General features: G+C 32.8%; 28 protein-coding genes, 2 long non-coding RNA genes and 17 other non-coding genes across 60 annotated transcripts; 21 read left to right on the top strand and 26 right to left on the bottom strand.

Annotated features, from left to right (window-relative positions):
• Positions 1-29508: 29508 nt before the first annotated feature.
• LOC144843165 (teneurin-3-like) lies at positions 29509-151525 on the top strand. Of its 8 annotated transcripts, none has more exons than XM_078699891.1 (28): positions 29509-29565; positions 65615-65715; positions 95422-95491; positions 106933-107195; positions 118931-119076; positions 126132-126240; positions 128036-128284; positions 129162-129297; positions 131883-132118; positions 133644-133748; positions 134030-134512; positions 134760-134864; positions 135494-135688; positions 138138-138482; positions 139096-139297; positions 140671-140790; positions 141324-141603; positions 141756-142020; positions 142179-142319; positions 142492-142741; positions 142996-143234; positions 143676-144726; positions 144992-145167; positions 145623-145870; positions 146053-146361; positions 146489-148097; positions 148281-148405; positions 148494-151525. In XM_078699891.1, exons 4-28 carry the CDS (start codon positions 106976-106978, stop codon positions 149238-149240), a joined length of 8091 nt encoding a protein of 2696 aa, XP_078556017.1. In that variant the 5' UTR covers positions 29509-29565; positions 65615-65715; positions 95422-95491; positions 106933-106975; the 3' UTR covers positions 149241-151525. The 8 variants fall into 8 exon arrangements, with proteins under 8 accessions (XP_078556017.1, XP_078556018.1, XP_078556016.1 ...); XM_078699890.1 differs by lacking the exons at positions 29509-29565; positions 65615-65715 and adding exons at positions 70865-71162; positions 105453-105467; XM_078699892.1 differs by lacking the exon at positions 29509-29565 and having other exon boundaries at positions 65596-65715.
• Positions 32361-32811, top strand: LOC144843253 (uncharacterized). The gene is made up of 2 exons (XR_013612253.1): positions 32361-32556; positions 32622-32811. It is a non-coding gene; the product is annotated as an uncharacterized LOC144843253 (long non-coding RNA).
• A 5167-nt stretch (positions 151526-156692) lies between the features above and the next one.
• Positions 156693-204656, bottom strand: LOC144843246 (cytoplasmic dynein 2 heavy chain 1-like). Of its 2 annotated transcripts, XM_078700038.1 has the most exons (74): positions 204607-204656; positions 203715-203941; positions 203452-203598; positions 202910-203069; positions 202092-202355; positions 201650-201882; positions 201074-201245; positions 200564-200714; positions 199630-199777; positions 199087-199262; positions 198335-198530; positions 197694-197951; positions 197261-197359; positions 196817-196956; positions 196289-196523; positions 196069-196196; positions 195318-195561; positions 194366-194515; positions 193803-194008; positions 180968-181123; positions 180731-180854; positions 180159-180329; positions 179908-180066; positions 179496-179719; positions 179094-179226; positions 178673-178903; positions 178220-178342; positions 177930-178097; positions 177593-177770; positions 177033-177214; positions 176399-176581; positions 175930-176153; positions 175699-175814; positions 175200-175411; positions 174519-174695; positions 174318-174405; positions 173997-174204; positions 173386-173671; positions 173016-173114; positions 172669-172829; positions 172044-172442; positions 171780-171924; positions 171298-171571; positions 170918-171058; positions 170483-170715; positions 169866-170088; positions 169594-169736; positions 169088-169339; positions 168803-168940; positions 168242-168516; positions 167793-167910; positions 167525-167646; positions 167201-167414; positions 166739-166990; positions 165454-165474; positions 164286-164384; positions 163948-164071; positions 163461-163744; positions 163155-163289; positions 162901-163044; positions 162577-162732; positions 162323-162442; positions 161888-162019; positions 161553-161625; positions 161197-161357; positions 160919-161044; positions 160693-160803; positions 160165-160402; positions 159507-159703; positions 159072-159293; positions 158478-158693; positions 158153-158352; positions 157911-157992; positions 156693-157809 (listed from the first exon to the last, which is right to left on the bottom strand). In XM_078700038.1, exons 2-74 carry the CDS (start codon positions 203913-203915, stop codon positions 157534-157536), a joined length of 12957 nt encoding a protein of 4318 aa, XP_078556164.1. In that variant the 5' UTR covers positions 203916-203941; positions 204607-204656; the 3' UTR covers positions 156693-157533. The 2 variants fall into 2 exon arrangements, with proteins under 2 accessions (XP_078556164.1, XP_078556165.1); XM_078700039.1 differs by lacking the exon at positions 165454-165474.
• A 176-nt stretch (positions 204657-204832) lies between these two features.
• LOC144842173 (DCN1-like protein 4) lies at positions 204833-214118 on the top strand. Its single transcript, XM_078698573.1, has 8 exons — positions 204833-204926; positions 207544-207634; positions 208059-208219; positions 209796-210053; positions 210413-210521; positions 210755-210859; positions 211098-211200; positions 211788-214118. The coding sequence occupies exons 3-8, from the start codon at positions 208146-208148 to the stop codon at positions 211838-211840; spliced, it is 702 nt and encodes a 233-aa protein (XP_078554699.1). The 5' UTR covers positions 204833-204926; positions 207544-207634; positions 208059-208145; the 3' UTR covers positions 211841-214118.
• A 1532-nt stretch (positions 214119-215650) lies between these two features.
• LOC144843252 (uncharacterized) lies at positions 215651-217404 on the bottom strand. The gene is made up of 6 exons (XM_078700047.1): positions 216979-217404; positions 216805-216882; positions 216488-216687; positions 216322-216373; positions 216022-216172; positions 215651-215812 (listed from the first exon to the last, which is right to left on the bottom strand). The coding sequence occupies exons 1-6, from the start codon at positions 217344-217346 to the stop codon at positions 215651-215653; spliced, it is 1011 nt and encodes a 336-aa protein (XP_078556173.1). The 5' UTR covers positions 217347-217404.
• A 6817-nt stretch (positions 217405-224221) lies between these two features.
• Positions 224222-226850, top strand: LOC144843251 (uncharacterized). The gene is made up of 3 exons (XM_078700046.1): positions 224222-226384; positions 226435-226506; positions 226662-226850. Exons 1-3 carry the CDS (start codon positions 224222-224224, stop codon positions 226848-226850), a joined length of 2424 nt encoding a protein of 807 aa, XP_078556172.1.
• Positions 226851-228613: 1763 nt separating this feature from the next.
• LOC144843250 (uncharacterized) lies at positions 228614-230851 on the bottom strand. Its single transcript, XM_078700044.1, has 5 exons — positions 230426-230851; positions 230252-230329; positions 229935-230134; positions 229769-229820; positions 228614-229214 (listed from the first exon to the last, which is right to left on the bottom strand). The coding sequence occupies exons 1-5, from the start codon at positions 230791-230793 to the stop codon at positions 228614-228616; spliced, it is 1299 nt and encodes a 432-aa protein (XP_078556170.1). The 5' UTR covers positions 230794-230851.
• A 4783-nt stretch (positions 230852-235634) lies between these two features.
• LOC144842135 (uncharacterized) lies at positions 235635-237846 on the top strand. The gene is made up of 2 exons (XM_078698517.1): positions 235635-237465; positions 237610-237846. Exons 1-2 carry the CDS (start codon positions 235753-235755, stop codon positions 237832-237834), a joined length of 1938 nt encoding a protein of 645 aa, XP_078554643.1. The 5' UTR covers positions 235635-235752; the 3' UTR covers positions 237835-237846.
• Positions 237847-238840: 994 nt separating this feature from the next.
• Positions 238841-317873, top strand: LOC144843180 (uncharacterized). 3 transcript variants are annotated; one of them, XR_013612236.1, is made up of 4 exons: positions 238841-239098; positions 239184-239394; positions 244527-248340; positions 317791-317873. XR_013612236.1 is itself a non-coding variant. In XM_078699948.1 (3 exons), the coding sequence occupies exons 2-3, from the start codon at positions 239270-239272 to the stop codon at positions 246778-246780; spliced, it is 2379 nt and encodes a 792-aa protein (XP_078556074.1). In that variant the 5' UTR covers positions 238841-239098; positions 239184-239269; the 3' UTR covers positions 246781-248768. The 3 variants fall into 3 exon arrangements, 1 of the variants encoding a protein (XP_078556074.1); XR_013612237.1 differs by lacking the exon at positions 317791-317873 and adding an exon at positions 303858-303872; XM_078699948.1 differs by lacking the exon at positions 317791-317873 and having other exon boundaries at positions 244527-248768.
• LOC144843536 (uncharacterized) lies at positions 249661-250736 on the bottom strand. Its single transcript, XM_078700339.1, has 2 exons — positions 250700-250736; positions 249661-250569 (listed from the first exon to the last, which is right to left on the bottom strand). Exon 2 carries the CDS (start codon positions 250566-250568, stop codon positions 249873-249875), a length of 696 nt encoding a protein of 231 aa, XP_078556465.1. The 5' UTR covers position 250569; positions 250700-250736; the 3' UTR covers positions 249661-249872.
• On the top strand, positions 251076-255338 carry LOC144843199 (uncharacterized). Its single transcript, XM_078699974.1, has 6 exons — positions 251076-251153; positions 251525-251872; positions 252461-252659; positions 253237-253346; positions 253810-253965; positions 254355-255338. The coding sequence occupies exons 2-6, from the start codon at positions 251561-251563 to the stop codon at positions 254445-254447; spliced, it is 870 nt and encodes a 289-aa protein (XP_078556100.1). The 5' UTR covers positions 251076-251153; positions 251525-251560; the 3' UTR covers positions 254448-255338.
• Positions 255375-260041, bottom strand: LOC144843193 (multifunctional protein ADE2-like). Its single transcript, XM_078699967.1, has 8 exons — positions 259899-260041; positions 259395-259586; positions 258288-258466; positions 257887-258094; positions 257365-257534; positions 256583-256760; positions 256157-256315; positions 255375-256007 (listed from the first exon to the last, which is right to left on the bottom strand). The coding sequence occupies exons 1-8, from the start codon at positions 259906-259908 to the stop codon at positions 255829-255831; spliced, it is 1275 nt and encodes a 424-aa protein (XP_078556093.1). The 5' UTR covers positions 259909-260041; the 3' UTR covers positions 255375-255828.
• On the bottom strand, positions 261382-266897 carry LOC144843249 (secretory phospholipase A2 receptor-like). Its single transcript, XM_078700043.1, has 7 exons — positions 266681-266897; positions 265564-265851; positions 264629-265006; positions 264047-264187; positions 263634-263897; positions 262524-262658; positions 261382-261611 (listed from the first exon to the last, which is right to left on the bottom strand). The coding sequence occupies exons 1-7, from the start codon at positions 266895-266897 to the stop codon at positions 261382-261384; spliced, it is 1653 nt and encodes a 550-aa protein (XP_078556169.1).
• LOC144843173 (uncharacterized) lies at positions 275383-298373 on the top strand. Of its 2 annotated transcripts, none has more exons than XM_078699914.1 (6): positions 275383-275455; positions 287060-287207; positions 289290-290282; positions 291476-291652; positions 293636-294007; positions 296316-298373. In XM_078699914.1, exons 2-6 carry the CDS (start codon positions 287156-287158, stop codon positions 298001-298003), a joined length of 3282 nt encoding a protein of 1093 aa, XP_078556040.1. In that variant the 5' UTR covers positions 275383-275455; positions 287060-287155; the 3' UTR covers positions 298004-298373. The 2 variants fall into 2 exon arrangements, with proteins under 2 accessions (XP_078556040.1, XP_078556039.1); XM_078699913.1 differs by lacking the exon at positions 275383-275455 and adding an exon at positions 275620-275703.
• LOC144842568 (sodium-dependent phosphate transport protein 3-like) lies at positions 299634-304775 on the bottom strand. The gene is made up of 6 exons (XM_078699021.1): positions 304536-304775; positions 303545-303772; positions 301763-301918; positions 300606-300738; positions 300198-300436; positions 299634-300068 (listed from the first exon to the last, which is right to left on the bottom strand). The coding sequence occupies exons 1-6, from the start codon at positions 304773-304775 to the stop codon at positions 299865-299867; spliced, it is 1200 nt and encodes a 399-aa protein (XP_078555147.1). The 3' UTR covers positions 299634-299864.
• LOC144842566 (sialin-like) lies at positions 312755-321249 on the bottom strand. The gene is made up of 8 exons (XM_078699019.1): positions 321010-321249; positions 317478-317705; positions 316594-316681; positions 316261-316356; positions 315852-315985; positions 315507-315662; positions 313621-313859; positions 312755-313491 (listed from the first exon to the last, which is right to left on the bottom strand). Exons 1-7 carry the CDS (start codon positions 321247-321249, stop codon positions 313785-313787), a joined length of 1017 nt encoding a protein of 338 aa, XP_078555145.1. The 3' UTR covers positions 312755-313491; positions 313621-313784.
• A 9866-nt stretch (positions 321250-331115) lies between these two features.
• LOC144843203 (sodium-dependent phosphate transport protein 4-like) lies at positions 331116-332246 on the bottom strand. The gene is made up of 2 exons (XM_078699978.1): positions 332032-332246; positions 331116-331902 (listed from the first exon to the last, which is right to left on the bottom strand). Exons 1-2 carry the CDS (start codon positions 332095-332097, stop codon positions 331699-331701), a joined length of 270 nt encoding a protein of 89 aa, XP_078556104.1. The 5' UTR covers positions 332098-332246; the 3' UTR covers positions 331116-331698.
• Positions 332247-332602: 356 nt separating this feature from the next.
• Positions 332603-341802, bottom strand: LOC144842564 (sialin-like). Its single transcript, XM_078699017.1, has 16 exons — positions 341718-341802; positions 340702-340877; positions 340025-340252; positions 339121-339208; positions 338862-338957; positions 338339-338472; positions 338018-338173; positions 337800-337932; positions 337211-337449; positions 336849-337044; positions 334959-335206; positions 333980-334207; positions 333724-333811; positions 333392-333487; positions 332999-333132; positions 332603-332809 (listed from the first exon to the last, which is right to left on the bottom strand). The coding sequence occupies exons 1-16, from the start codon at positions 341776-341778 to the stop codon at positions 332603-332605; spliced, it is 2508 nt and encodes an 835-aa protein (XP_078555143.1). The 5' UTR covers positions 341779-341802.
• Positions 341803-343985: 2183 nt separating this feature from the next.
• Positions 343986-364403, bottom strand: LOC144843191 (sialin-like). Its single transcript, XM_078699963.1, has 11 exons — positions 364304-364403; positions 349002-349062; positions 348624-348802; positions 347523-347750; positions 347157-347244; positions 346865-346960; positions 345855-345982; positions 345335-345490; positions 344858-344990; positions 344466-344707; positions 343986-344365 (listed from the first exon to the last, which is right to left on the bottom strand). Exons 2-11 carry the CDS (start codon positions 349048-349050, stop codon positions 344198-344200), a joined length of 1467 nt encoding a protein of 488 aa, XP_078556089.1. The 5' UTR covers positions 349051-349062; positions 364304-364403; the 3' UTR covers positions 343986-344197.
• Trnat-ugu (transfer RNA threonine (anticodon UGU)) lies at positions 354703-354774 on the top strand. Its single transcript has one exon. It is a non-coding gene; the product is annotated as a tRNA-Thr (tRNA).
• On the top strand, positions 355072-355143 carry Trnat-ugu (transfer RNA threonine (anticodon UGU)). Its single transcript has one exon. It is a non-coding gene; the product is annotated as a tRNA-Thr (tRNA).
• On the top strand, positions 355441-355512 carry Trnat-ugu (transfer RNA threonine (anticodon UGU)). Its single transcript has one exon. It is a non-coding gene; the product is annotated as a tRNA-Thr (tRNA).
• Trnat-ugu (transfer RNA threonine (anticodon UGU)) lies at positions 355810-355881 on the top strand. Its single transcript has one exon. It is a non-coding gene; the product is annotated as a tRNA-Thr (tRNA).
• Positions 356179-356250, top strand: Trnat-ugu (transfer RNA threonine (anticodon UGU)). The gene has a single exon. It is a non-coding gene; the product is annotated as a tRNA-Thr (tRNA).
• Positions 356548-356619, top strand: Trnat-ugu (transfer RNA threonine (anticodon UGU)). The gene has a single exon. It is a non-coding gene; the product is annotated as a tRNA-Thr (tRNA).
• On the top strand, positions 356917-356988 carry Trnat-ugu (transfer RNA threonine (anticodon UGU)). The gene has a single exon. It is a non-coding gene; the product is annotated as a tRNA-Thr (tRNA).
• On the top strand, positions 357286-357357 carry Trnat-ugu (transfer RNA threonine (anticodon UGU)). The gene has a single exon. It is a non-coding gene; the product is annotated as a tRNA-Thr (tRNA).
• On the top strand, positions 358298-363580 carry LOC144843188 (spartin-like). Of its 2 annotated transcripts, none has more exons than XM_078699960.1 (7): positions 358298-358392; positions 359282-360040; positions 360454-360707; positions 361211-361389; positions 361639-361816; positions 362312-362402; positions 362769-363580. In XM_078699960.1, exons 2-7 carry the CDS (start codon positions 359289-359291, stop codon positions 362995-362997), a joined length of 1683 nt encoding a protein of 560 aa, XP_078556086.1. In that variant the 5' UTR covers positions 358298-358392; positions 359282-359288; the 3' UTR covers positions 362998-363580. The 2 variants fall into 2 exon arrangements, with proteins under 2 accessions (XP_078556086.1, XP_078556085.1); XM_078699959.1 differs by having other exon boundaries at positions 358345-358420.
• Positions 364404-369584: 5181 nt separating the features above from the next.
• LOC144843168 (transmembrane protein 131-like) lies at positions 369585-401991 on the bottom strand. Its single transcript, XM_078699900.1, has 31 exons — positions 401885-401991; positions 401350-401473; positions 400773-400886; positions 394617-394739; positions 392711-392791; positions 390309-390462; positions 389178-389296; positions 388563-388774; positions 385317-385467; positions 384572-384742; positions 384327-384431; positions 383097-383225; positions 382396-382587; positions 381439-381594; positions 380347-380422; positions 378731-378848; positions 378141-378276; positions 377532-377641; positions 377127-377193; positions 376426-376598; positions 375980-376119; positions 375531-375723; positions 374852-375196; positions 373997-374612; positions 373286-373458; positions 372742-373016; positions 371994-372272; positions 371502-371699; positions 370911-371137; positions 370430-370615; positions 369585-369944 (listed from the first exon to the last, which is right to left on the bottom strand). The coding sequence occupies exons 1-31, from the start codon at positions 401902-401904 to the stop codon at positions 369840-369842; spliced, it is 5268 nt and encodes a 1755-aa protein (XP_078556026.1). The 5' UTR covers positions 401905-401991; the 3' UTR covers positions 369585-369839.
• Positions 401992-414211: 12220 nt separating this feature from the next.
• LOC144842563 (uncharacterized) lies at positions 414212-416401 on the bottom strand. Its single transcript, XR_013612130.1, has 3 exons — positions 416278-416401; positions 415326-415390; positions 414212-414265 (listed from the first exon to the last, which is right to left on the bottom strand). It is a non-coding gene; the product is annotated as an uncharacterized LOC144842563 (long non-coding RNA).
• A 1228-nt stretch (positions 416402-417629) lies between these two features.
• On the top strand, positions 417630-422536 carry LOC144843198 (ELMO domain-containing protein 1-like). The gene is made up of 9 exons (XM_078699973.1): positions 417630-417735; positions 417967-418144; positions 418294-418423; positions 418956-419085; positions 419393-419501; positions 419965-419989; positions 420237-420305; positions 420939-421072; positions 421561-422536. Exons 2-9 carry the CDS (start codon positions 418003-418005, stop codon positions 421719-421721), a joined length of 900 nt encoding a protein of 299 aa, XP_078556099.1. The 5' UTR covers positions 417630-417735; positions 417967-418002; the 3' UTR covers positions 421722-422536.
• LOC144843200 (glucosamine-6-phosphate deaminase 2-like) lies at positions 422442-442117 on the bottom strand. Its single transcript, XM_078699975.1, has 7 exons — positions 442078-442117; positions 427291-427341; positions 426767-426905; positions 426289-426390; positions 425791-425973; positions 424907-425091; positions 422442-424599 (listed from the first exon to the last, which is right to left on the bottom strand). Exons 3-7 carry the CDS (start codon positions 426888-426890, stop codon positions 424348-424350), a joined length of 846 nt encoding a protein of 281 aa, XP_078556101.1. The 5' UTR covers positions 426891-426905; positions 427291-427341; positions 442078-442117; the 3' UTR covers positions 422442-424347.
• A 307-nt stretch (positions 442118-442424) lies between these two features.
• On the top strand, positions 442425-448285 carry LOC144843186 (mitochondrial disaggregase-like). Its single transcript, XM_078699955.1, has 13 exons — positions 442425-442714; positions 442951-443005; positions 443286-443372; positions 443618-443721; positions 443858-443986; positions 444230-444327; positions 444543-444657; positions 444771-444848; positions 445197-445459; positions 445708-445864; positions 446229-446422; positions 446804-446908; positions 447190-448285. The coding sequence occupies exons 1-13, from the start codon at positions 442438-442440 to the stop codon at positions 447424-447426; spliced, it is 1899 nt and encodes a 632-aa protein (XP_078556081.1). The 5' UTR covers positions 442425-442437; the 3' UTR covers positions 447427-448285.
• Positions 448286-448704: 419 nt separating this feature from the next.
• LOC144843197 (uncharacterized) lies at positions 448705-460015 on the bottom strand. The gene is made up of 4 exons (XM_078699971.1): positions 459264-460015; positions 451237-451442; positions 449471-449723; positions 448705-449044 (listed from the first exon to the last, which is right to left on the bottom strand). The coding sequence occupies exons 1-4, from the start codon at positions 459520-459522 to the stop codon at positions 448827-448829; spliced, it is 936 nt and encodes a 311-aa protein (XP_078556097.1). The 5' UTR covers positions 459523-460015; the 3' UTR covers positions 448705-448826.
• On the bottom strand, positions 456830-456903 carry Trnan-guu (transfer RNA asparagine (anticodon GUU)). The gene has a single exon. It is a non-coding gene; the product is annotated as a tRNA-Asn (tRNA).
• On the bottom strand, positions 456983-457056 carry Trnan-guu (transfer RNA asparagine (anticodon GUU)). The gene has a single exon. It is a non-coding gene; the product is annotated as a tRNA-Asn (tRNA).
• Trnan-guu (transfer RNA asparagine (anticodon GUU)) lies at positions 457136-457209 on the bottom strand. The gene has a single exon. It is a non-coding gene; the product is annotated as a tRNA-Asn (tRNA).
• Positions 457289-457362, bottom strand: Trnan-guu (transfer RNA asparagine (anticodon GUU)). Its single transcript has one exon. It is a non-coding gene; the product is annotated as a tRNA-Asn (tRNA).
• On the bottom strand, positions 457442-457515 carry Trnan-guu (transfer RNA asparagine (anticodon GUU)). Its single transcript has one exon. It is a non-coding gene; the product is annotated as a tRNA-Asn (tRNA).
• Positions 460016-460700: 685 nt separating the features above from the next.
• Trnan-guu (transfer RNA asparagine (anticodon GUU)) lies at positions 460701-460774 on the bottom strand. The gene has a single exon. It is a non-coding gene; the product is annotated as a tRNA-Asn (tRNA).
• Positions 460775-460851: 77 nt separating this feature from the next.
• Positions 460852-460925, bottom strand: Trnan-guu (transfer RNA asparagine (anticodon GUU)). The gene has a single exon. It is a non-coding gene; the product is annotated as a tRNA-Asn (tRNA).
• Positions 460926-461002: 77 nt separating this feature from the next.
• Positions 461003-461076, bottom strand: Trnan-guu (transfer RNA asparagine (anticodon GUU)). The gene has a single exon. It is a non-coding gene; the product is annotated as a tRNA-Asn (tRNA).
• Positions 461077-465363: 4287 nt separating this feature from the next.
• Trnaq-uug (transfer RNA glutamine (anticodon UUG)) lies at positions 465364-465435 on the bottom strand. Its single transcript has one exon. It is a non-coding gene; the product is annotated as a tRNA-Gln (tRNA).
• Positions 465436-467447: 2012 nt separating this feature from the next.
• On the top strand, positions 467448-523847 carry LOC144843164 (protein dachsous-like). The gene is made up of 19 exons (XM_078699888.1): positions 467448-469673; positions 504152-504428; positions 504945-505088; positions 505595-505834; positions 507511-508512; positions 508881-509165; positions 511608-512582; positions 513278-513517; positions 513849-513983; positions 514342-514551; positions 515002-515380; positions 515844-516092; positions 517085-517230; positions 517347-517559; positions 517674-517900; positions 518416-518698; positions 519123-519406; positions 519734-519875; positions 520073-523847. The coding sequence occupies exons 1-19, from the start codon at positions 467874-467876 to the stop codon at positions 522799-522801; spliced, it is 9960 nt and encodes a 3319-aa protein (XP_078556014.1). The 5' UTR covers positions 467448-467873; the 3' UTR covers positions 522802-523847.
• Positions 523848-526597: 2750 nt separating this feature from the next.
• On the bottom strand, positions 526598-534842 carry LOC144843190 (monocarboxylate transporter 13-like). The gene is made up of 7 exons (XM_078699962.1): positions 534465-534842; positions 531294-531715; positions 530570-530863; positions 529187-529482; positions 528611-528836; positions 528163-528306; positions 526598-527762 (listed from the first exon to the last, which is right to left on the bottom strand). The coding sequence occupies exons 2-7, from the start codon at positions 531583-531585 to the stop codon at positions 527545-527547; spliced, it is 1470 nt and encodes a 489-aa protein (XP_078556088.1). The 5' UTR covers positions 531586-531715; positions 534465-534842; the 3' UTR covers positions 526598-527544.
• A 3705-nt stretch (positions 534843-538547) lies between these two features.
• LOC144843202 (large ribosomal subunit protein uL30m-like) lies at positions 538548-543058 on the bottom strand. The gene is made up of 3 exons (XM_078699977.1): positions 543007-543058; positions 542165-542371; positions 538548-539861 (listed from the first exon to the last, which is right to left on the bottom strand). The coding sequence occupies exons 1-3, from the start codon at positions 543031-543033 to the stop codon at positions 539619-539621; spliced, it is 477 nt and encodes a 158-aa protein (XP_078556103.1). The 5' UTR covers positions 543034-543058; the 3' UTR covers positions 538548-539618.
• On the top strand, positions 542539-561065 carry LOC144843187 (triokinase/FMN cyclase-like). Of its 2 annotated transcripts, none has more exons than XM_078699957.1 (16): positions 542539-542692; positions 543440-543568; positions 543727-543828; positions 543961-544065; positions 544545-544729; positions 545125-545203; positions 545323-545447; positions 545882-546056; positions 546788-546904; positions 547389-547535; positions 547898-548032; positions 552921-553024; positions 553506-553609; positions 553927-553960; positions 559324-559413; positions 559540-561065. In XM_078699957.1, exons 2-16 carry the CDS (start codon positions 543463-543465, stop codon positions 559696-559698), a joined length of 1767 nt encoding a protein of 588 aa, XP_078556083.1. In that variant the 5' UTR covers positions 542539-542692; positions 543440-543462; the 3' UTR covers positions 559699-561065. The 2 variants fall into 2 exon arrangements, with proteins under 2 accessions (XP_078556083.1, XP_078556084.1); XM_078699958.1 differs by having other exon boundaries at positions 542543-542692; positions 543461-543568.
• Positions 561066-576716: the final 15651 nt, after the last annotated feature.

Below are 576716 nucleotides of genomic sequence, written 5' to 3'. Positions count from 1 at the left end.
AGACATATAGTAATTAAGGCACTATATTCTATTTTGCTTTCCATTTTATCTTTTTAACTAAATTTCTAAAAATAATTGACACATAAAGCTTTAAATATTGGAACTGAACTAAACACCAAACTAGAAAGAAACATACTGTAATCTAACCCAAACAGTATTGATATCGATATCCTAATATTAATTTGTTTGCAAATTACGGCAAAAGCAAAGTCGCATCTTAACACATTATCATCTATTTGTCGTCTGCAATACAAATTTACAGATGCTAATTGACATAAAGAAACCGACATTTCTAGAATGATGTTAGTGTTATATTATCTTTACGTTATACCTTCAATTCTTAACCATACTTAGCCTTTCCATAAACAAACGCAAATAGGGTATTACTTCGGCCTAGTTTTTGAGGATGACGATGTACTGTTTTAAATTTCTAAGAAGTCTAAGGTTTTTCGAAAAAAAAAAATCAGTGGATAAAACAACAGTTAATTAGATGCTTAATTAGTCTTTTTTTATAAGCAACATCATTTTTTTTAACTTTACATAGGCCTATATAATGTATGTTATTTTTAATGCTTCCATTTTTTTAAATTTCTGTTTGTATTTTTGAAACGATTTTTTGTGTAATTATGTCATGACTGCCATTTTCTATGATTTTAACTAGAATAGGAGGGAAAACGCTCAAGTCCTGAAAAGGTTGAGACTGAATTGATAGTGATATGTCTAAATATGGTAGTGGTATGACATCATCATGTCCCTATATGGCCACATCACATTTCGTCACATAATGTTTGGTAGTGTAGACAGAGCTTAATGAACTTCAGCTTTTTCTTATATAGCACTCAGTACTGCACACAGTACATTCACACAGTGTTTCAAGTATTTTTTTCTAAGTTTGAAATTAAGTTGAACTTGAACTTGTACTGTTGCAACTATCACTCACTTAATCAATCATTTGATCTTTTCTTCCTGTTAGTATTGGGCTGATTTACAGGAATCATGCCTATTAACACTAGATAAGTTGAAACCCTGGCTAAATGGATTATGTCCAGTGTAGCTATATATAGCACTTTGAAGATTATATGATTGATAAAATACTTTTTTTAGAATTTATTTTCTTTCATTCAGAGCATCTGAACTTTACATGTATATTAAACGAATCCAAATGTAAGCCCATCCTGTATAATGAGCTCCAAGGTGGTCAATTACAAAATGTGTTTATTGTTTGACCCACTACATTTGCTCCTTCTACCTTTAAAAAATCCATTGAAAACAACATTGAAAATTATAAAAACCTAAAAAAGTTGGCAAGTCATATTCATATTGCTTGTTTAACAAACAACATTGAAATAAAAAAATACGGAAGTTGGCCTGTCATATTTTGTATGGCATTAGATTATCAAATCCAGCTATCCTTTTCATATTATTATTTGAATGTTTACAAGTCTTAAAGTTCTTTTTACAAGTTGTTTTTTAAACGTGATAACTTAAGTTGTCAAAAAAGATAATTTTCTAGCATTGAATTGATAATTTAATTATAAAAATGTTATTTTTAGGAAGTGCAATGTTCAGAATTAATAATATTAGTTCATTCAATGTGTTAAATTAATTATTTACTGAAGGAGATGAACTTAGGACCCAGTTTGCCTAAAGTTCTTTCTTTTTAGGTTTGTGTATTGTACTTTTAAGTTATACATCAAGAGAGTTTCCTCATTTTAGAAGTGAGGTAGAAATCCCTACTAAATGTTTCCAAAATAGATAATAATAATAATGACTAGTTGTAGTTGAACTAGTACTGTAGTAGTAGCAAGGAACAGGCTGGACCAATGTGCAAAACTCCAACCCATGCCTAAAGTATCAGTCTCTGTAAAATCAATTTCCCAAACATCTCCCTATCGTCATAAAATTGAGATTTTTTTTATTTTCAAAATATGTCTACGTTGTGGTTACATATCTTTTTTTTCTAAAATTATACTATTTAATCTTAAAATATAGGAAATGCTCAAAATTATTCATATGTCTAAAAAGAATTCACAAATCAGGTTTTTTCTTATTTAAGGTGAAAAAAAAATGTGTTTCCTTTAGCATAAACCATCACATGTAACTGAATATTGGCTGATAAACTTCCCTGCGTCTCGGCAAAATAATCCCAGTTGGGGGATGTCTTGAGTGTTATGTCTGTACTGTAATTAGTGGTGTATGCTACCCGTGATATTTTAATAACTCAAATACTTATTTGTACATAATTTCACATTTGGATGTCATACCTGCCAACAACAAAATGGTATTAGAGAATGTGTAAAATGTACAAATATTTACATAATCCAACAAATAATTTGTGTTTGTTCTAAAATCACAGCATTAGTATTTAGTAAGTATTTATGTATTATAGTCTCACCCTATGACATCACTAAGTACATACAATAAGCCAACATAAAGTTAACCAAAATACATTTATTTTTTATTATCTCAGAGAAAAGAAATGTGCATCAATGTAAACCAATATGGCTGGCATTTCAATGATTTAATGAACCAACATTTTTTGTTTAATTTGCATATTCAACCATTACAGGTCATATGCAAATATCTTATTTGCATTTGACCTCAGCCTGATTCTTCAACAAGTTACCATGATAAACCACAATTAATTAACCGATTTACGCTGCAATGAAAAGCCGATTTCCAGTAAAAGTAATATGCAACGATTTACAGAGTACAGGCCTATTAATCTAGGTCCATCAACGCGCCCTCAAGCCATCGTATAGCTAACACGTTTCCTGGCGCATTTAGCTTTGCGATAAACATTTTACCGCCTTTTTAGAGCCCATTGACTGATTACTAAATGAGTCTTGTATATATATCGTACTTCATTGACAGTCTCATATAGGTTATAGGTTAGCTAACCTATTGATTGTTAAGCCGGGTTTCTCAGTGCCGCAAGCAAAATGTGTTACATTTATAAAGTGCAAAAAGGTATTAATCTATATCCATTCATAACATTTTCTTTCGACATTTTACTATTCTATTTATATATTTTATTACATTTTTTGTATAAGTTAAACCATGCGGTATAATGCACTATATAGTATTGCGTTTTCTTGCTTCCATGTCGTGCAAATGCATTTTATTTTCAACATTGTTTTGTTCACCTTTTATATCTGCTTCCTCAATCTGAAAGGAAACTTGTGTCTAGTCCATGTGCACATTAATGTTCTATCTATGCGTTAATGTTTCATGTTCAGGAATTAATGTTCCACAAGTGCATTAATGTTACTTTAGTTCATTGATGTTCCATGTGTGAGTTAATGTTCCATGTGTCACAATGATTTTCTGTTATTTGCATTAATGATTCGCTGTTCGCAATAATGTTCCGTTGTTTGTTAAATTAATGTTCCATTCTCATATTAGTATTGTATTTTGTGATGGTATTCCACGTGCACAGTGTACCATGTACATTAATGTATAAATCTAATATGACATATACATGTAACATGAAAGAATCCGAGGCAATGGCCTCTTCTGTCTATTAAAAAGTACAGTACAGATTTTATTCAATGCCATTCTTTACAAAACATGAACATTTTGACTCTAAATCAGAATTAATTTTTCAAAATACCCAATATAATATTTATAAACCATAATATGGTCATAATCAATCGTAATTAATTTCCTTTAAATGAGTAATTTATCATATAGTCCAATATAGATTTTTACAATATGTGTTTCAACTACATAACATTTATATTATATTGACGTCTTTTTGTCTAAATATTTCTTCGCATGGATGCATATGATAATCTGGCCTTTATCTGTTAAAACGAATTTAAACAGTCTATTAATTAGTGCCAACTGAGGTTTAGGTTAATTTGCTCAATGCCAGAATTCTTAAAGTTTTTGGGTAACTATTTTCTATAAATAGATTTAGATATCCTCTGACTTTTCTAATTACAGATGATTTATAATAATTTAAACCATATTTTGTATTTTTACATATCATTTTGGATTTTGGCTAATAATTGTACATATGTGTTTGTAGTTTATGCATTGGCAGAATTGATTAACTAGTATAGTAGGCCTACTGTTATTACCAATGAACAAATAAGTGCCAAGAGCAGTTTCAGATTTGGCCAATGTTCCACAGCTTTACTGTTTTAAAAATACATTGCAAAAACAGAACATCAGGAAAAGTTAAGCATCTTAGGCCCACATCCTCCTTCTTCCTCCTGAGTATTTATAAATCCTGGATACGCGACTGATAGCTACTGTGCATATCCTTCTTTGGCTCTTGATTGTTTCACAGCAGTGTTTTCGATTTTTGGCACATACTCTCTATGATCATACCATCTGTGTATATACTTTCCTCTATGTACACATTTTTTGTTCCGTTCACAAAAGTTCTAAAAACTACTTCATTTTAAACTTTTACGAGCCATAAATGTCTACAAAAGTGTGTGAAATTCTGAAAGTTTTTTAAGAAACATTGAATCTGTCGTCAACCAGGGACTGTGAATCTGCAGTAGTCCGCCGTAGGTCTGTAATAGGCTACATCCTTACTATAGATAGTCTGCCTCTTGTCAACAAGTTCTGCATCCAATTTTATTGTAGCAGACATTAAAAGTTCAGTCTCGGTAAAATACTTAGAAATTAACTTTTTATTTATTTTTACATTTTTGCAGTATGTTATGAACAAATAAGATAAGAATTTGAATGTTCCAAGTCAGTTATTTGCCAATTTGTATTTACCATATCAAGTCTTAATTTGACTGGAAGCCAATTTAATGATTTTCATATTAGTAATATCTGTAATTATTACATTTAAATGAAAATTGACAGGGCAGAATGTACATGGTATGTGGGAGAAAATTAGTTTAGTAGCCTGTGTAAATTTTAAAAAAAGGCGAAAAACAGAGGGAGAATGAACAGACAAAGAAACAGGATGAAAACATAAACTGAAATAAAAAATTGTCAATGTTTATTTCCATTGTTATTTAGAATTAATCCAGCCTTATTGAGACATTTCAGGCATTCTTGGAAGAGATTTAGGAAGTTTAACAAAATGTTGCACTTTAATGTATCTGCTGCCCTCAGTGTTGTGGAAGTATTCAAACTTTTGTAAAGTTTAACTTGTCATTGAAAAAATACTGAACAATAGTGTACAGTATATAAATTGACCTTATTTTAAAACACATGGAAATGAGGAAGTCTGCAAATTTAGTGTTGGCAGTATTTCATTTATAATTTAAGATATTTTATGTTACCTAATTAAATGGTAAATGTATCAAAAAATAACCATATAAGTCTAGAAGGTATATTTTTCTAGCCTTGACTATTGTTTTAAGCATCAAATACAAATAGTTCCTAGGTCATAATTGTTGCAAATTAAAAACTCCCAATTATAGAAGCCTTCAGATTTGATCACTGACATCTTATTTCAGTTTAATATGCCTATATAGATATTTTAATGTAACAAACAATAACCATCTCAGCCTAGAAGGTATATTTTTCTAGCCTTGGCTAGCATGAAATAAAAATAGGCTGAATATACTTCTTCTCGGATTGAGCCTTCAGGGGAGAACAAAGTGTGCTCTCTGTGCTTTCAAGTCCCTGATGTTTTTATCTATGTTTTGACAGCCTTTGGTAAACCTTTCTTACTTACATTAAAGGTTCATACCTTGTTAAGTCCAACAGTCGAGGACATTGTTTTGGTGAAGAAGGTTAAAAAGGTCTACATGATTGCCTTAATTAAATCAATATGCTTTTGTACTTTAATTGGAAAAGCTATTCCAATATTAATTATACACAGGAGGATTTCTGGAAATTTATTTGAATATTGGTTCTATTATATTTATACATTATATTAATTCAATTATATAACATCCATTAAAGAATTAATTTATTCTGTGGAAGGAAATTGGTTTGTTTTTCAATACAATAAAAACAAGTCTTTAGGAAAGTTCCTGAAATGACCAATTCAATATGTTATTGATCCGGACCTGCTATAGGGGGTTGAAATGGCTAACTTCAAATGAAAAATCACTATATCCTATCTGCTTGAATTATAATATTAAATATATTCTTAAGATTAAAAACAATATCTAAAGTAGCAGATAGATAGATATTGTTGATAAAATACGTAATTTTAGTTATTTTATACATTTACGCAACCATTCAATTTATATCCATCCAACTATAATTGTTTTAAGTTTTGTGATTTGCATCATTTTGTTTTCAATTTACGCATTTACTTTTTTTTGCTTGTAATTGTAAAAAGATTTTTGATTTGATAAATTCCAACAACATTTTCATTTAATATATGTTATTCCAGTAGAATTTTTTTTTGCAATATGTCTTCACATTTCTAGTCGCATACATAAAATGGATTCACACAGATGTGGTTTCTACATTACATGTCAGAAATTTATGAAGATAAATTTTCTGTTCTATTTCACATAGGCTAATTGAATGAAAGTGCTTGTTCGTTTTAAGTTTGCTCACATAGAGTATTTTACCTCTTAAGTGCAACAGCCCATCGATTCTGAGTTTCCTTAGTGAATTAATAAGAAATTTATACCACATACAAATTATGACTAATGCATCCCAAGATGTAATTGTTTAAAACCAATCTTAAAATAGTATCAGGAGACGTAGTAAAATTGAACAACCTAGTTTTGCGACATCCCATGCGTAATATTAGGGATGCTTGTACTACGCGGCATCAACACTAATAAACCAACTAATATCTGTGCATATCAGTAGTGTGAAAGCTACCTTTATTAAGCTAATCTGGAAATTGGGGTGCTTGCAAATGCTATCACAACATATATTTATAAATTTCTTTGATGCTGAGGCTGGTGACCGAAAGTGTGTAAAATTGGTTTTTGTTTTCAAATAAATTGCCTTCCACCACAAGTAGCTACAAGGTGATGATGTCAAGGTAGTACCATTTACTACTGCATCTGAAAATTATTTTAATAATTCTGAAGGATCAGTTCAAAATTATTCTAGCTAAATTGTTTTACTGTAGTAGCATATGTCTGCTTCAATATGGAAGTTTATGAGGCAGTCACTGCAATAGATTACTCAACAAAAAAGAGTTTGCTAAATGATAAAATAAATGGTTAAAACAGGTTAAGAGTAAACAAAATTTAGTTTACTGCAGTAACTACAGTACAGCCTGTTTCTGCTGCATATTTCCAAGTATTTTTTTAATAGATTTTTGTTGAAAATGGAATAATTTTTTTTGCAGCAGAAACTGACTCATTTTGACTGAATTATTTTGATATACTCCCTAAAATACTAATACCACAAATACTAACAGCCCTGTCCTAGATTTTACAATAAACAGCAGACTACATAATTTTAAACATTTACAGATCAAATATTCTAGCATGGTAAATATAATCTCAAGTGGTCACCATAATACATGCAAAAATGTCTTGTACATTAAACATTTTTTTAAAGACATAACTGCAATTTTAACCTCTTGTCCTAGATTAGTAAACACACTTTGTATTCAAAGTATAAAATCTCTCATTTTCTCACATATGACGCGTTTTTACTCAAAGTAATGATCACACAGTTAAAATAGAAGTCCTACTTTGATATTTATACGTTGTTTTATCGGCATGCGTTTGTGCAAATATTATAGTCAGTGGCAAAAGCTCTTAAATTTTTACTAATCATCGGTACAATTCTACACGTACAATTATTTGACTGTCTTCTATTGAGCATAATAGTTTTTCACTCCATAAGGATGATCCAATGAAGCGTTTCATTGTTTCCCCAGCGCTTTCTACTTTATAGAAATTCTTTTCAAACAAGACTTTTATTTTTGCACATCTGTATTCTAAAGCTCTGTCTACACTATCAAACTTTAAAAAAATGTGATGTGCCCATATATGGACATAATGATGTCATATCACTACCATATTTGAGCATATCACTACCATATTTGGGCACATCACAGTTTTTTTGTCAAACTCGTTTGATAGTGTAGACAGAGCTTTAGGGTTTGTAGGTTTGCAAAAGACTTTGTTTTATAGAAAACCTATCTTGTGAATGAATTGCAACCTAAACAGTCAACTTATCTTTATTGGTGGTAGCTATTGTCAGTTTATTTGGAATAAAATATATTTTAGAATAAAAAATAATAATAAGAAATTGTAAAAATATTGTTAAAATTAATTTATTATTTATTAATTGGGGAAAACTTTTTATTTTATTATTCTTTTTTCACAGACCTATGAAAAGGTAGTATGCTTTTTTTGTCATATAGAGGCCTTCTTTCCATACCATTGTTTTAAAATGAATTTCTACTTAGGAAACATTCAGTGTCTCATCATGGCCTTTCCTTTTAAGTTGCATACTAATTTTGTCTTCATAATTTGTTTTATCTGTGTGCATTCCAAGTTAATTCAATTTCTGTGAGGGTTAAAATTTAGTCCTAGTTTATCAAATTTATAAAGAGTGTGCGATAGAACGCTAACAGATTGTAAATTATGTGCTATATACTGCCTTTAATTTGCATTATGAATTTTTTTTTTTAATGTTTAATTCAGTGGACGAGAAATTACTGCTTTATGTAAGTAAATTTCACCTTTACAACATTATATAGTCACTATCATAATTATATCATGTTGGCATTCTATTTTGAAATTAATTTAGTTTGAAAGGTTATTCATAATCTGTCAAAACATGGCAAGATCTCAAATATAGCTAGTGTGTGTAAAGCTCTGTCTACACTATCAAACTTGTTTGACAAAAAAAGTGTGATGTGCCCAAATATGGTAGCGATATGCTTAAATATGGTAGTGGTATGACATCATCATGTCCATATATTTTTTGTCACATAAAGTTTAATAGTGTAGACAGAGCTTTAGAATGAAAAAAATGTTATATATAGTCCACGAAAAATTGAATCATATATAAAATTGGTTCATTTGATGACTTTTCTTTTTTTTTCTTTATTTACTATTTAAATATAGTAATATTCTATAGCTTATTAGAATAGGAGGTGCACGTATCCTGAGAAAGTCGAGACTCAACTGATGCTAACTTATCCAGATACTTCCACTTTCTTCCTTTGCCTTAATCTTCTTTTCCACTTGTTTTCAACCATTAAAGAAACAAATAAGCAAAAATTCCAGTGACTATCAACAATTTCATAAACATATTTAAAGTGTACTCGTTTTAAAATCATATTTCACTGATTCAACCTAAATAATCGTAGTTGTAAATGACACGCTTAAATTAACGGACAATGTAACAAGGCCGAATCTTCTGTCCTTCATATCCTTTAATTAACGTCTTCAATGACGAGAGAGTCGAGTCAAAAACTTACAAATTATCAGCCATTGGCTAACAACAGCTTAAATTACAACATTAGTATCATTGGCTAAAGTGAATAATTCTGTTACTAAGTATCATTAAAAAAAAAGGCAAAACAAAAGAGTATTTGGATGTGTTTTTCTCCAACTTCAATCTGGGCATCATTAAAGACAATGAGGTTATATTGTTGTCCTACATTATAATGTTCAAAATTTCAGTCATGGCTGTAGTCGTAATTGTGGGGAATTCCCAAGCCTCCCACTACATCTGTCAGCATCTCCCCAGCTTAGAATAAACAGGACATTGATTAGTTTACCTACAGTACAGGAAGTATCCTGCACTTGTCGTTGCAAAGTAATAATCTCTTTTTTCATCGTTTTCGGCTTTGAGTAATTTCCCTTTATTGATGTTGTTTAGTGTTTAGCGTACATTTACTCTTCCCATCGGGCCCTGAAACTGATCGTTTCTCGAGTGGCGTCATCCTGAACGCTACTGAACAATTTAGAATGACAAGTGTTGTGTTGGTTTGTTGAATGTTTTAATATACCACGTATATATTGACCATCATTGGCTATTTGTAGTAGTTTTAATTCAGCCTCTGGGATTTCTGTTATATAATTGGACATCAATGTTTATGGATTGTTCAATGTAACATGATATTTTTTATTGCAATCTCTCTCTCATTGCCCGCTGTTTGATATATACCGAAAATATTTTTCTCCTCTTATTTCTAACCATGTTGTAGGCTGTGCTTGATGAGGATGGCTCGCATATTGATGTCGATTTCGATGTACGATGTAATTTTTCAAATTATCAATAGTTTATAAGTTATTTGCAAAATGATACTACCCTGTCAAAAAGTTTGTTTATTCTCATGTTGATAAAAAAAAATGAGCTGGCAAGCAGGAAATACCTCACTGAAATGTACTGGCAGTACAGAACAATGGGCTAATAAACAGTCAATGGGTTAAAGACTGTTTTCCAGTATTGTTGGACTTTCCATAATTCATGGCAAACTTCCATATTAAGAGTTTGTGCCTTTGCCTTACTTGGCGTTAGTTGGTTTCATTTTTTGTCTACCAGTATTGCTTATTGAACTAAATGCTAAACACAACAATCTTAGCCCCCCATTGTTATACTTCATTGGCAGTTAACACCAAAAAGGAAAATCCCACAGGGCTTAGACGTGTTCTTAACAGTAGATGAGCAAGCACTTTTTGTATGACACGATATGACATTTAAATCCATAGTGACATTGTTTCTACACATTCAAGTCATTTTATTTTACGAAATCTCAGGAGGAAAGCAGCAAATACCAAAGGGGGGTTGAAATTCTCACATGAATTGGCAATATAATCAATCCTTTCTATCGCTCATACATCAGAAAAAGGTCATCAATGATGCATATGAGAAAGATATTTTACGAACATTGTTAAATCAACTTGTGTTGCTGTCCAGTTGACACTTGAATTTACCGCATTTTACACTGCAATATGTATAGTGCCTCCATATGGCAAAGCAGTGGCGGACAAAAATATGTGCAACCAGGATTACTTAAAATGTAGTGGGGTTGGTGTATGTGTATATATATATATACTTACATATTTATGCAAACTCATAATAACATTTTTTTTTAATATTTTCTTTTGGTGCCAATGGCCCCCAATTCAAGTCAAACTTTGCAGAAACAGACAGACAGTTTCAATCCAGTCCAATGCTTTCTAGTTTTGTGAAAGTGTGATGTAATTATTATTTTACAATGTCCTTTCATATGCGTGATTGGCCAGTACCAACTAGGTCATATTCTTTTATGATATATTGTAATCAGACAATTATTTTACCAACATAAAAAAAAGGACAAACATTAATCGTGATTCATAATCATATTTTACCTATTAAAACTTGACATACATTTTTAATTCACGTACGTATGATAGTTGATTAACCTTATCTCTCACTAATTTCAGTTTTGGTTTTTGTGGTATTTTGTTCAAGATGTTTATAGTTTTTCATATTTTTATCATAAATTTCAGGTTACCCAAATGCCAAATCCAATTATTTATACTTGTGTGGTAATTGCATTTAATGGAATAAAGAATTATTTTTGAAATTAATAGTGACAGTTTTACTATTATTATCATAATTGTTTTTTTAGTTAATTAGGCAAAGATGTTTTACTAGTTAACGCATACAAAACACTGAAAAGATTGGAATTTTTTGGGTTTTTTGGCCCAAAATGTAGATCATGCCTGTGAAAGTGTATTAGAGAATAAAGAAAAACAACATACATAATGATTTGTACAAAATAATCAAGAAGTTACATATCAATGGTCATAAAATAATTTTAATCCAAATTATCCAACTTTACTACTTCAAATGCTCCACTTGTTTGTACTACTAAAACAAAGTTGTCTATTTCGTGCCTAGCTTACCTGGATAAACCAACAAAGCCCCTTCTCCTCGAAGAGTGAGATATAACTCGAAAAGTAGAAGTTTTCATTGAATTCCCCTCTCCACAAATGGTATAGTCCATGAACTATGCTCTCAAGTGGGAGCCTCTAGTGAACTATAATAGCATAAGTAAAATTGTATTGGAAGTATTATTCAATCTAAAAAGAAACTAAATCTATTAAGAGTGAAAAATCACTCCAAAATAGATTAATCAATTGCTAGATTGAGTTTCAGAGCACACTTCGGTAGGGTACGGTCAAATCCAAGTTCATGTTATTGTACATGCATATTTATGTTAGTATAGTGTTGATATCGACACCCACCCACAGTTGATAGGTTGGTTAGTCCAGCAGAGTGTGTCCTTCTTTCCACGTATTATTTTCCTAGCGAGTCATGCTTGCTTTTCGTCTGCCTGAAAACATTATGAAATATGTCTATAAATTCAATGTTTTTACAGCTTTTTGTCCTTAAACAATAAAAACGATGTAGTAATTGTCCGGAGATGACCAATGGCATTCATGGATCTCCTACCGTGTTTATCATGTCCAGCCGTGTCCAGTGTTATTTCTGATAATGGTCAAAATGACCGTGTTTCTTCAAGTTCTTGTGAAGGTCACGCTAAACTAATAGTTTATACTACTACTAGGATGTTTTCATTGATTTTTTTGCACTGTCTATACCCTCCAGCAGTTTGTGACTGCTGCACTTTTCTAGGTGTTTTGCGTTTTTTTTTTTCTGGAGTTGATCTTATTCCACAGACTTTTTACCACAATAAGTATTTGATTCCTTACTTTTGTCTACAAGAATTTTACTAAATTAATAAATAATATTAATATAACTTACATACATAAATTACAGATAATTTTATTATATATTTCCTTTTATTATTCTTTTATAATTTTTGAAACTCAAAATTCCCATGAACTGGATGAATCTGTTTTGTATCTGTGCTGTAACTATATAGCTACGTTAATACTTGTATGAACTTTAAATACAGGTCAAATGAGTCAACACAATAGTAGATAAAATTTATTAAAATATAATATCTATAATTATATCCTCAGTTCAAAGAATAACATGAAAAAGAAGTTAATAGCCTCATAAAAACATTTATCCTTGAAAAATGTGAATTAAATAAATTAAGACAAACTGTCATAAATGATTCTTCGGTGACTGTACAGATAATGTTTATTCTATTGTAGAAAAATGCAATAATTTCTTTTGTAAAAAGCAGTACATTTTTCCTCCAGCTAAATTTTTGTTGACAAATGGACAATGATAGTGATTGTTGTTGAGTTATAGCCTTCTGAAAATTCACCCAATCTTTTATAAATGTACACACACTGGCCTGGAGGTTTTTTTTTTATGATTTGTTTTCATTATATAACTTATAGTCAAAATTCTCCCAGGCTTGAATTGTCCAATTCAATCCAATTACAAAAGCTATTATAACAAAATATGTCGGGAAAGGAAGGCAAAATGTAGGAGGAGGCCATTGGTCAAATCTGACTCACATGTCTGTTAATGTTATAGGCAATTTGCATAGATTAATCAGTGGCAGAGATACATTAAAAAGATAGGTGTGATATTTAAAATTTTAGTATCAATTCAAAACCTCGTGGGAATCACAAACTCATTTACATGGGAAAATTATCATTTTTATTAAATTAAATTAGCACAAGATGTAACTGACATATTGTTCTAGAAAAGTTAATTGTAGTTTTTTTTAAAATCATTTTTGTGAGAGCTTTGATTTGTAGTTTTTAATTAGAATGTTCAGAAAGTTAGAGTAGAAAAATTAACATAAAAAAGAAAAATGTTCTGTAGTATTCTAACACAATTGAAACAAAATTTATTCGGTTTTAAAGTCATTTCAAGAGTGTCTGTATCTGTGACATACAAACAACATTGCTAATTTTCCTGTACTTTTTAAATTAGTCTAGATAAATATATATTTGGATAAAATGTGTGATGTCTGCTGTAAAAATTGACTGGTAAAAAAACCCCAAAAACTTGATAATCACTATCTAAAAGAAAATTTTCATCCACATTTGGAAGTTAGAAATCCATCACCAGAAAAGTCCTAGTCTCAGTTCCACTATTTTACAATTTGCAACTTTAAACATTGTCTTAAAACATGACCAATATATAATATATTGTATTTTAGTAGAAAACATGTAGATAAAATGTAAAAATCACGTAACTAGCCTTAGAAAAGCCAATCTGTTTTAGAAGCCCTGAGCTGAATCATGCATCCACACGCTCCACCATGATGAAAATCATCTTCAAGGGGTAACCTGTCATCATTCCAACCACACTTAGATAATGATCAGCCACGCAAAATATGAATACCGGCCAAGTAAAACTATTAAACTACATCGTAGTGCTTATGGCCAACAGTCGCGTACACCTATTCAGTCGTAAAGTTACACGTCTTGTCTTTCAATGCATGTTAATTTTGACCATTATTGTTTTTTATTTTCATACTCTTCAGAGTGACATTACTGCGTAACAGCCTTTATAGACTTGTCCTGGTTTTTGGGTGATTCATCTTGTTGGGAAAAATATAAGTCGAGGACATTAATGAATGCAGTTTTTTTCTAGATGAAGGTTACATTAAGTTTAAATAAATTGATTTCAAATAATAATGTATTTTTACAAATTAAAAACTTTTTTGAAAATGTGATAAAATTCAAGTTATTCCTCTCCTATATTAAGTTTTACAAAATAAGGCTAAATATGGTAGTGAAATGACATCAGCATGTCCATATATGGGCACATCACATTGTTTTGTTGCATAAAAACAGAGCTTTATAACATATTTGTTTGATTAGGTTTTGCTTAATGTACAAGCCTGTAGCCAGAATTGTTTAGGGTGCATGGTTCTACAAAAGAGGCAAAAATCTTGATAAGTCAGACCTTTTTCTTATAACTTCTGAAGCAACAGTAGTTTCTCATTTGAAAAGTGCACGCCAGGAAAAGCTGGGTTTGTTTGCACCCTCGATATCACCCTGGTTTGATGTAACAACTAGTTTTCAGTGGGGGGCTCTTTAATGCTGCTCTAGCCCCTGAGTTTAACCAATAAGCGCTCATAGACATACAGTGCAACTAAGAAAAGCCTGATCACTGCCACTTTTGCCGCTATATATTTATTGGCCATATCAAACATCTGGGATTGAAACATAGCATAAATTATCTACTTCAACAACGATTAGTAATTAACATTTCAACGAGCATGGCTGACTGCTTATGTCTGGGATCGCGACATAATTTTCTGCATCAGGTACTTTTTTTTATTGAACCAGTGACTTAGCCTACAAAACTTACTAGTTCAGTAGCCGATGTCCTGTCATAATTATTTTGCATATTTCGATTTTTTCAAATAAGTTGTTTTGAAACATACCATGAAATTAATTGGTAAATATAATAGATGTTGAGTTTTCCAAAGCAAAGGTTCATGTCTTCTGGTTTTGATGTCTGGCCACTTAGATATGCTGTTTCACTTGTACTCAAATTACCCAGGGAGAGTGCTAGATCCAGGGCACTTCCAACTGAACTGGGTTGTATTCCTTGGGATTGACCTCTGGAGAAGCTGATATCCCAATATCGTAATTCCATGGATCGTACAATGACTGTATTATAACCAATGTTGACAGTCTGTAGTTGTATAGCGTTACAAAATAATGTAAACTGAATGTTGTTCTGACAGTCATTCTCAAACGTTGAATTAACCAAATTGAACGTCTGATAACAATTGTATTAATGCACCACTCAATGACTTTAACGGTTTTCTGTGTAGCACTGTGTTTCTGAAATAGATTACACTGTTCCATGAAATTAATAGTTAATGACATAGGTTGATGGATATGTGAAATTAAAGACATATTAGTGTTGGGGTTTTTCTCATATTCTTTTCCTTTATAGTTTTTACATTTTGACATTTACCATATTAGTCATGCATACAGACCCGTTACCAATATATGAATGACACAGACGAAACTGTTTTCAAAATACTGTCAAATACTATTATTTTCTTTATTCAACTTGTTTTGCCACAATGTTGAATTGATAGTTTTTGAAATAAATATGTGCTTGATTTCCGCTTTATAAATGTGATTTTGCAACGATGATATCCTTAAGTTCCTCACTGCCAGATATCAACATTTTCTTTGAATCTTTCGTACTTTGTATTCCAATGAATTATATTTGTGTCTACAAACGTGGCAAATATAGCGCCCTCAAAGTACTTAACCGATATTTGGAACATAGAACATATTGAACATGTTAACATATCATATAAGTGATGGTTCATTTCCCGTAGATAAGTAGTTCATTACGAAAAGTAATGTTTATATCGGTATTTTATCGTTTTCATGGAAATGTTGGTTATTATAAGCATGTTAGTGAATCCAAATTAGGCCGTAAAGCCTTCATCTATTTATTTTGTGCTTAATCATTTATTATTTCATTGGTTCATTTATTTATTCATTCATCGTTCATTTTATACTTAAATTTTCATTAATTTATATCTCTTAAATTGATTAACTGTACATGTTGATTAAAATTTTAAAAATGTCTCAAATTAATTGCACCATGGGAACTCAATTCAATTTTTTAAAGTAACATTTATTCTGTCAATTGCACAAAGATTTTGAACAGGATGTTACTTTCTTATTTGTCTCTCTCTTTTTATTGGCTTTTTTCGTTCAGTTCATATATCAATTTTTCCATCAATCTATTTATCGATCCACGTGTCTCAAATTTGGTATCACTTCTCGTCATTTCTTTTATTACAAATAATTTTTCGTGTTCATTCTTAAAAAATTGGTCTATTTTTACAGAAGTATAATTATTAATGTAATAAAAGCTGTAAAATAATTATGAGTATGTTTGCGATAGAAGTATAAATGTCAGTGAGCATGATATTTGAAGCCTTTTAATGTAGGTTACTAGCTTTTAAGTGCCATATTGGAAAGTCTAGATGTACTCTTGTATTTTGCCTTAATAATTGCAGTACATGTCATTGAACTTTTACCTAGTTTCCCAGGTCTTACTTGGGTAGATTCTTGCAAAAGAGGTTGCATTGGGGGAGCTAGTTGAATATGCACTTTCAGCCTTTCATAGAACTTGTATTACGCATTTAAAGAGATCTGAAATGATCGTTGTAAACATTGATACATACTTGTGTTGGTTGAGGAGGGAGACGATCTGTCAGGTCTTGTCCAATTCTTGACCTGGTGGCGATAGTTTTGAGGATTGAAGACAATCTCCTTTTCGGCAATTTCTTTTCATATTTGTTACTGCTGGTTCTGAAAGTGATCTCATTCTCAGAGGTTTGCTAATGGTACTGCTAACCTGAGTGGCTCTATAAGGAACTCTATAAGGAATAAAGATTGGAGGTGATCTTCTATCATGGAACTTATTTATGCCACTGTTATTATAATCGCTCTGTAGGGCGAATCAGGGGAATACTAATAGTCTGTCAAAAAATATCAAAAAGTAGTTTAATTTCCTTTTAGATATCAAAAGGGAGAGTGTGCACCCCTAGCTATACCCCCCTTGGTCCGTACCTTCTATTGCCAGTGCTGATTATTAAGCCATTATAGGTCTTTACATACAATTAACTCTCTTTACAATTTACTAAACATTCTAATTTTATTATGATAAAAATATTTGTCTTAATTAATTTATGATGAGTCATAATTAATTTGTGTCTATTTTTGCATTGTTCTTTATCCCTGATAATAATTTCCCAAGCAAAACTCATTACCGAGCAAAGCAAATTTATCTAGCAAAACTTTTGTTTGTCTGTATGTCACGTATCTTCTTAGATTTTAATATCACAATCTCACAGTCTCAATTTACAGATAATGGTAACCACAGTTACTACATGTTTCAAACCAATTAGGGTATTTGTAGCAAACGAAATGAGTGAATATTTGGTGTAATTTAAGCATATTTTGAATCAAATTGCAGCGTTCATTTAAAGATGTCCATCAAGTATTTTGCTTGATTTAATCAGTTATTTTTCGTGCGGACATGTTGTCTAATATAATAAATTCCATAACATTCTTTGAAATGTAATATTGTAGAAATGCATATACATTTTGTTTCATTCTGAAATACATAAAAAGTATGCCTCCGGTTGCATCTTATATATTTATTTATGTATATTTATTAGTATTGCAGCTTTTAAGTTATTTAAAAGATGGTTTTTATCCTCAAACAAAGGACCTCATTTTTCGACATACCAGGTTATAGTCACTGGCAGTACAGGTGCATATTCAAATTAAGCTATAGGATATGCATATGTGAGGTTGGCCTCATTACCATACAGCACAGTTGAAAACAATATTGTACGTACTGTCAAAACCTGGACTAAATTTTATAGGGATAGCATGTGTAACAATGGTTAAATTCACCATTTTTCAAGTTCAGTGTGAACAAGACCAGGTTAAAGTCACTGACAGTACAGGTGCATATTCAAATTAAGCTAGGATATGCATATGTGAGGTTGGGCTCATTACCATATAGCACAGTTGAAAACAATAGTGTACGTACTGTCAAAACCTGGACTAATTTTTATAGAGATAGCAATTGTAACAATGGTTAAATTTACCATTTTTCAAGTTCAGTGTGAACAAGACCAGGTTATAGTCACTGACAGTACAGGTGCATATTCAAATTAAGCTAGGATATGCATATGTGAGGTTGGGATCATTACCATACAGTACAGTTGAAAACAATATTGTAATTTTATAGAGATAGCAAGTGTAACAATGGTTAAATTTACCATTTTTCAAGTCCAGTGTGAACAAGAATCAATACAACTTGCTAGTGTCTATATATCTATGTCAGTGAGCTTAGTGGAAATTGGGAGCTGATGATTATGAGATGAGAGCAGATGGTTAGGAGAAGTGAGGCAGATGGCAACCAATACACCAGTAGCCATTAAAATCGATAACAACCGAAGAAGAAGCCAAAGAAGAAGCTATTAATATACTATTTATTTTTATCTCAGTGCAGAACCAACAGAAAGATAATTGGCCAATTAACAAACATGATCTAACAATAGAAAACTTGACAGCGTCACAGTTTTGGTAACTGGTGTAAGAATTGAACCCGAGATTCTACATTTAAGGTAAGCATATGTTTCAATACATTTGCATTTTGCATACTTTTTTCATTTAGAATGACAAACCAAATAAAAAATTATGTAGACAAACAATTAGTGGTATAATTTTTAGATGCATCTCTTAGGAATAGAACATTTAAAAATCTTAGAATGGCAGTAAGCTGTCCAGTTTCCATCACATAATCTGATTCATCAAAGTTATTTTTATCATACGGTTTTAATATTTCTTATTATCAATCACAGACATCTTTAAATGATGTATGTAAATATTGATATAAAAAATGAATTCATGTTACCAAATTCTTTCCCTTAAGATTAAATAAATCTGGAATATTTTTTTTTAATACTTTATCGCACAGTAGCTTTCAGTTTTAAATTAACATGCCAATATTGATCATGTCAGTTCTTCTGATTTTGAAGCACAGTGACATAACACAAAATGAAAAGGACCATTTGCCAAACTGGGGTCTGTAGAAGGTTTTCTTAATTTTTCCTTCAAATTTGAGTTGACATACACATAATTATAGTAGACTTTGCTCTGAAAATGTAAAAATTTACAAATAAAAACCCTATTTGGAGCTTTGTTCAGACACACTCTAAAGTTAACCGTCACGCTTAAGCTGATCCGAATTATATCAGAGTTACAACAGCTGCCACTCCAACGTACCTTTGAAATACCACCGATAGGTATATTTGATGTAACTTTCCTCCAATAAGCATCAGGGATATATCGGTTTTTAACCGGTGTCAATTTTACGTTTGAATGCAGAATAAGCTATACTGGAGATTGACTGTAATTTATTTCTAATTGAGAAAAGAGCGATTTAACTAGCTAGATTTAATTGAATATCAGATATTTTTTGGCAGGATAAGAATCTAAAGTTGAAAGCGGTAATGGAGCATGCATGATGTGTCTCTCTTTGTTATACATGTATATATTTATTGATTGTGGGGGAAGATTTGTCTTTGGTGCCTTTCTGCTTGTGGCAGTGCTGATGGGAAGGCATTCCTGTAACATTTAAAGGCTATTTGAAAAATGAAAATGAAAGATTAATTTGATCTTTATATTGCTCATCACATATGGAGTGCCTCGAGAGCCTTGATTATATCAAGTTATATGAAGTCATTACAGAAAGAATCTCCCTGCAAATGTCAAATCTTAAAATGATAAAAATTACTTATCAGAAAGATGAATAGTTTCAGCCCAGACCAGGCCTTGTTAACCGTACTTGTTTTCATGCATTGGGCTAGAAGATTAATAGCTAAATGCCGTTTTTCCAGGGTGTCATTTGGCTTTATTTGATTAGGGAATTCACTGTTTTTATCTTGTTGAGTATTTAGTTTGAGTATTTAGTTAGTGTTTTGACTGTTAAGTAAGAAGTTTGATTAAATTAACATTAGAGACATTTCTGATGAGCACAAAAGTTACCCATTCGAATACGCCAAATATGATAATTTTAGATAATTTATTGAGAATATTATTACAAATTTAAATATAAGAATCTTAATATAAAATGAAAGTAGGACTTGCAGTATATTACAAACACACATAAAAAATCTTTATTAAATATTTTATTATTCACATTATTGTTCCGTTAGATTGGAAAAAAAATATATGCGTTCAGATGTTAAGTGTTGATGTTTTTCTTCTTTAATTTATAACTTTTATTTTTTATTGAGCATTATAAGAAGTTTTTGACAATAAAATGCGTATGTAGTATATAATATATCACATGGTATAAAAATACAACACATAAAAACTTGTGTGCTTTTGAATGTCCTCATAAAATATTATAGTTTATGTATGTACAATATGTGTTACACAGAAATAAAAATGATTGTGAGTTTGTTGTATTTTATGAGCATTTATTTGCGGCAAGTAATAAAAACAGTTTGAAAAAATAGTTTGATGTTTTAATGCATTTATCTTTACGTAATATAAAAATTCGTAGTTCAGTTCAAATATGGTTCCAATTGATTGTCAGGTTTATGTGTATAATTTAAATTCTAAATATCCTAATATTGAGTTTGTTGTATTTTATTAGGATGTGACATTGTTATAGCCAAAAACCAATTACTGCATTTTCCAGCTCATCTGAAGGCACTATTTATCTAATAGTATAGCAAAGCTATATTCCATTTTGATGAATTTTAACCTAAAATTGTTGATGTTTTATTGTTTTCAGAGAGAATTTAAACAGATCAGAGGACAATAAATATCTCTTAGTGCCTCCGGGAAAGCTCTACTAATTGTTTAATAGTACCACTGCAAAAGCTAACTTGAGGTAATGTATAAAAAAAAACTGTTACGAGAATGCTCAAGCAAATGAATGATATTTGTAAAGGAAAGCGTTTGATTTATTCTAACTAAATGGCGCAATTTAACTATCTGTCACATTTCTTTGAATCTTAAGATTTACCGTAAAACGGCACGTCCAATTTGTCACCATCATGAAAATGTCATTCATACTTATCAACGTGGCCAATAATTCTGTCAAGAACTTTACCTTCTTTTCAAAGCTACATAATTTACCGTAACATTTCATGATGGAAGACAAATCGTGATCAGGATTAGTTTCGTTCCGTATCTATTAAGAAGTAAATAAAATACAGAGTCTAAACGGTAATTTCTGTCTCCTAGACCGCAGAGAAAACTAAGAATTGATTGACGGAGAGATGATCCATTTATTGGATAAAAGTTAATGGATCGATGATTACCTGAATGATGAATGAGAAAACAAAACCAGATAAATACGAATGATTTAATACATTATAGTTTATTTCTTAGTTACAATTTATCTCTTGATTTATTTATAGAATAAGTGAGATACAGAGAAGCTTTTTTTAAATGGAGTGCAAAACTAGTGATAAACCTTTACTAAAGTAGGTAACTTTGTCCCTTACTTTTATAATTGGAGTATTAATGGGGATGGGTTAGACTAAACATGTTCAGATTATGACCGTTTTATCAGGTATGTCATGGCCATCAGCAAACCTGTTACCTCTTCTCTTTTAAATTTTAGAAAATGTTGCTCTTGTTTACCTTAAACCTAACTCTAATTTGTTCAATGTTTAAATAAATTTTTATAAAAAATAAACATCTGAATTTACCATACAAAAGGGTAGTGTTGTGGGTGCACACTAAAATGAAATTATGTACTACTTTTTAAAATGTATTTTTGACCGTAGACTATTAATATTATATGTTAGTTAGCACTTCCCTGGTTTATAAAATCCTGGACCCACCCCTCACATCAGATTTCATTAGAAGACAAAACTAAAAGAAAATTTTAAATCAATGAAGGCCAATGACTTTTAGGTACATTTCTTGACACTTCATATTATCTTAATTTTGTGTTCAAATGATATTGATTAATACGTTTGTAAGTTTTGAATACGTATTCCCTCGAGCATCGCCCTCTTTCCTGTCCATCTCCTGAGAGACCATGTCCCTTGTGCCTCTTCTCGTGGGATGTCAATACCAATCCTTGTCATTTGTAAAGAGAGCCGTCTTTAGACGAGAAGAACAATTTTAGGAAGCAGTATGTGTATTTCTATCATTATGTTTAATTTGCCCTAGATGTGATTAGTAAGTTAAGATGGTAGTAACATTATATGTCGGTGTTGAAAGTTGTTAAAATAATCAGCATCAAATTGTTACCGAATAAGAATAAGAAACTTTCAGTTGACACCAGTATCCGGGCAGCCCCTTAACACTCATAGCCTCATGAACCACATTGGAGTTCTACTATATACTATAAACATTGTTATCTTGTTTTTAGTAACAGTATAGAAACTCAATGTTTATATAACTGACATCAAACTGATCTTTAAAACTGTTATACATTTTTTAGTAAAGTATGTATCTATTTGAAGCAGTAATCTATTGTAATATTAGAAAACTGAGTAAGTTTTATTATATATATATATTTTTGGTAAAGTATGGTACGGTTTTGGTAATCTATTTTAAGTAATTTATTGTAATATTAGTTAAGTTATGGCAATAATTATTTCACCTCCTCTCTTGTCTATGGTAAATCCTGAAGCGCGCCATCTAAAGCTTCTTGCATGCACTATGCTAATATTATGGATAACTGTTAGATTGTATACAAATGTCATAGCCAGCAGGAGTTACAGAATAATGAGGGTTATCTTAGTCCAGTAATCCTTAATCATACGTAGGTGTGTTATAATGTCGGTAAATTGAAAGTAAATTAAATCGTTTCTCTGTAGCAACTGGACAATATCCAACAAAATACTAAAATCTGTGTCAATTTCAGTACATACGAGTTCACATTATGGCAGTTAGAGGCTATCTTGCGCTTCGGGAAATTTTACTATACTTTCTTTAGAAAAGAGAAAGGTAAAGTGTAGAGTTAATCTGACTCATAATAATCAAGTAGGTTAATTTCTCTAAGTTTTATTTTATATTTAATCTGAAACAGCATTAATTTTTGTTGTGTGGCATTCAGAATTTGTTGATTTTATGGAATGAAAGATGAAGCTTTTCAACTCTTTATATTGTTTTGTGAAATGGAACAGATGTGAAAATAGCTTAACAAAAGTCTTTAATTGGAAACATATTTGTAGTCAGTTGACAAGATATTGCTCCACCCCACCGTTGTTGACTCACAGAAGCTCCATGTAAAATCAGTTTAATTTTATTTGATTGATTGCCTAAAGTTGACAAGATTTTTAAAGCTTGAAAATTGGTAATTATAGATATAATCAAAATTAATAATAAATGATGTATATTAATGGAGAATGATTATGAATTTATCAACCTCATTTAAGTGATTTGTAGAGTAACTTTCACTTTCTTATTCGGCCCATCCCAGCCCATCTTCTTATCAACAAGTTTTTAGGCTACATATGAAGGAACTTAAAACAAACTTAAACATCTTTTAAAATTAAATTCTTGGTCAAAACAAGTTTACTGGAATGCGCCAAGGGTGATACTAATGTACTGTAGTTCCAGGATTGTATGTTGGTTACATTTCTCCTATTTCTACTTGACAGGATAAAAGTTGATCTAATCTGGTCAAAGATTCCACACCTGACCCTCTCCCTCCCCCTCCCCTTCCTTCCATGCAGGGCAAGATTTTCAAAGTTAAATCCATTTCATTTTCTATTAGCCTTGTCACTGGGTTACTTGCACTTTTTATTTTCTAAATCTTCCAAATTGGCGTTACAGCCAAGGAGAAAGTACTGGTCCGTCTATCTATTTCTCCATATTTGAGGTGGCTAGACATCCGCACATAATTGTAATAGCAAGTTCTCGTTAATAACTTTCAGTTTGCCAACTTGATGATCGATATTGTCCCATGCCTTTACACAGTGGCCTCCAATAGACTAAACCTACCAAGTAATTGGTTGCATAATATGACATTTTGAAATGTACCTTCTATCTTAAAATTTTCATTAAATTTTAATACAGATTCATGAACTCCTGTAGGAAAATATTGGTTGCATTAATTTGTACAAACAAGTTTGATGTTTTATTTTGACCTTAAACATTTTTATCATGGGGTTATGGTTATATACCTTATGTCTGAATTCAGAAAGAAAAGCCTATCCCGCAGCATATTTTATATTCATTTTTCAACTTCTGTCTTTCTCCTAGGCCCCTTGTTGCAAACTATTAGATGACTAACTTGCAACCTGTTCCTACCTGTAAGTTGTACACTTACAGATAATTTTACCTGTCCTCGCGGGATATTATGCGTAATTGTTGTTTATGTAACGATAATTTCTTTGGAGAATGGTTTGATAATTAATACTTCAGTTTTATTACTACCATATTTTTTCATAAAAAAGGTCTGCAGTTGAACAAACATTTTTTGTTGTTTTTAATTCATTTTTTTATTATTTTTTTTATATTCTCGAACATAAATTTTGACATAAAAATGGCAAAGTATGAATAAAAAGTAACATTATTATCACGGGCCCTAGTTAGAAGTAGAAATCACTCGGACGCAGAACAAATAAAAAATCCAAATACATTGAGCTTAAACTAACTAGTTGTATGTATATTAAAAAGAAACTTGCACTAATGAAGGGCTAGTGTTGCCCAAAAGCTCTGCTAACTTTTCTGGCTGTTTACTTTATCGTTTTGATTTAGCTTTTCGCTTTTTTTTTGTATCTCCATTGAGATCCAACCACTGATACCCACAGCATTGTCATTTTTTTCAGTAATTTGCCTTTGGATTTATATTAAAAAGAAACATATATATTGTTTGATTAATATTTAACTTTGAAGCCTTGGAAAGAGCATTATCAAAATTAAATTTATGGTTGGAAAAATATGTAGTATGTATAATATCCATCTTCTCTGCTATAATACACTAATGTTTATTCAGCATTACAGTTTTGAATATATCAGTTTTTAAAATTATATAATGATGTTATTACTTATTACTTTATTGATTTAGCCTAAAGAAATGGGTTATGTAGGACCTCCCCTGCACAATCAGGTGGTCTGGGTTTCAATAACTGCAGTATAAGTAGGGGAATCCCCTACAGCCTATTTGACAGGAATAGTATTTCAATTTCAGTTTATTTATAAAATACATAAGTAGAAAATAACAAGAAACAAACAAAAAATAAAATAAAAAGCAAAATAATAATTCAAATATGCAAAAATTAAATAGTAATGGAAAAAAAGTCAAAATAAAATTGCAAATAATACAAAAATGCAAATAATAATATGCAAATCATTATGCAAATCATTATGCAAATAATAATGCAAATAATAATGCAAATAATAAGCAAAATCATTATGCAAATTATGATGCAAATCACAAGTGGATCATAAAAAAACTAAAAATTCTATATAAAAAATGTTAATAAAAAATATAATATTTTTTATAAATTGTATAACATAATTATGTAGCAAGACAACATATAATATTGTAAACCCCAGAAGGGAAAAAACTTGACTCAAATTCTTAATTATGATTATTATTGTGTCAAATTCATATTGCGATACATAATAATTATGCAACGATATACCACAGAGCAGCTACATCAAATTACATTTTTCTTGTAGGAATATTGAGAAGTGATTGTGTTGCGATTGAAGAACAGTATCAAGACGTTCAGATATTGTGTGAGTAATTTTATATTTTGGATTTCAAATGATGCACATCGTTATATTAGGTGTACATAGCAAGTGATCTAATATTTCAATTGAATACTGTAAAACCTCGAAAAGAAGGGTGGCTTCTTTTTTTAGTACTCTTGGATGGGCTTCTTTTCTAGATGGGCTTCTTTTTGAGATTGCAGACCAAAACGAGAGGCTACATGTTGAGATGAGGTTTTACAGAATGTATAAATAGAGCTGAAATGAACTAAAACAGTGGTAAATGTAGAGTCTTCTAGGTTTATTTCTCGTTCTGGTCACATCATTGATATTTATTTTTTTCTATTTCATACATAAAGTAAGAGCTGAGAAGAAATGGAACAGGGCAACCATAAGACAAACAACTTTTAGTTTTTAGTGTTAACAAAAAGAGAATTGCATACGTCTTTGTAGGGTATTATTTTTTAAGTAGTGCATAAAGCTCTGTCTGCACTGTCAAACTTAGTGTGATGTGCTCAAATATGGTAGTGATATGCTCACATATGGTAGTGATATGAAATCATCATCACATTTTTTGTTACATAAAGTTTGATAGTGTAGACAAGGTTTTAGAGAAGTTATAATAATTGCTTACTAAAAACAATTCTATTTAAAGAAATATTTTTTTATTACATAGATAATGCTATATTTTCTGCTAACAATTTCTCTGCAAGAAACTCCAAAATGTGATGTACACAAGTGAATCGGACATCTTGTTCATGATTTTAATTAAGAAGGTATAGTAAGCACATTTTTAAATCTAAAATTATATTTGCTTATATTTATTTAGACTAAGAGAGGTGTTGTTTTGTCATTAGAAAAAATTCAGAGATCGATAGCCAGGAATCTTAATCACCAAGCTTCAACAAAATGTAAACAATATTTTTAAAACTCCATTTTTAATTTTAGTATTAGTGTTTAATCTTCCAGTCTTGGATTAGATTGGTAGAAATTTGACATGTTTAAAATGCTAAAAAGATCTGATAGGCTTATCTGTTCAGCCACCATTCAGCAGTAAGTGTAATTTCCAAATACATAAATTCAAACCTGCAAAAAATGAAAATTTACAGAAAGTTAACTTCTTTCATATAATCGTGATAAAAGTTGAATAATTCAATTACTAAGTATATCTAGCAAAATATAAACCTCCAAAAAACATGCCTCAACCCATGTACAACTACAGGAAGAGTGTATGTGATAGAGTGTAACAGTTATAGTCTGAGACTGTGTCACCTAGACACTGTGTAGTTTCTCTTTAAGGCGTCTCTTGAATGATTGTACATGGGAAAAAGCGCAAATAGCAGATGTAATTTCACGATAGTTATTCACATTGGTGATATTTTGTCATAACTTTCTGTTTATACTCTCTTCTGGTTTCACATTTAAAAGTTTTTTAAATATATTTTTATATTTGGCTTAAATGAAATCACATAGGTATATTAGTAGACATAATTTGACTCAACACTCTTAATAATGATACGGGCTTGTACCAAGCACTTAATGCTTTCTACAGCTCATTACATTTTCCACGACTCGGTTTATACCTGTCAGAATCTATCCTATGAGATTGCTAAATGCTGCACCCATGAAATTCTCAAAACTAACTTCCGTTGTTAATTTGAAATGCAACAATTATGCGTTATTCATTGCGATTTAAAGCGATTGCTGCGTTAACTTCGTTGGCCTGTTAGCCATGCGATAATGTAATTTGTATTAGCATGCGAATACTTGTTTTCTTTTGTGATTTATATTTAGAAACTGTCACGATTTGAATAATAGTCATCAATTAGAGGTCTGTACAACATAGATCATACTTACAGGTCGTAACATTATGACCCAAACCAATTATATTTATGCCCGAGTCACCTAATTTGAAAGCTCTTATGGCATATACATTTCTGGCAATGCATTTATCCTTTTTAATATTGATTAAATATTGAAATATAAATTTGACAGGAATCAGAAACTCAGAACCACCCAGTGATATGCTGGAAATTAATTCATTAAAAAATTGGAAAAAAAGATTCAAAATCATTAAGAATGATAATATGTTTCTTATTTTCTATAAATCTCTTGCCCATTTGTTGATTGGCTTTTTCTTGTTCCTTTTCAATATTTTTTTTTGTGCGTGTAACTCAACTTTTCATTAGTATTATTAATGTCACATTCGGCTTCAACACTGTCTGAAAAATAATTGGGGTTGTTATCAATGTTGTTGCTAAGGTTTATATGTTATAATAAGCAGAAATGTTAAAGCCGGAGCCACCCTTTAAGTTTGAATTATGAAGATACAGTGATCTTAGCCATGTATAAAATTGTATAGGAAATGACAGTACAATTAGATCTCCTGTATGTGCCTCATAGATACATTTGTTGGCAATAAAGTATTATCATTTAGAGTACCTAATAAAAAAGAGAGAAAGAAGAAGTAGAACAAATAAACAAGATAACAATGAATGTTATTAATCCGAGAGAACCAGACTTAATATAATTTGTACTAAATTCTGGCGCCAAACTAAGTAACACGATAATGTGATGACAATGGATTCAACAGTAAATTTAAAAACATAATTCATAATATCTATTCCATATGATTGTATCATTTACAACTTTGATATTCAATAATAGGATAACATTACATTAAAAAATCACACAATTAATAAAATTCTTTATTTTACAATTAGAGCACATTCAAAAAATATCTATTACCACATTTAGAGGTATTACAGAGCATTTCATGTATCTCTTCTTTGGTTCTAACAATTTGATGTTTGAGATGTAAGGATTGAATTGGTATCATTTTATAGTTTTTAAAAGCCATATATATCCACCTTTCCTTTAGAATCATAAGTAAACTGAACCTAAGTAAACTGAACCCAACTCCTACAGAAGCTGAACTTAACCCACTAAATAATCTCTTCTACTGAACAAAAATCATTCAGCCGATTTTGATTTTGTCGTAAATGATGGATGCCATCAAGATAGTTTTGTCTAAGAATGATTTTGTCACAGACTGTAAGAACAACTGTAATTTCAACATTCACTAAAGCATAATACACAGGAAGCATCTAAATGTTTTCTACATCTAAGACGTCTCTACTACAAATCACCATATATTGATTCATAATTCTTTGCATTACCGATAAATGTTCTATATCCATTTTGATAAGTATAAATAGAATTAGCCTAAAGTCTAGCCTACCTTATCCATAACGTAAACCTTTTATATAAACTGTATAGGCGCCATTGAAGTATACCTATTACATTTGCATGTAATTTGATTTTGTAATGCGTAAATATACATTTAAATTGATTGAATTCCTGATGATTTAAGATTTCTACTATTCTCACTGTAGCTGTTTGAATAAATAAATAATAATCAGGTAGAGTTCACAAACAGCTACTGCTTCTTTGAAATACTGTAATTTGTGTATATATATCTCTTTTTAGAAAATTGTTTGTTCCTTTTTCTATATAGCTTTTTAAAATGCTGAGAATTCGTAATGAATGAATGACTGATTGAGATGTGCCATTGGTATGTAAAAGTTTAATTATATATATATCCAAGTCATTGGTAAGCAAATGTACTGTATAATTATACATATCCAATCTGCAGAATGCACTGGTTAGATCCCATATATACATTTATAAGTTTGGGGCTGCTTTTTCTCGTTCTCACAGATTTGCTCAACTTCGCCTCATTTTATTTTCAATATGTAGAAAATTTCCAGTATATATGTAATTTTACTCTATGCCTGTAAATTTATATATCATATTATAAGGTGTAAAGGTTTCTAGTTGGTGTCCAGTCAAATTAGCTTATTACCTAACTCTAATTAGTCAGCTACTTTAGCAATTAGTGCAACACCTCTCTGGACAAAGTTTAGCAATAATGCACATTGAAACACCTGAAAAGTTCTTTGCATGGCTACTTTAGATTCCTCCTCAGCAACACTCAGCACTTAAGGTTCACCCATAGAAAACCAACGAGTTGTAACTCCCTGTGTAAACCAACATGGGTTATGTACTGATATTGTATCATGATAGAGGAAGTGTATGTAAAACATAAAACCTAGTTCATCTGGATATTGTATTTGTCTATATACTTAAACATAACATATGCACTGTTTCAATGCTTTTGAACACCTGAAGAGTTCATTGAATGTATCAAACAGTGGCATATTCAATTATAGAATTCAGAAATTGATTTGAGAACAAGTCAAATTAGGTAGGTTACGGTTTGCTCCAGTATTGTACCTTAGGGTTTCTTTTGTGCACTCTAATGCCCGCTGTGTATCAAAACATGGATTTAATTTTTAAACAAATACTTTAAGATGGCTACTATTAAATGTGGTTTTTATCTGAAAACTTTTCATTTTTCTAAGCAGACTCGCTTGTCTTGTCTAATTTCCATTAAATGTCCAGATTTTTAATTTAAAAAATAACTTGAAGACGATTTACTTGAACTAAACAATGAATTGAGGTCAGTGTGAATCTCGAGAGAGGGTTAATCATAATCAGGACCAGTGCTTATTTAAAATGGTATTCTCATGTTGGGGCATGGTTTGTCGCTCTGAGGTTACTGGTTCAATTCCTGTGTGGAGTGTTGGGAGGGTGCTTAATTGACTCATTGGGAGGTTAATCTCTTCATTGACTGTTCTTCACAAAAACTTTTGTGTATATTTAGTTTTGCTACTGCTTTTGATATATTTCTGTTTTATTAATGCAAGCTACTATAACTGCTAACACTGTACTACAATGTAACAGGCAGAACAAGGTACTGTAATTAGACAATTAGTTTACTTAAAGAAATTTAAACGACAGCTGAGTTAGATTAGGGATGTAAAAGTTAAGAAAAAGTAAATAAAAAAGAATTACAGAATTTACAATACAAAAATGTTTGCAAGAAACCTTTATCGATATCACAGAGGAGGAGAAGATGTTTGTAGAGAAGAGGTGTGGATTCAACTTAGTGTCACAGGCATGCACTAGCCTACATTATATACCTATTTGTAGTATTTCGGGCATGAACTATTAAAGTTAAGAATGAACTAAGTAGACATTTATTTAATTATACGGCATGTATAATTTAAAATCACATTTCCATCATTTCATTCAGTTGTGTTCAGCATATTTCATTCATTTTGTACGAAATTGCTTCCCATATTGTATATGTGAGTGGAATACATTAGATATGAGATCCATGAGGAATAATATCGAACATGACTGTTTTAGTAATAATGTTGTGTGTGATGAGTGCATCACATATACCCAGTTAAATTGTATTGTTTGCTGTTTTGCTCATCATATTAGTTTCGTTTCCAATTTCTGTGGGACCTGTACCATTGTGTAGGCAGCACATTAGAACTAATTAAAGTGGTCCCTTAAAAAGTATTGGCTCTAGTATTAAAACCTATATTTTCCCTTGTTTATTTCACTGGGAAAGTCTTTTAATTGTGGTGGTATCCCAACATGATGGTTTCTACAGTAGCTCCAATGTTGTTCCAATTTTTCATTTTCAAATTAATATTTCCTCCTAAAAATAGTACAGTAGTTGCGTTAAGCCCACCAATACATACTCAACTCCCTGCGGTGTTGTCTCATAATGTTACAGGTGCTATCAATGTATTAGCTTTCACGTTTCTCCTTTACCTACTTATATACCTGGGTAGAGAAAGGCTTTGCAATAAACTGCATTGGCAAATATTTTGAGAAATCATCCAGGGTGGGTCTTAACCTTGCAACCCTAATTTTCTGTCAAGTGTGAGCTTTAACCGGAACCGCTGAGCCTACAGTGCATCCATATGAGGATCTATTGACAACATTGGACAGTTTTTCAGGTAGTAAACCTATATCATGACCGTAACTGATTGTTGAAATGGGGCTGGAGCGAACACAGACAGAACATCTGGTAGGTGTTCTGTAGATGTTCACCCAAACTTATAGTGAAAAATTACTGTAATACTTCTTAGATAGGTCGTGAAACATCTCTGTTCTAAAAATAACAATTCAGTACAGATGACCATGCAATATTTTACATTTATAATGGGCACAAATAATAGGCTAGGTCACAAAAACATCTAAACTAAACTTGAAATATCTTTAACTAATTATAATCATCCATTAATCATGAAAAATGTTGGTAATTAACATTTTTAAATGTAATTTTAAAACTTAATTTGTAGTCAATTTACATGATAAATGTAAAGAATGCACACTTTCTTAACTTAATTTTTATTCATTTATTTATCGTTTCAAATCTAAATGTTGTAGTTGACAGAGGAGGTGTTTCTTTGTGCCATCTATCAAAATGTTGAAGTGCGAAGAGGTCAAGTAGAGTTACCGGTTTTAATCATTCAGAATATGTTACAGATTGAGGGAAAAAAGGAGGATGAATGAGATTGAGAAATAGTTAAGAAAGATGACCAAAATGAGATAAATATGTGTTAGATTTGAGGAGGATGGATGAGAAAGAGGTTGAGAAAGATAGCCAAAATGAGGAAGAGGATGTGTTAGATTTGAGGAGGTTGGATGACAAAGAGGTTAAGAAAGATTACCAAATGAGGATGAGGATGTGTTAGATTTGAGGAGGATGGATGAGAAAGAGGTTGAGAAAGATAGCCAAAATGAGGAAGAGTATGTGTTAGATTTTAGGAGAATGGATAAGAAAGAGGTTGAGAAAGATTACCAAAATGAGGATGCAAATCGAAAAGGTTATTTTGTAATGTTAAATTGTCGTGGGGAGAGAGTTCTAATGGTACTGATTCATAACAACCTTTAGTGTTATTTCTGAAATGCATTTATTACATTTACGAAAAACATGACAATATGAAATGAATATGGATAGGATTATAAAATATTCTATACAATTTTAAATATAAAAAAAATGAATGGTTATATTTTGTAGTATAAAAGAAGGATTATATTTTCATTGATAAATTGTACAGTATAATATTCAGTGTGTACTCAATGTACAAACCATTGATGGATTTATTGAGCATCTACTAAGTATTTCTTGCGTAATGGCAGACAATACTGTCATCATCACACTTTAAACTATGTCAGAAAATACAGCACATCAGCATTTGTGACTCAAGAGTCCTTTTAAATTATTATTGAATTGAGCCGCATTGGCAGTGCAAGTCCCTCCTTTATACAGATTCTTATTAAAAGTCGGCCTGCGGTGATGGAGTATGTAGAATGGGAAAATCAACGATCATAACCGACCATACGTATGACAGAAACTAAATTACAAATACTTGAGCATTATGCGTTTTATTTCTAAGCGGGGCAGCCTACCTAATTGTTCAATTAAGAATAACATATTTAAGCAAGTTCTACACGTTTATCACAACTGTTTTTTTTTATATAATCATGTCCTTTTTACTCTAGCTTCAGATGTAGTGTTCGAAAATAAAATAAATATTTTGAATATTTTCTTTTAAGATAAAAATCATTTGGATTGAGGATCGAAAATGTTTTAATATATAACATATACAAGAGTTTGATGTAAAAAATGATTTACATATCATATTACTGTAAATATGAAAAAAACAGTGAAAAATGTGAGCCAAACCATTATAATTCAAATACAGTATACTCAGTAAATTAAAAGAAAATATATAATTTGTTTTTTCATTTATTGATGAGCATCCTTTTGTATAAAATACTTGAAGTATAAGAAGAATTCAATTCAATTTGAGTATATACCCAATAAAGTTTAGTTTTCATCATAGACTACTTAGATACAAATTGCACTGACAATTTCTATTGTGTTTTGGAGCCATTTTCAACAGAGAATTCCAGATAAATAGGTTACCATATTATGTCGTAGGCGGAATTGAAATTGGCATTGTTTGAAATAATATTTTGAACATACACTGTAGTGATGTCATGTTTTATTTTCTTTCTTGCCAATAAATCGGTTGGTGATAAATTTGACCTAAAAAAAAAATGACCGAAGTCTCAGTTTGCCTTAAATTGTTGGTTTTGAAAATATAAATGTGGATCATAAGCATTCTTTAACCACTCCCCATTCTCCCCTCTTCCCCAACAACACCTCTTTTCTCACCTTAAATCCATCCCCCATGGAATATAGTATATATTATATTTTAACTGTTTATGTTAAAATCTACCTTGCTATAAGTAGTTGAATTGTCTATTTTTCATGTTTTTGCAATTTTCTCTCAAAAAATGAGCTCAAACTATTTCACTTAAACAACCTGTCCATTTTCCTAATTGTTCACACATATGCACATTGACGTATGAAAAAAATTATTCTTTCTAAATGAGATTTTCATAATGTACGAGTCTACAGGTAAAGGGATATGTGCTGATAATGACACCGGTTTCCGCGTTTAGATATACGTGTTATAACGATCGATACATTATACATTTTGTAAGAGTAGAACTTAGAAATTATGGAATGTTATTGTATATACCTTCTGAGGTTTCTTTCAGACTTAAACTAATTTATATATTTCATTTGTAAGTTGTGCATTTGTGATTTTATTTTTAAAAAAAATCAAGAATTAGTAGTTATTGTGACATTTCTTTTTTTATCTGTTGCTTGAAATTGGAAAAATTAATTAGGATTAAACATGATAACAACATGAATGTGTAATACAAATGTTTATAACCCATTTTAATTAAATTACTTTCAAATGGGATGTGTTAATTAAAAGGTGTCAAAATGCTTATTAAAAGCAATTAATTACAGTTAATTATATTTAGTAAATGAAATTTACTAATTAAGATAGTTAGGACTTTAATTATGAGAAGGTTATGTTGATCAACTAATAATAGGGGTTTTTGCGTTCAATTAAGTACCACAGCCGCAGCATACTTTATGCAAATGTTCCGGACATCCATGTTTAGGGTCAGAAAACGGTTTTTTTTGCGTTTAAGAAAATATATTATATTATTACAACATAGTTGATATCTGTCATTAATAGTTTTACACATTATTGTAGAAATCAATCAAATATTTATTTTATTTGCATACTGCCCTCAATGGGTATAGCTAAAATCAATCAGAAACTACTGTATATGTTTTTTGTAAAATTAAAACCTGTAAATATTCTGCAAAATATTTTGAATGGCAGTATCATCACCATTGTAATCATTATTGTCATTTTTATCAACATTATCATTATCATATTTGTCTTCATCAATCCTCATCATCCTTATCACCATTATTATCATCATATATCTTCATCAATATCATAATCATTTTTATCGCCATTATTATTATCATACTCATCTTCATCAATATCATAATCATTTTTATCGCCATTATTATCATATTCATCTTTATCAATATGATCATCATCTTTATCACCAATATTATCATCATATTCATCTTCATCAATATCATCATCTTTATCACCATTATTATCATCATATTTATCTTCATCAATATCATCATCTTTATCACCATCACTATTATCATACTCATCTTCATCAATATCATAATCATCTTTATCACCATTATTATCATATTCATCTTCATCAATATCATCATCATCTTTATCACCATTATTATCATCATATTCATCATCATCATCTTTATCACCATTATCATCATTTCCATCTTCGTCAATATCCTCATCATCGTCATCATCATCATTATCAACATCATCATCATTATCATCATCATACTTGTCAACATCATATTCAACTCATTCAATTATCTTTATAATCCTCATCACCACATTCATTATTGTAATTAATATTACAGTATTATCAAATTTAAATATAGAATACAAAATATATACAATATTGATTATAATACTAGTCATTAATCTTTATTGAATAAGAGCATTTTAAGAAATTAATTGATAAATAATAACAATCTAATGTTTTGGACATAAAATTGATTTAAATTTACTGAGTGAATATAAGCCATATAATACTTTATAATTACTGTAAATTAACTATAATGCACTAAATGCCATATTTTGATTAACATAATAACTGAAGCGATTAATTTTAATATTTTGTCAGGTCACTAACCACGTAGATAGTGCTTTAAAACACATTTAAAAAACGTCTATGACATTCCGGGAGCAGCTAACAGATTTTCACGTTTTGTCTCTAATCGTCAGTTGAACAGATTACTTATAGAAAAGTCCTTTCGCATTCTTTGATCTCGTGACAATGGGCCAATATATCAAGTCTATAGATATTCAATGGCGAAACATAGATAAATGCTTGAGCTTTAACGACCCGTTTCATTAGGGCAGCGCGGACGAAGAATCATAAATATATTCTGCATGTTGGAATATCATTAGTTGAATGCATGGTAATAGTGTTTGCATGTAATGAGTGTCAGATGAGAAATTTAATGCATGTGTCTATGAGCAAGTGTTTTCCAACAAATGATATTCTGTAGATTTCTCTAAATAGTATTTTGTATGATGAATCATAAAGTATTATTAATATGAAAAAATGACAATTGTAATACAACAAACAATTGTTTTTGTTATACTTTTTTTATTACAGTTTTTTAAAGGGTTTAAAAATGTTGCCATCTAAACACAACTCTTCTACAAAAGGGCAAAAAATCGTCATGTTTTAGGTCTAAGTTTATAGCAATAGTAGTGCATATTCACCATCAATGCTGCTATTAGTGTTCTCTATTTTGAAAAGGACGCTTCAGGAAATGGGGAATTCATTAAACCCTACTTAAAGCCCTACTCCCCCTCAACATGGGTTTAGTTTACGTTCTCACTGCATTCTTGTTATCTCTCATTCTAATGATATTATTTTGCGCATATCAAGTACCGTATATGCTGAGTATAATCTCATGCTTGAGTGTTAACCCATCCTCTAATTTAGGCTAAATTCTGACACTAAACTTAAGTAAATTTCATTGTAATTGCAATCTGAATATAATCCCAACCTCTAAATTTTTCCAATTTTCATACCCATGGGATTATAATAACAATAATAATATCCTGGATCTATATAGCGCCTAATGTTGTGAAACCTCTAAGCGCTGAACATTATTACCCCAGTCATTTTTTCCTGATCAAACATGTATGGAAACATACTCCCATAATGCAGCTAGTAATCAGCGCAAAGTTATGTCTTGATCAAACCTGGTTCCCATTTATACACATGGGTGGAGAGAGGCAAACATAAGTAAAGTATCTTGCCTAAGGATACAAGCAATGCGGCGAGAGTTGAATTCGAACCTCAATCTTACAATCAGTTGTCAAACGTCCAACACACTGCGCCACACACCCTTACTATATTCAGTAAACAATATGCTATATTTACGGTCCTTTAGCATCTATATTCTAACATATTATTCAATATCAACCCACAATAATTGATACAGAAAATAGGTCAGCTGAACAGAAGGTTAATGCAGTATTATATAATCAAGCCATGGCAACTATATTAATTTTATTTTGATAGTATATTATTTTCATTATGTTCTTGTTTTTCCAAGAATCTATTTTTATCTATGCCATTTAGCCTGTTTTAAGTATTGAATAAGCTGTATATTTATTCATGGAATATTATAAATTTATCAATGATTGAACGCAGCGAGGCAATCTATCAGTCATATTGTAGATGCATATTATGAGGCGGTTTTCCTTTCATCCTGTTATTACTGAATATCATTTCAAAAATTTATGAATTAAAATCAATTTTGCTGCTTGCTGACATTTATTTCCAGAGAAGTAGACATTATACTTCATGCTACATGTAAAGTGTATCAGACATTTGTATGTGGTCTCTAGGCTATTATAAAAAGGTATATGTAAATATGTATATTTTTGGAAACGAAGAAAAATTGGACCCATAGCCAGACACACCCAGACACACTGTTGCCATGAATTAGCACACGGTGATATCCTCATCTCTTAGAAATTTGTTATGTATGTGGACCTGAAATCAATGAGAGTAAAGCATCTTGGGCACTAAGGTAAGGCAGTTGTAACACTAAGACTAACATGCCAGACTGCTTCCTTGTGCCATGACTTGCTCATTTGTGGTACTGTAGGTTGGTTGTAAATGTTTTGCTTACTTTTAATTTTTAACCCAGGGTCTGGCTGGATTTCTAATTAATTATATTAAGGTGGTACTTTCTTATGTGATGAAGAAGGAGCAATAGACTTTTCAATAATATGGCCAACCCCTATTCAGAGGATACCCCGAGGACACCTTGTTAGGTCCTGAAGATGTTCCTTGAACAGTTCTACTGTACTATGATTTTTCTCATAGTCAGAAACCCACCCCTCCTACTCATAAGGATAAGGTTTGAATCTTGTCAATTTCTTTTAAATGTAAATAAATGTCATGCCTGTTCTGCTCCTTTGTATTTTCCAGTTTTGTCATTGATCTGTGTTCTCTCCAGCACACAAACCAAACTAAGCATTCTAACCAATGTTTTCACAATATAATTTATTGGATTTCTTTATACAGTAGATACTAATTATATATTGAAATTTAAGTTGAAAACATTTATATTGTCAATCCATATGTATTTGTTACATGCAATTTTAAATTACTAACATTTAGCTAAATAAACTACACAGTTTTAAAAAAGAAAATTTAATGGAATTCTGTAAATAGATACATCTGTACTAATATGATAAATGAATCTGTTGAGTTTAGTTTATTTTAAAATTACCTTGTAAAACATTGTGCAAAAATGATTGCCAACCTTGATACTAGTATAACTTTTGCACAATCTTTAAACATCTGAAATACAAAGAAATTATAAGAATGTAAGTCTACTTATTATGGGTTCCAAGATAGCCCTAAGTTCCCATCCACACCCCACACAGGTTATATATATTTGGCAGAGATAGCCCCAGGTCACACCCCCACAATTGATCTCACCCACTCAAGTGAATGGGTCCTCATAATCCTATCAATCAAGATATTTATACAAAACCTACTATTACTATGATGTATGAGTTGTGAAAACTAGTGCAATATATTTATATTGTTATATTTTGAAATTAAGGTTGATTTTTTTTTTGTGTGTATAGAATCAATATTTTATCAATTATTTATTATTTTCATTTTTTGGCAACTTACTATAGAAACAGGAAAATGCATTTTATGTTTAAGCTATGATGCGCAAAATGCGCCTTTAAGCTTTGTTTCCACTTGTACACAATGTAACGATGTAGACGCAAGTGAGTTTACCAATCTTAAGCGCCAGTTCGCATGATCCATGTAACTCACTGTAACTCACTGTAGCACCACCCCAATTTAATGAAGTGGCGTAAGAGGCTGGCGGGTCGTATCAGACCCTTTAGTAGCCTCACTCTTTCGTTTTCATGTGTCTTGAATTATCAAATTACTTGTGGTGCGCTTTCTTTCTTGAGTTGCGTCCAAGCAAGCCAATAACAACGGGACACTGAGCTGGCCTTGCCAAAATAGGAACTCGTAACAGTCCTTTGATCTTATAATATATCAATCAGGTACTATGTACATATTTTCCTGTGATGCGCAGTGTCTGTTAAGGGGCGTGGAACTGATTGTGTCGTAGCCACAGACAAACCCTTTGATCTCCAGAGCTCAGCATCCTGTTGTTAGATTGCATTGGTCCAAGTGAGACCAAGTTATAAATATGGTACAGTATGTTATCCCCATATCAGTAAGCATAACCCCCACCCCCAACTATATTTCAAATCTTTTATTTTATTGCTTTCCCTTATTATGCAATTTATTTAGACTGGCTTACTAAAGAAAACAAAATCAGACTAAATCAACAGTGATTGATAGGATTTGCTTGATTAATTGCAATTACTTACATCACCTACAAGTACCTTGAGAATATCATAGGTGTGAACAATAACACCATTATCATAATCATTATAAATAATTAATAGCTATTATTACAGTTTACAGACTCAATAAATACAATTGTTCATATTACCTGTTATGTAAACCTGAATATGCAATCAATAAACTATAGTTAACCGTAATCGCAAATATTGCGTTGTTAACGAAGAATATATTCGGTGTATATACAGTGCGTTATACTAGATTTACATTTCCGTAAGTTGGTCAAATTTGATTGAATTTATCAAGGTAAATTAAATCAGCATTGAGAATTAAAATCAAATTATTATTCTGTCATAACAGATAGATAAATTCAGGATATTAGGATTTAGTAGTATGGTCGGAATTTCTTTACTGAAGATTATTGATGATGTAATGAAAGGTTGATCAAATCTTTAAAAGCCTCGATGTATGACCTACCCCGCAGGTTGTTTAAACTTTATTTCATAGTTTGTTATTCTTGATTTAAATGGTTTTGTACAACCACTCGTTTCATTTTGTTTTTCACTTGAATCAAAATGGAATGTCAGTTTTAATGTTATAGAAGAATTTGTTTTGTTTATTTTGGATTTTATTTTATATTTCATAGATTTAAATGGTATCATAAACAATTCTCCCCTTTTTAGGGGGACCCCAGAATGATTCCATAGTGTTAAAACATACAGGTTTTCTTCATTTGTTTCATGAGAAAGTGTCCCCTTAATAAGAATGTCCCCTTAATAGAGGTGTCCCAAAAGACTGTGCATTGAGTAAGATCATTTTCCAGAGTATCATTTCAATGTATGTTACAGTACTAAATTGTATGAGGCAAGGTGCATTAATGTTAAAACTATATTACCTAAACAGTCTTTTGATCAAAAAATTCTGTAGGTTTTTTGGGAGATAAATCCATCACTTTGTATCAAACAATGCTGATATATTTGATTAATTTACGGAAATAATAGGTGTATCAAGATGGTTTGTAAATAATATATTAAATATTTGCGATTATAGTTGACTATACCGTACCTTTTAATTTTAATCAAAAGAGTGACATTTATAAAAAGATATGTTTTTATTAATTACACCTACTCAAGAATATGTTGATGAATCACCTCATAAAAACCTCGCACCTGGTTCCAATTCAATATAAGATTCAAGATTTAAAAACGATTCTTTTTCTAGCCCCAATAATCATTTTCTAGCCCCAAGGAAAGAATGTATTGATTTGAGTTATGCTGCTTTCTGGCTCAAAATCGTTCTGTATACATCTAACGAGATGAACCCTTTGAACTTGTTTCCTGTAATCTGTGTTTGATTGGTACCTCCCTTCTATTTATTGATGTTCAGGTGTAGATTTGGAGCTTAGCTAGAATTAAAGTTAGATGAGGTGTTTGATGCAACACTCCTTTGATGGTAAAGATGTAAACAATTACCTACTTTCTTCTACTTGATATACAGATGCTATATCCAGGGAGATGTAAAATAATATTTTACATCTCCCTACTATATATATATTTATCTACTTTATTTTCATGGAGGATTGAAGGTTTCAACAAACCTCCTATTTCCCGAAGTGCCTTTTCAAACTAAGACCAACTAGACATGAAACTCGTCACTTTGACGAGTTAGTTATCCGCACCACGACAAACGCCACGTGCACGTCATACGTTGGAATATTGCACACAGATAAAGATTATGGCATTATGACAAGAACTGAAGAATATGATATGCTGTTAGTGCTGAATTCTGTCAATTTGTGTCATATAGTATATACATGCAAAGAGTATAATCTGTATACATATTACATACAGTGTAGAATAGGTGAAATTACGGGACCCGCCATTTATTCCAATTTTTAACATGGCGACGGTATCAAAATGAAACACTTAAATAGCAATTTCTGGAGGAAATTATCTCAGGAACAACATATTAACGTGTAGAAGAAATTTGAATACGTAAAATATAGATGCGCACCCTTTTAAATGTGATGAACTATTACGCAAAATATGAAAATACGACTTTTTTTATTCAACTGGCCATATGATGACGTCACAACATCCGATTGGCAAAATGTTTACATGAATTCGTATCTACAATCCAATAGCTTCCAGAAAACGTTTTAATCGTGATCGTCATAAAAATTAAAATATTTTTATCTCATGCTAAAGAAAGTTGATTGACCTACACAATATATAAATTTAGGCGAAAAAGGAATACAGATAAGCGTGATGCGCTCCATTGAATGTGATGAGCAATAACGAAAGAGACAAAAATCCTATATTTTACATTCGTGTGGCCATACGATGACGTCACAATGTTTTTTTAGCCTTATCGATGCATGATCCGATATCTACAACTCATCAACTTCTAGATTTTGTAATAAAAATAAACGGTTCACGGTTTACTTTAGAAACTATGACTGTTTAAAAAAAGACATAATTTTGACGATTTTTAAAGCTTTTTCATAAAAAACGCGCACGAATTGTCTAATTCAACGTGTTCGTATGGCGTTATTTAAACTGGAAAAGGTCTAAATTGTTTTCAAAATTACTAGGAAAGACTTGAAAAATATAATTAAAGAGAAAAAAATATGTTTTTAACGCTACGTGCGCACCGCGTGCGTAAAAAATTGCGCGCCCGTGGGAATTTTTGACATGCTCAAAATGACAAGAAACGCATAAAAAGTTGATTAGAAATTAATTTTGCGCATTTTGAAATTTTAAATGCGCGTGCGCGCGTAACTTCTTGTGAAACATGCCATTTTTAATCCGTAGAAAGTTTGCCCCTGATATGACTTAAATTTTGTCAAAGTGTCAATACTAAATGACTTTTGGTTTTTAATCTAAAATCAATCATTGAAATTCATAAAATTGCGCGTAAGTCACGTTGCGCAACTATGACGTCATTCAAAAATAGGAGGTGCACAACTTCACGTAAATGCCCATATGTTGTCAAAGTTATGAAATGTTATGTTTACACATTTTAGAGAAACGCGACTCACAAAAAGGAAGGAAGGATCCAAGAATAATACAGAAAACTAGATTTGAACTCGTCACTTTGACGAGTTCGGGTTATCCGCGCAAACGCAACATGCACATTCTTAACCATATGAATCTCGACAATTATTATGCCATCCTATGACATGAAATAAATATGTTTACAGTGCTGAATTGTACCATCATATTACAGTATTTTACAGAATAAACTGTATATGTTATATACAGTGTAGCATAGACAAAATTACGAGACCCATCTTTTAAATCTAATTATTAACACGATGATGTCATCAAATTGACATATAAAGATAACAATTTTAGAAGATAATTATCTAAATAATTACATTAAAACAAATTTGAAGAATTTTGGGCACGTAAAAGTGAGATGCGCTCTCGTTTAAACGCAATGAACTTTTACGCAAGAGATGAAAATATGACTTTTTGAATTCAACTGGCCATATGATGACGTCACAACATCTGATTGGCAAAATATTCACATCAGTTCGTATCTACAATCCAATAGCTTCCAGAAAACGTTTTAATCATGATTATCACTTTTTATTCTGACGAGCTATAACAGATTGAAATTTACTGTAAAGATAAAAATAGGTGACCCACGTTATTTACATTTTTAGACATGATAATGTCATAAAAAAATAAAATATTTTTAAGTCATGCGAAAGATAGTTGATTGACCTAGACAGTATTAAAATATCTGAGGAAATGGAATACGTATAAGCGAGATGCGCTCTATTTAATGTGATGAGCAATAACGAAAAAGTAAAAAATCCTATATTTTACATTCGTGTGGCCATACGATGACGTCATAACATCCGAGGGGTAAAGATTCTGCATGAATTCATATCTACAACATATCTGCTTACATATTAAATTAAAAAAATTGGGGGTCGTGGATGATCCTGAGGAGCTATAATAGATTAAAAATAGGCATAATTTTGACAATATTTTGTCACTTTTGCAACTAAAACGCGCGCAAATGGTCTAAATCAACGTGTTCGTATGACGTCATTTTAATTTGAAATGATGTCAATCTTTTTAAAAATGACTAAGAAAGGCTGTAAAATCATAATTCAAGAGAAAAACACATGATTCTTATGCTCCGTGCGCACCTTACGCATAATTTTTTTCGCGCGCGTGGGAATTTTTGACATGCTCAAAATGTCATGATCAGCGTAGAAAGTTGATTAGAAATTAATTTTGCGCATTTTGAAATTTTAAATGCGCGTGCGCGCGTAACTTCTTGTGAAACATGCCATTTTTAATCCATAGAAAGTTTGCCCTTAATGTGACTTAAATTTTCACCAAGTGTCAATACAAAATGACTTTTGGTTTATAATCTATGATCAATCATTAAAATTCATAAAATCGCACGTAACTTACGCTGCGCGACTCTAACGTCATATAACGAAATTTCTTGCACATCTACAGCTACAGGTCAATCTTATGACAAAGTTATGCAATCTTATGTTGACCATAATTAGAGATACGCTGCGAACAAAATTCCGGGAAAGAAAGAAGAATAACAAAGAAGATGAAAAAAAAGATATTTACAATCACATGGGTTATCCTGCAACTAAGTTGCGGATAACCAAAAAATATTGATCCCATACAGTAACAAGGAGTTATCCGCTCTACCAAGCGGATAACTAATAATGAAAATGATGGTAAATAGGGTTAAACTAGCCTAGATAAGGTACTGATTTTTTCCTTGTAAAAATCTGGCTAAAGGGCATATGTACCCGCTATTCTCTTCTCTGATGAGATAGACACTATCCCTCTCTCAATGTGGCATGGCGAAACAACATTTGTTTTCGATGTGTAAGTGCACGCCGACGCTTATCACATTTCAAAGGGTAATACTCTAAAAGGAATGACATCAATTTGTTTCAAGAAAAAAAGAACATTAAACTTTTGCTACCTTAATCGGCTTTGGCTTACAGCTGAATCCATCATTGGTTCGTCATAATTGTCAAGAACACTTAGCGACAATTAGTTGTTAAACAGTCCCTTAATTAGTTTCCTCCATGATCCAGATCTCACTAATTCCATCACAAATTATAAGACACTTTTTGGAAAACTAGACTAATATGTTAACAAGCTCAAAAAATAAAAAAAACATTGTTATATATCTTTAGTTTTGTATCGATTCAAATGCCTTGTTTATCCAATAGAAGTCATCCCTTGTTAATGTGTAGTACTTATAGAAGTCATGATCATAACAATTATAGAATCTCTTACAGAAACGTTCTGTGTTTTGCACAAATAGAATAAGATTACTAAAACAACACGTCTATTCTCTTTACCTTTCATTCTTATGTTATTCTTTGTTATATAATAATCTCCATCTTCTTTACTGTATTATCTTTTGTAATTTATAACATCCAGTGATACTCTTCTACAGAACTCTGATTGCTTCTGGTCAGTGGTGGCATTAAAGTCATGCTTTTTCTCTGTCAGTTATCATCTGTCAGTTATTTTCTCTGTAGGCCTATCATGTTTAAAAAGTGTGTACAATCATTACCTGCATTGTACAAATAATAACATCTTAAAATAGGAAATAGAACCTGGCCAAAAGAAAAAATGAACATCCAAGTTTGAGGAATATTTATTGGTTCCTTTCTAAAAATATTTCTAATATTCGCTTCACATCTTTTGGCATTTATTTCAACAATGAGTTTCGTCAACACTTAAGGATGAGAACAATTGTGAATGTAATTATCTTCAGTCTAATGTCTTTGGACAACTGTAAAACATCAAGTATAAATGTGTTCTGATATTTATGATGACAATCAACACAAATTGTGTAAAGTTGGCAGAAAGGTCATTTGATAAATGTTGAATGTCCATTAGGTGGCTAGGCCTTGGATGGTGATAAAGATTGCCTTCATGCTTGAAGGTACAATTTCCTTAAATGGACATTTATTTTCAGCTTGCCTTGGGACAGTAGTTTTTATGTATATCAGTACAGAACTTACATTTACAGTATATAGGTTCCATGGGATTTGATGTACCCATTCATAAAGTTTGTATATTTCTACTGTATGTGCAGTATGTTCCTAGCTGTGAGGAAACCCACTGCAGCCCTTACCTAGGATCTATAATTGTTGGGATGGTGAATTTAAAGCTATGTCTACACTATAAAACTTTATGTGACTAAAAAATGTGATGTGCCCATATATAGACATGATAATGTCATACGACTACCATAATTTAAGCATATCTGGATTTTAAGAATCTCATGTTTTATGTACAGCTTCTAGTACATATTAAACCATACATAGAACATCACTTTTTCTGTGAAAGATTTTTGTGTGTAAAATTTCATGTTACTATTATTATAATCTTTTGTTACCTTCTTACTTTATTAGCATAGTCCCAAAACTGTGAATAGTTGATGAAGCTTTGAGTTGGTCTCACTACCAAAAACAATTTGCCATTTTAAGCATACAGTATTCATATTCAGATTATCCAGACAATTAAAAAAAGACAAATACTCATGTGGATTGAAAACAAAATTAAGTTTCTTAGAAATGAGAACGTGTGGGATTGTAATGAACTCACTTCAATTCTACTTAAGTATTTTCCCACATATTTGAATTTTATTTTCCATTATAAACTACTATATAGGAAATATTAACAACTGTTTTTTTCAATATTGATACTTTTATGTCTTCCTTATTTCTCTTGTGTGCCACATTGAAATTGCAATTTTAAAAATACATTTTTTTTAAATTGCAAAAACAAAATCATAAGTCCTGTTTTCTGAGGTCTTCATGATGATTGTTTATTCATTCAAAGCAAGGGTTTGAATCCAGTGGCATGACTGTGTAATTGATTGATTGATTGATTGATTGATTGATTTTATTCGATATTCATACACAAAAGAATACCAGGATAACCCATTAAGTCGACAAATAAAAAGTAAACTTATTTCCAATGGGGTCCAATCCGTATTAACTGAAAAAGTGAGTGGTTGGGCCTAGTACAATATATCATTAAGTTGGACGCAGTAAAAATGGAAAAACAAGAAAATACATATAAGACAAGATAACATCAAAAAACAATATTAAAAAATAATGACTTTTCAGATACAGCCAACCCTCTCAATACCGGACACTTTCTGACCTAATATGTCTGGTTTTCCAGAAAGTATTCAGAATGTGTTTTTAATAGTAAAAATGAATTTGGGACGTTTTTGGACCTCAAGTTTTTGGAAAGTTTCCAGGTTTCAGAGATCTTGTATTGGAAGAGTTGATACAAACAAATAGATTTATGAGAATTTTATGTAAATCATACTACTTTTGCGCAAAACATTAAATTGTTATCATGGCGAAATTTGTTTTTTGTAAATTATTTGAGGATGTTTCAATTCAGCAGCATATTCCAGGTTATATGTCTGTATGTCTAATAGTGGTGAGAACCTAAAAAGAAGACCATAAAACAGAAGTAAATCGACCCTACAATGAACATACAATGAACATACAACAAAACAAAGTGAAATGATAAAACAAAGAAAATAGTAAAGTACCTAGAGAACATAAAGAGATGACTCACAAAATAGATTGATAAAAACTGTTGAGGGAGATCCACAGACTATTAAAGGTACAGACTGATCTTCTAAAGAGTTTGCGACAATTACCAGTCCGGGATTAACTGAAAGTAATGATAGAAGGCTTTGTGACAAATGAGATACATGACAAGCTCAAAGGCATCCTAATGATCTTTAATTTAGACACGTTTTTAGGATCACCTGAAATCTCGCCGGTAATCTTTGCTTTTAATCCCGACTTTTAATTATGTGCGCATTAGTCGCGACCCGTATCTCTTTGTTATGTTGCTGAAAGTCTCCAACGAGCACATAGAAAAGAAATATGAGACGATGGATGCGTTACATACTCAACATGCGAAACATCTGTGATGCTCAGTGATTTATGACGAGCGTTGAATTGCAGTTCGGATGCGGTCGTATTTGCCATGCCACTGATTTTATAGAGGTTTTCATTCATGGGAATTTTATATCAGGAAAATAATGACCATGATAAAAAAGATACAGAGAACCGATATTATTGTGTAATGTGAGCGTCAACGACTCACTCTTAAATCCACAAATTTAAGCAAAAATGGTTTCTCTAAAATTAGTAATGGAGATGAGTTGAATGTGTTGTTAATCCACAGACTTTCCTTAAAATATTTTACCTTTCTGATGTTATTGTGTGTTTTATCACCCTTTTGGGGATACTTATGAGATCTGAAATTAAATTTGATCAAACTAGATGAGAGTGAGTTTACTTCTAAAGGAATTAATTTAGCAATTATTTTTTGTAGCAAAATATTTCCTGAAATGTTTGGCTGTTGACAATCTGAAATAAGTTGATTACGAATGGTTAGACAAGGCATACTTGTTGTGTAGTAAGTGATGATAGCCAATTTTTGAACTTTGATGAATTATTATTTAGACTCTTTGCCACTGACTGTCAAAACAAAAATAGTCTCTCTCATTTATAATAGTTTTTTCCAACCAACTTGTGTATAATGTACTACTGCATTGGATTTGTACATTTTGTGTTGCTTTGATATGATGTTAATATAATAATTAAAAGAAAAATCAGATTGATAATTAACAATTCCCAGTCTATTCAGCTGTAAACTGAAACCTGGTTGAGAATACTAGGGAGGATAAGGCGGCGTGGAAAGGAACTGGCCAACCTACCACATTATGCCGATTCTTAGTAAAATGAGCTCCTAACAGCTCATTACCCTACATTTAGAAATGAATATGGGACTTACCTTTTATACTGTATTACCGGTATCTGGTTGAATTAAATTGCTTGAATCATCAATTGAACTTCAGAATGACCACATGATAGAGTTGAAACATTGTTCCTTCTTTTTGAGCATTATTTTTCTTTTAATTATTTCTAACAAATGTAATTAATTTTTAACAATGAAAATAAAACATTTATACTGTACTTAGCCTTCCATATTTATTTATTTCTAAACTTTTCTAGGGTTTAGCCATAAATGGCAGCTTTAATTTAAGGTATAATATGTTCAATTGAATGTTTTGCATAATTAATAAGCCTATTTATTAGTAATAGTCAATATTTAATGTGAACTCTTAAATCATAATTAATTTAAACAGAATTTAAAGTGATGACATTTGAAATATGCCAATCAACATTCACTGCCTGTCATGTGACGAAGGTCGAGATCACTCATCCTTATCAACTTGATGTTGTATGTATGTTTTGTATCAGTTCTATGCAGCTGGGTGGCCCTCTAGAATATTATAAAGCTGGGTGGTCCTAATCTTTTGATATCAAAGCCTACAGTAACAAGTTTTTTGTTTTTAATGTAAATCTCTCATGTTTTGTTATAAAGTTAAATCATTACATCATGGAGGAAAAACTAATGCCTCCATGATTACATCACACTGCAAAAATATGACAAATAGCTTTGGAAGAAACAATTCTTGGGTAAAAATATTGAACTGGGAATTTACTAAATGAGATCATCAAGGGACATATCTTTATACCCCATGAGATCAACAAGGGAAATCCCCTTCCTGGAAGCTAAAATAACTCTAGACATTTGGACAGATTTTCAAACTGTAACAAATTAAGCATGATACTGTAGTTTACCACAATTAATTTAATTAGATATTATTGACAGTTTAATTTTTTTGGGAAGGTGATATAGATAGCAAGACTTCACCAAAGGTTGTAGGTTGGGAATAGGCCTACTGTTTGCAGAAAAGCCCTGATTGTGTATACAATACTTGTTTTTAGTTTTGTAAACAAGAATTTTGCTGTATACCTCTCATCTTGTGACATGATGCTTTCCACTATTTTCCTGTCATGTGTTTTGTCTGTTATTACATTTCAATTTTCTTTTACTTTCTATTTTTGATCCATGTAGATTTTGGTCTTTCTATTAGCTGTTTTATTTTGCGTTAATTCATTCCTCTTCATTATTGATTACTATTGAAAATAATGTAAGAGAAGAACATAATTCATTCATCTCACTATGCTGTTCTACAACATAATCATTTTAAACGAATATGTAAGCGCAAATTATTCTCAGTTAAGGCTTGCAGTTTCCCCAAGTTTTTCTCAGTTTCCAGCAGTAACAATAATTTACAAGGTGATTTAAAGGAGATGAAATTTGAAAATCTCTATTAAATTTTGTGATAAAAATGGAAATATTCTGCATGGTTTCAATTAAAGTTAATTAAAATAAATCCTAAGATTATAGAATATGGTATGTGGGATATCCCCAGAGAAGGTCAAGATTAAATGAGGGTTGTAAATTTGCATAAACTTGGCAAAATTTGCATATAAACCTGTTTATTCATATGCCTGTCAGCACATTTTAACATTTTTTGCTCAAAACTATATTTAAATTTGCACTAAAATTTAACCTGATTTTGAAAATGTGAATGTAGTTGATAATATTACATTTACTCAAGGGATCTGTTCTACCACATAACAATGTTATAATGTAGAGGTAAGAAATCTTTAGGGTACTTTAAGGAAGATGGGATTAGTGTAGAGGAAAGACTGAGAACAAGCCTAGTCAGAATTATGTCTGCTGTTCTAATTGGAGGATAAGTTTAAGATCACATAGGAACCTTGGATAATCCACACTTAATCTGTGGATTAAATCTATGCTGTACCCACACCAATACATGTTAAAGTTGATCTAATCCTTGTGAATCCTTGTGGATGTGACCGGTAATCTTTTTCTATATGTGTTGAAAAGATATGACTGGCTGAGGTAACTTTATTAGTCTGTACTTAAGATCTAAATATACTGCATTGATTAATTTGTTGTTATTGAGTTAATCCAAACGTTTTATGTTTTTCTTTATTCAAACTGTAATGACAAAAAAAACCCATTGCAATTTATAAAGTACAGTATTGTACAGCATTAACATTGTTATGATATTGTGGTTATCGTTATTTTGTATACAAATTCTGAGACCTCCCAGACTGCCAACACTTGTTCCTGTAACAGCGAACCTGTTATCCAATCAAAATTCCTCGTTGTTTCACAGTTGGACAATCCTGGCAGCCAGGTACAAGTAGCAACTTAAGAACTTTATGTTGAAGATGTTTTGTTTCCATGATTTTAGATAAGAGTAATTGATCATTATTCTAATTTGGATACTTAGTTTACTTTGGTGATTGGATCAATCTTCTACTACTGTAGGTAATGTAGACGTTTTCCATATTTAGTAGCTATTTTAAGAGACTGCTAATTTTGTTGTCGCGTCTAACTCTATGTTTGACCGTTTTGCTATTGGACGTCTTGGACTATTGCATTAATCTGATATAAATTTCAGTATGTAATAATTTAAGAAATCTATTTGTGATATTTGAATTTGCCCTCTCAGGAATTTTTCATCAAACCAAGTTTTGATAATAATTAAGCTAGATTAAATTGTCGATGGTTACTTTAATTGCTTTTCTGAAATTTTAATGTAGTTATTGCAAGATAGTGTGGAATATATGATATGAAAGGGAGAATACATTATGGAAGGAATTAGTCCTAAAAAATCGCGATGCTCAATGCTGGTGGTGAAATGCATTGTTTTTTGGTGTGAAAAAATTGTTTACATATAGTTTAGTATGCAAGGTAAGCTACAGTTCTGATAATCGTTCGCTTTTTCTTGGATGAATTACTTGCGTTGTGTATATGCACATCCTATTTAAAACCATGCTTTCAGACAAGGAATGTATAAACTGCCTTTGAACAAACTATTCTCCTAAAAGAAATATGTAGTATACAGATTTTGTTCTGTATGATACTTTTTCACAGTGTCACGATTATTTTCATTATTCTTCTGTATGTACATTACTTTAGCATGAAATTTAAGTACAACTCTAAATGATTCTATTAATGTTTAAGGACAGCTCATTTCTGTTCTCGAACATCAAGGTCAAAGCCTGCCAAATAAAAATATTTTCTTAAATTATTATTTTTTTCATCTCAGAAAAGTTTCCAATTAATTCTGCAATCTAAACATTTTCCAAATGTAAGTTATTAGCGAAAATTCATGAATTTTTTTTAAAACAGTGTCATTTCGTTTCAAAATATTGTATTGATTTTCCTATCGGCAATTTATATGAAATGCCATAGTGTCTAAAATATTTATGAATGTACACAATTTGTTTGTTGCTTCGTTGTATGTTTTTACATTCTGCTGTAATTATCTAATTCTGGTTGCACCGCCTTCTTGTCTATAAGGAAGGGGATTAAAACAGGGAATGCTAATATTTAAATGTATGATTATAAATATTCTTCAAGCCAAACTCCCTGATTAGACTACATTAAAATATTTATAATGGCAGGTCCAACATTAAGAGGAATTATATCGTTATATTAACGAACACCAGTCAAAGTATATAACAAGCCAAAGCTTATATATACTTTCATAATTACTATACCCCTTCCTAACAACCATAACCTTTGCATCTATCAGCCCAATACCTTTTTGGTCTCTTTTCATCCACTGATAAAGTTCCAAAAACAAACTTGGCAAATTCTACTTCTCACAGGCCATTCTTGGCTGCTGTACCTTTCCTTTGGAACGCACTACCTTACGGTGTGCGTCATTCTTCAACGTTGAGACAGTTTAAATCTATTCTCAAATCTCACCTTTGATTCTAATCGTGCTGTGAGACTAGACAAAGAGTAAATATTCAGATTATTATTAGGGAACTTTCGATTTGCATCGACAGAAGACCAACGACCAACCTACGTCTCGACAATTGATGTGTCGGCGGTTAGTCTTAGAAACCATCAAACCTGTGTTGAGGAGAGTAGCAAGAACACACATTTCAATATTCCTGCATGCGCACATGAACTAACGTAATTTTGTCATAGGTTGTCGCATAACGACCAAACCTTTAGGAAAATGATCATATCAAATATATATCTGATACACAATTTTTTTTTATGAAAGAAGATCGAACCTGTGACCTAGCTTACAGGACGAGTCGCATACCATTAGACCACAACCCATGATATAGATGTTTGCCTTCTTACATACAACATTCTCACAATCAATGAAATCTGTAGACATAGATTTTAAGGTAGACATTTCGTAGTAATAGAACTATGTTTTCTACTATACATAGATTAAATTGTTAGATATATTTCTAGTAATAAAACATTAACAATCATTGATGGATTGCCATCTAATAATGTGCGGCAATGTGACTCACATAAAAACTTTCTCATGTGTCTATCTATAGGATACATAATAAAGTATTGGCGTCAACGATGATAATATCATTGACAAATTTAATTTAATACTATTCATACAAATAGAGAATTTACATCGGATCGTATTAAATCTACGAAGTACTGATCGTCCGCAGCTGTCTCTTCGTATAAAAGATAGTAAACATAGCGCTTAACTACAAGACATCAAATGCGACATGATGTAAGAAATCCGAAACCGTCATGCAACCGTAATACACTTGGGTACTGTTATCTGGAATTTCACGATTGGTAATTTCAAAGTTGTGCTTATTGAGCCTGAACGCATGTTAATGCAGAATGACTATGTTCTACTACTTTACATGTTTTCGAAAATCTATTCAACAGAACTTGTTATCATCAATATCATTATACCGCACATGCAAACAGGTAAATTAGAGTTTTTGGTGTTTGTAATGAAATCCAATGCGCAAACGGTTGATTGAGCTGTCTCTACTCCTATTGACTTTAGCTATTGCGTCAAGATTTGAATATTTCAATAAATTTATTAATTAAAATGCGATGAAGTTACAGAGTTGCGACTCGATGATTGAGATGTTGACCTTACTGTCTTGTGGTCATGATAAAGATTGACACAGATTTTCAGAAGAAGAAGGAATTTCTGTAGTTTTGGAAATAGATATTATAATACACTTAAGCGCTGTCTACACTATCAAACTTCATGTGACAAAAAAATGTGCCCATATATGGACATGATGATGTCATGTCATCACTATCATATTATTTGGACATATCACTACCCTATTTGGGCACATCCCACTTTTTTTGTCAAACTAGTTTGATGGTGTAGACAGAGCTTTAGTGATTATCTTGATCAAAAGTGTTTCACTTTAACATTACATTTTAAAATGGACATTCAGAAGAAATTATCTTACCTGTATTGAAAATAATTTACTGTACACTAATGAATAGTGGATTTGTGGCTTGGTGGTTATAATGCTTGGCTACCACTCCAAGACTTTATGTAGAGCATCTTGTGTATATGTTTGTCTTATGAACCTCTGAGGGTCCCTAATGATCAGCAATTGCTGGATGGATCCACCCTCATTAAATATGGTCAAAAAAAAATAGCTTTGTAGGTTTGAGCTGTGGGGAGTAGGGGGGGGGGCAAGTTAATAGCCAGGGGGATTTTTATCATCCACTTGAATCACTGCTGGTCTGTAGTTTGGAAAGTGCATTTCAGAAAAAGGGGAGGTTACAAGGCTTGGAGTAAGAACCTAACATTTCCTGTTACATTTGCAGTCACGAAGGAGTGAAGGCTGTGTGAATGTGCTTTTCATGTTCTACGGATGTGAGGGGTGTATACTGTGTCCTCTATACCAATTACTCATGTAGCTGAGTTAATCTTTTCCCCAATAATTATATATTGCTTGATATTTATTGATTATATTCATAATAATTTCCTGTATTCTTGGGGCTAAAATGTAGAATCTTATTTCAGAGAATTGACAAAATGAACAGTTGCACGCTTATAGGCCTACCATAGTCGTAAAAATACCAAGTTTGTCAATTTTTGTTAATACATAACCATGACATTTATTGCGCTTTAATCATGTTGGATTAAGTTTGACCGAAATAACTACTCCAATTAATCTATGGTATGATTGACTATGGTTATGTGCAGCTTAACTAATTTACCAAATGAAGTAACCCTGCAGACACTGGTCCTAGTACACCCCCTTTTAGGTTGAGTGGGTTACCCTTATGACAATTTAGGTAAGCTGTTTAATTGATTCACAGATAAATATAAGCCAATTGGTAAAATTTGTCAACGAAAGTTTCATTTTAATTATTATCCCACCATGAGAATAATACAACCTCACTCAAGCTATGAAAAAAAAATATTGGTTTTAATTTATGACGGGATGTAGCAAAAGAAATTAACTTTTGAATTTGAACTTTTGAAACAAATGCTGCAATGTTTTAAAGATAATACCGTTGTTTGACCTAGGAAATTAATTAATGGAAACAGTAATTAATAAGTACTGTTGTTGTTTATTTCATTACTTTAATTAAAGGAGACATAATGTTTATGGTTTAAAGGGGGAATACTTTATGGTAGGAAATTCAATGTTGTTGTTTTAATCAAATTTATTTAATCTCGGTTTCAGAAGTAGAGGTAGAACGCTGACTGACAACAACTGTTCTTGTAATTGGAGAATTTAATTGGGATTGACCACACTGGAAATAAGTATAGACATACCTAAAATGTATCCAGAGCCCCGATTTGAAGGTCCTCATAGACCCTCAGTTGGACAACTTTGTAATGTAAGAAAAGACAGGTGTGGCCTACATTATTAATGTTAATATGCCACATAGTACCCAGGTCTAACACTGATAGCAAGTAGTTATTCTTTGAATATTTGCTGACATACAAAACCTTCTACGCTTTCGCATTAAATGAAACACAATGATAAAACGGGTACCACTTCCATGTCCTCCTATTTATGATTACTATTCATACTAATATAAAAATATTATTATGAAAGATATTAGCTAATTAGCTTCACAGCTGTGGATAGTATGTTTCAGTAGATTATGATTTTTGACCTTTAACCTAGTTTTAATATATCGAATTATATGAGCGAACATAATATATGATTCTAACACAAGGTCATTGGGGTGAGATGTGGATTTTAGTTATGATTGTTACTAATTAATATGTAATCTGTTGAAAGGCAAATAGTTAGACAACTCTATTGGGCTGTTCGCCAACTACCGTTATTAGTTTACTAGCCTATGTCATAAATACATTAAATGTGCTAAGAGGTTATTTATTAACTGGGTATAATACGTTTGCTAGCCTGTAGTAGTTTTACTAGATAGTACACTGGGCTAGTAATAATTTGACCCATGAATGTAGGCTTGGTGTATTTTTTTTTTTTCTGGAATCTGCTGGCTCACTTATTACCCAAAATGTAAAATTTGATATACTGTTGTAAACACTAACAATATTTTCGAAAACTTACAAAATCAAATAAATTAAACATAACTACATCTGTTCAAATTCAATCAATACGTATTCCTATCTTACATAGCAACAATATTCCCTCGACTATCTTAACATTTCTTAAAAGCCATGTGAACGATAGGATTCCCTTCTTTGCTTACCGAGCAAAAGAAGTTCAAGTGGCCGACCAGCATTATTTAAATTGCATCCCAAGTGGTCGCCCAGCGCTTATCTAGCTTGTATCCCAAGTGGTCGCCCAGCGTTATCTAACTTTGTGAGAAAGGAAGCAATGCATTTGTGATGGATTAACATTTTTTTTAGTAATATACTGTATACTGATTTGTATTTCTGTTTTTTGTTTCAATGTTTAAAAATATCACTAGGTGACCTTTTTAAGTCATATAAGTAAACATTTTTGAATGGTAAATATTGTCTGCTTATTGGGTTGGTTGGCTATTAGTATTGTATATATTTCCTCTCACTTCACAGGAGAGTCTTTCCCTTAATAATGGTGTCCTGAATAAGTTTGTCCCAAAAGGAGTGTTCTACTATAGTTAAGTTTATTTAAGAATTTCATTAAGAAATTTAATTGACACAAGTGGTGGTTTTATGACCAATCTTGCATTCATCCCTTGAGAAATGGTGGAAATATGAACATCCTGACTTCACCATTCTATGATGTATTACACATGACCTCCAGATCAGCTGCCAACCAGTATATCCTGACACAAACATAAAGTATCGCACCAACCAACCAATAAATGCATCAACTGGATGGAGACTGGCAAATGAGATAAGATTTTGGTTGTCACTTTACTAACCCGTGAGAATTTGAACATCCAGTAGCATGGTACCTGGCAATTCCTGTATCTGACAAACAATGTAGCCTACCAAACAACCAATGCTTTTATAATAATAATAATAATAAATAACATTTATAAAGCGCAAGAGACAAAGGTTTCAAAGCGCTGTGTTTTCCAAGATCTGTGCAAGTAGTAGCGTGTGATTATGCTTCTCTGAAGAGATGAGTTTTGAGTTTAGTTTTAAATGTGATTACAGATTTTGATGAGCGTATTTCGAGGGGTAGAGTGTTCCAGAGTTTTATCACTCATTTTACCAACAAAAGTTGCACCCAGCAACAAATGCACCCAACAAACAGTGTAACTTAGAAACCCATGAAACTGACTAACTAGTTTACTCCATCCAACTGCACCTCGACAGATGTACTGTAACCAGCTCATGTGCCTACCAACCGATTTATCAAAACAAATTCAACTAATAATCTACCTAGAAAACTGTATCTACATAGTATTCTATATCCACTATCAGTTTACTAGCTCATCATCTACAAATATAAACATGTTTAAATAACCTTCCTCCCCCACAATGTCTCTCCCTCTACAATTACAAATTCCCTAGCCGATTACAAACTAACATAACAGATTTGTCTCAAAGATCGAAAGATTATTTTGGCGACAAATTCCAAAGCCTTTTAAACACATAGTCGTGTAAATGAAGATGATTACAACCGTTTTCCTCTTTAAAAATAATTCCATTGGCCAACATTTAAAGTTTCCTAAATTTCTATATTAACTGTGATATGTGTCGACTTTCGTGGGCACACCCTTTCCTGATATTCCGCCACTTGGGATTTTAATCATTCCAGCACAATTTCATGTAGCCTGGTCATATGTCGTTTCTAAGGAAAACTTAAGTCTGACAGGTGTTTGAGTTGCCTTTTTTTCTGTGCACAGGTTTGCAAGAGTTTGATAGGCTATCAGTGTTTTTTTATGTCACATGGTATTGATATGTCATGTTTTAAAATGAAAACTTGTATAATTATCACCTTTTCAAGGCTTTTGAAAGTTATTTTTACAAATTTTGTACGATATCAATTACAATCAAGTCAATGAGTCTGCATGTATTTCCTATTACAATTTTCTGTTATCAAATTAACTTGATATAACTTATAGGTAAGATTTTATTAAAGTTAGAAAGGATATGTCAACAAATAATGTCGATCATAATATCTTTGGTACTTTGTACCAGCACATTGTGGTACAACTCGTTAAAGAAAAATTTACTTAATGTTAAGAAAAAAAGTAGTATGTTAGAGTTGAACGAAGTGGCACACAATATCTTGATTTTAATAGACTTACAGTTGTAAGGTGTGAGTTTTGTCTTGGCCCTATTCCAATTTTGATATGAATATAATGTTATTTTATAAGGCTCTAACTTAGTTTCTAGTACTGCCAAATACATAATCACCAATTGTTCTATAAAAAACTTGCCAAAATTGAAGGAGAATAAATATATACACACAAAATGATGATATCTAGAAAATGTTCTATTTAAAGTTGAGAACGATAATTGCATTATATGGATATATTCTTTGGCTTGAAGCATTTAAAAAAAATGTGAATATTATGATTTCTGTAAATCAGCTAAACCTTTTTTATATCTGTTGAAAGTTGATAACAAGTTGTATATAATCCAATTATTTGTAACAATTTATTAGGTGATTTTCAGTATGGTATAATTTGGCTAGTATCATAAGCTGTATCATTCTGTAATACAGTGTCACATATTTATCACATGTGACACCTGTATCATAAGATATATATAAACTTAACAGAATTTGCTATTGCAGTGTATCTTAAGATTCAAATGACATTGAGCAATCTCACCTTTTTCTTACAATCAACTTTTTTTATCCGGTAATTTCTGCAGCTGTTTTTCTTCCTCTTTTCGTTAACATTTCTACTAATTAAATTTCTAAAGTAAAGTTTCACACTAATAATTTAATATACATTTGGTGATACTGTAATAATATAATACAGAACTAAACATTCAGAAAGAGAAGCAAGTTGTTGGCTGTTGGTAAGTTTTGAAAATAAATCGGACTTGTATTTAAGATAATGTATCTATTGTAGATACATTAAGATAATGTATCTATTGTGGTTTCAAATTCTGTGACTGTAAACAATAACCAGATATATTGTACTTAAATACTACATATTCTACTTAAGTTATTAAATATTTAAGAATTTCACTTAAGTGGTATTTACTCAGAATAGGAGAATCTTTCAAATTAAAGTGCAAGTGTTTTCTTTAACCTAAGTTGTGATTGGTAAATATGGCCACTGGAATTGACATTGAATTTTTCTCATTTCTAAAAGAGTATTTAAAGTTGGTTATAGAAACTTATAGGTTTATTTCCCATTCTTCTGTGTTGAAATACATAGTAAATAAATTTAAAAGTCCTATATCTTTGAAAAATTATAATATAGTCATCATTTGCTATCTTTCTCGTTTGTAAGGAAAATAGAATAGTGAAACGTCATTGTTGTTTAAGACAATGTGCCTTTAATTTCCTTGTATTCGTTTTACCCATGTTACGTGAAGTGTTGTCGAACTAGGTCTATTGTTGCTTGCATTAAAGTTTATTAGTTATTGGCGGTTTCTAAGACCGTTGACCAATTAGATTATAAGGTCATTGAAGGTATAGGGGAAGTCATTCAGGTAGTTGTTATCATAAAAATCTTGTTTTTAATGTGGTAAGCTTGTAATCGGCAACTTCTGGTTGTGTAGCAGACTACTGGAAATTAATAGGGAACAAGTATTAATACATAAGAAATATTTATAGAAGGTAAAATCTGGAGCTGAGAGACAAGCTCATAAAATCATAAGAATTGTTGAGTCAAAATAATATGTTAAATATAATGAAGATTCTGGAAAGTACAGGAATTTAAAATTGTAATGGACACTGTAGCTTGGTGGTTGAAATGCTTTCTTACCAATTGGTTCAAATCATTTCTTAGGGTACCACTACCCAAGTTTGATATAGACTTACTTTAAATGGGTGATTGGTGAGTAATGTGTTTTTGTTGGTGGTGTAAAAAAAAACTATTCATACTGGCTTATTAGTTCTGATGTAAATTCTATTTTTTTCACAATATGAAGAAAAATATTGTTTAAGCTATAATTAAACTTTTCAAAAAAATATTTATGATTACCTTAAGAACCTATCCCATCTATCAAATCTTACATTTTGATTTAAGAAAGAACATAAATTCTTATGTTCCATAAATACAAAAGTGTGAAATGTTTATTTGTCTTGTATGTGTAGGTATGATGTTGATTTTTATGTCCTCAAAGCGTTATCGGATATCTCCAGCCAATATAAAATTATTGCAGCTAGACAGGACTTGGGCACATTTTTACATGTCTATGATAAAGTAGAGTGTTACTTCAATGCAAGTTGCGAGTTGCGAGTCGGAAAGTGCGAGTTGCGAGTCGGAAAGTGCGAGTTGTGAGTCGAAAAGTGCAAGTTGCGAGTCGGAAAATGCGAGTTGCGAGTCGGAACATGCAAGTTGCGAGTCGGAACATGCGAGTTGCGAGTCGGAAAATGCGAGTTGCGGGTCGGAAAGTGCGAGTTACGAGTCGAAAAATGCGAGTTGCGAGTCGAAAAATGCGAGTTGCGAGTCAGAAAATGCGAGTTACGAGTCGAAAAATGCGAGTTGCGGGTCGGAAAATGCGAGTTGCGAGTCGAAAAATGCGAGTTGCGAGTCGAAAAATGCGAGTTGCGAGTCGGAAAATGCGAGTTGCGGGTCGGAAAATGCGAGTTGTGGGTGGGAAAATGAGGCCAGTCCTACCTAAACAAAATAAAGTGAGTTGTATTATGGATGTTACAGTAGAACCAAATTGTTTTTGCAAATTCCTCGAGCATGTGATATGATGACATAATTAATAATTAAATTTGATCTGCATTTTTGCTCGCATATGTGCGACCAGTCTGACATGATGCAACCCACCCAGGTAATGTAGACTCTGTACATAGGATGATCACCAAAATTAACCTTTTGTAGCATATATGACATTAAATTATTTTCTTAACTTACACCTAGTAGAAGTGTGCGAGGACATAACAAAAAAAACAAAAAACTGACAAAATATCAGGTTGGAAAGGTCATGTCAGCCCCCTTTATCCAGGAACTAAATGTTGTCAAAACATAGTGGTACGGTATGTGAGTAAATAAGAAAAAAAAAACTGACAAAATATTAGGTCGGGAAATGTCATGTCAGACTACCTAAAAGTGACCCATTCATGTTAATTCCAACCCACGTCATCCATACCAAATTAGTAAACACATAGTACTGTAGTATACTGTAGTATGTATCACTACCAAAAAGAAAGTTACAGTCATAAAAATGTATTTTGTATTTTTCCTAAACCTATCAAAAATACTTTATTTAGCCTCAGTCACTCATGTCTTCAAAGGGTTAAGTAAAACCTAACTTTTAACATAACGATCATGACTAAATAGTTGACCACATTCAAATATTTGAACATTGTCACTGCACTGCATAGTAAAACACAAGAAAATAAAAGCTAGCATGAACTAAACAAACTTTCTTATTCCTTATCCCTGTATGGGGCATAGACTGTAGGCATTACAGTAGTTACAGTAATTTTTACCACCTCGGCCCTAACTACAAGATAATGCTGATAGTACAGTGCTGTACACAGTTAATGCACTAATTTAAAGATAATTTCATAAAATACTAGATATTAAAGCATGCTGAAAGAAAAAAAAAATGTATTCCCTGATACAAGGACCATCTTCCACCCTCCGCATTCCGGTTAGTGATAGATTTACCCTCTTAAGTAATATTTTAAGATCATGAAAGTTTAAATTTGTATCCCTGACATAATTGTACAGTAAATCCCTTAAAAAAGAATTGTTTTCTAGACAATATTAAATTCTAAAACCTTTCATAAAAATAGAATGTACAGAATTAAAAACAATATATACAGAGTGAGAAAAATAGAATTTGTAGAATCAAAACTTTTTTCAAATATATATTTTTTCATTTATTACTTCAGAAAAAAACAAAACAAAAGTAAGAGTTCAAAATTTAAAAGATTAAAAAGCAAAATGAATCACTCAAGTGGCTCACCAAAATGGTAAATGAGAAGGGTTATCCAATTATAATTGATAAATAGTATTTGTTTTGTAACTGCCAGATTTATTTTTTGTAACTCGCAGATTTTTTTGTAACTCGCAGATTTTTTTTTAACTCGCAGATTTTTTTTTAACTCGCAGATTTTTTTTTTAACTCGCAGATTTTTTTTTAACTCGCAGATTTTTTTCTAACTCGCAGATTTTTTTCTAACTCGCAGATTTTTTTCTAACTCGCAGATTTTTTTTTAACTCGCAGATTTTTTTCTAACTCGCAGATTTTTTTTTTAACTCGCAGACTTTTTTTACCTCGCAGATTTTTTTTTTAACTCTCATATTTTGTTAGTTTGAATGTTCATGTATAAGGAAATACTGGCATTTAGAGGTAATGTTGTATCAAATAATCTGATTTAAAGTTTACTACATTTAAACCATCTCAGGGATGTATGGGTGGATCTTGGTTGGGAGGAGGAGCTGAGATGGGGAATTGGTGGTATAGTTTTAAGAGATAATGGATATCAAAATTAATTTTTCTGTGAAGGATTAAGCCTGTGATTTCAATCACTGCAACCATGGTCTCCATGAAGCAATTAACTCCCACGCTGGGACAGGTATCTTTTACTAAAACAATTAATGACTTTTGATAAAGGTCCACATTGTAGATTTGTGTCTGATACCTACTAATAAATATAAGAAGTTTAGCCCACCACATGATTTTTAATTTTATACTTTACTTTTAACTTTATTGTTTGTACAATAATTTTCACCTGTCATGGACACTTGTTGTGTGCTATACCAAATAAGGGACTCTGACTTAAAGTTGGTATGATGTCATCTATAATTTCTTCTTAAAGATGATGATGTCATTAAAGTTTCATCTAAAAACTTACTAACTATGCTCATCTCAAAGTTATGCGATGAGGTCATAATTGGCACCCCCATATACCTGTAAGATAATATAAATAAGGGTGCATTCTCCTCATTTAATCAGTCAGTTTAATCAATTCATAAGCAAGCAACACTGTGTTGATTCCAGTAGTTTCTAATGTATTCTGTGTATTCATTTATTTGAGGATCAAGTGTTTTTTTTTATATGCGACTCTACTGCATCTTTTCACTTGCAATACAAATTGTACAGTTTAATTTTACATTCTCAGTTTGTTGTATATTTTATCATCGAGTTGAACAACAGCTAAAATACAACTTCACCTACTGTATCACACATTTCATCAAACAATACTGTATAAGTAATAATAATTCCTTCTATGTAATTGTGGGCCCAGATTAATGATTATTTTTACCTAAATTCAACAATTTATTTGTAAATTTGAATTATTTTAGTTATAAGTTATATTTAACCAGTGATTTGAATGTACTGTATTTAAATCTGTACCCTGCTAAAGTTACTTTAAATACACATAATACATCTGACAGATGCCTACTGCACTGTGTGTGTACTTGAACATACCAAAGCATGTATTTGTGTTGATTCCGCATGTTGTTGTCAACTCCGATATCTAAGTGAAAGAAAATTATTTGTGGAAAACAATATTCCATCTTCTTATGAATTTTTGAGGTTGACAATTTACAGTTTTCTTTCCAAAACTATGAAAACTTGAAAAGCAAACAAAATGTTACATTGTATGTATTCCAGAATGCATTTTAATTGGAGAGAGGCACTATATTTCAACAGATAAATTAATTAGTCTTCTCTCTATGATTTGCTGATGGGTGTTACACATAATACTGTGTATATCTTCTCTTTTGTATTTATATGTATCTATGGACAATTTGTCTGAAATAAAAGTTTTAAAAAAAATGATTATAAACATAAAGAATTGACTATTATTGTAACAAAATTATATAGCTTTGAAAATTTGACCATTATCTGTAGGTATGGCATGTGTTTCCTTGCCCTATTTATGGGATCTGCTTTTTAAATCATGCCTGTTTATAATCATCATTAACCATCTTGCCTTCTTGACTAAATACTGTAAACAATACTAACTGTACAATTAATGTGAGTTTTTCTTACCAATCTATTATTATTTTCTCATTTAACAAGGCAAAAAGTTTAAATAATAACTTTAATCTACTATATTTACAATTATATTATTTCAAAATATAAAGTAACATTATTTTTTTGTGTTGAAATACAAAATAAGTTAATTTCAACAATTCTTAAACATCCATGTTAAATAAAACAATCACTAGTCTGTAATTTTTAAACAGGTGCTTAAACCGGTCATATATGAAAAAAACACTCTAATAATACTATTAATAAATCATTAAAAACTAAATTTAAATTGTAATTTATTTACTGATTGTTTGGTTCCTGTATCTATTTTTTGGGTGTACCTGTACAGTATATAATTGTTTTTTAATGATACAACCTCCTTGAAAAATGATTTTTAGTGAACAAGTTTTTGCATTTTCCGACCCGCAACTCGCATTTTCCGACCCGTAACTCGCATTTTAAGACTCGCAACTCGCACTTTCCGACTCGCAACTCGCATTTTCCGACTCGCAACTCGCACTTTCCGACCCGCAACATGCATTTTCCGCCCCGCAACTCGCATTTTCCGACTCGCAACTCGCATTTTCCGACTCGCAACTCGCATTTTCCGACTCGCAACTCGAATTTTCAGACTCGCAACTTACATTTTCCGACCCGCAACTCGCATTTTCCGACTCGCAACTCGCACTTTCCGACTCGCAACTCGCATTTTCCGACTCGCAACTCGCATTTTCCGACTCGCAACTCGCATTTTCAGACTCGCAACTCGCATTTTCAGACTCGCAACTCGCATTTTTCTACTTGCAACTCGCAACTTGCACAAAAGAAACCCTCGATAAAGTACTGGTATATTTTTAGACATTATCAATATACTGTTTGTCTTCACGTAAAATGCTTCTTTTCTTGTGCAGTGTTAAGGCCAATTTAAACAGACAAGCAGTAAAATTAAGCGGAAAACAATGTAGCTTATCCCACGTTGAATCTGTATCTACCCTGAGCGGAAGCTGCCCGTCTGCTCCGTGTTGTGTGTAAATGTTCATGAGGAATAACAGATTATATATCTTTATTACAATTACCGCTGGTTTGTGTGTTAGTGTTTTTAAACAACATAAACTTATTGGTGGAATTTCCATGGTATAGAGTGAGATAGTTGATTTAAAATACGTTTTTAAGAATGAGAATCAGTTTTATCAGTGGTGCAATTTGGTTTAGTTGTTCTTACATTTTTTAAAAGATTCCATAGCCTTCCATATTAGGCCTACTGTTATGGTACACTCTTTATGAAACTATAAAGGTTTGTTTCGTCATTAGCTGAAACACCTAATACAAAACTTATCTATTATTTATACATAACTGGTTTTTATTTTCCATACATATCCCTTTTGTTTATAGAGAATGCTTAAATAAAGTTAGATTTATATAGACCACCCTATTTTAGGACTCATGCAAACACCTGATTCCTTTTAACACCTCAAACAAAATACATTTTAATAGTCTTTACCTAAATACTTTCAGAAAAACAACCTCCAAAGTCAGTTATGTTTGTTTTTTTCCAGACATCTTATGCCACAACCACCAGCAAGAATTACCCTTCTGAGACTGAGTCATCCTAAAGTTGGCCACCACTCAATCGTCACCCAATTTCCGACAAGTTGGGGTAAGTCAACTGGCAATAAAATTGCACCGTTTTGTAAACCTTTGGTGTATAAAGTGATCTTTGATATCGCTTCTAGGCATACATTTCTTTCATCTGCAGTAAAATGACCATGATTTTGTTTAGTTTATACATAGTTTTGGAGTTAACAAACAAACCCGCATAAATAACTACCATTAATTCACCCAAAAACCTGACTGAGGTGATGATAATCTGTTGCGAATACTTCTCTGTGCAGTGTTTCTTTTATTTATTTTAGTGTGTTTTTTCCTTCAATATTGAATGATAAGCTCCCAAAAGATTTGCGATGACTTAGGACCTTACGACCTATGCATATTGTATCATTTGTCGTTGTCCCAATATCCCCTGCATGCACACAATGACCACTGCATTCACACAATGAATTCCACATTTCTTATTAACTAGATGATTCAAAATTGAAAGGTCCCTATTTGGTACTATAATATTTATACTGTGAATATTAATATAAAGTTTACTTTTTGTGGAATTGTAAAGCTCTGTCTACACTATCAAACTTTATGTGACGAAAAAAATGTGATGTGCCCATATATGAACACGATGTCATATCACTACCATTATTTGGGCACAAATTAGTTTGATAGTGTAGACAGAGCTTAAGATGATGGTTAACATTCCCACTTGCCTTGGTTCTAATCCTGATGAACCATGCTACCAGGATTTTTCTCACGGCTAAAAACATAGTGAAAATCTTGTATTGTCTTCTGTAGTAATGTAGTAATCTTTTTCTTATTGGATAATGTAGTTTTCATTTTAGGTTTAAAATTCTTTCAGGATATTTAGCTTTTTCATGGATGATTGTAATACTCCTTTAATACAGGATGTTCTTATCTCAATCATACGTTTCTTTGTATGTGTAGCTAATTACTATCACTCCAAGGTGATTTCAGATTATGATACCATCAACGAAAAGTAAAATATATTGTTTACATTGTTTGTTGGTTCTTTGACACATTGTGTGATTTCAAAAGAAGTTGACATCATTTCTTTACTTTTAGCTTATATTATTTTATCTAGGTCATGTTCCTGCTGCAAAAAAATAACCAATTAATAACTGTGTGAATAAATCCTACCCCAATTTCTTGCTGCAGAGTGAATTTAACGATTAAAACAGCTATTTAACCGCAGAATATCGCTGTGAAACTTTTAGCTGGAAACGCAAAATAACGGTTATTTAACTAAGTTTCTTGAACATTTTATCACAATTTATTTTGGGTAATGTTAACCACCATTTTAAAAAGTTATTTGTTAGCACAAATTTAGCAAATTATGTTTTTGAAATAAACAATTTGTTCGGCACTATGCAGCAGAAACAGGCACCTAGTCAATATCATGTTCTCACTTTTGATAACTTCTGGAATTTTTTGATACAAAAGTATAGTGTTAAAGTACCTGTAGTCATTTATTTATTTTTATGGAATTAAACAAATTCTTTATATATGTTATAGTATCGTTATAACCTACTAAATAAATTAACAATCACCACTCTGTCTTCTTTGTGAATCTCTCCAATAACTCCCATTAAAGGATTATGTAGGATAAAATAATATTAAATACAATTGTTAAAGTTTGAAAGCTCACTGACAAGCTCTTATTCAAGAAAGATAATTTTAGTAAGTGACGGTATATTTAATAACTGGTTTCTTTGATAATGATAACAATAATTTAAGTCGTTTCCTCAATTTGTATTGTAAATAATACAATATATATAAGCTGCTCTTTTTATATTGTTTTGCCATCAACAATTCATGTTGTTTGTGGAATACAGAACTGTAAATGTTACAAATCTATACCCTAGCCTAAATAAAATGAGTCATAATCATCATGTTCTCGGTTAATAACCTTGGCGCTGAATCTACGTCACACTATGTACACTCTTTTTTCTTTTGCATTCTGTTTTGCAATACCAGCAGTCCATTTTTATTGCAAAACAACATTTTACTTATCTATTTACAACAATGTAAAGATGAGCAAGAATGATTTATTGAATACTATTACAAATTTTGGATGGTATTTTTATACCAAATGATTAATTTGGTAAAAGCACATTAAATGTAGGCCAAATTATTTCCACATTTTATACCATTATTGAATTATCTTCACCAGCAGCCAATGTTCTCATAGCTACAGGGTCACTTAGGGAAAAAATTATTCCATTAGTCTTACGGTAGCCATAAGAATTACAGAAATTGCCTTTACAACTTTCCCACACCAAAGTGACACAACACAGGGATATCCATCCTAGTGACTGGAAAGTTACAAAAGTCCAATTCTCCCTCCCTTTTTTAACGAAGATATCTACTTATTGAGAGCTTTGTTGTCATCACTGATGCTCGCAACGCAACACTTGCATACTTGTCTTTTAACCGTACACTTAATAATCGGGAGACGACAGGTGTACAGACAGCTCGTATCAGAAATGAGGATATGCAGATTCCCCTTAATTCTGGTGTTGTTATTGGTTGAAACGATGCTATATCAGTTAGGTTATGATTGGTATGTAGAATATCTCTTGCAAAATGATAATTTTATGTGATGTATAGATGCCAGAGAAGGTGAAATTATTAGATCATAATAGGTTATCAATCTACGATGTATGATTTACTGGCAAGGTTAAGGTCAGAAAATAGTTTAGTGATGTGTTATGCACTATTTTAGATAATCTTTTCCATTTCAAATTATTATATTATTGCGAATTGATAATTAATGATTTTCCTTTATCTTCCTAATACCAAGCTTATTACCAAATAAGTACAACTTAATATTTTTCTATTAGATACTTTTTATATAAAGTACTTTATGATTTAATGTGAAAAATATCATAAAAACTACTGATTTTTTCAAGTGAAATACTATTTTTGAAAATAAAACACACTTTTGGGGAGAGGTTAGACAAAGGGTTACTGTAGGTTCAGGAACAATGGAACAGTGAGCTTTAGGGAAATGTTTTTTGTTATGTTGTTGTTTATAGAGATGTTTTATAAATTTATTCCCGAATCCTCATCTAAAGATCAGTAATATATCTATACTAGTATATGATTTTCAGTATGTTTATAAAGTACATCTATTAAAGAAAATATAACATCTTTTTCTAGTAAAGTAGGATTCCAATATGTAATCTTTACAAATTTGGTTAATTCTGTTTCCTAATTTCTTACATATTTTCACGATCTATTTAATCTCTAGATTTTTAGAATAATTTGATTACCAATTCCATGACGTCCCATGGTTCATAAACAGGATGTGAAGAATAGGGAACAATGGTACAATTATCATTTCATAGAAATTATAAGACTAAATTGATTATACAAGTATTATAAGGATACTGCTATTAATTAACTGTAAAATTATCAAAGATATTTTGCTTTTTAAGTACTCTACTACTGTAGAGCTAGTAGTAGCAACTGTCTTCTGAAGATAATACCGTATTCTGAATGGTCAAATCATTGACACAACCTCCTCCACCCCCAAAACTTATTTCCCAGGATCCCATACCCTGTGCTTTGTATATTGATTAAACATCCATTACATTTTTTGTCTAACCATTTGGTAATAAAGCCATTTCAATCTTTTGCACCACACCTTAATGATTTATTAACCACCACTTTCTCAATCCATGTTGAAAAGATGCTCCACATAGATTTTACGAACTTAAGATTATATTTTTTAACATTTGCATTGCATTTGCAAGGATCACCCAACTCGTCCTGGTGATGAGTTAATGTCTAGTATCAGGTAATCATTGTGAACTGTTATATTATGTACTTGCTTCGTAACGAAAAAATCCTAAAGGTTCAATTTAAGTATATCAAGTCACCTTCAGACAAATTGAACAGTTGTAGGTCCATTCTCATGGGCTGTACACTCAAACAGATATCTCCAATGACGGAATAACTCAAAAGAATCACAAAATGTGTAATGAAGACATTGGAGACCAAACTATGCTGGGTTATAAGCCGTGAGGGATAGCGAGCGCTGGTTGCTGTGGTGTTGACTGCTAACCCATCCAATTTGCACCGTGTGTGGCTCCACTCTGGCAGATCTTCAAGAATTGGACGTGATTTTTGCAGCGTAAGGGCTCTTTTTTTTACATCAGATATCTTCTGAATCTTTAGGCAAAAGATGCTTGGTAAATGTGCGTGAGGAAATTGACAACGAACGACCCGATTGTGTCAAACAACAGATTTGAGATTCTGATAAAACATTTAATATAATGTGATTGTAATTTTTTGATAAAGTTGTTTTTAGAAAGCAATATAAAAGTCTTCTATATTTATCATATCATAAACACCACATGATAATTAAATGAAAAGAATTTTCCCAGGACTTTTTTTTTTAGTAGACAATAAGTTCATGAAAGTAGGGCTAGGCTTATATGTAGTTCTATGATTTCCTGGCCATAGATTTTTTTGTGGTGTACTATTTAATTAAAACCCAAAAATATTTTCATTAGTAACATTTTGTCCATTATTCTACCTTTTCCCAGCATTTCTCTTCTTCTCCCAAACCACTCCCCCCGAACCCCTCCCCCTGAACCCCTCCCCCCGAACCCCTCCCCGTAACATACAAATAATAGGCTTAGAATTCAAATACCCTCAAAGATACTGATAGTGAACGTGAGTTTTGTTTCATAACCGCTAATACCATGATTTAACATTGTATTATATAATAAACCCTATCTTTTCTATAAATCTTTTGGCATGTAAGGTTAAAAAAATTAATTACTGTTTTCTTCTTTCACTGAGAATGAATAAAAGAGTATTTAAAATGAACCAAAATGGCATTAAACCAGGATATTGGGTAATTTGAGTTTTTGAGTGCCAAAATCTTGATAGATCCTTTGGAATGTTGGGTGTTTTTTAATTTGTAGAGTGACAAAGTAGCTCAAAATTGCTTCAGTAGCTGTTTTACTGAAAATAAATGATCTGAAGCAAAAGTAATTCACCAGCCTTTTGCAAAGAAGCTGATTGCATAGTTAAACAGTGACTCGTGGCTTATCATTGGCTGGCTCAGCCTGTGACAACATCCTATGAGCATTGAAATGGGAGGGCCTAGTTAGTTTGCTTTCACAACCTTGAGGCTAAGCTAAATTTCTCCACTACCAACTTGTTTAGTTTTATACTAGGAGACGGAGACAGTTATAAGCTTGCAATTTTAACAGTTATTTCCAATTCTCTTTATTCTACTCCTGACAGTTGGTTGTAGGAGATAGTAATATACTTTTTAATGTGTTATTGATAAAGGGAATAGTTTAATCAACCAATAAGGATTGTTGTTCATTGTGTTTGTGGAAAACTTTTTCTGGATTATTTCTGTTGTTGCTGCTGTTGTTGTTTATCGGATTTAATTCATACGTCAATAAAAGGACACTACTTCAACAAGGAATGTTAACAAATCTTTGGATACAGACAGTAAGTTTTCATAAGTTTCTGTACCTGCTTTGTAAATCATTTTATATAGGATTGAATACCATTTGTTAGCAAGATTTTGTTATGTCTTTATCCAAGAAGAAGTTCATCATTTAAAGGAAAGAGTTAATTTTAGATTCCTTTTTTCTAAGAAGATAGGTTAGACTATATTTGACAAAACAATATTTTAAAGTTGTATGGTATTATTTAGTTTCAATCCTGCAATCATCAACTTAATTATAAGGTAAACTTGTATTGTATTTTGCAATTGTTGAATTTCACTTTTTTTAAATGAAAGAATATTAGTTCTAATATGTTTTAACATGTTTTCCTAACTTTTTATATCATAGTTTAGCCTCAATAAATTGAATTTAGTTTGTACATTATACAGACTAGACCAATATCTAATAGGTAGATTAATATTTAATTCATGCATATGCAGTGAATTGATGGAGAATTCTCCATGCATATACCATGGTATTTCTCCATGCATATACCAACCAAATTTTTCCAAATGATTGACCAGACTAATTAATAAAACAATCACTGACTGAAGAATTTGGTCAGGATTCAACTTAAGCACATTGCATCGTTTGATTGATGTGGATTAGGTTGGCTCTGGTATTATGTAACAATTAAGGAAGTGGTATTAGTTGATAGGAAGTCATTTAGAATGGGATGGTACATGAAGATAAATGGTAAAAATGATAAAGTAGTACAGTGTATATCCTGTACAAGATAGCTAGGTTATGTGAAGTTAATGTACAATGTAGACTGAATTTTGTGAACTCAATGGGGCACCAAAAGGTTACCAAAATTACAGTAAAGGCCTTGAGATTGAAGTTTGGTGCTGTTTGTTTTAGTTAATATTTATTTATGAACCACTGCCACTGGTAGGTAAAAGTTTGTAACATCAACAAAGCCTTCTTTCCCTCTGCTGGAAACAATAAGCATTTGTCAGTATTAAAGCATAGCAGTTTTGCCTTTTGCTATAAATATAATATTCATGGTTAATAGATTGATATCAATTAGTTTTTAACAAAAATTTGTTTGGTGTTTTTAAAGAACAATCTTTCTCCTATATCCAAAAATATATAATACAAACCTAAAGTTTATGGATTTAAAACTACAGTATTTTGTTAAAAATACAAAAATTATAGGATTATTATGTTTTCTAATTTCAACACAACACACCTTTGGGCCTATACTTTGATAAGTTAGCAAGCTGCAGTTAATAGATTAAACATTTGACTTTCCATTTATATAAATGGTAGCTGTTAGCTATTGATGAATTCTGTCACGACAACATACCAGTAGTTTATTCTAAAAAATACGAACAGTATATATTTTTTATTTTTTTCGTACAATTAGCAAACATTTTTGTTCGTCTCACTGAATTGATTATAATTACCTATAAACCTTTTTCTTCATCCCGGCTGGGATATAAGACTGCTACAAAGTTCCTCAATTTTGTCTTTCACCGTTTCCCCAGTTATGGGTTTTTTTCTTTAGGTCTAGTGTTAATAAAAGCTTTATAATACTTCATACTAAAACCAAAATATTCAAAATCATCTGAAATATGATACTATCTTGGAAAATAACTGTCATAATAATATTTTAAAAAAAACAAAAAAAAACCCCATATTAACAGAGTAATAACATTTTTCGTAGAATTCATTGACTCCACTATGATAAGAGATAAAAAAGTAGACAAACTCCATCTTCTCTCATCTCCTTTAATCTCTACCGATTCTAGGTGAATGTTCATCTATCTTCTTTGTTTAGAACAAAACACATGATTTAAGATCACATTAAAATTTAAAGTAAACCAACAGTGTTTGTTTATACAACTTGAAAGCAGATCATCAGCATCAAGTATTAGGCCAATTTATTTTCAAAGATGAATAATACAGAACACACTGATATCTCATGAATTTTTAATTCAGGATTTTGAATGTATGTTTGCACTTGTGTAGCAGATGCATGCTTATGCATAAATGAAGCGGACAGTATAATTTAGAGGTACTTAAATCAAGGCTGAGTCCACTTTAAAACCTTTATACATCTTTCTTTCAATTTCACATCCCTTTGCTATTAATCACCAAACACCCTCAACACTTCAGGAAAACTGCCTACTTATTATGTGATTTAAATATGGTCATTTGTACCACAGTATTATTATGGAGAGGACAGATTTGATAAATAACATTGAACGGCTTAAGGAAACGATATTGAAAGTTTATAAGGAGTTCTAGGAATAGATAAGACCTGAGCCAAATGGGTTATGTGTTCTAAACATTTCCCTTGTAATTTTCCATTAGGAATAAGTATCGAATGCCACAAACATGGAAATAAAAATCACAATACTTTTTTTATTTTACAATGGAAAATGCTACAAACAATTTTGTAAATATCACAGGTATTTTCAATATGCATTTCTTGAATTGTGCAGGAAGACAACTTTTAATTAAAACTCTATGAATAATGTTATTTTGTGATATTGTACCTTTAATTCTAGTTAATGCAGACTTTTTTTTTAGTTGACGGTAAAATGCAAATTATTTTAACTCTGTGATGGACATAATGTCGTCGAAATGATTTACAAAAAGTGCATAAATACTCATGTGTACAATTAAATGTGTTTATAATCTGTTTTTTTGCATTTGTTGAACTAAAAATGCAAAATAAATAAACTGTGACCTTTAACCTGAGGGATACATGCTTATATTTATGGTAGATGGTGATCTATTTCAATAGCATAGGTGGTATAAACGTTTCACAGAAAAATTGTCTCATTTTATTATATTGGCACACGGCGTATCATAGCTAGTTTTGACAAAAAATTCAATACATCCATCCACTGGTGGCAATAATTAACTGCTAGTTAGAAACTTGTGGCAAGCTACCCTTTTCAAATGGTTAAACAACCATAACATTATTAGCAACCACGACATACATATTACCACTGTAAAGTACTAAAATGTTGTAGCGCAATGTGTAATAAAAATTATGTCACAGGACCTTCCCGAACTTATTACCCGACCTATTTTATATTTTATACCGGTAGTGTTGTTAAACTCATCAGTATGGGTAGCTTCCAAATTTTAGTGGCCATTTGATTCTCATGTGAGACTATGTGACGGCAGTGTATTCATAAAGTGCAAGTATGGAACAGCTATCAGGGCATGTACAGTAAATGTCATGATAACTAATTTTTGTAAAGTTGGTAGAAATTTTGCTGTTCCACGCCTATATTTTGGCATGTAGAATTTGCATACAATTTCCATATTGAACAATTTCTGTTAAAATGTAAAATAAAGTTATGCTACAAAATCATTGTTTTATAACATTTTGAATTCAGATGACAAAAATGTTTCTAATTTGATTATGAACCCTTGTTTACCCCTTGTTTCTGCTTAAATTTTGTCTGTGATTAATGTGTTTTTGATTTTGCATTTAATATATTTGTCATATATGCTAATTCTGTAAAACAAATACAAATTAAAACAATACATTTTCAATGTTTTATTTCAACACTGATTGAATATAACTAAATAGTACTTAGCATAATTAAGTTAATGTACTTTATACTAGGAACGTTATCAAGTAGGATAATTAATTCTGTATTCAGCTTTTTCTTTCAATTACCCAATAAAGTACTTCACGTCTGTTATCACGGCACTTTAGTGCCTAAAGTACGTTTTAACTGTCATCATTCATAGGCGGCTTCACATTCATTCATTTGGCTTGTCTCTAGCATTGGCGTCATGTTTAACATCTCCATATGTTCGGTTCCCTTTAATTTACGCTTTTTCTGTGTAATTTCTCGTTTTTTTATAATCTATCATGATGACACATGTGTTGATTTGATTTTAGCAGTTTAGCGCTTGTTAAATATGTAAATAAAATCAATATTGTTATAACTTATTGATGATTATTTTATTAAATGTATAAAAATGTAAGCTATTTGCTGCCCTCTATATATCCGCCTTCATACAATTACAGTGTAGTCGATATGTGTACGCAGAAAAATATAAAGATATATCTAACAATTTAGGTTTAAATGACATTTATGTAAGTTCAACAATTATTTTGATATTGAGAATGTCCTATTGCGTACCAAACAAGATTTGTCATTTGTGACAATCAAAGATGTAGTTTGCATTGTCATAGGTTTGTTTTCTTTACTGGCAACCTCGTTTTTCCCATAATTAACGCTTGTAGAACATCACAAGCTTTATAAAATCGAGTTTTAATATAACTTACCATTACAGATAGAATATCAATCAAATATGAATATAATATTAATTTTGTTATGTTTTTAAAGTTTAATTATGTATTTATTAATGATACACAGGTGTGTTTATTGTAAATATTTGTTCAGTAAAGCTTTTGTGATTTTCTATAACTTAACTGAAAGGAAAAAAAGACTGGAAAGAAACTGTTTCACTATACCAACAAATAATTAGACTGGGCAATATTTAATTAATTGTCCACTAACCATTATATTGTTTGTTAATTGTTGTATTGTGTGTTTTCACAAGCATGGTTGCATCGAAGTGTATAGTACAGTCATGTTTGTAATATAATAATTATGCTAAAGCTATGAAATTATTCATCCATTTAATATAAGTAATTCTTTATAACAATATTTGTTCATGTAATTAACTTAATCCACTGACTGACTTGTATCCTTGTTTTGTTTATAATATAAACAAACTAATGGGAGTGTCCATAGACAGAATATTTTATACTTATAAAGAATAGAATATCTTATCCAAGTGTCTATAGACTCCTTGATTCTTGTCTATAGAACATTATGTCCAAATGTCTATAGAAAAGCGAGTTTGAGGTCATAGTGAACTGAGAAGTGTTTGTGATATATGTATTGAAAATGATTATCGACAAAACGTGAGTATCAATAGAAAAAAGAGTTTTTATAGATTAGGTTTCTATAGACACTTTCTGGCAATTCAAAATTGAATGAATAATGTGCAGAACTTTTTATGTTCTTTCAGTTTTTAGAATTCATAAATTATCATTTAAATATTTAGTTCTAGACAGAGAATTTAAAGCTTTTATATCATCAAACAGTTTACATGAGAAATAGAAGGGAAAACTGCTCTTCTAATGAACTAATTTTTCATCCCATTTTGAGCTTATGTTATTTTTATGAGTCCAATAATTCAAGAATAATGATGTGTCTTGCTCTCAAGAGATTTTGTGATTTCATCTCGCAAAATTTCTAACCTGATGATGAAGCAACGATACATATATTATATAATAATCAATGGTAAACATCATACAGCCTGTTAGCAGCTACTTTGTCAATTTTGTATGAATTTAATTTGAGAACTGTATTGAATTGGAATATTGTTATAATAGTTAATTAAAATTTTTTTTTTTTTAATTTTTTAATTTTTATTATATTACCTTGAAGCTTTAAAATTCAATAAAATAATTGATATAATTTGTGTAGATATATATATATTTTTAATTAATGCACATTTTATGATCTGTTTTAAACATTTGAGCGTGAAAATATTTTACAGAAACAAACTTTCATACAGTTCATCTAATGTCCAGCAACACAATATTGTCTAAAAATGATACATTAATTCCTAAAAGATGCTATAAAAAATGACAGTTAGATATCTAATGAGAAAATAGGTATTAACCGATGTCATAAAATTCTTGAAATACTAGAAATATGACAACTAGCTTTTATTTTGACTATTTTCCGCTATAACAAAAAGTTGGGGTTTTTTTTCTCTTCAAATTATAATTACGCCACTGTATTATACTAGTCATTGCGAATGTAATAGTTCTGTTGGAAGTGGCTACATATAGGTTAGCTCTGCAAGGTCACCCATTCAAATCGACTACAATTTGTTCGATAAGCTAGAAACGTTGAAAATAATGTCATAGTAAAGGCATGTTCCATTAAATTTCGCTTTGTTATTTTAAAAATATTTATGAGCTGTACAATTACTATTTATAGAGACTCTTGTAATTAATTATTTGGAATACTTTATTTAAATTTGTAAATCTAGTTCGCTTGAGTCGAGAATATTTCATAAATTTATGCAACTTATAAAATTTGTATTAGTACGTTTATTACATTTTGTAATTTAAATAGGAATTATGTTTTTAAATAATGCATTTTTCAATTATTTGAAACTAATTGTAAGGTCTGTTATCGCTTTCTTGCCTTTATGGACCAGGGGTCAAATCGTGTTTAACTGCAATATTTTTAAATGGACAAAACTATTTAGGAATTTGGGAACGTGTAGGGATTATCATCTTTTCTAATGACAAAGAGTAGCTAATGTTTTTTTAATGTTTTTGGCCAGAAAATAACAAACAACATTCTCAAATTGTTTTAGCTTACCATAAAAATGGATTTTCTTTTGAGTTTTATGTGAATTTTAAATCTAAATATAACATTTTAATGTTCAGAACTAATATATGTGATGTACCGCAAACTTTATATCAATATTTGATTTCGCCATGCAAACCTTCAAACATAATATACCATTTTAATTTCCACTACCATCCTAGTTTGTTACAATTGAATATAGGTTGCAAAAAGAATCATTGTGTAGATAAACCAAGTTTGACTAATTTATAAACCGCTAAATCCACACAATTCTATCCAGCACGACAAGCTCTTATCAAACAGATTGACGGCATGTCTATAGACTGACAGCTTCGGTTTTAACTAATCAAATCGCGTCTCGGTTTGAAAATACGCTAGGCTTATCCTTAGATTGCCCTTTGCCAACACGATAAAAACTTGGTGTTTTATAGATAGCAGTGGATAATACTTAAAATACAGTAGAAATTACTGACTCACTATAAATAATTTAAAACTGTAATTCGTTTTAGAATGTTAGATATAAATAGTAGTTAAGTTTCCATTTAAAAATTCCGCCTTGATATGCTTACGCATTGCTTTCTGGACTTTTCATTCAGTATGATAGTGGACTAGATTTAATGTGTTTTTTAGACTTATAATACTTATATATAAAGCCTAAAAGAGTATTATATAAATACAAAAATCCTATGGATCTAGGGTTTTATATGGGATTTTATAAATCCATGTTAGTGACTTTAAATAGACAAGAAAAAAGCATCTTTTATGTTTTCATCTGTACAATATGGAGGTATTATTTTATTCCATCCACGATTTAATATCATCCATTTTGTTCAAAGAAGAAGAACATATGTTAATGATAATGCTTTAATTAGTCTACATTCATGGTCTCCTGAATTTATCTTTAATTAACTCCTAGGTGAAAGACCTTAAATTCTTTTAATATGCAAGATATAATCCTAAATGGGGCCAGGGTAAAATGTCAGGATTCTCAGCAGAGTATTAATTGACCTTTCTTGTTCATTACCCTTTCACCCTTGACCCAATGAAACAATGTAACAATTATAGTAAAGGAATTGTACTGAATGTGAACTCCTTTTAAAATTCTAATAAAATAGATCCCTTGAAATTCCTATTCAAGGGACACACTCCTATTAAGGGGCACTTTTTAGCAAAACAAATGAAGGGATAACCCCTATTAAGGGACACTTAGTTGTGCCCCAAAGGTGTCCCCTTAATCGGAGTTCAACTGTAAAAGGTGAAATTCTTTATTGAAGCATATGGCCTACTATTCTTTAAAAGACACTATGCCTTAAGATGAAATGTCTCTATTTCTCCTAATGCCATTATAATGCATCGATCTTCCCATGCATTTGATTCCAATTTTCATACAGCTAATATGTAACCTAAGATATAATTCTTAAGATTTCCTAATGATCACTTTGTAACTGGATATTGTAGCTAAATTATATTATAGCTCTGTGGTAAGTTAGGGATAATTATATGGCCTAATATTTTGAATATTGCGGTTAAACAAAAGCTTTTATAGGCCTTTGTAATTGACCTATTTATTGCATAATGGAGAAATATGAGTATAAGTTAAGTAGAGATAATTTTGTTGTTCTAACAAATGATTTATTAACATACATGAATACAGTTTTTACAATTACAAACTATTTGTTTGTATTAATAATATGTGGTGCATAATATGTAATGATATGTATTCAAGTTATATAGTGTTACCCTAAGCTCTGCAACTTCTTTTTTATTTATTTTACTTCATAGTTTTGATTTAGCTTTTTGCTTATTTTATTTCGCAATTGAGATCCAGCCACTGATACCCAGAGCATTTTAATTTTTTTCCTCACAAAGTTTTGATGGCTTTATTGTCGACGACTATATAGGCCTTATATAGAGTGTGTTATAGATTGGCTATTGATTTTTTTCTAATTTCCGATTAGAAACTTGATCTTTACTAAAAGTGCTAAATATACTTTTCTGCACTTCAGCCTAAATTCAAAGGTTGCTCTTTGTGCTTGATAAAATATACAAGTCGAGCTCAGACTAATAAACCTATGTTCTAAAATAATAATCAAATGAATTATGTATAAAGTTATGAATAGCATTATAAATTAAGGGAGAGAATCTTTTTGGGTCGCCGCACCATCTGTCTAGAAAAAAATTTTTTAAGATGGCAAAATATGAACTTTATAATTTTGCATAATATCCCAGAGTGCATCAGTACTTTGAAAGTTATATTTTGGGACAGGGGGGCTGTATTTGTGTTATGTCAGTGCATTCAAAGTAAGATTGTAATGTGATATAATGTGTATTGTTCAATTTGATGGTATCTAACAACCCTACAGGAGTTTCCCATCATATTTCAGGGGTGTTAGTGGGAATACGTGCTGTTGCTCGTGGACTGCCCCGCTGATTTTGTTCTATTATCGTAAAAAAATAACTAAAGCGGTGTGTTGTGATTCCATCACTATCATGTTTAGCCAGCTGGCATCCTAATTAGATCACATCTGTCCTGAGGACATAGTAACATGGATTCTCATACATAGAGGGCAGTAGATCAGCTTAATAATTAATTGATAACATCAATATAGTATTTAATGAGCGGCTTAATTAGGTGTAAATTCTTTGAAAGTTAAGTTATTCTGGTGACAATGGTTGGCCATGATACAACACATTGTCAAAGTTAAGCCTTGTCTGTCAATTGCAATTCAAAAGATTGTATAGTATCATTATATTATAAGTCCCATAGTTTAACAAAACATACTTGTCCGTATGTTCATTCAATATGATCACTTCCTGTCCTTAAAATAAAATGACAGAACTTCATCCCTAAAATAATTGATTTAGTCCCAATGACCATGTTATTTTTGCTTTTAAATAACTTTATGCATCATATTGCACACTAATGTACTTTATTTTTAGTTCTACTTTTTGATGAGCAATTCCAAAAAAGTACAGTACACCAGTACACATTGTGTATTTATAGTAAAGTAATAATTATGATATAATTAAAATTAATTTAAAGCAAATTGAATCAAATATTAGATTAAATTGCACACTTGATTGCAGTTGTATAATGGTAAAAATGATATAATATCTACAGGATAGCCTACATGGTTCAATAGGCTAACATTGTAAATCATTATTTCTAAATTGGGTTTTTATTTATATCTTGCTATTTTTATGTTTGACTTATTTCATACTTAGTAATTAACAAGAGGAATTACACCCTAGAAAATCTTCAACCTTAAAGGGCAACTCCAGGTTTAAAATTGAATGTGTAACTTTTTCATTAGTAAACAGGTTTTCTGATAGAGCATATTATTAGCAAGAGCATATTATTAGCAAGAACATTAAAATAAAACGGGGACTTTACATAGTGTTAAAAAAGGAGTTGAGTTATAAAAATGTGTGCAAAAGTTGATCATTTATAGAAATCTGAAACCTAGAATTTTGCTTTAAGTGTTCTTCTGTTCTCATTTACAGCCATTATTTACATTACATTTTGGTTCCTGTCTTTGGTGATTTAGCAGGAGGAATTACACCCCAGAAATCTTTCACCTTTCAACTTATTTTAGTAGGCATTGTCTGTCTGCAAATCAAGCAGCTAAGCAAATTCATCCAATCGGCAACCCTATGTAATCAATGTTTTATACCAACAAGTTAGGTATTCATTTCATAATCAATGTTTTCTAGCAAGTTAGGTATTCATTTGTAATCAATGTTTTCTAGCAAGTTAGGTATTCCTGTGTAGTCAATGTGTTCTATCGAGTTGGGTATTCTTGTTCTCATTGATTATTAAAGAAGTCAATTTGGAACACCGATATTCTACTTTGCGATATTGATTTTAATTGCATACACACTTATGTATAAACTCTTTCTAAAAACAGAGAAAGTTTATGACTTGAAAAGGTATGTACCAGTAGATCCAACTTATGAAAAGGTAGGTCTGTTAAGCTTGGTTCCCACTTAACGCAACTGAGTTGACCAGTTCAGATGATCCATCGCGTCGTGATTGGTCGAATTACTTGTGGCGTGCTTACATCCTTGAGTTGCATCCAAGTGAGATCCAAAATTTAAGAATGTTTAAAATCTGATTTGATGCCATTAAAAATATTGTATAAATTCAATTCAAAAAGATTTGTGACTTGGCATAAAAGACAGAAATATTTTAATCAGATATCATTGTGTATGTTTCCTGTGTTTGTACTTTGTAGAATATTTTTGCCTAATAGTATGAAAAATATTCCTTCCAACTGTAAATAACTAACAACAGGAGTTCTGCTTTGGGACAGTACACTTGTTATTGTAGACAGTTTTTTATATTGTTTATGAAATTCAATTAGAGAAAATTTTCAAAAGTGTAGGAAAAACATCATTATATTTTCTTAACAAAGTTATTTAAGCATTAAATTGTACCTAAGGCAATTTATGGCCTAGAAAGTCGGTAGAAATCAATCCTCGGAATCCTTTTAAGTCTTATTGAAATTATACGCTGTATAATTCTCAAATGAATTTTAATCTAAATATTGGTTTTCTGCTTTTGTGGTAAATTATTGGTTAATAAAGTGCTACGATTGAAAGGTGTAAAGCGTTCTTTGTGGTTTAAGGATTAAGGTAACCAACTGCAATTGTCAAAAGGGATTAATTATGGATTATGAACAGATTATCAATAACAAGGAAATATTTCATGCTTGACCCATTCAAACCATGTCATGATTATGGATGTTCCACCATGTAGATTGTCACAGAGAAGGTACTTCCATGTTGGCAGTGCTTTGGGTAAATGGTTGAAATGCTTGATTACCAAATCCTGCAGGATCCTAGGTTCAAATCCTGTGATGTGCCCATATATGGAGGTGATGACGTCATATCACTACCATATTTGAGTATATCACTACCATATATGATTACACTTTTTTTGTCATGGGCTTCCAATATTCTAAAAAGTGAAACAAGAAAATATAGTAGTAGTATGCAATTTAGGGTTTTTTTTTATTTAAAAAAAAGTGTATTATAACTATAGATTGAGGGTATATCACTACCATATTTGGGCATATCACACTTTGTTTGTGACAGTGCTTTGGTAACATGCGTTTCCAATCCTCTAAAAAGTGAAACTTTAAAAAAGAAAAATTAGTAGTATGCAATTTAAGGGTTTTAAAAAAAATGTGTATAACTATCGATTGATGATATTGAATGTGTTTCATTTTATTCACCTTTGATGTCTGATTTAATTTCTGATGTAATATAAGATAAGATAATAGCATCATCGACTTATACAATTAAGAACTTAATATGGAGTCGTTAACCTAATAATCGTTAATTTAATCTCAACGAGGTCAGTTTTATAAAGATGGCTTATTGTATGTGTGGAACTAAACTATATACGTTTTTAAAGATATTCCTAAAATAATTACAGATTTGCTGTTATTCCTGTTGTTTTGTAAGTACGATTCGTGCAAACGTGAAAAATGTCATTATAAGAGAAGGTGTTAACTAAACATAGTATAAAAACTGTTTTGAAATAATATAAGTAAAAGTACTACATCATTCATTATTCACACCGTTGTGAAAGTTGAAAGAAAATGTTAGTAAGTTCCGCGCTTTGAAAGGTCCCAGTTGCATCATCAGTAGGCCATTAGTATGGCTGTCTCATCACATGAAAATGCGTACCATAATGCTGTGATCAAGTGACTCAACTGCAGCATTTAATGTGTGTTCACTGCCCGAAACCAATCTAGATTGCAGGTTTCACTTAAGGTCTGTCTACACTATCAAACTGGTTTGACAAAAGAAGTGTGATGTGCCCAAATATGGTAGTGATATACCAAAATATGGTAATGATATGACATCATGTCAATATATGGGCACGTCACATTTTAGACAGAGCTTTATTTAGCTATTTATGTGAATAAACCATTGTGTGTACATCAGACTTAAAAGAGTAACCAACTCAGAACAAACCCACAATGATGTCATATTACTACCATGTTTGGGCATATCACTACCATATTTGGACATATCACTACCATATTTGGGCACATCACACTTTTTTTTGTCAAACTAGTTTGATAGTGTAGACAGAACTTCCATTAGGCTTTGTTTTTTTTACATTTAATATTCCAAGGTGGTTCCAAGATTTTCTAATCGTTACCATTTAGTTTTAAAGTTTCTCTCTTTTAAATTTAAATAAATATTTGTTTGATAGCAGCAGTTTTTAATCATTTTTTAATTGTATAATTGATGTCGATTAATGGTACTAATACTTTTGCGACATTTTGAGTGGAGTTGTCATTAATACCGTCCTTCTTCGCCGATACATGGCGACAGATTTGATATATTATTCATTCGTTAATGACAGAATGATTTAATGAAGTCTTTTAACTTTCCATTTCCAAGTTTTTCTCTCTTATAAATCACAGGTTGTACTATATGAAGGGTATATATAAAAGTAGTTAGTTGGTTTTTAGTCGGAGTTATGTTTGGATATCGATGTTGCAGCCACCAGTTCTATATATATACTTGTATATATGACCTTATACTTGCTGAATTGGTTTTTTCTTCTGAATATAGCTAGACGTTTGTCATAAAAAGTTTTAAATTGTGAGTGAGTACTTTTTTGTACAAATATATTTTGATTTTTAATTGTTAATTTTTTTCTAGTCTAGTTCTGTAGAGAAGCGTGTAGAGTTCTATAGTGAAGAACGTAGAGTTGGGATAGTTTTGCAACCCTCATGCAAATATATTGTTTTTCCTCCTCACTGTTCAAATACGCAATAGTTGTTGTATAGTATTGGAATTACTTATATGGCAAGATGCCTGTTTTCTTGACCATCTAGTTTCTAAATCTTTACTAATTTAGTTAAAAATATAAATTTTCCACCATATCTGCTCTAGTAGTAAAACCAACACCACTTCATATTGAAGTTGACAACAAAAAGCGTATTATATGACAACTATTAGAATACTTAATACATAGATCATTACTTTTTCATGGTTGATTTAGTAAAACAGCTTTTCTCATGGTTTTAATGTACTAAATATATACATAATAACATGTTAACCCTTGGGATTTGCTAGGCTTCACTTTTAAGTCTTAACTTGCTCTAAAAACTTGTTTACGAACTTGAAACAGACCAACTGGCATATTTATAATAACCTAAGGGGGCGCCATTGTAATAGTTGAAATCATGCGTAAAATTAGGCTGCGGTGAAAATTGCTCTGAAGTTGTAAGATAGTATACTAGATAAGGAAACTATTTTTGCATCCTCTTGTTAAAAACAACCTTCTTTTTGTTTATCATTGTGGCATTTATATTATTAGGTGGTCTGTTATTTCTCCATGGTTAGGCCTACCAGATGGTGGTGTCTTAGAACAAATCTCTTCTTCTTCTTCTTCTTCTTTAGTCTCTCTTATGACAACATTATGCTTTCCACTATTTAATTCGTAATCATTTGTGACTTACTGTAGTCTTTGGAAGATTGAATATTTTAAAAATCTATAGCTCTTCCATCAAAGGCTTAACTTCAGAAAGCATTAAATAATACATGTAACAATATATAAAAAGTAATTTAATTGTTTTATAAATTATAGATGTCTTTTAAATTGAACAAAAAAGTTGGTTTAATTTTTAAAATCAATAGTTTTTATATAGAGACTAGCACAACATGTTTTTTTGTTTGATCTTGCTGCCAGGAGTGTGGCATTTCAAATCAAGGAAGTCAACGAAATCTATTTTATTGGAATTAAACTGTTATCGACGTCTGTGACCATACGATAAATTACAAGTAACATATTAAACTGCCTGTTATTATTTGAGTGACTTTGAAATTGTGGAGACACACAGCCGACTGGATGATATAAATTACTCATGTATACTTGTTTGCAAAGATTGAAATATATATTTTTGATACTGTTTATCAGTATTAATTCTCAAAATTTAAGAAAACTAAAAACTTCAAAAAGGAAATAATTATTATTTATGATGAATTTAATTAAATCATATTTGTTTATACTTAGCCATGCTAAACTTTGATGGGCTAGTAGTCCTTGCCAATTGTACCACTGGACTAGATTGTTGATGACTGGAAACTGCTACCAGTTTTCACTTGCCCAAAGAAATATTATTAGCTAGTTACTAGACATTTTGTGCACTGGGTGTGTTTACTTTAATAAATGGTTGTTGTATTTAAATTCTATAGAATTTTATTTCAATGCATGTTCTAATTTTCAAAAAAAACATTCCTAATAGAAGAATAGAACATCAATCATTATTGATTTGACTCCTTTAATGTATGAATAATCTTGAGCGCTTATCCGAAAATAGAAATAAATAATTATTGAATTGCCTGCAGTCCTACTCAACTGAACCTGACTCTACAATGTCCACTTACACATTTGAGCTCAAATCATTTTAAACTTTAATACAATTGTACAAGATGCCATATAAAGACAAACACATTGAACACAATATTTGCTTCTTCAGTTGGTTCATACATTCTATTCTCACTTCAGTGATTTTGTTTCCTTTTTGAATTAAGTAAAATTCTTTAACGTTTTACACTCCAGATTTTAACATGGTAATATGTTTCCTAGAGGTGTAATTTGTCACAGGAGATGGGCCAGAGGGGGTACAGGAAATAATGATGACATGGTGCCCCCACTAGCTTGTCCCCTTTAGCTGTGTTCTTCTAAAATGCATCAATTTCTAATGAACTAGGAAATTAATGTTTTAATATCGATATGGTCGGCCTACTGTGCAAGGTTAATGTGTAAATTTAGTCACTTCTGGTGTTGTTATACCTGTGTATGGTTATTTCTACAATGATTTCATAATTAAATCTGATAGTTAATAAAAAGCAAAATGCAATGATAAAACCAGATGAACCAAAACTGCATGACTTTGCTATTACATACAAATGAAATTCCTACCAATCATGATCATCATCCATTGGTGAATGTAACCTTCTTCAAGATTTTTCCATTTACTCTTCTCAATCTCTGAAGCTAATATTATTTATATATCTTCTCTCTACCTTCTTTTTTGTCTTCTCATCTTCTTCCTGTTCTGTGTTGCCATTCAATTATTTTTCTCCACCTGTTATTCTTGTGATGTACATGAACTTGTTTATAGCACTTGTGATGTGATTGTGCTGGTGAAGATGGGCAGGGTCATCGTCTTCCACTCACCTTAACCCTTTGATGTTCATTCCTAGACTTAACTTGCTACTTTCCTGTCCCTCCAGCTCATCTCTAAATATTTTGTAAGTTTGAGCAAAAGAGAAAAGAACCAATTTATTTTCCTTTAAATTGTCTCTTATTTGAAGGATCTGGACCGGGCTGGAAAGGGCAGTATTTAAACTATACATTGCTTCCTTAAAATTGGTAAAGGAACATGAAATGAACTTTGGTTTATATTATGACGAAAAAGAGACTTATTGTCTTATTGTGTTTCCATTAAAATAAAACCCTTTGAATCATACAAACATTTTAATGCAATACCCTTTTACAAGTGCACTCAACTTGATTGTTAGAACTAACTAAAAAATGTCACGATTTAGTAACCTTGAATTATTCTTTTGTATTGTATAGTTAATAGTTAAATAGTTTTTATTATATATTATACAATATATAGCAATTAAGTTGAATTCAGTTAGAAACATAATTTTTTTGGTTTTACGAAATCTTTTTATCACAGGGATCATTCGGTCTATTTATCTTTTATACCTTAAAGAATTGCAATTCCATTTATTAGAATAACTAAATGCTTTGAAGATTATTTTCTTCTATTTTCTAACAATAATTTATTGTAAAAATACTATAATAGAGAATAAAAAGTGCACCTTTGACAAAGACTAAAGTGAATTTTCCAAATGACTGGCTCTATTCTCCTAAAGGTTGGTATGGCTCCATGCCTGTGTAAAGAGATACCCCGGGGCAAATCTAGCTAGCCTAACTTTACAGAAGGCTGAAGAAATTTGCAATAAAGTCATTCTGTGTTATGGTTAGAGTAGAGACAGTTGTGGAAAAGGTACCTGAAGGCCTAGGCTACTAATCCCTTAAAGTACACAAACTTTCAGATGCTTTCAATCGCTAAGCTGTGTGTACACAACACATTTCTTTTGTTGAGAGGAAGTTTGATCAACAGCTTCTTGTGAAACAGTTGCATAGCAGTGCTGCAGTTTAATATTTTCTTCAGTCATTGTGTTTGTTGAGCTCTCCTGATAAACATTCTGTCTTGCAGTGATTCTACTTTATGGATATATATTTAAAACTGAAGTTTTCTTTGAGTAACAGGTACACTATTTGGGCTGTCGTAGAATAAGGTATGCTATTCACTTCTCATAAAACAAACGGTTTTGTTTTGTACATATTTGCAGAACCTTCGAAGACTTGAGGTTTGATGAGAAAAAAAACTACAGCTTGCTCATATGTCATATGTCCTCTATAACATTTCTGTTTAAAAAAAATTGATCAACTTTTTTATATATTAATGTGTTGTTAATTTCATGGAAACATTTAGTCTTTGTGTCTGATCAACACTAGAAAAATTACCTTTAATTAAAACTTCCATTCTGCTAGCTGACAAGCAGACCTTTTCAGCTTTTTTGTATATTGCAAGCTCAGTTTATTTGTCTTTGCTTATGTGTGTTGTAGTAGTTTTTTCTCATCAAACCATGGGCCATGATTTTTTTAAAGGGATAAACTCTGATTCAATAAAAGTATTCAAAGGATGTCAATTGATTGCTTTATCTGGTTTGTGTATATAGATTAAGATTACAAAGATTTAGTGGTCATCAAATTGTCATTATAGTTCTGTTCTTTGTATTTCTAATCGACAGAAGACCAGTGTATTGTCTGTGTAATTCTTTAAACTTAATAAAATCACTGTGGTATTAGTAAAAATGCTAACCAGATTAACTGAAGTTACCTGTACTATTTCAAAATCGAAGGTTTTCCAGATATTCTGTTTTACTGCTATTGGTGGGTAGACATTAAATACCACAAATTGACAATATTACAAATCATAAAACATTCCAAAGTTGTATATTAACCAGTTTCCTCAGGGATGTTATGGCATAAATTAGAAAAATAAAGAAGGCTTTTGTTTTGTATAAATTTGAAACTCTATTTTTATTATTTTTAAATTCAATGACCAGGATGTTTCATTTGACCATGAAATGAGGGATGCAGGTTTTTTTAATGTAAGTCCAGGGGGCAACAGCTTTGTATTTGACAGAATATATCCCAAGGGAAGATACCAACTATTTGAATTTTATCTTTTTTTTTAATGGTAGTTTAAAATAGGGAGTATTTTCTTTAGAAAATGATACATTCCTTGTTATTAACCCATTTTATTTGGTAGCTTCATGCTCACTCAAGCATGAAATTGCTAGATACACGTTTGTGATTTAGTGATGTCAATGATATAATATACACATCTTCAGGACTTTTTTTTAATGTCTTGCAGTTTTTACCAAATAAGATTTTAAATTGTTTCCTAATTTTCGACACATACAGTATGCAAATTACCCTGTTATTAACTTATTCTCTTTTTTGGCTACTCACTAAATATCAATATTGTTAAAAAAAAGATAAATATCATGCAATTTAATATAATCTTCTAGAGCTAAAAACTATACTTATGTTTGATGGGATAAGTTCAAGCTTCCATATCCTGTCTTAAATAGTTAAATGTCGATGAAGTAGGTCTCCATTGTGACTTGAACTTTACCAATTCCCACCACATTTGAGTGTTATTTGTCCCATTGAAGATTTTACTGTGAAGAATTTTAATTAAATGTCCTTGGATAATGTCCATGGAGGACACATTGGCTTTACTAACCATGTTTGGTTGTCTACAAAACTGTGCCAAAATGTGCCAATGTCAAAGGTTAACAAACAAGTCTTTATACTTGGAAAGTCATTCAGGATATTGTTCTTGTTCTGGAATATAAAGAATTTCATTAAAACACTTAAAACTTGCAAACTTTTTAAGTATAGTAATAAAACAATAGTAAAGATTGAATTTATTACTCTGAAATAATTTTAAAAACAAATCTAATGGGAAAGATATTCTTTACATTATGCTTGTTCATAGTTGTACTAAACATGCATAACATTTTGTAGTGTTGTACAACTTTACAATCACATGATATTTGATTAATTATGGGAGGCATTGAATTACCGTTCCTCATGGGTCCCACCATGTTACGATAATACCCTCTCTGAGTTGTAATAGCTGTAGTTGTAAGTGTTGAAAATTGTAGCTCCGAGGCAGGTTACAAAAGGCCTTAAAGGTGGGCGCCATGAGAATACAAATAAAATGAGAATAGCGTTGTTAAGATGCTCAGAATGGGAATTCCAAAGTAAACATTTGGTTTTAAATATGTATATTGACTGTCCTGTGTTTTTTTTATGCAGACTTTAGCAGTTCAAATATGAATTCATGCATTTGAATCCCTTGGTTAAATTTACCGGTTTTTGTTTGCTTGTTCAACACAACACATTGGAAGTGTAAATGTGGCCTAGAATCGAGTTAAAGTTCCTCCAATCAGTCACAATTGGAATTAGTTGTAAACCAGATGGTACTATTGTAATAACTGTACATATAATTACATAGCAAATGACACATCTGAACCCTAAATTGTTCTACAATGTTGCCCCAGTTACTTATACTTATACATTTAGCATTCTTGCATTTGCCTGGTACAGTATTTTTAAATAAAGAATGAATATAATATTGAAAAAAAGTATAAAATTAACATTTTTGCTGCTTAAACTTAAAATTAAGAACATATTGTATAGGGACTTAAAGAAAATAAGCCTTCTCTTTAAATCTATAATAAAATCTAAAATGAACATTGCTATATAATTTAAATTTACACAAATCTGATTTTTTTTGATTTTTTAATCTCGTAGGCTCTTATTTTCTTTTTGAATCATTATATTATTATTTTTTTCTTCTTTTAGATTGATTTTCTGAAATTTAGAAAAATTTAGAATTGAGATAGAAAAATCAAATCGCATTTAAATATCATCATATTATTTTTCCCCAGGGTAATTTATAATAAATCGAAGTCTGATGTATAAAATGAAAATCATCGACATTAATAACCGATATAGGAACATTATTAAAAAGCAAATATACTAGTTTATTCATCATTTCATACTTTCTCTTTTTCTATCAATCATACAAAATTAAATTTCCTTGAATTTACCATAAAGCTGATGTATATTGATGTAATTGTAAATTTATATTTTTTACATTTTTTTTCCCGAAAATGTCTTAATCTATTATATGTATTATATATGCTTTCCAATCATTTTCAATTTTCAGATGTTTTACATTTCTTTTGTTAGATTTTAAATAAACTACATAAATGCGTTTATTACATCCAGTGGCAAGAGCCTAAATATCGTTAAATGAAGTTGTAAAACTTAACTATTGTTTTGCAACTGTTAGTTTCAATGGATCCTTGATGTTTGTTAGTCACTTATGAATTGTGTTATTCAGTCGGAAAATGTTGAGATTGGTGGAGGGTTGAACTAAAAGCGTAACTGTACAGTGCTACTCTACAGTACTGTAATGCTAAATTAACTAAATATACAACTCTATATGGTTTTTAGAATAATTAAGTTACACCATTCAATCAATTCATTCTGTGATTGAACACTATAGTTTATTAATTTGAGTCGTTGCTTGCCAATAAATATTAATTAACATATTCTACATGAGTGTCTACCATGTATTATGTTTTCTTAAACAGATGTTTTAATATATTTCCAAATTAAAAATTTACAATAAAGAAACATCGGTCTGACTAAGTGGCTTGCGAACGAAATCAAAAGTGAATTTTTCCTTTGGGGTTTAGTGTTGGTTATCGATTTTGTATCGTTAATGTATTCTTCGTAATGTATTCTTCTGATTTTTTTTGTGAGTGAAATTTACGTAATCATAATTCATAGCGATAAGCAATTTCTACTACAACTACTACTAAATTGATTTCTGCTTGTTTTCAATTTAGTTTTAACCGCTCCCTAAAGGTATCGCTTGAACCTCGGCATGTACTTTATATTCGTATATGATTCATGAATACACAATTTTCCTGATCTCAAGATTTATGTCTTCATGTGTTTATTAAGAAAGAAAAAATATGACAAAATAATGATGATTAATTTCTGGTTATTATCAGTAAAATGGTTGTTTTTGTTTCTTAATCTCAAGGTCATTATGTACTCTAGACTGTACTTAATTATATAATCAGGAAAATATTGTCTTTATTAGTAATTTAACTATCTATCTATCATATCATCAATTCTTAGTTAAAAACCAATTGTTGTTTCATTATTTCAAAGATTCAGATTAAATGTATTGTCATAAATACACATACATATTACAATGCAGTTTGAACAATTTTATGAATAATAACAAATTATAGTACATTAATATTGTGCAGTGTTTTTAGATATGAGTAATTCAAAATGTGCCAAGAACCCATCATTTCAGAATGAAAGCCAAGCACCTTAATCACTATACCACTATTTGTTATTATTCAATGCATTGTTTTCCATATTTACTAAGAGTAAACATCAATTATTTACAGCACTAAAAATTTATTTAAAATTGATTTGTTTGTCATGATTCTAGCGTCGGCAATCAATAATTAAAAGGATTAGGTAATGAAGCAGTAAAATTCAACCTGCTCTCTTGTTTCTCAAATACAAAAAAGTGATATAATAACTCTGTGGAGTTGGTGCCGATACAAATCACACATTTTATTTCTCGTCAATGCGGTACCTTTATGTTCTAGTGTTAAATTAATCAAATATTTATTCTACATATGGATTATATTAGTTTAATGTGTGTAGTACCGGTATAATGTGTAAAAACCTCACGATTGTGAAATCACAGAAAAGTACTGTATTTGAATTTGAAAAGAAAAAGATGATAGTTTAACCAGAGAAGAGTTAAATTACATACTGTATTATTATTAATTTAACTCTTCCCTGGTTTAACCACTATTTAGGTACACCTTCAGGATCCAACAAAATGGGTTAGGGTTGTCCTCTGAATATGGGTTATCCATTACAAATGACATTGCACCTCATTCATTTTACCAAAAAGTTTCCTCTTAAGCTTTGTCTACACTATCAAACTAGTTTGTGTGATATGCCCAAATATGGTGGTGATTTGCTTAAATATGGTAGTGATATGACATCATCATGTATATATATGGGCACATCACATTTTTTTGTCACATAGAGTGTAGACAGAGCTTTAGTCCTAATAGAGTGTCCCAACAAAGGAGAAAAAAAGCAACCTATTGTTAAGGAACAAAGGCGGTAACTTGAACACTTCAAATTGTTACTGAACTTTAATTTCAGACTGATATCTTGCATATTTTGATAAAATTTAACTTGCGCCATAGAATAATAGATCAAAAAGAAATGGATTATTTGATTTCAATCTAAAATCTTCAAACGTCAAGTACTAGAATTAAATCTTATAGGTATAAGCTTACTAGAGTACAAATGAAATACAATCATGAACTTGAATAACAGGGGGAGTATGTCCTCTTAATACAATGATCCAATTTACTAGTTGAACATTCAATAAGTGATATGCTTCCTAATTAAGCAGATTGAATTTTATCTAGGTAAACGTAATTAATTTTCAATAATTGAACAAAGAATATTGACCCTGAGCTTATACTATCTTGATGATTGGAAAGGAAATCACTTAAATAGTATTACCTATTTAAACTATTACTGAATAAGTACGTTGTTTTCCACTTTAATCAAACAATTAAATGGTTATTCTGCTCCGATCAGTCAAAGTAGGTTTGTTTTGTCTGGCAATGGTTGACAATTCAGGAAAAAAGGAGGTAATAATTTGAGTAAAACTTGTATTTGCTAAGTCAAGTTTTGTTTTTATTAATATTATTGCTTTTTCTTTTATATCTATGTTCATTTTTGTAAAAGTTGTTGCTTAACCATACCTTGATGTTAAGGTGAATGTTAATAAATTTTGAATATCTCCATTGATATCCAGTCACAGCATTGTCATTTTTCAGAATTTGCCACTGGAGAAATTATATAGTCTCAATTTTATCAATTAGCTTTTTGCTTATTTTATTTTGTATCTTCATTGAGATCCAGCCACTGATACCGACATCATTGTCATTTTTTGCAGTATTTTGCCTTTTGATTTATATATTGTCATGAGATTAACAAAAAACAGGGTCATATTTAATAGTTAAATATGGTTTACCGGTTAAAACATGATTATTAAAGCTTACAAGAACATGTGTTTAATCCAGTGACCCTTTGAAAAGTCCAATTTACAAAATACAAAAATAAAACCCATTATATAGCAGAATAAAAGTTCATTTGCTTTTTTCTGAGTGAAAACATTTTAAATTTCTCTGACACTGATGATTCATATGTACCAAGTTTCTCACAAAACGTACTTTTGGGAACAAATATATCTTTTCGCAACGTTTCAAGTGGAAGTCACACACTTAGCTCCTCCTTTGTCTCATCAATTTATCCCGAGCCGACGATATCGTTAAGTGGATTTACTAAATACAAGATGACTGGACCCTAGATTTAGTCTTTAAAGTATTCTGAGTCACTTGAGAAGAACCAGCAGATGGAAATACATGAAACAGAGTTCAGAAAGGTGTCATGCCAACAAATATTCTTTGAAAAATTATTTATTTATTTCTGCATTTAAAAGCACTTTTATTATAGAAGATTGTTAGTTAGGGTGATGTTTTTCACTCTTACAAATTTCCCATTTTGATTTATTTTAGAAAAAGCTTTATTACAGAAACAAAAAATGCAAGTTAGTTTTTTTTTCTTACTACTGGTTTTTTCCAGTATGTCAAATCATTACCTGAGAATGTTCAGTGTGGCATTTCTTATGAGAATGGTAATATAGTCACAGAAGCCTTCATTATGTCAATTTAAGTGATTACCATACTGTACTTAATATTCTGACAAATTTCTGAGAAATTCGTGTTATTCTGTCCAAATCATTCAAGATTTCTTGCATAAATGCAAATTTCTTCACATGTTCATGTTTCTGTCGTTATTTTGGTTAATTCTTGAACGATTCAACTGTCATTACGTTTTAAGTTGTAAATGTTATATGTCTGAATCTGTAAGGCTTAGCATAGGTCTTTTATTTTAAACATCAACAACAATGTTATAAGAAATAGAAATTAACTTAAAGGAATACATTTATGAAAAGAACAAAAAAATGTTTTTAAAAAGAAATAAAATGTTAGTTGGTCGTCGCCATGTTAAAATGTTAATGTTGAAATATCACTGCCCTGAATGACTATTCTAGGAAAATTTAGAAACTGTTTACTTTTGAGATGTTAGACCTATCATGGACCTATGAACTGAAAACCACTGAAGCATTGTATTTAAATTAGGGTGCTAATTGTTATATAACAAAACAATAGGAACAATAGCAGAATAAACAGTTTTATTGATATAGTGTTTGTGGGATGTTCAGAAGCTTGTTTTTAATTAATTCAGCTTTTAGTTCAGTACTGTTTGGAAGTTGAGTCAGGTTGGGACAAAAACAGTACTACAAACAAAACAGTACTGTAATTATATTTATTAATTTATTCTTCATTCAATTTTTATGTTTTAAAAAAAATATTTCTAAAAGTTTCATATACATTACAATAACCTTTTTTCATGAAACTTTTTTGATTTTTTAGGTGGTTAATTGAAAGATTTATATTAAATCTTGTGGTCAGTTTGAGGAAGCGATTATAATCTGTATTGTTTCCTAATAATGGTATGGGATGTTCGGACTTAACTGATGTAATTTATTCTTTCAGGTTTGACGAGAGTGAAAGGTTGAATGAGGAAGACATTTTGATGTCAATTTTTACACGATATATTTCAAAGGTAAGATGAAATTGTGTATCTTGTTGATAATAAAGTTATGTTTTTTTTTATTTGTCTTCCTGTCAAATTTTCGAAATTGCAATTGGAATTTTCTTAATTATTTAGGAGTATATACTGTCTATTTGGCTTTTAAAATCATTAGCAGTCGGTTTGAGTCTAATCTATAAAGAAATATATGGTATATATTAGTATACACCAGAAATGTTTCAAAATTCTTATTAAATTTCAAATGTTTATTATAGTTATTGAGTCTATAAATCATTCTCCTCAATGATTAATTATAATTTTCTTTAAAAGAGTTTAATGTTCAGTGGCCTGACCACACTGATAAACCAAGGTAAAATACATCAATTTTCATTGCCAGAGGTTTATAATTTCTATGGTAACCAAATGAGTTCAAGATTTTTTAGCCAGCTGTATCTGAATGCTTTAGGTGGTTTGATATTTTTAAAGCATTAAGCAGTAAACTTTCTAATGAAGAGAAATGTATGTATCCATGTGTTTCTTCTTTATTTATTTTTTTGGTTGTGATTGCTTAACATTTCCAGAGGGCAGCCCTTTGTACTCATATATTCAGAAATTCCAGCTTCACCTGGACCAACAATCTTTATTTATTGTACCCAAAGCTCTGTCTACACTATCAAACTTCCAAATATTGTAGTAAATTGATATGACATCATAATGTCCATATATGGGCACATCACATTTTTTTGTCCTATAAGGTTTGATACTAATAGTGTAGACAGAGGTAAAAAGAAGTGGTTTTTCTTGTCTATCCCATTTCCTGCCCCTTGTTTAGTTCACATAACTTCACATAACATACCAAGAACATTGTAAAGTTTCATCCCATGGTTTTGTTGGGCTGTGGGCGTAGGGCACATAGCTTGAACTGAGGCTACCTGTCAACACACTACACAGTCTGGTATTCATTATGAGCCCTGACTAGTCACCATGATTGATTGCTCAAGCAGATTGCTTACTCTTGGCTGTAAACAGAGGCAAAGTTTTTATCACCAGCCATTTGAGAGAAGGATACACTACGTGACACATATTGAAAATATTTCACAGTAACCTACTAGGAAATTATACTGGGAAAGTGATAACTTTTAGGATATATAAAACTAGTTTTTAATTAAGGTGAGTAATTAAAACTATTGTTGAGATGTATTATAAACAATTCCCACTTACTATCCATTTTATAAGCATGTTACATTAATTATACACATGCATAATGTTAATACAGTACACACTGTGCTTTACATTTGTAGATCAAACAATTAACAAAAAGAAAATTTATCAAAGGAAGTCTACAGTACAGTATATTGTGATAGAATTAGTACTACAGTAGGCCACTGTGTATAGTATAGTATGGAAAAGTTACTGTACTGTATTTGTATATACAGTAGTCAGTACTGTTCCATTCCAGCAATTAAAATAGGAAAATTTGAACTTGAGCAAACATATAGATAGAAGTACCATTATATGAAAACAAAATTAGTCTTTAAGTTTTCATTGTAATTTTTTCTTCAAATTCAAAATATGTAACCTACGAAAAGGGTATAAATTAGAGATCATCGGTGTCAGTTGTTGCATTTGTAATAAAATTGGTCTTAACTTGATAAAGGAGTTGACTTAACAGTGCAGTGGTGATTTAATGGTTATGTCATGATGCTTTTGTCTTGCACTACACTTTATTCCCTTGTAATTGCTACAGATTACAGTGTAAAGATAGGAGACAATCTAGCATTTGCCATTAAACGTTGCTTGAAAACTCTCTATTGTTGCTGATAATTTGCTGGAACAATATGCAATGATTATAGTAGAGCTATCTTGAATCCAGTATCTGTGCTCTGGTGTGGACCAGGACTACTTTGGCATATTATGTGTGTTATCACATGCAGTATGTTGTTGTGTACTATTATACTATCCTCTGTTGTAAACCAGGGTAATTATTGTTGCATACACTCTGTACAGTACAACTTAAGATACTTACTTTTTAGAAATCTTCTTCTTGTGTATTCTTTAAATAAATATTTTCTAGTTTAACTAATTTCTTCCCAAGTAAAAAAAAGCTAACTTTAATATTCAGTAGCAACCAATGCTACAGTACCTTATTTGATAAGCAGTAGAATCTTTTGTATGTTGAAATGGTTGCATAGCAGAGAAAAAAAAAAGATTTTTTTTTTTTTAATTCCCAGACAATTGGTGATGAAATCCAGACACTCATGCTTAGAAATTTGGTTAACCATTTCTTAAAATCAAAATATTTAATTTCATAGATTGTGGCCCATATTACAAAAAACCTATACCTTTGAAATTTCAGTTTCTTATTAAGTCTGACAGACGTCCAATCTTGGATCTAACCAGGTAACTTCCCCTGGGATCTGTTTATAAAAACAAAACTTCTGGAACGACAAAGTTGTAACCAAGTTTTGCAAAGTCCAAAATTAAGAATTAAGTTTCCTCAAAGGGGACATGATCAGAGACCATCATCCAAATGTTTCAAAGATAAAATAATTTAAAACCTAGCCCCCTTAGGGTGTTCTGCCCCAGCTGCTTAGATTGTGTTATCCAGAGAAGGATATGCTTGGTGACACATTGTTCCGTTCTTACAACAACCAGCATTTAAGCAAGTCTTTTCATTTCTTTATCTTTCGTTCCATTTAATCGTTTTACTATGTTTGGTAAAGTAAGCTCTTTATCCCGAGGGAACCGTACTTTAACTGTGTTTTGATAAGTTAATGCTAGGATACTATGCAGACATGTTTTTTAAGTGTAAGTTCTTTATGAAATTTTACAAGAAAACATAATTCTGTATTGTTACATCATATACTGTACTGTATATACCTACGACATGGACAGTATTCACAATGGCCATCTCAACCTCACACTGTTGCTAGGCCTACATGGAACTAGGCCTACAGTATTTTTAACAAGATTTAGATATCCCGCCCGAAATAGCCTTTCATCAGCGTCCCGTTAGCAATTACCCATTTTGGAGTCTACAGTTTCATGATCTAATTTCAGGGGTACAAGGGAGGCTTCTGAACATCTGTCTCAACATACATCAAAACAAACCTAAACATCCTAAAGTTGAGCAATCGGCGACATTGGCGTCACAATCGATGTTGTCCTGTTACCTAAAAAGGATATGACATGGAACACATGTTTAACGAACTGATCTGGTATTTATCTGACAATTATTAGCACTTCTTGAGCAATTATTCTGTTTTTTCTGACAATTAAATCCACTTAGTTTTAGACTTTTCTCATGGGAAGACTTTAACTGTTGATGACAAGATAATTGGCACTGATGAAAAGTACAGTTAAGATATCAGAGAGTTCATATGTAGCTCTTAATTTTTGGGGGAATTTAAATAAAGAATAAAATATTATCCTGTCTGGTTCTAATTTTATTACACACATTAAAATAAGTTAAATTGTGCCTGTTTTACAGGACTACTGTACCCTCTAATTTAAAACCTCTCCACTAAAACTTTTCTTCAATCGCCAACTAATTCTATTTGATTTTCAATGAATCAGTTGTTTCTTACAAACAGTGGACCTTTCTTACAATTAACTTTTTTCTTGCCTAAAAAATGTAACTGATATTTAAAGTTGCATTATCCTTTTGATAAAATAACTAAAACAAAACAATTTGTTGAATAGGCCATTTAATATCACATAAAGTTATCCACTTTGATAAAAAATTGGGAATAAAATAAAAAATGTAATTTAAAGTAAAAGTTAATCCAAAATTAAATTAATACTACACCAATTTGTTTTGTTTGACTATTTTGATATACAGTACCATTTATGCACAGATTACCATATGATATATTCTATTTATTTAAGTTAATTGTAATTGCTCGAAGTGCTCTACTCAATATACTTAAGTATCCTAATGATATTAAACAGTACTTGAGAAACTACTACTTTATCACTCATATAACACTTGCAAATTATTTATTTCAAATGACAACCAAAAGGTCATAGAAGTAAAGCTATAAGTTCCAATTCTTCTGTTCTTTGTAAAAACTGTTTGATTTTTTTGTAACCTGATACAATGCACCTGTTGTTATGTGTGATATTAATTAAAACATGACGAAAATCCACCAGAATATCCAGTCCATCTCGTACAAACTCGGTACCAATAGTGAATTGATTTCTGTTTAAGGTCAATCAACTACCTCAGCCCCTTCCTGATAGTTGTGTATAGCCCCCTCGAGACCCTCGATATTCTCCAATATTTTACGTACAAAGTTGCTTGACAACCTCCTAGCTATAGTTCATGACTGATAGTATTTTACTTAATGGTTCAGTGAATATTCAGTCATATGATATGGGAAAGGCTTAACTAAATCAAGATTTTGTTCATGAAATATAGTTTTAATGGAAGAACACTTCATTCCCTAGAGAAACTTTTATGAGGGCAGTCTACAGAGATAATAACTTTCACGTTGGCGTACGAGACATTACTATACCTGGCTTTTTACTGTACAATGTTAATGCATCGTCAATTTTGTGAAATGGAAAATTCGGTATGTACAGTAATATATGTAAACATTAACTGTTTACTATTCAGACATGATGTACAAGATAAGATAGGAATGTACAGTACTATAAATAGTTTACATGAAATTCATAATATTTGGATACTTTTGTACATTACTGCTGTACACGTTGGCATTGCGTACAATGTTAATGCATCATCAATTTTGTGAAACAGAAAATTTGGTATGTACAGTAATATACTGTAAACATTAAATGTTTACTATTCAGACATGATGTACAAGATAAGATAGGAATGTACAGTATAAATAGTTTACATGAAAAATCATAATATTTAGATACTTCTGTACATTACTGACTGTACTGACATCGTACTGTATTGTACAATTAATCTTATGGATTAAGTTCTTTAAGTAGATTTAATATTTGATATCTTAAATATGTCATTTTTATTATATTTTGCATTATGGTTTTAATGTGTTTTTCTGATATACAATGTATTATTTGTACTGACATCTATCTACATCTGTTTTGTTTTGTTCTTTTTTATCCATAATTAAATTAGACAATACATTCTATTCCTTTACTGTCAGTTTCCAACTTCCTGCCACTAAATTCATAATAAAAATGTAAATTATCAGGTGCCCCGATCATAAATTTCAATCAATATTAATTGAAAAATATGCGTTTATGTGTTAAGAAAGGGGATTGTAAAATTGAATTGACTATTCAACATGCATTAGAAGGATATTTATCTTCATTTGCTTTGCTATTTTTAAGTCACGAGACAAAGGACTAAGAATTGGTAACGACTACTCCTGGGGTCCCAAAGGTGTCCTATGTTATCTCAGCACTTAGCGTAGGAAGTATGTTCGTGCGTATGCGCACATTGTCTGTTCGTTTTGTACCGTATAAAGCACGAAAAATCACCAAAATAATGTGTCCGGAGAGAGGATGTTCATTATGAAGATGAAGATTGATGGGAATTTTACATGCTGCCTAACAATTTGACCGGCACGTGCTATTAAGACTCGTAATTCTTAGTGGTACTCAAGCGAGTAATGACTTGCGTTGTTTTGCAGCATTTAAGCACAGGTTTTAAAATGTTCTTCTGTAGAAAAAAATTTACATCGATAATGACCATGTTTTCATTTGCCAGTAGCTGTGTAGTCAACTTATTTCACTATTAAACTGATTTAATGAATATAAAGTACCTAATACAGTTACAAAAAATGTTTACCAGTTAACAGGCTGAAAAATGAATGTTTTTCGACAAATTTCATCAAATACATGAACCTTCTCTTTCTGTCTTTAAAACTCTGTCAATCAAACTAGTCTAGTGTGATATGCTATAATATGGTAGTGATATAAGATCATCATGTCCATATACAGTATGGGCATATGACATTTTTTTGTCACATGTAAAGTTTGATAGTATAGACAGAGCTTAAATGTTTACAGTATTAAAGGAACTTCTGTGAGACAGGCAATGTCATATGTATTCTTAACCTAACCCTTAAACTAACCACATATGATATATATGTGAGACTGTATTGCAGCAGTTGCCTACTCTATGATAGAGGACATCCAATCTCAATTTATCAGCTTTTATTCTCTATGTTTTATACTGATTATAATCTACTTGCAAGTAATTTATATTTCACAAAAGCGTGTGCTCATACGTGAAATTTATGATGACGCATTGATTTTAATTTCTCTCATGCTTTTTCGAATTGTTTCATGCAAGTCTAAATGAAACTTGAAACCTGATATTTGAAACGCCATAAAATTAGTTGATCAGAATTGACAATGAGATCCAATCAGAACGAACAATGGTAGAACTTGTATACAACGAATTCTGAATTGCCATTGCAACCTAAGCTAACCTAACAAACACATTATTCAAGAATGAATTGATCAGGTCGAACTGTTGCAATTAAATTTATACTTTATTATATAAAGGATTATACATGCCTTAAAGGTGAACCTGCTTTATGACAGTTCCAACCTGACCAGACGTTCAATACCGTAGTTTATTACAAAAAAAATTATCAACACTTAGCTGTTCTGTATCAAATCCATAATAGTGAATCTAATATACATTAGTGTGAAGAATAATTGACACAATTTTATGAAAAATGTTACATTCATTTTCCCTTATATAGTACTGTAGATACTACATACAACTTTGGGTATGTGTGTGTGAGATCCATTTTGACAGTTATTTAGTACAGTACTTTTTTTTTTGCTGTTTATTATATTGACCATCTTTAGTAGTGCTTACAGTATTGTACTGTATGTATTATACTGATTCGCATTCAGTACATAACATATCACCTGCCTATGCTAATTTTAATGTTACTCCTAAGGGTTAATTCAATAAATATCAAAACTTTGAATCCTTCCATTTATAAATGTTACTTTTGGTGTATTTTTTTCTTATACTTTTTTCCTGAGTAATACATGTTATTACTGAATGCAGACTACTTGTTTTTCATCCTGTGCTTTCGTTTTTCATTAGTATCTTGCTATTGATTATTACATGTTTTTTTTCCTTCAAGAGAATTGCTTTCTGTTCTTGTAATGCTGCCGCGTTCTTTGAAATCTCATTGCCATAACGACTACAAATTGTTTGCATAATAAATTTGCCGCTAATGTCTTTCTCTCCCCTTATGTATAATCTGACTTTGGTTCACATAAATCTTATCAACCAATAGATACAAAAATATATACGATGACATTTCAATGAGAGAATTTTCTGATCCTTATTTATTTTCTTTGATGTTAACCCTTTCTCTTATACATCTCAAGAATGTTGATGCTTATTTTTTCCCCATCAACTATGAGAGATGATGTTCTTATTACATACCAAGTTTGAAAGAGGAGATTTAGTTTGAGACACCATGTCGCAAAAGATCTCAACATACATTAAATAGTAAATGGAGAATCTTTCCCTGAAGAATCTATGTTTTACTTTTGTCAATCTGAGGAGCATAAAACCTAAAATCATATAAATTTGCATTGGGGCATAGCCGAAAAAATATGTTCTCGTTTCTAAAATTTCTATACTACAATTATAGTCTGGTAACTTTCCTTAAACCAGAATTTTCTCACGATTGTATTTTAAAAAAAAGACATGCATGGATTTAGGCGGGGGCTAAACAGGCTTTAGTACCCCCTAAAATTTAACAGCCATGTCTTAAAATAAAATAATGACTGTTTTTATTTTTTTGCAACCCGACGGATCATTTTTATCATTTATGAAATAATTAGCCCTCCCTAATCTGTAATGCTGGATCCACCCATGCAAGAGGAAAATAACACTGCAGTCAATCCACATTCAGAAAACACCTATTAAATGAACACTTTAAAGTTGTCCCCTTAATAGAGGCTCTACTGTATTTAAGTCAGGTTAATGAATGTACTTAACTAATTTGTTGAGATTGCCTGTACAACGTAAATGTTTCTTCCATAGTTAATCAGATCAAGTATGAGAAACAGTAGCTTCTTATTGTGACATCACCAATTCAAAAAATTTATTGCAAGTAATTGTCTGTAACGTCACTAAACTGCTTTGGCTTTATTTCATTAATGTGTTCATTTGAAAAGCTTTTAAAGAAATTTGTTCACAAGCTCAGATGAAACTAAATCTTAGTATCAAATGGCAAGGTTAACATTACAATCCTGACAGAGTACATTTTAACATCCTTAATGTGTTATACAACAAGCTTATGTGCTTTTAATCCCATGTTCAAGTTTAATCCTAATTTCGAAAGTTAATCCACAGTTTTATGGATATATAATAAGCTTAATCCCAGGTTTAAGTTTAATCCTACATAGTGTATTTAAGGTTTATCCATGCAATGTTAATCCTATATCTTTATCTAATGTATGAAATATGGTCAATCCCATTATAAATCCCATAATCTAGCTTAATCCCACAATCTAGCTTAATCCCACATCGACTAATACCATTATCCATTCTATTTATGTAAACAGTTGGCAATCTAAACTTCAGTATATAATTAAACTGACCAGAATACTACATCCCTTATGAATCCATTCCATTATGATATTTAAATCTGTATCCCATAAAAGGTTCTTTTTGACCTATTATTTGAAAGTAGGTCAATAGGGATGACTATTTTATTTTGAAAACTCTGTTAAAATGCTTTTTGCACTTATTGCTGGTTGGAGTTATATGTTATATTCTTGTGTACAGTAACATTGAGTGACAGTATTTACATAAAGACGATAGTTAATGTTATATTTTCAAGCACTACAAATCTGATGATTTAAAAATGTAATGTGTTTTGATCTAAAATAATTTCTGAGCTACTTTGTTAAGATATTGTTTATTTAACAGAGTTTTAAGTAGTATAATATTTGCTAACAAACCCCACTAACCTCAGTGGATCAATAGTCTAACAGCTTTAGGAGTAGGAGCCATATCAATTTGACAGTACGTTTACAAATCAAAGACCAATACAATCAATTTAATACTCCCATTGGGAATAAGTTCATACTGGGGTAGATTGACTTTAGATCAATTGTTAGGTTTTGAACGAGATTGATAGAAGATTTAATTCTTTGTACGCTGGGCTTGGTTAATTTTTGAGTGGTTTAAAAACCGGGTAATGTTTGTTGAATCTTACACCTTTGGCTGTCAATCAAGATCACACTTTATTTGTTGTTTGACTGGTTAGGTGTGAAGATGTTCATCAAAGTATGGTACGATAATAAGTACATGTTTTCATTTGTTTACCAATGAAATGGCTCTTAAACCACAGGTTAAAATGAATCTTTATGAAAGTATACTGATCCATTCAAGGCATACAAATAGGTTGATGCCTTTTAGCTTATATCCTTAATCATAAAAATATTAAAAACAAAGGCATATGTATTCTATGAAAATATCGTAAAACAAGTTTATCGCAGCATATTGTACACAGTACTACATACCAGCAGGGAAAAGTGAGCTATCCTGATACCAGCACATTATGTCATTCTGTGTTCATTGTTAGTACTGTATGTTGAAATAACAGCCTTGTCTGCCCTTTGATACACAATAGACCCACAGTCACCTTATACAAAGCCTTTTATTTGTTATACACGCCCAAGTAAATTGTAAGAAATTCTTTACATTTGCATAACATTATCAACATTGTTTATTTTTCTATAATTAACTGATTTGTTAATAGAATGTAAATCAAAATCTTTTTTATTTGACAAATGAAATTTAAATCAAATGATTTTTACAAGAGTTTGTAATTGATTTATCCATAAGCAGAAAATAATGTCAATATTATTATTATTGGCTATTCAAATACTGTACAACAATAATTATATTGTTTTAGTAATTCATCTTTTTCTTCATTTATTTATTAAAATACTTTTGATGAATAAATATATACGTCTCTTCTCTTTCTATTTTATTGTATTACACCAGGATAACTTTGGAATGGTAAGTTAAATTGTCTTTTTGTGGTCTAGACGTGTCGTCCCGATCTCTTTATTGTTGTCAATTGTATCTTTTGTTGCTTGCTTGTATGAGTCAGTATCTATAGTATTGTGATTTTGTATTTGGTGGCAGTATTTGCTGAAGGCATTTAGTGACTACCCAAATAGTAAAATTAACTCTTTTCAGTAAATCCTCATCCATCTTGTTGTGTGACATCACCCGTAGGGGGTTTTCTCCTTTTAAACGATCCTGACAGTATATTTTTCAATGCCACTTTTAAGTTTAAATTTATTTTAACATTGGCTTAAATTAAAAAATGTAATACTAGCTAGTCTAAATTAATTCTTCTTGATATTTAATTTCATCTCGTTGTTACAGCTGTAATTTTTTTGGAATTAATATGTTATTTTATTAACTATTAAATTTATTGTAAGCATACCTGATCTGTCTAAATTATTTTAAAAAATATAATGCATTTTGATTAATATAAAGCACTAATTATTTTATTGTACTCTAGTTTATTTTAAATTTTTATTTTGGATAAATAATCAGCATCATATTTGGATTAAATAAAAACATAGTGATTTTTAGACAAAAATTACTATTATTGAAAGATACTGGGTATTTACTATAATGGCCTTATACAGTACTGTGTATTAACCCCTCCTTATTGTGAAATAAACAAAAAGAAATATATGTTTTGACAACACGGCCAACCCAATTTCTATTCAGGGAACACCTACACCTTATTACGGGAACACTTTATTGGGTCTCGAAGTTATGCCTTTACAGTATTATATATTATTGGTAATAAATGATTAATATCCATTTTTAGACTATTGAATAGATTAAAGAATTCTGGCACACGATACTAACAAAAGACAATTGTCAAAATCTCTCAAGCAGTTCAAACTAAATATTTGCTAAATAATAATTTTCTTTTAAACATATGATGATTACGCGTGGAACGTCAATTTTGTTTGAATGGATTTTCCTTTAAAATCCTAACAATACTTGGAATTGAATTTTGTATGTTGTTTGATGTCAGAACTACTGTATATTAGGAAAGTTTACAAAGATTTGTAAGTTTGAAATTGTATTGATATGGCTTGTTAAAAATGTTCATGTACAGTTAACATTTACTAATACTGTACAATTATATTTTGTTGTTTATTTTTGTTATTCCAATGCAATGCTAGTATACTGTATATTGTTTGGTTTGTTTCCAAGATATTATTATGCAGTTTTGTTCTAATTAAAGAATACTATATAACAAATACCTGGGAGATTGAAATTATTAGATAGCCTGCAACATTTACATGTTCCAAAGAAATTTGTTACAATTAACTTGGATAATATAGTATATTGCCTAGAGTCTTCATTTATCAAATGTGTTAATAAAACACAAGAATTGTAGTATTTTACAGTTTAAATCCATAAATTTCGATGATTTTGTTTTGTGTTGTAGTAACTGTGGCAGCGAATTCCAAGTTGCGTTCTGAAGTCGCTTGATGGCAGCTAGAGCCTCAAAGTCTAAACGCACTGTGAGACGACATCGAAGAGAGCGTTTAGCTCGATCGCGATGTAGTAATTCTTCCTTGGAACACGAAATAGGAGAAGATTATCTAGTTCCAGGGTATAGTTCTAATGAAACACTCAAAGCTTATGAAAAAGAAGTTCTGGGTGGTTTGAATACACTTAGCCCTACAGAGGAAACAGACACAAATACAGGTATGCAGCCATTTGTTTAGCCTAAGCTCTGTTTACACTTATCAAACCAGTTTAACATAAAAAGTGTGAGGTGGCCAAATATGGTAGTGATATGCCATCATCATGTCCATATATGGGCATACCACATTATTTTGTCACATAAAGTTAGATAGACAGAGCTTTAGTTTAAGGTCATTTGCCTGGGCGAACTGAACGTCATGCTGATAATTGCATATATACACAAATCTGAATTTCAAAAGGAGAGAGCGGACCAGTTTTACTTCCTCTGTCTAATACAAATTGTGAAATATGTTTTAACACTACATTCTACTGAAGTATTCAAGTACCCTATTAGAGAGACATTCAATGTATATACTGTAGTGTTTAACATTGTGGGAATGTTTTTATTTTACCCTTCAAAATTATGATTCATTCTGATATTCTGTCAATAAAAAAATACAATTCTTCTCTTTTTGTTCTCATGGGTGTGTTGAAAAATTATTTCATAAATAGAAAATTATCTATAACTTGCATATTTTCAATTTGTGAAATTATGAATGACAGCCGCACATGTGACACTTGTTTCTGTTGTGTGAATTACACTAATAGTGCGCCATTTACACGTGTAACATCAGTGCATAACCTCTGCTAGTCAAAATGTTAAAATTGAATTTTAGAATTTTTTGCACAATAATTATGACTTGAGCTTTCTTTTTTGTTTTTATTCAAGACCAGAAGTGACATTGTGTACACATGTATGAGAAGTACCAAATGTCGGGAGTGTGAAAATTACAAATTTAATTATCAAATTGATGGCCAATTTTACCCTTTTGTAAGGTCAGGTTCAAACAAATTATGAAATTGCGACCTACTGTCAAACATTGATAACAAAGTTATCACCCTTATCATTAGATGAAGAATCATTAGTTTAACGACATGTTCTTTTATACTATTATTTTTAAACTGAAAACTGAAATGACATTTATCAAAAATCTAATTAATATTGTTTCAACCTGTTGTAGTTATAGAATCTAAAAGTAAAGTTTTATAAAAAAATGTTTATCATTGATAAAAATATTTAAAATTCATCAAACTTTCATAAACACATGATCCTAATAAAACAACAACAGTAAATTTGACAATCTATTTTAATTATAATTGTCAACATTTCTTGAAATGTAACTTTAATATTCAGTTCAATACTACAGATTCATATACTGTATTACTATACTAATAACTGAAAATTGATTATAACTGACATATTGTCTATATATATTATATATTGGTCTGTGGTTGTGATATTAGCATGTCAAATATTTTTACTCATCAAACTATTTTATTGAGTGACAGATATTTTCTTGTCTTTAGTTGTCAGTAGTCAGAATTATTTATAACTTTTATCAGCCAACAAACTTTTATAATTGAAAACAGACGTATTTTTTACATTTTTTTCATATCTGTAAGTTTATGGTCTTGTTACGAGGCATAAAATCTTGTACGTTAAACAAAAAAATATTGTAAACATTCGTCCTATTTTCACAAGACACAACTGATTATTATTTTGATTTCAAGCTCTGCAGAAATCTGACATATCGATATTTAGTTTTAAATAATTCATTAGAGAACTTTAGAAAATTTCTCTCGTTTAGGAAATTTGCAATAGATGAAATAATAACAGAATAATGGTGCCTTAGTATATTTGTCTTATATATCTGTTATTTTATCCTCGATTCGGAAACACACACTTTAGAAAATCGACACTTCAAACACTACAACCGCTCTTGTGACGTTGTTTTGAGAAACAACATTGAACAACGACTCGATTGAAGACAACCCAGATGTGGTTACTTGTTATTTGCGAATGCTGCAAACATATCCATTACTTCTTCTGTTTCATTAGTTATTCTGAAATGAGGAGGCGATACTTTTCACCGGTGTTTCGCATCGGTTGAAAATGTTTACGATTTCTTGCTTTAACACTTTGCTTAAAAGAATGTTTTTCCAACGAGGAAATGGACCAAGTCAACGATGAGATAATTTATTCATGGTCCTGGACAACTATTTCAAAATAATATCGTTCTAGACAATTAACCTGAGGCTGGATTTTTTATGAATGGCGTTGGTGAGACGGTTTGGTCGCAATGAGAAACTAGAAACTCATGTGTGTTTGAATTTGGTCAGGTATTTATTCACCCTAAATAATCTGTTTGCAAATTCTTTTTAAGAGTGTGTATGCCCCAAAGAAAACATGGTATTTATTCATTAGAGATTCATAATCAATTAGGATACATGAGATTTACATTCCACTTCAATAACCGATAAACAAATTTGACCCATTTTTTATGAAACATGATTCCAACTTCAGCATAGAAAAACTTTAGCTTTGTATTGCTTTTCTTTTCAGTGTCATGCAAAACTCTTAGTATTTTAGTTACAATACATTGTAGAATTGCTTATGTCACTTTATGTGAACATTTCAAATCTTTTATGTCTAGTCAGTACATTACTCATCTACCCCCTTCCCTAATAATTTGTGAATAAAGTTTTATTTTCGGTAATACAAAATATTAATATGTGTATAAGCCCAATATTCACCGTTCATTATAGAAACTATGTTTGTCTATGTCCCAAAACTAAAGTTCACTAATATCTGGATAAGCAAGGTAAGAGGGAAATGTTGGAAATTATTTAGGGAGGGCGCTACATCTCAATTTCTCCAAGACTTCTCTCTAATTTCTATCTATCAATAAATATCAAAGCTATTAAAATGGTCAAAGCAGACATACCAATTAACAACTACCAATAATAATTAGTAACTTGTCAGTCATCTATTTAGATTTGTTTTCACTCTCCATGACAGAAATTTAATTGGGCTCCTTGAATTATGTTGATTAAATTCAATTGATTTAATTTAATCCCCCTTAAGGGATTTGGTTATTTGTTCCTTTTAGTTTTGACGCTAGTTTAGTAAACCGGAAACAAGTGGCCGTAAGATTTACCAAATTGAAGGACAACATTTAGAAAACAATTTATACCAATAAGAATATAATTAGAAAGAAATTACCAATAAACACACTTCAATCGTTCTTAACATGATTGTCTTGAGCATGTACTCAAAAGAAAATATTTAGTCATAATTTCTATCTTAGATAACGTTGAGTGATTTAATAGAATTATAATGTTATATATTATTGCTCACTTCTGCATTGAAAGAAAATTAAAATTTAACCTGTATTAAGGGCCAACTTTAGAACCAAATGATATCACTTATGATTTATTTTTGAAGAATAAAGAAGCCATGATCATCGTAGCATTTGTGTAACTTTCGGTTATCGGTCTATAATTGATCTCCGACCCATTACACGGCTATACTGATTTTTTAATGCAAATACAATATGCGAGATAATTCCGACTGGATTGAATAGATTTTGTTCAATCGACTGGTAATTGATTTCGCTTGCTTTCATGTATTGCCTCGCTAGTTACCCTTCCATTGTTGTAGAAATTGATCGAGTGATGTATACTGTTCTAACTTACACCTTTTCAGTTAGAACTACCTTTCGTTTCTGCCTGCGTAGCTCCAATTGAATGGTCTGTGTAAGCATCATTAGCTTTCTCGACTATGCCAGAACAACAGAATGTCTATATTGAAACTGATCATTTCACTGTTGTTTGTAGTCGGTTAAATGGAGAGGATTGGAAAGTATATAGACACTCCGTGATGTTTGAGAGGTACAGTCATATTAATGCAAACAGCTTTCTGTAGCTATTGAGCTTCTGTCACAAGTCAAACAGTCTACTGGATTTAAAATTGTAATTGAGATGAAAACAGCCATGCACAGCTAATAATGCTTTAATTTTATGTGGATAATATCTTACAGGTAAATACATTTTTATGTATAATTGAGATCTCTAGATAGACTGTTAGAGAGAAAATCCTTTGATGTACATTTCTGTATATTTCTCCTTAGCATTATCAAATTTCTCCATAACATCAAGTTGCATTTTGTTCCTGATGCTTTTCTCTAACAAGTGGTTGAGTTTAAAAAACAGTATTTCTTTTATTCACTTTAAAAAAAAAAACGGTTTCTTTATTGTTAGACATAATTCTAGTCATACAGTAATATATTATGACGTATATTTTTATTGTAGTATAGTTTTGTTTTTCGAATATTGTTATGTTTAGTTGTTTAAAAGAATACATGACTATTTCCTTAAACCATAAATACTTAAAATACTATACTGTAAGCCTATCCTTCTGATATATATACAATTAAACATTAATTTCAACAATAAAATATTATATCTTACGAAATTGATAATTTATGAAGGTACTTAAGGAAATAGCCTTCCAGGGAGGCTTTCAGATTTTTATGTTGCTGCTGATAAGTAATGTCAAACTTAAAGATGACCTAGAGGTTTTTTAAAGCCTAGAAAATTGAGGATGATAAATGTTGTAAATGTCATTATCTTTAAGCCTACCATCAGGCCATTTATGATCTATCACTCTGTCTCGAATGTTCAAACATCTGTAGTGCATTACTATTAGGATAGATGTTGCACGAAGAACCATATACTGTATATGAATAAAACAACTCCTGTGAGACAATCTTAAGAATCCTAACAAATTTTATCGTTTCATCTTCCATAAAAAATGTGTCCTGTACGTACATACTTATATTTGACTGTTTTGTTGAGGAAAGAACAGTCTAAAATTTTAAATGCCAAAACATGCTAAGCTTTCTAAGCTTAGGTTTTAATCTTATTTCTTTTTCAAACAAACATTAAATTTATGCTAGTAATAAAATCCAAACTTCAGTAACTCGGTTAAATAAAAATGTTTATTTGAGCACCTATACATTTACCCTGTACGCATTTCATGCAGTGAATCATTTTTAATCATTAACTTATCTATATTGACTAACATCAGTAGTGTCATCTTTCGCAAATTTACTCAACCAAAACACCGTGACTGATTAGCTGTTCAGTATTGCTAAATCTTCATTTTTCACCTTAATTCGAAAAATTGCCGCAAATGCATACAACATTTTATGTAAAGCAGTAATGATATCAAATACGACTGCTGGCGAGCACATGTGATCATTAGAGCGCGGTAGATAACAGCTGCAATGCTGTAAGTCAAAACCGTTCTCCATTACGCGTGATGCGGTCGCAAGATTTGCAGTCACATGCTCAAAAAAAGCAACATAATTTACTGATTTGTAATTTAAATCCAGAATCGGCTATGGATATTCTTTTAACTTCTAAATATTTAATAATTCCTAAGTGTTGTCATTTAAACTCATGATTATTTCTAAGGATGTCTGTTTTTATACTTATCAACTCGACACTGTTAAGACAGAATGAAATATTATATAAAATATTAATGCTAATTACTGAAAGTAGCAGCAGTACATTAAATTTGCATATTTATTTTGTGAGATAATATATCTTACACATTTAGAAGCACTGCGTATTCCTCTCTGTAGATGTTTTATTAATGGCAAAGGAATCATTTTAAACATTATTGTTGCATTAGGTATATAAATAGAGAGCTTTTAATTTGCAATGACCTATGACCTACTCATATTGGTTCATTAGTTGTTGATTTTCATGACCTATACATATTGTTTTGTTGTTCATGTTTTTAGGAACAAGAGAGAAAGCACATGTTCCTGCATGTGTACAATGAATTAACATAGTGTCTACAGTATGTTCTCTCAAATTGAAAGATTGATGTTGATGAGAATTTAATCCTACTAACATCATGTTGCCAAAAATGTTTTTGATTGAGTTATTTTGCCCATCTCTGTCTTGAATACTCCGTACACTATGTGGCGTAACAGCTATGAGCACTGGCTAATCTCAGGGGCACCAGATCTTTAGACTATAGAGGTCCCAGAGCATAAGAAGCTCAATGCAATTACCCAGCGTTATACCACTGCATACACTGAAGTACTTGTATATACTTTATGTTGAAAAATTTACATTGTGCAGTATAAAGTTTATTCTGTTATGTCATGTGTTTTGCAGCTGCCTCTTAATACATTGGCTTAATTAATCACCTAAGGCTGATTTTATTCCACTGCAGATTAACCTTAACATACAGACAAACCCAACAATGTAATGTCAGGCGTTCACTGCATATGGAAATGCTTTCATTCTTTCTTCTTTCATTAATGTAATGATTTCTTGGAATAAGGTAAAAAAATGATTTGACCCACCTCTGAAAGATCTTTGTGTTGTGACAGATATCATTAAAATACTTTTTACAATACATACTCTACAGTTCCTTTTAGGGAGACACCTCTTTTTGGTGGGTGAGAGAACTAAATTTAATTAATCTTCCTTTGATTCCTGTTTCGTACATTCACTTTTTCTTCATCAGCACAACTACCAGTACCATAACACTATAAATTTAATAGTTTTGTTGTATCGTAAAGTTGAAATTTTGAATTCTATACATGGCCTGGTTTTCTATGAACTATGAAATTTATATCATGTTTGACCATTGTCGTTATGTCACACGTCATCTTCCCATAAACATTGATGAAAATGTCAGTGTACTTCTATCATAATTATCGGTTAGAATTAACCGTCATTAGCTCGTTAGAATCTTACAATATTTCCTTGATTAGTCACTGTTTTAAAAACATAAATAACTACAAATATTACCTGAATTGCACGCAATAAATCGTTTTGTATTTAAAGTTCATTCAAATTCGTTTGTCAGATTCTATCTGACAAATTTTCCTTAATAACCGTCTGCTAATCACAGCATTAGGGTCTAATTTTTCTAACATAGAAAATAAATATGACGGAAGTTTAATACTAATCATTTTCAACTGAATTGGGTCTCAGTTTATGAAAGCAATTTGTGCATCAACTTTGCTGTTAATTCAGAACATTTTAAGTACAAGTATTGATAATTTTCATGTGGGAAAGCTATCCAAATGAGGAGAAATTTAATACTCATTGCCTTGCTCACCGATTACTAGAACAGAAATGAGAACAATTGACTATATTGATGTGGCCAACAATGCTGTTTCTTAAACAACATCTGTGTTCGTATCAGTTAATGCTCTTGATATCCACTCCTTATATCGTATGATTCATAAGTAAAGGTTGCAGTGCTTTCGGCAATTTTTTTCTGAAGTGAATAGAACGTTGAACCCTAGGGAGTTTTCATCCTAAGGTGATTTTTCTTATGTCAAGTAATAATTCCTAGTTGAAGTTATATTAGAAATAATTTTAAATAAAGTAGGAAAACAATATGGTAAAAGTATTAAAAAGGTGTTGATAATGTGTATATTATGAAAAGGAAAAAAACAGTGCTGAAATATAAATATGTGGTATTAGATAAAAAGTACCACCCACCCACAACCATGGTTCAAACTCATCTGTTTATACAGCTTGGTAGTTAAATGTTGTAGATAGGTAGGCACTCTGTACAATTTCGTTATTAGTATTGAATCCAAAGAGATATACTAATACTATATATTACAGCATTAACGATTACACTACATACATTTTATTGACATGTTTTTACACTTACTTTTAACCCAACATACTTCACAACAGCATCTAAAACTGCTTTAATTCAATTATCCTAAAAAAACACCTTGCCTTTTTAAATAAATTACTGACAAAAATAATACCCATAGTGTTTACAGTGATGAATTGTGTTCTTATGCTGAGAGTAATTGTTATTTCTTTTGTAATGGTAAATAACTCTTCACACGTTTTAACTTCAACACAGTGATTTACACAGCTTATGGCATTCTTAGGTTCTAGGCAGCATGTCCTAATTTGTAACATTGTATATTTGGCATTGTAGTAATTGTTATACAATCTTGTATGTTTTTGTATTAATCAAAATTGGCAGTTTGAATTTTAAGTGGATTTTAGATGTATTTATGTGGTTTATACATTTACCGTAATGAGTATAGCTACTAGGGATAAATTAGTATTGCGTACATGTATAACACAGTATATGCTAGATTTTTAGTTTCAGGTAAATATTGTTTATTTAGGAGAAAATTTAAGTAAAAGATATTTAAAAAAGAGCTGAAAAATTTGATTACATCATCATCATACTACTACTAACTACTACTATACGGTACAATAGTTATTAGGAGAACAAATAAGCTCAATTGACTACGAAGTACAGTACAAGTACATTTAACATATGTTGTCTATTTGTACATTATTCTATTATCATTAATATAAATCCAATTGTTATTCAGAAATATTAATAGAAATCATAAAATAGAAGATGTTAGTTGTTTAGACAGTAGTGCATTACTAAAGTGAATGTTTAGATAACAAATTGGCTTTGATGAATTTGTGTTTATAGAAGTTAACTGAATTGTCAAGCACAATGTTGTTGGAAAATGTATTATCTGTAATAAAGTTGTAATGAAATTCTGTAAAGAAATAGAATATTGCTATATGAATTGTACAGAAAAAATTGTCCCAAGTCTTTTAGTTAGTGTGCTTTTTATGTTTTGAGTATTCCTATATAGTATGTGTGTTCACACGCACTAGAGTTAATCATGCATAGAATAAGCTGATTCGAATTATATTCTACATGCTCATGATCAGATACCTATCTTTATACATCCATGTCAATAACACCAATATAACTTAGTTTAGGTTTCATACATCCAAACTCTGATAGATTTCAGAACTTTTAACAATCAATAAAAATAGCTTCTCATTGGATTATACAACTTTGTGCATTTGATCACAGGTATTGCTAATTGCAGGGTTTAGCCGTTTTAACACTGAACAAGCTAAATCACAATGTAACTCCAATAGACCACAATGTAACTCCAATAGAAAAAGAGCGTGTACTGTACCAAAGTTTATTGTTTTGGATTGAAAGATTTTCAATTTTCAAACAATAATAAATATTATAAATCACTTTAATATAGGCAGTAAGACATTGATTAATATAGATTAAATTTTGATAAACACTCGCATAGTTACTAAATCCCAAAAGGGTTTGGCTAATTCTCACCGAATGAGTGTTAATGCTTTGTATATAGCAAGTAATTAAAACAATTCTTAAATGCGTAAAAATAGCAATTCCCTTGAAATTAATACTTCGAGAAAATATGGTGTATATAATATAATAATTTAATAAAATCTGAAATAAATTATCTCCAACTCTCCATGTATATATAGAGATTAGAGATATTATTAGTCAGAAGAAGCTACTTTACAGTATAGATATTTTTATCCAGCCTTCTGTCGCCGTCGCCGTCTGAATTTCTTTAAGTTAAAAATCTATATTTGTAAATTAAATGTGAAAATGTAATTCTAAATCTATGTTCTCAAAATGTCGCTCATAATACGTATCAAACGTCACTTGTGGGTGCATTAATCTCGATCGTTTTTCACTATACAACCATCATGTTACAATGTATCAACTATCGTTCAATCAAACTTACTCTTTCTTAAGAAACATGATAAAAGGAAAATATCTGTATCTTATGGGCTTTACTTTAGGAAACATGATCACAACATAATATAGATCGATTTCTTATGGTAAAAATATGATATTAAAAACTCTAATAGAAAAGTCTAGTTTTTAATTTGGTTTTGCAAAAATAAAATATAGTAAAAATGCTCTAGAGGAAAATCTAATTTTGTCCGAAAGAAAATCACCTATAACAGATACAAAAGCATTTTTTAAAGCATTCTATTTATTCTCCAATTTTCTTTTCTTCTCAAGTTTATAGTTGAGGAGTAGCTTGGTGGTAAACATGCTTGCCTTCCAATCCTAATTTCAAGGATCCAATCCCAATGTCCGGGATTTAAACCAGGCAGGATTGTAGCTCATTGCTATTTTTACTCCATAATTATTAAGCCTTAAGTGAGACTTATTTATAAGCATGATATCCATTCTGTAATTAGTGGGTTTCTTGCTTTTGGATTGGTATAAAAGGAAAAAAAAATGTGTTTTGGCAAACTTCGTAAAGTACATCGCAAAGTAATCTGTTTAACCGCTGATATTTGTAGGTCTTGTCGTCGGTATAGCTCTTTGATTGATGTTGGCTTGATAATCGTTAGACATTGATTCATGGCTAGAACACATTGTTGATATTAATTTTAAATTCCTTCTCGCTTTTCATAGCCACACCTCTCTCCTTTATATCATGCCAAAGATTGTTGGAAAAACATAAACATGTTGATAGAATTATTTGTGGCTGTCCAAAAAATTATTCTTTTGAAAGCAGTTTTAACAGTCTTTCTGATGGTAGGTAAATTAGTATTGTGTAATTAAATGTTACTTTTAACCTCATAACCCCTTTAACTTATGACTAATTTTATTGATATACCAGTAGAATGGTATCATCTTTACTTTGTTTGTGTACATTTTTATTGCTAATAAAGCTTTTTAAGATGTTGAATAAATTAGCAGCATCCAATTGTCTTTGAGACCTCATAACCTTTTCTACTTGTTTCAAGCATGACTCATTTTATTGGTAGAACATAATATGAATCTCTTTTGATGGTGATAATCATGTTCCATGTTTCATGTACCTGAAGCAATTAAAATTAAATTAAAAATATTTTTTTATGTGTAAATCAATTTTTAACACAAGCAAATTATCAAATTTACAATACTCGTAATCATAATTAGCATCATTGGCTGTAATGGGTCTGATGTCATCACTCCTTCAGCCATCCTTTTGACAGGGCTGAGATGTACCATCTCACATGGGTCGCCCCCCCTCCCCCCCCCCCACCCCAGCTACTCTTCCAAAGGATTTACTGATTTCTATAAGCCTAAAGTCTGCAAGAGCCAGATGTACACTGAACCTGTATTGTGAAGTCTTTATCCAAGAAAACTTATTTTACTGCCACAACTATGGTAGAGGAGGAATCCCTTGAACTTGCGCCATTATTGGTTTGCGGTGCCCTCCATTGACTTTTCTTATACTTGTCTGTTTATGAAATAGATGAAGATCTTAAATCCAATTTCAAAGGATTACTCAATCTTTTTAAACAAATTTGTGTTTATGATACATCCAATTATTGTGGAATTAAAACTGGCATCTTTGTTTACAATTGTGTGCGCGTATACTCTTATTCATCTTTGTTTACGATACTTTGCTCTAATATCAACATACAAGAAATTCAGAATGCACCATTCAACCAATTACAATAAGAGATAGAGCGTTCGGCTAAGAGATGACGATTATCATGATTGTAGCGGATTATAACTTGGCCAATCCATCATAGCTATTGCAGGCTTTTCAATCTTCATAACTCTAATACTACCCGTAATCTTATTACGCTCACGATCAAAAACGGGTCATATCTTGGATGAGATTTTCTTTTTACCCATCTACTTAACGAGAAAAATCGATTGGCAATTACACAACTTATTGTGGGTATGAACATTAACGTAAGAATATCCTTTTTATTTTATGCGTGATATAGATTTTATTATTAATTGACTGAATGGTCATTTAGTTTAGTCACTTAATATTGAGTGGAAAGCATTGATGCATGAAGAATTGACCGCTAAGGGAATTGCGCGTTAATATCATTACTTTTTCGTAATTATTTTTGTCATTATTAGTTTATTTTAAAATATATCAATTTACATCTATATTTGATGATGTAAGTTATAGATTCTTGAGCATTAATATTATTCTTACTTAAGTATTAATGTAATACTAACATGAATTTTAAAATATTTAAATTGTTTAATCCATAAAAAACGATTTTCAATTTTACAGGTATTATGTCGACAAGCGAACCAAATATTATTAGTAGTCATCGACCGTCTGGAAAAGACAAGATGTCACTTGAGCGTAATCCAAGACCGCCCCCACCAGACCTTACGCCTGACCAACTTCTGATGGCTGTTGACAACTACTTAAAAGTAATTATAATAATTTTTTTTATAAAATTCAGGGACAAATTGAAGGAGATCTACTGTATGTGAGGAAGCATTTTTGTCAAAAATTGTTTAAATATACTAACAATAACATAATTTGACTTTTTCGATTAAAAAAAGTAAAACTTCAAAGTCATGATAAGTTAATATTTTGATTACTACTTAAAATTAGTTTAGAGAAGATTTGCGCATGGTTTTTGGAGCTTTCATCTTTAGTTTAGCATTTACCCTAAAATACATTTAACATTGGTATAGGGGGAATACAATATATATGTTTCAGATATCTTTGGAATTCATGGAGTAAGTACTTTAGAGAAGAGTTCCACTGTTTGAAAACATTAATGTGTTTTCGCCGGTAAAATGCATTGCAGATTTTTACAAGACAGAATTAGATATGTCTGCAATGTTAATGACATTAAAGTAATTACTTGTATTTAAAACATTGATAATATCTGACAGCTAGTAGTGGTAGAGAATAATAATAGCTACAGTATATAGAACACAACTCTTTAAACAAAATTCTCTTTCATTCAATATAAAGGTCTAAATATAAAATACAAGTTCTCTAAAACCAAATTAAACTAAAATTAAACCATAAAATATTTTTGCATTTAGAAATTTTTACCGCAATCATTGCAACTACCACAGTAAATACTTGACCTACTGATTACTGCAATTACATAATAATTACAATTATGGCATTAAACATTGACAATAATTGCAGTTACTGCAGTAGGAACATTTTGACATGATCCCTTACCTCAACGTGAAATTTATTACATCGGATATTCTTATGAGAACGAATTTGATCTGCGTCTGTGTTGTGTATTCATTATCAGCATTAAAAGTCAGTAGATAGTTTGAATGTCATTATCGTTGCCAATCACCCTATTCAACATCATGCATGCACGCAGTGTTTCAATAGCTTAGAAAGACATCAACATGAATATGGATTTTTCGCTTGTAAAGCCTTCTCGTTGTCGTTAGTTTTGAATTTAAACGAATGGGGTGGTACCGTTTGATGTCGGAGCAAGCACCCATGTGGGACACGAGCTAGGATTTATCAGAAACTTGATTCAATCAGGTTTTACTGATGACCCAGATAGTAAGGTAATTGATCTATTTTACCCATTTTTATGCTGATCTTATATATTAGACTTGAAATATCTAGTTTCTGTTGACATATTGTAACATTACATTAATGAAAAATATTCATACGAAGATGTTTTTAAATAAATGTCATCTCTTAGCTAAACTAGCGCTAACTGTATATGTATTCAGCAATCTGTATTAAATTAAATAACAAGACAATTAATTCAGCAACGTAATTTCAAACTGTGTCATATTAAACTAGAAGGTTTTCATTTATTATTTAAATGTTATTGTATGTTCAGTCATGAAAGGATTATGGTCCAATATTCTTCAGCTTTCTGATTAAGGAGTTTGGAATTCTGGGTGTGGTCGAAAAAGTTTATGTGTCCTTGTGTTTGAAAAATAACTATAGTTAATATCGGATTTTATTTTGGTAATGTTTTTAATACTTAATTTTTAATTAATGAAATAGTTTTTAAGAATAGAGGATTAATATTTTGATTTTTTTAATAGAGTAGAACCCTTCATTTGGGACAACTCCATTCAGGTGGACACTGCTATTAAGGGGAAATTTTCCTTTATATATTTAGCACTACAGCCAACTTATATCCAGGGGACACCCCTATTATGGAACATTTTGTTGGGTTTTTTAAGGTGTTATTGACACAGTGTACAAAGACATGGAACAATTTTTTCAGTAAAGTAAAACAATTGATTATAATTCCCAATGCTTCCAAGGTTGTTTCACTTAAAAATAACACAATTTTATCAGCAATTTAAAATGTTAATACATATTCTACATTACTAAAATGCGCCATGCGCAATGTTATAATTTTCCGTCTCATAAAATCGGTAATATTTCACACAGATTGGTCATCAACCCCTGGCAATTTGATGAATTGGGTACATTTTCGTATACATTAATCAGTATCTAAATATCATATGCATAATGAAGTCAAAACCAATAGAAATTCAGAACATGACCTTGGGATTAGCATATTTCCCCTGTTTGTTTTTTCCCATGTATATGAAAGATTGACAAGGAATAATAACCATTTTTTTTTAAAATAGAAAATTGTAAGATTGTTTCTAGGTTAATGTGACTAATGTAATAGGCTTGGAACTCAAATGGAAAGAACATGAAAAAAGGTATTTTTATTGCTGTTAGAAATATGAATGAAGAAATATGTTATAGTTACATACTGTAGCCATAGGGCTGATAAATACTATTGGGTATAAGCCTTGTTACCCTTCAACAGATAATTAGTAGTAATGGTTAGAGGACAGGTGGGCTTATATGAAAGGATTAAAATTCAGTAGGACTATTTAGTATTTTTAGTAGCGACTTATCTGTAATCAGGGAGTTCTATAAATGGTATTACTTCAGAAATTAAGAATATACTGCAGTACTTTTAATTCAATTATAATTTATTTAAATTTAAGTTTTAGTCTACCCAAATATAGTAGCGATATGACATGATGATGTCGATATATATATTTGGGCACATCACATTTTGTTGTCACATAAAGTTTGATAGTGTAGACAGAGCTTTAAGGTTTGTACAGTTCAGGAATATCCCTCCCTATTCTTTTTTTATTGATCATTCCGAGATCTACTAATTAATTAAAGTCATATATTTTTGCCTTGACCACTTCACTATTTATTACAAATGCTTGTGTGCCAGTGGGGTAGTTGACACGGGGGGACAGAGGAAACCAGTTTATCTTTTGCTGTCCATCTAAATTAAAGATCTAAGACGGTTGTTCTTACTGGCAAATGTTGAAATCATACCAAGATTTAAGGCATACGTTGCTGACCTCGCCTCACTGACCACAAAAGGATCGGTCCTAGATTATCAAATTAATTAAATTATAAGACTTCTACAGTATACCTGTTACTAGCGCCTCCATAAAAGTTAAATAAAACCCCTTAAAGGCATATTGTGTGCTTGGAATTATTAAAAAAAAATTCTTTGGCTTCCAATTAAATTTTATAAATGTCATAACTGTAAGAAAGGTGTTTATAGGAAATCTTAATTGGAATTTTTTTCTGTAATTTGAGATTTTTTGTTTAAAATTACTCATATTTTCAATCTTCCTAATGTGTAATATATTTGCAAATTGCATAATTGCAACAAAAACGTTGATATGTTTCCATGATAAAATTCTTCACATTTTCAATCTTCTAAATGCAATGAAAATTGACAATGAGTTTAGAAAATTGTTTTCTACAAATAAAATAAAGTATTTTCTTGTACATAAATCCCTTCACACAGCATAATTCAATTGCTCTGCCTACACTACTGTATCAAACTAGTTTGACAAAAAGTGCGATGTGCCCAAATATGGTAGTGATATTCGCAAATATGGTACTGATATGACATCATCATCATGTCCATGTATGGGCACATCACATTTTTTGTCACATAAAGTTTGATAGTGTAGACAAAGCTTTAGGCAATATTTTAAACCTCACACGAGTGTGGAGGAATTGAAAAGAGTTGAATAATCACTGCTGCCAGAAGGTCATATGGCGTGCCATACGGCGTGTCATACCAACACTCAAAGCATTCAAACATATGAATGATAACTTATTATATCTATTGCCCAGCCATATTTTTTTCTACAATTATTATTTTTTCTAATAGTAAAATTAAAACCAGATGTGAACTAATAATTAATGTTTCGTTTATCAAAAGTTGATGCATCTGTGAGACTGTTGTTCAGCGACAATTTTTAATAAATCAATGTAACAAATTTGTAGATGTAGAAATATTAAAAACAAAGTAAGTTTCACACTTGCAGTTGTCATCATGGAAATATATTACTAAAGTTGAGGTATGTACAAAATGGCCTTGGGAAACTTGTGTGTGAAATCACATTTAGTGTAAATAATAACAAAACTATAAAGAATCAAATTCTAATTTAGCTGGATGTCATTCATATCATAAAAAAAATGTTAGAATTGCTCGTACTGAAATATAATTACTCAAACATTAAACATCTTGAATTATAATTTCTTTAATGGCCAGCATGTCTTGGTAACATATTATGTTAAATTAATTACGTTTTAAATAAACTTACATCGCAATTGTATTGTAATTTAATACACTTGCTGGCTGAGCTGTATAGTGCTAAAACTGATATCTTTCCTAAAGATTTGTTTTTGATAATATTTATAACGATAATAACCCATAATGTTATTATCATTATGCTTATATTTACATTATCTTCATCATTAATAATAATATCATGAAAACATGAACAGATAAATTAGGAATAATGATAAAAGGCATCAAACTATGAAAATAAAATGGAAGAATGGAGAGATTTTATAGGACAAAAAAAAGATATATGAATATTATAATTTCTGCATCATTACTACATACTGTACAGTATGTTCATAAACATAAGCTTATCACAGACATTTTTAAAAGTAACTACTTTACACAAACATACAATCTATGAACCGATTAACTTCATAATTTATGAATGAATTGGCTTTTTGTTTTATAACATTTTCAAAAGTTATTCATACAAACTACAAAGTTCGTAAACACAGTTCTTTCACTGTACAACCTCACATAGTTGGACATTCCTTTACCATCTGTTTATATGTGAAGAAAGATTGGCAAACTGGTGAGAGCAGGCCTTGACTCCAGCCTAAAAGACTTTTATTGGTATCATTTCAACACTTGCTACTGATGGAATAATAAGATCATTAGAAGAGGTTAGAAAGGTCCTTGGGGTCTAGAATTTGTTTGGGAGAATGATGATGTGGTCATAAAATATGTGCTTTGTTTAATTAATCAATTATTAAGGCCATTAATATTTCCACATTTTGAACAGGATTTCAACATTTTTTAAGAAAAGTAGGAAAAGTTTGGTTTGGCTTTGTTTTTTTCATCACTCATCAGTACTTAGTAATTTTGTAGAAAAGCTGGACAGACAATTAAGAACAGCTTTAAAGCTACAAAATATTTCTTTGTTTTATAGGATCATCAGTACACCAATTATTGACAAGATTTAAAAAAAAAAAGAATTGCAGAATAATTTAGATACCAGTATAAACTACTTTCTTTGTTTAGTAATCTCTCATAGTGATCATCAACATTTTTAGCGTGTTTTTTTGTTTCTTCACACAGAGAAACTATAAATAAATGGACATCTCTCTGATAGCAATTTATTACTCTTCCTAAAAGTTGAAAATACCATACTGTTACTTGTTATACTAACATTAGTAGGCAAAACTTTGAAAAGTTTGTGGATGGAACACAAAATAAGTTAATAATTCATAAAACAAATTTTCTCTCTTCTCTTTGTTATAAATGGTTTCTTTGCAGTGTGTTCATTCTTTATTAGATGTTAGGTCAAAGTTTAACAGAGCAGTACAAAGTTGACTACATTTCAATTATTTCTACAAATCAAAAGTGAACCATGATTCTACCAATGACCCTTCATGCAGTTATGTGCATAAATTGATAATGCAAATATTAATATGACATGGTTCTAAGTTTACATTATTGAATAATATTTCTTAGTTTTGAATATGTTTTGTTGCAATTTTGTTATGATGATATTGTCAACAATTCACAGCAGGAAAGGAGTTCCAAGACGAATACCATAGACCATGGTTAAACAATAGGCCTACAGTACAGTAACATCTTGTAATTTGTATGAAAACATGGTATAATCATGATCTTTTCTTTTAAAAAGTCTTAGAACAAATTTTAATGAAGAAAATACATTAAAGAGATGCAACAAATGCAACTGAATGAATAACTGGGTTGATCCCGCAACAAAGATTGCAATCATTCATCAATACATGTTGTCAAAGTAACGTCACAGTTTCTGCTTCTAATTAATTTGTCTATCAACAAATTTTAATTAATTAATTATCATTCAGGTGTTTTGACAGAACTAAGACAAAGGTTATCATAGAATAAAGAAATGTCCACCAATTGTTTTAATAGTATATCATTGTTGAAAGATAAACGCTATAGAAATTGGTATATCTGCTAATTAACATCTCCACAAATAAAACACTAGGGACAGAAGTGTTCAGGATACTGTCAACAGTGGGTTAAAATCACCAATTATAAGATGACTAGTGCCAATGCATTGGTAGATGTCACTATCAGAACAAGTTTGACACAGAGCTGATATTAGTTAGAACCAGCAAACCAGTACTCTAACCACACAAGAAACATAAATGTGTTGAGTTAAATCATTAATTTGACGATGAAAAATGTTAACATACATACAGTAGTTAATGTTGCTTGAACCCTTAAGGTCATCAGAAGACCAAGACATTGAACCCAAAAATTGGCTGAATGTCAAATGTTTGTTCTCCTTGTCAACTAATCCCTTCTCTAACCAACACCAATTTTGTTTATATTTTCTATAGTTACAGTATTATATATTATAAATAATTTATTAATTTTCAGTATATCACTGGGTAGTTTGGAGTTTCTCAAATTTATAATAATTTACATAAATTATATTTTAATAAATCAAAACATTGTAAATGTCACTAAAATGTCCAGTTTGGTTCAAATTAATGTCCAGTTTGGTTCAAATTAATATAATGTAATATTCCCTTGAAGGTTATCTTATGAAGTATCTAAGGACATATATTAAAGATTAATAATCAAATTATTGTCATGAATACATTGATCTATTTCATGTAATTTTGTAAGCTGCAATCAAATTCTATTGTCGAAAAAACCCCCAAGGGTTGGGGCTAATCTTCCTGCAGTCTACAGTGAGTCATAGTAAATATAAATCCTATCTCAATCTTATTTCACATTCAAAAATTCTACACTAATACACTGTTATGCAAATTTGAATGCGATAATAACTACATATTTATTTACTTTATGCCTGTTTATACAGCTTGGAATATGAATTATGTTTTATTATTTAATAAAATGTTCTTCTTTATTTAGAAACAAGTTAGGCATCATTCAAATAGGGAGGACCAATCAGAGAGCGGAAGGAGTAGCGGATCTAGCCTAACGCTAACAGAAACAGAAATGGAAGATGGGTTTTCAGGAGGTATGTTTTATTCATAATGTGTTAACTTTACATATTTATGTCCATAGAACAATGGGAGTTTACAATAAAAAGCAGGAAATAGCCGATTATTAATTTTTTAAATCAAGGATTAGTTTTGGGAGTACAAAGCGGCAAACTTTAGCAAAGGATTAAAAAATAACCAATTGCCGTTAAAAATACTTTAATAAGTACTGATAATGTTCAGTAGAGTTCATTTCGAAAACGTAAAGACAGAAACACAAAATCAGCCAAGATTAAAGAGAACCTCCTGGTCGGAAATTAAATGTTTTTCATTAAATACAAAGACATCCAATAATTTTAAAGTTTTTTTTTTTCATCTTTGTTTATAACCTTTTTCTGTGCATAAATTTTGTTTTAAATTGAGGTGATTATTCAACATCTGTATAGATAAATCTATGGCTAACAAAAGTAAGGAATTTTCTATAACATAAAATTGTGCATTTTTCTTTCAAAGACAGTTATACCATAAATAATGCGAAATTCTAATCTCAATGAAATGTTGAATTTAATGTTTTTCTTCACTTAAAATATTTACAAATTATTTATACACCAGAAATATTATGCACATGAAAGCTTTTGAGAATTTCCAAATGGTCGTATTTAAATAATTAATCGTAAAGTAACAGAACAAAGAATGTCTTTGTCTACAAGCAATAACATTTTTAATGTTTTTGAACTTTATTTGAAAGTTATATATTTCACTATAAAATTTAATTTTATAAGTGAACATTAAATAAAGTACATAGACTTTAGAAAATAACTAGAGCTCTATTCAGCATTGTTCAATGCTATTATTTATGTGTTATTAAATACAATAGAACATAGGAAGGATATTACTGCAGTAATAATAGTTTTTGCAGTAACTTCTAGAAAGGATTGGTAAAATATAACATACAGTACTGTTGATTTTGATAGATTAGAAAATGTTCTCTGTTAGTTACTGCAGTAATAATAGTTTGTGCAGTAACTTCTAGGAAGACTTGTTAAAATAGCATACTGTTGATAGATCATTCATCATGTTGTCTGTTAATTACTGCAGTAATATATAGTTTATAAATAATAAAAATACAAATTTGCTGCAGTAACTCCTATCTATACTTCTATGACACTTCTTCGGCTAATGTTTGCTCAACGATTCTCGTTGTTTGCAATAATTAACATTCCTTCGTGGACATTCTGATCCGCTTAAAACTTTTAGAATGGCATTTACGCCGAGGCTGTCTACGTGAAAATATTCAATAACCGACCATTAAGACATAAATATAAATATTTCAAATTCTTATCGTAATTCACAATAATTTTGTTTTATTATTAATATTGTAATCATTTTACGGCAGATCAAAAAATAAAATGTAATGTCTTTTGTAGTTGTTGCCGTAAAATAATTAGACTTGGTACTACATTACATCAATGTTTTTGATGTAAAATTGATTATTTGATTTTTTTCAATGTATATTAAAACTTTAATGTCATTTTATTTTGTTATTTATTACTAATAAGAAATATTGCTAGCTATTTATATTTTTTGACAAGCATAAAATGTTTTAATACCTGGTATATTCTAGTATTTCACTATTATACTATTTGAATATAGAATGATTTCAAAACATTAATTTCATATTTCACAATTTGCAGTATCAAATGGGTACACTACAGTACTCCGTAGGCAAAAGTAATTTTCCTAAGTGCAATTTCTGTATTTTTTTTTGGTGGAAAATCTAATACACATGCAAAATGATAAATGTTATGTTTGTTTTACTTCGATATACTACAGGTGTGCCCTCAACTATGAATTCCAGGCATTCGTTAGGACGTCAACACATGATGCGCCCTAACATCATAGCCGACAGGTCCGCGTCAAGTCTTATATCAAGTGGGAGGTCGGCACCAGGAACGCTGTCAAATGTTAGGTCAAGTCACAGTACGATTTCAAGTACGGAGGCAGCACATGCAGAAGAAAATATGTTTCAAATGAAACAAATGTCGAATACGATGCCACAAAATAACTTTATTCAAAATCAAGGTGGGATATTATATATATTTGATTTACAACAACCACTATAGTGACATCTTATTTAAAGGATGCCTTTAAGTCAGTGCTTAATAGTACAGTATTAGTTTTGTTATGACATAGCGACATTGTTTCTACAATGAAACAATTCTGGTACTGTAGCAGAGACTACAGTAATACCAGTGCACTAAAACTCAGGAGTACCTTCGGGGGCAAATCCAAAATTTGTTTTATAACATCGAGAGCTAACACTTAATACTGATAGTCGGTCAACATTAATTATCAAAAAGTAAGTAAGTAGTAGTAATTTCATTTTAGAGGTAAAAAATAAGAGAGAGCATCTCTAGCGATCCCTTGGATCCGCCCCTGACCTTTGCGTTTGAATGGCTTAAACACCATCATTTTGTTCAATGTAAAATAATTCTTCACCATTGACATGTTTGTCTATTAACATTCAATGAAGTCTTGTATCATAATGATATTAATGATAATTATTATGAATATTATTATGTATAGCCAGTATAATAACATAATACTGCTAAGATAATGAATTATTGAAGTAGTAAGCAGAGCTGTCTTCCATGATTACGTTTGACAGAAGATGCTTTTAGTGGTATTATATAAGCTTCAATCATTTCTTTCAAAATCTCTCACGAGGATTTCTCCCTGTATAGAAATTTCAAGGTCGTAATTTCATTTATTTCTTTGAAGATGTTGTTATTAATATGTTAATGTTTAGTGAAATCTCTAGTCACATTATTTTAATATTGATCAATTCAATTCACACGTTTTCAATCCAATAACTTTGCGTGCAAACTGACTTGAATTTTTCTCGCATTATTCTCATCTGTTATTCTTGGTGTTGAAGTGTTCTTTCTTTCGTTTGCAGCACTTCCTAGTATACCCGTCGACGGAAAACAAAATTTTCATCCAAGACAAGATGTAATGAACTTGAATTATCCGCAGCCAGGGCCGAACCCAATGTTCAATAGTAACAACTCCCTTAGCAACTCAAGACAGACAAGGTATGTCTTTTTATATTTAGTAACAGAGCTAACATTTAAGATTAACAGCAACACATAGGCAAAGCTGAAAATTGTGCAATTACTGTACAAATACAGGCCTAATTCATTAACTGTTTCAGTAGTATCAACTTAAAGTAAAATTTAACAGCTAAAGTTAGTAATAGTAAGCCTAGGCCCTCTCCTATTTTGTAGCTGGTATAATTTGAAGCCCAAGCACCAGTATCCAGATCAAACCCAAGTTTAGCTGCATCAACTTCCTCTGTAATTTTAGCCATACACTCATAAGTCTACAATATTAAGCCTAGCTCAAATATCGCAATTATTTCTCGGAAGAGTCTTCTCACAGATAATCCACAAACGCTAATGACTGTAATGATACGTTTGTCTTGCCGCTTGTTGTTTGGTAATGGTCGTAGAATTCTCATTCATAGTTTAAGACTGCCGTATATTCTACTGTTAAGTTCCGTTAAATGTTCGTAGCTAATGGCTCAATTTTTACAAGGCATTTTTAAATATCAAGTCGTCTGAATGCGCCAGGAATAAAATCTGAAAATAAAGTGACGATTTTGTAAGAACCGGTAATCGGAATGACAATTGTGTTTGAAATCGAGTCCTTTGGTTTATGAGATAGTTGTATAGTATTTCAATCTCTGATTTCTAATTTCTAATCGCTGTAAAACAAGAATTTATGAATGATGATGTAACATGAAAAACATAATCACGTCATGTTATATAATTGTTTAATGCAGACCAAGGTTGACTTAAAGTATAAAGTTAATACATTTTTTTAAAATGAAATACAAACTTTAGCAAAGAAAATGTTAATTTCTGAAATTTAAAATTTCTAAAAATGTTCAACCTTTAGATTTGGTATTAGAAAACATAGAAGTGTCCATTCAATAAGGATAGACACTATTTCCCATAAACACTTCCAAAACATATGAATTCTACTTAGAAAAAGATTGTAACTGATTTATTTGAAACGCAGCATAAATGCACAATAATTTAACCTGTATAGAAAAATGTGTTTTTATACAATATGCTTTCCTGCATATCTAGTAAGGCACCTTTAGGCAACTATTGCAGATTGTGGAATGACATTACCGGGTCTTCAAAAGGGTCAGAACGCTCTTTTGTTTAGCCTAGGAAAAAATCAATACATTTTTTACATACTTATTAATTTGCCGTGCGCAAATAAAATGTCAACTAGTGCCGTTAGTGCAATTCCATCTACTGGCCTCATTTTGTATTAGAAAGGCATATTCGACTTCTTTATATTTACTGAATGTGTAGGATTAAGAGAGAGTGTGTAAGGTGAATTGAACAGCCACTCTCTTTGTCAAATGTGTGTGTGAATATAAACTTTTCAATAAAACAGGTGTCACACATTTTATGCAAATTCATTTAGCTTGACAAAATGTTTTGTTAGGTCAGGTTTTGTGTTAAATTAATGATTATTTTAGATAGAGGTGTGTCTCATAGAATAATTCATTTTTGAATTTTGTGTTTTTTGTATGGAGAATGCTTTCAAGATTTACATTTTTCTTTTTTTTTAATAAAGGCAGTTCCATCCATTCAACTCACTAAATATTCTCTCTATTTAACTCATGAAAATATTCTCCTTTTTTAACTCATGAAAATATTCTCCCTATTCAAAATCACACATAAATATAACAATTTCGGAAGAAAATTGTCTGAGCAAAAACATATTATATATTTATATATGCTAACTTTTCTGGCTGTTTTACTTGATTTAGCTATTCGCTTTTTTTTTGTATCTCCATTGAGATCCAGCCACTGATACCCACAGCATTGTCATTTTTTCAGTAATTTGCCTTTGGATTTATATATATATATTTGGAAGAAAATAGACTGCTATAGTTCCATCAAGCTGTCATTGACTGGTTTTCATGTACTACTTTATGCATTCTTTACCAATAATATTCCTTATTAATAATGTTATTAATTTTATACCACACTTACTACAATAGGTACATCCTTTATAGCATAATAAATAATACAACAAATTATCCACATTGTTATTATTTCCGTACCATAGACATCACTATTATTAACACTAGCAATATAGTAATAACAAGGCAAATAGTTTAAATATAGATTATTGATTTTTTTCTTAGTGATAAAATGTATATATAATTACAATATCCGTGGAAATACGTTGTGCAATATAATGAGAAACAAATTATCTATTGCATTACGTATTGCGTTTCATACTTAACACCTTTTATGTCACAGGAGCGATGATTAATGTTATTATCGGAAGCTGTGTTTTGCGTGACGCTTTTCAGGGAAAGTTTACATATGAACGAATTTGTTATTTTAATTTTTATATTGTTTTACAGTCCAGTTAAGATTTCTAATTTGTTTATTTTTTATCTAAAAAACTTGTTAATTTTTATCATTTTAATAATTATGTTATCGATATTTATCAATAAAATCACTTAGTCTGCAATCATTGTTATATTCATCAATATCAAATTAACTTCATTAAAATAAAATTATGAGAAGAGCTAAAATCTCCTGGAAATTTCTAAATAATAATGTTCATATTGTTCCATTCACAGTATTTCAAGACACATGTACGAGTTCCCACCGAATACTCCGACGGCAGCCGTCCCCCTTCCCCATTTTACTCCAGTTCGCAATGACAACAGACCAAAGAACACAAAATTTGCACATCCTAAGTACAGAAGAATAAAAAGCAAGTACTCATGCTGGGACCACTGCTCATGGAAGTGTATGGCTCTTGTGTTACTTATTATGGTGTGTGCGCTTATTACAGCTCTTATTTGTTTAACAGGTAAAGTTAACTACAATTTATTTTCTTTCATGATTACAGTACAGAAGTTGACCAAAATGGTACTACTGTAGCCTAAAAATGTGTATACAGAAATGTCATTGTTACTACATTAGTTACACCTAGATATCTCTTATATCCTGAAAGTCATCTAAATTTATATTCTTTTATCATACACTGATGTATAAGTTTTGCTTAATAACAGGTTTTATTTTTGTTGCAACCCCTTTCTGACCACTTTTCATGAGTAATTTCAAATTCAAAAACACCATGTTATCCTTAAAATACACATTCATGTTTTTATAGAATTCTATCATTAATGGTTGTATCTACATAACTATCATGGGAGATTGCTAAGTATTGGAAAAATACATCACTACCAAATTTGACATTTAAAATCGTAATAAGCACTACATTCTGAAATATTAAACAGAATTCCCGAAAGATTTCGGCTTAGAATGAATAAACAAAAATATTTTCACAAATCAAGATTTCTATTTCTCTGTGACATTCAATGAAAGTGTGAAAATCAAATAAATTAAATAATTTATATTTCGATGGATTTAGTCATAATTAATTGAATATACTGTATTTATGCTACTTTCTGCATATGTGTTGGCTATTCTCATGTGGTATCTCATCTCTTATATATAGGGCACTTAGCCTATGTTGTAGACGGCAGTTCAACTTAATATTGTTAAAAAGAGAAATATACATGGCTTTTAAATTAAAACGGCGACTTTGGATTAACAACATAGGGACTTAGCAAGTCTAGTAGGGCATCCACCAAAACCATTTTATGCTGTTATATACAGTATTATATTTCATATTAGGCAAGCCTGTATGTTGCCAAAGTGGTTCGAGGAGAAACCCCATTTTTGGTTAAGTGTCCTTTTCAAACTAGAGACCGGCAACATATGTGATGGTAAATGGGCCTCACGACAATCGTTGCCGTTTTATGTGAAAAGAAACTTGCCTATAAAATTCTTTACTAGGTTGGAAAAACGTTCTATTCATATTATAAATGTGAAATTCAAACTCCACACCTGTCATTTGTCACTACCAAATTACCATTATAAACAAACTACATTTCGATCCTAATCAAAAATTCTCAGAGCTTTTTCCTAATATGAACACAGGCATTCTAAGAAAGGTCCAGGACCTCTATTAGCACCATGTTATCATGTTATTCTCATTGCTATATAAACACACTATCCCGATGGTACAATTAACACAGAAGGCTTATACATTAGTTTTCAGGCTAACCACTACTACGATCATTTTCAACTCATTTGCATCACATCACGTAGATTGGAGAAAAATTACATAATGTTAATCAAAGACTACCAATTATGTGAAAATATATCAAATATGCGTCAAAGAATAATTTAAAAATGGATTTATCTAAAAGAAGAATCACCAGATTAATCAGTTAATTTGTTTAAAAATTTCATTTTGTTCTGCCTAAGGCAAAATTATGTTTTATGCGTTTTACCTAATTTGTGCATTTTTTTTTGGTTCTTTACAGCTGTCAAACTCTTTCAACAGGAGACTCATCCTGTTATATCAGTAGGCACAAAAACAGAGAATCCCGGCTATTTCACCCCAGGAGAAGGCCCAACAAAATTACCTGGTGAGAACTCAAATTAAAATAGTTAAAAGTTTAATAATAGTTTCAAGTTTGATATGAGATAAGTGTTAATTAATGTCGTTTTTATTTTAACTACAAAGTCTCTGAAGTGGGTAAGAAATATCTGCTTCACAAACTTATATATCATTAAATCTGCTCTGAATTTTAAAAAAATTGTTTATAGTGGATTTGTAGCCTTTACAAGTTTTCCCTATTTCAGGTTTATGAATTGGTGTCCATTTAAAAGATAAATTTGTAAAAACCATTTTATGTTTAATTTTCAGATTCAACTTCATTACCTTTGGTAGTGGAACAAATACCGCTTGGCGCACATGTTAAAAGAACTGTCCAATCAGGGGACTTTTTACAAATCATTATGCAAATTAATGACCCTAAATATGTCCAATTGAACCTTACTGTCGGACATCATGCATTTCTGGCAGTGTATGGACGAAGGGGTGGACCACCAACGCATACTGTGTATGATTTTGTTGAAGTGCATTCTGGGAGGAGCTACCCACAGGATCGGAGTAGGCGACATGCGTTAAGGAATAGTGCAATTTTTGGGAGGACTGCTAGCCACCATCATCAAGTAGACAACAACAAAAGACATGGAGGGAAGTCTTTAGCTGTAAGGCAAGAACGATCAATGTCAACTAAAACCATCTTTTCTTTTGTTCAATATATGGAACAAGGATCGTGGTATATCGGAATATTTAATGATGGGAAAAGGACAGAAGATGTTAAGTTTATAGCTGGTGTAAAAGGTTAACAAAATATTTGTTTTTCTACATGAAGTCAAAGCAAATAGATAATAAGTTATTGAATTTTATTAATACAACAACAAAAGTAACTCTATAATAATTCTTCTAGTTCTTGGCTAGGCCCCAGATATTGAAATAAATTAGCTGCATCTTGCTTGCATATTGTGATGATTTTTCTCATAGAACAAATTAAAAATGTAAAAGATTTTTAAAAACTGTTTTAATTAATGCAATTTAAAAACGTTATTAGGTGACGGTGGTATACCTTGTCTGAACGACTGCAGTGGCAATGGACAATGTGTTGATGGACAGTGCAAGTGTTATCCAACATTTACAGGGGAAGATTGCTCCAAAGGTGGGTACCTATATTGCAAATGCCTTATTATTTACAGGGGCTAGCTTTGTTCTTGGCTTGGCAATTTCAAGCATCTGCAATGCCTTCTCTTGGTAGTCAACTTTTGTATCTTGTTTTTATAAACTGTTTCTAAAAATAACCAATTATAACCAAATTTATATTTTGTTTTTTTTTATTTGATGCTTCTCTTTGTTTTCTAACTCTCTGTTTGATTGTTGTTATGGAATCGTGCACTTTATTAACATTACAAAAACTTATCCAATTTGAAAAATGTAAACAAGTCACAACAGTAAATTACTACAGTGAGCACTCAAATTGAGTAATCCATAACGTCGTTTGTTTTGCAGAATGTATTTTAATTAGAAAACTAAATTATTTAAGTAATTTATTTATCATAGGTGGACGCCATCCGTTTTATTTCCCCACCCTAAATTCTGCAAAACAATACAAAAAACATTCTTTTCAGTACAGCACTTCAATTTACACTTTTTCAAAACTACTACTAAGGAGACTAAAGGCAAACATAAGCAGTTAGCTACTGCGTCTAGAAAGTATTTCAGCGTTAAAGCAATGCTTCTGTTGTTTAGTACCAGTTACTCTATGTCTACAGTAATCACAATTCGTTTCAGGTGTGTGCCCAACATTATGTAGTACACATGGGCAGTACCACGATGGGGTGTGTATTTGTAACGTAGGTTGGATGGGAGCTGAATGTGAAATACAAGAGAATCAATGCCTCGACCCAGATTGCAGCGGAAACGGCAGATGCATTAACAGTGTTTGCGTCTGTAATGACGGGTTTGTAGGCCCAACATGCCGTGAAGGTACATTGCGTAATTTTATCGGCAAACATCGCTTGTTTGGTTGCATGGATGCTTAACTCATTCTAGCCTATAGCTGTGTATCATATCCCCATTATGCATGACTACCTTTTAGTGCGTTAAATTATGTGTAGCTCATTTTAAACATATTTGCTTTTCGTAATGTATCGGTTATATATATTTTTAAAAATCCCTTAATGCCTGTTTGATGTATTTATCGCAAGCACTTAATTTGTATCGACTTCATATGTTGGTAATGAACAACAACTAACTGTTATTAGTGTTAAAGTAATTTTTTTTTTTTAAATTGCGTGTTAGTAGTATGGATGAACTATGGGATATATTAACCTGGTTACACATACATAAGGATTACCATTAAGCTAAGGGGCCTTTCATGGTATTTTCAAGTCCAATCAAATAAAAGTTCTGCTATTTCCTGATGGTATGAATATGCAAATTGATGTCCTCACCTTAACATGAATTCCAAGACAAGATCTCCAAAGAGAAAACAAATCTGAACTAAATATTGTTAGCTTTATCTTTCTCCAGTTCTTTTTATTACTCTTTCCACAGGTGTAATCTTAATTTACATATTATTAACACCTGTATAAATATACATTATTGAAGAGAAGAAAATAAGCACATTTTTTCGAAAAATTTATATTGGTGTGTTGCATCGAGAGAAACGTGATATTTTAAGTTTATTTTGTTTTTTTAGAATCTTTTTTTAATCTATTCTTCACAAGTTACATAATCTTATTTAAACTATGTATATCCACTTTTATCTCTTTAAATTATTTTACTTGTAACATAAATCCATTAAGCTCTTTAAGGCATGTCGTCTGCATTTTCATAGCTTACCGATGATAGCTAATATTAATTTGATATTTGCAGTTTCATATAAATTACCTGGTATTTTTACTTTAGATATAAAAAGAAAATGAATTGTGTTTGGTAACAGTTAATATTTGAAATTTAGTATCTGTGTCATCTGTGAAGTGTTATATAAAAATCTTTGTTTTGTTTAAATTTTGAGTTAGGCACATTAGCCTACTTTAAAGACCTTTTTGAGATAGATTAACATATTTACTTGTGATATAAAAAGATAAAAAAACCTTTTGAAATTGAAATGTTTACTATTAAATTGTATCAGTAAATCACACAGTGAACTAAGTATAGAGGAACAAACATGAAATCAGCCACAATATTACAACACATTTCTGTTTTTTTTAATATTAGTTTTTACCATAGATGTTATTATCCACAGCTTAAAATACATACAACTTTTCTAAGTGGTTTTTACACCATGTTATCTCCTCTCACTTTCAGTGTGCCTTAATAGATGTTTATTTTTTTCATTTCCATATGTTACATACATTTATAGATATTTTACATCGCCTGGTTTGGTGCTAATATGTCTGTATTCATAATGTGCCTAGCGTCAGCATGCTTTTGTTCAATTAAACCCTTTAGTTCTTACTCATTCTTCGGCTATTAGCTCAGGCTTTTTTTTTCTACTCTCTCCCCTCCGCTTACAAAGCTGATTGCATGGAGCATACCTGTTCTGGTAATGGAATATGCCAAAATACCATCTGTTCTTGTCACCCGGGGTGGGCAGGGTACAAATGTCACTTATCGGTGACCCCTCAAAAACAGGGGAGAAACAGCATTGTTTCACACAACGGTAAAATGACAAATGTCTTAGTTAACCCCTCACATCTAAGAGCTGACACACGTCGGGTGACTGAACATGGTAGTGGCTCCAGAGCTCATGCATCATCGGACTATTCCACTGTGGAAAATGGGGATGATCATTACTTAATTAAAGGTAAAGAGAGTACAGTATGCCGGCTGCTATTTTTACGGGACTTGCATGGCTTGCTATTAGCTATAAGCACTAACCTGCTTGGACTAAACATACTCATAATTAACATAAACGAACAGAATAAAATTATTAAAATTGTCTGATGATTTTAAATTAAAAAAATATTTAAAACATAGAAGTTACTATGTTTATAGATTTGCACTTGTATTGATCCATAATGATGTCATTATTGTTTGTACGTTTCATTTCGTAATGTTTTGTAATCATTTTCAGTAGTTAGTAAATCCTGCCTTTCATATGTATTAACACTGATTAAACATTACATTAAGAGGCTATTCAACTTTAGAATTTTCATTCATCTGCTTTTTAACTATATTAGATTAAAATATTGTTGACTTAAACGTAAATATAAAGTACAGATCTCCCTCCAAATAAGAACCACTAAGATTAGTTTAGACTGTAATTGGAATCATTTTTAGATCTGGATACGTTAATTTGTGTTAGCCTAAATAGAAGGCATCTATTATTTGGATGATCTTTAATTAGAGAATAACCTGTATTACTAATATAAAGTAATTTAACTACATTTCAAAGGGTTAAATATTTTTTCTGAATACTTTTAAATAGTTGTGAAGTACTGCGAAATAGACAGCGAATGTGGCGATAATGGGGAATGTTTGGAAGGCCATTGTCGATGTCTGCCAGGCTGGGGTGGTATGAACTGTTCATCTGAGCTGTGCATGGCTAACTGTGGTGACCATGGCACCTGTGTAGGTAGTACCTGTAAATGCGACCAGGGCTGGAACGGCAAATTCTGTAGCCTAGACGGATGTCCATCAATGTGTAATGGTAATGGGCTGTGTAATGATGTGGATGGCGAGTGGTCTTGTAGCTGTGTACGAGGGTTTGGAGGAGAAAGCTGTGACATCACTAAAGAACTTGATTGCGAAGATTCAGTAGATAATGATGGAGGTAATTATAACCCAAAAAAGAAACAGAATTTTAAAAACAAATTTAAATCTTTCGTAACCCCCTGAAACTGTCAGTTGTACAAAATTGTAATATATTTACTATTATTTTGTGTTACGTTTGTAAGATCTCTTTAGATTCATTGGTTAAACGCCTTTTTTGTATTTGTGTATACATTGTATGCAAGTCAAAATGTAAACCAACAAACCAAATTTCATTTCTACCTTGTTGTTAAAATGACAATAAATAATATCGTATCATATACAGTCAAATAAGTTACATGTCAAAATGAATACAATCAAGAAAGGTATAACCCCAAATTCACAAAATTCTTTATATCATGAATACGAATTTATCGATCGTTATCTTTACTGCTAATTGTAAGCTTAGAATTACATGCTACACATATAATGTCTTGCAAGATATATAATTTCTTGTGTGTTCCTCAGATATGCAAATATAATGTTAATTTTTATTAGTGAATTTCTGTCCTAATTGTTGAAGATTCAGACAATATTCTCTACGACCGCTCCAGGATATAAATGCAACAAACTCTGCATGTTTCGCAGTAATTATTCCATAAATTTCATGCTTCAGCATTTTTGTAATTTTTCAGACTTGCTAAGGGACTGTGAAGATCCTGACTGTTGTATGAGGGCGGTTTGTAGTACCGATTCGATATGCAAAACCGTCCCAGATCCAACAGAGAAGGTAGTGCAAAGTGAAGCAATGTCGAGATCGTTCTACGATCGTATGAAGTTCTTGATGCAGCATAACAGTGTCCAAATCGACGCCCGTATTGAAGAACATCAACGAAAGTATGTAATTGTTTAACATTTTTTAACACATTTTACAGAAATTTTAAATCTCATTACATGACATGCAACATACTACAAGAACTATACGCCCACTAAGCGATAGTTTTCCTATTTCATTTTTACAATTGTACATATTTATAGCACGGTTATGTATCATTGGTCCAATTTTGTTATTTGAAATCTAAATCTCATTACAAGACTTAGTTGACATCATAGACATACTACATAGACATACTAAAAAGACTAGACGTCCACTAGGTAGATACTGTTTCTATTTCTATTCAATCATACATTATTATAGCATGGTTTATGTATCATTGGTCCAATATTGTTTTACATTTAAATTAAATTTTTTCACAATTCTGAAAGTAGAATACCTCTTGAAAAACGATGTAAGATATAAAATCACTTGAAAATAATAAATGAATATGTATGTCAGATTTTAAAGCCAATATAAAAGTGAAACTGTGTATTAATTTTTCAGTATGAAATTCTCAATTAAGATAAAGTAGGTCCAGTCCTTCGTAAGTTAAAAATAATGAGAAGAAATTTGATATTTTATGATTCCGAAGACAAGTAGATCTTAAAGGAACAGAAGCGGAGAATTGATGCTAGTCATAATGTCTGTAAAATGATGGAATACTTCATTTTTCCATGGGGTATTCATTTCTAATTAAATTACTGAAATAATTGTAATTCACAAAATATGGTCATTTTGTATCTATCATATTAGCAGCTTGAAAAACTATTCAACATCTAATTTATTACAGTGTTACTATTGATGCTATAGTAGGTTGATAATTGAGAAAAATATAACTTATTATAAATTGAGTAATTTTTATTTTAATTTGATATCTTTCGGCTTGTGTCAACTATACTATTTTTTGTGTTATGCTACATTTTTGTGTTAACAAATTTTGTTAACTCAATCTTTAATTGCATTTAGTAGCTAGTTAAGATAGCTCTACAGTAAATTGCCTAAATTCTTCCTTACAAAGTATAAATCAGAATATTTACACATAAAATGATATACACGACAAAACCTTTTTTCGTGTATTTGATGTATGAAGCTATTTGATATTATGCCCTTTAAACAAATCCTAGTGTGCTCGAAATAAAGCAGAAAAATAATTTATAGAGTGTAGAAAATAGAATATATGTTTCATATTTATACCTATTCCCTAGTGTATGATATGTGAACTTAACTGGACTGTTCTATTTTTCATACAGGTGTGTATTTTTAAATAAATACTGTGGCCCGTTTTGTATTTGTTGTAATTTCATCATTATTGTTGAATTTACCTGAAATTAAGGATGTTTGACATTCTTTTCTCTATAGACGTTTAAAGGTTTTGTTTTCAATTTTCTTTTAGACACACATCTGTTGTTAGAGGTATGGTGATGACAGAGGATGGAAGTCCTCTGGTCGGTGTCATGGTTACAGCTGTGAATAATGCAGCCCTGGGAAGAACGTACACACGATATGATGGAGTGTAAGTAGAAGGAATATACTATACTATATATATTTATAAAGCGCTTTTCCAAAAAAAGGACCAAAGCGCTACACAATAGGAATAATATCAATAGGATTGATTTCAATATACAGTTTGGTCCCCTTAATAGAGGTGCCGCTGAATATGAGTGTCCCAGGTTTACTGTTACCTCCATTATGTATTAATAGCACTATAACAATAAAACACTATCCAACTTTATGTGACAAAAAAAATGTGATGTGTCCATATATGGACATGATGGTGTCATATCACTACCATATTTGGGTATATCACTACCATATTTGGGCACATCACACTTTTTTGTCAAACCAGTTTTATAGTGTAGACAGAGCTTTAAAAGATGTTTTTTGATAATACCTTGTACGTATAACGCCAGTACCAAATTCTTACATAAACCCACCACAAGGTAATTAGGCTCATATCTAAGTCAGTACAGTAATTTATATTCTATTATAAATTTTATAATAAATGATACATTATCACTAAAAAACATTTTTTTTATATTTTATTAGATTTGATATGCTTGTTGTTGGTGGTGGCAGTATTAAGCTTCAGTTTACACGCGAGCCATTTGCCATGACGACCATTGCTGTCCTAGTACCATACGGCGATTTTATATATGTGGACAACATTGCTATGATTCTAGCCGGCATGAATATTGCTGATGATATGCCTAGTGGAGTGCAGAACTGTTATGGAGCCCATCGTGATAGGCCTAGCTTTGTTGTGCTGCCATCTATTGATATATCTGATGCTAGTTGCAGTAAGAACGGTGTTATGTTAGATCGAAAGGTGAATATTTTGATGTTGTGTGTTTCTGTGTAGTCCAAGTAGATTTATATATTTCAAAATTCACTTTATTATCACATAAAAAGATGTTTGTTTTTCAGAATTGGATTATGTCATTTTTACACACAATTAACCAATTAAAACATTTCTGACAGGTTGTTCATGAAAGAATTGTGATCCCAAGAACGAAAATAAGCCTAGACTATCTTAGCAGTAATGCACCTAGCCATCAAACCACCATCAGCATTGAATTGTCCAATGAGCTTCCAGATGATTTGACAATAGTTCATGTCCACGTCTCGGTCCAGGGTAAGCTCTTTAAGAGACGTCTGGAACCAGAAGCTAACCTCCAGTACACATTCAGTTGGGATCGCACTGATGCATATGGTCAGAAAGTTTATGGAGAAGTTTCTGCTATAGGTGTGTATATCATACAATGTGTTGAATATGTGTTTTTTGTCACCTTAGAACAAAAAATATTGGGAGTGTGATGGGGGGAAAAAAGAAAAGAATGTCAAATGCTTTGTACTGATAAAACCGATTTTTGTAACTTTATTTTTCAAATTGTTTTCTTACAGTTTCTGTTGGGTATGAGTTCCAAGGTTGTAAAGAGATATTGTGGGATAAGAAAGCAGTGGGAATCCAGGGGTATGATCTCAACTACTCAGGCCTAGCAGGATGGAATCTACCCATGTTGTATACATACAATCCTGTCCAAGGTATGCAGATATTATTTATTAGATACATTTCATATTAAATTGTTATCTACCTTTTTGCAAAGTAAACTTTAATGTAATGATATAATGAAATATGCCTGTTTGTAAGTGGGTTTTTGAGAGAGTGTTCGTTTATTGTATCAGAAATTCACATACATAAATTACTTTCTTTCAGGTGTTGTAACCAGTGGTGATGGCTCACATATATTCCTTCAGAATGAACCAATGGTGATCAACACTATCATGGGTAATGGAAAGTTACGAAGTCTGCCGTGTTCGCAATGTAATGGACCTGCAAAAGATGCCAAAATGCGTGCTCCAGTCGCTCTTGCCGCTGATTCCAGAGGGAACATATATGTTGGTGATTACAACTTTATTCGCAAGATTGATCTTGGTGGAGATACCTCCAAACTAGTTAAATTAAGGTATGATTAAATTTGCTATTTCCACCCTTTTTTGTTTCACCAAATATAGTAGTGATATGTTATCATCATGTCCATATATGGGCACATCATATGTTTTTTTCACATAAAGTTTGATAGTGTAGACAAGGCTTAAAGCTCAAACTAGTTTGATAAAAAAAAGTGTGATGTGCCCAAATATGGTAGTGGTGTTACTTTTAGCTTGTGTTTAAGTAATATGCCCAACTTTTAAAGGTGTGTTTTGTTATCTTTCTCAGTGACAATCCAACATACAAATATTACCTAGCTACTAGTCCTTTGGATGGAGATGTCTACATATCCAGTAACCAAAATAAACGCATTTATCGAATATTGGATAAATCATCTCCAGACGTTAACAAAATTGAAAACAATATAGAGGTGGTGGCAGGAACAGGAACACTGTGTCTGCCAGTAGACTCTTACAAATGTGGGGATGATGGACCTGCAGATGAGGCTAAGCTCATTTCTCCAAAAGGTATGTTCTAGAATTGATGGAATATTTTGATCTCATTTAACACACTAAATACTAAACCAGAATTGTCCATAAGGGCCCAAATGTTCTTCCAGAAACCAGGTATTTTCAACAAGTCCAATATTTAGTGACCAGTTTTAAAAGAGTTGACAGTCGTAGAGTGTCAAATTGATTTTCTTTCTTGATGTTTTTAAATCAAACCCTTTTTACGTAATTTAGTAGTTGATATGAAATTAAACATGATGGTGCAGAATTATAATGATTTGCAAGTCAGGTTGTTTCATTTTTATCTTCCTGTCTCTCTAATTGACAATTTAAATGATATTTCATTTCTATATCAGATATTAATATATCAAATCCCATGACAAGTGTCTAAAAGATCAATCACAATTTTAATTGAAAAAGATTCAATTTAAAAAAAAATGTTTTTTTCTTTTCCACCAGGTATCAGCGTTGCCAATGATGGCACTGTTTACTTTATTGATGGTAACATCATTCGAATGATCTCTCCAGATGGTGTCATGGGCACATTCCTTGGCTCACATAACTTGCTCACTGCTCCAAGAGCATTTGCTTGTGATAGAAGTATGTCCTTTGATGAGGTTAGCCTTAACCAGCCAACAGAGATGAGCATCAACCGGCTTGACAATTCACTGTACGTCGTTGATGATGACGTTGTGCTAAGAATCACCATGGATCGTCAAGTGACCATAGTTGCTGGTGTTCCAGTTGGTTGTCACACAAGTCAGTCTCATATTGAGAGTTCCGCTGATTCAAATGAAGTTGGAATAGCCACTAGAGAGGTACTGATTTCACCAACTGCCATTTCTCTTACAAACGATGGAAAACTCTTTGTTGCAGAATCAAGTACAGAAGGCATCAACAGAGTAAGATTGGTAACACCAAACGGAATGATTCAAAGATTCGTTGGCAGAGATTCTAGCTGTGACTGCATGCAAGACACATGTGATTGCTTTGATGGCAATAAGTCTGTTGCAGTGGAGACATTACTACATGCACCCACAGCTCTAACAACACTCAGTGATGGCACTCTTGTGATCGCAGATCAAGGCAACTTAAGAATTCGTAGTGTAGGAACTAACCTTCCCTCAGTTAAGCGGCACCAATTTTATGAAATTCCATCAGACAGTAAGACTGAAGTTCTGGTTTTTGACAGCTTTGGCCAACATGTTAGCACTAGAGATACCCTGACAGAGCAGGTGCTATTTAACTTCACTTACACATCAAAGAGACTTCTGAAGACCGTTTCAGATGTCTATGGCAATGTGATCTCTATTGACTACAACTCTCGTAACAAGCCAACACAAATTCTTGTACCTACTGGTGATGCGATCCAGCTGACGGTTAGTTCCACATCAGGATTCTTAACAAGAGTACATGGAGAAGGTCTGGACATCAGTATCAAGTATACATCTGAAGAATCTGGTCTACTGCAGCAGATGTCTGGAAGGAGTGGTCATTTCCAATCATACAAGTAAGTTTAGAGTAACATTTTGACAATAAATGGTAAACTTTTGTTCTTTTCCAGTTCTGTTTGATATAATAATTAATAACAAAATTGGGCTGACCTTTGACCCAAAATGTCTAAATTATGGTAAGTTAAGTTTTCAGTATTCATTTTTAAAGTAACATAATTTTGGCCCTTAAGAAATGTCTTAAATTATCTTGTGGACATTTAAATTCTCACACTGTATAACATATATAATTATACTTTATTCAAATATTGTTTTTCTTCATAGTTACGATGAGTTTGGTCACCTGATGTCAACAGTAACCCCTACAGGTTACTCATCTTCAGTAGCTAGCAGGCTCAACAGAACACAAAGCATTGTCAGTATTGGATCTGCCGTAGATGCACGATCTATCAGTTTTTCAGAGCGACTTCCAAACTCAGTGAACCATAACTTAGTAAAAGGTTTGTGTTGTAAAATTGTTCAGAAATACAATTATCCCGGCCAATGATTCAAATTAGCACTCTTTAATATTAAAGAGTTGGTTTTAGATATACAAACTTTCTAAAGACACTATATTTAGCTTACTATACTTTATATTGTGTTTCCATAAAATATTTCAATCATGTTTTGTGAAAGTTGACACTGAAAAAATGTAACCAGTAACAGAAAATAAAACTATAAATAATGATTATGTGAATTAACAGCGTAATTACCAACACTCAAACTTCACAAACAATAACTCTGCAGCCACCAACAATTTCCTACACAATAATAGTAACTATCAGTGCTGTCAACATCATTTACACATTTAAGCTCCTGTAGGCAAACAGCAGTCAACATCATTAAAGTCATATCAATCATTGTCATGCTTGCCAACATCTTATAATCTGTAACATTCTCTCATCATTTACAACAGGTGATGTTTCAACAGCAGTAAATATTCGTAATGATGGAACTTCGATCATCAAGTACCCAAATGATGGTAGTATCATACTCGAGCCCGGCAGACACCCTCTATTTCAGGGTGATCATGTGATCCTGACTACCAAACGCAAGATCAGTTTCCCCGGAAGTAATGTCCACCGACTTGAATGGCGTTTCTATGGACGCCGAGGCGGTAGACAAGGAAGGCGCAAAATCATCATCGTCGGAAGACGTTTAAGAGTAAGTCATCTCATGAACAAGTGTGATTGACATGTGAGAGGTCCCAAGTTAGATAAATGAAATAGCGGGATATGAAAGAATGACTCAAAATATTGAGAACCTTCCAAAATTATTGGAAGGTTTGCCATGTCTATGATGTTTTAAAACATTTTGTGCAATTATATGTTTGTGGTTTTTTTTAGGTGAATGGGGATAATGTTCTTACGTTTGAGTACAACAGGTTCACAAAGGCTGAATCGGTAAAATTGGGTAATGATGAACAAGAAATTCTAACAATACATCACAACAATGGTCATCCAAATGAATGGAGACCCAGCAATGGACTATTGCCTGTTAATGTTTCTTACGACAATAGAGGACGCTTCACTAAGTGGCAGCAAGGATTGCTCGTGGAAAGCTTCAAATATGATACCACCGGACACTTGGTGGAAAGAGCCTATGACCAGGATATGACAAAGACCTGGCAGTTTGCGTATGATAAAGATGGAAATGTACGTATTTGTATTATAAATATTATTATTATAGATATTAATATAAGTATGCATTTGCATTTTACACATACATAAAGTTTAAATCTTCTCATTGAAACATAACTAACAACATTTTGGTTTTTTTTAGCTTAACATGGTTATTCTTCCGTCTGGAAAATTCTACGAATTGGGCTATGATAATCGAGGTTTCCTGGCAACAATAATTATGCCAAGTGGGCTAGAGCATAATGTGAAAACGTCAACTGGCATTGGATTCTACAGAAAGATATACTCTTCGTACAACTCAACAGCATGGTTAGTTGTCGACAAAACAACGTCAGATCAACCACTACGACTGTTATACCCAAGGACGAAACGACTGGTGCAATATACATATGATACACAAGATAGACCTTTGTCTGTGATTGATGAACAACAAGTGACTAAGTTCTCTTACAATAAGAATAGTGGTCAACTAAGAACTGTTGACCTTGTGACCCCTGATTTTTATCATCAGTTGAGGTACAAGTACTATGGCTCACTCACATCCCAGCAAATTGTACGAACACCAAGCGAAGTGGACTCAGTTAGCGTGCGTTTCATATATGAGTTTGATGAAAATTTTAAAGTATCGCGAATCAGATCTGAATTTAATATGACAGATGTGGCAGATTACACCAGACAGTACGACCCTAAGAAGGGTCTTCTGGTACGATTTGGAGGCTTCAGTGTTATGTATGATCACACAAGCACAATCATGCAAGCAATTAGCGATAACATATTTTCAATGCAGAAACAATTTGGTTCTTATATACTCCTGCAGTCTGTTCAATATCAAATTAACAATCGACGTCTTTTCGTCATGACGCTTTTGTATGATACGCACGGTCGTGTAGCAAACCGATCGATTGAATTTGCTGAGCATCGAGATGTGATGAGCTATCAATATAATGAAGATGGACAACTCATTGCTGTTGAGAAAAATTCAAATCCTCAGTGGCACTATTCTTATGACAGAAATGGAAATATGGAAACAGTTAGCACTGGAGGAAGTGTGACGACCTTGGAATATGATGGTGAGGACAGAATTACCAAATATGGTGCTGTGCATTATAAGATAGACAAAGATGGCTTTTTAACTCAACGTGGGAATGAGGTGTTTGAATACAATTCACAGGGACAATTAATGCATGCGCATCAAGAAGACCAATACCAGGTGTGGTATCAGTACGATGGTCTTGGACGACGCATTTGGCGGAAAGACCATCATGGAGCCAGGACACAATATTTCTATGCAGATGTAGAACGACCATCAAAAATCACACACATCTTTGAGCATGGCACACAAGAGATGTGGATCCTGGATTATGATCTTCAAGGTCATTTGTTTTCTATAAACAAGGGTGGCAGACAATTATACGTAGCAACAGACCATGTTGGAACACCTTACGGAATATTTAACACGGCGGGAGAAACGCAACGACAAATATCTTACACACCATTTGGTGGAATTATCTCTGACGTATTTCCTGAATTTGTCTTGCATATTGGCTTCATGGGTGGACTGTACGACCCAGAAACACACCTTGTGCATATTAATAAGAGGGATTATGATCCACGAATTGGTCGATGGACAACACCTGATGTTGGATTCTACAGTGCAGTTGGCAAACCTCAGAGGTTGAAGGCGTTTAACATGTACACATTCTTTGGCAATAATCCAACAAATATAGATAAGAAAAGAAACTATCTACTTGGTGAGTTATTTGTTTGTTATTTATGTTTCTTTCTTAGTTAAACTTCCAAACACTATCCACTTCATCAAAAAATTCAATTTTTTATATGTCTATGATACGCGATGAATGAGCTAATAACCAAAACCAAATAAATCATTCTGTTAGCCTATATTAACAATCTTTACATATATTTTATATTCACAGACACAGCATCATGGTTACCAGTATTAGGCTTTAACATCCAGACATTAATGCCACAAGTTACTAGTAAAGGTGAAGTGTGGAGAGGATCACCAAGTGAATGGAAAGAGTCTGCCAATTCATGCAAAGTTAGTATTTTTTTATATATGTATATTATAGTTTTCTCAGTTATATCTAAAAGTGACTATTGTCTTATCTTTTTCTTATATCTTTCAGGAGGTAACATCACCAATGTGCAAATTTGCAAATCAACTGGATGCATTTAATATTCATTTTAAAGCAAACCCAACAACTCAGCTCATTCCCAGTCATCTTGATGAGTCATCAAAGAGCTGCTCAGGACATCAGTCCAAATCTGGTCTTCAGCTAACTTTGCAAAGAGATACTTTATTTGTGAATCCACCAGAAAGTGGCACAAGTACTGATAGGAATATAGCAGCTCTTTTGAGTGGAGCAATACCACTGCAGAATTTAAGACATTATGAATACACTAAAGAGCATGTTTATCTTGTTAAAGAAGCAGAAGACAGTTTTCTGAATGATTTAAGATCATTGGGTCTTACACAGACTCTTGCACAAAGAACAATTGGCAAGTACAACATTTCTGTAGTCCAGAGATCTTTAGATCATAGGGGACTGGATGTCAGCTCTGATGACACAGTCTGGCATATTTATTTTGGTGTCAGCATTAATGATGCCAGAGAAGAAGTTATGGAGTTTGCAAAGTTGGTTGCTACAGAAGAAGCTTGGAAGAAGGAACAGGATAATTTAATTGACATGAAAAAAGGAAGAAGAACTTGGAGCGCTGAAGAAACGAGAAGGATAATAGAACACGGTAGATTAACAGAGTATGATTCGTACTATATCTTTGATGTAAGCGTTTATCCCCAGATTGCTTTTGATGGCAATAGCATAACATTCTTAACACCTGAGGAAGCAACAGATCACACACCATTACAATGATATGCAGTGCGAGATATCCATGCATTAACACAACAAGTAGCAGCTGATATAAAAATTGCTTTCTTTGACTCTTAATCCCAGAAAGAGCGATGTGAATGAGTCGTGTATACTGCAATAGTTCTTTACATGATTGTGTGATGCAACTTTCCTTTTTTTATATATAAATTTATAACCCTTGTAAATTGTGTACATTTTGAGGGGAAAAAAATAATGGTGCTAGATGTATTACGTTAGAAGTTGGACATTGTAGAAAAACTAGAAACGCACAGCATATGTATTTAAAGAAAGTCATAGTAAGTCTTAGAATGGGTTGTGTGCTATCCTATGATTAATTGATTGCTCGATCGATTGATTTTATTTGCTTTTAGAATATTGATTATGATGGTTAAACGTAAATGCGTTTAATATATGGCTGATATAATATGTGTTAAGAATTGATACAAAATAATAAATTTGGTACCTACAAATTAATTGATATTTAATTAAGGATTGCTTATTGATTAATTGTATCACTGATTGAAATTCATAAATTTATTTACTACTAATAATAAACCTTTTGATAAATCATGCTATAAAGTTTTTACCAAATTTAATTCTTTCGACTGAGTTTATTAAAAATTGTAAATAATACATTAAAAATATAATAATGCTCCCATAATAATGCTCTTTATTGTTTAAAAAAAATATTTATGCAACTCCCTATCTTTATGGAGTTTATTATTTTGATTGTCTTAAGCAGGCTTAGAGACGAATTACTATAGAGATGAATTTTATGTGATACCTTATTTCTTGTCACATAAATGTGCCAAATATGTATATTAAACATGTTCTATTAATTTTCAAAAGATAGATAAATTGTAAAAAAAAATGTAATTGTATTTAGTAAAATAATCGCAGCAAACTACCTTGAAAATTATTAAATGTAGTTAATTATTTTCAGTTCTATATAATAATCATAAATTAAAAGGGTAGCTCCAGATTTATCATATATACCAATAGAAGGTTTTAAACCCGGAACTACCGTTTAATACAATCAACTTTTTTGTAAACTTTGTATTACTGTAGGGCTGTAGTACTTTATTTCTTAAAGGGCAAGTCCAGGTTCAACAGCTTCACTGCTTATGAAAGTGAAGGTATTAGCAATGTGTACTGTAATATATTTTATATAAAAAAATGTCTCAAAACCTGGAATTCTCCTTTAAGCAACCTCTATTAAGTAGCTACCATATTGTGTGCTTGTTTTATTTTTTTGTCTTTTTAAAGTTTATTTTTCTACATTTTTTTAAATGTTAAATTTCCTGTTATGTATTAAGGAATGTATTATATTTGTAATTAATTGTTTTACATTTTATTATTTCAACAAATAAGCTTGAAATAGTAATGAATAATTTGTAAATATATAGAACAGTCTGTATGTAAACATTGGCAGGATTTTTTAAATAATTTTTATTTGTACTAACGAACAAATATCTTATTTACCCTAATTTAGTTTCCTAGTTTTTGTTAATTAAATTACTTCTTAACCATTTTCTTTGAATCCTTGTCCTAATGTCTTTCAATTTCAACTATATATTATACATAGATGTGAATGGCCTACGTTTGTCAAAATTAATGTCATTTTTAACAAAAAAATAAAATTTTTAAGTAATCTTTATTGAATGTAAAATATTAATAGTTTTTTTGTAAATGTATAGATTTACTGAATTAATTAAATAATAACATTAATAATTAATGTTGTGAATAATTCTTAAGTGTTTTCTATATTGCTTGCTTGCTTAAAAAAAGATGTATTTATGACGTCCGATAATAATCAACTTCGTTGTAGTGATTGCATGAATAATTAATATTGCCTTTAGATCTATATTAATATCAATTTGCTTTGGTATTATTACTTTAAAACGGCATGTGATATAGCTGAACATAAAAAGATTTGATTGTTTTTAAATGAAACTCAGACGTGTTTTGTGTTACTGTACCTCGTCGGTTAGATAACCTCTTCCCCCGCAGAGTTCTTGTTTTGCTCATAGTTTGTATGGGAGTGCGCATGTTTTTATGTATAAAAATGAAATGCTAAAATGTACACACAAGTATTAACGTTTATATTTATTCAACTTAAACATGTTTTATTCCAATTGTTGTTACGTTGCCAAGGGAGACACTGAACATTATCATGTTGTTTGTTTTAACATTTATTTTTCTTTGTAAAAGCTGCGTCCTTGTGTAGAGATGAATATACATATATTTACCATGTTTCATAATAAAAGACATTTTTGTCATAAATTGAATATTCAGTTCATATTGGTGTTATTATTTTAATAGTTGTTAACTGACCAACATACGGTATTTAGCTTAGGGGGTCGAGATAAAAATTGCTGAATATTTTGCATTGATATATTTGAAATTTTTCATATTTTGACAAACGTAATGAACAACGTATTTTGGAAAAACGAGCAATGAATAACGTATTTTGGACAAACGAGCAATGAATAACGTATTTTGGACAAACGAGCAATGAACAACGTATTTTGACAAACGAGCAATGAATAACGTATTTTGACAAACGAGCAACGAATAACGTATTTTGGACAAACGAGCAATGAATAACGTATTTTGACAAACGAACAATGAACAACGTATTTTACCAACTAACGAACAACGTATTTTGACGAATGAGCAATGAACAAACGTAGTTTGAACAACGAACAGTGAACAAACGTAATTTGATCAACGGTCGGTTTAATGAACTATTATAAAAAACTGGTATAACATTTGCAAAAATGTACACCATAGAAGGTGAGTTACATGTGTCTTACATAGATCTCTAGATATTGACAGAAAACCAATCTGAATTTCAGTCCGTGGTCAGTATTATATACAAATTATTGCATAATTGAATTTTAAAAAGTCGATATTTTGGAAAAATCCCTGTACTATATAGGTTTCTATGACTTTGTAAGATGATGTTAAAGCAATATATGTGCATATATGGCAATATTATTGCATAATAATTTACTTTTTCAAAAGTCGATATTTTGGGCATTTTTCGAAAAAATCCCTGTACTATAGTACAAGGATTTTTTTAAAAATGGCAAAATTTCGACCCTTTTAAATTTCAACAAAACTGGTTACTATGGCTCTATAAGACGATACAAAGCAATATATGCGCATATATAGCCATATTATCGCATAATAATTGGATTTTAAAAAGTCGATATTTTGGCCATTTTTCGAAAAAATCCCTGTACTATAGTACAGGGATTTTTTACAAAAATGGCAAAATTTCGACCCTTTTATAATTTGACCAAAACTGGTTACTATGGCTCTATAAGACGATACAAAGCAATATATACGCATATATAGCCATATTATCGCATAATAATTGAATTTTAAAAAGTCGATATTTTGGACATTTTTCGAAAAAATCCCTGTACTATAGTACAGGGATTTTTTCAAAAATGGCAAAATTTCGACCCTTTTATATTTCGACAAAACTGGTTACTATGGCTCTATAAGACGATACAAAGCAATATATGCGCATATATAGCCATATTATCGCATAATTGAATTTTAAAAAGTCGATATTTTGGGCATTTTTAGAAAAAATCCCTGTACTATAGTACAGGGATTTTTTCCAAAAATGGCGAAATTTCGACCCTTTTATATTTCGACAAAACTGATTACTATGGCTCTATAAGACGATACAAAGCAATATATACGCAAATATAGCCATATTATCGCATAATAATTGGATTTTAAAAAGTCGATATTTTGGACATTTTTGGAAAAAATCCCTGTACTATAGTACAGGGATTTTTTCCAAAAATGGCAAAATTTCGACCCTTTTATATTTTGACAAAACTGGTTACTATGGCTCTATAAGACGATACAAAGCAATATATCCGTATATATAGCCATATTATAGCATAATAATTGAATTTTAAAAAGTCGATATTTTGGACATTTTTCGAAAAAATCCCTGTGCTATAGTACAGGGATTTTTTCCAAAAATGGCAAAATTTCGACCCTTTTATATTTTGACAAAACTGGTTACTATGGCTCTCTATAAGACGATACAAAGCAATATATCCGTCTATATAGCCATATTATAGCATAATAATTGAATTTTAAAAAGTCGATATTTTGGACATTTTTCGAAAAAATCCCTGTGCTATAGTACAGGGATTTTTTCAAAAATGGCAAAATTTCGACCCTTTAATATTTTGACAAAACTGGTTACTCTGGCTCTATAAGACGATACAAAGCAATATATACGCAAATATAGGCATATTATCGCATAATAATTGGATTTTAAAAAGTCGATATTTTGGGCATTTTTAGAAAAAATCCCTGTACTATAGTACAGGGATTTTTTCAAAAAATTGCAAAATATCGACCCTTTTATATTTTGACAAAACTGGTTACTATGGCTCTATAAGACGATATAAAGCAATATATCCGTCTATATAGCCATATTATAGCATAATAATTGAATTTTAAAAAGTCGATATTTTGGACATTTTTCGAAAAAATCCCTGTGCTATAGTACAGGGATTTTTTCAAAAATGGCAAAATTTCGACCCTTTAATATTTTGACAAAACTGGTTACTCTGGCTCTATAAGACGATACAAAGCAATATATACGCAAATATAGGCATATTATCGCATAATAATTGGATTTTAAAAAGTCGATATTTTGGGCATTTTTAGAAAAAATCCCTGTACTATAGTACAGGGATTTTTTCAAAAAATTGCAAAATATCGACCCTTTTATATTTTGACAAAACTGGTTACTATGGCTCTATAAGACGATATAAAGCAATATATGCGTATATATAGCCATATTATAGCATAATAATTGAATTTTAAGAAGTCGATATTTTGGGCATTTTTCGAAAAAATGGCAAAATTTCGACCCTTTTATTTTTTAAATGTTAGGTTATCTGAGATTTATTTATATACCCAAAAGCTCTATAATTTCTGTTTGACTATTTTACTTTATAGTTTTGATTTAGCTTTTTCCTTAGCTTTTATTTGTATCTTCATTGAGGGATACAACCACTATAATACCTACACTGTTTTTTTTCTCAATAATTTTCTTTTTGATTGATATATTATGCGCATATATAGCCATTGCATAGTAAGTTAATTTTTGTGAAAGCCGATATTTTGGTCAAATTTCAACCCATTTATTTTTTATACATGCGCATATAAAAAATTATGCTTTAAATTGTCCAAATGTTCTGCATATTTGTACATGTTGCTCACCAACCACACCCCAAAATATCAAGCTTTTGCTGCATGCTATAAATCCAATGTGCGTACTGTACATCGCGACGACGCGTTGACGTTACGCAAAGATATTGCGCACTGGTATCTAGGTAACAAGGTAGTATGGGAGTATAATAATAACGTGCTTTTCTTGAGATTTAATTTTGATTTTATCTTCTTAAAAAGCTAGACAATGACTGGATTTGTGAGCCATAGTATTCGTACAGCAGTACCCCTTGGTGGGGAGCAATGGATTCTAGGTCACGAGTGGTACATGGAGAAGCGAGAACCTTATCAGGTAGCTATAGGCTATTCCTATAAGAGTACTCAGATTCAGAATCAAATTAGGGGCGGATCAAGAAATTTTAGATGGGGTAGGAGGAAACGAAGGTTGATGGAATCTTACCCCAACCATGGTGGATATAAGAAGATTTTGGGAGTATTAATTAACCTAGGTTCACATAAATTGCACTTGGAACATTTGAAGGGTTAAATATTGCACTGACATGATCCAATGGCCAATGTATCAAACACAAATTCAGATCAGGCCGGGGTTTGTTTCCTATTTTATCCCCGCTGACAACTAAACTAAAACAATTAACTAACCACATAAAAGTGCCTGGACGTTTTTGTTTTTGCTATATTAAAAATTCCCTAAAAATCAAACGAGAAAACCTGATCCGATCGATAGGTTAATCGATTTGATGAGCGCATTCAGTTGTTACCCGGGTAAAAGTTAGTAATAATTAGTCCCTGAAGCCAACTTAGCGGGTAAGTTAACTAAGCCTGAACTATCTTTACTACAATAATAACTTAACTACTGTTTTTTTGGAAAAACAGTATTTGCTACAGATTGAACCATATTGGCCGTATGTTAGTGAGTATGAAATATTTTGTGGTAGCCAATCATATGAAATCTAATAAAGTGTATTATTCGACTGGGTCTCATTACTTAACACTAAGAGCTCTCCAAACTGCTCGCAGGTGCTCGTGGACAGAAACAGAGAGGAGCATATTCTCATGCTTTTATATTGTTTTATATGTATTTTAATTGAATTGACAAGATGGTTAAACAAAATAGATAAGATAAATCAGTGTAGCAACGATACTCAGATGAAAATCTTTTTTTTTCTGTTTACAGAATAAATCATTGGCAGAGTATCCAACAATCACAGATTACTCACCGTATGAAGTCGGAGCTAAATACAAATTGAAGGACTACAGGAGACAACGATTATAAACCAGTTTTAAATAAATGCACCAAATGTTTTGTTAAACCTATCATCAATACGAAATAATACTTATATAAGCCTATCGACATTTTGGGCTTTCTTCGATTTCTCTTCAAAACGTGTTTCTCCTCGTTTTTTGTCGTTAAAAGGGAATTTTTCCTCTAGTTTAGATCGGTCATGTACAATACAGGACATTTAATACATACATTTAATTGTCCGCGTTCCTATTGAAAATACGTTGTTCATTACGTTTGTCAAAATACGTTCATTACGGTTGTCAAAATACGCTGTTCATTACGCTTGTCAAATTACGTTGTTCATTGCGCGTTTGTCAACATAAGTTATTCCTTTGTCAAAATACGTTGTCCATTGTTCGTTTGTCAAAATACGTTGTCCATTGTTCGTTTGTCAAATACGTTGTCCATTGTTCGTTTGTCAAAATACGTTGTTCATTACGTTTGTCAAAATACGTTGTTTATTACGTTTGTCAAAATACGCTGTTCATTACGTTTGTCAAATTACGTTGTTCATTGCGCGTTTGTCAACATACGTTATTCTTTTGTCAAAATACCTTGTCCATTGTTCGTTTGTCAAAATACGTTGTACAGTACGTTTGTCAAAATACGTTGTTCATTACGTTTGTCAACAACGTTGTTCATTACGTTTGTCAAAATACGTTGTCCATTGTCCGTTTATCAAAGTACGTTGTTTATTACGTTTGTCAAAATACGTTCATTACGGTTGTCAAAATACGCTGTTCATTACGTTTGTCAAAATACGTTGTCCATTGTTCGTTTGTCAAAATACGTTGTACAGTACGTTTGTCAAAATACGTTGTTCATTGCTCGCTTGCCAAAATACGTTGTTGATGTTCATTGGTCGTTTGTCAAAATACATTGTTCTTTTGCTCGCTTGCCTAATACCATTTTTATACGCAGGGAAGACACAATGATATTTTGCATTCATTTATTAATTCCATTCTATTGAATTACACATACACCACTGCGACCACACAACCCCTTAAAAGAGGTTTCCTCTGCTTTCTGTTTATTTAACAAGAAAATGTCTCTTATCAGGTGTTCCCCCAGCCCCTCCCGAAGGGGAGAGGGGTCTATTGTATATATGAATAAATGAATATCGTATATATTTAAATTGAGACAAATATTAAATATTCTAAGTGTTTACAATTTAATAGAATGCAATACTGTATATTTTCAGTATATAGACAATTATAAATCAAGGTGTTAAACATTTGTTTATGGACTACTATCATGGAATGTTACAAGCAATAAATACAATAACTATTCTACTGTATATACGAAAGAATAATGGAAAATCACAAGGCTTAAACTCAAGATGCAACAACTTCACTAATTTCAAACTTTTGTACTGAAGAGTGCGATTTAGAATTAAGATATATATTAATTTTGGAATGATTATTTTCAATTTTGTTATATATCAACCATAGGATTAAAAATAAACCCATGCTTATGAGGCTTTAATAATAGTTGTCTTATGACAGAAAATGAAACCAGGACCAGAACATGATAACTACCAAATTACAGTCTCAAAACCTTTGGTATCAGACCTAATTTATATGTTTAATAAATAACTAAACTTGTTTCTTTTTTTAATTTAAAGTAAAACTGTCCAAAAAGCAAAAATATTAATCAATCACACAGCTTATATAAACATGGATGGAATAAAAAAAATAGTTTCAACTGCCTTCTTAAATTGCGTTTTCTGCACTCCTGCTTAGTATTTTGAATCCACTAATATTTTTAATCTCTCATTTAAACACTCTTTAAAAATAAAGCAGCCCCAGTCTGTATCCATATCTCCTGATTACCACTGCAGGGTAGTGTCAGTTTGGTGACTATTTTTTCCCTCTCAGCAGAGAAGTACACAGGCAGCGAGATGCATTCGCTGGGGTTATACGGATCTCCCATATCCTTGGGTACCCATGCCACGGTACAGCCTGGGACAGAAGAGACGCTAGGAGAATTAGGCTGGTTACTGGTCAACTGGCTGCCATCGAATGTACAGCCTTCCAGTTGAAGCCCTCCAATCTGAGAAAATTCATAAATAGTATGTTACAGTATTAAGTAGTATTTTTTATATACAGAAATAATTGTATTATGATATATATGTCTTTGTAAAGTGTAAATACCTTTACAGATTGCTTGACACCTGTGATGCCACCTGTCCATTTGCATATAAATTTCAGTGCATCCATTGACGACTTGCTCTCCCTGTAAATATATACAGTACAGTATTGTGTGAATCGTATATATTTTTAATTTGACATGGAAGACATACAGTACAAAACAATTATCATTATTGTCATTACTAATACTTTTATTAATTAATATTTTATAATCAAGAACTATGAACATTTTTCTCAAAACATACCTTGCAGTTTGCTGGCGGAGTGCATTTAAGAAGGTGTCTGGGTGAAACAGCTCGGAAAGATCAACAGTATCTGATAATAGGGAATTTGACTGCACTTTTTGTACCCACCCCTGCAAAGCAATGGTTCGAGCCACTACTGTTCTCAGGTAGTGTATCGGGTCTTCTGGGCCATCCCATTTTTTCTGCCATGCAAGAGGAACCTTTAACAAAAGACATAATATTTCATTTCCAGATTCTAGGATACCATAATAGATTATAAATTGGAGACATTTACATCATCTTAAACTCATTTGGAATAATGTAATAGGTGTTTTATGTACTATACCTCCTGGTTGAGTAGGTTTTTGGCCAAGGAACTAACTTCACTGGTAAGCAGTATGGAGCCTCTGAGCACTTTACTTAGACTAGCCAGTGTAGAGTGAATGAATTGGACAAGGTGTACAGCATTGTAATACTCCTGCAGTATGAAGGAATTGATTGGTGGCTCATTCCCAGACTTGTCTGTTGGCACTTGCACCTTGGCATGGATTAGCTGTGAACCCTGCGAAAAGAAACATTTCATTTCCAAAGTAGTATGGATAGTCAAGGTCAATATTGAAGATTCCATGGCAATCCTCAGTAGGAAGGAATCATAGAGACTTTCTTAGAAATTCCTGAGAAATCCTAGAGACTCCAGGGCAATTCTAGAGACTATGGCAATCCCAGAGATTCCAGGGGAATCCTCAGTACCAGAGGAATCATAGAGAGACTATGGCAATCCTTGAGACTACAGGACAATCATAGAGACTTCAGAGAAATTAGCGACTTCGCAGCAATTCTTATAGACTCTGCCAATCCCAGAGATTCCATGGGAATCCTACTGACTCCAGAGAAATCATAGTGACTTCATAGCTTAGAGACTCCAGGGCAAGTATCTTACCTGGTTCAACTTTTTCCAGAGGTTAAGTATAGGTGTGAGTTCATTTGACCATTTGTCCTTGTCAAATTTACCAGCCTCTACATCCAGGCGTCGAAGCACCTTCAGTTGTGATATTACTTGACCACTGATAAAGCGCTGTGCTGACCGTTCAATGTTTGCTGGTAGCCCAAAAAAGGATGGCTTGTCAGTCTCAGGAAAGTTGGTAACAAGATCGATATAATCCTGAAATAAAGGACAATTATAACTTTGAGGGTCCAGTCAAGAGAGGAATGTGTTTAGTTGGTTGATGTCATTTACACCACTAAGTTGTCTACTATCTCTGGATCGGAGATGATGACATGATAGCAATAAATTTATAGAGAATGACGGAGATTGGATGGTTGTCACATAAAAATATAATTATTCTGAAGAAAAAACACAGAATGTGTATCATACCTTATCGTAGCATGAGCTAGGAAGAGCAATGTTAGTGGCCAGTTTCTTCCGACCTTTTCCCCCACTTAACACATCTTTGTTGAAGAACTGAGTGAGGTAAGATTGAAGTACTCTCAAATCAAACGTGTTGTCGACACGACCTCCATATATAGCATTCTCAAACAGGCCATGCACAAAGTCCCATGACACTTCTTTGGCTTTAGAAAATAAAGTAAAATAAAATGGAAATCAAGAACTCTTAATTGTCGTAATTTCCTCACCAGAGGTCTGCAGCTTCTGTAGGCTAGTGACCCATAGTGGGTGGTCCAGTAGTGACAATGTTGGTACACAGGTAGATATAGTGTGCCTTGTTAATACCTTGTCATCTGCCCTTTGACAGGTCCATGACAGTCTGCTTTCTCCATACTTCTCTATTTAGTGCTTCTTATTTTATTTCTGAATATGTATTTTTATTTTCTAATCTATCATTATTAAGGATATACTATAGCATTTAAAATTCCCAACATTACCACAAAATCAGAAATAACTCACCTGCTGTGCCAACTGAATGACAAATATCCTTTGTATCAACTGATTCAATATTGAGTATAACATTTTTTAGAATTTATGTTGCAAATAGTACAGAGTAAATTAAATATTTGAATAAAAATAAGCATACATGATTTAGAACATATCCTGTCAATGATGTCAGCTCCAGCTCTCAAATCTGCCATGGAAAATTCATAAAACTTGGTCCATCCCTGAGGAATGAAGTTCCGTCTTTCCTGACAAATAGCATGGAACCATGCCAAAGCAAACAGAGCCTGGGAACGGATGACATTGTTGTTCTTCGAGACAAAGTCTGTTGACCAGGACTCATAACTACGCTGAAGGTTTTTCTTGATGCCAGGTGGCGCCTGTAAAGATCACATATTTTATTACCTTCTGATTTTATTCTTCTACAGTTAAAATTATACCATGGTGAAGCAAAATATATTATCATTAGATTATTTTCCGAATGTATTTGCATTCTGTATGAAGGCATTTCTAAAATTTATGAAGCATAGTGGTATTTGTACTATGCCAGAGATTTAAAATTAATGAGGTTTAACAGCAACTAAAAGGAGGAGATTCAATTGCAGAATATTCCATTTTCAGAAAAGGGGATAATTAATCAGGTGAAAAGAGAGCAGGTGTAGCTTCTTACCTCATATGTTACTTTTAGACTAGACTGTAAAAGGATGGTTGGGAACTTAGGGTGACTTTCAGCTGTCAGCCACAGTCTAAAATTCTCATGTGTTACAAGAGAGTTCAGCTCCTAAAAAAAGACAAATAACAATAACTGATGATGAAGTCATTGATAGAGATAGCAATTGTAACTATGATGGGATTATAAATGACAAACTATGAATAGAACAAATTAATAATTTTACCTTTTCTAAGACTGGTAGCCAAGCAGTAACAAGATGAAGATTCTTCAGACACAGCCATTCACCATTCCTAGAACATTCGTGCAATAACTGCATAGCTATGTCTGCTTGCCCTTGTCCCATTGCAACCTGTATATTATATATCCATTTATTAGTGAATTTTCTTTGTCTTTAGAGAAAAAGAAAGTATGATGTGCCCAAATATGGTAGTGATATGACATCATCTTTTTCATATATGGGCAGAGTAGACAGAGCTTAAGATGGTTTTACGTCATACAGACCTGATGGTACTTGTCATTTCCAATAACCTCATCAGCAAGCTCTTGCAGCTCCTCTGAGGCATCAGCGCCTGGTGAGATGATGATAAGGATTGGTTCTGATGACACTGTCTCTTGATACAGCCGCTTCAAATTCAATGATGGCGGTGACAACTCTTTCATGCCTGTATTAAAAAAGTTATTGAAGATAAGATAAATCTTTATTTTTATGACCACAAGGCAAACATGACATTTGTTTTCCTTGATGCAAATACACACACACTATACAGAAAATATAACAGATGATATGAGAGTCACAATAAAAGCGTTTTTAAATTCATAGGAACCAGTCATTTGGAAAGATTATTATGATAACTTACCGAGAGCTTTACAAGCAAACACGCTCATAGCGCTTTGAAGGCGGTCAGGACGGATAGCTTGAACTACCAGTAACTAAGAGAGGAAAATTAAAATACCTTTAAACCTTAATAAATTACTAGGCTTCTGCTCATCAGAGTACTGCTCCAATTTTTTGTTTGTTTTACTACTACGGAGTACTGCTCCAATTAATGAATGTAACAAAAACAGAACTGAATATAAATGGGATTATAGTGAACACAGAAAAAGTTGACCAGAAAAGCAAACTTTACCATAACTCTAAAAAGTGTATATTAGTAACAACTTATTTATACTATCAATAACAGCAATTCTTTACCTGTTGGAATGGAGAAACTTTCTTCTGGAGAGGACTTGGAAATTCAATCTCACATTGTGAGCTCCTTGAGAATCCTGACCACAAACTGCCATCAGTGAAGCTCAGTGACTGGTATAGTGCAACAAAGTTACTCTGTAGCAGAAAAGAGAGAAAATTATAATACAGTAATAATTAATCAATATGCAAGACTAAATGCAACAGCTTGTATATGAATAAGGTAAAGTTTTCAAGTCAACAAAGTTACTCTGTAACAGAAGGGGGAGAGAGAGAGAAAAAGAAAAATTATAATAGTAGAAATAAGATACTGTAGCAAGTGGAGAGTTGTTAATTCAAGTCTTTCTATCTTGGCGTTACTTTTTAGTTTAGGGAAAGTGATCAAGCAGTTCCTCATGTGAAAATTCTTTTTGTTCAATCAATCAATCCAGTATCACAAACCTTTATGATATTGACCTCTTGATGTCTATCCTCATCAATCCAGTTGGGCATTGCATCCTTCTGACGTTGACCATCAGATTTGATATCCGATACAATCTGACCAATAAATGCTTCCCATTCCTGAGTAAACAAAGTACAAAATGATTTATATTAAGATTCATTTTCTGAATGAAACTACTTGGTTTAAAAAAACAACAAATATACAAGTTGATTGTCTCACATACTAAGCTAAAGTAATGAAATAAGTTACATACATTTTCTTGGAACATTCCTGGGTGCATTCCATAGGCAAGATGAAGGGCAAACATCAACCTATCTGCTTTAAATAGTGAGCGGCATACATACTCATAAACGAGGTCCTGCAAGCATTTGATAAGGCGCTGTATCCTCATCTCAGTGCTGCTTCCATCCTACAAGACACAAATAACATACTAACTATGAATCTAGCAACAATTTGTCAATATTATTATTAACTAGAGTTTACCCCTTATAAATAATAGAATATTCTCCTTTTAAGAAGATTTGATCTATTTTAATTATGTACAGTATATATAACTAATAGATGGGAATGTACTTACGGTTTTTCCTTGCAATGCACGAGAGAAAATTCTCAGGAACGCACCCAAGCTAAAGCGATACATGTTATTCAGCTTTGCGAGGTCACTAATAACAAAAAACAGGGTGCTACCATTTTCTGCCAGGGGTAGAAAAGCATCACGCTCCTAAAAAATAATTGTGTAAAAAAATGATGTAAATTTATTTTTGTTGTTGGTTGGTTTCTATTTTGAGGAAAACTTGAATCTAGATGTACTGTAGTACAATAATGGTTTACCTGATCCAATGAAGTCTGTAGGTCCACTGATTCTGTCAAAGACTTTGAGATTGTCTGGCTGCTTTCTTTGGTCTTGTTCAGCGAGTCCAACAAGTTTTTGTTCTCTAGAATGTTTCCTTCTGCTTGGGCCAAAGTCTGATGCAAAAAAAGATGATGAGTTAATAAAAATATATTCAGGGTCTTTAATATTCTGTAATGGGTGTTATGCAATTTTGAAAGCATATAAATTTATTATCACACTGTGATTGCACAGGCAGATAACATCTCTTTAAAGCTATGATAAAAATCAAATGAATTCCTGCTGACCTCCAAAAGAGATTCCTCCAGTTTGGCTAGTTGGATCTTGAGATCTTCTTCTTGTTTCAGCAGCTCTGTCTTCCGAACTTCTAGCTCAGGCTTCTCATGTTGGATGGTCATGGCTAGAAGCTGCCCTGTAAGACCAGCCCTTGTGGTTGTAAAGTTTATCTCAGACACGATGGATGCGGCATCGGGTGGTATCTCTGGATTGGGGTGACGAGTTGTCAGGAACAGACGGAAGTCTTCGTTGTAGTCAATCATTTTCTCCCCAATCTGAACAACATATCTTGGACCTAATATGGAAAAATAGTGACTCTTAGATATATGTACCAATTATGAAAATATTAAAAATCATTGATTTTCTTAAATTATAAAATTATATTTTTACAAAAATTTCAGCCATTATGTTAAAGCTCAGTTAGGTATATAGACTGTGCATTTCTGTGCCATACTCCTATTGTTATCATTTCTAAAAAAAGATATCACTTATATTTACCTTGGCTAATAAGGTCACCTCGTAGGAGCGGATACAGCATGGGTTCAACCTTGTCTATCTCTTGTATAATTAATGTTTTTCCAAATCTTACTGCAAGCTCCAATGCAGTACTGAAATTTGTATCCTATTAAAAATTAAAAAATACATTAAATATTAATAATTTATTTAGATGATAGGGTGAACTTTATACATGTTGATCTCCAATAAACTGCAACACGATTGCATATTTGGCAGTAAATCACTCGCTATGATTTGGTGAGGACATTTGGAAATGGGTTGTGGTCTGAAAATGTACTAATTAAAACTGTGCAGTATTAAATTATTAAGATTTTTCCTACCTGCTGATTGACAACTTCTAGTCTTTGTTCTTTCAGATGTGTCTTAAGCCATTCAGTAGCCCTTGATGATGGGTCCACCAGGAAAGGACGTAGAGAATTCTACAGTCAATAAAATATACAATTTAAATCTCAAATTTGACTATTTCCTATGTAATATTTGATGAAAATGAATGCCAGAAAATCAACAAATACAAACCAATATCAAATTATTAGTCTAGACAAATCTATGTCCCCCTCTGAGTTTACTTGACACCATTAAATATTTTATAGAAAACATATTTAAAACATTTAACAAATTTCTGAATTACAAATATAAATGGTAAGGTTATGATTAGGAAGGTTAGGATTAAGAAGGTTAGGATTAAAAAGGTTATGATTAGAAAGCTTAGGATTAAGAAGGTAATATGATTAAGAAGGTTGGATTAAGAAGGTTATGAGTAGGAAGGTTAGGATTAAGAAGGTTATGATTAGGAAGGTTATGATTAAGAAAGTTAGGATTAAAAAGGTTATGATTTGAAAGATTAGTTTCTTTATTAATTAAAACTTGTTCGATTCGGTGCTGTCGTACAGTGTCACCATAACATACAGTTATCACTATATCTTTGCAACCCATACAATTTGTTAAGAAAAGCTGTGGCAGCTATGTTTATCTGTTTGTACAATAATTTGTATGTCTTCTTTACATTAATACTGTACAATATTAATTGATGTTTATGTGCAAAATATTTACATATGTGCTATATTTATGGAATAGTGGAATGATAAGTTGTCAAAGTAATGTACTATCAACATGTTTGTGCAATAGTTTAATACAACCATAAATAATGGTTTGAGCAATTGACTAAAAGCAAACTCAGACAGCACTATAACATGTGGCTTATCGGTCATACATCGCTGTCTCATCAATAAAGGTTGTTTCTCACTTGGACACCCATGGTCAGTAATCAATCAATCATGATGGGATGGATCACCCAAATTGTCACTTGTGGTGGCCAACTCACCTGCAGTTGCGGCAACATCATTACATTGTGTCTAAGTGACACATCATCTACAAATTCTGTGATTGTTTTGTGCAATATGTGTATGTTTTAGTGCCACACTAAATGTTTAGTCACACCAATACAACTACAACTACTACCACGTCACACCAAACCAACATGAATCTTACCCCTACACCAAGATCATTGATCTTAATGGTGTCACAATAATTTAAGTTGTTGATAAAGATATCAGGCATCCATTAGTGGTACAACAGCAACGAAAGCATGCAATGAACAAAATAAAAATCAAATGAAACAAAATACTGATCATTATCATCAAAACCTGATTATCCTTAATAATAAAATACAGTCACTTCTCCAATTTATGTAACCTCTATCTCATCACAGTTTGTACTTAAGAAAGTCTGTCATTTGGAGCGTAGGTGTCAAACCTCTATGGAAGTTGCTATTGGAAGTTATGTTATGAAACTCTCAAACATAATTCAATACACAATGTTAAAATAAAAACAAAATAATCTGTAACATAAGATATTTATTAAATTTGTTAGATGCTAAAAAATAAAAAGTAAACGTATTATCATTATTACTAACTCAATAAAAACAAACACAATTCTCATATTTTACATTAAACTGTGGAAGATGTTTGCCTGGTATCATTCTATTCAAGCCATTAATATCATTGTCATTGGTCCATGCCAGCTGAGAAAAACAAATCAGCAGATACAATGAAAGTAGGTAAAATAATTGCAACTGTACAACAAGCTAAGAAGCAATTAATTCTTCATTTAATTCATTTGGTATGGTCTTTACTTGTTGGTATATTTACCCATGCGAACTGATGAAAGTAAACTTTAAAAAACATTTATATCAATGTAGACAGAACTCCAATAAGATCTTCAAACTCTACTAAAGCTCTGTCTACACTATCAAACTTAATGTGACAACAAAAATGTGATGTGCCCAATACGGACACAATGACATATCACTACCATATTTGGGCACATCACAAAATAGTTAAAACTCAGGTTGCCAGCTGCCAGCTCTTTAAAAATCCTTTGCTTAGTATGTACAGTATGAATCATATTATGTTGGGGTTTTGTGTCAAACTTTTAAATGTTCAATTTCATAAGAGCAGTATTAACTCTACTGAACTGTTAACCTCTACACTTACCGTATTTGATAATCGTTGTAAGTAAATTAATAAGTTACTTTCTTGTTACACTTGACTGTCAGATTGTTTTTTTTTAGTTTCATGCTGTTTGCATTATTTAGTTATGCAAATTAAAGGCTTTATCATTCATAGAACATGCATAAGTTAAGACATTCAGATAGATTTATATATGGTTATTACTGACAAGATATCTCAAAATAGACATCCATATTTATCATTACATCATCTAAAGATATAAAACTATAATTAGAACTGTACAAAGAAAAATAGATTTTACTAACCAGTAGCACAATAACAGCATTCTCCATGGACAGGTTATCACTTGGAAGACCTTCTCCCTTCCATATCAATTGTTCACTCTCTGTGCTCAGAAATCGTCGCATGTCAAAAGCCTTGAGGTCGATTTTCTCCAGCCACGAGGCTAGTGTGGCACGACGCTCATCCTCTGGAGCCGCTGATAAGTAAGTGTTGAACCCAGCAGCTACTTGAGCCTTCTTGGGGAGTGTCTCAAGTTCGGTTTCTAGTTCTTTCACCTGAAATTTTGATGAAATTTTATTTTTAAAGAAGCCATTTCTAAAGCCCTGTTAACACTATCAAACAACAAATTGTGATGTGCCCATATATGGACATGATGTGATATCACTACAATATTTGTGCACAATTTTTTTGTCAAACTAGACAGTGTAGACAGAGCTTTAGATGTCAAATAATAACAATGTTGTCTACTATAATGTAGTTCTAACCTGTTCACTCCATCTCTGGTACTCTCCATCCAGCTTTCCCACCAGGTTCTCTGCAGCAGTGATGGTCTCTTGTGCCTTCTCCAACTCCATCTTCAGCTTAGCTGCCTCGTTGGTCTTCTGTTGAAAGGTTCTCTTCAGATTAGCAACTTTTTTATCAACATCTTCCAAACCTTTTTTGAGTTTCTCAACTTGATTGATGGCTTTCTCAAGATTTCTATGCGGAGAAAGTATTGTATTTATTTTCTGATTTTGATTCCACATGATTTACTTCCAACATTGGTAAAAAGAACAAAGAACACCAAACATTAGAAGACTATACATTACCTTTGAAGTTCTGCTTGTTCTTTTTCAAGTGGGGCGATTTTCTCCAACGCATGGGAGTATGATACATTAGCTTTCACCCAGATTGCTAATGGCAGCGCAACAGCACTAGCACGCTTAGCTTTCTGTAAAAAAAAAGATAAAAATTCATTGTTGTTTAAAAAACAAAAACTATTTATTGCTTGGTTTTAGGTTGAAAAATATGGAAAAACGTTAATCTATAAAATGGAAATATGTTTGAGGTATTCTCAAAACAAATATTGGTATTTACCTCTTGTGAGAAAGAGTCTTTAACCAGTAACTCTTCTACACTTTCACGTATCTCTGGAGTAATCTTCCTGGCATCAAACGTTGATATATCTTCCTTAATCCCTCTCTTTGCAAGAAAGCTGACAGAAAAAAAAAGTGAAATGTAGTAGGTTGGTTCTTGACTGGGCGGAATTTGTCAAATAAAAACTGGCCATGTAGAATTAGAAGTATCAATGGGCCAAGTCTGCTTTTATTATTATTATTATTATCATTATTTCTTTATATTGGGAAACCTCTTCAGTCAAAGACTGTTCACCCAGAAGGCCCAGTTATGATCAGTGGCTGTGTGTGTACTAGTTCATCGGGTTTATAGTCCTTATCCGAAAATACTTGAGTGAGCCTCGAACCTTTGCCGATGTTAAAATTAACCTACTGACACAACATTATAGCTCTACAAAAACATGCAGCTACCTTTTCATGCTGACCCATGATGTATCAAATGTACCCATTAAACGCAGCACTCCCTCAAGAATGTCTCTTATCACTTCTGGTGGTGCTCTTAAAGCTCGGATCTCCGACAGACTCTCTGGTTTGATACTTCCCACAGCCTTCTTAGCTTCTTGTACTCTTGGTTCTATCTCTGCCAACTCAATGTCTATAGTCTGCTTTCTCTTTTCTAGTTTCTGGTTCTCAACTGCCGCCTTGCTCTGGAGACTCTCAATCTTACTTCTCTGTTCACCAGTTTCCTGATTAAAAAAAATCAGACAAATTATTAGCAGAAACTGAAACAGATGAAATAAAATTTAAATAAATAAAGTCAATTCTCAGAGGGTGGCTTAATATGTCTGGATTTTCAGAATGTCTTTTAATAGAGAATTGGGAACCTTTTGATCACAAGGCTGGGAGAGTTTCCAGATTGTAGAGAGTTCGGCATTGGAAGAGTTGACTGTATATATAAGATGTAAAAGAACATTACAATTGTACTCTTTTTATAGTGAAAGTGGAAAGCTTTTAGGCTAAGCTAAGACTCACCTGCATGTTACGTTCAATTTCTTCAAGGGCGTTATCAGCCTCTGTCTGCTTGATAGCTAATTCCTTGCTCTGCTCATTGGCCTTTGCTTTCAACTCAGCTACTGTCCGTTTTGCTTCTTCTAATTTGGATACACCAGCCTTAAAAAATCCAAATAAATTTATCAATATTTTGGGAAGACATTTACAGTAAATGGTGGTGAACTCTAAGGTATTAAATGTACTATTTACTATAGCTTGCAATAAACTAATTCTAAAAATTTTCAAAAAGTGAATTGTGTACACTACCTTTAAATGAGTCCTCTTATTTTCCACACCAGACTTCTTCTTATGGTAGACGGCACGATATGTATGCAAGAAGGTCATGTAACGTCTTGGAGTAGCATGAAGTTCATCACAAGACTTGTGAATCTCTAAGAAGTTCTTAACCAGTTCATCTCCACCAGACAGCTTCCTTCTATGCTTCTTTTTCTTTTCTTGTGCAGTCAGTGCCACTTCATTTTCATTCTTGATAGGTCTGGTAAGGAGGTCTTTTGGAATCTGTTTTGGAATACAAGAGAAGATGCTTGATAACCTTGACGTTTGGAGAGTGTAACTGTAAGCTATGAGAGCTTACTGGCTAAACCCAGGGGCCCTTAAAAAAGGCTAAAAATACCAGAAGCCTCCAGTGTTGGAGGGTCACTTGGGACCCACTGAGTGTAAGAGTTCTGTCAGAAAATCTTACTCTGTCTATAGGTGCTGAAGAAATGAAATGTATTCAATCAAATAAAGGTAAATAATATTTGTGATCTTACCCTTTCCATGCTCTTTCGACTCCATCCCTCCATCCACTGAACAGAGCAACGCTTGTACAGAGCGGGGTTACTCTTGCAGTTAACAGCAAAGAGAGGGTTAGCACAGTCCATGATCAACACAATATGGAGGTTAATTTGGATTCCTTGAAAAAAATAATAGTATGGCAATGTCATGAAAGTCATTATTAACCAAAAGAAAAAAAGAAACCACTGAAACTATAGTACAAAGTAATGTAGCATTAAGGACATATATCTTTGTTATCTAGACTTACTGGAAGCATAGTAGTTGGAAAGAGCTCCTCTGAAGCCTTCTTCCGATGCTCTGTCTCTGATGGGTGCCAATAGAGGCTCAAGCTCTTCTGGTGTGTACAGTCCTGGTACTTCTCCTGATGACAGCAAGCTGTTTATCATCTCCAGGAACTGGGCATGCACAAACTGATGGTCTTCCATCAATAGGACCACCTGCTCACCTTCAATACCTGTTAACTGCATCACCTGTTATTGATGGCAATACAGTATTTATTATTAATTAATATATATTAACTAATTAACTTTTTATGACTATATGTATATGTAATTATATCTATCTATCTAGCAATCTATCAGTCTCTCTGTCTGTCTGTCTATCTAACTATCTCGTATTCAGACACCATATATGTTGTACAATATTATCAAGAATATATAACAATTCATATATATATTATATATTCATTTAGGAAACTTCTGATAGCACAACATGACTCTTACACAAAGCAAATGAGTGAAGCACTATTTGCACATGTGACCATACTGATCGCAGAATTCAGTGTAGTGGCTATTGTAACTTTGATAACTTGTGTAAGCTCTAGCGCTTTGGCATCTTTCGTACACCATCATTTATCACACTTACATTCTTCAGATCATTCTTAAACTGCTTCATTCCATAGTTTCTAGACATCTTTGGTGTATACAGCTGAGCCCGATGCATGAATGAGACCAAATTAGCTGCAGTTCTTCTGCCCACACCACTACGACCTGCTAGCAGCAGTGATCCTCCAGGCTGGGTTAGAACTCTGTCAACCCGAGCAATGTGATCAAGTACCTCTCGGAAAATAATCAGGTCAAGTTCACGAGTCTCGCGGCCTAAAAAAAAAAGAAAGAAAAAAAAGATTCATCAATGAGACTGTACAATAAGGTGAAAACTTTTGCACTTTTTAAACAAAATCATCATCGATTTTATCAGATATACTTTACAGTGAATGGTGGACAGTTGCATTATTTTTTAGGTGTTTCTGCTTAGTAAAAATCTATATAATCAATAAAGTAATAGCAAATAAAATCTTACCATAATCAAGGACACCTTTTTCAATAACTTCTTTCAAATCTTTTGAGCTGAGTTTGCCAAGAGCTTTGCCGTTCGGGGGTAAGGGAGCACCAGCACTGCTACCTGCTTCAGCTCTCGCTCCCCACGTCACAAAGTAATTATCTACAATAAAGTTATAGTGACAGATATAAATGAAATGAAGATAGTAAAACACAGTACAAGTAATATTTATGATGTAACTGAATGTAGACTTGCAAACTTTTACACAATGTCTTTATAATATGAAACAGGAGAGTTTATTTCAGACTAAATCTTTTGACAGTTTAATTGTCAAACCAAGATACTGTAATCTATATTTAAAAAAAGATTGTTTAATGGTTCAATCTTGAGCATTAACTGACCATTGAGGGTGTCAAGAACATGTCCAGCATTCCAGTCGGCTTGTAGAACACCCATCAAGATACTGTCAAAAGCTGCCATGCCCTTCTCACCAACAAGTCTATCACGGAACAGTCTTCTTGCCTCATATGCCCATACCTCAAGGACATAGTCACTGGTACCCTCTGAAGTGGAGGCATTAAGGTCATATCGTAGCAGAGCTAGCACCCATTGGGTGACATCACGAGGTGTGAATAAGTAGTGACTGTAATCATCAACTGTGAATCGTGAACGCACCTAAAAATACAAACACATTAAAATCAATTTATTTTAAATAGCATTATAAATTAGAATATAAACACATGTGTAAATAAACAAAATAATATTCAAAATAAGTAAGACAAAGACATTGAAGAGTCAATGAGGATACACAAAGTCAGCTCGAAGAAACTCGTATTGTGTTGTCCATGGGTCATAGGTAACCACTGCCTATGCTGAAACCCACCTGTTCATAAACTTGAATCATAGATCCAGCTAGTTGATGTATTCTTGAAGCTGAGCCCCAGACCACATGCCTCTCTAGGGTTTGATGTAGCACAGGCCTTAAGTATGCACTGTAGATGGACTGCAACTGGTCTTGGTCGGCATAACTGAAAGGAAGTGATCATGCAAAATAAATTACTATAATACTTTATTCCTTCCAATTCAATGGCATTTAATATTGAATGTACTGCAAAACGATGATTACCAGAATGAATTTAGGACCTACCCTATACAACAGATGCGTACGATAGATGTGAATCTTGATGTAAGTTGGTGGCGCCCTACTGTGTGCCCTGCATTCATACTGGCAACAATCTGCACTCCTTCAAGACCGACCCATTCCAAATTAGTGTCATAGAATCCCTTATAGGTCAACACCTGTTGTAGGAAGGCAGTCAGTTGGCTGGTTCCCCACTTGTCAGGCTTAGGCAAGTTGAGATCCTTGAGGTACAGCACAAGGGTCTCACAGTCCTTAGGTCTGTACACTCGGCCTGTGTTTGTACTGATTACCATACACATCTGCTGAAGCTTCTGGAGGATGTGAGTGGGCGAGGTCTGGGCACTGCAGTGAACTGTGGAAATCTGTACTGAACGCAGTTGTGAGAAGCAATGCTTTAAGACCATTCTATAGAAAGAAAAAATGTAAGTATATGCTTCATTTCTTTAGGTGACATTCATTGGTATGGAAATACTGTAGTTCTTCGAAACAGTGCTTTTGTTAGTGTGGACATAAGCTTCTGGGATGTATAAACAATGGAGGGGGATTATTACTTCTTATTACTAATTTTTCAACACATTGCACTATTATAATTTTTAATGCCACTTTGTAAAAGCCACTGAATTCAACTTACCCTTTGCCGCAACCATCAGGACCAACAAGAATGAATGGTTGTCGGTTGTCTGGTTTTAACCATGGTGCCAGATAATCAAAGCAACGTTGCACTCCCGGTGTACCGATGACTGGTAACGACTCCATAGATGAAAAATCATCAGCATTTAGGTCTTCAGAAAGCTGTAGCAAAAGCAGAGAATTTTAATTATTTTAACACGATAATTATAAAGTAAATATACTCGCATGTTAAACAGAAATAATGTGAATTGTATGTTGCATCCTCAATATTTTAATGAAGCAAAGATAGCAAATATTAAAGCAAAGTGTATAAAATTAAATATTGAATTCAATTTAATATCAATATACCTGTGTCTCATATGTCATCAAACTTCCAGTGCGTTCATCATAATATGTATCAAGTGGTCTTCTGGGGTCAGGTGGCATCTCCCTTGTCCAATTGAAAACCTACACAAATTTTAGATCATCATAACACATTAAAAGAGTATCAAACCAAAGAAAAAAAAACAATATACAGAAAATGATTCCTTATGCAATACCTAATGTTTTAACTTTTTATTGTCTGTTTTTGCCATCTGTTATTATATTGTTATTACTTGTTTTAGCATCAGTACAATAAATATATCTTGTATCTTCAAAAGTAGTTTTTAAATTATAGAATTATATGATTGATAAAAGCCGTGCATTTAGCTGGTAAAAAGAATGTAATAGAACTTACTTCTTTGGCAAAGTCTATACGCGTAGATTCACTCAAGTTACTTCCGAGACCTCTAATCAGAGCCACAGTGAACTGTGACTTACAAGTTGCACCAAACAGATGCGACAGACCATTCCACACCACTCCTAACTTACTGGTCTCAACTACAAAGTCGTTCTTTGAGAGGACCCACTGCAGACCCCGGTAGAAGTGGTCCTCTATCCATCCCTCTAGTTGGTTCCTCGTTTCTTCAGGATTCTTCTTTATCCAAGACTTCACCAGTTTCTTTTCATCAACATCTTCATCACTAAAACAGATTAATTATTGCATTGATATATTATTAGCTCTGTCTACATTATCAAAGTTTATGAAGACAAGAAAATGTGATGTGCCCATATATGGACATGATGATGTCATATCACTACCATATTTGGGCATATCACTACCATATTTGGCCACATCACACTTTTTTTGTCAAACTAGTTTGATAGTGTAGACAGAGCTAAAGGTATATAGATAAAAAAAGAGAATAAAAGAGAGGAGTTATTGGAATAACAACCATAACAAGGATTTGAACCCATATCTCTAGGATTAAAAGGTAAATACCATCAAGTTTGACCATTATGGCTTACCTTAAAAATATCATACCCATCCTAGATATTGTAGCTGGCGATGCACAACTAAGGTCATGTGTCTCGAATATGAAATTTACATTAGGACCGAATTGGATACGTTCTCCTGATGGCATGGTCAACAGTCGATTGTCATCCAGTACAGAGTTCAACGACTCAATCCATTCAGGGTCAATGTCACCATCACAAATGATCCATGACTGAACCTCTGCAGAAGATCATAATTCATTCAGTTATAAATATTTTACATTTATTTAGGTATTCTCTCCAGTATGTTGGAATATTTCTTAATTTTACCAGGAGAGATACAATGTCACTTACCTTGAGGCTCTCTGACAACCTGTCTGGCACTGCTGGTCAAAACTCCATCTGACCATTCTCTTGTGTCCATATCAATATGTCCAAGTAGCTAAGGATCAAGACAATTAATAATTAATTATTACTGCTTGTAATACAATCAATAAACCAGATAACCAATAACCAGTTTTTATGTTGGTATTTGTTAGAATCTTTTACACATACCTGAGTTCTTGGCATGGCTTTAGGGTTCATTGTATGCTGTTTCACCTGTTGTCCAATCTTCCCAAGAGCTGCTCTTAGAGTCTGCCAAGTGGTGGATTTACCAGACCCACTAGGTCCAACAACCACTACACCTGTTCTCTGTCGCAGCTGCTCATACAACTCCATAGCCTTTTTGATCTAATACAAGAATTAAAAGGATGCTGATTAATGTTAAAGCTTTTTATTTATAAAGACAAATACCCTCCTTATCTACTTCTCTTTGAGTTGCTTCATTCCTAGCAACTTGTTGGTAGTAAGGTCATAACATCTGTCTTGAATATATACTGTACAGGAAAACTTCCATTTTCACAAAGACTTGGTGTACACCAGACCTATAAATTTAACCTGTGGGAATCACCAGTGTTCCGATTGGAAAAGGCTAGTAATTGTAAAAGGGTCCTACAAAAAAACGAAGCTACAGCTTTTTTATGCAGGATCCCTGTTTTCAGTTGTACTGTAATTATGATGTACTGTAATTGATGACTAAATAAATGTGGAATAAATGAAATGAAATGGACTTTTCTTGGCCACTTTAGCTGGCGACTCAGTTAATTTGACCAAATTACGTCCAGTGCGATCGAGGCTATAGTCTTTGAGGAACATGTTGAGGTAGCAGAAAGGTAAAAAGAATCATTTATTTACCTGTGTATCCATAACAACAAGATGGTTCTCTGCACAGACTTCTTTAAGAGCATTTGAGAGTTTCTCAAACTCAATGTCTTTGAGCTCCACTCCTGGGAATACATCTCTCACCAAAGCATCAAATCGTTTGGCATCAGAAAAGGTCAGCTTAGAAAGTGTGTTTACTCTTAATGCTTGTACAACCAACTTGCTCTCTTCAATTTTGACAGGCTCTGTAGAATAATTGTAGAAGACAACTAAGTTCACATGAACCAACTGTGGTATTTAGTAGTAAACTTGCTGTCAATATGTTAAATGGATAGAGGATGTTCCTTATATATGGTCAGGGATCCTTATATATGGTGTCTCTTCTGGAATATGGCACATGTTGGTACTACTGTAAAGTAATGGCACTAAATTGGTACTAAATAAATGGTAGAATTTCACGAAATATATATTTTTTTAATTTTTGGTAAAAGCTGTTTTTACACTTCAAATGTATGACTTTTATTTGACTTACCACCTGATTCATTGGCATGTTGCCTCGAAGCCTGTAGTCTGTTACCACATCCTCGTAGTACAGTCTTCAATGCTCTTAGCCCCCAGTCATAATGCTGTTGAGGTGTCAAAAGTTCCCTAGTACATAGAAAGTTGTATGTGTTAAAAGATTATGCATCTTGAAAATAATCAAAATGGAGAACTCTTTCATCGATTACGTTACTACTTCTATAGAAACACTCTTTTATCTTACTTGGAAAGATTAAATATTGCCACAAGTTTTCTACCGAGCTCCTTCCCTTCCTTGAAGCCCTCTGAAAACAAGATCACTTCTGCAATGAGCTCAATGTCAGGTTTTGACATGGCTACTGGTCGGAAGAGCTGCTTCAAGTTGTCAGGTAGCTTCTGTCGACCACCATAACCTTTTCCTGCAGGGTTCAAGGTGATGAAGATACCAGAGTTTGGATCGATCTCAATCTGAAAAGTTAAAAACACAAATCAACGTGCATCAGGTTTAAGCTTGATTCATTGTGATTGGTCAAATTACTTGCACTGGACTTTTGTCTAGAGCATCCTAGTGGGAACCAAGCTTTACAAATGCACTACAGATGGATTGAGTATTGCCATTTTCATCTGCAAAAGTCTGAGACCTGTCACTGCCATCTTTTTTTGTCATAGCCCATAACAAAATATGTTAACAGAGATTCTTGTATTTCACTTACAGTTCTATCAAGTAGTTCACAAGTTGGTTTTCTGCTCTTCATTGTTGCCTGTATCGTTTGAATCTGCATAGATACTGCGGACAAGACAGCCTCTTCTAAACGGTTGAATTCGTCAAAACAACCCCATGCACCACACTTGACCAAGCCAATGAAGATCCTTCCCATTGATTTGACATCAATACCCTTGACAAAAATGAAATATAAATTTATCTGCATTTGTAAAGCTTTGTTTACGCTATCAAACCAAAAACAAAAAAAGTGTGATGTGCCAAATATGGTAGTGATATATTACATCATCATGTCCATATATGGGCACACCACATTATTTTGTCACATAAAATGTTATAGTGTAGACTGTGACAGAGCTTAAAGCAGAATATCCACTGAATAATCTCAAAATGGAAAAAGAGTACTGTACATAGAAAAATGAGCTGGATGTGTTAATCTTGGTTCTCACTTAGATGCAACAAAATGATGTAAGCACAAAGCAAGTTGATCAATGACAAGTGACGGTTTAAATAATCCATTGCTTGTGATTGGTCTAATAACGTGGTTTGCGTTGACCTCATTGCGTTGTGTTCTAGTGGGAACTAAGCTATAACAGAGGTTCTACTTTAGTTTTATCTCCACATACCTCATCACAGTTAAAGACGAGCACTTGGCGTCCAAACAGTCCTCCAAGCGCCTTCACAGATTCTGTTTTACCAGTTCCAGCAGGGCCATATGGATTACCTCCCATACCCATATACATACCCTGAGTGAGTGTCAGGTAGCACTTATCTGTCAGAGGGGTATGTACCAGTTTGGATGCATTACCTACAATTGAACAATTCATGTAAGATATGTGTGATATCATAAAAGTTAAATATGTTGAAGTTAAAGATAGTTAGAAATAGTCATTTTGAAGCAAATCTCTAACTACTCTGACCCTCTTTCCCCAAGGAATAATGGATGTTGATTAATTTAAACATTTTATAAAAAAAAAGTTAGTACGATAGTTAAAAAAGAAAATATTTAAATTGTATAAATTTATTGAGACAAACATTGAAAATAGCCTTTCCTAATATGTCTATCTGCATTTCTCCATTAAATAACACTTTTTTTCTATTTTGTTTTTATTTACAAAAACATTTGCATTCCTTTAAACAGTAAGTGTAAGTGTATCCCCCACTCTTTTTCAGATTTGACCCTCACCTTGGTATTCATATGTATATTCAAACTCCGCATCAACCATTCTCATTATAGCGATATCATCATTTCTGGTGTAGTATCGTAGTTGTTTCTGCCACAGCCACTCATCTGTGCTAGTGATATTGTTTTTCATCAATTTCTGTACAACTTCTATGCCATGAATCGTATCCAAAATTAATGCCTGTGGAAACAATGTTTTTTTTTTATTAACCCATTTTTTTTTTGTGTTTATCACAGATTTGTATTTCATTTTTTTCCAAAAATCCATTGGTCATACAAATATACTTAAATGTTTTCATATGTTTTTGTTCAATCTATAATTGTATATTTGTAACTTCACCTTTAACTTCAGTTCCAGGACGTCTTTTTGTCCACCAATCTGGACATTGGCTTGCGTATATGCATCAAGTTGACCTTCAACCTCACTTAGGAATTGCTGCAGACTGTTCCCCTTGATTGCTGCTTCGCATTGTTCTGTAAACTGGATTTGATCAGCGAGGCATAAAATCTATCAAACACACATAGAAAAAATGTAATGCTGAGCCTCATTGTACAAAATCCTGGATCCACCATTGTTTGGGACAATATTGATAAAACTATCATTTTCAAACATGTAGTAATTTGTGTTACCTGTGATGGATACTTAGATGGATCAACTCCAGAGCTGCTATCATTCTTGTAAGCCTGTAAACATTCAAGAAGTAACTTCTGTAACGTGGCAGTCATTTCAACAGCCAACCTTCCAAGCCAAATCTGAGGAACACAAAAAAACAGCAAACAGTTAGTAATAAGTAAAGCTCTGTCTACACTATCTACTTACTAGTTTGAAAAACAAATGGTGATGTGCCCAAATATGGTAGTGATATGACATCATCATGTCCATATATGGGCACATCACATTATTATTTTTCTAGAAATAAGTAGCAAACAACAAGCTCATGGAATATCACTGTCTGATGTAAACAAATAAAGAAGTGTTATTGTTTTGCAATACTTCTGATCTTGCAGGAGGGAAACGACCTGCAAGATCAGAAGTTGATAATAATGATGATGAAACAGATAGAAAATGTAAAATAATTTTACCTCAACCTCTGGTATGATCTCAACCGGTTTCAGCAACGGTACAACTTCTCCTTCTAGTGACTTCATTGTCAAAATGTGTTTACATCCTTCATCAAAGTCTACACTATGGATTCCAGCAAAGAGTTTCTTCAGGTGAGACTGAATGACGGTGGGGTTTGTCGACTGACCCAATATCTCTAGAAGATCGTCGTCTCCGATGAAGTAGAAACGCGGAAATACTGAACGTTTCTCCTGCAATTCAAATGATAGAAACCGTCAAGAAGGTATTTAGCCATCATAATTTTGTATTATTACCATTGCTTTGATATAAAGAAATTTATACACAAGTAAAGTTGTTGTTTATGCCTATATAATGTCATGCTGTGGTGTCACCATATAAGGACATTGCAGAGTACATATACTATGTGTTCTAAATGCCTACCTCTAAGTATTCATTTAATGCCTTCTGACATCTCTGCAACTGATCCAGCTCGGTTACCAGGGTATTTCTCAAACCTGGTCGTGCCACAAACGACAACAAACGGTTGTCACGAGTAACATCCATCATTATGCTCCTACAATAGTAAAAACCAGTAAATCTAATTTTTGCAATTATTAAAAATAAATTACAATAAAGGCCTTGAACTAGTGTACTCAGTTCCAAGATATGTAACATGTAACATATTATCATGAAACCTGTTTTCGATGCTACAGTAAATAGAAAAAGGTAAATTAATGTCTCCTCAAGCAACTGGTGAAAAAAAAATTCAATTCAAAGGTAAATTAATGTCTCCCCACGTAACTGATGAAAAAAAAAATTCAATTCAAAATATGCTATAAATACCTGAAGTCTTCGTCAACCCTTCTGAACCTCCCTTGTTCCTTCGGCAAAGCACCTCTGCCAAAGATCGGCTCCAGATACACCCACTTACGCTGCACCTGATTCAGGTTGTGAAGATACTCATCCAGATCTGCCAATCTCTGCTCCCAAAGGGTTGCCTTATCCAGGAATCCCTTGTAGTATGGCGAGTCTTTAAGGGACTGTAACAGACTTTGGTTGTCTCCAACCTAATGAAATGAATAAAGCAAAATTAATTTAATATTATTACTTTGTTTTATGGGAAATACCTCCATGGTTTTCTCTTACAACACTGTAAAATACTGCTAGCTAACTGCAGTATATATTATTTCATATTTTAATATCTACTTAATAGTAGTCATAATTTGTTTTGTGAAAGAATTTGTGAATACAATACCTGTGTGACAAGGTCTTTCCAATCTTTGATGAGCTTGATGGTTTCATTTTGACTGTCAGAGTAATCAGTCAGATAAAAGACAGCTGCAGCACCCCAAAGCTCAAGTTCTCTCAACGCCTCACGAATTGACACCTCACCTTGGGCTCGATTGAACAGCTCCTACAAATGATTATTATTACAATTATCAAACAATTATCTGCATTATTACACTACACCCTGTGAAAGATTGAACAAGGAAAAAAAAGTCTGACCTTTAGTTCATTTCCATTGGCAACAATTTCATTGGATGCATTGAGAACATGTCCAAAGGTAAGTTTCTCAAGAGTGGTATCCCGAGGCATCTTTAACATACGGAACATCTCCAGCCAGTGGTCCTGGGAAAGTACTTCACCACGAACATACTTCAATAATGGTATCACATGCTGTAAGAAATAAAAGCAAATATAATACATGTTGAAGGATAATATAAGATGATAAAGGATGCAGCAATGCAGAAAATCTTGTGGGAGATTCACACTGTATTTTGTGAAAGAGGATTGCTTAAGCTCTCTCCACACTATCTAACTATTTTAACAACAAAACTGTGATGTGCCCAAATATGGTAGTAATATACCCAAATATGGTAGTGATATGACATCATCATGTCCATATATGGGCACATCACATTTTTTTGTCACATAAAATTTGATAGTGTAGACGTAGATGTCATATAGCAGAATTGACATCATCAAACACCATATAAACTAGGTATCTAACAGTGTCGTAGCTCAGTTTAGTCAACAGCACCAGATGCCACTGCTCTTCTATCTAATGTCTGACTTACCCTGTATTTCTCAATGTCTTTATTGAGTCTGACTGACATGAGGCTAACATCTCCTTCTGTATCTCCACCTCGGAGCCTCTCTGCCCATTGGCCTAAGAAGTCTTCAAAGTGGTATGTTTTGGATCTGACAAAAAATAATTATTCAAGTATATAATTTAACTCAGCATCGACTAAAACTTTACAATTTTGTCATAACAAGAATTCAAATTCATATACTTTTTTACCAAAAAGGCTTACCTAAATGTCACCCAGTCCTCTTTGGCCAGCTCATTCAGCCCAGTGCTAAACTCTTCATACAGACCCCACATCCCCTCATGTATTTTGATATCATCTTGAAGCTCATTGGCAAGTTCAAATTCAGGATTTGGAAGATCAAAATGCTTGCAGTCAAACCTAAAATATTAAATATTAAAATTTAAATATGAAAAATGTTAATGATTGATTTGTATAAAGATTCGAATTAGTATATTATTATTTCAAATAATATAACCCAATAATCTAATACCGTACAATATAAATATATTATATCATAACTAAACCATAATTATACTAAAAAACAATAAATAGGAAAAAAAAACAGAGAATGGATTTAGAATTAGCATAATAACAATATAAACAATTTATATATATTGATGTCAGATACTGATAAAAGTGGTCTTAAGAATCTTATTATCATCAGAAGAATTATTATTATCATCATTATTATTATTCAATTATCAAATTGAAGAGAATTTCTAAGTTTGTTTATATTTCAGGAGTATTGAGTTTCCATTAAAATTTATTACATTAATAATAACATAACATAATAACTAAGTTATAATTGTCAACAATGAAGGCATTTCTATTTCCAAACTAGAATTAATTTCAACTGAATTAGGATACAATGTATCATATCATGTAACATACAATTATGTATAACTAAATTACTAAAATAATGATAATGAAAAAACTCAAGTTTCTTACATCTACCAACAAATTAAAATTCACTTTATTTAAAATACTAGAAAAACTAATTATATTAAATATCATCATCATTGAAGACATCCATAAGAACAGAATGACTGGTCACTGTATGTCAGAGCAAGAAACTGAATGGTCATATGGTTTAAAAGAAGGAAAGAACTATTTTGAACTTAAATTAGAAGATTAAATCTCTCTTAAAACAGCAGAAGAACCTGTAGGAACTAGTTTGGAAGAACTTAACCTAAATCAGAGGCTTAAATCTCTTTTAACATCAAAAGGACACAAAGGAACTAGTTTGGAAGAATTTAAATCAAGATTTAACCTCTATTCAAACAGCCAAAGACCTGAAGGAACTAGTTTGGAATAACTTAAACCAGAAGATTAAATCTGTCTTAAAACAGTAGAAGAATCTGAAGGAACTAGTTTGGAAGAACTTAAATCAGAAAATTAAGTCTCTCTTAAAACAGCAAAGGAACCTGAAGGAACTAGGTTGGAAGAATTTATCTTTAATCAGAAGATTAAACCTCTTTTAACAGCAAAAGAACCCAAAGAAACTAGTTTGGAAGAACTTAACTTAAATCAGAAGATCAAATCTCTTTTAACAGCAAAAGAACATAAAGGAACTAGTTTGAAAGCAGATTGAAATTATTGGAACTAGTTCACAAAAGTGCATTTTAGCAGAACTTAAAAGGCACCAAACAAAATGAATAGCACAAACGGAGACAGATTAATTGAAAATAATAATAAACCCATAACACTACTTGTAATTGCATCATTGTTATCAATTATATCAATTATTACTAATATTATAGTAATAATTACATTTGTTTTAACTAAAACATTATGGAAGAAACAAAATGTGTTTATAGTATCTCTTTCATTGTCTGATATAGCTTCGAGTGCTATCATAACTGGCAGTATTATTGCAGATTTTACTAATACACATAGTGTAGGTTTACAGCATTCTACAATATCTAACGTTGAAACATTTACTTTCATTTATGCTACAACAACCACTTCTATCCTTACATTTACTGCCATCGCAGTAGATCGTTACATAGCCTTTGTTTGGGCACCGTTCAATTACAACACAATCGTAACACCTAAACGATGCATCGTTGCATGTATCCTACTCTGGTCAATTCCAATTGTTTGTTACTTTGGGTCAGAAAATATACAAATACATGCAAAAATACATGCAATAATATATACAAGCTGCTTTTTTCTACTTCTTTGCTTTACATGTTACCTGTATCTTCACATTTACCAGAGTTTGAGCCATCAGAATTCAGCTGTGATTCAACAAAACGTAGAGGAAATTGAACGTTCTAAAAAACTTGTCAAAACATTTTTAACTATAATTGGAGTATTTATCGTTTGTATGTTCCCAACTTTTGGTTATTCCTTTACGTATGCCGTTGGAATTTATTCAGAACTGAATACAGATAATTCAACCATGACTTATTATGTCTCAATGCTTGCTACTTTAAACTTTCTGGCTAACCCTATTATATACTGGTGGAGATTGAGAGAATTCCGTTTGGCAATTCTTAGACATATCCCTTATTTACGAAGGCACAGACCAAATAGCATAGCTCCTATCAACTGAACAAACATTATCTTATCAATTTAGGACAAAAATGGGATTAATTTAGGATACAAAAATAGATTAATTTAAAGCTGCATTTAACTATGGCTTAAAAAAGATCGATTTTTGTCACATAAAGTTTGATAGAGTAGATGGAGCTTAAGAAAATATAACATAAATATGCTTGTCTAGTAAAAATTAAACAATTGCAATTGGAGGCTATTTTGTCTCTATAAAGTTCAATTTGTTTTGACAATTTATCAAAATTTAGATTTATGACTAGATTAGAAATTATCATCTGCCTGTCACTGGTGTAACTGATTCAATTTTAATAGAAGAATGAATAAAAATTATTGCAAATTGTGTTAAGAAATAGCTGTTAGATAATATTACAGTAATAGTTGCAAAAGGTGTTGAGAAATAGCTGTTAGATGATAGATAACAATATTAAACTCCAATAAAAAATGTCAATGGATATAACTTTTCATATCTTCTCAATTAATGAACTGAATAACAGAAGTGTGTCAGTCACTTATCACAATGACATTGAATTCACAGTAGTGTAAACTGAAATGCACAGGAGTACGGAGAAAGATGGCTCTGAAAATCCAACACATATTAACATAAAGAATAAAGGTTTTAAAGCAGAGTATCACAAATCAACCAGAAAGAACTTGTGTGAAAGAAGATATCAAATATCCCATGAATAAATCAGCCTTAAACCAGCATAAAGAACCAGAAGGGACTAGTGTTAAAGCAGATAAAGTATTCTACCAAATCTGTCTTAAACCAAACTAAAGAACCAGAAGGAACTTGCGTGAAAGCAGACATTTTACAAAAAAAACTTTCTTTCATAAATGCAGAAACGACAGTAATCAAGACCACTGAGATGTACACACAGTGAAGAAAGGAACACGTTTTTAGCAAAAAGGTTTATTGGAGGACGCTAAAGAAAAAAGGAAATTTTATAGTAGCCTAACATTTTACAATTGACATCATTATTATTCCAATGGTTTAGAATAATTATCAAATTGAAGAGAATTTCTAAATTGTTTTTTATTTCAGGAGTATTGAGTTTCCATTAAAATTTATATTACATAACTAAGTTATAATTGTCAACAATGAAGGCATTTCTGTTTCCAAACTATAATTAATTTCAACTGTGCTAGGATACAATGTATCATATCATGTAACTTATAATAATTATGTATAACTAAATTACTAAAATAATAACAAGTTTCTTACATCTACCAACAAATTAAAATTCACTTTATTAAATACTAGAAAGACTAATTATATTAAATACCATTACTAAATCATCATCATTGAAGACATCCATAAGAACAGAATGACTGGTCACTGTATGTCAGAGCAAGAAACTGAATGGTCATATAGTTTGGAAGCACTTAAACCATAAGAGTAAACCTCTCATGAAAAAAGGAACCAGAAAGAATGAGTTTGGAAGATTAAATCTCTCTTAAAACAAGGAAGGAACTATTTTGGAAGAATTTAAATTAGAAGATTTAATCTCTCTTAAAACAGCCAAAGAACCTGAAGGAACTACAAGTAGTTTGCAGGAACTTAAATAAAAAAAGTAAGTCTCTCTTAAAACAGCAAATGAACCTGAAGGAACTAATTTGAAAGAATTTAACTTAAATCAGAAGCTTAAATCTCTTTAACATCAAAAGGACACAAAGGAATTAGTTTGGAAGAACTTAAATCAAGATTAAATCTCTCTTAAAACAGCAAACGAATCTGAAGGAACTAGTTTGGAAGAACTTAAAATTTAATCAAGATTTAACCTCTTTTAAAACAGCAGAAGAATCTGAAGGAACTGACTGGCTAGAAGGAACTGACTGGCTAGAAGGAACTAGTTTGAACGAACTTAACTTAAATCAGAAGATTAAATCTCTCTTAAAAAAGCAAAAGAACCCAAAGGAACTAGTTTGGAAGCAGATTGAAATTATTAGAACTAACAGTTCACAAAAGTGCATTTTAGCATCCTACTTACGTACTGTGACTAGAACTTAAAAGCCACCAAACAAAATGAACAGCACAGACGGAGACAGATTAATTGAAAATAATAATAAATCCATGACATTACTTGTAATTGTATTACTGTTATCAATTATATCAATAATTACTAATATAATAGTAATAATTACATTTGTTTTAACAAAAAAATTATGGAAGAAACAAAATGTGTTTATAGTATCTCTTGCATTGTCTGATATAGTTACAAGTGCTATTATAACTGTCAGTGTTATTGCAGATTTTAATAGAACACATGGTGTAGGCTTTCATTATTCTAAAATAACTAACTTTGATACATTTACTTTCATTTATGCTACAACAACCACTTCTATCCTTACATTTACTGCCATCGCAGTAGATCGTTACATAGCCCTTGTTTGGGCACCGTTCAATTACAACACAATCGTAACACCTAAACGATGCATCATTGCATGTATAATACTCTGGTCAATTCCAATTGTTTGTTACTTTGGGTCAGAAAAGATAGTACATGCAGAAATACATGAAAAAATACATGCAATAATGTATACAAGCTTCTTTTTTCTACTTCTTTGCTTTACATGTTACCTTTATCTTAACATTTACCAGAGTTTGAGCCATCAGAATTCAGCTGTGATTCAACAAAACGCGGAGGAAATTGAACGTTCCAAAAAACTTGTCAAAACATTTTTAACTATAATTGGAGTATTTGTAGTCTGTATGTTCCCAACTTTCTTCTATTCATTTACGTATGCTGCTGGAATCTATTCAGGACTGAATACAGATAATTCAACCAATAGTTATTATGTCTCAATGCTTGCTACTTTAAACTTTCTGGCTAACCCTATTATATACTGGTGGAGATTGAGAGAATTTCGTTTGGCAATTCTTAAACATATCCCTTATTTACGAAGGCACAGAACAAATAGCATAGCTCCTATCAAATGAACAAACATTATCTTATCAATTTAGGACAGAAAAGGGATTCATTAGGATACAAAAATAGATTAATTTAAAGCTGCATTTAACTATGGCTTAAAATATTTTGTTTTAAACTTAAGTAAGAATCAATGTATTTGTATTTTTGTATTTTATCTGTACTATATTTTAACTTAAACAAACAATTTCAAACCATGTGTGTTTGACTGGAATATAATAATGAAAATTAAGAAGAATGGTCCTCAGTGTTTTCCACAGAAGCAAAATATACCAGAATAAATTAATTCTTCTGTAAGAAAATATAACATAACAATTGGAGGCCATATTTTGTCAATATCTATAGAGTTCAATATGTTTTGACACTTTTTAAAAATCTAGATTTAGAGTTGACTAAATTAGAAATTATCATCTGCATGTCACTGTTGTAACTGATTAATTCAATTTCAATAGAAGACTGAATACAAATTATTGCAAATTGTGTAGTTAGATAATATTACGGTAATAATTGCAAATTGTGTTAGAAATGGCTGTTAGATTAAATAAGTAAATATTAAACTTCAATCAAAAATAGCAATGGATATAATTTTTCCTATCTTCTCAATTAATGACCTGAATAACAGAAGTGTGTCAGTCACTTATCACAACGACATTGAATTACAGTAGTAAAACTGAAACGCACAGGAGTACTAAATCTGAAAGATGGCTCTGAAAATCCAACGCATATTAACATAAAGGTTTTAAAGTAGAGTATCATAAATCAACCAGAAGGAACTTGTGTGAAAGAAGATATCAAATATCCCATGAACAAATCGGCCTTAAACCAGCATAAAGAACCAAAAGGAACTAGTCTGAAAGAAGACAAAATCTGCTAAGATTAAATCATGCTTAAACCTGTATACTGGAAGGATCTAACAGGAAGCAGGTGAGACAAGAAATAGTAAATCTCTCTTAAAATAGCATAAAGAACCAGAAGGAACTCAGTAGTGTGAAAACAGATAAAGTATGCTACAAAATCTGTCTTAAACCAGCATAAAGAACCAGATGGAACTAGTGTGAAAGCAGACACAATCTGCTAAGATTAAATCGCCCTTAAACCTGTATACTGGAAGGAACTAGCAGGTGAGACAAGAAATAGTAAATCTCTCTTAAAACACCATGAAAGCAGAAACTACAGTAATAATTAGAAGGCGATCTAATTGATTGTACTGAGCACTTCATGGCAGATATTTCCAAGAAGTTGACAGAAGGAGTCTAAAGAAAATAAGAGGGACTTAAAAGTTAATTTTGACTATAAATGTCCTATCTATTTTTACATTGACAATGTCTTATGCTTAACTTTACAAACGTTTTTAAGCATCATTGAAATGAATAACACAGTAAGAAATGGTTCTTCACCAATTGAAAGTATTGATATACCAATAACACTAGTTGTAGTTGTCTTGTTTTTAGCAATAATTTCAGTGATTACTAATATAATAGTTATAATCACTATTTTTTCAATTAAAAGATTATGGAAGAAACAGAATGTCTTTATCATATCTCTTGCTTTGACAGATGTGGTATCAAGTGGTGCAATGATTGCTACTATTATAGTTGATTTGACTATAACATATGATCTACAAATATCATCCAAACTTCCTTATTTAAATACTTTGTACACATCCCTGGCCACTACATCTATGTGTATGTTTGCTGCCATCGCAGTAGATCGTTCCATAGCCCTTGTTTGGGCACCGTTCAATTACGACACAATTGTAACACCTAAACGATACATCATTGCATGTATCATACTCTGGTTAATTCCAATTTTTTGCTACTTTTTGTCAGCAAACACACAAATACAAGGAATAATATTTGCGACTTGCTTTTTGGTACTCCTTTGTTTTACAACTTATCTTTATTTCAACATACACCGATGTCTGTGCCATCAGAATCCAGCCGTGATTCAACAGAACGCGGAGGAAATTGAACGTTCTAAAAAACTTATTAAAACATTTGTAATCGTAATTGGGGTATTTGTCATTTGTATGTTCCCATCTTTCTACATTTCTCTTATGTTTTCTGTTGGAATTTATACAGGATTTAATACAGAATATTTAAAAAGATTGTATTATGTCGCATTGCTTGCTCTTTCAAACTCTCTGGCTAACCCTATTATTTACTGGTGGCGGTTGAGTGAATTTCGTTTGGCTATTCTTAGGCATATCCCTAATATACGAAGGCACAGAAGTCCTAATAGCATAGCTTCTTTTACCTAAAAACACTTAAGTGTTTTTTACTCAGAATATAAACAGTTGGTACTGGCTGGAAAAATTCCATTAATAAAGAAAAATATTTTTTAACATTGCTTGACCGACAACATCGATTAATTCAAAGACGGATATTAAAACAAAATGGATGTTTATGAGTTGAATAAGGAGACAATTTTTATGAATTAAAGATTGCCTTTTAACATGATCAAGTTGATTAAAATAGTACAGCCAGGCTTTCAACTCATGTGGGTGGATTGAAAACAGAATAGATGATGAAGTCTGGATTGTTTTTATCTATTGATTACATCAGTGGTTTTACAGTATATTACATACAATAAGTTGTTGTATGACGGTGTGAAAGCAGATAGATCAAATCTGTCTTAAAACTACAATAATAATAATAATCGATGTTGATTGTACTCTTTTTGGAAGATATTTCCAATTTTGGAACATGAAATGTTGAATAATTTGGCAGATGGAGTCTAAGAAAAGAAATCAGAGGAATAATTTGTTATACTTAACTTAAAGAATGTTTTTAAACGTCAGCAAAATGAATAGCACGGTAGAAAACAGTTTGAAATCAATTGAACTTATTTATGTACCAAAAGCTCTGGTTGGAATTGTCTTGTTTCTATCAATAATTTCAGTGATTACTAATATAATAGTTATAATCACAATTGTTTCAACTAAAATACTATGGAAGAAACACAATGTTTTTATTATATCTCTTGCGTTGACAGATGTAGTGTCTAGTGCAATAACGAGTGCCATGATAATGGAAGATTTCACAACCACACAAGATGTGAATACAACATCCAAACTTCCTTATTTGGATGCTATGTACGCTTCTGTATTAACCACATCTATGTGTATGTTTGCTGCCATCACAGTAGATCGTTCCATAGCCCTTGTTTGGGCACCGTTCAATTATCACACAATCGTAACAGTTGAACGGTACATCTTCGTTTGCATAATTCTCTGGTTAATCCCAATTGTTGGCTACTTTTGGTCAGCGAACATGCAAATTCAAGGAATAATATTTTCAAGCAGTTTTGTTATATCTCTTTGTTTTTCAAGTTATCTTTATTTTAACATTTACCAGAGTTTGCGCCATCAGAATCCAGCTGTGATTCAACAAAACGCAGAGGAAATTGAACGTTCCAAAAAACTTATTAAAACATTTGTCATAATAATTGGAGTATTTGCTGTTTGTTTGTTCCCAATGTTTTACTATGCTTTTATGTATGCTGTTGGACTTTATACAGAATCTAATACATACACTTTAACTGTACTTTATTATGGATTCTTGCTAGCTATTTTAAACCCTCTGGCTAACCCTATTATTTACTGGTGGCGGTTGAGTGAATTTCGTTTGGCTATTCTTAGGCATATCCCTAATATACGAAGGCACAGAAGTCCTAATAGCATAGATTCTTTTACCTAAAAACACTTTCAAATAAAAGTGTTTTTTTACTCAGAATATAAACAGTTGGTACTGGCTGGAAAAATTCCATCAATAAAGAAAAATATTTTTTAACATTGCTTGACCGACAACATCGATTAATTCAAAGACGGATATTAAAACAAAATGGATGTTTATGAGTTGAATAAGGAGACAATTTTTATGAATTAAAGATTGTCTTTTAACATGATCAAGTTGATTAAAATAGTACAGCCAGGCTTTCAACTCATGTGGGTGGATTGAAAACAGAATAGATGATGAAGTCTGGATTGTTTGTCTATCTATTAATTACATCAGTGGTTTTATATTATATACATTGAAGATTGCCTTTTAACATGATCAAGTTGAGTAAAATAGTACAATCAGGCTTTCAACTCATGTGGGTGGATTGAAAACAGAATAGATGATGAAGTCTGGATTGTTTTTATCTATTAATTACATCAGTGGTTTTATATTACATACAATAAGTTATTGTGCACACTCACTGATGTTTTTGTATTCATACCAAAGAATAGAAATTATGTTGTCATCTACATGTGTCTTGTTACATATTGTGTTCTTCAATTATGCTCATAGTAAATTGATATAATTTAATTATCTATAACATATTAAAAAAACACAAATTGTGTTATGAAACAACAGATAATATTTCAGTAATAATTGTTTACCTGATAATAGGAAATATAAAACTTCAATCACAAACATCAATGAATATAAATTTTCATTTCTTCACAAATGAACTGAATAATAACATAAGTCTGTCAGTCACTCAATAGAATGGCATTATATTGTAGGATAATAGAAACACAGAACAGTACTTTTCCGGGAAAAACTATTGTGTGAAAACAGATAAAATAAGCTATGCTACGACCAAACCTGTCTTAAACCAGCATAAAGATCCAAACATTACCGGTGTGAAAACATATCAAATAAGCTATGCTACGACAAAATCTGTCTTAAACCAGCATAAAGATCCAGACAGGACCGGTGTGAAAGCAGATAAAATAGGCATTGCTAGGATGAAATCTGTCTTAAACCACCAGAAAGAACCAGACGGGACCGGTGTGAAAGCATAAAATAAGCTTTGCTAGGACAAAATCTGTCTTAAACAGGACCAGTGTGGAAGCAGATAATATAGGCTATGCTAAGACAAAATCTGTCTTAAACCACCATAAAGAACCAGACGGGACCGGTGTGAAAGCAGATACAATAGGCATTGCTAGGACAAAATCTGTCTTAAACAGGACCAGTGTGGAAGCAGATAATATAGGCTATGCTAAGACAAAATCTGTCTTAAACCAGACGATGTGAAAGCAGATACAATCAAATCTGTCTTAAAACTACAATAATAATAATAATAATAATCGCCGTTGATTGTACTCTTTTTGGAAGATATTTCCAATTTTGGAACATGAAATGTAGACTAATTTGGCAGATGGAGTCTAAGAAAAGAAAATCAGAGGAATAATTTTTTATACTTAATTTAAAGAAAGTTTTTAAACGTCAGCAAAATGAATAGCACAGTAGAAAACAGTTTGAAATTAATTGAACTTATTTATGTACCAAAAGCTCTGGTTGGAATTGTCTTGTTTCTATCAATAATTTCAGTGATTACTAATATAATAGTTATAATCGCAATTGTTTCAACTAAAATACTATGGAAGAAACACAATGTTTTTATTATATCTCTTGCGTTGACAGATGTAGTGTCCAGTGCAATAATGAGTGCCATGATAATAGAAGATTTCACAACCACACAAGATGTGAATTCAATACCCAGACTTCCTTATTTGGTTGCTATGTATGTTTCTGTATTAACCACATCTATGTATATGTTTGTTGCCATCACAGTAGATCGTTCCATAGCCCTTGTTTGGGCACCGTTCAATCACGACACAATCGTAACAGTTCAACGGTACATCTTTGTTTGCATCATTCTCTGGTTAAGCCCAATTGTTGGCTACTTTTGGTCAGCGAACGAGAATATTCAAGGAACAATATTTTCAAGCAGTTTTGTTATATCTCTTTGTTTTTCAAGTTATCTTTATTTTACCATTTACCAGAGTTTGCACCATCAGAATCCAGCTGTGATTCAACAGAATGCAGAGGAAATTGAACGTTCGAAAAAACTTATTAAAACATTTGTCATAATAATTGGAGTATTTGCTATTTGTTTGTTCCCAGTGTTTTACTATGCTTTTATGTATGCTGTTGGACTTTATACAGAATCTAATACATACACTAATACTGTACTTTATTATGGATTCTTGCTTGCTACTTTAAACCCTCTGGCTAACCCTATTATTTACTGGTGGAGGTTGACAGAATTTCGTGTGGCCATCCTCAGACTTATCTCTATGACTCGTCTAGGTAATTATTTCTCAAGACTTAGAAGGCCAAATAGCATAGTTCCATCAACTGAAACAGGTATATAGTTTACAATAATTTATTTATTTATTTCGGTATAAAAAATATAAAATAGCTGAGCTAAAATGCTTGTATTACAAAATAAGACAAGACAGCTAACAATTACATATAAAAATCACAAAATTTACAAAGTACTTAATATTGCACAATAAGCTATTTTGAAGTTTAGTATATAAAATAATGAATGTTTATTAATAGTGTAAGTGTAGGATTTATAGCAAATCCGAGTTGTAGTGCGCACCCAGGAATTATGTCAGTTGCTATCCCGGATGTTGAACGCGCGTGTATATTGTAGTAGTTTGGAAGGACTGAAAAGAAACGAAAGTTAATAAATGCTAACCAGTGAAACTAAAGTTTATGAATACTAACCAGTACCAGTTTAATATATGTTTAGGTACGTAGAACCGTATTTAAGGTGGAATCTAATGTAAATATAGGCTAGTTCAAATGAGGGACAATCTCAAAGTTGTTCACGTTGGTTGGCGAATTGCCGCTTCTAGGCCTAGAACTGTTGTTGAGCCTAATTAATATGTTGATATAATTGTTGTTTAAGAAACGCAAAGTTTGTCTGTAGTTGCCTTATTGTTGTTTATTCATGTTGTGGAGATGTATATGCACAGAATCCAAAAGGGATATAAGTGATGCGGTATGTTGTGTAAATATATTTACCGTAGTTACAATTGTTAATTAGAACATACAATGTCTGCGTGTATTGCTCTCGCCGGGTGAGTCGGCAGCATATGAATATTCATTAGTTGTTTAGTACACAGCGAATGCTTGTACAGTAAGACTTATATAGAATACATTGAACTTGTTTACTACGGATTAAGTTGTTTATGTAAAGGTTTATACAATTTGGGATCAGAAGGTTATAATTATCATGGATTAATAATATTTTGTTTCAGTTACTAATGAGTGTATTTTGACGGGTCGAAAGTATGACAGTAGGCGTATGCTAGGGATTTGCCTGACAGTGAGTTATTGAAAAAATGTTAACAAATAATGTTATAATAGCTATTCAATCATACGTCAGTTCTTGTTTCTAATATGTAAGTTATGACTTATATTTCATGCTTTCAGATTTGAATGAGATCTTGTTTCTGAATAAATCATCTCAAACACAGGCGAATCTCAGTGCTTATTGTTCGTTATAAAGTACTTTCCTTACAGTAAGGGTACAAATAATTTTCATGAGATGACTGATGATGAGATTCTAAATGACTAGAATCTACTTAAGTGTATTAATTGTACAATAGAATTTATTAGTTATGAAAATATGTAAGGTTAGTCTAAAAAGCAAAGTAATATGTAGTAATATGTAGGCTACTGTATTAAAATCTACAGCCAATTACACAGTTCATTGAGTAAGATATAAAAATATAAAAGTCATAATACTATTAGTGAAAAAATAAAATGAAAACAACATACACTAGACTTTCTCTTGTTTTTTCTAGTTCATCAAATTCAGCCCGTTTTTCTTTTACGACCTGCACTGCCTTCTTACATGCCTCTACGTCATTCTTCTCCAGAACGTCCTCGTTTGGTTTGAATTGATGCCAACGTGCTGAAAACTTCTCAAGTTCAGAAGAGAATGCCTTGACTCTCGACTCAACATTATTTTTCATGACAGAAATCTGTTGAATTAAAAAAAGAAGAAGAAAGAAGAAAATTAATTAAAAAAATATTGATTTCATTAAAAAATTGACAACAACAGGATGCTGACCTTCGGTGGATCAATGAGTTCACCTGTGGTTGCGACCCGATCAGTACCATGCCCACGCTTGACTGATTTTAGATTGGCTTCCTCAAACAGACACTGCGCATAGAGTACAATGCTGTAACCGCAACTAGTATCAAATTGTCGCAGTCAATCATAAGATCAAAGGACTGTTACGAGTTCCTATCTTGGCAAGGCGAGCTCAGCGTCCATTTCTTAGATTTCCTTGGTTGATACTAATGACCTAGAATAATCTAAAAGAATGAAACCTCACCTGCTCTTTGACCATTAACTGATGACTTTCCATCATAAGTTCAAACTTGTCCCATTTTGCTTTCAGTTGTCCAAGCTGTTCTACTCCAGTAGCAGCCACAGACCGCAACAACCGGTTCTTAGTTTCTGCAATATCAAATTGTGGCTGGATCTAAAGAAAGTTAAACATATTCACAGAGTAAAAATAAATGTTTTACAAAGTATAACATATTGATGGGTGAAGACGCTGTTGTTATTACTTATTAGGGACTTTACGAAACACGACGGTTAGGGGAGGACGATGAATATCCTTTGTTCGCTAGAGTGTAAAAACATATACAGTCAACATAGACGTTTTATTGGTTACGCACCCTTGCGCGAAGACGACGACCGGCAGTATATCTCTCCGATCCCTCCCCTGTCTCGTGGCGTGGGACCCTTCTGAATCGCTTGGCTCTGGTGATACAGCATAGGCCTAGCCTTCCTAGCTAGGGCCTCGCATTCAAACGCTGCTTTAACACAGCCATTTTAACCCAATAAAAATGTTATTTCATGAAACAATTAAATTAAAAGTTCAAATATTATTTAGAGTTTTAAAAATTCCACGTTTAAGTGTAATTTGAACTGTATATTTAAGATTATATATACATTATTTCTAGTCGTTCTTTATCGTCCTCAAAAAGTTAAGACGACGGAATTTCACGCTAAGCTCCGCCCACTTCTCATGCATAAATTATGTATGAGCACCGTCCTGTGGCTTCCCATCGTGTTTCGTAAAGTCCCTAATGACAGGAAGTAACAAAAAAAAGTAGTGAATTGGTGTTTTACTGTACAGTACATACTTGCCTCCAATCTCAAAGTGCAGGGTTCGCTCACGACTGTTTCTCCTCCATTCCCAAAGCCTCAAATAATTTACTATAGCTTTTGATGAATAATAACTTTTTCTGATTTACATAACTGGCAACACTACTTACAATTGGTTTCGTGGTCACAAGTTCTGTATGCCTAGCATTTGCTTGACCTATCTCTTGAACCGTTTGAGGTCGGGTCGATAGTGACTCTATGGCCTCTGTTACAAACTTGTCTATATCTGTCACATGGCTGTTGATAGATCGGCGAAGAGAGTTGAGGAGAGCATCAAAGAGCTGTTGAATATGGTCATCAATCACACCTCTTACTGGTGTTGTTGATACGGTGATACAGTCAACTTTAATTTGGCTATAAAAAAGTAATTAGATATTAAAAACGGTTATTAAGCTCTGTCTACAGTATTAAACTAGTTTGACAAAAAAAGTGTGATGCGCCCAAACATGGTAGTGATATGACATCATCATGTCTACATCTCATTTTTTTGTCACATAAACTTTGATAGTGTAGACAGAGCTTTACATAATGACAATTTTGAATTTGAAGGCTGACTATTACAACCATTCTTTCAAGCCATTAAATTTATAGAGGGTGCATAGAAAAGACATAGATAGTTATGCGACATATTTTTACAAGCAACTAGTTATTTTGACTGAATGATCAGTGTTTGAGGTTATGGATCTAAAAGACCTGAGATCAAAACCCATCAAGATCACTGGACATTATTGGTTTAATTGGCCAGGCAATATAACATGTCATATCACCCTTTTGGGTAATATAACATTTTCAAAATCCCTGTCATGTTAGGCATTCTGATTTTCAAATTTACATAGGCTATGCAATATAATATATACATACCTTGGCAGTTTTTCTGCATCTCTACCTTTGCCTTTGAGAGCTTTGAAGTTCCTCTCCCAGTCAGGTACTGTATGAAGCTGTTCTTCTATCAGCTTATCAAGATCAACCGAACCAAGGACAACCCATGGCTAATAATAAAAAAAGATTGAAGAGTAAAGTTAGTCTTGAAATGAAGGTGTACTTTCTATATCGTAGTTACAAATAATAGTAATATTAATACCTTGAATCTATGTAATGCCTGTACAAGTTTATGGAAAAGCTCCTCAGCTTTGCGGTAAAGAAGGGGGAAGCGGCTTGCATTTCTTTCAATCATCACAGGAAAGATAAGTGTCTGGCCTGGGTGGGGATCACTTAACCCTTTGAAGTGATTTGGGATACTAATAAACTTCTTTATTTCACGGAAGTACTTTGCCCGAATTTCTTCTAGTGATGGTCGGAATTGAAGCTTTTGCTGCCTAGGAATAACAAAAACAATATTTAAACGATACTGTACATTATACATACATACATAAACAATTTATATTACGCCTTATCAACAAATTTCAAGGAGCATTAGAGATATCTAAAAAAAACTAAATGTTAAAAATGTTTAGGAGTTTTTTATTTGAAACAAAAAGTTTAGGATGGCTCTATGTCCAGTTTACTGAAAACTCCAGTGTTCATATGCATTAGGGGACAAAAATGACCCTACAAGACATTTGTTTCTGGCCATAAGAGTTGACGGTCTTATGTAGTTGTATAAACATACCTGTATACGATTTCCACTTTGATCTCTGGTAGGTTTTCATGTAGAGCTTCTAGGCCCATCTGATACTGGTGTTCCAAGGCCTTATACAGTTGTCTATCCCAGTGTAGCTTCCATGTTTTCATGTCTTCTAGCTTATAGCCCTATACCATTCAAAAAATATCAGTTAATTACTAACACTGGTCTACCAACTAATAGGGATTACAACATCTAACTAACTCTAATTTGCAATCGCTGAAACCACAATTCACATAAGTATCTTAAATAATACAGTGATCTGGGGTACAAATTGAGACTCTAGGACATAATTAACTGTTCAAACAAAAATTGTGCCACAATGCTGATTTTCTATTTGCAGTATCCATCGAAAAAGTAAAAGTTCAAAGAGCAAAGAGCTCTTTGGATTTTGTGAAAACCAGTAGAATATGCTTATTGCGTAGCAAGTACCTTGCTGTGTAGATCTGCCATTATGGTTCTGATATCATTCAGGCCTTCCTTCCAACGTGATGGCTGTCTCAGAAGATCGACGTTCATAAGATAGACCACCTGAAATTATAGACAACCAGATACATGTTGTTATTACTATCATCAATTTTTTTAGGACTTTCGATTGAACCATGTCTTGAGAAACTCTCAATCAAGAGATGTCTAGTTCTCAAAAGTGTTGTGTGTTTTGTATGTACATAATCATATTCTACATTAAGCTCTGTCTACACTATCAAACTATTTTGTCAAAAAAGTGTGCCCAAATATGGTAGTGATATGCTTAAATATAGTAGTGATATGACATCATCATGTCCATATATGGGCACATAACATTTGTTTGTCACATATAGTTTGATTGTGTAGATAGCTTTAGAAATTTATCAATCTAATTAACCTTTTCTGAGATAGTATTGTGAATTTTTCGTAGCCGCCTGTTCTCGGTGGTCAGGCGCTCAGCTGCAGCCTGCAACTTCTGGATATAGGCTTCAAGTTCTTCTGGATTATCCCAAGTAACTTGCAACTTGCCATCGGATTCCTTGGCACCTTTCTTGGGATTCTTTATGATGTTTTGAAATGCTATGGCTGATGTCAACATCATTGGCCGTTGACTTGGAATCATCTGTTCAGCAATGGTGTTATGGAAATGAGCCACCTGTAATATGCAAATTAACAAGACAAAACATTCAATATTACAATATTAATGGTAAGTGGATGCAACCGAGCAAGTAAAGACTGCTTAATATATGCAAGTAGAGTAAGCACCTCAAACTAGAATCACATGTTTGTTTGTTTGTTATTATTTATTTATACTGGGCGACCTCTTCAGTCAAAGACTCGTCTCCCAGAGGGCCCAGTCTTGAAAGATGTACTAGGTTCTTTAAAGTGAACATGAGCTATATGTGTACACATTATCAACAAGATTTGTCACTCTTACAAGTGACAAATAGTAACACAAAATTTTCAGGACAAAGCCAATAGCATTTATAACACTTTTAATAAGTTTCTAAATTTCTTGTGATTTAGCAATACACTTACCTGTTTCAGGATAACACCATGTCGGTAAAACTTCTGAGCAATGTTTGCTGTGTGTTGGATCTTAGCTGGTATGGCAAAACCGAGGCCTTGAAGCTGGCGCACTTCACGTAGAAGTGTCACCAACTTGTCACCATAATTGACCACAAGTTTGTCATCTCTTGTGTCAAAGTCCATCAAACGTCCAGTTGTCTGTAAACTACAAAAAGAAGTCAAAATATCAAGCAAAATGAAGTTCCTGTTTTTCAATGAATCTGCACAAATTTTATAAATTAAGTATTGTCTTCAGCTTCTAGCATCGATACAAATGCTAATCAGTGGCTAGAATTATTGGTTGGGATTGGTTGGTAGTTTAACTAAACTCATTGACTTTACTTTCATCAGTGTTGTATGCTAGTCAGATGTCTTGAAGAAAGTTAAAAATGACTCCAAATGTATTAGGCATCATTCTCCATTACCTTTTTTTTTTTTTTTTTTTTTTTTTTTTTTAACCATATTTAATGAGGGTGATCCATCCAGCTATTGCTGATCATTAGGGACCCTCAGAGGTTCACAAGACAAACATATACACAAGATGCTTTACATAAACAAAGTCTTATTACAAGTCTTTGGGAGTGGAGTAATTTGGTCCTTAGAAAAAATCCTGACATGTGACGGGACTTGAACCCAGGACCCTTGGAGTGGTAGCCAAGCATCAAACTAGTTTGATGCTTTCATAATGATGATATCACTCAAGAGCAATCAACATGTCTTACCCAAGTGGTTTCCTTGTGTCTTCAATGGCAGCTTGTGTGTCTTGTGACCAGGTATCAAACTGATCTTGCCGCCAACTCTGCAACTCCTCCAGAAGATCCAAAGAATCCTTTCTAAATCGACTGAATCCAGATAGATCATTTAGCAATGCTTCTGCTGTGTGACTTGTTTCCTCGACCTGATAAACAATATATTTCTTACAACAAAATACACTCTCTCTACACTATCAAACTAGTTTGACAAAAAAGTGTGATGTGCCCAAATATGGTGGTGCTATGCCCCAAATATAGTAGTGATATGATATCATCATGTCCATATATGGTCACATTACATTTTTTTGTCACATAAAGTTTGATAGTGTTAGGATTCAATGTTTCAACATAATTTCCTATCATCAGGATTTGGCAAAACTGTTCTTATAAGGACACCACTTGTGTATGTAAATACCCTTTATTATTCTCCTTTAGTTAGATGAAGTTTGAATGGATAGGGAAGTACTAGTAATAAAGAATAAATTCAACAGAAACTGTCAACCAGATAGAAACCTTAGCCTCCAGTTGTCTGACCCAGACAATGTTATTGGTGACCTCTGGCAAGTTCTTGCCCAACTTTGGCTTCCCTTCGTTTACTCTGGTGTTAAAATCCTCCTTGATGATTTTTATGTATTGTTGAAGCTGTTGCAAAAGTGTTTCTCTGAAAACAGAAAGGTATTAAGTAATATGACGGAGTATAGTGCAGGGTATGACATTTGGGAAAAATGGTGAGATAATACTTCGAGTGCATTACCAATGGAATTTACCAAACTCTAGAGATCAGATTTAGCCTATGGTCGAGCGGTTAAGACAGTGGAACCACCAATATCGGCAAGGGTTCCAGTCTCACTTGCTCCATGGTTATGGTGATGGAACAAGTCTTCTCAGATAAGGAATATAAACCGTAAGTCCAGTGTACACAAAATGCTCATGTGCACTTTAAAGAACCTAGAACATCTTTTGATGTGAGTAAGGGGTTACGTTACCCCAGTGTACTAGTTCACACAGCCACTGTCGCACACAGCCACTACATAAAAGTAGGCCTTCTAGTAGGCCTCCTAGTTCCGTAATAATCAATTTGTTGATTGTGGAACTAAATTATTGTACTTACGGTATATAAAAACAATAATCATAATGAAACACAAATATAATGTTAATGTTGTTCGATTTATAAAGCGCTTATACAATAAAAAAATAAATTGGTCATAACAGGGGTGCAAACTTGATTCTGCTTCTACAAGACCAAATTAAAAAAGGATTAGTGCAAAAACCTCTGCACTCAGGATGTGAAGGAAGTGTAAAACTGTCTACACTATCAAACTAGTTTGACGAAAAAGTGTGATGTGCCCAAATATGGTAGTGATATGACATCATCATGTCTATATATGGGCACATCACATTTTTTTGTCTCATAAATTTGATAGTGTAGGCAGAGCCTTAAATGTACCTCTCTGAAACTAGTTCTTTCTTGACGCTGTCTCTTTTGACAAGTTCCTTATAACGCTGGAATTCTCTAAGAAGCTGATGTGAATTTTTGCTCAGTTTTTGAAACTGACCTCTCAACTTTCCTGCAATCCTCTGTTCCGCTGGTGCCATAGCTAGAAAATAAATCATGTTACTTATGTTTTTATTTTTCTACATAATCTGGAAAAAAAGGTTCACTTGTTTACAATCTAGTTTTCCTTTCTCATCTTACCTTTTAAATACTGCCCTCTACAGACTGTTTTGGGTGTATGGGTAATTTTCTATAGGTAATATTAATGTCCCTCAAAAACAGAAACATAGACTCTAGCATTCTATCTTTATCAATAAAAATAAAAGCAAGCATAAAATTCAATATACTGGGCATTTTATTTCAACTTTTTTAGAAAGGGTTACGCTTCCAGCTGAACCTACAGGCAATATCCAGGTCCCTCTTTAAAATATAAAAAAAATAAGAAAAAAAAGAGATGAATACCTCTTTCATATTGAGACACGGCAGCTCTCCAAAGTGGTTGAGTATATGGATTGTATTGTAGAGGGTTTAGGCCTGCAAATGGACTGAATGCATCACCGGTTCTCAGTTCTTGCTGCTCCCCAGCTGAAAGAAGCCTTACAAGTTGTTCATGGATACTTCGTAAGGTCATCACCTGAACAAAGAGACAACAAACATGGTGTTTGAATAGTGGTTTCTCTGAAATCTCATTGCCATTATCAAAATACATTTTTAAAATTTATTTTTAAAAAATGTCATACGCATCCAACAGTGAGTAACTCGCCAATTACAGGATGGACAAACTATTTTATAATTTATAATTCATTGTGTTTATAAACAAAAAGTCTTATTTGAGGCTTAGGCAGTTGAGTTGAAAGAGTCATGACTTACAACCCTGGCACTATGTTAGGATTGAACCCTTGGAAGGCAAACACGTTAACCACCAAGCTACAGCCCCACTACAACCACCAAGCTACAGCTCCACTACTGTGGAACTTGCATACAAAAATACAGAATAATAATAAGTAATAAATAATTTAAAGAGATCACTGGCCTAACCTCTTGCAGTCTAACCGACAGTTGAGACAACCCCTCTGGTGTGAATTTGTCATCCTTCCATGGGTTCATGGGCTCAGTCTTCCATAATTGACCGGTCAGCTTCTCACAAGACATAGTCCACTTATCGCAGATTGATATCGCCCGCTGTAGAGCCTCACGGACACAGAAGAAAGGATCACGCCAGATGTCATGGTTGCTTAATTTGCGCTGTACAAATCTGCCGAGTTCCCCACCTGAAAATTGGTATGTAAAAACAATTGTGTTCGCTTGTGAGGGAGAAGCCAACATGCATATTAAATGCAAACATGTTAGGCCGTTTCATATTCTTTTATGGGTTGTCTATTCTGGAATAATGGCATTATAATTATCAGTTCTATATGGTAGTGGGATATTAATATTTTATACAACACAATTTGTATTTTAAATTTGACAATTTATTCACCTATAACATCCAACAAATGTTGCATTCTTCTTCCGGGGTAGGGGTCAAATTCCCCCTGCCTCCAAACCTCATCCACCGCATCGGTGGTTGTTTCAACTATCTGCAGACCTTCGTCCAAAGAGAATCCATCCAGATTACCATAATCCCTTGCGATTGGTTCAAACAGGGTTTGAAAATTCTGAGCACGTTCTTTTATGTCTAATGTGTTTCCTGACATGGCTACCTCAGCCCAATACTGGAACTCATCAGTAGGTGTCAAAATACCTATATTAGAAAATAATAGATTGATATTTCAAATTAAATACACAATCAATTTAACATTTTATGCTTTCAGTAAAATATTTGTTTACCTCAATGATTTTAACTTTAATGTGGGCATGTGGCGCAGTGTTTTGGACGTTGGACTACTGATTGTGAGGTCAAATCCAACGCTCGTCGCATTGCTTGTATCCTTAGGCAAGACGCTTTACTTAAGTTTATGCCTCTCCCACCCAGGTGTACAAATGGGTACCTGGTAAGGTCAGACACAACTTTGCACTGATTACTAGCTGCAATATGGGAGTATGTCTCCATACATGATGTTGATCCAAAAATTGGGGTAATAATATGTATAGCGCTTAGAGGTTCTACAACAGTACTGTAGGTGCTTTACAAATCCAGGATATTATTATTAGCAATGACTGGATTTCAATACAAAATTGAAAATAAACTCTTTGTCAAGACATAAAAGTCAGAGAGAAATATCAAGCTTCATGCTAACATTATTCCTTCATTAGAGCTAATGAAAGATAAAAAAATAATACAGAATCTTATGATACCTCCAAGGCTATCTTCTTTTGCAGGAGACCCACGCTGAGTCGGGTCTTGCTTGCGTACAACGCTGCTTAGCCCAGCTTCTAGTTGACTCAGCAAACTCTGTAGTTTGGGATCAAATCCTTGCGACCATTTCTCATCTTCAAGTAACAAAGGCGCGAACACCTAGAAAGCAAAAAAAAAAACAAAAATGAAATGTATTCTACAATGACAATAGATGTTCAACATAGTAAATTTGATATTAAATTATTAATAATTAATTATGATTAAAATAAACAGTACTTATAATACCTAGCCTCATAAACATAACTTAAGCTCTGTCTACACTATCAAACTTTATGTGACAAAAAAATGTGATGTGCCCATATATGGACATTATGATATCTACCATATATAAGCATATCACTACCATATTTGGGCACAACAACTAGTTTGATAGTGTAGCCAGAGCCTTAGTTTATGTTGTTTCTGATGCGTCAATGCTTACTTATGATATGGTATTGAATGTGCCTTGAACATTTGAAAGAAAGAAATTTGTATACTGTACCCTTTTGACTGAATGGTAGAGTGAACTGATAGGAGAGTCAAGCATGCTTGATACAAGTACAACATTATGCAGATTATCGGGTGTTATCACAACCGGTTGAGACTTAAAAAAGACAAACAATTTGTCTTTTGTTTCACTTGGTTCCACCTGTAAAAATAACAACATAAATAATATCACTCACAGAATATGACTGAAGTAATAGTTTAATAATTAATGTTAATTAGGATAATATTAATAAATTACTCTTTATTAAAATTAAATACCTTATTTGATAGTTGAATAACCTTTTCATTCCCTCGAGGTTTTAACTTTGCAGCCAGTAGAGAAACATTTCCATCGTCCAAGAACGAATTAATTTCTGACGTTCCATTTAGCCCGGTGATCTGCGGACTTGAAGTATCAATTGAGAAGTAGTTCCCAAATGTCGTTAGGATAAAATCCTTCCTGGAATCACCCGACCGCATTGTGTTATGCACCAAAAGTCATCAATCTAAAATACATTTCACAAAAGGTATTGAGTTAATTTCTTTTGTTACTTTTTATTTCTATTTTTACTTTTATTGTTTTATTTGCTAATTAGAAGTATGAACAAATGAATGAAGTGAGTAAAATAGATGGATCATAGCCTACAGGAGCAATTTACATTCAACATTTATTTTAAAGCATGAGGTAGTTATTCTATATGATGCAGCCACGCCCACATTTCTCTTTAAAACTATAAAATTAAATTAGGGCTAGGCTAGGCCTAGCTAGAGAGGCCCTATTCTGCAGCCTAATTATAAAAAAAAAACCGTCTTTTTTTTCAAGAATATATAGGCCTATCTAGGCCTAGGCTATTTATCGGATCTCCATGACTAATCTAACTTCACTAGGATCTTGCCTAGGCCTAGTTTAAATTCTCATCATTACACTTCACTTTGTTTACTTTTTAGGCTAGGCCTAGGCCTTAGACAAGGCCAGACTGAGGTTGGCAAGACTAGGCAGCGGATCGTGTCCGCCGTCGTCAAGACCGAGGCGTCTGGTTTCCAAGAAGATGAATCATAATTTAATCACTCATAATTATAGACCTTAACTGAAAAAAATATAACCAATTGAACATCAAGACACTTTTACAATATATTATGTAAATATGTCAATAAAAAGTAGAATTCATACCTTAGATAATTAAATACAGCATAATATAAATTGTTTGTACCTAAATAACATCTGTCTTGCGAAAATAAAATAGGAATGTGTGTCAAATATGATAAACATTCTATGAAACGAGTTATCTGATTGGTTAAAACTACTTAATCTAAAGCTTGAACGAATAAGAATTCGCGATATATACATCGCGGAATGTAATAGCTTTGCGCAGCCGCAGAAGTCATGTTGATAGACTGAAGGGTCGGGAAATGAATGAATGCGAAAGGCAGATTTCCCTAAAATAATCTAATGAAGAACGCAATTTAAGCTATTTTTACGGCAAAATATTCGTAAGTTTAATTCAATATTAATCAAAGTGTTATCTGACTTAATACATTTGTATTAAGTTGTAGTATGGATGAGTTATGGCTCGTTACAAGTAGAACATTTGTGCGTGTACGGTGTAGTGAAAAGCCGAGTGTTGGTTGTCGTTTAGAAAAGGACTCACCAGGGGAGAACCCAGCAGCCAGTTGTACTGCAAGTGGTTCTTTTTACAGTGACCAAAAGAGATAGTGTAGTGTAGTGGTAGTACATTACTGTAGTGTTGTAGCTGCAAAGCATAATAACTGTATAATAAGTTACTTTTTCACACTGTTGGTGCCTATGTATATAGGCTATTATATTCTCTGTTACCTATTATAATTTAATTGATTTTAGGCCATTGTACAGGTAGTTATTAAATTCAATGTATGGCAATAATGAATAACATATTGTGGCATGGATGGTACTAGAGAGTGGTTTTGTTTGGTTTTTTATAAAGTGATGTCTTCTGATGTTTCCTGCAGTTAGCTTATAATCTTATGTTCTTGAATATTGTATGATAAACTCTGTATTGTATGCGGAAGATATCTTTGATCGATGACAAACAATTCTGTGCAGCAAAGCGTAACCAAAAGAAATAACATAGTATGGTGACCATATTTTTTGGAGAACAAGTTACTTAAAAAGAATGTTTAATAAAAAATTTCTGTGCACATTCTTACTTTAAAGATGTTTGTGGGTTTATATAATTCTGTATCAGCTTTCGTAACGAACGACATCTTTTCCTTGGTGAGAAGACCCTGTATACAGTACGTACTGTATTTATCTATTAATTGCATTTAGGTATCTGGCCACTATTTTATGGTTAATTAAACATCAATTCATTGTAAATTGCTCGATATAGGATAATCTGTAAATTTATTATTTTAGTCTTTAAATTGTTTTTCCTTTTTTAACATTTTTTGTTAATTGTATTTAACTACTGTGGAATAGCTTTGCTTCAGGGAGTAATTGTTGAGATGTTTGCCCTACTCTGATGTTATTTTGTACTTTATACTAAGTACATTGCAAGTAATTCTCGGGTGGACTCGAACCCACGACCTATATCACCACTGGTGTGCATACATTACCTCTAAACCACCAATCTTAAAAATGTTTGCCTAAGATTAAGAAGCCCAACAATTTTTTTCTTGAGTGGAAACTACAGTACCATCTTCAATTCAAGTCCAAATCACTAGCACATTTTTTTTCATTTTCATACCGTAATGGCATTGACCAAGATTAAGTAGAGACTTGCAGTAACTTACTGTAACTGACTTACTGTTCAACTTGCCGTGTCATATTAAGTTAAGTATGACAATATCTTAAGAAGACCAGATTATTAATCACTTCCCTTATAAAAAAACTGCCTTACCTGTCAGAAATGATAACATGTCGTCTTATATGTCTGAAACTAACATGCTTGGATAATTACACGTACAGTAGAACAAATATACTGTTAATCGATTGATAATATTCTTGATAAATTCTATTCTGTTCCTATAAATTCTTTATATACAAACGATAAACACTTGGTATTGTATTGCTTTGCTTAATGTTTTCTGGCACACTTATGGTGGTTGTGCTGCACGGTTGCTGACAAAACGCCTTGGCCATTTGTGCCCATAAAATAAAAACATTAAAAAGTTAAATATTGTCCTACAGTACATCTAGTGTCCCACTTTAAAATAAAATGTACACTGTGAATTTTATGTACAGTAGCTCAGCTGTATAGATTTACTAAATTGATGAGTACTGTACAGTATGCAATTGAGACAATAATTAATAATAGTTCATTCTTACTGTACAGTATATAGCGCAAATAAGCAAGCTCTCAATGCGCTGTACATAAATTAAAATAAACGAGAAGTGGTCAATAATAATAATATAGAAATCAAGTAACCAAAGACACTGACAATTATAAAAAGGATCTTATAGGAGCTCATTCAGTCAATATCTTATTTGGCTTTATTTTAAAAGTATTTTATTTTAAAGTACTGTAGGAGGTCAACTTAATTTGTGACTTTTTTTTTGTGCACCAGTTCAAATTCTATATTTCCTTTATGATTATGGATATTCTAATATTATCCTAAGTTGATTAAACTTTGCCAATTTGTCATTATTAACAACACCCCACTAATTTCCTTTCAGTTTTTTTTTTCATTGCACTAGAATAATTGGCTCTGTACTGTACAGTAGTGTGCTAGTATTGAATTCATTGTGCCCTTCCGTTGTAGGCCTTGCTTCAATTGTTGTTAGCAGGTCTTTCAAGGGTCATCCCTTTGAATCTGTGTGACATTATGGTCAAAGTCTCAGTCCCTCCTTTTTCTTTGATTGAAAATGAACTTTTATGTGAATGAGAATAGGCAAAATCTTTTTAGATTCCCATCAAGGTTTTGTGTCTATTTATTGGAGAATAAAAATACAGTTGCGTAAGTTAAGTAAGATCGTCTCCCTACTGTAAAATACCTTGGTTTATGAAACCATTGACTGATTGAATACTTTCCACTGTATAACTTGTAAGCATCTGAAAAGTGATTTTAACTTATTTAATTATAATTTTCTTACTATTTATCATTCTTTTATTTATTTAAAATCTACAATTAGGTTTGCAAGTAAAATAGAGTGCATCATCAAAGTGGAGGGAAATCGAAGACCTCATCAAAGTAAAACTCTTACCTCATCCTTTACAGAATTAGTAAGTACTGTATAGTTTGACCTTTTACCTTTGTAATATACCGTGGAACCTCTTTTAAGGGGACACCTCAGGACCCAACAAAGGGTCTTTTAATAGTGGTTTCCCTTGAATAGAGGTTTGCTGTAGTGTTAAAACAAATATTGGTCCTTATTCATTTAACAGGAAAGTGTTTCACAAACAAAAATCCTCGTACTACTGTGACAGGCAGAATTTGAAGAATCCATACCCTAAAGCTCTGTCTACACTATCAAGCTGATTTGACAAAAAAAAGTGTGATTTGCTGATATGATCATGTCCATATACGGCCACTTTACATTTTTTTGTCACATAAAGTTTGATAGTGTAGGCATAGCATAAATTGGAAAGCAAGAATATTACTGTCACTAAAGAATAAAGAATTTGTAAATTACTTCTTTTCTTGTAGAACATAAATCCTGAGCAAGGGACTTCTAAACAAGACTGGAGAGTGCCTTCTTCGCATGCTAGTATCAATTTCTTTAGCTCTGCTATAATGCCACCAAGACGAAAAAGACGCTCTCCCACTGCCGATGATTGTAAAGCAAAGAAGACACGCAAATCCACCAAGTAAATGCTATTAAATTTATGAAATAATTTTGTTGTTGAATTTGACTTTTATTGTGTTTGAGACACATTACTATACTACTATAGTTCCACCTACTATTTTGTATTGTACATGCTTATTTTGTTTTGAATAAAAATATTAATTTATCATAAAACAAATGGTTTATTTAAAAAGTTATATTATTAAAATCAAACAATAACAAGTAGACCCTGGCCTTTAAAATAAAAAAACGTTGGTGCATAGGCCTAATCAAGTTTCTATTGTAATCTATTGAAATAAAAACTAAGTTCGCAAAATAAAAAATAAGTTCGCAAAACTATTCTATCATGCAAATTAATAGTATGATAAAATCATTGTTACAGTTAAGATCTGCCAAAAACCATTAACCAAATACTCATTTATCCCTAATCCAACTTGATCAAATCAAGGCAGGACACTGAGCTCGCCTTGCCATACATAGGAACTCGTAACAGTCCTTTGATCTTATGTCCGGCTGCGACAAATGCCAACAGCACTGTACTATGTACAGTACATATTGTCTGTGGCGTGTGGTGTCTGTGGAAACTGGTCGTGTCGCAGCCACAGATAAACCCTTTGATCTCCAAAGCTCATCATTCTATTGTTAGATTGCCTAGATCAAATTATGCAAATGTCCTTCAAATTCATATTTTAAATATCAAGTGGTGATAACTATGAAAGCTAGGCCCATCATGGATATCAAAATCTGAGAGTAACACCCACCTTTGTCTTCAATGCACTCTACAATGTGTATAGCCTTGGATTGGTTAACGTGCATGTGGCAAAACAGTTAGGGTATTTGCCCCTGTATTACACAGGTTATTGATGGATTATGTTTATTAGTGAGAAATTATTATACAGTATCTGACTGACTCACAATCCTTTGTGATGATGGCACTTGACTGTAGAGTGAAGTGAGCTTTTGTAATGCTTGTATTTGATCTGGAATTTGATCATTATTTGTAGTGAAATGAATGTACAGTAGTAGGATTGGCTGTATAATCAGGGCAAGGTTTTTGGATCTAGATTTAGTAGGTTAATGAAGGGGAGATCATTTGTTACTAAAGCCTCCAACCTTGGCCCAAACCAAAATTAGCCACATAGACAGATACAAATGAATGGGGTGGCTGGGCCCCCTTAAATCCCCTCTTCTTACAATACAAAGATAGGACTTTAGGTTCAGTTCAGCACTTCATTTTATTTTTTTTAGACCCTAGGTCCCACTATTTCAAAATCCACTGAGCGGAGACCAGAACCACAAAAAAAAAACCAAAACCTACTGTATAGAGTTAAATATGAAGTATGTTTCATGGAGCTGTAGCTTGGTGGTTAACATGCTTGCCTTCCAATCTCAAGGTCCAGGGTTCAATCCTGACCTAGTGCCAGGGTTGTAACTCATGACTCTTTCAACTCCACTCCCAAATAAGACTTTGTTTATAAGCATGATAAATTATAAAATAGTTTATCCATCATGATTGTAATTGGTTTCTCGCTGTTATGTTAGATGCGTATGAAATAAAAAAATTTAAAAATAAATCCTAAAATATCTGTTTCTTCTAGTGTACCTACAGCATACACGGATCTAACAGAAACGAGTTACCACTCTGCCTTTTCTGCCAAACGGTGTCTTGCTTGGTTCGAAGAGTACAAGGACAAAGATTCCGGTTCGTTGGGTCCTGATGGCATGGAGAAATTCTGCGAAGATATTGGCGTTGAGCCAGAGAACATTGTGATGTTAGTAATAGCATGGAAGCTTGAAGCATACCAAATGGGTTTTTTTACTATTCAAGAATGGATGAAAGGAATGACATCATTACAGTGAGTGTGGTACTTGTATATTTCATGTTATATAGCACATCTAAGTGTATCCTTACCATTTTGTACCATGCATTATACTCTCCTATTCAATGACTGTAGGTACTATTGCATGTTCAGCTTTTTGTAAATATTTGAAAGAATTTTGTTCGGGATTCTAGCCTAGTGAATAATGCGTAACCAAATGTCAATTTGTGAAACCTGAGCGCTGCATTTAAAGGCATAGTCTTCAAAGTTATTAATAATAACTTTAATTAGCAAATGATTTAATTCATGAATGTTACAAATACAGCCATATGCACCATGTTTGTAGTACTGTATGTAGATTTATTAAAAAAATTATTTGTATTTTTTATTTACAGGGTAGACTCCATAAATAAACTGCAAGGAAAATTGGACTATCTTCGATCATTACTCAATGATCCACCTACTTTTAAACAAATATATAGATTTGCATTTGACTTTGCAAGAGTAAGTAAATAAATAAATTTGTAAGCCAAATAGTAGAAATACGAAGCAAGGGTTTAAAGAAATGAGATTGATTATTGACTGAATAATTGGTTATTGATTGATTGGTTATTTATTGATTTATTATTGATTGATTTGTTATTGATTGATTGGTGATTAATTGATTTGTTATTGATTGATTTATTATTGATTGATTAGTGATTAATTGATTGGTTATTGATTTGTTTCCATTGCAGGAAAAAGACAAAAGAGGATTAGATTATGACATAGCGAGAACATTGTTACGCCTGCTGCTTGGTAGACAGTGGGTTCTCTACAACTCATTCCAACAGTTTTTAGATGTAAGTGAATAAAACATATTGTTTCATGCAATAATTATTATCAATATTAGTTATCAAAGGGTAAAGCCCTGAATAGATAATATGATATTAATTGAAAACATTTTAGCATCCAAAACAAGTAACGATTTATGAATGAATTTATGATACACATTTTAGAATCGACAACAATTTATATTAAGAAATTCACTGTGTTGGATGTGAAATCAAGTAAAAGTCAACATTATAAAAATATTTTCAGCAAATCAATTGTAAGGTTGTGAACAAGGACCAATGGTGCAATATTCTTGAATTCAGCCGTACAATACTACCTGATCTTAGTAACCATGATGAAGATGGTGCTTGTAAGTTGTGTAATTACAAAACATTTGTGTGAACTTTAAAAAATCTAGTACATCTTTCGAGATGAGTTGGGCTAGTTGTTGTAGGTGCTAGTTCACACACAACCACTGTCATTGATGGAGTAGAGAGTGCCTAACACTGACATGTTCACAACGCCATGAGCAATGATCCATTCATTTGAATGGCACTACACAAGAAGTCATATTAAAAAGTCAAACAATATTTACATTATTCAGTATAAAAAAGCAATATACTAAAGTGACACACTATGGGATAAACCAAGGCAATCTAACAACAGAACACTGAGCTTGCCTTGCCAAGATAGGGACTCGTAACAGTCCTTTGATCTGATGTCTGACTGCGACAAATAACAACAGTATTTGTACTATGTGTCTGTTAAGGGGCGTGGAACTGATCGTGTCGCAGCCACAGATAAACCTTTGATCTCAGAGCTCAGCATCCTGTTGTTAAATTGCCTTGGATAAACCCAGAGAAAGAATCATGCAATATTGACATGTTATTCATTTGAGATAGAATGTTTTGTGAGCTATTTACTATATTTCAGTGATTTAAATTTGTTTTTTTTTAGGGCCTGTGATGCTCGACGAGTTTGTAGATTGGTTACGATCTCAATACTCATGAAGAGTAGAGAACAGTGTAAAGTTGTACCTGAACAGTATTGAGAATAACCACAACGATCTCTCAGCACAAATGTGTGTTACTAAAAACTTCGACTCTTTACGGTGTCAATTCCAGTGTCCTAGGCAGTTTAAATGCAAGTTTATAAATAACCATAGTGTTCAAACATCTAAAAAGTCAACTCTATTAAATTAAATCAAAGGTAAGGTGGTTTGCATGCCACAGAATATCCAGTGTGTTGCTATATGCAGTATAGCTGTAACCTTGTCCTACATGGTTCACGCACTGGTGTACTTAGCTTTGGCGATGTGCCAAAGTTTTTCTTTTGATTTAAAACTTCACTCTTGAGGTTGGAGGGTTCTTACACATGGCATGGAAGACGGTATCAATGTTTGTATAATATTATTTCCTAATTAACAAAATATACTGGTATACAGATATACTGGTCTTATGGTTATATACTACAATTCAAAGCCAAAACAAAATGGAGTGGTGCAGAGCTGCAAACAAACAAATGTCTGTCAACAAACATTGTGCATGGCATTAGTATAAATGTCTAGTCCAGGGGTACTACAATACTCAATTTTCTGTTTGTATTTAAGCATAAAAAGAGTGACCAAAAAATTGTGTTGCATAATATTTTCATTAAAGGGCCAGTTTACTTTAAAAGCAAAACCTAGTGAACTGGTAAAATGTTTAACATAATAGTTGAACTGGTAAAGTATTTAACCTACAAGTTGAACTAGTAAACTACAGTATTTAACCTACAAGTTGAACTGGTAAACTATTTAACCTACAAGTTGAACTGGTAAACTATTTAACCTACAAGTTGAACTGGTAACCTATTAAAACTACAAGTTTAACTGATTTAAACTAGTAACACTTAATCAAGTATATTATTTAAAAATGTCAATAATCATCTTTACTATTAAAAAATATTTTATCCAACTAATTAAGAAGTAAGTAAACAATCGCTTCCGGTAAGTTAGAACAGTTAATTTAGTAACTATAAAGTACAAACTAACTAAAACTACAGTTCCCCGGATATCGTAGTTTACTTAACTGACTGGCCCACATTCTTGGTGACTTGTCATGACCCAATCCCAGGGGTATGTTCTGTTTAGAGCAAAACTTAGTATTTAATATTGAATAAAACATTACATACATGTATTACACTACAGTTCCCCGGATATCGTAGTTTACTTAACTGACTGGCCCACATTCTTGGTGACTAGTCATGACCCAATCTCAGGGGTAAGTTCTGTTCAAAGCAAAACTTTAGTATTTATTATTATTATAGTATAGAAATGTGACTGGTCAATGCATACCAGTCTATGGTCTTTTCAAACTGTTTTTCGTTGGAAGTATACATTGTTAGGCTATGGTTAAATAGTATGCACCATTATATTGATGGTGATCAATATACTAGTATAACGACTAGTGAATATATTATTTAAATGTAGTTTCACAGTGCCATCTCTATTAATTACTCGGTTAAGTCGACTGTCACTGATGCTTTTTTCGAAAGGGATGGGTGTGTTTCTAAATTGTTTTAAATGAATAAATATTAACATAGGCCTTAGACAAATAGAAGCAACTTGTACAGTATTACAAGATAATGTAGTCTTTGATCCACTCTCCACTCAACTTTGACCTTATACACTAACACATGCATTTTGTAAGCTCCTCCCATTTACGCATACTTATTAAAAATGGTGTTTAAATTCGATATGCATAGACAATTGAGTTTGTTTAAAAGGGGTCGGAGGTCACAGTTCAATAAACCTTTGTTTTTGTAATCTGTAAATAGCAACATTTTAAGCTTCCACAAAGAGAGGTTATTCTATAAATTTGGTGGATTTTTTTCATATCTGCTAAACCTGGAGATAATTATTTTCAAAATATTTTTAAAGTATTAATAATTATTTTTACTTGATAGTCTTTTTTAAATAAGTTATCCAATGTGTGTAGTATAACATAATGCATAAATGTGCATAGTTTAATGTTGTTACATTGTATTCATATTGTGTCTAAAAACTATTTCATATTTTGTATATTATTGAGTTTAAATACATTTTGGGAAATGATAATCTGAAAAAAAGTTTTGTTGCAATTTAGAAGAGGAAAATGTTTTTATATTGATAAATCAATCTGGTGTTTTTTAAAAATTATTTACCCCACCTATGTTGGCAGAACCTAGGTTGGTTCTGATATAGGTTACTACATGTACAATGTAGTTCCGTTGATAATGTATATTATTTGAAATATAAATATGTAAAAATGGACAAAAAAAGTTAATGTTTGTTTCTTTCGTGGTCATATGTTTATAAGAAGACAACAGAACAACATGATTCAAGTTTTGAATGTTTTATTTATACACTTTGAATATTTACATAATTACAATAAATATATATATATTCGGTTTATACAACGTACAGTACATTGATTAACTACATAATTTAAAGATAGTTACTTCTTGTGGACTTTCAGCATTCCTTAAGAAGAGCATTGATTGAAAACATTTGACATTTCTTACTTAACGAACGTTTAGATTTAGTAGCTGAAGTATCAATTGATTGTTCATTCTCCATTTTTACAAAAGTTGTTCCATATTCCATTGGTGTATGTTTAGTATCTTCGTGTTTCGTCACTGGCATACATTTTAGCGTTCCATACATCATTAGCTCAGATTGCGCATCTTCCAACTGTGTAGTACTTGGAATTCTTGTGCAATACATCGGGTTGCTAGAAGTTCGTGGCACGATGACTGGTCCATTTGATACCGTATGAAGATATCTCACCCATTCGTTGTACGTTCTGTCAGAGACGTCAAACTCCATTCCATTCACTATGATGATGTTTGGTAACAAATTCTTCCATCCATCTCTCAAACGATACTTGTGTCTGCAAACTTGCTCGATGAATACAGATGTAGTCATCCACTCCTCGGTGATATTCATATAGCATATCTCTGGGCAGATTCCTGTCATGGTTTGCAGTATACACTTGAAACAACCAGTATGATCAGGACAACGCAACATAGCTGCCACAATTAGTTCGTTGAAAGACAGAGGCGTCATCATTTTACTGAATATATCAGAAAATAGTACGGAAGACATATTCGAAGTTTAGCAGTTACTCGTAGTGTGTATAATAATTAAATGATAAATTCTAGAAAGTTGCTATGGCTTATATACGAAAATGCCGCTTCTGTCAAAGAACACTGGAGTTAAGAAGAACAATAGAAAATGCCGCAAACAACGCCCTTTTCGCGCGGCATGCCGCCAACCTATTGTTTCGCCGCCGCGGCCGCATTTACTTCAAAGATAAAACCGCACCCAAACAATAGAATCGGATACAATACATTACAATAGTCTCTTAATAAATCTAAATAAATAAAAATTAAATTGGTATTTCATATAAAAATTATCATAAATTGTTTGCTATTACTTCATGCTATTATTACTAACCTTCATTTCTTAGGAATTGTAAAAATTGTCATTGGCATGTGAAGATGTTACGAAATTGATTGAAAGACAAACACCAGATGTTCCCATATGGATCCATCCATCACTAATTCATACTCATCATAGACCAGTCCCTGGTGGCCTACTCACTAATATTTAACATTTAAACAAAATAGGCATAACACGCAAAATTTGAAAAAATAGGACAATCTTTATTGTTGTCTGTAAATAATATATTTCTTCATACATCTGTTTGACTTCGTAGTCGTTGAAATACATGATGAGTCTAATAACTAAATGATCCTTGTGTGATCTTCTTAAGAAACCCCCCTAGTCCGTGACACCGCTACCACTCGTCCACCTCAAAGTGAACCTCTAACCGATCTCTTTCCTTCTGTCTTTGTCGGTTTTCCCACATCCTTAACTTATACCGGATGTCTTGTTCTCGCCTCATGGCCAGTCTATCAAGGCGTCTTTTATTCTGCCTTTCTTCTTCTTCTAGTTTGTACTATTAGAAAAAAGAAGCTTAAATTAGAGACTTTTTATAAATATAAAAAATCCGCTGCCATGTTGACATTCCCCCTTTCTCCCCCTCATCCTCACCAACTCCCTTTCTTATTTCTGTTTTTAATTATTGTCGGTGTGATATTTTATTATTTAGGCCTACCTGGTGGAATTGATTAGCCTGTTTAATTCCTTCCATTAGCGGATTGTTACGATGACGAGAAGGATGATTATTTTGATTGATGGTAGCTCTCTGTCCACACCAGGCCCAAACGATAATTTCAGCTCATTCATGAGTCCGTATCGTGTCGGTGGTCGGTGACGTCGTTGAAGCTGACTGTCTACTGACATTTCTGATGCAAAGCTGAAAAAAAGTAATATTTATCATAATCATAGGCTGATTTTGAAGATGATTTGTGATCATGATAATGATGATGAAGATGATAATAATGATGATGATAATAATGATGATGATAATGATGACGATGATGAACTATTACGGGTGATTTATACCTTTTAATCTGACTGGTTAGAATTTGTGCCTCGGCAATCCAATCATGGTCACCTTTTGAGAAAAAAAGTACGTAATATATAAATAAGTTTTATTCATTTTTAGAAATGAAATTTCTATAAATTTAGGCCAAAATAAACAATATCTTAAATAAAAGGCATCTCATACCTTCTTGGACCATCTTTTCATCGTCGTCTTCTACGCCCGACCCCAAACTGTTCCTGTCGTCAGAGTTATCCTCTGGGATAATGAGCTCATCGTCATTATCAGCAATCAGTTCAGCAATGGGCTGATCGTCGTTGTCAGCAATCAGTTCAGCAATGGGCTCATCGTCGTTGTCAGCAATCAGTTCAGCAATGGGCTGATCTCTATTGAATTCAAAATAAAATAATAATTATAATAAAATAATGGACCAAAATTCAAACATTCTGAATTTTTTTTATTTATTATTTAATGTATGCATGTAAAGTAATATTTAGGCTTACATAACAATCGTTTCTTCCATGTCTTCACATTCGAGCTTATCTACTTCAATGACTTCTGTTTTAAGTTCCGTTTGAATACTGGGAATAAAAATTAAATTATTGATTGTAAAATATTTTAATTTAAGAATCCAATACATACATCTAGACACTATACTAAACAAATGCCAGACATACCTTCCATTGCCATTGACAGCTTCTGTTGTCACTACATCAACTGGTAGTTGTTTATCATCAATAGTGTCTTTGATTGCTGCATGATCGGCGGTAGCATCATTATTATCAAGTCCGACTCTCCTGGACTTCTTCAGTGATCGTCGAAGTTTGGCAAAACGGGATTTAGACTTATTTTTCTCGTCTTTCCCATCCTTAGTACCGGACAGCTTATCATCATCTGTCGTCATGTTCTTACATTCGGTGGCCATTAATACCTGGACATTTGGAGGATCAACACTACTTCCGTCTTGCGAATTAAATTCTTCGCGATTATCCGCAACGAATTCCTCAACTGAGTTGCGTTGACATAAGGTCAAAGGATTACCCATTTGTAATTAATATAGAAAAAATACGAGATATGAAAATAATACAACTTTCCTGAAAGGTTTCCAATAGTTTTCTGAGCGTTTCTGTTATGATTCGTTGATATGGCAATTGCGTTCTGTATCGTAGTAACATCGAAGCGCGTACAAGGCGTCCATGCCAACAACGCGCAACCGCTACGTGTGACGCCGCCGCCCGCTACGTGTGACCATCAGAGAGGTGTAATAATTTTTTTTTTTCATCCGCATCCAACAGCGAGTAACTCGCCAATTACAAGATGGACAAATAAACTATTTTATAATTTAACGTGCTTATAAACTACTCATTTGAGGCTTAGGGAGTTGAAAGAGTCCGTGAGTTACAACCCTGGTACTAGGTCAAGATTGAACCCTGGACCTTGGGATTGGAAGGAAAGTACATTGACCACCAAGCACTACAATCATAATATACTTCAAAATAATCTAGATTTTGAGGTATATTGTTATTTCATAGTTTTCATTGATTTTGAATAAATATCATATGTGAGTTGAATACAAAACGTTCATATCTATAATTTTTATATTTAAAAATCTTTTGGATTATTATTAAATCCGTGGGTTTTTTTCCTCTGTGTTAAGCACGACATTTAAAGTAGTATGTACTGTCTATGACCATAGACCATGTATGATAAGTGTATTTTGTCACTGAATCTAAAAATCAACTTCACCAAGAATTCATATGCTTTACATCGTCCACAAACGAACCTGGATGTTTCATGGTATCTCAGTCGTTTTGAGAATATACATTTTTGTAAAATGTTTTATAAAATATAATATATCTATTCTGTTTTAGGCTCAATGCTCATACGAATGAGCGCCCGTGTGATTTATTGAACCTTATCTTTTGTTGGACAGAGTGTTTATTTGGTAACTATTGTATTTCTATTGTATGTATCCATTGTCTTGCGCAAAATGGCATGTAAGATTCTGATCCACCCAACATCGGAATGCAAACAATTAATGTACGCCTCATAAAAAATATCCGACATACTGTGGGCCTAGATAACTTTTCGAAAACAAGTTTTCTGGTGTCATGTTCTACAATATAACATCCAAATTTTCATCTTATTAGATTTATCATATTATCCCGTGCGATCTGCTTATTGTGTGAATCTAGAAACAATTTATAAATGGAGTATCGTAAGTTATAAGTTTTGTACATAAAATGAATACACATGTAAAAAACTAATTCATTATTAACTATAAATCATTTTTATTATGGTTGACGGTAATTACAATAATTAACACTAAAAATTTACTTTTACTAAATAACCATTTATTATATATAATGGAAATATCGCAACATGTTTTACATAAAATTAATACAACCAAAAGAATACTATTTCTATGTGTGTTTAAATTTATATTATTTTAAAACATATTATAAGCAATGAAAACATAATAACAAGTAAAATGTATTCAACAACAACTGTTTTTGATTAAATTGTTTTTCATATTTCTTCTGCGTATTATCAATATATCATGGATGATATTATAGGTATATCGTTCTCCATTGGCACATTGTTTTAGATTGTTCTCATGAGTTTGTGCTTGATATTACAACTATCCCTATATTGATATGCTCATTTTCTTTACGTCCAGTATGTACAAGTGTTTGTTCACAGTCTATGTGCGTTCTTACATCAATCCCTGCAATTTCTCAAGGACGTAGTCGACACAATGACTGATCTCTCAGAAGTTTCGTGTAGATAATTCACCCATTCGTTGTAAGTGCTAGCGCAAACGTTAAATTCCATGCCATTCACAACGATCACAAATGGTAGATCACTTTTCCAACCGTCCATTAGATGATAGCGATTCTTTCCAACGTTCTCAGTGAATTCATATTCGTTGAAAATCTCACGAACATCCTGCATGTACGTCAATCGACATGCTACCGAGCAAATTCGACAGATAATGTGAAGAACATCAAGAGAAGAACCAGTGTTATCATGACAATCAAGCAAAGCAGCTACTACGAGTTCATGGAAAGCCAGAGGACATCTTAACTGTACGGTTTTAAGATCTGGAAATATTACACAAGCCATATCTATACGTCGTGTCTCTTAGTGCAGTGAGTTTAAAGTGGTAGGTTGTTGGAATTTCTGAGTTGCTTTATAGACGTTTGCCATTGTTATTAAAAAGGGTTTGTACATTTAAATTTGAATGTACGCGGAATCTATTCACGTTTAAACAATACACTACGGCTCGCCGTGTATATTGTTGTAGGAACGCTGTTTCTTGACCGAAAAAAGGGATAACATTTAAAAAAAAGCGCCACCTGTATTATATTGCTTAAGATCGTTGTTAGCTTTCAATGTAATATTGGTTTCCTTCTAATGCTTAAATATATGTAAGGAGTTGGTTTCTTGAGTTTTAGCGTCATGTTCATAATGATGCGTGTGGCGCAGTGTGTTGGACGTTTGACTACTCTCGCCACATTGCTTCATGTATCCTTAGGCAAGATACTTTACTTTACGTTTGTCCCAGGTGTATAAATTGGAACCCGGTTAGATCAAGACACAACTTTGCGCTGATTACTAGCTGCATTGTGGGAGTATATCTTTCCATACGTGTTTGATCCAAAAAATTGACTGGGGTAAACGCTTAGAGGTTTCACAACATTAGGCACTATACAAATGCAGTATATTATTATTATATGTATAAATACAAATCAAAAACTTCATCTTATAATAACTAACTAATATTGGTTAAGATCGTTGTGACCTTTTGTGCTTAAATTAGAAATATATATGTAAGGAGTTGGTTTATCCATGGAGCTATATATACATTTTATATCTTTGTAAATTGTGATTATTTTTATATTGTTCTATATTTTGTAAAGAATACGTCAGCACTTGTGCTGCCTTTGAATCTTTATATTATATTGAATAAAGATACCAAGATATACATTCAAAGCCATTTCCGGGTACGCGCAGTCTAACATTTTACTAAATTTAGCCCATGTTGCTACGCAATAATAAGTATAGTTAATAGTTAAAATTAATGATTTTATTCTTATGAAAAGATACAACAATTTTATATGCCGCCTGATCCACCAAACACCAACGGCAACATTATTTTACGCCTATCTGATAATATTGAAACTTTTTGAAGCCTTCTGGTAGCCTGGCATGGTGGCAGTGTAATAACACATAAGAAGGGATCCAACCAACAACAATAATACGCCTACTATCTGACTACTGTATATTCACATTTTTAGCGTCATGTTCATATATGATGCGTGTGGCGCAGTGTGTTGGACGTTCGACTACTGATCGTCGTTAGATCGAGGTTCGAATCCAATTCTCGCCGCATTGCTTGTATCATTAGGCAAGACACTTACACTTGTCTCTCCCCACCCAGGTGTATAAATGGGTACCCGGTTAGATCAAGACACATCTTTGCGCCGATTACTAGCTGCATTATGGGAGTATGTTTCCATACGTGTTTGATCCAAAAAATTGACTGGGGTAAACGCTTAGAGGTTTCACAACATTAGGCGCTATACAAATCCAGTATATTATTATTATTATATGTATAAAATACAAATCAAAAACTTCATCTTATAATAACTTAATATTGGTTAAGATCGATGTGGGATTTCTATTTAATATTGGTTTCCTTATAATGTGACCTTTTGTGCTTAAATTAAAAATATATGTAAGGAGTTGGATTATCCATGGAGCTATATATACATTTTATTTCTTTATAAATTGTGCTTATCTTTATTTTGTTCTATATTTTGTAAAGAATACGTCAGCACTTGTGCTGCCTTTGAATCTTTATATTATATTGAATAAAGATACCAAGATATACATTCAAAGCCATTTCCGGGTACGCGCAGTCTAACATTTTACTAAGTGTTGCCCGATTTTGCTACGCGGTAATAAGTAGTTTATAGCTATAGACCTAATTAATAATAATTCATTATTATTGTTACTAATTTTATTCATATAAAAACTTATTTAAATTAAGATACAACATTTTTTTTTATGTTATACATAGCCTAATGATACCACAGTTATTATAGTACTTCGACGATTGAATACAATAAAGTATAACATAACGCGGAGTGTTATTTCGTCGCCTTATGGTAATAAATATAAACACGCATTACTGTAATTATTATCATTAAGAAAAAGGTTGTCTCCAACAAAGCTAGAAGAGAAGTTGAAGTAAAGTGTTTTAAAGTAAAGTTGTCGACTAGTACTGTGATTGCCTATATACGGCAGGGTATGTTTAGTTTAACTTGTTTTATATGAATCATTAACAAGATAATATATTAGTTATAAATAGAAATATCCTCACATCTTAGTTTTAAATAGAGATATCTTATTAGTCTTAAATAGATAGCTTAGTTTTCAAAAGAGATATTTTAGTTATTCGGTTAAAGATGTATTTTCCCTTTGACTAATTCCAAAAAAATAAAAAAAAAGATTTCGAAAAAAAGTGGGTCATTTTGAGGTATCAAAATAGTAACTTTCACCAAAAAGTAATCGAAAAAAAAAAATCATTTAACTGAAATACAGACGTTATTTTGTTCAAACAATAACTTTGACTTCCAGTGAAAGTTTTCGATCAAAACATATCTCATAATGCAACGCGCTTGTTTGGCTACTCTGTATGTATAATCATAACATTTCCTCGCGATCTGTGTGAAAACACCTTCTCAACCGTGACGAGTTGTAAACAATCCTAATTAGCATCATGTATAATGCATACTCGTGGTTACTTTCTTTACTTTCGCTCGCGACGAGTTTCCAGACGAAATGTATCAAATTAATTTACCTGTTAATTACCTGTTGTTTTTGGCTCGAATTTTCGACTTAAAGTGAATAACTTTAATATTACTTTGATATGGCCAATTTAAATTTAGAATATTTTGACCTTACTTTTTTGTGTTTCAAGGGACAATACATATTTAACTAAGATATCTCCTATTTTTGCTACGACCTATACACATTGTTAATTGTTTTCCGTAATTGTGGTGGTAAGTTGTTTTCATGTTCAACAATATATCAAACCATTTGGATTCGTTTTGTTTGTGTGTGTTTATTTTTTATTCATTTACATTTTTTTTTATTTCAATGGTTTTTGATATTTTGAATTTTTTTTGTGGGAGCGTTATCTTTTTTGCTACTTTTGTAATTAATTAAATTGTGGTCTAGTTTTGATTTTTTGCTTTAAGCGGTGATTATTATTTACACATTTCGCGGATTTTCGATCTAGGATGTACTAAACATTGACATCAATGGCCACGGCGTTTTATTCACTGAGCTCGCCTGTCTAAAACTAATGAATAATCGACGCAATAAATTTATTTTCTGAAATATATAATACCTTAAAGATGTATTGTCCCTTTGACCAATTCCAAAAAAATTGTAAAAAAAATATTTCGAAAAAAAGTGGGTCATTTTGAAGTATCACAATAGTTATTAACTTTCACCAAAAATTAGTCAAAAAAAAATCATTTAACTGAAATACAGACGTTTCTTTGTTCAAAAAATAACTTGACGAGTTGTAAACAATCCTAATTAGCATCATGCATAATGCATACTTGTGGTTTGTGTTTACTTTCGCTTGCGACGATTTTCCAGACGAAATGTAATCAAATTAATTACATAAACATGTTGTTTTTTGCTCGAATTTGCGACTTAAAGTGAATAACTTTAATATTACTTTGATATAGCCAATTTAAATTTAGAATATTTTGACCTTCATTTTTTGTGTTTCAAGGGACAATACATCTTTAAAGATGAATTGTTCCCTTGAAAAAATAATTCTTACATTTTTTTAAATGAATATGCCATTTTAATAATAGTTATCCACTTTGACCAAAAATTGGATCTAAAATATTTTATTTACCTGAAAAAAAGGCAATTTAAAGCAAAAAATAGCCAGCTAATGGATTTTTGGTTTAATTTAACTAAACCATTTATTTGGTCATTTTATATGTTTTTTTGTTTTTTTTTTACTTAAGTGATTAACTTTATTAAAACTACAAAATAACCTATTCAAAGCCTAATTTAATTAATCTTCATTTTTCATATTTTTGGGAGACATTAAGAAGAACCAATTAGCAGATCTACAGTTTTTCTTCAAACTATGTTGATTTATTTTTTGTGGACCCAGATAGAAAATAACTAACATTTAACAACATTAATTTTTGGAGTAAGAATGTGTACCAGAATGACAAATACGGAAAATTCACATTCAAATTTTAGATAAGTCATTTAACCTGCTTGTTATTGGCACCGATAAAGTGATGATAACATCTTCATTATATTGCCAGGAAAGTGAATGATGACGTCAATGGTTGTGGTTAGTTTGATGTTAATGTTTATTCAGGCTTTCAAGTTGGGCTATGGTTCGCATAATTTGGAATCTGGTAAGTACGGGGCCAGGTCAACAAGGGTTTTAACAATGAATTGATAGCATTCCCGTACAATGCACATTTTATTGTCATCAGGGAATAAGAAATATCACTCTTCCCTGACATTTTCTCAATCAATAGGCAATCTAATTGGTTAGTGATATAGGTTGATGAAACCACGCTCTCAGTTCCTCTTTTGGGACTGAAATTATCACTAAAATCGTAGCATTTTGGAATCCTCATTGCCGATTTTATGTCTTTTTATACAGGGGTCTTACAACTACTGTTCTAAAAGAAAAACATTTCCTTGCTAAATAGATGTACAAATTAACTTTTGATAACAAGTTTTTGTACAAGTTGATTAACTGTAATTTTAAACATTGCAGTATCGCCAAAACAATAAGGATTTGCTTGAATTATTTTGCTTATTTTTCTTGAATTCCTCTTCTTTAATTTGTCTAAAGGCATGTATCCGACTGATGAAGTTTGTAGTAATCATGAATCTTGTGAAAATGAATGCGATTTTTTTCCAAAAAAAAGAGGCTTGTGCCACTGCGACTCAAACTGTGAACTGTATGGTGATTGCTGTTATGATTACTGGAAAAGTTGCAAGAACAGCAATCTTCCAAATGTTACGCCATCGTTATTGGACCGTACTAGATGCGTGGATGATCACAGAAGCGATAATTTTCTCGTAATTTCAAAGTGTTCACCAGAAACAGTTGATAAAGATCTTCGGTCGAATTGTGAGGAACCAAATCTAGACGATCTTCTACATAAAATTCCTGTTAGTGATGAACATAATTTAGCTTATTTTAATGTGTTTTGTGCCCTTTGCAATGGTGTTTCAAATTCTACTGTAACGGTATGGGAAGTTATCGCAAAATGCAAAATACATCGTTTTCTTTCTGAAATTGATAATAATGCATGTACCTATAAATATAACCCTACCGGTGGTAGCTATAAAAGACGATGTTCTTACAATCCCGGGATTAAACATTGCCCTTCATATTTCCCAGAACAAACTACCGTAAAGCTCTGCAAAAGTTACGAAGCTGCTGTATACGTTAATCATGACAAATACGCGAACAAACATTGTGCGCGTTGTCACGACGTATTGGATTACACATGTAAAAACAGAGATAAGATACCCGGTGTACCTATACTTCCTTACTGGGATGAAATTGTACCAATCAGTATCCTAGTTGACTTTTCTAATGGAGATCTTAGCGTGGAGACTCCAAGAAAAAGAACAATCACTAAAGGAATTGACTGCGGATCAGATCGAGTTTTTAATCCCTTTAAAGAAGTATGTATTAATACCACTTGTGAACAAGGAAAAGTTCTTACAGAGAGCGGATGCATCTACAGAATGGCACCTTTAAAAGAGGTTCCAATGGCAACAACGTCTGAACAACTTTCAGAACTCTTTTGTATGTGTAGTAGTTCGAGTATTGTTGAAGTACGTTACAGAGTTGTTAATGAATCCACGATAAGCAGTTTATTGCTTCAGATGACGTCATTGGTAAAGAAATACAATACATCAACGGTTGATATTCACTATCTTGGTACACTGGACGTTGCATTTGTCATTAAGACATCGGAATGCAATTTTCTTGGTGAAGTTATAATACTAATTCACCAGAATACTGAAGAACTTATGTTAGAAAACGTAACGATGACACAGACTTGCTCAAGTAATGATACATTACCAGACGATAGAGGGTGCATCACGATGGGTTTGGATGTAAACACCATAGATATATTATATCAATCTAAATCGATAGAGGTTACTGATGGACTTGATAATTTCACCATAACAGATTACAGTTACAGAATTAAGATGGCATTTAGTATGAAAAATAAAACAACAATTGGAACAGTAGAGATAACAGACTGCATAACACAAACGCCACATCCTCCATCTTGTCCAGTCGTTGCGTTGAGTACCAACGAATTCCATGTCACAGAAAACAATACTTGGATATATATCGAAACTGGTGTTAAGTTTTCATATGACGAATATATACAAGTTTTAAACGATACCGTTTTTGTTTGTTCATTTCTCTTCCAAAATGGAACTACACCAACAACGACGATTATCTTCATTTACGAAGAAATACTTCAATTTGTCAATTTGGTTGGCGTGTCTTTATCACTCTGTTGTTTATTTCTGACATGCGCACTGAGTTGCATCGGCAAATCTTTGCGCACAAGCTCAAGTAAAATTGTTTTGAACATTTCTATTTCATTATTTCTTGCGCAATTTGGGACCTTATTCGCAGGAACGTTCGTTCGGTATCATTTCATATGTACCATTATTGCATGCCTTCTTCACTATCTCTGGCTCGTCACTTTTATGTGCATGCTCGTGATGTCACTATCTCTTTTCAAATCATTCCATTCATTTAAATCATCAATAAAATTCCGCAAAAGAAAACAACCTATAGCAAAGCATTTACTGTGTTGCTGGATTATTCCTCTTGTCTTCGTCATCATTCTTTTGGTCACACACTTCTTTGATAGCGTACCGATACAGTTTTCATACGGTGACGATACTGTCTGTTGGATTCGTGATGAGTTTGCAGCGTTGATATTTTTTGGTATCCCAAGTGCGACGATATTCGCTGTCAACGCCTGCTCTTTGTTGTCATAGTTTACGGAATTGAAAAATCAAAGAAAAAATCAAGAAAGGTCAGAAAAAGCTCTAAAATAAAAGACGGAATATCGAACGTTATCATTTATGCCAAGGTAAAAATTACTTGTTTTTGAATGATTAAATTTCTGATTTCAACTCAATACTCGAGTCACTATGTTCTGACTCTACCGTATATTATAAGTTTGTGATTCTTTTCCATTTTATTCATATTTATTTATTTATTTTTTCAAATTTTATTTATTTTTAGATATGTTGTATCATGGGCTTGACATGGATCGTCGGATTCCTCACTGCGTTCTTTGATCATCCTGTTTTGTGGTACATCTTCGTCATTTTAAACAGCTTGCAAGGCGTGTTCATTTTTATCTCATTCAGTCTTGCTAAAATGACGACGCTTTTAAATCGGAAACAGGTACTAAAGGCTTCACCAGTCTGAAAAGTTCATAGCCAACTGAAATTGTGTAATTTATAGTAAAAAAACAGAAAATACCAATCTCAGGGGTATATTCGGTTTTAGAGCAGAACTTAGTATTTATTATTGATTATAATATCGTAGTTTACTTAACTGACTGGTCCACATTCTTAGTGACTAGTCATGACCCAATCCCAGGGGTATGTTCTGTTGTTTAGAGCAAAACTTAGTATTTAATATTGAATAAAATACTACATACATGTATTACACTACAGTTCCCCGGATATCGTAGTTTACTTAACTGACTGGCCCACATTCTTAGTGACTAGTCATGACCCAATCCCAGGGGTATGTTCTGTTTAGAGCAAAACTTAGTATTTAATATTGAATAAAATACTACATACATGTATTACACTACAGTTCCCCGGATATCGTAGTTTACTTAACTGACTGGCCCACATTCTTGGTGACTAGTCATGACCCAATCTCAGGGGTAAATTATGTTCAAAGCAAAACTTTAGTATTTATTATTATTATAGTATAGAAATGTGACTGGTCAATGCATACCAGTTTATGGTCTTTTCAAACTGTTTTTCGTTGGAAGTATACATTGTTAGGCTATAGTTAAATAGTATGCACCATTATATTGATGGTGATCAATATACTAGTATAACGACTAGTGAATATATTATTTATATGTAGTTTCACAGTGCCATCTCTATTAATTACTCTGTTAAGTCGACTGTCACTGATGCTTTTTTCGAAAGGGATGGGTGTGTTTCTAAATTGTTTTAAATGAATAAATATTAACATAGGCCTTAGACAAATAGAAGCAACTTGTACAGTATTACAAGATAATGTAGTCTTTGATCCACTCTCCACTCAACTTTGACCTTATACACTAACACATGCAGTTTGTAAGCTCCTCCCATTTACGCATACTTATTAAAAATGGTGTTTAAATTCGATATGCATAGACAATTGAGTTTGTTTAAAAAGGGGTCGGAGGTCACAGTTCAATAAACCTTTGTTTTTGTAATCTGTAAATAGCAACATTTTAAGCTTCCACAAAGAGAGGTTATTCTATAAATTTGGTGGATTTTTTTCATATCTGCTAAACCTGGAGATAATTATTTTCAAAATATTTTTAAAGTATTAATAATTATTTTTACTTGATAGTCTTTTTAAAATAAGTTATCCAATGTGTGTAGTATAACATAATGCATAAATGTGCATAGTTTAATGTTGTTACATTGTATTCATATTGTGTCTAAAAACTATTTCATATTTTGTATATTATTGAGTTTAAATACATTTTGGGAAATGATAATCTGAAAAAAAGTTTTGTTGCAATTTAGAAGAGGAAAATGTTTTTATATTGATAAATCGATCTGGTGTTTTTTTTAAATTATTTACCCCACCTATGTTGGCAGAACCTAGGTTGGTTCTGATATAGGTTACTACATGTACAATGTAGTTCCGTTGATAATGTATATTATTTGAAATATAAATATGTAAAAATGGACAAAAAAAAATGTTTGTTTCTTAAATTTATTTATTGGTATTTAACCTGACAAAGCAAGAGCGACGAACACTAAAGGAACACAACTTTCGTGGTCATATGTTTATAAGAAGACAACAGAACAACATGATTCAAGTTTTGAATGTTTTATTTATACACTTTGAATATTTACATAATTACAATAAATATATATATATTCGGTTTATACAACGTACAGTACATTGATTAACTACATAATTTAAAGATAGTTACTTCTTGTGGACTTTCAGCATTCCTTAAGAAGAGCATTGATTGAAAACATTTGACATTTCTTACTTAACGAACGTTTAGATTTAGTAGCTGAAGTATCAATTGATTGTTCATTCTCCATTTTTACAAAAGTTGTTCCATATTCCATTGGTGTATGTTTAGTATCTTCGTGTTTCGTCACTGGCATACATTTTAGCGTTCCATACATCATTGGCTCAGATTGCGCATCTTCCAACTGTGTAGTACTTGGAATTCTTGTGCAATACATCGGGTTGCTAGAAGTTCGTGGCACGATGACTGGTCCATTTGATACCGTATGAAGATATCTCACCCATTCGTTGTACGTTCTGTCAGAGACGTCAAACTCCATTCCATTCACTATGATGATGTTTGGTAACAAATTCTTCCATCCATCTCTCAAACGATACTTGTGTCTGCAAACTTGCTCGATGAATACAGATGTAGTCATCCACTCCTCGGTGATATTCATATAGCATATCTCTGGGCAGATTCCTGTCATGGTTTGCAGTATACACTTGAAACAACCAGTATGATCAGGACAACGCAACATAGCTGCCACAATTAGTTCGTTGAAAGACAGAGGCGTCATCATTTTACTGAATATATCAGAAAATAGTACGGAAGACATATTCGAAGTTTAGCAGTTACTCGTAGTGTGTATAATAATTAAATGATAAATTCTAGAAAGTTGCTATGGCTTATATACGAAAATGCCGCTTCTGTCAAAGAACACTGGAGTTAAGAAGAACAATAGAAAATGCCGCAAACAACGCCCTTTTCGCGCGGCATGCCGCCAACCTATTGTTTCGCCGCCGCGGCCGCATTTACTTCAAAGATAAAACCGCACCCAAACAATAGAATCGGATACAATACATTACAATAGTCTCTTAATAAATCTAAATAAATAAAAATTAAATTGGTATTTCATATAAAAATTATCATAAATTGTTTGCTATTACTTCATGCTATTATTACTAACCTTCATTTCTTAGGAATTGTAAAAATTGTCATTGGCATGTGAAGATGTTACGAAATTGATTGAAAGACAAACACCAGATGTTCCCATATGGATCCATCCATCACTAATTCATACTCATCATAGACCAGTCCCTGGTGATGACGATGATGAACTATTACGGGTGATTTATACCTTTTAATCTGACTGGTTAGAATTTGTGCCTCGGCAATCCAATCATGGTCACCTTTTGAGAAAAAAAGTACGTAATATATAAATAAGTTTTATTCATTTTTAGAAATGAAATTTCTATAAATTTAGGCCAAAATAAACAATATCTTAAATAAAAGGCATCTCATACCTTCTTGGACCATCTTTTCATCGTCGTCTTCTACGCCCGACCCCAAACTGTTCCTGTCGTCAGAGTTATCCTCTGGGATAATGAGCTCATCGTCATTATCAGCAATCAGTTCAGCAATGGGCTGATCGTCGTTGTCAGCAATCAGTTCAGCAATGGGCTCATCGTCGTTGTCAGCAATCAGTTCAGCAATGGGCTGATCTCTATTGAATTCAAAATAAAATAATAATTATAATAAAATAATGGACCAAAATTCAAACATTCTGAATTTTTTTTATTTATTATTTAATGTATGCATGTAAAGTAATATTTAGGCTTACATAACAATCGTTTCTTCCATGTCTTCACATTCGAGCTTATCTACTTCAATGACTTCTGTTTTAAGTTCCGTTTGAATACTGGGAATAAAAATTAAATTATTGATTGTAAAATATTTTAATTTAAGAATCCAATACATACATCTAGACACTATACTAAACAAATGCCAGACATACCTTCCATTGCCATTGACAGCTTCTGTTGTCACTACATCAACTGGTAGTTGTTTATCATCAATAGTGTCTTTGATTGCTGCATGATCGGCGGTAGCATCATTATTATCAAGTCCGACTCTCCTGGACTTCTTCAGTGATCGTCGAAGTTTGGCAAAACGGGATTTAGACTTATTTTTCTCGTCTTTCCCATCCTTAGTACCGGACAGCTTATCATCATCTGTCGTCATGTTCTTACATTCGGTGGCCATTAATACCTGGACATTTGGAGGATCAACACTACTTCCGTCTTGCGAATTAAATTCTTCGCGATTATCCGCAACGAATTCCTCAACTGAGTTGCGTTGACATAAGGTCAAAGGATTACCCATTTGTAATTAATATAGAAAAAATACGAGATATGAAAATAATACAACTTTCCTGAAAGGTTTCCAATAGTTTTCTGAGCGTTTCTGTTATGATTCGTTGATATGGCAATTGCGTTCTGTATCGTAGTAACATCGAAGCGCGTACAAGGCGTCCATGCCAACAACGCGCAACCACTACGTGTGACGCCGCCGCCCGCTACGTGTGACCATCAGAGAGGTGTAATAATATTTTTTTTTATACGCATCCAACAGCGAGTAACTCGCCAATTACAAGATGGACAAATAAACTATTTTATAATTTAACGTGCTTATAAACTACTCATTTGAGGCTTAGGGAGTTGAAAGAGTCCGTGAGTTACAACCCTGGTACTAGGTCAAGATTGAACCCTGGAATTTGGGATTGGAAGGAAAGTACATTGACCACCAAGCACTACAATCATAATATACTTCAAAATAATCTAGATTTTGAGGTATATTGTTATTTCATAGTTTTCATTGATTTTGAATAAATATCATATGTGAGTTGAATACAAAACGTTCATATCTATAATTTTTATATTTAAAAATCTTTTGGATTATTATTAAATCCGTGGATTTTTTTCCTCTGTGTTAAGCACAACATTTAAATTAGTATGTACTGTCTATGACCATAGACCATGTATGATAAGTGTATTTTGTCACTGAATCTAAAAATCAACTTTACCAAGAATTCATATGCTTTACATCGTCCACAAACGAACCTGGATGTTTCATGGTATCTCAGTCGTTTTGAGAATATACATTTTTGTAAAATGTTTTATAAAATATAATATATCTATTCTGTTTTAGGCTCAATGCTCATACGAATGAGCGCCCGTGATTTATTGAACCTTATCTTTTGTTGGACAGAGTGTTTATTTGGTAACTATTGTATTTCTATTGTATGTATCCATTGTCTTGCGCAAAATGGCATGTAAGATTCTGATCCACCCAACATCGGAATGCAAACAATTAATGTACGCCTCATAAAAAATATCCGACATACTGTGGGCCTAGATAACTTTTCGAAAACAAGTTTTCTGGTGTCATGTTCTACAATATAACATCCAACATTTCATCTTATTAGATTTATCATATTATCCCGTTTGAGCCTTATTGTGTGCATTTAGAAATTTTTTTTTATTATAACTGGATTATCGTAAGTTATAAGTTTTATACATACAATTAATACACAGGTAAAAAACAAACTATTTCATTATTAACTATAAATCATTTTTATTATGGTTGACGATAATTACAATAATTGACACTAAAAATGTACTTTTACTAATAACCATTTGTTAAATATAATGGAAATGCCGCAACATGTTTTACATAAAATTAACACAACCAAAATAATTCTATTTCTATGTGTGTTTATATGTATATTATTTTAAAACATATTATAGGTCCAATGATAACATATAACAATTAAAATGTACTCATCAACAACTGTTTTTGTTTATATATTTCTTCGACGTATTATTAGTATATCATGGATATATTATAGGTACATATTGCCATGTTGTTTTAGATTGTTCTCATGAGTTTGTGCTTGATATTTGAACTATCCCTATATTGTATCCTCATTTTCTTTACGTCCAGTATGTACAAGTGTTTGTTCACAGTATATGTGGTGCGTTCTTGCATCAATCCCTGCAATTTCTCAAGGACGTAGTCGACACAATGACTGATCTCTCAGATGTTTCGTGTAGATAATTCACCCATTCGTTGTAAGTGCTGGCGCAAACGTTAAATTCCATGCCATTCACAACGATCACAAATGGTAGATCACTTTTCCAACCGTCCATCAGATGATAGCGATTCTTTCCAACGTTCTCAATGAATTCATATTCGTTAAAAATCTCACGAACATCCTGCATGTACGTCAATCGACATGCTACCGAGCAAATTCGACAGATAATGTGAAGAACATCAAGAGAAGAACCAGTGTTATCTGGACAATCAAGTAAAGCGGCTACTACGAGTTCATGGAAAGCCAGAGGACATCTTAACTGTACGGTTTTAAGATCTGGAAATATTACACAAGCCATATCTATACGTCGTGTCTCTTAGTGCAGTGAGTTTAAAGTGGTAGGTTGATGGAATTTCTGAGTTGCTTTATAGACGCTTGCCATTGTTATTAAAAGGGTTTGTACATTTAAATTTGAATGTACGCGGAATCTATTCACGTTTAAACAATACACCACGGCTCGCCGTGTATATTGTTGCATGAACGCTGTTTCTATACTCAGCAGCAGAAAAAAAACATTAAAACAAAGCGCCACGTGTATTATGTCCTTTATGATGCCGCCTTGTAGCTATTGTAACTTGCGCAAAATGGTACGTAGGAAAGGTATCCGCCCAACAATATGCCAACATTAATATACGCCTATATGACTATTATATTGAAGCTTTGTGATACCGTCTGGTAGCCATTGTAACTTGTGCAAAATGGCACATGGGTTCCACCCAAAACCAATGATAGGCTATGGGCCTATCTGACTATTAAAACTTTTCGAACGCCATTTCTTGAATTTTCTGTCGTCATGTCCATGTAATAAATAAAAACAAATCTAACGATTCCATTTTATACTAACTTAATAATGGTTTAATAGTTAAGATATTGTCGTTAGCTTTCCATTTAGTATTGATTTCCTTCCGGTGTGACAGTGACCTTTCGTGCTTAAATAGGAAATATATAATAATCGATAGAATGGTACCGAACATATCGGAAATAATATTTCGTCACGAACTGAATTGTTCCTATTCCTTTTTTTTCTATTATTTTTACGTGCATAGCTTGTAGTTATTTACTGACAACGTTCGCTAACAGACAGCCGATCATCACCACCACGTGTAGCCTATAAGGTGAGTAAATACTATATTAATATTATTAATTAATTATCTTTATTTTGGAGAAATTAAGAAATTTTAATCAATAAGAAAAGGATTTATATTAGAAGATAAACCCACTGAAACAACATATATTCTAAAACGAATGTATTCCCGGCGCAATAAAATAATTTTCTGAAATATTTTTTAAAAATTAACGTACACATCAATTATCCATATACAGTATGTTGTTTCTTCATCCCGTTAATTGTATTTAATATGTGAACCCCAGATAGATTTTGGAGAATTTTACAACAATTATTTAGCCTTATTTATAAAGGGTGACCCTAAACAGCGTATGCTGGCAATGAAAGGCTCTCATGATGAGTTATGTGCGACAGTGGCTGTGTGTATACTACTATGTATTACCCCCTACTCGTCTCGAAAGATGTACTAGGTTCTTTAAAGTATACTGGAGCTAGTAGATGTGTACACTGGACCTACGGTGTATAGTCCTTATCCGAGAAGACTCGTTCTACCACCAGAACTATGGAGCGAGTGAGGTAGCTCGAACCCTTGCCGATGTCATGGCTAGGTATAATTACGGTTCCATTTGTGTCAAGAGATGACAAATACGGGAACATTCAAATTTTAGATAAGCTCATTTAACTTGCTTGTTATTGGCACCGATAAAGTGATGATAACATCTTCATTATATTGTCAGGAAAGTGAATGATGACGTCAATGGTTGTGGTTAGTTTGACGTTAATGTTTATTCAGGCTCTCAAGTTGGGCTATGGTTCCGATCTGCATAATGCGGAATCTGGTTCTGGTAAGTACGGGGCGAGGTCAACAAGGGTTTTAACAATTGATTTCATTCCCGTACAATATTGCACATCGTAATGTTATTATAAGGGAATGTGACATTTTTCAATGATAGTTATACATTTACTCTATTATAAAAATATAGAATACTTTTGGTACTACACCAGAATATAGATGGTCACATGTTTGAGAAACCATTCCCTCAGCTCCTTTTTAGGACTAAAATTGTCATTGAAATTATAGACTTATGAAACCCACATTTGTTTCATTTATGTGTTTGTACATGTTACACGATTGTGTTTTGTGTACATGGTTTGTACAACTACTAAAATGTTGTGTTAAGATCCATGTAATTGTTAAATAAAATACGTAAACATTAACTTTTAATAACCTGAAAATGTACTTTCTTTAAAAATGTTAAACGCATGTGTTCTAAACCTTAACACAAACTTAAACATTCAAGTTCTCTAAACTCAAACGCAGCTAAAATGATAAGATTAACAAACATCATTCTTGAATGAACTGCTTTATAGTTATTGGTTATTTTCTTGAATTTCTTTTCTTTTATTTTTTTCTAAAGGCATGCATCTGACTGATGAAGTCTGTCGTAACCATGAATCTTGTCAAGATAAATGTGGTTCTACTCCAAACAAACGAGGCTTGTGCCACTGCGACTCAAACTGCGAACTGTATGGCGATTGCTGTTATGATTACTGGCAAAGTTGCAAGAACAGCAATCTTCCAAATGTCACTACGTCATCGCTATTGGACCGTACTAGATGCGTGGATGATCACAGCAGCGATAGTTTTCTCGTAATTTCAAAGTGTTCACCAGAAACAGATGATAAAGATCTTCTGTCGAATTGCGAGGAACCAAATCTAGTCGATCTTCTATTTACGATTCCTGTTAGTGATGAACATAATTTAGCTTATTTAAATGTGTTTTGTGCCCTTTGTAATGGTGTTTCCATTTTTAACGTTACGGCATGGCAGATAACCGCAAATTGCAGAAATAATATAGAAACATCTTTTTCTCATGTAGACCAATCAACACACAGTATTCTTTCCCAAATTGATGATACTGAATGTACCTATGAATATAACCCTACCGGTGGTAGCTATAAAAGACGATGTTCTTACAATCCCGAAATTAAACATTGCCCTCCATTTTTTCCAGAACAAAATACCGTAAATCTTTGCAAAAGTTACGCCGCTGCTGTATACGTAAATTATGACAAATACGCGAACCCACATTGTGCGCGTTGCCACGACGAAACGGATTACATGTGTCCAGTCGACGAAAATGTTCCACGTCAAAAAGTAGACATGCCTGAGGGTAGTGGACATTTGACATCTATATCTATGGAAGAAACTATGACAGATTTTATAATGATATCATCATCATTTTCACCTGAAATCTCGGGCAGAATTGTACCAATCAGTATCCTAATTGACTTTTCTAGTGGAGATCTTAGTGTGGAGACGCCAACAAAGAGAACAACCACTAAAGGAATTGACTGCGGATCTGGTCGAGTTTTTAATCCCTTTAAAGAAGTATGTATTAATACCATTTGTGAACAAGGAAAAGTTCTTACAGAGAGCGGATGTATCTACAGAATGGCACCTTTGAAAGAGGTCCCAATGGCAACAGCGCCTGAACAACTTTCAGAACTCTTTTGTATGTGTAGTAGTTCGAGTATTGTTGAAGTACGTTACAGAGTTTTTAATGAATCCACGAAAAGCAGTTTGTTGCTTCAGATGACGTCATTGGTAAAGAAATACAATACATCAACGGTTGATATTAACTATCTTGGTACACTGGACGTTGCATTTGTCATTAAGACATCAGAATGCAATCTTCTTGGTGAAGTTATAATAATGATTCACCAGAATACGGAAGAACTTATGTTAGAAAACGTAACGATGACACAGACTTGCTCAAGTAATGATACATTACCAGACGATAGAGGGTGCATCACGAAGGGTTTGGACGTAAACACCATAGATATATTATATCAAACTGAATCGATAGAAGTTACTGATGGACTTGATAATTTCACCATAACAGATTACAGTTACAGAATTAAGATGGCATTTAGTATGAAAAATAAAACAACAAGTGGAAAAGTAGAGATAACAGACTGCATAACACAAATTCCACATCCTCCATCTTGTCCAGTCATTGCTTTGAGTACTAACGAATTCCATATCACAGAAAATAATACTTGGATATATATCGAAACTGGTAATAAGTTTTCATATGACGAATTTATACAAGTTTCAAACGATACCATTTTTGTTTGTTCATTTTTCTTCCAAAATGGAACTGCACCAACAACGACGATTATCTTCATTTACGAAGAAACACTTCAAATAATCAACTTGGTTGGCGTGTCTTTATCACTCTGTTGTTTATTTCTGACATGCACATTGAGTTGCATCGGCAAATCGTTGCGCACAAACTCAAGTAAAATTGTTTTGAATATTTCTATTTCATTATTTCTTGCGCAATTTGGGACCTTATTCGCAGGAACGTTCGTTCGGCGTCATCTCGTATGTACCATTATTGCATGCCTTCTTCACTATCTATGGCTTGTCTCTTTTATGTGCATGTTCGTGATGTCACTATCTCTTTTTAAATCATTCCATTCATTTAAATCATCGATAAAATCCCGCAAAAGAAAACAACCTATAACAATGCATTTGCTGTGTTGTTGGATTATCCCTCTTGTCTTCGTCATCATTCTTTTGATCATACACTTCTTTGATAGCGTACCAATACAGTTTTCATACGGTGACGATACTGTCTGTTGGATTCGTGATGAGCTTGCAGCGTTGATATTTTTTGGTATCCCAAGTGCGACGATATTCGCTGTCAACGCCTTGCTCTTTGTTGTCATAGTTTACGGAATTGGAAAATCGAAGAAAAAATCAAGAAAGATCAGAAAAAGCTCTAAAATAAGAGATGGAATATCGAACGTTATCATTTATGCCAAGGTAAAAAATTACTTTTTGAATTATCAAATTTCTTATTCAACTCAATACTTTTTTTTACTATTGTTCTGACACTATTTAAAAGCGCCACCTCTTGATATATTGTAAGTTATGTTTATAATTCTTCTCCATTGTATTCATTATTAGATATGTTGTATCATGGGCTTGACATGGATTGTCGGATGTCTCACTTCGGTCTTTGATCATCCTGTTTTGTGGTACATCTTCGTCATTTTAAACAGCTTGCAAGGCGTGTTCATTTTTATCTCATTCAGTCTTGCTAAAATGACGACGCTTTTAAATCGGAAACAGGTACTAAAGACTTCACCAATCCGAACAGTTTGTACCCAACCGAAATCGTGTAATTTATAGTGAAAAACAGAAATACTGTATTACTATTCTATTGACGATTAACATTAATTGTAGGCCTAAATCACACAAGCCAGCATATATATTTTTTTCTAGTATAGGGCTTCATTAATGTCAAATTGGAACTTATTATATTATGGATGCACAGTAGTACAAATTAATATGGAAGGCTACTAACGCCAAAATGGCAATATTCCAAACGCATGGGTACGTCAAGTTTTTCCTAGTGATGAGGCCCCCTGTTCTTTTGTTTTTTAAAAATAGCCTACTGTTTTAAAAAATATATTGTAAATTCTAATATAGAAATGTTGTAAATATATATTTTGCCGATAATATTGTAAATATACACATTATGGTTTTGATAGATTCTAATAGTCAAATAAATAATATAATAAATTTGAAAATATTGTGATTCTGTTTCATTAAGCTCTGTCTACACTATCATATTATATCTATATATCCTATACTATAACTTTGACAAAGTGTGTGAAGTGTACCGTGTCGTTGGTGCAGTGCGCCACCTCTGAGTTTAATTCCCAATGCCCTGCAATATATAATTTCCTACATGATACAATTAAAACTTTAAAGTTTATATTTTAAGCATGAAGCTCCATCAATTTTGAAAATGGAACAAAAAAATGGGCTTAGTTTGAGGTTAACATTTAACAAAAAGCAAACATTTCAGTTTTTTGTGAATAAACATGACTTGATACATATATAATAAGTGTACGGTGATGGGCCATGATAAACAGATCGTAATGTTTTGCACACCTTCATGTCACTGTGGCAACGCCCACCTGCAGTGGACAGAAACAATCTAATTATTACGAACAGCATTCATAATGTATTCTTTTACTGTAGGTCATCATTCTTTTGTAATGAAAACACCATTCAACCAATCCACTCTTCCGTGAAAACTACTGCCAATTTCAATCGACCAACGTGACGTCACGCTTCGTAGCAGAATAATATTCGCTCGGCATCAGACATCGGTGATTATTTTGACACTACAATCGGATCGAATTATTTGATATTGAACGAACGAATGATGCGTACAACGCGACTAGCCTACTGACTTGACGGATCTAAAGCTAGCTCGGCTACTACCAGAAGCCAGGCTAGCGATTGAAATCCTGTTGACATATAAATGTTGAAAGTCAAAGTTGACATAATTTATGGTATTCGGAAGGCCCAGAAAGAGAGATAGTACATAGAGTAGGCGGTATGCGCAACAAGCGATTCCAGGATATGATCTAATCTGAAACCGGTTCGTATGCTTCAATTATGTAAATATTTTGCTTTTACGTTCCTCGGTAAGGTATTGATAGATTATTTATTGTTTTGGATTTCAGTAGTAGCCTATTATTGAGTGACCACCTGATGACAAGTACGGAATCAGTGTTGCGGCACATTTCGGTGGTATAACGAAAACATAATTATGTTTTCACCACTTTATGTTGGTCTTTATCTCTTTAAATCGTACGTCACCGGTGAAGATGGTGACACTCAAGAGGACGCCACTGGTGGGGAAGAGAGTGAACGTCACCCAGGGGAATTAGACAGGTAACTTTCGTATTCTTGTTATCCACAATTACTATAAGTATTTAAAATGTTGTTTTGTTGACGTCATGCTTGAATGATCAGTCAATAAACACAAGAGGTCACCATATAATGATAAAAACCAGGGAACCGTGGGGTTACACCATAGTAGAATTTAGAATCTGACTCAAATCCGTATCAACATTTGTTTGTTACGTTGCGTTCTTGTTGCTTTTAAATTTCCGTAAAGTGTCACTGTTCTTTTCCTCTCATTAGGCCTACATAACATAATAATATCCTGGATTTATATAACGCCTAATGTTGTTGCGCTGAATAATGATTACCCCAGTCATTTTGGATCAAACACGTATGGAAACATACTTCCATAATGCAGCTAGTAATCAGCGAAGCGGGTTCTGTCATGATCTAACCGGTTTCCCATTTATACATAGTCAAATGGTATACGATGGATTAACCAATATGGTCCTGTGAACCATGCATGGTAGGCCTATATGTATGTTAATCATGCAGACATATATCGTGACACGCTGTACCCTTATATTTAAGCTTAAACTTCATTTATCACCAATAAATAGCTGTTTTTAAAATGTATTTACTTATAAGAATATACTGGTATATGACAGTTTAAAGTGGTAGTGTGAACATGAGATAATGTAATAACAACTTATTTCTGTCTCCATGGCATCCCATTGTTACGGGTCTGTTGAAAATTACAAAATATATACGAATCTTTAGTACGTCAAAATCACAAAGTGAAATTTTCAATGAATGACCTATTCTAGAGGCCCTAGCCTGTGAAGAAGACCACCAAATAGATAGCCAGCATGAAAATACGTTAATGAGAGGGCTTCATAATTAATGTTGTTAATTAGTCAAGTGAACAAAGTTAGGTCTGGTATCTATGATCATGGAGAATGTACTGTTATATATGTAATAATACGACGAATGGAATTGCAAAATATCTACAAATCATATAGGCCTAGTACCTCAAAAAAGTGAAATTCTTAATTATTGACCTATTCTAGAGGCCCTAACTTGTGAAGAAGACCACCAAATAGATAGCCAGCAACAAAATACGTTAATTGGTGGTTTGGTATCTCTATGATCATGGCGAAATAATGATATACCCAGTACTGTTATATATGTAATAATACGACGAATGGTCACAGACCTCTTAATTCTCATTTGCATGTTTACTCAAATATGCATTGTTCAAATAATACCATATTGTTCATTACACTAAGAATTACTCAATGACATGCCTTAATCTACAGACAGATAGTATTCGTCTATGAACAGCCACTTAGGTCATAATACCTTTAACTTGTCACAATACATTTACATAACATTTGACTGAAAGGGGAAAGGATATATGCAAGCACAAAATGGGGCTCATCCAAAATCTTGGTAAAACTTTGGATATGAGTATATGAATGGCCATTTGTGTCAAGGTAGATAGGCCTTCATTTACAGTAAACGCGGTGGACCTAATTTACAGCAATCTAGTAAAATGTCTCCAAATTACCGGGTCTAATATTTTATTTCATACACATCCAACAGCGAGCACAAACTCGCCAATTACAGGATGGATAAACTATTTTATAATTTATCGTGCTTATAAACTAAGTCTCATTTGAGTTGAAAGAGTCGTGAGTTACAACCCTGGCACTAGGTCAGGATTGAACCCCGGACTTTGGGATTGGAAGGCAAGCACGTTAACCACCAAACTACATATTCCATAATATGCATACCACCGACATATTGAATGCATGTTATTAAATACTAGGCCGCTGTATAACTTGATTCAATCGGACCACTGGTATGCATTCCTACTTATAGTAAGACAGCATAAGCCTTTTATTATAATAACGAAAACACTTATTTCCAAATCGTAATATCAGAGATATGTGTTAATATCGTTTACATATATTTAAAAAACGCAGAATTGACTTTCAAATGCGTAATCATATTACGACATTATAATGTCAAGGGGCTGTTTCGGTGACCATATAGCCTATATGTTACATTCACGATATCAATGCTATTTCTCATTATGTATGGCATACTCATCTCTATAATAATCTTTAGATTCTGCGCTACAATATGCCCTGTTCAGAGACGAGTAAGGCCTGCACAAGACCGTATGCTAGGCCTATATAATGTGTAAGCCTATTGTTTTCGAATACAATTCAAGTTATTGCAGTAGATATTACATTTTAGAAATACAGGCAAGGGTTTGTCAATGTCGACAAACAAAGCAATTAATTTAAGACTACATATCAGTATCACCGGTAATAAATACTTGAAACATGCTGAAATAAGTACTTATTTCTCCATGCTTGAACACTCTAAAGCGGAAAGTGCAACATACGGTTATATAATAGGCTCCAAGGGAAAGCTATACAATTAAGGGAACACGTTTAGTAGGCATATACACTACAGTACTATTTAGAATAATTATTTAGACATAAAACGGCTTTACCAGTAAAAATAGCAGGTCCTATTTAGGGCGTCTCTCAAAAAATATTGTCATGTAAGCCTATAAGGGACAGTTATACTATTAAGGGAACACGTATAGTATATACACTATTTAGAATAATTATTTAGTCTTTACCGGTAAAAAGAGCAGATCCCATTTAGGGCGTATCTCAAAAACATATTTGTCATGTTTTTATGAAGGGGTTTACAATGCACACTTTTAAAAAGTGGGTCATATGTGAAATGATAATGTATCTAATATATGATTACGATCGTTTTTCATTATATCTTCTTCGCGAAGCGCATATCCCTACTTAAAACGGAAGTTGTTGATGCCACAGGCCGCTACCTATTTCCGATATCTTCAGGAAAGACCTTGTTTACTCATACAAATATAGTATGCTTTTTGTTTAGAGTTCATGGACTGTATAGTGTCCTATAAAGTCATGAATAATTCCGTTTTTACATCAACTATGCATGTGAACAGAGGAGCTTTCAAAGGCGTTACAAATAGTTATAGTTAAAAATAAAATATTACTGGTAGGCCTACAATTAAACTTTGACCTGATGCAGATTTGATGTTTGTGTAGGCCTATACATATACAAAGTAACATTATTTAGTTGTTTTGCGAAGCTCACTTATTTAATTTCATAATTTGTTTTTTCCGACCCTAAATATATTTACACACAAATATGGGCCGGACCGATTTTGATGTCAGCTTGTCTATTACTAAGAATTATATCTAAAATTAGTTTTTCTCAGAGACTGGCTGCTCTAGTTTGACCTGTGATGGCCGAGCGCGAATAAACCCAGAATATAGTTCCTATACATACCTACCTACCATCAACCTACCTACGTACCTAAGGCATTTTGTGTGAAAGGACAATTTCAAACTTAGATTAAAAGTTGAAATTGATTGAATGAAATAGCTATTTCAAAGACTAGTCTATCTAGGCTAAATTCTAAATTTGCAGGTGTTTTTGTGATATGGTCCTTTAGGCCCAGTACGACAATGGTGCATTAGAGACGTCTAGGCCATCCAATAATCTAGGCCTTCTTCGGGCCAAACTATTACTATTCCAGCTAGCGTAACTTAACTAGCTAAGCTAAACTTAAGCCTAGCCCAGGCACAACCTAGGCCTAACTAGGCTGAAAGGCCAATCATAATAAATTACCTGTCTTTATTACATTTCTTTGTTCATCTTCAATCCTGTACTACCAACATCATTTCCTCACATTTTCTGTATTTAGGTCTGCATAATTTATTAATATTTATGCTTTTTTAGAGTTTTCAAAGCAAAGTAATTATGTACTTTAAAAAAAGTTTTATCACGACCTTAGCTAATTGAGGGCGTTTTTTAGTCACGTGACTATTATCACTAATGTAATTTATGCAATTAATTTCAAATTCATCTTTTAAAATGTGTTTCTTGAAAGTAATTAGCCTGAGTGGAGCCTACCAATCTATTTACACAGAACAACATGGTACATTGTCAATTATGGACTTTTTAATTTATTTGTTCTTGAATGTCTCAAGCACTTTTTTTATATTCTGGATGGTTCGTCTTAAATTTTTGTCAAAAACAATCAATTGATTGGATACCAAACTGGTAAATAATCGCATGCCGATACCATGAGAATTCAGATCTTATTCTACTAAATTCCCAGTCGAGTCTTCTCTCCCTGCGCAAAATGTTAATTAAGTAGCCTAAGTTAGCTCGTTTGTCCCCAACATTAGGCCTACTCCTTAGCAAGAGTATATGTTATGCCGTTAACTTTCATTCAACCCCGCGTTCCGAATTCAGTTATTATTATTGCAAAGATTATTATATTTGATGCGGGTTGTTCATATTACAACCTGTTCGTATTATTCATGATATTTTATATGGCATGAATTGATTTACCAGTACCAGGTGGCTGTTAATTGAGTTCAACGTTTTAGTGACTTCTAATGTTAATTATGTACGTTGGTTGGCGAGGCGAAGACTCGTCAGCACATCTAAATCCTAAAATGTATAGGTCTACGCGGGTTGAATTAAATGGTGGATGAGGGAAGAAAAACCATCGTATTTAGTGTTGGGAAGTTTTCTAAACGTCCATGCGGTTACGAATCGAGGGGTTATTTCCGGGGTTGATGCTTTCGTAATAAAGGCCCGGATTAGGTTAGGGACACTTTAATGCCTGTGTGAAAATATAAATCAGGGGGCCTACAATTCACAATTACTGCACCGTTATGAATGATCTCCGACCCTTCAATAATCCGTTTTAAAATTGAATTTCCATCTGTCCTCCATTATCGTAGCAGATCAATGTGATCAATGCACAGTAAAAGAGCAAACTCGACGACTAATAACAAAAACACTTTGATAATCGATATAGGTCTGCTGTTGTGATTGCCTTTTTAAAACAAAGAGAATGCAGTTTATATTAATATGAGAGGAAATTCAGATATTTCCTGCAGAAATTACTTATTTAAATGCATTATTGTTCATAAATAATAAATGTGTTTGTTTTGTATAAATGGTTGGTACGTAGCAATAATGGTGTAGTCTGTTAATGAATAGACGCGATGTCCCTTCCTTCAATCGTAGGCCTACGGGTCAGTTTTGACATGTGTAAGTATAGTTTCATAGATGTTTTTTTTCATTTCATTTAGTGATTTCGTACCGAAAAATAACGATGACGTCATTGATGGGCTATTGAAAAACGATCAATCCGAACCGCCAATCCAAGATCTGCACGAACAATCTTGGACCGACGAAGAATTCCCGAACACCGATTCCCCGAACGTCGATTCTTGTTTATCATCGGAAATTACATGTGTGGTTGAATCCTATGATGAAACTGATTTTGATACAGAAAAGGTGGATGAGACCAATAACAATACATTTTCAAGTGAAAACACATCACGTGATGATGATAATGATGACGATGACGCTGAGTATATTAAAGATGATGATGACGACACAGGAAGTACTGAGTTTATTGATTCCCAGCCTATCACAGAAGATATAAAAAGTGCACAAATTAAACAAAATCAAGAAATATTTAACTTGATTGACAGCAGAAATGACTTAAAAGCAGACGATATAATCGATGCCGCCCATTTTTCATCCTCGAACATTAAAACAGACATACACGTCGCTGAAGCTAAATTGCTAACACAGGACATTACTTTTGAACAAGATATTAAACAAAATTCATTGCTAGATGTATTACAACCGTGCAATAATCCTACTAAAAAACCGTCTTCCAATAGTGAAAATGAAAGGCGTACAAACGATGACGTAGTACGCGGAAATGTAATGGATTCTAAATTTTCTGAGAGATCAGAAATTGATGCGACACATATTCCTATCCAATGTAGTACTGTTACAGAATCACACAGTTTAGATGCTTCTGATTTAGTCCATGGTGTTACGTCATCAAGTAGTAAGTCACGTGACAGTACAGTGAGAACAGCACATATATCTGACACAAGTGCGTCTCCTCAATGCGTTGGTGAAACTGATGACGTAACGACAGTATCATGTTGTCCAGAACAAAATTTGGATAGAAAATCAAACCATGATATAGTAAGATCCTCTTCTGACACGAATGGTTCAAAACATAGGACAATAATTTCCGAGCAGTGCTCGGCAAAAGAGGTTTCTGCCGAAGAGTCGGCATGTCCATTAAATCAGGAAATGCTTGATGAACAGTCTGGTAAAATAGATTCAACCTCTGATTGTGAGGTTAGTGATGACGTATCCGATACGTTAGTGGTGGGAGACTCGTCTGGTGAAGGTTCTGCCAGTGACCTTCCAGAGGATGAGATTGCACCATCAGTTGCAGCATCAAGACCAACCGATCTTGATCTCTTTGACTCTGGTATAAATACGAACGATGAAAACAACCCCAGTGAAAATTCGGAGTCAACCGTTCTTTCTCCTTCAAAAGTGCTTGTGACATGCATCACTGAAGAAGAGACAATACTTGTCGAAGAGGTCGTGATACCTACCAAAGGAAGTTTTAACACCTTGTCACCAGGAACTGCTTCAAACCACGCACATAGTCCGTTCTCATCCACTGATGGCTTAGATTTCGATTGGAATGAACATTGCCTAAGAATGATCGTTTCTGGAACGCCAAACTCACTTGACAGTCGGCTGTCGCCATCACCTCAACCATTTGCATCACCTAGCCAAACAACACTAGGTCAACAGGATGGGTCATTTCCTGAGCCACTTGGCACGAGACAAGACATGCGCGGTAATGTTCGGACGTTGCGTTCCGAAGTAAAAACTAAAAATGAAGAAATATCTCGACTGAAAAACATAACACATGGTCTGCGACATCGTCTGACTCAGGTAGAACAACAAAATATGAAACTGAGTCAGAGCAGTGACTCGTTTTTATCTGTCTGTAGTGATGCACCATCTAACGCCAGCTCTTGCTACAATAGTGTGATGAGTCTGTCTTATGACACTAATCTAGCACGGTCGCCATCTGTCGAAGAAAATCTACTTCTGAAAGAAGAAATACAACAGCTTAAAGCCAAACTTGAGAAAAAATCAAATACAATCGAACATTTGAACGAAGAAACAAATGAGTTGAAAGCTCGATTAACCGAAGAAGAACATAATAATAGAAGTAAATCTGAATCTGGAAGTGAAAAGAAAAAAGCAGCAAGAAAGAAAATTCGAACTGTTAAATCAGTAAATGATATTTCTGTTGAAGAAATTCCTCGTTTACCGCATACTTCAGCTGGAAGTGCCAGCTCGGTATTCGTGAATTCAGCAACTCTTCCCATTCCCACACTTGCAGAACAAACTTCCAAAAAGAATAAAAATAAGAAAATTAGAAGATTGTTTAGTTTCAGAAAAAAGAAAGATAAAAAAGTGAAAACAGATAAAAGCAGTAATTCATAGTTTATGCTGCAGTCGTAGGGTAATTGTTAATTGTTTTACACCTTCTTAAACTCAATTGCAAAGAAAGCTAATATTTTATCAGCCTACAAGAAATTAGTTTAAACAACTCCCAACAAAATGTTGATTGTTTAAGACGGTGCTATAATACCAGTACTGTACACGTTGGCAGTTCTGAACATCGAAGAAAAATATACTCGATTTTCCATGTGATAGAAATTGCAGTATTAACCGCCAGGGCGTAATATAGTGAGTATATTTGACTGCTTGAGATTTCAATAGAAGTATGAATATGATGTAGAAGAAGAAATGAATTATCTGAATGGGTGGTTTACACCCGGATGCAAATATTATCCAGTACTTTTAAAACTTTCCACTAAAATGCAAACGCCATGTTTTCATAATTCTCCCATCATTAGAGCCACCTCCATCGCTATTTATCACCACGGTGTTGAACCTATCAAAATAGCGAGTACTGCATACTCTTCGTAGTCTACTTATCCAATATATCTCGTTTGTAACGAGCGTGCCTGGAATGAAAGTTATATTTAAACTGTTACTAATACATAAATAATACAAGAATCTTAATATTTGCAGATATTCTAACGTATTATTACATATTTAAATGTATGTAACGAGAAAGGCCCATTTACACTAGGACGATAACTAACGACGATAAATAGAATATGCATTTGTCATACCTAAAACAAAATAATTTAAAAAAGTTTTCATCCTAGAATTATTGGATTATCATCTATGCTGCCTTTGATGAAAATAATATTTCCACACGTCCAATCAAATGACGTTATGATTAGTAAGAGCAATAATACCGTTACAGTACAACGATTTTATTGTTTTTATTGATCATGACGTTATTTGATTGGATTTTTAAAAATATTATTTTTATCAAATATGGCATAAATGATTATCCTATAGTTCTAGAACGAAAACTGTTCTAATTTCTTTTGTTTTATCCAAGAAAAATGTATGTTTATCTATTTATCGTTGATCGTTATCGCCCCAGAGTGTAAATGGGCCTTAACGATATCAGTGACAATTTATGTTTTGATTACAAAGTATTGTAGGCATATTAAGCTTGAAGGACGTAACGCAAGGACGTAAGAGAAACGCAAGTAATTTGACCAATCACATACGATGGATTATTCGAACTGTCGCATGTCATTGGTCAGTTCCCTTTCGTTGCGCTTACATTTCTGCGTTCCGGTTACGTCCATATTGGAAACCAAGCTTTATGAATTATATATATAATGACAAAAGTCGTGCAATATAAATAAAGGTATATTTTGATATTCGAATTTTTAATTAATTTGGACACAGACCCATTAAACTATAATGATTATATTGCCATTAAGTTATAGCACTATTAATACTCGGCTTATTGATTTATTATTGGTTGTGTTAGGCCTATATATGCAGAAATATTCTGGTTATGTAAATTTAGGTGTAAGTTTCGGTGGTGTTTCTTAATCTCTACAAGACATAACAAATGAATTAATACTGTAATTCCATGATTCTCCATGTACCAGATTTGAATGGGACCATGTGTGTAGTGATCTTTAGTCGATTTGAATGGCTATAGGTCTACGTTATTTCTTCATTCTTTCTATTTTTCTTTTCTAATTTATGATCACGCTGTTTTGGTGGTTAAATTCATTCATTCACATTTATTTAGTCATCATATATAACTTTACAATTACAGTATATAACTGATTAATCCTGCTATAAATAAATGAATATGGCCTGGTTTACAGAAATGTATTTAAATGTTTCTGACTAAGGTCTTTAATTGAAAAGTCTTAAATTTGGGGTTCCTATGGGAGGAGTGTGTAATTGGTATACCTATGGTTATGTTTTTCAAATTTGGTGCATTGTCATCGCAATATGCATGTCTGATCTGACAGTGCCTTAGATTTTGTAGAATCACATAGATGTTAGTTTATTACCAATGTAATGATATTAAAATAAAGTTTATATACCTTATATTACATTGTGTATTTGTTAATATTATTTCATATCGTTTGGCAGTTATGCAACACTGCACTGCACGTGTCATGAGATTGATTTGTGTTGCTGGTTGGTACCGTACCGTACTAAATTAGCTAAATAAAGTCAAAGACGCTTGACTTTGTTAATAATTACACTAGACAAACAAAAATAAATTTGAAAAATACAAGGCAAACATTATAATTAGTCATGAATATTCATTTATCAAGGTAATATCATATGATGACACTTCAACTTTATTTCATAAATTATTACTTCACTATACTTCTTTGTTTAGCAGTAGAGTAGAGGCCTACATTTCTCGGTAGTATATCATATCGTATACATGATTTTGTACTAACTCGATAAACAGAGTTAGCGCTTATTGTCAGTGGTTTTCATTCTAGGCCTACTGTCGTCACGTTTTGATGAACTTATTTCGAATCGCAGACAAGCGGGCAGATCGTCTTAATTTTGAAGCCGGTTCACTCGTTTTGGGCGGAGACTTCTTAACTGTTGTCAAAGTTGTGCTAGGCTCTGTTTTCTGGATTTGATCATCGGCTTCTTCGCAGGCTTTTGTATTCCTTAAATTAAATTTACATAAAAGTGCTTTTCCATCAGAAATAAAATTCTTCACTTGTTCGTTTAACTTTACGAATATGTGACGAGCATGGCTATCATTGTTATTGAAACTACTAGTTGTGTTATCGTGTTTTTCATCAAGTAATGAGGTTTCATTGTTATTTGATAAACTTGTTTTACTTGTTGTAGCCTTTGTTGGCCAGTCTATCTCTATGGCTTTACTTGTTGTAGCCTTTGTTGTCCAGTCTAATTCGACTTTACTTGTTGTAGCCTTTGTTGTCCAGTCTAACTCGACTTTACTTGTTGTAGCCTTTGTTGTCCAGTCTAACTCGACTTTACTTGTTCTAGCCTCCGTTGGCCATCCTAAATCTACGACTTTACTTGTTGTAGCCTTTGTTGTCCAGCCTAAATCTTTACTTATTGTAGACTCCGTTGTCCATCCTAACTCTACGGCTTTACTTAGGACATTATTTCTAATTAATGCAACATCGACTTCACCACTGTCATTATTAATTAGGCCTAGTCTGAATATTGGTTTTCTTTTTATCAGCAATTTGCTTTTTATCCAGACTTCCAACAATATATTGATCAAGATTAATATGTGTTTTGTCAGCAAGCAAAGAGAACAATAATCGTTTAATTTCCCAATCACAGTTCACGATGGCATCGTTCAGGTATTGCGAGATTTGGAAATTTGGTTCCAACTTGTCGAGTTCTAAAGAGGCTAAATCACTTGGAAGTGGTCGTTCTCGAAGTTTAACAGGAGACCTCACTTCTATGTTACGCCTCCTATGTTTTTCTTCGTCTTCAAAACGAACAAACTTTGGAGATATGGGCGATAATGTTATATCAGCCTCTAGAGGGCGTCTTAAATTAGTAGAACGATGTTGGGAACTCGAGATTAAGACATGTGTTTTGGAATCTTCTTCTTTAAGCAAAACATCAGTAGACCTAGGCCTAGATGGCTGCTTATCTTTGGTTTCATAACTATCCCTTCTTTCACACGTTTTCTCTATAACTAATTTTAAATCACCGTTCTTCCTTGATGGAGACCTAGGCCTATTCAAATTGTAATTTGTCATTGGAAGAGATAGGAAACTTTCATCAAACTCCGTCAAGTCATGTGATAATAGTTTTTCCATCAACCAACTCTCCAGAAAAAATTCCGGTTTGCGCAAAACTGGCCGAATATCCATTTCATTCATACTGAAATAAATTTAATAAAATAATGCAAAACATTAAAAAAATTACCTACACGTGTCATAGCTAATCCATATTATATATTAAAATCAATCAGTAAATGTAAGCCACATAGAAAGGACAATGTAAAACAGACCTTATAATACGAAATACTGAAAATGTCTTCTTTGTATTTTACTTCATGAGCCTTTTTTTTTATTTTTGGCATTTTTCTTCACCACCATGGAATACGTACTATAACTACGCCCAGCGCGAACGCGCACACGTTACACGCGACCGCACAAAATATTCTTTGAAAAAAAAAAAAGTTTTTACATCTTTGCTTTCGTATAATATTTTCTTTTCATACAACAATTGATTAAAAAAAATAAATTAGCTTATACAAATCATTATCCTAACCGGACTGCTGCCCATCTGGCTCATTCATAGAGCAGTGTATTGAAGTATAATGCTGCCCTCTCTATTTGACTGTTTTTTTTACATATTTGGCGCGCAATGATGCATTACAATCAAAACAAACAAGACATACCATTTTCAAAGCCTGCTTCTTCTATAAAACTTATTCTGCAGCCTAAAGTCATGGCAAATTTGTAAGTAAATATAATCTTGCCTCTTAAAGGTTAAAAGCATGGTATAGGACTACTTCAATAAAGTATGGCGACATTTGATAAGCCAAACCTAGTTTTTTTTTATCTAGCTAGGGCAGGCCCTCGAGTCAAAGACTCAATCAAGGCTTGGCCCATGTTGTCCGGTGTGTCCTGTGCTGTGGCTTCTTCTTGCGCGTGGTGTTGTACTTGCTGGGTGGCCTTAGATAAGCCTAAAGGCGTAGGCAAGGAATGGAATAGCATTGCATGCTGAAGGGGTGGATGAGATGGAAGGGTAATTTTATAACAACTTTACTTAATTATTTCAACGTTTTATTCAACTTAAAAAAAGATTTGTTGTGAATTGTTGTTTCTAGGTTATTATGGTAAAGTAAAGACTGATAGATCTTTCAATGGAAGTTCTGTCATCAACATCGGCAACTAATTATTTAGATACATTTGATTCCATAAGTTCAGTGACAGAAGCAATCTCTCCAGAGAAGACCACTGAAGACGGGTACACATCAGACACCTTTGACTCGCTCTCCACAAAAGAGTCCACTAGCAGCAGTCTTCATTCCGAGGCTAGTGTGAGTGATGCAACACAGTACAGTAAACACAGTTTAGAAAGGACAAGACATAGTTATAATGAAGATACTTTTGAGTCAACAAGCGAAGATTATTCAAGCAATTTCTCATCAGAGGAGGATGAAAGCAGTACTAAAGTGGGTACAAATTACAGCCAATACAATTTAGGATGTTGAGCTGTTGATTGATATGTACACATAACTGGGCCCTCTGGGAGACCTGTCTTTGACTAAAAAGGTTGCCCAGTAGTATAAATAAATACAGTAATAAACAAACACACACATCACCTCTCATATTTGGGATTATTTGTTCTTTTCTCTTTCTTTATTATTAATTGTGAATAACTTATTGGTGCACTGCAATCCTAATGTTAATTGGGACTTTTGATTTGTAAGTATTGTGTACAATCCGGTAAAAATGAGGAATGGAGTTAGTTCCAATGTCCCTGTAGTGAGGAAGCATGTTCCAACAAAGTTCCCATAATGCTCTGACTACACTATAAAACTTTATGTGATAAAAAAATGTGATGTGCCCATAATGGACATGATGATGTCATATCACTACCATATTTGGGCATATCACTACCATATTTGGGCATATCACTACCATATTTGGGCATATTACTACCATATTCGGGCACATCACAGTTTGATGATGTACATAGTCGTCCAAATTGAAAGCTCCCCAATTCTAAAATTTCTCAATGATTTTTCATTTGGATTCAGGATTCATTTTCATCAGAAAACCAGCTTCAGTCAACATTTTGTAAGTCTTTGATAAAGAAAGCAAAGAAAAATGCATCAAGAGAACGGGAAAATGAAATAAAATCTGAATCGGATGTTTCTATTGTACCAGTAGAAGTGAATGAATACTGTAAGAATAAAATACACTTTCTGAAGAACGCACATACCAATAAACCAAAAGGTAAAATGACAATCAGGATGATGTTTTGGGTTCTAAAAACTACCTGGAAAACCAGACATCTTGGGCCACCACTAGGTTGCCTATTTTCAGGAAACTTACTTACTTACGATTAAACTCTAGCAGTTACTGAGTGGTTGAGCCATTAAGACAGTGGAACCGTAATCCAGCCATAACATCGCCAAGGGTTCGAGGCTCACTTGCTTCATGGTTCTGGTAGTAGAACCAGTCTTCTCGGATAAGGACTATAAACTGTAGGCACAGTGTACAAAAAAATGATTATGTGCACTTTAAAGAACCATGTACATCTTTTGAGATGAGTAGGGGGTTACCCTGGTGTATCACAGCCACTGTCGTGGACAGATGGATGCGCGCTAAAAGTGGCATCACTGATGTCATCCTTAGGAGAGAAGCATGTAGTTGAAATGAAAAGTCTAACATCAAAGTCCACAGTGCCATGAGCAATGATTGTTGGAATGGCACTATATAAATTGAAAATATTATTTATTACTACTTAAGTAATGCAGGTTGGCAGATAAAAAAAGTTCATCAAGTTTATCAATTTATTTTTTCTATCTAGTTGATGTGCATCATCAGTCATCTGTTGATACCGTCCAAGGAACACTACCAATCACGGAGAAGAGGCTTGAAGAAATGAAGATAGAGAATATTCGACATAAAATGAAAAAGGTAGAATAGAACAATGCTCGTTCATCAGATATATTATATATAGTAATGGATTTTCAGAAGTCATGATTATTCCTAGAGTTACAATATTTTATGTCTTTGGGCACATGTTGCCAAGGATTAGAATAGTAAATTAATCACTGTCCTATCAGGTAGGTGGTAATCCCCCTGATACAGGGGCTATTTTGTGAACTAGTTCACCAGGGTAATCCCCTAGTCGTCTCAAATGATCAACTGGGTTCTTTAAAGTGCACACAGGTTATAACTGTGTACACTGAACCTACGGTTTATAGTCCTTAACTGAGAAGACTTGTTCCACCACCAGAACTAGGAGCGAGTCGGCCTCGAACCCATGCTGATATTGTTGGCTTTTTAGGTATGGTAAACGGCGCCCTTGCCTTAACCGCTCGGCCATTTGCCTCACTCAATATACTACTGGATCTAACTCACAACAATTGTATTACAGAAACTAGATGAAGTCATTGAGCACGATATCAACTCTTGTCCTGCTTGTATTAAAGCACAAGAAGTACTTGCTCAAAAAGAGTTTATAAGTGCAAAGAAGACACACTTACAAAATAAACTAATTGATGAAAGAATTCAAAAACATCTAGAGACATTGGTAAGAAAATTGAACTATTTTCCCCAAGAAATGATAAGGAAAAGTATTTAGGCCTTGAAAAGTGCCACAATATAGATCCTGTTCATGACCTAACAACAGCCCTGTCCTCCACTTTAGTATTAGTGCTAATGCATCTCAATCCCTTAAAAAATACTGCAATTTATGAAAATTTTCTTAAAGCATTGTCTACACTATCAATCTCGTTTGACAAAAAAAGTGTGATATGCCCAAATATGGTAGGGATATGATATCATCATGTACATATATGGCCACATCACATTTTGTTTTTCACATAAAGTTTGATAGTGTAGACAGAGCTTAAGACAAAACTGGTATAAAGACAGAGAGAAAGAGAAGACCCTTAACCAATGTAAATCTTGTTATTTCAGAATTCTGTAAGCTTAATTGGTGAATTGGCTGCAAATCTACCAAAACCTAGCGATGACCCACAGCAGGTTTGGAGTCGTTTATTGAATAGGTGACAAAATGGTTCCAAATGAAGTATAGACGATTGCAGCCATGGCCCGTGGTTGAGCACTCATAATGGCCCCTGGTTGAGCACTCATAATGGCCCCTGGTTTAGCACTCATAATGGCCCCTGGTTGAGCACTCATAATGGCCCCTGGTTGAGCGCTCATAACGGCCCCTGGTTGAGCGCTCATAACGGCCCCTGGTTGAGCGCTCATAACGGCCCCTGGTTGAGCGCTCATAATGGCCCCTGGTTTAGCGCTCATAATGGCCCCTGGTTGAGCACTCATAATGGGCCCTCCAACACTGGGTAGTTGCATTGGACTGCTCATGCACTGGGGCCCCTTAACCTCTGGGTCAGTCAATAAGTTGCTCTACAGGTATACGATCCAAGTATCATTTGCTAATGAATTTGAAATGGCACATAATATTCAGAATGTATAGTGGTGCTAATTTCATTATTGTATGGTATTTCTATTTATTGTGTGTATTGTTGTAAAGTATTTAAGTTTACAGAGGATTTTGTGCTAAAATAACATGGCAATTGGCATTTTCTAGATATCAATACAAGTAAAAATGTACTCATAAAAGGATACAATATGTAGGTATAATGAATATTCCTCCTTTACCCATCAATGTGGTTGCTGTTTTGAGGTCATGTGTCTATATCCAAATGTGGTAGTGAATATTCCTAAATATGGTAGTGCTATGACATCAAGTCCATATGGGCACATCACATTTGTTTGTCACATGAAGTTTGATAGTGTAGATAGAGCTTTAATAAAAGATCACAACAGCCTCAGATTCATCTTGAACAATGGGCATTTATTTTGCACACATCTATTCTGTGAAGGTTTCGGTTCCAAGAAAATAGGTGTAATAACATTCACAAACATTTGTTATCCTCTGCCAATGACGCAAAACACAAATGAATCAACAACTTTATCATTAAATAATTTTTAATAGTACAAAAAAAAATGTTTTCAGCCCACCAATTTGCATGCAATTAGCACCAAGTATCAAACAATTAAAAAAACACACCTTAATGATCATGTGCTAGTGTATTTTTTTATCATCATATTATATGTCTCTAAGGTTTGATAGAAACAATATACAAATTGATACAATGTTTACTATGCAAAACAATTTTATCATAATTAATATAATTAATCAAACTGGCATTGATAATTTTGCATCGAATTGAATATGTCAATTAAAATCTATAACTAAACCACCTACGGCCTATGTAACCTCAATAGTACAATTGGAATGAATACAGTACATAATCATATGGAATGGAATACAAATATATATATCTTAAATTGTAATGGTCCTTTTCACTGTACTGTTGAAACCCTGTAATCGCATTGAAAGCACTTGATTGAGGGGGCTGTTTTATGAGCTCTTGTCCTGCTGGGCTTTACGCATTTTACGATCAGCCTCCTTGAGTTTCAGCCAGGTGTTGAGCTGTCTGACACGGAGTGTTCCCCATATAACGTGGTCGGTAAGCGCTATCATCTGGGCAGCGCACAGAGCTGCAGCCTCTGGCGAAAGAACCGTACTGCAACCCATGCCTGCAATGAAATGCATAAAGTACACATCAATATTTTTATATTAGAAGATCTCATAAAAAATCATGGAATAATAAAAGTTGACGACCAGATGGCCTTATACTACTACATACTAGTAAATACAGTTATCTACACCCACTAAGGTTTATTACCTGATGGCATTCGAAGCGATGACCAGATGTCTTGAGCTCCCCAGTCAGCTTTGACAGGGGGACAGTTGATGACTGGGAAAGGGGTGTTTCCAGAGAGCACTGGGCCTAGACCATTGCTTCGACCAGCTACAGCGATGAATATTATAGGCACACTACAACCTGTATTTGAAATAATAAATTTTAAAAAATGGGAAAAGTATTGATATTCCTCGACAAGATCTATGTCACTTGTAGAAAGTGTCATTTTAATCCTCGGCATGGGTTTACAGCCTACAGTATGTAGCTGTCATATTACAACCCTAAAGCTCTGTTTAAACTTGATGTGACAACAAATGTGATGTGTCCATATATGGACATGATGATGTCATATCACTACCTTATTTGGGCATATTACTACTATATTTGGGCACATATTACAACCCTCACCTTCGTACTGGGCTAGAATCCGCATGGTTTCGTCAGTGCCTTTATGTGCTGATGTCACTCTCATCTCGCATGCAATTCCAATGTCATCACAACATCGTTTGATCTTCTCACAATATTCTGCATCAGAAGGAGACCCCATCAACACAATTACTTGAGCAGATGGCTTGGAGTCAAAAAGCTAAACAAGAACAAAAAAATATATAATTTTAATCATCGCATATAGAACAGGCTTAAATGTTGCCCTGCCATGTGATAGTTGCTTGTCCATAAAAAAAAAACCAAACATAATTTGTTCTTACCATGCATAACAAGGCGATAAAAATATGCTGTTTTTTGGTATATATTTTTTTTAATGATATATTGTATCAATTTTGTTTTATTTTCACCTTTTCAGCTGTGAAAAGACTGTTATTGATCTATTAACAATTCCATTTACAATGTTCAATAGTATACCAAAAAAAGCAGGTGCTTGTCAGTTTAATAACCATTTAAATGCACAGTACATACATGCCAGACAACATTCATAAACAAACATTGTGTACAATGAACAACACGGGTCGCCCACGACCAGTCAGCAACTCCGGTGGGACACTTCCATGTGGGGAAAAGGGGGAAATTCCCCTCTACTTTAATAGTGACGCACATAAGCGTGACCACCAATCAAAGTGACCACCACAGGTAATTTATAAAAGAACAAAACAGGATGAACCCTGTTTGTCCCCTGGAGGCACTATACCGATCATGATTTTAATTGGGATATGTAAGAGGACTTAATCCAGTACCTTAATCTTTTCCATAATCCACTCAAAGTTCTTCTTGACCACCTGCAGTGCTTCCTCGGTCACTTCTTTCAGTTCCCTGTACACCTGTTTATCCTTCATCAGACGTCGGTCTCCAGAGGGCCAAAGTCGCCAGGAGTCGCTGTCAATGATATCCGCTAGGACAATCTCGCCTTTACATAAGAAAAAATGGAAATCATTTTTTTTACTTTTATTAAATTATTCAAAATTGTGTGCAATTAAAACAGTAAATGATAAAATACTTCAATATGAAAAATATTAATCATTACTGGAGCATAAGCCCACCCTGGGGCTATAAGTCCCATTCCTGAAATGTTCCAAATTTGGAATAATTTTCATACAAATAATTCATATCAATCCAACTATTTATTCATTGATTCTATTTTATTAACCTACACTATAGATGTATTATACTGTATTTTTTTTTTTTTTTTTTACACCAGTTTGTTTTTTAATTTCATAATAAACAAATTCAATATTAAAATGTGAACATTTGTTACTAACCTGTTGCAGCACTGACACCAAATTCAATCTTCATGTCGATTAAGCTGCAGTCCAAAGAAGCCCACGCCTTCTCAAGGACTTCAAAAACAGCAACAGTTATGCGGCTCATCATGTCGACATCATCACCGTTAATCACACGACCCCCGCAGTTCATCTTGGTCTCAATAATCTGCTCCCTTGACCACTGAGGGTCACCAGCAGCATCATCCTGGTAACGATAAACATCAATGTTAAACATTGTTAAGATGTGAAAATGAATGTGCCCATATATGGACATCACTACCATATTTGGGCATATCACACTTTTTTTTGTCAAACTAGTTTGATAGTGTAGACAGAGCTTTAAAGTACATTTTAACTGCCATACGAAGCTCATTACTACAACACATGTATTCATTTACCTTGTAAAAGTATTCCAACTTCGGGGGTGAAAATCTGTACCCCTCATTGACCCCAGGGTTGCGTTTAAGAAACGAACCGGTGGCAACCCGCCGTGTCACCCATTCAATGGGAATCATGTCGCACCTCTGGGCAATGAAGGCAGAATCGGTTTCCAGTTTAATAAAATGATTTGGAAGTCCTAGAAAATAAAATTATTTAAAATATTGGTTCAAGATCTCGCAGAAATTGTATAAATTCATTGTGTTGATTTAAAAAAATAAATTTACAAATTTTCATTTAGGCCAATCAACAATTATTTGAAATATTTTGAATTGAAATTAAAGTTAAGCTTCTATTTTTTTTGTGAAATTATACAAAATGCAAATTAAAATATGGTGATTAATAATTCATACTATATACAGTATTGGAAAATAGCTATGGTAGAAAGCACTCTACTTGGAATCTCAGGAAGTGTTGTGTCCACTAAAATTAAGACAGAGATAATCCCACATATACAATTTCTAAAATCATGAAAATCTGTGGTAATCCCAAACTAAATCTCATTGCACAAAGAAGGGACAAAGTTCAAATTTCAGAATTTTAACAATAAAAATATACCAGCTAAGATAGTAACATCTGTTAATTCATTGCATGACTAAATTATTGTCTACAATAAAAAAAAAAAGCCATGTTACCAATATTGCATAATAAACAATGGGATATAAACAATATAACCACATAAAATGTTAGCTATATCATAAATATAAATGTTTATTGAAATGAAATGATAAGATTGTCTGCTTATGACTAACTTTCCTCTAGTATTGGTAGACAAAAATTGCAAAATAGCATTTAGCCATGTACAATGGCAGTAAATAGAAAAAAAAAGTAGAAAAGACTAAAAACAAGTATTTTATTTTTGTGTAGGGAGATGGTACCATATCTTACTTAGGCTGATATGGTAAAATTATTATTTAACCTAAAAAATAATCCCTCTAGGCAAATGGTGAGTCCATTGATTTTAATGGCGAGTAAAAACAAAGAAAACAAATGCCTGGCTTATTATGAATAGAATCTATAACCCTAGCCCCTTAAATTGTATAAATACACGGTGTCTGACAACATACCAAGTTTAGTTAAGTATTCGAACAGCAAACTAGTAGTTTTAGTTGATATGACTGCCTTTCCCTGTAGTTCATTCACCATTTGTGCATTGTGAGCAGTTATACGGTCTTTTGATTGTATGTACACACGATTGTTTGGGAGCTCAAAGATTTTTTTGGTCTTTCCCTCATTCAGTAACTTGCCTGGTACAATTTCTGTAAAAAAACAAATAAAATAAACACTTCATTCAAATGGACAAGCACAACCAAGTCATGTCCTATATACTATAGTATTACTAGAGAGGAGGCCTGGGCTCCTGAGTGACTGAGAAGGAGTCATAGCTAGTGGTATGCCATCGGGCCGGTGGTAGGGTTCAAGGAATAGGCTAGGCCTAGAGGCCTATCTATAAGTACTATAGCCTACCAGGATCTCATTACATTTTCATTCGAATCATATTGTTAATGTTAGTATAATATTTCTATATGCCTAACTAGTACTGGGTAGTAAAAATAAAATAATAGACTTACCGGATGCCATTTTATGTAGTGTCGAATGCGAAATTGGATTCTAAAAAACGCTAGGCCAGAGAGATATCTTGACTTCTCGTTTGAAACACACACACACACACCGAGAGCACATGTGGATTATTGATTGAATAAATCTGCGCGAGCAGGACCTACAACAAGTACCTATAGAGGTCAGCGGTTCGAAACGATTATAAAACTTCGATGTGCAGCGCCACCATCCGCAAAGTACAAATTAAGTACACATTTAGGTTTTCATCTGAACAAAGTTATATTTTATTCATATGCTCAATATACACTTAAGCATTGTGTCCAATAACAATAATTAAAGCAGATTCTATAGTCGTAAATATGCATGAGGTAGAATTAGCAACAACTGTGTGCCCCAAAAGTCAGGTTCAGTTCATTGTAGACATACACATACTTCACCGAGAGTAGGTGCCTAGACTAATTTTATATTGACTGAAATTACAGAAATTATAGACGATGATTTTCTATACGCAACATACCAATAATGCTTGGTTCCCACCAGAGACGCAACACAAGGACGTAATGCAACGTAAGTGAGTTGGCCAATCACAATCGATGGATTATTCGAACTGTCGCTTGTCATTGGTCAACTCGCTTACGTTACATTTACGTCCTTGCGTTACGTCCTAGTGGGAACCAAGCTTAATTAATGATTAGGAAATCACGGCGGTGAGTAATATATTCTGAACTAAAATTGTAATCTGTCTTGGAAATAAACATATATACAATATATATATACAAATATTTATTTCACTTGAACAGAATGTTTGACCAAACATTAAAATACAAAGTATCGATCCAATATTTACAAACTCTATACAGGGTCTCAATTTGCTACAGTAACACAAATTTAAGAGACCGCCTTAAAAAGATAGACACGTCCAACAAAAAGTCGTCCTACTTTGCGCCCTATGTATATTATCATATACTAAACAATATTTAAAATACCAGCCAGTCAAAACGGAATAACTGTAGTATAATGCGACATTTTTTGTAAGCAAAAGTAGAAAAGATTGACGATTTCTTTCAAAAAAACTTAAACAAAAATACCCGGGCCTCTACTTCCTGGCGCTACATTCACAGCATACAGACCTTCCATGGTCTGAGACCCCATGTCACTTTTCTTTTAACCGCGCGCTGTAGGCCTACATAATTTTTAACTTTTATGTTTTATTTCATGCGCATCCAACAGCGAGTAACTCGTCAATTACAGGATGGATAAATAAACTATTTTATAATTTAACGTGCTTATAAACTAAGTCTCATTTGAGGCTTAGATGGAGTGGAGTTAAAAGAGTCGTGAGTTACAACCCTGGCACTAGGTCAGGAGTGAACCCCGGACCTTGGGATTGGAAAGCAAGCACGTTAACCACCAAGATACAGCTCCACTACTCGATGTATATGTGATGAATTAAAGTAAATAGATGCATCATCAGATAAATATTATAATGTGCCTTTATCGTATACTATACTGCCTGAGACCTTCTCGTGCGTCATCAGTATTAATATTTACAGAGCCAAGAAGCTCACATTGTCCACTGCTAGAAAGGTAATTATACGCAACGCATCCAATTGCGTCGGTACACGTTGAACCACACCGCACAAACCCGTTCGGTGGTGTAACACCAGTAATTGCAGTACCTACTTTGGGTACCATGACGCGTTCAAACGTAGAATGTGTTGATTCTAAGAAAAAGAAAATGGTTGAGAAAGGTTAACTTTCCAATTTAGGAAACTCTGAGTATTATTGAAAATCTGTAAACAAAATATTTATAATTTGTCTATCCTTGTTTCTCTTCTTTTTCTTGAGTAGTAAATGAATGTAAAATTAATAATTTAAGCGCTTAAATCTAAGCATGAAATACTTGGCAAACTGCAGCGATCAACAGAGGGCGCACTAATTAATATATCGGGCCATATTAAAGATACAGATAACTCGAGATTTTAATAAGCTTTTATGACGTAACAATAATCGATTTCTTCTAAAAAATCATTATCAATCAATTTATGACCTATTTGTACATAAGTATTTAGAAGAAAAGAGAAAAGTTCTGGACGATAACTTTAAATTAGAAAGCTTTAATCCTATACAAATAGACGAAACAAAAACAAACATACAAAACAAGTTATTAATTTGCTCACTAATTGAGTACAGTCTCTCTATTCAAGGGACATCCCTATTGCAGGCACACTTGGTTAGATCCCGAAGATGTCCCCTTAAAGATATATTGTCCCCTGAAAAAAAATTCTTAACATATTTTTGTTGAATATGCCATTTTAATGTCACATAATAGTTATCCACTTTGCCAAAAATGGGATCGAAAAAAAAACATTACAAAACAAGAAAAAACTGTAAATTAAAGCCAAAAATAGTCAAATTGGGTTGCCAGCCAATGGGGTTTAAGTTGAATTTAAGCATTTATTTTGTCATTCATAAGTGAAAACATTATTTTATTTTCGTTTTTTCTACAGAAGTGATTAACTTGATTAAAACTACAAAATAACTCATTCAAGGTCTGATTTAAGTAATCTTCATTTTTCATGTTTTTGGCGGACAATATACATCTTTAAGCGAGGTTCTATTGTAAATAGCGTTACCTTGTGATTCACAAACTACAATCCTTGTTTTTATACAAGATGAGTATGACAAAGTTATATGTCTTCCTCGTAACGACATATTAATACAATAATCGTTAAGTCTTGCACGACGGATACTGGACCTACTTCGCAAATCTATAAAAAGAAATTGTAAAAGGTATAGAATATCATGTGTAAATAATATTCCCTAAATTAAGGCAAGACAACCTAAACTAGGTCCACTAATATAGGTCTAGGACAAAGACGTTAGGCGCAACACAAGAGAATTGACCAATCACAAGCTTGTGTGTGATGATCCATCGTATCATGATTGGTTAATTTGCTTACGGTGCGCTTACGTTCTTGCAGGGTACACCTGTTTCATTTTTTTCAATAAGATTTTTACGGAAATCTTTACAATATTTAATTATTTTTTTGGTTTCTTATGTGGGTTTGTCCCACCACTTTTATTTAATCATCTTCTAAAATATTTAAATACATTGTACTTCCTAAATAAAATCAATAAATAGGCCTATAAGTAATATAGTATAGCGCCATACAATATTTTGTTGTTGTTTTGTTAAATCATTTCCATAACCGTTAACTAATATAATATTAAATTATTGTTATTGTTATTATATTCGGTGGCCGTATTCTCGCTTGATGAACAACATCGTAAAGTAGAACATTCCAAACCTTATATACACACTTTATACAATTTTAATATTATTATGTTTTTATATTAAAGATGTATTGTCCCCCTGAAAAATATTTTTTAAAAATTTTGTTGTTGAATATGCCATTTTAATGTCACATAATAGTTATTGACTTCAACGAAAAATTGGATCAAAAAAAAATTGATTTACCTGAAAAAACTGGAATTTAAAGCAAAAATGGTCAAATTGGCTGCCAGCCAATGGATTTTTGGTTGAATATAATCATTTATTATGTTATTTTATAAGTGAAAACAATATTTTTTCCGGTTTTTTTTTCTACGGAAGTGATTAACTTTATTAAAACTACAAAATAACCTATTCAAAGTCTGATTTAATTAATCTTCATTTTTCATGTTTTTGGGGGACAATACATCTTTAAGAAATTAGTTATAATTAATATAAAATAAGGACTTACCTTCCCAAGATATAGATCGTTCCACAGTTGTCCATACAAATTCAGAATATAAAGAGTGTAAAACATGGCCAATCCAAACCTTGTAAGAATTGTTACGATATCGACGGATACTCCTTGCAATGAAAATCGCTTCTTGTGGAGAGTCAATTCTGACCGTAACTAGACCTAACTCAGTACACCTTGTCTGTGCATCTTCGAATGTCATTTCGGATTCCAGAATCGAATACGTTTTCCCGTTCCACATTGTGTTCACGTGACGTTGTGCTGTGTGAGTAAAAGTATAAACAAACATAAGAACCAAAATGAGCTTTTTGGTACTTTGGCAATAAGTCTATAATATAAATTCAAAGACAAATTATCCATGGATTAGATACTAAGAATATTTGTTTTTAAAATCGTGTAGGCCTACTTACGTCCGTTACATGTTACGTCCAGGTTGACATTACAAGACTTTGCAGACCATATTCCCCGATTGGTATACTTTCCAATTGTAATCGAAGAACAGTTTCTATTCAGGTCTATATTTGGGTGACGATTATTGTCATTGGTAAAACCTGAACAATTAAATATATAGATAATTAATAAAATAAAATAAAAAGCAATAGTTGTCTTGTTTCTGCTAACTAATTATTAGGAACTGATTTTGTAGTGAAGCTGGTAGCTTGGTGGTTAACGTGCTTGCAGCGTCCAATCCCACGGTTCAGGGTCCAATCGTGACCTAGTGCCAGGGTTGTAACTCACGACTCTTTCAACTCCACTCCCTAAGCCTCAAATGAGACAGTTTATTTATAAGCACGATAAATTATAAAATAGTTTAGGCCTATCCATCCTGTAATTGGCGAGTTACTCACTGTTGGATTCGTATGAATTAAAAAAAAATGAATTACATATTATACACATTATTTATTATAAGGCTTTGCAGGTCAAACAGTTACTAGTTTCTACATGGCATATCCCTGTTTCACTGTTTTACATTGTAGGCTAAAAATACTTGCCATCATACGTCATTTCTTGCGTTGTACCATCAACATACCACTTAGAATCATCGTACGAATATCGGTAACTTAAAAAAAAACTGTCAAAAAACGCTAATTCTGGTTCAATGACACTCAAAATAAAATTGTTTTCTTCCACACTTTCTATTTCTAGTAAGGCAGAGTTTATTCTAGAGCAATCGTTTCTTTGAAATTCTTGGCGAAGTTTATGTTTAATAACTGCGTAACGTTTGTTGTTGAAATAATGCCATTCAAGACCCTTTTCGCATATATAGGGTCTTTTATGGGTACAGGTGGAAGTTTTCCAAGACCCATCTCTAAAATCAAGAGCAGAACACGGTTCATTTTCAGCAGAAAGTATCTGATCTGCTGAAAAATCTATAAATGAAAAAAAAAATCAATAAAAAAGGATTTATATAATCGTTTCATGTTAAGCTTGGTTGCCACTAGGACGAAACGTAATAGACGTAAGCGTAACGCAAGCTAGTTGACTAATGACAAGTGACAAGTGACAGTGCGAATAATCCATCGCTTTTAATTGGTCAAATTATTTGCGCATTGCACTTACGTTATTGCGTAGACTTGCCCTAAATCTGTAGTTCTTGTTGTTTTTGTGTTAGTCTACCAATCGGCGTTTCGATATTTGTCTGAAAACTGTGTTTTTGAGCTCAAGTATTATACGTATGAAACGCCATATATGCAAAATGTTTATCTTTTTTACTAATATAAATCTTTCTAGTATAATCTAGCGACAAATTGCATTACAGTGTTTTCTTGACAACATAACGTGTTTGAAACGGAGACTACTGTATAGTGTCAAGAGACAGTATACACTGTCCCATATATGATGACAATTGTCAGAATACTAGATACTACATGCTGTTGATTGTCGATAGATATGTACTAATAATGTACTAATAAGAATAAGTTCTTACTTAAATACTGTGATGTTTCCGATGAGTCAATCCATGCCCAAGAAACTGCACTTTTGGATTTTCTACGATACCCTATATAAGCAAGGTTGGTATTCGCAATATCTAAATTTCTATTCACCGATAATCCCGCTTCGATAATGTTCGCACTCTCTTCTTCATTCTGTATAACAGCTAGAGAAGCTCCAAACGAATAACATGCTTTTCTTGCACCTTCAAAGTTGTCATATTGTGGGGGGACTAGGTACATTTTCTCCCCAACTGGATACCAGTTCCATGGAGTAAAATAATCTGTTTAAGAAATTAATATTAGATTTTAATTAGTGAGTGGCCAAGCGGGTAAGACAGTGGAACCGTAATACCTTGCCATATTGACATCGGCAAGGGTTCGAGGCTCACTCGCTCCATGGTTCTGGTGGTAGAACAAGTCTTGTCGAATAAGGACTATAAACCGTAGCTTATGTGCACTTTAAAGAACCTAGTACATCTTTCGCGACGAGTGTACTAGTATACACACAGCCACTGTCACTCATCAAGAGGGCCCCTTGATTGTCATCATACGTTTGTTAGGGTCACCCTTTATAAATAAGGTGTAATTGAAAAAAATAATAATAAAAAAAAAAAGTTGGATTGAATTGAAATGAAACATAAACGTCCACACGTGTGAAATTGTATGTTCTGTTTTCACTTTCTACACACTCCATTCCTTCTGATGGTAGGCATACACACAATCAAACTGGGAAACTTTGATAACACAGAGCCAAGCAACGGTAAAAAGATCCTCCGATTCCCTAAAACAGAACATGGCAAATTGAGGACGATACAATTATAACCTTTTTAAACCACACTTAAGTGCATTTTTTGCGGATGGTTTAGGATGGTTGTAGTTAAAAATAATAAAAAATGGTATAAAATGTTATAATTACAATGAGAACATGCTTTGAAGTTTTAGTTTAAGTTTAGTTTAAGTTGTTTTAAAATTATGTATAAATATGTCGTAGGGCCCCTCGGAAGAGCAGTTTTTATTTTATTACTGAGAGGGCTACCCTACTGAAAGAAAACGAAAGAAATAAATAAATCCTGCCATTGTCATTTAAATACAGTGATACATAAATCATACCTGCTTCGCAAAAGTGCCAATAATTTTCCGAACAATTCCGTGCACTCCACAAGCCCGTGACTCCGTTAAATACGGCACAGTGTCCATTAGATAAGTTTGGTTCACCATCCTCCCAGTCTGTGATAGACATCATATTGGATATAGGAATAATTTGCCATTTACGACCTGTCTTTTTTGAAAGCCCTAATGACCTGTCTACGATTTCAGATTTGACCATTCTACTGCGTTTTATCATTTAACTAGGCCTACTAGATAAATCGTTTTCCGATCTTTTGATTGAGTACCGTGTGTAATTAGGCCTAACATGTAGTTTGATCATCTTATTTGATAACATATATTTTTGCCTTCCGTAATATTAACGCATAATGCCAGTTTAATTTGGCGAGAAAACTGTGTTTAATTAGACCATATGATTAGACCATGCCACGGTTCTCAAAAACGTCGTGCCACGCCGTAAGTAATTTTTTTCTGAAACTAAAGTAAACAATTTACTTTGTATCTATATCCAGGAATTGTGGAGCGCTAATATTATAGGACTATATAACATCTAATTTATTTTATCAAAATGGGGAGCGCCTGGTTGATATTAACGATAAAAAGGCTTACTTTGAAAAGTTAAGTTTGCAACTGGCCACTGCCATGTTTCCGTAGTTGCATTGTAGTGCAATCCAGTCCATATGTCACTATGATTCTCGTATTTCTTATGTACAGACCACTGTATAAATTTATTACTTTCGTCTTGATTGTCGATCACCACGAGATGTGATGTCCTCATATCGCAATCGTCCTTTGCCTTTTCCCATGTTATTCGTTTGTTTCTCGAAACATAATAACAGTGATCTCCAAAAAAAGAAGAAGTCTTCGGACTACATTTATCTACAAACAACAAAATGTAATGGCAGTTACATTTTATTTTATATAAAGTAATTAAAAAAATTATATAAATTAATATTTAAAACAAAAAAGAAACGTAACGCAACATAAGTAACGCATGAGAAGATAAGCAAACAAATATAACCATGAGACATAAAACTAGACACAAGAGTAAGAACAATTTTTTAAATAATTTTTGTTTTATTTAAAGCATTTAAAAATAATGTATATAGTCTGTATATAGGTAAAAAATGACATTAGTAATGTGTCTTCTTTTTGTTGTTGCTATTATTATTAATTGAAATTGTATAAGTATTTAAATTTGTATCCGTTTTTGTCGACAGGACCACAATGCAAAACAAGTGTATTTCTACTTGATTGTGTATAATCCTGTATAAATATGTTGTTAAATAACATAAATAAATAAAAAAAAATAAAAAAATCTTCTGCAGTAGGCCTACATTTATTAGTTAAGTGTTAAAATTTTAGATGTTAAGAATTATAGAACAAAAAATATTAGAAAATTATGAAAAAAGGTGGATATACAGAAAACAAATATTTATGTTCAGATTCTAAGAACAGCAACATTGATAAAATCACATAATAAAAACAAACAAAAGTGAGAATAATAAAGAAATAGTTATTATTATTATTATTATTATTATTGAAGTATTCAATAATTGTATTAATCTGTTGAAGATGAAATGAAGAAATAGTGGTTAACGCCACAAAAGAGAGAAAAAAAAACAACCAAATGTTTATTTTTTAAAACATTTCACATGATCATATACTTCATTTTCTTCTTTTGATATTGTTATGAATTTTGTGTGAAAAATAAAGAATACTCAATCAAAGGCAAAGAAAGGTTGAGTATGTGTTTATATGATAATGGTTATGTAATAAATAGAAACCGTGAAGTAACTTTTCACACACAAATAATGGTTCAAGATTCAAGACATTTTATTGGTCCACTTTAAAATGGAAATTTGTTTTGCTTGGCATAATTAAGACAATAAAACCACAAAAAGAAAAATACATAAAATTGCAAAAGGCAATGTTAAAATACTATTATATTTTATAATATGTTTAAATATATTTCGATTTTGAAGGCTAAATAAATAATGAATGAATGATGAATGAATACTATTAAAATGTTAAAATACTGTTTAAAAACTATTAAAAGCGCCATAGGCTTTGTAAAATACTGTTAAAACGATTCAAATTAAAAATAAAAAATTACAACAAATATGTTCGAAACGGTAACTTATCGTTCAAACTTAATTGCCACTAGGACGCAACGCACAGACGTAAGCTGCAGCGCAAGCGAAATGACCAATCAAAAGCGATTGATTATTCGACAGGCAACCAGTTGAGGTAAACAAAACTATCTACGAACCGATAAAAGTTAGGGAAAGCCTAGCCTACCATAATTTCTTAAAAAATTAAAATTATTTGCAAATAAATTTTAAGTACAGTACTTACTCGACCATGGAGCTCCGTTAATCGTATACATAAAACACAGGATTAGTACAAGAAATAAACATAAGTTAACCGATTTCTTGTGAATTCCCATTTCAAAACGACATGTATCAATGTTCCACTTTAGAGAATATCTTCCAAATTGTTAGAATAGTATAGAAAAGCGCTAACAACCTAGATAGTTCCACACTGCGCGTACTGGTGTACTGTACCTTCTTTGTAAGATTTTTAATTAAACTTTTTTTATGATAACTTAAAATAGACGTTTATTTAGATATACACACTCTTTTTATTATAGCATCACTTGATATGTAGTAGTTATAGACCTAACTATAGCTACCGTGACACATTACGATATCTTGTTGGTGAACCGTTGTAAATGTTATAAGTACAGTGATCGACTCGACTTCGTAATCGATTTTCCAGTACAACCAATATAATGGTATTTGTTAACAATGTCAAGTTTTATTTAAGTTCTCTTGTTAAATTATAAATATATCAATATTACTGTTACAGCTGATTTGAGCCAATATATGAGGGTTTTCAACCGAAATGTAATTACTATTATTTTTACACTTGATATCAATTAATCTATTAATGTTTGTTGAAATACTATACATGGGCGGTTGATTATATTTACGTCGCATAGCAATACGAAAACTACACTATTGCGACGACGTAAAACATAGGCAAGTAATTTGACCAATCACGACGCGTGGATCATCCGAACTATCGTTTGTGATTGGTCAATTCACTTGCGTTTCGCCAACGTTACACGAGCTTTAGATCCTATCAAAATATAGACCTAAAAAACTGCTGAAAATGCATGTATTCTTTTATATCTGAATAAAGGTATTATTTATTTTAGTAGGCCTCTCATTTTAGATTTTTTTTGTGTATTTTATTGCTCTCAAAATATACAATCTTATATGATTGTTTAAATAATAATGTTAACTTTTCTCACGTTTTCAGAAAATTCAGAAATAAATATTAATTTCATTGCATGCAAAACACAAATTCAGAACGTCGCCACGGCCATATAAAACATCAATACATTTTGTATAAGTTCACGAAGTTAAATTGTTCAACATTTACGGTAATAAATCAATTTTTGACAAACAGTTTCAAGGAGGAAATTATTATATTGTAATTGGAATCGATTATGTTATGAAGGTAATGAGTTACATCTTATATCGATTTGTGTTTGTTCTGTTATGGTGTTTCGACCGGTTTTTAATTGGGGTCTAGAGAATACATCGGTCGAATTTTATTGGTATTTCCAGTCATAACACGTGACCCTTTATACGTATATCTAAATTACAGATCTTTTGATGGAAAGTAACCTAATAATCAAACTATAAAGTTTCTACTACTTCTTCTTACGAAAGGGTTATGATTATTTAGTTTTAAACCTTATTCACTTATCATGACGTAGAGACTTATAAGAAAACAAGGCCACATACATGGCTGCAGTCGCGTGCTCAAATTTGAGTTAGTGTTTACCGACCAACCGACCAGCAGAGTCGCGTTTGCACGCGACTAAAAATTAAGTGAGATTGAATTCTAAAAATGATCGATTTGTAGTAGTAAGTTATAGATTACACCCGGTGTTTATTGAATGGTTTTGAAAATAGGTTACAGGTGAATAAAGGTGTCAACAATGTCGTCAAAAAGTTTACGGATTCAAATATTATACGTATGAAACGCCATATGTGCCAAAATAATATAGTTTTATCTTTTTACTAATAATATTTACCGTAAATCTTCCAATTGTTCTTTGATTGCTTTTTTTAGGGTGGGTTATTATTAGAAGGGGGGGGGGGGGCTTACTATTAGAGTAGTGGGTTACTATTACTAATCTTAAATTAGGCACTTGAAAATAGTAGCCCACCCCAACTATTCCGGTCAGCAAATCATAGCAAAATAATAAAACAGTACGAATAAACTTATAAAGTCAAAACACTCAATCCTCCCCATTCCCGAGATCAACATGCATTATCTCTTTATTTTCAAAATACGGCTGCATCATAAACGACCAGTCTTCATAATGCCATTTTGTCAATAGTTTGTGTGACTCTAATATTAACCCCATGGGTTACTATTAGAGTAGTGGGTTATTATTATAGGCCTAGATTGACTTATAAGGTGGGTTACTATTAGAAGGGGGTTACTATTAGAGTGTGGGTTACTATTAGAAGAGTTACGGTAGTTGAATCACAGTCTAGAACATATGCTAGGTATAAGCATAATGAGCTGAAAAACAAAATGGAAATTTATAACTAACAATAGTTAGTAAAGATGCACAAACACTTTCTAAATTCTACAGTAGCGCCATCTGCGTGAAATATAGCCTACCAGACCACAGAGGGCCCTGGACGTGGAAGAAAACGCGATGTTTTCTAAAATTTAATATTTAAGTGCGTCTTTTCTTTTATGGCGTAATTGTACATTAACTATAACAATGATAATAATACGATCTGAAAGTGTTATAAAATTACATTTAGTCCTAATACCGACTGATGTAAACAGTTAAATAAGTTATAATGCCATTTACTTAGAAAGGATTTTATAAAATACATTATTTCAAAATTCAAAATAATCTTGTTAGTGTTATTATTATTAGATAAGGTTAAAAGTTCAACAACAAGTATCTCTCAAGATGCATCTAGACTACGTTGGAATCATGTTAAAATTTACTCATAATTTAAAAAGCCGATTTTCCACTAGGCGATGAATTTGTTCGCGCGAATCGAAAGCGCATGCGTAGAGAGGGATTTGCAAGATGGAAACATGAATACGCATGCGTATAAGCTTTAGATCGCGTTTCAATCAATGTGTTTGTATCGATATGATTTGCACAGTATTAACCTGTGATGGAATTCGTGAATTAATATATGAAACAAAGGCAACGAATACCGTTAATAACCTGTCAACTGTAGTAATTGCGATTTTAACCTCATAATGTACAATGTTTACATTCTTCAGAGAGATGATTTCAGTAATGTTGGTCGACAAACAAATTAAAATCGATAAGTGGACAAGTGGATGATTTGTGGAATGCTATGTATTTGGCGACTAAATATTTACATAATTATTTGATTGACAAACTAATAAGACAAATCAATATCAGATAGGTTTGAGGAGTAAAATCTTTTAATTTCCTATTGAAATGATCAATTATATTGACTTTGATAAATTAATATTAGATAATGCATTCGTTTGTGTGCAAGACTGATGGAACGCCGTGCTGCTCATTATTTTTATGAATAGGTTAATTGATATCACATATAATTATTCACTTTGACTAGAAATTATTTTTTTTTTGTTTTTTCGTCAAAAGCAAATCAATTAATCAATCATCGAAATTTTTATTCCATAATGAATAAAAAATGTATTTACTTGAAAAATGTAATTTAAAGCAAAAATGGTCAAATTGGCTGCCAGCCAATAGATTTTTAGTTGAATTTAACCATTTATTTTGTCATTTTACAAGTGAAAACATTTTTTCCCCGTTTTTTTTCTATGGAAGTGATTAACTTTATTAAAACTACAAAATAACATATTCAAAGTCTGATTTAATTAATCTTCATTTTTCATGTTTTTGGGGGACAATACATCTTTAATGCTTTTTAATACTAAAAAAAATGGTATTGATTTTGGTATAGTCTCTAGACAGTATCGGACGAGTTTGGGGACAATATGCCTACATCTTCAACACATTCCTCCTCCCACCACTACATTGCTTTACCTATACAAGTCGCTAAACTATAAACCCAACATTTTTATCTAAATCTCGTCTATATAAACATTAAACAATTGTGTTAATATGTTAATTTTACTTTATTGTATCGTGCTTGAAATGAAATAAAGTAAATATCAACCAAAAGTATAAATGTATATATTTGGAGTAACTAAAAATAGACGTTAAAGAAAAAAAAACAATATTACATTATTTTTTGTTGTATTTTGTGTTAACGTGAATAATTTAATTGAGTCATTGTTTAAAACGATTTTGAATAATATGAGTCTTACTGACATCATCAAAGTGACACTTTTGAAGGATATAATTATCGCCATGATGTGCTTGTAACACCGCACGACTACATTAAAAACACTTCACCTGTTAAAATTGCCAATTCCTTGCACAAATTTGCTAAGAGCAAAAGGATTCATTAGTGAAAATGATGCAAACGAACAATCAATGTGCAACAATCACTCACGTGTCACGAGTTCTGATGTCACATGATACATGGCGCACTTCCGTTTTCGTAAAATCGCGCCAATACAAGCGCACTTAAGACGTCATTTAAGCATGCACTAAAGCCGAATTTACACTAGGCGAATTTGTTCACGCGAATCGACAGTGTCAGCTTATACGTATGCGTAGAGAGGGATTTGTGAGATGGAAACATGAATACGCATGCTTAAAAGCTGACGCTTTCTAAGCTGACGCTTTCGATTCGCGCGAGCCTATTCGCATAGTGGAAAATCGGCTTAAAATACCTTATGCTCCGCTTAACGTACGCTTAAATAATGGCTTATAATCAAGTGCGCAATAATCATATTAAAAACATAATATTTTGTGCCACTTCTAAAGCTCTTTCTACACAATCAAACTTTAAGTGACAAAAAAATGTGACCCATATATGGACATGATGAAGTCATATCACTACCTTATTTGGGAATATCACTACCATATTTGGGCAGATCACACCCTTTTTTTTTCAAACTAGTTTGATAGTGTAGACAGAGGTTAACGTAGTTTGAAACAACAAAAGAATTATTCTAAGTTATATCGACGCGGTCTCTTTGAGTGTGAGTACTTAATGACTGATGCACTTTTTAGCACATAAAATACGCAACACGACCATATTATTGCCTCTATTAAGTTAATTATAAAAATAAGTGGATAGATTGTTAGTATATTTTATTTCAATACGAAGCCATCGTTAAATTGCTAATACTGTACTGTGCAAGTATTTTTGACACAATTTCTAATATTAGTGTGGGATTAAATCCATATATTGTTTGAAGGTTTGCATGGCGAAATCAAATGTTGATATAATTTTGCGGTACATCACGTATATTAGTTCTGAAAAGAAGTTTCTCTAATTAAATCCAGGAATTTATTTCACGAAACCACAAATAGCTACATTTCGTCTGCATGACGGGACTATACAGCAATTGAGTCTAAAAGTCAATCTGCGCCTGCTAATTATCTATTACATTTCAGAATGTTTTTTTGTTTGTTTCGGATGATAGACGGTTAAGAAAATAAAACCCAATACTAGTAAGTTATCTATACAATAATGGCTTCTAGTATTCAATTTTAAAATATCTTTTGCTACGACTTCAAGCCCGTGGCTAAGCAACGGACAAGCGCTATTTACAGTTTATATATCAGGTGTATATATATTTAATGATTTGAATTGGTAGCTGAACACGTCTTTGGTAGAAAAAGATGTGGTGAGCACGTTTGATATGGTCTACATAATGTAAGCCCACTGGGATAGTAGCACGGACGTTCTCACAGGTTGATATTAAAGCAAAATCGTAAATAACCCGTTAGAACTCTGTAGGTATTAGTTCACACACAGGGCACGTTTCTATAACGCATCGTGTTGCAAAAATTGTAAAACAAATAATGTTTATACAGTGAATAGTGTCACTTAACATACCACACCCCCACCCACTACTACTCAGGGGGTTCTGCCAATATGTCAAATGATAGGTGTCATAGGAAGGTCTCCATACTCATGTTTCACCTTTGAGCCAATATGTTCAATGAATGGGTGTAAAATAGGACTCCCACACACGGTGTTTCTAGGTTCCTTTGGACAATTTGAAACCGCGTCACAAAGACTTTCTTTTAAAATGCTCTTTTAAGCTCGGTCTGCACTATCAAATAGTATGTTGACAAAAAAAGGTGATGTCCCGTATATGGACACGATGACGTCACATCACTACCATATTTGGGCACATCACATTTGTTTGATAGTGTAGACAGAGCTTTAGCAGTGACAAATGAAACCCCCCCCCCCCCCACCCACCTTTTAAGTGTCTTGACAAAATTATTCATTGCCTAATATTGCCTTCACAGTAGCCTAATATAAAACAATAAGTATACAGCATCATTGGAATATTTAAAAAATAATACGCCTTTATACAGTAGTATAATTATGTATATCTCCATGTTTCTATTGTAAGTATACACATTATTTTATGCGCTGTTCGGTGTATAATTCATCTTTTTGTTCTCGACGAATATAAAAAATATATGCTTTATCATAATATAGATTAATATGCATGCACCTTCATACAACAATGAGGTAGCCATGGCAACCGGTTCTCTTCCGGCATTATAATGTTATAGAGTTCATTTCTTAATTCCGTATGTGCAGTGAGAACTTATGTCCATTTGAGGTAAGGCGAAGTGCATTTATACTATTTTCATATTTAGTTATACACATCAAGTATAGTTGAAGATTTTTGTTTATATAACCAGGAATTTACGACGAAAAAAATTGATTTAAATTTATTGTAGATCTGTTACAATTTTTTGTGACAGTTGCGATGTATAATGAGGATTAATATTATCATTAAGCATCCGTTTAAAAGGGAGTGTCGTATTAGAGATAAAACTACAGACAAGTAGATCTTTACTTTTTTAGGTAAGTAAATCAAAACGTTTACGGTACCTTTTAAGTATTGATCAGGAGTATTTAGTTCTGTGATTAATAATATAGGAATAATTTTGTAGTTTTGTGTTTAAAACTGTTCAATTCAATAATCTGCTTTTATATAAATAATATCTCTATAATTATGTAGACAAGTCTTGTAACTAAACAAATATTTTGTTGACTTATTTATGTTATTTTGTGTTTCTAACTTTCGTGTTTTTTTAAATGTATTATAATGACAATAACTAATAAAGGTATTAGTAATATAATATACTCAAATTTATAAATTTAGAAGGTTGAAATGTTCTTTACAACGCGTCATATAGTCTTGAAATGCGTCACCGTAACTATATAATTTAGGAGCGTAACGTTTTCTTTTTTCGTTTTCGAATTTTGTATGTGTAGGCTATACCGTTTGCAAATCTTGGTAAATTCACATAAAATATATAATACAATATTTAACTATATATCAATTACATTATTTATCACCTAAAAAACTTATTTGATCACAATCTTGGCAAACTGACATATTAACGTAATTGATATTACACTTGATCAGTTACACTGACCATTAATAAATTATAACTGAAAACTAATATTTTAATGTTTTATTCCTCCAAGGACCACTTGACCAAATGGAGATAATATTATAATAGCCTACAATTGATAACTAGATCTATTTGCTCAACACGATGACCACCTATTAAAACGTAACTAAAAACTACAATGTTGTAGACTATACTTATTCCTCCAAGGACCACTTGACCACTTGACCAAATGGAGATAATATTATAACAGCCTAAAATTGATAACTAAATCTATTTGATCTACACGATGACCACCTATTACGTAACTAAAAACTAATGCAATTCCATCTTAAATGGTTACATTTTCCGTCCACATAATTACTAAGTGTACACACGATAGACAAATAATATTCAATATTGGCAACATATTTCAACGTCATTGGCATCATGTTACGTACAACTCTATCAAAGATGAATTAGGTTGTGTTCATACGTTTTTTAGATTTCCCTAAGGCCTATTCAAAATGTTGAGTTGGTATCTCAGGAGAAGATTCGTGTCCACGGAGCGCGTAACAGAGACGGTTACGCGGTGATAATTGTATCGATTTGTAAAATGTTGCTAACTCAGTTTATAAGATACTTGAACTCTACCTACAGGTTGTTGGTCTAGATCAATGTTTTTGATTATCTACCCAACTAAATTAAGATCTGAGCCGATTCGAAGTTAATGTAGGCTAACTTACAAATACAATTCAGATTGTAAAATATGCCAAGCTTCTGGCCTTATTTGAAAATAATTAAATTTACGGATCGTTACAAATACTATTTTAATCTAATAATATTGGTTAATTACCTGATAAATTAATATGATCGCTCAAAGTTATTGACACTGTAAAATAGTATAGGCCTTTATCTCCAAACTCTCACAACATCACGGCCGTTTTCACATTTCAGAATTCATCATATTAAAGTTGTGTCTTTAAAATTTAAGCTGATCTTTATGTAATACAATGAGCATATCAATGTAGGTTTATAGATTGGCAGAGGCGGAGACACTGTTTTGTTACCAACTTCAGTTACATAATTATGAGAAATTGATATATTATTTACACAGAGTAGGCCTACTCAGTTTGTATTGCAATTAAACACATTTTTAACCTACCCCGCTACTCTACACTACCCACAGCTCATAGTTACCTTATTGCAACAGCGGCCGTATATATAGTATATAGCGCGCATTTACAGAAAATGAAAAAGACATTAAGATATATGGATAATGCAGTTGATTAATAAACACGAAGCGATCTTTTGACACTTAGCTAGATTGCATCTTCATTCAAGGTCGCGTAGAAAGCAATATTGTTAATGAACATGACGTTCTTAATGTATACATCTTTATTCCACGTGCCATTATCAATTATAATAAACAGAATGTTGCAGACATTGAATTGAAAATACAAGGTAAACTTTAAATAATGATATATACAAAATCAGGAAATAAATTGACATGATACGAATAACAATGCAAAACACATGATAAAACCAGTACATTTGCATTGTTATTCGTTCACTGCCAATAGAATCAAATATTTTGTTATTTACTATAGTTTTATCTTGACTATTATAGATTTCCATTCAAGATAATTAATTATGTACCTGCATAATAAAAATGTGTACCTGAATAATCATGTATGAGAATTAATTATGTTTGACAGAATTTTTTATGTGCCAAAATAATTACATTATTTCTGTGTCGTGCTTTATTGACATAATTAGTGTCCCGAACGGCGCCCCGTAGAAAGACCAACAAACGAACACATAAAAGTAAACAGACCCAATTTCCCCACAAACATAACGTATTCTTTTTCAATATTCCCATTATCCTGTTTTCTTCTCCAATAAAATATAATAATAGCATTTTATATTTGATATTTATAAATAATGTATGATTTTAAATTCATATTTCCTGTGGGCTTTGTGTGAGGTCATTAACGAGTTGATAATGAACTGCACATGCGCAATATCTTCTGAACGTTATAATCTTGATACACCTTGCCTACATTAATCGTTCACATTGTCACACAAAACTATCCGAAATTAACAAGGTATACGATACAAATATTAATTGTATTAGTCCTAATGACGCTCATATAAGTTAACAGATAGCAAATTAGGTTGCAGGTTCGATATTTTATTTATAGTTTGTGTTGCATTTAAGTCTGTATAGGCCTAGTGACATAGCATAGTACGGTACTAATAGGCCCGGGTGTAATACAGCACAGCCAAGCAAGTTGTTGTATTATATCAACATAATAAGGTGTGTCTCGTATTTCATTCTGAACGATTTACATTGTCTCTAAATACGAACCTAGTGACATGGATAACATGTATTGAAAGTAATTAATACACACAGACTCGTATCTAGATGACTGTCAATAGTCAGTTAGGATCTATCTAATGACAACTGCAGAATCGACATTATGTAGTAGATGGCCAGTTCGTTCCTCCTGATTCTACCTAATATTTTTCAACCAGGTACTCATTTACGCAATTAACCAATACAACAGTGAAATATTGTTTTAAAGAAGAGTGATAGCCTTTGAGATATAATAAAGACTTTTATTATTATTACAAAAAATTTATTGTCTGCGTTGTATAACATTTAATTCTTCTAACTTTATAGACATATTTATATTAAGCTATACTTTTAAAGTCAATTCTGATGGAAGAAATACTTTAAAATCCAATTTTATAAATCATGTTTTAGTGGGTAGTTAATTAATAAAATGTTAGTTCATTAGGAATGATGTATGTTATAGCGACAGGCAGCTGCGACGTTGTTTTATAACATCGTGCCATTTACAAATAACAAATGTCCTGTAATTAAATCACAGACGTGTTTATACTTTCCTTGGGCTAATCAAAATGCCAAAAAATATAGATGTATAGAATTGTCACAAGATGGCATTTGTCATCGCTGGCCTCATTTCTGAGATTGGATTCTTGTTGAGGAATGAGTAAATACATATCAACATTCACGACGTTAATACGCAGCTATTGAGTCTAACAGTCGTTCTGTGCATGCACATTTGTTTTAGCGCGTACAGAATTACTTTTTGACTCAACAACTGTCGAGTGGCGCCTGGTGAAAACTAATGGTCAACTGGTAACCCGCACCCTGATTGGCAGAAGATGGGTGAAGGACAAAGGGTGGACTAATCTCACTGTGAATTAAGTGTTTATACCACGAGAGTTCATACAACCCCATTTAAAATTGTGAAAACATCAAAACAAAAACTGGAAAACACCATACCACCTAGCTTAACTTAGAAACGACGATGCATAATATCAACAATTTGAAATTGTTCGAATAAATAATTTCATACACATAATATTTCGGAGAAAACACTATTTATGCATGTATAACAGTATAGACTCAACAAGCCGTAAATTACATTTACAGTATAGCTAATGAACAAAACATAATAAGGTAACATACAAAAAAAAAAAAACAACAAAAAACAAGAAGCCACATAGAATTGATTATAATTTTAGTAGCGTTGTTGTATTGTAATAAGTAAATTATGCTGTTTAATCTTTAATTTAATACTTTATTAACCATAATTGCAAAAATATGAATATGGAAGTTAGAAGCACTCGATAATTATGACGTTAAAGCAGACTTTGAACAAATCTTATTTTCAATTTCTGAAAATCTCGTCTATTTCTTTCCATGATTGATTATCTAGTAAATGATTTTTTTTGGTCATGATAGCGAGTGTTTTCGCAGGTTGCTCGTTGTGTTTCGCTAAATAAATAGCGCGATATCAGTCAAAACAACAAATGGACATAAGCGACAGACAATCAGGCTACGCAGACGACATTTGGTCACTTCGAAACAATCGTTTGATAGTCAGTCTTTATAACTGTATTGAACTGAATCGATATGTCTATAAAATACAAACCTAGTACACAGCATATGCCTATGTCTGCATAGTTGAACTAATATTATAAACATATTATAATATTAGATTTGTTTTATCCTAAATAAATATACCGTTAATAATGCTATTAATTTATTGCAATTCTGTAATCTGAAACGCGTTTGCGTCATTATGCTTGAAAACGCGTTTTATATTGTAAGATAGCATTCCGTATCTGACTCTAGGCCTACTTCATCTCTACTCTGATTTTATTCCGTGCATACCTTTTGAGTTTTTGTAAGCCTAATGATATTCAGAAAAGAATCAAATTTCCCGTGATATTTCAGCAAATTTTTATCTATTTTATCATTTCATTTGTTGGTCTTATGATGTTTTAATGTATTTTTTATATGTATAAAGTAAAGTCAAATTTCCAGTTTATGGACGAATAAATAATCTTGAATCTTGATTCGATCAATTAAATCATGGCGCAGGCTTTACACATCCTGATTGATGAGTTTCTGACGGATATTATTGCCTGTCTTTTTATTTTAATGACAATTACTCGTACCTATCACTTCACTAATGACCATTACTAATGAGGGATTCTTAAGCCTTACTCAACACTCAATTTGAGTTCACTGACTTATCGTTAAGTTCGCTGCACCTGGTCGGTTACTTCAAAAGGTAATATCAAATCTATATTCATTAGTTGAAGAAGCTTGTAAAATAGATTCATTAACATCAAATGGAGAGAATGATATCTATTGTGTTGGATGATGCAGTGTGTGCGACGAGCATTGAAGTAAAGTTCATGAGTTAAGATCTTGAGTTATTTTGCATTTTTAATTGTTGTTAAAATTGTTAATATGTATATATATATATATACACTTTTCTATTTGTAATATTGTCTTTAATAGTACATACCGCCATAATCTTTAAAAAATGTGTAAATTTGTGGATTGTGTCAATCATGGTATCTGTGATAGCGTTAAGTCTGCCCTTTTTCACAATGATTTTGACACTTTATTTAACTTGTCAAAACCATTTTTATCTTTCGATTCGTGTGAATCTTCATTTTGATGTGTTTTATTTTGCTGTGCAGTTTTTATATGTTTCTCCTAAGGGAGGTGAATAAATTTGAATTGACTTGAATAGGCCTACTGTGCATTAATGTCAAAGAAGTGTAAATACATACTAATTACCGTAGATCATCATATACGAGATCATATTCCTATTAGTCAGTACAGTTTTTTTGTTTGTTAATGTATACTTACTTTCTATGGACCAGGGATTCCAAAATAAAAGATTGAATTGAATGAATGAATATAAATAGCTAGCCTAAGTCTGCTATATCAAGAATTACGTTTAAACAGATAATTACGTTTAATTTAACAGTAGTAGGCCTGCACTTATACAAAGCTTGGTTCCCACTATACTACAACACAACGCAAGAAACTGAATCTTATTTTTTTTATTTTTATTTTATTTTATGTCTCTAGGCAATGTGGCCAAGGTTACCAATAGTAAATTAATCACTGTCCTATCAGATAGGTGGTAATCCCCCTGATACAGGGGCTATTTATGTATTTGCGCAACGCAAGTAATTTTACCAATCACACACGGCGTCCTAATATTCCGTCCAAGTGGGAAACCGAGTGTTAGGGTCATGTCTTAAAACCACGCTAAAAAAATCGACCTAATGCACTGAAAGAACCGACCAGTGAAACGAGTTAAACTTATATTGTCCCGATTGGCCGCTCATAGGTAACGTAACACATTTTCTTTACTGTTGCATTGTTGAGATCTGATTTTATATACTGTTCACATTAATCAATATTGGCATCGTAAACTGAATGAAGTTATTATTTGATATCGAATAACAATTCGTTTGTTACTTTGTGTGAAACTAGATCAACCATTTCGATTAACAAAGTTCAACGTACTTTATTGAAATTGTGTGGAAATTGTATATATCTGTAGAATGATGTAAAACATGTATAATATTAATGATTTCATTCATTTTAATTTATAGGATACGAATTATAGTATGGCGATCCATGTCATTTAAAATCCATTAGTTATAGGTGACAAAACGACTGTATATATTATTTATTGTAATTACTTTATCGTTAGAATCGTTATATGAAAAACAACTAGTGGAGTGCAGACAAATCCACTAAATCATGTTTTAAAATAATAATAGATGTAGAACTAACTTCGTAAGGTCAGTTCCTACAGTGTATAATATTAACGTACAAGATAAAAATGACTATATAATATACGTTATAGTATTTTTTTAAAAGATTTTGCATAATACCTGTATAATAGAGGAAGAATAATTCAATGTTTGATAGGCCTATAGTAAAACTTTGGACCAACTCGGCTGGGCTATGTGTATTATGAATAATTAATTTGGGGTAGAGTAATAGCACAGAAAAATTCATTGAGGGAAGAGGGGGGGGGGGGAATGTTTGCAACTTGTCCCCTGCATAGGTGGACGAAAGAAAGGCAACACATAGTACCGGTATCATACAACAATGTTGCAGATAGCTCTGTCTACACTATCAAACTAGTTCGATACCAAATATGTTAGTGATATGCCCAAATATGGTAGTGATATGACATCATCATGTCCATATATGGGCACATCACATTTTTTTGTCACATAAAGTTTGATAGTGTAGACAGAGCTTAATGGACAAATGTCCTCTAAACTCTCCCTCCACTCTGTAAAGGTTCAAGATTGACTATAAATAGCCTTCCAGAAAAATAGACTAGTTAGTCCCAATCATAATGGAAAACTAGATCCAAAAGCAAACATATTTCGATATTTCTCACTATACCTAATAAACAAAACAAATAATCTTTGGAATAAAATTGTGTTTATTTTGTCTTCCATATAATAGTACATACTAAATTGAAATTCACTAGGCTGAACGAAGATGTTAAATTTAGCATGTAATTTAGGCGTGAAAGCCCATACAGATTGATCAAGTTTCGGTGACTAGATTTAAATTATGTGAAAGATAAACAAAATGACGTGGTTTCAGTATACGAGAAGGCACTTATAATGGAAGCGCAATTGTTGATCATTACATGCATTGTTGACTAGTCTTTATATACTAATAGACTGACCTTAGCCTTAATACCACTTAAACTGGGAATGAATAAAGAGGGACAATAGTGGCTTGGCCCCCTTGAAGTTCCAATGATCCTGACTGTGAAGAGGTAAGATCTATAAGCTAAAAGCGATTGCAAGCTATACTTTTGTGCTAAAAAGCAAACAAATAAAATAGGCGGTGCTTAAAAATTAATGTAATACTGTATTTTCTAATACTTCAAACAAAACAAATGAAAAAGAATTTGCGATGTTTTCCTAAAGAAAATATTCAATTTTTAGTAGGTCTATCAAATTACTTTTACTGAAATGTATCGTACAATTTTAATTTTTGGATTTTAAGAAAAACATTTTTAGTTATACGTGTGCAAGTTGATACCATTTTGAACAATAGGTAATTCCTAGTATGGTTATTTTTATATTAATTCTCTTTAATTAAAATAAACCCTGGCTGTGCACCAAGTCATTAATGGTGAATCCCGAGATCCAATTATCTCAAAAGGACAACATTAGGGGCTGTCAATCACTTAGTTCAGACCCGGACGGTGGTCCAGAGAGCGTTTAGCTTACATTGGCTAAGCAAACATTCCTACGGGTTGAAGAAATGAAGACGGTAATTTTATAATGGTTTAGTGATCTGCCTACAGCATCTGAAGCAAGTTAACAGTGATGTCACGAGAGGTGGGAGGTTGTGGTAGATTTGTAAGTCTGTGTTGTAGTTAACGTCAGGAAGGCTAGAGGCCTAGAGCAGATAAACGCGGAGTACTGCGTATACTGTGTTTTTAATTTAGCAAGATGTAAAATTCAGTTTCCGTAAGGACCAGAATAAGAAGCATTAAGGTAAGGATGAGTGAGGTAGTATAGTAGGCCTATCAGACTGATATTGGTGAGGGTTGGTGGCACACTTTAAAGTTATATAGCCAAAGATGACGTAATGACAGAGTTGTACAAGAAGGGTTAATCCTCATAAGAAGCTGGAAATGTAACGGAAATAAAGCCACAAGATACGATTATAAATTGTATCACTGTGAAAATAACTGTATTGATTTTTGGAAATTACAATTATAACGTGTTGTAGGCCTATAATAAAAGAAGGTAAGTGAGCTAGATAAAATTCCAGCTGTACCGTGGGTAGAACGATGTGGTTTTACATTTAGGCCTAAATATAAGACTAAGACCTTCTTATTGTTATACAGTATATTTTAGAATCTCAGCTTAAGTGATGGTCACTTTTGTCCTTGCACACACCGGGTCTACCAATTGTAATTGTGTTTGCTCGTGTAAATAAAGTGCTATTTTTACTAAAGACTATCTTTCATTTCTACACAGTATCTGTAATATATACTCCACTTATGAAGTCATACAGCATCCTAGTAGGCCATAGTATAAGCCTCTACTTGGCTGTATAAAAATTATCATAAGGTTTTATAATACAATAAAACCAATTGTTTCCTTCTAAGAATATGAATGACTATTTATAGTTTTTAACTAAAAATATGCATTTTGCATATATGCATATCTGAATAAATGGCCAATTTGTTAAACAATAATAATATGGAGTATATGAGCCCATATACATTAGCTCATGGTGCCGAAAACCGAAACGTGAACGAAATGTACAATACATTACATTCTTTTTTGTGTGTAATAGGCCTATATTTTATGTTAAATTAGTTAAATGTTGGTCGGTAAGTAAGATGACAAACATTATGTTATAATTGAGTATAACATTGGCGTTAATTGCCAAGGCAACAAACGTGTCATCATTTTATTCGTCTGAACAGGTGCTTACATGGTCAGTACCAGTGTGGACAGCAACAGAGACAGTGATTGATAATAGTTCATAAATCATATGCCATCGCTGTGATTTTGTTACTAGCACTCCTAATATTTTACGATTACATTGCAGTACTCACATTTATAAATGTGTTTATGTTATGAACTGCTAAATGTCTGAAGTGGGTGACACCACATTATATGAGAGGTATGTCGAAGTTCAAGTACACTCGACGACCTCAAGTAATATTAAAACATATTACTGAGTTACAGTAACATCACAAAAATAATGTTTTAACATATTCATGAACATCCTGCGACAAACGAAACACACAGTTATGTCTGAATCGAACAATACTATACACAATCTTAATTTATTTCTCTATAAGAATAATGGAAACATTTACCATTTACGGTAACACAACACAATGATTAAATCGAACAAAAAACACAAAAGCAAACAAAAGAAACCCATCAAAATTGATCTAAAAAATACTAAGAACCCAAAAAATAAGAAATTGGAAAAAATAATAACCCTGGGAACGGGTTCTCATACGAGAATGAACTATACTTCAACGACTCACATATTATTAGGCTAAACAAACATGCAGTAGGTCGATTCAAATTAGTTTTAAACTATAGATGCAATGTTAATATCACATGGGACTATAATAAAATATGAAAACAATACACCTCAAACTTCAACATGTTATTCGCATTATCAACGGTTATGGTTGGTAAATGTGACTGTTAGTAAAGGAATGTGCCGGGCCCAGGGGGATAGCTGGTGTACCCCACTCTCATCCAAAATTAATAATGGCAACCTAATATTTTGGTGAAGTACAAAAGAACGAACCAGTTTCTGGAGTCATGGATATGATTGCAATATTTAAATTATTCGGATTTAACATAATATACTTTTGACTCTAGACTGATCTCATACCTTTATTCATTATTTATGAGGTAATAAATTGTTTAAATTAAAGAGGTATAGTCTATGGCATAGATGATTATATACAAACTGAAAAGTGGGTTCAGGTATTTATTACTGGCCTGGTTACGCTTTGTTTTGGAAACACGGACTAAAAAATAAACTTTCCACAAGAGACAGATTCGACGCCATCTAAAATTATCAATGAAAAGCTCATCCAATATTACAAGCGAATTCTTAAGAGAGATAGTTGAGTATGGGTGAATTTTTATATAAACTATAAACTGCTATAATACGGTACCTTTGTGGGAGTGATTTTTGAAGTGGGGTTTAAATTTATTGAACACGGATCAAAACGTTTTAGTAGGTCGTAGTCTATTGAAATACTTTTAAGAGGCCTAGGCCTACCAGATTCAACAGGCACGTAACCCATTTTCTACAAGGAGCAAATTATTACTACACGATTCTTAGGCCTAAGGATTTATATATAGATCTACATTATTTATTCTGGAAGGCATAGGTAGCCATGTAACCGTGGTGATTGATCATTAAAACACCGTCATCAGATATCATAAGGTAAAACATTAATCACACATATGCCGCGTGGTTTACAAATAATATATGTGTCGAATTATTGGCTTTTTCCAGATTTATTTATAATAATGTCGAAAATGATGGGATTGTTTCATTAAGCGAAATAATTTTGTTCAGTTTAAGACGATGGAATGAGAGTACGGAATGACCTGATTGCCTTTCATTTGAAGTTTCAACTATTGCCAACAACCGTAGTACATAACGTTGAATGTATAGTTAGTATGAATATGGTAATAAAGCTGATTATTAGACCGAAAATAAGCAGAAAAAGGCACTATAGGCGTTTCATAATCATTGATTTGAGTTAAATACAGATCATCTAATAACTTCATGACTATGTTTTTCTTATTTTGTAGGTATATTATCATTGTACTATGTTGATGCAGAAGGCATTATGGGCGTTCCATATATCATTGATTTTAGTTAACTCAACATCATCTCATAAGATCATAACTATGTTATTCTTATTTTGTAGGTATATTATCATTGCAGTATGTTGATGCGTTAGTTACCGATAATAAAATGAGACAGGTATTAATTGTTGCCATAGTAACGACGCGGTAGAGATCCGATGGAGAAAGACACGAGATGGATTTTAATCATCTTCATTTTTGTTTCATTAAGTAAGTATAATGTAATGATTATACAGTATACAACGACCTTAATGTTTTTTTTTTGCATATGAATTGCGGATGGTCATTTGCACTTGCGTACAAAAAAAATTCGGCGTTGTATAACCTCGGCGAAACATCGGGATGGAAGCTTGCACTGATTGATCTCGGGCATGCGCAGATGTTGTTAAAGGATTGGTAATACATACAGTAGTTTTTGATGTCTCAAATAGACACTTCCATATTATTTGATTTAAAACTCAGAGTATGTGATTTATTCTGACATTATAGCACGTAATCTATTCATATGTGATCATTCCATGGGTTGTTTCTATGCCCCGAGGCTCAATAGCCGAGGCTCAATAGCAAGGGTGTTGCATCCACTGAATACTAATCCAAGATTTATTTAGTTTTGTCACATTAAACATGCTATTATCATAAGTGTTGATTCAGGTTTGTTTTACTGAATATTAAATCGTAGGATAAGAACATAGTAAATTCTAAGTAAAATATCGGTAACTTTGTATCTGGTATAATAGTCGAAGGATATATCAATTATCAGTAATGATTAGACCTAAATTTCAAAGTTAACTCCCTTACATAAATTGTTAAACCCAGTAAAAAAGCTGCTTATACATTATAACCACATGATATTATAAAAAAAAATTGCGTTGGGCGTACACTTTGTGAATCTCAACTCTGTATACAGGGCGCCGTTCAGAACATTGCAATTTATGTTAACTCAATGTTGCCATAATTGTAATGTCTCGAACGGCGCCCCGTACTGCAGGTCTCTACACCAATGAAACTGCTGTCATTTGAACAGTTTTTCTTGATTCAAGTAAGACAATTTGTTAATACTTTTTTCAAATTTAATTTGTAATTTACTTTCTATTCATTGACAAATTCTGTGACAAATATGACTATAAATGACTATAACCTAAATAGCAAATATTTACTTAAACTCTTAAAACTGTCATTTGTAGTATAACCATAAGGTTGTCAATTTCAATCCATTTGCAGTTCTTTTATTTCGGAAGTCATCCATATCTAGAAATAACAACTGTACTATATATATTTCTATATATTCTATTATAATACATATTAGAGTCATTTCTTTTCTTTCTAAAATATAAATCGTATCTTACTATGGTGGTACCTATACTTCAAAATTGAAAGGCAAACATTCAATTTCTATTTAAGTTCATCGCATTTTTGCTAGTAATTTAATATAGCCAATTTCTGCGGTCAGCTATTAAAGAAGCAAGCAAATAAATGTTAAGTTACACCCTTTTAAGTGGGCTTTTAATGTACAATTGTGTCGACACAGCCGCTTTTCATCATACATAACCTTCGTTTTAACTTTTGATTTTCCGGTTAAATGATACCGAGGCTAGAGGGTCACCATCGGGCATGCTGTGAAATAAATCCCATATAGTAAACAAGTTCTTTTGTTGATCAGAGTAATGTGAGAGATAGAACTAAGCACAGGAATCAATGAAGGTCCAAATTCGACCACGTAATTAAATGACCCAATTGTACTGACCTATTTGTTCAGAAAATAAGCAAAAACATTTTGAAAACAATTTAAATTTCACTTGACAAGTGACAGATTTGGATAATTAGTTTTCAAAAATGGTCATTTGTTAGCTAAATCCATGGACTAAATACGCCGCTTGATTTGTCAAATAGCTTGCGTTGCGCTTACATCATTGCGCTGCGTCCTAGGAACCAAGCTTTATATATGCGTAAGTTTGTTACGTAACATGTTAAACCGTATAGGCCTACTATTTATTCACACAACAGATATACAGGCCTATATTCATTTGTATACCAACAAATTATAGGCCATCCTATTTATATTTCAATGTTATCAATGCATGGCCTTAAGCTCTGTCTACACTATTAAACTTTGTGACAAAAGATGTGATGTGCCCATATAATAATGGACATGATGATGTCATATTACTACCATATTTGGGTATATCACTGGCATTTGGGAACATCAAACTCTTTTTTTTCCAAAACTAGTTTGATAGTGTACACAGAGCTTTTTTTGACTTTTTGTAATATCATTTTTCCATTTCATTATAGTTTGTTTCTGCCATGGAACTTATCTTGTACAGGCACCTACAACACACATGGCCTTTAGTAATGTAAACGTTTCAGTAAACTACACATTGGTGGAGAGCAGTGGAAATAAATCAGACGCCATTTTGGAATTGATTGATATTGATACCAATCGATCATTGCATCGCAATCACGTGTCATCTCAAGCAGGGGTAGTTGTATACCCCTGCAGTATGTTTATTAACACAAGCAGGCTGATTTTTCAAGTGCTGGATGACAATGAAACGACGGTAGCCCAAAGCGACATCCTCACCGTGGAACCTCCATTTTTGGAGGTTGTTCGACCTTCAACACAACTGCAAACTCTTGACGGGCCTGTCGGAATATCGCTCTATATGAAGTTTAACAATGGCCTTTGTCAACACAATCAACATGAGCTACTTTTTATTGCCAGATATCGGAAATACAACGATCATAAATCCGACCAAATCGAAGTATATTCGCAACCGATTGATTATCAAGAAGGAGATTCAACAGTGACATTAGACTGCGAATATTTGGACACGGCTGGATATTATATATTTCTTGTTACAACTAAGAGTGGTACTGTATTAGGATCTAGTGATTTTATGAATGTAGTATGGAACCCTAACTATAGCGTAACTGTGCCATCACACCAGAGTATATCAGAGTGCTCGAAAAACCAGTCGTTATCCGTTAACCATCAAGCTCCTTATTGTGGAAAATCAAACGATAAAATTCGAGTTTACGGCCAGACAAGCTATTCTGCCGAGGCCGGACCTATTGGCAGTCTAGCGTATATATTAGAAGTTGACACGCCTAACAATGAGTATGATAACAAAATAGCTTGTTCTAATTTTTATGAACCAGGTGCACAACAAGCTAAGTCTATTCCTACTCATCCTGGATATTGTTTTTTCTATGTAAGTGTAACGAGAACTGGTTCGGTACACGAACAAGCACGCATGTGCGTCCCCTTTTATTCATCGGATATCGGTGAGTGAACTTCTATTATTATTTTTACTTAAATTTCAATTAAACATATCAAATACCGCCTAATTTTACTACTGTACATGAATTAATCGAATACTCTGTGTAGCTTTGTTTACAGAGTACTGTATATCCACAGTACCACGCGGTGACGATACAACGAAACGCGCGCGTTCAAAAGTTGATAAAAATGAACGGCTTTTGTACGCGCGCGTCACACATACATTTGCGGCTGCGATACGGGCGCCAATCGTCCATTAGAACACTCTAAGGATATTATAAATCAAATTGGTTATGATAACACATCGCACGTTCTCTTTATGTTGACATATAGAGAGATACAGCGTGATTTAAATTACCTAGTGTATATCAATTAGGAATAAAGAATGATAAATCAATGTCAGTTTTAATTAACTTGCTTACTCAGTATTCTGTCTGATTTCTGGTTTAACATTCTATTTGAATGGCAGCGTAAAAAATCGCAGCTATACTATGACTTTTCCCCCATCCACACAATCGCATTATTGGAATACTGTATAAAAATATAATGTAACATTTAGCCACATGGTTATGCAGCTGTTACTAGGTAGACATTAACTGACTATTGATAGTCATCTAGTCTAGATGTATTAGGCAATATTTCAGTAGTCAGTTAAGATTTATCTAGTGACACTGCACAATAGGGTGATTTAGCTGTCTTAAAGGCCGGGTGCGGGCAAAAAATTTCGATTGATCATACATTCAAATAATTATCGATCTATAGTTTCCCCTATGTTTCATAATTTTTGGGATTTTATTTGTGTTACTAGAGCTTTTTGAAAATACGCACTTTCTTATCAGATAGTTAAAATTACACAGTAACATCTCTATTCTTTTGTACACAAATGTTGTAAATAGAGAGAAATTGTTTAAAAACTATGAAAAATAAACAGTGTGGTAAAAAATCATATCAGATGCCTAAATTTAGGTAATGTAACTTGAATTTTACGTTTCTGGTATTTTTATTCAACCTCAGAGTTTTATTTTCATGCTATAGCAAAAATTATCCACCGTATATCCACCATCTATTTTCACCTTCTAGGGAGTCACCAGACATGTCATCATCTCTGTATGATGTTTTGCTAAGTAGTATTGCCTCTAAATTGTTGCCATTCTTCTATAGTAATAATGTAAATCAATTTATATTTTTCTTAAAATAGCAATAGCTGGTGGTTGGTCTGAATGGGGTGAGTGGAGTGCCTGTACTGCTAGCTGTAGTGGTGGAAGTCGACATAGAACGCGTGGCTGTGAGAACCCAGTTCCTAAAAATGGTGGTGCTCTGTGCAATGGTGATTACGTCAAAACTGAGGAGTGTAACTTATTCATCTGCCCTACAGGTAAGAATGGAACCTGGGAAACCACTAAAGACCACAATGATTTTCCTTATGGTATCGTCTCTAGCGACATAACACCTAAAATATAAATATTAACGTAGACCTACACATCTTTCTAAATAATCTATCTCTAGTCCATGTGAAGGACAAACGTTTCCGTCAGCAGAAATGATACCGCTAATACACCTATCTCAGTGACTTGCGACAGTCAGTTAAGATGTATCTAGTGACAACTTTGTATACTTATTTTGAATTGGAAGTATACGTCGTGAATTCGGGCGATAGTACGGTATTTATTTGCATTCTATTAACTAAATACGTGACTCACAACAACATACCCTCAAGTATTGTCACTTTGAAATAATGTTGTCAAAATTGTATACATGCCTCGAAGAAATTCAAAATTGAACTTGCATCTACTTGTTGGCATTATTCGTACATAATTATACTTTATACTCAGGTTTATCAAGTGCCAATGGTTAATCTAAACTCATATCTTATAAGAAATCGAAATTAATCTACTTGTGGTAACTCTCTATGTTTTCTTATTAATCATCTGATTACTAAAAAGCGAAAGAATTACACTGATATATTTCCTCACAAAAAAAAGAGAGTCGTTATAAGATTTATACTAAAATGTACTCTTCGTGTTGCGTGTTTGATTTGACCCCATCGGAACTAAGTTGATTTTTCTTTCGACTTTATGGGCTATCCTTGGTTTCCAATTTAATGTATTTGCTTGTATTTTTTTTCACATTCATATTGTCTTGTAATGTTATGTTGAAACCGAATAAAATCAAATCAAATCTTTATTATCCAGCGCAACAAATCAAAAGATTTCTTACGTTGGTTTGTACTATATTTTTATTTTCAAAAAGATTAATAATACTCTTCTCGACGCAACTCGAGTCTCTAAAATGTTCACATTAATTAGTTATTACCGTTTGAATTGACAATTTGTTTAAATACGTTATTTTAAAAGAAAACACAAAATAGGACAGAGAAACAGTAATTAGAACAGCTGATATGCAAATAAGGCAAAATCAACTTAATAACGTCTATTTCGATAATCTCGAGTTTCCACAGAAAAATATGTGATGTTCTGAGTGAGTAAATCTAAATGACCTGATAGTTGTTTTTCTAACCTTTCTGGAGTAATACAAATTGAATAATGAAGACATTATGGAGGTTTTTGCATTAGCGAATAAGCCATTTAAACACGTTGAAACGACAAATGAAGCACTGCTACGACGTTTCTGTCAGGGATAATGAAATGCGCGTACGTATCCATCTAATCTACTACGCGCACAATAATTACAAGCAATATGGTACATAATTAAAACCGACATACCGATGATTCTGTATAGCGGTGGAATAGTTATGACTGTTGTAGATTAAGTGAAAGTGCTGAGATACTAGTTCGATGATTATATAGAACAATGTAAATAGGCCTACAAAATACGTTTCTGCCATCATTATCTTAAAATACAAAACCTAGAGCCAAATGTAAAAATGATTTTGTCATACCACTCATGATTTATAAACATTTATACAATAAATTTGTTTTCATAATTTGACACTTTTATGGTCATATCAGTAGTAAATAATAATATATAAATGATTTCTCATTTTCTTCAAATAAAATAGCAATATGTTTTGTACTAATAAAATATGGTTTGTTATTATTAAATATTAATAATTAAAATTGTTTTACTAAAAGTATTTATTATAGTCTATTTTGAAGTACAGTATTATCTTCATTTTGATGTGTTTTATTTTGCTGTACAGTTTTTATATGTTTCTCCTAAGGGAGGTGAATAAATTTGAATTGAATTGAATTAGTTGAAGCAAGTTGTGTATTAATATTGGATAGGATTTTCCATTGTTTGTTTTCAATACAGTCTCTACTGTGGATGGAAGTGCCAACTACATTGTATTGAGTCTTTGTAGACTTATCAATATATTCACCAATTATTTTCTCTTTAGTTTCAGGGAATAATCAACTACCAAAAACGTATAACACGTGTGGATGTGGTTGTTTAGTGGAGAGTCCTTCTGGTATCATCGATGCGTACGAGAAAGACTGTCATTCTCGCGCAACCTGGATAATACGCGTCAACCATGGATATCGCGTCAACATCACGTTCAATTCGTTTGACCTATCTTCCAGTGGACGTTATCAGGAGTACCTAAGGATACGGGACGGTGATGATGTTGACGCACCTATTTTATTATTCGTAACGGGAACGCGTCGACCGATTCCAGTCATGTCAACTGGGGAGGTGATGTTCTTGGAGTATAAGATATATCGCTCGAACAGCTATAGGCATGGATTCTTAGCGACATTTAATTCAACAAGTAAGTAAATTCATGTATTTGTGTTTGTTTTCTCATTTTAATGTATTGTAAATGTTTAATAATGTATGTTAAAGGTTGGTTCCCATTAGAGACGCAACGCTTGCGAGTTGACCAATGACAAGCGACAATAACCCATGGCTTGCGTTGCGTTTATAATGCTTGGTTTCGACTAGAGACGCAACGCAAGGACGTAACGCAACATAAGTGATTTGACCAATCACAAGCGATGAATTATTCAAACTGTCGCTTGTCATTGGTCAACTGACTTGCGTTGCATTTACGTCCCTGCGTTGTGTCCTAGTGGGAACCAAGCTTAAGTGGCAACCAAACATTAGGAAGACCATTACAATCTTGAGTTGGAGGTTTCGTACAAACGAATATCTATTAGAGTACTCTGCAATAAAAGATGTAAAGAAACTAATACAATATTATGAATTATTAAGAACATTCGATCTATAATCACTACATTACTCCATTTTTGGCGTTTTTAATTAAGGCGAATTTAATGTTTTAACACTTTGGGGCGATGACGTCGAGATGCCAACATTTATATCTTCATGGCCTACGCACCATTTGATACGACGAATTGACATTTTTAGTTCCTTAAAATATAAACATAATATGTATAGGTATGTATTCTTGTAATGTAATATGGTATTATAAATATAATATGTCCCCATACGCTCTTTAAAGCTAATACCTTTGGTTTTCTACATCATAAACACTTGCTAATGTCGTAAACTGTGATGATGTCATGACCCTACCCGTATTGTTCATGCATTCAAAGGTTTAAAAACAATCCTTTCTTTTATAAAAAGAATAATTCAGATACAAAAATGTGTTTTAAAATTGATTAAAAAATGTTTTTTAAAATCGAACAAAAAAAAGGGTTCTAAAATCGATTAAAAAATTTGTTTTAAAATCGAACAAAAAAAGGGTTTTAAAATCAATGTGTCTACCTTTGCAATGATGAAAAACTAATTAGTGACGTAACTTGAAAATAATAATAATTACATTATTCATATGAATGTTTCAAATTGTGTTTACTGCTTTAAGTTATATCATTTGTCGTTTTAACTCTCAATTAATAAATACCATTCTCGACTAATTGGTTAATATAAATGTATAATCAAGAGTCTCTTTATCGCTTTAATAACTCAATACCGAACTTAAGTACTATACGTAATGCTCGGGGTAAGATATTGATATCCAAAGATGTAGACTACTAATTTGTGCTAATATCCTTTCTGAATATAATATTCCCATCCTAACATCATCATCATTGTTATGGCACTTGGGGCTAAAAGTAATTTCAATGTAGGTGGCGCTACAATGATTGTGTGTTATCTTTGTCAAATAAATTTAAGGTCGTATTTCCGCAGCCAAAACAAAATTATCGGTTATTTTTTTAACCAATAAAGTGCGCATGATCAGTTATTACTAAAACTCCAGGTAAAAGGTTAAACATGATCGCATATATCCGATAATTATCGAATTTGAATGAGATAATTATCTGTTAATTTTTTCTCGAGTGGAATCGGTTCAACCCCTTTTTCTACAGGCAGTTTATCAGTTAATTATCGGTAAATTTTTGGCTGGCCTAAATTGTAATTGTTTGTGTAGCAAAGAAAATTCAAGTATAACACATACCTCATTATAATTAGCAGTCCATTGGTAGGCGTACTCACTCAGTGTCGCTTGCACGTTGATCTCTCTCTCCCAATTTGTTGTACTTTCATGGCTTCTCAGCCGACCGTTTTCTTTTCCTATTACAAAATGTATTTGTTAGTTTGATATCAATTAATAACAATTTTTATATATGCTATATAAATGCATTTTATACGATGTGTATTTTTACATACAATTTGGTATTGTTGATGTAATGTTGGTTATTTTTAAAACTCTAATGACGAATTATATTACTGAACGTGGGAAGTGGCGGATTCAATTCGATTCAATTCTGTTCTCTACTGATGTCATCAAAGGCAAATATCCGCATACACTGATAAAACAATATAAATACATACTATAAAAAAAACAATTTAAATAATTATTTACAATTCAATTGAAATTTTAATATCATCCGGGAGGGCAAAAAGGGGCTTACTATTTTAGAGAACCCACCAGCCATAAACGCATACAGAAACTACATGACAGCAAGTAATAGGAGGAAGGTTAAATCCAACAGAGGTTGAGTGAGCCATGAATGAATGAACCACAAAAAGACAATTATTTCTCTGGGGGTGGGGGGAATAGAAATAATATTTTTCATATTTACTTACAGTTTTACATTTTTGTTTTCTTTTAGAGAAAGAAAGCGTAATTGAAGCTGCAAAGAAAGAGCATATTTATGAAAATCCGAATCCAGACCAGTTTTCCGGAAATACCATCATGATGGCTGGAGTGGTCACGTGTGTATGTGTAATCTTCATAACAGTTGCTGCCGTAACTTACATTTACATCAAGAGTGGCTTAATGTTGGAGTGTATACGAAACATTAAACCTCGAATCAAGTCAGAGTTTTCTATTCCAGCAGAACAAGATAAATGCTCCCCTGTGCATCGACCATATAAAACAGACATACCGAGTGACATGGACGATAGAGGTAATCCTGATGGAAAGGTCTGCGATAGGAGTCAAATGTATCTAGCGAAAGAAGAACATTCGAACCTGGATTCAAATGACTTCCCACGTCGACTGATATCTATAGACAGCGATGACTGCCGTAAAGACCCTCTTGGACAGGACCAATCTTTTACAGGTGCAATAAATGCCTCGTTCGATGACCGCAATCCTGATGGTCAGAGAAACCATAGATATTCATTTCACAGTGATGGTAGTCGGAGTAGCTTTCAAATCAAGTACACAATGCGAGAAGGACCGTCTGGATATTCCCGTCAAGCCTCGATCAATAGCTGTGATTCTTCTAACACTCTACCATCAAACTTTCAATTCGCTGCCCCTTATGTCAACCGAGAAGGAAATCTCACACCACTCGGGTTTGCAATTTCAAGAAGTTTAAGTCTTTGTCATGAGAAAGACAACCCATTGGTTGGAAACCAAGATCAGCAGAGGTCACAGAGCACTTGTGGTATTACAGATATACTTCCAGAAACTCACTTGGTAAGTGGTACAGACGGGGATAGACAAACGACACCCACATCGACACAAGTGGTTGTTCACTCGGAAAAAACGAATAGCGATACTAGGAGTCCTACAAGTCGTGTTCCACGAAAACTACCAGCGGCTCCCAGACCAGCTTTCTATGAATTCCAAATTGAACAACCTGATCAGAATTCACCTCAACGTACTGTTACTCCAACTCGGCAAAAGAATTCGAAAACACGTCGACTAAGTTCAAACAAAAACGCGGTTATGACAATCAATGAAGAACCATCAGAAAGTGCAGAGAGATTAGATTCGGAGACAATGAGTCCGTCAGAAAGTGTCGCTAGCCATATGTCCTTGACAAGAGAGTCTCCACCCGGTGGACCAGTACGACGTCTGAAGCAAAAAGCCGCCAAACGTCAACGGAAATCAACTGAATGTCTTTCGTCAGCAGAGTCAGATTTGAATCCAATGAGACTATCTTTTTACAGTACAAGTTCCCAAGAGTATATGTTCAGTGATGAACAACCATCACCGATACGAAAACTTGAAAAGAAAGACGATAGACATATGTGGAGACAAGTATTTATTAGCGATGAAAGTCTGTCAAAGACAATTTCTGGTGGCAGCGCAGATTCTAGCCCCACGCGGAGAAAATTACCAGAAACTCCTACTAAACGACCAAATTCATTCAATAATAACCAGTTCCCATCAAATACACAAATTATTGGTGATATGATAATTTATCAGGAAGAAAATGAACTAGAGTTTGATAACTACATGCCAAACTTACCAGGATCTTATTTTGAAGGAAATTTTAATTACCCAGCCGGAGATTTAGGTTCCGATATGGATTTGTTTGAGGGCCTAGAAATTTCAAAAGTTTAAACAGTTGTGGAACTACAATTGTTTGGACATGACAATATAACCGTGCTCCAATTCCAGCAATTGGATTTTCGGCTTTTTTTCACCGAATTGTGATGTTCTTGACTTCACTTACCAGCTGTTTGTAAAATGTTAAAAATGAAAACATTTTAACTATTTGTATTTAGTTTAATATTTAGAATGGTTGTATTTATTATCTTTATTACCAGTTGTAAATAATTATCTGCAAATGTGCCAATTATTTAGAAAAATTAAGTACAGTATATAAACAAATATTATTTTTAAACACTATATTTCGAATTATAAAAGTTATTTTTATTATTTTCGTTTTGTAATTTGTCTTATTGTCAATCCATTTTATTGTATAGAAATAAATGTTAAATCACCGCAAATATTGAATCTTATATGGTTGTAGATTGTATAGAGATAATGTGATTTTTTTTTTATTCATAAAATATGTATCAGTGTATACTATAAATTACCTCTTATGAAGATTGTACTATTTCTACTGATATTTATTAATATGAATGAATATTATTATAAAATAATGGTAATTATCTTCGTAAAGTGTAATCATTTGGTGTTATCTTGTAGCACAAAATTGATATTTTTTAAACGTTAACAATTCTGTGTGTTTGCAAATGATCATAATTACAGTACCGGTATTTCATACGTATCAAACAACAGCAAACATCAACTATATAATAACATGGAGTCGCCATTTAAGTCTCATAATGATATTTAATCTATTACGTAATTATTCACTCAACGATTGAATTTGTTTTTATATTTCATCATCATTTATACGCACACATGTGCTTATAAATGATCAATTGAAGACGCGCGTACCAATCATTATTTGAACGCGTGCGTACTGTACCAACCAGAATGCTAACGCGTGTGAATAATGAGTGCGTACCAATGATCATTTGACATTTGAACCCGTAAGTATCAGAGTATGTCTGTGATGAGACATACATAAACAGTGTCATACAAAACCCAAAATAACGATGAATAAAAGTGAACACAAAAAGTACAGTAATTGTACACACTATTTCTATTTGAATAAAATGTAAATTTACTGTATGTCAATTTTGATGTAAAATAAAGAGCTGTTATTGTGATTATTGTCGAGTGTACGCACTTAGTGATCAATTGTAAAAAAAAACACCAATAGGCCTACTTAAAGATGTATTGTCTCCCTGAAAAAAGAAATTGTTTAATTTTTGTTTAACATGCCATTTTAATGTCACATATAATTATCCACTTTGAACAAAAATTGAATCGAAAAAAATGATTTACCTGAAAAAACAGTAATTTAAAGCAAAACCTAGCCAATGGGTTTTTGGTTGATTCAATTTGACCATTTATTTTGTCATTTTATATGAGAAAACATATACAAAATAACCAAATCAAAATCTAATTTAATTAATCTTCATTTTTCATGTTTTTCGGGGACAAAACATCTTTAAAGATATTACGAATTACAGACCTACACATTACTGCAATTTGAAGTAACTTTTAGCTTAACGACGATCACATGCAATAGGCTAATATGAAATGATTGTAGAAAGATTCTAGTAATTTAGTCATTGCTGTTTCACAGTCGCTATAATGTATTGCTGTAGGCCCCTAAGTGGTTTTTCATTCTCTTACACCGTACCTTCAATTTGATCAAAATGCTCAGTGTTGGCAATTTGAGAGGTGTAGAGTAACATGGTACTATAATTACGTTCTTTTCAAAATGAAAATAAAATAATTACAAAAAAATCTTTGTTGATGATTGGTGTATCTATTTAGATAACATGTAACGTTGGTTTAATTCAACAATGTATTTAATATTTAAGCCTTCGGACCTTCTTTTTCAATCTCTCGGATCTACAGTACCACTGGCTGCTTGTCCTGCAGGCCTAATTTCTTCTAACTCAAGACAGGGAACCAGTTCACTGTCAGGGGTTTTGGACCATTCTTGTACCTCACTAGTACCAAAGATGAGAAAACTCACTAATCCAAACACTTTTACACCGGCTATCATCCAAAACACTTTCCTCCATTGATAAACTGTGTTCTAAAAGACAAGTACAACAAGCGTGATACATTTGTTGTACATTTGCTATATTATTTTCACTTGTGCCGAGTGGTTACCAAATCAATTATCCGGATTAAAAAAATAATAATTATTAAACATCATACTTACACCACTTCTAGTTAAAAGTCCTACCACCGACGGGGCAATGAATCCAGACACGTTCGATATACCCATAATTCCAATTATTAATCCGGAATGGTTAGGTGCAATATCTATCGCAGCTGCTTCGATAGATGGTATGTACAATCCGTACACACCGAAAACAGCAATTATTAAGATGACAGAAAGTGTCGCATTGCTAACAACATAAACAGAGCACACCAGAAAAAATGATGAGCTCCCAAGAGCTGAAAGAGAAGAAGAAATTGCAAAAATGAAAATAAATGATAATATAATATATAAATGCGAAACCAGAACACGGGGTAGGCCTACAGTAGGTCTACTCATCTAAACAATGGATACTTGATACGACATTTTCTGCCACCTCATAAATCATTCAATTTATTATGTTCTTACCAAAACACGCTAATAATTTCCGTGTGTTTATAACAGATAATATGTTATGAGACATCAAGGCATCAGCAAGAACTCCTCCAAACAGAATAACAATAAAGAATACAAAATGAGGTAATGTGCTTAGTAACCCAGTCTGAGGAATTAAGAAGAGATTTGTATACGTCACTAGTTTAGTATTAAAAAGTTGAAACAATATGATAATTAGTCTGGGCTCCAGACGGAGTTTTGCAAAAATATAAATATTTTTGCACATATGGCGTTTCATACGTGTATTACTTGAGTTTGGATACTCCGTCTGGGGAAACACGCATAAGTCACGTGGTTTGACACCAAGAATTCTTGGTGCATAAATTATCCAGTTGACTAGTTTCAGCCGCATGCCATTGGCTACTCACTCGTACGTCGTTTTAATATTCATATTTCAGAATTTCAACGACTCAACATCTAAGACGATGCGCATGCGCTATGTTACGTTTAGACAATGTGTACTTGAGTACATTGATGAAAGTTTTTGAAGGCTAGAAATGATTTTATATGCCTAGTAAGTAGTAAACATTTGATGAGATTTTTCCCAAGAACATGAAAACTCGTCTTGATATGATAGGCTAGCTTCTCCGCCAAATCAAACATTGAATGGATCATTTATTTAATTCCCACCCAGACCCTGTCCTGTTCTGTGTGGTGGTGTAGCCCTGTTGTGTGCCCGTCGGTGGTGGTATGTACCTTATTGGCGTTTTATTTGGCAGGTCATACGTACAAGTTGAGTAGCCCTACGAAGGAGGCCTAGGCCAGGACTAAACAATCAATAAACAAAACAACTTGGCAACACGATTTTATATTTCAACAGTTGTTCAGTCTCGATCGTACATTCAGCACTGTACGCACTCGATATTTTTCATTTTGAAACAAAATGATCATTGGTTGATTCGAAATCCATATTTACATACCGCCCGCCCCATATAGCCAAATACGGTATGATAACCTACGTCATTCTTATCGGATGTTTGCGGTCTGCAAATCGATTTCTATACGTGTTTCACAAGTCTGTATTTTCAGACAAAAATCGCGGTCGAAATGAAAACAAATAAATAAAAGAAAAAGACAATAAATACAGACTTGGGGCAAGTCTATATGATAATAGGCCTACATATGCTTACCTTTTTCAATTCAAATCCTAAAATCGTATCGAAAAATATAGGAATATCTGTTAATAGAAGATAAAATCCGAAATGGAATCCAAGGGCGCAAAGGCAGAGTGACCAAACAACAGGTGACTTGGCGATCGCTTTCCACGGCACTGCATATACCCTTACCTGAAACAAACAGCATAAGTAACGATTACGGAAATCTATGTAATGTAGGCCTATATAGAACAAAATAGGGTGCAAGATGTGAAAATAGTCACTTGGGTTGAGCTTGATCAACCATTTTGGGTTTGGTCACCCAAGAGGACGCGGACATTTGAAGTTACTGGAAGAAATTATGAAAATTGGTTTCTTACATTTTTATTTTTAATTTCTTCACTTTGAGAAAATAATATCGAATCTCTTTCAATAGTTGATATCCACTTGTTACTGTTTACGTCAGTCGATCCCACAATGCACCAACCAAGACACCACGCTAGCATAATTATACCTAATAATAACAATAACAATAATAATAATAATAATAATAATAATAATAATAATAATATTGTAAATCTTAAGAAAAAACAAATAGGCCTACTCAATGACTAGGTAAGAATAAATGATACGGCACTTGAATAATCAAGTTATATACGAGGCATGTGGTGGCTCTCTGAATCTCTTTTCCTGATTTAATTTTTGTTTGTTGAGCCATAAATAATGCCTCTATCCTTGCCACAAATTCCAAATTCGTAACACGGCACTTCTTAAACAAATTATTGCACCATCACATCAATGTTTCGTCCAAGATGTAGTAAAAAATATACAGTATGCTGTTACCAAATGGATAAAATGTAGATGGCCATCCGCCTAAGAAATCAGTTGAACAAAGCGAAGCAGATATATAACTCGCCAACACTGGACCAAAACCAAGTCCTTTAAAAGAAATCAAATTAAATCTAAAGTATCTGATAAGATCATATATAAATATATAGGCCTACCTTCACTAACAGAGTTAGTGAGAAGTTGAATAAATAAATAAAATAAATACAACGAAATGTTATTTAATGAAACTGAGAAAATAACCGGGCGGTTTAGAATTTGTTCTATGCCTGTTTTGTTTTTATGTATGTGTGTATATATGTATGTATGTATGTATAGATTGGTAAGTTATTCTTCCTCGGTCACATTTGCCTCATTTGAATACACGGTCACACTAGACTGAACAGTCATGCCATCATAGTCAACCGAAATGTTTGGTCGAGTGGTAACGGGTTTTTCTCTATGACACTGGAACCCTGGGTTCGAGGTCTATCAATAGCGTGTTTTTTTTTAATAGTTGAGAGAGATTATTCAGAGGGTTAGGTTAAGTACATTTAGAAAGGTAATCTCTTCTTCTGTCTAGGCAAATGTGACCGAGGAAGAAGAGATTACCGTATAGATTGCCTTGGCATACTAAAATAAAACAAAAGGTATTTATTACCTGCTACCGAAAGTGACAAAAATGTACTACGTTCGTTCAATTTCGACCAGTTTGTAACCAGATTAAACACAGCTGGATAAACAGAGCCCTTAAGAAATAAAACCACAACAAAAAAGAAAAAAAAATACTTATGACAAATAATTTTATTTTAAAATTAATATTTTAACTTTAAATACAATTAATTCCAAAAGATGGAACTTTAAAGTCGTAATTGGTTGGTCACTTAAATCCATCAAACGCTCCAATCATAAAATCCTAGTTGTAGACATGAGTCCAATATAGAAGTATTGTATTTACATTATTTCAATATTATTCATTACTATAGTAATTACCTGTGCAATTCCATCAATGATTCTAGTTATTACCAATAACCATACTCCTACTTCTGCAGCAACTGGTGTCAATAATATCATCAAAGACGTCACCAAGATTCCCAGTAGAATAATGGGTGAGCCACCAAATACTCCAACCATCCATCCACCAAAAATAGGAGAAATGGACTGTCCATAATAGATAGAACTAAAGATAAATTGTTGAGTTTCAAGACTCCAATCAAACATCTGTAGAATCAATTTACAAAGTTATTATTACTAAATGGTCGTACGCACTCCACCGTAAAAAAAACAAAGCAACGTCAACGCCCAGTCTAGTCTGGGTTCCATACTGAGTTTTGACTTAATATTAGTAAAAATATAAATATTTTGGCACATATGGCGTGTCATACGTATACTACTTTAGCTTTATTTCAGGACAAAAATCAAAACGTCAACATAAACAGAGACAATAACACCATGGAGGTATGATAATACGCCCAGTCAACTAATACTATAGGGAGTTTTTTATTTGGCGACCGACGATCTGAACAAGTTACAGTCGGTATGCCTAACGCACGTTTATTGTGCGCATCTGAATGTTTTCACTGCAATTCCTCGACACAGTTTGTTTGTAGTTAAAGCTCTGTCTAAACTATCAAACTTGATATGGCAAAAAAGTGTAGTGGTCCCAAATATGGTAGTGATATGTCCAAAATATGGTAGTGATATGTCCAAATATGGTAGTGATATGTCCAAATATGGTAGTGATATGATCATCATCATGTTCATATTATATGGCACATTTTTTTGTCACATAAAGTTTGATAGTTTAGACAGAACTTTAGGTTCAGATGACACATCAATGCGTAGGTCTGAATTATTATTAATTAAAATCCAACTATATATTCTCATATTTTTAACACCTTACCGTCATGTCAATGCATGCATTGTTTGCCGTTATTTTTATCCGAAAAAAACCAACATTACTATTTTATATTAAAATAATTACCAATTTGCTTATATCTGGTGACGTCGTAGATAGGTTTGAACCTGTTCCATTCCCATCGTTTGATACCATGGCCAACATGGCAACACTCAAGTTCATTCGTGTAGCATAGTTCAGTGTGACGGCCAAAAAGCACATGAACACAATTATATAACGAATCGACAGGAAAAGAGGTGTTTCTTTACTACCGCCTTTCTTCAAAATTGGTTTCTTTTCAGCTGTTTTATTGCATTTACCGATCATATTGAGGTCTTCAATACAATAAAAATTAAATGTCATTGCGTCATTTTTACGAAAAAAGATATTTTGACTTAGGTCTAAAAGTGTGCCTATTATTTCTACATTGACCTCTAAAATATATGATATATGATTATGTGAATAAGATATTGGAAAACTAAGAAATCTACAAATAATATTTAGGCCTACCTTCAATATTTCCGGCCTACCACCCGTCTTTTTCAAATCAACTGCACAAAGCTTATGACAATTAAATTGGTTGTAACTTTACACAGACCAGTAGACCTACGCAAAATAAATATGTGAGCTTTTATTCTATTCATAATTTAAGCTTTGTGCCTACTGTATCTAACAATACATATGAGACCTACAAACTTTACTTTAAAATGCCATAAAATGTATTCAGTCAAGTAGAACAAATTACTTTAAAAGTATGATTCAGTCAATAAAAATACACAAAATAATATAAATCATTGTAAGCTTAAGAGTTCAATTTTTTTTTGTAAAGTCGTTGAAAGCATTTTATATTATATATATATATATATATATATATATTGTGTATTTGCTATAAACATTCTGTTTTCTATCAATTATTTTTATTAAAAACATAATAATTAATACACATCATACTTACACCACTTCTAGTTAAAAGTCCTACTATCGACGGGGCAATGAATCCACAAGCGTGCGATATAGCCATAATTCCAATTATTAATCCGGAATGGTTAGGTGCAATATCTATCGCAACTGCCTCAATCGATGGTATAAATAATCCATACATACAAAAAACAGCAATTATTAAGATGACAGAAAGTGTCGCATTGCTAACAACATAACCAGCGCACACCAGAAAAAATGATGAGCTCCCAAGAGCTGAATGAGAAGACAATTGTAGAAAATATTCATAGTTTAATTGTGTTATTTTCAATAAAAATCTTAACTTATTTTGTATTATTTATTTATAAAATTAGAATACAAAGCAGTAGCGGAGCTAAATACTTGAATTGAAAAATATAAAAAGACAGAACAAATACATACAAATATCACAAAGAACGTAACAGTATTCACAGAGTGGAGTACCTAATATTTCATATTATCATATATATAAATGAATGAATATAGGCTATATTTCGTTTGTCGATGATTTTTTTTTGATGCAAAGTTCATGTGTGAATGCTTGTTCCATTAGAGCATGGAGAAATATAACTTATTTCTCTATGATTAGAGGTACGTAATCTGTGATGGCGCTAGTAACACTGCTATGCGTGGGTAATTTGTGAATGACGTAGTAGGCTACATACACGAGCCTATATAGGGAAGATCTGTACTGCCGTTCATTGCGAGAGGAGGGGGAAGTCCGGTAATGTGTCATGATAATGTAACAAGCCAGAGATGAAATAAAATCACGAATACGTTTAGCTGATTTATTATTTATTTTCGTCTCGTCAGAAGTTTATCGACCGACACCTATTTCTCATGTGTAGAGCGTTTCTTTGATTGAATAATTTTGTTTGTATTATAGGCCTAATACAAGTTCATTTTGGATTTTCAGTAAATTTCCAATGGTGTATTCAAAGTCAACAATGTAACTAATCCCTCACTATTCAATCAAAATGTTATTATACTACCATATTGTTGAAAAATAAATTGCGTGATAATGAAAATGGATTGATAGTAAAGCGTAACAAAGATACGTTCTTGTCTGGTTATTAGGTATTCATGCACTGATTAAGCGGAGGATTATTTTGGTTGTGGAGGTCGTTAATTTCGTTGGCGCCAGCATTCGGCCTACTTCTTTTACCAATTTTAACAATTAAGCTAACATCAAAACATTCAACAGTGATAAAATGCCCTGCAACTCTGTAACTACGTTATGACTAAGCCAATCAAGTTCCGGGTCCGGAGAAGATAAATAGGGTACTACACGAAAAAAACAAAACTATACGCAAAAATTATGATTTGGCCTTAAATTATAGAAAAACGCAATAATTATGAACAAATCGACGACCCATATGATGGGTTTTTCCCGAACACAGTGTGTGTTGGCCTCCTTTCGTACCACTCATCAGGAGAGAGATACATCTCCCTGCTCTTATGACGCGCGCACCACAAGCAACTAGCCAATCAGAAATTCATTCTGCGCATGCTCAAAAACTTATCTACACTTATCTGTGCGCGGTATATAATAGTAGCCTATTGGGTGACTGCTGTGCATTCTGCCAATTTACAAATATTCTCTCCAGACTGGACTTCTATAACGCATAAATATGGATATTGTATGCGATGAAATGGGACTCAATTTTAATTTAGTGGTAGAAACAAAATTTAGTATGAAATTAAGGGTGTTGCCCGGGCCACTAGGGCAACACCCCTGGGTCCGCCCCTGACAGGGGCGGTCGCAGGACTATTTTAAGAGGGTTGCCCAAAGACTCCAGGGCTGTAGACACTAAGTATTTGAGCAAGCAAATTGTTAAATGACACCCCTAGATGGCCGCAAATGGTACTCTCGCACGTAAAATTCATGATAATTTTTTTTTTCGTTCAATGCGAACGTCACGGGGAAGTCCTCGATGAAGGTACTTTTGGTACGGTAATACATTCTAATAACTGTACTCAATTAATGTAAATTAATTATCAATTAATAATTTTAAAAAGTTATACAAAAAATATGAAGCTGTTGCTATAAATATATTGAGCGAAAGGTTAAATTGTATAATTTGGAATTTTAATTCATTTAAAAATGCTAAATAAAGTCAGATGTCAAAACCACAATTTCCAAAAATTTGTTTTTATTTATCCACTATAAACTTTACAAAAGTGTTGTTTTAAACCACACTCCAAATAAAACAAAGAAAATAATGATAGGACATTTGCAGAAAGAAGTAAACTTTGCTCTGCTACCGGTATAACACGGTTCAAATTTCGGAACGTCTATAAATTACTACGGAAATTCGGCCTAATATTTACGAACGTACGGAAATGAAGATAAATAGGGTACTACACGCATCGGAAATACAAAACTATACGCACAATTATGATTTGACCTAAAAATTGGCCTTAGATTATGGAAAACCCCCGGCAAAACGCAATAATTATGGACAAATCGATTATTATTATAAATTATTATTATTATTATTATAAATTTAAACATCATTACGGTACAAGAAGAAGGGATTTCAATTTTGTGTTGCCAAAAAATAATAATGCTATTAATAAAACTTTCTTTTTTAATGCCATTTTACTTTGGAATAAACTTCCAAATAACTTGAAGACCATTACCTCTCACATTGCCTTCAAGGTAGCTCTAAAGAAACATCTTGCCTCACAAATGACAATTTAGTACCAATAGTCAATATTTTATTTAATCTTAATTGTAAAATAAAAGTTTAATTACATTGTTAACTGAAATTAATTGAATATAAACTGTACATATTTAAAATATATTTCTATGAAATGTCGTTTTTATAAACAAAACCTAATTTACAAATTTACATTTTCTCTAAAACCTTACATTTAAAATATCTGTATAATATCTAAATTATTGTTATAATATTTTATATTTGTAATTTTATGTAAATATTATTTGTTTTATGTTGAGGACCCCTTCTGAAACAAGCTTTCAAGCTTAAAGGGTTATCCTCTGCTATTCCATATTTTGTAACTTATTTTTCTTGTATTACTGTTGTGCAAATTGTTTGATCTGTCATTTTTTATATTTTGTATATGGATAGCAATAAATATTACAATACAATTAGCCTTGGCAATATGCCTAATATTTAAAAGGAATGAATACAGGGTATATTTCGTTTGTCGATGAATTGTTTAATTCATGTGTGAATGATTGATCCATTAGAGGTAATCTGTGATGGCTCTAGTAACACTGCTATGCGTGGGTAATTTGTGAATAACGTAGTATGCTACATACACGAGCCTAGATAGGGAAGATCTGTACTGTCGTTCATTGCGAGAGGAGGGGGAAGTCCGGTAATGTGTCATGAAAAAAAAATGTAACAAGCCAGAGATGAAATAAAATCACTAACATTTAGCTGATTGTCTATGGAACGCCTCCTCTGCCTTCAGTTCACATTTATCATGCAGTACACACCAATGGTCATGCAGTACACACCAATCGTCATGCAGTACCCACCAATGGTCATGCAGTACACACCAATCGTCATGCAGTACACACCAAACATCATTCAGTACACACCAATCGTCATGCAGTACACACCAAAAATCATGCAGTACACACCAAACGTCATGCAGTACACACCAATCGTCATGCAGTACACACCAATGGTCATGCAGTACACACCAAACATCATGCAGTACACACCAAACATCATGCAGTACACACCAATCGTCATGCAGTACACACCAATCGTCATGCAGTCAAATATTGCGTAATTTATACCGCCACCTATCGACAAAATCCAATATCACGTGACGTTTATTAGACGACTGTAAAACTAAGGCTATTCAAACTGTATACTACAGCAACTCACGATGTCTACTACTACATCGCACGTGCTTTATGACTAAAATGGCTCGCAAAACTATTAAAGCAATCTTGGAATCTATAGGACGTAGGCGCGGCTAGGAGGCCATTGTAATCATTGAATTCCATAAAAGAAATAATAAATAGTCTTAGTTTCACAGCCGTCTAATAAACGTCACGTGATATTCGATTTTGTCGATAGGTGGCGGTATAAATTACGCACTATTTGACTGCATGACGATTGGTGTGTACTGCATGACGATTGGTGTGTACTGCATGATGTTTGGTGTGTACTGCATGACCATTGGTGTGTACTGCATGGCGATTGGTGTGTACTGCATGACGATTGGTGTGTACTGCATCATGTTTGGTGTGTACTGCATGACGATTGGTGTGTACTGCATGATGTTTGGTGTGTACTGCATGACGATTGGTGTGTACTGCATGACGATTGGTGTGTACTGCATGACGATTGGTGTGTACTGCATGACGATTGGTGTGTACTGCATGATAAATGTGAACTGAAGGCAGAGGAGGCGTTCCATAATTGTCGTTGTTTTAGTCGTCGTCAGAAGTTTATCGACCGACATCTATTTCTCATGTGTAGTAGAGCGTTTCTTTGATTGAATACTTTTGTTTGTATTATAACACAAGTTCATTTTGGATTTTCAGTAAATTACCAATGGTTTATTCAAAGTCAAACTGTAACTAATCCCTCACTATTCAATCAAAATGTTATTATTATACTACTATATTGTTGAAAAATGGATTGCGTGATATGAAAATGGATTGATAGTTAAACGTAATAAAGATACGTTCTTGTCTGGTTATTAGGTATTCATGCTCTGATGAAGCAGAGGATTATTTTTGTAGCGTTCCATTTAAAGTAAATTTTATTACAGAAATATTTTGGTTGTGAAGGTCGTTTTAACAATTAGGCTAATATCAAAACATTCAACAATGATAAAATGCCCTGCAACTCTGTAACTACTTTATGACTAAGCCTATCAAGTTCCGGGTCCGGATGGATATTGTATACGATGAAATGGAACTCAATTTTAATTTAGTGGCAGAAACAACATTTAGTATGAAATTAAGGGTGTTGCCCGGGCCACAAGGAAAACACCCCTGGGTTCGCCCCTGGCTATAATAAGCATTGAATTTGCCTTCTCACCCAAATTGTGCTTTTTTGGGGGGCTTGTAACTTGAACGCAAAACAAAATACCGAGTGAATGATCAAACAATCGGCGGTGGTTCCGCACATAGAGCACGCGCATCTAACATACGGCAACAAATGTTATCGTCCTTTAAATAGTCCACGTGTGTGATGAGGAGGAAAAAAGTACGATCGTTTTGTTTAATGGTAGCATGCTGCATGAGAGTGTTTTTTCCGGCCAATTAGAGGTGCCATTTATCATGAATGTTATGTGCGAGAGTACCATTTCCGGCCATCAAGGGGTGTCATTTAACAAAATTCGCCTCAGACCCCACCGGGTTGTGGGGAGGGGGCAGTGACCCAAATACTTAGTGTCCGAACCCCCCCACCCCCTTGACACTGATCCTGGCTACGGCCCTGATTGAGTTAAGATTAACCTAGGCCTAATGTTTAATGTCGTCATCACTATGAAACCAGTTTGGGTTTGGTAACGTCACCAATGAGGACGGACATTCGAAGTTACTGGGAGAAATTATGAAAATTACGAAAATAAATTTGGTTTCTTACATTTTTATTTTTAATTTCTTCACTTTGAGAAAATAATATCGAATCTCTTTCAATAGTTGATATCCACTTGTTACTGTTTACATCAGTCGATCCCACAATACACCAGCCAAGACACCACGTTAGACCAAGTAAACCTAATTATAATGACAGACATTATAATAAAATAAAACAAAGACTTAACGGTACATCGACCATATAAAACAGACATACCGAGTGACATGGACGATAGAGGCAATCCTGATGTCAAAGTCTGCGATAGGAGTCAAATGTATCTAGCGAAAGAAGAACATTCGAATCTGGATTCAAATGACTTCCCACGTCGACTGATATCTATTGATAGCGATGACTGCCGTAAAGACCCTCTTGGACAGGACCAATCTTTTACAGGTGCAATAAATGCCTCGTTCGATGACCGCAATCCTGATGGTCAGAGGAATCATAGATATTCATTTCACAGTAATGGTAGTCGGAGTAGCTTTCAAATCAAGTACACAATGCGAGAAGGACCGTCTGGATATTCCCGTCAAGCCTCGATCAATAGCTGTGATTCTTCTAACACATTTCCATCAAACTTTCAATTCGCTGCCCCTTATGTCAACCGAGAAGGAAATCTCACACCACTCGGGTTTGCAATTTCAAGAAGTTTAAGTCTTTGTCATGAGAAAGACAACCCATTGGTTGGAAACAAAGATCAGCAAAGGTCACATAGCACTTGTGGTATTACAGATATACTTCCAGAAACTCACTTGGTAAGTGGTACAGACGGGGATAGACAAACGACACCCACATCGACACAAGTGGTTGTTCACTCGGAAAAACGAATAGCGATACTAGGAGTCCTACAAGTCGTGTTCCACGAAAACTACCAGCGGCTCCCAGACCAGCTTTCTATGAATTCAAAATTGAACAACCTGATTCTACTGATATTTATTAATATGAATGAATATTATTATAAAATAATGGTAATTATCTTCGTAAAGTGTAATCATTTGGTGTTATCTTGTAGCACAAAATTGATATTTTTTAAACGTTAACGATTCTGTGTGTTTGCAAATGATCATAATTACAGTACCGGTATTTCATAAGTATCAAACAACAGCAAACATCAACTATGTAATAACCTGGAGTCGCCATTTAAGTGTCATAATGATATTTAATCTATTACGTAATTATTCACTAAACGATTTAATTTGTTTTTGTGTTTCATCATCATTTATACGCACACGTACCAATGAACATTTAAACATGTGCTTATAAATGATCAATTGAAGACGCGCGTACCAATCATTATTTGAACGCGTGCGTACTGTACCAACCAGAATGCTAACGCGTGTGAATAATGAGTGCGTACCAATGATCATTTGACATTTGACCCCGTAAGTATCAGAGTATGTCTGTGATGAGACATACATAAACAGTGTCATACAAAACCCAAAATAACGATGAATAAAAGTGAACACAAAAAGTACAGTAATTGTACACACTATTTCTACGGTAATTGAATAAAATGTAAATTTACTGTATGTCAATTTTGATGTAAAATAAAGAGCTGTTATTGTGATTATTGTCGAGTGTACGCACTTAGTGATCAATTGTAAAAAAAAACACCAATAGGCCTACTTAAAGATGTATTGTCTCCCTGAAAAAAGAAATTGTTTAATTTTTGTTTAACATGCCATTTTAATGTCACATATCCACTTTGAACAAAAATTGAATCGAAAAAAAAATGATTTACCTGAAAAAACAGTAATTTAAAGCAAAACCTAGCCAATGGGTTTTTGGTTGATTCAATTTGACCATTTATTTTGTCATTTTATATGAGAAAACATATACAAAATAACCAAATGAAAATCTAATTTAATTAATCTTCATTTTTCATGTTTTTGGGGGACAAAACATCTTTAAAGATATTACGAATTACAGACCTACACATTACTGCAATTTGCAGTAACTTTTAGCTTAACGACGATCACATGCAATAGGCCAAAATAAAATGATTCTAGAAAGATTCTAGTAATTTAGTCATTGCTGTTTCACTGTCGCTATAATGTATTGCTGTAGGCCCCTAAGTGGTTTTTCATTCTATTACACCGTATCTTCAATTTGATCAAAATACTCAGTGTTGGCAATTTGAGAGGTGTAGAGTAACATGGTACTATAATTACGTTCTTTTCAAAATGAAAATAAAATAATTACAAAAAAATCTTTGTTGATGATTGGTGTATCTATTTAGATAACATGTAACGTTGGTTTAATTCAACAATGTATTTAATATTTAAGCCTTCGGACCTTCTATTTCAATCTCTCGGATCTACAGTACCACTGGCTGCTTGTCCTGCAGGCCTAATTTCTTCTAACTCAAGACAGGGAACCAGTTCACTGTCAGGGGTTTTGGACCATTCTTGTACCTCACTAGTACCAAAGATGAGAAAACTCACTAATCCCAACACTTTTACACTGGCTATCATCCAAAACACTTTCCTCCATTGATAAACTGTGTTCTGAAAGACAAGTACAACAAGCGTGATACATTTGTTGTACATTTGCTATATTATTTTCACTTGTGCCGAGTGGTTACCAAATCAATTGTCCGGATTAAAAAAATAATAATTATTAAACATCATACTTACACCACTTCTAGTTAAAAGTCCTACCACCGACGGGGCAATGAATCCAGACACGTTCGATATACCCATAATTCCAATTATTAATCCGGAATGGTTAGGTGCAATATCTATCGCAGCTGCTTCGATAGATGGTATGTGCAATCCGTACACACCGAAAACAGCAATTATTAAGATGACAGAAAGTGTCGCATTGCTAACAACATAAACAGAGCACACCAGAAAAAATGATGAGCTCCCAAGAGCTGAAAAAGAAGAAGAAATTGCAAAAATGAAAATAAATGATAATATATAATATATAAATGCGAAACCAGAACACGGGGTAGGCCTACAGTAGGTCTACTCATCTAAACAATGGATACTTGATACGACATTTTCTGCCACCTCATAAATCATTCAATTTATTATGTTCTTACCAAAACCATGGATTAAAGAATAGAAGGATATGCATCGACGGTGACATCAAACGATTTTACAACGCGCTTGCCTATACTAAAGCACTGCTGCCAATCAAACAAACACGCTCATTGAACTCCGTGTCTCTAACCGCGGCCCTCTGTAAAACGCTGCGAATCAACTGTTACCTTTTTTGAGACCAAAACGTAACCATGTAGAAATCGTATGCGCAGTCTGAATGTTCTATTGACATGTCTGCGTCGATGATTAATTGACAACAACAATATATTGCTGAATAATTCTGTTTTAGTTTCATCACAATCGGACTACGAAAAGTTCACTTTCTTACGACTAGTAATTTTAAGTAGTTAGTAATATTAATAAAATATGCAATTTTTATATTTGAATTATCATTATTTGCCTGCCATCTTCTGTCATTAAAAATTGCGTTAATCTATAGAATATTAAATTATGCATTTGACCATGTATGTTGTTAGCGTGGCCGGTGTTCACCCATACAACAATCGTGTTTTTAATATATGGCTAAGCAGTGGTTTCTTCATAAATCTCCTTAATTATCGATGTGATTATATTTAAATTGTAGTGCCTGGTGATTGGCTAGTGGTTATGTCATCCACACCACATCCAATCATCGGGTCTAATTGAATGAAAACAGCGATCCCTGATCCGGGATTGGCTGGCTATGTATAGTTGCGATTCGTTACCTAGCGGTCGTTTTGAAAAGTACACGCAGGGCAAACTTAATCACGAAAAAACGAAGTACCTATTATTATTCACACAAGAAGTAAGACAACGGTGAGTATATAGATCATGATTACACGTTGTATCTACTACACTTAAGATTAGCCTAGGCCTACCTAGGCAGTATCAATGTCGGCAAATCATATGGTTTACTAGTAAGCCTAGAAGAAAAGGCCTAGGCCTAGTATCCTTGCTGATTTTGTAATTTTACATGTAGGGCTAGGCCGATACAACAAATAGTTATTGTCTCAGATGTAGGGCTACTACAGGTCATAAAATGCTACTTTAATGTCATAAAAACATTAGCGTAGATCAATCGCGGCAGAAACCTATACTAATTACAATTATAGCATTTACAATTCCTCATCAGAAAGGTTATAACTAAATTTGTCGTATAAATTGTTCGTCGCCGTTGTTGCTAGCGCTAAAACATCATGCCACCAAAGAACGCGCGAAAGAAGCGTAGCCAACAAGGTTAGATGTCGTTGCACATGTGCAGTAAACAATATATTAGGCACGCGACCGTTTCGTTGTTACCATGCGGTTAATTAAACTGATAACATTGTGGGCGGTCCGCGGTCTGTCGGCGAGAGTCAAGGAACCCTTGATCTCACGTCGATGCATATCCTTCTATTCTTTAATCCATGGAGGAATTAAGAAGAGATTTGTATACGTCACTAGGACTATAGTTTAGTATTAAAAAGTTGAAACAATATGATAATACATATGCTTACCTTTTTCAATTCAAATCCTAAAATCGTATCGAAAAATATAGGAATATCTGTTAATAGAAAATAAAATCCGAAATTGAATCCAAAGGCGCAAAGGCAGAGTGACCAAACAACAGGTGACTTGGCGATCGCTTTCCACGGCACTGCATATACCCTTACCTGAAACAAACAGCATAAGTAACGATTACGGAAATCTATGTAATGTAGGCCTATATAGAACAAAATAGGGTGCAAGATGTGAAAAATAGTCACTTGGGTTGAGCTTGATCAACCATTTTGGGTTTGGTCACCCAAGAGGACGCGGACATTTGAAGTTACTGGGAGAAATTATGAAATTTGGTTTCTTACATTTTTATTTTTAATTTCTTCACTTTGAGAAAATAATATCGAATCTCTTTCAATAGTTGATATCCACCTGTTACTGTTTACGTCAGTCGATCCCACAATGCACCAACCAAGACACCACACTAGCCCAATTATACCTAATAATAATAATAATATTGTAATTCTTAAATTCAATGACTAGATTTTGAAGCTGTACGCTTATCATCTCATAATCAAGTTATATACGAGGCATGTGGTGGCTCTCTGATTCCTTCTTCGTGATTTAATTTTTTAGTTGAGCCATAAAATGCCTCTATCCTTGCCACAAACTCCAAATTCGTAACACGGCACTTCTAGTTCTATGGTTAAACAAATTATTGCAACACCAATGTTTCGTCCAAGATGTAGTAAAAAATATACAGCATGCTGTTACCAAATAGATAAAATGTAGATGGCCATCCGCCTAAGAAATCAGTTGAACAAAGCGAAGCAGAAATATAACTCGCCAACATTGGACCAAAACCAATTCCTTTAAAAGAAATCAAATTAAATCTAAAGTATCTGATAAGACCATATATAAATATATACCTTCACTAACAGAGTTAGTGAGAAGTTGAATAAATAAATAAAATAAATAAATATAACGAAATATTATTTAATGAAACTGAGAAAATAATGTTCTATGCCTGTTTTGTTTTTATGTATGTGTGTATGTATGTATGTGATTGCCTTGGCATACTAAAATAAAACAAAAGGTATTTATTACCTGATACCGAAAGTGACAAAAATGTACTACGTTCGTTCAATTTTGACCAGTTTGTAACGAGATTAAAATAAGCTGGACAAACAAAGCCCTTAAGAAATAAAACCACAAAAAAAAAAGAAAAAAAAAATACTTATGACAAATAATTTTATTTTAAAATTAATATTTTAACTTTAAATACAATTAATTCCAAAAGATGGAACTTTAAAGTCGTAATTGGTTGGTCACTTAAAGATGTATTGTCCCTTGAAACACAAAAAAAATGAAGGTCAAAATATTCTAAATTTAAATTGGCCACATCAAAGTAATATTAAAGTTATTCACTTTAAGTCGAAAATTCGAGCTAAAAGCAACAAGTTTACGTAATTAACAGGTAAATTAGTTTAACTACATTTCGTCTGGAAAATCGTCGCGATCGAAAGTAAACAAGGATTTAAAACCACGAGTTCGCATTATGCATATGCTAATTAGGATTGTTTACAACTCGTCACGGTTGAGAAGGTATTTTCACACAGATCGTGAGGAAGTTTTATGATTATGCATACAGAGTAGCCAAACAAGCGCGTTTCATTATGGGATGTTTTGATCGAAAACTTTGACTGGAAGTCAGAGTTATTTTTTTAACAAAAAAACGTCTGTATTTCACTTAAATGATTTTTTTTTCGACAAATTTTTGGTGATAGTTAATAACTATTATGATACTTCAAAATGACCCACCTTTTTTCAAAATCTGTTATTTTTTTATTTTTTTGGAATTAGTCAAAGGGACAATACATCTTTAAATCCATCAAATGCTCCAATCATAAAATCCTAGTTGCGGACATGAGTCCAACATAGAAGTATTGTATTTGCAATATTTCAATATTATTCATTACTATAGTAATTACCTGTGCAATTCCATCAACGATTCTAGTTATTACCAATAACCATACTCCTATTTCTGCAGCAACTGGTGTCAATAACGTCATCAAAGACGTCACCAAGATTCCCAGTAGAATAATGGATGAGCCACCAAATACCCCAGCCATCCATCCACCAAAAGTAGGAGAAATGCACTGTCCATAATAGAACGAACTAAAGATAAATTGTTGAGTTTCAAGACTCCAATCAAACATCTGTAGAATCAATTTACAAAGTTATTATTACTAAATGGTCGTATGCACTCCACCGTAAAAAAAACAAAGCAACGCCAACGCCCAGTCTAGTCTGGGTTCCAGACTGAGTTTTGACTTAATATTAGTAAAAAGATAAATATTTTGGCACATATGGCGTGTCATACGTATACTACTTTAGCTTTATTTCAGGACAAAAATCAAAACATCAACATAAACAGAGACAATAACACGCCCAGTCATCTAATACTATAGGGAGTTATTGATTTGGCGACCGACGATCTGGGCATAAGTTACAGTCGGTATGCCTAACGCATGTTTATTGTGCGCATCTGAATGTTTTCACTCAATTCCTCGACACAGTTTGTTTGTAGTTAAATCTCTGTCTAAACTATCAAACTTGATATGACAAAAAGTTGTAGTGGTCCCAAATATGGTAGTGATATGTCCAAAATATGGTATAGGCTAGGACCTGGGTCAGATTTGTATGCATTTAATTTAGGAGAGAATATCTCAACTGTTATAGGACAATTTGACCCCAACGAACAACATGGAATGTGTGCCAAATTTGCTATCCGGGACGAACATGCCCAAAATCGGGGTCAAAGGTTAAAACTGTGTGGTTCTTTTATCTCGACAACGATTTGGTGTCAAATTGTTCAGAATATACATATTTATATTCGGTCTAACACACCTTTTGGCGAAAAAATGACCGAAAATGCTTTTACTGACCTTTGACCCAAAAACCACATTTTCGGGATAAATTATTCTTTAAAATGCCAATGGACAAACTGTATGGTATCAAATGAAAACATACAAAATATGTTACTCATTGCTAACCAAATTGTATTGAAAATTTTTAATTATGAAGCTAATTGTATGGAAAATGTGCATATTTTGATTATTTTTATACAAAAAATGAATATTTGGTAGCGTAATTGTTATGTTTATTTATATAATATTAAATAATTAAGTGTTTGGAAAAACTATTTGGTATAAAACGAAAGCCCATAAAATATTCTATCCATTGCTAACCAACTTGCATTAAAAATCTGTAATTATGATGCTAATTTTGTAAAAAATGTGCATAGGCTATTTTATAATTTTTTTACTAAAATGAGTATATTAAATAGTGTAAATTTATTTTGGTTTATTTATAATATTAAATCATTCAAGTGTTCTTTAGGTGTCAAATTGTTCAGAATATACATATTTATATTCAGTCTAACACAACTTTTAGCGAAAAAATGATCAGAAATGCTTTTTCTGACTTTTGACCCAAAAACACATTTTCGGGTTAAATTATTCTTTAAAATGCCAATGGACAAACTGTATGGTATCAAATGAAAGCATACACAATATGCTACTCATTGCTAACCAAATTGTATTGAAAATTTTTAATTATGAAGCTAATTGTATGGAAAATGTGCATATTTTGATTATTTTTATACAAAAAATGAATATTTGGTAGCGTAATTGTTATGTTTATTTATATAATATTAAATAATTTAAGTGTTTGGAAAAACTATTTGGTATAAAACGAAAGCCCATAAAATATTCTATCCATTGCTAACCAACTTGTGTTAAAAATCTGTAATTATGATGCTAATTTTGTGAAAAATGTGCAGTATTTTATTGATTTAAAATGTAACTTATTGGACAAAGTAACACCCAATATGAATAATATTTTTAGTTCAAATTAATGTCATATAGTATAGGACCTGGGTCAGATTTGTATGCATTTAATTTAGGAGAGAATATCTCAACTGTTAGATATAAAAAATACAACATAATTAATATTTAAAAGTTATAAAACAGTAAAAATATGCACATTTTTCACAAAATTAGCAACATAATTACAGATTTTTAATACAAGTTGGTTAGCAATGGATAGAATATTTTATGGGCTTTCATTGGATACCAAATAGTTTTTCCAAACACTTAAATTATTTAATATTATATAAATAAACATAACAATTGCGCTACCAAATATTTATTTTTTGTATAAAGATAATCAAAATATGCATATTTTCCATAAAATTACCTTCATAATTAAAAATTTTCAATACGATTTGGTTAGCAATGAGTAGCATATTGTGTATGCTTTCATTTGATACCATACAGTTTGTCCATTAGCATTTTAAAGAATAATTTAACCCAAAAATATGTTCTTTGAAAATTTTTGGGTCAAAGGTCAGTAAAAGCATTTCCGGTCATTTTTTGGCTAAAAGTTGTGTTAGACCGAATATAAATATATATATTCTGAACAATTTGACACCTAAAGAACACTTGAATTATTTAATATTATAAATAAACCAAAATAAATTTACACTATTTAATATACTCATTTTAGTAAAAAAAATAATAAAATATGCACATTTGTCACAAAATTAGCATAATAATTACAGATTTTTAATACAAGTTGGATAGCAATGGATAGAATATTTTATGGGCTTTCATTTGATACCAAATAGTTTTTCCAAATACTTAAATTATTTAATATTATATAAATAAACATAACAATTACGCTACCAAATATTCATTTTTTGTATAAAAATAATCAAAATATGCACATTTTCCATACAATTAGCTTCATAATTAAAAATGTTCAATACAAGTTGGGCAGCAATGAGTAGCATATTGTGTATGCTTTCATTTGATACCATAAAGTTTGTCTATTGGCATTTTAAAGAATAATTTACCCGAAAATGTGTTTTTTGGGTCAAAGGTCAGTAAAAGCATCATTTTTTCGCTAAAAGTTGTGTTAGACTGAATATAAATATGTATATTCTGAACAATTTGACACCAAAAGCAAATCTGTACGACAAGTGGTTGTCGAGATAAAAGAACCACACATTTATAACCTTTGATCCCGATTTTGGGCATGTTCGTCCCGGATAGCAAATTTGGCACACATTCCATGTTGTTTGTTGGGGTCAAATTATCCTATAACAGTTGAGATATTCTCTCCTAAATTAAATGCATACAAATCCGACTCAGGTCCTAGACTAGTAGTGATATGTCCAAATATGGTAGTGATATGTCCAAATATGGTAGTGATATGATCATCATCATGTTCATATTATATGGGCACATCAAATTTTTTTGTTACATAAAGTTTGATAGTTCAGACAGAACTTTAGGTTCAGACGACACATCAATGCGTAGGTCTGAATTATTATTAATTAAAATCCAACTATATATTCTCATACCTTTAACACCTTACCGTCATGTCAATGCATGCATTGTTTGCCGTTATTTTTATCCGAAAAAAACCAACATTATTATTTTATATTAAAATAATTACCAATTTGCTTATATCTGGTGACGTCGTAGACAGGTTTGAACTTGTTCCATTCCCATCGTTTGATACCATGGCCAACATGGCAACACTCAAGTTCATTCGCGTAGCATAGTCCAGTGTGACGGCCAAAAAGCACATGAACACAATTATATAACGAATCGACAGGAAAAGAGGTGTTTCTTTACTACCGCCTTTCTTCAAAATTGGTTTCTTTTCAGCTGTTTTATTGCATTTACCGATCATATTGAGGTCTTCAATAAAATAAAAATTAAACATGTTATTGTGTCATTTTTACGAAAAAAGATATTTTGACTAAAAGTGTGCCTATTATTTCTACATTGAACTCTCCGGATATATGATTATGTGAATGAGATATTGGAAAACTAAGAAATCTACAAATAATATTTAGGCCTACCTTCAATATTTCCGGCCTACCACCCGTCTTTTTCAAATCAACTGCACACAGCTGATGACAATTAAATTGGTTGTAACGTTACACAGACCAGAGCACAGAATAAATGGAATGTGAGCTTTTATTCTATTCATAATTTTAGCTTTATGCCTACTGTATCTAACAATACATATGAGACCTACAAACTTTACTTTAAAATGCCATAAAATGTATTCAGTCAAGTAGAACAAATTACTTTAAAAGTATATATTCTCCATGATTCAGTAAATAAAAATACACAAAATAATATAAATCATTGTAAGCTTAAGAGTTCAATTTCCTTTATTTTTATGAGGCTATATAGCCTTGATTTAACAAAAGGGAACTATTTTTGTAAAGTCGTTGAACACAATATACATTATCAGCATTATATATTGTATATATATATATATATATATATATTGTGTATTTGCTATAAACATTCTGTTTTCTATCAATTATTTGTATTAAAAACATAATAATTAATACACATCATACTTACACCACTTCTAGTTTAAAGTCCTACTATCGACGGGGCAATGAATCCACAAGCGTGCGATATAGCCATAATTCCAATTATTATTCCGGAATGGTTAGGTGCAATATCTATCGCAACTGCCTCAATCGATGGTATAAATAATCCATACATACCAAAAACAGCAATTATTAAGATGACAGAAAGTGTCGCATTGCTAACAACATAACCAGCGCACACCAGAAAAAATGATGAGCTCCCAAGAGCTGAATGAGAAGACAATTGTAGAAAATATTCATAGTTTAATTGTGTTATTTTCAATAAAAATCTTAACTTATTTTGTATTATTTATTTATAAAATTAGAATACAAAGCAGTAGCGGAGCTAAATACTTGAATTGAAAAATATAAAAAGACAGAACAAATACATACAAATATCACAAAGAACGTAACAGTATTCACAGAGTGGAGTACCTAATATTTCACATTATAGTATGGTATGAATTGATTATGCTGGTGTCTATGAAATTAAAAATATATTACATGATTTAATGTTATTTATTATCTATTATTTATAAATCATTCAACTTATATAATAGTGGACAAATTATGTTCTTACCAAAACACCCTAATAATTTCCGTGTGTTTATAGCAGACAATATTTCGTGAGACACAAGGGCATCACCAAGAACTCCTCCAAACAGAATAACAATAAAGAATACAAAATGAGGTAAGGTGCTTAGTAACCCAGTCTGAGGAATGAAGAAGAGATTTGTAGAAGTCACTAAGACTATAGTTTAGTATTTAAAGTTGAAACAATATGATACTTATACTTACCTTCTTCAATGTAAATCCTAAAATCGATTGGAAAAATACAGGAATATCTGTTAATAGAAGGAAAAATCCGAAATTGTATCCAATGGCGCAAAAGCAGAGTGACCAAACAACAGGTGACTTGGCGATCTCTTTCCACGGCACTGCATATAGCCTTACCTGAAACAAACAGCACTGACAGGCCCGTAGCCAGGGGGGTTTTTATGGTTCGGGCGCCCGGCAAAACGCAATAATTATGAACAAATCAATTATTAGCCTGGGCAATATGCCTAATATTTAAAATGAATGAATATAGGCTATATTTCGTTTGTCGATGATTTTTTTTTGACGCAAAGTTCATGTGTGAATGCTTGTTCCATTAGAGCATGGAGAAATATAACTTATTTCTCTATGATTAGAGGTACGTAATCTGTGATGGCGCTAGTAACACTGCTATGCGTGGGTAATTTGTGAATGACGTAGTAGGCTACATACACGAGCCTATATAGGGAAGATCTGTACTGCCGTTCATTGCGAGAGGAGGGGGAAGTCCGGTAATGTGTCATGATAATGTAACAAGCCAGAGATGAAATAAAATCACGAATACGTTTAGCTGATTGTCGTTATTTTCGTCTCGTCAGAAGTTTATCGACCGACATCTATTTCTCATGTGTAGAGCGTTTCTTTGATCTTTGATTGAATAATTTTGTTTGTATTATAGGCCTAATACAAGTTCATTTTGGATTTTCAGTAAATTTCCAATGGTGTATTCAAAGTCAACAATGTAACTAATCCCTCACTATTCAATCAAAATGTTATTGTACTACCATATTGTTGAAAAATAAATTGCGTGATAATGAAAATGGATTGATAGTAAAGCGTAACAAAGATACGTTCTTGTCTGGTTATTAGGTATTCATGCACTGATTAAGCGGAGGATTATTTTTGTTAAAAAGAAATATTTTGGTTGTGGAGGTCGTTAATTTCGTTGGCGCCAGCATTCGGCCTACTTCTTTTACCAATTTTAACAATTAAGCTAACATCAAAACATTCAACAGTGATAAAATGCCCTGCAACTCTGTAACTACGTTATGACTAAGCCAATCAAGTTCCGGGTCCGGAGAAGATAAATAGGGTACTACACGAAAAAAAAAACTATACGCAAAAATTATGATTTGGCCTTAAATTATAGAAAAACGCAATAATTATGAACAAATCGACGACCCATATGATGGGTTTTTCCCGAACACAGTGTGTGTTGGCCTCCTTTCGTACCTCTCATCAGGAGAGAGATACATCTCCCTGCTCTTATGACGCGCGCACCACAAGCAACTAGCCAATCAGAAATTCATCCTGCGCATGCTCAAAAACTTATCTACACTTATCTGTGCGCGGTATATAATAGTAGGCCTATTGGGTGACTGCTGTGCATTCTGCCAATTTACAAATATTCTCTCCAGACTGGACTTCTATAACGCATAAATATGGATATTGTATGCGATGAAATGGGACTCAATTTTAAGTTAGTGGTAGAAACAAAATTTAGTATGAAATTAAGGGTGTTGCCCGGGCCACTAGGGCAACACCCCTGGGTCCGCCCCTGACAGGGGCGGTCGCAGGACTATTTTAAGAGGGTTGCCCAAAGACTCCAGGGCTGTAGACACTAAGTATTTGAGCAAGCAAATTGTTAAATGACACCCCTAGATGGCCGCAAATGGTACTCTCGCACGTAAAATTCATGATAATTTTTTTTTCGTTCAATGCGAACGTCACGGGGAAGTCCCCGATGAAGGTACTTTTGGTACGGTAATGCATTCTAATAACTGTACTCAATTAATGTAAATTAATTATCAATTAATAATTTTAAAAAGTTATACAAAAAATATGAAGCTGTTGCTATAAATATATTGAGCGAAAGGTTAAATTGTATAATTTGGAATTTTAATTCATTTAAAAATGCTAAATAAAGTCAGATGTCAAAACCACAATTTCCAAAAATTCGTTTTTATTTATCCACTATAAACTTTACAAAAGTGTTGTTTTAAACCACACTCCAAATAAAACAAAGAAAATAATGATAGGACATTTGCAGAAAGAAGTAAACTTTGCTCTGCTACCGGTATAACACGGTTCAAATTTCGGAACGTCTATAAATTACTACGGAAATTCGGCCTAATATTTACGAACGTACGGAAATGAAGATAAATAGGGTACTACACGCATCGGAAATACAAAACTATACGCACAATTATGATTTGGCCTAAAAATTGGCCTTAGATTATGGAAAACCCCCGGCAAAACGCAATAATTATGGACAAATCGATTATTATTATTATAAATTATTATTATTATTATTATTATTATTATTATTATTATTATTATTATTATTATTATTATTATAAATTTAAACATCATTACGGTACAAGAAGAAGGGATTTCAATTTTGTGTTGCCAAAAAATAATAATGCTATTAATAAAACTTTCTTTTTTAATGCCATTTTACTTTGGAATAAACTTCCAAATAACTTGAAGGCCATTACCTCTCACATTGCCTTGAAGGTAGCTCTAAAGAAACATCTTACCTCACAAATGACAATTTAGTACCAATAGTCAATATTTAATTTAATCTTAATTGTAAAATAAAAGTTTAATTACATTGTTAACTGAAATTAATTGAATATAAACTGTACATATTTAAAATATATTTCTATGAAATGTCGTTTTTATAAACAAAACCTAATTTACAAATTTACATTTTCTCTAAAACCTTACATTTAAAATATCTGTATAATATCTAAATTATTGTTATAATATTTTATATTTGTAATTTTATGTAAATATTATTTGTTTTATGTTGAGGACCCCTTCTGAAACAAGCTTTCGAGCTTAAAGGGTTATCCTCTGCTATTCCATATTTTGTAACTTATTTTTCTTGTATTACTGTTGTGCAAATTGTTTGATCTGTCATTTTTTATATTTTTTATATGGATAGCAATAAATATTACAATACAATTAGCCTTGGCAATATGCCTAATATTTAAAAGGAATGAATACAGGCTATATTTCGTTTGTCGATGAATTTTGTAATTCATGTGTGAATGATTGATCCATTAGAGGTAATCTGTGATGGCTCTAGTAACACTGCTATGCGTGGGTCATTTGTGAATAACGTAGTATGCTACATACACGAGCCTAGATAGGGAAGATCTGTACTGTCGTTCATTGCGAGAGGAGGGGGAAGTCCGGTAATGTGTCATGAAAAATGTAACAAGCCAGAGATGAAATAAACATTTAGCTGATTGTCGTTGTTTTAGTCGTCGTCAGAAGTTTATCGACCGACATCTATTTCTCATGTGTAGTAGAGCGTTTCTTTGATTGAATACTTTTGTTTGTATTATAACACAAGTTCATTTTGGATTTTCAGTAAATTACCAATGGTTTATTCAAAGTCAAACTGTAAAAGTTTTTAGGTGTAGTTATGGACAGCAATCTAACATGGAAAAATCATATTAAAGAAGTAGAGAATAAAACTTCCAAAAGCGTTGGTATCATTTCTAGGTTATCCTCATTTGTACCCCTTAATATTCTTCGAACCCTTTACTGCTCCCTCATTCTTCCCTATTTGAGCTACTGTAACATTGTCTGGGCCAATACTTACGTATCCAACCTCAGTAAACTGCAAATTATACAAAAGAAGGCTATCAGGATTATATCTGGCGCTCCACCGCGGTCCCATTCTTCCCATTTATTTTCCAAACTTAATCTCCTCAAACTCATTGATATAAACATAATGCAACAAGGCAAATTTGTATTCTCCGCCCTGCATTCCACTTCTCCAAATCATTTAAACAATATGTTTATTCCGAATTTTTCTATTCACAATTACCCTACACGTTCTAGAACTAATATACACATACCTATCCACAACACCAATTATTTTCAAAACAGTATTAGATACTCCGGTCCATCAATGATGAACAGTTTACCACCCCCAATTACAAATGCTGTTTCAATTTCTTTATTTTCCAAAAAATTAAAACAACACCTAATGTTAAAGTATTAAAAAGACAACAATCGAATGTCGCAATTTGATTTATGCTGCTGAACATTGATCTACTGTGGTTTTTGAGTTTTATTTTCTGATTCTACAATTTGATTGATCTATTTTTTATCAATTTATTTATTTATTTATTTATTTTATTTTTTTTTTTTTTTAATTAATTAATTTATTTTTTTATTTTTCCTTTTCTGTGCGTTTTTTTGTCTTGTTTGTTTCTCTTTATTTCCACTCTTATTCAATTATCCATTTTATTTGCATAGGCATACCCAGCACAAGATTTCCTCATCTTCTCGGGATTATGCCTTCCTCCATAGCCAATTTTCTTAAATTCACTTTTCTGTTGTTTTATCCAACAAACATCTATTTCATTTTTTATATTCCTTACCATTTTTGTTTATTATTTTGTACTGTATTGCTATGGAGGAAAATAAATGTCTTTTGAAATGAAATGAAATGAAACTAATCCCTCACTATGTTATTATTATACTACTATATTGTTGAAAAATGGATTGCGTGATATGAAAATGGATTGATAGTTAAACGTAATAAAGATACGTTCTTGTCTGGTTATTAGGTATTCATGCTCTGATGAAGCAGAGGATTATTTTTGTAGCGTTCCATTTAAAATAAATTTTATTACAGAAATATTTTGGTTGTGAAGGTCGTTTTAACAATTAGGCTAATATCAAAACATTCAACAATGATAAAATGCCCTGCAACTCTGTAACTACTTTATGACTAAGCCTATCAAGTTCCGGGTCCGGATGGATATTGTATACGATGAAATGGAACTCAATTTTAATTTAGTGGCAGAAACAACATTTAGTATGCAATTAAGGGTGTTGCCCGGGCCACAAGGGAAACACCCCTGGGTTCGCCCCTGGCTATAATAAGCATTGAATTTGCCTTCTCACCCAAATTGTGCTTTTTTTGGGGGCTTGTAACTTGAACGCAAAACAAAATACCGAGTGAATGATCAAACAATCGGCGGTGGTTCCGCACATAGAGCACGCGCATCTAACATACGGCAACAAATGTTATCGTCCTTTAAATAGTCCACGTGTGTGAGGAGGAGGAAAAAGTACGATCGTTTTGTTTAATGGTAGCATGCTGCATGAGAGTGTTTTTTCCGGCCAATTAGAGGTGCCATTTATCATGAATGTTATGTGCGAGAGTACCATTTCCGGCCATCAAGGGGTGTCATTTAACAAAATTCGCCTCAGACCCCACCGGGTTGTGGGGAGGGGGCAGTGACCCAAATACTTAGTGTCCGAACCCCCCCCCCCCCCCCCCCCCTTGACACTGATCCTGGCTACGGCCCTGATTGAGTTAAGATTAACCTAGGCCTAATGTTTAATGTCGTCATCAACTATGAAACCATTTTGGGTTTGGTAACGTCACCCACGAGGACGGACATTCGAAGGTACTGGGAGAAATTATGAAAATTACGAAAATAAATTTGGTTTCTTACATTTTGATTTTTAATTTCTTCACTTTGAGAAAATAATATCGAATCTCTTTCAATAGTTGATATCCACTTGTTACTGTTTACATCAGTCGATCCCACAATACACCAGCCAAGACACCACGTTAGACCAAGTAAACCTAATAATAATGACAGACATTATAATAAAATAAAACAAAGACTTAACGGTACATCGACCATATCAAACAGACATACCGAGTGACATGGACGATAGAGGCAATCCTGATGTCAAAGTCTGCGATAGGAGTCAAATGTATCTAGCGAAAGAAGAACATTCGAATCTGGATTCAAATGACTTCCAACGTCGACTGATATCTATTGATAGCGATGACTGCCGTAAAGACCCTCTTGGACAGGACCAATCTTTTACAGGTGCAATAAATGCCTCGTTCGATGACCGCAATCCTGATGGTCAGAGGAATCATAGATATTCATTTCACAGTAATGGTAGTCGGAGTAGCTTTCAAATCAAGTACACAATGCGAAAAGAACCGTCTGGATATTCCCGTCAAGCCTCGATCAATAGCTGTGATTCTTCTAACACATTTCCATCAAACTTTCAATTTGCTGCCCCTTATGTCAACCGAGAAGGAAATCTCACACCACTCGGGTTTGCAATTTCAAGAAGTTTAAGTCTTTGTCATGAGAAAGACAACCCATTGGTTGGAAACAAAGATCAGCAAAGGTCACATAGCACTTGTGGTATTACAGATATACTTCCAGAAACTCACTTGGTAAGTGGTACAGACGGGGATAGACAAACGACACCCACATCGACACAAGTGGTTGTTCACTCGGAAAAACGAATAGCGATACTAGGAGTCCTACAAGTCGTGTTCCACGAAAACTACCAGCGGCTCCCAGACCAGCTTTCTATGAATTCCAAATTGAACAACCTGATCAGAATTCACCTCAACGTACTGTTACTCCAAATCGGCAAAAGAATTCGAAAACACGTCGACTAAGTTCAAACAAAAACGCGGTTATGACAATCAATGAAGAACCATCAGAAAGTACAGAGAGATTAGATTCGGAGACAATGAGTCCGTCAGAAAGTGTCGCTAACCATATGTCCTTAACAAGAGAGTCTCCACCCGGTAGACCAGTACGACGTCTGAAACAGAAAGCCACCAAACGTCAACGGAAATCAACTGAATGTCTTTCGTCAGCAATCAGATTTGAATCCAATGAGACTATCTTTTTACAGTACAAGTTTCCAAGAGTATATGTTCAGTGATGAACAACCATCACCGATACGAAAACTTGAAAAGAAAGACGATAGACATATGTGGAGACAATTTCTGGTGGCAGTGCAGAGTCTAGCCCCACGCGGAGAAGATTACCAGAAACTCCTACTAAACGACCAAATTCAAATAATAATAACCAGTTCCCATCAAATACACAAATTATTGGTGATATAATAATTTATCAGGAAGAAAATGAACTAGAGTTTGATAACTACATGCCAAACTTACCAGGATCATATTTTGAAGGATATTTTAATTACCCAGCCGGAGATTTAGGTTCCGATATGGATTTGTTTGAGGGTCTAGAAATTTCAAAAGTTTAAACAGCTGTGGAACTACAATTGTTTGGACATGACAATATAACCGTGCTCCAATTCCAGCAATTGGACTTTCGGCTTTTTTTTCACCGAATTGTGATGTCCTTGACTGTAAAATGTTAAAAATGAAAACATTTTAACTATTTGTATTTAGTTTAATGTTTAGAATGGTTGTATTTATTATCTTTATTACCAGTTGTAAATAATTATCTGCAAATGTGCCAATTATTTAGAAAAATTAAATACAGTATATAAACAAATATTATTTTTAAACACTATATTTCGAATTATAAAAGTTATTTTTATTATTTTCGTTTCGTAATTTGTCTTATTGTCAATCCATTTTATTGTATAGAAATAAATGTTAAATCACCGCAAATACTGAATCTTATATGGTTGTAGATTGTATAGATATAATGTGATTTTTTTTTATTCATAAAATATATATCAGTGTATACTATAAATTACCTCTTATGAAGATTGTACTATTTCTACTGATATTATTATGAATGAATATTATTATAAAATAATGGTAATTATCTTCGTAAAGTGTAATCATTTGGTGTTATCTTGTAGCACAAAATTGATATTTTTTAAACGTTAACGATTCTGTGTGTTTGCAAATGATCATAATTACAGTACCGGTATTTCATAAGTATCAAACAACAGCAAACATCAACTATATAATAACCTGGAGTCGCCATTTAAGTGTCATAATGATATTTAATCTATTACGTAATTATTCACTCAACGATTTAATTTGTTTTTGTGTTTCATCATCATTTATACGCACACGTACCAATGAACATTTAAACATGTGCTTATAAATGATCAATTGAAGACGCGCGTACCAATCATTATTTGAACGCGTGCGTACTGTACCAACCAGAATGCTAACGCGTGTGAATAATAAGTGCGTACCAATGATCATTTGACATTTGAACCCGTAAGTATCAGAGTATGTCTGTGATGAGACACACATAAACAGTGTCATACAAAACCCAAAATAACGATGAATAAAAGTGAACACAAAAAGTACAGTAATTGTACACACTATTTCTATTTGAATAAAATGTAAATTTACTGTATGTCAATTTTGATGTAAAATAAAGAGCTGTTATTGTGATTATTGTCGAGTGTACGCACTTAGTGATCAATTGTAAAAAAAAACACCAATTTAACACCTACTTAAAGATGTATTGTCTCCCTGAAAAAAGAAATTGTTTAATTTTTGTTTAACATGCCATTTTAATGTCACATATAATTATCCACTTTGAACAAAAATTGAATCGAAAAAATGATTTACCTGAAAAAACAGTAATTTAAAGCAAAACCTAGCCAATGGGTTTTTGGTTGATTCAATTTGACCATTTATTTTGTCATTTTATATGAGAAAACATATACAAAATAACCAAATCAAAATCTAATTTAATTAATCTTCATTTTTCATGTTTTTCGGGGACAAAACATCTTTAAAGATATTACGAATTACAGACCTACACATTACTGCAATTTGCAGTAACTTTTAGCTTAACGACGATCACATGCAATAGGCTAATATAAAATGATTCTAGAAAGATTCTAGTAATTTAGTCATTTCTGTTTCACTGTCGCTATAATGTATTGCTGTAGGCCCCTAAGTGGTTTTTCATTCTCTTACACCGTACCTTCAATTTGATAAAAATGCTCAGTGTTGGCAATTTGGTGTAGAGTAACAGGGTACTATTAATTACGTTCTTTTAAAAATGAAAATAAAATAATTACAAAAAACTCTTTGTTGGTGATTGGTGTATCTATTTAGATAACATGTAACGTTGGTTTAATTCAACAATGTATTTATTATTTAAGCCTTCGGACCTTCTATTTCAATCTCTCGGATCTACAGTACCACTGGCTGCTTGTCCTGCAGGCCTAATTTCTTCTAGCTCAAGACAGGGAACCAGTTCACTGTCAGGGGTTTTGGACCATTCTTGTACCTCACTAGTGCCAAAGATGAGAAAACTCACTAATCCAAACACTTTTACACTGGCTATCATCCAAAACACTTTCCTCCATTGATAAACTGTGTTCTGAAAGACAATAAGTACAGGCGTGATACATTTGTTGTACATTTTCTATATTATTTTCACTTGTGCCGAGTGGTTACCAAATCAATTATCCGGATTAAAAAAATAATAATTATTAAACATCATACTTACACTACTTCTAATTAAAAGTCCTACCACCGACGGGGCAATGAATCCAGACACGTTCGTTATACCCATAATTCCAATTATCAATCCGGAATGGTTCGGTGCAATATCTATCGCAGCTGCTTCGATAGATGGTATGTACAATCCGTACACACCGAGAACAGCAATTATTAAGAAGACAGAAAGTGTCGCATTGCTAACAACATAAACAGAGCACACCAGAAAAAATGATGAGCTCCCAAGAGCTGAAAGAGAAGAAGAAATTGCAAAAATGATAATATATAATATATAAATACGAAACCAGAAGACGGGGTAGGCCTACAGTAGGTCTACTCATCTAAACAATGTATACTTGATACGACATTTTCTGCCACCTCATAAATCATTCAATTTATTATGTTCTTACCAAAACACGTTAATAATTTCCGTGTGTTTATAACAGATAATATGTTATGAGACATCAAGGCATCAGCAAGAACTCCTCCAAACAGAATAACAATAAAGATTACAACATGAGGTAATGTGCTTAGTAACCCAGTCTGAGGAATTAAGAAGAGATTTGTATACGTCACTAGGACTATAGTTTAGTATTAAAAAGTTGAAACAATATGATAATACATATGCTTACCTTTTTCAATTCAAATCCTAAAATCGTATCGAAAAATATAGGAATATCTGTTAATAGAAAATAAAATCCGAAATGGAATCCAAAGGCGCAAAGGCAGAGTGACCAAACAACAGGTGACTTGGCGATCGCTTTCCACGGCACTGCATATACCCTTACCTGAAACAAACAGCATAAGTAACGATTACGGAAATCTATGTAATGTAGGCCTATATAGAACAAAATAGGGTGCAAGATGTGAAAAATAGTCACTTGGGTTGAGCTTGATCAACCATTTTGGGTTTGGTCACCCAAGAGGACGCGGACATTTGAAGTTACTGGAAGAAATTATGAAAATTGGTTTCTTACATTTTTATTTTTAATTTCTTCACTTTGAGAAAATAATATCGAATCTCTTTCAATAGTTGATATCCACCTGTTACTGTTTACGTCAGTCGATCCCACAATGCACCAACCAAGACACCACACTAGCCCAATTATACCTAATAATAATAATATTGTAAATCTTAAATTCAATGACTAGGTCAGAATAAATGATACGGCATTTTGAAGCTGTACGCTTATCATCTCATAATCAAGTTATATACGAGGCATGTGGTGGCTCTCTGATTCCTTCTTCCTGATTTAATTTTTTTTGTTGAGCCATAAAATGCTTCTACTTCTAGTTCTATGGTTAAACAAATTATTGCAACATCAATGTTTCGTCCAAGATGTAGTAACAAATATACAGTATGCTGTTACCAAATAGATAAAATGTAGATGGCCATCCGCCTAAGAAATCAGTTGAACAAAGCGAAGCAGAAATATAACTCGCCAACATTGGACCAAAACCAATTCCTTTAAAAGAAATCAAATTAAATCTAAAGTATCTGATAAGACCATATATAAATATATACCTTCACTAACAGAGTTAGTGAGAAGTTGAATAAATAAATAAAATAAATAAATATAACGAAATATTATTTAATGAAACTGAGAAAATATGTTCTATGCCTGTTTTGTTTTTATGTATGTGTGTATGTATGTATGAGATTGCCTTGGCATACTAAAATAAAACAAAAGGTATTTATTACCTGATGCCGAAAGTGACAAAAATGTACTACGTTCGTTCAATTTTGACCAGTTTGTAACGAGATTAAACACAGCTGGATAAACAAAGCCCTTAAGAAATAAAACCAAAAAAAAAAAAAAAAAAAAAATACTTATGACAAATAATTTTATTTTAAAATTAATATTTTAACTTTAAATACAATTAATTCCAAAAGATGGAACTTTAAAGTCGTAATTGGTTTGCAATATTTCAATATTATTCATTACTATAGTAATTACCTGTGCAATTCCATCAACGATTCTAGTTATTACCAATAACCATACTCCTATTTCTGCAGCAACTGGTGTCAATAACATCATCAAAGACGTCACCAAGATTCCCAGTAGAATAATGGATGAGCCACCAAATACTCCAGCCATCCATCCACCAAAAGTAGGAGAAATGCACTGTCCATAATAGAACGAACTAAAGATAAATTGTTGAGTTTCAAGACTCCAGTCAAACATCTGTAGAATCAATTTACAAAGTTATTATTACTAAATGGTCGTATGCACTCCACCGTCAAAAAAAAACAAAGCAACGCCAACGCCCAGTCTAGTCTGGGTTCCAGACTGAGTTTTGACTTAATATTAGTAAAAAGATGAATATTTTGGCACATATGGCGTGTCATACGTATACTACTTTAGCTTTATTTCAGGACAAAAATCAAAACGTCAACATAAACAGAGACAATAACACCATGGAGGTATGATAATACGCCCAGTCATCTAATACTATAGGGAGTTATTGATTTGGCGACCGACGATCTGGGCATAAGTTACAGTCGGTATGCCTAACGCATGTTTATTGTGCGCATCTGAATGATTTCACTGCAATTCCTCGACACAGTTTGTTTGTAGTTAAATCTCTGTCTAAACTATCAAACTTGATATGACAAAAAGTTGTAGTGGTCCCAAATATGGTAGTGATATGTCCAAAATATGTAGTGATATGTCCAAATATGGTAGTGATATGATCATCATCATGTTCATATTATATGGGCACATCACATTTTTTTGTCGCATAAAGTTTGATAGTTCAGACAGAACTTTAGGTTCAGACGACACATCAATGCGTAGGTCTGAATTATTATTAATTAAAATCCAACTATATATTCTCATATCTTTAACACCTTACCGTCATGTCAATGCATGCATTGTTTGCCGTTATTTTTATCCGAAAAAACCCAACATTATTATTTTATATTAAAATAATTACCAATTTGCTTATATCTGGTGACGTCGTAGACAGGTTTGAACCTGTTCCATTCCCATCGTTGGATACCATGGCCAACATGGCAACACTCAAGTTCATTCGTGTAGCATATTCCAGTGTGACGCCCAAAAAGCACATGAACATAATTATATAACGAATCGACAGGAAAAGAGGTGTTTCTTTACTACCGCCTTTCTTCAAAATTGGTTTCTTTTCAGCTGTTTTATTGCATTTACCGATCATATTGAGGTCTTCAATAAAATAAAAATTAAACATGTTATGGTGTCATTTTTACGAAAAAAGATATTTTGACTTAGGTCTAAAAGTGTGCCTATTATTTCTACATTGAACTCTCCGGATATATGATTATGTGAATGAGATATTGAAAAACTAAGAAATCTACAAATAATATTTAGGCCTACCTTCAATATTTCCGGCCTACCACCCGTCTTTTTCAAATCAACTGCACAAAGCTGATGACAATTATATTGGTTGTAACGTTACACAGACCAGAGCACAGAATAAATGAAAGGTGAGCTTTTATTCATAATTTTAGTTTTATGCCTATCTGTATCTAACAATACATAAATATTTGACCTACAAACTTTATTTTAAAATGCCATAAAATGTATTCAGTCAAGTAGAACAATTTACTTTAAAAGTATATATTCTCCAAGATTCAGTCAATAAAAATACACAAAATAATATAAATCATTGTAAGCTTAAGAGTTCAATTTCCTTTATTTTTATCAAGGCTATATAGCCTTGATTTAACAAAAGTACAATTTTTGTAAAGTCGTTGAACACAATGTCTTCTATTCTGGGTCCAGGTGACCTTCTAGTGACGTACTATGCACCATTATATTACATGTATGTCCTAGTTTGTCGTAAATTGAAATTCTCTATATAAAACCCAAAATAAATGAATACAAGTGAACACAAAACGTTTTTTAAAGCAACGCTATTACTAATTATAGAATAATAAATCTAGTCAACTGGACTTATTTGGTAATAGTAACACAGTGACGTTTCACAACCTATCCGTGTCTTACCGTCAGGCCGACTGACGTGGCATTCCAGTGGTATTTTGTCGTTCGCTCTCTGACATCATGAGTCAACGTAAAACGTTCTTATATATCTGTCGACGAGCAACAGTCGACTACGACCCATGTGGACGTGGTCTTCGTTCAAGTTCACTCAAGTCTAAAAGTCCATATTACTGCGATTTGCATAACGACGATCATATGCAATACCGTATACAAAAAATGGTACGGTTCAAGTAGTTGAGCTATTTCATTTTCAAACACCGTAACTTCAATTTAATAAAAATGAGTAGAGTAGTAAAGTGATGATTATTGCTCATGTGGACATTTTAGGGGTGTTATAGGTTAAAGCATAGTCTACACTAGTCTAGGTTCTATTGTGGCACGTATGGCGTTTCATACGTATACTACTTGAGCTTGTATTTCGGACAAACATCAAAAAGCCTCTACAGACTTGGGGCAAGTCTCCAAGTCTAAGTCTACACTAGCAATTATTTGGAACTCAGAGTTTTTTGTAGTTTTTTACTGAAGTTTGTCAACTGGACTACACTAGCAAACTTCAAAAACCAAAAGACTGCATTACGCTTGTTGGCGAATCTCTAGTATGGTTTAGTACAGTAGGCCTACTGTAATTCTGTAAAGGTAATAATCGCTTGTGTCCACACCGATGATGCGTAATCGTTTTACAGACAAGATTTATTTTTTTACTCTTTCTCTACTTCAATCTAATTTATTTTACTCCCACACCTTCCCACATCTTCTCCCAACTAACCTAAATCTCAGAATAAACAAATAAAATATAGCAATGCTTTAATTTTAACAATTCATTTCATATTTAAGCCTTAAGCCTATTTCAAAATCCTGGATCTTTCACTGACTTCCTGTCCTGTACTTTCTTCTAATTCAAGACAGGGAACCAGTTCAGGTTTGGAGGTTTTGGACCATTCTTGAACCTCACTAGTTCCAAAGATCAGAAAACTCACTAATCCAAGCACTTGTACACTTGCTATCATCCAAAACACTTTTCTCCATTGATAAATTGTGTTCTGAAAGACACAGAAATCGGAAATCGAATATCATTATGACCAATATACATTATCAGCATTTTATATTATAGATATATATTTATATATTGTGTATTTGCTATAAACATTCTGTTTTCTAACAATTATTTTTATTAAAAACATAATAATTAATACACATCATACTTACACCACTTCTAGTTAAAAGTCCTACTATCGACGGGGCAATGAATCCACAAGCGTGCGATATAGCCATAATTCCAATTATTAATCCGGAATGGTTAGGTGCAATATCTATCGCAACTGCCTCAATCGATGGTATAAATAATCCATACATACCGAAAACAGCAATTATTAAGATGACAGAAAGTGTCGCATTGCTAACAACATAACCAACGCACACCAGAAAAAATGATGAGCTCCCAAGAGCTGAATGAGAAGACAATTGTAGAAAATATTCATAGTTTAATTGTGTTATTTTCAATAAAAATCTTAACTTATTTTGTATTATTTATTTATAAAATTAGAATACAAAGCAGTAGCGGAGCTAAATACTTGAATTACAAAATATAAAAAGACAGAACAAATACATAAAATATCACAAAGAACGTAACAGTATTCACAAAGTGGAGTACCTAATATTTCACATTATAGTATGGTATGAATTGATTATGCTGGTGTCTATGAAATTAAAAATATATTACATGATTTAATGTTATTTATTATCTATTATTTATAAATCATTCAACTTATATAATAGTGGATAATTATGTTCTTACCAAAACACCCTAATAATTTCCGTGTGTTTATAGCAGACAATATGTTTTGAGACACCAAGGCATCAGCAAGAACTCCTCCAAACAGAATAACAATAAAGAATACAAAATGTGGTAAGGTGCTTAGTAACCCAGTCTGAGGAATTAAGAAGAGATTAGTAGAAGTCACTAAGACTATAGTTTAGTATTTAAAGTTGAAACAATATGATACTTATACTTACCTTCTTTAATGTAAATCCTAAAATCGATTGGAAAAATACAGGAATATCTGTTAATAGAAGAAAAAATCCGAAATTGTATCCAATGGCGCAAAAGCAGAGTGACCAAACAACTGGTGACTTGGCGATTTCTTTCCACGGCACTGCATATAGCCTTACCTGAAACAAACAGCATTGAGTTAAGATTAACCTAGGCCAGCTAATGTTTAATGTCGTCATCAACTATGAAACCATTTTGGGTTTGGTAATGTCACCCACGAGGACGAACATTCGAAGTTACTGGGAGAAATTATGAAAATTACAAAGATAGATTTGGTTTCTTACATTTTTATTTTTAATTTCTTCACTTTGAGAAATTAATATCGAACCTCTTTCAATAGATGATATCCACATGTTACTGCTTACGTCAGTCGATCCCACAATACACCAGCCAAGACACCACGCTAGACCAAGTAAACCTAATAATAATGACATTATAATCAAAGAAAACAAAGACTCAACGGACAAGATAAGTTTATTTTGCAAGACATGCATGTTCCGGACGGGAGAATGATTGTGTGAGGTTCCATTGGTATACATACTTTTCTAAAGGACCATTCTATATAGAAGAATTCATCTCCAAAGCTTAGTCTACACTAGCAAACAACGTGTTTGATTGAAAACTAAAGTTTACTAGTATGTAGACTTGCTTTCTCCAGTTTTCCGAAGTTTTTAACTGGACGTCTACACTAGCAAACGCTGAAAGACCTTTTTTCTTCAACCAGTTGTAGGTTGTTGAATGGTGCTGAATGGTCTTTTTTGTAACAATTTTGTTTAAAAAAAACTATACCAAGACAGTTGTTCTTACCAAATAGATAAAATGTACTTGGCCATCCGCCTAAGAAATCAGTTAAACAAAGTGAGGCAGATATATAACTCGCCAATACTGGACCAAAACCAATTCCTTTAAATATAAATACGTATTAACGAGACTGGTACGATAAGTTACTGTATAACTCAAAAACATTATTTAATAGAGATCTCAAAATAAAGTTAGTATTTGGTATGCACGCAATAGATGTATTCACAATAGCGATGTACAGTATATATGTATAACAGATATCTACCTGATAGTGAAAATGATAAAAATGTACTACGTTCGTTCAATTTTGACCAGTTTGTAACGAGATTAAACACAGCTGGATAAGCAATACCCTTAAGAAAAATATAATGACAAAGTAAAAAAAAATGTATTACTTCAAATTATATGAATGGACATTTAATTCACGTCAGACAATAGCAAATACAGACAATTAAAGCTTGATTCCCACTAGGACGCAAGGACGTTAACCCGAGAGTGTTAACCAATGACAAGCGACAGTTCGAAAAATCCATTCCTTGTGATTGGTCAATTGCGTTGAGTTTCGTCCTTGTGTTGCGTCTCTAGTGGGAACCAAGCATAAGAGATAACTTCAGTTTAATCAGGAAGATATCTCCTTGGTAATGCACATAGTGTTCGACGGTATAATACAATACAATACTAAAGCTTGGTTCCCACTAGGACGCAAGGACGTAGACGCAACACAAGCGAGTTGACAAATGACAAGCGACAGAATAATCCATCGCTTGTGATTGGTCAAATCGCTAACGTTGCGTTACGTTGTTGTGTTGCGTCTGTAGTGGGAAGCAAGCATAAGGGATATGTTTGTTCACACACAGCATTGAAGATGTAGTGTCCCCCAAAAATATGTAAAATGAAGATTAATTAAATCAGACTTTGAATAGGTTACGTTGTAGTTTTAATAAAGTTAATCCCTACCGTATAAAAAAAAACAGAAAAACTAATGTTGTCTCAAATAAAAAGACAAAATAAATGGTCAAATTCTACCAAAAATCCTGGTAGCCAATTTGACTATTTTTTGCTTTAAATTACAGTTTTTTTCAGGTAAATTATTCAATTTTTATTAAATTTTTTTTTACAGTAGACGGATATATGCACTCTCGAAGTGACTTTCTAGTTATTCTATGTACCTGTGCCATTCCATCAATGATTCTAGTTATTACCAATAACCAAACTCCTATTTCTGCAGCAACTGGTGTCAATAACATCATCAAAGACGTCACCAAGATTCCCAGTAGAATAATGGATGAGCCACCAAATACTCCAACCATCCATCCACCAAAAATAGGAGAAATGGTCACGCCATAATAGAACGAACTAAAGACAAATTGTTGAGTACCAAAACTCCAATCAAATATCTGTGAAAACGATTTACAAAGTTATTATTGATCAATTCTACTATGATAACAGTTGGTCCCGTGTACATAATAGTGCACGTTAAAGAACTTGGTATACTATTCAGTAGAGTAGGGGATCTTCTCCTGGTGTGCTGATCTGGTAGCTACACTGTTGGCTGCTGTGGGTCCGGGAGGGTCTAATCCGAATTTCCTCAATTTTTATTTAACATTTAAAATTGTAAGATTCGGCGACCGACAACGTAGGCACATGATCATTTTGCGCATGCGTAAACGTTGGGATGTACACTTTCCCTGGAATTCCTCGACACAGTTTTGGTTATTTAGACTAATACGACACTAATCAATGCGTAGGTCGTTAAGAATTAAAAGCTTACTATTTTCATACCTTTAACAACTACTTCATATCAAATGTATTTCTACCGTTAATTTCTTTAGGAAAAAATAATTACCAATTTGCTTATATCTGATGACGTAGATAGGTTAGAAGCTGTTAAATTACTGCCATCTTTTGATACCATGGCCAACATGGCAACACTCAAGTTCATTCGCGTAGCATAGTTCAATGTGATAGCCACAAAGCACATGAACACAATAACATACCGAATCGGCAGGAAAGGAGGTGCATCTGTAACAAAATATAGAATTGTTAAAATATTAATAGAGACGTTTCTCTTTGAATGAACGTGCACGTCCAAATGGGTGTTAAGTTCTGTCTACACTATCAAACTAGTTTGACAAAAAAAGTGGGATGTGCCTAAATATGGTAGTGGTATGGCAGAAACGCAACGACGTAGGCGCAACGCAAGTGAGTGCCAATCATAAGCGACAGTTCGGATGATCCATCGTGATGATTGGTCAAACTACCAGAGTAGGTTACCTACTAAGGCCTACGTCCAAATGAGCACCAAGTTTTAAGGTTTATAAAATTGTCTTTTGTCCTTTAGTCCAGTTCCCTATGTAAAAAAAAGTGCCTTCGTGTGCAGATCATGGGGAAAGTGTAAACATTGTGTTTTATGAATGTTTGAATCATGCTGGTTATAAAAACCCATGTTGTCAAATTTCTAAAATTCAACTTTGACCTCTGACCTCAATTTGAATATTTTGACCCATTGAAAACAAAATGGTCATATCTTTGCAACGCTTTGATTAAATAAAATAATTTTAGTTTCAAATCAATTCCTGTATTTTACTAATCATTATAAATACGTTTATTTGTGGCCATAAACCTATCTCAATTTAAATGTTTACCTTTTATTGTAGGCCTATTAGGTTCCTATTTTATTTTTTTAGGCCTATAGTGTTATATTCGACTTTTGTGTTTGTAAGTCTAAGAAAAACCTTCAAACTGGATTCAGTTTTAACCATTGTTTGAGGATTTTTATGGTCTAGGCCTACACCACTGTAACTATTCTGAGCAACATATTTTATTTAAATTGACTAAAAATACCTTTAGGAAAACTCTTACCGTCTTTCTCTAAAATTGGTTCCCTTTCATCAGTTTTATTATCATTCGATTTAACGATCATCTTGCGGTTTAATAAATAATTTATAAGTTATTTATTATAAATAGGTCTTTAATAACTAACTTTCTAAAATAATAGCCAAAATTATCGATGAGAAAACATACCTTGTTCTTTATTATGCCAATTATTGCTTCATTTAAATAGTATTCTCGAAACATTTTTTCCTTATGATATTGATTCTCACTCGAAATGTTGGTGTTGTTACAACATACGTTGAAATGTTCAGAAGAAAAAACAAACCTTGGAGATCCTCAGTTTTATTTTGAGTTTGAGGGTTGTGGCTAACCTGCGTATTTTATGAATCGACAAGCCATGCAATAACCTACCACCATCTCCGTTAACGTACTCTTCCGGTTAAATACATTCCCATTGAACAAAAAAAATGATAGGCCTTATGAAGCACTAATCCTGAATAATGACATCGGGAAACCAGTTACAGTATAAGAAGAAAAGTATCAAACATAATTTACCTTGATAAGACTTTCTAGCTTAGGGACCGATATGTCCGTCTTTCGAAATCAAACGACTCAATCCTGAATAAACTACTTAATACTTTAGGTCAGTGAAAGTGAAAGAAAAAGTGAAAGTAGAAAAAAAAATCTTACAACCATGAAGGCTTTCCTTACTTGACTGCTGATAAACAAAGGGCTAAATAAAGGTCATGCTGCAAACACAAAGTCCGACAGGCTTTTGTTAACTTTATCTAACCTCAATCCAAACACAAACTTTATGTGACAGCAAAAATGTGATGTGCCCATATATGGACATGATGATGTCTTATCACTACCATATTTGAGCATGTCACTACCATGTTTGGGCACATCACACTTTTTTTGTCAAACTAGTTTGATAGTGTAGACAGAGCTTAACGCTTTTGTATCAGCGGCACACCTTCTTAAGACGCATTCATCATTTTACGCCCGGTGATATACTAAAATGTAATTAATTAATTAATTAATTTGAAGCGATAAAGATGACGAAATAATAATAAAGATGAGATATTAGGTAGTCTTAAGTATTAGTGATAGCCAACAATTTCACCCATTCTCTCAAATTGATAAAAAGTAATCAAGTACCATTGTATAATATACTATACTATAATGTAAACAATATTATATGCATTTTTACTTCTTGTTTACTATTATAATTGTGAGTATCACACATTCGAGAAAATAATGAAACAACCACGAATGTGCGATACTCGGGGTACAGCAAAAGAAGCTGTAATGACGTCATAAGACGGGATGTAACGTCACATACACACCAATAACCTCGCTACCAAATATGGTTATATTCCGAAAAGTTACGTCACATAACCAGAAATGGCATAATTACGGTAAATTATGAAATCTCAAAGTGATTTTTTGCTATTTCTGGGAACAGAAGTGAGGTCACAATATCATAAATATGTATTACGACGAAAACCGTTTGGCACCAAGGTACAATCTTCGAGACGTCATATGGCTGCATCCGGTTGAAGTACGAACATTTTCTCTCTATAGCGCTTTGTTCACCTATTACCCTAGTATATGCATGCCATGTTTCAGAGCCGTCAGACGACGCGTAAAGAACTATAGTAGGACTTGAAAGTTGACTCAATAGTGTCCAGATGGAAGAGGAAGAGGAGAAGATGAGCGAGTCCTAGACTCGGGTACCACCATCGCCGTCAAAGTACTATTCCGGTTAAATACATTCCCAATGAACAAAAAAATGGTAGGCCTTATGAAGCACTCAGAGACCCTGAATAAGACATCGGGAAATCAGTTATAAGAAAAAAAAACTATCAAACATATTTACCTTGATAAGACTTTCTGGCTCGCCGATATGTCCGTCTTTCAAAATCTGACTCAATCGTGAATAACACTGTAGGTCAGAGGTCTATGTCTCTTTGTTATAGGCTACTGAATAGATTCACTTTCTAAAGAAGATTTTAAAACTTTCTCCTCTGTATATAATATTATACAAAGTAGAAAGATTTAAAATCATCTTTAGAAAGTTAATCTATTCAGTAAGCCTATTTATAATACCTATACAGTACTTTCTCCACTAATACAAATAACGTCATTAATCACTCAACGATTGAATTTGGTGGGTCAAAGATCATCATCAATTTACGCATGCGTGCATACAAACTCATCATTTAAACGCGCATATGCCAATGATCATTTGAACGCGTTGGTTCATTTTAGACGTTAGTTAATTAGTTAGTTAGTCAATAAAAACACACAACAAGGAATACAAGCGATAAAATCTGATTAACATCATAACAATGACTTACTTAAGTTTGCTTTAATTGTCCTTAAATCTAAGATCTTTTCCCAAAAAAACCCAAAACTTCTGATCCGTTCAGCAACGAAAATGATTGAAATTACATTCTGACGCATAATCTTTCACCGCTTCTTTACAACTATATAATTTGCTATCATCTTTCCTTTTCCGACTCAATACAAGGAGCCACTTCATTTTCGGATTTGTCAAGTTTAGACCATTCTTGTACCTCACTAGTACCGAAGATCAGAAAACACACTAATCCAAACACTTGTACCCCTGCTGTAATCCAAAACATTTTCCTCCATTGATAAATTGTGTTCTGAAAATAATAAACACATAAGCAGATAAGAAATATTTATGGAATAAACCTCTGTCTATGTTTATTCCAATCACGCATTACATAATAATTAAATACTTACACAATTTCTAGTTAGAATCCCTACAATAGCTGGGGCAATGAATCCACACACATGTGATGCTGACGACATAATTCCAATTAATAACCCGGAATGGTTAGGCGCAATATCCAGTACACTCGCCTCTACTGATGGAATATAAAGCGGGCACATACCAAACACACAAATCATTAAAACGACAGCCAGTGTTTCATTGTTAGCAACGTAACCAATGGACACTAGAAACATTGGTGAAATCCCAAGAGCTGGATAAAGACAAAAATACATCTGAACTAAATAATGATAAATATGTATTTTTACTCACTGCGTATGTGCAATAGTTTATGATAGGTTTTCCGTTATATATATTATGCTTATAGATCATTTTAAACTTCTAAAAATATTATATTTCTTACCACAACACGCTAATAACTTCCGTGTGGCAATAGCAGTTAATATTTCATGAAATATCAAGGCGTCAGCAAGAACTCCTCCAAATAGCATAGCAACAAAGAATACAAAATGAGGTATGGTGCTTAATAAACCGGTCTGAAGAGGAAAAAAAAAAAAATATTATTTATGCACAGAACAGAGATAAAAACCTCCACCAAAAAGCTGAGATAAAACAGAACAAAGAATACAATATAAACATTAAACAACTTTACAATCTTAGATCTAACGGATAAATTATTACTAAATAATATCAATACCATTAAACTTCATCAGTATTAAAATCAAGAGTTAAACTTTGAAATAAATCTCTCTTGGTAACCTCTAATAAATCAAATAAATAATAACAATAATTAAAAATAAATAAGAATGTATGAGATATTAAGCTGCAGCTGCTTTCAAATCGCGAATTAGTTAATGATTAATATTATGTACTAAATTACCATTTTCAGTTCAAATCCTAAAATCGTTTCAAAAAATATCGGAAGCTCTGTTAATAGAAAAAAAAATCCGAAATTGAAGCCAATGGTGCAAAAGCACAGTGTCCAAACAACTGGTGACAGCGCGATCTCTTTCCACGGTACTTCATACTGGCCTGCCTGAGAAATAAAAAGAATAAATAAAATAATAATATCCTGGATTTATAAAGCGCCTAATGTTGCGAAACTTCTGTATGTACTGTATATATTTTTACTCTGTCATTTTTGTGCTTAAAGACGTTTGGAAATATACTCCCATACTAGCTAAGAATCAACACAAACTTGTGTCTTGATCTTAAATACTAGGTACACATTTGTAAACCTGGGGCAAGGTGAAAGTACCGGCAAGTAAAGTGGTTTGCCTAATATATAAGGATACAAGCAATCAACCCATTTTTTTTGTATATAAATTATTATTTTTCGGATTCGCTATAACAAATGTTCACAAGCTAGGATGCTATTATAAAATTCGGGCTTTCTTTACATTTTTTATTTCTTCAGTTTGAGAAAATAATATAGAATCTCTTTCAATCGTTGATATCCATCTGTTTCTGCTTACGTCACTCGATCCCACAATGCACCAACCAAGACACCACAATATACCAACTACACCTACAATAAAAATGATAATTTAATTCCAATGCAAAGAAGTCATGACAACATGAATGACAACGTAGGAAGACGACATTGTATATAATTCGTTAGTCTACGAGTTTACAATCACGTTTGGCTAATGTTCTGTTCATGTGATAGACACATTGTAGTAGTAGTGTAATGCATTGCCATTATTAATTCGCCTCGGTATACACAACTTTCTTGAAAACCGTTCATAGAAGAATATAATTTTCCCTTTAAAGCCTAATCTACAATAGAAACATTTAGAAAATTGTTTGTTTTCGATTTTCCAATTTCCAATTGTTAGTTGGCTATTAATTCGTTTGTAAGAAAAGAATATCCTACGGTACACTTTGTAATAGAAACTCAAGATGCAATGAATTTACATATTCCTTTTGTCATAGAATCACTGGTGATTGGAACGCCCTTCCTCCATCAATCCGTAATGGTAATTTTGGTTTATTTTTAAAAACATAGTATATTGTATATAGCTTAAATTTGTTATGGTTGTTGTTTTAGTTTAATTTGATTGATTTTGTGTTTGCTTATGGGTGATGCTTTGTGGATTCCAAACATTAATTGTATAGGAACTCCGTTCCGTTTTGGTAGGCCCTATGCCCTCCTTCCCTCCTATCAGCTCCTCAATAAAGGTTTTTTATTTTTATATATTGTGTTTATATTTATTTGTTTTGCTGTATATATTGTATTCTCTGAAGGAAAAAAAAATAGGCTTCTGCTTCTTCTGTTTTCTAAAGTTTGTCAACTAGTCTACACTATAGCAAACTTCGGAAAACTTTTTAGCGAACTTGGAGTTTGCAAACAAAGGCTTAATGGTATGTTTCTACCAATGGTATTTTCCAGGCATATGGGTTTTCTTACCAAATAGATAAAATGTAGATGGCCATCCTCCTAAGAAATCAGTTGAACAAAGTGAGGCAGATATATAACTCGCCAATACTGGACCAAAACCAAGTCCTTTAAATATAAAAAAATTCGTTCGATATAAATAGTCACTGTGACGCTTATTTGATGATTTTGGATTTCTATTCTTTGTATAATAATTTTCTGACATCGGAATTCAAAACCCGGTCCATACTTCATATAAAAAAAATATGCCTATTTATTAAAAAATAAAACTTGTCTATGTATTAAAAAAAACCAAAATAGGTACCTGAGGCAGAAATTGATATAAATGTACTACGTTCATTCAACTTCGACCAGTTAGTAACGAGGTTAAATGTCGCCGGATAAACAAATCCCTAAAAAGATATTTTAAGAGATTTTAAAAGATTTTAAGGCCTCTAGAAAGGATTATAGAAACGGGTACGGGTATGCTGGCAAGTACAATGAATCATTCAAATATTGATATTGCACTACTTACAAAAAGACCCAAAAAAAAACCAAAATAGGTTATCCATGGCGTAGGCGTAATAATAAAACTTTTATATATATATATGGCATAGTGTCTGAGGAGCGGGCGGGTAAAATGCTGGCGACTCAGGGAGATTTGGCCTAGACATTTTGAACTAAAAATTACCTGTCCCATTCCATCAACGATTCTAGTTATTACCAATAACCAAACTCCTACTTCTGCAGCAACTGGTGTCAATAACATCATCAAAGACATTAACAAGGTTCCCAGTAGAATAATGGGTGAGCCACCAAATATTCCAACCAACCAACCGGCGATAAAGGGTGTAATGGTATAACCATAATACAAAGAACCAAGAATAAATTGTTGAGTTTCAAGACTCCAATCAAACGTCTGTATGGAGCAAAGTGACATACTGTTATTTGATTTCCTTCATATACGGTAGAAGTTAATCTGACCATACTTTACTTAATCACAAAAAACACTTTCCAACATTATAATTCCATAGAAACAAGTTTTGTTAAGAGGATTTATACTCAAAATTTCACAGCTTGCAAAATATTGTTCCGGCGATGTGCTGGATTACGGAGCGGTGTAAATGGTTCATCTGCTTTTAGTTTTTTTTTTTGTGGTTGTCTTAGGATATTTAATGGATCATGTTTGTATATGTAAAGCGCTTAAAAAAATAGTATTGGGCGCTACAGTATATAACACTACCATTATAATTATTTCTGTAATAATTAAAATCCGACAAAGATTTACTTAATTAAAGGTTTGTCAATAATGGCTCAGGAAGACTAAAGCTTGGTTCCAACTAGGTCGCAACGCAAAGGAGTGTTTACCAATGACAAGCGGCAGTTCGAATAATTCTTCGCTTGTGATTGGTCAACTACCTGCGTTATGCGTTATGTCCTTGTGTTGCGTCTCTAGTGTGAACCAAGCATGATGTAAGCCTACTTCTTTGTAATAATCTAAAAGATGCATGGTGTTGTATTTTAAAGATTATTATTTACTTCACTTCACTTCAAGAAACATTTATTGACCAAAAATATTATATCATAACATGGTTGGCATATACTATATATAGTCGAGAGACTACAAAAGGCCCAATGGGCCTGTCGCTGTAGTCCCTCTTTACATTACACACTTAATCTTAATTAGCCGTTACGTAAATTATATAAATGAAAAAAAAAGAAGAATACAGTATCTTAATTAATTAGGTTAGCATCTGAGGTATACATTAAAAAAGATATTAGTTGTACTTACCAAATGTTTACTAGTATCTGATGTCATAGATACATTAGATGATGTTAAATTCATGTCATCCTTTGGTACAATGGCCAACATGGCAACACTCAAGTTCATTCGTGTAGCATAGTTCAATGTGATAGCCAAAAAGCACATGAACACAATAATATACCGAATCGGCAGGAAAGTATGAGTTTCTGCAAGCACAATTGCTTAATGTTTAAATTCATCATTTCAAATCTGTACTAACAATTATTTTTATTTTTACATATTAATTTATTTTAATTAAGCAAGCCCAAATGAAGATTTTAAAACTATAATTTTTCTAAATCTATGATTATTTTATTTCGGCTACAGTATTACTGATTAATGATATAATGCTATACTATATCTTACCATTTTTGTGTAACATTGGTTCACTTTCAAATCTGTTATTTTCTTTCATTTTGTCATTCTCCTTTAAAGAAAAAATTATTTATAATTAGCTTATCGTATGCAAACCAGTGACGGTGAGAACGGTGGGAAGTACAAAGTAAATGGGCCACAATGTAGCATGACACTATTATAACGTTAAAGCTCAGGTACAGGCATGAATTTTAAATTTTATATCTGTACATAAATCAAATATTTGTAACAGAAATCAAGATGAAAAAACATGACTTTCCCTTAAAATGGTCACATACAAAATTTGGCAAAATTCTTCTATAAAAACCAGGAAGACCTTTTTTCAGTAGATAGGTAGTTTAGGTTAAAAAAGATGATGGATATACGGTGGATAATTTTTGCTACAGCGTGAAAATAAAACTCTGAAGTTGAATAAAAATACCAGAAACGTAAAATTCAATTTATCTTACCTATATTTAGTCATCTGATAACATTTTTTACAACACCGTTTATTTTTCATAGTTTTTTAAAAATGCCTCTCTGTTTCAATATTTGTGTACAAAAGAATAGAGATTTTACTGTGTAATTTCAACTATCCCTCCACTGATAAGAAAGTGCTTATAACAGCCAAAATTATCGATGAGAAAAACATACCTCGTTTTTTATTATGCTAATTATTACCTTAGAAACAATTTTTCCTTTCGATATTGATTCTCACTCTAAATTTTGGTGGTATAACATGATAAAAACATAGTTACAACATACGTTGAAATGTTCAGAAGAAAAAACAAACCTTGAAGATCCTCAACAGTTGTATTTTGTGTTTGAGGGTTGTGGCTATAAGCTGTGTATTTTATGAACCAACAAGCCAATAACCTACCACCATCGCCGTCAAAGTGCTATTCCGGTTAAATACAAGACATTCTGGCTTAGGGGCCGATATGGCCGTCTTTCGAAATCAAACGACTCAATCGTCTATGACTCTTTTGTTAGTTATTGAATGTTAAACTTTACATCTCATGACTCTGTATGTCTCTATTCATAATCTGTTGTACTATATAAGCCTATACATCATGCGTCACAGCCTTAATATTATACAAAGTGGAACGATTTAAGATCATCTTTAGAAAGTTAATCTGTTCAGTAAGTCTATCTATCTATACAGTACTTAGTTCTCCACCACTAATCAGTAAATAAAAATAACATCATTATTCACTCAACGATTGAATTTGGTGGGTCAAAGATCATCATCAATTTACGCATACGTGCATACAAAATCATCATACAATATGGAACCACTTCAGTATCGGAATTGTCAATTTTGGACCATTCTTGTACCTCACTAGTACCAAAGATCAGAAAACTCACTAATCTCTTTTAAAATAACAACTAGGCCTATTTATAATTAGCTTATCGTATGCAAACCAGTGACGGTGAGAACGGTGGGAAGTACAAAGTAAATGGGCCACAATGTAGCATGACACTATCATAACGTTAAAGCTCAGGTACAGGCATGAATTTTAATTTTAATGGTTAATTGTACATAAATCAAATATTTGTAATATAAATCAAGATGAAAAAACATGAATTTCCCTTAAAATGGGCAAATACAAAATTTGGCAAAATTCTTCTATAAAAACCAGGAAGACTTTTTTTTTTTTTTATGTCTTTAGGCAATGTGGCCAAGGATTACCAATAGTGAATTAATCACTGTCCTATCAGATAGGTGGTTTTCAGTAGTTAGAGGTAGTTTATACCTGTGATATACGGTGGATAATTTTTGCTAAAAAATATAAGCACTGAAAAAATGCTGTGGGTATCAGTGACTGGATCTCAATGGAGATACAACTAAAATAAGCACTGAAAAAATGACAACGATGTGGGTATCAGTGGCTGGATCTCAATGGAGATACAAAATAAAATAAGCACTGAAAAAATGACAATGCTGTGGGTATCAGTGGCTGGATCTCAATAGAAATACAAAGCAAATAAGCACAGACAAAATGACAATACTGTGGGTCAGTGGCTGGATCTCAATGGAGATACAAAAAAAAGCGAAAAGCTAAATCAAAACGATAATGTAAAACAGCCAGAAGGTATGTTTTACAGTTAGAAAGTAATTCTTTAAGCTCAGCCGAACTGCTAGACCACTCTCACAAACCGTAATCATTTTGTGTCTGTTCAGTTCAATTTATCAATTTAGAATCACTGGTTACGATGCTTTATATATTTGTATGTCCATTGTTAAATGTTAAATTCATCACAATTCATTTTTACCATGTTGTTTAAATGACAGCATATCGTATCTAAAACGAGTCTAGTTATTAGGCATAAAAAGTGAGTAGAAAAAAAAATCTTACCACCAGAAGGCTTTCCTTACTTGACCGCTGACACACAAAGGACAAAATAAAGGTCAATAAAAGTCCGACAGGCTTTTGTTAACTTTATCTAACCTCAATCAGTTAGGCTACGTTATCATGCGTGAAAAAATGTCCATTCTTTGAAAATTATCTTTTTCTCCAAGGTTATTTTGCACATATTTTAAATCTATAGGAGTGAATTCACTCTTTCCTTTACTGTTTAAACAAATGCCTATAAACTAAAGCTCTGTCTACACTATCAAACTTTATGTGACAACAAAAATGTGATGTGACCATATATAGACATGATGATGTCATATCACTACCATATTTGAGCATGTCACTACTATATTTGGGTACATCACACTTTTTTTGTCAAACAAGTTTGATAGTGTAGACAGCTTTTGTATCAGCGGCACACCTTTAATTCATCATGTTACGCCCGGTGATATACTGCAATGTAATTATATTGAAGCGATAAATATGACGAAATCATTGATTATTAGGTAGTCTTAAGTATTAGTGACAGCCAACAATTTCATCCATTCTCTCAAATTGATAAAAAGTCATCAAGTAAAATTTGATGTTGGTATTCAAATGTTAGACCTACCACTTCTTGTAAATTCTCTCTCAATACCAAACATGTATGTCTCTGCTTTAAGTTTATATTTCAGATATTCGGAGAAGGTAGGTTTTTGCTTGCACCTTCTAACCATTTCTTAATATTTTTAATAGAGAGTTGGCATGTGTTCTTTAATTTAATTGCAATTGGTGACTTTAACATTAACACTCAAACTCGATCAACTAACCATAACCATCTTAATGATATTATGGATATTTTTGGTCTTAAACAGTTAATTTTAACTCCTACAAGGATCACTGAAACTTCTTAATCAACAATTGATCTTATTTTAACAAACTGTGAGTATTTACAATTCTCAAAAATCAATTTTTTAAATGAGCTTCAACACCAGAATTGGCAAGATCTCTAACTTAACGAATGTCGATGCTGCACTCACGTTTTGGACCTCCAAATTCTCACATATTTGCGATAAGTTTGCCCCTTATGTCACTAGACGTTTTAAAAGGACATTGCCGAAATGGCTCAATAATAGACATGACATTTTTGATATGTTTCACCAAAGAGATGCTTCAAAAGTCAAAGCTTATAAAACCAAAAACGATATTGACTTTAAAAACTACCGTAAAATTAGAAATTCTGTAACTAAACTATGTCGAGATGCTAAAGCAATTTACTATAAGTCTTTCTTAAATAACAACAAAGGTAATACTAAAAAAATCTGGAATGGCCTGAAAGATCTTCTTCCTTCTAAATCTAATACCTTCCCTCCGTCTTTTTCAATTAATGGCTCAGACATCTCTGATCATTTAATTATTGCCGACTCTTTCAACTCTTTCTTCACTAACAATGCTGTTAAGCTTTCTTCTCTTATTGACGCCTCTAATTGTCCTGACCCGTCTTCTTATCTGTCTTTTTGCAACTCTTTCTTTTCTCTGAGCTGCATCGATGAAGACTTTGTCCAAACTGAATTAACATCCATCAATCCCAATACTTCTACCAGACCTGATTTAATTGATGGTAAATTTCTTAAAGCTGCTTCTGCTATTATTGCTCCTCATCTTACCTTTATCTTTAATCTTTCTATCAATTCTAATTGCTTTCCCTCTGCCTGGAAAACATCTAAAGTTATTCCTATTTTTAAATCAGGCAAAAGAAATGACCTTAACAACTACCGGCCTATCTCTATCCTTCCCCTTTGCTCCAAAATTATTGAAAAATCTATTTCCCAACAAATCTATTCTTACCTTGACTCTAATAACTTAATATCTACTTCTCAATCTGGATTTCATCCCCAACATTCTACCCTTACTGCTCTTACCAACACATATGATAACTGGCTTCACAATATCAATAATAAGAAACTTACTGGCACTATCTTTATCGATCTCAAAAAAGCTTTCGACACTATTGACCATAATATTCTTCTTGCTAAATTACCCTACTATGGATTTTCTCCTTCAACTATCTCTTGGCTCCGATCTTATCTTTCTAATCGCTCTCAACAAGTTCTTTTTGAAAAAACTCTTTCTTCCTCTGGTTTTCTTTCTACTGGAGTTCCTCAAGGCTCCACTCTTGGTCCTCTTCTCTTTTCCATCTACATTAACGACCTTTCATCTTCTCTAATCTCTCATAACTCTAATCTACATGTTGACATGTATGCTGACGATACCATCATCTACTATTCTAACTCCTCTTCTAAACTTATTGAACAGAATCTTAATAATGCTCTAATTCATCTCTCTACCTGGCTAAAATCTAACAGACTAACACTCAATATCTCAAAAACTAAATCTATGCTCATTGGCTCTTCTTAAAAACTTAAATCTAACTCTATCACCCTTACTCTTAATGATTCTCCAATTCAATCTGTTACTTCTCATAAACACCTTACAACAATACTCTAACCTGGAAATCTCACATATCTTCCCTCTGTAAAAAACTCAATTCTATTATCTACTTACTCAAACGTACCTCTAAATTTACAAACAAATCTTCTCTTCATCTTCTGTACAATTCACTTTTCCTTTCTAGACTTGACTACTGCTGCTCTGTCTGGGGTTCTAAACCTTCTTCTACCACTAAACTTAAAAAAATCCAGAATAAAGCTATCCGTCTACTACTCGATCTCCCACTACACATCTCTCTCCTCATCACTTTTCCAGTGCTAAGACTCTCCCCTTCCATGAACGATACCTCTTTCAGCTTGCATGTCTATCTTTCAAAGCTCTACATCACTCTGCTCCTCTTACTATCTGTCAGCTTTTAACTAAAGTAACTTCCAACGGCCGTATGAACACTATGCAAATTACTAAAGGAGATCTTCTTATCCCTCGTCCTTACCTTGAAATCTTTAAACTTTCTTTTAGTTTCAATGCTCCTTCTTTCTTTAATTCTCTACCTTTAAGCATTTGTAACTCTTACAATTTCTCCTCCTTTAAATCTCTTTTGAAAAAACACCTGTTTCTCTCTCTCTGATTTTATTTCTTTTTTTTCCTTCTTTCATTGTTGGCTTTCTGTATATATATATATATATATATATAAATCATACTGTAAATTATAGAAACAGTGCTCATATTCGGAACATGATCTCATAATCGCGATTATGAGATCATGTTCCGAATATGAGCACTGTTTCTATAATTTACAGTATGATTTATATATAATTTACACAGTGCTACGCAACATCATTGATTTATATATATATATATATATATATATATATATGAGAGAATGTATCTGGTGGGTGAAAATCTGTGATAATACCATACATGGCTCTGTGGTCTAGTGGTATGATACTCGCCCTGTAAGCGAGAGGTTGCAGGTTCGAATCCCGCCAGAGACATTTTTTCATACAACTAAAAAAAATACGGAACTTTCGCCAATGAGCTATGCTCGACACGATTATGAGATCATGTTCCGAATATGAGCACTGTTTCTATAATTTACAGTATGATTTATATATAATTTACACAGTGCTACGCAACATCATTGATTTACATATACACAATATTATTTAAAAAACCGTTGCGAATTAAAGTTGGAATTTATTCTGACTTGTTAAGCCTCCACTGATTGTGAGGGCGTTTGTTGTATGAGAGAATGTATCTGGTGGGTGAAAATCTGTGATAATACCATACATGGCTCTGTGGTCTAGTGGTATGATACTCGCCCTGTAAGCGAGAGGTTGCAGGTTCGAATCCCGCCAGAGACATTTTTTCATACAACTAAAAAAAATACGGAACTTTCGCCAATGAGCTATGCTCGACACGATTATGAGATCATGTTCCGAATATGAGCACTGTTTCTATAATTTACAGTATGATTTATATATAATTTACACAGTGCTACGCAACATCATTGATTTACATATACACAATATTATTTAAAAAACCGTTGCGAATTAAAGTTGGAATTTATTCTGACTTGTTAAGCCTCCACTGATTGTGAGGGCGTTTGTTGTATGAGAGAATGTATCTGGTGGGTGAAAATCTGTGATAATACCATACATGGCTCTGTGGTCTAGTGGTATGATACTCGCCCTGTAAGCGAGAGGTTGCAGGTTCGAATCCCGCCAGAGACATTTTTTCATACAACTAAAAAAAATACGGAACTTTCGCCAATGAGCTATGCTCGACACGATTATGAGATCATGTTCCGAATATGAGCACTGTTTCTATAATTTACAGTATGATTTATATATAATTTACACAGTGCTACGCAACATCATTGATTTACATATACACAATATTATTTAAAAAACCGTTGCGAATTAAAGTTGGAATTTATTCTGACTTGTTAAGCCTCCACTGATTGTGAGGGCGTTTGTTGTATGAGAGAATGTATCTGGTGGGTGAAAATCTGTGATAATACCATACATGGCTCTGTGGTCTAGTGGTATGATACTCGCCCTGTAAGCGAGAGGTTGCAGGTTCGAATCCCGCCAGAGACATTTTTTCATACAACTAAAAAAAATACGGAACTTTCGCCAATGAGCTATGCTCGACACGATTATGAGATCATGTTCCGAATATGAGCACTGTTTCTATAATTTACAGTATGATTTATATATAATTTACACAGTGCTACGCAACATCATTGATTTACATATACACAATATTATTTAAAAAACCGTTGCGAATTAAAGTTGGAATTTATTCTGACTTGTTAAGCCTCCACTGATTGTGAGGGCGTTTGTTGTATGAGAGAATGTATCTGGTGGGTGAAAATCTGTGATAATACCATACATGGCTCTGTGGTCTAGTGGTATGATACTCGCCCTGTAAGCGAGAGGTTGCAGGTTCGAATCCCGCCAGAGACATTTTTTCATACAACTAAAAAAAATACGGAACTTTCGCCAATGAGCTATGCTCGACACGATTATGAGATCATGTTCCGAATATGAGCACTGTTTCTATAATTTACAGTATGATTTATATATAATTTACACAGTGCTACGCAACATCATTGATTTACATATACACAATATTATTTAAAAAACCGTTGCGAATTAAAGTTGGAATTTATTCTGACTTGTTAAGCCTCCACTGATTGTGAGGGCGTTTGTTGTATGAGAGAATGTATCTGGTGGGTGAAAATCTGTGATAATACCATACATGGCTCTGTGGTCTAGTGGTATGATACTCGCCCTGTAAGCGAGAGGTTGCAGGTTCGAATCCCGCCAGAGACATTTTTTCATACAACTAAAAAAAATACGGAACTTTCGCCAATGAGCTATGCTCGACACGATTATGAGATCATGTTCCGAATATGAGCACTGTTTCTATAATTTACAGTATGATTTATATATAATTTACACAGTGCTACGCAACATCATTGATTTACATATACACAATATTATTTAAAAAACCGTTGCGAATTAAAGTTGGAATTTATTCTGACTTGTTAAGCCTCCACTGATTGTGAGGGCGTTTGTTGTATGAGAGAATGTATCTGGTGGGTGAAAATCTGTGATAATACGATACATGGCTCTGTGGTCTAGTGGTATGATACTCGCCCTGTAAGCGAGAGGTTGCAGGTTCGAATCCCGCCAGAGACATTTTTTCATACAACTAAAAAAAATACGGAACTTTCGCCAATGAGCTATGCTCGACACGATTATGAGATCATGTTCCGAATATGAGCACTGTTTCTATAATTTACAGTATGATTTATATATAATTTACACAGTGCTACGCAACATCATTGATTTACATATACACAATATTATTTAAAAAACCGTTGCGAATTAAAGTTGGAATTTATTCTGACTTGTTAAGCCTCCACTGATTGTGAGGGCGTTTGTTGTATGAGAGAATGTATCTGGTGGGTGAAAATCTGTGATAATACCATACATGGCTCTGTGGTCTAGTGGTATGATACTCGCCCTGTAAGCGAGAGGTTGCAGGTTCGAATCCCGCCAGAGACATTTTTTCATACAACTAAAAAAAATACGGAACTTTCGCCAATGAGCTATGCTCGACACGATTATGAGATCATGTTCCGAATATGAGCACTGTTTCTATAATTTACAGTATGATTTATATATATATATATATATATATATATTTATTTTTTATATCTTTGTTAATTTTGTGTTTTTATAGTTTATTTTGTATTTACTGTTTGTTTGAGGGTCCCTAATGATCAGCTGATGCTGGATGGACCACCCTCATAAAATATTGTTGAAATAAATAAATAAATAAATAAAATAACCATTGACTTTCCGGATTAAATAATCAGTATTTACAGTTTTTCACATTAAAAATGTATAAAACCATAAAAACGTACAATTAAATATCACAATAACATTAAATATAATGTTAGCATGTACTTGATAACATATATCATAATACCCTACCGGGTCAGGTGATATCGGCCCTTACCGGGCGTAGTGGTATGGCTGACGATTAAGCTCGGTTCCCACTAGAGACGCAACGTAAAGCAACCTACGCAACGTAAGAAAATGCCCTTCCAATAATTGTGTTTGCCCCCGCCTGCGTGAAATCAAACCTGCAAAATTGTGCAGTACTGTTGCGTCATCGGTTCCCACTTGTACTTACGTAATACAGCACTTTGCGTCGATACGTCGCTGCGTTGCGTTTTAGTGGGAACCACGCTGTAAGCTTTGGTTCTCACTAGAACGCAACGTAAGGACGTACGCAACGCAAGCGAGTTGACCAATCCCACGCGACTGTTCGAATAATCCATCGCTTGAGATTGGTCAAATCACGTTGCGTTGCGTTACGTCCTTGCGTTGCGTTCTAGTGGGAACCAAGCTTAAGTGAGTACTTTAATTTGTACTACTACTGACCTCTGGTGCGTGTCACAGCATGGAGAATGGAGCTATTTATAGCTCCATGGTGTGAGTATGAATCATTTGTTGTTTATGTGTATATAAAGTGTCTGTGTATAAGTGTCTGCTGTCTGCTGTATATGTAGTGGTGTAGCCTAGGCCTCCTAAGTGAGTTTTTTTTTCATATTATTCAATTGTGAGTTTTATAAAATTTATTGAATTTTCGGCGCTCCGTAGGCAGCTAATTATTAAATAGCTTATGCTAGCGTGGTAATGTAGCCTAGAGCCCAATAATATTAATACCTCTAGGCCTATCTACCTGTCCTTCCTAGGCCTACCCTCCTCTAGCCTAACCTAACCTAGAGAAATACTGTGCTTACTTTACTTGTCCACAACAATAGAGTCGCTTCGACCCGTTTTACGTTACACTGTTAACCATGGAGGTATAAAAATGTTATACCTCCATGTGTTAACACTACCCGATTCCACGTTTTTGTTCCCATTAATTAATAATTAGGCCTAGGCCTAGTGCTTTTTTGGTCTAGGCTAGCTCTTCGAAAATAATAGTTCCATTCGGGTGGAATTTTTAATGTTTTATTATCATTTACTTAGTTAGGCCTTGCCATGCCAACAAAATAAAAGCCAAGCAAAAAAAAAGTTATAGATAACGTATGTGACGAGATTGTTTTTTGTACAACAAATTGAAGCTGGAAAACACTATCGCACAATCGTTTGTCTATCAAACATGATGTGACCAAAATGACAATAATCTATTTTAGGTGTGTTATATAATATGATTAATAAGTACTGTACTTGTATCTGTCATTTCTGTTGGTTACGCTTCGCTACACAGCATTGTTATTTATCTATTAAACATGCCTTCTCTGTAATGTATACTTATATGAAGTAGATTATTAATTTATACAGTAGCCCTGGCCTAGATCATGGCAGTTTTAAGGACTGTGTGTTTGCAGGTTACTGTAGTAGAGGTTACCTCAGTGTATTATTAGTGACATTTTTATTCAAATCGAACTGTAATCTATTTTTTTATTTCCAGAATAAATATGGCACAGTGTTCACATGGAGCTATACCAAAAGATTCTACACAAACCAAAGATGGGAAAATTTTAAAGATTAAAACATACAAAAAAGCAGCCTATTCTGACATCCAAAAGGCATTGGCTCTTGATGAGCAAGGCAAAACAACTGAAGCAGCAAGATTTTACAGTAAAGCTCTAACAAGTCTTAAGAAAGGCTTAGAAATTAAGAATAATGGGACAGACTGCCGCGGAAAAGAATGGGATGAAGCACGTGAAATGCAGAAGCAAATGAAGAAGACTCTTCTTCAAATGAAAACGCGGCTAGAAGATTTAGAACGGTTACAAAAAGTAAATCATAAAGGGGCCAGAAATGGTCTGTCAGAAGAAGAATTGGAGAATTTGAATAGTAACGTTGAAATGGAAGAGGAGTTAATGGAATTGGGAGAGCCACCATCATATTTAGAAAGTGAAGCAAATGCTAACGAGGTATTCAGCATATCAGATGGTGCACAGATCTACTTCATAAATAACAAAGGCCATGTGAGTACGCCAAGCATGCCTAGCTCCCTCAGAATTTATGAGTTTACTGATGAGGTAAAAGTACAAAATCCTGACAAACCTCCAGCTTTTTTGCAAGTTTGTGATTGGTTGTATCCGTTGATCAAGGAACAGTCCCCAGTGTTGAAGAGTCATGATGGAGCATTTATTTTCTTAGACATGATGACACCGGAGGAAGGTTCAAGTGTAGGGGTTATGTTCAATGATGCTGTTAATAGGTATACAATGGTTTTATATTACTGTCTGTAGTAGTTTTTGTAGTATATATAAAATAAATAAATTACTGAAATTGTATTTCACATAGTAAAATATTTGTATAAAAAGAACAATATTAGGATATAGGAAATACAGTACTGTAATATTCAATGATAGAATGTAGTTCAAACAGCAGGAATTTTGAATTACATTACAGTACTGATCTTTTAATGAATTTTTACAGATAGATAAAATATGCCAAATTATACCAAAGCAAAACAATATTTTGCTATTATGGTTCTGTACTGTACAACCACCATCAGATACCTATTTTTAAATATATCTGGACCTATCACTATTTTCATTTTCCCCAACAATATCAACCACGTATTACAGTATTAATACCAAATTAATTTATATACTTTGTATTTTCTAGCGCATCTAGGGTTCTGTTTGAGGACACACTTAAAAGGTTTGCAACGGTTGCTGAGCAGAATGCTAATGGTACTGTTAATGTACCTAAACAAGCACCTCCAAGACCACCACTTCCAAAATACTCTGTAAGAGACCCTAATGCACAAGGTTCTAATGGACAAGAACCTAGCACGCAAGCATCTAGTGTGGAGGGTGAGGAAGATGTGCATAGGCCACCAAGCTGGAGTAGTTCAATATCAAAGGGATTAGCCGTGGGTAAGAACATTGATATATTTTTTTTCTGCACTATCAAACTAGTTTGACCAAAAAAGTGTGATGTACCCAATATGGTAGTGATATGACCAAATATAGTACTGATATGACATCATCATGTCTATATATGGGCACATCACATTTTTTTTTGTCACATAAAGTTTGATAGTGTAGGCAGAGCTTAAAGTACTGTATTACACTACAATTAGTGTAAACCACAGAAAAATAATGTGTTAAGTCAACTTCAAAGAAAAAAAATTGTTGTTTTAATTCTAATCTTGGTTCTCAATTGGACACAATGCAACTCAAGTGAGTTGATCTATTTCAAGTGATCATACGGACAATCCATCATGTTCTGATTGGTCAAATTAATTGCATTGTACATAAGTCGTTTTGTTACGTCCTAGTGGGAACTGAGTTTCTGAATGCGGATAAATAGATTTATACTTATTTCTTCTTTCAGAATCAAGTATAGAATTTTATATATATACAATATTATATTTCAGGCGCCACATGGGTAAGCTGGGGTTTGGGTAAAGGAGCAGAGATGACAGTTAAGTACATAGACAAAGGAAGTAAGAAGGTGAAGTCAAGATTGAAACAAGCGGAGGAACCTGCTGAAATTAAAGAAAAGTACCAAACAGGGATGCAGCAAGCACGAGCTGCAGCAGCTGTGGCTGTCAAAGTAAGCATTAAAAATACAAATTGCAAAAATCTAAGGGTTTCAAAAATGTTTATAACATAGAGTACAGTCAATGGCATTGAGCGCTCACTGGCTAAACGCAGGAGCCCCAGCGTTTAAGGGGCCCAAAGTATGAGCTTAATGCAATTACCTAGCGTTGGAGGGCCCTTACTGTAGGATTGCTAAACCAGGGGCCTTTCTTCCTGCATTATGCCACTGTATGCAGTAAGGGATCTATACTGTTCTTTCTAGGTAAGTGGTGTTTTAATTGATGGACTGTGCTTCATCACCAAAAGGCTTGCAGAAGAAGTTGCTCCACACATCCGGGAGCAAGGTGAGAAGTACTTGAAATCTGGTGATGACAGTAAGGATGGTAAGCGAAGCAAGACACTGGATGGAGTTGTACACGTAGCATCAAGTGGCTTAGAAGGTAGATTTTATATAGTACTCCCAAGTAATGATGTGTAGACCTGGGAAACTAGTGGGAAATTTGTATCCATGATTCAAAGGTGCTCTACTAAGAGAGCGCCACATGGGTGGAGGATACCGGCGCTATATAAATTTTCATTTATTATTATTATTATTATTATTATTATTATTAGACCCAAACTGCCAGAAAATCTGTACCTGTGTCTGTGTTTACCAGAAAGTTATTGTGTACAGTTTACAGTGGGCAATTACTTTACATGTAACTCTGTGATGGAGCATCTAAACAGAAGACTAGTACAGTAAAACCTCTATTTATGGGACACCTTATTAAATGGACACTTTACTATCAGTAACCTTGATTCAGAGGACCCTATACTGTAATGGGTTGTACTGTACAGTATATGAATCATAACAAGTCCAGAAATGAGGAACAACGATCCATTTAGTTTAACAATTCTGTTGTCACTGTTCACCTAAATTGTATTCATGATTTCAGGTTTTGTACAAGTTTATCACACCTTAGAAACAGCTGCATTTGCACTGGCAAAAAGTATACAATTAGCTACAGTGGATGTTGTAAATCACAAGTAAGTATATGTGAACATAACATAGGCAAATTACTGAACAGTGGCTAAATCTCAATTAGGATACATAATATTAATTATATAGGCAACAAGTACTGCTATCAAAATGCAAAATGTTTGAGAAACCACTATTCTTGGACTAGGTAAAAAATGAATCTGCTTTTAGAATGCTGACAAAAATAAAATTATCTGTCTCTTGGCAAAGAAGAAATCAGCCATGACATGTTCAACATACTGTACAGTCTTTACCATGAACGCTCATTTTAAGGATACAGCAGCAGTAATTTCCTTACATTGTGGTCAGCTTTGCTAATATCAATAATGAAAAATTCATCAAAATTTATTGTTTCTGATTTTGTGTGTGTGTAGGTATGGTGATGCTGCGGCACGCCTTACAGATGATGCTCTCGGCACAGTCGGTAATCTTGGAGTTGCAGCTTACAGACTTGATAACCTTGGTATCAAAGCAATAGCCAAGCGTACAGCAAAAGATACCACTAAAGCAGTAGTAGCTGATTACAAAGGAAACCCTGCTCAAGGCACAATGAGGGGAAACGACACAAATGGAACCTCTCAAAAGACTGGTCCAACTGGGTAGATATTGATATTTTTAATATAGGACTTTACAGGGTATCATTTCAACAGGGGCAACCTACTTTTACATTTTTATGTATTTTTTTGTTTGTTTTCACTTTCTATGTCTAGCGCAATGAGGCTTTTTAAGCATAAGTGCAAATAAATATCACTACAGTTTCGTAAATATTTTTTAGAAAGACAAAAAAAAATGTAGTATTATATTATATATAATATTTATATCTTACAGTTTTTTTCTATTATTTAATTGTATTGTACACCACTGTATTCTGTTCAAATTCAGTACAGTACATATTTTGTGCGTAAATTTAACCAGTTTTTATGCACTACTGATACATGGCTAAGAACTTAATTATAACTGGATCATCAATGTTACTTACGCATATGATATTTTAAAAACTATTATTTAACTTTATATGCACCACACACTGTATGCAAATGGCTATAGCCAGTGGAGCAGCAGCCTTCAACTATGAAGTTTGCTTGTAAATAGAAGAAAAAGAAAGTACAAATAATCCTTAAGCTCTGTCTGTATACACTATCAAACTTTATGTGACAAAAAAATGTGATGTGATGGACACACTGATGTCATATCACTACCATATTTGGGCACATCACACTTTTTGTCAAACTAGTTAGATACTTAAATCTCAAGAATGTTTTTTTTTTCTGTAAGTATGTGTCTGTGCAATATATTAAACACATTGTACTGGAATACACTTATGTAGCTGCCACATTAAAACATTATTGGGTATAATTTTATTAAGTTGTTATATTTTGTTATATCACTCTTACTGTACATATTATATTTGGTTTAATATTATATAGTATATTAAGATTTATTTATTCTTGGTATGTGGGGTTGATCTATAGTTTTGATATACAATATCTGAAAAAAATATATTTTATTGGGCTATCCCTATGTCACTATTTAAGCTTAAAAAATAATAAAGAATATATTTATAGACTCTTTTAAAAAGTTGCTGTTAAAGGTATACAATTTTACTGCTATGCATCAAATATAATAGTGTATGTTTTGTTATACAGTAGTGTTTCTATCTAATTTATTTTTGCCTTTTTCACTTAATAAAGATATAATAAAAATAATTGTTAAAACATTTTTTTGTTCGATATGCCATTTTAATGTACAGTGTGTATGAGAAAGTTAAACAGTATAATTCAATAGAATTATCCCCATAAGACTCAATATTATCACCTGATCATATCATATGTCGATGGTTAATATATACCGTACATCACATCCGAACATACACTTCATCAGATGTTAAATAAATGCATAATGTTCCTACCTGAGTTTGTTGCACCACACATAATTCCAGTTTAAGTTATCCTTTGTCAAATATTGCTTGAATTAATCATCCACTTTAGCAGACCCATATTCATAATGTGGTAGGTGGCCAGTTCCTTTCCATGCCGCCTTATCCTCTCTAGTATTTTCAACCAGGTACTCATTTACAGTTGAGTAGACTGGGAATTGAACCCGGGTCTCTCCGTATGACAGTCAAGTGTCCTAACCACTTGCCTAGCAGCTACCATACGTATAATAGAAATGTGAATATCAAAAAGGTGTATGGGCACTTCTTGCTTACGTCTCTATATCCAATATATATCCAATAAACTTTGATGGCAAGTACACTACAGAGTCAGATATCCAATTTTAACTAAAGCATTCTGGATTTTAATATTTCCAACTTGATGATAGATAATGTAATGTATTTCATGTAAAAACTGAAGCAAGTGGCCCTGGGAAGAAATTAAAAACATAAAAATGTAACAAACACATTTTCAAAAGGAAAATCAATGGCAGATGGGTCCTGATTAATAATTAAAGAGAAATGTATCGTAGGCCCCTACTCAGTAGGCTCAAAATGAGACATACATGTCAAAATAATCCACAATTACTATGATGATATATTATCATGATATTTAATATATTTAGTGTTAAGTTTTAAGACTTTTTCAGAACATTATCAATGATAAAATCTTTGAAATTGATGTAGCCTAGCCATGACATACCTTTGTAGCACTCGGGCAAACTTAGCTACTAGGCTACCAAACCTTGGTTCAACACCATCACACACCGAATAAGATGGCCAGTCAGTACTTCTAGCTAGGACTAAGCATGGTAGTCCAAAATGGAAGAGGCCTAGCGTTTCTTAGTCATAGTTTAAAAAAATGAACATTACCTACCTATATGCATGTATGTCGTGAGGATTTAAATTCTTGAAACGATGTGTCCAAGAGGCCTGGATATATAGATAAAATGACATTATTAAATACTTTGATTCCTTCTTGTACGGTGGACGACGATGCCAATCGATGTCAAATTTACAGCCACTTCTTCCACAACAAATTCAGGGATCTGATTGGCCAATTATTCAGCAGACTATCACGGCAGCTCAACGCTGATTAGTCAGTACGGCTTATGGCTGGACATGCGCAGATATAACAAGAATAACTTTATAGGAAAGGCCCGTTTAAAACTATTTACAAATAAAAAATAAAGGTAAAGTAGTTAAAATAAACATTACCAATGAACACAACATATAATTTAAAATTCATACATTATGCAAGACCTTTGTTCCTCCTACTATAAAAAGGGACAGATATAAAAATGATGCAAATGGCACAGCTACTGTAGACAACATTTGTATGTACTGTACTATATTTTAATTCCACTTTATATGCAATAATGACAGGTAATATGAGGTCTTCGATGTGCTATATATTGTTTTTAAACTAATCTTAAATTTGTATACATAATTCTTGTAGGTTTATTTCAGAGAGTACGCGAAATGCCAATGCCAATAAAATTTACTTACCTCAGAAATATCAACCAAATTGCCACATTGATTATAGAAAGAAGTTATTTTATAATAAATTATATATCCAAAATTGCTCAGTTTTATCTTCAGGACCTGCACCTTTCACATGCAAACACAGTATGCATTTAAGTTACTCAAAGACAACAAACAAAATCAAAACACTGTATATTTTCAGGTTAAAACATTTTATTCAGCCGCTACATAGGACGGCAGCCCCACATTGCAGACGCAAGAACGTCAACGATCGAATCGTGACAAGAAAACTAAGAGATTGCATTTCAATATGACACCATTCCAAAGATCTTTCAAGATTGTTTTGGAGCATCAAGATATAAATTTACCAATATAGATGCAGTCAAATCCAAACTGTAGTCAATATGACCAGTTGCTAGATTTCAATTGCTGTCATATAGTGGTAGATTTAGCTTGTGCATCATCACAGGGTAGTCATTGATAGATAGTAGACATCATCTCAAAGCTATGCAAGATATTAGCAATTTGCACCTAGTTAGAAAACCTAGTCAAAAATATTTTGAAGTTTTAATTTGATTTGCTGGATGCTAAATTCTAGAAGTATAACTAATTCTTTTACTGAAAACAGAGTAGCAAAATAAATACAGGCTCTGTTTACTTAAATTAAGCATTACCAACAATGTGGTAAACAAGCAAGGACTAGACAGGGTTTTATCCCAGCTATTTATGCAGAACAACAAAATAAAAACAGAAAATCGGAAAAGCATAAACTTGAAACCATTTAAACTCCTTATGTAACTATACAGTACATTTTTGCCAAAACTTTAAGTTCTTCAGCCCACAGGGCTAGATTTGTACTTTAAAAGTTGGCTTGCAGATTCCATAACGTATGTTAAAATGTGACAATAACTTTATAATTAAGTTCTCATCAAGAGAACTATAACTTCTACTACAGTCAACACTCTCTTAAGTACAGTAGCCATAGCAACATTTATGTCACCTATACAGTTGCCTAGCAACCGAGTATTACAAATTGGCACTGTACCAGTCGCTAAATTTCTTTGAACAAGTTTATCATTGTTAGAAAGAAAACTTACACCGTTTAGAAAGTCACTCTTGAAAAGATTGAATGATCACCGTTAAAGGGTCAATAATCAATCTTTAAAAGAATGAAAATCAGTCATATAAGGAGTGAATATTTTCTATGAATACAAAGTAAACATTTAAGAGAAATTTAGTGACTCAGAAGACACATCCGGGTAGTAGTAATATCTAGATAAACTCAAGCTTGTGAATTCAGAAAATACATTTTCAATAAATTCTAAATCAACTGTGTTTCATTGATAATTGTTTTGTCATTCTACAAATCTTATTTCAGAATGAAATTATTTCTGTGAAAATGTTGTTTCACATTTAAACATTGAAATGGTAGTTAATCAATAATATTTGAACATTTAATTGTACATTTCTTGTATTATTTCCAAATTTGTCATTACAAGCGAGTTATCTGAGATTTACTCATGTCATAAAAGGTAGTAAGACGTCTCAATAACAGTGTTTAATCTAAACACATGCTTAATTAGTCAATCAACTTAGATTCTCTACCATATAGGAGAAATTTACCAATTTTTCCAAAATTAATATTTCTTAACTTTATGGGAGTATCATAAGTTGAACATTTTATATAACTTTTTCAAAGAAAAATTGATTTCTTTGAAGCAGAAGAAACAAAATGTTATTTTATAATTTTTAACAAACATTTCTTGGACCAATAATGATCCATGCTTGTTTACATAAACATATCCACAAATAATATAACAAGATGAATAAAACATGATTTTTATAAAGAAGGCAAAAAATCTATATGAAATTAGCAAAAACTACTATACTTAAAGCAAACTATAATATATGGAAAAAAGTCAAGGTATAACAAAGGCAGTCGAGTCGGTGAAGCATAACATTACATTTCCCAACATGCAACTCCATCTCTTTTAGCAGATGTACATTTGTGATTTGATGATGATACATTCAAGTATTTAATTCCATGTTTTTTAAAATATATTTTTACCTTTTTTTCTTTCTCTTTTTAGCTCAATGATGCTCAATAATGTATGCTGGGAAAAGTTCAAAGGTTAAACATAATGCTCCAAAACTCCAAAAACATACTGATTCAATGTATACATAGTGTCCATGTTATAACATAATGATGTTATTTGGGACTAACAAACAATTTATTCATATCTTATAATTATTCATTATCCCATAGTAAATAAATTGTTTGTTAGATAATTTTAAATTTATTTATTCTTATAAAGTGCATTACATTATAAAAACCTCAATGCAATTTACAGTAACAAAGAACATGGACACAATCTGTGTACTAAATGAATAAATGGATTAATTAACATCATCAATTATACATACTTAATTAACAACCTTCTGGTAATAATTGAAATTTCAGAGTAGGTAAACGTAGGATAACTATAGAACTATATGTGCAAAACTGTACAATATAAAAATTAGAATTTCTTGCTACAAAAATACATAATCACACACCTATTATACATATATAAAGTAAATAAATAATTTGGTTTTATTTTTCAATGTTAAATATTTTGTAAAATAGTTTGAATGCTGTTTTTGGGCAACAAAAATAAAAAAATCAATACACATATATCTTTTAATTTTTGAGAGATTTTCTGTACTAAGCCAATCTAAGCCAAAATATAGTAAAAAAATTTGGAAAATGATATCAGCCAAAAAAAATCACTGCTTATTTCAAATTATACAATATCATATTAATATGACGTTGAACAATAATTAATTTCTTTTTTTATGGGTATATATTACTCATTTAAAAACACAGAAGTTTCTAACATCATATTATTTCAATAATACTATAAAAACTACATGATGGATTAGTTATAAGTTTTTGTATTTTTTTGGTCAATACCCAATACTCCGCTCCCCCAACCCCCCACCCGCAAACATCAAATATGTGTAAACAAAATACAGCAAATGACTGAAAATATATATATATATATAAGCAAAAATGTAAATACAATTAATGAAAAAACTGGTTAACATTCTAAGAGCAATAAATATTAATATGTAATGCCTTCTTTATAAAAACCATAATAGTTGAGAAGAGTGAAATACAAACAAATTTCACTCTTCCCTGAAAATAGTAACTGCTTAACAAGTATAAGGTTGTGAGAGCAGTTCTTGTTGGATTCAAATGTAAGCTTCATAACAAGACTGTATGTTTTAAATATTTAATTAATCATTCAACATTTATTAATTTCTATCAATGGTAAACAATACAATAACATTTAATTAATCTCCTTCATAAATTTTGTTATTCAATTTTTGAGAACCTTTTTGTATTTGGCATTTTGTGTTTTGGAAATAAAAATAAAATAAAATAAGCTTCATATTAATTAAAAACATGATATATAATGTAACATTTCTATTCAAAATAATGGAAAATAATTACTTTATTTTTTTATATGATTAATTAAATAATAACAATTACTACTCTGGCTGTTGATTTTAAAATGTTTAATTTTTTTTTATAAATACAGAAGCCACTAGTACCAAACAAATGTAGTATTTTTTCAGTAATTTACTTTTGGATGAGAATAACATTTAGAGTAAAAAATAATGTTAAAGAAATCTGATTGGTTATTAAATCATAGATTTGAATGAGGAGATTTACAAAAAAATTGTCTCAGATACATTAAACCAAATTCCAAAATTTAATAATTATTATATCAAAATGCCAAGGAAATAATAAGTAAAGCTCTGTCTATCAAACTTTATGTGACAAAAAAATATGATGTGCCCATATATGGACATGATAAGGTCATATTACTACCATATTTGGGCACATCACACTTTTTTTTATAGTGTAGACAGAGCTAAACTGATAATTTAAAATTTTATTCTCCAACAAGAACCTCAAACTACTACTGTTTACAATTATTTATTCATCTTATTGTTGTGATAGCTTATGTATTTGAGGCTTTTACTTGTCTTCTTTCTTGTTACCAGAGCCCCAGCTTGAACCGGTACGTGGATATGACCATAGGTTACTCAACAACGATGAGTTGAATGGATTGTATGAAGCCGTCTATTAAAAGGAGAGAATAGCCATGAATAATTGAAAAGTTTAGTAATAATTAAGATAGGTAGGTAAAGGTAAGTCCCATATTCATTTCTAAACGTAGGGTAATGAGCTGTTAGGAGCTCATTATACTAAGCATCAGCATCATGTAGTAGGGTGGCCAGTTCCTTTCCATGCCGCCTTATCCTTCCTAGTATTTTCAACCAGGTACTCATTTACAGCTGAGTAGACTGGGAGTTGTCGGGAATTGAGCCTGGGTCTCTCTTTTTCCAATATGTTTGCAATGTCAATGCTTTTGCTTAATCTAATTTTAATAACAAAAAACCAAATTATCATCGTCTTAGATGATAGTGCATTCCATAAGATAAATGAATTAGTTTGATAAATAAGTCCCCTAAACTACCTAGATTAATAAATGCCAGCCTTTATCATCTACAATAAAAATAGAATTGATTAAAGACATGTTTGCCTTCCCAACTTCTATACCCTACCTGCTGCTCTGGTAGATCAGGCTGTTCAATTCCCAAAGAACCACGATCGAGTAAAGGACTGTCATTAACAGTGCTCGACCAGATGGATGATGGGAAGAGAAGAGGATTTCCAGTTTGCCAGCGGCTATCCATGTTACGTCCGCCGGATGGGTTGTTCCATGGGCTGTTGTTTTGGCTGAACAAGCTCTGAGAAGACAAAAATGCATCGTGATAAAACAAAGATAATTTAGCGTTTGGAATAGTAGATTTTACAAACTGGCGTCTTTCATTTATTTTTTAAAGCTCTGTCTACACTATCAAACTAGTTTGACAAAAAAGTGCGATGTTCCCAAATATGGTGATGATATGCCTAAATATGGTAGTGATATGACATCATCATGTCCATATATGGGCACATCTCATTTTTTTTGTCACAAAGTGTAGACAGAGTTTACAATGATACAAGTCAGCCAACAACTTTAACTAATGCATTTTTGTTTACATTGCTTGTTGGGCTGATATCAGGCGAGTGGGTGCCAGTTGACCAGGTTGTTGTATTCTGAGCGTCTGTGTAGCTATTAGGCTGCCACAGGCTGCTAGATGTTGGGCTGGTGTTAGGACCAAAGCCTGGCCAGTTCTCCAATGATCCAGATCCATATCGTTTCTTTCGTGGTTTGGAGACAGCAGGTGTATTGTTGCTGGCGTCCCAATTCGGTCCAAAACTAGAATCTATAAATAAAAAAAAATTTAAATTAGTTAAGATAGTTATCATCTTTTGTAAAATTTAAGGAATATTGGGTTTAGCCATTCTTATGACAAAAAAATTACATATATCATATTTTTTAAATTTTTATTTCAACTGTGTGTGACAAACTGATGTCAATAAATATTCTGGAATTAGTTAAGAGGTTTATTATCTATTGTAAAATTAAAAGGGAAAATGGGTTTAATTATATATATTATATTTATTTATGTTTTATATCAACTGTGTGTTGGTAACTCTTCCAGCTGGACAAACTGATGTCAATTGATATTCAGACACCCTTTTAATTTCCAATAAAACACACAATAAATAAACAAGACTTGTAAGCACCTTCTCCAAATTTAAATGAAGCCGTTCCAAAAGACGTTGGTGGTGAGGATTTTGTCAGTGGTGTGTTCGGTGAGCCGGATGGTAGGCTGAACATACTGGGGCTACTTGGGCTATTGCTACCAGATGACTGGTTATCCATAGCCCAGTGTCCGATCTTGTAGTCACCTCTAGATGGCATAGTCTTAGATCCAATGGCACCTGCAAGCAAAACATATAAAACATTTACTATTCAATTTGAACATAATAAGATTTGGTGTAATGGTCTGGCATCAGCATATAAAACCTAAGATTTTAAATTGCTGTTGATTGCACCATACGCATAAAAATTACAAAAGCTAAAGCCAGTGGAGCAGTAGCCTTCTAAATAGAAGATTTTTCGGGTGGAGAATTTTCTCCTAAGAATGATTAGTGTCACATTTCTAGTAATCTGCTATATCCATTTCATCCTCTAAACACCTATAAATGATGTACGGTACTAGATTCTATGCATACCTGGGTGCTTCCCTTTCTCGCCGACAGGAGTGAAAGCAGAAAGTGACTTGTTCGGAGCCGATTGAGTCTTAGACAGCTTTTGTTTGTTCTTTCTGCTACCAGACGAGGATACAGCATTATTACTGCTACTGTCTGAGCTTCCGCTGCTTACGACACTGCTGTAGCTGTTGCTTCGGCTGGTAGAGTTTGGTGATGGTTTGTCGTTAATGGATGCTCTGGCAGGGGCTAGCAAAAGGTCTGCTTCCATGGTTTGCACTGCAAGTTGCATTAGGGTAGAATCTGTAAATAAAACAGACATGGAAATAAATAAGTATTTCATTTCATATTAATTATTTGTTTTTTTAATTTAAATTTAGGCATATTGACAATATTTCTGGGAGCCTAGGCATAAAGTTCCTTTTACACATACATGTTTTACTCATTATCAAACTTGTTTATACCATTATTATTATTGTTTTTTTGTGTGGAGAATGTGTTATTGTATATTCGCAGGGCTGTAGCCACCCACCCCAATTTCCCAGCACAGATCGTCATATTTTATATAAATAATTATATTTAAAGCAAATTTGCCTTGTCTGTTTTTAACCTCTCACTACGACCTTGAAACAAATAAACAAACAAAAGTTCATTCACTGTCCTCCTCAAATGTGGCAATACTGTATATATAGACATAGATCATGGAATATATAATCAGCAAAGACCTTTGTGATATGCCATGATCATCAACACATCAGCATATGGTACTTACCCCCATCATGTGGCATTGGTTTGGCATGATCCCACAACGGTGGTGGCGAATCCTTATCCAAGTCACTACTGCTACATGTGCTTGCTGTGTCATCGGCCCTTGCTTTCTCTGCTTTGTTTTTAGCCATCTGAAGACGGATGTTCTTCTTTGTTGCCTGAGCAGTGATCTTTGCTGCTATGGCGTGTGGCGAGGTACATGACTCTTTGATGGTGGTTGTTGGTTTGTGTTGTCTTTTTCTTGCTTCAAGAGGCGTGGTGTAGGGCAGCTCAAGTGTGCTGTAATGACAATTAACATATCAATAACTATTATTATTATTATAAATTATTTATTAGCATTGCTCACAACATAGTCAATAGTACTAGTGTGTTCACAATGATAGTTGTTACTGTACTTTTACGCTCTGTCCACAATATCAAACTAGTTTGACAAAAAAGTGTGATGTGCCCAAATATGGTAGTGATATGACATCATCATGTCCATATATGGGAACACACATTTTTTTTGTGTAGACAAGGCTTTACATTACAAATAACGAAATAGTTACCTTGGCCTACAAACATCTCCATTGAAGGCTCTTGTGTGTCGTCTTGGTTTGTTTCGTTTAATACTTTCAAATTTAGTCTCATCTGGGTTGTTAGTTTTGTCTTTTCTGCTTGCCTTGCGATTCTGAGAGTCCATCGCAGGTGCAATTAGATCTATCTCATCAAGGTCTGCATACTGGTTAAAGAAAAATAGTAATTTAATTAAATGGTACAAGTCATTTAAAAATTAGAAATAATTCAAATAAAATGTTTTTAATTATCATATTTACCACGTATAAAAGTAGGTTGAATAACACTCAAAATGTGTATATTGATTGATTCTCCTAGACAGTCATACAACCATGCAGTTGACTATACAGTACTGGGATAATGTACTCTAGGATAATACTCTAGGATAATGTACTATAGAATAATGTACTCTAGGATGATAGACTCTAAATCATAAGATTCAGACATTTGAAAAAATAGGTTATAGGCAGATGATGATAGATGTTATAGTAATAGGTTACTCATATAAAGCCTTGTCTACACTATCAAACTCAATGTGATAAAAAAAATGTGATATGTCCATATATAGACATGATGATGTAATATCACTACCATGTTTGGGCATATCCCTACCATATTTGGCCACATCACATTTTTTTTTGTCAAACTAGTTTGATAGTGTAGGCAGAGCGCAAGTACAAATCAATTTCAATCTGGTAACGTACATGTTTTGGTTTGTCACTAAGTTCGGAATCTGCGTTGGAGTTTTCGGTTGTCGTTGACGATGAATCATCGCAAACATGATCAGCGTCTTCTTGCTGTTCAATACTGCCATCACAATGATCAACCATTCTGTGATGTAGTCTATTTTTTCTGCTTTTAACTGTTTTATTTTCTTCTTCATTTTGCGTAGTGCTATAATCATAAACATAAGGTTCTTGCGAAACTGCTGTATTTTCTATGTCCTGATCGTTTAAAATAATATTTTGCTCTTCTAAATCCATTTCTGGCGTATTGGGTGATGGATTGCTCCGTTCATATCTGTTTTCATGGTGTCGATGCCGTGAAGAACGCCCTCTACGTGTAAAATTTTCAGAAGGTGATTCGCTGTTTCGTTGATCACTTCCTGTGCGTTGATGTCGACTTCCTCGACCTAAATTATTTTTAACCCTATCTTTTTCTGGATGTACTTTTCGTGGATTGGAATTTCGAGAGTCTGTTTTGCGTGTATTGTTGGCTACGTCCTCAACCGGACAAGGAGGTGTGTCGGGTGGTGGAGATGAATTAGTTTTTCTTCCATAACCAATTTTTTTCTTTATAATTGCTAATAAACTGTTGTTACTGTAGAAAGAAAAAAGAAAAAGCAAAAGACAATAAATAAACAATTCTATAATAAATATAATAATAAAAATAATAAAAATACAAGAACAGATAAATATGTAGGTAAATTTCTATAAGACTGCATTTTAACCTTTTCTAGTCTCGGAGAAATTCTTAAAAAAAAATGTGTGTTATGTTTTACTCGTATATAAAATTGGTTCTTAAATAAATTGAATAGTAAAACAACAAAATATACTTACTTTTCTTTCGTAGTACCCACTGGGCCGTTGATAGTTCTAAGATCAAATCGTTTAGACTTATCAACCTCTCCGTTTGTGTGTGAAAATCTTGTTGGCATCAATTCGCTAAATCTTAACGACTCCAGGTACGAAACCATGAGAACGCCAAGAAAAAATACGTTCATAAGAATTGCTGTACCGAGGTAAAGCATATTTTCCCACTGAGGCCGTGGAATTGCCGCAGCGCAACTTGAAAGAAGGTGAGGGGGTAATGTTGCTATTAGAGTATAATCTAGCTCTGTTCCATCTTCGATAACAATAGTTAGTGTTCTTGTTACTCTTGACATGGAAAAGTCTGGGGTAAATCTGTAAGTGAAGAAAGAATATACATTTAATAATATTATGTAAAATATTTAAATAGAATATTATTTCTATATTTCTCGGATAAGGACTATAAACCGTGGGTCCAATGTACACAGTTCATCTGTGTGTACTTTAAGGAACCCACTTTATCATTCAAGATGCGTACCCCGGTGAACTGGTTCACAAAATAACTCCTGTTCAGGGGGATTACCACCTATCTGATAGGACAGTGATTCATTTACTATTGGTAATCCTTGGCCACATGTTCCTATAATACATAAAATGAAATTCTGTTGAAAGTATGAAAATGAATTTAAAAAAAAACATAATAACATACGCTATATCTATTTTTGGTGTGTCGTCCGGTGCTAACTGCATTGGTTGACATTGTCGAACACGAAAGCCATAACCCTCGCATTCTTGACCGTTTATGAGAAACGTTTTTATTGGTAGAGCCAACAGTCCTTCGTTTGTTAATTTGAACTGTTTACCAACTGTAAAGTTTGGTGTTTTTCCTTTTAAATGTGTTTCTAAAAAAGAAATTATTCAAATTTAAAACTCTGTCTACACTATCAAACTAGTTTGAAAAAAGGTGCAAAGTGCACAAATATGGTAGTGATATGAGGGTAGTGATATGATGTCATCATGTCCATATATGGGCACATTATATTTTTTTTGTCACATAAAGTTTGATAGTGTAGACAGAGCTTTATTAAAAAGTAATTTTATTATTAACGCTTAAACCAAAATCTAGTGATTGGCAGGAAAAATGCTAAAAATACTTACTATTACAATCTGCTAAATGTGTTGGTTTTAATTCAAAAAGTAGATTACTATTACTATTTGGCACTCTTCCATTCAACCGTAGTTCCCCTCTCGCTCCGGTACCCTTTACAACAAATGCATCCATGATGGTCATGTTATTTCTGGCAAAGGAGAAAAATAATTTTGAAAATTAATTGCAATTTTCTTCTAAGAATTTGATGCTACAACTTGCCTAGGATAAATGCTAGTTCTGTGACCTCCATCCACCCATATTATATACACTGTATATATATGTTAAAACTGTTTTGAAAATTTGATGAGTGGAAATAAATTTAACGAAACATTCTCAACTGTATTTCCTTGTTTTTGGAAACACATGGTGTAACTCCACAACCTTATTTTACTAGTGTTTATTTGCCATGACAACATGTAAACAATATTGAAAAACTTTATGAAGCTATCTTTACCTAATAAGAATGAGTGAGATTCTTTCGCGATGATCTGTTGGTCTAAATCCTACGTTTATTGTGAGGTTTTCGTGAGCTTTGATACTGATAGTTAACACGGATATATTGGGCGATACTCCAAAAGTTTTTTCTATTGCACTTCGATGTTTTAGTAAGGCTCTACCTGGTGAATCCTATATAAAGAAAAGAAAAACATTTATTTTTCACAGCAAGCTTAATCATTTGCCATAGTGTTTAAACATATATTGCCAAGATTTTCAAGAAATTGTTCCATTAAAGTGCTTTCTGAATAGGGGTTAGCTGTAGTGTTATATATTGCCTCTATCATTTCTCATGGGTGTCTTAAATTGTATTCTTTATTCTTATTAAAAACCATATTCTCAGCTGTAACCTTATTAGTTTTAAAATTGTATTGTCCTCCTGAAAAAATAATTTGTTACAATTTTTTCTTGTTGAATATGCCATTTTCATGTCACATAATAGTTATCCACTTTGACCAAAAAATGGATCAGAACAAAAATTATTTACCTGAAAAAAAACTATAATTTAAAGCAAAAAATAGTCAAATTGGCTGCCAGCCAATGGGTTTTTTTTGTTGAATTTATTTTGTCATTTTATAAGTGAACACATTATTTTTTCTGATTTTCTTAATCTTCATGTTTTTGGAGGACAATACATCTTTAAGTAAATATAATGCTTACCTTTTCTTTAATATCTTGAAGATAGAACACAGATGGATCATCTATTTCAATTTTATCATACTTAAATCTGAAAATAACAAAATAATTTGAAGCTTGCAAAGTATTTGAGATATGTTATTACTAAAGAATATTTCAGATTCGAATATTACCACAAAAACATCTCCTTTCTTCTGGAGAGAAAAAACCCTGAAAATATTTCAATATAATTTGAAAAAAGGATATTTCAGATCTTGAAGTTGCCTGACGGATAGAGATAGGCAAACAATTTCAAATGCCTAAGAAAAGAAACGGAAACTACACGTCTTTGTTGACAGATGAATTAATGAGCATTTGAAGATTCTGAACAACTTGATCGCATAGGTAATGTGTTATTTCTAGCAAGAATTGATTGTTTAAAGTTGTTACCTTTTTTGTAGAACATCTTCCATCATCATTGGTGCTGGGTATTCTGATATTGGCACTACCTGTACTACGAGTAGTTGGTTACTAGGATTTTTAAGATTCACTGCAATGCTCTATAAGAAAATAAAGTATATTTCCCATTTAAAAAAATGATACAATACATCTACCACTTCCATCACGAAAGTTGAAGGGTATGGCCATTTGAAATATGGTACAGGGTAGAACAGTTATAGACGGTGCAAATTAGAAGTTTTCATCGCATAAAATTCTTTAAAACAGTGCATGGCTAGTGATACAAAATCAGCCAACTAAATCTGTTCTTGTTGTTTTTTGTATATTGTATCTGTTCTGAGGGTCCCAAATGATCAGCAAATGCTGGATGGATCACCCTCATTAAATATGGTTAAAATAAAAATAAAATAAATAGGGAAGGTTACAGTTATGTCTGTTGTAATAGAAACTATACCATGGATGTTTTCATTCAACGTCATTGACGGTTAAAATCAGATTTTGAAGAATTGATTTATTTTATGGTGAGGCTCACTTTTATATTTAAGGCAAGGGTGAAGGAATGGTGTCAAATGGTAACTAAAGCAATCAGCAGTAACTTACAGATGTTGTTCCTATGTATGTATGCGGAAATGTAACTGTATCTGATTGTACAATCCTGGGCCATGTCAGCTCTGCTTTTACTGGAATTATGATATTGTGAACTAGATTGCTGTTGAAATTCATTGTAGTATTAAGTCTAAAAAAGAAAAAAAAAAAGAATTAGTCTTACTATTTACCACTGCTTTTAAGCTGTCTACTTCTGTCTAAAGTGTGATGTGCCCAAATATGGTAGTAATATGATGATGATGATATATGGGCACATCACATTTTTTTGTCACATAAAGTTTAATAGTGTTCTTAAAGCTCTGTCTACACTATCAAACTAGTTTGACAAAAAAAGTGTGAGGTGCCCCAATATGGTAGTAATATGACGTCCATATATGGACTTTTTTTTTACTAGTCACACAAAGTTTGATAGTGTAGACAGAGCTTTAGACTAAAACATATTCTTATACAGTAGAACCTCTATTAAGGGGAAACCTTGGGACCAAGAAATGTGCCCCTTAATAGGGGTTGGTTGTTATGTTAAAACATATATTTCCATTAAGTGGTGTCCCAGAGTTTTTAACTCTACTATAAGTGGTACTCACTTGTGTTTGTTGCCTCTATAAATGTTTAACCATGAACTCCAAATAGGCTCATAACAATCCAGGTCTAGATTGCCGGTTGTATGATCCAATACTAAAGAATTTTTCCAATCAACACCACCTACAATTAGAAAGAAAAGAAACATGTTTTTTTAATTAAAAAACAATTTATTTAATATATGTGTAGTCTTGCAAAATATTTTTTTCTTGATATAATATATTTTCTATATCCAGTGCAAAGTCAATCGCAACTGACTGAATCAATAACATTTATATAATTTAGAATCATTTCATGAAATTTAACAAATACCAGCAAAACCAAATGATTTATAGCTCAATAATATGTATGTATCAATTGAATATGCTAATATTCAATTTAATGTTGTAATTACTATATAAACATTTGTATGATATAAAAACATAATAACAAAACCAAAAGTTGGATATTTTGCCCTACTCTGACATAATTTGTACTTTATATGTTAAGTACATTGAGAATACAAGTGTACAAATTTGCAAGTAATTCTCGGGTGGGAGATGTACTTAGTATATATAAAGTACAAAATTACGTCAGAGTAGGGCTAAACATCTGACCAATTACTCAACACCCTGAAGCAAAGCTACTCCACAGTAGTTACAAACAGTTACAAAACCAAAGATATTAAAGTCGAGTATGACGATAACATATGAATACGCTCTCGCGCTAATGTGTGATTGTGTGTGACTAAGTTGATGGTGTCACGTCAAACTGGTGACAATATTTAATGATGTTCTATGATTATGTTGAAGTTGAGTTCACACTCTAGTAAATTATATAATATCTTTGTCTAAACCAGTAAATGACAGTATGTTTCATTCACAGATAAAAACTCCAAATAATAACAATTTCACTGCATGCAATGCATATTTCATGTACGAAACAAGGTAATAAATACTACTTTCACATTCTTATTGCAATGCATTCACGCAATGAAGGAAAATGAATAAATAGAATAACGATTATGTAAACGATGACCCAATTAAATATCGGGCAATGCAAATTAATTATTAATCATACTACAATATAATGTATTCATTGGCTTTTTTTTTTAAAGAGGTTGTTAGTCATACATAGATCATACCTCAGACAATTAAGTTATTACACGAAAGGGAGAACTTCCGACAAAAGATAGGAAGTTCTATTGTTTTAAAGGGGGGTTCACTGGTTAATGAGTAAATAAAGGTGATGTGATGTAATACAATTATTATAATTCATTGTAATATATGTATTAATAAAAATGAATTAATAAATAATGTATTACAATAACATTACAGTACAATATTATACTACATTATTATATAATATTTAAATTAATATTTTAAATAATTAACCAAAGTGGGATAAAAGTATATAGAAAACACAGAAATGAAAGTTCAATATTTCACTAATTTAATAAAATATTTTGTATTTTATGTCTACTTTTATCCCACTTTGGTTAATTATTTAAAATATTAATTTAAATATTATATAATAATGTAGTATTAATTAAATAGTTATCATAATTGTAGAAGAAAGGAAGTTTTGCTTACAAATTATTTTAAAAGGCAAGAGGTGTGTAGTCTTAATAAAAACAACTTACGTCCTGAGTCTAATGGCATTCCTATGTAACATGATTTTCCACAATTCTTTCGGACATCAAAAACAATTTTTCCAATCTGAATAAGTAAATTAAGAAATCATTTAAAATAAAGTAATATCATTATTGATCGGTGGGGATGGTTAGCTTTGTGGGCTATACCATTTATGGATAGGGTATATCATTTTTTTTCCTTCAAGTGAATAATGAAAGAATATGATGCACCTTTGTCCAGGTAAGCAACAAGACATGTATTTATTTTATTTAAAAAAAAAAAAATTTGTATTTCACTTTGGTGATGGGACGTGTGCGACAGTTGGGAGTCTGTCACTTATCTTTCACCTGTTGTCGTCTTTGTTCCGACCACAAGACTCCCTCTGGAGTAACACTTGTGTCATTTTGTAAAGCTCTTCCTTTCGACTGACCTTATTAATCTGAGCGAGATTACAGGACAAGAAATGAACCTGTAACTGCTTTGAAGATTTCACAAAGAGAGATTAACAAAAAAAATCCTCAAACTGTAGGAAATCCAGACAAATATGAATTGCTATAATCTCTCAATTTAGAAATCAATTTTAGACAAGGTACCTAATCCTAAAGCCCTGTCTACACTATCAAACTAGTTTGACAAAAAAAATGGTAGTGATATCCTTAAATACAGGTAGTGATATGACATGATCATATCCATATACAGTATGGGAACATCACATTTGTTTTGTCACATAAAGTTTGTAGTGTAGACAGAGTTTTAATGTAAGATATTCAAATTTATATAAAAAATTGTCAAATTAAAGTACTCAATCAACCTGACAAAATATATAATATGATTGCTCTTGTTTTTAATGGCTAGGCCAAGTCTACAGACTAAAGTAGACTAAGTGTTTATTTTATTTATTTTGGTAATTTTTTAAGAAAAAAATGTATGTACTATATAATACTTAGTACATGAATTTTTACAAAAAATTGCCAATTTTTATACATTATTTTTACTGCTGGTTGGAATGGAAGCAATTCATTGTGGTAAAACCAGCTGCGTAATGACACCAAATAAAAGAAAAATAAAAAAATGAAAAAAAAGTTGTCATGCGGTCTTACCTTAGCCTTGGCATAACCAGGAATGGTGACTTTATCTACTTTTTTAGGCAGTCTATGATAAAACCTTGCATCCGCAGGATCTGGTTCAATACTTTCTAAATGCATCGATTGTCCAAAATTATTTGTTACATAAATAGTTTGTGAAACAACTAGTCCCTGCAAGAAATAATAAAATATGACACTGTAACTTGGTGGTTTGCTTACTAATTCAAGAGTCCTCGTTCAAATCATGTCTACGGTTCACTACTGCAAAGCTCTGTCTACACAATCAAATCAAAAAAGTGTGCCCAAAAATGGTAGTGATATGCTTAAATATGGTAGTGATATGACATCATCGTGTCCATACATAGGTACATCACATTTTTTTGTCACATAAAGTTTGATAGTGTAGACAGAGCTTAAGACCTATCACCCAAATACATTATGATTTCAAATTTAAAAAAAAAGAAAATGAAATATTGTTAATTTGAATTAACCGTACGTACTTCCTTGCCAAAAATTATTCATGCCAAGAATTTTTTTTCACTTCATATAATTTAAAAGCAGGAATATTTAAATTACTAATAATAAATATTAAATTATTAATCAATTAATTAAAGTTTTTGTACTGTTGCTTTCAGCATCGCCTCTGTACAGTAATACTAAAAACCAGCAAACTATATTGATGAATATTGATTAAATGCTTGCATTTTGAATAAAGTAGAACAAAGCTCTGTCTACACTATAAAAGGTGTGATGTGCCCAACTATGGTAGTCATAAGCCCAAATGTGGTAGTGATATGACATCATCATGTCCATATATGGGCACATCACATTTTTTGTCACAAAGTTTGATAGTGTAGACAGAGCTTAACAACCGAAATGTGATAAACTAACTTTTGAACTGCACACCTAACTTATCATATTACTGCATTAAGACTATTACTGCAGTAAACATATAACAGTTGTTCTACTTACAGGAAAAGATGGTTTTAATTGAATGCTCTCGGGAGATAAAAATAAACAGCCTTCTAGTGTTGTAATCACCATGGCGATTGCAAGAGTTTGGTATTTTGTACGAACATGGAGGGCGCTAACAAATGTCCCTTCATCTGATGATGCTACAACCGAGACTTGAAAGACTGCGTAGTGATTTGGAGGTAGAACAACCTGAAACAAATAATGTGGTCATTTATAATGATGTATAGAAATGAACATTGTATGCACATCAAATATTCCTCCAATATAATATAGAGACTTAAGCTCTGTCTACACTATCAAATAGTATGTGACAAAAAAATGTGATGCGCCCATATATGGACATGATGATGTCATATCACTACCATATTTGGGCACACTTTTTTGTCGAACTAGTTTGATAGTGTAGACACAGCTTTACAGTAATACTTTTTAAAGAGTTATTTAATAAATTATTATACAAACACGCACAAAAATGAACAAGTTTCCCAATTAGACTAAATGGGCTTTTCTATTTACAAATCCTCTTATTTATCATATACACAAAGAGGGCACTGAACAAAGTGTTTTTTGTAAGAAAACAATCTTGACATCTTTATAACAGGATTTTAACCTATGACCTTGGGATTTGCAGCTTGACATCACAACCCAAACTATAACTCCACTTCATACCATAAAATGACACTAATCATAATACATACTGGATAAACCTTGTCTGTTGATGTTTGGTCAGCTAATTGTGGAATTGCTGGGTCTCCTTCAGCTATGCCAAGTAGTTGTAAAGTAACTGCACAATCTGGTAGACTGCCATTTAAATAATCAATCACAACCTAAGACGAAAATAACAAAGAATTACAAAAAAAATTACATTTTTAAAACATATCACAGATATCATTACTACCATTAATTAATCAATTAGGACTAGTCCAGTAATTATCACTCTGGGCAAGTAAGCATAGATTTATCAACAATGGACAAGTAAAAAAAAGTATCAGTTCCTACAGTCTGGTGCACTTGACCCGCCCCCCCCCCCCCCCACTCCCCAAAAAACCCAAATCAACACGATAATGATAATTTATAAACAGAAAAATGTGTATGTTTGTTAGTAAATGGTACATCTAAGTAGCCCAATTGGCTAATTATTGGGCTAGTGAGAAACAAAATAAATAGTCATATGCATACATATTCTTTTTCAAATGTAAATACCTAAGAATAGGAAGTAATTTATTAGGATAATTAATAATGTCAATATCCAATATTTATTTTCTGCTCCTCTAATAATAAATCTTAATTTTATGCAGTTTACATTCTCTGTAGCGCATGCTACGATCAATAATCCTAATGGCTTATTAATTGGCTAGGCTTGTGTTTGATCAACTAATGTTTAAGTGGAATGAAACTTCCAGGGGCCAAATGGCTTTAAAAGGTGAAACAAAATAAACATAATATCATTGAAAATATTAAGGGCTATAAAATTATATTAGTCTTATTTTGAATAAAATTGATAATTAAAATAGAGACATTGATAAAGAATTTGTTTTAAAAACAGAAGAATACTTCACCTATGTTGTTTTATCCATTTTTGCTCATTAATGATTTTAATTATTTAATTGATTTTACTCAATTATGATATTTTACTATTTGTCAATGTTTTATCCTTTTTATGAAATTTTAATATTAATGCTGCATTTGTATTTTATCCTCTTGTTATGTAATACTGTCAGTTTTTAACTCCTTTTTATGATATTTTATCGTGCGATCATTTTATATTTATGGTGTTTTTTTATTGTTCTTTGTGACAAGCAAGAGACATTACTAATAAATCTAAGGTTTTTGTACTTTGTATGGAGCACTTTTTGAAACACACATATGACTCACAACGATATAACAACTACATGCTAACATTAGAATCCTACTACTACTATACTTACTTCCACAGGATTATCGTTAATAATTGTGACCTGTATAGACCTCTCTTCTTCGAGGCTTAACGACCCAAAGTTAATTTGTGATTCCTGCTTTCCATTTATAAGATACTGTAAGAAATAATAATTTAATATTAGTGTAATTATAATTTTAAAACGGTTATCTGTGCTTCGATTCAATGTGAAAATGGGCATATTAGAATATTACTGATAACGTGCTAACTTAAATAATGTTGTAAAAGTCTTCTCACCTTAAGTTTACCAGAATAGCTAATAACCGGAGCTGTAAAGACCGATGCATTGGTACTAAGCCGCAATATTGATGACATGGGTTTGTCTGATGCTTCCGGAAGAAAACGTAGACTAACCGACGTGTCCATCAATTGTGGTGGAATTGATATTGTTTCATTAAAATTTTCAATCTTGAAAATAACAAAAAGAGAGAATATTTCATGAGTTGAATGGAGAGAATATTTCATGAGTTGAATGGAGAGAATATTTCATGAGTTGAACGGAGAGCATATTTCATGTGTTGAATGGAGAGAATATTTCATGAGTTGAATAGAGAGAATATTTCATGAGTTGAACGGAGAGAATATTTCACGAGTTGAAGCTCAGCAGTCGATCTTCATGAAATATTCTCACCATCCAACTCATAAACATTCATTATTTTTATATTCATTTGATTTTGAAATGGTTCCTTGATGAATCATAAACATTTTTCATCATTTACATATTATTGCAATATATATATATTGTAAAGTGTACTTCTATGAAATTGAAATATGTACATAACACCACATTACGATGTTCTGTGATAATGTAATAGTTTCATTATCAAAACACGCTCAATCCCCGAGTAATAAAACCTCCTATTTGCGATTTGTAACGTTGCATCTCAATTTGTTATACACATTATTACCAGGCAAAGGTTGGATAAACATGGCTAGATAGGTGACGACTGGAATGTTAAGAATACGGTAATACTATACTCACTTTAAATATACCCTGTGCTTCTGGGGCCACGCTTATCTCGTTTACCACCAGCGTAAAATTAAATAGGTTTGTGAGTGGCAGTTCTCGTACCACACTTTCTTTATTCATCCCCAGGTGAAATAAAGTACTATTTTTGTTGTATCCTAAAGTACTGAAAGATTGAATAAGAAAGAAATATTATTACGAGGCATTATGGAATACTAATATTAATGAATAACAAGCGTAATGGTGCATATAGTACAACATTTTGTTCATATACATTGTGGTGATTATTTGATTGAATTCATTGAATATCATAGCATCACATCGAGGTGCTAAGAAAGATGTAATGATAAGAGTATAATTTGGGAAAATACATAAGACTCCAATTAAAAGTGTATTTCAGACTATGTGAAGCACAACATTAATATTTTAATATTTTACATATTTTGGTCTTTGACATTGGTACTTCTTGAAAGTTTTGTACAATGCATAAAAGGTGCCTTAATATCTATAGTAAGAATATTAATATCAATAACTGTAAATAGTATAGTAAAGTAAATTAAAACATAATAACAATACAGTATAATTCTTTCTTTGGGATACACCACACACCCTTTCCTTCCACCCCCATCTCCCCCCCCCTCCCACCCCCATCTCCCCCTCTCCCACCCCCACACTTTCCTGTGATATGAATGATGGACAAAATTTATATATTATACTATTATTTTTATACTACCAACCGATATTCAAGGGACACTTTGCTGAGTCCTGGAGGTCTCCCCAGGGTTCTACTATATTATCCTTACGTTCCTTGTTTCGACAGAAATGACAAATAGATAACGTTTTAAAGAAAATATTGATACTATCTTTGATGGTTGATTTATACAAATATATTGTGTTATAATGGCTTTTTCATTCAATACAATAGATGAAAGGAATGTCATTGAAATTCATTAAAAGTCTTTTAACTTGGACTTGAGCCAGTATTTACTTACACACACTTCCTGTTGTAGACTGTAAACCGAAAACAATTTTTAGAAACCGAATCTGAATTTGTTTAAACGAGCTAACTAGTGGCTTGTCTAATCGAAAATGGTGCAATGCATGAGATAAAACGGCGCAATAATTGAGATGGTGATAAAATACTGTTTTATCTTTAATATTTCTGCTAAACACACTTAATTGATTGTTGCATAAACATATTAATTGTAAATATTAACCAGACAAAGGATGGGAATGAGGTTAATACTTGATACATAACATACAGTATCAGCAAAATTAGATTTGAAAACAATATTATATTTAAAGAATAGTTTCCTGTTTCTGGGAGTCAGTTTTAGGTGACTGTAACAAATATTTTAAATATAATTTTAAAATATTTATTTGATCGCCTACATCATGTATTGTCTTTTTAACTTTTAGACATAAAAAAATCTCTTTGAATTTGAAAAAATATATATGCTCATTCTAAACATATTTTTATACATATTCCTGTAACAAATTCTTTTTATCAAACCAATGGTGCGAATTACGAGATTAGATGGTAAATACCTATACCTTTATACATATTTATATAACAAGGTAGTTACATTTTATTCCTTTGTTGCATGCATGGTTTAGTTATAATAGTGTATCAAATAGTGCATTAAAACCACTAATGATACCAAGAAATGTGTATTAATACTTAATTTCCTGTTGAGCTACCCTGGATGTAAACTTCAGTTTTACTTCCGCATAAAAAAAACACACACTTTTTAATACAGTTTTCCTGTATTTCTGTACTCCTTTTATGGTATTAAATTGTGTGTTGTTGTGAATAGTGTTACAGTATAATAGCCTCGGAGAATTTAGAATATTTAGTTTTTATAGATTCAATAATCCAATTCATTAATCATATTAATGAAAAAAATTCAATTTAATTTTCAAATTAGTTACAAAAAGGTATACTTCTAATTAATAAGGACAATATTTTGGACTGGGTTCAGTATTCTTTTACATATTATTGATAAAAAAAAAAAAAAATTTTACAAAAAAATATAACATTAGACGAGGGACACTTTTTAGGATAGACTAACATGGCCGAAAAAACTCAAGTAAACGGCAGTCTGTATGATAAATGAACCACAAAGTATTGAAACACAGTAGAGACCCTCCTTCGGGACATCTTTATTCAGAGGACACCCCTACTGAGGGAACACATTATTTTGAAACTAGCGTAAACATGTTTTAACATTGAGTCCTATTCAGTATTAATAAGGGGAAACCTTGCTTGTTTTATTTTTGCACTGTACTTTTGCTTTATGCTTCCTAAGGCTCTGTCTACACTATCAAACTTTATGTGACACAAAAATGTGATGTACTCATATATGGACATGATGATGTTATATCACTACCATATTTGGGCACATCACTACCATATTTGGCCACATCACTACCGTATTTGGGCACATCACTACCATATTTGGGCACATCTAAACTAGTTTGATAGTGTAGACAGATCTTTAGAAGTATATTAGCTATATTGTGTGTTCATCATATTATGAGGTATTCTCTAATTGGCAGTCAATCTTCATACCAATCCAGCATTTTAATGATGTTTATAGCAGTTTTTGCAACTACCAACTAGTTCATTGAACTTGAAGATGGCCTATAATTGGTAGTAAATCTTCATATCAATCAGTGATATTTAAAGACAAAAAGACTTCAGCAACACCGCAAATTTAAAAAAAAACTTGACATAGATTTAAACTCTTCTGTTTTGGATGTTATTGTATTAGTAGACTTTGGACGAAAATAGAACCCCTCCTTTGGGATGCATCTATTAAGTGGACACTTCATGAGAAAATGATCGAGGGGCAATATATGTTTTAAAATTGAGGGCAACCTCTATTCAAGGGACACATTCTTTGGTCCCAATGTGTGCTCTTAATAAGGGTTTTACAAATACTGAATTTTAAGAAATTCTTAAATTACAAATTAAATAGATACCTTGGCCTATATTGAATGTCACCCTAATTAAATTTCTAATTTAGATTAATATTTTTAAAATTAAGGCCAATTTACACAGATGAGCGGTAATGCTAAGTGGACAACCGCATAGCTTGTCCCACGTAGAATCTGTATCTATCCTGTCCGCCCATCCACTCTGTGTTGTGTGTATGGTCATATTAAGGAATAACATAGATTCTATATTTTTATTACCGTTACTGCTCGTCTGTGTAAATTGGCCTTTAGTAGAGTTAAAAAACAACAAAAATAACATACCCTGGTAAAACCAATGCTTGATAAGGCAGAACTAATTTTTGATTTTTATCCTTTGTTTTTACTATAATTTTTCCTGTCCAACAACGAGACTTATTGGCTTTCAATGGTTGGAATGTAAGTGAAGCTACTTTCATGTGTTTATCTGATGGTTTTAAGCCCATGGGCTTAAAATCAACCGATACTGCTTCATTTGCTCGCATTAATGAGATGCTCTGAAAAGGAAAATTAAATTATTTTATGGCGCAAATGAATGTTAAATTAATAGGTGAAAATATATGGACTAAATAAATATGAAAGGCATAAACACCAAACCACCAATTGATGTGCTGGAAATTTAATTTAATAAATATAATTATCAATTTACAGTGAAGGAGAAAATCTGTGAGAATGATAAAAAGTACTAGACAACCAGGCATAATTTATGTTAAACACTAGTAATAAGTCATTATTTAAAAAAATCTCCATTTCTCATTATTGGTTTTTGGATGAAAATAAAAATCTTTTGAATTGAAATGGAATTGAAGACACCTAGAGTGGTAGATATTTCTAATTTTCTTGGAAAAACCGCAATTTTTCTATTAAATTTAGGTCTTATCTAGTGCATAACAAACTTACCACAATTTGAACAGTTTTGGGACTGGTATTAAGGAGATATAAAGGTATTACACGTGGCTCATCCAATGATCTTAGAGTTCCAAAATCTAACATTTCTAAAGCCGAATAAATACCAGGAGCTGAAAATAAAAATAGCCATATTTAGCAGCCATAACAAAATATTATTATATAAATTTAATGTTTTCCTAAGTATTATTGTATCATCAACAGTGTATAAATATGGAAAATATATTATTTGCATAATAACATTGTCCTGTAATATGAATGTACTATATTCCACAAAAAATATTCATAACACAAATGTGTAATCAATGGGGACATGTAAGTGCAAAACGTTCAGTTGAACTATATAACATTTGACTAGATTTTATTTTTTTTCTCTAGTATTTTAAGCTCTGTCTACACTATCAAACTAGTTTGACAAAAAAAGTGTGATGTGTCCAAATATGGTAGTGATATGTCCAAATATGGTAGTGATATGACATCATGATGTCCATATATGGGCACATTTTTTTGTCACATAAAGTTTGATGCAATGATAGTGTAGACAGAGCTTAAGAGATCATGTCAAAATTATTCTACTGCTGTTACTGCAGTAACTACATTTTTAAACCCCAATAATGTATGATTTTAGTTAATTTCAACATAGAGGTTTATAAAGCAGTCACTGCAATAAACAATGTGTATATTACCCGCAAAAAGCTTTCTAAATGATTGTTTGGTGTAATTACTGAAGTAAACTGCAGTAGAATAAATCAGAAATTTCTCTAAAAAAATTACAAAATAAATTGATTCTTACAATTATTACTATAAAAAATAATTGTATAATAAAGCTGATTTTTATCATTAACATTAAATAAATATGATTTTGAAAATTATTATGATCCGCATAATAACAAAGGAGTTATCTCACCTGCTGAAAAAAAATATATATAATAATAATAAGATATAAAATATAATAATAAATTTTTGAGTGCTCCCTTAAAATTACAAAAAAAATTGTTGTAAAACACGATTCTTACAATAATTACTATAAAAAAAAATATATATTTTGTAGCAAGTATTAATGCAAATTATTATGATCCGCATAATTAAAAGCATTGCTGCATAATAACAAATGAGTTATCTCACCTGCTGAGACTTCCACCTCGACAGGTAACATAAGAAAATCATTATCTTCAACCGTATGATTAGCTCTAATTCGGATAAATGCTGTATGGTTACTTTCAGTTCTACCGACGAAACTTGCACGCATAACAGACCGTGTTTGGTATGGCGGAATTTCCTAAAAATATAAAGCGTTACGATTATTTCATGTGAAAACATACTCATATTTGGTAATGAAAACGTAAAAAAAAAATGGTAATATTTTTCCCTTAATTTTTTTGTTCTCTTTTGTGGTTTACATGTAACACCACTTATATTCATTCATTCATGTTTTGATATTTTGTATACATTATATGCAACAATGACATTCTAAAATAAACTTACAAGCCTAGTGTGCACTGTTCATAACCTTTAAAATAATTAAAATTAATCCACAGGTTTTTACATACTGGCTTATTGAGTTCAGTTCATTTTTTCCATTCTTTTGAAACTGTTGATAAGTGTGTATGTCTTTTTAAAAACCATCTTAAAAATGGTTTCTAACACAAATGTTTTTTACAATACTCATTTACAATTCTCAATTAACAGGGCCCATTAGACTTTCTCCAACCAAGTCTGTAGTTAAATTGTCTTTTTTATGTTGTTAGTCCACGAGTCGATGTAGCGATTTTTGTCTGGAGCTGAAGTAATATACACACCAAATGTGTCAAAAATATTTAACGTTTTCTAATATTAAGTCGAAATGCAGTCTAGAATCTAGACATGGTTTTTTATAGTCAGCATAGCACATTATGCCTATAATTATAACATGAGATAATATCTATATTATTTTAATAACAACATTGTAAATATAACAATGAAGACTGATAGACTGCTCTATTAATATTAAGTCTCTCATAATACACAGAAAAAATAATTTTCTTTAAATATCACAAACTGCTTTATATAAAGAGTCCAATAATAATATAGTTGTGTTGCCATGGAGAATAACGTGCCATTAAGTCGCGTCGTGGCATCAATTGACGTCATGCCAAAACCCATTAATTTACTTCTCACTCGGTGTATTGCCATGGTTATCAATAATTCAAAATACTTGTTTGACCTCTTGACAATTAATTACTAAGCCATATTATTGTTAATTATTAGTTAATTACCAATGTAAAATAGGATAAGGCATAAAAGATTATTGTTCATACAATAACATCATATATGGAAAAACAAACATCAGGCGCTGAATGCTTGTCAGTATACCATACGAGAGTGATCCGACACTTTGTAATTGTTTTTGTTAGTTTTTCATTATCTGTTTTTGTATATCTCAGAGCAAACATAATTTGTATGTATATTTTATATGTAAATGACAATAAATGGAAGTAATTTTTCACTTATGAAATGAATGAATGAACAAAAATAATATTTGGTCTATACCCTGGTTCAATTAATTACTAGACCTAGCTATAGAAACTCATACTACTTCGGAAAAACGCTACCAAACTAAGGGATCAAAATTCATCATATATTCATAGTGACTTTTCTAGATCTATCATAATTTTGTATTGAAAATTTAATAGCAGCTTATGTTTCAATGGAAAAACGGTTCCTTTTTAGAGATAACGGAGGTACTTGAGGCCTCATCTGCCAATAAGGTTTATTGCAAATAGCGTGAGCAATGCATGATGGGAAGGAATTGGAGCAATAGCGCCACCACTAGTATACAAAGTTTTTTTATACGGTGGCGCTATTGCTCCCAAACCCTTCCCATCATGCATTGTGCAATGACGTTCCTCGCGAAATAATCAAGCTATTTGCGATAAACCTTATTAATGTACATTCAACTTTTTGTAGAATTAATTAATTACAACCAATTTGGCATGTTTGTTACAGTCTACAGTTGGGTGGCTCAATTTCGATAGTGATAAAAAAGGAAATTTATAGCCCTGAAACTACCTACATGCTATGGTTGTACTGTAGCTACTCAAAGAATTTTAAATAGGCCCTTGGAGCGACAACGTTATGGTGATTGCATTTCATATAAATGTTTGACTTTTGTTTATGCTCTGGAAAAATAGTAAATATTTCAAAGATCAAAGATCAAGTTTACTATATAAGGAAACAAACAAATTGCAAAACCCAAGGGGGGAAACCCCTTACTTTGTGTGTAGGTGGAACAATAAAACAAGAATACATTTAACCATTATTTTGTTTTCACTATTTATTGCATGATTAGGCCCAATTACATTTCCTGCTTAGATTCTAAAGCTCTGTCTACACTATCAAACTTTATGTGACAAAAAATTGTGATGTGCCCAAATATGGTAGTGATATGAGATCATCGTGTCCATATATGGGCACATCACATTTTTTTGTCACATAAAGTTTGATAGTGTACACAGAGCTTAACAAAAGTAAATTTGATTATTACTTACCCACAGGTTATCAGACGTTTCCTGCGAACCTGTCGGTAACTCCAGGTGCAAGTCACCTCCGCTTGAATATATTTCTGTTACCTGCAAAAAAAAACCACCCAAAAAATAAAATGACATGATACAGTATCTTTATAATATTCAAGGCAATCTAACAACAGGATGCTGAGCTCCGGATATCAAAGGGTTTATCTGTGGCTGCAACACGATCCGTTTCACACCCTTAAACAGATACTGTGCACCACAGAGAATATGTACATAGTAGGGTACTGTTGGTATTTGTCACAGCCAGACATAAGATCAAAGGACTGTTACGAGTTCCTTTCTTAAAAATAATACTATAAGATATATAGATCTATTTTTTTTTATTTAAACACCTGGACATTATAGATGATGTAATACTATGAATCATTATGCATTTCAAAAATCAAGGTAAACTTTAATTGATTAATTTCCTGATTGGAAACAATACCATTAGGCTAATGGTTCAAACACCATAGTAAATAAAGCTATGTCTACACTATCAAACTAGTTTGACAAAAAATGTGCCCAAATATGGTAGTAATATGGCCATATATGGTAGTGATATGAAATCATCATGTCCATATCTGGGCACATCACATTTTTTGACAACTGCTTTTTGGTGTAATTTCTAGATGCAGGATTTTCCTGGATACTGCAGGATATCTTAAGCTCCAGGATTTGACATTGGTAAAAACCAAAACCCCAAACCTCAATTTCAAAACTATGGCCTACTGTTTATACCAAGTTTGGCAATTATCCAGAAAGTAAGGCAGAAAAAGGTAAACTAAAGAAAAAAAAAGTGATGCGCCTGTATATATGATGATGATGTCACTACCATATTTGGGCATATCACTATCATATTTGGGCACATCACACATGGTGTAGACCATGAAGGTATAAAATAATTATTAACTACCTACATGTGTAGACAGAGCTTAAAATAATATGGCACAACAATGATGACATAATATGAAGCTCATAATGGAAATTTATTGATTTTTATATTAAATCAATAAATATTATATTTTGAAAGAAATAAAATTCTGAAGGCTCAATATTTTATATCAGATCTGATCTGACAACCTACTGAACATAATCCATTCATTTAATTTTTTTAAGAATGAAGCCAGTGGAGGAAATATCAATTTACCAAAATATTGATGCTTCTACAATTTTTAGCCATTATCTCATTCAGTGAAACGAAAGTGAATGAAATAATATTAATAACTGCAATCAATTTTAATAACAAGATTTTAAATTATAAGCAAAAGATAACATTTATTCAAATTGAAGGTGGCATGATTCATTGGAAACAGACTTATTAGATTATTATAAAAAATTATATTGTTGTAAGTATTCTATTTAATGAGTCACTTTTTTGAGTAAATAGTAAATCGACAAGACAAGGACATGTTGGTATTTGGCGCTCTGACATTGGCTGGAGTCGGTTGGGGATGTAGGGGGAGGGGGGGAGCGTGTTAATGTGCAGGGCAGAGAAGCTATAAACAGCACATTCTAGTGGCTTTCTCGTCACGCAATATTCAAGCATAACAAATTTTCTCAAAAAGCTGAGAATGCAATAGTACCTAAGAAACAACTGTGTGTATATACTTATTTTTGTAATTGCATCCTCTCTTTGTATAGAAAAGGAACGATAAGAAGAAAGGGAGGACGAGGGAAGTGGGATAAAGTGGGTGGGGGATAAAGGAGAGAGAGGGATATTGTCAGTTTATCTTCGTAAATGTATCCTCTCTTTGTATAGAGAAGGAGAGATGAGAAAAGGGGGCGGGAAAAGCAGAAAGGTGGTTTTGGGGTAAGGAGAGAGAGAAGGGCTATTGTCAGTTTATCCAGGTAAGCAAAGCACAAAATAGACAATACTACTAACCTGTAACACAGTACCATATGGATTGTGCATATTTATCAATGGTGAGTAAGTATAATTTAGTGGAACTTTAGCTCCTAGAAAAGGTCTTAACCTGTATGGATTCGGAACTCCTACTCCAAATACCTGTAAAATAAAAACATTGATAATATTTAAAAAGTTTTGTCCCCCAAAAACATAAAAAAGATTTGAAATAATAAAATCAGACTTTAAATATGCCATTTTGAAGTCCTAAGTTATTCACTTCTGTAAAAAAAAAAACAATTTTAACAAAAAAAGTATTTCACTTATAAAAAGACAAAAGAAACGGAAAATTTTAACCATTTTTGTTTTCGATCCAGTTTTTGGTCAAAGTGAATAACTATTATGTGACATTAAAATGGCATATTTAATAACAAATTTGAAAAACAGAAATATTTTTTAGGGTGACAATATCTTTAAAATCAGTAGATTAATATTCGATTTGTGAAATTTTCTAGAGAAGAATTTGTGTGATCTGATAATGTACAGGGATGATTGTATGTATGTATCCACAATTTAAATGTGAAAAAGTGTAAATATTCTGAATTTGCTATTTTAATTGCCTTATTCTATCTCAGGAGAGCATGTTGAATGTTTCTTCGCTAATGATCATGTCATAGCAACATAGTAGTAGGTAATCCTTCTATCATAAATTCATTGGATCTATAGTCATAATTTCAGGCTTCTAAAGAAAGATGAGATGTTAAGCCATTGGTCCTGGGTACAACATGGCTCATGTGCATGTTAAAGAACGCAGTACACTCTTCGAAACAGAGTTCATCGTCTCCCGGTACACTGACCATTTCACCACCAGAAGGACCCCACCAGAAACAAGTCTATGGAGTGGGCTATCCTTGGTGTGTAACACAAAAAATAACAAGCTTGAGGTTGATGGTGGCTTCAGACTTGTCAAATTGTAAAACATTGGTCAAGAAGATTGAGTCTCATGCAAAGATCTGCGAGTGTGAGACTTGTAGATGTATGCCTCTCGTTCAAAGCCCTCTCTACCATATGGTTCCCAAAAAGAGGCAAATAGACAATATTCAATTTGGACGAGATTCTGATGCGGATAATAACAAACATATTCTATACTGTAGGTAGAAAGGAACCTAAAATTAGAAGTAATTGATACTCATGTTTACATACTATGGTAGAAATGTACAGTCTATGATGGGTTTAAAACCGGAAATATTCTATTTTTTGTCCACAAGCTGTTGACAACTACTTGCTGTGTGGGAAATTCCCGGCTGTGTTGGCATTCATTTCTGAACAATTACATGGTACGTACCTCGATGGTATGAATGAAGTAAAAAACAACATAGTTTTGGATTTCTTTCAGAAACCAAGGGACAATGTCAAAATTATTCCACTACAGTTGTTGCAGTAACTACGTTTTTAGTTACCAATTATTTAGCAAGCTGGTTTGGGATAATCATATAAATTGCTTATTGCAGACTTGACTGTCTCAAACTTCTACATAAAATCCTATATGTTATTACATTTGAATGCAATTAAAAAATGTCGTTATTGTAATATAATTTTAACATGAAATTCAAAATGGGAGCACAGAGTTTTTGGTAACTGAACATAATACAGCCCTTTAGTTTTCACAGACTTTGAACAGCCGGATACATAGGATATTTTCCTTATCAATTTGTACTTCCTGATAAAGCTATAGATTCATATTCAATATGCCACTAGATATTCTCTGTACTGTACTGTTTCTCCACATACTGTAGCATATGTATATATGTGTGTGACCAGTATCATAGGTAAATTCTGTATACAGTGTCACATCTACCACATGTGGCAGCTGTAAGCAGTGAGTTTTACATCTCCCTGCTGTAAAGTGTAAGCTACATGCTTGGACAATGCCAGAATAGAATTTTTAGTTTTAAAGCACATTTTCATTTATTAATAATCTCAAAAAAAAATGGCGTATGATGCATTTATTGTGTTGAGCGACTTGAGCCGTTCATATGTGTGCTTTCAAATTTACTTTATATCGCCAGTAAAAGGATAGTTGAAGCATTACATTGTATAGTTTAATCAGAAATGTATCTTTATTATAGTCATAACATAGATGTCCAATGGCATGTATGACAGCCAATGAAAGGAAGGAATACAAAGGATGATTACATTTTTGACACTTCCTGAAGTGCACACACCCACTAGGAATGAGCACAATACTGTCACAACAGTTATGATGAGAAAATGGCCTCAGCTATTAGGGATCACATCAACAATTCAGGATATCCTCAAAAGCAATATCCAAATAATCAATGGTAAATGGTAAATATTCAAATTTATTAAAATTGTTTAAACTTGGTATCAATATGCACTGAACTGGGAGTCCTTTTTTGGGACCTGGTTTAATTCTTATGAATACTCTTTCGGAGTGTTTAAGCCGTACTAAGCTAATACTACAGTGCGCACTCCACTCTTTGAAGAGTAGGGATGGTCTCCCATACTTCCAAATCACCAATAAAAGTAACCTATTAGATATCGGTGTATTTATTGTTGGTTCGCAACAATAAATATCTATTTCAAACAGATAAAAAACCTTGACAAGTTATTTTTGCTGGTAATTCCATAATTTTGTTCAAATTAATTGGCCATACCACCATACTATATTCTGCAGGTATATGTTATTTGCATTATTAAAGCTAAGCAACCTCATTAGCATACTCATTAGCATATTAATTAAAATTTCAAACCAATAAAAGTCTTTATTATGGGTATTGTACTGTATGTACCTACATATTATAGCAATCCTCTAATTTTGCATTCATACATGATTAATTTTGCATTGGCAGCATTTATATAACAGTAAAATTTAATAGTAGTAAGTGGTATGGCAAAATATTCACTGATTCCAATGTTAAGTAAGTTCCCATGCTAAGTATATCATCAAACTATTGCCATGCCAAAAGTGAAAATACATTGCGATTTGTTGATTTGATTCAATTTGCTATTTTTGATTTATTAATAAAAATGTACACCATTTTATCAAAATAAGTGTATAGCTTCAGAAAAACACTAAAACTTTGTGTGATAAATACGGTAGTTACTATACTGTAAATAATGTCAAAATATATAGTCAAATATCCCAATACTGGACTCTCTGAAAACCAGAAAATCCGGAAAAAAATTCATTTTTACCATTAAAAACACACTCCGAATACCAGACTTTCCGGGAAAACCAGACATATTTGGCCAGCCCAACGGTGTCCGGTATTGGATGAGTTGACTGTATTAAGTCTATTTTCTAGATGTTTTGTTTTGCCATGTGATTTGTTAACCATTTCATCGGTTCTATTTATAGAAATGATTGTCCTTGGAATTCTATGGATTTTTAAAAACGTTCATAAACTGTGTGTAGTCATTGTTTATATTTGATTGTGATGCCAGTCAAAAGTTTCCTGAAAATCTAGTTTAGCTATTACTATTACCTAATTCTAGTTGTTGATAGAAATTACAGTTGGTTTATTTTTGGAAAATATGTTTTGGATTTTCCACAATACAATAAATTAGTGTATCTCAACCTGGGGTTTGCAAAAATAATGAGTTTTGCCAAGTCCAGAGCCAAGTTCCCTGAAAATGTAAGTGCCTGAAGCCATTGGGCTCAGACTTGGCATGTTGCTGTTTACCCGGGGAAGTTGATGACCTACCCGCCAAAGTTAGCAATTATTGGCACATAAAACCGACTTACCCGGGGTTGAAATAACTAAGCCTAAACAGTACTATGACTACATGGTTGTAAACATTTTACTAAGGCGGTTCGTCACCAAAAATAGCAAAAAACAAATTGGTGACTAGATGAACTATACTAAATGCATATAACATATTGAATGAAAATAAAATAACCAGGTCCTAAATCGTTCTAAAGAATATTGGATACATATTATTCCAAGATCAACTAAACATCTGTAGCCAAAGTTACGTAATAAAAACCATCAAATCAAAACAAGGCCATGAGCAGTTATAGGCCTAAAGCTCTGTCTACACTATCAACTTTATCTAATGTGCCCAAATATGGATATGATGATGTCATATCACTACCATCATATTTGGTCATAGCACTACCAAATTTGGGCACATAACAATTTTTTTGGTCAAACTAGTTTGGATAGTGTAGACAGAGCTTAAGTCATTTGATTCAAGCTTAGCTTAAAGCATAATTCAAGCTCAAGCTACATAGGAAACCTACATGTATATAATTAGTAATAAAAATAAATAATAAAACCAAAGTCCTTTTCACAATCTAGTAAATCTACAGGAGATTATATTTTAATCCTTACACAGTATACATGTGTAGATATTACAAATTTAATATAATTACTATAGTAAATGTTAAAATCTGATTGGATGTTCAGGAGCCTTATCTTACAAGGACCTATAGCGCTATCCTTTATATGTTGATATTAAAAGATTAAATATTAATGTATGATAGTGGTCCTAATCTTAATACAAGGACGGCATATTAAGTATTAAACATATGCAACGATTTGATATGGAAAATGATTCACAATTTATTAGCTTAGAAATGTTGTTTAGTGCTCAGGTCTTTCTCCATTTTAAGGCCATGGTTTTAGCAATTTTAAGATTGTTAAAAGTTGTTACCATGTTCAGCCAAACCACAGCTGCTATAAAGAGAACTTACATTCAACTAAAGACATAAAGTTAACGGACTTTTGGCATATGTTTTTACACAAAAACCAATTCAAATAAATATGGTAAACCCAGTATAAAGTCACATAAATATACTACTAAATAGCTTTATTTATTGAAGATACTATAATATTAAGTTCAAATGCATGTTATCCCCGTCAGTGTCAAGAACATGGACTAACTAAAGCTGTTGTATCACCCATTGGGAATAAAGTTAACAAGCATTGCTACTCCATATTAAACTTTTCCTTTTACTTTTACTATTGCTTATTTCCCCCTGATACTCTTCTACACTTACTATCCAAAAAATTACCCAATGAAATTTGTTAAAATTAGATTTATAGTTTTATACAAGTAACTATCTTTCAACGGGATTCTGTCAATTGTCGTACACGATAATGTGCGTGTTTGACACGTTTAATTTCAACGACTGCATGTCTAGACAAAATCTTCAACTCTTCGTTTTGGTCCAAAAAAGCGCAGGTGGACATTTCCCCTGCTACTGTGTGGCACAAACCAATCTTAGATACTTTCAGTCAATTTAATCTGCACTTTATAAGAAAAATTAAGTTCCAAGATTATATTAACGTTTTCCTTTCTGTCTATACTAATACTATACTAATTGGGACGACAAAATATACAGAACGTCTCACTTTACAGTAGTGGCTTCTTAATTTCCTGAAGAATGACGACTTGGAAAAGTGTTTTGATGTCACTTATTGGTTCAATCATCCAGTAGGAATAGTAAGTTTATCCTCATTTTTAGCAGGGTGAAATTGCAAAATTTGTCTTTCAGTGTCCTTTAAAATTGGACAATGATGAAAGGTGCATTACACCAAACTTGTTTCACAGAAATTCCGACTGATGTTACAGAAATACTATCCAGTAACAGAAACGGCTAATCATCTGTGGATGTGACCGATCGGCACGACTTCCAGACGACGGGATATTGATACCGTTGAAAGATGTAGGAACTACTAATATACCATGTGAACACACTAGTCAAAGATGCTCTGTGTGTATGGATCATGTTTTCAACATTTTTTTGTAATTTTTTTTTTCTATTTTGTTAATGGTGGTCTCTGCCTAAAAGTCTATTTCTAGACTTATTTTGACCACCATCCACATTTATATACTAAATATTTGTATTATTTGTGGAAATCAATAACAACAACAAATACATACTGTCTACACAACATTTTCCAGACAAGATTACTTGTTAGGCAGATGATGGTCATAATGACAATGTGAAAGAAGGTGATGTCGATTATCAAAATGATTTAATGATTGATAATAATAATTCAATTCAATTAAAATATATTCATCACAAAAATATATACATGGTACAGGTTAAAATACAATACAATAAAAACAAATATACATACTGTATATTCAAAATGAAAGGAACATCAAAAGGAGTTGATGCGATTTAAACACAAAAATTATAAATAATCATAATAAACTTACTTGATAGGGAAACATTCCCATATTTGTATGAATAAATATTGTATTTTCTACATTTCCTGCCATACGTGCTAAAAAAACGACATCAAATGTTGTATTCCCCCCTGGTTCCACCTCCTGTAAGAACATCAATTTTACCATGTAAAACTAACATTGATAGTTCAATGATATGAAGCATTTTGTATACTAGAACCCCTCCTTTGAGACACCACTATTTAGAGGACACTACTATTCATGGGGACATACCTGTTCAGTGGACACCACTATTCAGGGGACACCCCTATAAAAAGGGGACACCACTATTCAGGGGACACCCCTATAAAAAGGGGACACCACTATTCAGGGGACACCCCTATAAAAAGGGGACACCACTATTCAGGGGACACCCCTATAAAAAGGGGACACCACTATAAAAGGGGACACCTCTATTCAGAGGATACCAAATTTGTGGGACATCCATGTTCAGGGAACACCTCTATTCAGAGTACACCCCTATTCAGGGGACATCCCTATTCAGGAGATACCTCTATTAAGATGACAGCGCACTTAATGTATTCAAATAACATTTTGTGAACTTTACCTTTTCTCGAAAAAATGAACAGTGAAAATGTGGTGTACTTCCAGATATTGATGTAAGTTTCACTACAGTTTCAGGGTGAGTATTATATATTGTAACAGATTCTACATGTGGCATACCAATTGGACTGAAAAGAAATCAAACAATAAATTAATTAGAACAAAACAGTAAAATGCCATACTTTCAGCTTTATACATAGAACCTTCCAAATTTATATTAGTAAAACTACATTAATGGATTTTCAGAACATGGTTACCAATCTCAGTCACTGCATGGATTTAATTGTGCTGTCGGTGGTGGGCGGGGACACCCATCTTCAAAGTCTTATTACACCCACCCACCCTAAAGCTTATTTTAAGGTCTTCCACCCAGCCTAATTTAAACATAGCACCCACCCATGAAATCTAATCTGGGTACTGATTTATGTCCTACAATTTTGACACACACTTCTAATATCTCTAGCACTGTCATTTAGTTTTTATCATGTAATTGGTAAGATGTACTTATTGTTTGCTACACAATGTATAAAAATACTTACTGTTGAGCAAAATCTAACATTTGAGGTGAAACCTTTAAATCCAGTCCCCACTGCCTTATTAGGTTTAAACCTATATTTTTTAATGCAATACTGTAAATAAAATAACAGAAAAGGAAAAATTAAACAATTAAAGCATAGATAATGGTAATTATTCTTTTCAATAATTGCTTGAAATATGAAAAAAAGTGTCTTCTTTAATCGGAATACAGTGGGTATTATAAACATTTACAGTCCATATTATTAATGAACATTTATAGCAAAAACGTAAACATCATCTCATAAACTTTAGTTGTCAACGGCATACATCATATTGCACATATTAAACATATTTTAAATGACACAATGGGATTTGTGTATGCACATCCCTGCCAGCAGTTTGTAGACATTTAGGGAACATTTTTGACAGTGCATTAACATAGCCAAATTCTATGCAATACTGTACCATCTTATTGCTATGCATTTCAAATTTATTATAGCAAAAAATGCAATACAAAACTGTTTCCTATTCAAAGTTTTGGTCATGTGATCACCTGTTGCATTTTAAACTTTTACATAATAGTAAATTATTTCATGGTTTTTATTGCAGAACCAATATTAAGGCACACTATCTACGGTATACTGTACGTTTTAACATTATAAAGCCGTATAAAAGAGGACAACCATACAATATAAAAGAGGACACACCTACATTATTAATAGGACATCCCTATGAAAGGCACACCATCAATACTATATGTTTTATCAATATAAAAAAGACTACAGTATTAAGAGGACATCCCTTTTAAGAGGGACATTTTATATGAGTTCTATTCTACTGTAGATAAGGCACAAGAAAGGAATTATTGTAAGTTGGCACATTCCTACATTTGTAGGAAAATGCCCTTCTTTTTAATTATCAACATCATAGTTCATATACAACGATTTGAAAAAAATTAAGTTTACAATACAATGGTACACGTTCCACTTTACACCATGCACTCTTCGTAGTTGACATGACAATTGCCAATTTGACTGTGAATCATATTTCATATTTAGATGGATATTTCAATGACAGATGGGGAAATGGCTACATTTGTACAAGGTTATGGATGTACATTCCCATTCATTGCTCATAGATCCTATGTAATCCGTTGGGAGTAAAGAACTAGAAATATATATTATTACAGTGTAAGAGCGAAGTCAAGAAACTGAATATAATTGGATACTTATATATATAAAAAAGAGATCAAGATAATACAGTAATCATGTCCATATAATGAAATACAAAAAAAAACATCATCCCTCTTCTCAATGTGAATAATGCTTTTTAATACCCGTATTTATATATATTTTTATAATTATCTTTTAATGTAATTTAAACAATCAAATTCAGAATTAGCTGCCGATTGCTATTCTTTATACCAGAATAAAATAAAACTAAAGTAGAACCCCTCATTTGGAACACCTCTATTAAAGCGACATTTACCTGTGAAAGGAGCAAGTACAAATATGGTTTTTTAACACTACAGTAAACTTACTGTAACGGTGTTTAATCTACGAACATCATATTAATGAGACATTTTTGGGTCCTCCTTAATAGGAGTTACAAGGAATTTACAATCTGCATCTCCCTACTGATATTGTCAATGTCATACTACTAAATAAGTCCGAGTATAACGAGACAAGAAAACAATAAAGTGAACAATATTAAATAATTCAACAGAAAATTTAATTGAACTTGTGTATAAAACATACACCAACCAAGGTTAACGTCAATTATTCAGAATATAACAATAAAGAGCAAATCGGCATAAACTCCATTACCAAATCCACTGTACAGTAAACAGTACACTACTGTTAAGGACATAAATAAAAATATTCATTGCCATTCAATTGTTCACAACAACAAAAGACAATTGTGATTTAGTCAGGAAATGACGGACAGTCAAGAAACAACAAGCAGCTGAGTGTGACCATCAACCTTGATGTCGCTAAGCGCCCATTGACCACTCAATCTAAAGTGTATCGCCGGACGGCCTCCAGCAAAGCTTAAGACCGACGATCTTGCAACATTTCTTCGACTTCTTTAACACCCACTGAGCATTTTGTACCACTTAACCTTATCATAGAACAACGAAGCTCTTTACATTTGGGACATCACATCTAGTCTAAGTCTAATGTGGCTAAAGCTCTGTCTACAATATCAAACTTTTTATGACAAAAAAATGTGATGTGCCCGTATATGGACATGATGATGTCATATCACTACCATATTTGGGCATATCACTACCATACAGTATTTTGGCACATCACACCTTTTTTTGATACTGTAGTGTCGACAGAGCGGCTAAAGTTACTGCACAACAATGCAAAACCACTCTAAAATTGTCAGTATCCCCATTTCTGAACCCGTTATGTGGTTAGCAGTTACTGCATATATCCAGGTACTGTACCCATTTTAGGTTTTTGGCTTCATAAGCTTCTGTCTTTTGTAGTCATTACTGTATATGCATGCATTCAACCACCCACCCTAAGCTGTTTGAATGTCAATAGTGACAATACCAATGTCAGTAGTAATAAAAACAAATTCAAGGTGATGTATAATGAAGATACTGTACAAAAGAAAAGATTTTTAGCAGTTTAACAATACATTGCCCAGGGTCTGATTTTTGCAAAATTAGGCTCTACTTTTTATTTTACTATTTGTTATTTTTTAGTGCAAAAAAAGAATGTTGCATTTGTCACATTTTTGTATTACTTTGTTACATTAATTATGCAGTTCCACTCTTTGCTCCTATAACCCTTGACCCCTAACCAAGAATCACTCACATGGACATTCTGTATTTAAAGGGAAGGAGGCAGATTGATACAATTAAAATATTACTATACTGGACTAGAGATCATGTTTTTTTTTACTGCAATAATGTATGATTTTAGTTGATTTCAATATAAGTATATGACTCGGCAGTCACAGAAATAAACAGTGTGTATGATTATCCAGAAAAGCAGTTAAAAGATTTAATTTTATTTATAATTTATTTACTTTAATTACTGCAGTAACTCCAAGGTAGAAAAATGTTGACATGGTACCTCTAATAAATGCTCTTTTCCTCATTATCTAGAACAAATTCTCAATATGTAGCAAGTTGTTAGAATTAGTTTTTATATCTACAATTTCCATGTTAGATTACTGAAAAGCTTAACTTTAACACTATCGATGTTAGTTCCATCTGAAGATAATGTAAAATCAATATCGCCATAGCCTTTTGGGACTACCACATGGACAATTAATCACAAGATATTCAATGGCCTTTTGACATTTAATATGCATGCTATTTTTAAATACATGATGGTAGTGAATGAATGGTCCTATTCCTTTCTTGGTATTAGATAATATTGACCTTTATGCAACACATGGAAATAGGAAGCAATTCTGGTGGTATAGTACTACAGACAGTAAGGGTGTATGTAAAAATCATGCTACTGCAATAACAACAGTTTGCTTTCTTTGAAATGTTTATGCAATTATTTAGCAAGCATTTTTTGGGTAATCATAAACACTGTTTGTTATTTATTACAGTGACTGTCTCAAACACTCCTAGAAACGAAAAAAGATTATTGCAGTAAACAATGTAGTTACTGCAGTAACTACTTTGGACATACTACAGTATGGTGCGGTTTCTTATGAAAACAAATAAATAACCTCCACATGTTGGTAGTAGATACAGGATAATATTCAAAGTACCCGGTTAAATGGTGATCTAAATAACCAGTTAAAAACATTGGTTACTGTACATAACCGGTAATCACTGCACGTTTTAGCTGCAACGCAAAATAATGGTAATATGCGATTGGCCTTAGAGATGAGTGTTGTTGAGTTTGTCAACGTAAATGTCCACTTAATCTAAATGTTCAAAAATCAGTCGACTATGACCCATGTGGACGTGGACTTCGTTCACGTTCACTCAAATTTAAAATTCCCTATTATCAGCCATCTTGCAATCTCTCAGATTTATATAAATCAAGACATATTTTAGACTTGAATTTGCTACATTAAATAACACTACACAACTTGCTCTTTGAGGAGAATATGGCTATTGTTGGTTTATCCAGGTAAGCTAGGCACGAAATAGATATTTGGTTATCATTAACCCCTAAACAATCATCATTTCCTGCCGTACCTGAGAAACCCAAAACGGAAGGTCCACAGCCATGTTATGGTAATCAAACATGACAGTATGTGTTGATGACAGGTGTAACGCAACACCTGATAAATTAATCATTAGTGTAAGGTTTCATTTAATTAATTAAAAATTAATTAACATCATATGATAGGCAATGGTCAATTAAAACTATGGCATGGAGGTACTGTGGATGGAGTATAATTCTATGATGTTTATAACATTTGTGGTTAGCCACAAAGTAATAATAAAGAAAAGATTGTCAAAGAAATGAAAATCATGTTGAAGCTCTTTTCCTATTCCACTTTTTACAATACTGTTAATATAATTCCAACTTGTATTACAGTGCAATGTCTCTCTCCAAATACAGGATTCAGAAAACTGGGAACTCTCACAAATCATACAGCCTTATAAAAAGTTTAAACCATATCAAACAAAAACAACTGTGCCACAATGTTTTTTTTTGCAAACAAATTCGGCTATATTAGCTTTAGACTTAAGCTCTGTCTACACTATTAAACTTTATGTGACATAAAAATGTGATGTGCCCATATGGGCATGATGATGTCATATCACTACCATATTTGGGAATATCACTACCATATTTGGGTACATCACACTTGTTTTGTCAAACTAGTTTGATAGTGTAGACAGAGCTTTACCATTAGCGCATACAAACAGAAAGAGGAAATCATGAAGAAATGATAGATGATGAAAAAGTCAATTATTTGACAACATTGCTGTTGATGCATTCTTCCTTTAGACTGACTGATAGTATCTAGCGCTTGTCATTCCCTAGCACTGTAAGTAATTTAGCCGATGATAAGTGTAAATAAATCAAAAACTAAGATGTTCCTTTTTTGACTTAGATCTAAATTATTATTTCTTTAGATTATCATTTTGTTTCCTTTTTTAACATTTTGAGTAGATAATAGTAACATGAACATTATTTCACCTTTGATCATTATCTCAAAATTTGATAATTATTGATATTCCAACAATAATAAAGAACATATTTGGAGAGTTGGAAAAAATTAATAACAAAATAATTATTATATTGATTGATCGATTGATGTTTGGTCTATTATTTCAGTTATCTGCTAAGTTAATAGCCTATAGATAACCATCAAATGAGTTAGTATACCTACAAACACGATGAAATAATTATGTATTGTATGTACTGTATGTAATGCTATTATTATATCAATCTACATACATGTTTGTATCCAGGTCTCAGTTTGGATTCAGCTCATATTTGAGCAAGTTGTCCTTCCTGTTGATTTAATATTACGGAAGACAGATTTTAATTCTGTGAAACCCTGTTGCATCATGGGATTACATGATATACTCAACTCATACTTATAAAACTAAAAGCTTATAACTTTAAAATCTACAAGCTGGATAAACTTTGCTTTTATACAGTAAACTTAAATCAATGAATGGGTTTATATCTTTCTATTTTGTTGGCAATTGTTCAATGAATATTCCATTGGCTTTAGAAAGAATGTTGTGAAACTCAATTCTACTATATTCTGACAATTCAGCCAAATCCTTATTTGGCATAAGTACTACTATTGTCTAGTATAAACAAGGATTTTGAATTAAAATTCCTGGTTTATGGTTTTTTATCAAAGCACTTACTGATAAGATGTGAAACTAGGCAATCCTGATGTGCAAGTATATAACACGAAAAAGGGAGACTTTTTGCATGCCAAAAGCCTATTACAAATATTGTATGGGAAAAAACAAATTTTTAATAGAGTTGTAGCATTCTTCTCCAAGAGAAATAGACCAATGTTGGTTTATCCAGGTACTGTAAGCTAGGCACAAAATAGAGTAAAGAGAGTTTGCGAGTTTTAATACTACTGTACATGCATTCATATACTGTATATGGGGTATAAAAATAAAGATTTTAAACTACATTTGAAAACCACTTTAAAGGTAATTTCGGGGGTTATTACTACTACAGTACTAGTAATTCTATAATAATAATGCAAATGGAGTAAGTACCATATAATCTACCATACAGCACTGTTGGTATTCTCAATATCTGATTAGCATGAATGATTAGCAGTGAATAGAGCATAGTCAATCAAGCGTGACCATGTTCAATCCCGCTGTCATGGTATCTAATGAATATTCACAATGGATCCGGTAACAACAACAATAACGTTCCGTGGAGCTGTGTTTTCATGCTTTCACCTTTATTGAACGCTCATTAAATTTGGATGACATCAAATTTATAAGAGAACTATAATCAGACAGAATGGTATCCTCTTTCTTTTATGAGACAATAGATTGACGGAATAACAAAGAAAAATTACACTAACGCATGGATGGTATTCTATTTAATTAATGATTAACGATGTTTATGCTATTTCCATATGCATATTTTTTACTCCAAATTGGGATTAATTTTGATAAATATCCGGTCAGTGAAAGCTGATCAATTCAGCTCTGGGTATAAAAACCACAAATACTGTGGTGTTCTTCACAGGACCTCTACGATGACACTTTCCTTTTAATGTGGCTCACTATGACACTTGAAGACCACTGTAAAGCTACGCTACACTACACTATCAAACGATATATGGACATGAGGTCACATCACTACCATATTTGGGAAAATCACAACCATATATGGGCACATCACACTTTTTTTTGTCAAACTTGTTTGATAAGTGTAGACAGAGCCTTAGTTTCATTTTAGATGCCAAGAACTGCACTTCAATACAAAGAACATTAAATTGTTCGGGACATTATACAAAAAAGTGTTAATTTATTTTAATGCAATGATCCGATTAATTACAAATTCTCAATGAATTTGATTGACGAAAAGCAATAAACATAATTTTGCATTTTAATATGAAACTTCTTAAATTTCAAGTTATTTCTGGAGGAATTATTCCACCGAAGTATAAACCCACTTGATTAAAATTTGTCAATTAAATTACGCACTATAGAATCCACATCAATTCACCTATTATGAACATTTAATTACACTAAATGAAGACTTTGTTTTGTCAAATCAAATTCTATAGTTTCATACTACAATTTCCTGGCCCGGGGCAAGTAAGATTACGCCCAGGTTATATTATGACAAGTATTTATAAGTAGTTAATTACTTGTGGCCACTGGACCGATTGAAAGGAGTGCAATGATTCAGACAGAACTGTTTTTGTATGAATAACAGTTTGATAATTTTAGTGAATGATAAGTAAATAAATGGCATAGTGTTGTTTACGGATGGAAGTCTACAGTACAACAAGTGCATCTGTGTATGAGAATTATGAAAAGGAGTTTATTCATGCATTGTATGTACTGTATAGAGAATGAAGAAAACTAACAAATTTAGTTCTGTGTACTAATAGAAGATAGTTGTATTTGTAGCAAAAAACGTCAAAATATTCTAAACTTGTTGTTTTCTCAGAACTTGTTTTATATTTTGTTAAATAACGTTTATCATTATGCTTTAAATATTTTAATGTCATTTTTATATGTTGTAGTGAACTTATTATTTAATTATTTATTAACTGCTATTTTAATATTGTAAATTAAGCAATGTTTACTTTGTTGCAATAAAGAATTTGAATAAACTTTATTTTCTTTTGAAACACATTTTGTACTGGAAACCATAATTAAACTTAATATACAGTTATCTCTCTGGTTTATCAAACCAATGGTACGAATTACGTAATTCGTACCATTGGTTTGATAAAAAGAATTTTTTACACAGATTTTTTTTTGTATTCCTCAGAAGACTTATTTAACCGTATTGTAGCATAATAATTCATATTGGCAGTTTATAACTCTGTATAAGGCCTTATACAGTAGGTTAAATGATTAATATTATTTGCTTGTACAGTATTGTATTGTGGCTCATTTGCTATATTTTAGGATAAGTTTTTTTCTGTATTCCTCAGAAGAACTTCATTTAACCATATCTAGTAAAAATTGTAGCATAATAATTCATATTGGCAGTTTATGACTCTATAATAAGGCTCCGTTCAGGAGGTTAAACAAAACGTCAACATTCTTTAGATTTCCCTTTCTCAAGTGAATAAGCCATTCTTTCGATTTCCCCTAAGTTCATTCGGATATAAAATTAAAGTTTAATAATAATTAATATACACAAACAAAAAACTATGTCACATTTTAGAATCATTAGAGCAAATAAATGCCAGATAAAAATACGGTTGAACAAGAAGGGATGTAAAAGTTAAGAAATTTATTAAAGAAATAAAAAAAAAATCTAATTCAATAGAAGATCAACAGATAGTACAGTAATACTTCAAAAACTGTATATACTGTATGACTGTATTGATGCCAAGTAAATAATTTGGGTATTATTAATCATTATGCTGAACACTACATTTTGATTCCTATGTATTGTTAAGCTCTGTCTACACTATCAAACTAGTTTGACAAAAAAAGTGTGATGTGCCCAAATTTGGTAGTGATATGCACAAATATGGTAGTGCTATGACATCATCATGTCCATATGGGCACATCACATTTTTTTGTAACATAATGTTTGACAGTGTAGACAAGGCTTAACAATGTGTTGCTTTTTGGTATAATTTCTAAATGCAGTATTTTCCTGGACACTCCAGGATATCTTAAGCTCCAGGATTTGACATTGGTCAAATCAGGAAACCTCTATTTCAAAACTATGGCCTACTGTACACATTACAAACTAGTTTGATAGTGTAGACAGAGCTTTGTAGAAAAGCTCTCCAATCAAATTGACATATTTTTAATCTACAGTAATATACAGTAAATCCATCTCTGTACTGGCTGGAAGTTCACTTTTTAATTTACAGCCATGACCCAGAGTCCAGTAGTAGTTCTTCCCAACAAAAGAAGTTAAAAATAAGAAATGGAAACAAAGACCAGTAAAATCTGAATTGAAAAAAGTCTGTCTTATTATTTATTCACATCCAAAGCTTTGAGGTTCGTGAACTCAAGAAGGGGTTACTGTTGAAAGCAGATGGTATAATCTAACTATATTATAGTCAGTCAAAAGAATTTATGTTCAAATATATAGTACTGTTATAGTAGCCACAAACGAGTAGAATAAACATTTACTTAAAAGTAATTCAGGAGGACCATTCTATAAATTTGGAAAACAAAATCCCACTCATTCATTAAATATAAATATAAGTCCTGTACAGATTCCTTGCCAACATATATTTTGTATACTGAGCATTTCTAAAGCTCTGTCTACACTATCAAACTTTACGTGACAAAAAAGGAGATGTGCCCATATATGGACATGATGATGGCATATCACTACCATATTTAGGCATATCATACTTTTTTTGTTAAACTGATTTGATAGTGTAGATACAATAGCTTAGCATGTCAAAAACTGCGTAGACAATATACCAATGAAGGTGAGAATCGATGTACATTGGTTTTCATATAGGAATAAGTGGACTTATTTATAATGACCAATCCATACAGTATTTGTTTAATAATACAATACAATTTAATGAGCTATCATTGTGTAAACATGCCTTATCAGCAATAATTTCCTGTTCAATAAAGTATTGCAAGCTCAATGTGCAGTTTGTTGTCAGTACTTGTGGGTTGAGTTCATATGATTGCTTTGTCAATGGTAAAACAATATGGCCAACAACAACAAAATAAATGTACAACCCTTTCCAAGAACTTAAAATCAATGTGTTGTCTGTACTTTTTGGGTAAAGGCTCATACTGATATATAATAAATGAGTAATAATTACTGTGTATTGTATTGTTGCTTGTATTGTAAACAGTTTTAGTTTTTTTAGTTTAGTTCTGTAGTTTAGTTATTCATGTCTTTTTTTTCTCAATATGTTCTGTTCTGTTTCTTGGACCGCACAGTATATATTCAAAGGTGCATGGTCAACAAGGGAATAAATAAACTGTGTAACACACTACAACAAATGTACAGTACTGTAGAACATTTTATAAGAATAAAAGATAGTGAAATTTGTCAAGGGTAAAATGTATCATTCATTCACTTTCCAGTCTACCTGTACACCTTGAAAATTTATCGTCCAAAAGTTTAATTACAGTAATATGCCCACTGCATCTGCCTCAACAAATCGTGTATAAAAAAAAAGCATATTTTCTGAGACTTCATTGAATAAACTGATTGATTGCCTTATACCAATATTTTAATTGTGAATTTTATACTATAGCCAATGTAATTGTAATATAATGTCTCTACAGTAATTATCCATTTAATTTTTACGTTTCTCTTTTTACTTTTCTTATTATATTATTGTTTTAACTTGTGTACTGTACATCTGATTTTGTTTATGTGATCCACCAGTGATATCAGTACTACGATACTGAAGGTGTCTTTACAATAAAGATAGAAATATATAAATAAATACAATAAAGTAACAACCAACATGTAGATATTATGCAAAATAAAACTATAGAAAGTGTTTCGGTTTACTAAATTCATGGGAAAGCAAAATGTAGTATTTATTGCGAGTTTTGATCAATAAAACTGTAACATTGTCTAACGGGAGAGGTATTGCTAAATGTGTGAAAAACAACAGCATTCTGGATAGATTATCTCATTGATTTCTCATCTAAAAAGAGAGATGCGCAAATAATTTATGATAACTCATCTGATGATAAGCAAGTGCTTAAAACATGGACCAATAAATTAATAGGAAGGTCCATGCTTAAAATAACCATTATTATGCAAGTTAAATTGAGATCTATTTTGCATGTGGAAGTTCAAAGGTCAAATATAACACATTTTCAGTCGGACATAAATAAATAATATAATGTTATCTACTGCTCCTACCAACACATAATCAGAAGTAATTGCTTAAATTAGTAGCTGGCCTACTTATAATACAGTGGAATTATTGTTGCTTACAGGTAGTGCAAAAACAAAAACCTATTACAAAAAAATATTAATACTTTATAGACATGCATGTAGAGGTTCAAAGGTCAAATATACACATTTTCAGTCAGACATAAATAAATAATATATTATCTACAGCTCCTACCAACACATAATCAGAAGTAATTGCTTTACTAAGTACAGTATAGGCCTACTTATAATACAGTGGAATTATTGTTGCTTAGTGCAAATACCTATTACAACAAAATATCAATACTTTATAGACATTTGACGTGGAATACTGCGTGGTTGATCAGTAGTTTCCATTGACACCAGGTCACCAATGAAACGCTTCATATTGCACAGCATTTACAGGCAAAATCAATATATACATGACAGCCTTGAGCTTTTCAAATGGGTGGCAAAACCAAAACAAATCGATTGTATACAGGGCTGTACATTGTCAAGGACACGTTGAGTAAACAAAATGGTTGCTGTGTTGATGAAAACCATAATAATAATTTAATGGAAAATACCTACAAATAAGGTAGCATTCATTGTTATGTTAATTACTAAAAAAGAAATAATAAAACTAACTGATATCTCAATCAATAGTGTTAGAACGTTCAATTAAGGCAAAACTATTTGTGTAGGTAATTATTTAATTAATTTTGACCAGATTCCAGTAAAACATTTTATTTGTTAATAATATTATTATTATTATTTATCTATTTTTCATTTTTATACAACTAATTTGTTATTTTTTGTTTGTAAGTACGTAGGACCCATAGACACATTTCATTTTATTTCAGTTCATTCAATTTTACAGACCAAAAAAAAGTACAAGATCACAATATTAACTGAATGACCTGAACTGAAGTTAAATAAAAAACTTATTTCCATTGGGGTCATGCAGAGAACATTCTCATAAAAATGGTGTAGATGGAGTAGATTGCATTTTTGGCTATACCATTTAATATATATTTATGCATAGCAATATGACTGGTATTATGCGGCATTTGGCTATTTTAAACTGGTAAAAATAGGCTCAACACAGTTCTGGATCAATGTACATTGCCATGATGTTTTATACTGTAGTTTGTATTGTAATCTAGATATCATGTACAGTACAATATTGCATGTAAAATGTGTTCAAGCTCTGTCTACACTATCAAACTTTATGTGACAACAAAATGTGACGTGCCCATATATGTACAGGATGATTTCATATCACTACCATATTTGAGCATTTTACTACCATATTTGGGCACATCACACTTTTTTTGTCATAAAACTAGTTTGATAATGTAGACAGGTCCTCATTGCATAAATATTTAGAATAAAAATGTCCACTTACCTAGAATCATCCTGCAAAAGAAAAAAAAGTTTATGATAATATTAATGATATAATGAGACATTTATTATTAATCTGTTGCTTTTTATTTGAATAATTACATTGTGAATACACTTTTAACAAAACTGAAACTTAAACTGAATGTACTATCATCTCATTCATCATACAGTATACAATTAGGTTCTGACCACTAAAACAGTACACAATGCATTTTTTATGTGGCACTTTTTGCTTTTTATTTTGTATTCATTGTATAAATTTGTATGTAAATCAAAATGTAAAACAACCAACCAAAATTAATTTGTACCCCGTTAAAATGACAAATAAATAATATCGTTTATTAATAGTACTACTGTATTACTATTTAGTATCTCAAAATATTATTTTTAAAAAAATTGAAAGTTGTTACATTGCCATATAATAGAAGATCAGACACATTGCATTAAATAACACAGTACAAGAGATTAGACACTTCCTAATGCCATAGTGACCAACAAGTAAAGCAATAGACAATTAGAGTGAATGTCTAATACCCAGGAAATAAAGGGCATTAATACAGTAATCATTTGTTTTCTAAAACTTATTCATTCGATTGATTGTTTTGAGTTGTAAAACTGACAAATAAGCTTAGATAAGAACACTAAAAGGATTTGTTCGTTTGTTTATTATGTGCATACATTTTTTCCCATTGGACACATGACACAGTAAACATACTGTAAAGTAAATATAAATTTACTTTCCCGACACAACTGTACAGATATTAATTAACCATTTTGTGGTCACCTCTATCCAACATTTTCTCAAGGGTTTAAGGACTGTGTTTGAGTTTTAAAATCTGTATGATATAGTGGGTGGTTACGCATGGTAAAACAGGAGCTTAAAAAGTGGTGAATACACCCCCAAAATTGAAGTATAAAGATACTGTACAACCAACACCCATGTAATCTAAGCTAAATTTGAATCAGTACTTCCAACCAATAGCTTAAAGTTTACACATTGGCCTATAAAATACCTTGGTTAATACAGTACAGTGTTTACGGTGGATTTTAAAGCATTCTACAATTGTATACTTACTCTTAACGATACTTCTTCCACTAGTTGTCTAAGTTCATTCACATTTATTTCTGACTGTACAAACGCTGTAAAAAATATTCCAGCAAAAAATGTTATTATAAAGGGAGTTTACAACAGGTCTCATAAATCAGGCACTAAATACCTTGAAATGGGTTGCATTTTTTTTAGATCAGGTTACAATTACATGAGTATTATCTGACTAAATATTTATTGATTATTTTTGGCGAGGTTTCAAAATGAGAATCCAAAATGTAGATCGCTCTTCTATGTACAGTACATCTGTACTGTATGTAGCATAGGGATTAATATGAACAAAAATGCATGCATAAATAGTATGAATAAACCCACATTTGGAGTAAAAAAATAGAATATTAAAATTTGTTTTAACAGAAACAAATCTGAATAATGAATGAATATAATTCATGTAAAACGCGCACACACATTTAATTTTACACATCAGTGAATGTCAGTTATGTTATGTTTTGGGGGACCAGATATGTCTTAACTAGGCATATCAGGGTCCAGGAGGTTTACCTATGCCCTTCCCTAGTCTGTCGGATTCCGTCAAAAATGACATTGACTGACAGGTCATATTCATAAATTTGATTCATTGCTGGTATCCCTACATTGACGAATTTCTTTTAAAAATTGAATTTCAAATGATTATTATTAATAAAAGATCATACAGTATATTCCTACATAATTGATCCATAATTAATATCGTGAAATAATTATGGAATTTATCATTATAAAGCCTGTTATTCGTCGTAGTAAAGCTAGGCTGGCTCGCGGTTCACTTCACAACCAAAACAACCAACCACGATACAATCACACCACCAACGACTTGCATCACCTCGCTATTCGCGAGACGTTTCCACTCGTAAAAAACAACGTTAAAAACCTAAATATTTCCTTCAAATTAATACAAAATAAGAAAAATATTATAACTTACCTTGTGTCTGTGCTTCTGTTGTGTCAAATAATCCATTAAATATTTGAATGAGACTAAGAAACACTGTAATTCGTATCTGTAACATTCCATTGCCGTAATTTCCTTGTGTGTAGCAACCCGCCATGCTTTCTCTACTGAATCATCAAAATAGAAAATCCTTGGTTGAGCCCGATGGAGCCATAAAATAACACAGTGGCGTATTAACATGACAAAGGATGGATATCTAGGCCATAGAAACGTGTAGAAAGATTTATATATTATTATCCTAAAATTAGGTATTAGTCACTATTACCCTAATCAATAATTCATGATGTGTATATAATATTATAATATAATCATACTATAGTAATAATATTATAATAATACTACTACACTATCACGAAAAGCAAGCCTAATATAAGCCTAATAATTAGTAGTAGGCCTTAATTATCATAATAAAGAATTAATCATTTTTTTTAAATGTCTGGAAATTACGTGATACTATTTCTTAAATTGTTACATTATAGCTTCATGATTTGTCATACAATTGTCATATTGTAGGCTATATCGTGTTGTAGCCTAAAAAAAACTCTGAACTCAATTTACGATCCCGGTACACCCTAATTAAATTTTCAAATAAAAAAACTTTCATAACTAAATAGACATAAATTTATCCACGACCATAGAGAGGGTTACACAATTTTCATTTTATCGGTGGATTCTAGATTCCCACCGCCCCCCCCCCCCACACTCCCCCCAAAAAATCTTTAAATAAATTATGAAGATTGATAACTTGGAGCGGCCACAGCAGTATACGAACAAAGATGATTAAGTTCAAACAGACAAAATAAACGAAAACAAACCCAAAACACAATGTCTGTTTGCTTTAAATTATCGTTTTTTCAGGTAAATATTTCCCCTATCTAATTTTGGGTCAAGAAAATATTTATTAACTATTTTTTTTAATCGTTTTGATTTAGCGTTTTACTTTTAATTTGTATCTCCATCATTTTTAGTGCTTATTTTATTTTGTATCTCCATTGAGATCCAGCTACTGACTTTGGATATACATAATGAATGTAAGAAAAAATTGAGGAAAATGAATAGAAAACTAAAATTTATTATTAATTAAGTTATTTATTTTTCCTTCATAGACTAGGCACGGCGCACCTTATTGCAAAGATTAAAATAAAACCTAATAATTATATTAAATGAACAAAAAGATCTTACAAATACTTAGAGACTGTATTATTCTCCAAGGCAATATTAGTATGTAGGTAAAATTGCCGAAAAACATTTTAAACGTAAAAAGAGGTGACGAACTTAATTTTTTAAGTACCTCATCATCAGTAAGTTCAATGGCGCCCTCAATAATTTAGTTACATTAGTAATTTTTTTATAAGTTCGCAGTTCCTTTTCTCTCTCTCTATTTTTGCGACGTTGATATCGACAATTTGGCTGTTAATTAATGTGTAGAAGGTAAGTACTATTTAATAATTTAAAAAGACAAACATAAACATATGTATAAATATCTTTACAATCCAAGTAAAGCACTTAAAATATACATAATTTGTTAGGCCTAGCTAAAATAAGCATTATTGCAATTATTTGTATAGGCACGGTCACGTCCAAACTCTAATTTATAAAATGAAAGGAAGTGATCAAGGTAGGCCTAGCAATCCTGACACTATACAACTTTTAATTTTGCAGGTTTCTTTTCTGGCATCAAATAGTACCTATTCTCCAATGATTGAGTATTTTACTAGATCATTCTTCTTATTCCTATATCGTATGATCAAATGGGTTTTACACAAGGTTTTGGGGGTATGCGAGTTACAGCGACTGTGCCGTGATTGCCCAGCTGGCTCAACACGTACCAAGAAAGTTGGCAAGTACCTCACTGATCTATGATGACAGAAAAACATTAAATATATAGCTATATTATTTATTTTAATTTTTAAGAATAAAATAATATTAAATTAACACATTTATATTGAAGAACTAATTTCATGATTTCTTTTTCATCTTTAACTTCAGAGCTTTCATTGAAAAAATCTAAGTATGCAGCACTTAGACGAGTGGTGGCGGATGATGATGACATCACAGTTAATGATGCCGTTCAAAATATTATTACAATGAAAATGATCAACCCAGACACCCACCAAGAGTGAGATTGCTAATTAATATTGTTCTAATTAATGCTTCTATCCTTCAGTGATGTAGCTAAATAATGAAAAACGCTAATGTACTAGTAGGCAGATTCTGGGTAAAATTCTTGATTAATACAGTTAGTAAATAGTATACACTTATTGCTATCCCAATACTGTATAACCCTTACACAATCACAGTACTGTAAGTACATTAACACATGATTTTAATATTGCTACATATCAGTAGTGAAGGGCCCACGGCATAAACAATGTGACATGAAGTGCTGAACTTGACCTACAATAATGTTATTAAGTACTGCTGGGCCTCGGCTCTGGAACAATCTGCCTTTACATATTAGGAGATGACATCTTTGGACAGTTTTGTCACTTCTAAAAACTCACTTTTTCTGATTTTTCTTTTTGACAATGCTATGAGCAATCATCGTTCGAATGGCGCATTAAAAATGAAACGACTGATTTATTGATATTACATGGTCATTTTCTAAATTAAGGCCTGGAAGAATTACCTTACAAATGATTATTTTGCAGTGTTGTAGAGGCATTAACAAACTGTGTAAGCCAAACAATAGGCTACAGGGCTTTATTGAAAGAGATTGAAGTGTTGCGGACTGAGGCATACTCCTCTGAGAATTCTGAACATGAAGAGGATCTTTTACAGGTACTGTAATTATATTCCAATGATCAATATTATTAAAAATTATTATTATTATTCTTGGCAAGCCGGTAGCCATGATTTCCACAAGGAGGTTCACCTTTTTCCATATATGGGCAACTTTTCCCACAAAAGTGACCTAAATCGTCATAAGCTAGGCTGCTTAAGCATATTTTTATCATTTTTGCAGCTGGTCTGAAAAGAGCACTTTAGACTATGGACTTGTCAGAAAAAGCAGCAACAACCAAATTATATAAATTATTTAATTGTCAAATCTTTTGGTAAAAAGAATATAATTTGACTCTTTTTACAGCTCTGGAGCTTGCTTGTGCCACAGACACCTTTAGAAAACCGTATAACAAAACAGTGGCAAGATATTGGTTTCCAAGGAGATGACCCTCAAACAGACTTTAGAGGAATGGGTAAGATTATTATCGTCTTTTTTTTCCTTTCTTTTTTATCCAACAGTGAACACAAGCTCGCTAATTATACAGGATGGATAAACTATTTAATAATTTATCATGCTTAAACTAAGTCTCATTTGCTCAGGGATTGGAGTTGAAAGAGTTGTGAGTTACAACCCTGACACTAGGTTAGGATTGAATCCTGGACCTTGGTATTGGAAGGCAAGCACCAGGCTTCAGCTCCACTACAATTATGTTCAATTATATGAATAATAATGTATGCAATTATATCTGTAAACTTTAATCTGAACTGTTCTTTAGAAACTTTTTTATTTAATTTATCAAAAAAAGGTAACTGCTGTGTGTTATCAGATTTTACAGTTACCTAAAGGAATTAATACTAAAAACATATATATAACCAAATCTAACTGTTCAATGCTATTATATTCATTTGAAATATTTTTCTTTGAATTCAATCTAGGTATGCTTGGACTAAAGAATTTGCTGTAAGTACTGTGAAACATTAAGCTCTGTCTACACTATCAAACTTGTTTGACAAAAGAAGTATGATGTGCCCAAATATGGTGGTGATATGACATCATCCTGTCCATATATGGGCACATCACAATTTTTGTCACATAAAGTTTGATAGTGTGGACAGAGCTTTAGTCGATATTATTTTTGATAATTTTACATACAAACATTTTATTAGTGACATACTGTGTATAAATGTTCACTGGTTTTCTTTCTTAGATATTTTTCTACACATTATTCTGGTACTGCTAGACAGCTTTTATCACATTCCAATCACCCAACTTTAGGGTAAGTTTATAACTTTCTGTGATTTTATTGTCATCCAAAGATGAACTCCATCCTAAATATTAGTAAATACTGTACAATCAAACAGTGCTCATATTGGAAGATGATCTGATAATTATTTTAAGCATAGCTTGAGCACAAGCTTATTAAGAAACACTTCATGTCTAAAGCTCTGTCTACACTATCAAACTAGTTGACAAAAATGTGATGTGCCTAAATATGGTAGTGATATGACATCATTGTGTCCATATATGAGCACATCACATTTTTTTGTCACATAAAATGTGATAGTGTAGACAGACCTTAAGTGAGATTTGAACCTGTGACCTTGCTTATCATACCATTAGACCACATATCTATATATTATGGTAATCTATCACAGATTTTTAACTTATCAGTGGAGGCTGAAGAAAGATTTACAAAAGCCATACGTTTTATAAAGCTCTGTCTACACTATCAAACTTTATGTGTTAAAAAAATGTGATGTACCCATATATGGACATGATGATGTCATATCACTACCATATTTGAGCATATCACTACCATATTTGGGCACATCACACTTTTTTCAAACTAGTTTGATAGTGTAGACAGAGCTTAAATAAAATTAACTATTACTAAACATTTTTTTCTCAGGTATTCTTATGCAATAGTTGGCATCAACTTGACTAGTATGGCATACCACCTAATGGTTGATGGTCATCTTAAAACACATTTCTACAATAGCTGCATCGGTGCACCAAATCTTAATAATTTCCATCAAGTATACTGTAAGTACTTATTTATTTTATTCTATTATATTTGAAAAATAAAGATATTTAACATTGTAAAAGTTGAGTTGATTGAAATGGAACAGGGCAACAAGAAGACAAGCAAAAAAGCTGTTTCTTTCTTTTTGAGACAGGCCAAAAGAACTTGCCAAAGCAAATGAATTAAGATACAAAATGAGGATATAGGCTCATCCCTCGGAATAATGCTCTGTCTACACTATCAAGCTTTATGTGACAACAAATGTGATGTCATATCACTACCATATTTGGGCATATCTCTTGCTATTGTTGTTTTTGTTACTATTTGTCTTTTTGATGTTAATAAATGTTCTTTGACTGAATGAATGAATGTAACTACCATATTTGGGCACATCACTACCATATTTGGGCACATCACGCTTTTTTTTCTCAAACTAGATTGATTGTGTAGACAGAGCTGTATATGGCATCCCCAAAATTTGTAGTAACTTGCGTTCATTCTGTTTCAGGTTACTTATTTTACGAGTTTGACAGATTCTGGATTTCAGAAAAACCGGATACAATCATGGAATTCAACAGGATAAGACAGAAATTCCGATTAAGGATAATTGAAAAATTAGAAGACCCAGACACAATTCTTTCAGCAAAATTTGAACTTGAAGTTAACTGATCATCTAGTAAAAGTAGCCTCCCATACTCAAGATATTTATATTAAATGTAGGGATGGATATTTAATGTTAATGCACTGTTTTTGTAAATTGGTGTGTGGCAATTTACGCTAGGTTACAGGGAAACTGACTGAGTGAAGTTATTATCGTACTGTACTTGAAGATTTATACTATTATTTTAAGCTCTGTCTATACTATAAAAAAAAGTGATGTGTCCATATATGGACATGATGATGTCATATCATTACCATATTTGAGCATATCACTACCATATTTGGGTACATCACACTATTTTGATAGTGTAGACAGAGCTTTATATTCTGTAGAGAGCCAGTGTGATGGTACAGTATCTTGGGTTAGTCACTTGGGACCTTTCAGTATGTATATAAACCTAGAAGTAATGATGTCATAGGTACTATATTCACAGAAGTCTAGTTTGCCAATTTTTGTCAAGTAATCTGACCCAAAAAAGTTTCTGTGGAGCAAATTTTAGCTGCAACACGATGTTTTTTGTTATGAATTTTCAATAGAAACAAGCCCATGGAAATGAGCTTTAATGAATGTTTGTTTTATGCAGTGTATTTTTATTTATTGATAATATCCAATGTAGATATATCTGAAACAATCTATGTGTGTGTTTGTGTTGTACTAGATGAAATTGTAACTGTAGATTTTAATACCATCTTAATATTGCTGTCATTTATTGTTATAAATACTTTTTATTTCTGTTAAGTTATACTTGTCTTTTTAATCGGAACCAAAACCACTACTGTAAATTGGTACAAAATACTTCAAATAAATATAATTTATGAATTTAGACGAGAATGTATTGATTTAAATTTAGTTACGCACGAGTCATAAACCATCAAACGCCCAGTGGCGTAACGGCTGAGCGCTCACTGCCTAAGCTCAGAGCTTAAGGGGCCCCAGAGCATGAGCAGTCCAATGCAATTACCCAGCATTGAAAGGCCCCTTAGAAGTGCTATACCAGGGGCCCACTGCAAACACCATTGAGGGTAGAAGAGTGTATACTGTATCAAATACAAAAACAATGTGAAAGCCTCAGTGGTCTGATGGTAAGGATGCCTGCATATCAAGCAGAAGGTTCCAAGTTCAATCGTCTGGAAGTTCAACTTTTTTCAATCCTACATAATCTTCTATGATTTACTCCCTGATTGGCTAGTTCCTTTCTCTCTTTTCGTTACAAACAATTAAAAGTCAAACAATATTTACACAAATAAACAAAAAACCAGTGACTTGATTTTACTCATCATATAACAATATACATATTATTTTTAATATATCTATATAATTTAGTAAGATTATCTCCTGAGTGCAAAGACTAATGGAAGTGTAGGAAACAACTACAACATTGGGAATGCAAGTTTTTTGTAAAGCTTGGTTCTTCTAGGAAGCAATGCAACAATGAATTGACCAATCACAAGCGACAGTTCGGATTATCCACCGCATTGTGATTGGTCAAATTACTTGAGATGAGCTTACATCCTTGCGACCAAGCTTAAAAGGAGGTCTGTCTACACTATCAAACTTTATGTGACAAAAAAATGTGATGTGCTCATAATGGACATGACGATGTCATATCACTACCATATATGGGCACATCAAGTTTGATAGGAAGAAACTTTTCTCTATTGGAATGGAAGTATCTTGGAAAAAATAACCCCAAATAGGTGAATTATGGATTTATTAGAAGACATAAATGGCATTTTCATATGCAAGCACCAGTGTCATAATTGACTTTAAAATATAATTTTTTTATTTAGGCAAATTGGCATGGGTAAGATGCTCTACATAAACAAAGTCTTAAAACAAGTATTTTAGGTGTGAGATTTGTTTTTTGTCATGTTAAAAAATCCTGACATCTGACAGGATTGAACCCATTGTTTCTCTTTAATTGGAATGATCTTGAAATATGAAGACCTTTGGAATTAACTGGCAAGCAGTGTATTGCAATATAAATCTTATACTATTAAGCGAAATTGTTATTAAAATTTTACTATATTGTAACATGTCCAGGATATAACACTGCTTGTCAATAATTCAGTAACTACAGTAGTTTTAAAAAGTAATTAATAAACATAATTATTAGCACTATAACAAAATAAAATGGTGGAATGTTTACAACATGAAATATACTTAAGCTGTGTCTACACTATCAAATATGGTTGTGATATGACCAAATATGGTAGTGATATGACATCATGTCCATATATGGGCACATCACATTTTTTTTTTTTGTCACATACAGTTTGATAGTGTAGACAGAGATTTAAACTTGTAGCACACTTTCTGTATATAAGTGTGCAATAACAAAAATACAATGGTGGAAAAAATTACAAATATTTTATATATAAATGTCAAATATAATGTGATTTTGGTATATAAAATTTAATTTGGTTCATCTATATATTTTGTTTTTACTTCAACACAGCACCATTAATCCTCACTGACCTTCCTTGACCTTTTTGACCTATGAATAATTGATACAGGACTCAAAGTGGTGGAAACTAGAACCATAGCTAAAAATTAGATTGTTGAGCTTTTCAAAACGATTTCCGTGACTACAACAAACCAATCAGCATCCATGTATTTTAAATTCTCATTTTTCTACTTCTTTTTTTGTCGTTTCACTTCTTGATAATCTTTACCATCTTCCACCAGTTTGTTATGCACGTACATCAAACCTTTGAAATATTTTACAGTTTTTACTCGCAGCTCTAGCGTAGCATCCTCGTCGCAGACGAATATCGTACGAGGGTGCTGTTGGAATGCAGACACCGTCCACATGTGACTTATGCCTTCTTCGATTGCTTTATATAATGCAAATGACTTGTGAGCACCTGTGATGATTATCATTACCTGTCAAATAATTTACATAGTATTACAGGTGTAAAGTTTTTAAAAATATATATAACTTAACTTTTGTACAGTCTATCATTCTGAATAGCCATCGTAAAGAAGCCTTCAAGTCACTAAAGGCTTAATTCCCGCTAGACCGCAACGCAAGTAATTTGACAAATCATACATGATGGATTATTTTAACTGTCGCTTGTCATTGGTCAACTCGCTTGCATTGTGCCCTAGTGGGAAACAAGATTAAGTCTTCTCCTTTTGTCACCCAACCAATTAATACACCTATCCTTGTCATAATGATGAATACACTTACCTCTCTAGCATCCATAACTGTACCAACGCCAACTGTCAATGCCATGGTAGGAACTTTAGAAATGTCTCCACCAAAGAAACGGGAGTTTGCAATAATGGTGTCCTGGGCTAATGTTTTAACACGTGTACGAGACACTAGGCTTGATCCTGGCTCATTAAATGCTATGTGACCATCAGGACCAATGCCTTAATTCAATGGGGATAAAAAAAAAGTGATTTGCTTTACTGTGATGCAATGGTTATATTGTACTGTAGACTTGATCTAGGCTCATTAGGCTATGGGACCATCAGGACCAATACCTTAATTCAATGGGGATAAAAAAATGATTTGCTTTTACTGTGATGCAATGGTTATATTGTACTGTAGACTTGATCTAGGCTCATTAGGCTATGGGACCATCAGGACCAATACCTTAATTCAATGGGGATAAAAAAGTGATTTGCTTTTACTGTGATGCAATGGTTATATTGTACTGTAGACTTGATCTAGGCTATGGGACCATCAGGAAAAATACCTTAATTCAATGGGGATAAAAAAGTGATTTGCTTTTACTGTGATGCAATGGTTTTGTAGACTTGATCTAGGCTTATTATGCTATGGGACCACCAATATCTTAATTCAATGAGTATAAAAATGTGATTTATTAGTGCACTGGTAATATTATGGTGGTTGTTATAACCTTCCAATTCAGGGTCCTTGGTTGAAGTCCTGGACAAATAACAGTGTCACTATTAAACCTGAGAATTAAGCCTAGTCTACACTTGAGCAAACTCTAAGTTTGGTAGAGTTTCAAAGTTTGCTAGCATAGGCTTTAAGTTTAGAAAGCATGTGTTTGGTTTTCCCATCCTGTAAAAGTAAGTCAATTGGTAATAAAAATGCCACACCTCCTATAAAGAGTTCAATTCCTCCAGCATCCAAAATCTTCTGTTCAAAGTTTTTGCATTCCAGATCTAGATCAGAAGCATTACCATCCAAGAGGTTGGCATTCTCTGGCACGATGTCAATGTGTTTAAAGAAGTTGTTCCACATGAATGAATGGTAGCTCTCTGGGTGATTTCTGGGCAAGCCTACAAATATAATAACAACATATACGCATTTTTATTAATTTAGAAATCAACAGGGGGTAGTGTTTGATCAAATAGTACTTTATACATACATACTATATAAGGGAGAGTGTTTGTACATTTGTTCCATACACTTTAGGGTACCATAATGACAGCAATTGTACTGGAAATGTTTTAAACTACATTCCTAGGATGGGGAGGGGGGAAGTGGTGGTATTGGGGTAATCGTCCTCAGTGCCTATTTTATTCTTACCTAGTATTGCTGACAAACAAAGTTTGTTTAACCTGAAAATTATGTTTCAACTTCATTTTACCTACCAACATATTCATCCATGTTAAAAGTCTTTACATATTTGAATGACAATTCTCCACTGGTGACAAATTTAATTAAAGTTTTATACATTCCCATTGGAGTGCTACCTAAAAAATAAAAAAAAGTTTGAAAAAAATTTGTGAAATCTTTTAATTGAAAAATAAAACACATGGTCTGAAAAACTGAATTTTCCAAATAAGGAAGTCATTGTAAGGAAGTAGGCAGCTTAGTTTAGTCCAACATTGTCTAATAAACCATTTATGCACTGTTGTTCAAATTATTATGTATTATATATAAGTACTATGGCATGAGTAGTTTGACAGACCTCTAATTTAATTTAAAGCTCTGTTTACACTATCAAACTTTGTGACAAAAAGATATGATGTGCCCAAATATGGTAGTGATATGCCCAAATAATGGTAGTGATATGTCATGTTTGTTGTCACATAAAGTTTGATAGTGTAGACAGAGTTTAAGACAAACCTGTAGGTAAGCCTAGAGTGAAATATTTCTCCGGTCCAGGGTTAAACTCCAGGATACGGTTACGGACATACTTTGCAGCCCATTCACTTGCCTCATCATATTTGTCCAAGATTACTAAACGCATTATGGTTAAGCTGATCTGAAAAATAAAAGAAAATGTAAACAACAAGTTTTATTTTTATGCACAATTTGTGCAATTTTGAAATAGTGCAAGAATTTTCTTTTTGATCACTACCAGACCAGACAGGTCAACATCTCCTACCTATTAGATAAAACTTTATTGACCATTATGCCTTGTTATTTGGGGTATGCACATAGGAACCCCCATGCATGCCTGCTATGGCCTGCTGTGATTCATTTAGATTAAACTACTAGGCCTACTCTATTGCTAGAGAGAGGTCTAGCTAGGCCTGATTTATTATTATCAGCCTACTAATATACTATAGCTAGTGTTGAATATTAAATATATAGACTCTTATACATTGTATTTTTACACCAACCAAGTAGTGCAAATTATACTGTACCTGTGTACAAATAAATTAAAAGAAAATACAAAAGAATTTCTTATCCCTCGTCAGGTATATTATGTAGTTGTTTTTTGATAACAGAGAACTATCATTTATGCCATCCTCGTATATAATTAATTTCGTACGGAAAATACATTTAATTTATTATATCAAAGGGTAGAGTATCAATCTTATAATTAATTATCAGTAGTATATATAATTTTTTAAATGTTAGGGATATATTTTAAAATAACTATAAATAGATATATAATTACACAAACACGAGATGTTCTTTTCTGCCTGAAACCTAGGCCCTAGCTAGGCCTCCTCCTCCTCGATCCTCTGCTCTCACTTCGTTCGTTTCGCTACCTGATCCGTGCAGGCCTAGGCCAGACTGGATATTAAGATTGCAAGCCAAAAAGGTAGATTTAGAAGCATATTATTGATTACCCATCATAAGTGTCACCCTTAACAGATAGTTAAGCTATGTTTGTAGGTCATAGCTTATTTTAGACAATATTTTAGCCTCCAAAAAGGGCAGATTAGGCCTAGCTAGGCCTATAATAGGCCTAGCTAGCCAGGGCCAGGCTAGCATCTCTCTACTCTAGCTAGTAGCCTAGGTAGGCCTAGTACTACTAGGCCTACTAAGCCTAGGCCTACTACTAGGGCTAGCCTAGTCTAGTTAGTAGGCCTAGTACTAGTAGGCTACTACTAGTACTACTACTACTACTACTACTAGGCGCTAGAGGCTAGGCCCACCTGGTTAGGCCCTACTAGGGAACTGGCTAGGCCTACTTACTAGCTAATAATAAGTAGCTAGGCTAGCATAACTAGCTAGCTCTATGTATTCTAGTTAGGGCCTAGACTAGTTTATTAGGCCTTAGTTTAGGCAGTTAAATAAATAGGCATATAACCAGGCTCAGTCTAAACACTCTAGGCCTATCTATATGAGACCTGTGCTATTAATTATAGGACTAGGCCTAGGGCCTTGCTAGCTAGCCAGCAGAATGGTATAGAGAGGCATAGGCCTAGCTAGGGATAGGCTGGGGGGTCATAGACAGCCTATCTATATAAAATATTAGTGTGTAAGTAAGTTGATTTCATTGCTAATGGCAAGGTATTATTATTAGGCCTGTTTATTTTCAGGTTGAAAGCAATGGATAAAGAGAGATTCAATTTTACAACAAAAGAGACAAAAGTCAAACTCAAACTGATAATTAACAATGTTTCCAGTTAATTAATGTTAATTATTTTAATAGATTGTAGTGACCCTAACTACCTTACTGTTTGTGTATGGCTGTAATATTAAATGTCATCACAATTAGTAAGGTTGTGAGGCTTCACAATTTCAAACAACTCTTCTTGTGTCTCTTCTTCATGTGGATGGATTAAAAAATACTGTGAGTATTGTACAGAAGAACAAACTCTTTATATGAATATATCATCATCAATCACAATATCATATATGATCAGTGTAGTCAAAATTTGATAACTTAGCATGCATCTTATAATATCTATATCATCAATAATTAATATTAATACTCTACATCACATTGTTGGATATGATCAGTGTAGTCATAATTTGATAACTGAGCACGCATCTTTTAATATCTACATCATCAATAATTAATATTAATACTCTACATCACATTGTTGGATATGATCAGTGTAGTCATAATTTGATAACTGAGCACGCATCTTTTAATATCTACCTCATCAATAATTATTATTAATAATCTATATCACATTGTTCGATATGATCAGTGTAGTCAGAATTTGATAACTGAGCACGCATCTTTTAATATCTACCTCATCAATAATTAATATTAATATCATATATCACATTGTTAGATGTGATCAGTGTAGTCAGAATTTGATAACTGAGCACGCATCTTTTAATATCTACCTCATCAATAATTATTATTAATAATCTATATCAGATTGTTAGATGTGATCAGTGTAGTCATAATTTGATAACTGAGCACGCATCTTTCAATATCTACCTCATCAATAATTAATATTAATAATCTATATCACATTGTTCGATATGATCAGTGTAGTCATAATTTGATAACCGAGCACACATTTTTAAATATCTACCTCATCAATAATTATTATCAATATCATATATCACATTGTTAGATGTGATCAGTGTAGTCAGAATTTGATAACTGAGCACGCATCTTTTAATATCTACCTCATCAATAATTAATATTAATATCATATATCACATTGTTAGATGTGATCAGTGTAGTCAGAATTTGATAACTGAGCACGCATCTTTTAATATCTACCTCATCAATAATTATTATTAATAATCTATATCACATTGTTAGATGTGATCAGTGTAATCATAATTTGATAACTGAGCACGCATCTTTTAATATCTACCTCATCAATAATTAATATTAATAATCTATATCACATTGTTCGATATGATCAGTGTAGTCATAATTTGATAACCGAGCACACATTTTTAAATATCTACCTCATCAATAATTATTATCAATATCATATATCACATTGTTAGATGTGATCAGTGTAGTCAGAATTTGATAACTGAGCACGCATCTTTTAATATCTAATTCATCAATAATTATTATTAATAATCTATATCACATTGTTCAATATGATCAGTGTAGTCATAATTTGATAACTGAGCACGCATCTTTTAATATCTACCTCATCAATAATTATTATTAATAATCTATATCACATTGTTGGATATGATCAGTGTAGTCATAATTTGATATACTGAGCACGCATCTTTTAATATCTACCTCATCAATAATTAATATTAATAATCTATATCACATTGTTCGATATGATCAGTGTAGTCATAATTTGATAACCGAGCACGCATATTTTAATATCTACCTCATCAATAATTAATATTAATAATCTATATCACATTGTTCGATATGATCAGTGTAGTCTTAATTTGATAACTGAGCATGCATCTTTTAATATCTACCTCATCAATAATTATTATTAATAATCTATATCACATTGTTGGATATGATCAGTGTAGTCATAATTTGATAACTGAGCAAAAATCTTTTAATATAGATACATCATCATTAATTAATATTAATAATCTTTATCATACTGTTGGATATGATCTGTTTAGTTTTTAATATCTACCTTATCAATAACTATTAATAATATCCTATATCACAATGTTGGATATGATCAGTGTAGTCATAGTTTGATAACTGAGCATACATCTTTAAATATCTACCTCATCAATAATTAATATTGATAATCTATATCACACTGTTGGATTTGATCAGTGTAGTCAAAATTTGATAACTGAGCACGCATCTTTTAATATCTACCTCATCAATAAGTAATATTAATAATCTATATCACATTGTTCGATATGATCAGTGTAGTCATAATTTGATAACTGAGCACGCATCTTTTAATATCTACCTCATCAATAATTATTATTAATAATCTATATCACATTGTTAGATGTGATCAGTGTAGTCAGAATTTGATAACTGAGCACGCATCTTTAAATATCTACCTCATCAATAATTATTATTATTATCTTATATCACATTGTTCGATATGATCAGTGTAGTCATAATTTGATAACTGAGCACGCATCTTTTAATATCTACCTCATCAATAATTATTGTAATAATCTATATCACATTGTTGGATATGATCAGTGTAGTCATAATTTGATAACTGAGCACGCATCTTTTAATATCTACCTCAACAATAATTATTATTAATAATCTATATCACATTGTTGGATATAATCAGTGTAGTCATAATTTGATAACTGAGCATGCATCTTTTAATATCTACCTTATCAATAACTATTAATAATATCCTATATCACAATGTTGGATATGATCAGTGTAGTCATAATTTTATAACTGAGCACCCATCTTTCAATATCTATTTCATCAATAATTATTATTAATAATCTATATCACATTGTTGGATATGATCAGTGTAGTCATAATTTGATAATTGAGCAAAAATCGTTTAATATAGATACATCATCATTAATTAATATTAATAATCTCTATCATACTGTTGGATATGATCTGTTTAGTTTTTTAATATCTACCTTATCAATAACTATTAATAATATCCTATATCACAATGTTGGATATGATCAGTGTAGTCATAGTTTGATAACTGAGCACGCATATTTTAATATCTACCTCATCAATAATTATTATTGATAATCTATATCACATTGTTCGATATGATCAGTGTAGTCATAATTTGATAACTGAGCACGCATATTTTAATATCTACCTCATCAATAATTAATATTATTAATCTATATCACATTGTTCAATATGATCAGTGTAGTCATAATTTGATAACTGAGCATGCATCTTTTAATATCTACCTTATCAATGACTATTAATAATATCCTATATCACAATGTTGGATATGATCAGTGTAGTCATAGTTTTATAACTGAGCACGCATATTCTAATATCTACCTCAACAATAATTAATATTAATTGTCTATATACCAATATCGAATATGATCAGTGTAGGCCTAGTCATTTGATAACTGAGCATGCATCATTTTATATCTGTAAATATTAATATTGTCTTAATATAATAAGTGGTTTAAAGGATGTTTGCAGATGGCCTTTTTTGCATTGTAAAATTTACACTTTAAAATCTGTCAATTTATCCAAAAAGGTCAAACTTTGACCTATTTTAATAAAATCATTTCATAAGTTGTCTTCTTTTATAGTTTTAGTAGTGATAATCAATATTAAGTGGTTTGGACGATGTTTGTGGGGTGTTTTTATAAAGTTTGCATTAAGTTTACATAGTAAAATCTGTTAATTTATCCAAAAGTGTCATTTTTCACTCTAAAAAAATCAAACTTAGAGCTATTTCAATAAAGTGATTTCAAAAATTGTCTTCTTTTATAGTTCTAGTAATGATATAATCAATATTAAGTGGTTTGAATGATGTTTGTGGGGTGTTTTTTTTAAAGTTTGCATTAAAGTTTATGCAATTTATGGTAAAATATGTCAATTTATCAAAAATTGACATTTTTTATCCCAAAAAAGTCAAACCTAGAGCTATTTTTATAGTGCTAGTAGTGATATAATCAATATTAAGTGGTTTGAATGATGTTTGTGGGGTGTTTTTGTTAAGTTTGCATTAAGTTTACGCAGTTTAAATGGTAAAATCTGTAAATTTATCCAAAATTGACATTTTTCACCCTAAAAAATCAAACTTAGAGCCATTTCAATAAAATGATTTCATAAATTGTCCTCTTTTATAGTTCTAGCAGTGGTATAATCAATATTAAGTGGTTTGGATGATGTTTGTGGGGTGTTTTTTTAAAGTTTGCACAGTTTACATGGTAAAATCTGTCAATTTATCCAAAAATTACATTTTCACTCCAAAAAAGTCAAACCTAGAGCTATTTCAATAAAATTATTTCATAAATTGTCTTCTTTTATAGTTCTAGTAGTGGTATAATCAGTATTCAATTGTTTGAATGATGTTTGTGGGGTATTTTTTAAAGTTTGCATTACGTTTGCGCAGTTTACATGGTAAAATCTATCTATTTATCCAAAATTGACATTTTCACCCTAAAAAATCAAACCTCAGAGCTATTTCAATAAAATTATTTCATAAATTGTCCTCTTTTATAGTTCTAGCAGTGGTATAATCAATATTAAGTGGTTTGGATGATGTTTGTGGGGTGTTTTTTTAAAGTTTGCATTAAGTTTACGCAGTTTAAATGGTAAAATCTGTAAATTTATCCAAAATTGACATTTTTCACCCTAAAAAGTCAAACTTAGAGCTATTTCAATAAATTGATTTCAAAAATGTTCTTCTTTTACAGTTCTAGTAGTGATATAATCAATATTAAGTGGTTTGAATGATGTTTGTGGGGTGTTTTTTTTAAGTTTGCATTAAGTTTATGCAGTTTACATGGTAAAATCTGTAAATTTATCCAAAATTGACATTTTTCACCCTAAAAAATCAAACCTAGAGCTATTTCAATAAAATTATTTCATAAATTGTCCTCTTTTATAGTTCTAGCAGTGGTATAATCAATATTTAGTGGTTTGGATGATATTTGTGGGGTGTTTTTTTAAAGTTTGCACAGTTTACATGGTAAAATCTGTCAATTTTCCAAAATTTACATTTTCACTCCAAAAAAGTCAAACCTAGAGCTATTTCAATAACATTATTTTCATAAATTGTCTTCTTTTATAGTTCTAGTAGTGGTATAATCAGTATTCAATTGTTTGAATGATGTTTGCGGGGTATTTTTTAAAGTTTGCATTAACGTTTATGCAGTTTACATGGTAAAATCTGTCAATTTATCCAAAATCATTTTAAAACACAAACTAGGTCAGAAGCTTGTAAAAAGTGAAAGAAGTCATTATATTTTAATATTGTTTGGTCTACCCATAGTTATAGGTAATAAAGATGCCTATCATAGTCAAATGGCAATAACTGATTAGCCGAGACCAATGACAAACAACTCCTACTTAAAATTCCCTACAGTACAGCAGCTTTTTGATTGGCTGCAAGTTTAGTTTTCTGTTCGTTCATCAGAAATGGTACAACTAATTATTAATCAATAAGATTACTGGATTCTTTAGTATTTCTGACACATTTCCTTTTTAATTGAATTATTAATGTAATGGAAATTCGTCATAGGCCTATTATAGCAACATATCATTTCTGGAAGAGTATTATTACGGTCTGTATAGATCGATGTTAAAACACACATTATTCATTCACTGCACATTTATTCTGTTAAGAAGAACTGGGACCCTCAATAGAAGCCAAAGCATGATAGCCCCTACAATACATATGAAACATAAAATTTATTTTTACAACGGCACACGTTCATCATAAACGATGCGTTCTTAAAAGTATAAATTTAAACAGCAAACGGATACAAATCAATAGGGTGATTAGGAACAAAAGAATAACCACATTTTCAAAACCCATCGACTCGATCTCTCGTATACAGTAAATTTAACAAAATCACACTGATCATATCTAACATTAAGTATTAATAATTATTATTGATTAGGTAGATATTAAAAGATGCGTTATATCAAATTATGAATACACAGATCATATTCAACAATGTGATATATATTATTAATAATAATTATTGATGAGGTAGATATTTAAAGATGCGTGCTCAGTTATCAAATTATGACTACACTGATCATATCCAACAATGTGATGTAGAGTATTAATAATAATTATTGATGATGTAGATATTGAAAGATGCATACTCAGTTATCAAATTATGACTACACTGATCATATCCAACAATGTCATGTAGAGTATTAATAATAACTAGATATGAAACTCGTCACTTTGACGAGTTAGTTATCCGCACAACGACAAACGCCACGTGCACGTCATACGTTGGAATATTGCACACAGATAAAGATTATGGCATTATGACAAGAACTGAAGAATATGATATGCTGTTAGTGCTGAATTCTGTCAATTTGTGTCATATAGTATATACATGCAAAGAGTATAATCTGTATACATATTACATACAGTGTAGAATAGGTGAAATTACGGGACCCGCCATTTATTCCAATTTTTAACATGGCGACGGTATCAAAATGAAACACTTAAATAGCAATTTCTGGAGGAAATTATCTCAGGAACAACATATTAACGTGTAGAAGAAATTTGAATACGTAAAATATAGATGCGCACCCTTTTAAATGTGATGAACTATTACGCAAAATATGAAAATACGACTTTTTTTATTCAACTGGCCATATGATGACGTCACAACATCCGATTGGCAAAATGTTTACATGAATTCGTATCTACAATCCAATAGCTTCCAGAAAACGTTTTAATCGTGATTATCACATTTTATTCTTACGAGCTATTACAGATTAAAATTTACTGTAAAGATGAAATTAATGACCCACGTAATTAAAATTTTTAGGCATGATGACGTCATAAAAATTAAAATATTTTTATCTCATGCTAAAGAAAGTTGATTGACCTACACAATATATAAATTTAGGAGAAAAAGGAATACAGATAAGCGTGATGCGCTCCATTGAATGTGATGAGCAATAACGAAAGAGACAAAAATCCTAATTTTTACATTCGTGTGGCCATACGATGACGTCACAATGTTTTTTTAGCCTTATCGATGCATGATCCGATATCTACAACTCATCAACTTCTAGATTTTGTAATAAAAATAAACGGTTCACGGTTTACTTTAGAAACTATGACTGTTTAAAAAAAGACATAATTTTGACGATTTTTTAAGCTTTTTCATAAAAAACGCGCACGAATTGTCTAATTCAACGTGTTCGTATGGCGTTATTTAAACTGGAAAAGGTCTAAATTGTTTTCAAAATTACTAGGAAAGACTTGAAAAATATAATTCAAGAGAAAAAAATATGTTTTTAACGCTACGTGCGCACCGCGTGCGTAAAAAATTGCGCGCCCGTGGGAATTTTTGACATGCTCAAAATGACAAGAAACGCATAAAAAGTTGATTAGAAATTAATTTTGCGCATTTTGAAATTTTAAATGCGCGTGCGCGCGTAACTTCTTGTGAAACATGCCATTTTTAATCCGTAGAAAGTTTGCCCCTGATATGACTTAAATTTTGTCAAAGTGTCAATACTAAATGACTTTTGGTTTTTAATCTATAATCAATCATTGAAATTCATAAAATTGCGCGTAAGTCACGTTGCGCAACTATGACGTCATTCAAAAATAGGAGGTGCACAACTTCACGTAAATGCCCATATGTTGTCAAAGTTATGAAATGTTATGTTTACACATTTTAGAGAAACGCGACTCACAAAAAGGAAGGAAGGATCCAAGAATAATACAGAAACTAGACATGAAACTCGTCACTTTGACGAGTTAGTTATCCGCACAACGACAAACGCCACGTGCACGTCATACGTTGGAATATTGCACACAGATAAAGATTATGGCATTATGACAAGAACTGAAGAATATGATATGCTGTTAGTGCTGAATTCTGTCAATTTGTGTCATATAGTATATACATGCAAAGAGTATAATCTGTATACATATTACATACAGTGTAGAATAGGTGAAATTACGGGACCCGCCATTTATTCCAATTTTTAACATGGCGACGGTATCAAAATGAAACACTTAAATAGCAATTTCTGGAGGAAATTATCTCAGGAACAACATATTAACGTGTAGAAGAAATTTGAATACGTAAAATATAGATGCGCACCCTTTTAAATGTGATGAACTATTACGCAAAATATGAAAATACGACTTTTTTTATTCAACTGGCCATATGATGACGTCACAACATCCGATTGGCAAAATGTTTACATGAATTCGTATCTACAATCCAATAGCTTCCAGAAAACGTTTTAATCGTGATTATCACATTTTATTCTTACGAGCTATTACAGATTAAAATTTACTGTAAAGATGAAATTAATGACCCACGTAATTAAAATTTTTAGGCATGATGACGTCATAAAAATTAAAATATTTTTATCTCATGCTAAAGAAAGTTGATTGACCTACACAATATATAAATTTAGGAGAAAAAGGAATACAGATAAGCGTGATGCGCTCCATTGAATGTGATGAGCAATAACGAAAGAGACAAAAATCCTAATTTTTACATTCGTGTGGCCATACGATGACGTCACAATGTTTTTTTAGCCTTATCGATGCATGATCCGATATCTACAACTCATCAACTTCTAGATTTTGTAATAAAAATAAACGGTTCACGGTTTACTTTAGAAACTATGACTGTTTAAAAAAAGACATAATTTTGACGATTTTTTAAGCTTTTTCATAAAAAACGCGCACGAATTGTCTAATTCAACGTGTTCGTATGGCGTTATTTAAACTGGAAAAGGTCTAAATTGTTTTCAAAATTACTAGGAAAGACTTGAAAAATATAATTCAAGAGAAAAAAATATGTTTTTAACGCTACGTGCGCACCGCGTGCGTAAAAAATTGCGCGCACGTGGGAATTTTTGACATGCTCAAAATGACAAGAAACGCATAAAAAGTTGATTAGAAATTAATTTTGCGCATTTTGAAATTTTAAATGCGCGTGCGCGCGTAACTTCTTGTGAAACATGCCATTTTTAATCCGTAGAAAGTTTGCCCCTGATATGACTTAAATTTTGTCAAAGTGTCAATACTAAATGACTTTTGGTTTTTAATCTATAATCAATCATTGAAATTCATAAAATTGCGCGTAAGTCACGTTGCGCAACTATGACGTCATTCAAAAATAGGAGGTGCACAACTTCACGTAAATGCCCATATGTTGTCAAAGTTATGAAATGTTATGTTTACACATTTTAGAGAAACGCGACTCACAAAAAGGAAGGAAGGATCCAAGAATAATACAGAAACTAGACATGAAACTCGTCACTTTGACGAGTTAGTTATCCGCACAACAAACGCCACGTGCACGTCATACGTTAGAATTTTGCACCCAGAAAAAGATTATGGCATTATGACCTGATCTGAAGAATATGATATGTTGTTAGTACTGAATTCTGTCAATTTTGTGTCATATAGTATATACAGTATAAACAGTATAATCTGTATACATATTACATACAGTGTAGAATAGGTGAAATTACGGGACCCGCCATTTATTCCATTTTTTAACATGGCGACGGTATCAAAATGAAACACTAAAATACCAATTTCGGAAGGATATTATCTCAGCAACAACATATTAGCATGTAGAAGAAATTTGGATACGTAAAATATAGATGTGCGCTCTTTTAAATGTGATGAACTATGACGCAAAATATGAAAATACGACTTTTTATATTCAACTGGCCATATGATGACGTCACAGCATCTGATTGGCAAAATGTTCAAATGAATTCGTATCTAAAATCCAATAGCTTCCGGAAAACGTTTTAATCATGATTATCACTTTTTATTCTGATGAGCTATAACAGATTGAAATTTACTGTAAAGATGAAAATAAGTGACCCAGGTTATTTACAATTTTCGACATGATGACGTCACAAAAAGTAAAATATTTTTAACTCATGCGAAAGATAGTTCATTCACCTAGACAATATCAAAATCGGGGTAAAATAAAAAACGGATAAGTGGAGATGCGCTCTATTAAATGTGATGCGCTATGACGAAAGATATAAAAATCCTATATTTTATATTCGCGTGGCCATACGATGACGTTATAATGTCCGATTAGCCATATTAATGCATGATTCCATATCTACAACACATCAACTTCCAGAATATATAATTTTAAAAAAAGTTCACCTCGTAGTTTAGAATCTATGAATGTTTAAAAAAAGGCATAATTTTGACGAATTTTGACAAATTTTTGAACTTTTTCATCAAAAACGCACGTAAATTATCCAATTGGATGTGCCTGTATGACGTAATTTTAGGTCAAAATTGTTCAAAAGTTGGTAAAATTACTAGAAAAGGCTGGAAAAACATGAATCACGCGAAAAAAATTTATTTTCAACGCTACGTGCACACCGTGCGAGTAAAAATATGCGCGCGCGTGGGAATTTTTGACATGCTCAAAATGACATGAAACGCGTAGAAAGTTGATTAGAATTTGATTTTTCGCATTTTGAAATTTTAAACGCCCGTGCGCGCGTAACTTCGTGTGAAACATGCCATTTTTTTTCCACAGTCAGTTAGCGCAAGATATAAATTAAACTTTTGTTAAGTTTCAATTTAAATTGCTATATTGTTTTCGATCTATGTTAAATACGCGAAATTCGTTAAAACGCGCGTAAATCACGTTGCGCAATTCTGACGTCATTCACAATAGGAGGTGCACAATTTCACGTGAATGCCCACATGTTGACAACGTTATAAAATGTTTTGTTTACAAGTTTTTGAGATACGCGAGACACAAAATTGACAGAAAGAAAGAATAATACAGAAAAAAAAGATGATTTCATACAGTTACAAGGAGTTATCCGCTACTAAGCGGATAACTAAAAAACTATTGATCCCATACAATAACAAGGAGTTATCCGCTTGGTATACCAAGCGGATAACTAAAAAACTATTGATCCCATACAATAACAAGGAGTTATCCGCTTGGTATACCAAGCGGATAACTAATTATTGATGATGTAGATATTGAAAGATGCGTGCTCAGTTATCAAATTCTGACTACACTGATCATATCCAACAATGTGATATAAGATATTAATAATAATTATTGATGAGGTAGATATTAAAAGATGCGTGCTCAGTTATCAAATTCTGACTACACTGATCATATCGAACAATGTGATATAGATTATTAATAATAATTATTGGTGAGGTAGATATTAAAAGATGCGTGCTCAGTTATCAAATTCTGACTACACTGATCACATCTAACAATGTGATATATGATAATAATAATTATTGGTGAGGTATAGATATTAAAAGATGCGTGCTCAGTTATCAAATTATGACTACACTGATCATATCCAACAAGGTGATGTAGAGTATTAATAATAATTATTGATGAGGTAGATATTAAAAGATGCGTGTTCAGTTATCAAATTATGACTACACTGATCATATCCAACAATGTGATGTAGAGTATTAATAATAATTATTGATGATGTAGATATTGAAAGATGCATACTCAGTTATCAAATTTTGACTACACTGATCATATCGAACAATGTGATATAGAGTATTAATAATAATTATTGATGATGTAGATATTGAAAGATGCATACTCAGTTATCAAATTCTGACTACACTGATCATATCGAACAATGTGATATAGATTATTAATAATAATTATTGGTGAGGTAGATATTAAAAGATGCGTGCTCAGTTATCAAATTATGACTACACTGATCATATCGAATAATGTGATATATGATAATAATAATAATTATTGATGATGTATATATTAAAAGATGCGTGCTTAGTTATCAAATTATGACTACACTGATCATATCGAACAATGTGATATAAGATATTAATAATAATTATTGATAATATAGATATTAAAAGATGCGTGCTCAGTTATCAAATTCTGACTACACTGATCACATCTAACAATGTGATATAAGATATTAATAATAATTATTGATGAGGTAGATATTAAAAGATGCGTGCTCAGTTATCAAATTCTGACTACACTGATCATATCGAACAATGAGATATAGATTATTAATAATAATTATTGATGAGGTAGATATTAAAAGATGTGTGCTCAGTTATCAAATTCTGACTACACTGATCATATCGAACAATGTGATATAGATTATTAATAATAATTATTGATGAGGTAGATATTAAAAGTAGCGTGCTCAGTTATCAAATTATGACTACACTGATCATATCCAACAATGTGATATAGATTATTAATAATAATTATTGATGATGTAGATATTAAAAGATGCTCAGTTATCAAATTCTGACTACACTGATCATATCCAACAATGTGATATAGATTATTAATATTAAATATTGATGAGGTAGATATTAAAAGATGCGTGCTCAGTTATCAAATTCTGACTACACTGATCATATCCAACAATGTGATATAGATTATTAATATTAATTATTGATGATGTAGATATTAAAAGATGCGTGCTCAGTTATCAAATTCTGACTACACTGATCATATCGAACAATGTGATATAGATTATTAATAATAATTATTGATGAGGTAGATATTAAAAGATGCGTGCTCAGTTATCAAATTATGACTACACTGATCATATCGAACAATGTGATATAGATTATTAATAATAATTATTGATGAGGTAGATATTAAAAGATGTGTGCTCAGTTATCAAATTCTGACTACACTGATCATATCGAACAATGAGATATAGATTATTAATAATAATTATTGATGAGGTAGATATTAAAAGATGCGTGCTCAGTTATCAAATTCTGACTACACTGATCATATCCAACAATGTGATATAGATTATTAATAATAATTATTGATGATGTAGATATTAAAAGATGCGTGCTCAGTTATCAAATTCTGACTACACTGATCATATCGAACAATGTGATATAGATTATTAATAATAATTATTGATGATGTAGATATTAAAAGATGCGTGCTCAGTTATCAAATTCTGACTACACTGATCATATCGAACAATGTGATATAGATTATTAATAATAATTATTGATGAGGTAGATATTAAAAGATGCGTGCTCAGTTATCAAATTCTGACTACACTGATCATATCGAACAATGTGATATAGATTATTAATAATAATTATTGATGAGGTAGATATTAAAAGATGCGTGCTCAGTTATCAAATTCTGACTACACTGATCATATCGAACAATGAGATATAGATTATTAATAATAATTATTGATGAGGTAGATATTAAAAGATGCGTGCTCAGTTATCAAATTATGACTACACTGATCATATCCAACAATGTGATAAAGATTATTAATAATAATTATTGATGAGGTAGATATTAAAAGATGCGTGCTCAGTTATCAAATTCTGACTACACTGATCATAATACTGTACACATAGTCCTATGCAATTATACATTGATTTAGTAGTACTACATATCATTTGTTATATTAGGAATGTTGTTTCAGTGTTATTAAAATACTTATCGAATTTTTTTAAAAATAAAAATATTAGTTTTGGTACCTATAAATGTATATATTATAATAACATGCTAGATGTTATAATAATGTGATCTTTATTACAACTAAGAAAACAATTATATACGAGGATGATACACACTGATAGCTCTCAGTTATCAAAAAACGACTACACAATATAGCTCCCCTCGTTTAATATTTAATAAGCAGTCAGGCTCTCAACTTCCTAGTGTGCACCAAAAAGGTTAAGTTTGCGAACTTCCACGATCATAACATCCACTTTTTACTTTAATAAACTTATGGTAGTCTTGGCGTATGAAACGCCAATAAAGCAATAAATAAACATACTTTTCATAATAGTTTTTGCCGGTTGTTATCGGCAAAATAGTATTCAGAGAGTTGTTAATTGGTTGTTTTTGTAAATAATCTATTAGTTTTCGTAGGGTTCTTTTGATAAGTTTGATGATATTTTAATAGTTAGGCTATTTTTAATAGTTGGGCTAGTATATATTGCCGCTGCGGCGCACCGCAGTTGGCAAACAGTATGGCGGCGTCCACGATGATTGCGAGACGGTCTCCTTTGAAATCTGTTTTTAATGTTTTCAATTCCAAAAGAGCTCATGGCCAAAAATTAACACTACCGTACGTTAGAAAATATTGTCAGGTATTTGAAAAAGATAATCTATTCACAAAACTATTACCGCGGTTCGTTATTAACCGGTTAATTTCTAGGCTCAGTTGGACGTGCCAGAACCATGTCTGCAGGAAGATTGCATCAGCTGCGATGGCGTTTAGCAGTGTAGCGTACTGTTTACATCATACTGCAAATTCAGCAGGTCAGTGCTAGGCTCAAGTTAAAGTTTATTATTTTCCCATGCTGTACGTAATATAAGACTGTTGAAAGATATACTAGCTAGGCCTATACTTGCATATAGATAGGCCTCATGTACATAATATAAATTAAATATATTGATAATTATTAATGAATATCAATATTGATTATCAATTTTTTTTAAAATAATGATGATACATTTCTTGTGCGAAAAATGTATCATGTTTTTGTCGTTTTTAGGAACTGAAGGATTTCTTCAAGCTGCCCGCACTAATGATGTTGAAACCTTGAAAAGGTACAGTAGTAGCCTACTTTTATTCATAACATAATCAAAATGAACCGCCTATGTTTGGTCAGGACATTTTTAGGTGATAAACCACATTCACAAGCAAATATACTGATAAACAAAGTAAAATAATACCTTTTGGAAGTAGAGTTCAGATTCTTAACAACTCCAGACAGCAAAAAAAAAAAAATTAATACCGAAATAATGTTTTCCTTCATGTTACTTCCCGTCAATGCCCTTTATTAACATACACATTAAAAATCTTTTGAATTTGAATTTTTTATTTCAGACTTATTAAACAAGGAGTCAGTGTGAATGAAAGGCATAAATTAGGATGGACAGCTTTGATGGTTGCGGCTATCAACAAAAATGAAAGGTAAGTGGCATCCCCAAGTTTGTGAAAATTATTAAATTCAATGCATTTCAATTCTGTCAAGTGTTACACAAACCAACTTAAAGCCTACACTATCAAACTTTATGTGTAAAAACAATGTGATGTGACTATATAAATATGGACATGATGATGTTATATCACTACCATATATGGGCACATCACACTTTGTTTGTAAAACTAGTTTGATATTGTCACAGACAGAGCTTAAGATTACTTTTACATTTCAGTGCTGTCAAGTTTCTATTAGAGAGTGGAGCAGATCCGAACCTAGGCGATGAGTTTACTAGCACTTACCACAAGGCAAGAGAACTGGGAATCAACTCTCTTCAAGGTTTGTATTTCCTTATTGCTAACTCGGTCATAAACAAATTATTATTAATATATAAACTTTAATTTAATAGAATGTCCATATATATCACATTTTTTGTCACATAAAGTTTGACTTTTCAATTATTTCTATATTACAGTTCTCGTTGTTAGAGAGGATGAGTTCTGTGATCGCCTTAGCAACCGTGCATCATTCAAAGGATGTACAGCTCTACACTATGCTGTGTTAGTAGATGACATAAAGATTTGTCAACTCTTGATGGAGGCTGGTAAGTCTGTTTAAGTTTATTATATTCTTTATTCTTCAGGGGCGGATCCAAGGGGGGTCCCCCTAAATTTTTGCAAATTGTAATGCAAAAAATAGGACATCAAATTAAGCTCAGCCCTTCATTTCACCATTTTACTGGGGAGCCTGTTCTCCCACAATAAATTAATTGAATGCATAGGTAAACTTAAAGGCTTGTAACAGTTACATAGAAGCAACATTGTTATTTTTATACTTGTGTCCTTAGGCGCTAACCCCATGGTTGAAAATGAGAATGGACATTCACCCGCCGATTATGCTCGAACACGAGAAGTGAAACAGTTGATAGGAAACTATGCAAAAAAGGTAAGATTCAAATTGCAATTTCATGTAGTAGAGGTTTGATAAAATATAAATAGAATGTGTTAGAAGAATGGTAAAGGAAACAGTGTGTTAAGGAATACTGATATATAATAACAATTCTGCATTATGTGTGTGTATTGCGTTCATATTGACTTTCCCTCACACATACAGTAGAGGTTGTCGACCTTGATAATACTACCTTATTCTTATTTTCACAGTATAAAGTTGTGGAAGAACAAAGAGCGTTGGAAGAGCGACGGCGGTTTCCACTGGAACAGAGAGTAAAGGAAAATATTATAGGCCAAGAGGGCGCTATTGCTACAGTAGCGGCAAGTAAGTTTCAGTTAATCTAGATCTTACAATTACAAACAAGTGTTTGTGTAATCTATGATAAAACGTATTATCTGAAATCATTTTCTGAGGTCTGTTTTTTTTTTCAACTTTAGCAATCAGAAGAAAGGAGAATGGATGGATGGACGATGATCATCCACTGGTATTCCTCTTTTTAGGTTCCTCAGGAATTGGTAAATTTTATTTTGATTTTTATTCATTATCTTATACCATATTTATATACAGTTTTATACAGTACTGAGAATCACCCAAATAAAACCTCATGTGCACTTTTAAGAACCTAGTACATCTTTTGGAAGAGTAGAGGGTTACTCCGATGTACTAGTACATAACAGCCACTGATCATAACTGAGCCGTCTGAGAGACCAGTCTGAAGAGGTTACCCAGTATAAATAAATAAAAACAAAACATACCTCAGACTGCCATAGATATTATGTTTATATTTTAGATATAAAATTTATCTATTACCCATTTTTGGAAATAGAATGATTATATCATCACCTAATGTTACGTTTTCAAAGGTAAAACTGAGCTTGCGAAACAAATAGCAAGATACCTACACAAAGACAGTAAAAAAGGATTCATTCGCATCGACATGTCAGAATACCAGGAGAAACACGAGGTGGCTAAGTTTATCGGATCTCCTCCAGGCTACGTTGGACATGAACAGGGCGGTCAACTGACCAAGAGGTTAAAGAAGTGTCCGAATGCAGTTGTCTTGTTTGATGAAGTGGACAAAGCTCATCCCGATGTCTTGACCATTATGTTACAGTTGTTTGATGAGGTAAGTGTAATTCTGTTTTTTTTTTCATTTTCTTGGTCTGCTGGTTTTTAAACACCACATATTTTAAACATATTTTATTGTAATTTGGTTTTTTTTAAAATTAAGTAGATGTTTATATTGTATCGTTTTAAAGAGGACCCATGGATATCAGCTGGCCAATGAGATCAGCTAGAATAGTTACCCTCTCTAATTAAAGTTAAAATAAATAAATCCTTTTTTTCCTTAATTTATATTTTTTATGCAACCAGGGTCGCCTGACTGATGGTAAGGGCACTACAATTGAATGTAAGGATGCTATATTTGTGATGACTTCAAACCTCGCCAGTAACGAAATTGGAAACTACGGATTGCAACTCAGAAAGGAAGCGGAAGATCTTACTAAGCAACGACAGAAAGCTAACCAAGGTTTGTGTTTGTGTACTATATTATCATTTTTTTAATATTGTCTTTTATCAGCCAATTCTTGGTACTGTATCTATTTCCGAAGTATCATAGGAATATTTGGTAATCAACATCACATGTGTTTCACACAAGCTAACCTTAACATAACCTTACATGATACAGGCACCACATGTGATATTAATGAGATGCAGTATTACCAAATATTCCTATGAAACTTTGGAAATAGATAATATGTGGAGATACAGTACCGGGTGCTTTTATGATATTCAGTTTTTGCAGAACATCTTATGTATATGTTGGAGAGTTCTCTGCAGAACTATAATATCAGAGCACAAATATTTAATCATAATTTAATTATTCCTCATAGAAAATACTACAGTTGAAGCAGAGGTCACTGTGTCGAGAAAGTTTAAAGAACTTGTAGTTCAACCAATCCTTAAAAAACATTTTAGACGAGATGAATTCTTGGGAAGAATCAATGAGATGGTGTACTTCTTACCGTTCTCACGATCTGAGCTTATTAAACTCGTCAAGAAAGAACTGGACTTCTGGGCAAAGAAAGTAAGAATTCATAGTTATCAATCAATCAGTTAATTATTGTAAAAGTGTATGTATCATTTTACATCAATACTGCTGCCAAAGTAATAATAACTTGGTTATAATAACAGTAGAAGGATCCCTCAAAGTGACCATTTTAGAGGAGTGTCCCAAAGGAGTATATAACATATTAGTCTAGGTTATATACTGTAATTAGTAAAGATAAGTATTTTGGCACATATGGCGTTTCATACTTGAGCTCACAATTTCGAAAATCGAAAAAGGCGGACTAACATAAAAAAGACAGTCAATACAAAGACAATAACTACAGACTTGGAGCAAGTCTAATAACATATATAAAATATGAAATACCAAATTATTTGACTTTATATTCTTTTATAATAGGCAGAGCAAAAACATGACATAGAGCTAACATGGGATAGGCAGGTATTAGATGTACTAGCAGATGGGTACAATGTACATTATGGCGCAAGGTCAATCAAGCATGAAGTGAGTATAGTAGTTTTTATAGTAGCTATCCAATTGGGTGAAAGGCCCCCTGTTTAGCACTCCTAAGGGGCTCTCCAATGCTGGTTAGGGTTAGGCCCAGGCTGCTATTATTGTAATGCAAAAGATGGAACACTAATTTCAGGTTATCACCTAAAATTTGCCATTTTTAGCCTCTGCCACGGTTTAGCCAGTGAGCACTCTAGACGCTACTGTGCCTATCATGGAAAACAGACTATCTTAGTGCACAAAGATTTCTTAACAAACAAATTTGCTTTGTTCAGGTTGAGCGACGAGTTGTGAACCAGCTAGCGGCAGCCCAAGAACAACAACTGATCAAGAAAGGATGTCACCTTAATATTACAGTAAATAACCCAAATGATGAACTTAGTAAACAAGAAGGACAACAGAAAGCAACCGATTCCTCCATCAGGATTCAAATCACAGAGAAGGGCAAGAAACAAACACTAGATTTACCACACGTACCAATCTCGGAAAAATTTGATGGTACATTCTTCTAAAATTAGTTTTAGTTTTATCAATCACTTAATTTTTTTTTTCTTGTTATAGTAGAACCCCTCACTTTCCTGTGGAAACGAATGACTGGCAATATATGTCTTAACACTAGGCCTAGAGCCAACCGCTATTCAGGCGACACCACTATTTAGGGAACACTTTCCTGTGAAACAAATACCTATGGCAATGTATGTTTTAGCACAACAGCCAACCTCTATTCAGCAACACCACAATGTTAAGGCACACTTTGTTGAGTCCTAAAGGTATCCCCTCAATAGGAGTTTTATTGTACTAAGAAAGTGACACAATATTTTCATTATGTAGTTGAATTACACAGAAACATTTATTACATTTTGTAAATTTTGAATATAAAATGAATACAATATCTATATACAACAAACAATATCTTAAAAAATTCCCTAATCTACTAAAATCACATCTACAAACAAGATAATATGTGGAGAATAATCATTAGAGCTTTCTATTATTTGGTAGTATTCGGTAAATAAACCTATTATCATACTATAATGCCCTGTTCTCAAAATTATGCGTTTTAAAGGCTTTCAAACTGCATGATTGATTTAAAAGACAGTTTACACTTTGCTAATTTGTTTATTTTTAAAATCTATAATTTTTGGTTTTTACTTGTTAGTCCTTTATACATATTACCTATGGCATGCTACCACTGACAAAATTGTTTAGTGAAGAATATTTTGGAAAGGTGTAGCCTATATTAACCTGTTGTAAATAGGTGTTACGTTATATTTAAATGTATAATGGATCTTAATAAAAACATATGAAATTCAGTATTTAAAACTGTAAAAAATGTAATGGTAAATATTAATAAATATTAAAGCTACTGTATGACCTTTGAACCTAGTGAATCTGTTTTTAACCGTTAGCCATCACTTTCGGTTATTGATAATCATATTGATGCAGTACCTGCTGCTTCCTTGGTCTCTTATCTAACTCCAGCCATCGGCGCAAACTCATGGTCTAGAGGTAATAGTGCCAGGCCGGCCCGTGCCAGGCTAGTGTTCTGGATATCGTGGGTTATAGTCAGTCCCACTGTATTGTGAATGTACTGAGTACACATGACAATTGCGTCAGAGTAGGGCAAAACAACTGATCAATAAACACGGTTCTGATATCTGATCTGATACAACATTACAATCATTGAATGAAGTGACTGCGAAACCAACAACATACAGTATGATCAGTTTAAAATCGTATGTTACAATTCTACACAGAAAATGTTTGCAACTTCTTAAAGACTAAGATGACCAAAATTCACAGCATTATTGGTTAACCTTAAAAAGTCTAGATATGTTTTAATGTCAAAGTTCAAAGTTTATTCTTCTTCAAAATATTCATTTTGTTCATCCAAGATCTTTCATCCGATCGTTTAGTAGTGAAGAGGGTACAGACTTGCCGAATTTGATTCGTGTTTAATATGAGTCTGCTTAATTGCCTGTCGGCGGTCTTCAGTCATCCCAGGAAAGATACTTGAGTAGGGACCTCTTAGAGTACTGGTTGTGTTGGTGTCTGGCGTCCAATTTACTGATGAGAGAGGACTGCTTGTTGCGGCCACAACTGAACTAATCGTGTTGGTGTTCGTAGCAGCTGCGAAAGAATATATAAAAGAATGGATAAAATCACTATTGATATATCGAATGTTATCCTGCACAAATTTAATTGTAATATTAGTCGTCCTCAGTTGAAGAAATTCGGATTAGGCTCTCATGGTGTCTATCATGAGCAGCACCAGTACACCGGGATATGACTCTTACTCTTTTCGGATAGTGCACCAGTTACTTTTTTTTTTTTTTGCAAATGTGTCCACAGGAAAAACTGCTTTACGTCCCATCCGAAGGCAATGGAAGACCGAGAGTAATTTAAAGCATTTGAGGATATAAGGAATATGACAGGTATCGGACCCATGCCTCTCACATGCTAGTCAGATTACCATACCATTGCACCATGTCGTTATTTACAATAATTTGACATTTTTCGAACCAAGTTGAATTTAGGATATTTACATGCTCTTACCAGTTATCAAACTTGATGTGTTCGACGTCACCACTGTTTCTTCTTTCATCTTCTCTTTCTTTATGCTTGATGAATTATTAGATGTTGCCGAATCATTAGAGGTGTTGTTGTTGTTATTGTTGTTGCTGCTTGTATTGGTACTGCCACTTGTGTTGGTTCCGTTGTTGCTGCCACTGGTGTTCTGTGTCTGCTTTGTGGCGTTTGCTGCTCGCTCGCTCTTTCTGAACTTAGCTCTTCTGTTTTGAAACCAAACCTTTAAGAAATGAAAAATTACATATATTAAAGGCCCATATTTTTTACCAATTGCGGTAAGCTTAAAGTTAACTTTAAATCGAAGTATTAGTACAAGTACAGGTTAGATACAAGTACAAATACCGAAACTAAGAAAGAGCCTTAGTATAGGTCCGGTTACACTTAACAACAGGGGCTGAAAATGTACCAGAACACCGGGGTAACCACCTACTCTTTCCGAAAGATATATTGAGTTAGTGTTTAAGAGCACACGATGTACACTGAACATCAATTTTAAGATTATCCGAAAACTTGTTCTACTTGATCAGAATTTTGTGGTCCGAAAATTATTAAACGCGTGGCTGGAAACCTATCTATTGTTTAGGAGTCGGAATTTCTCCTTCCATCCGATGAAGTACACCCGATCTTCCAAGAATTGCAATTAAGTCGATTGGATGAAAACGACAATTATCTAAAATAATTAATTTTTAAAATGCCTCTATATCATTTATCTATTCGGTGCCAATGTTCAGTCTTCTGTTCTGCTAGAGTGAGCTTTGATTATCGACAATACAATAAAACACAGTGACTTTGAATTGCGCTACTCAAACATATAACAATCACTATTCAGCAACTTGTTTTACTTTGTAATTAAAACCAATCATTAAGTTATTTTCTAATGTATCCATCAGTTACAGCTATTGTGGAAAGCCATCAATTCAATTGCATCGATACATCAATTAAAGACGCGCTATTGTACGCGCTCGATCACATGATCAATCGCTGGCTATCGTCTGGTGTCCATCGTTCGCGCCCGGAATCACGTTCGATTGAAGGTGTCAACTAAAGGGAAAAATTCTCTTTCTACGTGAGTGGATGTTGCACTAAGGAAGCCCGTGAATCGATGCTAATCAGATTTCACTGTACGCCCATCAACGTTTAAAGAGTCGAACTGCTTGAAATTAAGTGGAGTGCCTTGAAGAAATTTAGCCGAAACATTATGAACTCAATGTCTCGGGTTGCTAAATTATATCTCGGCTTGATGATTGCAATTAGTACAATCGGTTTTTTTTAAAGCAATATTTAAAGAATGTATGCTCGCTGTTACAAATTACAATAATTCAAACAAAAGGTCTGGTATCTATTCAAGCTATTTATCGATGATCAAAATTAGTTGGCATCAACAAACATTTCTTTCTTTTTTATTTGTATTTTACTTATTTTCAAAGACAATTATTATAACATACTTTGGATAGAATAACATATATTATGATGTTTGCGCACCTGATTTCGTTGTTCTTTTAATTTTTTGACAACGAACTTTTTGGGTTGGCCAAACAATTGATACTCATAAAGTGATGTTTAAACAATAAATAATGATATATGATATGATTTCAATAAATTAAATTGAAAATTGATTTTAGATATTTTACAGTAGTACTACAGTTTAAGAAAGACAACTTGACAACGAAGTTAAGACATTTTTACTGAAACAATTTCTAATTTTATATTTCCTATTATTCTATTCAACTTACCTGAACTCTAGCTTCTGTGAGATCTGTTTTCAGAGCCAATTCCTCGCGTTTATAAATGTCTGGATAATGCGTTTCTTGAAACGCTTTTTCCAGTTCTTTGAGTTGCCCACTTGTGAATGTTGTACGAATGCGTCGCTGTTTTCGTTTTTCGTGTAAGGAGTTTGAAGAGCTAGTATCGTGTAAGATTCGGTGCATGTATGGCATTCCTATAAGATAATAATACAAAAAATAATAATAAAAAACAGCAATTTTCAGCTAAATACATTTTTGCTGTAATTTGGAATTGTCCGACTGACCGGTTAACGATATCGACAAAGCTAGAGATTTAGTATGGGCAAAAGATCCATATTCATTTTTAAAAAATACAAAAATCCACTCATCTTTTATTTATAAAACAAATTATACAAATTATTCATATTTGTAATAATAAATATCCATATATTAACGGTTAAAATAAATTATTATAACATTTGATTTAAGTTTTTTGGCGAAAAATCATAAATATTAACATTAAATTCAATTTATTTCCACAAAAATACAGAAAACAACATTGCGGACCATTTAAAATAAAACAATAAAATCAATATAACTAAAATTTCATCTAGTCTTCGAAAGAGGAGAGTCATTATTCAAACTTTTTACGCACTCATACGTTCTATACAATAGATTAAACAAATATATTTATAATTCATAAAATGGAAACGTTGCTACAATTTTAGTCGACGGTCAATCTAGGATTTAATTTTATATCATCCGCACATTGACCAGCGCACTGACCACCATCATTGCTAATTAATGTTTACAACCACTTTTATTTGATCTTTAGAAAATCTAAACTTAAAAGCCAAAACTCAGCAAAACGCACGTACCACAAGTATGCACACACACAATTCAAATTTAGAATAGATGGTACACACACGCCATAACAACATCTCGCTGCATTAACTAGTATTTAGGTTCTCATTTTGGTGGTGTAAGTAAACCACATCCTATTGCCTGACAGATGTGTTGGTATAACGAACCACTGGCGTATGTATCGATCTATTACACTGGGTCGTATGCTCGAGTTTGTTCGGGCAATCGCCCTAACTAATTGACAGTTATGTTTCTATTGTTGTTTGACTGACGGGGACAATGCGCCACACGCCTTCTTTTTATATTTAAACAAACCCGAAGACAATCATCTCCAGGGTATAGGGGCTTATTTCCAATAGTTTAACACATGTTAAGTACTTGGTAAGAATTCCAGACTTTTCAGTCATTTTTTTAAAGACTCTTGTCCGCCAAAAAGATTGTAAAAACGAAAAGTCCAGACGGTTGTTACTAAGATATGAATCGTTGTTTTTAAGGTGTTTGGCTATTCATGTTGGATGACCAAATTACTCAGTTAACCAATTAATGTACCGATACCTGTTTCTTAATACAGTAGTTTCATATTTGTTAGAAACCAAACGTTTCTCAAATTGTACTCTCTAAAACATTTATCAAAATATTATTATACATTTATTATTTATTTGCACTGATGAAGGGCTAGTTTTGCCCGAAAGCTCTGCTACTTTTTCTTGCTGTTTTACTTTATCGTTTTGATTTAGCTTTTTGCTTATTTTATTTTGTATCTCCATTGAGATCCAGCCACTGATACCCACAGCATTGTCATTTTTTCAGTGCTTATTTTATTTTGTATCTCCATTAAGATCCAGTCACTGATACCCACAGCATTGTCATTATTTTCAATAATTTACCTTTGGATCAATATATTAGGCCCTATTTATTAATAGTTTTAAAAATTTCGAAACTTGTCAATAAATAAATGATGATGTACGAGAAGGAGAAAATGGTACGCGATTGAAATCTAAAAACATTTCAACTTCTTATATATTATACGTCATTGGGTTTATTATAAACTCTAACTATTGAAACATGAGCTGTTAGTTTAAATGTCTACAAAATCTACAACACACGTTTCTTTTATCAACGAATTTACTTTACAACAAAAACCTAAATCAACATTCAATGAAACGGAAGAATAGAAACTTTAGCTTGCATTCACACGCAACTATTGACGTGACGAGACCCATATACTCTTGCCGAATGAGTACGGTTGAGCAGTTCTTAGATGTTAGATAATGATCGGCTTAGCCAACCACGTTAATAGGCCTTAATTGATATACAATTAAAGATTTTGTTGAGCAGAATAACGCTGGTTCTTACGTGATTGTGATATTACGGCCGATATAAGATTAGTTGATTTGGAATGAGTGGCCATATGTCGGTATGTCATGTTATGGTCATCGACATTTTAAATTAAAAAATATTAATAAATAGGCCTACAGTAGAACCCGTGTTAATGGGACAACTTCGAAAACTAACAAAGTGTCCCCGTAATAAAGTTGTTCACTAAATATGGTTGACCGTAGTATTACAATCATATACTTATTGTCCCTCGTTCGTTTTACCATAGAGATATTATGGTTTTAAGTGAAAGTTTACCGTTAGGTGCGGGAAAGGTTCTACTGTTTAACTCTATTGAAATGCTAATCATTGCCGAATGTTTATTTATTTTATAACAATTTTTCCAGGCATAGAGATAGGCCCTATTATAGCTATGTTCCATTTTTTTTTGTGAAAATAAATAAATCGAGAGCGTTTCCGAAGATCTCACTTTTTTTACAGAGTAAAAAAACACGGTCAAAATAAATAGGCCTGACATTTTTGCGTAACTTTATTGAGAATGTTTTTGAGACACGCATTAAAACAAAATTATATATAAACGTTTTTTAATAACAGTATAACAATTATAAAATGAAACCCATTTTAAAATGAGGATGCTGAAATGCTATATTGATTACTGTATTAAGAAACTTCAATCTTGAGGAGGTCATATTATTTGTTTTCAACCATGATCTTTAAACTCGAATACGTTCATCATAACCCACTCATTTGTCAACTGTATTTAATTTAGAAACGGGTTAATGATGACATATGTCCCGCTATCGCTCTTGAAATCATATTCAACAGTTTTTGAATAGCCCCAATCATATGGGAATTCGGACACGAACAAAACGATCGGGTTCCTGTATCCGCACTCGAGAAGACTGTCAATTTTAGGCCGACGTCGATTTACAAAAGGAACGCCGTTATATAATAGCTAGTACGTCGTTGCAATAGCGAGATAAAATGAAAAATCGATTCATAAATACATTCAAGTATTCAAGTCATACAAGACAATAACAAAAACATACATACTTATCTCATGTAATGATAATTTAATACGAAAATCTATTGACTGAATTTTTGATCGGCAGTTCTTTCAAAATGTTTGTACAATCATCGTGGAATAACTAAAGCGTTTTTATCTTTCATGAGAAGAACCCATCTTTCTTGTAATTTCTTCCCCATGTAATAATAGTAGGCATATAAAGCATTTCAAACAAAATTCTTAAAACAAATTTGAAATTACGTAATGTAAACGTAAAAATCATCATAAAATAACTTAAAAACTTGTTCGCACTTGGCTTAGGCCTATACTTTATTGATAGATATAATTAATGTTTTGAATTATCGTTAGTAACTAAATTAATGTTTGTAAAAATAAGATCTTATAAACATCCTTTAAATTGTTTGACTATTGAAGAGGATAAGTTTATAGATTATAGAAACGATTCGACCAAAGAAAATTTGAATAGGTCTCCATCTTACTATTCTATAAGTAATGTGATAATGGCTATATTCTATATGTGCAATAATAAAAACATCAATGTACATATAAAATTAAACAAAAATGTAACTTCTAACAAAATTTAAATAACATTTGCATATTTGTTTAATGCAGTAGGCCTAATGAAAATATAATTGCTATTATGCTTTATTATATTATAAATATGAGACTTTGAATTCGATGATATAAAAACAAAATTTTACCAATTTTGCTAAAAATAATAATCATTCATGATTCATAAGTTAATTATAAATTTCGAAGGAAATGATAGGCCTACATATTTTAATAGCTCTTCGTTTTAAAAACGAAATTGAAAATACAAATATCGATATTAATTATTTTATCCATAGTACTATTATGTATATATGTATATGTTTGAAATAAAATAAATTATTAAGAATAAAGATTGTCCATCGTAAATGAATTAGAAATTTCAATTTTAGATTCGATTTCAAAGAAACAAAAAATGTTAAGTAATGTTTGCTAAACACATCCAATTTCCTAACCCCAAATTTGATCAACTTAACAATCGGAACGTTAACTAAGTTAGCTAGAGATAATTAGAATGCAAATTTCAAACTGTAAGTCGAAACAAAATTATATGCACGAAATTACCATTAATTCGCGCGTATATTAAATCAAGACAAAAGTAAATCATATTGGGAGCTATTTCGGATGACAGTGGGCTATTTCGAATACAGCAATTTCGCACGATCTGATTTGATTATCTTATGGAAGATGTTCTTGTAAAATTTAGACTCTTCAATAGTGTTCGATTGCGATTCTATAACTAAGTTTAAGTATTGTAATTTCATAAGGACTGCTATAGATAGACTAACCAGACAGTATTGTATCACAGTCATAATGTTCTCTCGGAGTTAAGAGGTCCTGGATCTCATGGAACAAATAATGTGGATATTATTTTGATATAACCATTTGGGAATATTTTGTTTAAAATGTTATATTATTGAACCAATTGAAGCGTTGTTTTGGTTTATATATTTGTTGGATTTTAATATTTGGAAATTGATTTGAAATTTGTTTCTGGATATAAACTTATTCGTGGATTTATATTGGTTTTTGCGGAGTTTTTGCTAAAATCCTCTTTTCATTAAATCATTTGGAAGATGAAACCAGCCTGGAAAGGCCTAGTACTGACAACGATAGATGCCATAGAAAAGCTGATGAGGTTAAATGACTGCGATTACACTCACTTGTAGGCCGGGTCTACTTTCGTATTTTGACTATTTCAGTCATGAACTGGGGCTACCATTTAAAGGGAATTTCGTTACGAGTTTTTTTGGATTTAATTTAAAGTGATCTTCAAATTTAATTCCATGGATGTTTCAGCTTCTGTACAATTTAAACCACCAAATAAAATATTTTTTGTCCCTTGACATTTTTTGTTGTTGATATATCATTTTAATGTCAAATAATATTTAGGCCTATACACTTTAACCAAAAATTAGGCCGAGATAACAAAAATGATTTACATGAAAAAATGATTTCTTTTCATAAGTGAAATCATTATTTGTGTTCGGTTTTTTTTCTATGCAAGTGAATAACTTATTAAAACTACAAAACGGTCTATTCAAAGTTTGATTTTATTAGGCCTAATCTTTATTTGTCATGTTTTTGAGGGACAATATCGGTACATCTTTGAAAAATGTTTTTTTTTCCATCATTTATTCGGACTGTTTCAGAATGTATATAGGCCTAATATGAATAATGACTGGATGTAAAAGAATGTTGTGAAAACTGTATTATATCTTTGAAAATTCCAATTCTTTTGTAATTGTGTTTATTTTATAAAATATTGTTTGGAATTGATAAAATTTAGATACAAAATGAAACAGAAATTGAGTAAAAACATATCGTCCCTGGGTGGGCTTGAACCACCAACCTTTCGGTTAACAGCCGAACGCGCTAACCGATTGCGCCACAGAGACATATTGCTTAGAACGTTTTATTGTTTAGAAATTGTAAAATTTATATAAAAAATGAAACTGAAATTGAGTAAAAACATACCGTCCCTGGGTGGGCTTGAACCACCAACCTTTCGGTTAACAGCCGAACGCGCTAACCGATTGCGCCACAGAGACATATTGGTTAGAACGTTTTATTGTTTGGAATTGATAAAATTTTGATACAAAATTAAACAGAAATTGAGTAAAACCATACCGTCCCTGGGTGGGCTTGAACCACCAACCTTTCGGTTAACAGCCGAACGCGCTAACCGATTGCGCCACAGAGACATATTGCTTAGAACGTTTTATTGTTTAGAAATTGTAAAATTTATAAAAAAAATGAAACAGAAATTGAGTAAAAACATATCGTCCCTGGGTGGGCTTGAACCACCAACCTTTCGGTTAACAGCCGAACGCGCTAACCGATTGCGCCACAGAGACATATTGGTTAGAACGTTTTATTGTTTGGAATTTGTAAAATTTATGTAAAAAATGAAATAGAAATTGAGTAAAAACATAACGTCCCTGGGTGGGCTTGAACCACCAACCTTTCGGTTAACAGCCGAACGCGCTAACCGATTGCGCCACAGAGACATTGATGTTTTTGTTTTATTTATAAGGAAGGTAAATAGAGTTCCATTTACTATTATTTTGTCTCATTGTTGTTACTATTATCTTAACTATTGTATTATTTGTAAAGGCTCTTTCAGCAGAGGCTTTGCTTGTAGAAAACTTCCTTTTTTTGTATCAAAGATTATAAAAGAATACGGATATGAATACTATTCTAATTCATCCAGGTAGTATTAAAGATGTATTGTCTCCCAAAAACATGAAAAATTCAATCGGACTTTGAGTAAGTTATTTTGTAGTTTTAATAAAGTTAATCCCTTCCGTAAAAAAACACTTATAATAAAATGACAAAATAAATGGTCAAATTCAACCAAAAACCCATTGGTCGGCAGCCAATTTTACTATTTTTCGCTTTAAATTACAGTTTTTTTTTCAGGAAAATACATTTTTTTTCGATTCAATTTTTGTTCAAAGTGGATAACTATTATGTGACATTAAAATGTCATATTAAGTAAAACAATGTAAACAAATTGTTCAGGGAGACAATACATCTTTAAGTTTAGAAAGATATCAATCTAAGCTTCCACCACTTAAATCCAGTGGATTAGATTGATATTTTTCTAAAATTATAAATGAAATTAATTGAAATTGAACTTCTTTACGGTGTAGATTAATATTTGTTATCGCTGGTTGTTGTTTCTTTCTGTTAAACAAAATGTTTTATTAAAATGTCTTTATTGTATACCGCATTTGTACTTTGGGATGATTGCAATGATATATCATTATGAATAATACCGGAGCGTAGTATAGGACGAATTTTATTCTTAGGCCGATTTGAAATTAACTATGTTTTTCATTCTAACTAAAGTACAATCGTATTGCATATATATTGTTTGAAATTAATGATAATAGAGTTAAGGAATTGGAGAACAAACAAGTTTAAAAAAAACGTCCTTTCAGTTAACATCTTCGAACGAGCTGTAGACATTCATTGTAGACGTATTCAATTTACTTTTAAATAATCTGTAAAATTTCAATATAGCTTTAATACATTTCTGAAACACATTAGGCCAATTTAAATCTAAACTACTATACAGATAAAGTTCCAATGGGACAAACGTTTTCAACTTTTGAAAAAGTGACAAATATGCCTTATAATAATATAATAATATCCTGGATTTATATAGCGCCTAATGTTGTGAAACCTCTAAGCGCTGTACAAAAACTAATACGATAAAATGGATTCTAACCTTAACCTTCGCAATTGTTCTAGTGTATTACATTTTTACTATTTCTATTCTTCTTACAATAGGCCTAATTATGCACGACATACATAAATATATAAAGTATTATGAGAAGGGATACAAATATCTAAAAACTACTGTAATACTTCAGTCCCAAATAATGAAATGTATATTGACAATCCTTCTATTAATGTTATACATACATTTTTTCTATTGAATAAAACAATTACCGTACTCAAAAGAACACTTGACGGCAATCGATTGAATTTTCAAGAATTACAAAACACGTAACTAACATTTAGTTATTTATTTATTAAACGTTATCAATGCACATAACAACATAATAAAAAAAGGCAGCGAAAAGAAAGGGATGAACAGGTGACAAGCACCTCTATCCAAATTCCCCTTAAAATACACATAACATTAACAAATATAATATAAAAATGCACAAAGGTAAATATAAAATAGCTAAAATATATCAGTTAAGCTAAAGTTAAAAACAGTTTTTATCAACAAAAATCAACTTACCAGTTCCGTATGGTGTGCATTGCGAGCTCTGTGAGTGATGATCCATCACACTGGCTATATTACAAGTAGGGGCCATAGCCGGGTTACTGTTACCATAAGTCATGGGGGATCGAATGCTACCGTAGTACCCCTGGCTAGCCTGTGTCATCGAAACAGGGCTAAAATCACCATACGTTGTTTGAATACCAAGACTGGCGCCGTCCATTCCGCCCAAACAAGAATCATACGCATTTTGTCCAAGATACGAATAATCCATCATTGGAAATAATCGTTCTGTTAAATTTACAATAAATTATTTAACAAAATTGGTCAAATTGATCGTATCGATAATTTGTTCGTTAATTTTATTTGGAACGGAGAATGTGTATTCGACTAATCAAGTTTTCTAATTTAGTTAAATTTACAATCGCATTTATCAATTAAGTTATCGCTGGAATACCATTAATGTCGAAAACGATTTCCGAAGTGATAAAGTTGCGATAATTTAGAAATTTTAAACAAATTAAGAGAATTTGATTCAGAAAGAGCACAATTTCGAGCTTTTCTGAGATAGAAAATGTAAGAATTAAACTGTAGAAATGGATGATGATCAGCGCTGTTGTCGGCAGATGAAAATTGGTTAACGTTGCTCTTAAGAAATCTTACTTTTAAAGTCTAATATTCTCATCGTAACTGCGCATGCGTATTATTAATATACGATGACAATACATTGATGGTAAAAACTCACAAAGGTATCTGGAGGAAAGTCACTGTCAAACAAAACACAAGTTATGCGCGCCAAATGACAATCGATAATATTGTAACCAATCCCTGGATCTAAATCCTGTGACGTCATGGTAGTCCAATTAATTAACTTTGATGAAAACAATATTCCGCCTGAGATGATTTTGAAGAGATTAAAATTAGAGTGTAGTAGGCCTAGTGTATATCTATAAATACTTGGTTACTCAATACAATTTTGATTAGTTGGCCTAAGATTTTATAATTTATACAACTACAATACTTATGTGTAACCATTTTATTTGGAGACCAAGGCCTAGTAAGATTTAGTAAAATTCAACACAGGGACTTGGTCCGTCGACTTAGATAGCAGACAAGTGATGCGTTAAGCATTGCTTAAATAGGCTTACGGAAACTAACGGCTAAAATTCCCGCTCGGGGTGAGCATATAATGTTTTCACGCTTTATGTGACTGGCCTTTCCCGTATAACAGATGGGTCCATACATGATAGGGTGATATTGTTAAAGAATTGTATACGACTTAACTTAAGCATTGTGGGAACAGAGATGATATCAAGAAATTTTAATCTTGATATCATTTAAGCGACATATTCTCACCATACTTTATTAATAGTTAATTTATTCATTCATATATTTCATTGATATTATTTGCATCTCTTGAAAAATTGTGTATTACGTATTGATTAGCAAAATTCTCGTCCCTGGGTGGGCTTGAACCACCAACCTTTCGGTTAACAGCCGAACGCGCTAACCGATTGCGCCACAGAGACATTGGTCAGATTACTTTATGGTTTGGGATTTATGAAGTTTATATAAAAAATGAAATAGAATTTGAGTAAAACCATACCGTCCCTGGGTGGGCTTGAACCACCAAACTTTCGGTTAACAGCCGAACGCGCTAACCGATTGCGCCAAAGAGACATTGGTCAGATTACTTTATGGTTTGGGATTTATGAAGTTTATATAAAAAATGAAATAGAATTTGAGTAAAACCGTATCGTCCCTGGGTGGGCTTGAACCACCAACCTTTCGGTTAACAGCCGAACGCGCTAACCGATTGCGCCACAGAGACATTCGTGCTAGTTTTCATTTTATTATAAATTTAAATCCTTAATTCACTTATCCACCAATAAGTACGGTTTTGTTGTGAAGAGTTCAGTATTTGTTACGACTATTGTTTAGATTGTTCTCTCTTGTGTGTGGTGTTTAAAAAAAAATAAATGTATAATTGCGATTTGTAATATTGTTAAAGATGGCGTTTTCAGTAGCGGACATATTAACATCCGGTAACTCTTAAAATTAATGTTTTTTAAATACACCATGTACATAATAAAATAAAACATCTATAGTTTAGATTGTTCTCTCTTGTGTGTGATGTTCTAAAAAATAAAGTGTATAATTGCGATTTATAATATTATTGTTAATATTATTTCAGTTCCGATTTGAAAATCCGGTAACTCTTAAATAATGATTTTAAAAAGTATATAGGCCTACATATAGGCATATAAAAATAAATGAAAAATTCAATGAAATTATTGAAATGTTTATATAAATAAATTAGCAAACATAAATTTTTTTTTTTTGTAATAACAAATCGTAACTTATTAAAACTGTGCATTTTACATAGTAATGCTTTGCAATGTCTACAGCCTTCGTATCTAGGTTGGTATCACTGTCTTTAGTTAACCATTCCTCCATGAGCTAACATCATAGAATTGTTATATCTCAGGACAATAACATAAACCATAATGTTGCTACGAGACTGCCTACAGATTTTGTCCAAAGTGAATTAACTTCCCGGGGGTTGATTTCCCAAAGGTCTTTAAGTGATACAACGTTGATTTTAATAAAGAGCTTTACCCAGGAGGAGTACAAATTACCTTTCAACGTCTGATTGGTATGAAGTAAGCAACGCGCATATTACGTCTGCACAAAAGCATCAATTGATTTTGTTACGCGAAAAACACGGGTTTTATTCTACGTGTTCATGCTTATTTTTGTTTTAAAAGTGGGTTAATTTCATTTGCTAGGTCGTAGTATTATTCTTGGGTAATTTCCGGATTTGCTACGTTAGAAAATGACATCAATTACAGGCATGGTATGGTGTTAAGCCTACGACAGGGGAATTACCAATGCATATACATGTGTCTACTTTTTCTATGCCTACCACTAATTTAGGAACACATTACAATTATCTATTTCCTCAAAATAGGAATCAATTCGTTAATATTCAAAGGTGCTATTGGAAAAAGAAGGTCATGGACAGTGACATTATGAACGTAATCTCATTTTCAATTTCTCTGTCTATGTTCCCAAATATGGTAGTGATATGCACAAATATGGTAGTAATATGACATCATCATATATATTGACAAATAAAGTTTGATAGTGTAGACAGAGCTTTAGAAATAAGAAAACGGACATCAATTAAGAGAATTATACTGTATATTTGAGAGAAAGTGTGTTAAAAAAATGTTTTATGTATATTAATTTTTAGAAAGGTAGCCCTAATTTATTTATATAACTATTTATATTTCAATGTTTAGGGGCTGAACTTGATTAGCTATTTTTTAGCCCTTCTCTTGATATAATTATTATTGTATGTTACAATGTGTATAATTTATATTTATGGGTAAAAAATAATTGATAAATTTGCTTATGGTTTCTAAATTATCCTCTTGTATAACGGTGGATCATTGAATGAGCATGTCAGAATCAGAACCCCTTCCTCAATTGAAAAATAAGTTCCTGTCTCTTTGTCTTGTTGATGAGTTTTGTTTCTGTTTTATGTTTCGATTTTACTTTTGTTTAATTATATTGATAAAAGGGGATGGGTTGAGTGCAGTGAATTTTGTACCATGATTCATGGTGACAAGATAAACATTTTGGCAAACATAGCGTTTCATAATACTTTATTAGCTGAACATTCAAAAATCGAAACTCTGAGTGGTGGACAAAAACAAAGGTGGATAAAAGTTCCTATGTTCTTTATTTTAGTCTCCTCACTGTACACTCCACTGTTATGTGTATGTATATCTTTTCATTATCTGTGTATGTATTTTTAAGATGAAAATAAATCAAATGAAGTATACAGTAATTAATATTTTTATTTTTTCACATTAACACTTTCAGTTTCAAAATGATGATTTATTGACAACAATATATCAGCTTAATTGATATATCACATTATTGGTTATATTAATATATGTAATAAAACCAAAAGTCATTTTTAATTTCTTAGGCAATAAAGTTCGTGGATTAAGACTGGTAGTAGTGGACGAATAATAAATTAAAATAAATACATGGTCATGTGGATTAACTTCTTATGATATGAAATTGAAGAGGAGACGCATAGCATGCTATTCCTCCTGTTTTGATATCGTTGCCAATTTCATCTCGTGTAAACAGAGCTAAAAGCAACCAAGTTCGAATTTCTTATAATTCAATTTATTTCCATCGAAAAAGTGCATACAACAATGAATCGCAAAGCTCGCATCGCTGCTCGTCTAAAAACACAGCACATGGCCTGGCCTCATTATAAAAACGTCACTATAATATTCCTCTTGTTAAATACACGACATTTTCAACAAACATTATGTGCAGTGATTTGTCTGAAATAAAAAGAATAAACAATCAGTCGTCTGTAACCAATCGTTTGACTAAATTGGAGACGTAACCTTGTGCGCATGTGTGTTGAGCTATACTGTGATTAATGAATAGCAAAATGATAAACATATTAAAGATATATTGTCCCAACCCCCATAGAAAAAATAAATTTTCTAATTTTTGTTGTTGAATATGTCTATTTTTTTTGGATTGGATCAAACAAAAAAATTTACATGAAAAAACTATAAATTAAAGCAAACAATAATCAAATTTGTCTATCAGACAATTGGTTTTGATTGAATTTAACCGTTTATTTTGTCTTTTTATAAGTGAAAACATTCACAGAAGTGATTACTTTTACTTAAAACTATTCAAAGTTTGATTTTATTACTCTTAATTGTTCATGTTTTTCGGGGACAATACATCTTTAAACAATATATTGGGTCTTTAATATTCGATTTGGTATCTTATGATTTCAGCAGTAAGTATTGTTTATATCATCATAATCACCCCAATCATCAGCATCGTCATTATATATTCATTACCAACTACGTCATCATCATAGTTAATATACAATAATAAACTATTAATCACCATCATCTATATATATTATCTACCTTCAGTGACGTCATAACCATCACATTATCCTGCTATTCTTTGATTATTAACATCCATAGACAGATTCATATAGAGGTGGGGCAGTCTTCGAAATCATCAACGTCATTATCACTATCATCATCATCGTCATCATGATCATCATGCTTATCATCGTCATAATCATGATCACCATCATCGCCATCATCATCATCATCATCATCATCATCATGATTATCATCATCGTCATCGTCACCATAATTTGAATCCAACAATTTGTACGACCACTTCCTATGCCATTGCTCTGTAAGTCCCTTGATTCGTAAATTCTAAATAGTTGGTCTTGATTAATTGCTTTTAATCACATAATTAGATTATTATATTTCCCAGTTCGACTAAATTTGGAACAACAAACATTTAGCTAGAATCAACTTTCGCGTGTCACTCTCGACCCATCCCGTCATCGAATCACACGCCTCGCTGCACTCTCCAAGCGTCCTCTATCCACAGATCAATAACTCAGTTGACAATGTTTCTAGAATGTTACATGCAAGTTATACATTTTAAAGTCATTCTTCTTAATGAATTGAGGAAGTTGCAAGCTTAGTTCCTATTTAGACGCAGTGAAGTACGCGCAAAAGTATGTTGACCAATCACAAGCGACGTGTCATCCAAACTGCTTCTTGTGATTGGTCAAATTTCTTGCGCTGAGTTTATGCTCTTGCGTTGCGTCCAACAAAGTAGGAACCAAGACTCAACATCCGAAGGCCGCAAAGTCATCTCACACAATTGCGTCATTCACAGAAATTTGCACATTCGACGATTTTTGTTTCTCTCTTCTTTTATTGAATATACATAATATAATAGATATGAATATACGAAATGTGTGGAAATAATAATTATTAATATATAGGAATTCTATATCCCATCGAATTTTTTCTAATAACGAAGTACAGATGTTAAGAAAAAAAAGCTCCTGAAAAAAAATAAGACAAAAATCGAATGAGGAAGAAATTAAATTTCGTTTTCGTTTTGTTTATTTATTCGACCAGCATAAAATAAATACAATATAAATATATAAAAAATAAAATAGATGAAAAAATGCTTATACAAAATACATCGCTGTAACTCAAATGAGTCAGCTACCCCTAAAAAAATGAGGTTCTACCGAGACTTGAACTCGGATCGCTGGATTCAAAGTCCAGAGTGCTAACCATTACACCATAGAACCAGCTTATGGATGACATTGCACAGGAATAATTAACTAATAATGTATAGGCCTATTGTTTTAACATTCACATTAAAAGAAAGCCTGAACGTCTACTTAGGCCTATACCTACGTCACAAAATTGGACTATTTGCATACACTTCCTTCTCAATTTTGTAAATGTTTCAAGTGTTTAACTTAGCAACTGATCTGACCACTTCAGATTTAGTTTAAACACGACGGCATATGTCGTGGTCAGCGAAGATGCGTTAGGTCTCCGTTTTACAAACTTGCCTAATTGTGTCAATGTCAATACAAACTTGCCGTTTGGAAACTTAACTAGTTCTTAACTAGTCGTAGTGTTTGCTTAAGTAACTGGTTTTTAAGTGAGTGCAATTAAGATGAGATGCTTCTGGGGCAGGCCAAGCACGTTGACTGGCTGAGTTGATTTCCACTAGAAAGACGCAACAAAAAGACCGTAAGCGAAATCGTAACGTTCAACTTATTAATTCACCGCTTGTGATTGGTCAAATCTGTAACTTTGTATAATCGGTCAACTCGCTTGCGTTGCGCTACGTCCTTGCGTAGCGTCGTCCTAACGAGAACCAATTGGTTTGCTGATATCTCCATGTGTATTCCCTACTATTTCCTGGGTATTCCTTTATTTCATCATAAAATATACATTTATTGACCGGGTGTTCTTTTTTAGTAATTAATTTTAATGAGAGGTTGCAGTTCTTGGTTTAAATAACGTCAGGAGTTAATCAATTTCATCAGTCCATTTTAATCAACTAATGATTAATATGCTTAGTCTAGGCCTATAGTTTAAATAGAAATGGTGGGGACCTTGTATTGTGAAGACCTTTTTTTTTAAAAAGAAAAATATAATTATTTTCAATATCGCGTTAAAAAAACTCTGGTGCGTGCGCGTTTAAATTGTTTACATATTGTTGCCGGATACCATGACTACAACCGTGGTTCCGATATACTGTGCGTAGGATACGCGTTTCCGGTAGTCGCGCTTCCGGTTGTTGGCGTAACAACGTGTACGCGCGAGTCGCAATAACACCATGCTTGAGGGCGCTAAACAAAACAAATCAAGGAGGTAAGTTTTATAACGTTTTTCAAATTGACTATTACAATGATGTTCTTGCTGCTAACTCTTCGGACTTGAAATTACATTTGTAATTGAGGGCGCTAGAATAATATATAATTCCGATTTCAACAAAATACAGTAACACAGATCATATGAAAATTGCATTCGAATACAAATTTGAAAGTAATATGTTTTTTAAATACATAATAGGAAAACAACGCTTAAAAAAGAGCGACTTTTCGACTCCATCATGGGGTCATATCTATAATGACCCCATAAATATGAATATGTTTTTTATTTATAAAATAGGTCTTTAGAGGAAGAAAGTTCTAAAATGTTTTTATTTTTCGTTGTGTGTACTAAAAACAGCCTAAGTAAAATTTGTCCTCAAGTATAACTACATTAATAATAATAGATAGATAGATTTATATAGCGCAAATAAACGATGTCTCTATGCGCTCGACAATAAAGAGAAAGAGTGGAAACCAAAAGGAAGAGAATAAAACAAAAACACCAAGCTAGCACCCAAACCGGTATGGGCATACACCATCACGGCTAACTGGGGATCAGTGTGTAAGTACCCCAGTTAGCATCGGTTACTTCTTGATCTTTCCAGGGATCCGGGATAATTACATTTTTATATAAAGCATACATTATTGCCAGCTTGATATAATATTGAACGATGTTCTCAATGTACTACGTATTCAATATAATTAGCCCTACTAACCAAATAAATCGTTCCTTGAGAGATAGTGGTAGTGCGATTTAATCACTTGACGCCCTCTATCCTACTTTCGCAGTTGATGCTGATCATTCTGCTATTCTCTTAACTGGTGTGACTCTTTTGAATAGGCCGCTTTTTGGCCTCTGTCATGCAAATCAACTGTCAGGCAAGCTGTGTTTGGTGGTTCGGTTCGTTAGAACGACTGGTATTGTTGAGAGCGATCGTGCCTGGATGGATTGTAAGAAGAAGTAAGAAGTAAATGTATAAATTAAACTATTAAGGATTGTACTTCATAAAACACTCGATGTCTTGATTATTGTAATTCGAATATAAGTACTTTTGTAAGTATCTGCTGCCTTTCGAATGGAAAAGTGAGGGGAAGTTTTAGCTAAGCACGTACCAAATTGAAGCAGACTATAATGTAGCGGGGTACACCACCACTGTCGTGGGGTTTCAGTAGTTTTAAGCCGATCTTCCAATCCAAGTGCGGCTTCGTAGTATAGCCTGGTGGAATTTATAGCACACATTTCTTCAAGGATATTTATGTACATATTTATCAACGGATTTATTTGCTGTCAAGGAAATTAAAATTCTTTATTAATATAAACTTCCACCATAACAACAGGAAAACGTTATGTGTTTATGATGATAAGAAACCAAACATTTTTGTGCACTCAACAAAAACCAAATTTCAGCAAGATGTCTTCTATGATTTGTTGTCATCATCCTTTAAAGTTTTTCTTTAATAGGAAGTCTTCCATTATATTTTATTTCCTAGCAATATTGATTGCTAGAACTAATGGCCAGCAAGATGTAACATTTGAGATAGAAGAGGGACAGCCAGCAAACACAGTTATTGGAGCATTAGGCAATCCACCATATGTAGATGGATTTGATATTTCAGATTGTCAATCTTATATTTCTTTTGAAAAAACTGATGGAACATTTAAAACAAACGCTGTACTTGATAGAGAGACTGTTGCCTCTTGTACCTTCATTGTTTTTAATGATTTTAATAATAATATACAAGTACTAATTAATATCAAAGATGTAAATGATAATGCCCCAATATTTTTAAGTCCTTCTTCCGTTTTAAACCTTTCTGAATCTACGCCATTAACACGCTTAAATATTGATTATGCAACAGACGCGGATTCTAGTGCCGAGTACACCGTGCAGAGATATGAAATTTTATCGGGAAATGATGAAGGGACTTTTAATTTATCATCAAAATCCCTTCCGAATGAAGATACGCTGATATTAGATCTCGAACTGGTTGCAGAATTGGATCGCGAGAGAGTTCCACAATATACGCTGGTTATAGCTGCTTACGACGGTGGCGATCCAGTACTTAGTGGAACTACCACGCTTACCATCAATGTTGAAGACGTAAACGACAACGCGCCCATGTTTTTATTGACAAGTTATTCAGCAACGGTAAACGAAAGCACACCTGTCAATACAAAGATTTTATCTGTTACCGCGATGGATCTTGATGAAGGTCTAAATGGACAGATTGTTTACGAGATCAACAGAAGACAAAGTGATACGGATGAAATATTCAGAATTGATCCAGTGACGGGTGAATTATACTTAAATAAACCTCTTGATTACGAAACTCAAGCAACTCATGAGATTATTGTCGTCGCTAAAGATAGCTCGCCAGAACAATTGGAAAATACAGCATTTGTTACCATAACTGTGACAAATATCAATGAGGGTGCCCCAACAATTTACATATTGTTTTTCGGCGAAAACGGCGAGCCTAAAATTTCAGAAGATGCTGAACCGGGTGATTATATTGGGAGAGTTTCGGTCAACGATCCCGATGAAGCGGAACTGACGAACGTCAGTGTTACATTGTCTGGGGGCGATGGTAATTTTGGCGTCGAAACACAAGACAGCATAATCTACTTGGTCTGTGTGAAACGTATTCTTGATCGTGAACAAGTAGCTTCGTATAATTTGACAATTTTTGCGAATGATTACGGAATGCCTCCGCTCAATGCACATAAAAATTTCATTTTGGAGATATTAGACGTTAATGATAATCCGCCTGTGTTTGATCCATCTCAATATGACCCTAATATTCAAGAGGTGGCCGACCCCGGCACGTTTGTCACCCAAGTACACGCAACCGATGCTGACGCAGGAATTAATGCTCAAATTACATACAGCATAACGACTGGGCCGCAATCAAATTGGTTCCACATCGACCCCAACTCTGGACTAGTTACAACGGACACAGAAATTGATCATGAGATTGCGTCATTGGTGAATCTTACCGTCGTAGCAACTGATATGGGAACACCTTCGATGTCTTCCAGTGTGTTGGTTCACGTGACTATACGTGATGTGAATGATAATCAACCACAGTTTGACCCTTCTTCGTACAGTCATAATGTTCTTGAAAGTGTGGATGTTGGCACTTGTTTATTTGAGGTTAGTCTGAATTTAATTATTTTATAACTACTAATAAAGTACAGTAATAAAGCAAATTCAATCAATCAAAGTAACATTTATTTTCACAAGTTCATCATAATATTAACACTAATTTGATTAAACTAAGAGGGGAAAAATTCCAGAAAAGTAAAGCTTCTTGTGTTAAAAATCAAAACAGGTCAATACAGGAACCTGGAAACAGAACAAAAACTGTATTGAAGACTTTAGTTCAGAGTACTGAAAAATGCTTGATATTAATATATTCTTCATGAATGTATAATTACTGTATATATTTATGAGTGTGTGTTTATTACGTTATGATAACAACATTTACATAGAAACATATTTACAGTATAAATTACCATCTAAATTTAGTCTTTCAAGTACTGTGGAACCATACAGTGCAATAACATGTTGTAAAAATCACACATACTGGTTTATTGTTTTTAAGAATAAGAAAGAACTTTGTGCAGATAGTACAGTACTTATAAATTAAGAACAAGAAAACAAAAGGCTATTGTTTCTGATTAAAATGCAGGCAACATCAAAGGCACCTACAATTAGTTCATATTGTTGTCAGTCTTAATTCAAGACAATAAATAAATTGGATCAAAATCTTGTTTAAGTATTTAGAAATACAGGCCAGAGAATGTATCTATTGTTAAAAACAAAGGTGTTAACTATTTTCTCTTCTATAGAACACACTTCTAACATCAAAGAAAATGTTTTCCAAAAGTATTTGTAACACCAGGAAATTACTTTAAAGACATCTTTATCAAGTTATTATTTATTCCTTTAATTAGATACATAAAGCATTGAGTATTACTGTACAGTACTTATTTAGTACTAAAACATACCAAAAGACTTCACTGACTCATTTACTGTACATCAGAGAGAACACAATTCCTATTCATTATTTTTTCATTGACTACATACAAATGTTATAGATGCACTTCAAACCAATTGCCTTTTCATGTAGAATTTCAAGAAGGAGATACCAAACAAAAGCTTTTGTTTTTGTGTTATACAAATGTAAGCAGGTCCTTCGAGGAATTGTTTTGTACTGTTAGGCCTACACACTTTAAGAGAATACAGTTAGGCATTGAGTCAGACTACAGTGGGTGCTTAATTTGTAATATCGCTTTTTTTTACAGTACTATACATGTAAAGTACAGTAGAAATAAGTAATGGAAAGAAATAAGAATACAAGAAGTAAAAGTTGAAAGTGATAAATAAATATAGTTTCTGAACACAGGTTAGGACTACTGTACTGTACAGTATCCAGTAAATGTTAATACACAAAACTATTAAAATGTAATGTACGGGTATTTTTATTATACAGTACCTGCCCTACCTAGTGCCTGCCTATTTAAATATTGTAGGAGGTTTTTGAGTGATGTTACCTGAGGGTGAGCTTACATTCAGGTTACTCCTGTAGGGTGGTATGAATGCCTGCCAGTCCTGATTTATGTAACCAAAAAAGATTAAGCAATTTCCTCCATTTTGTAAGGATTCTTTTTTGATTGACAGGCAGTGACTTGATTGATAATTGATTTATTATCTCCTCAATATTGTTACCTTCTTCCAATGGTTAAAATATGGATGATTGATTACCCTTTTAGATAGCCATCATGGATTTATTAATGTGTTTTAAGATTCATTGTAATTCTTTGATACACACTCCGAAACAATCAAATGATTTATTTATCCTCAACCTTTTTTCCATCTTCCATTTGTGAAAAACATGAGTGATTAATTACCTAAAACAGACAATTTATTTCACAAGGCAGCCGAGACGATACAGCAATTGTATTTACACTGAGTGATAGCCTTTGTGATTCAGTCTTAAATACTGACTAACAATATTAGGATTGAATTCATGGCTATTGTACAGCACTGTACATTGCATCAACAATATAAAGAGCTAGTATTGTTATATTTACAGGGATTTCTATAGCTAATTCTCACAAAGGCACACACTGAAAATCTTTAAGCCTTACAGAATCAAACTTACACAGGATATTAAGTTTCATTGTTAATTGAGTTTCAACATATTTTAACCCTCTACACTCAAAAGGCAAATTTAAGAATGGGTGAATAATTCCGTTCAGAAAGACTTGAAACCTCTTATATTGTATTTATCCTAACTTTAGAGTCTTGGGTACTTACTACAGTACCTGTACTATTACAGTTAGTGTGTTTTTCCAGTAATACAAAAAGTAATATATTTTACAGTTTACACAAACTCTACATATTTCCATTTACAAAATAACCCATTTGTGAAAACAAGGGAAACAGCTCTTATTTTTCCTCTATATGTTGTTATACAGTGAATACTAGAGATACAGGACAGTATGTGATTTTTGTACAGTTTAGTCACTATATATTGGAGTGACCTGCTATATATTGGAGTGACCTGCTATATATTGGAGTGACCTGCTATATATTGGAGTGACCTGCAATATATAAAAGTCTTTCAACTTTGCTGTCAAATTTCTCTTTTCAAACTACAGTAGATGTACCAGCAGTGGTTGTTACAGTACGTATGTTCTTTAAGCCTAACTATAGTTAGTCTAGTAGCCAAGCTACTGTAATAATCAATTATTTATCCTCCTGACTTTTTCTTATTTTCTCCAGTTTTAATTGGAGTCATTTCCAACCTTCAGTAAATGATTAAAATATGTGGTTTTATTCCGGAAAAAGTGTTGCTTAAAAAGGCCAATTAAATTTAAATTAAGTGCCTTACTCACTCAAACTTCAATATTTGTTTTAAATTAAAACTGTCTGTTGCAAACAAGCTTACAAATACCATAGTATATGGGCGTTAATCTCTGTAGGCCTAGGTTCCTACTGTTTTAAGGTAAAAAAGCTTCTGCTGGTAGACAGACTAATCCAGTACTCATCAATACTGATCTAATCATCTAAGCCTGATGATCTAAACATATTCTCGCTCTGTTTTTGTTGGCCAATGTTCTTCACTGAAGATTAAAGTAAGATTAGGCTTGAATTTAAATATTTTTTAGTTTCTGATAAACACATTTAATACTAAGACAATTTCTTGTTACTTCTTCTGGATTATTATTTTTGAAAATTGATTAACTAAGTTCAAAATAAAGTGATTGTATGAATGTTTATCCACATACAGTACAGTACATTGAAGTAAACCAATGATATATTTGACTTATACTGTAATGCTTTTAATTTTGAAGTTAGCATTTGCCACCAAGAAAATTTAACTTAGATGTATTCAGAATTTCCAATTTCTTTCTGGCTGTTTTACTAGTTTCATTTTGATTTAGTTTTTGCTTATATTATTTTGTACCCCATTATCCAGCCACTGTGCCCACAGTCTTTTCATAGTATAATATATTGTAAAGTATAAAGTACAGTATATCTTTAGATCCATCGCAGATCCTATAGTCATACTGCACCTTTTAATGTGCTTTTTACTATACTGTATGGTTATTGTGGATGATACCTTTTAATGTGTTTTTTACTATATGAATGCTCTGCATGTTAATTACATGTGTGTAACATGACCACAAAGTCCGGTTCATTATTCATTGCTCTATTTACTACCACAGTGGTAAAGTCCATTTATTATCATCATAATGTACTTCAATTACTGTTTATTTTATGGTTTATTTGATTTTCAAAAATTTTACTTAGAATCGAATAATTAGAGTACAGAATTGAACCTTTAGAAAATGTTTTTAAGAAATAATTATAATATATTCAGAAGCATTTTTATTTAACAATATTTTTATTTATTCTGTCTTTATATTGGATGACACTTTCTGTGTGCAAAAGCATTGATTTCCAAAGTGGTTCAATTGAGAACATTAATAATACAAAGACAACATTTATAATAAATCTAAAAATACAATAACATATCCTAGACATGTATTCTGAACTCCATTTCTGAATATTGAGAAGTAAATTATTTTCAAAATTCGAATAGAGACCTGTAATAAAACTATAATGTAGGCAACTGTCATAGCAGTTAGTAACTGAATGTAAAGACATTTGAAATTCAATTTGTGAACATACAGGTAATGTAATACAGGAAGTTTCTTGTTCCGCATTAAAGTCACACATCACAGGTGCAACAAGACACATTCAGTAGGTACACAGCATATTGCAGTTAGGCTAACGAAAAAATGCTAGAAATAATATAAATCATATTCCAGATGCTGCTAACAAATTTGAACATAATGTAAAAAGTTCAATGCAGAATTGATTTTCATTTTGAACTGAAAAGGTTAATGTTTCAATATTTAGTTGTACTTAACACATGAGGATAGACACATCATCATTTGTATGGCTACTCATACATCTACTTGCAGTACTAGGTCCTACAGTGTACTGTATATATCGTAAATCATATTTAAATATCAAATCCTGTTTTTAGGTGCCTTGCACAGGTGCGGATAGACACGACATCATTTGCGCGAATGTAATCTCGCACATAGTCCCTACCCTTAATGAGACTGGATATTTTGATAAATGATAAATATATGTATTCGTTTGACCCCGTTGATTGCTAAAGTCATGAAATTCATAAACAGTGGTGACAGACATTTGCCTTTTAACATCGCAAAACTTTGAACAATTTTAATGAATTCAAATAGATTTTTTTTATCATCAAGCAAACAATTGACATTGTGCCCCTTTTATGACCCAATTTCCCACCACCTATGTTACCTACTGCCCATCAACTTTAATCAACTATACTGTACAGTAGTTGTACACTATTCTAATAATTATAAGAATACACCCCTCAGAATTCGTATTTATTCATAATTTTAAGTACAGGAATCAATAAATAAAAGACCAACTGTACTGTAGGGGACTTTATAATATTACCATACAATTTTAGTGAATTCAAATTGGTTTTTTTTCATCTATGTTACCTACAGTACAGCCCATCAACTTTAATCTACGATAGTTGTACTATTCTAAGGATAGTGTACACCCCTCAGACTTTGTAATTATTTATCATTTTTTAGTACAGTTAAAATTAATAAAAGACTAATGTACTGTAGGTGACTTTATAATATTACCATATACATTTGTTAGTACATGTATTTAAATTAAGGTGACTATGGTACCACATCTATGTAATTACTGTATCAGTATAACACTGCAGTCGAAAAAAAAGTCTATAGAGTACTACAGTATATAGTTAAATTGCGTTAACACAAATATTTACTTAGCATATTAATTAATATCAGTTACAATATTGGTAACACAGTTACGATACAAAGCTATGAGATACGCTTTATCAAAGAAATAATCGTTACATATCTCACAACTCGAGCTGTCCATCATACACAAATGTGTAAGCTCGAAGCAGAAACCAAATATCTATTACAGATCCACAATTATATTTATGAATACTGAATGCACTTGTGTGTGAATCAGGAGGAGCATTGGGCAGAGACAAGACAAAGCCCTTTGAAGCCCTGGCAGTGATGTGTGCAAAGTGCTGTTGTTGTAGTTATTGATAGGCTAGGATCACTATCACACCTCATTTGCTTGTTCACACACTCGCAAAATCATAGATATCATTCCATAGTTGATGCGAATTGTATTGAGCTGCATTATTAACAGCTGGAAGTGTAATTATTATATACCTGTCTGTCTGTTGTTGCCTTTTATTATGGCAAACATTTAAAAGGTTCACAGATAATTTACTATATTTAAAATATATGGTTTTACATGTATGATGTATGGGTAATGATATATTATTATACTCTATTCTAGTCAATTTACTGTGTACAACTTTGGAGCAAAATGTATTTTTAATGTTTTAAAATAGAGAACAATTACACTTTAGTCTATTTCGTGTCTGGCTTGTTTTACGATAGAGATCCCGAGATACAGTATTACATTACAGTATACTGAATATCTCTATGCCTGTACAACAGTAAACTAATGTAATAGTAAAATGAAATACTACAGGTGCATATGTTTTATTACATATGTCAAATAATATGAAACATTTTTTTTAAATTGTTGGGCCTTTTAAGTTTCTTGGAATTGTGTAAAATTTAAAATTCATATGCTGTTAAAATGTCATAGTTCACTATAGGACATTTAGTATCTTTTAACATAGTATCTAACTACAGTTAGCTTCTTTGTATTTAACAATCCTGATCATATTAAGCATTTCAAACCTTTAATCTAAAATCAATTACTGTACAGTGTACTCAATACAAAACAAACTCTAGCCCCCATGTAATACTGAAACGTGTTCTTTTGCAAACAGAAACAATCTTGTATAAAAAGATAATAGTATTGTGTCCTGGGTATTATGTAAACAATGAACTGATCAATATTTGGCCATTTTCACAGCCTGTATTGATTATAGTGAAATACCAAGACATTGAGACAATTTAATACTTGGTTACTTTAGGCTCCTTCTTCATTATTGAAAATTCAATACTTTATAGTAACTCCTTCTGTACATAGTGAAATACCAAGACATTGAGACAATTTAATACTTGGTTACTGTACTTAGGCTCCTTCTTCATTACTGAAAATTCAATACTTTATAGTAACCCCTTCTGTACATAGTGAAATACCAAGACATTGAGACAATTTAATACTTGGTTACTTTAGGCTCTTTCTTCATTATTGAAAATTCAATACTTTTATAGTATCCCCTTCTGTATATACTGTACATACCGTAGCTCTAACTTTGTCCGACAATAAACACACGCTTAGAATTTCAGCCATCAGGTGCTAGAAAGGGTTTCTTCTGTCTTATAGTTCAAATTGGACAGTTTAACTTACTGAACTTGTTCTTTTATATGCTTGTATTTGTATGTTCCTTAACTGGAACTGGATAGGCCACACCCTCATCAAATATATAAATAAATTAAACAGTTGACCGAAATATAAAATAGCATTTGTAAATTCTTAGTAACTGTAGATTCTCAATGTTTTGCATAGCATATTTTATAGAAAGATTGAAATACAAATACTACTTCTACGTAATTTCAGATATAAAATATAGTTGAACAGATTAAAGTTATTTGAATATAAGAAAGTATATATAAATTCATGAAACATTAGTAAAAAATTCTGAAATTTGTATAAAGAACTATTTTTAAATCACCCATTGTTAAAATAAAATCTAGGTTTAATTTTTTACAAATGTTTGTTAAAAGAAAGAATCGTCTCACTGTTAAATATGAAAACCTTGACATGTCAAGTTCATCTCGTCTTTTATTATTTCTTCAAAACAAATTTGTGTTCTCCATGAACCATAGCTTTTTCATACGCTGATAATAATATTAGTATCGTCATTTTGTCACGTAGGAATTTGTTTCAATCCATCATATTTCTCGTAAATTTTGATTTCTTTGTTAACGAATAAATGAACAATGAAGTATTACCTGTCACTCATTTCCTATTGTGTTAAAACTGTTTGAAAAAACCATCATACATGTGAATAATGAATTAGTATCTTTATGCATTAAAAGCACATTTTATTGATAGTAAAGGTGGGATAAGAATGTTCCAATAAAGGTGTTACTGTACAGTATGTTTTTGTGTATTTATAGCTGACCTATACCAAGCATGTAAGAGAATATAGCCTATTTCGTGTCTAGCTTTTTCACCGCTAGATAAACCGAAAATAGCCCTCTCCTCAAAGAGTTAAGCCTCCCTATGGGAATATAATGGAGCAATCCATGAACCATGTACATATTGTCGTCTTTTTTCATAAACGCTGTTGTTTTATGTTAGTTTGTGTAATTCATTTATCTACTGCTGTACAGTATTCATTTTTTGTTTCATTTATTAGTATTCGACCAGAATAATATCAACACCATAACAACATATAAAAATGAACATGGTCTTATACATGGCTGCAGTCGCATGCTTAAATTTGAGTTAGTGTTTATTGACCGACCAACCGACCGGCATAGTGAGTTGTAGATGCTAGGCTGGAAATTGTGTATAACTTGTAAGAGTAAACAAAAAAAAAATTCTGATTAGAAATGAAGGTATGTTTTCGGTTAAGTATTCTCTGGCATTAAATATGACCCAACGATCTCAAGAGGTCAAAACTTCTGAAGAGTATGAAGAAGCCCTAAGGCTAATGACCTCACACTAATTGGGCGTTTGGACAACAGTACTGGTTTGTGTCGGTTTTCCCAAGTCAGCTGTATAAAATTCAAAATTAGGGCAGAACAATTTTGAAACAAACTTCATTCAATGACAGTGCATCTTTTATGTCTCCCTAATTAATTCATATTTCACAATGTAATTAAAGGTTGTGATAAATTTATGTAAAGTTTGATACCGCCAGAGAAAAACCTTGTCTTTGGTTAATTACCTGTGACGTCTTGAAAGGCAGTAACAGTATAGTGTTTGTATGTTGAAACATTACATTGTTTTTTGGCATCCCTAGTTTTACTATATACAAACATCCTGTTGGAAACATAAGAACTGCTGTATTAATTATGTTGTGCAAAGTTATACATGGAGGAATAATAATTATTTTTCCTCCATGGTTTTTTCCATGGTTATACTGAATACCTTGGCAGTTACCAATCCTATGAGCCAGTATGTTTAAGTTCTGGATCTGTACCAAGATTATTCTTTTGCCAAAAGCTTGGTCTAATCTACTGTATAATGACAATCGTAGTAGATAAAGTCATAGGTCTCTAATTTGCAATTCAACATGGCACTTGTTAAGTGTGTTGACAGACAGAAAAACATAGCAAAACAAACAATACTTTTTTAATGTAGTAGAACGATTGGGACATCCTATTAAGGGGACATTTTCCAATGAAAGGAACGATGAGAAGTCCTGTTCAGAGGACACGCACACCTAATGTAGTAAGGGACATTTTGGTTCTTGAAGGTGTCACCCTAATTAATAGGGGTACTACAGTACTGTATAATAATACATTTACTGTATAAAGCCTTGTTGAAGCAAACTTAAAATTAACAATTGAAGTTACCTGATAGATATAATAGGAAAAGAATTTAAATAAAATGAAGGCATAGACCTAAGAGAGTGATTACCATAATATATGCAATAGTAATATTAAAACATTGTTAAAACAATTTAAACACACCTCTCGCATCCATATTTTTGCATTCTTATATGAAATGTTCAACCTGTTTATTATAGGAAGCATCACGCCTTTCACATCTTTTGTTTTCATTGATTGGATTTCCATTGTTATTGTTTTAGGTGATTATTCTTTACAAAAGAAAACAATTACAATCTTATCATGGTTAATAATCTGGTTCCCAATTATTGATTTCCCAGTTGATGCAGTCCGCCGGATAGATGGGCTTGAATCATGCTTTGTTTAAACTGGACATTTATATATGTTAAAGCTCTGTCTGCACTATCAAACTAGTGTGATGTGCCCAAATATGGTAGTGATGTGCTAAAATAAGGTAGTGATATGACATCATCATGTCCATATAAGGGCATATCACATTTTGTTGTCACATAAAGTTTGATAGTGTAGACAGGGCTTTAGTATTTGCTGGGTTTGTGGTTATTATTTGAAATATTACAAGCAGTAAACGATAGATAGTACATAAGATTTCTTTATTCATTTAGTACTCAACTCTCTGTAGGTGGCAATGTAATCCTATTATACTACAATGTATATACAGTAGTATAAAATGTTTTCATTGTTTTTTTAACTGATGAACGGTATAAATGTTATGTTTCCTACTTTTGGCCTATATGCAGAATACATTTCAACTCAAGCTGACCTATGATCTAAATGTTTTAACACAATTTTAACGAAACACAGTAAAGGTGTTAAAAATAGTTTTCTTGGCATAAATAACATTCAACTGTCAAAACTATTTTTGGATTCATTGTGTATAGGGAACTGTAAAAACAAAGACCTATGCTAATGATGGGAACATCTGAAACAGAATGTCATCTACCCAACTCAGTATAAAGCTCTGTCTACACTATCAAACGATCCAAATATGGTATTGGTATGCCCAAATATGGTAGTGATATGCCCAAATATGGTAGTGATATGATACATCATGTCCATATATTGGCACATCATATTATTTTGTCACATAGAGTTTGATAGTGTAGACAGAGCTTTAGGATAATGTAATTTGTATATGCTTTTGATTTGCATTGACAAGCTACTGTACAGGACCCTGGGGCGGATCCAGACATTTTTGAGAGGGGGGGTCCGCCGATAAAAAGGGCACATCAGATATTGAGTATTTGAGCCACAGCCCCCCCCCCCCCCCATGGTGGGGGTTGTGGCGAAGCGAATTTTGTTACAGGACACACTTAGATGGCCGGAAATGGCACTCTCGCACGCAAAATCCATGATAAATGGCACCTTTCTAGTTCGCCGGAAATGACACTTATTAGCAGGGTATAACGATGCAAAATTAAAAGTTGTTATTTTTCAACCAATTTAAACATTATCTGTTGGTATTTTGTTTCAATATTCCAATAAAGAAAGAATTACGAAAATCTGACTTGTAGTTTTCGAAATATAGGGTCTAAAACATTGCCGAAAATGATCGTTTTTAGCCACGAACGTTGTAAACAAATTGCGCCATTTTTCGCTAAAATAATTACATATAATTACGTTTTATAGTAATTTCTTTTATATATCAACATTGGAAATATCAATAAAATATGTTATTAAATGTTTATAAAATATATAGAGTTGTTTATTTAACGGAATTCGTACAAATTCATTGCTCTAAATTTGTGTAGTACCGTTCAGTACAGAGAGATCACGTGACTTCTTGGTACACGCGAGAGAAAACATTCCGCTGTGGGTGATTCGCGTCCACCAATCAAATAGCCAGAATCCAAAATCATTCAACCGTGAGCTCTGCCGATCGCGGGAAAGCTCAGCTTTGATTGGCTTACGATGACATCATATCACAAAATGGTGGTTTTGTAGTTGAGCCTCACGTAATTTTCACAAATATTGTTTCAAAAATGAAATAAATGAACTTTCTTTATGGTATGTGTGATTTTTCTTTAAAAGATTTGAATAATAAAGGCTTCATATCGAGAAAAAAACATTTTTTTTGGCACTTATAATAAATATTTCTCAGAGAAAAAAGCACATGGCTTCAACTTGTAGAACTATATTATCTTGGCATAGGAACCAAAAACAAATCCCAGGTCATGAGAGGCTCAACTACAAAAACAAGGTTGAATAGTCTAATTTCGATGATTTTTTAGTAAACAATCTACCGCGTATGGTCGTACGCGCTAGATAGTACGATATTTTAACTACATTTTTTACATGTTTGGTTGGATGTAATGGAAATAAAAACTTAGTTGATCTGATGGAATGATATGTAAATAAACAAATACTCAAAAGAATTATGTTTACAGTTCAATTATTTTCAGAATAATAATACATAAAAATGTGTTTACCAATGGACAAATAATCGAGTCAATGACATAGCGCGCATGGTAACGTACGCGGAGTTGAATCGTAAAAAGTTTACATGCGCCCTCTGTAGTATGTGAAACGATCTATTTTTAGAAGTTTAAGTAGAGATCATCACGCGTCACCACCTCTCACGATGCTCTTTGATCGGCCGCCGTAACTTAACATCGCGCTCATTGTGATAAATTTCTGTTTTTATTTTTGGGGTTAGTGTAGCCTACTCTGTGCATACTAATATACACACAAATATGTCACACAAATAAAATATTGAACCTCTAAAAAAAGGGCACCCTTAAAATTTAGGGGGGGTCCGGACCCCGTGGACCCCCCCTCTGGATCCGCCCCAGGGACCTAGGATTGTTGTGTAACTATGGAGACATTGGGTCGTGCTTCCTCATTCTATTCCTCAGCAGAGATTTCGTAAATTCTAGATCCTGACGACGACTACAATATATGTATAGGTAAAAGGTCGTTGCCAATTGAATGCTTCCTAATATAAGATTAATAATTTCCCAGACTATGAATTATTTATTTAATATACAGACATATGATTGTATGTATGTTCAAGGAACAATTTTAAATGTTAAAACATGTTTCTCATCGGATACAAGAGAAAAAACAATCCAAGCTCTTAAGAAATTATAATCAAGAGCTGTTTTTATGAGTTTTTGTCTGAAAACATGAATGGTAAAACATGCAAATATGTGATGTCCTTGTTTTTTATGCGCTCTTAAAACCTCAGTAACTCTAAGCTTAGATTAAATGTGCGAATTAAGCTTGTGAATTCAAAATGTGACTGAAGTTCATACTTGTCCTCAATATAGTTAAAAGCCAATAGATGCAACTTGGTTTCGAGAACAAAAACTATAAACTAATACAGAACATGAAAGTCAAGTTATTCGTCTTCTCAGCAAATTTTCACCAAAGATAATAATAGAATTTTGAACATTAAACACATACAAGCAATGCATAATATATTAAAAATAAAATTTTTTTTTTTTCAAAATGCATTTTTAATACAATGATGATCAATGAATTACTTTCTTTTCTTTTACTAGAAAGGTACTAAAAGTATATGTACGTACATTTAGTAATTTTATTTGCATATACATTACAAGGTGTGAGGAGAAGTGATAAAATAATGCATGTCATTTGCAAAAATTCTAATTATGCTGCAGCTACAGTAATATAAAAGCTGTTTCTACAAAGGAAATGCTGATAAAATTACGTGAGATGCTAATACTTATGATTTATGGTGGCACTGTGAAGAAAATACATTACTTTTTTCTATTGTGTATTTTAATGCCTTTTGTTTTGCTATGAATGAAAATGTTCTGAACAAAAGCCTCTCCTGAAGAAGCTAGGAATCAGTAATACACAGTAGTAGTAATGTACTAATGTAAGGCGAACACTTTATGTGACTTTCTGAGGTTGTATAGCATATAACTGTATGTACTGTACTACGAAATGGTGAATCTTCTTAGATATATAGGTAGTGTAGAATACTTCAGTTTTATCTTTCAAGTTTTTATAAAAAGGAAGAGCCACACGCTTACAGTAGTTCTGTTTTAAAAATAAGCCTTTGGCTAAAGAAATTGTTTATATATATATTAAGCAAGTACTACGTAAAGATCATTAGATGGTATAATATCACTAATAATATTGCTCGCTTTTCTGGCTGTTTTACTTTATCATTTTGATTTTCTTTTTTGTATCTCCATTGAGATCCAGCCACAGCATTGTCATTTTTTCAGTAATTTGCCTTTGGATTAATGATATTGCTCGACAATACATCAGTATGCTAAAATACAAACTGTGTACAACCTATTTTGAATTTTAGGTTTGTGTTTAAAACACTTCCTCTCGTCTTTCAGTGCGGTTGATTACTATCTGTAACTAGGTATTTTATGGTGCTTTTATTTCTTTATGCAGGCTACATTTCACTTTAAGTACTGATGCAACTAGGTAAATCAAAAACATATAAAGCAAGGATATTTATGCTATTAAAAATCTTTCCAAATTGTCTTGATATTTCATTCTTAAAGTTTTTTGAAATTCTTCTTAAAGAAAAAAAAAACTAAAAAGAGCAAAATGTTTGATATTTCATCATATTTCCTGTGTTTAATTTCTACTTTATATTCTAAACATAATCATATGCATTTTCAAGCCGTCTTTTTTATTTTCTTCTCTGTCTCTAAACGGATTTATGATGATTGCATTTGTTGCAGAATCATCTGGCTGACCTTGCTGTTTCCAGAATTCACCTGGCTATCTTAAATAAAGCATAACATAATAATTATACACTGTGAGCTGTTGCATAATCATATTCTTCTAAAATAAGAAAATCAATTTTGTATCCAAATCTATAATTAACTGAAATCTATTCTTTGTAGACAAACAAATCATTGATATAGACAAAAATGTATAAATAATATATTGTATAAATGTTAATTGTAGATGTTTGCCATTGGACAATTTGACTAAAAATATATTATAGTTATTGAAAAATCATAAACAGAAAAAAATGGAAACAAATTGTGGAAAGCGTAATGTCGGAAGACGGAAAACGTTAACAACAACAAACAACAATATTGAAAAATATTTTGAATTTCGACACCATCCCCTCCCCTCCTCCTCTCTCTTTTCCTGAAGTGACCTCTTCAAACTACTCTATAGATCAGCAGTGAAAGTATGGTGAATAGGCCAACCTCCAGTTGGCTACAGGCTTGCACTTTATGTATTTGTATGCGTAGTATGCTGCATACCACAAACAATGAAATATACATCATCATATTGATAATTATATATTTCCCCCAAAAATATCAAAGTACTGTAATTATGAAACATAGTGGAAACTATGATTGATGATTTTTAGAATCTATGACAATAGAAATTTGTTGGTTGCACCTGGCCTTTAGAGCATTTTCCTACTTCTATAACCTAGAAAACATTTTATTTATAAGGAGTGTGCTGCCACATATTTTAACATACATTTTTTATCTGATGCATTTTTTAAAATCAGATTTAGAACTGCTCCTTGAATGTAGTAAATATAATATAACATATCTCATATCTCAGTTTAGACAAGTAGCTAACAAAGGATTTTAATGTCAAAGGTGGAGTTTAGAACTATTAATTTTTATACATACAGTATTCCTATGAGATCATAATATCACATGTGAAGAATATCTTTAATATTGTATGTCATATTTAAAAAAATTTGGTATAATACATCATTACAGTTTTTGAAAATGTCATCAGATTTCATGGCCCATCGGCACTTGCGCCTGATTCTCTAATGTATCTCCACATTGGGCATTATCTGTCTAGTATTATTGGCAAATTGAGCGATACAGTGGCACCCTACTATCCAGAGGATATCCCTATTAAAGGGACACTTTGATTGGTCCAAATCCCTTCTTATTATCTAACTATCAAACACTATCAAACTTTATGTGAAAAAAAAAATTTTGATGTGCCCATATGTTAACATGATGATGTCATATCACTACCATATTTGGGAATATCACTACCATATTTGGGCATATCACATTTTTTTTTTTTTCAAACTAGTTTGATAGTATAGACAGAACTTCAGACGCCAGTTTGTAAGACGTAATCATGTGAAAAATTGGCCCATATTTGGGCATATCACACTTTTTTGATAATGTTTGATAGTGTAGACAGAGCTTTAAAATACGGGTTCTACTGTAATGTGAATTAATGTGCATAGCCAATCATAATAGATACCTTTAAGGATGTTTTCACTTTCATTGGATAATGCATTATGTGTTTATAGAATACTGACTTTCGTCTTTGAACACGTTGATCTTTATCTCACTTGTTCTCAATGTTCTGACATTAAGATAACCTACTTTTATACTAAGTTCATCCATGGTGATATATTATAAACCTTACTGTAGGTTTATAATTTAAGGCTTACTTTTTATAGAAATGTTTTATCATGAGATAGTATGTAACAATTTCGATTTTTTTTTGTATGTTATGATATATGTTATAGAGAACATACAGATGCATAAATAAAGTACTTTCTTGTATTTAAAATGTACCTATTTTATAAACTTTTGTCATGAGTTCAGTTAGAGTTTGTCTGTTTAAAGGAGAGTACCAATAATAAAAAAGGATACTTTCTCATAAAATGAATGAGGGACAAGATGCTTTTGTGACACCCCTATAAGGGGACATTTGGTTCTCGAATAGGAGTTCTAATATACTCCGTTATGAATATATTTAAATAAATGTTTTTGTTTTTCTTCTTTGATAATTAATATTGTATAATGCCTTTTGCTTTTTTATGTTGTTGGATCATTTCCATGAACAAACATATTTTCTAATGCTGAATATTGTTTTATAAGTTTTCTGGTAGCATCCATTTTTTTTCTGACCTAATAACATAAATTTATTTGATATGACATTTGTTATATTACAGATATATTACAGTAGTATGTGATATATTGAATTTTTAAACCATGTTTCTAATGTAGTGTATTGATTTTTTTTTTCTTTTCATATTACAATCATCACTTCTTGTCAACATCTGACATACAGGTAAGTTTTGTCTTTGTACGTGCAAACTTTATATAGGAATATATCAATTTCATTCATGCTTATATTTATCACAAAATGGTAACAATATTTATATGAACCAGAAGGTTTTTGTAAGTATCGTGTCACACTCACGAAAACACAGCGGGTGGGAACGTCGCAAGTCTGTACTTCATCTCACGTTACATGAGTTGTTCTGACAATCGTCAAAATAATTATAGTATTTTGTTATCTATCTCATTGTTTCTTACCCAACAAGTCTTATGTTTTACTAGGCTTACTAGGTAAAATGAAAGATATAGATTAGATACTAAAACAATATCTTTCCATCAAAATAAACTAATTAAACTACTTTCAAGACAGTACATAGTTCAATAGTTAGAAGTTCAATGGAGGTGTTTAGCCAAGGTGAATTTTTGCTGTATACAGTATGTTCGTAGAATATATGCCTGATTGCTTGTGTTAAATCAAGTAATTTTACCAATACCAATCAATACAGATCAATACAGTATTTATTATGGTATACACGTACGTTCAATAACTTAATAATTGTTACTCTATCTTATAGCATTGACTGTTATTCCCCATTACTATAATAATCAATTTTATAGTACTTTATCATGGATGAGATGATTTAAATTGTATAACAGCATACAGTATATATAATTTTAATATCTCATCTATGTAATAAATATAGACATAATTGATCAGTATATATATGACCTAGAGGCAGGCTTGTCATCTGTCAGGTAATCTATATAATGAATATGATGTGGAATTTATTAAATTATGGTATAGTTATTAAATTACATAGATAGCTCAATAGATAAATCAAAGATAAGAAAATGTGAAATAGGCAAAATAACTTAAATATTAACTGTATACAGTAATATAATATAAAAATAATTAGTTCAAACTTTAAACTTCATTTAAAAATAACCAGTCATTATTATATATAACCAGGTCTACTCATCATACATTCTTCAAACCGAATATTATTTAAGATTCAATATTTAAATTGATGACAATTTACTGTAAAGTACAGTAATTCAATTTAAACATTATCGTACTGCTGGGCTTATTAAATAACTGAATCATGTCACATCCATTTGAGCATAGTGTCTCCATAACCTAGTAACATTAACGCAGTTAATTGTTGGTGAATTCAACCTCCTGTTGTTTTTTATGTTGCTTTCCAAATTGCCTTCCTGAAATGATCAGCATTGATTAATATTGATCTGTCTACACTATCAAACTAGTTTGACAAAAAAAGTGTGATGTGTCCATATATGGTAGTTATGTGCCCAAATATGGTATTGGTATGACATCATTGTGTCGGCATATCATATTTTTTGTCACATAAAGTTTGATAGTGTAGACAGAGCTTTATAGCATAGAAGCACACAATGTAGCTACTATCCGCTATATTATCTATTTTCAGTGATCTCATTTTCCATTTTTGTCTGTATACAGTTACCCTAACATTGTTGTTCTGTATACAGATTATTATCACTTTCCAGTGATTCCATGTTTCCATCTATACAGTAATGAATACTGTACACAAGTTACTAATACAAGAAAGCTAAATGTCTGTGTTTCAAATAAATTTGTCAGCAGTTTTTAGTGACATTCCTTCGTTTTCTATGTGACAAATTAGTGCAGTGAACCCTATCTCCGAGGCACCAATTTTTCATCACTGACTGTTTACAACCATCAATGTTTGTAAATTACATGTGACATTACAAACTTTATGAGATGTTTGGCGACTGGATGGAAATTTTTTCGAAAATTGTATACTTCTATCAAAACAATGTGCTAATTTTGTACATTTAACAGTGGAGTAATTCCATGTAAAACAGTACATTGACATTGAGGAAGGCTTTTTATAGGAAAGTTTAGTTGTTTAGGTGCTTGGCACCAATCCCATGGTCTCAGGTTCGAATCCTGCCTGACATCTTATGACAACTGCACTGTCAGAACTTGTCAAAAACTTTGTTTACACTTGTTATTGACAATCATCAATATATGCGATATGATAAATAAAATTATTTGGTTTAATGTAATTTACCTTGCAACTTTCAAACAATAGAACTATTAACAATTTATATAATAAATTACAAATTAGTTAAATTAAACGGTTAGCTACACAGCACTATACTATTATACTAATACTGTATCACTTGTTATGTTCTTAATATTATTAGTTACTTTGATACATAAACCCAAAATTCCATAGAGGTCAGTAACCAATTACACAGTGTCACCTAAAACGAAATAAAATATATTTAATTAGATATTTTCCCTGAAGTTTAGGACAAAAATTGAACATCTCCCATTGTGAGTTCCAATTAACTCGTCACTGACGGAAGTTCAACAAATCACCTATACTTGGCCCAGGACCTTTGTACTTTTGTATCATACATTATTAGGTAAATCTTTTCTAGCAATAGAAGTTATAAATGTTTGTGAGTCTGTTGGGATTTTCTACCTATTTTTTCAAAGTAATTGGGCCACCTCAGACAATTATACAGAATATAGAATATAGTGTTGAAAGAAAGAGTAGAGAAATGCGGCCTGTATTGTATCAACACTCTATCTTGTCTTCATCTAATTAAGTATTGGCCATACTAGTTTAATTGGTTGAAAGTTGAATAGTACAGTAGTATTTTTAGGCACAGTGTTTTTTTAAACCTTGTCCTCATGTTATGGATGTAATTGTGTTGATCGAAGATAGGCCTTCATTTCGTCCCACTCATCGAATGTTTATATGTGAAGTTTATTTTAAAGCCTGCAGTATTATACAGCCTATGAAGTTACATTCAAATGTTATCTCTATAGCTCTGTCTACACTATAAAACTAGTTTGACAAAAAAAGTGTGATGTGACCATGGTAGTGATATGCCCAAATATGGTAGTGATATGACATCATCATGTTCATATATGGGCACATCACATTTTGTTGTCACATAAAGTTTGATAGTATAGACAGAGCTTAAGGTTTGTACCTTACAAAAATTCTGTTAAATCCTTTCATCCGCTTTACTTTTAGACTCGCTTCCGAAGCTTATTGTTGCTACTTTATGATTTATGGACCATGTTTTGATATCTCTAAGGAGTGCTAATCTTCTTACCATTTCATCAGATTTTGTATGTATCCTAATGAAGCCTTAATGTTATTGCCTAATCTCATTGGTGTTATAAAATATTTTCTTATATACTGTATTTACATGGAAGAAAAACATGTGTTGTGTCTACTTCGTGCCTAGCTTACCTGGATAAACCACCGACATAGGCCATTATTCAGTTTTCAGTTATTGAGTTTTATATTTTAAAACAGATTTATGTTGCCAAATATTCATAGAAAGTACACTGGCTTATTTTAAGTTTTATTCCAATTTCTTCATCCCAAAATTTTGTCTGCTACACAAAGTCGATTTGTTGACCAATATTTTCATAACCTACTTAGGATATTTTTTAAAGCTATTTTTAAACGTGATTGATTGCTTATAATAATTGTTTTAAGTACAGTATTTCCGGCGCACTTATAGTGAAATCATTGTTCATAAATAATAAACAGAACTTTTCTTTCTTTCAATACTAAATCAAATATAAATTGAATTGATTTGATATATTAGGGCAACTTTGTCAAATCAAAATTTATCTTTAATTTTATTATCTTCTATAGTACAGCCCTTATTTGACTCCATTATTAAGGAGACACCTCTATTAAGGAAACACATATGAAACAAATGATAAAACAAACTATGTTTGGGCAAACCCTATTCAATTGATCCTTATTTAAAAAATTGTTATACTGTATCTAAAAAAAGACCGATTTACTAAAACTTTAATAAATAGTGCTTAACTTTGGCTGTTTAATTACATTTCTTTTCTCCATATTATTTTTTTAACCTAAACATTTTTTATTGACCAGATACTTCATCTCTAACATTTTACGAGTTGAAAAGAGATTTGAAATGTTGTATTTATTAAAGCTCAAACAGATTGATGAGCAAGTGCAGTATTCTCGTGGGTTTTCTTTGAACTATTTGAGAAGTTAGTAGTAGATTTACTTCTTAAGCGGTACCACTGATCAGCTTGTAAAAACCTCATAAAACATCCCCAGACTCAACATTTTAATATTCACATTTCTAACACTACTGGAGGCTAACATTTAGACATGAGATGATCATATTTCACTTCTAATGTGTTTGATATAGATGGATTTTACGTGTGTCTTAAAAAGCTAAAGATGAAGTTGTTTCAATCTAATAAGTTACTTCTTACTTTTTTCTTTTCTTTTGTTTCTTTTCTTTTGTTTCATATATCTAAACATATACATCAAATTAAATAAATATTAGGTTAATATTATTAAAAGTAATAGATATACTGTACAACTTTCGATGACTAGAAGCAATATAATCGTTAATTTGTTTGATAATGTTAGTATATAAATAAATGTTGGTATTTAACAAATAACTGTTTTTCCATAATATGAACCTATTGAATAATATTTTTTTATTGTTTATGTTTATAGTCTTTCGTGCCTAGCTTACCTGGATAAACCGACAATAGTCTGTGCTCACCAGATAAAGAACCATGATATGAAAAGTTAACATTTTCTTGGACACTCCTCCTAACTAATTTCATATACAGTAGTAGTTAAAAGTTTTAATTACAACCTCACATTTAAATGTGATAGCTCCTTGTATTAAAATTGGAATTCATCTGCAAATAATTTAAATTCACCTGTCATTGTTAATGGATTTTATTCCCCCCTGAAGTTGTTTATATCAACCTCATTAGTAGTAATAATGAAAGGTTAAGGTGTTAGATTGCTGAGGTATCTTAATTAAGCTTCCATAGCCTTGATCCATGTCTGTGTAAGTAAGACAGAGGTATCAACTGCATCAGGGAGATGTAAAATCAACTATCCTTATTGTACTATGTATACATATTCTATCACTCAATAATCGGAAACTGTTGATAGATTGCAAAAATATGATATTTAATTTTAATTTAAAATTATGTAAATAGGAACTTCAGGGCCGTAGCCACCAGTACGGTTAGTAAGGTTCCAACCTGACCACTTTTTCACAGAGGTGTTTGACAACCCAGTGGCTTGAACAGAGATTGTTCACTTTTCATGTGAAAACCGCACCACCTTATTTTTTGTGGCTACATCATTGAAATAAAAATTAAAAATATATTTTTAAAACTTTACACAAAACATAATTAGAACTGCTTTTCAAAAACACCAACACATTTTAAAAGCTTATTTATATTAATTACAATACTTAGATTTCTAAGTTGTATTATATTGAATGAGAAGGAAAAGTACATCATTATATTGGTTCTTACAGTAATACTACAGTAATATTATGTTTTTTTTCAAGTGGACTTCAACAATTTTATTTCTTTGAAATATGCAAATTAAGTCTAATCAAATCTTTACAGTAATACATTTAAACCTTCTGTTATTCCTTTTTTGTCTCTTGAACTTTTTGACCTTAGTTTTCCATTTTTCCCCAATTATATCTTCCTTAATAGTACTGGATTACAAAAGATTGGATTATGAAAATTAAAATTCTTTTATTTTGATTTCTGTTAACATTATGTTTCCCGTTTTATATCTTTTTTGTTTTTATAACTATTCCAAACCGGCAAAAAATTATTACAATTTACGCCATAAAATTAATAAATTGGTCACTTATGTTAAATGGTAATACATTAAACCATAATTTAAAAGAAGCGTCTTGGTCACCTTAAATCATATTTAATGTACCAATTTCCTCTTGTGGCTTTTTATGACGGTTCTACTAAAAAATGTAATTGTTTTAAATTCTCAAGACATAAAGTTATTGATTAAAACCGCATAAAATTTGATATCTTATTCATTTATGTTAAATTTCTAGGTTATCAAATTAGCCTGAATAAAACATAATTTATATTGTATGGCTACTGAGGTGAGTTGTGGTAGTGCATTTGGGCTTTAGCGTACCAGGTCAAAGACCGCGTATATCCACTTCTTTATTCATTATTTTGATACCATTATTGTTTTGCTTGGTAAATAATCACTAGTAAATTAAGACTGGGTACATAGTTTCATCGCACAACCTAAGGGGATACTCTCCCATGAAACATAAGAGGGTAAATAATGTTTTTTTTTTTAACTACAGCTAATATATCCAGTGGACACCCCTGTAAAGCTCTGTCTACACTATTAAACTTTATGTGACATATTATAGACATGATGATGCCATATCACTTCCATATTTGAGCATATCTCTACCATATTTGGGCACATCACACTTTTTTCGTCAAACTCCAGTAGTTTGATAGTGTAGACAGAGCTTAAGGTTTGTTCATTTGGTCTTGAAAGTTTCCTGTTAATATGGGTTTACTGTATATATTTTTAGTTTTCATCTATTGTCAAAATAAAATATATTATTGAAGCATTCCAATAATAAGATATTAGACACATTATAGTATAGGACACATGATTCATTACCATAATGCATATAATAAATAAGTATAGTTAATAATAGTTTGTAATTCCAATAGCATTATGGCACAGACTTCGTGTCTAGAATTTTGAACACTCAATGAGAAATTGACTTTCATTACCATAGTAACTAACATATATTTCTCCTATTTAAGCTGAGAAAATATTATTACTATTCTTAATCTACAATTTTAAAAGCGTTTTATATGTTAAAGTTTTGTGTGTTCAGTTTTTAAAAACTAAAAGTTTATTCCTAAAAGGATTTAGTGTTGAGAAAATATTATTATTCTAAATTCAAAGGAGGCTTTTAAGCTTAGATTACTGTATGTGTGCATTGTTACCAAAACAAAAATGTAAATGTGATTTATTTGTGAAAGTATTTATGGATCCGTGTACAACCATTGTCTACATTTGTTTCATATATTTATATCATTTTCTGTATAGAGTTAAACACATAACATACAGTATAGTTCATGATATTACAAACAGATAAAGCTTAAAATGTATCATAATCATAGCATTAATACCTTATATACATAGAATACAGTACATTTATGATATACAGTATTGTGACTCAATTAAAGCTTTAGCTAAGCCTAGCATTAGTAACTAAACACGTTTTGTAGGCACAGTATTATGAGTCAACAATGCTTCAGGTAGGCCTAGCATTATTAACGGTAACACATTTTGTAGGTACAGCATTGTGAGTCAACAATACTTCAGGTAGGCCTAGCATTATTAACGGTAACACATTTTGTAGGTACAGCATTGTGAGTCAACAATGCTTCAGGTAGGCCTAGCATTAGTAACGGTAACACGTTTTGTAGGTACAGCAGCCAGGTGTTTTTAGTCCATTGACAGCTACCTATACAGGAAACCTAATAGTCACTTGCCCTAGGCTACTTTTTATTTTCAGTAGCTGGGTCTTGTTTTTAAATATGGCAGTTTCTCTCGACTGTATTCCCCCTCTGATTTGACCTTCTTTATTCTATTTGACTCCCCGTACCACGTCCATATAATAATAGTCGATTAAATTCCATTGCCAATGAAGACAGCATTGGTATTAGTTTCAACCGCATCTTTTGCAGAAACAGTAGGACAGCTTTCTGTAAAAATATCTGACAAATATGTTTACAAACCACTGATAAAGTAGCATTTATATATAGAAATATATTATTTTATTTCATTTTACAATCTGGACCACTTTAAAGATATATTGTCCCCTTGAAAAAATAATTGTTTACATTTTGTTTTAAAAATATGCCATTTTAATGTCACGTATTAGTGACCAAAAATTAACAGGGAAAAAATTATTTACTGAAGAAACTGTAATTTAAACAAAAAATAGTCAAATTTACTTTTTTATAAGTGACAAACTTATTTTGAAATGACCTATTCAAAGTATTTTTATTTTTTTTTATTAATCTTCATTTTTCAGGTTTTTGGGGGACAATACATCTTTAAATAATATAATAATTTTCTTTATAATATTATAGATTTATACCAATTATTAAGTTCCTCCACTTTCTGTTTCTCTTCTCTTTGTACATCTTCTCTGTTATTATTCACCGCATTCCGATCTCCTAAGGTCATTAGTAGGTCTACCCATGTTGAGCTACTCAGAGCTGTTCCTACTGACAACCTACAGTTCCTGCTTTACTATTCTCCAAGGTGCCACTAAAAATGTTTTGGATTTCATTGTACTCGTTTCAGTTTATATGAGACACAATAATGGTACTAATTGCCTAATGGTATTTGGGTCTCTGTGAACATAGCGAAGTAAATGCATTGTTAAAGAACAGCTTTGAAATGCTCGCCCTAACATGTAAACATTCGCTTGATGTTTTTGTAGCTGTATCTAAGCTGTATAAACCTACTGTATACATAGTCTTTTTGTACGTCTACTGCTTTTATTTGCTTAGTATACTCAATAGAACAGGTACGGGTATACACTTTCTGAAAATAAAACAACGAATAAACTTATTTTATACATTTTTAAAATTTCAAAGCCGACTGGACTTCAGCATGTCCTTGGCTTATACAGTTCACATCATTCCATAACTTTTTGGCCTACTTTAAACCACTAATAGATATGCTAGCCCATAATTCTATAAATTAAGTAGACCTAATGCTATGAACTGAAGAGAAGGTTAGGGGCTACAGTAGATCATAGTTTTTACTAGACATTTTACGCAGGGCTAATTGAGCCTTATATTCCCATACATGTTTTGGAAAATGGTGAATAAAACTAAAAATGTTTTTTGTGGTTTTAAACATTTTTGTTTCCTGGACCTCCGCACATTTTGTGAATGGCACTGATTCAAAGAAAATGATCAACATATAAATACAAACTGTATTAAGCTCTGTCTACACTATCAAACTAGTTTGACAAAAAAAAAGTGTGATATGCCCAAATATTGTAGTGGTATGCTTAAATATGGTAGTGATATGACATCATCATGTCTATATATGGGCATATCACATTTTGTTGTCACATAAAGTTTGATAGTGTAGACAAGGCTTTATACAGTAGTATGTTATTTTAAGCTAATAAGTTCAGGTGTGAGTTCAAATCAAATCACCTTTGGTAAAGTCCCTGTAAGTAGCTTTATAAGAATTATACTAATTCTAACAAGTCTACTTATACATATCTTTTAATTAACTTTAACGAATGAAAATGTTTATTCTGCAATTCACAGCTGTGCATACACTATCCTATAGGGTTTATTTTACATTCACTCTGAGAATCATTTTATTGTTTTGATTTACATGGAGCTACAATACTATAGAAAACAGTTTGGCTTATTAGTATTCATTAAGTTTCTCTCCAACATTGTAGCATTAGAAAATACAGTTCTTTACTGTAAATAAAGATTATAAATAATTGTGCACATGTAGAGAAACTGTTGCAAAGAATTTTTTATACACTCATTTGTTATTTATTTTTTTCGAAGATGACAATGTAGATTATTTTATTTATTTATTTCAACAATATTTTACGAGGGTGGTCCATCCAGACGAAGCTGATCATTATGGACCCTCACAAAAATACAACATGACGAGACATAAACATGTAACAATTAAATGAAGCTAAATAGATGAGATTCTTTTAAGAAAACATTTTTTTATATACTATACAGTACATTAAGTTAGTACATAACATTAGTTATTAACGTAATTAAAATTTAAATACACCCATAAAGAATGTTATATTCATTTAGATTTCTTTATACTATTGAATGTGTTAGATTGAGCTATTATTATCACATAGGGTATTGATTTTTACACTTTATGTTAATGAGATGCGGGGGATTGATACGCCTTAAGGACACCCTATATTTTGTATTATGATGATGAAGTGTGTTTGAAAAAAGAGGCCTACAGTAGCAGCTGCTTTATGTTGATTTAAGACAAGCGAGTATGTTCCTCAGCTAATTTATGTGTTTCACACATCTTTTATTATACTATTATCGTGAAGGAGACTGCATTCGTATTGAAACTTGGCCTAACAAACAAAAACAAACTATAGATTCTTCTCAATATTAATAAATGATGTTGGGACATGTGGTTAATTGGGCTGGTCCATTATCGCAGAGGGGATGTTCCAGGGAGTTTTTATATTTTTGTATCATACCCCTCCAAACAAGGGCTATTTTCTGTTTACCCAGGTATAAGTCACATTGCTTTATAGAATACCTACCATAAACTACTACTACTTTGATGTTTGATATTCTATTACAGTAAACATCTGGTTGATTTATGCAAGCTAAAGCTTTTATTCTCCATTTCGCCGTGCAATTTTCTTTCTTTAGTCAACAAATTAATTACCTCAGATATTTAACCTTTCCTTTAAAACTTAATTATCTGTGATATTTAGATCCTTTTTTGTCATTCTGTGAGTTTGCTTTTGCTAAATCTCCTTAATCCTCTTCTAAATCCAAGTTGTGAAATGATCTAAAAGAGTTTGTTGAGCCAACAACAGCTAGGTTAATTGAGATTGCAAGGCAGCCAACCATCCACAAAACTGTACAACAATACAACAAAACATTGTATAAACCCTTTAGAATACCCACTTTCAAGTAAATCTAAGAACAAACTCTGATAATTAATACAGAGATATATAGATAATACAAAGATATGTGGTCATGTTCATTCAGGGTTTTGTATTGTAGTTAAAATTAACAGAAGACTTTGTTTCATGATGGATGAAATAGTTTAACAAGTCAAATAGTTTCTATGCCAAAATTAAATTCTTAAATAATATTGGAAAAATAATAAATAAATAAAACTGAGAAATACTCTACTATTTAAATTGAATGAATGTTGATTGAATGTTTTCACCATTATGAATAGCGAAATTGGTCAATAAAGTTTGATTAAAGTCCAAAGTCTATTTTTTCAAATCTGTATAAAAGCAAATTGAAAGATTATCATTCACAATTTCATTTGACAAAATTGTCATATAAACAAGATATATTGTCTATATCTCTATTTTGCTATTTTCTTTGGAAAAATAACTACCTCAGCTTTCTAGTAAAAGTGATTTGATTTATTGATGTCATACCAAATGACACCTCAGCTCTCTAGTAAAAGTGATTTGATTATTGATGTCATTCCAAATGACACCTCAGCTCTCTAGTATAAAGTGATTTGATTATTGATGTCATACCAAATGACACCTCAGTTCTCTAGTAAAACTGATTTGATTATTGATGTCATACCAAATGACACCTCAGCTCTCTAGTAAAAGTGATTTGATTATTGATTTCATACCAAATGACACCTCAGCTCTCTAGTATAAAGTGATTTGATTATTGATGTCATACCAAATGACACCTCAGTTCTCTAGTAAAACTGATTTGATTATTGATGTCATACCAAATGACACCTCAGCTCTCTAGTAAAAGTGATTTGATTATTGATTTCATATCAAATGACACCTCAGCTCTCTAGTAAAAGTCATTTGATTATTGATGTCATACCAAATGACACCTCAGCTCTCTAGTAAAAGTGATTTGATTATTGATGTCATACGAAATGAAACAATTAATTAGAATATTCGCAAGTTAATATCAATTTATAAATGACATTACGATTACTTTGCTTTAGGATATAAACTCGTTGTTTTCAATTTAAATTCAATCATAGAGAGATAATATTATGCAGACGTCTTGTGCATTACATAAAAACTCTACAGGATATGAATTCAATTCTGATACGAGCCTCCGTTTTAAAATAAAGATTTTATTATTATTATTATTATAAAGAATAAGTGTTAACATATTAATTTGTGTGCTTTAAAGTTTATGTTCATAAAATTAGGGGGAAAGGGAGAAGGCAGAAAGGGGATGAGGAGAGGGAGAGGGGAAATAATACAAACAAATATACAATATTATATTCAGTTCATCACTTCACATTACAATTTTTATTACCCTCCCATTTAAAAACCTGTACAGTATTTTACACTGTTTATTAATATCTATTTAGTTAGTCCATTTCTATTCAAACTTGAAAGTTATTTATAGGGGTTGGAATAATTGAACATATTTATTAATTTATCTGATTTAAGCTAATTTAATAATTTTACAATGAATAGAAGTATTTAAATTAACTCATATTAATACAGTAGTTATTACATGATATTGTCTGATAAAAATTACAGTAGAATTAGAAGTACTATATAATATTAGAGGGACTCATTTACTGTAGGGCATATAGAAGGTGTTCCTTTAATATGGATGTTCCCTAAATACTGTATGGGATGCCCTGAATAAAAGAGGTTACTGTAATGTTGAAACATGCATTTCTCCTCACCTCTCATAAGTGTCCCGTTATTACAGGTGTTCCCTGAATATTAGGGTATTCTCTGGGGCATTCCCTGAATATTAGAGAGGTTATTTTTAATGTTGAAACATACATTTCTTCTCATTCCTTTCGTACTAAGTGTCCCATTATTAGAGGTGTTCTCTGAATAGGGATGTCTCAAAGGAGGGGTTCCACTGTTAAACGGTTTAAAATATGATTAAACAGGCTTGGTTAATAAAGGTTGATTACCTCTCTATTGTAATTAGTGGAACTAATGTTATGCTTGATTAGGAAAGCAATGAAATTCTAAACAAGTCTCACGATGATTACAAAGTGCCGTGTTTTACTATAATATTTATATATTCTTTTTATCAAATATTGTAAAATACTACTTTTTAGCCTTTTGGCTGCTGTTGTATTATTGATTTCTTTTTTATAAATATGCCTGAAAAAAAAATAAAAAAATTACAAATTAGTGTTGTTTAAATCATGTCTTAATATAGGTCTCTTATTATAGACCACTTTTGGACCAGGTTATGGGTATTTCATTATTTTCTCAACCCCCCTCCCCCCCCCCCCCCCCCCTCCAATGGCAAGCACATGACTCACTAATTACAGGATGGGAAACCCATTCTTTCAAAACCAAGTCTCATAAAGGTACACTCTGTATTGGCAATGTATTGACTGTTTGAATGATCCTAGAATGAATTGTGACTGGATGAAGGACTGGTACACTACCACCAAACCACATTTCCTCATTGTATTGTATAATACTTAATAGGCTATTCTACAGTATGTTTTGATGTACAGTGGCAACATAGGCTTCAAAATTTGTTTTTAAATACTATTTAATTTGAGGTATAATCCTTTATATTTTGGGTAGTGGTTTTCTGAATAGACTCAACTATAGTTGTTAACTTAACTGGTTATACATCTTTGAATTACTGTTTATTTCTAATATTATGCTTAGTAAACAATGATTTAAATAGTCACTATGTATAGGTACATATTTTAACACAATTCATTTGGGAGTCGTCATTCTTTTCATTATAATTCTATTGATCCATTGATCAAGGTAAATCTCTGGTTTGATCAACAGGTCTATTTATGCAGGCTGTTTTTGTCAACATCAACGCACAACTATTTCAATAAAGCTATTGTTATTTAGTAAAGAAAGAATTGTATAACTAAGATTTGGAATCTAATGAATAGGTAATAATCACATGGAGATATATCTGTACATATTTTAATGAATTTTTGTATTTAAATCTCTCTATGCCTAGAAATATATCTGCATTAGTATCTATATTACCACTTCTCTGCAACATTAGAAATAAAAGATTTCCTCATTAAAAACACATGGTTACAATTATGTTAAAATGTAATTGATTTATTTGGCCCAAGTTCAATATAAACATGATATTACATATTACTGTTAATAATATCAGACTAAAGAAATAGAACAAGTTATATTACAAATAGAACCACCCTCTTTTTGACCGCTTTTCAGAAGAGACCCCTGTGAAAAAAACGATAGGCAATATATGTTATTATAACACCTCAGCCAAACAACGTTTGCTGATTCCTTACAGTGCCCCCTGAATAGGGGAACTATTGTATAATAATACGGTATGCCCACTCCTTGTACTTTTCACAGAAAGGTTGGACTCTTACAAACCTAATATCATAAATATTGCAGGAAACAAGACATATAAATTGTTCTTTGAGCCAAAAAATGTGGCCCACTGGGAGGCACCAGTTTCATTTCAGATTCCAATGCTTTTTATTGGACTGCTTTACCACAATGCTTTATGAGAATGGGTATTTTCAACAACACTTGACACAAAATTGCTGACCTATTCGCTGAAAGCATGTTGAACAAAAGGTTTAAGCTCTGACTACACTATCAAACTAGTTTGACAAAAAAAGTGTGATGTGCCCAAATATAGTAGTGATATGCCCAGATATGGTAGTGATATGACATCATCATGTCCATATATAGGCACATCACATTTGTTTTTGTCACATAAAGTTTAATAGTGTAGACAGAGCTTTTCCAATTACCCATTGCTTATTCAACAAAATCAAATGAATGTCTACAAAACCAACTTACAATGTAAAAATAAAATAGAAGGAAATTGTAACCAAAGACCATCAATTATTTTATTAAAAGAACCATAAAGGTTTTGTGGACAATAATAGAATATTAACAGTTTCAAAGTGCAATCCACTTATGTAGTCTATGCATTCAATTCAAAAGCCGCTTTCTTTACCCAGTGCTATGGTCATTTTAAAGTACAATCCATTTAGAAATTCTTTAGCTAGGCAAACATACTTATGAAGTTGACTTTATTTGATAAAATAAAATATTTTATGTACTATTATGGGATTCAATAATAGTACAGTCTACAATCAGGAGTAAAAAAAAAAGATGATATTCAATCGCTTTACCTTTCATATAAAAATGTATGCTGTGGTCTGTCATAGGTGGTACAGTCTTTATTCAAATAAACTTTCTTGACCTGGCCTACATATAGGTACAGTAGAGGTGCAGATCTTTCAATCCTATCTGCCAATAAAGGAATAACGAAACCATGAGAATGTTGTTTTTAGTTACCAGATGATAAAATCAGTTAATTTTTGGTTAAAGGTGGTTTTCCTGCTAAATAAACAACACAGTCATTGTATACTAATTGCCATGTGTTCATTAAATGAATTATTTATCATTTCAAATTGTCATTTTGTCCTTTAAGAATTTTAGGAATGTAGTATAGAAATAAAGTAATTTTACTAATATTTTACATTTTCTTTAACAAAATTAAATTAATACTTTTTTTTTATTTTATTGGGTTTAATTGTTTAATATTAGTTGGATTATTCTTTAAAAACTTAACATTTTTGATCTAAAAAAAGAAATTTAGGAATGTAGTATAGAAATATAGTAATTTTACTAATGTTTTACATTTTCTCAAAAACAATTAAACTGTACATAATTTTAATTTTTTTTATTGGGTTAAATTGTTTAATATTATTTGGATTATTCTTTAAAAACTTTAAAGTTTTGATCTATAAAAAAAATATCATCCTGGGTAAGAAATAAAAACCAAACGGTATGGACGCTCCATTAAAAATTCTGTTGCCTTAATAACAATGCACTAAATGTAGCATGAACCAGCTTATTGTACCAAGGTTACAGAGCATTCTGCTCCAAGCGTTGCTGCTTGTTATTCAATCGTTTTCTATCAAAATAAAAATGAATTCATTGGATTATTACAGCAGAATTCTGGTCAAGTTTATTCAACTATTTAGGCTATTAAAAGTACTGCTGGTAATGCTATTCTTTTTCCTAAATTTGTCAGAAAACATAATTGGAAAGAGTTTATAAATTTGTATTTTGGACTTTGCTTGTACAGTACTATAGATTATCTGCATTCTGGTCAAGTTTATTCAACTATTTAAGCTATTAAAAGTACTGGCAATGCTTTTCTTTTTTTCCTAAATATGTTAGAAAACATGATAGTTGGAAACAGCTTAAACATTTGTATTTTGGACTTAGCTTTGTGCTATAGATTGTCTACATTTTAGTCAACTTTTTTCAACTATTTAAGCTATTAAAAGTACTGGCCTTTTTTCCTAAAGATGTCAAAAAACATGATAATTATAAACAATTTAGAAATTTGTATTTTGGACTTTGCTTGTATTGATAATGTCTGCATTCTTAAAATGCCGAAAACTACCTGGCAATAATAATTTGATGAAGCTTACAAACAAATCAGTGTTTGTGTTTGAGAAAAATTTACACATGCATGATTATTATATTAATATGTGCACGTGTTGGCTAATTGGTTTGTAGTGTTAGATATTTCAAATAAATACTATTACAGGACCGTAGTACGGTTGGTATGGTTTCAACCTGACAACATTTTCACAGAGGCGTTTGACAACCCTGTGGCTTGAACAGAGATTGTATGTTCCTTTTTTTTTTGCAAAAACCACACCACTTTATTTCTTGTGGTATTATTACATACATAAATTCATTGAATTGTCTACAATATAACATACACTACTACTAATATTTTTTTCATGGCAAAGAGTTACAGAAACATAATTATGATATGTTATCCCATCTTTTGCATTAAAAAGCTGGGCCCCCTTAGATTCGCATATGTGTATATATTATATATTACTACATTGTTCAATATGGTATTCAATATTGTAATATTTATTTATTGCCTTGCCAGTGAACTCATCAATCAATTAATCATCTCATCCATAAAAATAAAAAAATGATTTATTGAGACAATAAAATATGTTCAGTTTATGAGTCTAGAACATTAAAATCGAACTTAAGATAAATATTTAAATATAATACTTGAACTATTTGAAAAAAAAAAAATTATGAAAGATCTGTGGTGTGTGGTGGTGTAACATAGGGAGGAAAAGGCCCAAGTTTTAGCACTCCTAGGGGCCTTCCAACGCTGGGTAGTTGCATTGGGGCTGCTCATGCTCTGGGGCCCCTGGTTTAGCACTCCTAAGGGCTGGGTAGTTGCATTAGGGCTTCTCATGCTCTGGGGCCCCTGGTTTAGCACTCCTAGGGGCTGGGTAGTTGCATTGAGGCTGCTCATGCTCTGGGGCCCCTGGGTTTAGCACTCCTAAGAGGCCTTCCAACGCTGGGTAGTTGCATTAGGGCTGCTCATGCTCTGGGGCCCCTGGGTTTAGCACTCCTAAGAGGCCCTCCAATGCTGGGTAGTTGCATCAGGGATACTTATGCTCTGGTGGCCCCTGGGTGGGTTTAGCCAGTGAGCACTCATAGCCATTTCTAGCCTCTTCCTATGTGCCCAGTGATGGAGTTGTATAATGCACTTTGTACTGTATGTTATTGGTTTACTAGCATTCTCCTCTTGCTTCTCAAAAATATATTTTGTAGACATTTCTGCAATAACAATGATGACTTTAAGTCATATAGAAATAGATAGTTATATGAATTGTTCACAGTTAAGTGTAGTTATTCAATACTCTTATTCAATTATTGAAATGTTAATAGATATAATTATTGGATTAGAGGTTAAAATCCTTACCCTTTTCTGTTACTAATTATTTGATAACGATCCGAAACACCTGAGTTACCATAATCATAATATACATTTATTTTAATTGTTTGTGGTTTTTCTTATCATAAAATCATTTCCGGATTAACAATGGGGACGATGGCACCCCCCTTTGAGGAATGTACTTTTTATTAAATATTAATTTGTGTAGAATTGTTATAGATAAAGTTACATTTTGTGCGCTAGATGTATTATATTCATGGTGCATTTAAAAATATCGAGACTTTAATTAAGTTCTCAAGGCTTAATTATATCTTGGCAATTGATTATCAATGCCATATTTTTTATCTCCCTTCATTATACAATTTTTAAAAGTAAATATTCTTTGTTGAATGTTATATTTAATATAATTATTAATGGACAAGTAAATATTCCTTCAATAAAATTGATGTTTCAACCGATAATTGAATCATTCTTGAGTATATGTTTGAACTTTTTTTAAACCATCGATGTTGTACTTGATTTAATTTCATCTCGTTTAAAACATTGTTTGGTGTCTGTGCATACTTTCGAGCTTTTAGTGTAGAATAGAAAGGTTCAATAGGTTTAGTTGAGACCATTTTGACTGTGTTTTTTATGAGTTTTCTCTCCTGGCCAACAAGTCTGCTGCACTGCTTCTAGGTCCTGGGTTATATTGACACGACATATTTCATTGGTTTAGGAGAATATGATAATGATCAGCATTGTTGTTCATTTTAATGTGTGTAGTGTTCACAGACATGATACAAATTCATTGACTCAAAGGCGTATCAGTTGAACAATAAACTAGACCTAGAAACAACACCTTATTGTATGTTTATTATATCATACTGCCTTAAAAACACTATTAACTCAACTATTTCTTTCTAAAAAATATTGACAATAATTTAACATTTAATGGGCAAGATATCATGTTTTGAAAAAATTGTTACAATTTAAAAAGATTGTATGATTATAATCAGTTTTTGCCATACATCCTCCTCTTGCTACTATAGTATATAAATGCCAGTTTTAAGTTTAATTATTCATTTTTCAATACGTTTATTATATTATACATTTTTTTTTTTTATACTTTTCCAGGTTGTTGCCATCGATCCTGATGCTGAAGGAAATGGTCACATTCAATATTCACTGTCATTCAACTATGGTACGCCACCACCGCCTGAATTCATGGTTGAAGCGACCTCCGGCAAGATTTGCACTACAATGACATTGGATTATGATGTGATGCCAAGAACATACTCGTTCTTTGTACAAGCCACGGATGATGGCGGTTTGAGTTCGGTTGCGAGTGTGGACATATCCTTGATTGACGTCAACGACAACGAACCTGTTTTCTACCCACAATACTACAGTGGTAGGTATAAATTTCCCAATATAAGAAGAATTCACAATGAATTCCTGTGGTATACCTACTTATAATACATATCTTATATAGAAAAGTACATTGAGTTTTCTATTTCATTTTACTATTTAAACTATCAAACTAGTTTTACAAAAAAGTGTGATATGCCCAAATATGATGTATGGCCAAATATAGAAGTGATATGACAAATTTTTTTTCACATAAAGTTTGATAATGTAGACAGAGCTTTTATTTTATTTATAACAGTATTGTCACTTTATGTCGGCACATTGCCAAAGAATGACTATACATGTTCTTTATCACTGTCCCGACAATACTAACTGGAGACAATGCATTCACATCACAAACATACCGTACACATGATGTTCTAGATATATAGAGCCTTTGAGATTAGAGTTTTTTTTTTGACAGACCGGATTTGAACCTACAGAATGATTCAACTACAAATCTACTACTGTTAATATTTGATTGTATTTTTAATTACTCGTCTTATTTGTTTTGTAACAGAGAATAAGAGTGAAAGTACGATGCCAGACACCAACTTAGTCACTGTGTTCGCCAATGACATGGATTCTGGAGATTTTGCCAAAATAACATTTACAATCGTCGGTGGAAATGACTTAGGATTATTTAGTATTGATGGGGATACAGGTAAGAGATACACATTCAGGGCCTGTTCAGACATATACTAGAGTTATAAGATAAAGAGATAGATTTAGGGTCTGTTCAGACATATGGAGTTATGCTTTCGTATCGTACGCGGGCATACAACTCCATGTCTAAATCAGGAAAAATATTGTAGTGGAAATTGCCTTTACAACACTGACCATTTATTTGTTATAAAATCTCAAGGTACAAGATTAGTGCAATGAAATTATTCGAGAGGGAAGTTTGAGTTTAAAAAGAAAGAGGGTTATGAAGAGGTTCCAAATGTTTTTTTCAGTACAACATTAGCCATATTGCACCAAGTGTATATTTTTAGATAGTGTAGGATGGCAATTAAACTGTTCTGGTTCACCAACAGGCCAAACTGCCTGGCATGTTGGCAGACGTCTCATTTATTTTTTTGTGTGTTTCAGAGCCAAAAATCAAAATGTTGAAATGATGTGGTTTATCCTTAAACAATCATTCAAAAATATATTCAATGTTTTTTTCAGGAATTTTGAAACTGATCGGAACCTTAGATCGTCAGCAGAGGGCGCTTCATAGATTAGAAGTACAAGCTACTGATAGCGGTGGTCTGACATCTGTTGAGAACGCTATAATCAGCATCAGTGTGCTAGGCCTTCATGACTCTATTCCAGTGTTCGATAATGCCCATTATGAGTTTAGTATTATTGAGTCAGCTGATCTGGAGGATAGTGTTGGAACAGTGCATGCTATGAATCAAGATCCAGGTATGTAGGCCTACAACATTGAAGAATTGGAAACATAGCTACTTTTGTAATAGCTTTTTAAATACATTTTTTACACAGTTTTTTATATTGAACTAAATTTTATTTTTCAAGCTTACGCACCATTGTAATGATATTTGTAGGTTAATTTTATTTTATGTAGGCAAGTGTATGGCTTAGGTAACCCAGAATATTTGAACCGTGTACAAATAAATATAATAAGGCCAAGAGAACGCATCGCCTTTTTTACATGACCTAAAACCTATGCTTACAATGTATTGAAAAGTGTAATTTTATTTGTTAAGTATTTGAAAGAAATTAGGTTTAGGAGAGATTATCATTATTGATGTGTCGTTTTATGGCAGTTTGCTAAAAATATTTATTATGCTATGACCTAAAAAGGTAACCTGATACCTTATGTATTTGAATTTATTTACTGTATCTTGTGTGCCAATGTTAATGAAAACCATGTAGTACAATAATAGACTTTTCGTATACATATTTTTATTGTAGTTATTTATATAGCGCTTTTCTCAGAGACTAAAGTGCTGTACAAAAATATAATCTTTTATACAATAATTTACAAATCAAAAATATTACAAATAACATTGAAAATACTATAAAAAATATACAAAATTACAAAAGTTTTGGATAAAATATTAGTAAATATTACATAGTTTGTATATACTGTAACCCTTTTTTGTTTTGGAGTGCTATCCATCTAAGATTAGAAAAAAATAGATTTCACAGACCCCCTCCCACATCCCATGGTAATATCCCAGTACAAAAAAAGTACATATTATATAGTGGACTGCCCTTAACCCTTTATATTTCTCTGGTTTTGATTAAAATTCAAAGTTTCATTTGTTTTAAACTAATGTGACAGCCACTCTGAAAAAACATCTGTAGGTTATGGGTCAAAGCTGCAGTGGTGTGGTTGCCATGGTGATGTATTTTACAAAGTAATAAAATATCATACCTTATATTAACAGTGGCTACTACATTTCAGGGTTGACTTTATTTTAAGAATAGGATGATAAATTAAAAACATTAAATTATTTAGATTTATTTTGTATTTATTAGAAATACTTTGATTTTTAACTATGACAAACAGGTCTATTTAAACATTTGCCAAAATATTTAATTTACTACGAACTTAAAATTTACTTTTAAAATTAACATAGAATAATCTACATTACAGAAAGATTCATTTTAAATAATTTTGTTAAGATACATAGTATACATTATATGATCGTTGTGGCACCAACATAATAAATGAATTTCCAGTATGCATTTAATGAGCAATTAATATAGGCCATACATGCTAAAGATGTTGGCTACGATTTTCAAATAATTCTTAAATGTCTCTCATTTACTCATAACTTGCCCATTATATTTAAGTTAAATAATCGTTTATAATGCTGCCAAGGATTACCGTCTTATTGGCTCTGTCTACACTATCGAACTAGTTTGACAAAAAAAGTGTGATGTGCCCATATATGGACATGATGATGTCATATCACTACCATATTTGGCAATATCACTACCATATTTGGGCACATCACACTTTTTTTGTCGAACTAGTTTGATAGTGTAGACAGAGCTTTACAAATTGGCGTCTAAGATCATTGTGACTGGCACATTCTCAATTTAGATTATTCTATGTGGTTCGTTCACAGGCAATCAAGACGTGATTACGTACTCGATCTCATCAGGTGATCCAAATTCTTATTTCACCATCAATCCGTCAACTGGAGAGATAACCGTGAATACATTACTGGATTTTGAAAGTGATGAGAGAGTCACGCTTCAAGTGAAAGCATCAAGTGGAAGCCCGCCCTCTTATGACGAAAGCTTCGTCCTTATTACGATAGAAGATGTTAATGATTACACGCCACGATTTGCGAGTAACACCGTACAAATTTCGTTATCGGAATCAACCCCTGTTAACTCGTTCTTTTTCTACGCTTCAGCAAACGATATTGAAAAGGGGTCAAACGGAGAAGTACGCTATCAACTCACATTAAACCCAGAGAATACATTCCTCATTTCAGAACAATCCGGTGGAATTAAACTAACAAAAGCATTGGATTATAACGTCCGTGTGTCGTATGTGTTGACAATATTAGCGTACGATTTAGGAACGCCATCACTAAGTTCCGAGTTGTCGCTTGAGGTTACAGTCATTGACATGAACGATAACGGACCACGATTCGATATTTCTCCGTACAATGTTGACATCTCCGAAGACATTTCCATAAGCCAGCCGTTTCTACAAATCACGGCGACTGACATAGATCGCGGCAGTAATGCCAGAATCACGTACACCATCCGTGCAAGTGACGACGCCGCTTATTTCAGCATTTTCCCCGATACCGGGTATCTATACACGACAAGCCTACTAGATCGAGAGTTAAAAGCTGAATACGAGCTGCAAGTTATTGCAACTGATAATGGAGTGCCACCCCAAAATGCAACCGCTATAGTGTACATCCATGTCACAGATGTTAATGATAATGCGCCAATTATTGAGGGTGAAAGCTTTTATTTTGATGTCACAGAAAACATGGATACGAATACCGTAGTGGGTCAAATCAACGCAGAGGACCGAGACGAGGGCGATAACGCACAATTGGTTTATAGTTTACTGCAAACTCAAAAGTTTCAAATAGATTCCAATGGTAAGTATTTGTACTCTTTTTTTCTCATACATAATAATACTCACACAATTTACTCTGTATTGTATAAATGCCATTACCTGTCTAATATCATGAAAATTCTGTAATACTGTGTATGTATAATATCACATGTTGTGTCGCAGCCAGTTAAGGTAGGGCTTAGGTTAGGCTTATGGCCTATGATAAAAGCATCACATGTGATATAACACTGTATTAGTTTGACAAAAAGTACCTAAATATAGTAGTGGTATGATGTCAACATCAAGTTTGATAGTATAGACAGAGATTTATTGAATTTTGTTTTGCTAAGAAAATTTAAAATGTTATCATATTAAATTTTACCATAAAACTAAAACTTACTATTACTACAGGTGTTATTACCACAACTAAAGTGTTGGATCGTGAAACTACTTCAAATTACGAGTTTACAGTCGTCGTCACAGATGGAGGTGAAACACCGTTATCGTCAGAAGCAGTCGTCCATGTAACAGTCAACGATGTTAATGACAACGCTCCATCTTTCTTGAATACAATGACTTACACTGCTGAAGTCTTAGAAGGCCTGGATGCGGGCGCGCTGGTATTACGTGTACTAGCGTCCGATCCTGATAAAGGTTCCAACGGCGCAGTTACTTATTCCCTGATTTCTGGTACACGTTAGTATTCATTTTTGATACATTTCATCCCCTTTCGTTGCCATCTCCGACTTCTGTGTGCTGTGCCTGTCATTTCAGTGGCATTTTTCTCAATTTCTAAACATAAATTGATTTTTAACTGTTTAAACTCATAACAAGACAAACTTTTCTAATTTACTAAATCAAATAGGAGCATACAGAAAATGTCTCTGTTTCTAAACATTGATTTATAATGCTAGTTATTATACTAACTGTTGGTAATGGGATATTCCCCTACCCCCTCCCCCTAATTTGGAAAAACAATACAAAGTACAGAACATTAGATAACTTTAACTCTCACTTACACTTTTTTGGCTTGTGGATCCAGCAGTGTTAAAATGGATTAAATTTGATATATTTCCTCTATTTTTATTATATTAAAGTTACTTTCCTTATTAATTAAATTGCATAGTATAATTTATTATTTGGCAAACTTCTGAATGTCCATGAACTCTGCTACAAGAGTTTGAATGTGGGTTTTCATTTTTCAGCGTCTAACAGTCGACACTCCCATGCCTTATTTACACTCAATTTATTGCCTCTTGTAATGATAGCTGATATTTTTAGTAGACTTCCCATTCATAGTAAAACGAAAATCTAACTTTAGAAAACAAAACATGTAACCATATTTTAAATATAGGACCAGACCTTGAAACTGTTTAAACACTGATTTTTGTTTTGCATTTTCTTGCTGGGATAAAAAGTTGGGGCTAAAGATGATAAAAATAGAACTCCAATCTCAGGTTGTAGTTTGTGCACTTAAACACTAAATGTATTTCTATGCTAAATAATTGACTTAGTTATTAAGGTACACTAGAGTGATGATGAACAAAAAACTGGAAAGGAGCTTCTCTGTTAATAAAACTAATTTCTTCACGGTTTTCATCAAAGGAGACAAAGTTAGTCATATCTATGGAAATGTATGAATTCCAATGTTAAGATTAAATGTTGGTAATTCACCGGGAAGCACTAACAGCATGTCTAGCCCTCAGATTATGCCTAGCCGATTTCTATGACCAAGGCTACTATTTGTTCATTATTCATTAGTGTTTTATTCAAACTGTGTGCTATTGTTTCTAGGTTGTTTTAAGTTACCTATTAAGCCACCTCTCATAATACCTAATGAAGGCCAGTAGTTGTTTTCTTTTTATTGTTATCTCATCTGAAACACCGAGTTCAATAGATGGGTCAACTAATCCTCACCAAGACACCATACAAGCCCCAAGCAGACTAACTTTTATAAACCGTTTAAAGGCTCATTTAGTGGTAATTCCTAAATAAAAAGTCTCATTTTTCAACCATTAGTAACTATTATTTAGTTAAAGATGTATTGTCCCCAAAAACATGAAAACTGAAGATTAATTAAATCAGAATGTGAATAGGTTATTTTGTAGTTTTAATAAAGTTAATCACTTCCGTAGAAAACTTAAAAATGACAAAATTATTAGTTAAATTCAACCAAAAACCCATTGGCTGGCAGCCAATTCGACTACTGTTTGCTTTAAATTATAGTTTTTTCAGGAATAAAAAATTAGTTTTTCGATTCAATTTTTGGTCAAAGTGACTATAACTATGTGACACTAAAATGGCATATATAAAAAAAAATTAGAATTATTTTGTCAGTGGAACAATACATCTTTAACTTATAACGTTTATACTTATTCACATATTCATTTGATAATGGTTTTCTAGACATGTTGTCCATCAGATTTGTATGTGAGCATGATTAATTAAATCCAGCGTCTATAAACAATAGGTTAAGATTAGAATGTGGCACCAGTATTCTTCAGGAGTCATTACTGCTAATGAGCGACACAATGTGTTTTAATGAACAACAGAGTTTCAGCAGAAATGATTTGTTCAAATGTGGGTTGTTGTGAATGAACATTTTTGTGGTCAGTTTCAAAATGATAGGCTGGTATTTGGTAGAACTACTGTAATTGTCATTGTGGTCAATTATAATACATTACATTAATTCCAATTGGTTGAAAACATTTTCATGTAAAATGATACATATTGCGTTGTTATGTTAATCCACTATGTATTGTTTCTCCATTATCACCCTACCCCAGTAATATTGGCCAAATTTTGTATAAAGCTCTTTCTACACTATTAAACTAGACAAAAATAAGTGTGATGTGTAGTATATAATAATAGTGATATGTCCAAATATGGTAGTGATATGTATATGTATATATGTATACATCATCATGTCCATATATGGGCACATGACAATTTTTTTGTCACATTACGTTTGATAGTGTGGACAGAGCTTTAGAGGAACTGAAGTCAACTGTCACAACTGTCAATAAAGTAAATTTTAATTTGAATTATTTAAGGTGTGGTAGTAAAATATTTTTAAATTGCTTAATTTGAATATACAAGTGGCTAAACTTTTAATTAGAGTAATTGATTGGATTTCAGGAAATAGCCTGTTTAGCATCAACCCAACTACAGGTGAGGTAACAACGACACAGGTTCTGGACAGGGAGACTGCCGCACAACACATGATATCAATACTTGCACAAGATGGCGGTACACCACCAATGGAATCTACCATTATGGTGCAGGTACAGGTGAAAGATGTCAATGATAACCCACCCCTTGTGGAGAATGAAACGATCACGTTGACGGTGATGGAGAACATACAACCAGGAACAGAACTTGGACGTATACGAGCTAGCGATGTTGATGGTACGCACAAAGTGACTTACTACATAGTTGCTGGCAACGATTATGGAATCTTCTCTATCAATCGAACTAGTGGAAGTATTATCAATGTGAAAGTATTGGATTTTGAGTTCATGGCACATCATCATCTGACGATCGAGGTGTTGGATGACCAAATTCAACCGCAAAGCACGACAGCTTATGCCAATATCAACGTTCTCGATGAGAATGATAATCCACCGGTGTTTTCTTCAAATCCAATCGGTTTTGGTATCGAGGAAAATATCGCAATTGGAACAGTTGTGTGGACTTTCTCCGCTACTGACGCAGATTCAGCTGAAAACGGTATGATACGTTACGCCATTGAGACGGATCAGGTTCCATTCACGATTACTAATAACGGAGAACTGGTAACCATCTCTGTTATTGATCGAGAAGCTTATCAGCAGTCTAGGATGACTCTTGTGGTAGTGGCAGAAGATCAGCCAATGAATCCAGATGATCATTTGATGTCTTCTGTAACTGTCCAGATTATCATTGAAGATAAGAATGATAACTCGCCTTCTTTCACATCAAGGACTCAGACATACGCTATGGAAGATGAACCGGTTGGGTATCCTGTCATCCATGTCGTGGCTGTTGATGATGATCTCGCTGAGAGTGGACGGGTTGCTTATCAGATTAACAGTGGTAACGAAGATGGAAAGTTCTTGTTAGATGCCATTTCAGGTAGATTTACTTTTTTAATGTATTTGTATTGTATAATGTATTTAGATAGTAACATCACAAAACATAGACATCACATCAAATTTATTCATCATAATTGTAAAAATAATAACTCTTAAAATTTTAAAGATGTATTGTCCCTCAAAAACATGAAAAATGAAGATTAATTAAATCAGACTTTGAATATGTTATTTTGTAGTTTTAATAAAGTTAATCACTTCCATAAAAAAAAACGAAAAAGAAAAAATGTTTCTTATAAAATGACAAAATAAATGGTTAAATTCAACCAAAAACCCATTGGCTGGCAGCCAATTTGACCATTTTTTGCTTTCAATTAAAGTTTTTTCAGGTAAATATATTTTTTTCGAACCAATTTTTGGTCAAAGTGGATATCTATTATTTTACATTAAAATGGAATATTCAACAAAAATTTTGTTAAGAATTATTTTTCAGGGGGACAATACATCTTTAACCATTTTTTATTTGTGCCTGCCTGTTGTTTTCGTCTTCTTGTTGTTGTTTTTTTAAAATATATATTTATATTGTGTCTTTAAGACATCCTGTTAATGGCCTTGGCTGTTGAATGTAAATGTGAAATAAAATAAATAAAAGATAGATGATTTTCTTCCCTTAAAAATACATTTAAAATACTAAATGAATACATAGTGATTACAAACTACACAATTTGCATATTGCAGGTGTTTTATCAGTTGCTGAGCCCCTTGACCGTGAACACAGACATGCCTACAGTTTGATTATAACGGCTACGGACAATGGACTTCCTCAACTGAGCAGTACGCAAAACCTTACCGTGTACGTGGAAGATGTAAACGACATGCCACCTCACTTTGAGCCTACGTCGTACAGCATGAACGTTTCAGAAAACATGTCGCCGGGCACTGTCATTGGTCAAGTGACCGCTACTGATGGTGACACAGGTAATTTGAAAATAAATTGTGTTTTTTTTCTCCCACCCACCTCCCACCCACCTAATATACCAGAAAGAGTGTAGCATATAAATTAATGCACTACCTCCTTATTTCTATGTAATAATCATTCTTATTTAATACTGCAAATTGTATGTTTTAAAAAAAGAAATAGATAAATTAAGTATAGAAAAATACAAATGTGTAAAGATAAAACAAGAATTTAATTATTTTTTTTTTAAATTAAAAAAAAAATTTAATTTGCCTCAATTGTTCTTGTTGTTCTACTTGATATTTCCATGTGCCGTCCAACATGTAAATTGTGAATGTTTTTTTTTTGTAGGTGAAAACGGTAGACTGACCTACGAAATACCCAATGGTATTGCTGATAATATGTTTACAGTGAATGCTGAGACAGGGGAAGTAAAAACAACATCACAATTGGACAGAGAAACCAAGGAGACCTACATTGTAACAGGTAAGAATGAGCGTATATTCAATTATTTCCAAAAAAACATGGGAAACGGGATAATTTGCTAAAACTTTGATTGAAAAAAAAATCATCTAAAGCTTTGTCTACACCATCAAACTAGTTTGACAAAAAAAGTGTGATGTGCCCAAATATGGTAGTGATATTCCCAAATATGGTAGTGCTATGACATCATCATGGACACATTTTTTTGTCAAATAAAGTTTGATAGTGTAGACAGAGATTTATACTCAAAATAGTATTGTCGTGTAATAACCATGAGATAGGCTGTCATGAGCCAGAGACAATATAATTAATAAAACTTATTACTTAGTGTTCATATTTAAATATGTTTGTCTTTTTTTAGTGTATGTTCGGGACAATGCTTTCCCAGCCCGGTATGACCTGGCTTCTGTGCTCGTCAACGTTGTGGATGAAAATGACCATGCACCCATGTTTGGCGTTGACACGTACCACCTTGACATCCCTGAGAACCAGCCTAGTGCAGTGGTACATACGGTGGCAGCGACAGATAACGATGGTGGCATTAATGGTGCTCTAGAGTATTCTATCATTGGTGAGTGAAAGTTTGTTTATAAGAAAAACTAATGATGGTTTTATTGGGAAGGGAATAATAGCATTAGTGCACCGAATTATTATGTAAATGGTGGAATAAACTGCGACTTGCAGCCTACTGGGCTGAATTGTGCACAGGTGTGGACGGCACATACCACAACTTTCTACTCCTTCCTGTCGAGTGCTGCCACCAAACGGCGTTGGTTCGTCTTTCCACAACAACAGGTGCTGAATGGGCTATCCCCTACTCTTCCGAAAGATGTACTGGGTTCTTTAAAGTGACACAAGCCATATGTATACAATGGACCTCCAGTTTTAAGTTCTTATTTGAGAAGACTTGTTCTACCACAAGAACAATGTCCGAGAAATGACTTAAACCTGTGCCGATTGTATATTCCATAAACTGTTAATTTTAAATGAGAAAATACAACTTTTTTTATTTCACACCTAGATGGAAATACTAACAGCATGTTTAGTATCAATCCAGTAACAGGACAACTTTCCACTACCGGAGCTCTAGACCGTGAAACAACGAGTCAGTACTCGCTTTCAATTCAAGCAAGCGATGGCGCTGTACCACCGATGACTGCTACCATGGTCATAAATGTAACTGTCGGAGATCAAAACGATAATGACCCAGTGTTTGTGTCCCCACCCTACGATGATTCGCTTCCGGAAGATACACCTGTTGATACGATTGTACATACAGTTCGAGCGTTAGATGCAGATTCTGGAGATAATGCGGCTATTCAGTATTCACTGGATAATACTAATAGGACACGTGGACTTTTTAGGATCGATCCTGATACAGGAGTTATCCGTACATCTGGGTAAGTTGAAAAATCTCCGATATTACTGTACATTTTTTAGGAAATATATAACTTAATAGATACACATACTTCAAGATGTATTGTCCCCCTGAAAAATATTTTTTTGTTGTTGAATATGCCATTTTTTTGGGACCAAAAATTGGATCAAAAAACAATTTATTTACCTGAAAAATGTAATTTTTAGCAAAAAATGGTCAAATTTGCTGCCAGCCAATAGATTTTTTGGTTGAATTTAACCATTTATTATGTTATTTTATAAGTGAAAACAATTTTATTTTTTCTATGCAAGTGATTAACTTTATTAAAACTACAAAATAACCTATCCAAAGTCTGATTTAATAATCTTCATTTTTCATGTTTTTGGGGGACAATACATCTTTAAGTTTGGATTTAATCTACACCAATTTAAAGTTATTTTACCAATACTGTATACAAAATGAAACTTAATATTTTTTGTTCCTAGGACATTTGATTTTGAAATTCATAAAAGTTACACATTCGACGTAAAAGCCACAGATGGCGGTCCATATGGGCCAAGAACGGAGAAGTTTCAATTAACCGTAGATATCACGGATGTGAATGACAATGCACCTATATTCGAGACGGAACCTATCCTAGCAAACATGACGCAAGATGCTATGCAGAATACGTATGTTACTACTGTTAGAGCTGAAGATAAGGATTCGAGTGACAATGGACTAATCAAATTCAGGTATGATACATAGATGTATTATAATAGGCTAGGGAGTCAACCATGTGACAGCAAAGATACATAGATGTATTATAATAGACTAGGGAGTCAACCATGTGACAGCAAAGATACATAGATGTATTATAATAGACTAGAGAGTGAACCATGTGGCATCAAAGATACATAGATGTATTATAATAGACTAGGGAGTGAACCATGTGACAGCAAAGATACATAGATGTATTATAATAGGCTAGGGAGTCAACCATGTGACAGCAAAGATACATAGATGTATTATAATAGACTAGGGAGTCAACCATGTGACGGCAAAGATACATAGATGTATCATAATAGGCTAGGGAGTCAACCATGTGACAGCAAAGATACATAGATGTATTATAATAGACTAGAGAGTCAACCATGTGACAGCAAAGATACATAGATGTATTATAATAGACTAGAGAGTCAACCATGTGACAGCAAAGATACATAGATGTATTGTAATAGACTAGAGCAGAGTCAACCATGTGACAGCAAAGATACATAGATGTATTATAATAGACTAGAGAGTCAACCATGTGACAGCAAAGATACATAGATGTATTATAATAGACTAGAGAGGCAACCATGTGACAGCAAAGATACATAGATGTGTTATAATAGACTAGAGAGTCAACCACATGACAGCAAAGATACATAGATGTATTATAATAGGCTAGGGAGTCAACCATGTGACAGCAAAGATACATAGATGTATTATAATAGACTAGGGAGTCAATCATGTGACAGCAAAGATACATAGATCAACTTGTGATATGAAGAGGGCAGGAATTCCTCAATATCTGTATTCGGGTGTATACAATTATTGGATAAAAATATTATGAAAGAGCCACAATGATCAAATACAGTTTTTATCAAATCATTGATATAAATTGCAATGAAGTGAATATTTTCAGACCCATTATTTATACTACGAGTAATTAATGAAGTAAAAAATGATATTTTGTTTTCAGCATTGATGAGGAGAATATTCAGTATTTTACAATCGATGAACTCACTGGTGTGATAACCGTCAATAGTCAACTATCACCATCAGTTCCCTTGTATCGCTTTGAAGTTACTGCTACTGATCTGGGATCACCATCCCTCTCAAATAATGGTACGTTCCATTTTGTATATTTTTAAAAGCTATAAATGTTTGTCATAACTGTGATAATAATAGTGATTATTAACTTGATAATGTAAACAAAAAAATTTTGTTTTCTCCTTATACAGTTGTTGTTGAAGTGAGGGTTGGTAATGCCGCTATATCGTCCTTGAACTTTGACCATCTGGAATATGATGCCAACCTCCCAGAGGATGCAAGGGTCGTCACACCGGTTGAAACCGTTCACGCCGAGCATTCAGACAAGGGAAACAACTCGCCTATTAAGTACTCAATCATCCGAGGAAATGATGAGGGCGCATTTGCAATTGACGAAGATACAGGTATTAAGCTTGTGTTGGTTTGGAAAATATACCTTAAGGACGATACACGGATCGAAAAGTCCCTAATTCCACGCTTTAAATCCTCATTTAAACACTTTTCTCCTCTCTTTTTAGGTGCCATAACAGTAGCTCAAGAGAACATTTTGGATTACGAGACTTCGACGTACGTGCAACTTCTTGTGCAAGCCAAGTCCGAGTCTGGGGGTACAGTACCGGCTCAAGGTTACACAAAGGTCAACATTAATCTGCAAGATTCGAACGACAATATTCCAAGGTTTGGGCAGGAGCGATACGCTACAACCGTGTTTGAGGGCAGTTCTGAGAACTACTATGTTGTCAAGGTAGGTAGTATATTGTTTTGTATTTCATTTGTAATAGTTAATTCAATAATTAAATATAGAGAATTGATATACAGTATCTTTTGGGACACTCCTATTAGGGGACATTTTCCAGTGAAAGATGGGTGGGTTTAGCATCCACAATTTTCCTGAATGTTTTGGTGTTAATAGGTATTATACTTACAGAACATGCCTATTTATTTTCAGAAAAAATAATATATTGGTCATGTCACAAAAGCTTATTATATTACAATCTGACTTACCTGTATCTTCCATATGAGATATTTAATAGCACACCCATTCTTTTAACATGGACCGAAATATGGAGTAGTGAGCCCCCTCTCTACGAATATAGTCTTCCTTGATATATTTTGCCAAGTACTTCACTCAGTTTCTGAGGGCTTTCACTAATTTGTTTTGTACTATTAGAAAAATATACAAATGATCGATATATAATAATAACAATGTACATGTTACGATTTAATAAACTAATAGTAAATTAAATTTCTTTCTTTTAGGTCTCGGCAACCGATGATGACTCCGGTACAAATGCCCAGATAACGTATCGGTTCTCCAGTGCCAACAACGACGACCACTTCAATATTGATCCCCAGACTGGCATCATTACAACACGGGTACGCTTAGATCGTGAGATCGTGGAACTATACAAACTCACTTTGGAAGCTGTGGATGGCGGGAATCCTCCGAACACAGGAAGTGCCACCATTAAGATTAGCATCAACGATAAGAACGATAATCCTCCAGTACTACCGGGAATCCCTCCAGTTTCAATCAATGAAGGTGATTAGTAATTACAGTTGTATTTTCACCATTCTGTAATGAGTACCTTTTAACAAGTTCAAAATTGTTTTCCAGGCACATAGCTGCTGCACTGTAGTTTACTTGTTTAGATACCAGTGGCCATATTCACCATTCACAGTTAGGCTAAGGGAAACACTTACCCTTAAGATTAATCCTATCTAAATGAATACAATTTAAGGGAAATACTTAAATACTTATTGAGTTAAGTAAAACACTTAATACTTATCTCACTATCTCACTTTTCTTGAAATACAGTACCTTATACGTAGTGTTATTAGTTTTAAGAAATGCCTAATATATGCAAAATTTTAGGATATTTAAAAGAAGTATATTGTACCATACCAAGGTATTTTCTGTAGTTATTGAAAAATACATAAAAAATGTAACATTTTTTTTTATGTAGGTGCAAAAGTAGGTACAGTTGTTTACAATGTCCAAGCAAACGATGCCGATAAAGATCCCACTCTGACCTATGACATCATAGAGGGCAACACAAACTCCGAGTTTCAAATCGATCGTTTTAGTGGTACGGTGACACTTAACGCTCCACTGGACCGTGAAGATAAACCGGAATACCAACTTACTATTACCGCCTTTGATGGCGTGGAAACGGCTAAGGGTGGAATGACTGTAATCATTTTGGATGAGAATGATAACGCACCAGAATTCAGTGAACAGTCCTATGAGGTAGCTAGCTTCTTTTTGTTATACAGTAGTTTATATAAGAATATAAAGCTCTGTCTACATTATCAAACTAGTTTGATGTGCCCAAATATGGTAGTGATATGCTCAGATATGGTGGTGATATGACATCATCATGTCCATATATGGACACATCACATTTTTTTGTAACATAAGGTTTGATAGTGTAGACAGGGCTTAAAACTTTATAGGGAAATTGCAGGTTTAGGCAAAATATGGGATCCTATAGACAACTTATTGCATCCTATATAGAATCCTAAACGATCCTATAGGACATTTTTACAAGCGACTAATGAGATATTATTGTTTCAGGTGACTATACCTGAGCTGACACCTCCAGGCTATCCAATCAAGACAGTGAATGCAACTGATGCAGATGAAGGCACCAACGCACAGATAGAGTACAGCATGGGTGTAGCACCAGTATTAGGCTTTTATATCGACCCTATCACAGGTAAATTAATGCCCTATTTAAAATAATGTCATATTGTATTTCATAGTTTAATTAATTATTCATTATTAATGTTTTCAATCTCAATAATGAATGTGTTTAATAGCTAAATTTCAGTTGCTATTTTTACTATTAAAAAATGAATAAATATTATGCATTTAATATGATCTGACAATGAAAACATTTTATTATTTATACAGGAACCATATTTACTAACCAAACTATCGACTACAACCCATCTCAACCAGTTATCCAGTTGGTGATCACTGCTAGAGATCATGGAGACCCTCCTCTATCTGCTGTCGTTGCCGTCAGAATTCAGGTTACAGATGTTAACAATAACTCACCAGATTTTGACACTCCTCTTTACGAAGAGTCTGTACCGGAAAATAGTCCGCACGGCTCACACGTCCTCACTGTTCACGCGGAAGACAGAGACCCATCTCACGACAACAATAACATTTATTACAGTATTCTTACTGGTAATGAAGAAAACGTATTCCGCATTGATGGCAACAGCGGAGAAATAACTGTGAATGGTTTGTTAGATCGCGAGCAGAAGAATCTGTACACATTGGTAATACTTGCGACAGACCGCGGCAGTCCTCAACGGAACTCTACCGCCGAAGCTGTAATTGAAATTACTGATGTCAACGATCATAGTCCAGTTTTTCAGTTTGACGCTTATTACGCTAACATCAGCGAAGCGGCTGCTGACGATACTCCCGTACTTACAGTTTCTGCTACGGATGCCGATCAAGACGGAAATGAAATGATACGCTTTGAAATTATATCCGGTAATGACAAAGATTTGTTTAAAATTGGTACAAGATCAGGAGTGATATCGGTGAAAAGTGGGCTGGATCACGATAAAGGGACGCCACAAGTGGTGTTGTCGGTACAAGCGTTGGATGATAGCCACCCAGATCGGCGATCGAGTGAAGTCAATGTTGTTATCGATATTCTTGATGAGAACGATAACAAACCGTATTTCCCGTCGCTAATGTATATTGAAAGTTTGGAAGAGAACCAACCGGTTGGCACGCTGGTTTTTACAGCGAAAGCTTTGGATGAAGACACAGGAATTTATGGATCTTTGACATACTCGATACAAGGCGGTGACGGTCAAGAATTCTTTACAATTGATAGTCACACGGGAGAAGTTCGAACACGTGCATCGTTTGATTACGAGACTACATCTATATATCGTATTCATATTTTAGCAACCGACTACGGTGGGGAGAAAATCGGTGTACAGGCTCAAGTAGACATTACGAGCATAGATGAATACGAACCACAATTTTCCGAGTTAGAATATCAATTCAGCGTTCCGAGTGACGCGAAAAAGGGAACGTCTGTTGGTACGGTAAAAGCGACCGACGAAGATAAAGGAAAAGACGGTGATGTCCGTTATTCCTTTGAAAATATTGAAGAATATTACGTCATTAACGATACCACGGGAGTGATATCCGTCAGTAAAGATATGAGTGGGTCACGGAGAAGGCGTTCAACGAGGAAAAGACACGTACGGGAAGCTCCGCAACAAGAGGCGATTCTTGTGAAAGCTAGCAGTGGTAGGAAGGATTCGTTAGAGGCTAGAGCAACCGTAACAGTGGTTGTAGACATTCCTTCTAGCGGAGGCAGTACAGCTCCTGGTGATGTTAGTCTTATTCTGGCCATCATTTTACCATTAATATTCATTGTGTTAGTCATCTTAGTTATTCTTCTGATTCTTATGTGGAAACGTAAAAATGGACAACAGAAACCATCGAATGTTTACAGCCAAGGAAGATACTCACCGCCAGCGTACGACGCGAATACTTTCGATAGAGTTGATATGTCGCACGGTATTATGGCCAATGGCGCCTTACAAATCAGTCCTGCTGAAATACATCGTATTGGTAATCTATACGCCATGCGTGGTGCCAACAGCTCGATGGAAGTAGGCCACTTAACTCGAACCGATATTTCAGACCAATCAAATTCGGCGTCAAGTGGCCGAGGATCAACCACTGTGGAAGACGAAGAAATCCGAAAAATCAATGAAGGGTCAAAATCTGATCATTCATCAAATCAGCGTGGTACAGTTATCGATTCCGGAATTCAACACGATCACGAGGACTCCAGTTCAGTTTTGGACGATCATGATATACTGCAAAATACTAAAGTTATGAATGGTTTTCTTAGTAGTAAAAGCGTTGAGAGTATGCACGTGTTTGGGGAGGAAGGTGGAGGAGAAGCAGGTGGTGGAGTCGATATCGGGAACATCATCTACGCTAAGCTAGACGAGGTGGGTGCTGAAGAGGATGATGCTGTCATGGACGGTACAAGGTCATTTGGGTTTGATGATCACGGACAACCTTCCATGGCAGGCTCCTTAAGCTCAATCGTGAACAGTGATGAAGAGTTTTCTGGTAGTTACAATTGGGATTACTTACTGGATTGGGGTCCACAGTTTCAGCCTTTAGCGCATGTCTTTGCAGAAATTGCCAAGCTGAAAGATGATAGCGTAGCAAGGAGGCAAATAGAACAGCGTCCGCCTCAACAGAAATCAGCATTTCAACCGAAGCTCAAGACTCACCCTCCACCGTTAATCACGTCAATTGCCCAGGGACCTTTTAAACCTGTTGTGCCTTTAGCTAGTAACACATCATCTCATACAAGAAACTCTTCGCCTAGATCTCCAATATCGCATGAAAATATATTTCAATCGTTAGCAGTATCGCCGGATCTGTCGCCATCATTGTCACCTCTTGCCCCCGGGTCACCGTCCATCTCACCTCTCGTCACATCGACCGGACTGAGCTCAATGCAAACAAGTCGATGTACCTCTGGTCAAGGAACACCAGGCCGGATTATTAACCCATCGCACTACTCAGTTAGGTTACCTCCATTAAATAGTGCGGATCAAAAAGAATTTCAGATATAGTAAACGCCTTGTATTTGTACAAAATTGATAATTTTTATTTGGTAGACCTAATTTTAAAAAACAAAAATATGTGGAAACTTTTGTCCACGTCAAAGTTAGTTTAGCTTGGACAATTAAATTATGAATGACCTTAACTAAATGTGTACAGTACTTTTTATAAACCGAATTAATTTCACCCAAAATATATTTATGTAAATATTTGTCAGATATTTTAATAATTTTTTATATTGTAAAAGTTTCAACAAAATAATTTGGATACCTATTTATCAAGCCTCATAAAGCTATTAAATAAATTGTTTTCCTGATAAAATTGAATAGATTTGCGCATAATATAACTTCCAACGCGGACATTTAGAATACGATTTTTTCTATAAAGAAATTTTGATTTTTGCTTTTATACTACCGTACTTAATTAGACAAGCGCGTACTTAAAAGTAAATCTGGACATTTTTTAATTATATAACAATCCATATGTATTTTGAATGGAATTACACCTTGCTAATTTATTATGTTTAATTACCAGATTATTAAAAAAAAAAAAACTGACATTTATGATGTCATTTTAGTTATGCTATTATTATTATTACATAACATAACAAAATGTACGCCATGCCATACTGGGATGCCTATGTCTTCATTACAATGTAATTTTTTAAATAATTATGTATATTTATTACCTACTACGACGGTATATGTATTTTTGGAACTTTGTGTGAAATGTTATTATTGAACCTACATCTTATTTTTCCAAATTGAAACGGATGTTTGAGGATAGAGTGTAGTGGATTACTGCAGTAGTGTAAAAATGGTTTACTGCGGTAATGTAATATGGACTACTGCAGTAGTATGTATTAAATCGTGTTTATAGTTTAGCCTTCGTAGATTTATGTTTTATAAAGCTGCATTACGTAATCCCAAACGGACTTCCATCATAAAATGTTGGATTTTTCATCATCATGTGTGATTCTATTCCATTGAATAATTCCATAGTATATTATGATTAACATTTTTCTTTTGTAAATAAACTTTTAAACTTTGTACAGCCATTTACATTTTGTAATATATATATTTTAATACGATGAGTACAATATCGCACTGAAAGCAAGCGATGTGTTCCGACAAATTTTTATGAAGAAATGATATATTCCTGTTTTAGAGTGCCTATGGTATTCCTGTATGTGAAAATGTATGGAACGCAAATTGGGCCAATTTATTCATTACGTTATACAAAACTGATTATTTATGAGTCATCGATGCGTGTTTTTACGCTCACGTTTATTGTGCCTTGAATTGCCATTTCGTATGGTATTTAAAATAAAATATAAAATATTTGTCCTATTGATTAACGAAAGGAAAGGGTGTGAATCCGAATATTGTACATCATGATACTATGTTTTATATTTAGAGTTTCTGATCTACAGTAAATATACTTTTATTGAGCTAAGTAAACAAATTAGTACTTGTTTTTATTTCTTGTCACTTCAGCTATTTAAGATTACTGTGTTTTTTTTTTTTTTGTTAACGTAAACCATCGCGCACATGATAATTCGCGTGGCCGGTTTGGTTCCTAAAGCGTGGTTCCCACTAGCGACGCAACACAACGCAGCGATTTTTGCAGCACTGTTGCGTCGTCGGTTCCCACTTGTGATTACGCAATACAGCACTTTGCGTCAATACGTCGTTGCGTTGCGTTCTAGTGGGAACCACGCTTTATGCTTATTGTTATATAATAATTATATAGTTTAGATGACCACAAATTTGACCCTCACCCCACAGACTAAGTTGTCCAGAATTGAGATCCTGGTCCGGATTGCCTCCAAAATTTAACAGTCCTCCGTGGCCATATACTGTATCTGTGGTTTGAATTTGTTACAGATCTGTCTTGTATTTTGACGTTATCTAAACACACATCAGGCAAAAATATAACCTTGACGGAGGTGGTATAAGTGCGCGTTTCTTGGTACACTATTCGCTAAAGCGTGGTTCCCACTAGCAACGCAACGTAACGCAACCTACGCAGCGTAACAAAATGCCCTTCCAATAATTGTGTTTTCCACCGCCTGCTTGAAATCAAACCTGCGATGTTTGCAGCACTGTTGCGTCGTCGGTTCCCACTTGTGATTACGCAATACAGCATTTTGCGTCGATACGTCGCTGCGTTGCATTGCGTTCTAGTGGTAACCACGCTTTAGAGTAGGGGATCGTCTCCCGATGTGCTGATCTGGTAGGCGCTGTACTGATGGCTAAAATAGGGCCTAATCCGAATTTCCTTAGTTTGAGGACAAATATAAATACCTTGATGACTTTGTACCTTTTATAACTACGTTATACAGGGTAATAACCGCTGAAATTCTTCATTTGTAGGCCTAATGTATAACCACCCACACACAGTTTACAATCTATTATGTGCTATCGTGTCATCACTAAGTATTTTTGTTCTATACAATTTATACGAATGATGATAAAAAGTGAAAATAAAGAGTGAAAGCGAATTGCCCCTTATTCGGTGTTGTTTTGTACAGTATACAATATTAGTCACAATGCACCTCTAATGCACTGAAATTGTCTGCTTTACAGTTAGTCGCCAAAACTGTTAAGAATTAATCCTGTGACGTATGTGATTAGATTCCCAGGTACGTAATGAGTTCACGAATATTGTCCATTACCAATCATTCGTAAATTCTTCAATGTGTAACATAACTATAAATGATTTACATATTTAATTTTGGTGATGCCTTTTATGGATATCATTTTAAGTTTTTGCGAAATTGATCGAAGAGAAATGTTTAAACAAACTGGGATCCGTGTGTTAAGGGAACGCTGTGCTTGGTCCTCCCTCGAAAGGGGAGGTTCGCATCCAGCCCAGTCCTCCCCTAAATTTGTAAAATTAAATAAACTTTTGTAAACTGATATTTAAAATTGTATTGTTTGTAGACTTGACCCGAGTCTGTATTTATTGTCTTTTTTCTATACGTAATTCGGAGCTCCAGTAGGATTCGTATGAAACGCCATTTGTACAAAAATATTTAACTCTTTCAGTACAGTACTAATGGATGACTTTTGTATTTGAGTCGTTAAGCGCCATTTACACTAGATACGACACGACAACGACATTCCTAGTGTAAATGGCGCTTTACTCTGATCTTGCAAACCCCTGCAAATATGCCAATATTTATCGCTGTTTTTAATATTTTGACCAAGCTTTTTATAGAGATCTGAAAGTAAGGTCAAATTAGGCTATTGTATAACTTTTTATTGATTTAATAAACTGTGTATTTCTATTTACATTTTACAATTCATTGAAGCCAAGGCTAAAGTATCTAACAACACTGTCAATTAATTCCAATATTAATCCCCTGACAAAAGTACTGTATTATATTAATTTTCCGATTGAATTAAATATTTTCTCTAAAATGTACACAATAGGTGAACACGGTAACGAGTCAAATATTAATCAATATAACTTAATTTGATAGCACACCTAATGTGTTATTTGATTTGTTGATTGCGTATAACAATAACAATAGACCTATAATAATTGATTATTCTCAAAATAAAGAATAACTCCAATATTGTTTTACTATTGTTTTATTATGATACTCGGTACGTGCATTATTATGGAAATAAAACAATATTGGAGTTTATTCTTTATTTTGAGAATAATCAATTATCAATCAATTAGTATACTTTTAATAATAGTAGGGCCCTAAAGCTTAGTTCCCACTAGGACGCAACGCAAGGACGTAAGCGCAACGCAAGCGAGTTGACCAATCACAAGCGAAAATTCGGATAATACATCGATTGTGATTGGTTAAATTTCTTACGTCGCGTTTACGTCGTTGCGTTACGTCCTAGTGGGAACCAAGCTTTAGATGCCACCGGTACAAATATTTCATAATAATTTGGCTTAACTAACACCTTTGTTGCTTGTTAGTTGTTAGTTGTTAGTTAGTTAATGAAGCCGATGATAGCCTATACTGTTTGCTATTACATAAACATTTCTGAATAAGAAAAAAATCAGCCTTAGTGTTACCCGCCGTTTTGTAATAATAACAATTTTATGCTAAAATACACTACATTGGAACTCATAGCTCCCTCTATTCAGGGGTCGCGCGGATCCCGAAAGTGTTCCCTTAAAGATGTATTGTCCCCCAAAAAAATGAAAAATGAAGATTATTAAAATCAAACCTCGAATATGCCATCACTTCCGTAGAAAAAAATCCCGAAAAAAAATGTTTTCACTTATAAAATTACAAAATAAACAGTTAAATTCAACCAAAAACCCATTGGCTGCCAGCCAATTTGACTATTTTTTGCTTTAAATTACAGTTTCAGGTAAATAATTTGTTTTCCTATCCAATTTTTGGTGAAAGTGAATAAGTATTATGTGACATTAAAATGGCATATTCAACAAACACATTTCAAAAAATAATTTTTTTAGGGGACAATACATCTTTAATAGGGGATAGAACGCCGCACTCGAGTAAGCACGTCACTCAAATAATTAGCATTCCGCATTCCTTCAGTAGTATACAACATTACATCTCTTGTTTTTTACTAAAACATGAAAATTGTTATGCTTATAAAAAAATAACTCTTGTCACAAAGGCACCTCAATTTCCTTTCATTACATAACTTATTCCTAATTGAACTATCTCGTGCACCATTGATTTCAACACAATTAGAAGGCATCCTAGACCAATACCAAATGAATTGTAACAACTATTCTATGGAAATGTTTGGCTATATAACCGACACATACGTGTAGATAACAGATCGTTTTAAATGGGGACTTGCGTTTATCGCGTGTTGTACTTTCATTGGTTCATTCAGTAAATTGTGTCTTTTCTTTGTTTTTCTATAAAATATAAGAATCAAAATGAGACTGGCTGCAAACGACAACTGACCACCGCAGATATAAAATGATGTTTCATAGGAACCAGTTTTATCGTAGCTAACACCTAAAACAAAAACACAAAGAAATGTCAAAATATAGGTAAAAAATATAATTTCAAGTATCAGCACTCGTCGATTTTGTAAGAATGCGCAGATGTTGTTGAGAGCTCTGTATTTCTCGAACATCAGAACCCAACCTTAGCTAACAAAAATTCGTTTCACAGGAAAAATGAAGGATTCTTACTGTTATAGTTTGGCGCCAATTAATTTGCAGATAGTCTGTATAGATAGTCCATAGACCATGAAAGTCTACACTACCAATATTATACCAAAAAAAGTGTAATATGCCCAAATATGGCGGTGATATGACATTATCATGTCTATATATGGGCACATCACATTTTTGTGTCACATAAAGTGTGATAGTGTAGACAGAGCTCTAATGATCATAGAAAAAATACTTACCTCCTACAGAGCTGCCAAGAAGCGTCCCTAATCCCATAGCAAAAATGACGTTCGTTAGAGCTTCGATCCCTCTTCCGACTCCGAACGTTTCCAAGGCAACAGGATATTGCATAGTAAATAGTACACCTCGGGATATTCCAAGTACTGAAATTCAATCATTTAAATTTAATTATTATTTTTTTTTTTTCATACACATCCAACAGTCAGTAACTCGCCAATTACAGGATGGATACACTATTTAATAAGTTATCATACTTATAAACTAAATCTCATTTTAGGCTTAGGGAGTGGAGTTGAAAGAGTCGGGAGTTACAACCCTGGCTACAAGGCCAGGATTGAACCCTGGACATTGGGATTAGAAGGTAAGTACAGCTCCACTAAATATTTTGTGAAAATAAAATTGTATACAGAATTTTCCCCAAAATATATTTCTACTTTATGAACTTACTTATTGCATAGACGACCATTAATTCGAAGGTTTTAATAAATACTAAACAAAATGTAGGGATAGCACCGACTACACAGGCAATTACTAAGGTATAAAGGCGGGAACATGGCAGACGATCTCCAATCAAAGATGAAAGTAATCGTCCTATACCGTCTGCCGCACCAAGTATCGTTGCAACTAAACATCCACTCGATTCGTCGATTCCAATGGATGACATGAAACTAATCTGTGAAATAATAGAGTCATTATATTAGGTTAATAATCTTTATACTATAATGCTCCATTCTAAAAAAGTTATGCCCTAAAGACTTTTAAACTGCGCAATGTATTGGAATGAGGGATGACACATGTCAAAGGTTTACTTGGAATTAGACCTGTAACGCACCTAACTATAGTCTGGTGGTATGCGGTTCGCTAAGACCTTAGGTGGAGTAACGCCCCTACCTTTATGCATAGTCTTATCTGGGGTTGCGGATCGTTGGGACTTTGGGAAAGCACCGGTGGGCTTAATCGAGTGAATAAGATGATATTTTAAAAGCACAAATATGTGGAAATATGACTTTTAAAGAAACTTACTAAATTAATATAGTGAAAAGCGCACGCTATGGAATATATTGTGACGGCTGAAAAGAGTAGTAACATCTCGACAGTCACAAATATATTAATATATTTCCAGACGTCATGACCTTTCTTTAGATTGTCTTCATCAGCTTCGATGTCTTTAGTGGTTACGAGGTCATGATCAGGCTCTTTTAACGCAAGGCATGACGGGAAGCACATCACAGCCAATGCTATGGCTAAAGTTCGTAGCATATGCCTCCAACCAATGTTGATAATTAGTATTCCGAGAAATGAATTTAACGTAAGAGTTCCTGTAACAGACGAGACAATAGCTGTAAGCACTCTATATATCCCTCCCTGGGGTTACGGTCGGTAAAGCTGTATATCATTCTGTAAAGCTCTGTCTACACTATAAAAAAAGTTTGACAAAAAAAAATATGGTAGTAATATGACATCACCATATCAATATATGGGCACATCACATTTTTTGTCACATAAAGTTTGATAGTGTAGACAGAGTCAAGAGTTAAGTCAGTCAGTCAGAAAAAAAAAACATAGAATAATAAATCAACTAATCATTAACACGTGGACGTAAATACTATCGATACAATGTTACACGTAGATCATGAATATATTTGTTTTATTTCACATTTTTTGCACATAGTAAACCGAAATTATTTCTGTATTTTTACATTCGCACACATTACAAGTCGGCTTACAGAACTTCAGTTTAAACTCAAATTAAAGGACTTAAGCTCAGAATAGTTCTACTACCAAGTTTAAAGGATATTTCCTGGTTAAATTTCTATTGTTATAACATATAAACCAAACACTGATAATAGTAGGCCACGTTTTTTTAAAGGGGCTTCTTCACCACGGAAAAAATAAGTGGGGTTATTATTTGTTATGTTGTAGCAAAGGCTTCTTATTAAACAATATGCATTTTCAACACGGATCTACCCTTAATCACTTGATAGTGTACAGTAAAGCCTACTGTAGCATTATTAACAATTCATCCAGGTACGTCGTCGTATGATGTGGGATGCTCGGATTTATTTATAATCTAACCAGATGTTTTCCAAATGATTTACATGTTGTATTCATAGATCACGTTCAAGATGAATGTAAACTGTAAATTCATCAGGTAAACAGGTCAACAATGTCATAATTAATCACATATTAACAATTAATTAATAATTAATGCTTTCATGCACCCCTAGCATGTAAGTGGACTTGACAGTTTAGAATCAAGTACACTTCGTAATTTTGCTTATCACATTAGCATCATCATATTGCCGTCTGCGCGCCATAAACAATTTGACGCGCGCGCTCAAGTTATGATGAAAATACGTCTTTTATACGCGCGCGTAAACTTTCTGATAATGTAGAGAAACATACCAACTGTCATTCCGAACAATGCCAATCCACCAGCGGCGGCTGAATGACCTTTGAAGTAGGCCGCCACTGCGTTCACACACGTGTTAAAAACTAATGCAGTTCCCGTGCCGAACAGCACGCCAAATGTGCCAAACATATACGGTATCGAGGTGACAAAAGACGTCAGAACCAGGCTACCTGTACACATGCTAATTCCTATAAACGCTGTGTATCGGAAACCGATAAATTCAAACATAAGCCCGGCGAATGGTGAGAGTATTCCACCAAGACCTTGGCCTAACGATCCAACCCATCCTGTAAGATAAATGAATATTTGATCAATATAAGCTTACATTTGTGTTATAAGAAGTTGAGCGCGGAATCATTCGTTGTGAAACCTATAGTCTAGGTTCTAGACAAAAATTAGTAAAAAGATAACCATTTTGGCATATATGGCGTTTCATACGTTTAATACTTGAGCTCACATTTTCAGAAAAAAATCTAAACGTCGACTGGTAGACTAATAACATAAAATAGACAATAACTACAGATAAGACTAGGGAAAAGTCTAGCTGAAACCGTGCTCTCGGGTTCTAAAGGCGCTCCCCCGAGTTGCACAGTTGTAATTTGACTATTTTAAGGTGTGTTTAATTTAACCACCCCTTCAGTTGCCCCTGGATTCACTCCTTATTGAGGCTTTATAAGATGTACAATATGCACTAAGTTAAACGTTTAATTTACTTACCTACGGAAGTTTCACTCGAGTTGAAAGTGTCACGCAACGAAACGAACATAGCACCAAACGAAAACAGCGTTCCATACGTAAAAAAATGAAGTGTAAATGCTGCTAATGTTAAAAACCATCCCCAAGTCACCGTCGGAAGTCTGACACACGTTTTACCAGACGCATTGTTACAATTTGAATGTACTGTCTGTTTTACAGTTGTATCCGACTTTTCGTTGCGTTTTGGAAGAAGTCCATCATCATCCGGTGACTTTAGTGGAAGCCATACCTGTCGTTCGTCACCGTGCATCATGCGAAAGATTAGTTTCCACAGTGGTTAATTCCAGGTGTCAATTCCAGGTGTCTACAGAAGAAACGATCTCATGTCATATTCCCGTATGTGCAGGTCGACAGTAGTTACTGCATATGTTGTAGTATAAACTCTGAAACAAAATAATACTTTTGTTTACTTACTTCTCAATGTTGTATAAATAAAAAAATAAAAAAAAGTGTATAGCATGGTATAAACGTAGATCTCGAGTACAGCAGCAGTGAAGTCAACTGTCAATGACAGTCATGTATCTTCAACAAGAACAGTAACTTTACCTGTTATATACACAACTGAGTTACTGTTGACGAAATTAATTAAAAACGATTAAAAGCAGTAAATGTCATTGGAGCGAGGCAATCCGTTTGTTAAAACTTAGTACGCCTTTAATATCTAGAATAAAGCCATACTTAAGTATGTTCGTTCTTTCAAGATGGTAGGCCTCTATTGATTATTCTTTTTTGAATCAAGGACAACTTTTACTGTGAATGGCGAAATTAATAGAATCCACAATACACCACAGAGCGATTAGGTGGGCTTTTTGGGCATGTCAACGGCCGTGTCTTTATGTTAAGACCATCACGGAAGAGCACCCTTTTATGAGTAGACCCTGCTCATCGGTCCCGTTCGTTCGATAGCTTTGGATGTCATGCATCGCTCGTCACACCCCCCTCCCCCCATGATTGTAGGAGGTCTGTTACAGAGTACAGAACAGTCCTAAGCATCATAACCTTCTTCATTGATACGAGATAGTGACACTGTAATGCACGGTTTATCAAACAATTTACGCTCAAAAGGTTCATGTTTACTTTTTTGTTGTTTGCCATTCTATTCAAGTTGTGACGTTGTGCCTTCAATACTCGTCGTACCATATAGATTCAAATGTTAACTAGATTTGAACTCGTCACTACGGACGAGTTAGGTTATCCGCAGCGCAAAGGCCACGTCATACGTTAGAATATTGCAAACTGAAAAACGATTATGCCATTAAAACAATTTCAGTGTGCTCTCTATTTTGTGTCACGTCTAAGTATATACAGTATACACTATATACTGTATACATACTACATACAGTGCCGTATAGGTAAAAATAAGTGATCAAAGTTATTTACGCTTTTGAACATGATGACGTCATCACAATTTAAAAAAAGGTGAATCATGCGAATGGTAATTGATTGACCTAGACAATATTAAAAAAAATGGGGAAATGGAATACGGATAAGTGGAGATGCGCTCTATTAAATGTGATAAGCTATGACGAAAGATACAAAAATCATATATTTTATATTCAAGTGGCCATACGATGACGTCACAATGTCCGGTTAGCCATATTGATTCATGATTTGATATCTACAACTCATCAACTTCCAGAATCTGTAATTTTAAAAAATGTCACCACGTAGTTTGAAATCTATGACATTTTAAAAAAAGGCATAATTTGACAAATTTTTGAACTTTTTCATCAAAAACGCGCGCAAATTGTTCAATTTAACGTGCTCGTATGACGTGATTTTAAGTCAAAATTGTTTGAAAGTTGGTAAAATTACTAGAAAAGGCTGGAAAAACAAAAATCAAGCCAAAAAAATTGTTTTTGCGCTACGTGCGCACGCGCGCGTAAAAAAAATTTTTGAAATGCTCAAAATGACATGAAACGCGTAGAAAGTTGATTAGAAATTGATTTTTCGCATTTTTAAATTTTAAACGCGCGTGCGCCCGTAACTTTCTTTAAAAAGTGCCATTTTTAATCCATAGAAAGTTAGCGCATGATATAAATTACACTTTTGCCAAGTTTCAATTTAAATTGTTTTTTGGTTTTTAATCTATGGTAAATACGCGAAATTCACAAAATCACGCGTAACTTACGCGGCGCAACTCTATAGTCAAAAAACGAAACGTCCTGCACATCTACAGCTACAGGTCAATCTTATGACAAAGTTACACAATCTTATGTTGGCCAGAATTAGAGATACGCTGCCAACAAAATTCAGGGAAAGAAAGAAGAATAACATAGAAAAAAAAAAAAAAAAAAAAAAAGATCCTGACAATAACAAGGGGTTATCCGCCAAGTGCGGATAACCAATAAACAACATAAAGATTAACTTCAATTCAATTGACACTCGGTGGCCGATGATTGCCCTTCACTGGTCGCAAATGCACGTTCAAAATAAAATTAAGGTACTAGAAATAATATTACTGCAACATCATTTTATCCATTATGGCATATGCACCGATGCACTTACCGTCGTTTTTTAAATTATATTTTAATACCGGTGTTCGACAAAATATTCGAAAAGCTTACTTACAATAAAGAAGGGCTTGTCCTTGGTTTATTTTGTCTAATCATGTAGATAATGGTTTAATGAAGTTTAGTTCAGACTTAAAAAAAATCTATATACTGAAAATGTATTAATTAATTTAGAAGTAATATAGATGAGGAAATCTGTGAGAATGAGAGCTGCTAAAACCAAGATTCGAACCCGGAACCATGCATAGGCCTAAATTTAAACGAACCGAGTATTACGCAGTCCCAGTATTTTTAAATCAGTGTGTTATTGGTTTCCCCTACAAAATTAAATTTGCAGATTAAAAAAGAAAAAGTATCTCGATAGCTAGGTTTCAAACGCTATGCTAGGTACTATACAGGTTTCAAAATCACCTACATACAGCAGGCCCCCAAAGTGTATGCATTATTAATGTGTTGCACTCTTTAATTCGCTGAAACAATGTCACCTATGACCTATATTATAGGATCGATTATATTACAGTATGTAAATATATTATATCTAGGCCTATAAATCAAAAAGTACAGTATGTGCTATATTCATAACTGTATATTATATAATATATAAAATCTTCAGACTTACCGGTTTGCATATCCCAAAGTACGTACGTGTCAGGTAACTTGCATATAGGCCTATATAATCTTGTATATCAATTTAATATACTGTGTTTAATAACTGGGCTTATTATTGACTTAGCAAACCGTACTGTGATGTTGCGCCACCATTAAAGGTCACCATCACAGCCCATTGTCTGCTGATGGCAAATAATCAGTCTAGTCCTGGGAATAATATAATAATTAATCTGGAAAAAAGCCGAAGAAAAAATTTAAAACGTCTGAAAACAAGGTGTACTGCAGTGTTGGTATATTTTCCAATTCGTTTGTTATTATAGCATCCAGAAAAACAGAATTACAGAATTCGCCGACCGCTGCACTGTTGCGAATAGTTTCTCTTCATACATATCTGAAGGCCCATTGGCTGATAATAACTTTATAATAGAGAAATTCCAGTGTGAACCCTAGTTAAACGGAATGTTCCATTTTGTAGGGTGTACGTTTATGTCACCGATGATTAAATGCTTCTAAAAATTAAATCTGCAGTAAACTTGAATTGAATTTAATAGGAAGTAAATCTCACACGTTTGTTATACTTATCTGAATGGTCGATACGATTATACGCATAGGGAGGATGATGTTTTATTATCAACCTGGTTGCGATAATGGACGAGTCTATCTATGCTGTTTGCAACACGGGAAATTATTATCGATATTGCATTTGTCTGGGAATGTAAGTGTCAAATACATTACCTATCGCTACAATGAACAGCAAACAATATTTTCAGGCCCTGTATTTTATTTGCTTAATCTCGTGTACTATTGCTAAATCTGTTGCCTTGATAGGCCTAAAAGTTTAAATAATGTATATCAGAGTACCTCAATCCAACCCTCAGTTCCTTTTATTATTAAGTATATGAGTCGATACGTTAATATAAAATTATTGAATCTATTTACTTTCATTATGCACTCAAGCCCCCTTCACATTTACTTTGAAGGGCAACGCGTATATGGCCCGTTCATATTCCTACATAAAATGTAGGGCTAGGCTTACATAGTGGAAGTGTTTGTATCTAAACAGGTAATTCCTTCAAAGACTCCCAAGGCCAAAGTGAAAATAACAATACAGATACAGACCTATGGCAACTAATCTTCTGAATAATAGGACGAAACTCAGGTATAATCTGTAAAGTGTGTAATGGTTTAGAAGACATTCAACATTTTCTATTCCATGTAACCAACTCAATGGTTCTTGAATATAGTGTCCCTTCCTTTAATGAGTACATGCGAAAATCTACCTATGGTTTCATGCAACGTATGTTGAATAGTGGTTGAACATCCTTGTTGCTTGTGTTTGCAAACATGCTCCATAACTCCAAAATGCATTGTAGATGGAGAAGCATTCTATATACTTAAGTTTAGAGTTTTTCTTTTTCTGTTTATAAGTTTAATAATATGGATGATATTTCCGAAATAACAAGAAATTGAATTGAATTAAATGGCATAGGATTGAAGAATATACCAAATTAGAATATATGTTAATCGATGTCAATCATTTAGATGTATGGGAAGATTTTATCTCTGGTGACCTGAACACCAAATTAAATCTTGTATTAGGTGGAACTGATAACTACTAGTATATGTATGACGTCGATTCCATATCAAATGTCTTTGATCGTTGCTGTTAAAAGAGCATGGGCACATAGATGTGTTGTTCAGCCGAGTAATGTTCATATCAATTAAACCAAATGATCTATCTCTTTATAGGGTTAGGTCTACATTATTGTTGCCTAATTCATTTTATATTGTACCGTTCCTAACTTATTCTATATGTTTAATTCTTGTAGTCGAATTGTTTTGACATGTTGACCTCGACTTTTTATTGTATATTTCTTATGGATGCACCTTCCATTTGGTCGAGTGCCACTCATTGTAAAAGTGTAAACTCAAAATAAATTATTATTTATTCACTTTGAAGGGCAACGCGTATATGGCCCGTTCATATTCCTACATAAATATAGGGGATAGGCTTACATATTGGAAGTTTTTGTATCTAAACAGGTAATTCCTCCAAATACCCCAAGGCCAAATTGAAAATAACAATACAGGTATACAAGTCTATGGCTACTAATCTTCTGAATAATAAGACGAAACTCAGCAGCACTCCTTCACATGTATTGAAATGTATTGACAATTGTGAGTCGAAGGATTTTTGTTGGTGATTCCTCTGTATAGGCAGTATCACGTGTACAAGTTATATAAAATGTTATTGTAAAATAAAAGTAATAAGTTTAATCTACTACGTAAGAAGTACATTGAACTCAATTTCTCTAATTTTAACTTTGTGCCAACACGTAATCATAGATTATCCAATCATCAATCATATAGGGCCTACTTCTATTAGCTAAATGCAGGGTATATAAAACAAATTTCACCGAATTCGTAAAAGTGACGAATTAAAATCTATTTTTTGTATTGCTTATATCAAACAAAATGCAACTACATTTGTTTTTGTGTTGTGACTGAAAATTCTGAAAGTCTGAAAATAAACATAAATTGTTATGATGTATCATGACCTGTATTCAGAAACAATAGAGAAGTGTGAAAATACATGTCGAAAAAAGAGAATTTTAATTTAACTAAACGTGGGCCAGACACTTCCTAACCATTCATCTAGGTAAACAAAGACGTTTGACATTTCACCATTGTCCCCAACATCTAAGGTCAATGGCCGTTTATTATTATACTTGTTTAATGTCCTGTGACCTCATGATTCAGACACGGTTGACCAGTGGCTGGAAACGGTTATGCAATAAGAAACATCCTCAATAGTTTGTTAGAGAAAACAATGTCATGGTTGAGACTCTGTCTACACTATCAAACTAGTTTGACGACAAAAAAATGATGTACCCAAATATGGCAGGGATATGCCCAAATATGGTAGTGATATGACATCATCATGTCCATATATGGGCACATTTTGCGTGTGCGTCCTTAATGTGAACAAAGCTTAACTATAGGATCCAGTAATGTTTACTATTTTATTTAGGCATGTCTTTCTTTTTAGTTGAAGATTAAAGAGTGGTTCCCACTAAAACGCAACGCAAGGACGTAAGCGCAACGCAAGTTTATTTAATCCCAACGCGTCGAAATTTATTAAATTACTGGCTTGCGTTTGCGTGGCGTCTAGTGGTAACCAAGACGGTTGTACTGTACATGACTTCTTGAATCCTTATTAAATATTATATTAGGGTAGGGCCTATATCATTAATTGACCCAACAAGGTACCACAACCATGCGGCATGGGGCCCCTGGTTTAGGAACCCTAAGTGACCCTGGAAGCCTGGGATGTTATTAGCCCTTTTTTCTGGGTACTGCTCAAGGGCCCCTTGAGCTCCGGGGCCCTGGGTTAGGCCACTGACCACAACATAGACTTTGGCTCATTGTTTTCATTGAAGTATACATTGTTTTTAAACTGTCGGTAATCTTCCTGCAATTCTGGAACACATTATTACACTTGTTCACATCTTGACAATTTCACGAACTTCCGCAACGTTTTGGTATTAATTTGCATAGATGACGTCACAAATGCAAAAACCCGTCATACTGTGAATTACTTTTTCCATATCAAATATTGGAGTACTTGAAAGAATTCTAATTTTTTGACGCAGGGCCTATACAACTTATAATGTTCAATGTTGCTGAATCACGAATAGGTACTAGCTAAAACCGTCAGCCCAGCCAGCCATGTAAATCTCTTAATCCAAAGAAAAATAGCATTAATTAACAATAAATCCAATTGGCCAATGGCAAAGGAAATATTTGTTTTTTCTGTCAAATAATTGTTCGAGTTCCTGCAGATTTAATGGAGCATGCTAAAGCAAATAAGTCTTTTCCTATTTATGTTTTCTGTGTATTTTTAAATTTTTGACATAAAGTATGCATACTCAGGGATTTATCCAGGGGCAAGTCTAACTTTGACCATGATTGAAAATATCTAAACTTTCTTTTAAATACCATGATAGGCAAATAAATATCACTGTCATTGATCTCAACATGTCCTATAATCTAGTACACACAAATTTGACAATTATTAATAGTAAATAGTTTATAGTATAACTTTATTTTTCATTTATTACACATTTTAAACTGAGCACCACACACCGCCCATGCTTTCACAATCAGTAAGAGTACAGCTCTTTCACAATCAGTAAGAGTACAGCTCTTTCACAATCAGTAAGAGTACAGCTCTTTCATCAGTAAGAGTACAGCTCTTTCACAATCAGTAAGAGTACAGCTCTTTCACAATCAGTAAGAGTACAGCTCTTTCACAATCAGTAAGAGTACAGCTCTTTCACAATCAGTAAGAGTACAGCTCTGCACTGACATTTTATCAATTTTTGCTTAAGTCAAGATAGTTCTTGAGCAGTGCTTAAGTGAAAGAATCAAGCTTAAAGATTAATTTTCACAGACGAGCGATAACGGTAATAGCAATTATAGAATCTATGTTATTCCTTATAACCATTTACACACAACGCAGAGTGGATGGGCGGATTCCGCTCACGATAGATAAAGATTATACGTGGGACAAGCTAACACGCTTTTCTGCTTACTGTTTACCCTCTGTGTAAATTTGAGTTATCCAACTAGTTGAATGGAATAATTATTGACTTACTACAAAGATTACATTGTTAGGCAAGTTTTGATAAATCTGACCCGTTATATAACTTTTCATTTCATTTGCATAAACTTATGCAAGCTTGAAAATAGATGACTCATTTGTATGATTTTTAAGCTCTGTCTACACTATCAAACTAGTTTGACAAAAACAAGTGTGATGTTCCCAAAAATGGTAGTAATATGCCCACATATGGTAGTGATATGACATAATCATGTTCATATATGGACAGGCTTTGTCTTTTGAAAATTATAGGTGTGCTACAAATTGCACTCCTCAATACATTCATGGGTGCTGTAGGTGTGCTGTTTGTATTTTGGTGTGTAGAAATTTACCAAATTTAAGCGTGTTGTAAATCGCACTCCTCAAGGGCAGTTTAGGAGTGTGTTAGGTGAGTGATCGCAAGACAAGGCCTGTATGGGCACATCACATTTTTTTGTAACATAAAGTTTGATAGTGTAGACAGAGCTTTAGAATGTTTCCTCTAAGTTCACTTTACGTACTTCAGTGACACGAACTACTGTCTTCTTTGCTGCCGCCCGTCAATGAATGTTGAGAAGAAGAAGTTGCTTCAAGTTTCTTGTTAATTATTAATTCACCGTTCCATTTCAGTTGGCAATTTTCAAAGTCCTCCTTTTCCGGTATGCCGTCTTTCAAAATGACGGGCTTAACGCGTATCAGATGTTGTATCTTCCTCAGCAGGATGTTCACTTGGGGTGTATTCTTATGAATTGTTGCTTGAAATCTCTGAAAAAAGGGAGATAATTAGAGATTTAGAAGACAAAAGATACTCTGTGACAACCAGTTATGACTCATAACAATCATGAGTGAATTAGACACACTTAATTTATTTATATTAAATAATATACAGTATATGTTTCTATCATCACTATTTTTTCAATTTTATATATTATGTTTTTTTATTGTTTTACTTTTATGTGTGCTTAAGCTTGGTTCCCAGAAAAACGCAACGCAAGGACGTAGACGCAACGCAAGCAAGTTGACCAATCGCACGCGGTTTGAATAATCGTTTGTGATTTGTCAAATCACTTTGTGTTGCACTACGTCCTTGCGTTGCATCCTAGTGGGACCCAAGCTTTAGCACTCATGGCAATTCCCAGGGTACTGCACCGTTTTCATGTTTTGTATGTTGTTGTTTGTACCTGGAAATTGAATAAAATAAAAATGTTCGTTTATTTCCAAAATGGCCTATTCAAAGTTTGATTTTATACTTTTTTTTGTTTCACGTTTTTGGGGACAACATATCTTTAATAAATAAAAAGTATTTTAACTAGCAGAGTAACAAGACAAAATGTGATAATTAAATATTTACTGTATATCATAAATTATATAAACCTCTGTCTACACTATAAAACTTTATGTGATTTGCCCATATATTGACATGATGATGTCACATCAATACCATCTGCTATTTTTGATACTTACAATATTATGTATTCATCTTTTCCATTGATTGTAAACCTCTAATGAAATTTGTATTTATTCAGTATTGTAATTATTCAACTTCGGTTTTCAATAATAGTCAATATAATTCAATTAATTTTCATTATTATCAGTACTGTAAATAATCAGCTGTATATATTTTATAATTATTATCTTTTGTAAAAATCATTGTAATTACACCTTTATTATGGTTACCATTATAATACCAAAAAAAGTATGATTGGTTGAATAAAGTTCACATATACATATATATATCACTACCATATTTAGGTACATCAGACTATTTTTGTCAAACTAGTTTGATAGTGTAGACAGAGCTTAAGAATTATCTTTTTGTTTCATAAAAACAAAGATCTGTATATATAGGGTTGAATGACACCCAATGTTATGTATTTTCGATTATTGAACACATTCGTCACGTACTATCCCCCTGAGGGTGATGATTCAAAGCCTGTTCTCTGAGGAAGTGAGTACCGTAACAGATTACATATGTTTTCTCAAAACATCACTCACTCTGGAGTACAAGTCCAAATGTAGTACGAAATGACAGGATATTACATTAAGGTAAACTCAGTTTTTGGTAAACAATCTCATATATTTACTACTTTTGTATGGGACATGACATTGACATACTGTACACTCAAAATTACATTATTTGTTTAAAAACAGGGGCAGATCCAGGGGGTGGCGCTTGGGGCGCCGCTCTTCCCCCTGTTACTTTAATTCATTTATCATATAATTTTCTTAAATTAAATTTTATTTCTTTTTATATCATGATACAGATTGTATAAATTTAAACCGTAACTAGACCATGGAGAGAAGCTGATTTGAGATAATGCGCATACAAGCTGCTCTATACACGAACACGTCTTTAATGGATGAATGGGCCGCAGTCATTTATTAGTTTACATAGAGAATGTCATCAATACTATAGAAACGATATTACACTTCTATACACTCATTTTTGATTTGTTTAAAAATGTTTTGTTCTTCTGAAAAACAAAGATTGATATTTTACGAAGAATCACTCATTGCTAACCTCTGAGGGGAGGAAGTGCAAAAGAATTAACTGCATTAATAAACAGGTTAACATGTACTGACATTTCCTGGCAAAGCTAATTTAACATTACACAATGCTTTATGTAGGCCTACAACAGTCAATAGAAGGTCATTATTTCAGACTCACTCCCCAACAATGGAAGGGGCAGGGGGTTGGGAGTGTGGATGTTGGTTTGTCTCTGAATTTGTTATAATGCTCTATTTAAATAAAAGAGCAGTATAGTGGGACTAGTGGCCATATTCACCATTCACACTAAAGTGAGATATTTCACTTAACTCAATAAATATTTAAGTATTTACCTCAAATTGTATTCACTTAGATAGAAGATTGAATTGTGAATGGATGTACAGCCAATGGGTTTTAATAGTAGTAGTATGGTTTTTGATTCACTTAAGTAACATTTATTCAAGAGTTTCAATAGTACTGTAGTAGTATGGTCTTTGATTAAAATCACTTTAGTACTAACTTATTTATATACTAATTTACATTGGTTTTTAATTGGAGGCCTGGCCCTGTATTTGCTTACTTTGTCTAGCCCAAGCTTCCAACACAATTTCCTTTCAGTATGTGGTCTGCGCACCAAGCCCCTTACCCTCCACACAGCATGTAGCATATGAGGGCGCTCTGTCTCTGATTCTGTAGTAACATTTTCTTGTTGATGTGCCGAACAATAAGGGCGTACATGACTGCAAATCGGTTTATTGTTGATTATCCAATTTTGTGATCTGAAAATCTTAAATTTTAACCAAAAAAATCAGAGAAATAAAATATTGTTTGAAATCAAATATAATGATAATTAAATCATTTAGAAATGGAGTAACATCTGAACTCAAACGTAAAAAAAAGGGTCGATCAAGCAAATCACATAATTTGATTGATTGTATGACGAATTCGGCGCTCCATGAATTAGTAGGTCAAAGTCGAGCGTAACGTACGATAACAAAAATCGCGAGCCGTACCGTCACTGTATTTATTTATTTACAAGTTTGAAGTCAGTTTTCCTTAATTTTCCTCCAGAGATAGCAAGCTTTCACTACTTCTCTGTATTACTAAGGTGAGAACAAGACCCAGACAATTTTAATTTCTGACAATACTTGGTTAATTTGTTGACATTTCACCACACCCAGCCAGGGTATGCTAGGTAGTACTACTTGCTTGCAGAGAGGAGACCTGTACAAGGCAGGCATCGGGTCACAACAACCCATGCACCATCCGACTACTTTCCATCCAACTTGGCCTAGGCCTTAAAGGCTTACGTCAGGGACTGATGAAAAGTGATAGCCGTATCTACATGTAATTCAGGGCATTGTTGATTAGTTATTTATTATAGCTTGATTGTATATCTATGTGAATTCTACGATTTCTTACCACGTTTTTAAGAACCTGTGTCGCCATTTTCACTTATTGTTTATTGTCGATTTCATAACGAAGAGGGCGCTGTGTTAATTTTAACCATCCTCTCCGATCCTGTTTTTCAATATTCTTTTCGCTGTTAAACTACTGTATAAAAGTGGAGTTTATTAATGACACATTTCAAATATTAAACACATTTTGTATAGATTTAACTTTTCAGAATACAAAAGAAGAACATAAATGCTGACAATATTATATGCTATTTGTTATATTTATGTTATATATATCTAGAACTTATATTAGATATATTTTGGATTTGCACTCTCTAAAAAGTCACGTAAAAGTTTCTGATATTTTAAAAGTAGTTTAAGTGGGTAATAATAAGTTGAGTTAGCTTGGTAAAAGGAGGTATGCATTTCATAGCATGTATTTGTTTCCTATTGCTTAGACCTGACTTGCATTCACATAGGAATGGCTGGACAGCAGCAAAAGCAACTGCTGAACTCGACTGAGTCATGTGTGGATGAGATGTTAGAAGGCGTGGCAGCAGTCAATCTGAACGTCAGGATTCTAAGAGGTATACTATAGAGCGATCTATTATTGCGTAGCTATCCAGTTTTTCAGCGTGTGTTTTTGTAAAAAACTTTTTTCTCTGGTAAACTCGCTGATCAATTTTTTATCTTGGTTCTATGGTTTATATAAACCTATTTAATTAAGATTTTTTCTTTCTTTTAGGCCATCGAGTTGTTGTGCGTACTGATATTGAAGAAGTAAAGGAGAAGGGTCAGGTGACGATTTTGAGTGGGGGAGGATCTGGCCATGAGCCCTTCGCTGCGGGTCCGTCTTATTTTCAAATTATTACTTTTATATTATAACGTTATTAATTAAGGATTTTCACTCAACGTTGTTTTCCATTCATATAGCGATATATCATTGTGCAGTAACAGGTTATGCTTTTTGTGAACCCAGGTTTTGTAGGAAAGGGAATGTTATCGGCAGCAGTGGCTGGATCCGTGTTCACATCGCCACCACCAAATCAGATTCTAGCCGGAATTCGAGCTATTTCCTGCTCAAGTAGGTCAAATTTTTATTTATTATTGAGCTCTGTCTACACTTATCAAACTTTATGTGACAAAAAAAAAATTAGAAAATGTGCCATATCATGTCATATCACTACCATATTTGCGCATATCACTACCATATTTAGGCACATCACACTCTTTTTTCTCAAACTAGTTTGATAGTGTAGACAGAGCTTTACTAATGAGGCTGGCCAGCGCGTATACAGTACATACGTAATAAGGTATTTTAGGTTCGAAACGGTGATTTGGCTTCATATTCCTAAATGAAAAATATTTTGGCATACACGGCGTGACATACTTAAGTTTGAAAAAACGTCGGCTCTGAACAAAACGATAATCGGGTACTTGTGTAAAAGTTAACGTTAAATTCTGTCGAATTTAGATTCCATGAAACGAAAACATGACATGACAGTTGACACCGAATACTAAATGAAAAATATATTTATGAAGTTGTTTTAATTTCGTTTAAAGGTGGCGTCTTATTAATCGTTGCCAATTACACCGGTGACCGACTAAACTTTGGCATTGCGGCCGAAAGAGCTGCGGCCGAAAACATCAAGATTGCCACAATAACCATTGGAGAAGACTGCGCCCTCACCAGTACGGACAAGACTGCGGGAAGAAGAGGCCTTTGCGGCATCGTTCTTTTAATGAAAGTGAGTCAAACATTATATTTCTATGAAGAATCCAGTTGTATGACTCAATCCTGAGACAGCCCATTGAAAATCCATAAAGTAAAAATAAGCAGAAACATGAAAATCGCAATGTTAGTGCCAGATCTTAAAATGTGTACCCTCCATGTACATGGTTGTAGTATGTAGAAAAAAAGTTCTCTATATGGCCTCGTTCTGACGTGGTTCTATACCCGCGACCTCGTTAGTTTTATGAGCTAACTTTGGTGGGTGTCATCAACTTAGTTACCCGGGTAAATGGCTAAGTTCGAACGGTGATGATGACCCACGATGACCAGGTAACCAGATGGTTGAGTAATCACTCTTGATTGGCTAATAGTAATTATACCACATTTATTGATTGGCTTATTTGTATCTAGATTGTCGGCGCTTTAGCAGAAGAAGGCAGATCGTTAGAAGAAATAGCGGCTATTGGCACGGAGACGATCAGTGCTGTCGGTACGTATAACAAACTTTATATACTTTTTATTTTATGTAAACGTTATAAACAAACTAAAATCACTTTTACAATGATAATATCTTGATTTTCAACTCAAATTGTTTGTTTAATTGATCAGGGACAATTGGTGTAAGTCTTTCGCCGTGTCACGTTCCCGGGTCCGGTGCAACATTCACGCTGGGAGAGGATGAGATGGAACTCGGCCTTGGCGTCCACGGAGAAGCAGGCGTTAAACGTATGAAGGTAACCGGATAATTTGATTATCCCAGACAGATTGTTTCCGTAATTTCTCTTGACTTGAATCGGATTGAAAAGACAATTTATCTAAAAAGCCGTAGTTTAAAGCCAATTTACACAGACGAGCGGTAACGGTAATAGAAATATAGAATTTATGTTATTCCTTATGACCATGTTCACGCGAAGCGGACGGGCGGTTTCCGCTCAGGATAGAAACAGCTACACGGTACAAGCTACGCGGTTTTCCGCTTACCTTTACTGCTCGCATGTTTAAATTGTCCTTAAAGAAGCCCGTTGTCTTTTAGAAAACTTTAACAGTTTTTTGTCATCTTGTTGTCATCATTACTGTTTTTCTTCCTTAAAACATCATTTTTTCCCAAACTTTTTTATTTAAAAACTATAAATTATATAAAATAATGATCCATAATATTTGTCGCAAGGTTATGCAAGCAGACGACATAGCTGCTGTGATGATCGATCACATGACAGAACAGACGAACTCAAGTCACATGACCATAAATTCAGGCGATCGTGTCGCGCTTGTCTTGAACAATCTTGGCGCTACTTCATATCTTGAGATGTTTGTTATGGTTCGAGCAGTTATCAGATATTTAGGTTTGTGTTGTTGCTTAACATTAAAGATATGTTGTCCCCCTGACAAATAATTCTTAAAACATTTTTTGTTGAATATGCCATTTTAATGTCACATAATAGTTAATTAATTAATTTAATTGAAAAAAACGATTTACCTGAAAAAACTGTAATTAAAAGCAAAAAAATAGTCAAATTGGCAGCCAGCCAATGGATTTTTGGTTGAATTAACCATTTATTTGTAATTTTATATTAGAAAACATTATTTTTTTTAAATATTGTTACGAAAGGGATTAACTTTATTAAAACTACAAAATAACCATTCAAAGTCTGATTAATTAATCTTCATTTTTCATGTTTTTTAGGCGACAATACATCTTTAATAAAATATGTATTTGTTTTACATGATTTATGTTGAAGACCACGTTATGTCGGCTAGCTACATATTATACATTCCGTCCATGTTTACTATAATCCGGATATTTTGTATTAATAATTCGTTTGTAAGGTTAAGCCTCAATGAAGGATTATCTCATTAATCATCATATCTATTCATCATATTAGTTTGACGTCGTGTTATTATACGAAACCATCATTATCATTATTATCAATATTTGTGTTTATCATTATCTTCGTCGTCATGATCAGTAGGATCACTGTATCATAATCATGATTATTTTTATAATATACTCGTAAGTAAAGTTTGTGAAATATATGGTCGTTTTTATGATTTTTATGATGTTTATTCCCGACAGAATCAAAAGGCGTTATTGTAGAACGAGTATATGTTGACCATTTTATGACGTCATTAGACATGGCTGGTCTGTCTCTCACAATTCTCCACTTGACTGATCTTCGTCTAAAATGCTTAGGTATGGATTTTATGTTTTTATGGTATTTGGGGATATAATTGTCACCTCCGTCGCCAATGGTTTCATCATCATCATCGACGTCATAATCATCATCATTTTGGTCGTCTCCCATCATCATCACGGGAGAAATATTCATGGCAGTCGTAGATTGTACTACGCGCTGCACCAAAATTATGATGAGATAGGGCGTCGTCGTTGTAGACAACGCAGTGTCCTCCATGCTACGCGGCGTCCTCTAGCAACGAATGACACCACTTTCATTATGTTTCACATACCAAAATACGATGAGATAGAGCGTCGTCGTTGTAGAGAACGCAGCGTCCTCCAGTCAACGGCGTCCTATAGCAACGAATGACACCATTTTCATTATGTTTCAGATACCAAAATACGATGAGATAGGGCGTCGTCGTTGTAGACAGCGCAGCGTCCTGCAGTCACGCGGCGTCCTATAGCAAAGAATGACACCATTTTCATTATGTTTCAGATAAAGATACAACTGCTATAGCTTGGAAACACGGGTCAACATCTTCTGGTACCACGTCCTCTACGCAACGCGGACGTGAACGTCTTGAACCTTGTGTGAAATTCTCTAAAACCTGCTCAACCAAAAAAAGTAGCGATAGCCCGAATGGTAATAGTTATTATAGTAGTTCGAATGTCAATATCTAAAAATGGAATTTTATATAAATGTTAAAATGTTATTTTTCTTTGAAAGTGACTATTAATTGTCATTCTAATTGTTATATATATTAAATTCTGAAATTATTCTTTTTTTTTTTCATATTACTACATTGAGATTTCTTGAATAATGTCAATTTTTACGAGCTAAGTCTTGCTTACTATAATTAGATTATTATTGAAGAAGCAGAACGTCTGCAATTCTTAACAAAACATAAAATAGGTTAATTTATAACATTTGAAAAATACGGCAATTTACATATTTCTCTAAATTGGGTTAACCAATTATGAAATAAATTCGTTTTTTCTTTACAGCTGATACGTCAGCCGTTTTATGTGCGCTTGAAAATATCTGTAAAAAGCTAATCGAGTCGGAGTCTTTATTGAATGAGTTAGATCGGCATGGAGGAGACGGGGATTGTGGGACAACTCTAAAAACTGGAGCGCAAGGTAGTTCATGTATTTATTTCTCTGAAATTGAAAATAAAAAGTGATAAAATAGTCTCAACGGGGATTATAAAACCTCAGAATGAAGTTCCATGCCTCAATTTATTTAACTCGCTGATTTACGGACAGTTATATGGAATTAGGTAGGAGCAATTATACAGTAGAATTGATCCTTTGGGAATTATGGGAACACTTTCATGTGGAAAAGAACGAAGGGAAATATTATGTTGTAAAACTACAGCCTGCTATTCAGGGGACACCATTCCTATTCAAGAGACACTTTCCCGTGAAACAAACTTAACGAAGAGACCTATGTTTTAAAACTACGGCGAACCCAATTCAGGGGACACCCCTACTATGGGTCACTTTTCCGTCAAACGAACGAAGGGAAATATATACCTATGTTTTAACACTGCGGCGAACCCCATTTAGAGGACACGCCTACTATGGGTCACTTTTCCGTCAAACGAATGAAAGGAAATATAGGTCTACGTTTTAACACTACGGCCAACCCCATTTAGAGGACACCACGCCACCTACCATGGGACACTTTCCCGTCAAATGAACGAAGGGAAATATATACCTATGTTTTAGCACTACGGCGAACCTTACTTAGAGCATGGAGCTATAGCTCCATGTTTAGAGGACACGCCTACTATGGGTCACTTTCCCGTCAAACGAACGAATGGAAATATATACCTATGTTTTAACACTACGGCCAACCCCATTTAGAGGACACCACGCCACCTACTATGGGACACTTTCCCATCAAACGAACGAAGGGAAATATATACCTATGTTTTAGCACTACGGCGAACCTTATTTAGAGGACACGCCTACTATGGGTCACTTTTCCGTCAAACGAACGAAGGGAAATATATACCTATGTTTTAACACTACGGCGAACCCCAATTCAAGGGACATTTTTGGTCCCGAAGGTGTCCTCTTAATAGGAGTTTCTAGTAAGTTTTCCATATTTAGTCAACAATGTAATAAAAAACCGTCCAATTTATTCTCATTACGAAAGTGAAAAAAAATGTCGAGGATGGATAGAAAAAAACAGCCTCTTAAAATAAGACATTTAAATTCTCATGTGCACGTAAAAACCCATTAGAATTTCTGAAAAAAAGTGGAAAATTGTCTTATGATTTGTTTTATCGCCAGAAAGCCCTTGAAAACGTTTTTGAACTAATCTGCGTATTTTATGCATTCGATAAATAACGTTTAAGCTATGTTAATGCTTCCTTAAAATTCCTAGGGAGGGGGGAAACATATCAATTACCGCTAATAGTTTATCATGGACATTACCCAAAGCCAGCTGGTTTATACTGTAAGCCTATCAAAGTGCAAATGTAACATACCCCTTATCAAGTGGCGGATTTGTTTCTGCTGTTGTTTCTGGTATTATAAATGAAAATAAAAGAAATATTTCTTACAAAAAACGCTGCTCGCTTATTGACGTAACAGTTTTAAAGGTATAATATTATTTTCCCTCTGAAAAATATTTTTTATTTCAAATTTGTTTTTGAATGTGTCATTTTATTGTCACATAATAGTTATTTTACCTGAAAAAATGTAATTGAAAGCAAAAAATATGTGAATTTTGTTACAGAAGTGAATAACTTTAATATGAAACACAGACTCAATTTAGTTTATTTTATTGCTAAGGTCAAGTCTGGGGGTCACTTCATCACGCCTAGATACTTCAATCATGGACTGTTTTGATAATAATTCAATGATTATCTGATAGCGAATTACAGTATTATATAATATCATGGGACTCATAAATACCAGAAATGCTTTGGGATTTGTCATTCAACCGTTAGACTCTTTTCCCAGACGTTTGGGTCCAGCAGCTGGTACCTATAAATTATAGTTGAGAATGGTTTTTCGCAAAAATGTCAGTGTCTAGTACTGTAACTGCTGCTTGCTTTCATCTAATAAATCATTCATCTCTTGTGACGTAGCGGAGCAGCAGCGTGAAATAAAAATATAATCTTGGATATCTTGGTAAATAGTGACGCCCTGTCACGTCATCATACCCGTAAATCGACTACAGTACTATGAAACGCAAACACAACAAAACGCACAAAAATATTACCGTACACACTGCAATTTCAAGAATCCTAACAATTTTTATTCCTGAAATATTTCTCAATTTCAGGTAAAGGGTAAAGGGTAAAGGTATTTATATTTGTCCTCAAGCTTAACTGGAAACTGAGGAAATTCGGATTAGGCCCTCCACGGACCCACGGCAGCCAGCAGTACAGCGCCTACAGATCAGCACACCGGGAGACGATCCCCTACTCTTTTCGAATAGTGTACCAAGTTCTTTAACGTGCACTGTTAAGTACACGGGACCATCCGAAGGATGAGGCAATGAGAGTAAAGCATCTTGCCTAAGGATGCAATTAGTATGGTACAGATAACCTCGAACCCATGCCTATCACATGCTAGTCCGATATTACCATTACACCATCACTCTCCAGTATATACAGCATCCGCCGCGATTTCTAGACATCCAGAACGCAACCGGGCCCAACGTTGCTTAACTTCTTAAATCAGTGCGAAAATGTACACTCTACTTTGTGTAGACTCGCCCAAAGTCTGTTGTCTTTTTTATGTTAGTCCACCAGTTCATATGTACGTATGAAACGCAATATGTGCCAGAATATCTAGAATCTAGAAACTAGACTATACTTTGTGCTGTTTTCAAGATATAAGCCAGCTAAATATACATGGGTCACATTATCTTTCTTGATATTGTTTCTTTTTTACTCAAACGAGCCATATTTTCTGTCAGTACACAACTATAAAAAAACATGAGATATCGCCACGTTTAGCCTGGATTTCAGTCCCTTTATTTTCGCCATTTGACAGTAAACTAATCAGCAACCTTTAATTTTCGCGATTATGTTTAATTCATTCTGTAATATCGGTAGGCTTGTTTTAAACAAAAGTCGCGAATTTTAACGGCGTGCAGAAATAAAGGGTGTTTACATATACTAATCAGTTTTTCTTCATTATTTGAACATAATTTATTGTTACATGTATGAAGTTGACGTATTTATGTCTATGTTAATTGAAGATCATATGTTATGTGCTGCTGAAATCAGTATAGTAATGTATGGCTCGCAGCGGTGATCTGCAGAACTCATTACAAAAATATAATTTAATCAATATGGGTACAGTGAGGGGATTTACGTTTCCAAAGACGTGCCTCAGCCTCCTTAGATCGGGATAAACCCAATGGGGAATAGGCCTACTAACTGTTGTGTGGCGGTAGCTGCTATGACAGAAAAAAGAACAGATTTTTCTTTTGTATTATATACCTCTAAAGGTATTTATTGTACATGGTTGGTATGATTCGAAATGCAAACATTCTCTTTCTAACATTAACTTTATTTTGTAACCATTAGCAACAGGGATTGATGTTCTTCGTATTTTGATTGATGACGTCAGTAATAAAATCCATTAACCTAATTTGATTTGAAAAGTCGAATTATTTTAAATCTTTCAGTTTTTGTTAAATTACGAAGGAAAATTATGAAAGAATAGTTCTGTTATGATTTATTGAAATCAAACTAAACACGTGACCCATCGGCAAAGATTGAAAAACCTAATTTGCTCGCAATAATTCAAGGAGTTTAATAGAACCTCTTAGTGAAAGGCCAAATAACAACCTAGATTAGGCAAGTTCACATAGATATATTTCACTTGCGTCGTCGATGGTTAGAAATGAAAGCAATGTTTCATCAGATCATAAGTAGGCCTAACTTATGTATGCTTGCTTTACATTTCGTTTTAACATAAAAGATTTGCATCATGCAGGCAGGCTTGCGTGTACGGTATACAATATGCTTGGTTCCCACTAGAGACGCAACACAACGAAATGTAAGTAATCACAAGCGATGGATTATTTTCACTGTCGCTTGTCTTTGGTCAACACGCTTGCGTTGCGTTTACGTTCTTGCGTTGCGTTCTAGTGAGAACCAAGCCTTAATGACCTTTCGTTGTCACACGATAGGCAACTCAACTACGCAGCTTGGTCAAAAAGTCATTCTGCGCATGATCATGATGTTTAATGCACGATTATATTCTGTTTTTCGTCACCAATCAGAACTCATGAATATTCAATACACGTCAATGTAATTTGCGCCAATCAAAAGTGTTGGTTTGTGACGCGAAATCGCAACGAATCAGAGATGATAAATGTTATATAAATGTTGTCTACACTATCAAACTAATTTGACAAAAAAAGTATGATGTGCCCGAATATGGTAGTGATATGGCCAAATATGGTAGTGATATGACATCATATATGGACACAGCACATTTTTTTGTCACATAAAGTTTGATAGTGTAGACAGAGCTTTAAGATTCGCGTGAATGTATTCGCGTTTTAAGAAGGGGCTTAATGAGAGTTCAGGTATCGGATTGCTTACTTTTTGAATGACACGCTAAATGCTATTTCAATATCCTGTAACACAAGGCTAAATATTATTAGCCTAAAGCAGATACATTTTTTACAAGCTACATTTCCAACATATTTATAAAAACCAAAAAAGGTATCCGGTGAACTGGGCATTTCAGTTCCAATCTGCATAATGCATCTGACAGTGGCACTTTATTGACGTTAAATTTGACGTTAATGTAGTAGAGATATCTTTTGATAAACTGCCTTTTTAGTTGTTTTTCTCAAGAAGATTACGTCAGACGATGAAAATATTATTCTGAATTATGTTTCAAATGTATATGTGACGTTTCTCTTTTGAATAATGACACTCATAGTTAATATTTACCGTTGTTTATTTTATTGTGTCGTAAACGTAAATAAAATTTGAAATGCTAACTCTGTCGTTATTTAACTTTATTGCTTTTTTTTGTTAAGGAATCCTAGCCTTGTTAGATGGGTTTTCAAACTACAGTGTGTATGATATTCTGATATCTGCCGCTGAGTCCCTTGAGAACACGATGGGAGGAGCATCAGGTGGGGTAAGTAAACTTGATGTAAATGCCAGATGACGCGCTCATTGTGTGCGTCATATAGTATTGTACATAGTAATGTATTTTACTGAGATCATAATCACATGTTATAACATAATAGGCCGATCGGCTACTATACAGAAACGATCAAACACAATTATAGGAGGGAAAATGTTCGCCTCTGTACATGGTTCTCAAGTTTCTGAACTTCTTACTTACTTGGTAGAGGATTCACATGCTCTTGTCATAGGGATTTAGTTCCCTTTTGTGTTTCCTGCCACTTACTTTGTAGTTGTTGATTGGCAATAAAGAATAAGAATAAGCTCTTTACACTATCAAACTACTTCGACAAAAAAAGTGTGGTGTGGCCAAATATGGTAGTAATTGACATCATTAATACGCAACTCTTTATTAATACGCAACTCTTTTTCTTTATGTGTTTTTATTTACTATTTTTCTTTGTCTAACTTTATCATCGTATGTATTATAGTTATACAGCTTGTTTCTAACGGCTGCGGCAGGAAAACTGCGCACAGACACGAATCCGCCATCTTGGATTGACGCACTTCATTCAGGAATGACTGCCGTGTCGAGGTTGGTTGTTATTATTATTCATAGATTAATTGAAACAGTTCCTTCAACTAATCTATACCTATTTTGTGTGTAAAGATATTGAGATTTGAGAGATAATTGGTGGTGTATAGACTTGCCCCAAGTCTGTATTTATTTCGAGGCTTTTCGATGTTTGTCTGAAATGAAGTTACAAGCTCAAGTAGTACACGTATGAAACGCCATATGTGCCAAAATATTTATCTTTTTCCTAATATTAAGTCAAAACTCCGTCTGGAACCCAGACAAGGTGGTGTATTACAATGAACGTGTTGATGTTGAATATTCCCTATTTCCATTAGGTATGGTGGAGCTGAGCCTGGCGACAGAACAATGGTTTGTATTCTATAGTTTTATTGCTATTTTATATTATATTATACGAATGATTCTTTGTATCCATCAACACAAATACCATTGGCCGTGTGCACACGGCAACTCAGCAATCTGACAACCACGACGCGACGGATCATCATACATCATCATTACTTGCGTTGGGCTTACGTCCTATTTGGAACCAAGCTAGCTTTAAGAAATGTCTACACTATGGACCTATACATTTATAGGTCCATGTCTACACTGTCAAACTTTATGTGACAAAAATATGTGATGTGTCCATATATGGACATGATGATGTCATATCACTGCCATATTTGGGTATATCACTACCATATTTGGACACATCACACTTTGTGTCAGTCTAGTTTGATAGTGTAGACAGAGCTTTCACGAAACACAATGTCATATCATCAAAATGAATATCTCCTTTTTAGGGAAATCCTTCAATATTTATTGATTTACTTAGTATTTAAGTCAAATCAATACTCTTCATCGTCTTTAACATATCGTGTTTTACTATTTTGTTTTTGAATATGGCCACTGATTCCCTCTATACTAGTCACATAGATGGATGGCTCTTTCCGGTAGCGCTGACACATGTTATTAGTGTTACTTATTATTCCATTTGGCGAGAGCCAGAATTTCCCCGACACATTTTCCGGTATGTTGCAGTTGACCGTTATTAGTGCGAACAATGTACTTACAATGATTTAAGAATATCGTCATTCCCTATGACGCCGATTGCACTCCATAGATGATAGATATATGGAAAGCACGAAATGCAAAAACGTGTTTTCCATATTTAGTGTAGCAATCGAACGGGAAATGGTACACAGGAACTGGAAAATACGTGTGTAAATTGTCATTTTCCAAACGCCTTTTGGGTGCAATTATGGCGAACGTGCATTTTTGTATGGCAAACAATGGCGACATTAAAAAAAAAACAGTCAAAGCTCAATGACCGAAACATTAGCTGAAATACTATATTACTAGAAGGCTTATACGTGACCACAAGCATTAAGTTCTTATTTTTTCACTTTATAAACTAATATCCAGAGTCAAAAGAATACAATATACAGCTTCTTATCAAATTGCCATTCATTAGGGATACCGTATACAGGTAATAATAATTCTTCTGTCAACCAAATGTTTATGTAGGCGGAATGTATAGAAGTACGTCAATAAATGTCTTTTTTTGAAAATGTTTCAATTATGCCTTGCCGCCGTAATTAAAAACTATCGTACACAATTGGTTGGAAAAAATGTCGTACAGCGATAGTTCGAGTGTTGCGTGTGTTGTAACCTCTCCCTAATAGCAATGTGTGCTGTGCATAAGACCTCAAATAGATAGAAGGATCTGAAGTCGGGTCCACTCGGCCCGAGCCCGAAATCGGCATCTTTCGGGAAATGCTATACTTAATTCCAATTACAGTATTTAAAAAAATCCTCGATTTTCCCCTGAAAATGTGTTTTTAACACATAGCTTAAGCATTCACACTTTTAACCTTCTAATTAGTCATAGCAAAATATTATGTACAACAAACACAATGGTAATAAAATTATTAAGATACATTTTAAATTAGGGTTCTTCTCGAGAGACGCCATTTGAAGAAAAGGTTATCTGTGAAAACACATCTAACTTGAATGTGTTTAGTCTCTACCCGGTAATTTTCAAAAATGATTAAATGTCTTTTTGAAATTTATTAAAGAGCGTTTTCCATTAGAAGACTATACCTAGAGGCAGTTGTCAGTAATATTTCAATCTAGTCCAATGTACGCATGCAGTGGTAATACCCACGGTATGAGGTACTATGTATGCAACAGTTCAAAGCATCCTGTAATAAATTGACGTCGGTTAATAGTTTATTTTCCCATTTATCAATCCATCACCCAGATCAAAACAAGCATGTCTTGTGTTTAAATCTAATAGGATACTATATAGGATATAGTTTAGTATGAGTTGTGCGTAGTTTGCATTTACACGCGCGCGTGAATTGTTTTATATTTGCATAATTCCTAGACACGGTTACTTTAAAGTGCGGTACTGTTAAAAGGCGAGATTACCTCTTTATTGTTTCTTGAAATGTCGTTGGATCTAGTGTAGAAATTTGCATCTATTAGACTGCTGTAGTCGGCATTAGAAGCAATCATGAATGTACCATTTCTGTAACAATTCAAGTATATGCATGTTTAAAGATGTCATTTTAAATTATTTGATTAATCGATTTTTGTTTTTGCTTGTTATGAATCTTTCGATTCAGATAATTATTATAATGATTCTCGGAATTGATACGGGAAATTATTGACTATACTATCTGTTTTAAAAAGGCATTCTGTTATAATAAGTATTATTCTAATTTAATGAATAACCTACTTACAGATTAAAGGTACGTCGCATTGAGCCCAGATTCCAGTCTGGTGACCAGATAAAAATCCGTGCCAGTTACGTTTTACAGTCTCAGTGTGAACGTAGCTTAATGAATAATAAAATTGGTATGATGTGATTGTAGGCTTACTGCCATTGTCAATATTGAGGTTGTGCTACAGGTTAGGTTTAGGTATAAACGGGTATTTAAACAGAATTGGCGAAATAAAAGAAGGTACCGTGAAATCAAGCCTAAAGCCTTTTCTACACTATCAAACTTTTATATGACAAACAAAATGTGATGTGCCCATATATGGACATGATGATATCAGATTACTAGACTATCATATTTGGGCACATACTTTTTTTTTTGTCAAAGTAGTTTGATACTATATAGACAGAGTTCCAATGTGGCAATGTGATATTATAATAATCTTTATTTGTAATCGAAGCTTTCACGAGGTCGTATGAGAGAAATATGATGCAAAATTAGAGATCAAAACAATTAGCAACAGGGAATAGATTAAACATAACTACTGTAAATGTAAAGGTAAGGTAAATCCCGTATTCATTTCTGAACGTACGGTAATGAGCTGTTAGGAGCTCATTGTGGTAGGGTGGCCTTATCATCCCTAGTATTTTCAACCAGGTACTCATTTATAGTTGAGTATAGACTAGTAGTTGTTGGGAATTGAACCCGGGTCTCTCTGTCTGACAGGCAAGTGTCCTAACCACTCTACTACCCAACATAACACTACTGGAAAATGAAACATACATTTCACAGTTTTAAATACAAAATGCAGCAAAAAGGAAAAGCTTAAATAATAACAGAAATCAATCTTTTAAAAATATTTATTATTTAGACTAGAGAAAGAGCATTTGATTTAGATCTTAGATCAATGTCATTCCATAAGTTTAAAAACTTCTTTTTATAATGTTTGCATTTAATTTTGAGGATTTCCTCTGTGTTTAATTGATTTAATAGATAGAATACGGAGAGAATTCATTAGTTATTTAACACCTTAATAATGCGCCACTCCTTTTGTAAAGATCTATGTTTGAAAGAGAGAGTATATTACCAAATAAGATTCAATAACATGTGCAAGAATTTATTTTCGTTTCCCAGAATGTGCACTTTCATGTTCCGTTGATTTATCCGACGGATTTCCATACTAGTTTTATGAGGAATAAAACTAAGAAAAATCAATTTCGAGTAATATAACTGAAAGGTTAACTGTACTGTACAATCAGGTCTCGCATGCTATATTTGCATTTTATTGTCTTGCTAATAGATTTTTCGACTAATCGTGTAAACGTTGAAACTCCTAAAGTCATGTGTGCTTTGCGAATAACGAACTTGATGTGAATACAGAATGATAAATAAAAGACAAACTGGTTGTCTTTCTAGAAGTAGGCAGAGACTCCCACAATGATAGCAGTGTAAGAAAGTAGAAGGAGTATTACAATTGCCTAGAAATATTGGTTCTGTTTGAACTTTCTATTAAATTGGTTCTGTTGCAACTTTCCAGTAAATTGGCTATGTTGCAACTTTCGAGTAAATTGGCTCTGTTGCAACTTTCGAGTAAATTGGTTCTGTTGCAACTTTCGAGTAAATTGGCTATGTTGCAACTTTCGAGTAAATTGGTTCTGTTGCAACTTTCGAGTAAATTGGTTCTGTTGCAACTTTCGAGTAAATTGGTTCTGTTGCAACTTTCGAGTAAATTGGTTCTGTTGCAACTTTCGAATAAATTGGTTCTGTTGCAACTTTCGAGTAAATTGGTTCTGTTGCAACTTTCGATTAAATTGGTTCTGTTGCAACTTTCGAGTAAATTGGTTCTGTTGCAACTTTCGAGTAAATTGGTTCTGTTGCAACTTTCGAGTAAATTGGTTCTGTTGCAACTTTCGAGTAAATTGGTTCTGTTGCAACTTTCGAGTAAATTGGTTCTGTTGCAACTTTCGAGTAAATTGGTTCTGTTGCAACTTTCGATTAAATTGGTTCTGTTGCAACTTTCGAGTAAATTGGTTCTGTTGCAACTTCCGAGTAAATTGGTTCTGTTGCAACTTTCGAGTAAATTGGTTCTGTTGCAACTTTCGAGTAAATTGGTTCTGTTGCAACTTTCGAGTAAATTGGTTCTGTTGCAACTTTCGAGTAAATTGGTTCTGTTGCAACTTTCGAGTAAATTGGTTCTGTTGCAACTTTCGATTAAATTGGTTCTGTTGCAACTTTCGATTAAATTGGTTCTGTTGCAACTTCCGAGTAAATTGGTTCTGTTGCAACTTTCGAGTAAATTGGTTCTGTTGCAACTTTCGATTAAATTGGTTCTGTTGCAACTTTCCAGTAAATTGGCTCTGTTGCAACTTTCGATTAAATTGGCTTTGTTGCAACTTTCGAGTAAATCGGTTCTGTTGCAACTTTCCTGCAAATTGGTTCTGTTGCAACTTTCCTGCAAATTGGCTGGCTATGTTGCAACTTTCCAGTAAAGTGGTTCTTTTGCAACTTTCCATTAAATTGGTTTTGTTGCAACTTTACCTGCAAATTGGTTTTGTTGCAACTTTACCTGCAAATTGGTTCTGTTGCAACTTTCTTGCAATTTGGTTTTGTTGCAGCTTTCCTGTAAATTGGTTCTGTTGTAGCTTTCCATTAAATCGGCTTTGTTGCAACGTTCTTGCAAATTGGTTCTGTTGCAACTTTCCAGTAAATTGTCTATGTTGCAGCTTTCCATTAAGTTGGTTCTGTTTCAACTTTCCTGCAAATTGGCTCTGTTCAACTTTCTTGCAAATTGGCTCTGTTGCAACTTTCCAGTAAATTGTCTATGTTGCAGCTTTCTATTAAATTGGTTCTGTTGCAATTTTTCTACAAATTGGTTTTGTTGCAACTTCCTGTAAGTTGAATGTCTTGCAACTTTTCACACAAACACTATACAGTTTAAACATATAGGCTATGTCCTAACTTTCTCCAAAATTTTAAATTGTTTCTTTTTTCAATTGTTATTCTCAGCTCGATCCGTTGCATGCCGCACATAACAAACTCGTTAACGATACGAACAGCAGTCAAGATTGGACTTCTCTTTTGGAAAAGGCTGTGAAGGTTGTTCTGGTTTTTTTCTATTATATACATTTTATTTTACCTAAATTAACTAGAATAACCCAACTTAACCGAAAACAAGCCAAAATAGAACTCAGGTTTAATGTTCTCTAAATTGTTTACGTTTAGGCTGCAGACAATGCCGCATCAGAAACTGCGTCGATGAAAGCCAGGGCAGGCAGGGCTAGCTACGTTAATGCACAACTTATAACTAAACAAGACCCCGGAGCCTCTGCCGTGGCACTGTGGATGCATGCTATTCTGGAAAGCCTAAAGAAAGAAACGTAGAACGCAATTGTTTCGGATGAGAATTTGGAATATTTTCTTTATTTTGGTCTTATATGTAGGTTCGACCCACTTTCTGGAATATTTTCTCTCTACATTTTATAATGCGATTAGTTTTTACACTGTTGGATGTACAACGCACCTCCCGCCTCATATGTGCATCTAAGCGTTGTGTTATATAATTATTTTTATCGAAATTATTTTTTAAGATTTGATGCAAAGTTAATCGCCATAAATCAACTATATATAATACACGTTGCTATTTTCACTGATGATAAACTTGTCGGGCGTATCGGTATTTTAAACCTGAAAACATTGTGATCGATTTATTTCTTCCGTTCATTGAAAATAATCATGATCATTTTAAACCACGCTAATTTTATGGCATTTTAATGCCTTTTTGCGACTTTTTGTTATATAGTCTAATTTTGTGTTTCTGAGAATGACTTTTTGACTCGACAACTGTTTAGTCGCAAGTGCGTCGTGAAAATAAGTACACTCGTAGTGCTGTACAGCGATTCTTTGATATTCATGTATATTTATCTAAGGTATATAATATAGTTATACTTTAACGTGGTTCAATATTGTCTGATATTTAGACAGTAAATATACGTGGGAACATTGACTTTGAGCGTAATGATATTTTGATAGTCCGTATTATATTATATTCTGAAAAATGTCTCAAAAATTTATATTCTATAATAAATCGCTTTATATATAGTTGTTTGATTGGGCAAAGGGTTTTACAACCTGCAAGATATGTGTAGAACGTATTTTTTTAATGTCCGCCATTAAATCGTAAAATTAATACCCGTAACACTGAAACATTTACGAGAGAGAGTGACGCGCGCGTATAAAAAAGTCGTTATTTGTTTTATCAGCATTTGAATGTGTGCGTCGCTGATTAGTTGTTTTACAGGTTAACCCACTATAGTGATTCTGTCTCGAAAAAAATTAATGCGCGTACATTAATTTGTTTGTGTGCATATCCTAGCAATTTCTAGGAGCAAATGAATACGCGTTCCCGTTCGGCGTGTAGGCAGACTTTGATAAAATGCGTCCAGCGCATGCGCAACTGCTCTAGTTTGCAGCAACCCCAATTCGAGTATAGCATGCAGCATACAAACATCGTTTCGATGTATTATGAACATATTGGAAGATTTAGATTGGAATTATCAGATAGTGTATTTTCTACATATCTTGAGCAAGTTACTAAATCTCTATGTAAATCTTGGGATATGTAAACGGTCACCTTTATGGTTTATTGCAGTATTCCTTCAAAGTATGATTATAATTAGAGTTTCGGATTACTGTCGTTTGGAATCGTAATAACATTTCAAGACGACAACCTCTTGGGGAAGTATAAGATCTATTTCCTATTGCTGTCCAGCATTGTTTTTTTGTTATGGTGTATTGGATTCTCGTATTGTTTCTAGGCCATTGTCATTATTTGTATTCCTAAATACAGTGTTCCATGTGACATTCTATCAGTTGTTTTTATGATACCGGTATGTTGAAGAAGTTAAGATAGTACAGAGAATCGTCAGAAAGTGGTGCGGGAAATTGGAAAGCTTGATTCAAAAGTTAGAACAATAGGTTCAGCACTTAATATTTATTTATTTATTTATTTAATCAAATTCTCACAAAAATGTACATACAAAGAAAGAAAAAGACATAGCATATAAAAAGAGCAGAGTACATTCAGTGAAGGATGGGACAAACAAGGGGTAAACACCTCTAGAACGGTCCAATCCCAAATTGCACAATGAGTAATGAAAAGGTTTATAACATTATAATAAATATTTAAATATAATAGTAATTTATAAATTTGTATTACTTAATATTAAACTAAGTTGGCCGACATTTACAGCAGCGACAATAGGACACCCATGTGCACATATTGCCAGTTACCATTTTTAGGCTCTGGGCGAGCTCCACTTATTTAAAAGTCCACAGTGGTCGTAAATTCACCAATCACACTTAAGTGACATATTTCCCTTAATTATTAAGTATTTTACTTAACTCAAAACATATTTAAGTATTTCCCTTAAATTGTATTCACTTAGATAGGAGATTTTTCTTAATTTAAAGTGTTTCCACTAGCCTTAGTTTGAATGGTGTATACGGTCAGTGGTTCTAACACTTCATTCCACTAATATAAAAAACAAGGCCATATACATGGCTGCAGTCGGGTGCGCAAATTTGAGTTAGTTTACCGACCGACCGACCGACCAACCGACCGACATAGTGAGCTGTAGAGTCGCGTTTGCACGACGCGACTAAAAACAAGGCCATATACATGGCTGCAGTCGCGTGCGCAAATTTGAGTTAGTGTTTACCGACCGACCGATCAACCGACCGACATAGTAAGCTGTAGCTGATGAAATCCTCGATTCGGACTTCTCAATGATTACTTAGATCAAAATCACACAATACACAAAGAAAAATCTAAAGTTACGAGTCTGTCTTATTCACTTTTCGGACTAATTTCCCTCTATGAAAATCTGCTCGCTTTGTAATAAAACTTGAAAATTATAGCGTTTATATATGCAGCAATCACGTGGTGTTCTTTATGCACAGGTAACGTCTCCATGTCGTTTTCTTTACTATCCGTATTTTGACGTATGATTCTGTTTGCTCTGTGTTTTATTGCTACATTTAGTGTACAGCATGAGTTGTGATAACACCGCACTGTAGCCAATGAAATCAAGATGTTCTTTCTGATCCTGGAGCCAATATGGATTTTAACCGATAGATCAGCTATTGCCGCATACTTGTCTATTTTGATTTAAAATTGTTTTTATCTTGTGTGTAAATATAATTCCTTGTATTTTACAAGATTTTGAGAATAATGGCGAAAACTTATATGCGTAGAGGACGAGTTCTCGTTGACAGACGAACCAGGTGAGTGAAATATATTTTTTATGAGTTTTCACCGAATATTGTTGTCAACGACATGTAAAATAATCGAAACATGGTTGGTATTTTAATTAGCTTTACACGCAAGGAACAGACAGGCATACACCTTGTCCTGTTGCGTAATGTTGATGTTTTTTTGTTATCCAGTTTTTATTGTATAATTAATATTAATTAATATTTAATTTTATGGGTTGCCAGCATATTCGTCGAGTTTTAACTGAAGATTACTAAAGACAAGCGTAAACGTTGTAAATTAGGCCTTTACCCATGCATTTCGGATTGGAGTGGGCCGAACGAACGAGACCGTCTGAATGGCGGATAGTCGTAGCGTCTGTGCCTAGCAAACATAAATAGATATAGGCCTAAGTGTACTATAATTACAGGGATATAAATGAACAAAATTCGGAAACATTTTATATATGATACGTCACCTATATAGTAATGCTAGCTGGCTTTGCCGCTCGCAGAGTATGACACGCGGCTAGGAAATCTCGAACGGTCTCATTATGCAGTTCAACAAATTTCTAAGCACGTAATCTTGTCAAAAATTAAATTAATAGTAGAATTTATTTCGACAGATTGTTAAAGTAAATATATTTACTCTAACTTGCAGTACTGAGACTGAGATTGGTAATATTGTAATATCTATTATAATGCATAATCAAAATATATATGTAATCTCAATTTATCTTCAATTTAAATACTTCATCTAAAGTAGTAATGTATTATTATTATATTATATATTATTATTATTAGGCCTAAGTAATAAAGATATGATAATGAATCAATAATGCGTAAATTGGCAAGCGTGAATACTATCACCCCAACCGATATTCGAACTATTCTGTTTCATAAGTAGATATCGTAATATCATTACACCACAAGCTTTTCCATCCATGGTATTCCCAAACCTCCTGATTGGATATAAACATCTTTACACCCTCCTATATATTGTCTTGCAGTTCAATTATTATTACGACCTGTAGTTATACATCCAAGATCGCTCGCTTCAATTTTTTTTTAGTTGTAAAATTCGATCATAATAAGTAGGCCTACGAACATGATCCAACTGTATATCACAGTTTTGATATATACCTTCGAGTAGGTTCACATATGTATGTTAAAGAATATCTTTAACATATACAGTAAATGTGAATGGTATGATTATAGCATACACATTTAGAGTATTGCGTTTATCTGTTACAACAGGCTACTTTGTTTTTATATAACACACAGTTCTTCTTTCTTGATAGAAAAAAAAATTTATGCAATTTTTCATCAAAAAGCAAAACTTAGAAAAGCAAATACAAATTAAAGCAACAATTTAAATGTATACGTACAATAATCAATGATGTTCTTATTAGAGGTAATCTGTCTCAGAAAAATATTAAAATCAATATGAAAATTGTAAAAGATCATACCATGCGTCGTTTGTCCATAATCATAACGATGTACCGATTATAACGTATCGATTTGTGTTATGGTCAAACCATATACAAATATGTATTGCACAAATAATTAAAAATATTTTCATTTGTTCAGTCCTACACGAATACCGACCTGAATAATTGTACACTAAATCATGACAAACCTGACTCATTTATTTTAATGTTGATGCTGTTGTACCTAATTGATACAATCTTATCTTGTCGACGTTGTCTCTTTAAATCATTTACTATCAATTAAAATTGGCAGGCGCGCGTTGTTGTTGACGGAGAACCAATTAATGAGGTAACATTTATCATATATGTATTAATATTTGACAGGTTACATGATAATTTATATACTTCTTTGTAAATCAGCAAGAATGCAAAATATGTATACATCTCTGCACCCGTCTTTAGTTAAAATACGTAGGCGTAGGCCTCAAACAAACACAACCCCGTACCTTCTATCCCTAAAGCGGATAGAACGTTGCGTCTCTCACTAAAGCGTGGTTCCCACTAGAACGCAACGCAGCGACGTATTGACGCAAAGTGATGTATTGCGTAATCACAAGTGGGAACCGACGACGCAACAATGCTGCAAAAATCGCAGGTTTGATTTCACGCAGGCGGGGGCAAACACAATTATTGGAAGGGTATTTTCTTACGTTGCGTAGGTTGCGTTACGTTGCGTCGGTAGTGGGAACCACGCTTTAGCTTGGTTCTCCAACTAGGATGCAACGCAAGGACGTAAACGCAACGCAAGGGTGTTGACCAATGGCAAGTGAGAGTTCGAATAATCCATCGCTTGTGATTGGTCAACTCACTTACGTTGCGTTACGTCTTGCGTTGCGTCTCTAGTGGGAACCAAACATTAGAGACACAACACAAGGACGCAGACGCAACGGAAACGAGTTGACCAATGACAACTCGCTCACGTTACGCGTTGCGTCCTAGTGGGAACCAGGCTTTAGACCGGTGTACACTAAACCAATCCACACGCGAAGCTACACGCGTCAAGCGTCAAAACGAACCGTAATTTTTACGTGAGCATCTAATTTTTCGAATAGTGACATCTCTGAAGGCCTACACATTTTATGTCGGGAACCAACCCACCAATTATTTTCCTAAAATCTTGAAAGAGGGCGCTTCGTTTTGATGTTTAAAGATTGATGGTTTAAAATGGCCGTTGTAGGCTCTACATATTTTTGTATAATGTTGTAGGACTGTGACTACTAATGCAATAAAGTGAATTTATATACGCTTCTAACTTTTAAACAATCTTGTTTGGAATATATAAAATGGTAAGTTACCTTATTTTTAGTGCATTTTGAAGTAGTGTATTCCGCTAGGACTCTCGGACTATGTAACTGACCTAACCGGTTTGTGTAGGCTATTAATGATTACCGTAATGGCGCCACATCATGAGGCGCCACGTTTGAACACATACCTTTTCGCGCGAGATGTGTTTTGTGTTAGTACATTACATACAGTGTTTTTGGATCATCATATACAATGGAATAGTAATACGAATTTACCAGTAAGCATTCATATGTTTATCTTAAGAAAGATATGTTTACTGCTATGGGAGGTTTCACACATCTGGTCGATTCGCTCGGGTAGTTCCGTGTGGAATGGGCGGATAACTTGTGCTTAGGGGGAGAAATGGAGGGGGAAGAGACAAATTATATATACGCAGAACAAAATTATTGTTTCGTTTTTAGGTCAGTTTTGCTTATTCGTATAACATGGTGGTTTAGATCTTGTGTAGATGTTGATTTTGTGTGAGATAGATCAAGAATTTTCATTGATATTATACTTAGTATCGGTTTTAATACAGACGGGCCAGACGCCGCATCTTAGAAACCTTCCGTATTGTTTGCATTTTACCTTCATTGTGGCGTCCTTCTTTGTGTCATCAAAATTAGATGATTAAACGTAATTACAATGCCAATCGTTAATTTTGTTTAATGAGTTTGTCATTATCCTACAGTATGAGTAAAAGCTTAAATAAAGATGTTGTAAATTTGTTTTATACGACTCCTGTATTGAGCTGATAAGTGTATTGCTTACACGTATAGAAGATGCCCCACGTCTACCAGATACATTTCAATCACTAATCTAAATTGATATATTATTCCTGTTGTAATAAGTTTAACTAAAATGTATCTGTTCATAGTTCATTTTTTTTTAAATGGAATTCAATAAAATTAGTTTAGAATGGCATTTAACAAAAAACATCACGTCTTACTTTCTGCTGATATGAATAAAGATAGAAATTATTGTTATTGCCGTAATAAAAAGCGTTAGTATAGAGTTTACAACCCGACAGTCATGAGAATAAGGAGAGAGATAACACACACTCCAATGCTATTAAACCACACATGTATTTCTAACGTATAATTATTTTGCGTCTTTGATACATAATAAATATGTAACCTTCCCGCAAAAATTGCCACACTTGTAATTGTTCCTAAATTGTTTAGTAGAAGAGCATCATAATTTAATAAGCCTTTTACGACGGAAAATCAGAAAGAGCATTAAGAAAACAAAAGCGATTATTTTATTGTCCCGATAGTCTTATAGTTTTATGTGTTATTCGTGCACTTTTTTCATGTAGCAGACGAGATGTTTTAATTACGTCTACATTATATAGGTTTGTATCTGTAAATGACCTTAAAATTACGCTACAATCTTCAAAGTTGTTCGATTGTACACTATTCTTGTGGAAAACATACCCAAACATTTATCACTCATCTGTCTGTTAATCCGAGCAATTTGTCAATTTTGTTTTCATTAAAAGTTAGTCTGACATACATTTCATTGAGTTGCACAAAATGCCCTTACTAGGTTCAGGAACGATCCGCATTCTGTAACTTTTGATCCATCAGTATGGAAATAACTACAGACACTTTTGTAATGCATCTGAATCCAACAAGGTAATTTAATTTTACATTCTTACATGGGCAAACGCCTAGACAGGCTAATTTGGTATATTCCAACTAGTATACTCGTTGGTAGGATAAGATTAAATCTGAATAGTTCTTGATCGTCAGTGACGTAACAGAGGAGATACACCATCACTTATTTGACGCGCGCGTTGCTTGCACGCGCTCCGATATGTGTCTTTATTCTTATGTCACTGAGAATCAAAATCGTTCTCAAACTTATCAATAATGTTCTTACATCGCCAACTTTTTCCATTGCAACTAGTGAATAGTTGTAATGTCATTGAAAATCATAATTGTTCCCATACCGATCAATAAAGTCGTCCTGCAACATCCCTACATTTTCCATTGCAACTAGTGAATAGTTGTAATGTCACTGAGAATCATAATTGTTCCCATACCGATCAAACTTTTTGTATTGTAACTTATTGAATAGTTGCAAACAATTAAACACAACCTGTCGCTATCTTGGACAGAATCCAATTCAATCATTCTTTCGCTCAAAATTAATTTTCATCGAGATTGCAAGTCATATGTTCATATGCATCAATTTCATAAATTTAAAGATTGATTATGTCGATAAAAAAAAATAAAAAAATACACTATTATATATATTAAAGGCATTAGTAAGTATTCTTTTGTAGATTTTATTTTCTGATTAAAGTCGGTGAATTTCATTTTGGTGTTGTTTTTTTTTTGTTAATTTCATATCTGTTACTTACCGTACAGTCCAGTGATGTTATTCATATTGAATCAGAGAGGACATATTACCATTCTAATTTGAATGTAGGCTACTTCCCCTCAGAGCACCATTCCAAAAATTTGTAATTACAATTTTGAAATAAATAAAAATAGATGGACCAGATTATAAATCAGATATATCACGTGACATACTGGAAATAGGTTTACAGACAAAGAACTGACTCGAGCGTAAACGTGAAAGTGCGCCACCTTTAGCAGATAATCACAGAATCAACAAGATCAGCAAAGACAGACCAAATGGAAAAAGATAGTGACATCGTGTATCCCTCATGAATGAAGCAGACGAAGACCTGGACTTAAATGATGAGAGGCCAATACTGTAGGAAAGCTTTTCTAAGCTGTATAGCGCCATCTTTTGATTCGCATGAATAATTGAGGAATTAAGCCGACGAGAACTAATTCCACCAAGATTAAAACTCAATCTTGAATCCGAATTTAATCTATTTCATTTTTAGATCCGACTTGTTGCCGATATCACCATGGAAACGATTATGATTAACATAAATAAATTTATCTTATTTTTTGGAACAAATAGACTTTCTCAATCACTGCTTCGTTATAAAACGACTTTCGTCAATCTCTTCACAATAGTTTAACTTTATCTTCCGATAAACGAGGATGGAATACGATTATAATCGTTTGAGAAAAGTAGTGCAGATCACACCGTCGTTAATGTCAAGTTGATCTTACCATCTTCTGCTGAGATTATGCGCCAAGTTATGTGAACTTCGATTTAAGTTCATGCGTTAGACGTAAACGTTGTGTGTTAGGCCTACTTGATAAATTCTCCACGTCATACTATACGTTTTCAAAAAAGTCACTTTGAAAACTGTCTATCCATTGTATACATTAGGTTTCGAAACGCCCATGTGTTTATTAAAAAATTGTCGATGTTTGTCTGAAATACAGCTCAAATAATATACGTATGAAACGCCATACGTGCCAAAATATTTATCTTGTTACTAATATTCAATGCAAAACAACGTCTGGAACCCAGACTAGTTGTATACCATCTCTCTGGTCGAATACTAGATCGAACAATACGTGTAGACCTGATTATTTATTCTGCAATATTACCTTAACAATGTAGAAAGACGACAACATTCTGCTGCTTCTGTTTTTCTGCATTTTATTGTATTATTGATTTTTTTTTTGTGCATGAATAAACGACACCAATATATGGAATAGAAAATTCTGACCATTTGTTTATCATATATTATATTTCAACACTACTTACAGTATGACTTAATGTGTATCTATTCATCGTTGCATCCATTTAAAGAATGCCAATCAATAGTCATTTCCCGTATTTTACTAACGACTCACTATTCAAAACACGATTTTAATGCAATTATTGTCGATCTAACAACGATAGCATTGTGGAATTGGTTGTGAACCTAGGCAATTTAGATTGTCTGGTGTAAACATGGATATTTTGGGATACATGGCGTTTCATATACTACTTGCGTCGGAAGACTAAACAAGGCCATATACATGGCTGCAGTCGCGTGCTCAATTTTGAGTTAGTGTTTACCGACCGCCCAACCAAACGACATAGTGAGCTGTAGAGTCGCGTTTGCACGAGGCACGCGTCTAAAAACGCTGACTTTATTTGTGGCGCACACATAGTAAAAGAATATTAACATAAAACAGTTAAAAAAAGAGAAGACAATAAAGATTTGGGGCAAGTTTAGTTAACATACAATAATGGCCATTTTGGCATACATGGCGTTTCATATACTACTACTTGTGGCGCACATATATTAAAAGAATATGAACATAAAACAGTTATAAAAAGAGAAGACAATAGAGACTTGAGAGAAAAGTTTTGTTTACATTCAATAATGGCGTTTACAATGACTGATTTGAACTGATTGATGATTTGATTTATCTGAATAATGTATCAAAACATTAAATGCATTGGATGTCGTATTAATTGAGAGTGGCGACAGAGTGTAAACACTAGTCAGAAATGCTCTTGTTTCTCCATTTAAGTCACGATATTCCTGGAAACCTAGATTATCATAAGTAATATATTTCAATGTATTTTCAGTATTGCACCAAGGCTATTTTCATTTTTAAGTATAGTGTGGACTGTGCCAGACAAAGTAAAACAAAGAGGCCACCGTACACACTCAAAATACATTAGATTCGCAGCTTCAACATTTGTATTTGTTTTTCTCTTGAAAATCTTGGTCAGAAAACTTAGGCTTTACTTAGCGACTTATAGTTATAGTTATAATTACAATTTGAGAAGGATCTTGCTTGCGTGAATAATAACAGTTTTATTAAATGCTCTCATCATTCGGCATAATGTCACAGATTACGAAGCGTGGATTGACTGTAGGAGACACTCAATAGGTCTACGATCATTCGGTATAATGTCACAGATTACGAAGCGTGGATTGACTATAGGAGACAACCAATAGGTCTACGATTATTTGAAATTAAGTTTAAACAACATACATTTCTCCTTTATTAGCAAACACAAAGTATATTTAATACAATCTACACGTGACTATACTCTTTGGAAAAAGTAAACAAGTTTGCATAATTGATAAGAATAATTGTTTTGAGAATTTATTTTTCTTACTAAGAATTATTTTCTTGGTAAATATTTTACGATTCTTGGTAAGCGAAAACGTATTTTTATTTTCAATCTTTCTACATAGCAAAAAAAACAAACATAATTATAAGTATAACAGGGGAGTAGCGGAAAAGCAAAAGTATAAAACTGTCATCTTGTGATGTGCTTGACCAGCCCCTGTCAACTTGAACGATACAATAAAACCGACATTTAACAAATTTAGAAAAATACATAGAAAAATATGGTATAATAAAATGTTAACAAAAGTGTTATAAAAATGCAATTGCTATCTGAACAATCTGATTGTGTAAAAGTTAAAAATTATGAATGTATACAAGTTAAAAATTCTGATTGTATAAAAGTTAAATTCTGATTGTATAAAAGTTAAAAATTCTGATTGTATAAAAGTTAAACATTCTGATTGTATAAAAGTTAAAACGTTAAAAATTCAAAGTAGGTACAATCATGTTAATAAAAATATGAAAAGTTAAAAATCTATAAAATGTTGCTTTAAACTGTGTTTAAACTTAAAAAACGACTCTTCAATAAGATTGTTTCTGATCGTAGCACCAAGTTCTGAAAACATTTTAGGAAACCGTACTATCCCTGAGTATTTAAAAGCATCAGTACGAGCTCTACCATGATGAAAGGTGAGTATATCTAGGTGTCGATTATTAACTAAAAAAGAATCAACATATTCACTCATAAAATCAGATCGTGGAGAAATTATTATATTGGCAATGAATGTCATGTTTAAGAAATCACGCCTATTCTCTACTGACATTAGACCTAGCTCCTTTCTTCTATCTATATAATGTTGATCTAAATAACCTTTCTTTAAGATCATGCAGGTAGCTCTCCTCTGAACGGATTCTAGCATATTTATATGTTTCTTACGGTACACCCACCACACTGGAGAACAATAATATAAGCATGGCAGCACAAGTGTCTTATAAAGATGGAGAGCTACACTACTAGGGGCATTAGATGTGATTAACCGTATAAGACCAATAAGACGGTTACAATTTGATACTGCATCCTGAACTTGATTGTCCCATGACAAGTTACTTTGTATTGAGCAGCCTAAAATGTTTAATGAATCATTACAATCTAAAAGTGTATCAGAAATGCTGTATATAGGTTTAGGATATCCTCTTCTCCAAGTAAGTCGCATAGATTTGCATTTATTGGGATTCAGTTTGAGGCAATTTTTTTTTGCCCAAGAATCAATAGACGTTAGATCTTTTTGAATATTTGGGTCTGAATCCCTAGTGCTGACATTGCGAAAAATGAACACATCATCAGCGTATTGTATAATACTAGATGTAATGTATAGATGAAGGTCATTAGCATACATGACAAAAAGCAACGGACCCAAAACAGACCCTTGCGGCACGCCTGATTTAACAGGCAACCAGTCTGAAGATTTGCCTTTATATACAACACGCTGTACACGATTTGATAAAAAAGAAGTTATCCAGCTTAACGCAGTGTCATTGATATTGAATGTCAACAATAGCTTGCGGAGAAGAATATCGTGGGATATGGTATCAAACGCACGGCTGAAATCCAAAGTAATAAGGTCAACGGCTGGCGTTTTCGAATCAAGTGCACGTAACCAGTCAGTGGTTGCCGACACCAAGGCTGTGGTACAGGATCGACCAGGAAGAAAGCCGTGTTGATGACTCGCCAACAGGCTGTTACTTTGGCAGTGGTTAAGAATTTGTTGGAAAACAAGTTTTTCCAACATCTTGCACATCACCGACGTAAGAGACACTGGACGATAATTAAGTAAGTTACTTTTGTCACCCTTTTTGAATATAGGAACAATATTTGCACGCTTCCACAAAGTAGGAATTTTACCACATAACAGCGATTGATTAAAAAAGTGTGTGATAGCCGGAATAATTACCGGACAAGCGAGTTTAAGCATCCGAACACTCACACCATCAGGACCAGAAGCTTTATTAGCTGCGAAGTTTTTGATAACAGATTCCACCTGACAACGTGAAACATGAAAACCGGCAAGAGATGGAATGTCCAAAGTTGGTGAAGTGAGGCTCACATAATTAGGGGAGTCACTAAAAAAACTCACAAACAACTTGTTAAACTCGTTGGCAATTTGAGTAGGGTGTCTTATGGTATTGCCATTAACCACAAAGGAGTCAATGAGTTGAGATGACTTTCGCTTGCTTTTTATAAAAGACCAAAATGACTTCCGGTTATCTTTCTTTCTAAACAGATTGGTAATGAAGTCACTGTATGCTTTCTTAGACGCGTTGCGTACTTTATTTCGTATACATTTGTATTTATTCCAAGCCAAAGTACTGCTTAATCTACGAGCTTTTTTAAACAGAGCCCGTTTCTCAAGAATAAGTCTATAAACCACAGGCGATATCCAGGGTTTGGCTTTTTTACGGGAGCGACGAACTGGAATACTATCATTGACACAAGCTAGAAGGAAATCCGAAAACTGATCCCATGCCACATTGATGTCAGTGAAATCAATTAACTCCCATGGAGTCAACAAAATTAGGCTCTGATAATGTTCAACGTCTGCTTTATGATATTGATAACTTTCACGGACCACGTTGGGAAGTTTTCCAGGAGATCCGCGAATTCTAAACGTTACCATGTGATGGTCAGAATTGGCAAGACCTGCATCAATTTTTACTTCACACAATCGATCCGGACGGGAAGTAAATATAAGATCAATTATTGTATTAGAACTAAAATCATTTGATGATCTAGTTACGTCAAGAACTAGTTGATCAATACACATAGCATCTGCTAAAGACTTTAGGTTAGTTTTTAAGGGAGTATTGACATTATGCGAATAATCAATGTTAAAATCTCCCTGCAAGATGACGCCTGCATAGGAATCCAAATCAAGATTCACCAGAATATCCTCTAATTTGTCGATACTCCCAATCTCAGTAGGAGGTCTGTAATATGCTCCACAAATCCATTTTTCTGATCCTACAATCATTTGAACAAATATAATTTCAGTTGTTACATTTTGCGGAAGCTCAATAATAGAAGGAGAAAGATTATTTGCAACCGCCTCCATGGCGATTTCTGTCCTTTCTAAATATCGTGTAACAATCAGTATCCAAGATTAATGAAGATGGTAAGGTAGAGTCTAGCCATGTTTCAGTAACGGCAACTACTCACAGCGACATTGATGAAACGACAGCTTGACATTCAGTTAACGAGATACTTGATGCGTCTGAAGGCAAAAAACTCGAGCTTGCCACCGAATCGGTACTGTTGTTTAATTCATTATTGAATTCAAAAAAAGAGTCAGGAAAGGTCGGTAGAGAGCACACACCACATGTCCATAGCTCGTTTGGGCAATCATATAAACGGGCATACTCAATATCTGAAGTAGCTTGGCAATTAGTATGAAACCACAAATCACAGCTAGCACATTTGAGCCCCCGTTGATTTGACTTGACTGGTTTAGAACATGTTCCGCACGGAAATTTGTAATGAGGACCTGGATTGATCTCTATATCTCCGCATAGAATTAGTACAAATATATGTATACGAACCGACTTATTGAAGGAATGCACTGTGGAATGTGTGTTGTGACCGATGCTTTTTGTTCGTGCTCGTCGCCGAAGCGTGGCTATGGCTGCATGATCGTAGCAGGCTAGGTTTGGCCCTAGTACAAAAACAAGCCCGTTAAAGCACATCAAATCGTTATATTTGATTATGAGTTGGCCATCACAATCCCAGGTTGGTTCAGCAACATGAATGTTGTGCAGAATGAGAGAAGGCCGAGTACGGACTATTAAAACCGCAGTTAAGTACAAGATCAAGTACATCGTATGTTCGTTGTATTATCAAGTAATTCAATATTGAACTATATTGAAATACGGACTTGAAATTGACTTGTTTTTTTTTTTAGTTAGTTTTCTTAAAATGAGAATCGAAATTTTGCATGTAGTGTGAAGACAATTTTGTGGAGAGGCCTTTCTTTTCTTTTTTTGGTTCCGATATGTTTGAGTTGTTATTGCGCATGTACGTGTAATTGCCCTGGTATTTTATCGACCAATCACAGCCCATTATATGCACAGTCATCAAATACTGTAGACCGCCCAACATACTTTCGTTTTTCCTCAAGTTCGCATGTTTGAAATCGAGAAATCAAAATATTCTGCGACAGTGCAGGCGTAGGAACTACGATTGTAATCCATATAAGGCATTAATACTGTATAATAATAGGAGTATAGTACTAGTTTGTATTTAGGCCTATATTGTTATTTAGAATAGAACGGTAGACCTAGCTAAGTCTTCATGTGAAATACAAACCCAGTTTATATCGAATAATTCAAACATTTTTTTGTCATCAATTTTAATATGAAATCTTCAAGCGTGGGCTTGTATTTTTTATATTTCCCTAGTGTGCTGGTATAATATATTAGGCATCATTAGCAATAACGAATATAAGTGTTGAGTTACCAATTATGGTGTCCCCTCGGGTATTGATTCTTCATTTTAATAAGTTACCTTTACTTTTACCTTGACAGTGATATGACACAATAAACACTAGGCTCACAATGTTTTGTTTACAAGTTATAAGGCCTATATAATTAGAAAATGGGTTAGATAAATTTAATTTGTTCATCTGTATTAGTGAACAATGGACACTATGGTTAATTCTTATCAACTTGGACATAGACCTATTGACTCACTGGTCTTCCATTATGTCCTTTGGTTTAAATTTCCAAAAATAGACAAACGTAATTTATATATTATTATATATAAAAACCCCATAACCAATAACATTTTAAAGCCGATTTTCCACAATGCGAAATTTGGAATTGAAAGCGTCAGCTTATACGCATGCTTATTCATGGTTTCATTTTCCAAATCCCTCTCTACACTTTAGATTCGCACGAACAAATAGCGGAAAATCGGCTTAAGAGAGGTATATGCTTTCGATACATATATTTTACAGGGTTAAAGATTGTTCATAGGAACTATTTTAGTACATTTTATCATCATTTTATGATATTTTAGATCAAATTCTTATTGCACCATGAAGCAACGTCACAATGGTCTGCTTCTTGCCAGCTGTTAATACAATATATGATACGCTAGGCCTACTAATATCATCAATTTATAGTATCCAATATTATCAAAGCCGAATATTACCCTACTTTCATAGGGATGTCAAACGTAAGTCACATGTAGCTGTCTAGTCTAGGCTCCAGACCGTCAATAGTAAATATAAATATTTTTGCACATTTGGCGTTTCATACGTATAATAAAGCAAATCGAAACGTCGGCTTTCAAAGATAATAACTACGAACTTGGGGAAAGTCTAATAGCTGGCCTGAGATAGGCATACTCTTCTTTGACTATACCATTAAAGCCTTGTTCACACTAGAATGCAACGCAAGGACGTAAGCGCAACGCAACTAATCTGACCAACCACAAGGGATTTTGTCTACAGTACATTCTCCGATTTATAATTAATCGATTTAATTAGATGACGGAAGACAGTATAATTATTAATCAAAACGATCCAATTATATAGAAGACAAAACTATTAAATCGTTGGTAAAATGTCGAGTATGAATTTTCTAGAAAGCTTTGTCATAGCAACCGTAAATAATCAGTTGGATCGATGTATATTATGGCATTACAGTGATTAACAACAATCATAATGTTTACTCGTTTCCATGGAGATAAAAGTCACTCATCCAATCAATACACTAGGATGTACACGTCGTAAAACATTGTTTTTTGTAAACATTTCACTTCCAGGACATGCATTAATTATGCATTAATTATATTATAAATAGTATGCATTAATAAAACAGTTCCGGATCTAAAAATTCAGCATAAGGTCGTCGTACGTACGTCTTGTGCTAAAACAACAATTCAATATAGGCCTACTACGGATATATTATCAACTACTATTATTATTACACTAAATATCTCATATGGTATATAAATAACAACTCCGGATATATAATCCTATACAGTACTACAATATTGAAAATAGATTGTGTGCAAACTATATCGAATCGAAATTCGAAGATTAATGATAGATTCTGGGAGTCAATAACTGCAGTTGCGCAGTAGGACCTTGGTGATGCGCGCAGGTGGTGACACATTGACAACAGAACGACAGACGACGACCACGCCCGATCATGCGACCACGCCCTGGTATTGCATTCCCCTTTCATATGTTACCGTGTTATAAATATTGATCATTGATGAGGAGTTAAAAACAACAATTAGTGAGTTTCACCTGCTTCAAAAGGATGTCTGCTGAATTATGGGTAATTTATTGGATTTTAGCAGACGGACAGCAGTGAAATGATAAATTCAGTAAACACGTTTTCTGTTATCATTAGAGTAACT

Source organism: Antedon bifida, chromosome 5, assembly GCF_963402885.1.
Source record: "Antedon bifida chromosome 5, ecAntBifi1.1, whole genome shotgun sequence".
Classification (NCBI taxonomy): Eukaryota; Metazoa; Echinodermata; class Crinoidea; order Comatulida; family Antedonidae; genus Antedon; species Antedon bifida.
The sequence above is the reverse complement of the archived record's forward strand: the minus strand, read 5'-3'. Positions and strand labels throughout refer to the sequence as shown.

What these genes read in the sequence shown, in the direction of transcription:
- LOC144843165 (XM_078699891.1), top strand. Translation starts at nt 106,976, where the DNA reads ATGGCAGCTAGAGCCTCAAAGTCTAAACGCACTGTGAGACGACATCGA. An exon ending in AGCAACTCAAGACAGACAAG is followed by an intron (nt 129,298 to 131,882) that starts GTATGTCTTTTT and finishes TTCCATTCACAG; the next exon opens with TATTTCAAGACACATGTACG. An exon ending in TTCAGTAGATAATGATGGAG is followed by an intron (nt 138,483 to 139,095) that starts GTAATTATAACC and finishes GTAATTTTTCAG; the next exon opens with ACTTGCTAAGGGACTGTGAA.
- LOC144843246 (XM_078700038.1), bottom strand. Translation starts at nt 203,915, where the DNA reads ATGCGGTCGGGTGATTCCAGGAAGGATTTTATCCTAACGACATTTGGG. An exon ending in AAAGTGGAAATCGTATACAG is followed by an intron (nt 196,524 to 196,816) that starts GTATGTTTATAC and finishes TGTTATTCCTAG; the next exon opens with GCAGCAAAAGCTTCAATTCC. An exon ending in TTGTGACCACGAAACCAATT is followed by an intron (nt 194,516 to 195,317) that starts GTAAGTAGTGTT and finishes AACTTTCTTTAG; the next exon opens with ATCCAGCCACAATTTGATAT.
- LOC144842173 (XM_078698573.1), top strand. Translation starts at nt 208,146, where the DNA reads ATGCCACCAAGACGAAAAAGACGCTCTCCCACTGCCGATGATTGTAAA. An exon ending in AAGACACGCAAATCCACCAA is followed by an intron (nt 208,220 to 209,795) that starts GTAAATGCTATT and finishes TGTTTCTTCTAG; the next exon opens with TGTACCTACAGCATACACGG. An exon ending in CATTCCAACAGTTTTTAGAT is followed by an intron (nt 210,860 to 211,097) that starts GTAAGTGAATAA and finishes AAATATTTTCAG; the next exon opens with CAAATCAATTGTAAGGTTGT.
- LOC144843252 (XM_078700047.1), bottom strand. Translation starts at nt 217,346, where the DNA reads ATGGGTAATCCTTTGACCTTATGTCAACGCAACTCAGTTGAGGAATTC. An exon ending in ATGGAAGAAACGATTGTTAT is followed by an intron (nt 216,688 to 216,804) that starts GTAAGCCTAAAT and finishes TGAATTCAATAG; the next exon opens with AGATCAGCCCATTGCTGAAC. An exon ending in TAATCATCCTTCTCGTCATC is followed by an intron (nt 215,813 to 216,021) that starts GTAACAATCCGC and finishes TTTTTCTAATAG; the next exon opens with TACAAACTAGAAGAAGAAGA.
- LOC144843251 (XM_078700046.1), top strand. Translation starts at nt 224,222, where the DNA reads ATGTATCCGACTGATGAAGTTTGTAGTAATCATGAATCTTGTGAAAAT. An exon ending in CAAGTGCGACGATATTCGCT is followed by an intron (nt 226,385 to 226,434) that starts GTCAACGCCTGC and finishes GAAAAATCAAAG; the next exon opens with AAAAAATCAAGAAAGGTCAG. An exon ending in ACGTTATCATTTATGCCAAG is followed by an intron (nt 226,507 to 226,661) that starts GTAAAAATTACT and finishes ATTTATTTTTAG; the next exon opens with ATATGTTGTATCATGGGCTT.
- LOC144843250 (XM_078700044.1), bottom strand. Translation starts at nt 230,793, where the DNA reads ATGGGTAATCCTTTGACCTTATGTCAACGCAACTCAGTTGAGGAATTC. An exon ending in GCTGTCAATGGCAATGGAAG is followed by an intron (nt 230,330 to 230,425) that starts GTATGTCTGGCA and finishes TTTTATTCCCAG; the next exon opens with TATTCAAACGGAACTTAAAA. An exon ending in CTAACCAGTCAGATTAAAAG is followed by an intron (nt 229,215 to 229,768) that starts GTATAAATCACC and finishes TGATATATTCAG; the next exon opens with TAAAATGATGACGCCTCTGT.
- LOC144842135 (XM_078698517.1), top strand. Translation starts at nt 235,753, where the DNA reads ATGTGTCCAGTCGACGAAAATGTTCCACGTCAAAAAGTAGACATGCCT. An exon ending in ACGTTATCATTTATGCCAAG is followed by an intron (nt 237,466 to 237,609) that starts GTAAAAAATTAC and finishes ATTCATTATTAG; the next exon opens with ATATGTTGTATCATGGGCTT.
- LOC144843180 (XM_078699948.1), top strand. Translation starts at nt 239,270, where the DNA reads ATGTTTTCACCACTTTATGTTGGTCTTTATCTCTTTAAATCGTACGTC. An exon ending in CACCCAGGGGAATTAGACAG is followed by an intron (nt 239,395 to 244,526) that starts GTAACTTTCGTA and finishes CATTTCATTTAG; the next exon opens with TGATTTCGTACCGAAAAATA.
- LOC144843536 (XM_078700339.1), bottom strand. Translation starts at nt 250,568, where the DNA reads ATGAATGAAATGGATATTCGGCCAGTTTTGCGCAAACCGGAATTTTTT.
- LOC144843199 (XM_078699974.1), top strand. Translation starts at nt 251,561, where the DNA reads ATGGAAGTTCTGTCATCAACATCGGCAACTAATTATTTAGATACATTT. An exon ending in AGGATGAAAGCAGTACTAAA is followed by an intron (nt 251,873 to 252,460) that starts GTGGGTACAAAT and finishes ATTTGGATTCAG; the next exon opens with GATTCATTTTCATCAGAAAA. An exon ending in AAAAACATCTAGAGACATTG is followed by an intron (nt 253,966 to 254,354) that starts GTAAGAAAATTG and finishes TTGTTATTTCAG; the next exon opens with AATTCTGTAAGCTTAATTGG.
- LOC144843193 (XM_078699967.1), bottom strand. An exon ending in CGAATACTTAACTAAACTTG is followed by an intron (nt 258,467 to 259,394) that starts GTATGTTGTCAG and finishes TTTATTTTCTAG; the next exon opens with GACTTCCAAATCATTTTATT. An exon ending in TGGTGTCAGTGCTGCAACAG is followed by an intron (nt 257,535 to 257,886) that starts GTTAGTAACAAA and finishes TCTTATGTAAAG; the next exon opens with GCGAGATTGTCCTAGCGGAT.
- LOC144843249 (XM_078700043.1), bottom strand. Translation starts at nt 266,897, where the DNA reads ATGGTCAAATCTGAAATCGTAGACAGGTCATTAGGGCTTTCAAAAAAG. An exon ending in TTGGCACTTTTGCGAAGCAG is followed by an intron (nt 265,852 to 266,680) that starts GTATGATTTATG and finishes TTTCTTAAACAG; the next exon opens with ATTATTTTACTCCATGGAAC. An exon ending in GCAAGAAATGACGTATGATG is followed by an intron (nt 264,188 to 264,628) that starts GCAAGTATTTTT and finishes TTAATTGTTCAG; the next exon opens with GTTTTACCAATGACAATAAT.
- LOC144843173 (XM_078699914.1), top strand. Translation starts at nt 287,156, where the DNA reads ATGGAGAAAGACACGAGATGGATTTTAATCATCTTCATTTTTGTTTCA. An exon ending in CTTTTATTCATCGGATATCG is followed by an intron (nt 290,283 to 291,475) that starts GTGAGTGAACTT and finishes TTCTTAAAATAG; the next exon opens with CAATAGCTGGTGGTTGGTCT. An exon ending in AGCGACATTTAATTCAACAA is followed by an intron (nt 294,008 to 296,315) that starts GTAAGTAAATTC and finishes GTTTTCTTTTAG; the next exon opens with AGAAAGAAAGCGTAATTGAA.
- LOC144842568 (XM_078699021.1), bottom strand. Translation starts at nt 304,775, where the DNA reads ATGATCGGTAAATGCAATAAAACAGCTGAAAAGAAACCAATTTTGAAG. An exon ending in CACCAGATATAAGCAAATTG is followed by an intron (nt 303,773 to 304,535) that starts GTAATTATTTTA and finishes TTGATTCTACAG; the next exon opens with ATGTTTGATTGGAGTCTTGA. An exon ending in GACTTTTAACTAGAAGTGGT is followed by an intron (nt 300,069 to 300,197) that starts GTAAGTATGATG and finishes CTTGTCTTTTAG; the next exon opens with AACACAGTTTATCAATGGAG.
- LOC144842566 (XM_078699019.1), bottom strand. Translation starts at nt 321,249, where the DNA reads ATGATCGGTAAATGCAATAAAACAGCTGAAAAGAAACCAATTTTGAAG. An exon ending in ATCTACATTTTATCTATTTG is followed by an intron (nt 315,986 to 316,260) that starts GTAACAGCATGC and finishes TATTATTATTAG; the next exon opens with GTATAATTGGGCTAGTGTGG. An exon ending in AAGAAATTAAAAATAAAAAT is followed by an intron (nt 315,663 to 315,851) that starts GTAAGAAACCAA and finishes TGTTTGTTTCAG; the next exon opens with GTAAGGGTATATGCAGTGCC.
- LOC144843203 (XM_078699978.1), bottom strand. Translation starts at nt 332,097, where the DNA reads ATGGGTATAACGAACGTGTCTGGATTCATTGCCCCGTCGGTGGTAGGA. An exon ending in GACTTTTAATTAGAAGTAGT is followed by an intron (nt 331,903 to 332,031) that starts GTAAGTATGATG and finishes ATTGTCTTTCAG; the next exon opens with AACACAGTTTATCAATGGAG.
- LOC144842564 (XM_078699017.1), bottom strand. Translation starts at nt 341,778, where the DNA reads ATGATCGTTAAATCGAATGATAATAAAACTGATGAAAGGGAACCAATT. An exon ending in TTTATCATTTTCACTATCAG is followed by an intron (nt 338,958 to 339,120) that starts GTAGATATCTGT and finishes TTATATTTAAAG; the next exon opens with GAATTGGTTTTGGTCCAGTA. An exon ending in ATCTACATTTTATCTATTTG is followed by an intron (nt 333,133 to 333,391) that starts GTAACAGCATAC and finishes TATTATTATTAG; the next exon opens with GTATAATTGGGCTAGTGTGG.
- LOC144843191 (XM_078699963.1), bottom strand. Translation starts at nt 349,050, where the DNA reads ATGAAAGAAAATAACAGATTTGAAAGTGAACCAATGTTACACAAAAAT. An exon ending in TCGTTGATGGAATGGGACAG is followed by an intron (nt 347,245 to 347,522) that starts GTAATTTTTAGT and finishes ATATCTTTTTAG; the next exon opens with GGATTTGTTTATCCGGCGAC. An exon ending in ATCTACATTTTATCTATTTG is followed by an intron (nt 345,983 to 346,864) that starts GTAAGAAAACCC and finishes TTTTTATTGTAG; the next exon opens with GTGTAGTTGGTATATTGTGG.
- LOC144843188 (XM_078699960.1), top strand. Translation starts at nt 359,289, where the DNA reads ATGGCACAGTGTTCACATGGAGCTATACCAAAAGATTCTACACAAACC. An exon ending in ATCAAAGGGATTAGCCGTGG is followed by an intron (nt 360,708 to 361,210) that starts GTAAGAACATTG and finishes ATTATATTTCAG; the next exon opens with GCGCCACATGGGTAAGCTGG. An exon ending in GTGGATGTTGTAAATCACAA is followed by an intron (nt 362,403 to 362,768) that starts GTAAGTATATGT and finishes GTGTGTGTGTAG; the next exon opens with GTATGGTGATGCTGCGGCAC.
- LOC144843168 (XM_078699900.1), bottom strand. Translation starts at nt 401,904, where the DNA reads ATGTTAGATTTTGCTCAACA. An exon ending in CGAGGTGGAAGTCTCAGCAG is followed by an intron (nt 389,297 to 390,308) that starts GTGAGATAACTC and finishes TTTTATTTTCAG; the next exon opens with CTCCTGGTATTTATTCGGCT. An exon ending in CATACATAGGAACAACATCT is followed by an intron (nt 377,642 to 378,140) that starts GTAAGTTACTGC and finishes ATTTTCTTATAG; the next exon opens with AGCATTGCAGTGAATCTTAA.
- LOC144843198 (XM_078699973.1), top strand. Translation starts at nt 418,003, where the DNA reads ATGATTGAGTATTTTACTAGATCATTCTTCTTATTCCTATATCGTATG. An exon ending in ATGAAGAGGATCTTTTACAG is followed by an intron (nt 419,086 to 419,392) that starts GTACTGTAATTA and finishes CTCTTTTTACAG; the next exon opens with CTCTGGAGCTTGCTTGTGCC. An exon ending in TAATTTCCATCAAGTATACT is followed by an intron (nt 421,073 to 421,560) that starts GTAAGTACTTAT and finishes ATTCTGTTTCAG; the next exon opens with GTTACTTATTTTACGAGTTT.
- LOC144843200 (XM_078699975.1), bottom strand. Translation starts at nt 426,890, where the DNA reads ATGCGTTTAGTAATCTTGGACAAATATGATGAGGCAAGTGAATGGGCT. An exon ending in AATTGAACTCTTTATAGGAG is followed by an intron (nt 425,092 to 425,790) that starts GTGTGGCATTTT and finishes CATTGAATTAAG; the next exon opens with GCATTGGTCCTGATGGTCAC. An exon ending in CAGTTATGGATGCTAGAGAG is followed by an intron (nt 424,600 to 424,906) that starts GTAAGTGTATTC and finishes ATTATTTGACAG; the next exon opens with GTAATGATAATCATCACAGG.
- LOC144843186 (XM_078699955.1), top strand. Translation starts at nt 442,438, where the DNA reads ATGATTGCGAGACGGTCTCCTTTGAAATCTGTTTTTAATGTTTTCAAT. An exon ending in TATTGCTACAGTAGCGGCAA is followed by an intron (nt 444,658 to 444,770) that starts GTAAGTTTCAGT and finishes TTTCAACTTTAG; the next exon opens with CAATCAGAAGAAAGGAGAAT. An exon ending in TTTAGGTTCCTCAGGAATTG is followed by an intron (nt 444,849 to 445,196) that starts GTAAATTTTATT and finishes ACGTTTTCAAAG; the next exon opens with GTAAAACTGAGCTTGCGAAA.
- LOC144843197 (XM_078699971.1), bottom strand. Translation starts at nt 459,522, where the DNA reads ATGATGGATTATTCGTATCTTGGACAAAATGCGTATGATTCTTGTTTG. An exon ending in TCACAGAAGCTAGAGTTCAG is followed by an intron (nt 449,724 to 451,236) that starts GTAAGTTGAATA and finishes CATTTCTTAAAG; the next exon opens with GTTTGGTTTCAAAACAGAAG. An exon ending in CACATCAAGTTTGATAACTG is followed by an intron (nt 449,045 to 449,470) that starts GTAAGAGCATGT and finishes ATTCTTTCGCAG; the next exon opens with CTGCTACGAACACCAACACG.
- LOC144843164 (XM_078699888.1), top strand. Translation starts at nt 467,874, where the DNA reads ATGATGATAAGAAACCAAACATTTTTGTGCACTCAACAAAAACCAAAT. An exon ending in GTTTCAAATAGATTCCAATG is followed by an intron (nt 508,513 to 508,880) that starts GTAAGTATTTGT and finishes CTATTACTACAG; the next exon opens with GTGTTATTACCACAACTAAA. An exon ending in TCCAGTTTCAATCAATGAAG is followed by an intron (nt 518,699 to 519,122) that starts GTGATTAGTAAT and finishes TTTTTTATGTAG; the next exon opens with GTGCAAAAGTAGGTACAGTT.
- LOC144843190 (XM_078699962.1), bottom strand. Translation starts at nt 531,585, where the DNA reads ATGATGCACGGTGACGAACGACAGGTATGGCTTCCACTAAAGTCACCG. An exon ending in CTTTTCACTATATTAATTTA is followed by an intron (nt 528,837 to 529,186) that starts GTAAGTTTCTTT and finishes ATTATTTCACAG; the next exon opens with ATTAGTTTCATGTCATCCAT. An exon ending in TCTTGGCAGCTCTGTAGGAG is followed by an intron (nt 527,763 to 528,162) that starts GTAAGTATTTTT and finishes TTTTTGTTTTAG; the next exon opens with GTGTTAGCTACGATAAAACT.
- LOC144843202 (XM_078699977.1), bottom strand. Translation starts at nt 543,033, where the DNA reads ATGGCGACACAGGTTCTTAAAAACGTG. An exon ending in CACAGGTTCTTAAAAACGTG is followed by an intron (nt 542,372 to 543,006) that starts GTAAGAAATCGT and finishes TTAAAATTTAAG; the next exon opens with ATTTTCAGATCACAAAATTG. An exon ending in GGAAGCTTGGGCTAGACAAA is followed by an intron (nt 539,862 to 542,164) that starts GTAAGCAAATAC and finishes CCCTTTTTTCAG; the next exon opens with AGATTTCAAGCAACAATTCA.
- LOC144843187 (XM_078699957.1), top strand. Translation starts at nt 543,463, where the DNA reads ATGGCTGGACAGCAGCAAAAGCAACTGCTGAACTCGACTGAGTCATGT. An exon ending in TGGGAGGAGCATCAGGTGGG is followed by an intron (nt 553,025 to 553,505) that starts GTAAGTAAACTT and finishes TATGTATTATAG; the next exon opens with TTATACAGCTTGTTTCTAAC. An exon ending in GGAATGACTGCCGTGTCGAG is followed by an intron (nt 553,610 to 553,926) that starts GTTGGTTGTTAT and finishes TATTTCCATTAG; the next exon opens with GTATGGTGGAGCTGAGCCTG.